The 561,660-nt window shown below is 44.4% G+C and overlaps 4 protein-coding genes, 2 long non-coding RNA genes and 5 pseudogenes across 6 annotated transcripts; 5 read left to right on the top strand and 6 right to left on the bottom strand.

Moving 5' to 3' along the window:
• The first annotated feature begins 21,921 nt into the window (after positions 1-21,921).
• Positions 21,922-23,022, top strand: C1H11orf96 (chromosome 1 C11orf96 homolog). The gene has a single exon (XM_066635616.1). The coding sequence runs from the start codon at positions 22,017-22,019 to the stop codon at positions 22,395-22,397; it is 381 nt and encodes a 126-aa protein (XP_066491713.1). The 5' UTR covers positions 21,922-22,016; the 3' UTR covers positions 22,398-23,022.
• Positions 23,023-30,386: 7,364 nt separating this feature from the next.
• LOC136637972 (5S ribosomal RNA) lies at positions 30,387-30,503 on the top strand (annotated as a pseudogene).
• Positions 30,504-82,449: 51,946 nt separating this feature from the next.
• LOC136658404 (uncharacterized) lies at positions 82,450-108,617 on the bottom strand. The gene is made up of 4 exons (XR_010794788.1): positions 108,505-108,617; positions 88,666-88,761; positions 84,649-84,755; positions 82,450-82,961 (listed from the first exon to the last, which is right to left on the bottom strand). It is a non-coding gene; the product is annotated as an uncharacterized lncRNA (long non-coding RNA).
• Positions 108,618-117,193: 8,576 nt separating this feature from the next.
• LOC136658380 (uncharacterized) lies at positions 117,194-123,149 on the bottom strand. Its single transcript, XR_010794786.1, has 2 exons — positions 122,369-123,149; positions 117,194-119,572 (listed from the first exon to the last, which is right to left on the bottom strand). It is a non-coding gene; the product is annotated as an uncharacterized lncRNA (long non-coding RNA).
• A 79-nt stretch (positions 123,150-123,228) lies between these two features.
• Positions 123,229-147,928, top strand: LOC136658371 (probable inactive 1-aminocyclopropane-1-carboxylate synthase-like protein 2). Its single transcript, XM_066634896.1, has 15 exons — positions 123,229-124,161; positions 128,495-129,111; positions 130,318-130,377; positions 131,413-131,483; positions 132,321-132,390; positions 133,653-133,719; positions 135,489-135,586; positions 136,846-136,923; positions 138,590-138,690; positions 140,957-141,046; positions 141,636-141,681; positions 141,821-141,962; positions 143,483-143,625; positions 144,535-144,688; positions 147,273-147,928. Exons 1-15 carry the CDS (start codon positions 123,513-123,515, stop codon positions 147,560-147,562), a joined length of 2,676 nt encoding a protein of 891 aa, XP_066490993.1. The 5' UTR covers positions 123,229-123,512; the 3' UTR covers positions 147,563-147,928.
• Positions 147,929-165,992: 18,064 nt separating this feature from the next.
• EXT2 (exostosin glycosyltransferase 2) lies at positions 165,993-277,847 on the top strand. Its single transcript, XM_066636555.1, has 14 exons — positions 165,993-166,162; positions 176,110-176,675; positions 177,669-177,758; positions 184,525-184,641; positions 194,095-194,290; positions 196,731-196,870; positions 197,895-197,988; positions 229,066-229,197; positions 241,595-241,784; positions 254,384-254,550; positions 267,384-267,527; positions 268,546-268,674; positions 271,144-271,226; positions 274,545-277,847. Exons 2-14 carry the CDS (start codon positions 176,140-176,142, stop codon positions 274,681-274,683), a joined length of 2,157 nt encoding a protein of 718 aa, XP_066492652.1. The 5' UTR covers positions 165,993-166,162; positions 176,110-176,139; the 3' UTR covers positions 274,684-277,847.
• Positions 192,714-192,832, top strand: LOC136637374 (5S ribosomal RNA; annotated as a pseudogene).
• A 10,048-nt stretch (positions 277,848-287,895) lies between the features above and the next one.
• Positions 287,896-288,015, bottom strand: LOC136637070 (5S ribosomal RNA; annotated as a pseudogene).
• Positions 288,016-295,103: 7,088 nt separating this feature from the next.
• ALX4 (ALX homeobox 4) lies at positions 295,104-380,764 on the bottom strand. Its single transcript, XM_066639850.1, has 4 exons — positions 380,335-380,764; positions 322,116-322,426; positions 301,773-301,901; positions 295,104-295,427 (listed from the first exon to the last, which is right to left on the bottom strand). The coding sequence occupies exons 1-4, from the start codon at positions 380,762-380,764 to the stop codon at positions 295,104-295,106; spliced, it is 1,194 nt and encodes a 397-aa protein (XP_066495947.1).
• On the bottom strand, positions 358,719-358,838 carry LOC136637109 (5S ribosomal RNA; annotated as a pseudogene).
• Positions 380,765-521,301: 140,537 nt separating the features above from the next.
• LOC136637241 (5S ribosomal RNA) lies at positions 521,302-521,421 on the bottom strand (annotated as a pseudogene).
• Between the last annotated feature and the right edge of the window lie 40,239 nt (positions 521,422-561,660).

Genomic DNA, 561,660 nt, shown 5'->3' with positions numbered 1-561,660 from the left:
TTTTATTTCATTATCACCATTTTCTCCCACCTCTACTGATGGGACAGAACTGGTTCTGAAAACTGGAAAGATTTTGTAGATGCTTGATCTTCTTCAACTAATGTGTTTTGATTCCCAACTGGATTGCACACCAACCTCCAGTGAATTGACCCAGTATCAATACTTTAATTTCTCTTTATAAATTTGTTTTCAAAATAGGTGGGGGAAGAAGAGTAGGAAGAAGGACACACAAAGTAAAAAGCTAAATGGATATCACCTTAGAAGGTAAAGATAGTTCCTAGGTCTGAAAAGTATGAAAATTGTTCCTATGTAGCGACTTTCCTTTCTTTGCAGAAGATCTGCTTTTCTCTTACATTAGCAGAACTGTGGCAAAACACCTGGCAGTTAGTGACAGCATTCATTGTGTACTGCATAGCTGCAAGGTGGCTGGGGATAGGGGGAAAGTTTGCAGTGGAGGAATGGAGTGGGAAGGGAGTGTTTATCTCTTCCCTTGCCCATCACATTTCCTATGTGGCCCTTTCTCCGTCCTTCTTCTTCCAGCTGGGTGTTTCTAGTTTGCAGAAAACAGCAACCTGAGAAGAGGTTGTAGGAGGGAAACGGATAAGCCTTTCCTTTGAGTGTCCTGCTCTTCTGCTGCCAACTGTGCTGCCCTCCATCACTGTGCAACCCACATCGTCTTTTTCATCTAATTCGCCCTTTTGGTATGCTGTAAGTTGGGCAGCCTGGCAAGAAGCTGGACTGTCATTTTTGGTCTCTGTGTCAGTGGCCCACTTTCTCATAATTTTTCATTTGTATTCACATGCTAGCTTTGGCCCAAAGCACTCCCAGGTACTGTGCATGGAGATATAGTTATGACATATATGATCTTTTGTGGGTTGTATAAATCTAACCTAAACCGAAACTCCCAATTGGCAGGCTCCATTTTATTTGTTTCCAGTAGTGGGTGGCATCCAGACTAAGGCTTCTGTGAATACAATTTCCCTCTGAGAACAGAAGGAGTGTTCTGCTTGCGCAAGGACCCCTCTGCGCAAGAGCATTTCTTTCATTCTTGGATACAGCTTGGGTTTATGGAGTGCGCTTCCACAAACAGACGCATTTCTCTAGATGTCACCCAGTTTCCATAGCAGTTTCCATAGCAGGTTTCTTAAGCAGGAGTGTTAGTGGAAAGTGGAAAGCATGCAGCTTCCACCCATAAATCAAAAACTGTTGGACTGCTAAACAAATGGCGCATGATAAAAGCTCACTGGTTCAGCTTGTGCTAAGAAAATGTTCTAACTGCAAAAAGTAGAGGAACTTTTTCTAAGAGGAACTTGATGAGAACATTAGGCTTGTTGACAACTTGTGTGGTTGAGGTTGCTTCTACTCTAGATCCCACTTATAGCTTGGCCAATATTCCACAACACTTTCTGTAGCAGTGTTCACTCGCAGGTTCCTTCTTCTACAACGAAGATTCTTCTATAATATTTACCCCCAGGTAAAACTCATGCAGCAAATGTTCTCAGTAACATAATTAAGGTTTATTCTCAGTTAGTTCTATTTGCTTTATTGCTTCCTATTCAGTATGGCTGGTGGATTTGTGATGAATTGCCCCGTTAATTAGTCAGCTGGTCAGGGGAAGGGGGAGGCAAGGAAGGCTCAATTGCTGGTTTCCTTTCATTTTTTCTTGTATATTGAAATAATACGCTGTGAAAGAAAGGTGAGAAGGAAACTCATAATTGCTCTGCCTCTTCTTCAGAACACACCATGCGGAAAGGCCACAAAAACCTATGCATAAAAGCAGCACCATGAAATGCACTGTAAAAGCAAAGACAGTGCACATTATAAGGCAGTGAAGGTGACGCAAGAAAGTTTAGCACTGTTCCTCAGCCTTGCTCATGGGAAGCAATGAAATGGTCTGGCTCTGTGCACAGGATGCTTTTGATTCCAGGTACTGTAGACTTAATAGCAGTTTGCCTAACCAATAGTGGATTACCTGGTGCTGCAACTGTATTCTGTAGCAAAAAAAGATGCCACAATGCAGATCTGAAAACCCAGAAAATGACAGAAGGCAATGAAATTTCCTTCAAACTCTAACATCCTATCTCTTTTCCTCTGCATATGGTTGCTTTTGTTCTTATCCCTAAAGGTCTCCTCATGCTGTCTGGATAGGCAGCAGTGCTTTGTCTGCCTGAAGCCTACTGGCAGAGCATCTTGCTCTGGAACAGGCAGGCCAGGAGGCCTGCCAGCACAAGAGTGGGGCCAGAATTGGCTCAGTCTGAGGCAAGGGGAAACTCTTCCCCTTACCCCCAGGTAAGCCACCACAGCCCCAATGAGTCTCCTTGGACCTGTGCCACCTCAGGAGGTGGCACAAGTTCGAGGAGAACGGAGTGGCTTAGAGCCGCTCCATGCTACTCAGGGAACAGGGTTGGGATCTGGCATAACTGCCGGGTCCCAACCTTTCCTCCTGCGTCCCACCTCCAGGGACACCCTGCACCCACCCTCCTCCCACCCTGGAACGTCTCCCTCTTTCCTCCTCCCCACCCTCTTACATCAGCTGAGCTTGACTAGCACAGCCTTCCCTCCCCAGATCAGCCCGAAGGCTGGATGCAGCCTCTGTGGGCCAGCGCACATCCCTGAGCCGGCCCAGCTGAGTCATGAGGTAGCGCAAATACACTTTACGGCACGTTTGCGACGCTGGGGCCAGTACAAGGGACTTGCACCAGCGTAACACAAGGTTAGGATTGTGGCCTTATAAAGACTTGTTCGTGTTTGAGAGAGGATTTTCCTGCTTTCCTGGTCTTGAAGACCCCTTCCAACTCTTATGTTTTAGTGAAGACTTTGCCCCACCCCACCCCCCAATAAAAGCATTGCATAGATTAAAAGGAGTCAGCAAACTATTCTGTAAAGATCAGGTAACAGAAGTGGCAGATGGAGGCCAACAGTACGTGAAAATAACTGGTGACTTTATGGTAGCCTTATGGATTCTTCATATTTGTGTACCTCCAAGGAGTTCAGGGTAGCTTTGTGTGTCTTCTCCCTTTCCTTTTGTTCTTGTAACACCACTGTGAGGGAGGTTAGGCTGAGAGATATTGACTGACTCAAGGTCTTGGAATAAGCTTTGTGGCTAAGCAGAGATTTGAATCCGGCATTCTGTGTCCAAGTCTAGTACTCCACTGCTCTTCCCACCCCTTGCTTTTTAAGCCTTTCTGTTTTGAGCTGTCTCCACTTTGATGGAATTGCTCGTGCATTTTCATCAAACTGCCTGGCTGGCACCATTCCATCCCTTTCTGTTAACATCTTTCAGGCCAACAGCCTGAGTGGTCCATTTGGCCAAGTCACCTGATTGCCAAAGTTGCCTAATGGCAGAAAAGAAGTTAACGGTCCAATCCTATACTTCCTGGCCGATTTCTAGCGCCTCTGACGCTGACTGCCATAAAGCTGGATAAAGCTTCCGTTTTGGTGCAGCTGCACCAGTGGGAGGGTTGATGGGTTTGGGCTCTGACAGGCTGCAGAGCTAACCGAAGGTCGAGAGCAGCATATTAGTCCCCAAGGAGTAGCACACGACAAATGATGGTGGGTGCTTGTGCAATCCGAGCTATCTCCCCATGCATTGTTGGCATCACTCACTCATCCAAGCACATTGATCATCCACATTGCCTTTTCTGGTCATAAACATTTTCAACTTGGAAATGGAAGCCGGGTATATTTTATTGGTGTATTTTTGTTGTTGTTGTTGTTCCACTCCCAAATGTCCTGTTCCTATAGCAACACATTTTATTTGCTTGAATTGTAAGCAGTTGGCACAGCCTCTCGAGACCAAACCTCTTCTGTGAACTGGAGCACGTCCCAATTTTTCTGGTGCTGTGCTGGGCTACTTTGCTGTAGTTGATGCCCCCCCAGCAAAGACTTTGCCACTCGGGCTTAACCCTTCCTGCTGCTCCCTCTGGGAAGTCTAAAGCTGTCTGCTTGTCAAACATACATCTTTGCTCCAAACTGTTTGTTATATGAGATCTGTCATGTATCTGTTTTCATTTGAAAGCAGTCACGGGAGCCACCAAATGGGAACTGACCAGCAACATTAGGAGAGGCACTTTCCTCCCTGCCCCACTTTTCCTGCTTTAAGGTGTGTGCACACACAACCAGCCTGCTTGTCCTGATATTTTTTTTTTGTGGGGGGGGGGGGGAGATACAGACATGATGATCTTCTGACCCACTAGTGTTCCAATGTACCCTTTTACTTTCTCCTGCATATCTGAATGTGTGCAATTCATGCACATGGAAGAAAATAACATGCTGTTTTTGGAATGCTATTGTACTGGGGGCAAAGTCTCTCCATCCTTGGCTCTGGTTGGTCCAGTTGTGGGGGTGGGGGTGCAGAAGGTAAAGGTGCACTACAATCTCCCCCACCTCCTTAGGTCTTAGCAGTATACAGTACCCACCTTCCACAAACCCCCTGCCCATCCTAAAGGTGGACATTTTGCTAATTGTTTGTTCTAGTGCAGGAGTGCCCAAACCCTGGCCCTGGGGCCACTTGCGGCCCTCGAGGACTCCCAATGTGGCCCTCAGGGAGCCCCCAGTCTCCAATGAACCTCTGGCCCTCCAGAGATTTGCTGGCCAGACACAACTGCTCTAAGCGTGAGGGCGACTATTTGACCTCTTGCTTGAGCTGTGGGATGAGGGCTCCCTCCACTGCTTGCTGTTTCACATCTGTGATGCAGTAGCGGCAGCAAAGGAAAGGCCAGTTTTGCTTTGTGCAAGGCCTTTTATAGGACTTGAGCTATTGCAAGACCTTCATTCATTCATATAAGTTCATCTTTAATATATATATTTATGTAAACATATGTAAATTTATTCAAATTTTAAATGTAAATTAATTCTTTTTTCCCTGGCCCCTGACACAGTGTCAGAGAGATGATGCAGGCCTCTTGCCAAAAACTTTGGACACCCCTGTTCTAGTGTGTAGAACTTGTGAAGCTTTCCCCATCACTGTATCTTCCTGCTAGGAATGCTGTTCTTAATTATTTCTGCCTATTGTATACCAGTTTAAAGACAGGGGGAGGGAAAGGAGTAGCCCCATAATGCATGTCTCAAAGCTTGACGTCTGAGAGTGACGCTGTATTCCCTTGTAAGCTCCTTGACTGAGTTTTTTGAAGGAAGTTCTTTCAAGTTCTTCATGAGTTCTTTCAGGGAAGTCAATGTTATCCAGAGATGGGCAAATCCAGCACTGCTTGACTGAAGTCAAGTCACAAATCTCTGCCCCCTTTAACTCAACTTGAAAATGAATCCTAACAGGCGGACTTTATGAATTGCCCAGTGTGTTTTGGGGACTCTAAAAGACGGAGTTTTCTATGCAGAAAAGTCTGCTGCAGCTCCATGGAAGAAATGGAGCTGCTGCTGGGGTATGTGTTTGAGTTTTCTTCAAACACTCCCCTGACGTCCCCATCCCATCAGTAAACAAGGTGGGAGGGGTGGGATGGACTGCGTGAGAGTGGGGATAGAAGTGGCAAGAGGAAGGAGGGTCACATGCAGCAGCTGTGAGGCTTACCGGAATGACTCAATCCTTTGCAGCTCTACTCAGAAGTAGTCCCATTGTGGTGGGTCATTCAATGAGCCTGCTGGATCCATGCCATGAATTTCTCTTCAATGGCTAGGAACGGCCTCCCCCAGTCTTCTCCCCTCACATGTCCAGGAAAAAAACTTTCATCTATGGATCATTGGTTCCTTCAGAGATAATAAGAGAACCCGTTCCTGCCTCTCCCCGCCTCTTGCTCGATGCAAAACCAAAACATTAACATAAGAACATAAGAACAGCCCCACTGGATCAGGCCATAGGGCCATCTAGTCCAGCTTCCTGTATCTCACAGCGGCCCACCAAATGCCCCAGGGGATTTCCCTATTAACTTTCCCTGCCTCCTGACTGGAATTTCTCTGCTACTCACCTGTTCTGAATGAGGGCCCCACAAGGTCTTTCACACCGTGAAAAGAGTGAAAAAGCACACCGGGACACAGGCAGACTCATCTGCATGTGTAGGGACCAAGTGCCGTGTCAGTGGCCTCAGACTTGAGTCAGTGTCGGAGTCATTAACACACTTGACTAGAGTGTACACGAGTCAGCAAAAAACACATGTAGTTGTGACTTGAACTTGAGTTCCCATTCCTGATATTATCCTCTGAGAACTGGAATATGAAGGAGCCAGAATGCGTAGAGCCGAACACAGGAAATCCAGGTTGGGTGGCCTTTGGCATGGCTCATTCTCTCCCTGGCCCAGGCCAAGCCCACCTGGAAATCAGCGTGATAGCATAGGTTTGAATGCAAAATCCCTGTGGATTTCCTTATCTGAAAATTTTCTTCCTCCACAAAATAAGCCAAGCACTTTTTCCTCTTCTTAATCCATGATTTAAGAATTGATCACATGGGTTTTGAATGTATAATTGAAAACTCATGTGGTCCTCTGATATCTGTGGGTCTTGAGTCCTAAGAATTGTTGGATGGTATCCTAGATTGCCCTTCTTTCCCAGAGCTGGTCCTGTCCTTGTTTTCTCAGCTTGTTTTCTTTGAACTCTTGTTCTTGTTTAAACCCTTGTTTCTTCAAACCTTGTTTTCTTTAAACTCACACCTCTTTCAGCAGGCAGGTGCTGCAGGGATGTGTGCAGACACAAGGACACTATCGAAGGATGATTGACAGCATTGGAGGAAGAGAGACTTGCACAACAGATAAGCCCCCAGATTGGCATGAATGTATGGTAGGAAACCCCATGTCAGTTGACATTCACAGATTTGATTTCCCATGGATATACTGTATGTTTAATCTGTTCCTCAACCTCCCAGTCTATCCAATGGAACATTTATTGATCGTCCTGTAGAGATGTTGTGATAATGGACACATTAAAAAGGAAAGTCCTGGCTAATGTTGTCTTACATGGCTTGATGATGATAAAACCCTAATCCTGACACAAGATAAAACTCTTCATTTCACTAGCCTTACTGATAAAGTGGTGTTTTAACATGCCCTCGCAAGACTCCAGCATAGAACATCAACAGTGTGTACGGGATCAGCATCCGTCGTGTGACGCACTGGTGCTTCGAAGTTGTGGGCAGAGTCAGGCTGCCAGCATTGCATAATCTGGCACGCTGCGTACCGCCTACTTATGCAAGTAGAAGAGGGGGAGGCAGCACAAGCAAACAGAGAGGCGTTGGACAAGCTGTGCAAATGAATGGCTTCACCCAGGACTGCGTTTACCCAGCATTGACAAGTCCAGCCTGTCTGCACTTGAAAGCTTGAGCAACTTGCTTTCCTGAGACAGGCTGACAAGACAGCAGGGAGAAAACTGTCCCAGATAATAGCCCAATAAATGGCACGAGGCAAAGGTTCTGTGTCTGCTGCACAGAGGGGAGAGCTGTTCCTTCTGTCAGGATGATTGTGTTTTGTGGTGCAGGCTGAAAATACTGAAGGGTGATTCTGTCTAGATGTGTTTTTTTTCCCCCCTTCACTTATTTGTCCTGGATAAGCTGAGCACAAGTTGTTCTCCACCTCTACTGTCACATCTCTAGCCAACTCCTAGGTTTGCTAACACAGAGATAAGAGTGTCTGTTTGATCAGAGTATCTGTCGCCTGCTCTCGTTGCAAAGGTCACTTTGGTGATGGGAGCATAATCGACTTTCCAAGTCTGGCATTTGTTTTTCTTTTAAACTTGCTAGCATTAGCTCTACACCAAAATTCCCTCTCTCAGGCAGGACCCAGCCCAACTCCACCAATTGCCCTTTCTGACAGTGGACTTTGTTTCCCCAAATTTTGCAGGTTAGAGCTCAGCTCTAGCCCTTGCCGGAAGATTCCCATAGTTCCTGATATCTCAGATCAGTACAAATACTATTCTAAATATGTGTACCCTTGGGGGTTTTTTTTCTTTTGGTTCTCCATATTTTTTTTCAAATTACACTCCAAAGTCAAAACTAATTGCATTGGAGCGCACTGGAAATTAGAAGCATAGAGATGTGGCACTGGAAGATTTAAGGATAAGCAAATTTCAGAATACAGTGGTGCCTCGCATAACGAAATTAATCCGTTCCGCGAGTCCTTTCATTATGCGAGTTTTTCGTTTTGCGAAGCGCGTTTTCCCATAGGAATGCATTGAAATTTAATTAATGCGTTCCTATGGGCAAGAAAAGTCAGAACAAAGTCAAATTTGGTTTACAAAGTGTTTATTAAGTGCTCTTTAAAGGCATACATACTGTACAGAGGATTTCAAAAACGGGGGGGGATGCTGAGTGGGGAGCTCGAAGGCTGTAATCCTGTGCACACTTTCCTGGGAGTAAGCACAATGGGACTTACTTCTGAGGAGACACGCACAGGATTGTGCTCTAAGCTGGGGAGGACAGAGCAGCTGCACTCAATTGCTTGCTTTTGCCGTGATCATGGGGGGAAACGTGAAGGAAATGGGGCAGTAAGAGGGTGAATGAGCGATGGGGGGGATGCTGAGTGGGGAGTTTGAAGGCTGTAATCCTGTGCACACTTTCCTGGGAGCAAGCACAATGGGACTTACTTACATAAACTGACATGAAGATACTCCCCTTACTAGGGTGGACAGGATCATAAACTGACATGAAGATCCTCCCCTTACTAGGGTGAAAGGGATCATAAACTGACATGAAGATCCTCCCCTTACTAGGGTGAAAGGGATCATAAACTGACATGAAGATCCTCCCCTTACTAGGGTGGACGGGATCATAAACTGACATGAAGATCCTCCCCTTACTAGGGTGGACGGGATCATAAACTGACATGAAGATCCTCCCCTTACTAGGGTGGACGGGATCATAAACTGACATGAAGATCCTCCCCTTACTAGGGTGGACGGGATCATAAACTGACATGAAGATCCTCCCCTTACTAGGGTGAAAGGGATCATAAACTGACATGAAGATCCTCCCCTTACTAGGGTGAACGGGATCATAAACTGACATGAAGATCCTCCCCTTAGTAGGGTGAACGGGATCATAAACTGACATGAAGATCCTCCCCTTACTAGGGTAGACAGGATCATAAACTGACATGAAGATCCTCCCCTTAAGACAAACCAAAGCAAAACAAAAAAAAAATTCGTCTTGCGAAGCACGGGTCATAAAAATTCGTTGTGCAAGTTACCAAACTTCGCAAAACGCTTTCGTTCTGCGAGTTTTTCGGTGCGCGAGGCATTCGTTATGCGAGGTACCACTGTATTTCAGAATAACTGAAACTATTGTTCCTTCTAGTCATGTTTATTACTTTTAATTGTAATTGTAGATTGTTTTACAAATGGAAATTTCTCAGTGTCTTACAGGTGCAGCCTGTTTATTCACAGATTTTATATCCACAGATCTAGCTCCACGTAGATCCCCTGGACCCATGTTGAGCCAGACTTGGCCCCACCTGAACCCTCCAAAGGTGACCAGAACTGTGCTTCGGTCACCTCCAGGAGGCCTGCAGAGGACACATGCATCTGCCCATGGTCTCAGCGGGCTTCAGAGTGGCCTAAAAGGCAAAAAAAAAAAAGCTACTTCTGATTTCTGGAGGGAAACTGGAAGTGAGTTTTTAATGCCTTATAAGGCATTGGGAGGCCCAGAGAAGCCCTCTGGATTTTGGAATCCATGGTTTTTGGTATTCACGGGGGATCCAAGGATGGATCCCTTGTGGATCCCGAGACCTCACCTGTATTTCCTTGTGCGTATTTTTGAATATGGTTTACACACCCTTGCTCTTTTAACTTCTATGTTTGAAATGTTTTATTATGGAATACTGACATTTCCACTGTGTGTTGTCCTGCCAAGAGCACTGAGAAGGCATTCCAGGTGTTAGCCAAATGAGGGGACCAGTGGGAAAGACATGGCACCCTTTGACTGCGCCATTTTGCGTAGCATGTATTTCCATATTTGTTCAGAAATATGCCTGCGCAAATAGTTTTTAAAACATTCTGGATGTTTCCCATCTAATGGAGGAACATTCTATATTTTATTCCCCTAATTCATGTGAATGCAGTATGGCATTTATGGTTTAGTAGTAAAAGGCTGCTGCTCTGTCATCCGTCAGCAAAATTAACTAAAAGGCATCAATCATTTGTCTGGTAGACTCTGTACTGGAACATGTCAATTGCTTCATCTCTCACCTTGGAAACAAAACATTTCCGCTTTGTCTCTGCACTTATCTGTCCCACGTAGAGACTGTTCTATGGTACTGCCCCTTGTATGCACCAGTTCAGAGTGTGTGGCTATGAGGTTACAGGATATAGAGACTTCTATAGAGAGATATAGATTTAGGTTTATTAAGTACCTAAATACAACTGCGTAGCAAACCAGACACTGACTTTGTGGGTGGCTAGGGAGAAGCAATTGTTAATTAACTGTTACCCTGCACACTCCTGATCTTGTCTGATCTTGGAAGCTAAGCAGGGTCAGGCCTGGTTAGTACTTGGATGGGAGCCTGCATAGGAATACCAGGTACTGTAGGCTTATACCATAGTCTTTCGAGACTGAAGGTTGCCAACCAACAGAGAAAGGGAGGAAGCCATGTCACCTGGGGGAACTGTGGAGGTGGGGAAGCCATGACAGCCAACCAGGAGATGTTCTGACCTGTTCAAGGGAGAAAAGCCCATATAGGGTTTATTGTTGTGACAAAATGTTTCCAATTTGGTTCAACTTCCTATTCATTCTGAAATGAATACACACTTCAGTGATTGGCCCAGTGTCATTCTGTCAGCTTTAGGCCTGAGAATTTGAACTCAGGTTTTTCCCTCACAGAAACCAGCTCCCCACCATATCTACCATATGCTAAACCATATCTCAATTCTTTGGATAAAGAATCCTGAGAGCTGAGGCAAGTTAGCAACACTGAACCATAGTAGATGCAAACACCCACAATTGGTAAACCAGCTGATATGGTGGAGTAATTTGTTCCTGATTCAGAATAGAACAGATATGTGTGTTGCTTGTCATTACCTTGCACAATGTATCGGCCAGTGCTGATGATGGTTTTTGTGGGTAAAATGCACTTGGTAGAGTTGGTAGAGTGGTCTACTAGCATGAGCAGTACAATATCAGAGCAACTAATAGCTCAATCCTACTTAAATATTCCACTGGCAGAATCCATGAACTGCCAACAGAGCAGGCAGGAACCTACCAGAAGGTTGTGCAACTCTGTTGTGTGCTACATTGCCACCGGCCAGTGCAGCCAGGCTACCAACCAGGCCAACGTCTGTTGGCAAAAGGTAAGGTGGCAGCATGAGTGTGTGGCAAATTCTATTACTCTTGTGATAGATTGCAGTTTTATTATGGATCTTTGTAAATCATCTCTGGTGTGTGTTTTGGTACAGGAAAGGCGGGATATAAATTTTTCAAATAAAAAAATATTCCTTTTTCAGTCTGCCTTGGTCCTGTGCCAGCAAACTAGCAAGAGCAGGACTGAAAAGTCTCATAGGGACTATGGGAGGTTTTCCCAGGGCAAGTGAATAAAACTTACCCTGAGACAGGGCGAACAGGTGTCTTCTTTTTCCAGGACATGTCCTCTTTTTTTAGCCTCATGTCCTGGAAAAGAACTTAAATGTCCTCCTTTTCCCTGTGAGCGGGCCTCTGCAGGCAGCACATAGCCTTCTTGTAATTAATAAATTATATGTAATAAATTATATGTAGTATAGTTTTAAATTTAATAATAATATAGTGCTTAAATTAACCACATGAAATCAATATATGAGTGTTTTTAGCTTTTATTTTGTTATGTCCTACATTTTTCTTGGATGTCCTACATGTTGGGGTGCCTTGTCCTCTTTTGCAGTTATGACATCTGGTCACCCTGCCCTGAGGAGACTTCTCCAATTGCCCCTCCCTTGGTGTTCCTGCATCAGCGGGCTGGTGCTGTAACTCATGCAAGATCACCTCTTCTCTTCCATGGACTGAAAAATCAGAGGAATAGCCATGTTCTTTTAGGCCTTCGTGAATGTGATGTTATAGTACACATAAGTAGACTTCTCATATGAACAGGGGTTTGGTTTTGTTTTTGAAAAAGTTGGAATACGCTTTCAGTCCCGCTGGGAAAGAATGACTGAGCAGAGAAATCGTGCTACCCATATTAATAAGCAAATCCAGTCCCCATACCTAGAACTGATAGAGAATGGACCTCATCCCATTACATTATAGGTTATAATACAATGGGGTGAGAAGAGGCCCATTCTTACGTCAGTCATTTTCTGAACTTGTGTTTTGTTGAACAGTAGTACATAAATATCCTTAATAATCATCCCATAGTGGAAGTCTGAACTTCTCACGATACTGCCAGCCCAGATCAATTCTCTTCAGTGACAATTAGTAATAGAGATTATTTAAGACTCTGGAGTCTGTCTACTGTTGCTCCTGCTGCTTTTGAAACATGGCGGTGCTTGGATTTGAAGGATTGATAACAGTTTGGCAAATGACATTTTAATAGAGCAAAGCATTTTATAGCCTAAGAACATGGCTTTAGAGTATTTCTAGCTGATGGAACAGTTTGAAATAGTGCTACTGCCATGTTAACAACATCTAATTGTACAGAACGCTTTCTGGGCTGAGGGCATTTTAACGTCACCCTGTCTGTCACAATTGATTCTTGGCACTTATTACTTTTGGCAGCAACTGTTACCCTGCACATGCCTGATCTTTTCTGATCTCGGAAGCTAAGCAGGGTCAGGCCTGGTTAGTACTTGGATGGAGACCACCTGGGAATACTGGGTGCTGTAGGCTTATACCCAGGGCTTTTTTTCTAATGGAACGTGGGGGGACGGAGTTCCGGCACCTTTTTGCAGGGTCCCCTGCCCTTCGGAGGCATACCGGGGGGGGGGGAGCAAAACAGAGGCAGAGTAGACAGGCACAGGATTGGACTCTAAGGCTGCCATCCTATCCACAGTAAGCCCCATTCACTAAAGTGGACTTCTGAGTAGACATGCATAGGATTGGGTGCAATCCTAGGCACTTTCCTGGGAGTAAGCTCCATTGACTAGAATGAGACTTACTTCAGAGTAGACATACCTAGGATTGGGCTCTTAATCCTGGCAGAGATATATATCTGCACCCGTTTTCACATGCTAAGGGCAGGTGAAAAGGGATTCTACGTGTGTACAACATGCTGTCCAGAGATCTTCCTCGTCCTTCCCCCACAAGCATGCCCTCCGCCAGCCAGCGTTTGCAGCTCCTCTCCAGCAATGCAAAGCAGCTGCTCAGGGCAGCAGAGAACATACAATTGCATGCCAAGCGCCTTCCCAAAGACACAGAGTATTCTGATACCTGAATTAAACCATATTTAATTGCTTGTTTGCAAAAGTAGCTGTTTCTATGTGCACCTAAGGACCCCTCTCATGTAAGAATTCCTTTTTTGTTCTTACTCCCACAGTTGCTTAGAGTAATTTTACTACATGGAACTCATGTAAGCCATTTTTTGGAATCCATTCACTGCTTCCTCTCCTCGAAGTAGTGCCACACTACATGCTACAAGTGCACCTGTACAGTATTTTTCCCCATGTGTAGAAAAAGTAGCTAGGGGGAAGGGGATGTGGAGATTGACAGCCCAATCCTATGCATGTCTACTCAGAAGTAAGTTCATCATTAGGGGGAAGCACATAAAAAATATTTTATTTCTCCAATAAAAAATGGTTTAAAAATAAATAAATAATAAATAAAAGATTAACAAGTTGTGAGTTCCTGCACCTTTTTTTTCACAAAAAAGCACTGCTATACCATAGTCTTTCGAGACTGAAGGTTGCCAACCACTTATTACTTTTTATGAAGAGTTGCAAGCACTGGTGAAGGGATGACAAAAATTATAGAAAGGTGTACAAAACCACATTATCTTAGGGGCAGATTAACCTGGAAAATATTTTTATGGCAAAGAGAAAGCAATTGAGATAAGCAGGACCCATTTTCCCTTGGCACAGATGCACTCTTTTTGGAGCAGAATCACACAAAGAGATTGAATTGGCATGCTGAGTTTTTACAACAGAGCTGTCACTAATTAGGCTGCATTTGAGAAAATTATATATTTGCATATGAAAAATGCAAATATCTAAAGGAGGCTGTTTGGAGGTGTTGGCAATCAAGCTGAAATCAGTATGTATTATGTACAAAACCAGATTGCCTCCCCCCCCCCCATGCCCTGTACATGTATAAAGAACAGTTTTGAAGAAGAAAATCATTCACAGATACATAAAAGAAGGGATTTGGTGATAATAAAGTCTCTGATAAGGATGGGTGTACTACCCTAAAAGGCCTGGGCATATTTGGCTGTGCTAATCAGATCTTCGAGAGGGGTAGGCAGGCAGAAGGACCTAAGAAAGAAGGAGGCAGAAACAGTAAGGAAGAGGGAAAGGAAGAGGGAAAGACATGTGAAGCAGAGAAGCAAGAAAGGAGAAAGGAAATGCTCTAGAGCACTATTTCGCAACATTTGCCCTCATATGGTCCACCTTTTCAAAGTACCACTGGAAGTAAATGGTAATGACATCATTACCAGGTGTGGATCCAAAGGGTGGCATAGATGCTTGGCCCCCGCAAACTGACACGAGAGAAGAAGAGCGCCTACTGGGATGGGAAACAACCCAAACATGGCTGGGAGTCCACCTTCCTAGAAGAGGTGAAATGGGAGCCCAGGTCTACCCAGCAAGTAGATCTGGGCTCCAAGTCCAGGCAGGAGCCCAGATCTACCTGCTCAGCAAACTGGCCACAGAGACCAATTCAACAAGGAACCCATGTCTATCCAGCAGGTTGATCTGGGTTCCAAGTCCAGGCAGGAGCCCAGGACTACCTGCCCAGCAAATGGCCACTGAGGCCATAAGGTCAACCAGGAGCCCAAGTCTACTCAGCTGGTAGATCTGGGCTCCAAGTCCAGATGGGAGAGCAGATCTACCTTCCCAGTGAACCTGTCGCAGAGGACATAAAGTTCAACCTGAAGCCTAGGTCTACCTGCCTGGTTGACCTGTGCTCTGGAGTTGGTAGAGCTCATGCCCCCCCCCCCCGAACACAAATACTTAATCTGCTCCTGATCATTTCTGCTACTGGTGATCCATGCTACGGTGACATCAAGGTTAGATTATTGTAACGTGCTTTATGTGGGGCTGCCCCTGAGACGGTTCGGAAACTGCAATTAGTGCAGAATGTGGCGGCCCGTGTGGTCACGGAAGCTAGGCGGTTTGACTCTGTCAGCCCACTTCTCCGGGGGCTACATTGGCTGCCCATTCATTTCTGGGCTCAATTCAAGGTGCTGGTTTTTGACCTTTTTACTGCTCTGGGCCAGGGTATCTTAGAGATCGCCTGCTTCCGCACAATCCGGCTCGTCCTCTTAGGTCATCAGAGAAGGCCTTTTTACAAGTGCCACCGCCTAAGGAGATCTGTGGGGCGGCGGCAAGAAACAGGGCCTTCTCAGTAGTGGCACCAACATTATGGAATTCCCTTCCCCTTGACTTGAGAATGGCTCCCTCTCTTGAGACTTTTCGGCGAGGCCTGAAGACCCTTCTGTTTAAACAAGCCTTCTGAGTTCATGGCCTTTTTAACAACTTTTCTACATCTTTTAGTATTTTTTACAGGCCTGATCTGCTGCTTTATGCTCCTTTTATCTGACTTTTCATCTGACTACTGTTTTTATGGTATCTGTTAATGTGTTTTTAATATGTTTTTATCTGTTGTTAAATGATGTTTTTAATTTGTTTTTAACATGCTGTAAGCCACCCTGGGTCCCTTTAGGGAGAAGGGCGGGGTATAAATAAAGTTTATTATTATTATTTATTATTACTAGTTACTTCAGGGTTGGGAGGCCAGATGCAATGTGACAGACACCAATAAGAGGCCTAGGGTGGTCGGGAGGGCTTTCTTGAGCACAGAAAAGTATACTTTGGAGCCTCTTAACACTGTTGGGCCATGTTCCTGGGCTCATAATCACATTGCCAAACCCAACTGGCTATGTAGGATCCTGAAGGGATCCTTGACTGCCCATGTGACCAGGAAATCATCCCTGCCTTATTGTAAGAAAAAAGTAGTGCTTGAAACTGCAGTAGATTGAAGAAACCACAGTGGGAGGAGGGGGAAACATCTGCACATTTTAGGGGGCAATTGTGTTATTATAGCATTATGTGTTCAGATTATTGAAAGCCACTTTGTAATGTGTTACCCTGCACATGCCTGATCTTGTCTGATCTTGGAAGCTAAGCAGGGTCAGGCCTGGTTAGTACTTGGATGGAAGACCACCTGGGAATACCGGGGGCTGTAGGCTTATACCATAGTCTTTCGAGACTGAAGGTTGCCAACCAACCAGCGTTATGTGTTCAGATTATTGAAAGCCACTTTGTAATGTGATAGGAAAAGTAGGGCACACATTTTTAAAAAGAAAATTGGAGAATAGTTCTGTCCCACTGAAAACTCTACTGTACTTTCAACTTAAAAATCAAAATGGGAGAACATTCAGTGCAGCCCTAGTCCCTTTCTACTATACAACAGTTTTCCATAAAAGAAAGATCTGTCTGCAAATAGTGATGGGTGCTGCAGGGCTATTTCATTAAACATTGACTTTTAACTGCTTAACACTCAAAGAACTATGAAGTTGATTATTAAGAATACTCTTGCAAGGAACAAGGTGCCATGGCTTATTGTGCTTTTAAATCTCCAAGTAAGCATCACCATGATAAAATTTCAGTAGTGGATAATTCACATGGATGTCACTCAAATGATACTTGGCCTTTCTTCTCTTATGTATGCAGTCTGATGGTAGAAATAACAAAAGAAGGATTTTTTTTTTTTGCTTAATGTTAGTTAAAATTTGGACTACCAAATAGCTAGATATCCTTACACAAGATACTGATCAATTATATTTTACATACAGCGCCTCAGATACTACCAGAAAGAGACCAGATGCAAGTAGTTGTTCCAGTCCCAGCCAGCCGTTGCCTGTACGTTCATGCGATATTGCATTTGCTCTATGCGAGGCATATACTGTACTGAGAGCCACCACATGGCATGAAATATCAGTCATCCATGTCAGGCATCACATTTCAAATACCGTGAGTAACCCAGATTAAAGCTATGACTTAAGCCACTGGAACAAATATAGACATTAGTGCACTTTGCAGACCCAAATGGGGGGATTACATCATGGCATATGCTCACTGAATTGCCTCATCAAATCTTTAGGCTTCCTTGGGCAAAGCCCACTGGGCTCACAGCTGTGGAGCATCTTCTATTCTATTTCAATGGGGCTTAGAGGGGATTCCCACACAGGCCAATTTGCAATAAACAGAGGTTGTGCAGCACCATTGGATTGCGTCCCTGGTTATTTCATTGGGGGGAGGGGGGGTTTGGAAGTGACTCAGCGGAAAACTATCTGAAGCCATTTATGATCAGAATGGCATGGCGGGAGTGCTCATTCCAGATGAAATGAAATTAATTGCTCTGCTGTTGAGTCCTTTGTTTCTAAAGTCAGGGAAGGAGAAGAATAGGCTTGCAAATTTGAAAAGTTCTTAATTACAGGTTAGCAATCAAATATGCTTTGTATACAGAGCCTTTGGTTCTTTCCTAATAGGCCAGCTGCACAAGGTAGGTCAAATACCTGTTTAGATACGAGGAAAATGGTTCTCATCAAGCTCTTGCTCGCTCTCCTCTGTTAGAAGCCCAGTTGTAACATGGCACAAATGCTCAGTAGAGGAAATAATAGGGTTTGCTCTTTCAAAGCAGCCACTGGCAAATCCGTGAGTTGGCTGGAACAATGTTGAATTCCTGTCTTCACAAAGGGATGTAAAATGCATGAAAAATCACCCATTAGAAACCGCTGATTATCTGAGTGCATGTGCATTTATATTTGTTTGTTTAATAAAGCACGGATTTTAATGAATGCCATACAACGCACAATATACCCACAATCTAGACCCAATATAATATTATATTATATTAACCCATTTCTGCCCAGCCTACAGGTGTACGCATTTGATTCCTGTTGCGTATATGCAACATTGGGCAGAAATGGTTTAAGCCTTAATACAAACAATATGAAAATATTATAACAATATGAAACCAATATACCATCAACTATAAGACTCTCTGTCAGAAAGACAGTTTAGAAAGGGTTTTAATAACAACAACAACAGTATTTATATACCGCTTTTCAACAAAAAGTTCACAAAGCGGTTTACAGAGAAAATCAAAATCGTATCTAATGGCTCCCTGTCCCAAAAGGGCTCACAATCTAAAAAGATGCAACACCAGCAGACAGCCACTAGAAAAGACACTGCTGGGGTGAGGTGGGCCGGTTACTCTCCCCCTGCTAAATAAAAGAGGAGTACCCACTTGAAAAAGTGCCTCTTAACCAGTTAGCAGGGGTTGAACAAGAATAGAACAAGTAATAGAATAATAAAACAAGTAAGCCACATTGGAGCATTATGGCTCCAACGGCCCTCTCTCAACAGCAGCTTGGCATGACCATAAGTCTTTGGGAAGTAAAGTAGCAGTTGTGAAGGTGCCTTCGGAGAGCCTCTGGGTTCCTGAAAGTGTGTTGGAAGTAGCACTATCCCTTTCCAAGAGCCATAAAAGTCAATGCAGCTTGTCTGGATACAGAAAATAGACTTTAGTGGCATTTTCACAAAGAGAGTACAAGGATTTCAATGTCATCAAAGCAATCAGATGTCACATTTTGTCTTGTACATGAAAGCCTTTTCCTGTCCTGATCATTTCTTGTCTGCTCCCAGTTCAAGAGGTTTAACCTCCGCTTTGGGCTTCACAACTATTGTGTGTTTCAAATTACAGTGTGGACTGAACAGAAGCATCTGATGCCCTTGATAAGAAGGATGAAAACTGTAGCACATTGACCCTTTTGTGGAAGGCAAAATAGTCTCTAGGATATAATATGTGCTTGGTAAGGAGAGGCTTGAGTGGGTGAGTCTCTGATTTACTAAGCAGTGAATCAATTTCAGTCGCTTGATGAATGAAAACACTCAACAGTCAAATGACTTCAAACGGGGGCTGCTTGGAGAATTCTGTTTATCCAGAATGTTCTGATCTTTCCTCTATCCGGTCCCACGATTAAGTGCCCCTCCTCACCCCTTTGCACCATTACAGCATTAAGGGCCCCATTTCTGAAGCCAAAATGCCTGTTCTCGCCAAATCAAGGCTGTTCTGAAAGTGATCCCAAGAGCAGAGGCATAACTAGAAGTCCTGGCATCTGGGGCAGTGATGTCACATGACAATGTGATTTCACTTCCGGGTTCTCCCTGAAGGAGGAGGGGCTGGCAGCTTTGTGCCCCCCATTCCATCTCCTGTGGAGGCTCCCCTTTTGGGAGCACAAGCCACCAGCACCTCTTCCACCAGGAAGAACCCAGAAGTGACTGCCTTACACATTGCCCCCCCTGCATAGGGTCTGGGGCAAGTGCCCCTCAGGCTCCACCCTAGTTACACCTCTGCCCCACTGCAACACCGGATTTGGTTCCTGACAAGAGTACTGTAGCTAGCTTTTCTGATGGGCCCCTTGCAGCCACTATTTCCCAAAAGCTTCAGGAGACGGAGAAGATTTGACTCAAAGAAGGGGTGAATAAAGAAGTGGGACGTGAATTTCACTCTTCCCTCCCCACTCCAGTAAGTCGAGCATCACTCCAAATGTTTTCTCTCAGTAGTATTTTTGCCTTTATGTGGGGGGCTTTATACTGTCCCTTAATCTGGGCTGCATCTGTTGGTCCCAAGCAGTAGCCCATCCTACTACGGTTGTGGCCACGAGGATGTGCCATCCCCACATTCTGGCCCCCAGTTTGAGAATTCCTGCTGTAGGATAAAAGTGAGAGAGGATGAGGAGACAAAGCCCTAGCTTGCCACCCCAAGTCGACCCACTTGATTGAACCCAAGGCTGTATTATTCATAAGGCTGACTAGGCTGAAGCCTAGGGGCCCCACAGGGATTTCAAAAGTGTGGTTTCCTGAAGAGTTCTATTCGTGCAGTAAAAACATATTTTAAAAATTGTGACTAGAATTCATCTGGAGACCCAAAAATGGATACAGAGCTATTAACGACGGTCTAGTACCTACTGTACCAGGGTCAGACTGTCAGCTGTAGTGGGGGTGAAAGATTGGTCTGTGTGGTTGGTCTGTGGAACTCATTGCCACAGGATGTGGCAGGTGATGGCATCTGGCCTGGATGCCTTTAAAAGGGGATTGGACAAGTTTCTGGAGGAAAAATCCATTACGGCTTACAAGCCATGATGTGTATGTACAACCTCCTGATTTTAGAAATGGGCTATGTCAGAATGCCAGATGCAGAGGAGGGCACCAGGATGCAGGTCTCTTGTTATCCGGTGTGCTCCATGGGGCATTTGGTAGGCTGCTGTGAAAGGAAGCTGGACTAGATGGGCCTATGGCCTGATCCACTGGGGCTGTTCTTATGTTCTTATTGAAGCACCAAAGAAATACCTGAAAGCCTGGGTCCCAACCTAGGGGTGTATTATCCTATTAGGATGACTAGGCTGAAGCCTAGGGGCCCCTCAGGGACTAGGGGCCCATCAATTAACCCCCCTGATGTTGGGGCACAAGGCCCAAGCTCTGCCCTGTCGCTTGCAGCAGATGGCTGCGAACAGTCTGCCCTCACCACAAGGCGCCAAACGGAGGTGATGTGAAGCACCCAAAAGGGCCCGGCCCAGACTGCAGCACTGGGGCAGCCAGCAAGCTAGGGCCAAGTGGCACCTGTGTGGCTGGATGCCTGGCCCTGCTTCTGGGGGGCAAGGCAGAGTGGTTGTTTCAGGGCTGAGCACGTACAGTGCGCTGGGGGTGAGTGAAGCCTGTGTACTGGGCTACCCAGCAGCCCAGCTCCCAGAGGCAGGTGGCACACCCTCCCTGGCTGACCAGGGCTCCCCGCAGCCCTGTTGTATAGCTTTCCTGAAGTGTCTTGGGGGGGGGCACTCAAAATACCCAAAAGCCTAGGGGTTCAGCCATGAAAACCTAAGGGCCTACCATGGGTTAATACGGCCCTGGTCCATCCATGTGTTGATATGGTTGTCTTCTGCGAGGTGTTGAAAGTCATCTGTGGCCTGACATGTCCCTGCTATGTCTGACTACGCAAACTGAATGGAGGAGGCTGACATGGGGGGCTCAGAACAGCCACACAAGCACTCTGAGAGCTTAAGCATGTCTACTCAGAAGTAAGTCCCATCACAGTCAGTGGGGCTTACTCCCAGGAAAGTGTGGCTAGGACTGTAGCCGCAACCGTGCAGGCGGGTCCAGAGTGCTTGGGCTCCTTACAGGGTGCCGGCGCTTTTCGAAGGACTCCAGCGGGGAGGCTCTGCCTCACCTGCCTCCCGATCCACTGCACGCTCCTGCTTCCCACCCGGTCCCGGGCAGGTCCTCAGAGCATCATCTCAGCCCCTCGAGGCCGCCTTGCTGTCAGAGGCGGGCGGGAGATCCTGGCCCGGGCATCTCCAGGCTGGCGAGCGCAGGCCACTCCGGGCTCGTGTTCTCGTGGCTCGGAGGGCGCCCACAGCCGCCTCTGGAGGGCCCCTCTGGTCTGTCTTCCAGGAAACCCCCTTGGCGAGCGCTGCGCCTGCGCCTCCCGTCCTCGCTCGCTCTCCGGGATCCCTCTCGCGCCTTTACGCGCGGGGGTGTCCTCCTCCTGCCTCACACGCCATCAGCCTGAGGAGGCGGGCGGAAGGGAAGGGGCCTCACCTTCTTTAAATGGTAGGCTCGTCATCCGGGCATGCTCCCGTGTGGGCAGCCGGGGGGCTATAAAAGGGCTGGCCGCGGCACCCAGGACTCAGAGCGCGGCGCTTGGAGAGGTTGGAACGTGGTGGGAAGGAAGGAGCGAGCAGTGCGCGCCGTCCGCTGCCTGGCTGAGCTCAGTGGCTGGCTGGCTGGCTAGCTTGCTTGCTTGTTCCCGGGACTGCTCCGGCTGGGACTACAGCAGAGGCGGGTGCCGCGTCCCTCCTGCCCTCGCGCTGCCTCCGGGATCCCCCCGTGGAGGAGGAAGCCCGCCGTCGAGGCGCAGAGGCGGAGCGCACCACCGCAGCAGCAGCAGCCGGTACCCGGTCTCCTCCCGGATGGCGACGGCGGCAGCCAAGCCGGCCGAGCTGCTGGCGGGCATCTGCTCGAGCTACCAGGCGGTGATGCCGCACTTCGTGTGCCTGGCCGAGGAGTTCCCGCAGCCCATGCGGCCGGTCAAGCTGCCCAAGGGCCGGCTGCGCAGACCCCGCCAGTCGCGCTTCAAGACGCAGCCGGTGACCTTCGACGAGATCCAGGAGGTGGAGGAGGAGGGCGTCTCGCCCGTGGAGGAGGAGAAGGCTAAGAAGTCCTTCCTGCAGTCCCTCGAGTGCCTTCGCAGGAGCACCCAGAACCTCAGCCTGCAGCAGCGGGACCGCCTCGCCGGCTGCGGCCGCCTCCGCAACAGCCTGGACTCCAGCGACTCCGACTCGGCCCTCTGAGGGCGCCTGGCGAGGGGGAGAGGGTGGACTGGACGCCCCCCCCCCCCGCAGCAGCCCGCCGCCGGGCTTCCCCGTGGAGCTGGAGGGCGTTAGACTGTGCAGAGGACACTTCTGATCCCCAAGGGGACTCTTTCTGCTGAGACTGGCCTGTGGGGTCGCCTTTGCCCCCCATGGGCACTTCTCATGTGTGCTGGGGCCCAACCCCCACAGGCAGTGTGTGACGGATTGGGAAGGCTGTTCTTGGAAGAATGCAGGTGTCTGTGCCCCCCCTTTTTTAAACCCCGATCAGATCCAGTGTGAATGCCTTGGAGCCCAGGAACAGGTTGCAAGTGAAGTCAGGCTTTGGTTGCATTCTTCTTCTTTTTTTAAGTGCTTGTATGTAGGTTTCTACCTTCTTGGCTGTCTCCCCCTTCTCCCCCCCCCCCAAGGATGCACATTAAAATTGCACATCTCTTTTCTAACTCTCAAGAAATATATGGAGATGTTTAAGGAATGCAACCGGCCGCCGGACTCTTATATTTATTTTTGCATTTGAAACTCTTGACTGCATTAATTTAATGTGTTTCTACCTGAATGTCTTGTCCTTTCCACAACAGAGAAATAAAACCAATATATTTGCACACAATGCACTTGGGTTGATCCATGTGGCAGTCGGATTGCTTGCCATGGAGGTATTGCACTGAAACAGTAGTCGGGGGAGATCAGGAATTGGGGTAGGGGTTACAGATGAAGCAGTAATGGCAGCATGCATTAGAAGCCCGCTTGCACTTCCCTGAAATGGGTTCAAGACCAAGTCCATACCATTAAACATATGCTAAAACTCTGGGTGAAACTCATATCCATTCAACTTTTCCTCAGTCTAGTGGAGGTAAGACTGGAATGCTCTGATTAAGTTTGACCAGTTCTACAGAGGGTCTTGGATTCTTTGACCTGTAGGAAGAAAAAAAAAGTAACTGATTTGTAAGATCTTGGGAGGGTATTAGTAATGCAGAGCCCAAGCCTATCCATGTGTACTCAGAAGTAAGTCTCATTCTAGCCAGTGGGGCTTGCTCCCAGGAAAGTGTGGCTAGGATTGCAGCTGCAGTTGTTATTGCATGAATGTGGGGGCAGAGTAGCTAAAGGCATGTTCTTCTATCTCAGGAAAAACAAGATGGTATGTCCTCCTTAGTTCTTTTTTACTTTTCAAGCAACTGATTTGTGCCCCTCAAAAAAAAAACACTGTAGAAAGAAGTGCAAATATTCAGCACTGGAACCCCTTGAAGTACTGATATTCTTCCCAGTTCCTTAAGCATCATATATGGAATAATGAACTTTGTTTCCCCCCCTTTTTCATGTCTACCAGCAAAGCACTCAGTTATATAAACTGTATACTTTACATACTATCCAGTTTGCAGCTAGAGGCCTAGTACTATAGTTTGCCTTAGTAAAAGAAGTCTCCGTGAGGAGGTGATATGTAAAAAGGTCTTTATGACACTAGAAACTTGCTGTTAAGAATGGGATTGGTCTTCCAAAAGGAGGAAGATTACATTCTGCTTGTAAAGATTTGAACTTTGGTTTCTTGTAAGAGACAGAAAAGTTAAGATCAGTGGAGCAGTTAAGAGGAGATGCTATAGAACCAGATGCCCTTAAATGCAATAGGACTACATGATGCAGATCAAGATAGAACATAGGAAACAGGAATCTCTGTAGCTGATCAGCAGAGCAGTAAGTATTTGGAAGGTGGAACTGGGATTACAGTTGTCTCAAATACAACTTTTTTAAAGTTAGAATTTACCATCCAGAAACAAATCATGTTGATAATCTAACAGGAAAGGGTATGAGCTTGAGAGATCAGCACTTTTGTGTACTACTGTATGTCCAACAAAGGCATCTTATGAGAGCCAGGTTTTCATCACATCATGGCAATATGCTTCCTTGGGTCCTTTCTGCACACATTCGCTATTTATACTTCCAGGAGACAAGAGAGATGCTAACTTGGAAGCTAGTTTTCTGTCCTCCATCATGTCTCACCTTCTTTAAAATCAATAACCCAGGGCACCTAAATGTGTTTTCTCAGCAAATTTCCAGCAGGACTTGTACTCTAGGAAACCCATTTGTAGCAAAGTTGTTTGCAGGTTCAGAATTGCCCTTTTAGCCACAGCTCTAAATACGGTACTATAATTCTGCAGCAGGAGGGTGATCATTTTGTGACATGGGGATGACTCCTTCTTGCAGCCTCTGGTAATGTAGATGTGCAAGTTAAGCTCTGCTTAAACAAATCAATTGTTTTATATAAAGGTAGAATCAGGAAGTATATTTGTATGATGATGATCACACATGCCTGCTTTCCAGCTGGCATTAAAAGGAGGTTTTTTACCATCACGCCTTCCACTGCTGCTTCTGTGTACAGCTGGGATGCTGTTAGCCACTGGGTAGAAAAAGCTGCAGCCATGAAAGGAACACAGTGGGAGGCAGAAACATCTCCTGCAGGAAAATTAACACTGTGCTTAATACTTCCAAGAATTCCGTTTGTGATCTGGTCAGGGACAGATTTCACAGGGTGAGAGTGAGGGAGTATTTATTAAAATCTCCACATTTCCGGTACAAAGCAAACTACATTTTAATAGCCCAATCCTACTCGAATGCCTCACCGAGTTCCATCATATCCTATGCTTATTCAGGCAGTGGTACGCTAGCACAGCCCCTAGCACAGGAGGCAATGTCACACTAGCACAGTAATGCTGGTGTGGCCCCAACATCACTGACCACATTCATGGAAATGCCAACACAGCCCACCAGCTACAGATGTTGCTTGAGATTAGCACATCATCAGCATCATGTCAGTGCAACAACCACATGTGATTGGTGTGATGGTTGGCAACCTTCAGTCTCGAAAGACTATGGTATAAGCCTACAACACCCGGTATTCCCAAGCAGTCTCCCATCCAAGTACTAACCAGGCCTGACCCTGCTTAGCTTCTGAGATCAGAGGAGATCGGGCATGTGCAGGGTGTGATGTCCATCACATTCAAGCAGCCTCAAAACTGACAGCCAGAGAAGCACAGCCAGGATGAATGCGCCAGGGGGCAGGTGCAGGGCCAATGAGAAGCCAATGTTGGGGGGAACCCCCTTCCCTGCGAGCCACTGGGAATGACAGCACAGCAACAGGCACCTCCACTAACCATAGGGAGGTGTCACAAGGACACCACGCCACCCTGACAAGGATGCCACACTACTCTCATACCCTACAGGAGCTACAGTGGCATTCGCAGCAAAGGGGCAAAAGCAAACCCCTACTTACTCAGGCTTCAAGTCCCTTTATCCCACCATACAAACACACATCCAAGGAATACCTTTTTGATCACAAACAGGATGTGCAGAAAGATACCTCCCTTGGAAGAGGGTGGCCATGTGCAACAAACATGCAAGACTCCCCATGGCAAGGGTGCAAGTCCCTGTGGGGACACTCCTCCCCTAGAATGAAGCTTTTTGCCAGGGGAGGGATTGGGACAAGTCATAAGAAGAGCCTCAACAGCACCCAGGCAAAGGAGGGTCCTTGTAGTTCACTGCACAAAGATGCGGGCCAAGAACCTGGGTGCCACACCAGCTACTTTAACCAGCCAGCCACAGTAGGAGGCAAGCAACATGCACCTCAACTGGCATTTAACACCTTGCATAACTATAAGCATGCATACCTGGCTGTGAAGCCATCACCTATGGACTTATCAGAGGGAGCACTCCATGGGCTGTCATGTGACACAAGGCATCTACTGCAGTGGCCTGTCCAACTAGCCCCCCCCCCCCACATGTCCTTTGCTTTGTTGCTGGCACCTGCTGGCATGGCTGTGTCCTGCCCTTCCTGTCCCCCTGCCACTGCCCACCATACACTATGGCAGCAGAGAACAGGGAGCTCATGATCACTGTGGAGCCTCCATCCCTGATTCCAGGGAATCACAGAGTGAGAGTGCTGCAGACCCTGGAAGCAGAGGGTCACCCTCCCTCCATGGAATCCCACCCTGAGGCTACCTGGTAAGCAACAACTAGGGTGGGAAGGAGCCCTATCTGCTAGCAAGGAGACTTCAAGGGTAATCCAGCCAAAGTCATTATTGAACTGTGTTGGTGATAGACATTGGCAGAGACACACACAAGTGGGGTTGCCAACCATCTTGGGTAAACTTGTCAGGAAGAGATGCTAGCAAACTTATTTGACCATCATTTTTCATATGGAACATCACCTCCATTAGTTTAGCAGAGTAATACATGTGTGATTTTATCCATGTGCCGTAATGTTTTCTACACTCTCCTTTGTTGTTTATCTTCCATATAACAGTTCAACTGTCAGCTTTTAGAAGGGTCTGCTTTATGCTACCATTTAAAACACCACCAACTTTCACGACGCTGCGTTAACTGATACACAACAGCAACACAAATAAAGTACTCTTTGGCACTGCGATTATTCACACAGCTTGGACCTACCCTATGGTCACAAGCCATTTTTCCACTCACAGTTCTGAGCCATTACACATTAATGAACTGAAAGCTCCATAGATACCATGTGGTTCACACAAAAGAAATTTCATTGAAGTGAATGGGTATGTACCACTGAAGATAAAGTCTTAAACAGTACTTCCGGGAAATCAGAAGGACTGCTTAACATTGCATCAGAAGCCTCAGAAGGCTTCCTGAGCGATCTGCAGCGCTGCATGGATAAGGCATTTGCCCCCGTGCCACCTCTCCAAGCCCACCACTGTTCCTCAGTACTCAAGCTATGCAATATATTGCAATATATTGAGAGGAATGACAAAAAAACATTCCTGTAAAATTTGATTGTGTGAATAGGCACCTATTGGTTAAGGCTTGTGACATCACTGATGCGGAGTCATTTCCATTCTTCCGCATGCCCTGCAAGCAGATTTCACTGCTGAGATAAAATTGATAAGGAGCTTTTCCAGACTTCGATAAGACAGCTGACCTCTTTCTCATGTGGGCCCACCTTTTTCAAGCATTTATCCTCCCTTATATTGCTTTGCAAATCTTCAGGCTAGTTTTAAAGGAGGAAGGCAACAGGTCGGCTCTCTCCCTCCTCAGCCAAGCCTTCTCAGGGTATCCATTCACATGTGGACTAAATATTGTGTGCTTTAAACAATAACTTTTTGAACTGGTTTTCAAGGTTAAAATGCAGGAGGGATGCGGCATTTTTTAAAGTGATCATCTGGAAAAGACTTTCTGGATTATGGTTGACAAAACTAAAAAGGCAGGGTTAATAACCTGTCTGGTGCTTTCCTGGCTATTTTATATTCATTTGAATACACAGTGACCTCTTCTCACTTTCAGTTTTTTTATTTTTCCCTTTCTCCCAAACCAGACAGATAGAGACTCATGCTCAATTCAAAGAAAACAAAATCTTCTTTGGTAATTTATGATTCTCCCTTAAACAGTGACTGCCTCTCTTTTTCCAAATATTTGCATGGAGGAGGCTGAGATTATTTATTGGGATTTGGCCGGAGGGGATGTTTTCTCTCTGTCTGATTCAAAATCCTGTTCATATTTAATCTCTGTGAAGAAATTTATCTTTCTTGGGAGGGAAGTGAGAAAGGAACATGGGGGAGAGAGAGAGAGAGAGAGCACAGCATGTTTGCAAAATGGCTTTTGGGTTATTTAAAACCGCTCAGAGGATATTACTTATTTGCTTATTACTGCTGGTCTTGGGTTCTGGCAGTTGCATCTCTGTAAACATTATGAGGTCCTAACCTAAATGCTTGTAATTATCCAAGGGCTGCTCAGGAACAACAAGCTTCTCAGCGTGATTACATGTTTCTCAGCTCAATTCTCAAGACATTCAAGTGATAAAAAAGTACCATTTCTTCATCCTTAAGAACAAAACATTACTGGGTGGTTTAGTGTTTCATTTTCATGAGCATCTGCAGCAGTGGCTGTATTTGCTAAAGGCCATGTAGCAATTATCCTATGCCAAGTCAGCTGCAATCTCTGCTTCATTCATCCTCATAATAGTTTGCAAGTGTGATGACAATCCTCTGATTTCCCCTTATTTTTTTATCCTGCTTTACTTGCTTTGGACTTCTCTCTGACTCAGAGGGTTCTGTGACACCTCCACATCTTGAAGGGGCTGCTGAGTCATTCAGAGAAAGGAAACACAATGTTTGCCCTATTGTGTTGGTGTTTATCCCTTGAGCATCTCCTTCTTTCCCAATTGATGAGCAAGCAAAGATCCTGGCTTTTAGCCAATTCATTGGATCAAGAAGTCCATGTGATTTCGAGGAGCAGGTGTCCCCCTCCCAGCACCCAATCCTATATGTAAAAGAAGAGAATATAAAAGTGGAGTCAGGCAGCCTGCTCTCTGCATTTGCTGAGGTTCAACATTGGAAACATCTGATGCTTCACAAATAGGGCTTACGAATGTAGGTGTAAGAATTGGGAACCTGGAACAGCATGTGTAAGTATGGCAAGAAAAATACCCACATTCTTATTGTTAAGAATATTTATATACAGTTTTTTCAACAAGAGCAGTTCACAAAGCAGATTGTGTAGTAAAATAAATTAATCAATAGTTCCCTGTCCCCCAAAATCAGAAACAAAAAAGAAAAAAAGAAGGAAAAGAAGGGGGGGAGGGGAAAAATACAAAAAATTTTTTTGGAAAAGTGTTAATAATATAATAAATTTGAATGAACAATAAGCAATCCATATGGTAAGCCATAAGCACTCCCAGTATAAATATCTAAAAAAAGGCTTTCAAATATCCAAAACTGTCCATACGTAGTTGTCACCTATAAACCACTCATTCAATAGTTGATGAAGTCAAAAGGTCTGCAGTCCATTGAGTAATAGTGGGGGGTGCAGTCCATTGAGTAATAGTGGGGGGGGGCACAAGTCTAAATAGGGACGTATCCAATAAAAGCTGGGCCTGATTAGGCTGATGGTTTCTTGAGTGGCAATAGACCTTGGGTCTTTGAGTAAGTAAACAAGCAAATAAATAAGCAGGGGCCAGTTAATGCTATTTTAATACCCCAGAAATCCACAGAATCAAAGCATGGGAAGCTATAAATTGGCCTGTGTTAAGTAAAGCTTCTGGAACTGAAAGTTCCTTGGATAGATTGTAAGAAAAGGAAATAGAGGAGAAAAGCAAAGACCAGAAGAAAAACAGAGGTTTTAAAGGCAGACTCTGAATAATACTGAAAATTACTCAGCTGCTGCATGGATGCGTCTAGTGAAAACACAAATATCCCACATTTTAAAAAAATGTTATCTAGTTTAATCAGAGCTAGTTAATGCTCAGTGGTGTCCCATTTGCAAACTGAGGTTAAAAGTACAGAGTTATGATTATATACACGGCCCTGGGAGATGTTTTGGACCAAGCAGGAGCCCTGCTCAGTTTCAGTTTCACAACCCTTCCTTTCAGGCAGAAACACACACATAACATTTTAAGTTCTCTCTTGCTCCCATTTTCTGGTTTTTCTCTATGCCCACTAAAGCCATTTCACATGCAGCTCTTCCATACATTATGGTTGCCAATTACAGTACTGTATATAGCACTTTTCCATACAATGCTCACAGCTGTATACAAGACAAAGAAAAAACCCACAATAAATATATAGTTTAAAAGATCAGGCAATTCATCAGAAAGTACAGCAGCTGGAGACATGGTCAACTTATCCATGAGGCATATTGCTTGGAGCAAGAAGGCAGTGGATTTGGGGTGCTCGTCACCCCAAGTCTGCCACCATCTCTCCTGTCCTCTGAGGATGCAAGCCTCATTGATCTGCTTTCTGCCCACTAAAAGCAGATCACCCACTGCTTTGCTTTACTCCTGGTGCAATTTCTTCAAACACGGAAGCGCGGGAGTTCCACATTTGATTTACTTCAAATCAAAATCATTTTGTTCAAATGAAGGAGTTGATTTAAAGTGACTCACCCTGTTGTTTTAAATCAGGGGTGTAAAACATAAGGCCAGGGGGGCCAACACTATTTCCTTCCTCCCCAATCTTCTCTCACTGTAGCAACTGTTACCCTGCACATGCCTGATCTTGTCTGATCTTGGAAGCTAAGCAGGGTCAGGCCTGGTTAGTACTTGGATGGGAGATCACCTGGGAATACCGGGTGTTGCAGGCTTATACCATAGTCTTTTGAGACTGAAGGTTGCCAACTATATAACCTTCTCACACTCACTTCCTTCCAGACCATCAAAGAAGGAGGATGTGCTCTGCCAGGGCTCCATGCCCACCAGGCTTCCACACCAAAGGAACAACTGCAGGGTTGACATTGGTTCTCAAACTCAAAATTGGTTCTCACATGGAGTTTGAGCCCGAAGGTAAATTAAACAGTTAATAACTGTTAATAAAATATTTCTTATGAAACCTTAACCAAGCCTCTGCTTCTGAGCATTTTTCACTGATAGCATCTAGCCCGTGTGATAGTATATTTTGCTATAGGTAGAAGTGTTTGAAAACGGTGTTGTTTATTGTATTCAGAAGTAAGCTCTGTGTGTTCAATAAGACTTAGACTGTAATCTTGCTCACCGGAAACAAGCAGCTGTAACCATAGGAAGGGCTGCATTTGCTGGTTACTCTGCTTTCCCCTCTCCCTTCCAACAGTTTGAAGAAACGGCACCAAGTTCAAGGCCTGTTCTTGTGTGCAGAGGTGACGGGTAAACCAAAAATGGCATTGGGCAGTATTCCAGTTTGTGCTGTGCCTTGCAGGACTGGAGAACAACAAAATCCAACAGTCTGCTGGGAAATATTTTGAGCAGAAGAGTCTTGTCAGATGACAAAAGACAGTCAATGAGGAGTGATATGAATCCCAGAGTGTGTATGTGTTCACATCCAATCAAGCCACTGAAGGCGGAAGAGCAGAAGCCATGGTAAAGTTCTTAACACTTGGGCAGGTTCATATGAGACAAGCAGTCCTTAAAAGCTATGATACCAGTTACTTTCATGCACCTTTAAGAAGGGGTAGGTCTCCTCATGGCAACACGAAGTGCTTTCATTCAGCACGCGCAGCTACAACATGGGATTACAGTCACACCTCTTTCCCATTCAACTTTGCACATGTTAAGTCTTTTAGAAGTCTACCAGATTATTCACCTGATGCTTCTTAAAAATGTTCCTTTGTTGAAAAGCTGTATAAGTATGTATTTCCATTAATAATTGGTGCTGCTAGCTGGGAATGGTGCATTTAAATGCCTCAGGTTGCAATTCTATGCAGTTTCCTCAGAGTAAACCCTACTGAAGACAATGGGACTTACTTCTAAGTAGACAAGCATAGGACTGTGCTCTACGTTTTCCCACAGTACATATGGAGGCATCTATTCGGGATGGATCAGTCTCTCTGTTTTCATGTTTATTGCAGGGAAACGTGTTCACTTACGGTAGATAATGCTTCATGTACATTTTTGTCATTGAAACTCAGATATTTTCTGAAAATTCATAAAGAAAGAGATGAGTGGACCCTGAGGATAAATTTGTCCATACTCCCTGAATACATGCCTGGCAGTCTATTGTGAAGGGTGAGAGGAGCTTGTATACTTTGTAGAAGCAGTTGTACCACCTTAACCAACACTCAACATGCACCATCACAACAGAGAAAGGAAAGTGGGATTACTGTGGTATATTTAATGAGACTTGAGCCAGTTTTTAATGAAACGATCAGTTCCTTTCTACTGTGCTGGAGAAAGTCAGGCCTACTTGGTGGAGTTCTTGTTCTGCTCTAGTTCTAGAAAGGAAAGTTGCTAATTGGTTGCGTTCCTGAGAAATGTTATCAATAAACAGAAGTTCTTTAGAAGCTTGCTGTCTCTGCAGGGTGTTGCTCAGGTTGGTTGGCAACCTTCAGTCTCGAAAGACTATGGTATAAGCCTACAGCACCCAGTATTCCCAGGCGGTCTCCCATCCAAGTACTAACTCAGAGGGCAGTATCTATCTGGGCCTGGGAGCCTGAATGAGTATGCGCAAGACCTCCAGAGGCGGCATGCCAAAAGCTGCTCCCCTTACCCAATGATGTACCAGCCTCTGCTCCTCCCAGTCTCAATGTCCTAACTCAGCATTCTCCTCCACATTTTATTTTTCTCTTTGCCCCCCCTTTTCTTTTTTCAATCCACGTAGTGGAATGAGGTGCAGTAGCAAATGGTTGGCAACCTTCAGTCTCGAAAGACTATGGTATAAGCCTATAGCACCTGGTATTCCCAGGCGGTCTCCCATCCAAGTACTAACCAGGCCTGACCCTACTTAGCTTCCAAGATCAGGCGAGATCGGGCATGTGCAGCAGCAGTGGAGTCATGTAAGCAGAGAGAGATGGGCAGCCTCCCACATGCACACGCATGGTTCCATTTACTGCTAGGAGAAGGAGATGTTGGTGAAGAGAGACACTTTGAAAAAACTGCCCTGCAATCTGATCTCACAGTTTACATAATAGGCACAATGGAAAACCACCTGCTACCCCAAATAGTAAATTGCATGGGGATCTGGGGACAGACTATCTTTATGATGCTTAGGTTTCACTCATATGGAACTCAAGAGCCAAAGGCCAAGAGGGGGGTGTTCTAGCAGTGTTGGGTCCAAGATACGGTATATACTTCTTCTGTTTACACTGCAGACAGCTGTGATCTTAAATGGCTATAGAGAGCCTGATTCAATTAAACAGTAGTTGGGTTGCAAAAATTAGTTTCACCTACCTCTTGTGGAGAGTATAGATGGAAAGAAAAATGACATTCTGCTTCACTTTCCTTGAAACCTCTTCTTATTCAGAAATAGTATTCACAGGATTGTACCAATGTTCTGGGCTTCAAGAGCTGCCCTTTGGATGTTGCTACTTTTGAATCTTTCTTGGGCTTCCTGCTTGGGAAACAACCTGCTGAATGATATTCACATGCTTCTTGGCTTTCATAGAGCTTTCAAAATGGGGACTTAGCATGGAGTCCTTCTTGCTTTCCCTCCTCCTTTACAAAGGATCAAGTAGCTCTTCCACTTTAGGAAAAGAAAAGATTTCATTAGCAGATGTGGCAGTAGCCTGAGCATGGGTGAAGAGACGAATGCCCTGAGCAGGGTGCATGGTGCATGGAGAAAACAACCACTTGGAACATGCTCATCTGTATCTCATCTATGGTCTCTAAGGGTCAAACCAGATGCATTGTTAATTACATATCTACTTATGGGTCTCACTTGTGTAGTAACATGTGTAACACATATATCATGTGCTGTATTTCCTATATTTTCATTGCTGTATGTCTTTTTCTCTGTCCTTTACTCACTGAATCTTCACTGCTTTGCCTAATTGCATTCCTGAGCATCTCTATTTGCATTTCAATAGCCTCTATGGCCTGTGGCTTAATGTTAATTCAAGCCAGGGGTATCAAACATAAGTGTCGCAGGCCGGGTGTGGCCCCTGGAAGCAATTTATCTGACCCCATTATAATTATGCTATCCCAGCATGATAATTGGGCTCTCTCATATCTTGAAACTATGAACAAGATTTGCACATTTTCTCTTCTGCCTTTTGCAGCTAATGAGTTTCTATGTGAGAACAAAGTGCTTATTTCTGGTCATCATCTTCTTAATGTCATCACTTCCTGCTTAATGATGTCACTTCTGACCCTCAGCAGGCACCATGAATGCTATTCATCCCACTACACAAAATGAGTTTAATGCCCCTGATTTAAGCAATAGCCAACTGGTGAATTAGCAGGGAGCTTAAAACTAAATGCAGTATGACCAAAACTTCTTGCATCTGAGAAAAGACTTGGAGGGAAGCAAACAGATAATATGTCACATCAATGTCACATCTGGTTATTCCTTAATGGTTCCCAAACTGTGAGCTGTGGCTTCCCAGGGGAGACGTGGAAACCAACCAGAGGAGCTGCAGAATTTTCACACAAAACCTACTGCCCTATACATCAGTGTTTCTCAAACTGTGGGTCGGGACTCACCAGGTGGGTCGCAAGCCATTTTCAGGTGGCTTCATTTCAATATTTTTTTTAAAATATATTAGACTTGATGCTCCCATGGTACGTGACTGGATTGGGGGAAATGTTACAGACCTGTACTTTTAACAAGCTACTATGTATGTTTTTAAGAATGATAGTAAATGGGATTAACTCCTGTAAGTGTAGGTAGGATTGCAGCCTAGAATTGTTAAAAAATTTTGCTGCTTGATGATGTCACGTCTGGTCATGACATCACTTCCGGTGGGTTCTGACAGATTCTCATTCTAAAAAGTGGGTCCTGGTGCTAAATGTGTGAGAACCACTGCTATACAGTGTATAGAACTGTAGCCCTAATGAGCAGCTGTGGCCAATGGCCCAGTAGGTCAAGAGAACTGCCAGTTGAAAAAGTTTGGGAACCATTGCCTCAACCTCATAGGTTGTAAGCCTATGTTCAGTTCATGTACTTAATCATTTAACTTAGAGCAACTTGTACCTGGTAAAGTAAATGTTTTCCATTCATAGGGCTACAGATTCACTCTTCAGCATTTCCTGTTAAAAGATTAAAATATGGGAGAGACTTCTGCCCAAGACCTGCTGCCACTCACAGTAGATGGCACTGGGTTGTTCAGGACAGGGTTGCACTCCCTATAAAAACAGACAGTTTCATGCCTGGAAGTGCTTCCAGACCCATCCTTGACCCTGGTGAGTCAGGCGTCAGCTGTGGCTGGGAGCATTTTCGCTAAGCTTTGGCCGATGTGCCAGGTGTGCCCATTTTTGAAGAAAACAGATTGGCCGCAGTGCTGCATGGCCTAGTCACATTGTGTGGTCTGCTCCTGGAAATGGTCCAGAAACTTCAGCTTGTTCAGAATACAGCAGCCAGAGTCCTTTTTGGGGTTCATTGGTCTGACTGCATTTCTTCCATGGTCTGCCATCTGCACTGATTGCCAGTATATTTCTGGCCCAAATTCAAGGTGCTGGTGATTACCTTTAAAACCTTATATGATGTACGACCTGGATCCCTGCAGGACCACCTTCTCCCTCATGCACCTGGCTCACACACTCCATTCTTCACCTGAGGCCTTGCTTTGGGACTTGCCTTTTGTGAGGCACAACAAGTGGGAACAAGGGGCAGGGCCTTTTTGGTAGTGATACCTAAGCTATGGAACTGAACCCCTCAGGATGCCCAAATATCCCAAGTGCTAGAAGTTTTCCCCTCCCATTTCAGCTGGCCTTCCGCTTGTAATGCTGCTGCCTGTTTTACAATGCCTCTGCCTGCCTAATAATGTCTTTGCTTGTCTTTATAATTATTATATTTTGATGCAATGATATTTTAAGGTTTTGGTTTATTGATATGCAACTTGTTTTTACAGTGGCGGTGAGCTTTCCTGGTGGCCCCTGTGGTAGAAGGGCATGCTGCAAAATGTTTGAAATAAAATAAAGAATAAACTTCAGTATGAAGGAGCCTTAAATTCATGTTATTTATTAATTCAGTTCTATTCTTCCTTTAATTCAGTTGTCCCAAGGCAAGCAACAAGAGTTAAAAAAGCATTAAAACAATTGACAATGGTTCTCTGTCTTTTCTCAGGTCTTGCTGTCCTAAGGCCACAACGCAGCCCATCCATAAATAGGTTTTGCTTTGCTCTTCCAAGGCCTCTCTGAGTAACTGTTATGTGTGTTTGTAATGTATGTGTAGTTATTACTTGGTTGCTTTAAGAAATCCAGACAACAAGGACTTGCTTCTGTTGTTGGAAAATGTATTTTCCTTGTGCTCTAACTGCAATATGGAGTACCTGGAAAAAATGTGGTTCTTTATCCAGTTCATGGTCTGTGGCAGTTTTGGGTGCTGTGCAGAATGTGGTTGTGTAAGTGTTATAAAGTGGACTATAGCGTCCACAAAAGCTGATGCTGTAATAAAAGTGTTGGTCTTTAAGATGCTACAAGACTCTTTGTTGTGTTTGCTGCAACAGACGAACACAGCTACCCCTCTGAAAAAAAATTTTTTTTTAATGTCATGTATAGGATGCTGTCTGTGCATCACTGGGGATGAGCAACACAGCACCTGTCAACTCTGATACCAAATTGTGACTTTTTCATTGATCTCTTCAGAGACTGATCACTCTCCGACTTTACAAAAGAAACACGCAAGCGCTTTGGGCTCTCTTTAAAAACAAACTGCTAAACTGTGGTCAGAGTTATGCAGATTCCCTGGTCCTGTAACAGGTTGGCAACCTTCAGTCTCGGAAGACTATGGTATTGCACTCTGAATGGTGGTTCCGGAACAGCGTCTAGTGTGGCTGGGTATGGGCCTTCCTTCTTTGCCTCTTTGCCTCAGTCTGTTGGTCAAGTGTCTCTTCAAACTGGGAAAGGCCATGCTGCACAGCATGCCTCCAAGCGGGACGCTCAGAAGCCAAGGTTTCCTATCTGTTGAGGGCCATTCCTAAGGCCTTCAGATCCCTCTTGCAGATATCCTTGTAATGCAGCTGTGGTCTACTTGCACTAGTAGGTGCAGCTTTCCCTGCACTAGTTCTCTACTTGCACTAGTAGGTGCGAGCTTTCCCTGCACTAGTTCTCCATAGAGGTGATCCTTTGGGATCCAACCATCTCCCATTCACACGAGATGACCAAGCCAATGCAGGCGTCTCTGTTTCAGCAGTGCATACATGCTAGGGATTCCAGCTCGTTCCAGGACTATGTTGTTTGGAACTTTGTCCTACCAGGTGATGCCGAGGATGTGTCGGGGGCAGTGCATGTGGAAAGCGTTCAGCTTCCTCTCCTGTACCAACACAAACATTTTCTGTGCTATATCAGTGACCCATCTTTGGGTTATTAACATGGCAACTTCGAATGTACTACAAATTGCTTGCCATTTCTTTAGAATAGAGGATAAATTTTGTGGTTGGTGGAAAATATGGCTAACGCATTTGGGAATATTACAACCCTAGTGGTTTCTGGATCTGGTTGCAGGCATACAGGGACAAGGTAAGTGCCCACTGAAATCTGAATTTTTTCCCGGTGGACTTTCCTTCCTAATATTCTGGGCTGCAATCCGGTGTCCACTAACAGTCCAATCCTAACTAACTCCCTGTGCAGTGATGCAATAGAACCATTGTGGTGCCTGCTGTATCTCAGGGGGGAGTTTCAGCCTACCAAGGCCACAAGGTAAGTTAAAATTTGGTTCCTTTCCCTGGGATAAACAGAAACATCGAAGACTTTTTAAAAGCTAGCAAATTTATGTGAGGGGAAGCCTTCATAGACTACCATCTGCTTCTTCAGATGCATGAAGTACCCAGTAGGCAGGTAAGCGTATTTATAGGCACACATGCACAGGTACCCACAGGTATGAAACACACACACTGTGTTGGAATCTCGGTAGATCTGGCAAGGAGGTAGATGTGGTGTCAGCAGTGGCTCCTTTAAGGGTAAGGCCTGGGCATCCAGCAAAGTGTGCTGCACAGCTGCAGCCACTTGAAGGCAATAGGGCCTTCAGGGATATAAGGAGCACCTAAGGCAGGAAGGGTTTGTGGGTTGTAGAAGGAGTGCAGGTTGGAGGCAGGAGACAAGACGAGACGAGACTGGGCTTATTGATGTTGGAATCTGACCTTGGACTGTGACTTAGCTTATTGACTTTGGACTTTGCCCTTGATACTCTGACTTTGTGACTAACGGATTGACTAACGAACTACTCGAACAGGCTGTGGAGAGCTGGAGAGCTGAGGTGTGCTGCTATACCGGGAAGGACTGCTGCCTTAGGAACTGGGTCCCTGCAGTTTAAACAGGCAAGCTACCCTGGTGGTGAAGTCTAGCAGTGCTGCTGTAGAGAACTGGGGCCATTGTTGGGGAACTAATTAGCTTAGAGTGGACATCAGTTCCCTAAGTGAGGCTTGGCTTGGAGTGGGAATCTGGCAGCGCGTGCGCGCATGCACGCACGCACGCGCACACACACACACACACACACAGCGAGCAGAATGAGATTTGCCCCAATGTCTTACATCGACTACAGAGGAAGTAAAAGCCTAAATGGACTTGTTAGCAGACAATGGACAGAAAAAGAACAGAACATCCCCTGCTTCCCCTACGCCATGATAGAATATGAAAAATGAAACTCTGCAGCCCATTTAAGCTCCCTGTGGTGCTTCTATGACTCAGGAGTCCTTGCAACTCAGTACAGTGGGAAGGCAACGAAACAGCAGTCACAAGGTGCGAGGTTCTTCCCCTGCTCTTAAGAGTAGGACTTTGATTGCCAGTTGTTATAAAACAGGCATATAAGGAGTTCACAGACAATGGCGAATATGCTTTTCTCTGCACATATAATTCCTCCTCAGTCCCTTTGCTTCTTTTCTGGCTTGCCAAAAGTCTACATCTCATGTGCCTGTTCTCCAGATGGGGGTGTTGAAGTGGCTTGTTTGTAAAAGGCCAGTCAGGAAGGTTGTCAGTTTAGAGAAAGGAACGTCTTTTGTCCTGAATTTGCGTCAAGACTGTAGAGACGAGAGATGCTGAATCCAGTCTCTTCCCCACCTGGTGTTCTTCACGGTTGATTTTAAACATAACTAGAAGCCAAACTGAGCAGCGCTAAGTGCCAACACAGTGTCAGTTTCTCAGACTAGCCTTTCATACAGCATTGTGATATATTGATATAAATAAATAAATTGATGTGTCTGGTGCTCAGCAAGGCACCAGTGTTGTCCCTTGAACTCAGATACAAATTACTTTCCTCTAGCAAGGATGCCTCTTTTTGCTGTGTACAAAGAAGCTGCCCAGAGGGTTGAGTAAATATGCTTAGGATTGCCCTAAGTGGTTTAAGTGGTTAATTACATAACTCCTTTCACATATAACTTACCTAGTACAAAACTTGCAACCATAATGGTCAAATAAAAGCCATTGTATATGTGTGCCAAAATCTAGAGGTTAAGGATGGTTTAGTGGTTGAGGATGGTTTCAGTGCTTAAGGATGATGTGCAATGATACTGGACAAAGCATGAACTTAGAGCACAATCCTAACCAGATCTACTCAGAAGTAAGTCCTATTGCGTTCAATGGGACTTACTCCCAGGAAAGTGAGGTTAGGATTGCAGTCTTAGAAACATAGGCTGTTAAATCACAATAACTGACAATGTGTGGCCATGTAAATACCCTGGATTGAGAACAAAGATGTGCACAGAGACAAGACAATCACAGAATGACACTGCACAGATCCAGTGTGACAGGAGAGAAAAATTAGCATAGATTCAGGATAGGCAAAGCAATAGAGCAACCATTTTCAACCACTGTGCAGTGGCACACTAGTGTGCCGGAGATGGTCTGCAGATGTGCCTTGAGAATTTGGGGGAGGATCATTTCTTAGTATGGCCACTGGGGGATGCAAGCACCTCCTGTCAATGGGTGTGCCTTGTCAATTGTCAAAAAACTGATAGTGTGCCTTGACAATTTTGGCACTTGTCAGTGTGCCATGAGATGAAAAAGATTTAAACTTATTGGAGCTGGGTGATCAAACACTCCAGTTAGGTGAGCAGCAACAGAGAATCACTGTGGTAGGGCTTGAGGAAAGGCAATAGCTCTGTAATAGAGCACATGTGTTAGCTGCAGAAAGTCTCAGGTTCAATCCCCAGCATATTCAGTAAACCAAGAATATCAGGTCGGAAAACTGCGGAAAGGCCCTGCCTGACATTCTGGAGAGAGGCCACCAGTTGGAGAAAATAAGGCAATAGGTGGACCAATATGTACATATACAGCTCAGTGCGCAATCCAGAGCGCTCCTTGGGCCGATGCAAGTCCCTTGTGCCAGCCCATGACAGTCGCAAAAGTGCTGTAAGGCACTTTTGTGCCATCTCTGGAGGAGGGCCTCCAGAGGCCAATGCAAGCCCCACTCAGCCAGCCTGAAAGGTAAAACTGCTGGCCTAGCTTGGCCTGAGCAAGATCTGGGGGGCATGAGGAGTGTGGGAGGGAGGTGTTTCAGGGTGGGGGGGACAGAGGGTGACTGGCGAGCAGGGTTGTGGGCAGGTGGGGGGGAATCAGGGGGTGGGACCAGGATCCAGCTGGATCCTAACCCCATTCCAGGCAGCCTGGGGTAGCTCGATCTGCGTTAGGTGGCACAGATTTGAGTAGCCCCATTGAGGCTACTGCAGGATGACACAGGGTAAGGAGAAGCAATTCCCCTTGCCCTGGGTTGCGCTGCTTTGGCCCCAATCCTACTGTGGATGCAGAGCAGGTCTGCCAGCCTGCCTGCTCCAGAGCAGATTAGGATTGGGCTGTAAGATGAATTTTCAGAGGCCAACCTCACTGTCTTGCTTTCTCAGTCTGGTGAAACTATCTGGGGGCTCCGCAGTGGGTTCCAATAGCTCTAACTTTGATCCAGTACCAGTGCTGGTTGTTCTTAGAGAAGGAATAGTCACACAGCGTGACTTCAGAGTCTATGCAAGCTGTAAGTAGCTTTCCTACCCAAAAGCCCCTGGAGGAAATCATGCTTTAATTAGCTGCTTGTTCAGATGAAAGAGCATTGGACTGTTAGGAACATTCCACACTAAAATTATTATTAATATGACTGTTCAGCATACAATGATTTAACACAAATCAATTTTTTGAAGTGTTTACCACACAGTGAGTCAAGCTGCAATCCAAATGCTACCAAAGCAAGGCGGGCCATCCTTGAGGCTGATTGAGATGAGATGGTCACCTTAGGTAGCAGACTGGCAGGAAGTACCCAACTCCATCCACTGCTCTCCTTCACCCACTCCCTCTGCTGGGGGGGGGGGGGAGACAGAGATGAAGCAGAAATGTGCAGGAGAGGGGAACATGGGCTAGACTAGTGTCAAGATTCTGTACCCTACCACTCTCCTTGCCTCCACACATCCAGCTCTGCCCCCTCTCCCTTTTCCAGTCCGGTGGGGGGAGGGTGGGAGGAGTAGAAGCTGGTGGATCACCAGGTAAAGGGGGCAGCATTTAGCACAGTTCTGCATGTGCCAGGAGAACTTGTAGGCTCTTATAGCCTAGAGACCCTGTGAAAATTCTGCATTTGGTATACAGCATGCTCTGCCCTGCCTATTTGGGGTGATTGCTGCAAATGTTGTTATTCAGGAAGGAAGGGAGAGGTGAAAGGCTTCAACAGTAAAAAAGTGACCCGGTGTTGTTTTGTTTTTGCCGGGGCACCCAGTGCTTATGTTCAAACCTGCCAAGCAGCTGGCTAGAGAGAGAGAGTGTGTATTCCACCTATAGAGAAATCAAGGGAACCGCAGATTGCATCAAGCACGAAGGGCAGAATAAAGAATAAGTTCCAGCAATGAAACATTTTGGAAAGGTGGATACTTCTGATCCATGCCAAGAACCTTGGACCCATATGTTGAAAGGTTGAATGTCTTCTTCAACTGTGTGACTGAGGAGCAAAAGTGTTTTTTTAACTATGTGTCTGTAGCTGCTCCACCTATGGGCTTTTTAGGGATTTGATGATTATTGAGACTTGATTATTGGGACTTGATTATTACTGAGAAATTATTGAAATTAGTGGATATTGTGTTCTTGGAACGTTTACAGGTGAGAAGATCCCATTTTGGGGCTCTGCAGAAATGGATGTTTCCCATGACACTCAAACAGTCTGTTTTGCTCTAAGTAGCTCTTAGTAGCTCCAGGCCAGGTGCTGTGCCTATTGGGGAGACGCTGGCTATGTCAAGTCTTGAGACTGGAAAGTATTCAGACTGGAGACTGGAAAGCATTCATCAGCCTCTTAACAAGATATCAGAGGGCCCCATACTCAAGGTCTTGAAATGAGGTGGCATAATATTCTGCAAGGAATTAGGGAGGTTGAATGACTGGAAGGTCTGTATCCAGGTATATCCAGTATGAGCCAAGCTTTTCAAGGCCAGACCGGTTCTCCCACACTGTGAGCCAAAGTTGAGGTTGAGCTGATCTGACTGGTAATAGCAGGTAACATTCATCCAGCCACCTATTCAGAATGCGCAGCTCCAATTGTCACAGTCTTCAACCAGGTTGAATATGAAGAAGCTATAAGTAACAGCAAACCAAATTATACAGGTCCAACCTATTTATAGATGGATTTTTTATGGATTTGACTCAACACAAATGGCCCCTGCAAATGAGAAGGAATGTGCTGATCCCTAGAGAAGGGGAAAAATGCATCCCTTTAAAATCAGTTTAAAAAACTGAACAGTCCTTTAACAATGGCCTCCTTAATGAGAGAGAGAGAGAGAGAGAGAGGACAGCTGGCTGACAATTCATCAATTCTTCTCTCTCCAGGCGACCCCTCCCTTCCCCCTGAGCATGTGAAAGAAAGGTGATCATTTTGCATTGGTGAAGGGAGGGACTGACTGAAGCATCTTTCTAAGGCTTGGAGGACGACTGATTGATGGATTGTCGTCTTAATGACTCTTATCTTACATCACAAAGGTCAGCAAGGCTGTTTTTAAATCACTGGAGCAAAGAAACTTTGTTTTTTAAATTGATTTGCTATAGTGCGTTTTTTGCCACCCATGAGTTCTTGGAAGGGAACCCACGCGAATAATGAGGCTCAACCTGTATATTCAGAATGTTATCCTCTATGCAGATTGGAAGAGTTGTATACAGCACTGGTGGGAGGTGTCAACTTCACAAAACTGAACATGTTCCATGCATACCTGCTACTAGTGCTGGCAGAGGAATCTCCATCTGTGGCCACAATCACAAAGGCCTGTACATGCCTTTTGAAATTCATTTGCTGCTGAGGAGGGAGGGGCCAGCCAGCAGTGAGCAGACGTGCCTTTCTCGAGCTCTCAAGGGCACTCGTTTTTCCCCAAAAACTGCAGATCTGAGGAGACCCGGGGATTGTTTGTCAGGAGAGACAAACTCCTCTGTGTGATGGCATGATTCCTGAGGAGATAAAGCCCGGCCAGGGGGCTTTCCCAGGAGATTCCACCATCTTGGCAGTAATGGTGAAGAATTCATGTTGAATCAAGCTGAAGGCCCCAGCAGGGAAAGATTTTGGAAGACTTAAGTGTTATTCCGTTTGTGTATGCCTGGCATGGATTGAGTAATTGACTGCCTGATTTGGGTTTTTTTGCCGTGAGAAGGCAAAAAAAAACCTTCCCCCCCCCCCAGCTGTTTATGGGTGTGAGGAGAAATTGTAGAAGAGATTTGCCAAGCTTGTTAGGGTTATCTGAAAATATAATTACAGCTGTATAACTTTGAATTTTGGTGGATTACAAATTAATTGTCCTTAGATAAAGTTTGTGTATTGGAGTGTTTATTGCCTTGATTTGATACTTTCGTTTGGGATTGCCTGAGAACGGCTGGATGTTTTGACATTCTTGAGGACTGAGGAATGTTGGTTGTCAAGGCTACAAGTATAAATAAGAGATAAGAGAACAGAAACAAAACAAGAACAGTGCACCAGTGACATCTAGTGGATTTAAAAAGACATTGCAAGAATTGGATTTGTGTTTATAAGTGGAGCAAGGAAGATAATACGCTGAGGACATCTCGTGGTCTTAAAGAGTATTGCGAGCAAAAGATATTTGAGTTCCACAGGAAGGAAGAATGAAGATGGCGGGTAAGAAAATCCAAAGTTTGCCAGCATCGGAGACAGGATTTGGAAAATTAGTACAAGAGGAAGCAAAAGGGAAAGACTGGGAACAGACTATGCAAGACAACATGGAAAAACTGTTGGCAATGGTACAGCAACAAATATATCAATCTGCACAGATTCAAGCCAGCGTGGATGTTTTAACTAAACAATTAGATGAACTTAGTGGACACCTGATGGATGTGAAAATTACACTAGAAGAAAATAAACAAGAGATTGAGAGACCGGAACAAAAGATAAGAAAAGACCAAGTTAAAATATCGGAGATAGAAGAAAATCAGCATGATGCAGAGACAACGTTAATGGAAATTCAGATGGATAGTGCAGCTCAAGTGGTGAGGATACAAAATATACCAGAAGAGAAAGAAGATACATCACGACGGATTATTAGATTAATATCAGAATGGATTGATACACCGAAGGAGATACCTAAAGAATTGGATTTAGTGAGAAGAGTGAGCACTTTTTATTTGAGAAAATACGAATTACCAAGAGAAATTTATGTGAAATTCATCAGAACCTTTTACAGAGATAAATTACTGAAGGCTTCACAGGAAAAGAAATGGACAGTGGATGACAATAAAGCTAGAATTCTGAGACATGTTCCATGGAGAGTGAGGAAGAAGAGAAAAAAGAATTGTCAAGGCAAGGTGTGGAGACTGGCTGGAGGACGGGTCTATAATTAGATTCAAGATTTGGGAGAGACAAATAAGAAGGTTTCTATATGGAATACACGCCATTTGATAGACTATTGTTAGAAACAAAATAAAAATATATTTTAAAAATGTATATGTTTTTATTGGATTTTGAGATGTAAGAAAAAATAATGTATGATAAAATGGGCATAAAATATAGACCATAATATCACAATAGTTCAATGGGAACAGATCTAGAAGCATGATATAAAACTTATTAGAGCAACAAATTTTAAAGAAAAGATATATAAAATGTTTTATAGATGGTACATGACACCAAAAAACTGGTAAAAATGGAACAGAATATATCAAGTAGTTGTTGGAACATGTGGTGGATATGTAAAAAAAATGTAAATCTATAGGAGAATGGTAAGAAATGTAATACAAGAGATTGCTGAATTTATGACATCGCTGAAACCTGAATTATTTTTGTTTAATATTATTTTAGATGTTATAGATAAAGAAAATGATGTGTATTTAGTTATTATGATTTTAATTGTAGTGGGGATTTTACATGTTAGATATTGGAAGGATTTTAAAATATTAATGAAAGATGAATTAATAGAGAAAATAATGAGGCAATGGACAGGCGTTCAGAAATTTTGAATTAACGAAAACTGACACAAATTGTGTAATGGAAATTTTTTAATGCTTGGTTGAAAATGAAGTTTTAGAAATATATGATAGGGCATTTAGATGATTGTATTATACATATATCATATTTGATATGATATAATAGATGAAAGATAAATGAAAAATGATATTAAGAGGTAAATTTAGAAGAGGAAATTAAGATATGTAATGATTTATTAGTTGTAGTAATATATGATAATGATATGATTTCCTGCACCCCTTTTTTTGTGTGTAGTGATGTTTTTTTGTGTTATGTGTTATGTGTGTTTGTTTATATTTGTTTTTGGAAAAGGAAAAGGAAAAAAAAGAAAAAAAATTTTTTAAAAAGAAATTCATTTGTTGCTGCCATTTTCCAACAAGAAGTTTGGCTTGACTAAGCCATGTTGCAGCATGCCTAGATGATGAACTACAAGTAATTATGGGATAAATGGGAAGTGACCACCTTTGGAGAAGGTCTTCCAATGCTTTGAGAAAGCTGCCTGCATTTAAAAAAAGAATAAATGCATTTTCCAAGTCTCCGAAATGACTTGAACATAAACAGGCTACCCCATATCAATAGCTAGTCTTCTGGCATTTGTTTCTATTGCAGTACTTAGGGTACAATACTAACCCACTTTCCAGCACTGACATAAGGGCAATGCAGCTCCGAGGTAAGGGAACAAACATTCCTTTACTTTGAGGAGTCCTTTGTGAGTACCACCCAACTGCAGGATGCAGCACATGCCCCACTGGCACCGCTATGCCAGTGCTGGAAAGTTGGTTAGGATTTGGGCCTTAGTTGATTTTATTCATGAACTTGGGGGTGAGGAATGCTGTAACTTAAGGGTTAAACTCCTGCCCTGTAGGAAATGTGGGTTCACTGTTGCGGATGTATTCGTTATTATAAAGTATTTTCCTGCTTGATTTGTGCTCTCTGCATCTTACAAGTAGGATAGGCCCAGCGCACATTAAGCATCCATGTTTTTCCCAATTGTTCTAGGAAGTGTTGCATTCTTGGAGCAGAAGCAAACAATCTTCTAATGTTCAAGGTAAAAAGTACGGAATGGCCTCTGCTAATTGGACATAATCAAAATGAGGCAGGGAGAGATCCAGATGGGGGAGCAGACAAAGTATTTCCCAGTTCTATTGCCCAGAGTATTTTGACCAAAGCAGCCTGTGGTTACAAGATTAAATATGACCGCCTGCTGAAGACTGGTATTATCACAGGCACTCAAATGTCCACCAAAGTGAGCTATTTTAAATCTGTTTCACGCAGAGTAGGGTAAGATAGCAATCTCTGCTTTCAAATGTACAAAGCCTCTGCCTGGGAGTTTGTCTCCTGCTCCCAAGTGTGTCAAACAAAAAGATTGATAGGAAAGTGGAAAATGTGAGTCTATTGGGATTATGAAAGCTAAGATTATTTTGTTTCTAAACTATAAATCAGCGAAAACGCAGAGTGCAAAAGGAGGCAGGCCATTGGCCACTATCGTTAGGAAAAGTTATTGCTTTCAGTGGGGTTTACTTCACTTGAAAGCTCACTACTGGGTTATGGCAGGAGAAATCTCCATGATGGACACAAAGATTTGGAACAGAAAGAATCTGTCTCTTTTGTATAGTTTCAGTTTCCCTGCGTTAAGACCAGTTTTCTTTTCTCCAGCTGAGTAAGATACATAATTATAAACGTTGAAAAAAGAAGATACCTTTTCAGCATGCAAACATAGGTAAAGGAACATTTACACTGCAGACGTCCTGCAGATTTTTATTTATTTATTTAATCGTATGGCAAAACGCATGCATACGTATGGCAAATGCATGCATGCATACGAAATCGTATGGCAAAATGCAGCATCATTATATAAAATTAACTATATATATATATATATATATATATATATATATATATATATATATATATATATATATAAACAAGCAATAAATTATTAATAAATTTATTAATAAATTATTATTTATTAATAATAATAACAATAAATTATAAATTATAATAAATAACAATAAATTATTAAAACATGGTGAATTAAATCATGAATAAAATTACTTTATATGTTATATTTGAGCAGTTACTAAGTGACAAACCTATGACCGAATATCTAAATCATTTAACCATTGGATAGCAGTATCCTCAAGTTGCTGTAGTTCCTGCAGGGAGCTAGAATACCTTCTAAGGGGGCATTCCATTGCAACGTGATGTAAAGTTTGCGGAACATTCCCACAGTCACAATTAGGATGATCAACCAACCCCCATTTGTATTTCCAATACTGGCACCTGCCATGGTTAATACGAATTCGGTTAAGCACTGTCCAGTTTCTCCTCAGAAGATCAAAGCCGTAGGGATGCTGCAATGGATCAGGGACTAGATTAAACAAATCTGGATTGGAAGTTGTCCACTCCTGACGCCATGCTATCTCAATATCAAAATCTTCTTGGACTAACTGCTGCCCAAATTTCCACTACAGATTCTGGGATTTAAGTCTGAATATTTGATCAAAATCCTCATGTATAGGTAATAGTTGGTTTGCCTTGCATTTCTGCTACTCCCTTTTTAAATCTAGTTGTTTACTAAGATGTGGGGGTGGTATATTAGATAATACTGGTAGCCAGTTGGAGGGTGTCTATTTGATGGTTCCGGATATTAACCTCATAGTGTGATTAAGGCTGCAATCCTAACCACACTTTCCTGAGAGTAAGCCCCATTGAACAAAATAGGACTTACTTCTGAATAGACCTGGTTAGGATTGTGCCCTAAATTGGACATCCAGTACTTTCATATGGGCACTGTTTAGTTTTGCAGGGCTACAGTAGTCAGCCACTGAGTATACTAGGGCAAGAGCTGATGTCCTAAGAGTTGAAGGGTATAATGTACATTAGCCTCCTTGTGGTGCACTCTGGGAAACATGACTTGTCACGGCCAAATAGTCTACACCAGAGGTGCCCAAACCCCAGCCCGCGGGCCACTTGCGGCCTGCTGTGGGATCATAAGCTGGCATGAAAATCCCCCCCTTACTAGGGTGGATGGGATCATAAGCTGGCATGAAGACCCCCCCCCCCCACTAGGATGGATGGGATCATAAACTGGATGGAATTCATTCATTCATTTTTGTCTCTAATATATTCATTTTTGTAAATTAATTTAAATTTGAAATGTAAATTAATTCTTTTTTTTCAGCCCCCCAACACAGTGTCAGAGAGATATTGTGGCCCTCCTGCCAAAAACTTTGAGCACCCCTGGTCTACACACATTGGCTGTTGGACCTACAAGAACCTCCCAGCAAGAAGAAGCAGTATGAACATCGAAAATAAAAAGAATGGCTCTTGTCAGAGCCAACTAACAAAGGACGTAGGAGATGTCTTGAAAATTATCCTGCAGATGAAACTTAAAGAAACCCAAAAGTGAATCATTATGTTCATTGATTCCACTCGAAACATGCTGAGGGACATGAGCACTGCCGGTGCCAGGGTTAGGGGAAGCATCTGGGCTAAGTCCTGACCTGGGCTCCATAGGACCTATAGAGAGGGGAGGTGTGTCAAATGCCAAATGCTTCCTGGAAAAGGTGAGTTTTGAGAAGAGATCTGAAGGAGTAAAAAAAGAAAGATTGATACTTGCTACAGAGATTTTACATCAACATTTGGTATTCAGGCCTAGAAATTCAGAATTCAACTACTCTGATATCTGCAAATTAACATGCCCATTTATAACTGAAATTCTTCTTTTGCTTGGGGAACACAGCCCATACACAGAGCACTCATTAACCTTCACATAAGTGAATCCATGAATGACACTTGAGTGCAGTTATCAACTATTTAGGGAAATCAGTTCAAGATAGTTATGGTTATGGCTCCACTGAGTCTCATTCATGGCCCTCAGGCCTCAATAGTGATTCATCCTTGAAGGTGTACATCAGTCCAGATGTGCAAACTTCTTACTGATACTGCCTCTACTCTCCCACTGTAGTGGAATAGCAGAAGATCTGGTGAGGAGGTAGAGTGTGGTGTCCACAGTGCCCCTTTCTCTAAGTAAATGCAGGGTTAAAGCCCAGATAGTAGCTGGAGGGGTGCTGCACAGCTGCAGCCACTAGAGGCTAAAGTGAACCTGGGAGCATATAAACAGCACCTGGAGGAACTAGTTGGTGGGTTGTAGAAGGAGTGTAGGTAGGAGAGGAGACTGATATGGCTTATTGAATTTGGAATCTGACTGTGACTTGGCTTAATGACTGTGGATTTTGACTTGGATACTCTGACTGATTTGATTGACTACCTGGAATCTGACCTTGGACTGTAACTCAGCTTATTGGCTCTGGACTCTGATTTGGCAACTCTCATTGATTGGACTGGTTTACTTGGAATCTGTGGGCTGGAACTGGACTCTGACTTTTGCTTGCTGCACTGGTGAGTTTCACAAGGGAAACTAATCAGCCTTAAGTGGGCACCAAGCCCAGTGGATTGGGATTTGGCAGAACACCCACCAGTGCCATTCTTACCCGGTGTGACTAACTTGGGGGCTGCTATCAGAAACAGGATCTGAGGCAAGCTGCTGCTTTAAAAAAAAAATTGGACTGCTAAGAGCTCAAATCTGAGTAAATCAATAGTACTGTTTTACCTTTCAAAGATGTATTATGCATCTGCAACAAGAACAGCTCCCCTATTCATAATTCAATATAGATTGACTAGCTCAGAGTTTAATGGGTTATTATAACCACAGAGAGTGACTTTTCTCATGCAGAAGGAAGGCTGTTCCTTTTCTTGTTCCAAAATGCAGCAAAAACTAAAACGGTTCTTGTACAAGGCCTTGGAATAAGTACATGACATATATTAGCTGAGTAATCTTTATGACAACCCTGACATGCCCTTAAAACAGATGAAGGGGAGATTGTGATAGCTTCCTTAAGGCCACCTAGCAGGCTCTTGATTGTGGCAGGACTTGAACTGGGGGCTTCTTGGTTCTTTTAGCCACCACACTACATCAACTCTTAAATGAGTTAAGCATCTTTTTATGGGAATGATATTATGTTGCTTCAAAAGAAAATGCTTGCATCATGGGCACTGATGGGCAGTTGACAGAAGAATGCAAGTCACAGCTAACTGCAGGGTGGGTGCTGAAATGAGTGTTCTACATAAGTGCATATCTGATGCTAAACAGTTTTGACTGTAGCTAGGGAAACAGATAGAACCCTGCATTTTGGGAGCTGACTAGCAAGGCAGAGCCTCGAGGACCCTAAGGATATGCTGTTACTTTTGCAAAACTGGTGCTCCTTTAAAGATTAGAACTCTCTGCTAGATACTCTCTGCTTGATCTCCTCTGACCCAGCTTATGTAAATACCAGAACTACAATATTGCCTCCTACAATACTGTCTCCCCTGATACCTGCAACTGCTCAGTAAAATGGGTAAAGTGAAAACAATTCCATACAAAACTAACAGTACAGTCCTATACCCCTTACACCAAAGTAGGAGGAGTAAATAAGAGTTTCAAACATGTCCACTGCAATCCCAGAACTGGCCTGGGAATCGGTATCAATCTAGGAATTGGTATCAATCTCCAGGTGATAACTGAAAGCAATCCTTGAAATCTTAACAGTGACATTATGTGCGATAGGGGGGATCTCTAGGAATAGCTTCAGTCATAAGATGCACCCCCTTCCACACACATTGCCTACAGGGCAGGCTTAGGATGTTGGACACATGGGGCTGGCCGTTTGAAGTCACGGGTAGGCCTGACCTCCACCTCAAGATCACCTCGTGAAGGCCAGGTCTACCCTTTGGTTTGATTAGCTGGAAGAAGTTCCTAAGCAGAGGCTCAGTATGATCAGGTTAGGTGAAGTCAGGTGGCCCGTCTAAGTAGCAGAATTTAGCAAGATCAGCATGCAATAAAGTAGTGGTTCTCACTAGGTGCAAACCCAGAGGCTGCTGCCTGATTTATAAATGCCAAGGGGTGTAGCTATAATGGTGACTGGACAGCAGCGCTCCTCCCAAGTAGCAGCTTGTTTAACCCTTGATGCACGTAGCCTAATCTGCCCTGTCAGTTTTGCAAACCACCAAAGATCGAGTCAAGCCCCACTGGTGGTCTTGGACCCACAGTTTGAGACAGCTGTAATAAAGGAAGGCCACAGGTAAGAGTATAAGAACATAAGAACAGCCCCACTGGATCAGCCCATAGGCCCATCTAGTCCAGCTTCCGGTATCTCACAGTGGCCCACCAAATGCCCTAGGGAGCACACCAGATAACAAGAAACCTGCATCCTGGTGCCCACCCTTGCATCTGACATAGCCCATTTCTAAAATCAGGAGGTTGCACATACATATCATGGCTTGTAACCCATAATGGATTTTTCCTCCAGAAACTTGTCCAATCCCCTTTTCAAGGCATCCAGGCCAGATGCCATCACCACATCCTGTTGCAAGGAGTTCCACAGACCAACCACATACTGAGTAAATAAATATTTTCTTTTGTCTGTCTTAACTCTCCCAACATTCAATTTTAGTGGATGTCCCCTGGTTCTGGTGTTATGTGAGATTGTAAAGCGCATCTCTCTATCCACTCTGTCCTTTCTGTGCATAATTTTTGTGGTAGCCAAGACAAGAAGTATGTTTCTTGGATGAAAGACAGTATGTTAAAAAAGTATGGCGTTTATCAGGGCAATGCAGAAAAATGTCACAAGGCTTCATGATGGTTTGAATTTATGGTATACCATTTGACGTTTACCATTTTTTTCTGGAGATACTTCGATCCCTTGACCATACCAATTGTAACTAGTCTACTTCTGCTCCATTGTTATTATCTCTGTTGAGACAATGTGTGATTGCATTGACCACCTCAATGACACTGTATAAAATGCTAAATATGGTTGTTTTTTATTACTACTCCTAATATTGCAAGGAACAGACTGGTTCATAGTGTTGCGAAACTATTTCACAAACTCTGCTCTTGAGTATCTGCAGTTCCCTTATATTCCCCAACTCATCTATCCAGGATTCGCTTTGTAACAAGCAGTAGACTGGACATTCCCATCTTACGGTGGATCTAGGAGATAGCTTCTCCTAGGGCCTATAGCTCCAAACCAGATGTGGGAGGAAGGGCACTGCGAGAAACAAAGCACTACTAACTCAGTTCCCAGCTATGGCCCCTGCTATAATCTCCATGTGGTCAGGGGTCAGTGTAATGTCACCTTGCAGGACCATCCATCTGAAAATCCCCATACATTCTGTGGTGTACCACTGCAGTCTTTCTGCACAAAAGTGACTTAGGCCCAAATCCTAACCCACTTTCTGGCACTGGCTAATGGGACAGGTGCTGCATCCTACAGTTGGGTGGCACTCATGGAGGCCTCCTCAAAGTAAGGGAATGTCGTTCCCTTACCTCAGAGCTGCGCTGCCCTTATGTCGGGGTTGGAAAGTGGGTTAGGATTGCGCCCTAAATCCAATACCGAACAGCACTTCTTGGATTCATAACACACATGCTGTGTGTGGTGAAGAACTCAACGTGACCAGCTGAGCCATTCAAGGGAGTATCTGGGGCCATCGGATCTGTAGAATTGGAATGGAGAATTTTGTTGAGATTTGGTTGAGCTGCTGAAAGACCTGTGATTATGTTGAGTTCCTTGGGGACCAACTATGTGGCGACACATCATAGCACAGCCTGCAGAGGATATCCAAAGCCAATCAGTATGCAACTTGTCATATAGAATCAAAAAGGAACATATATTCCTTTTGTGTAGTAATATCTCCAGAGCAGGGCAGTTTTCCGTTCCCCAAAGCATATTTATTCTTAATTACCCAGCACTTTTCCTTTTCACATTGGCTTCATCTGCAGCAGTTGAAGAGGCAATGATAATAAGCTGCTCTTCTCACAGCTTACTGTCACCACCTCTTTTCAGCTGTGGATAAAAGAGAGAATTGGAAGAGAGAGAACCCGTTTAATCAGGGGGAAATTAGCTGCACGTTGCTGATGGTGCCTTTGGTCTTGGAGCACATTAGCTGCTTTTGGCCTCCAAGAGGACTGCCAGCTAAACAGAAAGGTTAATTGAGTCTGCTTCACATGTAGATCTGGGCTGCTCTATGGATGCAAGTGCTGCAGGGTATATTCAGGGTATATTTTCATATGGCTTCACTCACCCCCAAACAGAGTAAATATACGTGCATACTCTTGTACATGCACACACATGAAACTGCATTCTTTGAGATTCATTCTCCATACACCACACATAATCCATCACTGTACATATACATTCACCAGTCTATCCAAAGTAAAGTCAGGATGTGTGTGTGAGAGAAGTATCTTCTGGTTCATGTAGGATTAGTTTGTATGAGCAATTTTTACAGGGGAATCAGTCCCACCATGAATTCACCTCTCCTTGCAATTCCCCCATGTCTTTTTTATTCTTACACAGTAAATGTTGTGAAATGGAGATTAATCACATTCAATTTATCCCCTGAAAACTACTGTTTCCTACGGTTTATGGCAGTGTTCTTCAACATGTGGGTCTTGACACCAATGGGAGCATCGTTTGGGGTGTTATGGCAACCTTTCAAAACCTGTGCAAGAAAGAGTTTGGATCCAATCCAATAATGGTACTGCCTTAATAAAACAGAGTTCTTGATATAATCCTGCACAGCCCCTTCTCACCATCTTGCCCCATAGCTCCTAAGGCCAGCCCTGCTCAGGATGTTACCTTACAGAGTTGTTGCAAAGGCAAAAGAGGTAGGGGGAAATGGGGCAGATTGGATCCTGGAAGGGGAGTGGGATCAGTTGTGGGTCCCCAGTCTCATACTATTTATTTTACTGGGGCCATGGCACCAGAAAAATGAAGTCCATTGGTTTACGCCATGTTCACCATGTGGGGGCACATGTATAAGAATGGTTTCCCTGTGAACTCTAATGGCACAAAGTAATCTACATTCAAGTTGCTGGCATTAGTAATGGTGAGTCACCACTGACCACCTGAGGCAAATTTCTCAAAATGGGAAGCCCTAGTATGATAGGGCTAATATGCAGTCATGTGGTGACTCATCACAGGGTAACTGTGGTGGTGAGCAGTGAAGACATTCACTTGAGGTGGTGAGAAGCCATTTATCTGTGATGAGTCACCATGTTGAGACTGCCTGATTCAAATTCTCTGGGATGAAGTCAATACAGAGAACTCAGAGCTGGTTATTTTAAGTTAACTCAGTCACTGTGACATGTCTGTGTATAAGTACACATCTGGTGAGGATTTTGATGCATATTTTGATTGGGGTTTTTCTACCACAGGCTGAAACATCTTCAAAAAGTTGTTAAGCAGAGATATGCTTTGTGGCAATCTGGATATGCAATGAATAGGCAATTTAGAGCCACATTCATGAGGCCAGAAGCACTGAACTTCCAAATCCCCTGAAAAGGATGTGCACAAATACCATTTAAGACAGGCAATCCATGGGCATTTCACAGCAAACATCTGTATTTGATTAAAACTTAAGGCTCCCTTAAGAACTGCCTCAAGGCACTTTTCTTTGCCCCTCTTTATATGCTCCATTCTACCTTTGAAACTATGCTCCAGGAGGTGAGATGGGGCATTGGGCAAGAGTTGGGCTTTTCCAGGACAACATCCTTTGAACATGATGGAGTTCCCGCCCATTTGGCCTTCACTTTATTCTTTTGCCAGCACTCTCACTACTGAGAATTGCCCAATGTTCACATGCCCATCTTTAGTACAAAATCCACACTGACCTAGTCAACTAGTGTTATGCAAGAACCTGTCCAGGTTGAAAAGCACATGGCTCCTGCTAACCAGCAATGCTGTAGTGAAGCATATATTTCCGCTTCTCTCCAAGACAGGAAAAGCTTCTTGTCATGCTAAGAGTGAAGATGTAAGTGGTGAAGGTGGTTTGAATGCACATTCTCTATATCCTGAAAACCAATATTTATTATTTATTTCAGTATTTGTATACTGCCTTTCTCACAGACTCAGGGGGGTCTACATAGGCAGGTTGAGCATAACCCTGTTTTTTCAAATGGGGTTTTTACAAGTATTCTATGAAAGAACACATAGAGCCCTCCATTTCTCGAGGTGTTTCATAGCACGATCATCACCTTGGCTGCACAGCTCTTGTACTCCCCAAGCTTCCACAGGAGCTGCAAATCATGTCCCAGGCTGGTTCTCAAAATGTTCTCCACTCTTGCCAGCTGGCTCCTCTGCCACTCTAACCAGCAGCTTCTAGTCACCCATCCAAAACAAGACCCAAGCTGATCCTGCATAGCTTTTCAGGCAAGACAATAGTTAAACCTGCAGACCATACCACCTGCCAACACTCTCAAGCCCTTTTCAGATGTGAAAATTGGATACAAGGGAGTAGTGTGGCAGTGGCAGGCTCTTTCTGCTTCCTACACGCATTTATTATAAGCTGTGTGGGGATGGTAATCCCATCTACAGGTAGTTGTACACACGCAGAGCTCACTGCACATTGCTGGGTACCCTATCTTTGCATGAAGCTAGTCTTCTGTGTCAGTGGCATCACTAGGGTTTGTAACACCCAGTGTGGGAGGCCAGGGTGCCACCCCCATGATAAACCCCACCCCATGCAGTGGGATGGAGCAATGACCCAGGTGGTGGGTGTGGTGATGCACCATTGCTCCACCCCACTGGTTTTTTTGGCTATACCATTTGATAGAACAGAAATATTTCAACGTGGTTTGTTTTATTGCATTCTGCATGCCACTGTTCTGTGTATTGTCTTTTGTGTGTGATAGTCTTGTGTGTATTGTGTGCTTTTCTATATAGCATCATCTACACCCATGAGGTGCGAGGGCAAGATCTTTGCCTATAGTGCTCATAATCTAGAAATGGACACCAAGGAGAGAACAAAGGAAGGGAATATTGAGTGTGCACAGGAAGGTTGAGGAGACTCCCATCACAGCGTTGCGCTCTCCCTCCCTAGTTGAATCCCTTTGCACATCTGAAAAGGGCTTTAAGGAAATTTACAGCAAATCACACATTTACAGCAAGTTACACATTTGCAGCAAATACAGCCAACTTACAGTGTGCATTTGAAACAAAACATCAGGTGTGTAACCTGTGTCGTCCTATCCCTAAGTCCATCCCATTTCCATGTCCTGTATCTGTAATAAATAAACATTTTAAAAAATGAAAACATCAGGAATTGAGCAAGAATGTCAAGCAAACATGCAACCACTTCACAGTGTACACCCCCCCCCCCAACCAACCAGATGCTGCTCACATTGATGCAAAGCCCATTTTCAAGTTTGCATGAGTAAGGAATGTTGGCTGGTGTGGTTTATATCATGCGTAGAGGGAGGAGGAAAGCTGCAGCAGCTGAAATTTGGCACAGCTTTGAAATGTACAGGAGCCTTTTCTCTAGTACTTGGTCAATCTGAAATCAGCCAAGGCCCAAACTCTTATCAGTTGGTTTGATTAAAATGGCACTGGCTTGCTTTCACCAAAGCCTTTTCCTTTTTAATGGGCCAGGATTAAAAGGCACTTCACTGCTGACAAACCGGATCCAACTTTGTTATTGTTTTCTGCTGATTACTGCTTGTTTTCCCACTGCCAAAGACAGTAAGAGCAACTAGAGCTGAGCAAAACAGCAACAAGTCTGTTTCCTGTGTTTTGTTTATTGTCCACTGATGGGCAGATAATCAGTTTTTCCTGCCACAAATCATTTGCTTCACAGTCACATCTGTAATAAAACTCAAATCCTAGTTCTGGGCAAGAAACACAAGAATATCAGGAGGGCTGATCTCTGTCTTCACTTTGCAGATTCCAAAAGTCAAAGCACGTTTGAGCAATTTTATGGCAGAGTGCGTGCCAGCTGTTTTTTGAACCCATAATAAAGGGGAGAGTCGAGTGGCTTCCCCAAAGAAAGGGAGAGAAATGAGAGGCTTTGCAGAGACAAAGTGAAGCTTGGGATGAAGCAGAAGAAACTGAGTCTGAAAGGAAGGCACAGAATTTCAAAGGACCAAATGATTTCTTCATCTTATTTTTCAAAAGGAGCTCCTTTTTGGAGCCAAAGTGCAATTATGTTCTAACTGACTTTTTAAACCCTGGAAGGGGCTGACAATTGTTTGCTAGCTGTCTAATCACTTGGGGGGGGGGCATGCTTTGACTATAATGTATCTAGAAATACCAAGAATTGAACTTGTGATAGAACGTCATGCTTTACCAAAAGGGGAGTTTTGTCCCCTTTCTTTGTTCCTTCAGGCAGTGGATCTGGGTATCAAGATTTCCTAGCTCCTGGGGTGGCATGCCAAATGCTTCCCCCCTTTACCTGGTGATGTGCCAGCCACTATTCTCCTCACTCCCTGGTCTGGAAAAGGAAGAAGGGGACAAAGAAGAAACAGAGGAGAGGAGAGCTAGAGCATCTCCATCATTCTAGCCTACCTTTATCATCCACACATCCTTCACCATTCCATTCCTCTCTTCCTTTTCCAATCCAGGCAGTGGAAGAAGGATCCACAGAGGGTAGCTCAATCTCCTACCTTAGCTTCATGGATGGGTTGACTCTGTTATAGCAAGCCAGGAAGGGTAATGAGACCTTAAGAACATAAGAAGAGCCCTGCTGGATCAGGCCAAAGGCCCATCTAGTCCAGCTTCCTGTATCTCACAGTGGCCCACCAAATGCCCCAGGGAGCACACAAGACAACAGCACAACCTGCATCCTGGTGCCCTCCCCTGCATCTGGCATTCTGAGGTAACCCACTTCTAAAATTAGGAGCTTGCACATACCTATCATGACTTGTAACCCGTGATGGACTTTTCCTCCAGAAGTTTGTCCAATTCCCTCTTAAAGGCATCCAGGTGAGATGCAATCACCACTTAGCAAGGAGTTACACTTGCTTACACTTGCATCACCTGTAGCATGGAGTTCCAAAGACTAATTACATGCTGGGTGTGACTATTTTGTTTCTTGAGATTGTCCATACACACACACACTCACACTGGCTCCCTGAGTTATAGACTCCAAAGTATACTTTTGTGCAGGTGCAGAGTGTCCTTTGTGGTGCTTTTGAGTAAGTGCAATAGCACTGGGCCAGCAAGAGCTGGTTGTTTCAGGGTACATACATCCCAGCTTCCAGACAGACCTTCAGAATGGAATTGATACATATAAGAACATAAGAACATGAAATATCTGCATTCTATCATACGTTATAGCCAAATAATCAGAAAAAAGAAAATACAACTGCCTTAGGAAACAAAAAGTGAATTTCTTTAATTCAAAACTGACCAATGAGACTGATTGTTCCGAGAACCAATGAGATATTATTACACAGCAGGGAACCAAAAAGGCATTAGTATGAATCAGCTCTCATTTCCATGTATCAGAGCTAATACAAGAACTCTTACAATCCAGTTCTGAGTTTCCCATTGCCCGCTGGAGAAACAGTGCCAAAGCTGCTGTCCAGAGGGCACCAGGAAGCAGCCAGAGGTCTCCTTGGGGCAAGCTGACTTTTATCCCCTTCCCCTGGAGAAAACTCCAAGTCTTGCAATGGGGCTTATCAAGTCTGCACTGCCCCCCTCCCACCTCGCCTTCCCCTGCCCTTGTTCCGCCCTCCCCCCTGCCTCCCAGAGGCCGCACCACTGCCCAGCGGTCACACTTACCCCTGGTGGTGGAACATCCTCCTTCTGCTAGCGCTGGCCCCAGCATCTGACTGGTAAGGGCCCAGCACCAGCACTCCCCAATCTTAGAGTACTGTAAATGAGCTTAACACAGTGCCAGTACTGGGCCACTTTAAGATCAGACCCTTATTCAGTGGTGTGAGTGTCATGAAGTTGGCCACTGGCTTTTTTTGTTGGTCACAACTGAGTTTTATTACAAGAGTGGTTAAACTTGCTTTACATGTTAGCCACATATGATAAACTTCAGACATTGGAGAGCCACAATATTTAAGAAGTATTTAAATAAATATATTGATTCACTATGAACATTAACTTATGTTTTAATCCAATGGATTCTCAATTGACAGCCAGTAAATCATTATAAAGCTTGAAATTTTTTAAAATTTGCCTTTGATATTTTGATGCAAATAGGAGCTCAGCCAACATGTTTCTGAAAGCTGCACATTATATGTCAAAATGGTGTGCGTGGTTTGTGAGCTGCAGTTTGACCATGCCCTGGGGAAATGCAGTATATAAACTTTCAGATAAATAAAATAAATAAATCTCACTTCTTAAAAGTTCCAGTTAAAATCCAAGAATTTTCAGACCGTGGTATAAGGATTCCAAAAAATTAATCAGGCAATATTAAATGGTTGCAATGTGACAGCCCAATCCTAGGCATGTCTACTCAGAAGTAAGTCCAATTAGAGTCAATGGGGCTTACTCCCAGGAAAGTGTGGATAGGATTGGGCTGGATCTTGTCTGATCTCTGAAGCTAAGCAGGGTCAGGCCTGGTTAGTACTTGAATGGGAGACCGCCTGGGAATACTGGGTGCTGTAGGCTTATACCATAGTCTTTCGAGACTGAAGGTTGCCAGCCAACCAAGGCTTTATACCTAGCAACTAGGTAGTTCAGCTTTAGCAAATTTTCTCCTGCCATACTAGAAGATGAGGATTATACTGTGATACCAAATGGTGCAGGATAATGGCAGGAAAATTACCATTCACCTTCTGAGCTTCAATCTATTTTTTCCTTCTCCAGGTGGTAAGCGGAGCAAGTGCTGGTGGAGGAAGGCTAGTTACTGCTTTCCTAATGTGATTATATGATAGTAAAGAATCACTGCTGAAGGAAGAAAAAAGAGTATTTTGATGCCTTCAGTTGGAAGAAAGCATGAGTCATCGGAAAGAAGTTGCTTGAGGTGAAGAACAGCTAGTGCTTTCATCTGAATAACCTGAAAGCTAGTTCTTCCCCAATGCCACAGGACCTCCTATAAAGCAACATCACAGTTATTTCACATGATGCCCAATTGGCATCTATCAATACAATACTTGCAGAAATGACCAATACTCCAATTTAGTACATGGGAGATAAGATACCCATAATTATGTAGTATTTTAAGGATACACGGCCTAAATGCACAGCATATGCTTACTGCTGTACAGTAGATGACCAGCAATTTGGAGTGAATGACAAGGAACCAACTGCTGGTAGTGTTCAGGTCTCTATGCTGATAAATTTTCCCAAGCAGTCATTGCTGGTGATGGAATGCCTGGCGAGAAGGACTACTAGGGGACTTTCTTATTTCCTTATAATGTTCCTTTTGAGATTAGGGGCTTGGGGAATATTCTGTTTTGGGCTTGTCTCCAATTCTCTAGCTATCCTATAATGGGAAATCCAAGTTTCTTGAGAATTCATCCTGATTCCTGCTGTACTGTGATAGGATCTGGGAAATTCCAAGTGCATTTCCCAGCATGTGCTTCTTCCAGCCCCATCTGGAAATTCTAAGAGGACCAGAACAGTAGCAGTCATCATTCTCAGTTGTTTTGCATACCAGATCACTTGCTTCAGGCAATGACCCATCTCTGTCCATTGGGCCTTCTTGTGTTTTTGTAGTTAGCACAGATGCTATTTCAGGCTCCATGGAAGTTGTATGAATTACAGATGAACATCCCTGAGGAAAAGCCTGGTAAAAAAGCTAGAGCAAAGAAAAGAGGACAGTAATATATTCAGGGCCCAATCCTATCCAACTTTCCAGTGTCAATGCACCTGCAGTGCAGCCCAGAGCTAAGCAAATAAAAGTTTCCTTAACTTGAGGAGGCCTCCATGACTGTCCCTCCACCCCAGAATGCAGTGGATGCCTCATTGGCACGGTTACATCAGTGCTAGGAAGTTGGATAGGATTTGGCCCTCAGTTATGTTGAGCAGTCTGACCTAGAAGTCTTCAGCCTTTCTAAACTGGGGAACCAACGTTTAACCCTGGTTTGCAACATGGGACCTGTAGAATCTGGCTCAGGATGGATATCCTTTTGCAGATAAATGGAAGAATTGAAAAGGACAGCATAACTTAAAAGCGAACTATCCAGGCCACTGGGACCCAATGAATGATTCAGTAGGGTGACTGGAATAAAACACAGCTCTGACTGTTTTCAGAAATGGAACTTTCAGTTAGGGTCAGTGCTGGACTTGCTTCAGTTAATCATGATTTGCACACTCAATTCTACATGACATAACTGGGCCTCTTGGCAGGGTGGCTCTTGGCAGGCTACTCCTTGGATAAAGCAGAGTTATCTTCTGAAGCAGCAAGAGATACTCAAGAAAGACGTGCTTTGAAGCACACTGCACTGAGGAGTAGTTTTCTGCCAGGGCATAAATATGGAGAGTTTGGAACGGGTCACACCTCAGTTTGTTCCAAATGCCACTGCAATTTGCACATCTCATTGCCTCCTCCTGAGGACATCAAACTCTCTAATGCAGTGGTTCTCACAGGTTTAGCAGCGGGACCCACTTTTTAGAATGAGAATCTGTCAGGACCCAGCAGAAGTGATGTCATGACAGGAACTGACATCATCAAGCAGGAAAATCTTTAACAATCCTAGGCTGCAATCGTACCCATACTTACCCAGGAGTAAGTCCCATTGACTATAATTATTAAAAACATATACGTAGTAGCCTGTTAAAAGTACAGATCTGTAACATGTCCCCAAATGCAGTCACATACTGTGGTAGCATCAAGTCTAATATATTAAAAATAAAATATTGACATGAATGGGGACCCACCTGAAATAGGCTCGTGACCCACCTAGTGGGTCCTGAACCGTAGTTTGAGAAACACTGCTCTAATGTCTCCTCTAATCCTCATGGACTATTCACCTACTTGCAAGCTTTATTTCTTGGTATGTTGGTTTCCATGAAGTTTGAACCCTGAGAAGCTTGAGTGGAGAGCTTGTCTCCCTAAGAAAGTTCACCTATAACCATTTGTGCTACATGTTTTTTATTCTACAGTATATTGGTTGATTTTTTAAAAAACAAGATCCATACCTTGACTTTCAGTTTTGAAAATATGTGTAAATGTTCAGCTTAGTGTTTTACATGCATAGGAAGTCCCTTCTGCTTGTGGTTTGCACTTATGTGCAGATAAATGCATTCATGCACCCCCTTCCCCCTCAGGCACTCCCTTCCCCATCACGTCTTCTTTAATGGCCAAAGGACAGCACTGAGTTTCCAAAGAAATAAATTGGCCAATTGAGTCAAGTGCCTGATAAGCAGGGGGCCTTTGCTGATTCAGTCAAAGGAACAAAAGTGGCACCACTTCAAAGAATGCCTCTTTTTGACCAGTAGGAGGTTGCTTCATGTGTAGAGCAGTATTATTTGTTCTTATAATTTAATCTACTCTCTATTAACAGTTCCTCCTGTTAATGTCAGAGTTAGAGCTCACCTGGCAAGCCTGGTGCTGATGCATTAATATGCCAAAACATCACTTGGAAGCAAGTGTGGAAGGGTAAAGTGAGGTCTCTCTCTCTTTCTCTCTCTCCTCCTACAGACAAATCATGCCTATATAATACTTATAATGGTTTGAGATTCAAGGAAGGTCACAGTTTGTCAATTGAAATAATATATATTTTTTTTCCTGAAAGCACTTTCAAGCACTGAAAGCACTTTCAAGATAAAGTATTCTGCAATCACTGAAATGATGCACAGGCCCTGTTCTCAGGTTTACAATCTAGCAAACCTAGATGGAAAGAGAAGGGGAAAGGACAAAATTAGAATGGAATGGAGGAGAACTAATGTTAAAATCAGGGAGAACACAAACACTCCCTGCACAAACAAAAACAGAGAGGGCCCTCAAACACTACTTTAAAGAATGTGCTTTAAAAGTATCTTCTTCATGTGTCGATATGTATATGAAAATTATACCCCACCTTATCCTATTAAGGAGAGTGGTAGAAGGATTAACCCATTTCTGCCCAGCCCACAGGTGTACACATCCTTGTTGCGTACATGCAACGTTGGGCAGAAATGTTAAAGTGGAAAAGCATGGAGGAAATTGCAGCTACCTTGCTGACCATTCTTTTGGATGCTTTTAGAGGCAAATGCTCATTCTCCAGGTTGTAATCTGGCAATATTCTGTTCATGCACCAGGATTGTTCTGCCTTACTCTGGGAGGACCTTCTTGACAGGAATGGTTTAGGAAAGGGTTTAAAGATTATGTTGGCCTGCTACCTGTTTCCTTTCTGAAAGATTGTCCCGTTTCAAACAGCTAGGCTGAAACGAAATATATTCTGGAGTTTGGTTTATGAATTCATTAGATATATGATGAAACCTGAACTATTACCCTGCACATGCCCGATCTCATCTAATCTTGGAAGCTAAGCAGTGTCAGGCCTGGTTAGTACTTGGATGGGAGACCGCCGGGGAATACCAGGTGCTGTAGGCTTATACCATAGTCTTTCGAGACTGAAGGTTGCCGACCATTGAACTAGTTTAAGTTTTAAAAAGTCTCATTATTATATAACTCTATAGAATAGTATGGATGTTTCATAACTGTGTGCACATAACTCCAAGATGTCCCGGATTTTTAAATTTTTGAACCCTCCATCCCAGCTGCTTTTAATTCCCAATTTTGTTATTGAGTTTACCTACAAGAGGGTAACTAGAGGTTTATAAAAAGATGCCTTGTGGGTGGACACTTTGTCAACTGTGAATAATGGTGGCTCACTGAAGTCATTTCTGATAAAACTCATCAGGCTTCTGTGAGAGCACTTTTTAAAATGCCCCCCGGCCTCGAGCAGAACTGCCGAGAGATGCATACAAATGTCCTTTTCTATTACTTTCTTCTGCTTTCGTATTAAGAATTCCATCCCGGCTTTCATAGGTATGTTTGTAAAGAAGGAATAACAGACTTCAAATGCCATTGAAATTCTTTGTTTCCATATAAGATGCTGTTGTAAGAACACTGTTGTAAGAGTATGTGTACTTGTTTGCTTGTTCCCTCTTAACGCCCACACCGGATGCAAGCGGAAGCTGTGATGTCTGCAGGGTATCTTTGACTGTGTAGAAAACATCAAAAATATAATTGCTCACATTCAGCTCTTATGGGAAAAAGGACAAGGGAACATTCTGGATGTATTCTTCATACCTCTGATCATCCGAAGCATTGTATCACAGAAGGCACATCAGCACAGAAAGCACATCAGCGAACGCAAGCTCCTCTGGGAAATGACTCAGCAGCTCTAAGATGGACAAAGGCAAGTAGGTGGGGAGGAGAAGAAATTGAGGGTGGGAGGGAAATAATGAAACACAACAACAAACACTGTGCATGCTACACTACACTGCATCTGCATCATCCCCATCTCCATGTCATGCAAAAGGCCAAAATGTCTGTGTGGGGGAAAGCCAACTTCTACTGCAAGATCTGCTGCAGACCATCTCTGCTCCTGTTCTCAGCAAGGCCAGAAGGTTATATAAACCTGTTCAAATTGATCTTAAAAGTGCACACAGCACAGAAGTACCCAGCCGCTCAAGGAGACTGCTCATTCAGAAATTGCTGCCTTCCTCAGAGAAGAACAAATTGTGCTCACCGATCGTTCTCCAGGACTGCACAGTCACACGCTGTGATGATGTCAGCAAGGAAGGGGATATTCCAAATTCACCAAATAAATTCATGGTGCTCATGACGTGGCCGGCACCTTGCTTGAACAGAACATGAATCATGTGGAATCCTGTCAGGATGAAAGGGGCTCATGGATGGGGTCACCCAAGGCATTATGGGATTGATTGCAGACAGCTGTGGTTGATGGTCCTTAGGGAGGGGATAATGTAGCCATAGTTATGAGCTTCTTTTCCTGCTGCTGTGTCGATAAGGGCTTGCCACCCATCCACATGTCCTATTGTGTCCCTATGTCCTGAAAGCCTTAGGTCAGTGATTTTCAACCTTTTTATCTCATGGCACACTGACAAGGTACTAAAATTGTCAAGGCACACCATCAGTTTTTGGACAATTGACAAGGCACACCTTGCTGGTGGTGGGGGGCTCATATCCCCAATGGTCCTATTAATAAATGACCCTACACCAAACTCCCGCAGCACACTTGGGGACCATTCGCAGCACACCAGTGTGCCACGGCACAGTGGTTGAAAATGGCTGCCTTAGGGGGGAAAAACATACTGAAAGCAACTATGCATATTATAAGAGGGGCAACAGAAGTCTTCCAGTTTCTGCTACATCTCAGAATCTCTGTAAGGGAAGCCCCCGTGGATTCACTATGGGAAGATGGGTGGGATCTTGTTTAAATTGTTCTGGCTTACTATCTAATGCTTTAGGATTGTTTGTTACATTTTCTTTGCTACAGGTATTTAGAAGGGATGGGCAAATGCAGCGTGGATTGACTTGATTCGAGTTACGAGTCTCCGTCCTCCACTCAAGTTGAAAATGAGACAGAAGGGGGGCATTTTCGTTACTCAAAAAGACTCAAGTCATGAGTCTTTTTGATACATGTGTCAGGCACGGGGCAGGGGGAGGTGCTGCTTGTGTGTGTGTGTGTGTGTGTGTGTGTGTGTCAGAGTTCTCTTTAAACACTCCCCTACTGCCCCATCTCATCTGTAAATAAGGTAGGAGGGGGTTGCTCTCTCAGAGCGGGACAGAAGCGGCAAGAGGGAGGAAGGTCTGTATCCGGTCATTCAATGGGGCTTCCTCCCTCATGTAGCAATGGAGCTCAAGCAGCCATGAAATTGGAAAGCATGTTCCCTAAGAACCTTCCCCCCCACCTCTTTTCCCCTAGACTTCTCCAGTCAATTTGAAGGCAAGAGCCCCCTTGTGCTCCTCCTCCTGCCCTCCCTCAGCCAAAGAAACAAATCAGACTTCCCATTCTTCATCCAATGATCGTTGGTTCCTTCAGAGATGGCCAAGAAAGCTCATTTCTGCCTTCCCTTCCTGCTCAGATGCCAAAGCAAACATTAACCCTTCCCTGTCCTCCTGATTGGAACTTCCCCACTGCTCACCTGGTCTGAATGATGACCACACAAGGTTTTTCATGCCACGAAAACAGTAAGCAAGCACACCCAGACAGATAGACTCAAGTCTGCATGCATGGGAACCGAATGCCAAGTCAGGGGCCCTTCCTTGGCTTGAGTGTTTTGCCGAGTCTTCCACGCATGTGACTTGAGTGTACACAAATCAGCCTAAAATGCTGATTTTTGTGACTCGTACTCAAGTCACTTGACTCAAGTTCCCATCCCTGGCTTTCAGGTGATGCCTTCCATTTGGGTGTTTTGACATCCAAACCACTCCCATTTCTCTTCATAGTGTCTCTTGCCTTTTTACTTCACTACAGTAAAAAATATAGGATATATTAGTGTGGGTGTTCCAGGTTCCAGGGTGAATCTCTGCAACCCCCATTCACCTATCTACCTAACTACCTGTGCTTTGGAACTTTATATCAGTAATGGAAGGGTGGGGGTTAAATAGCACCCAAGCCCTCCTCTTTTTAAGGACAGCTTCTCCTGGTGCCTGACTCCTTCGCTCTCTGTCAAAGACCTCAACATTCCATCCTTCCTCTTCTGGGTCACCATAGGCACCGATTCAAGTTTTAACCTTCCCCATCATGAGCCATGCCCAACCCAGTTTCCTCCTTGCACCTGTCTGGGGTGCCTCTGTCATCAGTCAAGCAAGGATTATTAAAAGGACATATTGCTGCATAAGAATATAAGAACATAAGAACAGCCCCACTGGATCAGGCCATAGGCCCATCTAGTCCAGCTTCCTGTATCTCACAGTGGCCCACCAAATGCCCCAGGGAGCACACCAGATAACAAGAGAACTCATCCTGGTGCCCTCCCTTGCATCTGGCATTCTGACATAGCCCATTTCTAAAATCAGGAGGTTGCACATACACATCATGGCTTGTACCCCGTAATGGATTTTTCCTCCAGAAACTTGTCCAATCCCCTTTTAAAGGTGTCCAGGCCAGATGCCGCCACCACATCCTGTGGCAAGGAGTTCCACAGACCAACCACACGCTGAGTAAAGAAATATTTTCTCTTGTCTGTTCTAACTCTCCCAACACTCAATTTTAGTGGATGTCCCCTGGTTCTGGTATTATGTGAGAGTGTAAAGAGCATCTCCCTATCCACTCTGTCCATCCCCTGCATAATTTTGTATGTCTCAATCATGTCCCCCCTCAGGTGTCTTTTTTCTAGGCTGAAGAGGCCCAAACTCCGTAGCCTTTCCTCATAAGGAAGGTGCCCCAGCCCCGAAATCATCTTAGTCGCTCTCTTTTGCACCTTTTCCATTTCCACTATGTCTTTTCTGAGATGCAGCGACCAGACTGGACACAATACTCCAGGTGTGGCCTTACCATCGATTTGTACAACGGCATTATAATATTAGCCGTTTTGTTCTCAATACCCTTCCTAATGATCCCAAGCATAGAATTGGCCTTCTTAACTGCCGCTGCACATTGCTGCTGCATTGCCCCTTCAGCCTTGCACAAGGCCCAGGGGTGATGCAACTAGCTATGCCAACAGCCTCAGCTGTGGTAGAGGTGGATGTGGTGGTGCTGGAGTCTATACGGAAGAAAAGTCCCAGTGTTAGACAAGTAGCCTTCAATTACCCATGTTATCTAGAATACTTTGTAGGGTTGTAAATATCACAGGGCACATGTTTTCATTAATTGCAAGCACTATCCCCATGCTCATTATCTAGGAGCAGATGTATCCGGTGGGGCACAGATCATGGTAAGCGGCCATGCAGGCTGAAGCCTTTCAGGTGGAACAGGTGGGAGCTATGCTTCAGCTTGGCATGCAGCCAGCTCAGTTCCCTGGCATCTGTATTGGAATCACGGAAGATCTGGCGAGGAGGCAGAGGTGGTGTCAGCAGTGGCCCCTTTAAGGTTAAGGCCTGGGCATCCAGCAGAGTGTGCTGCACAGCTGCAGCCACTTGAAGGCAATAGGGCCCTCAGGGATATAAGGAGCACCTGAGGCAGGAAGGGTTTGTAGAAGGAGTACAGGCTGGAGACTGACCTAGGACTTGGTGTATTGACTTTGACTTGGATACTCTGACTGATTTGACTGACTTACTTTGGAATCTTACCTTGGACTGTGACTTGGCTTATTGACTTTGGACTCTGCCCTGGATACTCTGACTGACTTTGTGACTAATGGACTGCTGGAGACACTGGAGTTTGGTGTGTGGCTGCTGTGCCCAAGACTTGCTGATGACCCAGGGTCTGCTGTAGTGGTGGGAGGCTGCTGGCAGGAGAGAGGACCTCTGCAGGTTGAACAGGTGAGCTACCCTGGAGGTGGGGTCCAGCAGGAGTGCAGGGCAGAACCAGGGTCATTTGTTGGGGGAAAGAAGGAGAACTAATTTGCTTAAAGTGGGCATAATTCTCCAGGCAGAGCTTGGCATTGGGATTTGGCAGAACAGCATCAATGACACTGCAGCCAAGCGCATCATGGGAAAATACAAATATTTTCTGAGATCCCTGGAAAGCTCCAGCTCCCCTCTCCCAGGGGCCCAGGTACAACATACTCCCTGCACCCTCCTCTCATGGTCCCTGGTGAGATTGGAAAATGTAAGATCCCAAGAAACATTTTGGCACTCTCTTCCAGTTTCTGGACCCCCCTTTTTTTTTTACCATGAACCTATGTACAAATTACCCCCTGCACCTCCCTTTCATGGGCCCTGCTTCCAACTAATTCAAATGCAACTTGTAACTTCTTGTAAAATGCAACTAAGGCCCAAATCCTAACCAACTTTCCAGTCCTGGCATAGCTGTGCCAATGGGATGTATGGTGTATCCTGTAGCTGAAGGCAGTCACTGAGGTCTCCTCAAGATAAGGGAATGCTTGTTCCCTTACCTTGAAACTGCATTGCCCTTATGTCAGTGCTGGAAAGTGGGTTAGGACTGCACCCTAAGATAAATGCAGCCCACCCACCTAAACTGTTCTAAGGTCCATTCTGTTCATTACACATTGACAAGAGTTGGCAGAGTTACCACAGAGTGAACATTCACTAGGGAGTGAATTATTATTGATTCTATAGACAATCATTTAGTTATATATTTCTATACTTTTTTTCAACAGCCCAACATGTCCTCTTGGACATACCAGATTTACAGCCCAATCCTATGCACACTTTCCTGGGAGTAAGCCCCATTGATACTAATGGGACTTATTTCTGAGTAGACATGCATAGGACTGGGCTGTTATATGGCTGGCCCTTGCACCACTGGGAGCACTGAGCAAACAAACAGCTAGGCAAGGGTTATTCAAAGCCCTTCCTATATTCAAGTGCCCCGGCCTATATTCAGTGCCCTGCATGTAGGCTTCCCAGGGGATATCCCCAGTTCAGCCAGACCACTCATGTGGTGGATTGTAGGCACAGAAAAGCATGTCCTTGTGTAGAAAAACATGTCTCAGCCAAGGAGAGAGAACTCGGGTGTTAAAAACAGATCAGGTATAAGAGAGTCTAGCAGCTTCCATTCCTTCTCTACCCCAAACTTCAGTGATGGACTTAGGTATTTATTACTCACATCTGGAAAAATAATTCTCATCACAAATCCCAGTTAGTATTTCTGAAGTAGTATAAGGCAAACTTTTTCCATTATGGAAATTCCCATTTTAGAAATTCCACTCCAGTTAATGGAATGGGAGTAGCACGTGAGAGAGAAAAGCATGTGAGTTCCAGCTGTGGAAAAATGTGATGGGGTTGGGATTTAAGGAAAGAGAAAGCAAAGAAATGAGATGAGACATAGCAAGCAGAGAGAGGGCAGATAAAGTAATCAGAAGGGCACATTTTTACTTCTACATTTTACATTTAAAAATGGAATGTACTAATGCACGTACAAAAATCCACACACTCCTTTCTTTCTACAGTGTTGATAGAGAAGATAGTATTTATTTTGTCCTTTTCTGCTATTCAGTTCTTTATCTTTATTCCCATTGCTTTAGTTCAGAGGTGCCCAAACCACTCACAGCCCTTGAGGACTCCCAATCCAGCCCACAGAGAGCCCCCAGTCTTCAATGAGCCTCCGGCCCTCCGGAGACTTGCTGGAGCCCGTGCTGGCCCAATGCAACTGCTCTCAGTGTGAGGGCAACTGTTGGACCTCTCGCATGAGCTGTGGGACAAGGGCTTCTTCCACTGCTTGCTGTTTCATGTCTGTGATGTGGCAGCAGCAGCAAAGGAAAGGCCGGCCTTGCTTTGTGTAAGGTCTTTCATAGGCCTTCAGCTATTGCAAGACCTTCATTCGTTCCATCTCTAGTATATTCACTTATGTAAATGTATGTAAATTTATTCAAATTTTAAATGTAAATTAATTCTTTTTTATTCCCAGCTCCTGACACAGTGTCAGAGAGATGATATGGCCCTTCTGCCAAAAAGTTTGGACACCCCTGCTTTAGTTAAACAGTATCATGATGCAGTCAAATGTGTACACAGTAAGTCAAGATTTTACAAAGTACAGAGAATAGATTTTTTTTAACCATTTCCCAACTATCCATCCACCCATATTTGGGCAATCTGCACCAGACTGAGTGGAACTACTCCAGATTTGCACCAGCCCACGTGAAACCAGAACCACATCTTCCCACCACTGCTAAGGACAAGTTCTTGGCTCTGTTACAGAGGTTCTGCCTTGTGTGGCACTTGTTGGGCTTGCGTGGACAGGATGCCTCTCTAATGTTAATTTCTTGTTCAACCTTCTGAAATGTTGTGTCTCAGTTCAAGTATCACCCTTGCTAAGTTGTTCAGCACAGTGTGTACAGCAGTAGTTATCAGAAAGATGTTGAAAGCAATTCATTAAATGTTCTTTCATTATCTCATTGGTGCTGTTACAGAATGTACAGGTGGTGTTTCCATAACAATCCCAGTGTTGCGTACCCGTTCTGATCAAAAGGCTGGCTGCTCTACTGACTCAGAATTGACCTGATTGCTATGTGTCATTTTCCCAGATATTGAATTGTTCTGAAGCTGACCTGCAACAAGCATTAAATAGCTAGTGTGACTCAATCTGTTGAAAAGACATATAAGTCAATAAAGTCTAACACAGGAACTGGCCTGCATGTATATGATTGTGCACAGTAAGAGAAGAGACTTTTAGCAGAATTAAGAACACAAGAAGAGCCCCGCTGGATCAGGCCAAGGGCCCATCTAGTCCAGCTTCCTGTATCTCACAGTGGCCCACCAAATGCTCCAGGGAGCACACAAGACAACAAGACACAACCTGCGTCCTGGTGTCCTCCCCTGCAACTGGCAATCTGAGGTAGCCTACCTCTAAAACCAGGAGCACACTCTGTGTGCAGTGGTGTACCTAAGGGAGGTCAACAGGTACAATACTCCCGGGCAGCACAGCTGAGGGGGAGCGCACATGGTGTCTCCAGCCCTCAAAATACCTCCAGATGCTTCCAGAGAGTGCCTCCAGTTGTGTCCAGAGGGGTGACTTTTCCAAGTCCGCCCTGGGGTGGCACAGGGACAGGACCACCACTGTCTGTGTGTGATACATTTTAAACTAGAAATTTTGCTTTAGCTCATGTCAAAATCCCAGAGTTTTGAGAAGGATGATCAGTTTGACTTCTGCTCGTTGCTACTTCAACAGACCAAGAGCCTGATCCTAGGAACACTGGGATTTCCAAGTAAGTGTGCATAGGATTGCAGCCTTATTGTGATATGAAGGTAAAGAGGGCTTATCCCTGAATCCTTTTAAATGCTTGGTGTCAGCTCCAGTTATACACTGTTTCATGCTTATGCTTCACTTCCCTGAGCAGCGAGATCAGTTCCAGCGATGCAGTAGCATCTGGGTTCAAACTATCTTGGAAGGAGAGATCACTGATGGTGTATTTGCAATATTTGCTTTATGTACAATACAAGTCAAAGATCTGGAATGGAATCAGATCACATACTTCAAGTTGCCTCAAGTCACATCCTTAGCTGGCTGCTAAGCACTCCAAAAGGCCCTGGGCTCATGGCTGGTTCCCACCGTTAGCTTCCATTCCAGCCTCTGCCAGTGAGATCAAATTCTTTCTCTGCCAACACATACTGCCTTTGTTTCACTTGCTAACTCAAAGAAGGATCCTCAAACCAGGGATGTGCAGTGTGGGAGCAGCAGGTGAGGCAGAACTACCCCACCAGTGTCCTCTGAAAAGCACAGCTACTGCTGTGGATGTGCAAACACAATGCCAGCTCTCCAGTCACTGTTCAGATTGTGTGGGTTGTGTTTGCACATTCACAGGTTTGGTGGTGGTGTTTTTTTAGAGGACTCCGGTGAGGGGGTTCTGCCTCACCTGCCACCCCCACACTATGCATCCATGCTTCATACACTCTTACATCTTGGCCTCCCTAGAGAGACAGGAATTTTATCAGGGAGTAATTAAGTAAGTAAATTCCCCCCTTTTGGACCTCCTCCCAAGGGGAAAAGGAGGGATCAAACAGAGTGGGAGGAGGGTGGTGACAGGGATTGGCGGAACAGGGGTAGGGAGGGAGCAAAACAGAACAGGGGATAAGAATATAAGAAGAGCCCTGCTGGATCAGGCCATAGGCCCATCTTCCTGTATCTCACAGTGGCCCACCAAATGCCTCAGGGAACACAAAGACAACAAGAGACCTGCATCCTGGTGCCTTCCCTTGCATCTGGCATTCTGAGGTGGTGACAACAGCCAGAAATGTCTTTGGAGCCCAGGTCTACCGGGCTTCCTGATGCAGAGCCCAGGTCTACTTCCCCCTGCGGCATCGGCAGCTAGCTACAGTAATACGGAAAACCAAACACAATCTTAAGTCTCCCTACCATCTTTTAAACATAGAAAATCAAAGTGGAAAATTAGCATCATCGTATTTAGGCTCACGCTAGAATGGAAAGTGTGGACTAAAATATACTTCTGCAGTTGTTGTGCCGCAGCTGTGTCCCTGAGCTCCTATACACTCCTTCATGGTAAGTGGGTTTACAAGCCAAAGAGCTACTGTAGCAGATCAATTTCCTCCCAGATTTGACACTGCATTAAGAAGTGTCATGTATGCATTCCTGAGCCTGGTGTTTATGGTTTGCAGCAGCCCCCTGCAGTCCATTTGGAAAGCAAGTCCAGGTAAAATTGGAAAATGTAAGTTCCCAGGAAATTTCTGGGCCCCTTCCTTTGGCTTCTGGGCCCCCTTTTTGACCCTGGGCTCAGGTTCAAATTATCCCCTTTACCCCCCTCTCATGGATCATGCTGAGAGCCCCAGTGGAGGCTTCCATTCAAGGAGGAACTTCTTGGTCTGTTAATGGCTTACCTTCTTTTGTCCATTCCAGATTACCTGTAATGGAAATGGGTAAGATCTCTTGAGGAGATCGGGTGTGGTGTCAACAGTGGTCCCTTGCTCTGGCAGGCAAGCGTGGGGTTAACACCAGGACCTTTGATGGCAGTGAGTGTGCTGCACAGCTGCAGCCACTTGGAGGCAGAAAGGTTCTCAGGGTTAAAAGCAGCACCTGCAAGGAAGGAAAAGGAGTGGGAAAGGCAGTGATGTGACCCCCAGGATCACGTTGCTAAGGGGGCTGTAGGGACTGGCATTTACTTACCAGTCCCTGCAGCAGCCTCCCTGGGGGTGCGGGGAGCCCTGCGCAACCCTCTGCAGGGCTCCCCAACCTTCAAAAAGTGAAAGTGGAGCGATTGTCCCTGCCTCTGCAAAACGGGAAGTGGGGCATGATTGCTCCACTTTCACTTTCTGATGTTTGGGGAGCCCTGCGAAGGGCTCCATGCACCCCGGGAGGCTACTGCAGGGATTGGTAAGTAAATGCCAGTCCCTGCAGCCCCCTTAGCAATGCAATCCTGGGGATCACATTGCTGCCTCCCCCCTTCCCCCCCCATAAGGGGAAAGAGTCCAGGACTCTCAGGCTGGGGTGTTGAGATGCCCCAGTTTGAGAAGACCTGGACTAATTTACTAAAGAACAGATGGATGAATGGACTTTGGAGACTGCAGGAGACACTGGAGATTGGTGTGTGGCTGCTGTGCCCAAAACCTGCTGAGGACCAAGGTGTTGCTGTAGTGGCTGGAGAAGCTGCTCCAGGAGAGGAGAGGGAGGGGGACGTCTGCAGGTTGAACAGGCGAGCTACCCTGGTGGTGGGGTCCAGCAGTGCTGCAGGGCAGAACTAGGGCCATTGTTGGGGAACACAGGAGAGCTAATTAGCCTAAAGTGGGCATAGGTTCTCTAAGCAAAGTTTGGACTGGGGATCTGGCAAAACATAGTCTACATCTAGCAAAGTGTGGCAAAACTTCCAAAACCTGAGTCCTAGTTTCAACTGTTGAGAGTACTTCAGGTATTGGGTTCTGGAATCTGAATCTGATCTGACTTTGTGCAGACTGGCTAAACAGGAGATTGCTACTGAGAAACCTAAGCTATTGAGAGTATCTTTCCTTCCCAAAGAAAATAGGTCTTCCACTTTTATGGATAGGGTGCGAAATTGGAGAGTCAGGGAGCATGACTTGAAATCTGATGTGGTCTGTAGTATCTCTCGGTCTTAAAATCAAGGGTATCTCCTAAAGATTTCTAAATGATGAACTGTTATGCAACTCAAAAGAATTACTGGGATTAATATATAACATCTTTGCAAGGGGAGTAAAATACAAATAATTATAAAATGCCAAGGAGCCTCCTTTTTGCCGTCACACTGACGTGCATGTTTGCAATCTAGGCTAGACCTCTTTAATGTTCAGGAAACATCAATCCGCAATTCAAAACATGCCACATTTCTTGGAGTGAGTTGCAAATTTTAAGCGCGGGTTTCAGCCTTGGCCATTTTACTTGATTTCTTCATCTAACATCTGTGAACCCCTCCGAAGGAAATAAATCTGATAAATCTTTTTTTGTGATGAACTAGAGATGTAGTATATTTCTGTTCAATGTTGCCAAAAAGAGGAACATTTTGGGAAAATTCTTCTCACAGTAAAATAAAGGGGCTGTAGTTACACAGGTAATGCTTGGGAATTAATCTCTTTTTCAAGTTTCTAGAAATGTTATTGCTTGTGCTTGCCTAAGTGAAATTTACTGACTTGTGCTTATGTAATAAGTGAACTGGAAACTTGAGACAGTGACATGCTTGCAGACTTCAGTTTCTAGTAGTGTTAGAAGGCTATCAATTTGTGTAGCATCTCAAACTGGTCTGATGCTGAGTGTTTCAAGAGGAGCTAATGGGTGCATATTGACGTAATGAAATGACCATCCAAATCTTGTGCAAACATTTTTTTTAATTCAAATGGTACCCTTCTTGAAATGTGGTTCCTTCATCACAATGATGTGATGCTTTATTTTGTTCTTGTGAATAAAACATCTGGTAACATCTGGAAACCAGCTATATCTGGTATCCAGTCTGCCTTCTGGGGGCATGGCCAGATTTGTTTATGGGTATTAGGGCCAAACTAGACAATATGCCTATAGCATAACGAAGACCTTGTTGCTGGGTTTTTCTTATAGTAAATAGCATGTGTGTGCAGGTCAACCTGGATCAAGACTGTGGTGAAAGCAAAGGGCTAACTGTCACCCCACCCACACAGTCCCAATATGAATTGCCTGCCTTCTATGCATGCAATTTGCACTAGAAAAACCAACATACAGGTGCAATAATGCATTGGGCAGTGGGCCAAAAGTCTAATTTGGCCACTGCTTCATTATGTGAATGCATGTCTGTGCATTTTAACTGACATAGTATGCAACTATGTCAGTTAAAGCATATGTAAGTATGCTTTTAACTGACATAGTTGTGAAAGCACTATCCAAAAGGTCAGTGCTTTTGGCTCCATGTATCAGGATATCCTCAGCAAACTGCCCCATGGATTCCCTACTTCCCTACTACCTACTAACAGAGTTTTCACCATCACCACATTTATTTATCTATTTTCTATCTTTCTCATAGACTTGTAAACTTGAGAGTGCAATCCAAATGTGTATACCATAAAGCACTTTCGCACTGATGCAACTGCATTTTGGCCGGCACCAGCCTGCCTGGCCCAACTTGCGCTGGCCTGCCTACACCAACGTGGGCCCCATCAAAGCTGAATTTGCACCGACCAAGCTCAGCCAGCGTGGGAATGTGGAGAGGGCGTGGGGAGAGCGAGAAGGAGGTAGGAGGGAGTCATTCCAGGGCAGGAGGTGAGCAGGCGGTGGGTGGGTGGTGGGGGTTCCCAGTGGGGGGCAGGTGGGGAATGGGAAGGGGGCCAGGACCCGGCAGTTATGCTGAATCCTGGCCCCATTCCTGGGCAGCCTGGGGCAGTCCCGGGCTGTTCGGATTTGCACCGCTGATTGAGGTGGCACAGATTAAAGTAGCCCCATTGGAACTGCAATGGCTTTCCCAGGGGTAAGGGGAAAGTTTTCTCTTGCCTCAGGATGAGCCTCTGGCTGCCTGAAACTTGTGCTGCATGGTTCACCTAGTTTACTTGGTTTACTTAGGTTGACCATAAACCCCATTTTTTCAAATGGGGCTTTTATAAGTTCTGTTCTATGGCAGAAACTCATAGGCTCCTCCATTTCTCCAGATGTTTCCCTTCATGGTGCAATCATCATCCTGGCTGCATAGCTCTTGTGCTTTCCAAGCTTCCACAAGCAGCTGCAAAACATGCCACAGGCTGGTTCTCAGGATGCTATCCATTTTTTACCAGTCCACATTCTTTCATCTCCAGCCAGTGGCTTCCTGTCACTCATCCAAAGTGGGACCTGCTGATCCTGTTTAGCTTTTTCAGTCAAGGCGATAGCTCCACCTCCAGAAGGAATCTCAGGTATCAGCAATAGGCTCTGCTGAGATATCTTTGCCCTGACAGTTGCCCTGTGATGCCAAACCCACAGGCAGATGATAACAGTGCTTTCAAGTCAGCTCTTAAAGAAGTGCCAAGGAACTGTGCTGGTTAATTAGAAAATGAAGATATGAGACTGATGAAATATCTGGCATTTAGTTTTGTTTAGCTATAGTCCCTCCAATTGCTCAATTAAAGAATCTCTGGTATTAGTCCTTGTTCACCCTCCAGCAGCTTTCTGTACTTCCTTTCATACACAGACAACATTCTGGGATGGCTGAGCAAGGCTTCCCATGACCCCGACTACATATCTGGGAAAGAATGAAAAAAACAAAACAGAACCCCGAACAAAAAACACCGTAGGCTGGTCTTGAAGCAAGAATTGTTTCAGTTCCGGTGCATCAAGCAGCTGGACAGCCTCCAGAAACTTGTTCTAGTGGCCCCTGCATTACAAGTACATTGGGTTTGGGGTGATTTGTGAAAATTTGGGCATCCCATACAAAGATTGTCCCTGCAGTTTCTTGTTGTTCTGCCCTTTGCCTTTTCTTATATTTATGGAATCCTTTCTCCTGCCAATATGCTGGTTCTTTTTTGGCCTCTGCATTCCCTAGTTATAGGGATAGTCGGGTCACTCTGTCTCTGTCCAGTTTCCAGGGACGCTGCACATCATTTTGCTCTATGTTTGTTTGCTTTTCGCCTGCTTGTTCCAGTAACCCTTGAAGATATTCCTGGCAAAGGAAATTGTATCTGGCCAACAAGCAGAGCGGAATACTAATAAAAATAGAGAACGGGGAACAGGGGTGGCTTTAAGCCAATTGGACCAATAGCTCCCAACTGAGCCCCGTGCCTAATGGGGCCCCACATAAAGGCAATCAACTATAGTCTTGTCAAATACACACAACATTGAAACGAACACCTAACACCATGTTGCAGGTTTTAGAGAGAACAGGAACCATTTTAAACTTTTTCTGAATCCTTAAAATGTCAGTAGTGTTTGTTTATACTGTTCATATTTTGAGATTTTTAAGTACTTGAAATACATAAGATGCAATATAAGTAATATGCAGGTTTACATGCATGCGGTTTTACATTAAAATGTGCTCAGATCTGTTTAGTCCATTTAACTCACATGCACTATCTAAGTGCACATTTTGAGTGCTTTCCATTCTAGCCATAGAGATATGAAGTCTATAATAAATTTTATTTATAGGTCTGAGATTGACCTTCACAGCTGACCTTGGCTGCAAATCTGGGGCCCACAGAAATGTTCCCAATTGGGCCCCACTGATCCTGCGACCAGGGAAAATGTGGAAACACAAGACTGTGCCTGCTCATTTAGCTGTATTTTGTCAGAACACAAAAGGATGATGGTTCCTTTCTGGGTGACCCTCGTATATCCTCAGGCAGCGCTTGGGAAAGTCAGTGGCCTACACCAGGGATCAGCAACTTACAGACTGCAGACCAGATCTGACCTGAAAATCATGAAACTCATCTGGCCAAGGTGTCAGAGAAGGGGAGCAGCGCATAGCTCAGATGACATGTTAGAAGCACACAAGTGCTGCTGGAGAGATGGAAAGGAAGCACTTGAGGGCAATGCTTCCATTGGGGGAAGTTCTAGTGTGGTGAGTAGGTCTGGTGCTGGTGGTCTCTCTTGCCTCTGCTACTGCCCCCTCCCTGGGGACACTGAGGAACCAATGTGGGGGAGGGGCCTCTTGGGACTGGAACTCTGATCCCTGTGTGGAAGAAGGTTGCTAACCCCTGGCCTAGACATTAACAAATGCCCTTGACAAATTTCTCCATTTCTTTCTGCTGAGCCTGAACTTCTTTTTGGTTAAGGTCATTGAAAAAAGTTTCAAAAGCAGCATCTGAGTGTTCTTGCTGACGTTACTACCCTTGCTGTGTAGGAGATGCCCCTTCTGTGCTCTCCCCATTGCCTCTTGACTATACCCCTGTCTTAATACCAAGTCAGACCAGTGGTCCATTAAGGCCAAGAGCTTCTACGTTGATTGCCAGCAGGTCTTCAAAGTCTCAGCAGAGGGATTTTCCTAACCTGCTTAAGGAAAAAATGCCAGGAGCCTAAGGCTCTCACTTCCCCCTTTTTTGAAATGGCACCTGAAATTCCACATGGAGAGTTTTAAGAGGTTAGCAGCCTTCCAAAATGGGACACACAGAATGGTGGTATCTATTTTGTGTCTTTAAAATATATATTGCAAATTCTCTGGAACAGGGGACCATTTTAAGGTGCATTTAACTATGTCAACCACTTTGTGAATGTCTTTGCTGAAAAGTGGAATATAAATATTATTATATTCACCACAATGCCTCTTTTCCTGCAGCCTTTACTTTCATTTAATATCTGACATTACGGTATTATATCTCTGGGGAGAAACCTCCATCAGAGTTCTCTCCTGTCCCTACTGCCCTGCCCCAACATGAAGATCAAGAAACCCATAAGAGCCTTTCCAGTTATTATCTCTCGACCAAGGACATTGCCTCCATTTAACTGGGCTAGCAAGAGGCCCACCTGGAGACATCTGTGCAGAACACAAGAACAAGGGGTGCAGAGTGGAGAACATTGGATCTCTTTGCTCTTCAATTATAGCACTATTTTCTCAGTGTTGTTCCTTTTGTTGCCAATGTATTCCGCATCAGCAGTGTATCTTCAGCTTCCCCCATCCTTTGTTTTCTTTCTCTTCTCTAGCAGGCAGCAAGATTGATTTGGTTCCTTTCTAATCCTGGAGGCTCCAGAAGAACTGAGTGACCGGTTGCCTTGTGCTGGATGACGCAGGTCTGTTTCCTGGCATGGGTTTCCCAGCCAAAGGCATCACTGTGCATGGTCCTAACATGAAATAGATATCTGTATCTTTTGGCACGTAGGAGAAGTGGATAAGTTTTATTCCTCGCTTCAGCAGGACGAACAGCCACGTGGAACTATTTGAGAGGGAGGAGCTGTACCGAAAAGAGAGTGTCGTAAATACATGGATGTTTAACTCGCATCTATGGAAACGAGAATAAGAGCTTGTTTTGACAAATGTTTTCTCCAGACATCCTTGGGCAGATGCCAGGGCCTCAGCACCCTAGGAGGATTGAGCCCAGGGAGGATTGTGCGGTTTCACACCACACTGTTCCCCTGAACTAATATTGTTCCAGGGCAATGTTGTCCCTACCATGTTGGCCATTTTTTCCACAATGTTTTGGAATGATACATTGGCGGCATGGGGAAGGGAGAGATGGGCTGCCATGAAAAGTGGCATTTTCACCACAGCAGCAGTGAAGAAAAGAAAGGGGGGAAAAAGATCCAGTGTCAACCTAAGCAACCTGATAAGGTTCACATATATAGGAGAGGATTCATTGGTGGGCACTTGCCAAAGGTGTCCTCCAACCTGGTACCAGTCCTTATTTTGGCCTGTGGCAGCTAAAGGAAGCCATCACTCAGTGCTGATCCCCTGGGGGCTGGGGATAAGAATAGGCCCTCAGTTTGGCTGTACTTGTCCTAAGAGGCGACTAAACAGCCACCGGGTAGATGGGACTCGTCAGCCTGGGAAGGCAGCTCATCTGAGAGAAGGAAAACTCTGATCCCAAACCTCCACTGCCTTGTGGCTACATCCAGTTATGGAAAAGGCTTCAGGAGTCAACTTCGAGGCAAAATCCGGAGTCCCTGAGGCAGTTCATGGCTGAACACAGTCACGTTCTGGCAACTCCTGCGACGCCGCTGGAACCAACCATATTGGCTTCTGCCTTTCCATTGGACCATTTCAGCGACGTGGAGAGGAGGGATTTGCTGCATGGGTAACAGCCTATCCTCCATACCTACTTTACCCAGGCTTCGCGCACTAGAGAGGACACTCTGTTCCAGAACACTATTCAGAGCGCGATACCATAGTCTTCCAAGACTGAAGGATGCCAACGACACTCAGTGCTGACTTTCAGCTGCATCAGTCATAAAAATCCAGTGGGCTGTCAAAGCTCTAGGACTGACCTGGAATCTTGAGGAATCTGCTCTAGGAATCCACATCTAGGAATCTCTGGATGGTTATTGAAAGCAATTCTAGAGATTTTAACAGGACCTCTTTGACTTATGGCCCAATTCTTACTTAAGGATGTGCTGGCGGAATACATATCCCACTGGTTCTGATCCCATTAGCTGGCATTTCAGATCAGGTTTGCTTAGTTATTGAACAATTTCACCTGCTCTCAGATTTTTTGACAATCATGTTCAAAGAATCTTGCAGTCAGCTCTCTTGACTTACCACTATTGTACTTTAGTATTGGTAGCTGCTATCATCAATCTATTATAAATTTGATAATGTGAACTGCTTCTTCCTCTATATCGGGGTGCTCAAAACCTGGCCCAAGGGCCATTTGCAGTCCCCAATCCGACCCGCAAGGAGTCTCCAATGAGCCTCTGGCCCTCCAGAGATTTGCTGGAGCCCGCACTGGCCCAATGCAACTACTCTCAGTGCAAGGGACATCTGTCTGACCTCTGGCGCGAGCTGCAGGCCATGGGCTTCCTCCACTGCTTGCGGTTTCATGTCTGTGATGCAGTAGCGGCAGCAAAGGAAAGGCCGGCCTTGCTTTGCGCAGAGTCTTTTATGGGCTTGAGCTATCATGAGACCTTCATTCATTCAAGTTCCAGTTCTAATATATAAATGTATGTAAATTTATGCAAATTTTAAATGTAAATTAATTCTCTTTTTTTTCCAGTGTCAGAGAGATGATATGGCCCTCCTGCCAAAAAGGAGGACACCCCTGTTGTGCCCTCATCTGCAATAACCAACAAGATGCAATTTGTTGGGGACAAAAAGGAAACCAAAAAGCCAGCGTCTAGGGAAGTGACATTTGCCTGTCTGTGTGGAAGTAAATAGGCAGGTATGAACTTCAAGGTTCATACCTTGAAGGGGGGAAAGGGGTAGTTTGGGTATGACCAAAGATGGATTGTGAGATTTTGAAGCTGGAGTATCCCTGCCAGACAGTGAGGAGGCTTACCGGGGTGATGGGGGGTAGGGAGTGGGGAGGGGCAGAACTGGCAGGGGGAGGGCAGACTAGAGGAAGGATCAGGCCAGGTAGGGGGGGTGGAGATGGCAGCAAAGGCTGCCACCATATCCTATAAATGGTTGGCAACCTTCAATCTCGAAAGACTATGGTATAAGCCTACAGCACCCGGTATTCCCAGGTGGTCTCCCATCCAAGTACTAACCAGGCCTGACCCTGCTTAGCTTCCAAGATCAGACGAGATCAGGCATGTGCAGGATAACACCCCCTCCTGATCTGCACAGCCCTACATTGGTCTTGATTCTGGTTCAGCTCAAGAGCTGATGCAGTTCTGAGGAGACCAGTTGGGGCTAGCTGAGCTCAATACAGGATAAGGGAGACTTTGGCAGCTGCCCCAGCTCCGCAGGATACAGTGACAGCTATTTCGGCGCTGCTGTATTTTGTGCCAGTGCTGGGACATAAAGTTAGGCTGTCCGACATTCATTCTGTCCCTCCACCCCTTTTCTTGACACTAGTCCAGGGTGCAGCCCAAACTAAAAGAACCTTGAGGTCAAGGGAAGCCATGGCTTTGCGTAAGGAAGTCTGGCCTTTAGACATGGCTCTGGGAATGTGTACACCAGCCCATCTGAGGCTATAAAGAGTTTTTGGTTTTTTTTTTACATAGTCATACTAACAGAGGCCAAAAAAGAACTCTTTATTCCTAGTTTGCTTTATCCTTTGATTTGCCCTTTGAATATACAAACTCTTGTGGAGTTGAAATAAGGTAAATGAGCCCTTTCTTGGAATTGTAAACAAGGTGATAATAATGATTTACCCTTCTTTCATGTCATTTTTCATTGTAAGATAACAAAAATATTTATCAAACTTGGCATCACCACTCCCTCTGACACAGGCCCTGATGCGACACATCTTGCTTGTCTCATCCTAATGAGGATGTTTGTGTTTAAGTGACCAGCCAAGGATGCTCCAGGTGTTTTGACTTGCCGTCCAAGTGGGCAAAGCCCACGCTGTCTCCTAATGGAAGAGCTGGAGGGTTTTGTGTAAACTGTGTAAGGAGGGCTTGCAGATGCTTACAGAAAATGATCCTTCTCATTCCCCCTCCCCCATTTGTTCTCCATGACATCTTCATTTTGGAGTTCTTTCTTTAGCAGTTCTGAAGCTTGTCCTGTATGAGAAGACAAACAAGAAGAAGTGGTTTAAAAACAAATCCTTTAATAGTAAATTTTAGGCATATTCAGGCAAACGGCTCCGTTTTGCTCCCCCCCCCCCCGCAGAGAATAGCTCTGAAGGGGAGGGGCCACTTGCATGGCGCATTCAGGTGCTTGCAGAACTTACAGCTTTACACACCCTCTAGCTATATCACTGATTTATGTAGAACCGTTTGGATCAGAAAAAGAATAAATCTGCTGTCCCATATATAAGGTCTAGAAAGGGAAATATGTTTGCAGGTCTATGAGGCTGGACAAGAAAGTAGAGCTCTGAGCTTCTGCTACAGTAGAAGGAGTGCCCAAGTTCTGCTACAGTCAGCAGGAGTGCCCAAGTTCTGCCTTGAAACTCCTTTCAAAGGACCTTAGTATAAAAAGGGCATCAGGCTCAGCAGGTGGCAAAATGAGAAATTTGACTTGGGGCATATGTTAATATCTAGAACAGGGGTGTCAAACGTTTTTGGCAGGAGGGCCACATCGACTCTCTGACACTACGTCGGGGGCCGGGGGAAAAAAAGAATTAATTTACATTTAAAATTTGAATAAATTTACATAAGTTTTCATAAATGAATATATTAAAGATGAACTTATATGAATGAACGAAGGTCTTGTCACGGGGTGGGGCAAGTGCCTTTCCCCTTAAGATGGATTAAGTTGGTTATTAGTAATTTAGAGAATAAAACTTGGGTTGTTTGAGTTGGGAATCTCCCCTGGTCCTTCCCTACCCCAAGGGTGATGTTTGTGACAGGTCTTGCAATAGCTCAAGGCCTATAAAAGGCCTTGCACAAAACAAGACTGGCCTTTCCTTTGCTGCCGCTACTGCATCACAGTTGTGAAACAAGCAGTCGAGGGAGCCCACAGCTCACAGAGGTCAAACAGTCTCCCGCAAGCTGAGAGCAGTTGCATCGGGCCAGTGTGGACTCCAACAAATCTCCGGAGGGCCAGAGGCTCATTGGAGACTGGGGGCTCCCTGAGGGCTGCATTGAGAGGCCTCGAGGGCCACAAGTAGCCCCAGGGCCGAGGTTTGGGCACCCCTGATCTGGAACATTGTCTTTCCCAAGGACTGCCTGAGATACAATATTTAGCATAAGTTACATTAAAGCTACAATTTTGTGTATATTTACCTGGTGAATACAGCAGGACCTACTTCTGAATAAATATGCAGAGGCTGGCGCCCTAATATACATTTTAGATTTATCTGAGATATTTTTAAATTCCATTTTTCAATGCATATACATTTGATTGAAACTACTAAAACACATTCTAAGAGTTTTGGGATAAAGGAACAAGATCTTTGCGCTGCAAGCATAGCACGATCCTGTGCACTGTCTACTCAGAAGTAACTTCTATTACCTTCAGTGGGGCTACTCCCAGGAGAGTGTTATAAGATTGCAGCCTAACAGTGCAATCTTAACCAGCTGTTGCGCTGGCAAAGCAACTGCTGAGCCAGCCAAGGCTGTAGCATATGTGCCGTAAAGCATATTAAGAAAGCCTAAAACAGTGGTTCTCACTTCTTTAGCACTGTGACCCACTTCTTAGAATGAGAATCTGTCAGAACCCACCAGAAGTGATGTCATGACTGGAAATGACATCATCAAGCAGGAAATTTTTTTAGCAATCCTAGGCTCCAATCCTATCCACACTTACCTAGGAGTAAGTCCCATGATTGTTGGCATTCTTCAGTCTTGGAAGACTATGGTATCGCACTCTGAATGGTGGTTCTGGAACAGAGTGTCATCTCCAGTGCGCGAAGCCTGGGTAAGGTAGATATGGAGGATAGACTGTTACCCATGCAGCAAATTCCCCCTCTCCACGTTGCTGAAATGGTCCAATGGAAAAGCAGAAGCCAATATGGTTGGTTCCAGCGGCATCGCAGGAGTTGCCGAAAGTGACTGTGTTCAGCCATGAACTGCTTCAGAGACTCCAGCTCCAGATTTTGCCTCAAGGTTGACTCCTGAAGCCTTTTCGATAACTGGATGTAGCCACAAGGCAGTGGAGGTTTGGGATCAGAGTTTTCCTTCTCTCAGATGAGCTGCCTTCCCAGGCGAACGAGTCCCATCTACCCGGTGGTATTGATAGTCAAGTCCCATTGACTATCATTATTAAATGCATCTTCATAGTAGCCTGTTAAACGTATGGGTCTGTAACATTTCCCCAAATGCAGTCACTTACCAGGGTAGCATCAAGTCTAGTATATTAAAAATAAAATATTAAAATGAATTGGGACCCACCTGAAATTGGCTCGTGACCCACCTAGTTTGAGAAACACTGGCCTAACAGTTAGGAGTGCCACTGGGTAGATCTGTGCCATCCCACTGGTGCCAGTGCAAGAGGGAAAGTGTGCCAGAGCAGGTTAGAACTGCCCTGTGAAGAGGAAAGGGAGGGGGTGGATATGGAGAGAGTGTGACAGCATGGGGAGAGGATGGGTGGATTGGGTCCTGGGAGAGGTAGTGGAATTGGCAGTGCAGGCTTATGCCAAATCCTATCCCCCATCCCAGGCTTGAAAACCCGACACAAGGCAACTCAGACTTGCGCCAGCCATTTAACAGCTTCAGTTCTGAGTTGCCCTGCTGAGCAGGCTGGGACATTACCCAGGATGAGGGGACAAATGTTCCTTCCAACTTGCTCAGTTCATGCTAAGATGCAGCGCTGCCCTGCTGGCCTTGCTTCACTGGTGCAGGTTAGGGTTGGGCTATAAATGAACTAGGGTAATGTACAAAATAAAAATAAGTGGTAGAACAAGAAGAAATGGAAAGTGGATTTTTTGTTTTTGCCTTAATGGGGATCTTAAGATAGCCATAATAGATAATAATATATAATATATATTAATGTATAATAGCCTTAACCCATTTTTGCTTAGCCCACAGGTGTACACATTTGATCCCTGTTGCGTATATGCAACATTGGGCAGAAATGGCTTAGGCCTGCGGTTTTCAAACTCTCCAAGAGTTTGAAACCCACAGTAAGTCTTGGCGGGGGCGGGGGGGGGAGGCAGCAGGGGCAGGGGCAGGGGGAAGGCAGCGATGCGATCCCCAGGATCTCCCCAGGATCGCATCGCTCGGGGGCTGCAGGGACTGGGATGCACTCACCAGTCCCTGCAGCAGCCGTCCCTGTGTGTGGGGAGCCCTGCGTGAGCACCTGCAGGGCACCCCAGGTCAGGGAAAGGGAGAGTGGAGCTATCTGCTCTGCCTCTGCAAAAGCCCCATCAGAGGGGAAAGCGGAGTGATTGTGCTCCGCTTCCGGTTTTGTGGAGCAGGGCGCGATCGCTCCACTTTCGCTTTTCCTGACCTGGGTAGCCCTGCCGAAAGTTGCACAGGGCTCCCCGCACCCCTGGGAGGCTGCAGGAGGCTTGGGCAAGTGCACCCAAGCCCCTGCAGCCCCCCTGAGCGGCGCGATCCTGCAGATCGCACTGCTGCCTTCCCCGTCTCCTGGCTGCCCCTGCCCCTTAAGGGGGCAGAGGCCAGGACCCACATGCTGGGGCGTTGCGACGCCCCAGTTTGAATACCACTGGCTTAGGCCATTTAATAGCATTTATATTTATAGCATTGTAATAGTCTTAATGGGGCATTGCTTAATGAGTAGTATAACATGTTCCTGCACTTCAAATTTACTACTCCACAACTGGCTCTATTTGATTAAACAGTGAAGAAAAGAGAGCAACCCAAGATCCAGGCAGGATGGCCATGTCCCCTTTTGGTTTGTAGCCTTGTGCGTGCAATCTTTGTAGTCCTCTGACCCAGTGGCAAGAATCCCAGGAAACTATGAGACCAGTTGTTTCCTTGGACTTCCTACTGAGCTATTTGTGGACATACAGCTGGAAAAATCTCACATCCCAGTTTGACCCGCTCTCTTTAAGCTGTGACATGATTCACCTAACCTAGGTTACAGATGAGCTTCCACTGAGCTTATATTATGAATTAAATTGCAATGTGAGTAAATTTGATTAGGTCTCTAATCACCCACTGTAGCATTTTCTCGTCTTATCAGAAAACTCAGGGAATAAAAATGAACAGCCCAGCAGGGTTGTCTTCACTAAGACTTCTGATCATCAAACCTCTTCTACTTGTCCTCCTTAAAAATGTTTGGAATAGCCTGAGATTTTTCTACAGAATTTTTGTCCAAAGCAGGCTGAAATTAAGAAGACTAATGAGGACATTTCCACTCAACCACTACAGAATTTTACAAATGTACACTTACTAGCTGTTGGTGCATTTGATTTGACTATATGTGCTGTATTTTATCCTGGATGCAATACTCCCCCCAAAGCAGTACATCTGTGGCTACTGTAATTGCTATACAGCATTGGTTCTCACATGTTTAGCACTGGGAACCACTTTTTAGAATGAGAATCTGTCAGGACCCACCGGAAGTGATGTCATGACTGGAAGTGACATCATCAAGCAGGGAAGTTCTTAACAATCCTAGGCTGTAATCCTACCCACACTTACCCAGGAGTAAGTCCCATTTACCATCATTATTAAAATAATATACATAGTAGCTGTTAAAAGTACAGATCTGTAACATTTCCCCAAATGCAGTCATATGCCATGGTAGCATCAAGTCTGATATATTAAAAATTAAATATTGAAACGAATGGGGACCCACCTGAAATTGGCTGGCGACCTACCTAGTGCGTTCCAACCCACAGTTTGAGAAACACTGCTATACAGAATGGTGTTTTCTGTTAGTCGTGTGCACCTATTGGACATTATCTAATAGTGATGTTGCAAATGTTTTTATCATTATAATTTTTAATGTAGTGGCTGGGCACTTTCTAGCTGTGAAATTCAATGTTGGTCAGTTCATACAGACCTTTAAAATTACTAAGAACACCAAGACACCACCCACAGTCTGAACTGAAAATTAACTTTAGAAAGAGATTTTACAGACTGGCTGAAATGCATAAAGGGCCAAACCTATCCCTGACAGAATCACTGATGTCAGTTCCCTGGTGCCTTATTCAGAACTGCTTACAGCTCCCATTCTCTTCTTCCTTTCAGTTCTTTACATCTGGCTCCTATGTTTGCTGCTGTAACTGGACTGGCAGCTTCTGTAATTTGTCCATCCCCGTCATAACTCACCCCTCCATCAACATCACCTTCAATTTGTTCTCTTGGGGCACATGCAGGCTGATGGTTTTCATTGGTGCATAACCTTCAACTTGCTCCCCGACTAATCTATCTGACTAATCTAGGCATTCTGTGCAGAGACAGGCCCATTACGTTGTGATCTATGCTTCATCATTCCAGCAAGAACTCTACAGTTTGATTTTCTTAAGGGCAAAAGTATTGAACCTTCATTACAGCAACTCAAGACCTCTACCTATCACTCATATGCATAAAAGCATAAGAGCCCTGCTGAATCAGGCCAAGGATCCATCTACTCCCAACTTCCTGTATCTCACAGTGGCCCACCAGATGCCTCTGGGAGCAAGCAAGACAACAGGATACCTGTATCTTTTGCTACTCCTTGTATCTTATTGCCACTCCTTCTCCGCTAATAGCCTGAATGTCAGAGAAGAGCAGAAAAGAAGGATGAAAGGCTCAAAACCAGCATGTAATGCCTGGAACTTTAGTTTGAGCCCAGCAGTGAAATAATTGAAACATGAAATATCTCCCAGTATACACCTCCAGCCACTCTCTGTGCAACTTGAAAGCATGCTACCTGACCAGTGCAAGGCGTTGAGGCCATCTAGGTCCAACTGAATGTGTTTCCTGTTTCTGAGGGAAATCTCTTTTGCATGTCTTCTCAGCTTGTTCTCTGGAAAAAGAGTGAAAAATTATTTCAGAACTTTTTGACAGGTACATATTGCCATTTAGGAACTGGCCTATCCGGATAGTCCTGATTCTTACGTCATGTGTCTGAGGTACTGTCCACTTCTGCTCTAGATGGCTGTGGAGAACTCTGTGGAAATGTGTCCTCTTAAAGTTTACTTCATCACAATAGAATGGCCTGAAAATACATGATGTGTGAAGAGGTGGATTTGTAAAGGCCTATGCAATACTTGAGAGCAATCCAGCTAGATTCCAGTGGGTCAAGAGTCAGAGTCCACAGAAAATGGTCTGTCAACAGCCACTAGACACAAAATCTCCCTCTTTTTTCCTACATGCTTGATTTCAGTAAGAGCTAAAATATGCTCAGGGCAAGGGCTGGCCGGGGAAGAGCTCTTTATAGCTCTGGACTTAGATACCAGAAGGCCTGTTCCCTCTTCCCTCTACCCTGCATGAATCTGCCTGTCCTGTGAGAACATCTTTGGGGGCTCTGTTGCAGGTTCTGCTTCCAGTGGAGGTGTGGTTGGTGGTTACCAATGACAGGACTTTCTTGGTAGTGGAGCCTGGTCTCTGGAATGCCTTCCCACTGCAGTTATGAACAGCTTCTACTTTGCTGAGTTTTGGAAGGGGGCCTCCAAAGCCTTGTTTTGCTTAGTCTGACCTTTGGTTAATTAATTTCCTTCCTATTGCATGGTTTTAGTATTATGTGGCTTTCTTTTGTTTTAAATGATGCGCAGCCTAATCTTGTCTTGTGCTGGAACAGTCAGGCCAGGAGGCCTGTGTTGTTTCCAACACAAGATAGGGGCCCAAAGTGGCTCAGCCAGAGGCAAAGGGAAACTCTTCCCCTTACCCCCGGGTAAGTCACCACAGCCCCAATGGGTCTCCTTGGACTTGCGCCACCTCCAGAGGTGGCATCAGTCAGAGGAAAGCAGAGTGACTTGCAGCTGCTCCGCACTGCTTGGGGAACGGGATTGGGATCCGGCATAACTGCTGATTTCCAGCCCCGCCTCCCACTCCCCACCTGCTCGCCCCCTGGACCACCCTCCACCCGTCCTCCTCACACCCAGTAATGCCTCCCTTCCGTCTCCTCCCTGCCCTCCACTGACACAACCCCTCCTGCCCGAGTTGACCCGGTTGACTCTCGAGGAGGTGCAGACGTGCCTTACAGCACTTTTGTGACCCTCCTGTGCCAGTGCAAGGGACATGTGGTGCAGTCAGGATTGCGCCCTTAATTTTTTCATTATTGATTGTTTATGTCATGCTTTTAATTATAACCTGTCTTGAGGGTCCTTTTCTGAGATTGAAAAGGCGGGCTGTTAAATCTTTGAACAAATAAATAATATATACACGCTGGCTGGAATACTGTTTGAGGCCGCGATGAAAGCATGTTCATTGCCAGTTTTTAAATGGATTAAGCAGAGGCATTCGGACTCGTCAAAACTGCATTCTATTAAAAATCATTTTTAAAAACAACTATCTTCATTGCAGCTAACTTTGTTAATCAGATCAGCGTGGAAGCTGAGCACCGAGAAGGTAAGGTGGGGTGTGTTCAAACAGTCAGTGTTTGGTTCGGAGGTGTATTTGCTTATTTATTAAAGAAATCTCCCCATTCTTATTAAAGAAATCTCCCCATTCAGCAATGAGCTGAAGAGGGAGACTCAGTGCTGTGGTATTGCACAGCTGGAGAAAGTGCTTTGTCAACAGGATAACAATGGGTTTTGAGGCCTAGAAGCATTTTTTAAAATCCTTTCAACAGGGCCAAATATGGCTGAAAATGTTTCCATAAATGGTAGTGTGCTCCTATTCCATGGTTCACAGTCATCCTGCTGGCAGGTCTGAGATTGAGTTGGCACTTCGAACCTTCTGCATCATTTCAGCTGTATTTTTTTTTTCTTTATTTGCTCTCTTCAATTTTCAAGTTTTCGACTCAGCTCGATGGAGCAGACAACAGATGGAGTGGTCTCCTCCCCTCCCTGATACCCTAATATCTTATTTATGCCTGTAAATGTTTCATTTGGAACTAATTTGCCAGAAAAATGCTGGGACCCGCTCCAGACAGCTCCATTTCCCATCTCGAGACATTCCTGGGTTTGACAGCACAGACTATCCTAGATAAATATTTAGGAGAAAGCAGTGGAGTTGGGCTATAGAGGAACACAAAATATGTTTTAGATTAAATGGAATCATTTCACCTGCAGGATTGCAGGGAAATGTGGGGGGGGGGATGAAACAAGGGAACCCTGTTCTTTATGCATCAGGCTAGAGCAGAGATTTTCAACCTTTATCGTTTCATGACACACTGACAAAGTACTAAAATGGTCAAGGCACACCATCGGTTTTTGGACAATTGACGAAGCACACTATGCTGTTGGTGGGGACTCATATCCCCCAATGGTCCTATTAATAAATGACTCTCCACCAACCTTCTGCAGCACACATGGGGAGCATTTGTAGCACACCAGTGTGCCATGGTACAGTGGTTGAAAATGGCTGCTCTAGAGAATGCTTTTGTACAAACCTTTTGTAAGCAATGGTTCCACCTTTTCCAGTGAGAACAGAACTGAGTAGTGCCAGAGGCAATGTTTCGCATCCTATCAGCTTCAGAACTGACCACTGCAATCTGGTTTGGGTGACTGCAAGTCAGAAGTCCTCAGTGGTGAGGAGACATGCTGTCTGACAAGAAGATTCCCATGCATAGCTATCTGAGAATGGGCGGTACTTATTGTCTTCACAATAGTGAAGGGAATAGGGAAGACTTATCGCCTTCACAATAGCCTTTTTCACTGGGATTGCCAACCTTTGTGCATTCACTTTTTATGAAGCATCCAGACAACATTGTTCTCATCCTATTGCATTCCAGTGTTTTCTTGGTTGCCTTCCCATTTTGGATGGGGAGGTCTGATGTGTGACTTTTGTAATAAATTGACAAACTTGCGCCAGCCTGTCCACTAGGGACAAAAAAAGCACTATGAAGGTTTATCGAGGCTCTTGCTCCTTTGAACAAAAACACTTCCTGTTTGCAGGCTCAAGCCTTGGTATTGCTTCCTGCTGATCCTAGCTCAGAAATGACAGCCCATTCCTAAATCTGGAGGCACTGCTAAGTGCAGCAGCGCCAAAATGGCTACTGCTGCATTCAGCTTCACTGCCAAGGCCACCAGAGGTCTCCTCAGGGGAAGCCCCAAGCCCCGCAGTGGGGCTTCTCCAGTCTGTGCTGGCTATTTTTCCAGCACAGACTTGAAAGACTCCAGAAGGCCAGACACAGAGTTCAGAATCTGACAGAGCAGAGCTCCACCGGACCTACCCCTCTCCTGCTCCAGTTCCTCCCCCACCCTGCCCTTTCCCATTCCATTCTGCCCACTCCCCATTTCCCCCTTCCCCTATATTACTCACTGCTGGCTGGCACGGCTGGAGCACCAATTAGCCTTTCGAGTGGTGCTGTGGCTCAGCGCCAGGTGAACACGGGTCTAGCACCGGCAGCTCCTCCTCTCGAAGTGTCACAGACGCACCTTACAGCACATTTGCAACACCCGGTGCCAGCGCTGGAGCTCAGCACCAACACTGCAACTGTGTAGGATTGGGCCTTTAGTATTGTAAAGCCTCTTAATTGATTCCTATTTTATTGACCATTCTCTCTCCCCCCTCCTCTTTTTAAAATGATGAAATAACACTTTTTCCACTATTAAAAAACTAAAAATAACACAGGCCTACAAAATTGAGGGTCAGAAACGTTTTTCCCAAACTTTATGGTGGTTTGATATGAATTTGGGGTGCCGATTCCAAAAATGGCATCCGTTTTGCCCTATCATGTCTAGTTTTGGAGATATAGTATAGCCTCATTAGTGAATGGTTCAAGCAGCTTCCTCATGAGAAAGCCATGGTGTAGGCTGCCTCATGAGGAAGCTGCTTGAACCATTCACTAAAGAGGCTATGCCTTGTCTCCAAAACTAGATGAGATAGGGCAAAATGGATGCCGTTTTTGGAATCAGCGCCCCAAATATACCCAGGAATTGGTTTAACGTTTAAGGAAGCAAAATGGGTGTTGGCTTGTGTAATTAGGGGAAACCAGTAATTAAAGCCTCCCCCCCCCCTTCACACACACACAGGAAAAGAAACTAATAGTAGGACAATGCAAGGGACAATTAAAAGTTTTGACAGGAAGCTATAATGAGGTCAACCTGCAACCAGCAAATGTTTTAATTGAAGATGCCAGTGTCTTTTACTGAATAGAACGTCCTTGAGTGTAAACATTACAATGCCTTGAGAAATGGCATTACTGGAGTTGTGATACCTTTGCCTTCATTCTACTTCAGACTAAAAAACGAATTCTTCAGCAACACTAAAGAGTTTAGTGCAGAAGCAATCCAGGAGCTGCATTCCATTTTAAGTTGCCAGTTTTCAAATTGTGCAGTGCTAGTGCCAAATTGCTGGAGCCCTGCTCTGGGGTCTGATGGCTTCCACACCTGCTCCCGATGGTGCGTTAGATGGTATCCCTGTCATCAGTACTGAAGGTCACATTGAGCAAGTGTGTCAGCCAAGGGCTAACCACAGGAAACATGTAGATCACTTGTTTGATGGGGGGGGGGGGGACAGTCACCCTCAACCTCCCCATAAGTTGGAGGCATTCCATGAGGTAAAGATACTGTACTTTGCGCAAAACGTTCATGTTGTGGAGAGCCACCTTTCAGAATTGTTTGCAATTCTACAAATCAATGATCTAGATCAGGGGTGTCCAGATCTTTTGGCAGGAGGATCACATCATCTCTCTGACACTATGTTGGGGGCTGGGGGGGGGGGGAAAGAATTAATTTACATTTTAAATTTGAATAAATTTACACATATGAATATATTAGAGATGGAACTTATATGAATGAATGAAGATCTTGTAATAGCTCAAGGCCTATGAAAGGCCTTGCACAAAGCAAGGCTGGCCTTTCCTTCACTGCCACTGCTGCATCACAGACGTGAAACAGCAAGCAGTGGAGGGAGCCCTTGTTCCACAGCTCATGCAAGAGGTCAAACAGTCACCCTCACGCTGAGAGCAGTTGCGTCAGGCCAGCATGGGCTCCAGCAAGTCTCCGGAGGGCCAGAAGCTCATTGGAGACAGGGGACTCCCCAGGGCCTGATTGGGAGTCCCTGAGGGCCACAAGTGGCCCCAGGGTCAGGGTTTGGGCACCCCTGGTCTAGACCACAGAATAGAAGTAGACTCTGAAAGTATCCATTGTAGGTGAAAACAACAAGGATGGAAAAACCCAGTACAGTTGACTTGAGTTGCCAAGTCACCACCTCCTGTGACACAACTTGCAAAAGAGTCCTAACAGGGACATTTTCCATGTCGCAAAGTCACCCTTTAGTGACTCTAAAGGACTCAAGTCGAGTCACCCCCCCCCTTTTAAAAGCCTGCCACAGAAAAATCAGGGCTACTGCTGGACTCTGTGTGTGTCTGAGTTCTCTTTGAACACTTCCCTGCTGTCCCCACCCATCTGTAAAGAGGGCAGGAGGGGTGGAAAGGACTGCAAGAGAGAGGTATGGAAGCAGCACAAGGAAGGAGGAGGGTTAGGAGCAGCAGCTGGGAGGCTTACCAGGACAACCCAATCCTTGCAGCTCTACTCAGAAGTAGTCCCTCTACAGCCACTCATTCAATGAGGGTCCCCCTCCCAGGTAACAACAGAGCCATGCCATGCAAAGCATGATCCCTATGAACTTCTCCCCTGCCTCCTCTCTCTCCCTGGGCTGAGTTGCCCCCTTTAAAAAGCCAACTGTGGGGAAAACGGGGCTGCTGCTGGGTTCTGTGTGTGTGTCAAGAGTTCCCTTTACTCACTCCCCTGCTGTCCCCTTCCATCTGTAAACAGGGTGGGAGGGGGTAGGAGGGACTGAGTGAGAGCCGGGACAGAAGCAGTGAGAGGGGGGAGGGTCACAAGCAGCAGCTGGGAGGCTTACCAGGATGACCTGTTCCTTGGCAGCTCTACTAAGAAGTAGTCCTAGTGCGGCCGGTCATTCAGTGAGAGTTGCCCCCTCCCGTCAGCCATGCTGGCTCCTCCTGCCCTCCCTCAGCCAATGGAAATATGAGAATGTCTTTGCCAATGATCATCCATTCCTTCCTTCCTATCAGAGACAGGAAAAGAGAACCCAGTCTCACCTCCCTGCTCCTGCTCACATTAACCCTTTTCTGCCTCCCAGCTGGAACTCCCTGCTGCTTGCCGGTCAGAATTATGGTCCCATGAGGATTTCCACATGGCAAAAACAGTAAGCAGGCACACCCTGACACAGGCAGACTCGAGTCAGCACATGTGGGGATGAGTGCCAAGTCAGGGGGGCCCTGACTCGAGTCTTTTTCAGAGTCTTCCACACATATGACTCAAGAGTCGCATAATTACCCAAAATCACACATTTTCAAGTCACTGACTTGAGTTCCCAATACTGGAAAACATATTTCTACAACCTTTGCAATACCACCCTCCCAAGCTGTAAAACCAAACGTCCCTTTGTGATTACATTGCAAATATGGCTCCATACTTGATGTGATTGACTCATTTGATTACTTGCACAACAAATACGTAGTTATTGCTGGAGAAGCCTGAAGTTCAGCATCTCTTTCCACTGGCAAACATTAGCAAACATTAGCAAATATTATGAAACTACGTTCTAGTAAGCCTTGGACTTCTTTGGGATCTATCAGGAAAGATTAGTTGGGGCAGACAAGCTTCCCTGAAAGACAGTTTGACTACCAGATCATATGTTCCAACTGTTGCTATATACCAGGATGCCTTTTAGAAACTGTTTGTTGTTGGCATCCATCAGTCTCGGAAGACTATGGTATCGCGCTCTGAATGGTGGTTCTGGAACAGAGTGTCCTCTCCAGTGCGCGAAGCCTGGGTAAAGCAGGTATGGAGGATAGGCTGTTACCCATGCAGCAAATCCCCCCTCTCCACGTCGCTGAAATGGTCCAATGGAAAGGTAGAGGCCAATACGGTTGGTTCCAGCGGCGTCGCAGGAATTGCCAGAACGTGACTGTGTTCAGCCATGAACTGCCTCAGGGACTCTGGCTCTGGATTTTGCATCGAGGTTGACTCCTGAAGCCTTTTCCATAACTGGATGTAGCCACAAGGCAGTGGAGGTTTGGGATCAGAGTTTTCCTTCTCTCAGATGAGCTGCCTTCCCAGGCTGACGAGTCCCATCTACCCGGTGGCTGTTTAGTCGCCTCTTACGACAAGTACAGCCAAACTGAGGGCCTATTCTTATCCCCAGCCCCCAGGGAAAGAAACTGTTTAATGTACATATATATGTACCCTCATAACGTTTGGAGATGGGGTTGCTTTGTCTGTAGTAGAGGCAATTTATAATTCAGAGTTCATGCAGGAGGTTTAATACTGTAGCAAAACTTCTATTAACTGGAGTTAAGATGAAAATCATGGTGATTAACACTTCCAAAAGATGGAAAATGTGAAACTGAGCAATTCTTTACATCAGTCTTAACAAAATGATTTACATGCTTTATGTTTGTGTATAAGTACATGCACTGGCATTGCTAGCGGGGTGTGGGGGGTGCAGGCCTCACCAGGTGATGTGCGGGGGCGGGGGTGACACGTGGAGGGAGGACGCGCTTTGTGGCTTTCGGAGCTAGCCCATCAAGCCACACACCGTTGGATGCAGAATGTCCAGGAGAACATAATGCAAAAAACAGAATTGAAATAGCTCCTTTCGTTCAAAAGTTATGGCCAAGAAACCGGAAAGAAAAAATGCATGGAGCCCTATGGAAAGTGAAAGTGAGCTGTATTGCGCGCTTACTCGTGAGTAGGCGTGCTTGCCATAGTCCGTCGGAAAGGGCAGGCTGAGCCCTTGACCCCACAATGACACAATCCAATGACACCACAATGGTCCTAATCCAATGAATGCAGCCCCCAAAAACACAAGGAGGAGGTTTCTGCCTCCCTCCCAGCTGCATCTATTGAACTGAAATGAAGCCAAGTGGCTGAGTTTACTTGTGAGTAGGCGAACTTGCCTTACTTCAGGCAAGGACTGCGAGGACCCGGGGCAGGCTGAGGGGACTCCAAGGACATCAGAATGGTCCTGATCCAATGGCTGTAGCCCCCAAAACACAAAAGGGAGGAGGTCCCCCCCTCCCAGCCCTAAGGAAAGCGAAGCAGCCTCACAGTGGTGTTTACTCATGAGTTGACAGATAAGCCTTGGCTGGTGGTCAGGCAAAGGGGAATGTGAGGACACCAGAATGCTCCTGATCCCATTGAACTGGAGCTCAACATATGTTCCAGAAGGCAGCTTCAATGTCCAACTAAAAAGGACAAAAAAAGAGGCTTGAATAGTAAGGGGAAAGTCTTCTATTTGGCACTTGCAAAGCCAGGAGGGTCTTTATTCTGATGTGCCTGAAATAGAAGAACTTTAAACTGGGCATTGGGAAGGCTGGAAATCTCACTGATTCTTTTTTTTTTTTTTGGGGGGGGGTGTTATTGTAGGCAGACTAAAGAGTAAGCTCCATTGACCACTATGGGACTTACTTCAGAGTAGACATGCATAGGATTGGGCTCACAGGCTGCAATCCTACCCACACTTTCCTGAGAGTTAGCCCCATTGACCACAATAGGACTTACTTCAGAGTAGATTCACTTGGTGGAACAGGACTGGCTCCCCCTTATTTAATTATTTCTTTTATTTTAATTTAATTATTTCTAATTCTTTATTTTCATTTGCTTGATGATGTCACTTCTGGCCATGACATCACTTCCAATGGGTCCTGGACAGACTGTCATTCTAAAAAGTGAGTCCCAGTGCTAAAAGTTTGAGAACTGCTGCAATAAGGTGTTAGTAAGTTGACACGGGTGGGTGGGTGGGTGGGTGGGTGTGTGTGTGTGTGTGTGTGTGTGTGTGTGAGAGAGAGAGAGAGAGAGAGAGAGAGAGAGAGACTCTACAAGTTTTCAAAATCACTAAAATCAGAGTTTGCAGGAATAATACCATCATGTTATATATCAATCAATGCGTAATTTCATGCAGAGTGCAATGAAACAAACCACATTGAAATATCTGTGTTCTAAGAAAAGGCAAAGTCAAAAACCAATGGGGGCGGGGCAATGGTACATCACTACGCCCACCACCTGGGGTGTTGCCCCGCCCACTGCATGGGGTGATGCGCAGGCCTCCCGCACCTGGTGACATGAATCCTAGTTACACCACTGAGTACATGGATTATTGATTTGTACAAATGAACCCGGCTACAGTCATCCAAACAGAATGATGTAGGGGTACAAACTATATATGTACTTTCAGTGTACAGGTAATTAATACAAGCAATTACGAATGTATGGGTACAAATTGCTATACCCAAATATGTTGCATTCAATACCTAGGCATAGCTTAATGCATGAACCGCTTTTAAGTCCTAACTCTGTCCCATAGCATGACATAGAAGATGTTCACAAAAGGAGGAGAGACGGCCTGCTGAACATACTATGTGGTATCTGAATCCATTATTATTGATAATAATAATAAAAAAAACCAGAAATGTGAAAATCAGATAGGTAGGTTATAAAGTTTGAGGAACGAAAAAGTCATATAAATATTTTGGCCACAATCCAAAGCACCATATGCAATGTCTCATACAGCTGCACATTTTTTCAGTGTCTCCATCCATTCCCATACACAGTGGCATAGCTAATAATTGTGTAACCTGGTGCTAAGCTCAAAGTGATGTCCTGGAAGTAATGTTGCAACCGGAAGTGTCATCACATCTGAGCTTTTAAAAAGTGAAAATTGGGGGAAAACCCGCTGCTTCCCCCCAACAGCTCACCACCCACTTGCTCTGCTGTTTCACTCCCCCCCCCCCAGCCAGTGGGATAGCTAAGGCATCTATCTGCTACCTGGGGTCAAAGAAGATTTTGTAGCTCCCTGTCTCCAAGACAAAATCAAATTTAATTAATTTATGGAGCAATCCAAATTGGGCTGGGTCTTGTGCCAGCCCAAGGGTGAATTTGGATTGCTCCATAAATTAAGGAACTTGTGCCAGCCCAGGAGGGTCACAAACGCGCCATAAAGCATGTTTGCACCTCCTCTAGAGTCAATTGGGTCGGCCTCCACACTGACTCAGGTAGGGAGGCTTGCATCGGCCAACGCAAGGATCTGGGGTCAGCAGGGAGGAGACAGGAGGGAGGCGTTCCGGGACGGGGAGAGTGGGTGGAGGGCCGTTCCGGCGGCAGGCAGGTGGGAAATGGGACGCGGAGCTGGGACCCAGCAGATATGCCGGATCCTAGCCCCTGTTCCCAAGCAGTGTGAGAACCACCTCCGGAGGTGGCGCAAGTCTGAGGAGACCCACTGGAGCTGCTGTGGTTTACCCAGCGGTAAGGGGAAGAGTTCCCCCTTACCTCTGGCTAAGCCACTTTGGTCGCCTATCATGCACTGGATGCAGCGAAGGCTGCCTGTTCCAGCTCAAGATAGGATTGCACTGCACAAAAATAAATAAAAAGTATCCCCCTCATTTGTTAGACACACTGTGCTGGAGTGAGGAGGGATGGATATTCTCCCCTTGTTAAATATAAGAGGAGCATCACTTGAAAAAGTGCCTCTTTACCCAGATAGCAGGGCAACTGTATTATGATACATGGAAATGAGAGCTGACTCATATTAACACCTAATTGGTTCCATGTTGTATCATAATAACATCTCATTGGCTCTCAAAACAATCACTCTCAAAGGTCAGTTTTGAGTTAAAGAAATCCATGTTTTGTTCCATTAGGTAGTTGTGTTTTCTTTTTATGGTTAATTGGCCATAACTTTTGATAGAATACAGATATTCCAATGTTTTGTTGCATTCTGCATTAAATTATCTTTCCAATGATATATAACATGATGGTATTATTCATACATATCAAGGTTTTCACAATTTTGGACACTAGTGTCAAGCTCAGCTTGTTGCCTCCCTAAAGCTTGTTGCCCGGTGAAATTGCTACCCCCTGTAACCCCTTAGCTATGCCACTTCCCGTACATTCCAGGTCCAAAACAGTGACAGGGCCATTGCATCGTGGACAACTGTGTCCCGGCCAAATGCGTTCCAGTCATTGATGTCCCTGGACATTTGCTCCCCCATTTTTTGTGTGTGCCTGACATTTGTGTCCCAATATATGGATATTTATATTAGATCTACTTTTTATTTTTAAAATGCAAAGGTAGGGTGGGGTTAGGGATGGGATAAGAGCAGTGGTGTCACTAGGCTTTGCATCACCTGGTGTGAGAGACCAGCGTGTCATACCTGATGGATCTCCTCCCATGCAATGGGTGGGGCAATGCCCTGGATGGTGGGTATGGTGACGTACCATCGCCCTGCCCCTGCTGGTTTTCTGGCTATAACTTTTAATAGAAGATATTTCAACACAGTTTGTTTCATTGCATTCTGCATGAAAATATGCATTGATTGATATATAACATGATGGTATTATTAAAAAATACCAAGATTTTAAAAATTTTGGTGAGTAGTGGTGTCACTCCCCCCCCCCATGCGTGTCACCCAGTGTGGCCTACACCCACCCCCCACCCCCACTGGATAAGAGGCTTAAGATACACAGTATAACATGGGATTTAAACCAGTGCAAAATCAAGCAGTTCTGTTACTTCTTGTTTTGGAGAAATGATCTTGCATCTTCTTCAATTACAGCCTCAGGAAAGGGTACATAGGATGATAGGCAAAGACTGCAATCCTATACATACTTACCTGGGAGTACATAAGAACATAAGAACAGCCCCACTGGATCAGGCCATAGGCCCATCTAGTCCAGCTTCCTGTATCTCACAGTGGCCCACCAAATGCCCCAGGGAGCACACCTGATAACAAGAGACCTGCATCCTGGTGCCCTCCCTTGCATCTGGCATTCTGACACAACCCATTTCTAAAATCAGGAGGTTGCGCATACACATCATGGCTTGTACCCCGTAATGGATTTTTCCTCCAGAAACTTGTCCAATCCCCTTTTAAAGGCGTCCAGGCCAGTCGCCATTACCACATCCTGTGGCAAAGAGTTCCACAGACCAACCACACGCTGAGTAAAGAAATATTTTCTTTTGTCTGTCCTAACTCTCCCAACACTCAATTTTTAGAGTGGTCAAGTAAGACCCTCTGAGGTAAATGGGATTTTGAAAGGTGGGCGACCCCTGCTCAAGTGATGAGGCAGGCATTATGGATATAAGGCAATATAGGAAGTTGCTAGAAGAAAGGCAAATTCTTCTATAGCCTCTCTAACCTAGTAATCTGTGTCTCAAACCAAGATAGAGGCAGAGGGTCAGGACCCTGCATTAAGCAATAGACAGAGAGGACCCTATAGGCAAGTGGGTCATAAAAGCCCAAGGCCCATTTCTTACAAATAGCAGATATGTTAGTTGTATCTGGGCAGCACTTCTTCAACTTGCAGGTGGGACTAATATGATTGAATGCTGTTTTGTGCAAATATAAAAAAAGTCCACATTGAGAAAACTAGAATGGCAGAGAAAAGGCTAGGTTAACACTCTTCTCCTAATTTTGCTGTAGGCCAACAGGAGCAAAGGAGCTGGCATAGGTCTGAGGAGGCCCATTGATGGCCCAGTAGCCTATGGAGAAGTAAGTAAGAAAGTAAGTTTTACTTACTTGTCCCAGGCTGTTTGGTAGCCCCCCACTGCATACAGCACATGCTCTGTCATCACAGCTGTATAGAGGAAGATGGTGGGGGATAGGATTGGGCTCTTAGGAATTAACCCTGCCCTAGTAGAACAGCATCACAGCTCTCATCATGGCTTTAAGTGATTTCTGCCCAATGTTGCATATATGCAACAGGGCCCAAATGTGTACAACTGTGGGCTGGGTAAAAACGGGTTAAAGCAGAACTGATAGCAAGAGGCCTCAGATCCCACAGGCCTAGAGGAAGGTCACACCTTTTATTTATCAGAGCAATCACATTTCCCAACACAATATTCTATCAGGCTGGCTTGGAAGAAGCCTTGCCCAACTCTGGGAAAATTCCATGGGTGACTGCTGGAATCCTATGCACAGTTATTGGGAGCAAGTTGCGTTGTGTGTGCATGTGGGAGCTTACTTCTGAGTAAACATGCAGAGAATTGTTCTGTAGGCCATAAATGTATTGTGCATATACAATAAATCTTGAATGATACTATGTTGGTACAAATCAGGTGAGTGCTTTTGGAGTCTTAATTAAAAGTCAGTGACCACAGATGGACAGATGTATGACTTTTCACAAAGCTATTTATGCATGTATGATATAACTGGCTCTATAAATCTGCAGTTCCTGGAAACAAGATTTTAATTGCTCACCTCCCATACACTTTCCTTTATATAATTTCTGGTTATTTAATCAAGCAACTTGGCCTTGATAATTTAATCACACAGACACCTGAGTCTTTTCCCTGTCCACACCTGGCAGTGTTCTCCAGGTATTGCAACATTTGCAGTTTCGCTAGTGTTCAGGTAGAGGCATCATTGGAGTACCTGATTTCTTTCTCATTTCCATCAAAGTTGCAACTTCCAGATGAAGAATGGTGTGAGAAACAAGGCAAAACAAGACAACTGGTGCTGTCTGCTTCAGTACTTCTCTACATGATCAAGTAAGTGATAGAACTATTCTGTATTCGTTGTTGAATCCAAGCAAATTTCCTAAGACATTTAGCAGATCTCTCTGTCTTCAGATTACTATGGCAGAAGAAATTTGATTTAACTGGTTGTAGATTGTCTCACAAAATCGCTGCTAGCTATACCATACTGAAGTGTTGTCATAGTTGTCGTCGCCCCCCCATCACATTGCATCCCATGTATTGTGCATGGAAGGTGTTATAAAAATAGATGGGACTTATCTTTAAGTAATCTTGAGTAATCAATTGAAAATGAATGTCATGATGTTAGGAAGTGGTGGAGATGAGTGGCTTAATACACAGACTGAAATCAGCCAAAGGCTCATTTGACTGCAAGTTTTAATCAGTTTAATTGATAGGAAAATCATTTAAAGTTTTAAGTGTCCAATCAATTGGTCTAATGACATCCTTCTCCAGGTGTACATAGAACTGAAAGGCACACTGCTGTTTAACCCACACAGATACACTGGATTGATCTTCTTTGTGCCAAATATGAGTCCCAAAACACCAAGAAAGACATAGAAAACTAAACAGTTTGTGAAAACGAGCCTCGAAACACCAAGATGTCTTTTCCTTCCAGCCCAGCTTGTATATGAATAGCAGCTACCTTGTATAAAGCCATTATGGCTCTGGTTTGTTGTCATAATATGACATATAAATGATGGTATTTTCTTGCAACAATCAGGGGTTACTCCTCTTTATTAAATAGTTTAGGGCCCAATCCTATCCAGTTTTCCAGTGCCGGTGCAGCTGTGCCAATGGGGCATGCACTGCATCTTATGGTGGGGCAGCAGTCCCAGAGGCCTCCTTAAGGTGTGGGAACATTTGTTAGCTTACCTTGGGGCTGCATTGCAGCTACACTAGTGCTGGAAAATTGGATAGGATTATTTCAGGCTTAATGAAAAAATTATGCTCTTCCTTTAATATGTTCTGAAAGGAGCCAATGAAGCTTTAGAACTATGCAAAGTTATTTACAATGAATTGATTTATCAATCATTCTATTAAAAGCTGGGTGACTAATTAACAAGCATCAGTAGGCAACTCTAATGATATACAGACAGGCCTGCCAGCTTTTTACGTGGACACGTTTTCTTCCCAATGAAGGACAACAACTTGCTGTCATAGAAATGCCATTCAACAAATGGACTGTAGCTCCATGAAAGAGCATCAAACTCTGGCATCTCCAGGTAGGACAGAGAAAAAAGTCCTGTCTGAAACCTTGGAGACCCACTGGCAGTAAGTTCTGTATTGACGATACTGAGCTAGATTGGCCAATGTCTGACTCACTTTATGTCAGTTTCCTGTGTTCCACTTCTTTGAACCAGAAACACTTGGTTCTGGTTGCAGCACAGGGCAATCCTATGCTTGCACAATGGCACAGGTTACTTAGGGACATTACAGAATATCTCTCTTTGGAACCTGAATGAGCTTCTATTGACTTTAAACTTCTATTAAAGTTTGGCTTACTGCTGTTGCATCAGAACAGGTCACACTACCTGCTTTAAACCTATTTTTCGTAATTTTTAAGTGATTCTTCTCTTTAAAACTACAAGAACTCCTCTCCCCCTCAACTTGTACCTTCACATTTTTCCAGTTTCCTTAACCCTCCATCACTTTCCAAATAACTACCACAGTTTAAATTATTAGTTATTTGTACAATGCCTTCTCATTGTTGGCCCTGAATAGACATTACATTGTAGTAGTTGTTAGATGGCTATCATGATACCTGTCATATCTATGATTCTTCTGATAATAAGTTCTTCATTTCATTGATTTGAAAGGTTCTGTTCTAGTGGGGTACCATGAATAATGTAATGTTTTTCAGTACTGCTGCCTCAGTGGGATATTGTGAATAGTCTGCATGTTATAAACTAACTGTCAGTAAGTCAACTGCAAAGTCCCTGTGGTCTTTCTCGAAAAACATTTCAGGAATTTGTTGCAGCAACCATCTGCTTGAATATTTCCATACAATTCTCCTGGTGATTGGCTTTGCCAGAATATTCAGACTGGTTATTGATCCTTTTCCCAGACGAGTGCCCACATGATCTGAACAAATAAAAGTGGCATGTTTCTACTCTGAGCAAAGCTGTCTGTCTTAGTGTTACGTAAGCAATTTAGGGAGGAACGTTTTGATTCTGCCTTTTTCTAATCGAAGAGTCTGTCACAACTTGTTAGTTGGAAAAGGAGCAGCAAATACTATTCTGAAGGAATAGCTACAAGAAGCCTATTGATGGTCTTCATGCAAAATTTCAACAGTTTGCTATCAACACGTTCTTGTTACAGGTAGAAAACTGGGCAGGTAAGATTAAGGATTATACATTCTTGTTTCTGTGAGAGTGCTGAACTGGAGCTTTGGAGAGTGGGAGGAGCAGAGGATGGCACATCACTGGGTAAGGGGGGCAGCACTTGGTATACTTTGGGAGGTCTTGTATTGTCCTGTTCCTGGGTGTGTGTTGCCCGGATGCCACCAATGAGATACAAAATGACTCCCCCCTCCCCATGCTATTTAACAGCTATGGAGCCACTGGGAGACATTATCCAGACTGGGGTTGGGGTTGGAATTCAGTGTCATCAGTATACTGGTAACACTTAGTTCTGCCTCTCTTTTCCATCTGGTATCAGGGACGCCGTGGAGATTCTGAACTAGTGTCTGACCGCTATAAACATCTGGATCTAAGTTAATAAACTGAAACAATCCAGGCAAGATAGAGATTCTGGTGGTCAGTAAATCAGGTTATTCAGGGTCAGGTTTACAGCCTGTTCTAGACAGGATTGCACTTGTCAGTTGCATGAAGGAGCAGGTTCATAATCAAGGAGTTCAGCCTTGAACCTGGAGATTCAGGCGGTGGCTGTGGCCAGAAGTGCTTTTGCCCAGCTTTGGCTGATGTGCTAGCTAGGTTCCTTCCTGAAGAAAGCAGGTTCACTACAGTGATCCACTCCTTTTGTAAACAGAATATGAGTTGGGACCCAGTCTGGAACAAGACCAAAGGGGTAAGCCTAGCTTTAAAACTTTGCCTTTACTGTAGTTCCAATCCAAATTGCCCCCACCCAAGAACTTTCTCCTCCACAAAAACCTGTCCTTTACATTCATCATCCAGGGCCCTGTTTTGCATCCTACTGCCTTGGGAGGCATGGTTTGCGGGGTCATCTGACAAATCCTTTTCAGTTGTGGCTCTATGATTATGAAATTCCCTCCCCAAGAAGCCTGACTGGCTCCTATGCTTCTTTTTGTTCTTTGGCCTTTTTTTGTTTTACATGAAATTTTGTTGTTCTATGAAAACTGAAAACTGCCTTGATGACTCTTAAATTGTGGGCAATGGTAGTCTAAAAATATTTATAGCATAAACCAGGGGTGCTCATTATGTCGATCGCGAGCTACCAGTCGATCTCGAGGCGAAATGAGTTGATAGAAGGCTTCTCTCCCGTCCACGCATCCCTAGGAGTGAGCCCCTGGCAGGCTTGTGGGCCTAGGGAGTGAGTCCAGGGAGCCTAGGGAGTGAGCCCAGGGAGTGAGCACCTGGCAGGCTCCTCCTTGGGAGAGGAGCTGCTGGCAGGCTTCTCTCCCGTCCACGCATCCCTGGGAGTGAGCCCCATTGACTCTACTGGGGCTGACTTACCTTTCCCCTGTTTTTGCACTGTTATGTATGGAGATCTGCCCCCCCACTTCCATCTGTTGGTTCTGTGTGCAAGGGGTTTTGCACTGGTCTTGCTGTGATGTCTATACAGAGATCTTCCCTCCCCCACACCTTTCCCCTGCTTTTGCACTGGTATGTATGGAGATCTGCCCTCCCCCCAACTTCCATCTGTTGGTTCTGTGTGCAAGGGGTTTTGCACTGGTCTTGCTGTGATGTCTATACAGAGATCTTCCCTCCCCCATACCTTTCCCCTGCTTTTGCACTGGTATGTATGGAGATCTGCTCCCCCAACTTCCATCTGTTGGTTCTGTGTGCAAGGGGTTTTGCACTGGTCTTGCTGAGATGTCTATACAGAGATCTTCCCTCCCCCACACCTTTCCCCTGCTTTTGCACTGGTATATATGGAGATCTGCCCCCCCCCCCACTTGTATTGGAATTGAGGAAGATCTGGTGAGGAGGTAGATGTGGTGTCAGCTTTGGCCCCTTTAAGGGTAAGGCCTGGGCATCCAGCAGAGTGTGCTGCACAGCTGCAGCCACTTGAAGGCAATAGGGCCTTCAGGGATATAAGAGCACCTGAGGCAGGAAGGGCTCCACTTATTTATGTGAGTCAGCCTTTTCCTACATGAAGATCATTAAGTTCAAGTACTGTTCCACCATGACTGATGAACATTTGGAAGTGTGCTTGAGGCTGGCTGTCAGCAGCTACTGTCTGGACGGGCAAGAGGTCTGGTCTAGAGGGTAGAGCCTCCGTCTGCCTGAAGATAACATCCACAAGATCGCCAGTTCGAGGTCACCGGCACCGCACAACCTTGAAGCAGCTGACAAGCTGAAGCAGAGCTATTCCATCTGCTCTGAGCGTGGGAGGATGGAGGCCAGAATTTGAAGCCAGATTGGAATGAAACACCTTGAATGTAGTGGTTCTTGAAAGAAAGAACCTTCTTTCAAAATTGTAAAAATCCCTATTTAAGAAGGGATTTAAATAAAGCCTGCCTATGTAAACCGCCTTGAATAAAGTCTTGAACAAAGACCAAGAAAGGCAGTATATCAATACCTATTATTATTATTATTATTATTATTATTATTATTATTATTATTATTATTATTATTATTATTTATTGCATCCTTGGCTGATTCACTTCAGTGCAAGTCATCAAAGTAAACTCAAGTAATTACAAAAAATGTTTATAGTTAATTATGTTGTGTTGTGCAATATTGGCTCATACGGTTATGCAAGGTACACCAACATACATTGTACACATAAATGTTATATATTATGATGGCGTGAACCTTGTAAAAAAACTCTGGTAGATCTCCAGGCCTTGCTGGGTTTCAAAGTAGCTCTCAAGCCAAAAAAGTGTGAGCACCCCTGGCATAAACTATATCAACAGTTTGCAAAGCACACTACAATACTGGTTGTAAATTTGTAATGTAACAACCTATACATTGATATTCTTGACTTCATAAATCTGACTCTATGACTTACTCTTATTGAGAGTTTCATACTCATTCTAGAATATCATTTCCAATGCTGTGACTTTATTTATAAGACACAGAGATTTTAAAGATGCAGTCATAAAAAATGAGTTCTCAGTCACAGGTTGTTCCTGTCAATTCATCATATATAATTTTATCTGTAATCCATCTGACAGTGAAGTCAGGTAACTGTAGTAGTAGCTTTCCTGTGATCGTCTCTGGAATCTGACACACATTTCATGCTTCAAGGCTTATACTTTTTCAACTAAATGAAATTTTACAAACCTGTGTGGTGTAGCAGAAGAAGCCTGAAATCTTCTGAAAAGTGCACCAGGTAAGTAGGATAAATCTGTTTGTGGCCACCCTTTCATAAATTTGTGAGGATATTCATTCATTCCCACATTTATATCCCAAACTCCTAGCCTGAAAGCATGTCCTCAAAGTGGCTCACTGTATAACATCCACACTACACAATAAAATGAAATTTTTTTTTAAAAGTAGAACAGTGAAAAGAACATTGAAATTCACAGACAGAACAGTAGATCAAAAGTCCGGCATTCTAATTTTGATCCCAAAGCTTTGTGGAAAAGAAATGATTTTACAAGCCTTTAAAAATTCAACAAGGAGTCAGGAAGAGAGGCTTTTCTAGAATGGCAATTCAAAGAACAGGGTAATGCAGATAAGAAAACCCAAGAAACAGACTATAAAGCCTTCTCAGTAGATCTTTAAACACTGAGGAGGCACTTCATAAGATATCCTAGCCTCAGATTGATTAGAACTTTAAGTCATCACCAAAACTTTGGACAAAGTCCAAAAACAAACTGGCAATCTCTGCAATTACTTAAGGATTAGATTATCCCTTTGGCAAGTTCTGAACAGTAGCTGCCACATTCTGGACCAGCTGAAGTTTCTACAGTATCTTTAAAAGCAGCCCAATAAAGAGCCCTCCTTAGGTAACTCAAGCAAAAGGTTTCCATGGCAAGAACTATGGCAACAAGATTCTTATTTCTTACCAGAGGTGTACCACGCGTAGCGAGAAAAAGTGCTCTTGTCAGTGCTGTAGCAAACAAATAACTCTCCAGCTGCAACTTCAGGGAGAGCACGACAGCATCCAGACATAACATCTATTTTCAGGTCTGCTGGGCTGCCTGCCATCAGCATCTCCATCTTATCTGGCTTATGTTTCAGTTCATTAACCCTTATTCTGCCCATCATTACTTCTAAGCAAAAATCAGGGATTCCACTACCTTTCTTTGGTATCCAAAGAAAGAATTGGATGTAATTGGGTAATGTCATCATGTCAATACTTCTTACCCCAAATCTTTATATGACATCTTCCAGTTGCTTCCTGCAAATGTTGCATAGGATGGGCGATAAAATGGATATCTGTGCTGCCCCCGTGATAATTTCCAAAGGATTGGAGATGTCTTCTGGGGGGTGCCTACCTGAGTCAGGTAGGGATAGAAATATTGAATTGTAATGTCCTCAGTCTCTAATCCTTGCAGGCAGCACAGTAGGTTACCATAATCAATTGTAGGGAAGGCTACTGAGATGTCCAGGAATACCAAGAAATTCATGGCCCATTTCCTAGAACAGTTCATCTACTTGGTGACAAAGGCTGTTTTGTCCCAAACCAAGTTCTGAAACTAGATTGTGGTGAGTCCAAATACTGTATCCTCCAAAATAGCCTGAAGCTGAAAACAGATTATGTTAAAACTTGCAGTTTTTTTATTTAGAGGCCTGTCATAATGTAAAGCTCTAAACAGTAGCTTACTTAGCGTGTGCATAAATCCAGCCCTAACAATCTATTGAAAATAAGAGACTAGAAAACATGACTCTCTGACAGTACAATCTGACATGTTTACTCAGAAGTACCATTTTGTTCAATGGAACTCACTCCCAGGTTCATGTGTTTAGGACTGCAGCCTTACAGTTATTTTTATTGGTATAACCAAGATATACAGGATTTGTACAGCATCAAGGTTAGAATTGTCCATATCATATTTTGAGTTCTGGTGCTAATGTAAGAGTGCAAATAGCATGTCCCATGTTCTCCATAGCTTATCATTTGAGGACAAAATAAACAACTTTGCTTTTGAAACATCATGAAAGAGCATGTTTTAAATGTTCTGCGATATGCAGGCAGGCATGTTACAGGGACAAGTTATATCTCTTCCATTTAGTAACACTGATTTGGGTATTTGCTCTTGTGTTGCTGTGGGTTAAGTGTTTATATATATGGTTGGCAACCTTCAGTCTCGGAAGACTATGGTATAAGCCTATATATATGCTAATTAAGAAATTATAAAGCTGCTAATATATTTTCACTCACAAGTACTTTATAATACAATTAGGCTTGTGTAATATTTGTTTAATGGGTTTCTGTTGCCAGTGAATATATGCAAGTTTCTTCATTTTTCCTGTTACAATAATTTTTTTGGTGATGTTATGGGATAGGGTCTCTTAGGCTTGACATAATTTAGGATCCCCAAGCTTGGCTTAATTTGGCCCTGTAATCAGTCCCTGCTTGCTTTATCACCTTGCTGACAAGTTTGAGTGTGCCCAGCCTATAAGTTCTGGTTTCAGTGAAAGCATCTAGCACAGTGGTTCTCAAACTTTTAGAACCGGCACCCACTTTTTAGAATGAGAATCTGTCAGGATCCACCAGAAGTGATGTCATGACCGGAAGTGGCATCATCAAGCAGGAAGAGTTTTAACAATCCTAGGCCTGCAATCCTACCCACGTTTACCCAGGAGTAAGTCCCATTGACTATCATATGAAAAGAATATACATGGTAGCGTGTTAAAAGTACAGATCTGTCACATTTCCCCAAATGCAGTCACATACCATGGTAGCATCATCAACATATTAAAAATAAAATACAGTAGAACCTCCAAAGTTGACCACCTATCTAAAATGACCACCTCCTTAAGTTGACCTAATTTTCACAGTATGGACAAACACTGCATATACACTATGGGAGACCAACCTCTCTATATTGACCACCTCCATAAGTTGTATTTTGACCACTTTGACCATTGCACAGAGTATTAATTTACCCTCCGTAAGTTGCCCACAGAACGCAATATTGCTTGTGCATAGTGAAGCCACTGTTCTTTCACTTTGGTTCCCATCACTAGTGCATTACTTTACACTTATATTGAAACACAACTGCTATTTTGCTGCCTAATCTCCCGGTTTGGAGAGAGCCTTCTGGAGCACTTCACAAACCCAGAGTGGGTTTGTGGGTCTTCACCACTCAGAAACGTTTACTGTCATCCACCAACTTGTCCACCTCCCTTCTTATCCCTGTTTCCAGGTCGTTTATGAAGATGCTGAAAAGCATTAGTCCCAGAACAGATCCTTGAGGCACTCCACTTTCCACCTCTCTCCGCTTTTGTCAATTGCCCATTGATACCCACTGTCTGTTTCCTGGTCCTCAAGCAGTTCCCAATCCATGAGAGGACCTGTCCTCTTATTCCCTGACTGTGGAGTTTTCTCAACAGCCTTTAGTGAGGGACCGTATCAAACACCTTCTGGCATTTAGTGAATCTGAGGAGACCCAGTGGAGGCCAGGCAGCCTAAGTAAAAAAGTGTTTTTTTGTGTGTGTTTGTTTTTTTACCGTTGGGGCTATGTAGCATGCTACATGCTATGGACTGGCAAGGGATAGCATTAGTCTGCCTCTCTGCTATGAAACCAAGTATTTTTTTTAACTTACAATTTTTTTTAAGCTTATGAATTTTCAGGGGGTTTTTAAAACACTGATTGTAGGTTGTTTATTCTCTGTCTCTTGATATAGATATAGATGATATAAATAGTAAGCATCACAAGAGGATACCCACTTTACCCAGGCCTCGCGCACTGGAGAGGACTCTCCAACTTCAAGGTAGCAGAACAAACTATACAGGAGGCCCAATATCAGCGAATCTCATATCCGTGGATTCCGTTATCTGTGGATCAGGTTCAGGCCCCCCCAGCATGCACACCCCCGCATGCAGGGGGCAAGGGGTGCTCCACTTCCCTCGCCTCCAGAGGGGAGTCTGAGCTCAACAGAGGCCAGGGATGTCCGCCCCTGGCCTACGCCAGGCTCAGACTGAGCTATATAGCTCAAAACACATGATTTCCAGTTTCACTGAGAAACCGGAAGTGATGCTTTGAATGCCTTATAAGGTGTTGGGAGGCTGAGGGAAGCCCTGGGGGGGATGAACCAGAGGAGTTTATTTCACCTGGGCTTTGTTTCAAAATCCTTACATAGTAACTAGGGAGATAGTGAAAGCCAGTCCTTGGAGTGCATTATTAGAAGAAAAAGCAAATCAGGAGGACTTTGCTGAGAAAGAAGAAAAGAAATGCAGTAGCACTACTCAAGGTACAGATGTCAGAGCATGGTGGGGATGAGGGAAGGCCATCTCACAATGGCTGGTATGATGTAGTTTTTCAGACAACCTAGATGAAGGCTAATATTTCAGATGTTAGATGATAGATTAATGATAGCTTTATATATATTTCAATCATATCCATGCCAAGTTAAAACTGTTAATTAAAAGTTCGTTTAAAAATGTAGGAACATAGTTCGTAGGAAAATTTAGGAAAGAGGGGCCAATCAGGCATCTTGTCCCATGCCCAATGCCAGCTCTCGGTGGCCCTGCTGTATCCCACTTGGTTTGAGTGTTTATTTCAGCCTGCAGTTGCTGATTGTGACAACCTGAATGCAGGGGTTCTCAGATGTAAATACTGAACCCCCTTTAAGCTTCTTGGAAAGGGCAGCTTGTGTGTGTGTGTGTGTGTGTGTGTGTGTTTTGATCACGGAAATGGTGCAGGGGAAAGGTGACCCCATCCTATTAAAAAAATAACCCATCCTATCCAAGCCCCCTCCTACAACTTTTTTGGTTTTGAAAACATCTATGCAACATAGACTTTAGCAATCAGTTAAAGGCCAGTCGGTCAACTCATTTCTTGCCCTTGATGGTAGGCATCCAAAGCTTGAAAATACATTTACTGTAGCTCAGTTTACTTTAGTCTCTCATGAAAATGACAGGAATTGCACAGCATGAGAGATACTGGGGAAAAATACAACTTTTGACAAGGACAGAAAACACCAGTTGGTGATAGGTGGAACAGAGGATGAAGTCTTGCATTGTGTGGTATTGCCACCTTTTGTTCCTTGAGAAAGATATTAGAACTTGATAATGTATTATGGATTGCAGAACCTTCCCACATCTTATATGGTCATGAGAACAATATTCCTGAAAATACTTCAAGGTTATTTGTAACATTCATCACTGAAAGACCATGTCATTGAAAGCATGACAGTCCCACTAGGATGAACAGCAACCTTGACTTTTCCAGCAGTGATGCTGCTGTTGCTAGAATTTAAAATCCAATGTCATTTTATGTTTGGGGCTAATATCCATTCAAAAAACATTAGCACCCTTTCCTTATAGCACATTGCTGGGGCATCCGTTTTGTAGCCCCTACAGTGGTTGAAGTACTGGTGCTGTTTTGAACCTGATGGCACTGCTTCAAAAAAAGCTAGGAAAGGAAGAAACAAAAGTTCAGAAACCTAAAACGATAAAGGTTGCAATGCAGTTTAAGCAAAGGCCTTTCAATCGCATATGTCATGTGCAGTGGGTTCACCTGCCTATTTGCTCAGAGCTTCTCCACGATTGAAGGGAAAAATCTGCAACACATGGGAATCTTCTTGCTTTTGGTATAGTGTGCTGTTCATTATTCTCAAGGTTTCCTGTAAGATTGCCAAGATGGTTTATGAGAAAAACCAAAGTTGAGAGGTCGGAAAAAAAACTTAAAATAGACCCCAAATTAGCCTGCAAAAAAAACAAAAACAAAAAACAACTTTCAAGACAGTTGTGTAGACGTGCAATATTTCAGCCTTGTGTTGGAAACTGGTGCTTTTTAAAAAAGAAAAAGAAAAACCCCACTGATTTTTCTCCCTTTGTTGTTTTATACTGTACTGGAAATTACAATCTGCATCAGGGAGTGGGAGGTCCGTTCTCCTACAGGTCAGAAAGGGCAGCACATGGAGCTGAGGACTCATGCAGACTTCCTCTTTTAGCCTCTTTGTGCTTATTGCACTGTCAAAACAACTGGTGAAGCTCTCCTTGCTTCTGAAAGGGATCCCAGTACAGCTGCTGAAAGGGATCCCAGTACAAGCCACAGGCCTGCCAACTTTTGAACCAGTCCCTCTTTCCTATTAGCCAGTTTTATCTGCAGTAATTAGCAGGTTCACAATTTTTCACTCCATGCCATGAAAAGCTTCATCTGCTGATTTCTGCATATCAAACCTGTTAAAGGAATGGAGATGGCCGCACTTATGTCAGCCAGTTCAGCCAGAGGATCCGTCAGTAAGGGTAAGTGGTCAGTTTTGGCCTCAATCCAGAGAAATCTACAACTAACATGTTTAATGATTTCAAAGCATAAGAACATAAGAAGAGCCCCGCTGGATCAGTGGCGTCACTAAGATTCACATCACCCAGTGCAAGAGGCCTGCGTGTCACCCCATGCAGTCGGCGGGGCAACGCCTCCGGTGGTGCGCTTAGTGATGTACCATCGCCCTGCCCCCACTGGTTTTTGGCTTTACCTTTTCTTAGAACACAGATATTTCAATGTGGTTTGTTTCATTGCATTTGCATGAAATTACGCATTGATTGATATATAACATGATGGTATTATTCCTGCAAACTCTGATTTTAGTGATTTTGAAAACTTGTAGAGTCTCTCTCTCTCTCTCTCTCTCTCTCTCACACACACACACACACACACACCCACCCACCCACCCACCCGTGTCAACTTACTAACACCTTATTGCAGCAGTTCTCAAACTTTTAGCACTGGGACTCACTTTTTAGAATGACAGTCTGTCCAGGACCTATTGGTAGTGATGTCATGGCCAGAAGTGACATCATCAAGCAAATGAAAATAAAGAATTAGAAATAATTAAATTAAAATAAAAGAAATAATTAAATAAGGGAGAGCCAGGCCTGTTCCACCAAGTGAATCTACTCCGAAGTAAGTCCTATTGTGGTCAATGGGGCTTACTCTCAGGAAGGTGTGGGTAGGATTGCAGCCTGTGAGCTCAAGCCTATGCATGTCTACTCAGAAGTAAGTTCCATAGTGGTCAATGGAGCTTACTCTGTGGTCTGCCTACAATAACACCCCCCAAAAAGAATCAGTGAGATTTCCAGCCTTCCCAGTACCCAGTTTAAAGTTCTTCTATTTCAGGCACATCAGGATAAAGACCCTCCTGACTTTGCAAATGCCAAATAGAAAACTTTCCCCTCACCATTCAAGTCTCTTTTTTTGTCCTTTTTAGTTGGATAGAGAGGCTGCCTTCTGGAACATAGGTTGAGCTCCAGTTCCATCGGATCGGGACCATTCTGGTGTCCTCACATTCCCCTTTGCCTGGCCTGACCACCAGCCAAGGCTTGTCTGCCTACTCGTGAGTAAACACGACTGTGAAGCTGCTTCGCTTTCCATAGGGCTGGGAGGGGGGACCTCCTTCTCCCTTTTGTGTTTTTGGGGGCTGCAGCCATTGGATCAGGACCATTCTGACATCCTTGGAGTCCTCTCAGCCTGCCCTGAGTCCTCGCAGTCCTTGACTGAACTAAGGCCAGTTTGCCTACTCACAAGTAAATGCGGCCACGTGGCTTCATTTCAGCTCAATAGATGCAGCTGGGAGGGAAGCAGGGACCTCCTCTTGTTTTTGGGGGCTGCATTCATTGAATTAAAACCATTGTGGTGCTATTGGATTCCTCTCAGCCTGCCCTTTCCGACGGACTATGGCAAGCATGCCTACTCACGAGTAAACACGCAATACAGCTCACTTTCACTTTCCATAGGGCTCCATGCGTTTTCCTTCCGGTTTTTTGGCCATAACTTTTGAACAAAAGAAGGTATTTTAATTCCGTTTTTGGCATTGCACTCCACTGGACATTCCACATCCAACGGTGTCTGGCATGACGGGCTCGGTCCGAAAGCCACAAAGTTAGCGCGTCCTCCCCCAGGGCGCGTCACCCCCTGTGTGTCACCCAGTGTGGCTTGCACCTCCTTAGCGATGCCAGTGCGCTGGATCAGGTCAAAGGCCCATCTAGTCAAGCTTCCTGTATCTCACAGTGGCCCACCACATGCCCCAGGGAGCACACAAGGCAGCAGGCACAACCTACGTCCTGGTGCCCTCCCCTGCATCTGGTAATCAGAGGCAGCCTGCCTCTAAAGCAGGGATGCCCAAACCCCGCCCCTGGGGCCACTTGCGGCCCTTGAGGCCTCTCAATGCGGCCCTCAGGGAGCTCCAAGTCTCCAGTGAGCCTCTGGCCCTCCGCTGATTTGCTGGAGTCCACACTGGCCTGATGCAACTGCTCTCATTGTCAGGGCAACTGTTTGACCTCTCGGTGAGCTGTGGGATGAGGGCTCCCTCCACTGCTTACTGTTTCACATCTGTGATGCAGTAGCAGCAGAAAAGGAAAGGCCAGCCTTGCTTTGTGCAAGGCCTTTTATAGGCCTTGAGCTATTGCAAGACCTTCATTCATTCATATAAGTTCATCTTTAATATATTCATTTATGTAAACGTATGTAAATTTATTCAAATTTGAAATGTAAATTAATTCTTTTTCCTCCCCTTTCCCCGACACAGTGTCAGAGAGACAATGTGGCCCTCTTGCCAAAAAGTCTGGACGCCCCTGCTCTAAAGCTAAGACCTTGCACATACCTACTATGACTTGTAACCCATAATGAACTTCTCCTCCAGAAATCTGTCCAATCCAATCTTAAAGGCATCCAGGCAAAATGCCATCACTACATCCTGTGGCAAGGAGTTCCACAGACTGACCGCACGCTGTGTAAAGAAATATTTTCTTTTGTCTGTTCTAACTCTCCCAACACTCCATTTTAGTGGATGTCCCCTGGTTCTGGTGTTATGTGAGAGTGTAAAGAGCATCTCTCTATCCACTCTGTCCATCCCCTGCATGATTTTGTATGTCTCAATCATGTCCCACCTCAGGTGCCTCTTCTAGACTGAACAGGCCCAAACGTTGCATGACTAATATTTCTCTGGACCTGGGCTGCTGAGCTCTGATTGACTGTTCCCATGGGGGGGGGGGACACACCTGGACCACCGTTTAATGCTAATGCTGCAAAGTACAGTTGGACCTTCCAGCAGTAAGTTAATCACATTTAACACTGAATTACCCCAAAGGAAGTATAAACTCTGCTGTAGCAGCATAATGCTAATATAAATACAGCCAACAAACAAATGTCTCTCCCAGAAGTACACTGAAGTCAGCTCTACACTCTAGGATTTTGAACCACAAGTCCAAACAAGGAGTCCTCTACAGACTTGGCAGTTATTCCAAATGGCATCTGATCTACATACCCCAAAACTTTGTTTTATTTTGTATCAAGCTAAAACGAATGAATTTGGTTCTTTTCAAGACCCACTAATGCCTGGTGTCATTGTCCCAGGGCAGGACTCAGAATCCTGGGGCATATCACCCAATCTTTCTGTTTGGGTTGTCAACTTTTTTTTTAACCAACTCTGTTCCTGTGACTTGAATAAGAGGCTACCATGTAGAAACTGAACAGGGAGGGAATTCTCTATCACTTTATCTCCAAGAAAGCTTTACATGCCAAGCTGTGGCATAGCAGACTGCTGTTATTACACACAGGAGCAGAATCAGCCAAAACTATTAGGTGTATGTGAACATTTGCTATTCTTAAGAATTTATTTTTTAAAAATGCAACATACTGCATTCTAACAAACCATTAGGAACACCTGTAATCCATTTCAAATAAAATGCTTTTCTTTTAGAGTTTTAGAGGGATAACAGATAAATGAATGCTGCATTGGGAATTCAAAAACAGGAATACAGTATTGTATTCTGATTGTGTATAATGATACCTTTTGAATAAAAGTGTTTATATATATATATATATATATATATATAAATAAAATAAATTACAAAGATCCAGTAGTATACCGACAGTGCATTTACAGATCTAATGATTGTTGGTATTATAGTTGAAAGCAACGGGAATTAACTCATTAAAATGGAACACTTGATTTGGCAAAAAAGGAAGGCAATTTCTATCCTCAGTATTGTTCCATACTTCAAAGGAAAAGAGAGTACCTCTGAAATCAATCAGCAGCCCAATCCTAACCAACTTTCCAGAGCTGATGCAGCCCCAAGGTAAAGGAACCAATATTCCTTTACAATGAGGAGGCCTCTGTGACTGCCCCCCCACAACCGCAGGATGCAGCGTGAGCCCCTTTGACACTGCTGCATTGGTGCTGGAAAATTAGTTTGGATTGTAGGAAATATATTGGGAGTGGTGGTGGAAGCAAACTTTAAAACAAACTACAGAGCCCTTATAGTCATGTGCTGCAGTTTGCTGAAAAAAAAAAAATCAACTACCCTCAATAACTTGGGCCATCAAATAATAAACCACCCCTCCCTCACCAGACTTAAGTGTGTGCCTTATTTGAAGCGCTCAAAAAAAACCTTTTGTAAATGCTTAATACTTAATAGTCCCTTATGCTTCTCTGGTCTTATTTAGATGCCCTTCAGGTGATTTATTAAAGTAACGACCTGATGTTTAACAAAGATAGCTCTGTTCTCAAACAAAGCAGCCTAGTCTCCACTATGGAGCCTTGACCAGGAGGCCCAGAAGGAGGTTGATAGGCTGGGTTTTAGTCATTCTTCAAACCCATATGAGGGTTGTTCACATGAGACTGAAATTGCCTTTGGCTGTCTCTCCTGCTATTTAAATGAATTGCTGTTTTTGGAAAAATAACAAGCAGAACAGAGGCATTTGTCATTCAACTGGGTTTTCTGTCACATATTTCTATTACCCGCTGATTTGGGGCAAAAACATCTTTAATCCCCATGTGTGTCTTTAGACAAGCATAAGGCAGGGGCTGTACCTCAATGGTAGAACACTTCATTTGCATGTACATGTTGCCAGGTTCCATCTCTGGTGTCTCCACCTAGGTGGAAAATTTCCATCTGAAATCCTGGAGATCCATGTCAGACAGTATTTAACAATATTATTATTATTATTATTAACAGTATTTATATACCGCTTTTCAACTAAAAGTTCACAAAGCGGTTTACAGAGAAAAATCAAATAACTAAATGGTTCCCTGTCCCAAAAGGGCTCACAATCTAAAAATACTTAGGTCCATGGTCTGACTTGGCATAAGGCAGCTTCCTATGTAAGCTTGTTGAGTCTGAAAAGGAAGAGCCTTATTGCAGAGAGAGATGGCAGAAAGCGTGAAGATACATGAGACAGAACCACAGGAATGTGTGTGTGAGTTTAACTGTATTATAAGCAGTGCCAAGCAGTACCTAAGTGCCAATGAAATAGGCCTCTAAAGGATGCCATCTGTTTTCTCAATTAAAGAGTCTGTACATTTCAGAGTAATTTCACACACAACATGGCAACAAACCTACATCTGTAACTGAGTGTGAAACTGCATCTAGATCTGCGACTCATGGATTTCACTTTTTTTATACAGTGCAATAATCACTGAGGCTGTAATTGAAGAACATCAGCACGAAGAGAGAAGGGTTTTTAAACCCTTTCTTCTCCTTCTGCTGAAAATCCCACCCACAGCTGCTGTTGCCTCCACTGTGGAAAAGATACACTAGACCCAGAAAGAAATACCCAGAAGGCTTTCAAGGCTAGCTTTTTAAGTAAATTTTGAAGCTGGTTAGCCTGATATTTCCATTTGTTCCTTGTTCATAAGTGGAATGGCTGAAAAATTAGTTTGTTTTAATTTAAATCATCTTTATGGAAAATGTATCCACTTTGGGGAAGAGAAAAATCCAAAGAAAAAACACCACTGACATCCAAGCACTTCTTAACTCTTGATTGAAGTCCTTACTCTGCCAAAAACTCTTAGCCTTGAACATGTTCTTCATGCTCCCAGCTCAACAGCCTGGTTTGTTTAGCAAGGTTCCACTGAAACGCCAAATTAGGTTGTTGCCATTTCAGTGTGCTTTTAGGTCATCTTCCAGAATGTGGGAATTGAGCACCATCTGTTGGCAAATTCTTCTCACAACAGCTCCTGCTTTAAAACAGAGCAAGGGACAGGCAATAAACACAGACAGCTTCTTTTTCATTAACACTAACAAGACTCTTTATTAGGGTGAATGAAAAGAACACCAAGGTTGCAATCTTATATACAGTTTCTGGGGAATAAGCTCCTTTGGACACAACGGGACTAACTTCTGAGTAGACGTGCCTAGGACTACATCACTGAGAGAGAATTGCTTACGTACATAAAAACATTATCTACATAGTTTTATACTCTTCAGATAATGATTGGGTAAATAAAAAATAATCCTGCCTTTAAAGCACAACCCCAAAATTACCAATACAGGGAGACAGGGAAAGTACAAGAAGACTTTTTTCATTTCCCTTTCTAAACAAACTAGGTACATTTGAAACCTTTTCATTTCGATTTCCTGAGAGTTAAAGACTTTACTGCAATTAAGTGTGTCCCAGACAGGGTTTGCTGTTGTTACTTTCTGACTCAGGAACGGGCCCTGTTACTTTTAAGGCTGCACTTTTATACACACTTTCCTGGGAGTAAGCTCCACTGAATGCACTAAAGTTTACTTTTGGGTAGACACATACAGGATATAGCTGCAAAAACTCACTGTTGTGGAACAGTTTGCCAACTGCTTTTTTGTAGCAGTGATGGAGGTGAACAGAGTACCACACTCCTTCTGCAAAGGAACACCATTGAGTACTGCATAGGAGGCCTCTAGTAGTCCACTCAGGCAGTAGCCTCAATACCAATCTATGTTGTGTTTGCTAAGATGGGAGCTTCTAACTCAATTCTTTGCATATCTCCCCCCCTTTCCTGCTGTTCATCAAGCAATAATTACATTCCATGGTGGTAGCTCTTAAAGAAATACAACCTATTTCTAGGTCAGAAGGTTTTGGCAATGCGAGTGGGAATGCAACTATAAACATTGGCCAGAGGGCAACAGTATGTTGCATGGTAGCTCCTGCAGTCCAGGCAGTATTGAAAGTGCCCTGGGAAAGCTTACTGCAGTAACTGACTCCATCTCAAGGAACCCTGGTTGCATGAGGAAGGAGACATGGCAACCAAACCAATAATCGACAACATCTCTTAATGATCAAATTCCATCTCTTTTCAGAGAAGTGATCAGGGCTCTGTCTGTTTGCTTCACCAAGTGTGCCCTTCTGCTAATTAGGAAAACTTGTGGCTTGCTGGAAACATTTGACAGCAGTTACTTATCCATGCTCACATTTCCAAACAACATACCTCACAGGATCTTTCAGCTACTATATCACACTGAATAAGGGCAGAGAAGACTGAGTAAATGCCATCAGCATGCGTTTAGCTCTTGCTGTCATCAGTATTTAGGTACAACATCTGTGCCATGTTCTCATTGCAGTTCTTTTGCAAATCCTCGTTTGGTGAAAGTCTCCAACATTCACTATTGTAAACTTACTTAGGTGATACTTTTCTGCTTGGCCATTCTTGACTTATGGTCAGAGTTGGAAAAAAATCTGTAAGAAACATCTCTCAAGGGAAGTATAGTAGCTTAACTATAAGCATTTGTGGCATATGCAAGTAGACACTAATGCAATAAATATTTATAGCTGCCTCATACCTTAGCAACCAGGAAATTCCAAAAACATGAAAAGAAAACACATCATGAAAAATTTCACTCCTTAATATTTAAAGGTATCAATCATACCCTTCTCCACTTTCTTTCCATCACTCTCTTCTAAAACTTTGCATCTAGCTATGGCTTATAATTACTCATACCCTATGCGGATTATGGCTCATAGTTTTCTGCATTTAGTTCATTGACTGACGATTCCTTAGGCACAGGAAAGGCCAATCACTCTCTTTTCATGTCTGAATAAGGCAGGAGGGCAATGAAGTAAGTACAGTGACTTGCAGAGGAAATCACTTCTAGTTTTAAGAGGGAGAATACCATTTAAAGCAGCCAGCTGAACTTTTGTTGCCTCTTTTTAAGAAGCTAGACAGAACTTGAGTGCCATCTGGAGAACTGCATTACAACTAAAAGAACTGCCAGCACTTCTTTTAGTATTTTCCTATTTCCTTAATCTTTTAATAGATCATGACACATATCAATGCTCCTTCTTTATTGCAGGCAGATTTCAGCTTGGGTAAATAAACTACATAAGACATGGGGGGGGGAGAAAATATAAACAAACTCACTGGATCAGCAGACCCATTCCCCCCCCCCCCAATGTTGAATATAATGCTCAATAGCCCACCACCAAGCATTGAGAAATACAGATGCTTGGTGGAAGACAGAAAAAAAGACAGAGTGAGCAAGAGCGCACTGTGGCCTGTGGACTTTAGATGGAGAAAAGAAGAGGGGCCCCAAGAAGAAACAGGAAATCCCACCTACAGGAAACAGATACCCTTAACCAGTCTCTTGTTATGTCTACCACTCAAACTCAGTGGTTAGGAAGACTGAAATCACACAAGCATCCCAAGCACAGGAGCATCCCCCAGTGCCACCATGCTAAGACTAGCCACATTTGTGAACCTACAGTATATTCCAGGTGTGGCCAACTTGCTTAACTTAAGAGCCACATCTGATAAAACTTTCAGATGCTTGAGAGCCACAAGAGAGATTGAGAGCTACAATACTGAAGAAGCATTTAAATTCTTAAATATATTTACTTATCATGAACATTAGACATGTTTTAGTGCAGTGAACTCTCAGTTTCTATGTGGGAAATAATTATAAAGCTTGAACATTTATTTACCTTTCATATTCATTGTGATGCAAAAAAAAAGGATGCATTGCATGCATTCTGATACAAAAAAGGAGCTCAGCCAACTTACCTCTGGGAGCTGCACATTATAGGTCAAAGATCCACATGTGGCTTGTGAGCCACAGCTTGGCCACCCCTGATATATTCAGTAGTTAGCCATGCGTAGAGATAACGTGCGTCAGCAAATTCCAATGATCATTTCCAAGGCAGGTCAAGAAGAGAGAATCCATTGATGTGTTGAAAAGTATCATCTGAACCTGCCAGAATGCAAACACTCATGTGAAACAGAAATCAGCAGCCACAGTCTTCATGTCACTTGAAAACTGTCAAAAACATGTCAAGGAGATCCAGTCACGTGTTGAAAAGTATCCTTTGAACCTGCTACAATGCATTGCAAACAGTCAGGTGAGACACATAACAGAGAGCCATTCCTCTGAACCTGCTACAATGCACTGCAAAGTCATGTGAAACATTGCACAGAACCTGCTCTAATGCATTGCAAACCGTCACGTGAAACATTGCACAAAGAGATCCATTCACGTGTTGAAAAGTATCATCTGAACCTGCTAGAATGCATTGCAAACAGTCACGTGGAACATTGCACAGAGATCCATTCACGTGTTGAAAAGTATCGCCTGAAGCTGCTCTAACGCATTGCAAGCAGTCACGTGAAACAGAATTCAGCAGTCAATAGTTTTCCCCGCACTTGAGGAAGAGGCGGGTTTCGAGCTGCCCAGCGAGCCTCCTGATGAGTGCGCCCCGTGTGGCTTCCGCAGGCTGGCTTCGAAGGGGCGTGGAGAGGAGGCTGCGCTTTGTTCAGCCTGGCTCAGCCTAGCTCGGAGCGTGCGAGGCTGATGATTGACACGGACCAAAAGTTATCCCGGAATAAACACAGCACGCATGTGCCATCGCACCGGATGTGAATGAACCGTGCCCACTTGGCCCCCCTGCCCCTCCATAAGCCCAGGCCAGGTTGCCCCCGTGCCGTGCCGTGCCGTGCCAAAGCGGTCCAGCCCCTGCTGCGCAGGAAGAAAGCAGGCTAGAGGGGAGTGGGGCTGCCTCCCCTTCCCAAGCACGGTCCCCGCCCATCGGGTGCCAATGGACTGACCCGGGTCAGGTCCGTGCCAGCTGCCCGGGGGCTCTCCTGTGCGCTTTTACGCACGCTTGCCCTCCAGTGCGCCCCCGGCCTGAGCGCCCGCGAGCGGGGAGGCAGGATGGATTTCCGAGGGAAAAAGTACGAGCGGGGCAGCAACTGGTCCGACCCCGAGGTGGCGGAGCTGCTGCACCTGTGGGCGGCCGACTCGGTGCAGGCGGAGCTGGAGAGCTGCCTGCGCAACCAGCACGTCTTCAACCGCATCGCCGAGGTGCTGCGGGACAAGGGCATCCACCGCACCGGGGACCAGTGCCGGGAGAAGATCAAGAAGATGAAGCTGGAGTACCGGCGCATCAAGGACAACCACAAGGCGCCCCGCGGCGGCAGGACTTGGAAGTTCTACGAAGTGATGGATCGGGTGCTGGCCAGTCGACCCTGCCTCTCCTACAGCGCCGCCAACAGCAGCGGCGTCGTCCTGACCCAGCCGGGGCTCCCGGGAAGCCTGGGGGACGGCTACCACCCCCACTTGGGCCCCACGGCTGCTCTGCCCTTTGCGCACTCTCAGCCCCCGGAGCTGATGGAGATCAAGTGCGAGGAGGTGGACTCAGACGACCCGTGTGCGACCCCCGAACCTCCCCCATCTCTCACTTGCCAACAGGGGGGCTCCACCGACGAGCATGAACTAACCAGGGCCTTTCTGGATAGGTATCAGATTGACTCTCCCATCTCCAGAGTGGAGGTCCCCATTGAGACCAGTGTCTCACCTTCAGGTAGGGCTGTCTGACCGCTTGATGCTACCCAGGAGCCTCTTGTCTTCCTCTTGTCTCCATCAACTGAGGCTGCTTGGGCTTTCTGTGTGGTGTGCTGGCTTCTACAGTGGGAGATTTGCCACAACTGGGGTCGGGCAGGCATGAAGTGATCCATGGATGGTGTCTTGGCTCCAGAAGTGGTCACCCGCAACAGGATGCGTGCCATGTTGAAGGGATGCATTTGTCATAACTGGCTCACAGCTTCTTGCAACCTGCTGTCCTAGGCTTGAGAGCCCTGAAAGAGCGATTACATCTAGTAACATCATGGGGTGATTTAGGCCTGTGACAACTCAAGCAACAAAAAGCTGGTGAGATTAGGTAGTTAGGTAGACACACAGTCATACCTTGTTCATATTTACTCAGAAATTCCACACCAGAGTTCCACTGATCTTACTTTCAAGAAAGCCTAATGCAGTGTTTCTCAATGTTTATCTTCCGTTGTGCCACTTCACATAGTCCACCTATATGAAGTACCACCAGAAGTGAAATAGCATGACATAATTGCCGGTTACTTCTGAATTGGGAGGCCAGATGGGATGTAACAAACACCAGTAAGAGGTTCAGGGTGGATGGAGGTGGGGCTTTTTCAAGCGCAGAAGAGTATGTTTTGGAGCCTCCTACCACTGTTGGTTGTGTCACACACCTGGTCTTGCTGCTGGGTGTTCAGGGGTCCAACAAGTTCCACCAGACACCACCTCAAGTGTTGCTGGTGGCACCCGAACCACTGGTTGAGAAACATTGGCCTAAGGTATCCCAGAACCATTTGTTGTTTTAGTACTGCATCCTAAGGGCCATTTCACACACAGCATTTTACTTACAGAAATGTGTCTGTGTGGGGATGACAACATCATTAGTTCATCACTCTTTCTTGTTGCAGGTACCTTGAGATAATACTGCAAAGATTTTAAAGTGTTAGGTTTGGGTGACCCTTTCTGACTGGCCCCTTACTCCATGCGATTAGAAACACACACAGTCTATCCCCTCTGTTGTGCTGAAGTTATGCTGCCTAATGCTGGGTTAGCAATTGGCTAACCCAATTCAATAGCAATGAAGTTATGCTGGGTTAGCAATTGGCTGCAATTAGTAGTCTGCTCTGGCATGACGGAAGGGGCGAGATGTGCATGCATATGGCTCATATGCAGTGAAGATTGGTTAGAAAAGTCCATACTGGCCCTTTGTTCACAGGATGTCAACACTGTTGGAATTACCTCTTGCATATAAACCAAAATGAGGTGAACAGAAGGCAAAAACAGTTAGAATGGCTCAAGTTCAGGATAGCCTGCTGAGATTCAACTTTTATAATTCACAAAGCAAGTAAGGGCACAATCCTAACCCCTTATGTCAGTGCTTTCCACTGCAATGCAATGCAGCTCTGAGGTAAGGGAACAAACATTTCCTTACTTTGAGGAGGCCTCCGTGAGTGACACCCAACTGCAGGATGCAGCACATGTTCCATTGGCACTGCTATGGCTATGCCAGTGCTGGAAATTACTGACATAAGGGGTTAGGACTGCACCCAAAATGTCTTTTATTTTAAACTCTACAAGCAGTATTTTTTTTCCAATCTGCTTTGCTGTTCCCCCCCATCTGCTATAGAGATGCCTTTCCTATGTATTATACTGAAGTTACTTGTAGCAAAGTCTGCACAGCTAGTCACTGATTCAGTGTCCTGCACAGTGCTGTTTGTTCGGCCCAGATACACAAGAAGATGTGGGCATTTTGGGCCTTGTGTAAAAGGGTTACAAGGTTTTTTGCTACTCACAATATGTTTTATTATTTCTAAACCAAAAGGTAAAAATATCTTGGTTATCGCTCCCCTTGTGCCTGCTTTTTAGGGGCAGTAATCATGACAACTAATTGGTTGACTCTGAGAAGGAATGGTTTTAGGTGTCAGGCAGAGCATGTGTACACTACATAAAAAGTTCTTTGTCAAGTGTGCTCTCATTCAGTAATTTTTGCATTGATGACGTGTACAGCCCAGGAAACCATTGTAACTTCAAGGTTCGTTAGGATTAATGGGCAGGGCATTTGTATCTTGGGCATGAATACCATAAGATTAGAGGAGAGAGTAAACACTAATGTGTGAGATGACCTCAGAATTTAATATGAGCCAGGATTCATCTGGATTGAGTCCTGGTTGTGTTTACAATGTAAGTCCCAGAGATCTGAATGCACATTGCATCCTAAAGGAGAAAGATCACCCAGCTTCTGTTAGCACCTTTTTCTGATGCATCTGTTCTACAGATATATTTGCAAATACAGAATCAGCCTATTGTCCCATCAAATCTGCTTGCTAGAGAGCTTATTTCCTCTGCAGATTAATTCGCCTCCCTTTCTTCCCCAACTTTGCCCTAGTTCTGATGTAGAAAGTACTACTAGACCCCACCACCAGGGTGGTTTGCCTGTTTGAACTGCAGATGTCCTCCTTCCTCCCTGCTCCAACCAGCAGCTTTTCCAGCCACAGTAGCACTTTAGCTCTAATCAGCTCCTGGACTGGGCAGTCACACAACAGCTTCCAGCAATCTCTGTTCAGTTAGTCTGTTAGCCAGTCCATTGGTCAGTATCCAGTCCATTAGTCAGTCTTTTTCCCAACTACTCCCTAACCTTTCCTCCTTCTTCTACCCAACCCTTTCCTCCAGGTGCTTTTTTTATCCCTGAGGGCCCTGTGCCTTCAAGTGGCTACAGCGGTACAGCACACTCACTGTATGCTAAGGCCCTGGTTTTAATCCCATGCTTCCCAGACTTGTCAAAAACAAGGGATGTCTGCTGACTCCACACTGTCTCCTCAAGAATTTTCTGTGATTCCACTAGATCTATCATACTGTGACTTGGTGGACTGCATTCCATCTGCTTCCCATGCAACTTTAAATGCATAGCTGAAATAGAATACGTGTGCCCCTGTATCTGCAGGGGTTCCAGTCTGGATCCCCCCCACAGTTAAGTGAAACTGTGGATATGGGTGAACGCCTCACCTGACCCTCCGGAGCTGAGGGGAGCTCTGAATCCAGCAGAGGTCACAGATATCTGCCCGCGGCCTCTGCCGGGCTCAAAATAAGCTTGAGAAAGCAAGAAAAGTGACTCTGTGAAACAGGAAGTGATGTTTTTAATGCCTTATGAGGCATTAGGAGGTCAGGGGAAGCTCTCAGGGGCTTCATTGTCAGGCTTCATTGGTAGCCTTCAGAAGCATAAGGTCTTGGAACCTGGAACTTCATGTAATCTACTCTCTAGAACTGGTTATAATTGTGATGGAAGGCTTGCTGCAGCAAGGATCTCTCTGAGCATTTGCAGATGACCTTTCTGTCACTAGTGATTATTATTATTATTAACAGTATTTATATACCACTTTTCAACTAAAAGTTCACAAAGCGGTTTACAGAGAAACATCAAATAACTAAATGGCTCCCTGTCCCAAAAGGGCTCACAATCTAAAAAGATGCAAATGAATACCAGCAGACAGCCACTAGAACAGACAGTGCTGGGGTGAGGTGGGCCAGTTACTCTCCCCCTGCTAAAAAAAGGAGCACCCACTTGAAAAAGTGCCTCTTACCCAATTAGCAGGGGTTGATATAGTCTATAGTGATTCACCATAGACAGTGATTCACCATAGTGAATAGAATAGACTAGACAGTGAATAGTGAATAGAATAGACTATCATAGTCTATAGTCATAGTGAATAGAATAGACTATCACAGTCTATAGTGATTCACCATAGACAGCCCTGGCATAGAAGTGAGCTGGCATGGCAGTCACCAGGCTTCAGCACTAGCATCTGCAATTTTGCAGGTTAAAGTGCATGCTGAATAAAATCTACTTGAGCAGTGTTTTTCAAACTTTGTCCCCAATGTACTGCTTCTCATGGTCTAATTATCTTAAGTGCCACAGGAAGTAACTGGCTATGATATAATCACCAATTACTTCCCGGTTGGGAGGCCAGACAGCAGTAAGAGGCTCAGATGTAAGAGCCTAGCCTCCTACCTTTGTTTGTTGTGTCACATCACAGTCTCGTATGTGTACCTCTGGACAACAACTTAAGTATCACAGGTGGGATGTGTATCGCTTGTTGAAAAATGCTGTACTACTAATGTATTTATAAAACACTACAAGTCTGATACATAAAGTTAAAAAGAAGAGCATATTTTTCAACATTGAATTGGCCTTGAGCTTCTCTTATGAATAGGTCTGATACTGGTTAAAGGGGGACAGCTCATTCACTCATGAGAGTTTTACCTTTCTAAGCAATAAATGACAATGTAAAGGAATTGTGATGGATGATTCTCTTTTATCCGTTTCCTAGGTTTTAGTGAGCCCAACATGGCTTCTTCATCCCAGATCCAGAGTATGGGGCCGCGGCCGGGTTTTTCCACCTTGCACCGCCTGCGGAAGAAGCGGAAAGCCCAACGACTGAAGGATCCCTTGGATGAGGTCCTGCTGAAGATCCTGACGGCCCAGCGGGAAATGGAGGAACGTTTTCTGCAAATGGAAGAACGACGACTGCAACAGGATCTGGAGGTGGAGGAGCGGCGGATACAGCTGGAGCAACGGCGCTTTGAACTGGACCGAGACCATGAGTTCCGCATGTTCAATGTCTTTGCCCAAATGCTTAGCATCCTCAAGCAGAGCGATAATCCCTCCATGGCAAGTGGGTTGCCACAGGGTGTGGACTTCAGTCAGGCATTTTCTCACACTGCAAGGGCAAGAGAAGGGGGTCAGCCAGGCATAAGAACCACACAAGTTGGGCGACCTGCCTTGGACAGGACAACCAATGTGTACAGTTTCTGTAACCATAGTAATTTCCAAGCCAGCCCATATCTCTCTGTCCGAGGCAATATTACTAACGTATTCCGTGGCTCCACAGAAGACGGATACGAAGCCTATCATGATGACAAGTATGACGAAGACAAAAATCCAAATGTGAGTGGGGTCATTTCTGCTGCGTTTTTTAAACGACTTATACTTGTTTCATATTGTGATTTATAGTTTATCCAGAGATACCAAGATACATGGCTCGGAATAAGCAGAAAAAGACAGGTCCTTAGTCCCCAGGAGCTTACATGTCAGTGCTGGACCATGGATGGAGAAGTGGGATGGGAAAGGCAATGCTAACAAGGGAAGACCCGAGTTGAAATTTCTTAGGTTGTCCTACGTGGAATAGGTACTGGGAGGATAAACTGGAATAAACTCCTATACACTACCTTGAACTGCCTGGAGAATAAGCAGGAAACAAATGTAATAGTCACTAACTTAACTATAAAGTCTGTAGCTTAACTATTGACTTCGGAGAGGGATGGCAAAGAGATACCTCTTCAAAAGCTTCTTCCAGACTAATCTGCAGGGTTTTTAAAAATACTATATGGAAAAACAAAGCTTCTAACATAGGAGCATAAATGAATGATATGGAATGTCAAGATAAATCTATGTAAATGCATGCAAATTGTAGCTGGGTTCTATGCCGTGTAATTACGCAACAAAGGAAATCCTGGATTCCTCTGGGCTATAACTGTTATAGTAGTAACATCGCTCTATAAACTGTTTTAAGTCAGTTACATTGACAAGTGAATTGAATGATCTGTTGCCTGCCACTGATGTATGCCTGTTTGTTTTTATATCTCTTTTTTCATAGTGTTGATTAGCTCTTGTGCTTAAAATAATCTTCTGGTTCACACAGTGAGTGTTGTGTAGCACTATCTTTTTTAAAAAAAAAGGTAATTAGTTTGTGGAATGTGTAATTAGTTTGTGGAACTCTTTGCCACAGGAAGTAGTGATGGCATCTTGCCTGGATGCCTTCATAGTAGTTATAAGTCATAGTAGGTATGTGCAAGCTCTTGGTTTTAGAGGCAGGCTGCCTCTGACTGCCAAATGCAGGGGAGGGCACTGGGATGCAGGTTGTGTCTGTTGTCTTATGTGCTCCCTGTGGCATTTGGTGGGCCACTGTGAGATACAGGAAGCTGGACTAGATGGGCCTTTGGCCTGATCCAGCAGGCTCTTCTTATGTTCTTAGGTAATGTGATCATTGAGATGACTTTGTGAGATACCAGCAAATATGAAATGCATGTTTGTACAGAGATTGATAATGGTTTCTTAACAAAAGTGTGTTTGTTTTTTTGTCTCTTTCTCCAGGGCATCATTAATTTTGGCACCAGTGAGAACAAACTCTGCTTTGATCTGATGTCCAAGCGGGTAAGCAGCAGTGTAAATACAGAATAGATTGCTTCATTCTTAAGCAGCAGTGGGTAGCACTGGGGTTGTTGCTGATTCCTGGATGTTCCCACTGAGCAGTTTGTTTCCCAAGAGCAATTTGCCTCTCAAAGATTAATCCATCAGATTTGATATTCGTCAATGAATCCGTCCATCTGATATTCCATCAGACCTTAATTCTACATGACCAATTTTCTTGACTGCCCCAGTAGCATTTTAGCATGTGCTCTTTCCAGATTGATATGTGTGTGTGGGGGGGGGGGATGGTACTCCCCCTGCCCTGGTCTGTGAGCTACCACCCAACAATCCTACCTGTCCCTTTAAAGCTTCTGAAACCACTTCTTCCAAGCAGACAAGATTTTATATTTCTGAAGAGCAAGTGGGGAGGGAAAAGTGAGCAAAGGAACCAGTGGAGCATTGAGATACTACTGGTCTGATTTAGTGCAAGGCTATTTTATATGTTCAAGTGTCAGGTCTGTGGTCATACAATAATACTAGGAGGCAAAAGTGCTTCCACCCTTGTGATTGCTCTTCTTTTAACTTAGTGTCGTGCTTCAGTGTCAGGTGCAGGTGATTCCAGATAGAGGTCTTTTTTCCAGTTGCTATAATAATAATACTCAACAGTTTAAAGAACTTTTTGAGTGTGCAAAATCCTTCCTGTATTGCAGCTGAAGCTGCGAGAAACCAGCTTGCCCAGTGGTAGCTAGTAAACTCATGGCAAAGGTGAGATTCAAACCAGGGAAGTCCTGATTCATAGCTTTTGCCTCTCTGCAATGCTGTTAGTTCCTCAGTATTGCATCGCTGCAGTGGAAAGGGAAATGGAAAAGGGAGACGTGGATGGAGATAGATCTGTTATTTGTCATTTGCAAGAAGAATGCAATCCAGCTGGAAAGGGTGAGCGCAGACGCATAACAGGAGCACTAAGTTCTTCCAAATTAAGTTGTTGTTCTTACATTTCCAGACCATTCTGTGGTGTCTGGCTTAATGGTTGTGCTGTCTCTTTCTCATTGCTGCTAGTTGACGCAAAGTGATATGAACCTCATGGAGCCTCTGCTGCTACAGTATCCTGAATGGAAGGGCCATATGTTGTAAGTAGCTTTTCCAGCCCAGTGCTATGCATGTTTACTCTGAAAGCACTGTGTTCAATGAGACGTCCTCCCTGGAAGGTGTGCGTAGAGTTGCAACCTTTGCCTCTTGCACCTCCTCTCTTTGTGTGTATGTTTGCTCTATTCAAAATGTCTGCTTTCAAATCCACTTGACTGCCTTGAGCGTCTCTTAAGCCCCTGGTGCTTCCTTTGTTCATCATCCTGGGCCAGCTCCAGCATAATGCCTTCTAGTTTCATCCATGTAATGCAAACAGAATATGACAGTATCACTGTTCTCTGTTTCATGTGTTCTATTTAGGGCAGCTGCAAGTTTGGAAACAGAGTGTATATCTGTTGTTCTCTGCAATGTGACATGACCGTTATGTGACCTCGACATAACGGACATTAATCATCATGTATTGGGGTCCTCAAACTTCCCCCCCACTGCGACATACCTGTTCTGCAGTGGAGGGCACAGCGACCCACCTCCTTCTCTGGTGCTGGGCCTCAGAAGGGCTTCACTGTCCTCTGGAAGCAACTGAAAGTCACTTTCATAAACCCAGAAGGAAACTGGAAGTGATTTTCTGGCTGCTTCTGGAGGCCTGCAGCGGCTGGTACAACCTCCAATTGTATCTGGAGGGCTCCAGTTTTGAGCAAACCAGATGGAAGAGCAGTTGAGAAGGCCCAACCCAGACCTACTGGACATCAGGTTGCAATCCATCAAGTGGATCGTGACCCACAGTTTGAGAAATCCTGTCATGTGTACATGAGCTCTGAGACCTTGCTTGTCCCTTCTCCTTTGAAAACCTAATTTTGTGGTTGCTTTTGTGTCTCCTGCAGCTTGCGAGAGGAAGTAGCTCGATTTTTGACCTATTACTCCAAGGCACCAGCACCTCTCAAAGCAGAGAATGTGAGTTGACATACCTTCTGGTTTGCTTTTCGCTACTGCATCAGCATTCACTGCCAGGAAATCTATATTATTGGGTATGTGTTATGAGCACCGGAAAGGTACTAGGATTATATGCACACCTAAACTGACTCCTGCTCACACACTGGCATCATATAAAAAGCAGGCCACAATCAAAGGGTGTTCTGTTAATAAGCTAACTAACTGGACTGTATTGTGTTAATACTCAACACTTGTAGTGTTTTTACTTATGTTCTTACTACCCCCGTGGTATATACTTTTTAAATATTCAAAGTAATTCAAAGTTAATGGTGTTGCGGCTTGTGCTTTTAGACCATTGCCATCCACATTTTGATCCATAACAAAAAATTTTGAATACCAAAAAACCATAGATTTTTAGTATTCAAAATCTAGTCAGATATCATGTTCCAATTATGTTCTATGAATGAAAATTTAGCCTGAATGGAATTTTCATCCCAGTATAAATGTCATTTTTCCATAGGGTGAAAATTCTCCTGCGGCTTTCAGTTTTCAGTTCAGATTTTTAATTTTTTGTTTTTGTACCAAAGTGTTTCAGCGAGCTGTTAATTGTCCCAGCAGCAAATGTTTCGACAAGAAACAGTCAGCATTTCAAAGCCAGTAATCTGTGTTTCTGAACTTCAGGAGCTCTTTTCAAATACCTAATCAGGGCTTTTACAACTTTTAAAGGCTCAGATCTATGTTTTCAAAAGTCTGGAAGCTAATAGCCATTAGCTTCCTGATATCGTCTTTTTGTGAGGATGATATCTACATTTCTGATTATGATCATCCGAAGTATGCTTGCTAAGAAGTAAGCCCTGTTGCCAATAGGGCTGAATAACCTCTTCAAAGTGACGATTTTCAGTAGAGAAACAATTCTGACGTAAAGAGTTAAATACCCACAGCCTCCATACTGTACTTCTCATCTAAATTGTGTCCCTGTGCAACTGCTACACATGAGTATGACTTAGGCTATAATTCTACGCACACCTTTCTAGGTGTAAGCCCCATTGAACATAATTGGGACTTACTTCTGAGTAGATATGCATAGGCTGGTGCTCGTGAAATTGAACAGTGGCAAATTTTTTATCGTGTATAGTTTGGCCATAAGTGGAGATGCTCTGATGTTTTATTTATGTAGCTGGAACAGATGGACAACAGCAGATTTTTCACCTTGAATGCCAGAAATTTTGCATGGTGATTTTTTTCTTGAATAGGAATAACGTCTGTCCAACTCTGTTCTGCAGGTGATCGTGCTGAATGGTTGTGGCTCTGTTTTTTCTGCTTTAGCTATGGTGCTTTGTGATCCGGGAGGTAAGTGCAATTGCTGAAGTCATGTAATATCCAGTTGTGTTGGATGGAACTACAGGAGGGATCATGCAAACTACTTGAGCATAGAAACAATGAAATTGGTGATGTTTTTGGTGACATCTCTGCTGGGCATTGTGCTGAACTTTTGCTTATATCTTTCTAAGATGACTCATGGTGTTTGTGCTAAGTAGCTCACATTAATCAGAGCAGGTCTGCACATTCCCTTTGACTAGTCAGGCTACTTTTCTTCCTGTTCTCACCTTCCATGGTCTTGAATTGCCATGGTTTGTGTGCCATGCCATGCCACTGCATTATTCCAGTGGTTCTCACACATTAGCATTGGGACCCACTTTTTAGAATAAGTATCTGTCAGGACCCACTGGAAGTGATGTCATGAACGGAAGTGACATCATCAAGCAGGAACATTTTTAACAATTCTAGGCTGTAATCCCACCCACACTGACCCAGGAATAAGTCCCATTTACTGTCATTGTTAAAAGAATGTTAACGATTCAGAATGTTAAAAGAATGTTAACATTGTTAGTAGCTTGTTAAAATACAGGTCTGTAACATTTCCTCAAATGCAGTCATACTATGGGAGCATCAAGTCTAATATAAATAAAATATTGAAATGAATGGGGAGCAACCTGAAATTGGCTCGCGACCCACCTAGTGGGGTCCTGACCCACAGTTTAAGAAATGCTGCATTATACGTTCTTTGACCTTTTCCCCTTACTCTATGCAGCATGCTCCATGCTGCAACACTTCCATGTTGTGACGTCACAAAATACATGGAGGATTGTCCAGTTGTCACAAGAGAAGGTTAGATCTTTGAGCCAAAAGCACTTAAAACATTGGTTGCAACATCCACAACATGGCTATTGGCACCCTTCTACCAGTATTATTTCAGGTCACTTTCGGCCCAGTCCTAACGAGAGCTTATACCGATGGAATGCATGTTCTCCCAGCACAAGCTGCTGCAAAAGCACCATAAAGTGCAATATTGCTGTTGCAGGTCTAAGTTGTGGCTGCTGGGCCTTAACCTGAGGAGACCTCCAGCAGCCAAAAATCCCCTGTGTGATGCAGCATAGCCATCATTGGCACCATTGCAATGCTGCTCAGGAATTTCTGTTGGATTGGGCTATTGGGGTGGTATTCAGAAGTGAAAAAAGAAGTATGTTTTTCCCCCAAGTTTCTGCATCATGTCCACTGGTGTGCATTCTCTTGACACAAGACAGAATGCTCCTGGGGAGGGGATATTCACATCTCCACTCTTCTGAACATTACAAGGAATTAGCAGTGGAAGTGAATGAGTTGTGCTTCCTTCTTGCCGCCTCTGAAAAGTGTCCAAAGTGGCCCTTAGAGGGAGCAGTTCCATTATAATCTTAATCTGTATAGCTGTTGACTGGATTCTACAAACATGTATATTCATTGAGTTGCTTCTTGGGGTTTTCCAGGTTTGTCCTACTTCTGTTTCTCCTTGCTTGCTCTTGCTAATTTGGATGATTTTAATTTTCATACTGGGTCATAGACTTGTGTTAAACTGGATTTTGAAACGTGTGTATTTTGCTCTTCAGGACCAGAGCTTCTTCTGGTCTTAAAAATGGAGTTTGGTCTAAATGTTCATTCTGAAGTGGTCTCTTTAGATTTGTTAAAAGGAAACTTAGATAAAAGACCCTGGTCTCAACTATGTGGCCAGTAATGAAAGTTGGGAGGACAGACTGCAACTGTAGAATAACTGGTTCTATCCTTCTTTGTTTTGTTTGTTTCAGAAGCCTTCCTGATTGCTACCCCTTTCTATGGGGGTATCACCCACAGTGTGTTTCTCTATGGGAATGTCAAGCTGGTGTATGCCTATTTGGACAGTCAGGTAAGGAGGAGAATGGAAGATCATTTCAAGCTGTAGTTAGAAATGGACAGTATTAGTGAAAATCCTATGCCTGCTGAGCATGTTACAAACCTGTTTGACCAGTCACTTGGAAAGTATCTTTAAACAGTCATTTTCTTAAACAGTCTCTGGGACCCAGCAGTGATTCACCTCCTGAAAGTCTCTAGTAAATGGTTTGCCAGATAGTGTTAGAGACTATCTATCAGTAGTGTTGTGCAAGAGGTATGTGAGGTGATTTATACTGATGTGTGCCTTTGGTAAGACATTTTAGAACCACTTTCTGGAAAACTGCAGGATTTCAGATGAACTGGCATAGCATAGTGGCTATGAGAATGAAATTGAGCGGCAAATCAGGAATCCTCACCTGATGGCCTAAGGCAGTGGTTCTCAAACTTATAGCACCAGGACTTACCAGTACTTTTTAGAATGTTAATCTGTCAGGACCCACCAGAAGTTACACCATCAAGCAGGAAAATTTAACAAACCTAGGCTGCAATCCTATACTCACTTACCTAGGAGTAAGTCCCACTTACTATCATTGTTAAAGGCTGCAATCCTATACGCACTTTCCTGAGAGTAAGCCCCATTGAACAAAATAGGACTTACTTCTGAGTAGACCTGGTTAGGATTGTGCCCAAAAGCATATACATAGTAGCCTGTTCAAAGTACAGATCTGTAACATTTCCCCAAATGCAGTCACATATCATGGTAGCATCTTGTCTAATTAAAATTAAAAGTATTTTAATTAAACGTATTAAAAATAAAGTATTGAAATGAATGGGGGCCCACCTGAAATTGTCTCATGACCCACCTAGTGGGTCCCGAATCACAGTTTGAGAAACACTGGCCTAAGGCAAGTCTCAGCTCACAGTGTGGGGATAATAATACTAACCTTACCTGCTTGCTGTAAGATGATACATGGGAAGCACTTTGCGCACTCAAAAAGGTGCTATACAGACATTAAGAATTCTTCTCATTATTATTGTTAATCTTTGAGGCACATTGAGGCTGAAGTAATTGGACAACAGAGATCAATTATCTGTGCTGGATTAGGGCTCTTGAATCCCTTTTCGCAATGACATGTCTATGAGCCCAAGACTATTCAGCTCTCAGCAAAAGGTGAACTACCAGTCTTGCCAAATGGTTGATCTGTTTCATCTCGTTTCCTGAAGCTGTTTTAGTAATTCTGCCAGTCCTCTGTAATATGCAATGAACCATTGTGTTCTTTTGATGTGTTCCAGGTCACTGGCACCTGCACCCGTCCATTCCAACTCACTGTGAACAAGCTAAAGAAGGCCCTGAAAGATGCACAGGCAGAGGTGAGCTTGGTCGTTTTCATACTTGTAAGAGGTCCTGGCAAAGGATGGGATGGGGTTGCTTGATCCCAGGGATATTACTGAGAGCAGTATAAAACTTTAGGTACAGTTATTGCAGTGGCCATGGACAGCCAGGAGTACCGGAAGTGATAATATTGTTTATGCTAAGTGGGTGTAGATCTGGTTGGTGTTATGTTGCATTATGATAATGTTGTTTTGTGGCTCCAACACCCTGGTAGGTGTCTGTGTTTTAACAGAGACTGCATTTTGGACTGAATGAGGACTGAAGAGATTCTGAATAAACAGCTCCCCACACCATCCCTCCTATATGTATCAAGATATAAGCAGAGAGCTTCCTAAGCCCACCCTTTTCAACATTGATTCTGAGTGCTTAACAATTCATTAGTATGCCCATTTTTGTGATGGCTTGCAGTAGAATTTTTCTTTTTCTTTTTTGTGCATTCTCTTTTGTATTCTGCTCACATGAGATACATAAATAATAAACACTTACAGAATGTCCCTTGCTGTCCTCATGGAGGGCAGTGGCTTTGCTTTTGCCTTCTGGAATTTGTTTTGACCCTTCCCAAAATATTTATTTTTCATATTTTTACACCACCCTTCCTCCAAGGAGCTCAGGGTGGAGTACATAGTTCCTGCCTTCCTTTTGTCCTCGCAACAACCCTGTGAGGTAGATGAGGCTGAGAGATAGTGACTGACCCAAGGCCACCCAGGAAGCTTCATGGCTGATTTGAACCTGGATCTTTCGGGTCTAAGTTCACCTCCTGAAGCACTACACCATCCTACCACTTTCTTTTTGCACTTGGTTGAGTGTGTGATAGAAAAATCCTTTGGTGATCATTTTTTATATACTAGCAATGTATTATACTGACCTCTAGCAGCCCCAAGAGCAGGCTGATGAGATCACATTCTTGGGAACAGTGAAAGATCTCCCAGGGATGCTGCCTCATGCTTCATCTCCTGTATATTTGTTCCCAAAGTGATGGAGAAAGTAGCTAAGTGATCTGTAAGTGGAAATAGTTAAGTACTGTCCCCTCTGGTAAGATGGATGTGTTTAATTTCTTTCTTGATCTGATCTGTCTTCAGAAATTCACTCACACACACACACACACACACACACACAAGACAAACTTCTAAGCCCATATGTGTCCATTGGCCAGTCACATAACTGCAAGCAATTTTCAGCCTGCTGTTCCCCAAGCCTGATGGGTCAAGGGACAAATTAAAATTCTGGCCAGTTTTCAAAGAGTGTCCTTTGTGGATGAAATAGGTATGAGAGCACCTGAACTTCTAATAACCTTCTAATTCTTAAAGTACCATGTCTGGAAGAAATGCCCTCAGTGCCTGTCCATACAGAGAAGTTAGAAGAATTTGCACTTTTATTTTCCTTCCTTAACTACTTTCTGATCTGTCTATACAATATGCCTTCAGCTAAGCAATTTCTCCCCAATGTGCTCTCTACCATGAAAGGATATTGCTGAAGGGAGATGGTCATTGGTTAGGATCAGTCCAGATGAAAAAAAAAGTCAGATTCCACAAGACCCTGTCTAGAGGGCAGTCAAATTTTCTCAGCCTGTTTCTTGGCAGGCAGTGTTTTAAATTCAGAGCCTGTATATGTATTTTTAATGCTCTGATGTGGTTTGTCTTACAGGGTGTCAGAGTAAAGGCTTTAATTCTCTTAAACCCACAAAATCCCTTGGGAGACCTATATTCTCTTTCCGAGTTACATGACTTCTTGGAATTTGCCAAAAGGTATGCTAACATTGCAAGGTAGATAGAGGTGGGGTTTGGAGTCGGATGATCCAGTACTCCAAATGTCCTAGGCTGGCTTGAATCAATTTTTGTGCAACATAAATAATTTATTCTGAAGAATGCAGCAAAGATGCATTTCTGGAATGAGAAAATATATATGTGTCTTCTGTTGTATGCTGCATTCTTCTTCTAGATTTGTTCTTTTTTCTTGAGGAGGTGGGGTGTGATTTTGTTTGAGCAAGTATTATGCTGTTGCATCCTATCACTATCATATAACAAAAAATATAGATGTGATAACCCCATGCGTGTATTATTATCACCATTAATTGTTTTCCTTTTCTGTAAGATCATCTATGGATGAGATAGACTAGCATGCCAACTAGGATTATCTTTTTTTAATCACCATTGATGTACATGGTATACTTTCCAGTGTACCGAAGGCCAAAAAAAAAAAGGCCCCTGCCCCTGGAAGATTACAATCTGAATTTTGACAGAAGAGGAGTTATCAGTGGGACTGGAGAACAGGGTCATGGGAAGAATATGCACAAAGGCATGTCCAGTTCATAGGCTTCATTTCTGTAGAGAATGAAGACAGAAGAGTTAAGCTAAAGGTTTCACAGGAAAGCTGAAACCTTGGGGGGAGTATTTGAATTTCCAAACCTTGGACACTTTGGGGGGAAGTATTTGAAGAAAGACAGAGACAAAGTCCACATAAATGTTATAGGCATACGGGGCAGCAAGAGAGAAGAAGCAGAGGCATTCAGGTTTCTCTGAATGGTTGAATTGGAGGACAAAAATTCGTAAGTAGGGAAGAATTATCAGCTTTTGTTCCAGTGGATGGTGACATTGCTTACTCTGTAGGAAGAACTGGGAATCACAGAGGAAAGCTTAGACCAGTAGAACATCTTGCTTTGTCAGTGAGCTGCTTTATGTGCCAAAGAAAAATCATCCTTGATGGGCAAACTTGTTACCAAAAAGGGCTGTTATGTTTTTAAGGGGAATTATTATATTACCCTTTGGAAACTTCAGGATCGCAGGCTAGATAACAAGACAGCGTAATGCAAAGAAATTCCTTTTTAGCTTGAAAAGAGACTGGGAGAAAGATAACTTTCAATAGGATTATATTTTTATTGCAAAAACACACAGGTATACATAATGCACATGGAAAATGGTAAGTATATGTTTCTTGGTTCCTAGTACTTGGATCCTGTGTACCTAGCTTTATGGTGGTTGCATGTGCTGTGTATTTGGTGCATCCGAAGAAATTAGGAAAAGAGAAATTTGTAGGGAAGGATTTTAGGGGTCCCTAATCTGCCTAACCCAGTTGCTAACTGAGATGGAGAGAGAAGAGGAGGAAAAAAGGGGGGGGGGAAGAAGGGAAAAGATTCCAGACACAAGATATAGTTACCTGTCCTGAGAAGCAGTTGGGGGGGGGGGTGGAGAGTCCTATGGAGGACCTCTGCCTTGGGAGGGCAGCCAGAGAGAGAGAGAGCACATGGCGAAGTTCTCTCTTAAAAAGGCTTTTTGCTGACCTGAATGACCCGGATGTGGCCTAGAGCTGTTCTAGATGCGCATGCTCAGTACACACACTGGGACATGTGAAGCATGCAAGAAAAAACAGGATGATCAAGTAGTCGGCTATCAGCAATGGCTGGCCTCCTGTGGGGGGTAGCTGGCTGTTCAAATCTGCATACGGTGATTAAGCAGCGTGAATTAGTTAAGGCAATACAAAGAATAGGCAATACTTAAACAATGATTTAAAATGCTAGGCTTCTTCCTCCAGAGGTACATGCCGACCTGTTTTGCATACACAATGATTGAATCAGGAGATACTTACAATGCTTACATTGACCTGCAGGGAAATGGGGGTTGTTTAATCCATGTGCTTGTGGTTTTGCCTGCATGATATTTTAGTCCATAATACATAACCGTACATAAAATCACAACTTGAAAGGAAAAGGGATTTTCACGTAACAGACTCTGATGCGCTTGAAAGTCTTACCATCATCTTCAGTAATGAGCAACTGACTGTAGGCACTGGATATGCTATTTCATGGCTCTGTTCAGGCTGCTTGACTTTGACAGCATTTTCCTTTGTCCGTCTGGATCCTCTTGTTGGTACAGTTTTCTATCTAATGTTTCTTCAAATATACCTAGTGGCAGCTTGTTAAGGTAACCAAAAATTCTGTACCCTTTTCCTTGCATGTCATCTTTCCTCGCCACTGTAGAACATTTACACTTGTGTTTTCATTTTCCTATTTTTCAGGCATGAGTTACACGTGATTGTTGACGAGATCTACATGCTGTCTGTTTTTGACAATTCTGCCACGTTCCACAGTGTGCTGGAAATGGACAGGTAAAGCCAGCTTTAGTGCTTCCTGATAATAAAGTAGGCCAATCCTATGAAACAGTATGAATGGAGAAATGGTACTGAACAAACATCATCTGGATACAAGCAGCTGTTAAAGATGTAGAAGGGTCTGCCAAAATAGGAATTGGCAGACTTTCTGTTGGAAGTCATGCAATATCTTTGGCTTTTTTAAAGACTTGTAGTTGGGGAAAGTGCTTCTGCTGCTGCTGAACCAGCATTTTCTGGAGGTTTCAAAGATTGCTTTGCAGCATCATTCCTGGTCACTTAAAATGCAACACAAAAAGAATGGCTCTCTGAACACTTATGGGAGAGTCATAGTAATACCTGATTGGCTGTGAAATTATTTTGCATTGGCATGGCATTCTGTGCTTTGAGATCTTCCTAATCATGATGTGCAAATGCATCATTCATTGGAGCAGAAGGGAGACCCCAAGTATTTCTAGGTGCCTGGGGTCTTATGTTTGGAAAATTGTACCATCTGTATATAGTGTGATTTCTAGTGTGCTGAGCTGATGCTCCAGAAGCATCACTGATTTGCTGCTAACATCCCCTTTTGCGTCTTCCTTTCATGCAGATTACCTGACCCACAGCGGACCCACGTAATGTGGGGAATTTCTAAGGTGAGTGCTTTTGTCGAATGCTGAGGTGGTATTAACCTAGAAGCCTGGCTAAGCATTAGAGAAAACTGACACCATGTGGTCAAAACACTTGTTTGAGTCATGATGATATGTTTACAATGGTGATTGTTTTCCCCTGCAGGATTTTGCTGTCTCTGGAATTCGGTTTGGAACCCTGTACACAGAGAACCAAGACGTTTCCAATGCTGTTGCTTCTTTGTGTTACTTCCATGGGGTCTGTGGGCCTGTCCAGTATAAAATTGCCCAGCTGCTCCGAGACAGAGGTGAATGAGGCAAAGAGTGTTAAAAGGACCCCCATATTCTGTTCTCCCCTTGAGACCTCTGCTCAAGCCACTGCTGGTAACCTTCTAGAATTCTTAGGATGCATGTCGGAGGTATTAAAACTGTCAGGTTTAAAAGCAATGAACAAACTTCCTTATGAGGAAAGGCTACAGTGTTTGGGCCTCTTCTGCCTAGAAAAGAGACGCCTGAGGGGGGACGTGATTGAGACATACAAAATTATGCATGGGAAGGATAAAGTGGATAGAGAGATGCTCTTTACACTCTCGCATAACACCAGAACCAGGGGACATCCACTAAAATTGATTGTTGGGAGAGTTAGGACAGACAAAAGAAAATATTTCTTTACTCAGCGTGGTTGGTCTGTGGAACTCCTTGCCACAGGGTGTGGTGACGGCATCTGGCCTGGATGCCTTTAAAAGGGGATTGGACAAGTTTCTGGAGGAAAAATCCATTACAGGTTACAAGTCATGATGTGTATGTGCAACCTCCTGATTTTAGAAATGGGCTATGTCAGAATGCCAGATGCAAGGGAGGGCACCAGGATGAGGTCTCTTGTTATCTGGTGTGCTCTATGGGGCATTTGGTGGGCCACTGTGAGATACAGGAAGCTGGACTAGATGGGCCTATGGCCTGATCCAATGGGGCTGTTCTTATGTTCTTAACTTTGTGGTGCATTCAGATGTAACATTTGGATGGAGAAATGTGGCATCTGCATGTAAGGACATCCTTGGGGTCTTGTCCACATTGCATTTTTTTTTTTTTAGGTGTATGTCTTTCTGAAGTATACATCTAAAAATGTCACATATGAGTCACAGACAGGTATTTGAAAATGTGGGTATCATAAACAGTTAAGGCCACAAGATCTGGAATTATGGTTTGCCAGTGTAATGCTTGTCTTCTGTTGTATAGCCATTGAAAAGAGCAGAATCATTGTTGGGCTTCTTGTGCCATGCAGCAGAATTAGCTTTCTAATGGAGAAAGTGAGAATAATAAAAGAAGAGAGTGAGGCAGTTGTTATAATACCCCACACATACCATGGGTGGTTATGTAAAAGGCTTGCCTGGTTTCCTCGGGCTGGTGCATATGTGCATGTTCCGCACTTGATTACAGCAGCATGCGTAATGAATTAGATCAAAGATCACAGGCAGAACGTGCAAAGGTCTTGCATCTCCTTAAACCAGCAGTTTTCAACCATTGTGCCACGGCACATTGGTGTGCCATAAGTGCGCTGCAGGAATTTGGGCGAAGATCATTCATTAGTAGGGCCATTGGGGGATGTGAGCCCCCTGCCAAAAGTGAGGTGTGTCTTGTCAGTTGTCAGAAAACTGATGGTATGCCTTGACAATTTTAGCACCTTGTCAGTGTGCCTTGAGATGAAAGAAGGTTGAAAATCACGGGCTTATACACAGTACTCTTCCATTGAGTTAGTTTATGCATTCATGTATCACTCGATACGTGTGCATGATTTGACTGACCCAAAGTGTCTTCTCATCTTGACTAGACTGGATCAACCAGGTGTACTTACGGGCCAACCACGAGAGGCTGAAAGCCGCCCATACTTTTGTGACAGATGAGCTCAAGACCCTTGGAGTTCCCTTCCTTAACCGAAGTGCTGGCTTCTTTGTCTGGATCGACTTCCGAAAGGTCAGTGTTTATAAGAAGAGCCCTGCTGGACCAAACCAAGGACTTATTTAGTCCAACATTTTGTTTCTGTCAGTGGCAAACATTTTGTTTTTCTCAGTGGGAAAGTTATGAGCAGGGCGGAAGGCGGCAGCTCTCCTCCGTGCTTTATCTGCCTCAGCTGCTATGCAGAAGGAGGCTCTAAATAAGGAAATTTAGCAGTTATAGCTAATAAGGCTCTCGCCCATGAATTCATCTAAACTTTTCTTTAAGTTGTCTGATTTTAGGAGGGTTATAACAGGAGTCAAGCAAGCATCTATTGCCATAGATCAGAGGGCTATTGCCATACAGAGGGCTGAAGTTAGCATTCATGGTGCCTACTGAGAACTGGAAATGACATCATTAAGTAGGAAGTAACATCATTAAGGAGCTGATAGCCAGAAATAAGCACTTTTTTCTCACATAGGAACTCATTAGCTGCAAATGACAAAAGAGAAAATGTGTAAATCTTGTTCATAATTTCAAGCTATGAAAGAACCCAATTATCATGCTAGGAAAGCCCAATTATAATGGGGACCAGAGAAATTGCTTCCAGGGGCCACATCCAACTGGTGGGCCTTATGTTTGATACCCCTGTCTTGAATTAACTTAGCCACAGGCCATAGAGGCTGTTGAAATGCATGTAGAGATGCTCAGAGATGCAATCAGGCAAAGCAGTGAAGATTTCAATGAATAAGAGACAGAGAAAAAGATATATAGGAAACATTTAGGAAATACAGCACATGATGTAAGAGAACATTCTCACTTTTTCTCTCTGCTGTAGAGGGCCTCATGTCTCTCTCTGTGTCTAAAGAGATTTGGCTATAGCTTCCGTTCAAGAATGTGAGCCTATTCAGTTTGTTGACTCTCTGCTTTCCTGTTAACTGCCTCCAGTACTTGAAGAGAGGGACGTTTGAAGAGGAAATGGCACTCTGGAAACGTTTCCTGGATAACAAGGTCCTGCTCTCCTGTGGTAAAGCCTTTGAGTGTGGTGAGCCTGGCTGGTTTCGCATCATCTTTGCTGACAAGATGCACCGGCTGCAGCTAGGTCAGTGATCTATTCCTCTTGTCTTGTTACAGGCTGTGCAGTGTATTTTGCAAGACGCATTTAGCATAGGAGTTCCTTTGAGCCAGGAAGTTGCTCAGCAGGCAGATGTTCATCCTGTTGGGTCTTCCCTTGTTTTAGACCGAGCTGGAGGCTGGAGTGTGACAAGCTCACTGGTCTCAAGCTCCCTTAGTGTTAGTTCTGTTCCTTTTATTAAGGGCAAGGGCTACATGTGAGGCAGGGCCAGCCTTTGGAGATGCGGGACCCAAAGTAAAACATTTTTGCAGTGTCCCCCTACTCACCAGGATGAGTAGCAGCAGTGAGGCACCCGGCAGCGACATCACTGACAGCTGTGTCCGGGCGGGCGGGGGGGGGGTCAATTCCAAGTCAGTCAGACCCAGGGGTGAGTGGGAGTGAGAACGGTCCAGCGGCACTGCTCTGCTCACTGTGCTTTCCGTGCAGTGCCTTGGCGTGGAAGATTCCATGCCAGGGTGTCGGCTACGGAGCAAGGTGTTTGTGGTAGCTGTGGGCACTCCGCTTGCCACCCCACTGTGGGGCCCCTCCAGGCATGGGGCCCAATTTGGCCAAATTGGTCAAATTGCCCTGAGACCAGCCCTGATGTGAAGACTGTCATCTTCTGGCATAGATGTTCCCTTATCCATTACATCCAGTGCACCCTTGTTTATACTAAGGGGAGATCGTAGAAGTGGCATGATAACTGCAGCATTCTTTGTACTGTGGCACTCAGAGTTGCATTTTAGGAAAAAACCTAGGGGTCATCAGGCAATGAGATGTAATATCTCAGGAAACCATGAAACCTGTCAGGTTTGAGGTTTTAAGACTACCATTAAAGCTTTGAGTCATCCTATGGTGCAGCCGTATCTGAAAAATTAAGTATGGTTCTTGTCTCTCCATCTCAAAAAGGATATCAGAGACCCCACTCCCCCATTATGTAGAAGAAGGCAAGCAAAATTATCCTATGAGGAAAATTGAAATAATTTGAGGACTTTCGTTGAGAAAAAATATGCATAACAGGAACGTGGATTTATAAAATATATGCTGGTGTTGAACAGAGAGATTTTTTTTCTCTCTGTTTTGTAACACTGGATCATCAGGTTATCCAAGGAAATTGACCGGTGATAGGGTCAGGACAGACAAAGTGCTTCCCTGAAACACAAAATGAATTTGTAGGATGCGCCACCATGGTACATGGTGTTGACCACTGGCTTAGTATGCTTTAAAAATTCAGATTCATGGAGGGACACGTCTATCAATGGCTGTTAGCAATGATAGTTAAACTGAGGTAGTATTCAGCCCAAGCTCAGAGGCAGCCTTCCTTTGACAGACAATTGCTGTTGCCTTCATTTTCTGCTTCTGGCCCTTTGGAAACAGGACACTGGGCTAGATGGACCTTTTGGTCTGATTTGAACTTTATGTTCTTAGGAGGATGGTTTAAACATCTATTTGGGTGCGGATAGGTCTAAATTCTTCGTAAGTGCAGTGAGTTACTTAAAGCAGCTTGTGAGAAGGGCTGCCCTACTAATTGAAACCAGTGGCATGCTAAGTCCAGGGTCACTACCATCTCTGGTGGCCACAATCTTCCTCCACACCACTGCTCTCCTCCTCCTCCTGGCTTCCTGCCCTTTACAAAGGCAGGGGAAAAGAGGAGGGTGGTGGCAGGGACAAAGAAATAAACTTATGGCGAGAGAATGCAGAGTTGTTGAGGTGAAATGCAGTGGGGATGATGTGGGGGAGACATGGGGTGGACATGCAGAGTTGAGCTGATGAGCTGTGCTGATGAGTGAGGCAGAGGAGCTGTTGAGTGGTGACAGTTCATACAAACCTGTTGTCGCTTGCTGAATGGTGAACTCCCAGCTCATCAGCTAATGGAATTCTTTGGGGTTCTGATCCAGTTGTGCTGAAATACCATATGATAGTCCTAGAAGGTTTGTGCACATGACTCTTTGCCACAGGAAGTAGTGATGGCATCTTGCCTGGATGCATTTAAGAGGGGATTGGACAAATTTCTGGAGGAAAAGTTCATTACGGGTTGGTTGGCAACCTTCAGTCTCGAAAGACTATGGTATAAGCCTACAGCACCCAGTATTCCCAGGTGGTCTCCCATCCAAGTACTAACCAGGCCTGACCCTGCTTAGCTTCTGAGATCAGACAAGATCGGGCATGTGCAGGGTAACATTACGGGTTACAAGTCATAGTAGGTATGTGCAAGCTCTTGGTTTTAGAGGCAGGCTGCCTCTGATTGCAGAGGCAATCTGCAGATTGTGTCTGTTGTCTTGCGTTCTCCCTGGGGCATTTGGTGGGCCACTGTGAGATATAGGAAGCTGGACTAGATGCATTGGCCTGATCCAGCTTTGGCCTGATCCAGCAGGGCTCTTCTTATGTTCTTATGTTCTCTTCAAACCTTGTAGGCAAGCTCTGAGAAATAGAGCGAGTCAGGAAGTGGTGAGCAGCAAGTTCTAGACTGTGAAGTGTGTTATCAGGTTCACACAACTCATTCAAACTTGGTAGCTTCAGCACCACTTCTTTATCTGAATGAACTTCTCCCCCCCCCCTTGCTTTTGTGCAGGCATGCAGAGGGTCCGGGAGGTCCTAGAAGAATATGAGCATGAAGTCCTGAATGAAGACAATGAGCAGTCTGACTCAGAGGGCAAAGCGGATAGCGCTGATGAAGTTATCTTTGTGTCTCACCACCAGGAGCCAGCCTCAGCTGGTGGCTCCAACCTTGGTGATCTTATTGGCCTCTTGCAGCAGCAAATGCGCTCGTCTGACTGGCTGCAGAAGAACACAGTGGAGCTGTTTGCACAGGAGAGGCCAGAAGTCTATGATGTTTTCAGCAAGTTGGTGGGGAAACAATAGAGAGCTTTGGTGCAGACATCCTGGGACTCTCGCTGAAGGTTCTCATTGCTGGGCTTTGCCTTTTTAGTCAAGTATATATTTTCTAAATAAGAGGAAACCATTTTTGCAAATTGTTTTTCTTGACCATCCTCTCTTCATGGGGTTGGACTGGGGCTGTGTACAGAGCATTGGCTTTTATTCTGCCTCTACCTCTACCTGTATTGTATTATATATTTTTTTGTTTTTAATGAAGGGGCTTATGTTCTCATATAGGGAGAGACATGATGTCTTCATTTGTGCTGCTTCTGGTTTCATATTGCTTTTTCTGGGAAAGACTTTAAAAAAATATCCTTCCCTATCTAGAATGACATTCAGATATAATTTTAATCCAAACTGAGTGTTGTTTTTTTTCCCCAATAGATCACTTTACTGCAGAATTTAGTGGCAGGTTCAAATGTACAATAGTTCAGATAATCTACAATGGGTAAATAATATGTATTTGTACATATTTCGTGCTCTACAGAGTGTTTGTTACTAACAGCACTAATTTGTTACCAAATTAACTATTTCAGGGGTTATGATAGGTATAATGATGCCCAACTCCTAACCATGGTTAAGGGCTTGGCCACAGGCCACAGGTTCACACCCTCCCTCTTGGAGCCATTTCCCTTTCATGCTTGAACTGTCCTTACAGGTTAGTTTAAAGTTCCACAAATTTTGACTGGTTTTGGTAGGCAAGTCAAAATATTGTGGATGCCAGGACCCTGCCCCTCCCCTCACACCCCTGAACATTTTTTACACACAGTTATGGATAATCCTCTGCTCCCCTCCCCAGCTGCATGTTTAGAGCTTGGAGGTGGGCAGATATCATCTCTAAAATTATGCTGTTTTTCCACAACTTCAGGGACTTAGAGGTTGGGAGTGGAGGATTGTCCCTGACTTTGCACAGAGCAAGACGTGAACCCATTCCTGGTTCAAAGACTAGTGTTGAGTTTTAATGCTCCTTCCTGCATGGTGGCCCTTTGAGATCTGTGATGATTCCATGAATCCGTCCAACAGACAAGGTCTCACTAAAGACTGATGCATATAACTGTTAGAGATGAGAGGGAGAGATCATGAAGTCGCTTTATACTTGGTATTAAAATGTTCTTATAAGATAGACCCCATCTCTTGGTTCCACATTCATCCTGATGAATGACTAGTGCTGCCTCTTTTTCTTTTAAATTCTCAAGACACTGTAACTTGTAATTTTAAACTTTTCTTTCCCTTTTCTATTCTTTTTTTTTTAACCTAGCCTAATTTCCCCTCCCCCCCCCCAAAAAAAACACAGATGTATGGATCAACCTTTACTATTAGGGGCTATTTGGGATCAACTTGCCTTATTTTGTTCACTCGTGTCTTCTTTGGGGGAAAAAAAATGGAATTCACTGTTTGGCCACTGGCATGGAATGACTTTTTCCTGTCTTTGAAGGCGTTTGCATTTGTAGAACTGTAAAGCTGAGTTTGAGTCTGCTCTGACTGTAAGCAGGACGTCCAAGAAGAATTCTGTCAGGGGGTACAAAGTTTCTTTGGGGCCCCTTCCCAAAGAGGGAGGGGTGAAACAGAGTGTGGGGGGGGGCCAATGGGGGTGGGCACCACTTCTGCAGCAGCTGTAGCCCCTCAGCTGTGTCTCTGAACTCCCATCCTTTGTAAGCAGATCCACAAGCCAAAGAGCTCCTGGAGCAGGCCAGCTTCCTCCCAGATGTGACACTGTTAAGGAATGATGCATTCCTGGGCCTGGTGTGTGTGGCTTCTGGCAGTAGTTGCTGCTATGTGTATCCCATGTGGGCAGTGAGTCTGAGTGAGATTGGAAAATGTAAGATCCCAGGAAATTTCTGGCTCCTTCTTTGGCTCCTGGGCCGCGGTACAAATTACCCCCTTTACCCCCCTTTCCTAAACCCTGACTGTAAGTGCTGGTGCAGAATATTGCATAATTGACACTCCTGACTGTAAGTGTAGATCAAGCAGAAAGCAAGAGGAATTTAGGGCCAAACTGCACATGATCCTAAAAACCTCTGCGTGTAGTTCCAAGCTTATGCTTACTTATATGTAGCAGCTGCGCAGGGCCACAGTTTGGTTAGGAGTGCAGAGCTAAGAGGTATTTAACGCCTCACCTCTGTGCTGCTTTCCTGCTGGAAATCACATCTCTTAAGTGGTTTTTTAATTTTCAAAATGACATTGTGAGTATTTCACTTTGTAGGTTAAATAGCCACTTTGGAGAGGCTAACAGCACAGAGGCAAAGAGTTAAATACCTTCTGACTCCATGCTCCAATCCTGAAGCAAATTACAGCCCCTTGTGCCTGCTTTGCACAAGTAAACTTACAGCCTAATCCAACTTGGATAGCATCCCAGCACAACTGCCATATCCTAATCCAGGCAGCAACATAACAGCATAGCCCTGAGGTATTCAGTCTGTGTGTCCTGCCTCCCTAGTGAGGCTTGGCTAGCCTCCAGGAGTGACTCCAGGGGAGAGAGGTGGCTGGCAACTGCTCTGCTTCAAGGGAGGGCACCAGGATGAGGACTCTTGTTATCTGGTGTGCTCCATGGGGCATTTGGTGGGCCGCTGTGAGATACAGGAAGCTGGACTAGATGGGCCTATGGCCTGATCCAGTGGGGCTGTTCTTATGTTCTTATGTTCTTACCTGCTGCCTCCCGACTTGCTGCTTTTCTGCAGCTGTGAACGAGGTGGGTGGGGCAGCGTGAGGCTGGGAGGGTGTGTGAAACATGGTGGGGGGAGGTGGGAGAGAAGGCTGGCTGGGCAGGCAGGCAGAGGTGCTACATCTCATCATGGAGCTCTCTCCATGTGCACCCTCACCCCAAGGACTACATTTCCCAGTGTGCCCCTCGCCCTGGGCATCCTGGGATTGGTCAAACCTGGAGGAGAGAAGAGTGCGGAGGTGCTGCATCTGGGGGGGGGGGAGAGGTGGCTGGCAGATGCTCTGCTCAGCTGCACATGCTGCCTCCTGACTTTCTGCTTTTCCAAGGCTGAGAATGAGGTGGGTGGGGCAGTGTGAAACATGGTGGGGGGGAGGTGGGAGAGAAGGTTGGCTGGAAGGCAGAGGTGCTGCATATCATCACGGAGCTCTCTCCATGTGTAACCTCGCACCATGGACTACATTTCCCAGTGTGCCCCTTGCCCTGGACATCCTGGGATTGGTCAAGGCTGCTTGGGAAGGAAGGAGCCAGCCTGCTCCTAGTGGGGGTTGTGTGTCCAAATTCCCCAGCCTGCATCCCTCCATCTTGCCTGGGGGAACATGGGTGGCATCTGCATGTTGGGTGTATGTGTGTGAGCAGCCCCCATCTACTTTGGGGTGAGTTGTAATCTTGCTGTAAACCTACATAGGCTTGGGGTCTGTGTCAGTTTAACCAAGGATCCTCACCTTTCTCTTTTTCCTCCTTCAAAAAAGAAAAAAGCCACTCTTGATGGCTTTGTCTCCAAAAATTGATTAAAAATAAAAATACCCATTCCTTTTTAGCCATTCCCCTTTTTCCTCCTGCCTCCTTTTGAGGGGGGGGGGTATGCCGTTGGCTGCTATTGTAAGACAAAAGGCACAATCCTAGCTAGGTCTACTCAGAAGTAAGTCCTATTGTGTTCAATGGGACTTACTCCCAGGAAAGTGGGGTTAGGATTCCAGTCAAACAATCTCTAGGTCTCAGTTTGCATCAGGTTGCAATTAGCAGATACACACAAAACAAAGCCTTCCCCTCCTGCAAATTCATCACTTCCCCCCTCCCTTTCCCAAACCTTCCAGGTGTGCTGCTAACAAACTCAGGGCACAATCTTAACCAGGTCTACTCAGAAGTAAGTCCTATTTTCAATGGGACTTACTCTCAGGTAAGTGTGGTTAGGATTGCATCCTCAGAGTGCTGGCAGCCTTGTTTCTAGTGTATAATTATAATACCTTCACCCCCATTTTGGGGGTAACTGAGGTGAAGTGTTGTAATGGGGAGCCGTGGCCAATGGCTACAAGGATCAGGGGAGGCACTAGCTGGAAAAGTTCGAGAACCACTGGCATAGCCCTTCCAGCTAATACCAACAGTAGCAATAGAAACCCCAACACTGCCCATCATTCATGCAGTGGCTTCCAAATGTTCGTGCATGATCAGCAAAATGGCCTAGGAGCCAATCACCACATCTACTTAGCTGCAATGCTGGTGGTCAGAGAAGCAATGAGCTGCCAGGGGAACCATGCGGGGAGGGAGTGGCAGGTGCAAAACCAATCAGCAGCCCTGGCTTGGGGAGGATTCCAGCCAGGCACTATGTTAGATGCCCCAAGGACACTACTACTACAACAGACACACTATAAGGATGCCACAGTATTCCCACCCCCTACAGGAGCTACTGTGGCATTAACAGCAATAAACTAGTTATCATTTGGCCCTTGCCTGCTTAGTCCATGTTTTCAGCTGGTTGTCACATCAGATCACACTTGCAGACCTGCTGTGGGTTTGATTTTTAATATGAACTCCTGGGGTTCAGTGCTTGACTTGGAAGGCTTCCCCCTCCCCCACAGCCCCCTCTGCCTGGTCTCTGCAGCCTTGGATAGTATCAGCAGATAGAAACTACCAGTGGCCTGCCAGGGAATTGACAATCCCCCTGTTAGTGCTATCATACTCGAGGAGTCTTGGCCAACGGGTTGCATTTGGTCTGACAGGTCACGAGTTGTACTGAAAGTGGTAGAAATTGATCTTTAAAGAACGTGACAAAGAGAGGGAACACTGGGAGCTGGCTATTTTATTTTAAAATAACACACTGGTATTTTGCAAAGTCTACATTTACCAGCAGTTTGCTCAGAATAGTTTACTTTTTGTCCTCAGCTTGCTAGGAACATTTATTCATAGTAGAGGACACAAGCAAAACCAAGAATAAACCCATACTGGATAAACACTGGAAGCAACGGCTATTTTTAACTGCTCTGTGTATTCCCTGCTGTTCTCCTCCAGACTCTGAATGTGCAGAAATACATGCACAAGGGCTGAGCTATTCTAGGCAAGTCCTCCTCACGACCCTTGTCACGGTCCAGGGTCCCTCTGACCAATCTTCCACACTCTTGGTTCACTGACCAAATGCTCCCAGTGAGTCAGAAATGCATGTTCCCAGTTTGATCTTGTGTATCCTACCATCTCAAGGGTCTTAATACTCCAGGAGAGAGCAGAGTACAGTTCCCAGGCAAAAAGCCAACAGTTGCGTACGGGTTTTTACGCACGTTCACCTGACTGACCAAACAGCTGGGCATATGGGTCCTCAGGGCAAACTGTCCTCCAGTAGCCACCGCCACCCCTTTTAACAGCCAGTCCTTCAGCCAAGGGGAAGCTGAAGACCTACAAGCTAACTCCTCACTTTGCTCTTGCAAGCTCTGAGCTCTCCAAACTCCAAAGAATCAATGTTCTGGTTTGCTCCAGTAGCAGACTGTTTCAGTTCCTTGTATTCAGAGGCAGTGTAGATTATGGTACATTTAAATGCCTGCCATTAGGAAGCTGGTTTCCACTGAGTCAGATTGTTGGTCCTTGTTATGTAGTGTTGTCAACACAACTGTCAGCTGCTCTCTAGGCTTGTATGTTCCTCCATCCCCAGGCACAGTTGCCGCAAGAGGAGTGTGCTCTGCTGGTGTCTTTCTTGGCCCCAGGGAAAGAGGGGTAGAAACAAGAGGGGATTGCTGGCCCAGCAACCAGGCCCTCCAACCAAGCCTCAGAGTTCAGCAGTGGGAAGGGGGTTGCTTCACCTGTCTTCTGCCACTCTCTGGCTCCCTCCTGGGTTTGCCCTCATTCCAGGGGAGCAGCTACCCCTCAGGTAGCCTATCTAATCATCAACCCTTTACAAAGCCCTGACCCCCCCTTCCTGGGCTATCTCTCTCCCATCCCCACCCCAGGTTTTACCTGTTTCAGTTCTGTGATTAAAGGGCCAGCATCACCCTAGAGAGGAGAGGGCAACCCAGATGGCCCAGGAGATGGTAGGAGGATTGGAAATGCGTCTGCGCTTTGGCAACACAGTGCTGGATGCTGCTTCCCTGCCAGGGTTGTGCTGGGGCAGCTGGTGGCCCCAGAACGGTGGGGAGAGTCCAGAAATGGACAAGACTTTCAAATAGGAATCATTCTCTGCCCTACCTGGAGGGGACAGGGGTTGAATTCAAACTTTTCTGCGTGCAAAGCACTGAACTATGGCCCCTTCTCTTAAGACTAGAAAAGAACTTCAGAGAGAATCAAGAGAGGTTAATTCAGCTCATTTGATACCATCTGAGTTATTTGGGCTATTCTGCATGCCTACTGTAAACTGTGCCATTGTCGGTAGCTGTGTGCTGTACCTGGCAGTAACTGGGTAGCTAGTATCAATCTTGTTCTTCCAAAAGCAATAATCTAGCAACATAATCCCAGAAAACAGGTTGAGGAAAGGAACTGTACCTCTAGCCAGCAAGTTTTTTGGGGAGGGGTAGTAATCTTACTAATGTTGCTAAGAGCACAGCACTTCAGTGGAACAGGCTGTGAGATAACTGAGAGATGGTATCTTTCCTAGTGTACAATATCCTGTCATCACTGAGGCAGCATCACTGAGAATAACCAGCTAAGGAATCCCATCTAAGCCCTGTTGCTATTTTGCTCTCCGCTGCAGTTTCGGCTCAGTGTAAAAATAAGGAACAAATGGAATGAGCAAGCTGTTGCATGCAGAATATGAATGAACAGCAGAAGAGTAGCTGGCTGTGAGCTGAATACTGTGACTTGTGATCTGAAACTGATTCCCTCCCTTCTCTGCCTGCCCTCCATGCAGCATATGAAGGCAAAAAGGGCGAAAAGAGCTCAGCTCTGACGTATTTATGCACATTAATAGCTTGTCACCCTGAGGCTGATGAATAATTTTGCAGGATATAAATGGCAAGTCGGAGTCTAAAAATAGACTGGTTCACTGCAGACCTGTCTGCTTTAGCTATATCACTGGAATACAAACAAGATCTCTTGCTGGCTTCTCTGCAGTGCCTAGAAAATATCCATTAAAAGATACATGTCCTTTCTCAAAAGATGTCTTAAAATCTAAGAGTTAGGAAGGAAATTGTTGAGGTAATTTACACTCTTTGCTGGTTAGCTTACACTCTTTTTTATATTTTTGGTGGAAATTTCCTATTTTTCTTACCTTCGGTCTTTTTTGTTTTTTTCTGCAGCTGAGCAGATGCAGTTAATTCTTTTTCTGGGAAAAATGCAAACATTGGAAGAAGTGTCCATGGACACTGAATGAACATCCACAATGCATAGCATCCACATAGCATAACATCCACTGAAGCTCACCAGCCTTCAGTCCCCTAACTTGTCCCCCTTTCTCAATCAGCATCATGTGGACCAACCAATGTTCTTGTCATGTGACTCTTCCCTCTAGGACACCATGACATCCAGTCACCATTGACACCGATGAGTGCCTCTCCATTCATGCTTCTATGGTATTAATAAAACAGTGTGAGGGGGAAGCATATCAATGCAACATATTGATGGCAACATGGCAATCTACAAATGTCACAGTACCACGAGAGGCAGAACGTTCGTTCATAAGAACAACTTATGAAAGCAGGTTTCTGCACATGGCTCTTTCCATGAATATACATGGAGATACTGCAGGGGGCAGACTTTTCCTTGCATCTGGCTATCCTGGTCATTCATGAGCTGACTGGTAGGCGGGCCAAGTTTAGGGACTCATAAATGCAGTAGCAGCTGCACACTTTCATGTCTGCGACTGATGCAGTTGTGGAGTCAACCAACCCATGCATTCCTCCTATTTGAGGGGTATTTCAAGCTGGCTACCCTTTCCGCTCTTACCCAAGGTTGCCAAATGTTCAGAAAAACCCTGCTTGTTCTACGCTTATGCCTTTTAGCAGCAACTTGACCTCCAGAAACCAGCAGATGAAACTTCACATGGCGATAAATACAACTAATTGTATTTATCAATGTTTAATTGTCTGCTAATTGTAGGCTGTTAAAGGTACAGGAACAGGAGTTGGTTTAAAAGTTGGCAGTTCTACTCTTGCTGAATGTCAGTTTGGCTGGTGAGAGGTGAACATTCACGGACCTCTGAATGGGGTGAAAATCATCAAGAGAAGATGTAAAAAAAGAATTTAATGAGCCTAATGAAGTCTCGCATCATATGAAATCAGCAACAGGAATAAAAAAGATCCACAGAATACTCCTATATTTATTTCAAGCACTACACTTATAATAAACTCTAACTTGAAATCTAAGGGTAGGTAATAATCATGTTCAAAAGACACAATGTTACTATTCCCTCCCCAACCTCACCTTTGAAAATATATATGGCAACAACCTAGTTGCTTGAAATTGAATGGGGGGGGGGAAAGCACTTGATTCAAAGGATGTTACATGCATGTTAGTGCCCCATAAGACAACATGCAGAAGTGCAACCCTAAGCAGGGGCATATTCAGGGATATACTCTATGTAAAACAGCTGGTCCAACTAAACTCTCATTGACAAGGTTCTCTAACATTTAGGAGATGTGGGAGCCATAGGCTGCCTGGCATTCATGAATGAGGACAACAGCAGAGAGAAGTAGTGCCTCTTGGGTCTGTGCTTTTAAGTTTGCCACAAGCAAAAAGGAACAGAATTTAGCTGGATAACCAAGAAGCATGCAAAGGAGAAGCAGTCAGGGAAAGCAGTGAGCATACCCCCATTGCCCAGTGGGGTAGAGGCAAGGGAAAAGGGGCCAATTTATCAAAGGGAACAGATTCTGCTCTGCCAAGCTGCTGAGAATGTGTGATGACACCATCACTATGGGGCATAGTGTAGCTTGACTGGAAGGGAAAGAGATTCATCCTCAAAGCTCAAGGAACTGGCCATCCTCACTCAATCCCAAGAGAAACAGATTAGGAATAAGGAAGATATTGGAATGAGGGGATGGTGAGGAGCCAGATTGTGATGAAGGCTGAGTTCTGGCAGCATAAGGTCCTTTACGGCTGTTGCGAAGTGTGACATGCTATTCAGCATGCCTGGCTGTTGCCACAAGTGGTAAGCGGCCATGTCCATGCACAGGGAAGGAGCCCCAGTGCTGGTAGTGCAGGGGTTGGGAGGGAAGCGAGGAGGGGGAAGGGTGGGCAGAGAAGGGAAGGAATTGGATAAAGATAAGGGCAGGTAGGAGCTAGTACTGAGACAGGGAAGGGACCAATATCCTATCCTTCCTGGTCTCAATCTGCCTTCTGAGGTCCACTCCGATCTGTGTCGCCTATATAGCTGGCACAATTCCAAGTAGACCCAGCAGAGGGAGGGGACAAATGTTCCTTTACTCAAGGAGGCCTTTGCAGCCTGAATCTTCTGGCAGGATGCAGCACACACCCTATTGGCAAGGTTGCATTGCTGTGTGGGGAGTTATATAGGATTGGGCTGTGTATTGGAGAATAGGTGGTTCCGGTGGGGGGTGGGGGGTGGAGAGAAGCTACAGTTTGTGGTTTTTTGATCATCTCAAATGCTTTCATTCTGTACAAACTTTTTTTACATAAAACATAACAAATATTCAATCATTCAAAACTTTAAAAAATTTATAATTATAAAATTCCCATTTGTTTAAGAATAAAAAGATATTGAACTGCAGATCAGAGGGTCTCAGTTGGGTGCTGGGAACACACCTTATTTCTGTAGTGGGGGGAGGAATAGGGCTGTCTGCACCTCACCCCTTTCCTCTGTACATTTCCCCACTTAGCTATAGACAAGGTTATTAGAATAACTTAAGCACCAGACACTTGATATTTGGGATAGGTGCACTGGGACCTTTCTCTCACTTCTTCATCACGTAGCCTGGGGACCCAACACACAGAATGGATCAACTTTCTAGCGTGGTGGCAATACTCAACATTGCCTACATTTTGCAGTCATATGCAAGTTCTGTGAGTGCGACCTATATCCTGTGGACATTTTGCCCAGACTTCTTAGCTGCACAACCCTCTCATTCCAGAGGTGATGTGACAACATACTAAATGCAGAGCCAACTTTAGCTATGCAATGAGTGATCTCATCATCCACATCTAGGCAGCCAGTGAAAACATGCTCCTTAAAATAGCAAGACGTAAGGTTAAGATGAGCACTGCCAATAATAATGGCTGTGGGAACGTGCACATTCCCATGCTGTACTTGAGCTTTCTTGAACCTGCTTGGAGAGTGCAACTGACCACCCAAGCAAAGCAATTTTGAATTAAATGAATACCAAAGCATGAAATGGGCAATCGATATACAAGCATGGACAAGTCATAGCCCTTTTGGAAGCAAGTATTTCACTGCCCTGCAACAGAGGATCAGCCACTGGTATAAGTTCAAAGCTGAGTATCTGTTGTCTTCAGCGCTTTCAGATGACCAAGCCATGCTAACACTTCAGTCCTAGGACTGTTGACTCAACGTTGAAAAAAGGGGTCTATGGGTGTAAATCAAGCCTATTCACATAGCCAATGACCCCTTTTTTCTGGCTGCTCCTCAGTCCCACCAACCCTGCTAGTTTGTTGTTGTTCTCTCTGTAAAAAGTCGTCCATGCAAAATGAAACAGAACAAGATTTTCCATCCAGAACAAATTTTGTGTCGATTAATTATGCATATGCCTGTTTTCTTGGCTACTTAGGGCCCAATCCTATCCAACTTTCCAGCTCCAGTGTAGCCACAATGCAGCCCTGTGGTAAGGGAACATGGGAACATGGGCCTTTAGATGCAGTGCACACCCCATTGGCACAACTACACCAGCACTGGAAAATTGGGTAGGATTGGGCCCTAAGTCTGCATCTAAAAGTTGTTTTTTTTTTTTTAATGAACTTTTTGCAGAGACTTGGACAACAACAGACATCTGAAGTAGGTTCGTGGAAACTGGAATTAGATTACCTGTAGGAATAAGCGTAGGTTACCTGTAGGAATAAGTGACCATGGAAAAGCAGTTTATAGCAAAGAATGTTAGAATCTTATCACCAGATGCTGCTCTGTGCCATTTATGTGACAGCTTTAAAATCTAAGGCTTGGCAGTGTTGTTTTTTTTGTACTTGCACACCCCATAGTCCTTGATGAAAATCACCACTATTCCCTTTTTTTTTTTTTTTTACAGATGGTAGGTACTAAAGCATAAATCAACATGTTCATGTTGGCAACCTTCAGTCTCGAGAGACTATGGTATCACGCTCTGAATGGTGGTTCTGGAACAGCGTCTAGTGTGGCTGAAAAGGCCGATTCGGGAGTGACAATCCCTTCCACAACGGGAGCAAGTGCAGTCTGTCCCTGGTCTGTCTCCCTGGCTATGGGCCTTCCTTCTTTGCCTCTTTGCCTCAGTCTGTTGGCCAAGTGTCTCTTCAAACTGGGAAAGGCCATGCTGCACAGCCTGCCTCCAAGCGTGCCGCTCAGAGGCCAGGGTTTCCCACTTGTTGAGGTCCACTCCTAAGGCCTTCAGATCCCTCTTGCAGATGTCCTTGTACTGTAGCTGTGGTCTACCTGTAGGGCGCTTTCCTTGCACGAGTTCTCCATAGAGGAGATCCTTTGGGTTCCAGCCATCATCCATTCTCACAACATGACCAAGCCAACGCAGGCGTCTCTATTTCAGCAGTGCATACATGCTAGGGATTCCATCACGTTCCAGGACTGTGTTGTTTGGAACTTTGTCCTGCCAGGTGATGCCGAGGATGTGCCGGAGGCAGCGCACGTGGAAAGCGTTCAGTTTCCTCTTCTGTTGTGAGCGAATAGTCCATGACTCACTGCAGTACAGAAGTGTACTCAGGACGCAAGCTCTGTAGACCTGGATCTTGGTATGTTCCGTCAGCTTCTTGTTGGACCAGACTCTCTTTGTGAGTCTGGAAAACGTGGTAGCTGCTTTACCGATGCATTTGTTTAGCTTGGTATCGAGAGAAAGAGTGTCGGAGATCGTTGAGCCAAGGTACACAAAGTCATGGACAACCTCCAGTTCACACGTGGAGATTGTAATGCAGGGAGGTGAGTCCACATCCTGAACCATGACCTGTGTTTTCTTAAGGTTGATCGTCAGTCTAAAATCTTGGCAGGCCTTGCTAAAACGATCCATGAGCTGCTGGAGATCTTTGGCAGAGTGGGTAGTGACAGCTGCATCGTCGGCAAAGAGGAAGTCACGCAGACATTTCAGCTGGACTTTGGAGCAGGTGCCCCTCCACTCCTGCGTCATCCCCTGGGGCTGGGGATAAGAACAGGCCCTCAGTTTGGCTGTACTTGTCGTAAGAGGCGACCAAACAGCCACTGGGTAGATGGGACTCGTCAGCCTGGGAAGGCAGCTCATCTAAGAGAAGGAAACTCTGACCACAAACCTCCACTGCCTTGTGGCTATATCCATTTGTGGAAAAGGCTTCAGGAGTCAACCTTGAGGCAAAATCCGGAGCTGGAGTCCCTAAGGCAGTTCATGGCTGTACACAGTCACGCTCTGGCAACTCCTGCAACGCCGCTGGAACCAACCGTATTGGCTTCTGCCTTTCCATTGGACCATTCCAGCGACATGGAGAGGGGGGATCTGCTGCATGGGTAACAGCCTATCCTCCATACCTTCTTTATCCAGGCTTCGCGCACTGGAGAGGACACTCCAACTTCGCCATACGGCGTCGGCACAACACAGGAAGCAGCAGTTTACCGGTTATAAGTCTTTGCTTGATTGGCGTAGAGCGTGATGCCAGGGGCTGCTTCCAACAGTGGGAGAGATAATACTAATACTAATACTAATACTAATACTACTACTACTACTAATAATAATAAAACTTTATTTCTATCCCGCCCTTCTCCCCAAAGGGACCCAGGGCAGCTAACAACATATAAAACAGATTAAAACATAGTTTCACAAACAGATAAAAACATATTAAAAACACATTAGCGGAACCCATAAAAACAGTAGTCAGATAAAAGTCAGAATAAAAAAGAGCATAAAACAGCAGTTCTTAGAGGAATCAGGCCTGTAAAAAAGCAACTAAAAGATGTATAAAAGATGTTAAAAAGGCCATGAAGTCAGAAGGCTTGGTTAAACAGCAAGGTCTTCAGGCCTCGCCGAAAAGTCTCAAGAGAGGGAGCCATTCTCAAGTGATCATCATTGCATCTCATTGGGCAGCTACCACCTGCCTTAAACTGGGCAGTCCCCAGCCAGTAAGGTGTTGCCTCGCCACGGTCCCTTAACCTCACGGGGTGCGTGGGGTTTAGGGTGAAAACCGACAAGCGGATCGACAACTCTGCACCATGCAACAGAAAACAGAAAACTTCTGCCCTAAAGCTGGGCACCTGGAACATAAGGACAATGACACCTGGCTTCTCTGACAACCTGCAAGAAATAAATCAACATACTTTTGAATATGGATAAAGCAGTTAGGAAGAAAAAAAATACTCATTTTTAAATTATTCACATATTTATTGTAACAGGTACCATCTTAAAAGAGGAATTCCTCCCCCCCATGAGACAGAATAAATGAGACTTATTATCTACATTTTTAGAAGGAACTTGTATTAAAAATAGTTGCATTAATCAGACATACTTTTTTAACCAAATCACAAAGTTAATTGTATAATCAAATCAATTAATTGATTAACTGCTACAGCCTTCTGTAATACTCATCTTCCTTAGCCCTCTATTTCTCCTCTCTCTCTGTCATGTATACATCTCTGGACCTGAATGGAGCAGCAGTGCCCTCTGGTGCTGCATTCCATGTTACAACCTTATATTTTTCCAAATATGTAGGGAAAGGCTCTTGGAATGTTATCTACCAAGCAGGTTAGAACTGGTATAACACATGTTATAGCTGGGAAGGGTAAGACATGAGAAATAAAATTGAAACAGAAAAGCCGCCTGGAAACAGAGAAGGCAACACAATGGGCAAATCAAAAGATGATCTCAGCTGGCAGCTCACTCTTTCTGGAACTAGGAGCACAGAGTCAAAGGGCATGATTTGCATCAACGAATAATTATGCCCTTAGTGCCAACAGGGCTCAGGGAGCTGTTTTGGCTCAAAGTCTCCATTTCTCTCGATCGCAGGCATCGTTCAGGTATAGGCGGGTGATTTCATGTCACCGTGCAGCATGTCAAGCCAGTGCTGCTTCAGTCAACCCTTTGGTTGTTTGCCATTGACCTCCAACTGAAGGCCCTTCTGCGCCAGTGTATCGCTGTTGGCATGTAGAATGTGGCCGTACCATTGGAGCCGGGCTTCTCTCAACTTGTCGGCGATTGAAGCGATGCTGTACCGCTGCCGGATGTGGTCGTTGTGAGCGTGGTCAATCTTTCCTATCATCCATCAATATAAAAAAAGAGCATTGGTTACTTGCCAGTTCCCCATGGGCACACTTTTGTTTATGTTTAGGACGGAAGCATTAACATGAAATGTACTGCCATTGTTTTTTCAGAAACCTAACATTTAGGACAAAGCACACCTCCTTAATGCACACCTCCCCATGTATCCCCGGATTTTCTTGTGCTTCCACTGCGTGCAGCAGTGCTTTTCCTTGGGCATAGCCTATTTCCTAATCAGAAACCAGATGGTGGGGAATAACTATCCCTAAAGCAGATGTGTATGAGCAACAGACTTTAGCAACCCTAAAACAGTTACAGTTGGAGGGATATGAATGCACATTGCCTTTTCGTCATCACACAAGTACCTTTGCTTTGAGGGCTTCTGGGATCCAGAAGGGTATATTTGCAGATGAACACTGGCTATTGTTTGCCTGCCATACTCACATGTATGCCAGTCATACAAACCATGTGGTATATGCATTCTAAGTAATTGTCTGATTTCATTTATGAGCTTGTGGGTGATTCTGAGCTGCTTCTTCTAACTTTCACTGACTTCAAAGTATGAAGTCAGGATATGAAAATGTGAGCACTACGGAGTGCCTGGAAATCATATATTGTGAGGTGGGGTGGGGGACAGGATGTGTGGGTGAATGGGAGTGAGAGAGAGGGAGGAAGAGAAAGAGAAAATTGTATGGGGTGGATGGGAATGAGGGGAGATGGCTGCAATTGTCTGAGAAATCACAAGTTGAGCAGACCCTCTCATACCACTGATGTTATACAAATATATTGTAATACGTTATCTATATGGTGGCGTAGAGAAGGCAAAAATCCTTTAGCCTTATCTGCAGCATAATTTTAAAATCAGAACTTCTACCTACATAGCACAAAGACAAATACATTGGCACTGGTGTATACTGAAATGATATTGAGAGAGAGAGGGAAACATTTCCTTGTATTCCTTGAGATTACAGTAGCGCCCTACAGGTAGACCACAGCTGCAATACAAGGACATCTGCAAGAGGGATCTGAAGGCCTTAGGAGTGGACCTCAACAAGTGGGAAACCCTGGCCTCTGAGCGGCACGCTTGGAGGCAGGCTGTGCAGCATGGCCTTTCCCAGTTTGAAGAGACACTTGGCCAACAGACTGAGGCAAAGAGGCAAAAAAGGAAGGCCCATAGCCAGGGAGACAGACCAGGGACAGACTGCACTTGCTCCCGTTGTGGAAGGGATTGTCACTCCCGAATCAGCCTTTTCAGCCACACTAGATGCTGTTCCAGAACCACCATTCAGAGCGCAATACCATAGTCTCTCGAGACTGAAGGTTGCCAACAACAGAGCCTCATTATTCGCGTGGGTTCCATTCCAAGCACTTAAGTGGATGGCAAAAAACGCACAATAGCAAATCAATTTTAAAAACAAAGTTTCTTTGCTCCAGTGATTTAAAAACAGCCTTGCTGACCTTTGTGATGTAAGATAAGAGTCATTAAGAAGGCAATCCATCAATCAGTCCTCCTCCAAGCACTTCACTCAGCCCCTCCCTTTCCCAATGCAAAGCAATTACCCTCTTTCAGTGCTCAGGGAGAAGGGAGGGGTCGCCTGGAGAGAGAAGGATTGATGGATTGTCAGCCAGCTGCCCTCTCTCTCTGTCATTAAGGAGGCTATTGTTAAACGACTGTTCAGTTTTTTAAACTGATTTTAAAGGGATACATTTTTTCCCTTCTCAGGGGATCAGCACATTCCTTCTCATTTGCAGGGGCCATTCGTGTTGAGTCAAATCCATGTATAAAAAAATCCGTGTATAACAAGGCTGGACCTGTAATTTGCTTCAGTGATCACACCAAGAAGGAGTGGCATGCGAAGATCAGGGCCACTCTTTTAAGTGTCAGCCATTAGCACAGCACTTGAAGTGACCAACATATTGAATGAGTGCCAGATTATTGACTCTTCCTAACATAAGAGCCCTGCTGGATCAGGCCAAAGGTCCATCTAGTCCAGCTTCCTGTGTCTCACAGTGGCCCACCAGATGCCTCAGGGAGCACACAAGACAAGAGATCTGTGTCCCGGTGCCCTCCCTTGCGCCTGCCACGTCATAAGAAACACAAGGGCACTGCTGGATCAGGTCAAAGGAGGCCCACCTAGTACAGTCTCCTGTATCTCACAGTGGCCCACCAGATGCCTCGAGCACACAAGACAGCAGGAGACTTGGTGCCACTCCTTTTGAACCTGACCTCCTGAGGTTGCCCACTTCTAAAACCAGGAGGTTACACATACCCATCATGTCTTGTAACCTGTGATGGATTTTTCCTCCAGAAATCTGTCCAGTCCCCTTTTAAAGGCATCTAGGCCAGATGCCATCACTACATCCTGTGGCAAGGAGTTCCACAGGCAAATGACATGCTGGGTAAAGAAACTTTTTTTTGTCTGTCCTAACTCTCCCAACACTCAATTTGAGTAGATGTCCCCTGGTTCTGGTGCTGTGTGAGAGAGAAAAGAACATCCTCCTATCCACTCTATCCCCATATCGTGTGGCAAGGAGGTCCACAGAAATTCAATCTGAGTGGATGTTCGCTGGTTCTGGTGTTGTGTGAGAGGGAAAAGAGCATCCCACTATCCACCCTATCTATCACCGTACTCTGTGGCAGAAGTTAAACAGACACTCAATTTGAGTGAATGTCCCCTGGTTCTGATATGAGAGGGAAAAGAGCACCCATGTATCACCATATCCTGCAGCAAGGAGTTCCACAGACACTCAATTTGAGGGGATGCCCCCTGGTTCTGGTGTTGTGTGAGAGGGAAAAGTGTGTCCCCCTATCCACTATCCACCACTGTATCCTGTGCCAAGGAGTTCCACAGACACTCAATATGAGTGGATGCCCCCTGGTTCTGGTGTTGTGTGAGACGGAAACGAGTATTCACTATCCACCACTGAATCCTGTGGCAAAGAGTTCCACAGAAACTCAATATGAGTGGATTCCCCCTGGTTCTGGTGTTGTGTGAGACGGAAATGAGTTTCCCTCTATCCACAATCCACCACTGCATCCTGTGGCAAGGAGTTCCACAGACACTCAATGTGAGTGGATGCCCCCTGGTTCTGGTGTTGTGTGAGACGGAAACGAGTGTCCACTATCCACCACTGTATCCTGTGCCAAGGAGTTCCACAGACACTCAATATGAGTGGATGACCCCTGCTGACGGCATCTGGCCTGGATGCCTTTAAAAGGGGACAAGTTTCTGGAGGAAAAATCCATTACGGGTTACAAGCCATGATGTGTATGTGCAACTTCCTGATTTTAGAAATGGGCTATGTCAGAATGCCAGATGCAAGGGAGGGCACCAGGATGAGGTCTCTTGTTATCTGGTGTGCTCCCTGAGGCATTTGGTGGGCCGCTGTGAGATACAGGAAGCTGGACTAGATGGGCCTATGGCCTGATCCAGTGGGGCTGTTCTTATGTTCTTAACTACAATTCCCAGAAAGCCTTGCAGGTCTCTTGTTATCTGGTGTGCTCCCTGGGGCATTTGGTGGGCTGCTGTGAGATACAGGAAGCTGGACTAGATGGGCCTATGGCCTGATTCAATGGGGGTGTTCTTATGTTCTGGTTCTTGTGTTATGTGAGACGGAAACGAGTGATCCTCTATCCACAATCCACCACTGCATCCTGTGGCAAGGAGTTCCACAGACACTCAGTATGAGCGGATGCCCCCTGGTTCTGGTGTTGTGTGAGACAGAAACGAGTGTCCCTCTTTCCACTATCCACCACTGTATCCTGTGGCAAGTAGTTCCACAGACACTCAACATGAGTGGATGCCCCCTGGTTCTGGTGCTGTGTGAAGCAGAGGAGCTCTGGAAGAGCCCCAAGCGCTGCAGCCTTTCCTCGTGAGGGAGGCGCCCCAACCCAGCAACCCTCATGCTTGGGGGTGGCTGCTTGGGGGTGGCTCATGTGTGTGCGCCCGTCAGGAAGCGCGCACACGTGAACGCCCCTTGGAACTCGTGCGTCTGCTGCTGCTGCTCCTGGACAAGAGAAAGCTCAAGCATGGAGGTTGCCATGGAAACGGGGAAGGCCGAGAAGCCCCGCCCCCTCAGAGACCGCCACACGCGTCACGGCGGAGGCGATCGGGCGCGCGGAACCCCAATCGCCAGGCGCGCAGGAAGTGACGAAATACGCAGCCGGAAGCCGGAAGCGGCGGCCGTTGGTGGCCGGGACGGAGGGGCGTGGAGGCGCGTGCCAGCTGTGGTGCTTCCCCCCTCCCCAGCGCCCCCAACATGCGAGACGGGGGCCCGTGAGGGGCTGAGCCGGTGTGAGGAGGCCGGCTGCTGCCGAGGCCCTCCCTCCGTGCCTGCTGGACCTCGGTGAGCGCCCTGCAGGGCGAAGCCTCCCTCGGGAAGGGCAGCGCGGGCAGGGTGACCCCCCCACTGACGCTCCTCCCTCCTCAGCTGTGGGGGGAGAGACGGCCCAGGCGTGAGGTCAGCTCAGCAGGCTGCCAGGCTCTGGGGGTCTCCCTGTAGGGGGTGTGCAGAGCTGGCCCGCCCTTAGGTTGACTGAGGGGTCACCCTGTGTACAGCCAGCTCAGGCGTGAGGCTGGCTGAGCAGGTTGCCTCAGGCAGCGGGTTGGTGGGGGGGGGGCAGAGGCCAGAAGTGATGGGAGCAGTGGAGGCAGCTTGTGGAGTGGCCTCTCCATCCACTGACTTGCCCCCTTTGCTTCTGGCACTCCTGGGAGTGGGAAGGAAAGAGGAAGCATTGCGGAGAGTGGCGGGGTGGCTGACGCATTCCAGGGACGTGTGGTGGGTGGGAAGGCAGGTGAGGCAGAGGCTCCCCACCAGAGTCCTTTGAAAAGCGCCTCCGCTTTTCAAAGTGTGTGCAATTACTCGCAACCCACGCACACAGCGCGTCCACCACCCACTGCACCCACTCTCCACCCACTGCACGTCCCTCCCCACCCACTGCACGTCCCTGCAACATTCACACGATCCCCGTGGCTGTCACATCTTTTCAGCTTGGGGCCAGCTTAATTGAGAGATTGCCTTTTTCCATACAGCCCAGTTCGTTCTCTTTGGTCATCTGAGACCAGCTTGACCAGATGTCCTAACCACCAAAGGGGGCCCAGGCACCCCAAAAAAGAGGATATTCAAGAAACATGTAGGGCACAACAAAATTAAAAGCCAAAAACACTTGTATATTGATTTCATGGGGTTTATTTAAACACTTTGTTACTCTATCTATGGTACGGCACATTCACATCACATTTCAATAAAAAGTTTTCCTAAAAGGACTTACTCAACTACCCACTGGTTCTTAAAGGCACGCAGGAAATACAGTTTCACTGCAGATTTGACTGACATGACTTTCTGTTTTGGGGCATGCAGGGTTCAATATTATTCCATTAAAATCAATGAGAAGTTAAAAGAAAATACCTGGCAGGGGACAAACTGAGATACACCACTGAAGGTCCTCTTTCCCTAATTTGGTGGAGGAGAAGACTTTCCACGTCTATCATTAGCCAATAAAAAAATAGGTTAAAATACAAAATATAACATCTAAAATATTAAAAAGAATCTTACAAACTTATATCTAACTTACAAACATAATTTTTTACTTTTGTCACAGCCAGAAGATATATATTTATTATACACACAAACACGCATGTATACATACATATATTCATTAATTACAAGAAGACTATGTACTGCCTGCTGGGGCTGGCTCACAGGGAAAAGGAGGACATTTAAGTTATTTTCCAGGATACTTCAGGTTAAAGAAGAGGACATATCCTGGAAAAAGAGGATGTCTGGTCACCTTGTCTGAGATGTCCCTTTGGTTGTGCTACTGTTAGGAGAGGTTGGGGGACAGTGGCCAGAAAGAAGGACTTCTTGATCATGGCAGCTGCATTATGGAATTTCTTCCCCTTCAAGCTGAGAATAGCTCCTTCCAGTGAGGCCTGAAGACTTTTTTTTATTTAGGAAAGCCTTTGACACCCTGTAAGAGGGTATGATGACTGTGCTGGCTTGAGCTTTTTATTTTATTTTATTTAAGTTTAAGAAAGTGATTTAATGTTTTGATAATTGGTTTATATACTGCTGCTGGCTTTTAATGTGTATTTTATGGTTTATAGTTTTATGTCTATTTTTATAGTTCTATGTATTATCTCTTATGTATTTTATTTCGTTGTCAGCCACCTTGGGTGCCCTTCGGGTAGAAAGGGGGACTAAGTATTGAATAAATAATGTGTGCGTTCTTTCTGATGTGTAGATCAGGAAGAGTCAGTAATCTGGCACTTACTCAATATGTAGGGCACTTCAAGTGCTGTGCTTTGGCTGACACTTAAAAGAGTAGCCCTGATCTGAGCATACCACTTCTTGGTATGACCATTGAAGCGAATTACATTGCTTCAGTTCTTTATCGTTAGGGTGGTAGTCTGTGCCTTGTGGGTCATGGAAACACTCCCTAACACTGGTGTTGTATGTAGAATACTGATGTGGTAAGCCACCCATATTTTATAATATATGAAAGCTGTATGGTAGGAAATGCCTAACGATAAATTCTTTATTATTAGGTTGTTAATCTGCCACGTCCCCTTTTCCAGGGGGAGGAAAAGGTGGGATAAGCAGAGGTTGGCACATCACCAGGTTCTGGGGGTGGTGGTGGCATATGTCATGCCACTTCAAGTGTCTGGAGGTCTTGGACTGACCCTGTGTGTGAGTGTGTTCATCAAGTGACTATTTTGAATCTTCATTTGGAATGCCAGCTCATCACTGGCACCAGTTATGAAATCCTTTTTTTCCCCTCAGCCATTACTTTTCATCCGCCTTAAAAATGTCTTGTTAGGTTCAGGCACCAACTGACTGCAGGACAGTGTGGCAGTTTTTTTGTCAGTCTCTGTCTCATGTATATGTTTAGATTCAGTGGTTTCTTTTAGTGACTTTGGCCAGAAGGCTCCAAACCCCAGTCCATGGGCTGGATCCGGTGCCTGCAAACCCCCATCCTCTTTGTGTCTGGAGCTTACCGTTCCTTGCGGCACCATCATGTCTTTCCTTCCAAACCTGTCAGGAAGTTGATCTGGCGAGCCACTTCCATGATCTGTTGCCTGAGCAGACTTTGTGCCTGAATTTCTGGGTGAAGTGACTGGCCAGAACAACTTCCTGACAGGATCTGAAGGAAATATATGACAATGCTATGCAGAACAGTAAGCTCTGGACATGACGGGAAAAGCTTTCCCCTAATGCAGTGGTCCTGAGGTTTGAAGAGTGCTGACCTAGGCTAGAATCCTATGTCAAATCTCCTGAGATTAAGCCTTGATGAACAACTTTACATTTGTTCTTGTGTAAACATTCATAAGATTGTGCTGTTGTGGATCCCTGTATAGAGAACCCAAGTTGTTTAGGTCTGTTCTTCTGTTCCAGTAAATCCAGCATTCACTTGCCAGTTATTGTTTTTGTTTTGTGTAAGCATCCTGAATCCAGACTCTGCAATTGTATTGGTATTTATATACTGCTTTTCAACAAAATAGTTCACAAAGCAGTTTACAGAAACAAATCAAATATCTAAATGGCTCCCTGTCCCAAAAGAGCTCACAGCCTATCCTTGCAGAATTCAGTCTCTTTACTCTTGCACCCTTTACCTTCTTTACCATGGGAATTCAGTCTCTTCTCTTTTCTCCCTCTGCAGGCGGTAATTGGTGTAGTTCAAACAGGCAGTGCTAACACCTACTGTATGCTCTGTTAGTGATCCCAGATCCAAGGTTGAAACAAGTGTGCACATCTCTACATGCAGCTATGTAGTCCTGGGTATTGCAGGTATTATTTCCAATAAAGATGGTGAGACATACCGGGAAGATGGCTTTTTTGGATGCATCTCCTTCACTGGATTATTATAAAAATCATTCAAATGGTGTATCAGAAACTTTTAGTTCAGTTTAAATATTTAAATACAAAAATTTCTCTCGATGCTTCTAGTACTAATTTAATTCTGTAGTTCCTTTTCAAGCAACATGTTCTCCAACTTTATGTTCTATTTTCCCTGTCCATCAGGACTGCTACAAACCTTGTTTGCTTCCTCTTTTTCTATTCTGTGTTAGTTATTCAGTTTTTGGCACATTTGTGTCTTTTGGAAAAATGGCTGAGATGTTGAAGGAAGATGCCTTCTTCAGAGCCCTGTAGTCTGCTATTAAAATGTTTGCAATTTTGCTAAAAGCTTATTAATTAATAATATATAAAATAAATAAATAAATTAATAATTTATTTCATGGAAAATGCTTTGGTACTCATTGGGCATTCCAAGTCAGCTGTCTGAATATAGTTGACAATTACTAATCTCTCTTTAGCTGATGTTTTGTAACTGGAAAGTTTTATAAATTTTTTTTTAACGTTTGTTTTGGATCAGTGGGTTCACAAGTGAATAGTGATCGGATGAATAAGTAGTTCCATGGCATGACAGTATACACAAAAGGAGGAACATTATTTCCCTTAGTAACTCAACAGTTTGTCACAAATGCCTGATCTCAGTGATGTACCAATATATTCCATTATTAGTTTCATTAAAAGATTGAGATCTTTGTTATCCTATGGGTTGTGTTAGTTGGGTTGTCCAAATTTCATGATTCAGCTTCCACGAGGGAAATATTAATGAGGTCAAGGAACTTTTCATATCTAATTGACTGTGGAGAAGACCAGCAGCTTGTTGATCAGTTGAAGGTGGGAAGGGCTAGTTGCCTGTTTCAGTATTGATTTTCTAGTAGACCAAGAAAACTGTTGTAAAAAGACGCATAAGCATATAAGAGCTAGATATTAGAGGTGCCCAGAAACAGGAAAGATTCTGATTTTGATACCTTTCAAAATGCTACTGATGAAATATTTGTGGCTTGGCACCTTGTTTAGACATGTTCATTATGGTGGTTTTTATATATGTATAATACAGAACAGGGCAGGAGATCTGGTCTAGAGGGTAGAGCCTCCGTTAGCCCAAAGATAACATCAGAAGGTCGCCAGTTCGAGGACACCTGCATCTCCCTGAACGGCTGAGAATGGCGAGACCTTGAAGCAGCTGACAAGCCGAGCTGAGTGATTCCACCTGCTCTTGGTGTGAGCAAGAGCTTCTTGGCTGCCCTCCATGTGACAGATGGAGCTGCTTGTCAGCCTGCATGGGAGAACTGAAGGCCAGAAGTGAGAACAAACCAGGAAGATCCATTCTGAAATATTGTTGGTTCTTGAAAGAGAGAACCTTTATGATTGTAAAAATCCCCTTGAGGGATTTAGAAACACCTGCCTATGTAAACTGCCTTGAATAAAGTCAGAGGAGTAATCCGATGACCAGAAAGGCGGTATATAAATACCGAGTTATTATTATTATTAACATAAGAAAAACCCTGCTGGATCAGACCAAAGGTCTTTCTAGTTCAGTATCCTGGTTTCCACAACATCCCACTGGCTGCTTCTAGAAAAACCACAAGATATCCTTCTGTTCTGTCATTCCTCCCCCGCAGCTGGTAATCAGGCATACTGCTGCTGAACAGCACATAGTAGTTATGACTTATGACCACTGATAGACCTGTCCTCCACGAATCTGTCAGATTTTGTTTTAAAGCTATCACCACATTTCTTGACAAAAGATTGCACAAACATAATTATGTGCTATGTGAAGTACCACTACCTTTCATCCATGCTGTCTTTCCTGCCAATTAATTGGAAAAGAAGCAGTGCCATGGTAAATGCCATTTGCAGTGGGGGAGGGGGCTTTTTCCAAACCCTGGTTCTGGCCTGTGGATCAGTGTTTGGAGAGCCCTAATTTAATGAAAGCAACCGACCCTATTCACCCAGCATGTTGTCTTTTCCAGTGGCTGTTACTGATATCTCTTTTGCATCTTTTGTTTAGATTATGAACCTGGTGGAAACCATTCATCTTTGTAAATTGCATTGTGAATTCCTTTTTTGAAAAGTGGTATATAAATATTCTTAATCATAATGTGCAGGGAAACTATTGTGACTTGGCTTGCAATATAAAGAAGCAAAGTTGAAAACCTATTGTAAACTTTCAAAAGAGTAGGGCATTGTCTTACAAATCTTGGTTGGCTGAGCTTGCTCCCCACAATATTTGAATCTTAACCAATTTCTCAAAGGGGATAGGTTCTTGTTTTCTCTGTAGGTGTTTGCGAAATTCTTAGAGAGCTTAATGGGTTGTTTAAGGGGAGCTGTATCGAGGGGAATCTGGAGGAAACTTTCAAGTTCCCACTCAACTTTGGTGAAAAATAGATTGATAGCCAAAAGGAAAAAAAGGAACTATAAAAAGGAAGTTTTAAGGAACATATTTCTTGTTGGCCACATGTATGGAATGAGAGAAAAAGAGAGCAGGAGGGGCGAGGAGCCAAGTATAACTCCCTGTGTTTGCTGAGTTGGAGTTGATTGATGAGGTTCCAAGCAATGTGGCTGGAGACTCAAGGCAAAAACTGAGTTACTGGGAGTTCTTGACCAAAAAGGCAGAGGGTCCAAAGGAAAAGGTTCCCCGATAGCGGTGCATACCAAGATGAAGGGAACACCTAGCCTGGAGGTTTCTGTAGGTGCGTTTTGGGGGGCTGGATGATGGCTGAGATAATGAAGTCTCCAGCCAAGGGAAAAGACTTGATTGGAGCAAAGAGTGATTTTCCAACCTAAAGGAAAGTGTTCAGGTTTTACCTGCACCGGCAGTTGGTGAAAACAGTGGTTGAAGTTAGCTGACCAGGCAATAAAGGATCACTTTCAAAGACATAATCCAAAAATTGGATTATGGGTGGAAGGGCACTCATGCGGAGAAATGCAAGACATTTGAGTTGGAGGCAAATGTTACCCTCATTATTTTGAGAGATGTAGAGCATATCCCACCGCATCTTTAGAGACTCGAAGTGGCTAGCATGTTTTAAAATAGAAAAAGCATTAAACAAAATAAAATCCTCATAAAAACATCACTACAGAGGAGCGAGAGCAAAAACAGATAAGAACTACAATCTGGAAAATTATGAATGAATAGGTAAGTTTCAGAGAGTGATGAAATGAAAAAGGGAGCGAGAACAATGAACTTCCCAAGGGAGAGAGCAAGAAAGCCCAGAGTTTTCTTGGGGTTAGGCACTCCTTTTCAGGCATGAATGCACTCTGGCTGGGTGGAAGCAGGCCTAAGCCCAGAGACCAATTCTTGTGTCAGAAGAAAATGTTGGGCTACAATTTATTTGTTTCTTTGCTGTTTTCTGATATTTTCTGTATTTAGATGATGGTCCAAATCACAGTTTGTAGGATTGTGAGTGAGCCACGTGTACATATGTTCCCTCTGCTCTCATGCAGTGCCGTCTGTCTCACTCACACTAGTTTGCCATTATTTCTGAACTGGCAAGGAGTGGTAGAGATCCCTCCAAGTTGTGGTTGGAGTTCTAGCTTTAAAGGAATTGCTCAAATCGCAGTGTAGTTGTCACAGCAGCTGTGGTTTGAGCAAAAGATGAGTGAGGAATTATGTCCTGTGTGCCAAGAGAGAGTGCACACGTGGCTTGTTCATGATCTTTGATGGTGGGTTGGTGGATTGAAGGTGGTCAGTTGTTCCTTACACTTCTTTGCCAAATTACCCATGTGGCTGCTACAGTATTTGTTGTCTTTCTGCTATCTCTGTAAATTGAGGTAAATGTAAATTCTCTGGAATGGGATTGGCCACAGTATGAGATTTCACTGGTGGTCCTTATTACAGGCCTAGGTGTTAGTCAATTTCAGGCCCTTGCCAGTATGTCCACTAAATAAAGAGGCAGTAAATAAAGAGGCACACACATTGCTTGTGTGCCTGTCATATCTAATTTTGTACTCATCATGTACAAATCAGCCTTCCTAATCTATCAAATCAATGAACTCTGCAAAAATACTCATGAATCAAGTGGTCTTCCAGCTTTTCTGAAAATGAAACATTTTGACTTGTGTTCAGTGATTGAGACCAAAGAGCTGTATTTGCCAGGATAATTTTTTTTTGGGGGGGGGGGGTGAATACACAAGAGATTCACTGATTTTTCCATCTGGCTGCACCCTCTCCTTACCATATGCTACTGTGAAAAGGCCACCAGCTCTCTGCAGCTGCTTTTTGGGGAGTGCACCCAAGGCATGTCCCTAATACAGGGTGCACCCACTGCATGTCCCTAATGCATCATGTGACCCTTTGGGTCTTGGCCATTATATTCAGCTGCTTTTGCTCAGTGCTTCCCAAGCTCCTGCAAGGGAGTTGGGATCACTCTAAGTTGTTGCGGGTGAGGGGGGAAGGGGGGAATCCCCAGGTTCATGCCAGGATCAGGAGGGGTGTTTTTTATTTACCTGCAGGCAGCGCTGCAGTCCTGGGGGGGGGGTCTAAGGAGCCCTTCATAGGGCTCCCTATGCCCGCAAAACTGTAAAAAAGGGGGGGGAAGGGCACGTCCGGTTTTCGTGTTGCTGCATTCTCTCCATTCCAGTTCCTTAAAGTGGTATTGGCCAGTGCTTCTCAGGCTGGTGGGTTGCAACCCAACAGTGTGGGAACCACTGCTTTAGCTTATAAATCCAGGCTATGTGTCAATTGGCCCTTTGTTTTGCTTACTTTTAATTTAGTATATGCAGAACTATATTTCAGTATTTATTTCAGTAAAGTAGCTAAAGGATTGAACTGTGAACCAGGAGTTCTTGATTCACATTTCGTCTTTGCCATGATGGCCTTAGGCAAACTGTTGCATCTCAGACTCGAGCCACTTACCTGTGCATTAAGGCAGTACTACTGACCTGCCTTGTAAGGTTGTTGAAAGGATTATTGAGAAAATATGCATGAATTACCGGGTAGATGGGACTCTTTAGCCTGGGAAGGCAGCTCATCTGAGAGAAGGAAAACTCTGATCCCAAACCTCAACTGCCTTGTGGCTACATCCAGTTATGGAAAAGGTTTCAGGAGTCAACCTCGATGCAAAATCAGGAGCCGGAGTCCCTGAGGCAGTTCATGACTGAACACAGTCACGTTCTGGCAACTCCTGCGACGCTGCTGGAACCAACCGTATTGGCTTCTGCCTTTCCATTGGACCATTTCAGCGATGTGGAGAGGGGGGATTTGCTGCATGGGTAACAGCCTATCCTCCATACCTTCTTTACCCAGGCTTCGCGCACTGGAGAGGACACTCCAACTTCGCCATACGGCGTCGGCACAACACAGGAAGCAGCACTTTACCAGTTATAAGTCTTTGCTCGATTGGTGTAGAGCGTGACACCAGGGGCTGCTTCCGATGGTGGGAGAGCCACACTAGACGCTGTGCCAGAACCACCATCCAGAGCGCGATACCATAGTCTTTCGAGACTGAAGGTTGCCAACTCTACCTACTCTATGCATGAATTAACTTTGAGCACTCTATACACGCTTAGTAGCATTAATATAATACTGACATCTTAGTTTTCTCAATTCCCTGGAAAAATGAGTAATTACCAGTGTCCTGTCCATTACTAATTCCCTTCTCTCCCCCCCCCCCCCCGCCGAAAATTGCTAACCCCAAATGCACCCAGCATAGTTTTGGCATGAGATATGTAGTAGTTGCAGACAAAAAAAAAAATCTTTGACCCAATCCTGTGGTGGGGTTACGCTGATGGACCACAACAGCTGCTCTGATGGCATGAAGGCTAGAGCTGCCAGTGGAAATGGCTGGCAGCCTTGTGTGTGGATGCTAATAGCTCACCCAGCCTCTGCTAGTGCAAGTAGGTTGGTGGTGGGGCAATTTGGGGGAGGATTTTGGCCCAGATGAGATAGGGAGTAGGCTGGCTAGGGGTCCATTTGAGGGTGGGAGAGGGTGGAGCTCATTGGTAGCCGCGCATACTGAGATCCTATTCCCCCTTTTCCCAGCCTGGCATGCTCCTTAGGCTCCTCAGACTTACACCAGTAAACTAGCTGTATACTAACTAGCTGGTGTGTGTCCAAGGAAACCATTGGAGGCCAAGAGGTCTATGAGGAAGTAAATGAAAAATATTTTTACTTGCTTCTCCCAGGCCATCTGGTTACTCCTCCTCCATCGCATGCAGTGTGATGGTCTGGCAGCTGTACTGCATACTATGGGCTGGCAGGGGATAGGATTGGGTTGCCAGAGGTATATATGAACTGGGGGGAATTTAAGCCACTCCTTTCAGATTGCTGTGCACAAGTGCTAAATTTTGTTTGGTACATCAGAAGCAGCATGTTAATGTAACAGACATTATGTTGTGTCAGGAATACAGATCCCATCTTAATTACACGGTTTTTTGACCATGTTGCATTGGTTTAAAACTTACTTCAGTTTTTTCATTTTGCTTTCTCTTCTGTCTTTCAGAAACTCGTGAGAGAGGTGGCTCGTTTCATTATGTGTGCGTCAGTCAAATATAACAACCGGGGTCCAGCCCTCATCCCAAGAATGAAGACCAAACACCGCATCTACTATATAGCTCTCTTTTCCATTGTACTGCTGGGCCTCATTGCCACAGGCATGTTCCAGTTCTGGCCACACTCAATAGAATCCTCAAATGAATGGACGGTTGAAAAGCGAAGCATTCATGATGTGCCTGTAGTCAAGATTCCTGCAGACAGTGCCATCCCAGAGCGAGGAGATCTCAGCTGCAGGATGCACACATGCTTTGATGTCTACCGCTGTGGTTTCAACCCCAAAAATAAGATTAAGGTCTATATTTACTCTCTCAAGAAGTATGTGGATGAATATGGCATGCCGGTCAGTCATACCATCTCAAGGGAGTATAATGAACTTTTGACTGCTATCTCTGACAGTGACTTCTACACAGATGATGTCAACCGTGCCTGTCTCTTTGTGCCATCTATCGATGTGCTGAACCAGAACACGCTCCGTATCAAGGAAACAGCTCAGGCTTTGGCACAGTTATCTCGGTACCTACGGAAATCTTACTATGAATAGTGTAGTAGAATAAGAAACAAATTAATTAATGGCTCAATCTGATCCTCTCTTCCTGCTGGTGGAATGTGTGTTCTGATGGCAGAAATGAGAGTATGCTGGCAGAAGTGATGTTCTGCTGGTGAGTGCAACGAGGCCACCGGTGCAGTGGCTGGTAGCTGTGCATGCTGGCCAGCAGATAGGCCACTGTCGGCGGCAATAGGCAGAATGGGGGGGAGGAATGGGGGCAGTTGGAGAACAGAATGGGGCAGTTACCAGTATCCTATGCACCCTCCCTGTCCTTTACTCACCTTGCTTCTGCACCAGCAAAATGTCTGGCTCAGAACTGAGAAGAAACTTTGGGAAAGTGGAGGCTTCTCCCAGGTTAATGAAAGTTCCTTTACCCCGAGGAGACTTCTGTGACCACCCCCCCACCATAAGATGCGGTGCGTGCTTCATTGGTGCAGCTGGATAAGGTGCGGGGGTTCAATAGGATTGGTCTGTAAGAGGAGAAGTCAGATAGTTAAGAGATGAATGCTTAGTACTGCTGATATGATTGTTGCTACTGTTGTAGAGAAGTGATTCTCTTAGGTTGCAATTCTACACATGCTTTCCTGGGAAGAAGTCTCATTGAATGCATTGTAACTTATTTCTGAGTAAGCATACATCAGATTGTGCTGTTAGTTGTTTTAATTATGTCACCGTTCTTCTGTAGTCTAGTAGTGATTGCTTAATGGGCTGGGGAAACAGTCAGGCAGATCAACTACAACCTTCTAAGAAGGATCAGTCTTTCTACCTTGAATAGAAATCTGGCATCTTGGGAATGATATCACTAGTCATCAAATGCTGACAATTTGAGACTATTGGGTGACTTTATATTTCTTAGATCTGTTTCTTTTCAAGTGGCTTTATATGTGTGCTTGCTTATGAAGCTGTGCTTCCTGATATGTGTGGTGCTAAAGTTTCCTTTTGTTGTTTTTCTGCATTAGTTGGGATGGAGGGACAAATCACCTCTTATTTAACATGTTGCCTGGAGGACCACCCGACTATAACACAGCTTTAGATGTTCCAAGGGACAGGTAAGCAGCATGTTGCTGGTGCTCCAAAGTATTTCATAGTGGGTTTCTAGACTAGACAGATTCAGGCTGTTGGAAGTCTGCAAATATTATGGGGCACTCAAATAGGAGTGTACTTGCTGTCTATATGTAACTTTCTGGACTTTGCTGCTTCTGAGAAGAATGAAGAAGCAAATGCACCAAATCCATTACTTTGAGTTTATATGTACAGGTGTGTGTCACTTAATGATGGGGATATCCTGATCTCCCTGTTTATGCGATTAGGGTATGCGAACATCCTGACCAGTCTAGTGCCTTTGTTGTGTAAACAGACACTGCCGGCCAGACACTCACTGCTCAGGCTATTGGAGACCTATTACCTCATTAATCATCACCTCTTTGTTGTATAAACAGATGCTTGCTGTGCAGGCTACTGGAGACCCATTGCCTCATTAAGAGCCTTTTTGTTGTGCTTTGATCACCTTCTGGTCATTAGACAGAAGGTTGTTAAGCGATGCACACCTGTGTTGCTTCCCCAAAATTAGAAAGCCTTTAATCTATAGTTTTATAATTCCAAAAGAATATCTTCCGGCCAAAGATGAAAACAGGTTTTCAACATAATGCCTCTTGCCAGTTTTGAGGTGGTGCCCAGTTCCCTTCAACGTTTGGTGTGTTTATGGTACAGTGGACATGTAGGGTGCAGTTTTTAACAGTTAATTTGGGGATTTTGTCATTGATTTCAGTGGAATATGGATTGTATTCAAATTCTAAGAGGCATATAAAAAGTTATGCTCCTGAAGATCATATAAGATTAGAACAACCATGCAGTACATTTGTTTTACCTGTGGTGTTTCTTGAATTGGCTGCTTAAAAAGAATTGCATTAGTTCTAGTAAGGGTAATTGAGCAAACTAGAGAGTATCAGGGTTTCTTTCAGCACAGGAAATTATGATGGGCTCATGGATTAGGGTCTAGAGAAGCTTCCTCTCGTGGAAGAAACTCAGACCTTGACTGTAGGTATGAAGTCCATAAAGACTTCTAGTGTCTCTTATGTCATGGAAAGGCTCTGATCCAGCATGTGTACAGTGCATGGTTGACCTGTAGAGGGCAATTGAGCATTAATTATTTTAATCTCAATCAACAGAACATAAGAACTGTCAGGCAAAAGATTTTTCAGAGCATGTTGAGGTTTGCTGTCCCCCATTGTTTACCTCCCCCTGTTCATCTGAGCCACACTATCTCAGAATGAAGTTTCATTTTTAGTTATGATGCCTTGTCACTTTATTGACATGTTTTCTGTATTTGTCTAGTTCTTATTCAAAGCTACTAGTTGTCATTTCATCATGTGGAAAGGATTCATGTGAGTAAATCTTGTGTTCTATGAAGAAGTGCTTCCTTCTTCTAGTTAATTTCAATGAATGGGACTAAGTTTGTGTTTTGACACAGTGAATAATTTCTCACTAGTCACCATTCTTCATGAGATTAGATTTACATTTGGCTGGTTTGGGCAAATGCTGTCCCATTAGCCTGTTGCACAGTTAGGAGAGAGTCGTTGCACAGTTTGGAGAGAACCTGTTGTAGTCATCCCCTGCACTGCCCTGTGGTATTTCTACTGTACAGTAGCTGCTGTTCAGTTGCTTTGCTTCCTCATGTGACTGTGGTAATGGGAAGGACAACAGGGATGAATACACAGTGTGCATATTCATGCCCTGTGGTGGACTGGGGTGGCATTTGTCTGAACGCTTTATTTGTTGAAGTTGCCATCCATAAATTTGATAGAAAGATTGACAATTATGTAACAGTAAACTCAATAACAGTTAAAAACAATGGAAAGCAAAAAGAGTATCTGATATTAAACACTCTCAAAATGTGACTGTAGAGCACTTGTGTGAACTTTTTGTTGAAAAGTGGTCTAATAATATTTAATCTCAATAAGCATCAGGTAGGTAGCAGGTTTTTATTTTTTAAAGTGTTTCTTATGATCCTGCCAGTCATCTTATTCTGAATTTAAAAAATTGCAGCTTGTTCAGTCTTTCATTGTAAAGTGAGGTAACTCTCCATCCAACCTCTGTGGGAAGTCCATTGTGTGCACAGAGCTATTGCTGATGTGGGCTTTCCCCTTAACTTTATACACTCCTCACGTTATTAATGGTAAAAGTTGTAGGTATATCATTTATTCTGGTTCTTTTGCACAGTCCACCAGAAGTTAGTGCTGGGCTTAGCTTGTTGAGTATTGGACCCTTCCCAAGGATCTCAGTTATTCACAGATATTTCCATAAAATGCGTGCTGTTCCAATTTATTATTATTGATATTTATGGACCACTTTTCAACACATGCAGTTCACATAACCAAACAAATCAAGAAATGGTTCCCTGTCTCCAAAGGGCTCATAGTCTGAAAAGAGGTGCAGAAGAGACCCCAGCAATAGCCATTGGAAAAGACACCATGCTGGGGTCAAGAGAGACAATTGCTTTCAGCTGTTATAAGAGGACACCATTTTAAAATGTACCTCTTTGTCCAGTTGAACAGGGAAATGACTCCATTATTTTTTATTTAAGTGACTCATAAGGTCCCTGGGCCATCATAAGTTTCATGTATAGATTGGAACTCCTACACTTACATTGATCCTCTGTCTGTCTAAATGTGTTCTAGATTAATAGTAGGGAACCAGCTATAACAATAACAACATGGCAGAAATGTTTGTGTACTTTTATGAATGGCACAGACTTTGAGTGAGTGAATAGTGCATGAGAGAGTCTTTCCAAATAGAATGATGATCCAGTTTTATTAAAACAAGGAAACTGATGCTAGTTTTGGTATCTAACTGGTTTTTAAGTTTACATTTGAAAGCTTACAAAATGCATAAAACCAGGGCTTTTTTTCTAATGGAATGCGGGGGGACGGAGTTCCAGCACCTTTTTGCAGGGGCCCCTCCCCTTCGGAGGCATTCCAGGAGGGGGGGAGCAAAACAGAGACATAGTAGACAGGCACAGGATTGTACTCTAAGGCTGCCATCCTATCCACAGTAAGCCCCATTCACTAAAGTGGACTTCTGAGTAGACATGCATAGGATTGGGTGCAATCCTAGGCACTTTCCTGGGAGTAAGCTCCATTGACTAGAACGAGACTTACTTCAGAGTAGACATATCTAGGATTGGGCTCTTAATCCTGGCAGAGATATATATCTGCACCCATTTTCACATGCTAAGGGCAGGTGAAAAGGGATTCTACGTGTATACAACGTGCTGTCCAGCCTTGCCAGAGATCCTCCTCATCCTTCCCCCACAAGCATGCCCTCCGCCAGCCAGCATTTGCAGCTCCTCTCCAGCAATGCAAAGCAGCTGCTCAGGGCAGCAGAGAACATACAATTGCATGCCAAGCGCCTTCCCAAAGACACAGAGTATTCTGATACCTGAATTAAACCATATTTAATCGCTTGTTTGCAAAAGTAGCTGTTTCTATGTGCACCTAAGGACCCCTCTCCTGTAAGAATTCCCTTTTTGTTCTTACTCCCACAGTTGCTTAGAGTAATTTTACCACATGGAACTCATGTAAGCCATTTTTTGGAATCCATTCACTGCTTCCTCTCCTCGAAGTAGTGCCACACTACATACTACACGCTACAAGTGCACCTGTACAGTATTTTTCCCCATGTGAAGAAAAAGTAGCTAGGGGGAAGGGGATGTGGAGATTGACAGCCCAATCCTATGCATGTCTACTCAGAAGTAAGTACATCTTTAGGGGGGAATCACATAAAAATATTTTATTTCTCCAATAAAAAAAGGTTTATAAATAAATAAATAAATAAAAAGATTAACAAGTTGTGAGTTCCTGCACCTTTTTTTTTTCACAAAAAAAGCACTGCATAAAACTATAATGTTGTATCATCAAAACAGCAATTGTTGCTGACTGAACTGTCCTGGTAGTCCATCAGAGCTTATAAAGTACACTGTGTCCATGATTTACAGATGACCACATTGGTTCTTTTACGCAGGTACAGTTTTTCCGTTCTAGTGCTTTTGCGCGAGCATGATAGTGCTGAACTGGCAAGACCTGGCTTTCTAACTTCTGGACAAACCTCTGGAACAGAACCAGGATGTAACCTGGGGACTTGGTTTACAAACTTCCCCCAAAGAGGGGGAGAAATGGAGTATCATTTCCTTGCTCCCTTTATTGAACCATCTGGATTGGGCACTGGGGTCTGGAAGGCTGGATGCCCAAGTCTTAATGGACCCAATGAAGTTTCAGGTTGAGCAAGCAAACTGAATGGCAACCTTTGTAGAATAAAGCCGGAGTACCAGCTGAAGGCAGGAAGTCATCATGAGGAGCTGGTAGAGTTACATTTTCGATTCAGCAATGCTGACAAGAGTTGCTTGCCTTTGGAAACTTAAAGGTTAATTTCAGCACAACACTAAAAGTCATTTTTTTATTTCCTGCAGTGCGATAGAAAAGATTGAAACATCCCTGATTTTCTTTCTGCATTGGATTTCTAGGAGACACATTTATTTAGAACATTTTTTTTGCAGCTTTCAGCTAGGTAGTAGTGGTAGAAGTTTTAGAATTTAGCTGTTAAAGAATGTACAGCTATGCTTTAGCTTCCCAACACACATGGGGTAGTCAATGGCTAAATAATATGGTGAGGTGGGTAATTCATCCTAGCAGCAGTCTTATTTTTATTTTTGTGGGGAGGGAGTTGTATTTGTTTCCATTTTGCATTGTGTATTGTGCCACCATGTGGCTGATAGTCACATTGCAGTTAGGAGCTAGGAATAGGGGAGAAAAAGGAAAAATCTGTACCCTTCCCTCATGAAAAATGCAAGTTGTGTGGAGGAAAAAAATTTCTTCCCCACTTTCTGCCATTTTTCACTGAAAAGATCTACAGCAGCCCCAACTTTTTAAAAAAGTTTTGGCAGAGAAAATTTATCTGTCTGCACTTGTTAGTCTCTTGGCTTTGTTGCAGAGTAAAAGTCCAAGCTGAGGTATTTAACTGGGTGTTGGTTCCCTGTGGCTTCGCTTAGGTAGATGCACACCTGTTTTCACTAGGCTGATGAAGTGGTGTTATGTTGCTTACCAGGTCCAGTTAAAACAATCTGATTACAATGTTCTGATGAGGGAGGAGAAACAAGGTGCAAAAATGCAGGAGAAAGTAACACACGAGCCAAATCGAGCCTTTTCTTTCTTATTCCACACCTTTGAATTCAAATGAATGAAATTTGAAACAGGAGGTTTTGATGGTTATAGCAGCAGTCTAAATGCACTTGTCACTGAAAATGCATGAAAAAGAATACAAGTGAATCACTTCCGGCTTTAGGACTCAAAAACTTGCTCAACCTTCCATCACCCAGTATCCAAGCAGCTTCTCTGGCTTCTTAAGCATAGCTAGCCTGTGCTGGTATGTTTGACATTGCTTCCCTTTTTGGAAATGAGAGGTTTCTAATGTTAAGTTGCTATAGTACTTTTCAAGTATTCCAGATGAAGCACTTTCAGTTAGTATTAATTGTTCCTCCATTCCAGAGTTCAGCAGCTGTTCCTAAATGCATGTGCCCAGAATAAATCATGCAAGTAACACTTATGTAAACTTGCCTATCCTGATGGGAACCAAATGTTCATTTTTTTTTTCAGAGCTTGTATCTTTTTTGACCAGGCAGTGGTCAGGCAGTGTTTGAATGAGGGAAGAGAACATGGGTATGGGATTTGAGTGGTGATTACAAGGAAGGAAAAAGGCATTGGCTCTCCATCCTCATGAGCACTGGCATTTTTTGCAGGCATTTTTTGCTATTGTTTTTCCTTGATCATGAGACCAGCCTTCCTTCCTTCCTTTTGTCAGGTGTTAGATTTTGTCTAACGTTCTGTGATTGTGTAAAATTCTGCTTGTGAACAGCCTTAGACTGGAAACATTTCAAATTCCTAGTGAACAGAGCTCTTTCTGTTTATATAGTATTCAGAGAAGGACTTCATGGACAGGACCTGTTCTCAGTATATGTGCTTGTCTTTTGCCAAAATCAAACAGGTTGCTCATACATCTATCTGTATAGTGTGTTTCATCTCAAAGATTTTGTAACTGTAAGAGTAATAAAGTGAAACTTTCCTTTGTGGTTTGTTTCCAAAGCTCCTTGTAGTATCAGATTCATCTCTAACTCATATCCTTCTGAGCATTACCCGCATCAGTCAGTTTATATATAGGGCAGGAGGTCTGGTCTAGAGGGTAGAGCCTCCATTTGCCTGAAGATTAACATCCACAAGGTCGCCTGTTTGAGGCCACCGGCACCATGTGACCTTGAAGCAGCTGGCAAGCTGCTCGGAGCGTGGGAGGATGGAGGCCAGAATGTTAAACCAGATCGGAGTGTAACACCTTGAATGTAGTGGTTCTTGAAAGAAAGAACCTTCTTTCAATTTGTAAAAATCCCTGCGTGGATTTAATAAGCCTGCCTATGTAAACTGCCTTGAATAAAGTCTTGAATAAAGACCAAGAAAGGCGGTATATAAATACTGTATATATTGTATATTATTTATATATAGGCTCATAACAATCCCAGTTAAAGATGAATTAAATACTGCACCATAATCTGTTATCTTTTATCTTGGAAGAGCAATGCAAAGGCGTGTGCAGACCAAGGCTTGCTCCCATCATACTGGTAGAAAAATGTTCAAATGGACAGGTGTCAGGAACTCTGAATTAGGAGTTTCAGATATTCTGAATTTGAAAAAAAAAATATTTGTACAATCTGGAGATTGTTGGGGGAAAACGTCCTTGTAACTTATTTTTTTTTCTTTTATCCTCTCTTGTCAGAGCTCTGTTGGCCGGAGGAGGCTTTTCTACGTGGACTTACCGGCAAGGCTATGATGTTAGTATTCCTGTTTATAGTCCACTGTCTGCAGAGGTGCAGCTCCCTAATAAAGGATTGGGGTAAGCTGGAGTGATGTCATGGAATGGATTGAGAATTGTGCATTTGCTAGCAATGTCATAGAGCAGGGATGGGCAACTCAGGCATGGCTGGACTCAACTCAAGTCACAAGTCTCTGCTCCCCTGCAGCTTAACTGAAAAATGAGTTATAATGGGTACTTTCTGAGTCGCCCGGAGAGTTTTCATGATTTGAAGACTAGAGTCACAAGTCTTTCCCTTTAAAAAGCAAGCTGCAATTCCATGGGTAAAAACCTTACTGGTATATGTATGTGCACTGGAGTCACTAGGGGGGTGTGGGGGGTGCGGGCCGCACCAGGTGATGCGCTGGGGGGCTGACGCGTCTTGGTTGGAGGACGCGCTAACTTTGTGGGGTAGGAGCTACCGTGTCAGTCCATACACCGTTCGATGCGGAATGGCCAGTGGAGTGCAGTGCAAAAAACAGAATTGAAATCGCTCCTTTCGTTCTAAAGTTATGGCCAAAAAACTGGAAGGAAAAAATGCATGGAGCCCTATGGAAAGTGAAAGTGAGCCGTATCGCGCGTTTACTTGCGAGTAGGTGCCATAGTCCGTTGGAAAGGGCAGGCTGAGGAATCCAACGACACCACAATGTTCCCAATCCAATGAATGCAACCCCCCAAAAACACCCAAGAAGCTCCCCCTCCCAGCTGTGAGTCTGAGCCCGTAACGAAGCCACATGGCCACGTTTACTTGTGAGTAGGCAGACTTGCCTTAGTTGAGGCAGGTTGAGAGACTCCAAGGACATCAGAATGGTCCTCATCCAATGAGTGCAGCCCCCAAAACACCGGAGAAGGAGGTTCCTCCCCAGCTGCCTCCCTCCCAGTCTATGGAGCCCTATGGAAAGCAAAGCAGCCTCACAGTCGCATTTACTTACAAGTAGGCAGATGTGCCTTGGCTGGTGGTCAGGCCAAGGGAAATGTGAGGACACCAGAAGGGTCCTGATCCGATGGAGCTGCTCCAGAAGGCAGTCTTCCCCCCCCCCCCAAAGAACAAAAAAGAGGCTTGAATGTATGATTATATGCCTCTGGGGCATATGTCATGGGTGTGTCTTCGGTGCAAGGAGCTCCAGGGTCTCAGGGAACGCGTCCGCTCCCTTGAAGCCTTGGTGGCCGACCTGGAGAAGCGCAGGCAGGCAGAGGAGGACCGTGGGGAGACTTCCGGGGACGATCAGGCTTCGTCCCAACCTCAGGCGTGCAGCTCCTCGGCTGCCCGGGTGGGAAGTCTCGGGACTGGAGGACGTCATCCTGGAGAGGAGGGAAACAATCCCCTAGGGGGGACCCCTTCTCCAGGGGATGGGCCCGTATCCGAGCGCACTCGGGATACTCCTCGGTGGGAGGGGGGTCGGGGGCTTCTTGTAGCGGGGGATTCGATTATTAGAAACATAGAGAGGGGGGTTTGCGACGGATGTGAGGACCGCATGGTGACTTGCCTGCCTGGTGCGAAGGTTGCGGACATCACTTCTCGTCTAGACAGGCTAGTAGACAGTGCTGGGGGAGAGGTAGCGGCTGTGGTGCATGTCGGCACCAACGACGTGGGCAAGTGTAGCTGGGAGGTCCTGGAGGCCAAATTTAGGCTTTTAGGCAGGAAGCTGAAAGCCAGGACCTCAAAGGTAGCGTTCTCTGAAGTGCTACCTGTTCCACGCGCAGGGCCAGCTAGGCAGGCGGAGATCAGGGGTCTCAATGCGTGGATGAGACGGTGGTGTAGGGAGGAGGGGTTTAGATTCGTTAGGCACTGGGGAACTTTTTGGGACAAGCGGGGCCTGTACAAGAGGGACGGGCTCCATTTGAAACAGAATGGAACCAGACTGCTGGCGCATAACATTAAAAAGGTGGCAGAGCAGCTTTTAAACTGATCCCTGGGGGAAGGCCGACAGGAGCCGAGGGGCATCCGGTTTGGGACTCCTCATCCCTATTGGATGAGGATGGGGAGGTTAGAGAACAACAAGACAAAGGCAGAGTAGGAGAAGAAATTGGGAAAGTTAGGGTGATGGGATGTGATAGATGGTTTGGCACAATGAGAGGATGCGGGGACAAAGGAGCGAATAAGCAGCGCATCCTGGGGCATTCCATGTATAAATGCTTTTATGCGAATGCCTGAAGTCTACGAGCAACGGTGGGAGAACTGGAATGTCTGGTGACAAGGGAAAATATTGACATAGTGGGCATAACAGAAACCTGGTGGAATGCGGAGAATCAGTGGGATACCGCAATCCCGGGCTATAAACTCTACAGGAGGGACAGGCAGGGGCGTGTTGGAGGTGGGGTGGCCGTTTATGTTAAGGAAGGGATAGAATCCAGCAAAGTAGAGATTGAAGGTGGGTCCGACTCCACCGTAGAATCTCTGTGGGTTAAATTACTAGGCTTGTGCAGCGATGTAATACTGGGGGCGTGCTATCGTCCTCCAGACCAGAAATTGGATGGGGACTTTGAAATGAGGAAACAGATCAGGGAGGTGACAAGGAGGGACAGGGTTGTAATCATGGGGGACTTCAATTATCCTCATATTGACTGGGTCAATTTGTGTTCTGGTCACGATAAGGAAACCGGATTTCTTGACGTGCTAAATGACTGTGGCTTAGAGCAGCTAGTCATGGAGCCCACCAGAGGACAGGTGACTCTGGATTTAATATTGTGCGGTACGCAGGACCGGGTTAGAGATGTAAACGTTACTGAGCCATTGGGGAACAGTGATCATGCTGCGATCCGTTTTGACGTGCACATTGGGGGAAGAATACCAGGCAAATCTCTAACAAAAACCCTTGACTTCCGACGGGCGGACTTCCCTCAAATGAGGAGGCTGGTTAGAAGGAGGTTGAAAGGGAGGGTAAAAAGAGTCCAATCTCTCCAGAGTGCATGAGGCTGCTTAAAACAACAGTAATAGAGGCCCAGCAGAGTTGTATACCGCAAAGAAAGAAGGGTTCCACTAAATCCAGGAGGGTGCCCGCATGGCTAACCAGCCAAGTTAGAGAGGCTGTGAAGGGCAAGGAAGCTTCCTTCCGTAAATGGAAGTCTTGCCCTAATGAGGAGAATAAAAAGGAACATAAACTGTGGCAAAAGAAATGTAAGAAGGTGATACTGGAGGCCAAGCGAGACTATGAGGAATGCATGGCCAGCAACGGTAAGGGGAATAATAAAAGCTTCTTCAAATATGTTAGAAGCAGGAAACCCGCCAGAGAAGCGGTTGGCCCTCTGGATGGTGAGGGAGGGAAAGGGAAGATAAAAGGAGACTTAGAGATGGCAGAGAAATTAAATGAGTTCTTTGCATCTGTCTTCACGGCAGAAGACCTCGCGCAGATACCGCTGCCCGAACGGCCCCTCCTGACCGAGGAGTTAAGTCAGATAGAGGTTAAAAGAGAAGATGTTTCAGACCTCATTGATAAATTAAAGATCAATAAGTCACCGGGCCCTGATGGCATCCACCCAAGGGTTATTAAGGAATTGAAGAATGAAGTTGCAGATCTCTTGACTAAGGTATGCAACTTGTCCCTCAAAACGGCCACGGTGCCAGAAGATTGGAGGATAGCAAATGTCACACCTATTTTTAAAAAGGGAAAGAGGGGGGACCCGGGAAACTATAGGCCGGTCAGCCTAACATCCATACCGGGTAAGATGTTGGAATGCCTCATCAAAGATAGGATCTCAAAACACATAGACGAACAGGCCTTGCTGAGGGAGAGTCAGCATGGCTTCTGTAAGGGTAAGTCTTACCTCACGAACCTTATAGAATTCTTTGAAAAGGTCAACAGGCATGTGGATGCGGGAGAACCCGTGGACATTATATATCTGGACTTTCAGAAGGCGTTTGACACGGTCCCTCACCAAAGGCTACTGAAAAAACTCCACAGTCAGGGAATTAGAGGACAGGTCCTCTTGTGGATTGAGAACTGGTTGGAGGCCAGGAAGCAGAGAGTGGGTGTCAATGGGCAATTTTCACAATGGAGAGAGGTGAAAAGTGGTGTGCCCCAAGGATCTGTCCTGGGACCGGTGCTTTTCAACCTCTTCATAAATGACCTGGAGACAGGGTTGAGCAGTGAAGTGGCTAAGTTTGCAGACGACACCAAACTTTTCCGAGTGGTAAAGACCAGAAGTGATTGTGAGGAGCTCCAGAAGGATCTCTCCAGACTGGCAGAATGGGCAGCAAAATGGCAGATGCGCTTCAATGTCAGTAAGTGTAAAGTCATGCACATTGGGGCCAAAAATCAAAACTTTAGATATAGGCTGATGGGTTCTGAGCTGTCTGTGACAGATCAGGAGAGAGATCTTGGGGTGGTGGTGGACAGGTCGATGAAAGTGTCGACCCAATGTGCGGCGGCAGTGAAGAAGGCCAATTCTATGCTTGGGATCATTAGGAAGCGTATTGAGAACAAAACGGCTAGTATTATAATGCTGTTGTACAAATCGATGGTAAGGCCACACCTGGAGTATTGTGTCCAGTTCTGGTCACAGCATCTCAAAAAAGACATAGTGGAAATGGAAAAGGTGCAAAAGAGAGCGACTAAGATGATTACGGGGCTGGGGCACCTTCCTTATGAGGAAAGGCTACGGCGTTTGGGCCTCTTCAGCCTAGAAAAGAGACGCCTGAGGTGGGACATGATTGAGACATACAAAATTATGCAGGGAATGGACAGAGTGGATAGGGAGATGCTCTTTACACTCTCACATAATACCAGAACCAGGGGACATCCACTAAAATTGAGTGTTGGGCGGGTTAGGACAGACAAAAGAAAATATTTCTTTTATTTTAGCACTAGGATGTGGTGCTGGTGTCTAGCCTAGACGCCTTTAAAAGGGGATTGGACAAGTTTCTGGAGGAAAAATCCATTATGGGGTACAAGCCATGATGTGTATGCGCAACCTCCTGATTTTAGAAATGGGTTATGTCAGAATGCCAGATGCAAGGGAGGGCACCAGGATGAGGTCTCTTGTTATCTGGTGTGCTCCCTGGGGCATTTGGTGGGCCGCTGTGAGATACAGGAAGCTGGACTAGATGGGCCTATGGCCTGATCCAGTGGGGCTGTTCTTATGTTCTTATGAATGGTAAGGGGAAAGTTTTCTGTTTTGCACTTGTGAAGCCAGGTGGGTCTTTATTCTGATGTACCTGAAATAGAAGAACTTTAAACTGGGCACTGGGAGGGCTGGAAATCTCACTGATTCTTTTTGGGGGGTTATTATTGCAGGCAGACTACAGAGTAAGCTCCATTGACCACTATGGAACTTCAAAGTAGATGCGCATAGCATTGGGCTCACAGGCTGCAATCCTACCCACACTTTCCTGAGAGTAAACCCGATTAACCACAATAGGACTTACTTCAGAGTAGATTCACTTGGTGGAACAGGACTGGCTCCCCCTTATTTATTTCTAATTCTTTATTTTCATTTGCTTGATGATGTCACTTCTGGCCATGACATCACTTCCAGTGGGTCCTGGACAGATTTTCATCTAAAAAGTGGGTCCCAGTGCTAAAAGTTTGAGAAATGCTGCAGTAAGGTGTTAGTAAGTTGACACGGGTGTGTGTGTGTGTGAGAGAGAGAGACTCTACAAGTTTTCAAAATCACTAAAATCGGAATTTGGAGGAATAAGACCATCATGTTATATATCAATCAATGTGTACTTTCATGCAAAATGCAATGAAACAAACCACACTGAAATATCTGTGTTATAACAAAAGGTACAGTCAAAAAACCGGTGGGGGCGAGGCAGTGGTATATCACCACGCCCACCTGGGGTGTTGCCCCGCCCACTGCATGGGGTGACACACAGGCCTCCCGCACCGGGTGACGCGAATCCTAGTGACGCCACTGTGTGTGTGTGTGTGTGTGTGTGTGGGAGTTCTCTTTAACCACTCCCCGCTATCCTTATCCCATCTGTAAACAAGGCGTGAGGGAGTGGGACGGACTGCATGGGAGCAGGGACAGAAGCAGCTAGAGGGAGGAGGGCCACGTGCAGCAGATGCGAGGCTTACCAGGACAACCCAATCCTTTGCAGCTGTACTCAGAAGTAGTCCCAATTGCGCTGGTCATTCAGTGTGGCTTCCTCCCCCAAGTAACAACAGAGCCATGCGATTGGAAAGCGTGATTGCTACGAACCTTCCCCCCACTTCCCCATCTCCTTTTTCCCTGGGCTTCTTCAGCCAATTCCAAAGCAAGAACGTCCTTGGGCTGCTCCTCTTGCCTTCCCTCATCCAAAGAAACAAATCAGACCGCCCATCCTTTGTCCAATGATCACCGGTTCCTTCAGAGATGGGCAAAAGAGCCTGCTTCCGCCTCCCCCCACCACTCAGATGCAAAAGCAAACATTAACCATTTCCTGCCTCCTGGCTGAAACCTCCCTGCTGCTCACCCACTCTGAATGATGACCCACAAGGTCTTTCACGCTGCCAAAAAAAAGTAAGCAAGCGCACCCAGACACATACAGACTTGGGTTTGCATTCGCGGGGGCCAAGTGTCATGTCAGTGGCCTCAGACTAGAGTCAGTTCCTGAGTCATGGGTGCAGCTGACTCGAGTGTACAGGAATCAGTGAAAAACACTGAATTTCATGACTTTGACTCAAGTCTCCTGACTTGAGTTCCAATCTCTGTCATAGGGATGCATCTGAGCTGCTAAGAGACTCAGACCTTAACACCAGAAACTTTTCATTACTGGAAAGTGCTTCTACCTTTGTTTAGAGCAGTGGAAATGAGAAGTGCTTGCCCTTTACCAACATACTTGTTAATTTTAAGATATTATTGTAGAAGTAGATTAAGGAGTCCAGCTGTTTCCATTAAATTGATAAAGTAGTTTTCATTTTCTGTCTGCTATGAGTCCTGAGCAATAGAGCCTGTTTTCCCTGGCTAAATTCTGCTAAATTTGTTTGTTACGTGTTAACCCTTACAGTTGTAGAAAAAAGGTTGATCAGTGTGGAAGTTGCCTCTGCTAACACTAGCCCCAGCCACTGGAATGAACCGGTCTCGTATACCCTTACTGGCTTCCTATTCATTTGCGCTTGAAAAGTTTTTATCCCTTATTATAGCCCTTGGTTTCTCTGCCTTCATTACCCTAGCCTCTGACAATTTCAAACCTCCATATTTTTGTAGCAAGAAGGAAATTACATGAATTCTTTGTTTGCCTAACCGTCACAATTTTCTTTCCTTACTGGATTCCTGAATCCCTTGAGTAGAACTGCAAGGAAACCATGCTTTCTTCATAGGAAGCATATTGGATAGAAACTGAAAATAACTCCACAAATGTAATGGAAGCTTGAATTACTGGGTTAACGTATTCACACTTTCCAGCTTTCATTAAATGAAACATTCTTTAATGACTGGCTTGTCATATTTTAACAGTTAATGCAATCCAGGGTTCTGTATTTATCCTCTTGTATTCTGTGATGTTTTGCTAAAGTAAGAAAGGGAAAAATTCATGGAGAATACTAAATCACAGGTGTCATTTTCGCTCCCTTTTACACTTTTTGATAACCTTGCCAGTTTCATTTCTGGTAGGGTGGAAAAAAGAAATCAGTTGCAAAATGTTGCAAAGAGTGTGACCCAATACATACTCTTGAAGACTATAGCTTGAATTTCACTGCCACTGCATTTGTTTTAAGAACATATTCTTATTTACTTTTCTGAAAAGTGGTAATGTTTTGAATTTTGCAAGGTACACTTTGTGATATTGTCTTAGGTGCCTTCAGGCAGAGTCAACTCATAAATATTTTGAATTTAGGGCCAAGATGTTTGCTTTGCAGATAATGGTTTATATGGTGAAACGCAGCCTGATTTTGCCATTGCTAATTTCAGGCAAAGTAGTGGGATGCCAACCACAGACAAGAATTTGTGGTTTCTGCATACTTGAGGGACTCACGAGAGCACAGGAAAAGATGAACATTTGTTATTTGTATAACTCAAGTAAAAAATAATACAGTAATTCTGCTCTATTTTTTAGTTCTCTCTCGTTCCTCAAGTCTGTGTTGGGATATTCCTTTAACATTTTACCTTTAAATTGCCATGTTTCAGTTTGTACTGCTTGATGCTAATTCAGTGAATAAATAATATTGAGCTCAATAGTCACTTATATGACTATTAATGACACTGTTACCCTGCACATGCCCAATCTTGTCTGATCTTGGAAGCTAAGCAGGGTCAGGCCTGGTTAGTACTTGGATGGGAGACCGCCTGGGAATACTGGGTGCTGTAGGCTTATACCATAGTCTTTCGAGACTGAAGGTTGCCAACCAGTCACTTATATTGGTGAGGTTCCACTGAGTGAGCCTATCAGTGGCAAGCTATTGGTGAGGTGCCATCAGTGTAAAGTGCCATCTTCTTATTACTTTAAGAAAGGCACCATAACAATGTTTTTAGTAAACCAGTTTAATGCCAAAATCTCAGGGCAGGTTACACTATTTTTTATTAGGAGTTCCTCTCTTGAAGGCTGAGGTGTCAATGAGAGAAGATGCATTAAAATACTATTCTCCTTTCAAACATGTATTCCAGGTGTTCAGATTTGTATCAGAAATCGATCTTCCTTCCTTTAATAGCCAGACTTGAATTGCAGGATTTAAAAAAAAAAAAAAAAAAAGCACAATGGCTTCAATCATGTGCCACTTAGCTCAGACCTTTGGCATTTCTAGCACTTACCTGCAGGTGTGCTGGTGGATGTACTCAATTTGGAAACCTGAGATGAGACTTCAGTTATGTTTTTTTAAAACAAATCTGTAGCTTTACAGTTGTAAAGCCAGAAGTGCCAATAATATGTGAATATGACCTGTGCAAGTAGCTTTTTAAAAGACAAGTCTCTGTGCATGTCTTGCTGCTCAGTTGGAGAATCAGGAGAATGATGGTAGGAATGTTTGTCTTTTATTTGTACAGCAAAGTTGAATTATTTAAATACATAACTTCATCAAGCAAAGGAACATTCAAGTGTTCAACCCAGACTTTGACCAAGATTCATCATTGCCCCAATTCTACCCATGTAGAAGCATAAAGCACAGCTGTGAGTGTTTGGGAAAGGACAATATTTAGATCCCAGCCCTTATGTTTCCTTGCACTTCTAGGAGTTATACACCAGCTAGAGCAGGCAAATCTGGGGTTGATTTTCAGCAGTAGAAATGGCATTTTCTCACTAAATCCTGTTGCCAGTTGGTGGATTCCCAGCATGTTTATCTAGGTGGGACTCCTTGTAGTTCACAACTCTGTATCTCATCTCCATGCTAATACCTTTTGTGGATTGCTCCTACAGCTTTTGAATCTCTCCAGGATTTGGCAATACAGGACTGAAACGATTACTTTTAACTATAATCTGGTTGTGAACTCTCCAAAATCCTGCAAGGGAGAATCTGTTCAGGAGCAGGTCTATAACACTAACAAGCATGAACCTCATGACAATATAAAGAACAACACAGTCTGGTTTATCTAGTGAGAATATTGCTGGATTTGTCAGGTTATCTTTGTGGTGCTCTTCAGTCCCCGCAGGTATTTCCTCCTGTCTTCTCAAATGGCTCTACATCCTGAGTACCGGTCTGATTTGGAGGCTCTTCAAACTGAGAATGCAAAATCTGTGCTGATCCTGGACAAATGTACCAACCTCTCAGAGGGAGTCCCTTTAATTCGTAAACGTTGCCACAAGAATCAGGTCTTTGATTACCCTCAGGTGCTTCAGGTAAAGTTTCCTGTCTAGTGGAGCATTCTCTTTATCACTTGTTTTACTTGAACACAGAGAGTATGAATTTAGAAAATGGTCTCTTAAAAATAAATGATATGTAGATCTCAATTTGAAAGACAAGATGCCATATAAATTATAGGCGCTATATAATTTCATATAGTGTTTACCACTGTCAATTTCAGGGTGATCTGTTGCACAATGTTAAGTCCATTTTGGATAGCATAAGTTGAAATATAATTACTTGCCAAAAGCCACACTCCATTTTCATGATGGAGATTTGAATTTCTGACTTACTAACCAACACTGACCACAGTATCATGCTACACTTGCAATTACAGTACTGTACATGTTATCATCTGTCTTTTCATGTCTTCCTCAGACCTAATTTCTAGGTTGCTACAAGCAGATCAATAAAGAGGATATCTGTAGGAAGAGCACAAAACCCAGGAAAACACTTTCTGTCTAAGCTATACTCCTAATCTACCTGTATTCATCATTGTATACTTGTAGGCATTCTTTCTGCCTTTATAAATCTGTGGAAATTGCCTATAGGATTATGTGTGGAAAACCAGCAACCTGCTTTTCCGTACAGATTACTTGCTTTGTAATTGCGCAAACTGAATGTCATCTTTGAAGAAAAGTGATGACAATTGAAATTATTAACCCAGATTTCATTCTGTACTGCTGTATCTGGAAAGCTGATGTATTACCAATTTCAGAGACCCAGAAGTCTGTAAAGATCCTAGAACAGATTAAGCGGAATGTCTTTGAGTTTGTGGAAAATAGGGGGGCGATTTCCAGAAACCGGCATAGATTTGTCAAAGTGCATCCAACATGACTTACTCTTATCTCCTTTGATAGAGTGACGAGTCTGGTAAACTGTAGGAATGCCATGGATAATAGTGTACCTAGATTTCAGCAAAGATAGTATGACTGTTAGGTGGATTTGAAGCTGGTTGAACAGCCAGTGACTGCTAATAAGAACATAAGAACAGGCCCCCTGGATCAGGCCATAGGCCCATCTAGTCCAGCTTCCTGTATCTCAAAGCGGCCCACCAAATGCCCCAGGGAGCACACCAGATAACAAGAGACCTGAATCCTGGTGCCCTCCCTTGCTTCTGACATAGCCCATTTCTAAAATCAGGAGGTTGCACATACACATCATGGCTTGTAACCCGTAATGGATTTTTCCTCCAGAAACTTGTCCAGTCCTCTTTTAAAGACGTCCAGGCCAGATGCCGTCACCACATCCTGTGGCAAGGAGTTCCACAGCCCAACCACACGCTGAGTAAAGAAATATTTTCTTTTGTCTGTCCTAACTCTCCCCAACACTCAATTTTAGTGGATGTCTCCTGGTTCTGGTGTTATGTGAGAGTGTAAAGAGCATCTCTCTATCCACTTTATTCTTCCCATCATAATTTTGTATGTCTCAATCATGTCCTCCCTCAGGCGTCTCTTTTCTAGGCTGAAGAGGCCCAAATGCCGTAGCCTTTCCTCATAAGGAAGGTGCCCCAGCCCAATAATCATGTTAGTCACTCTCTTTTGCACCTTTTCCATTTCCACTATGTCCTTTTTGAGATGTGGTGACCAGAACTGGCCTGGCAGCATCATGGCTGAAAAAGATCTAGTTGTTTAGTAGACAGCAAGTTGAACATGAGCCAGCAGTGTGATGTGACTGCAAAAAATGTGAATACGTAACTGGGCTGTGTTGACAGAGGCACAGTGTTGAGATCACAAGTATTCCACTCACTCTTCTAAGATAAATTGTGCCAACCCATTTAAGTGCTTGTATCAAAAAAGATTGCTACTGAATTGAGAGAACCATTTTAATGGATAGAAAGAGTTTTAATTGGTTTAGTCTGCAATCCTATACACATATTTTTGGGGGTTGAGTTTCATTGAACTGAATGCAGCTTCTGATTAGGAAAGCATAGGAATACACTGTATGTTAATCAATCAACTGTACGTTAATCACTACCCCAGAAATATGTTTATGGGTGATATGTTTGGTGCCAGAAACACTGGTGTGCATGCTTGCAGTTTAAAGTATGGAGTAGCTTCCACCCACTTCCTTGCTGAACAGGAGGGCCTATGTAATCAAGGCAACACCCTTAAAGAGCTTTGAAGAATAACTTAGGAAAGCTCCCTATGACATGATTCTGATCTATAGCACCTAAAATGAAATACGGAAAAGCCATATTGCATTTGTTAGTAACTTCTAAACTCAGCCCACAGAAGAGCTGGCCAAGGCAGTGAATGAGTCATGTAATGGTTTTAAGGATAACAGTAAAAGCATTAATATGACAGGTAAGCTAAAAAGTGAGGGAATGCAAAATGGATGCTGCTGCTACGTGTGTTGTCAGTGCAAGGAATAGAATAGTGTGTTACAGAAAATCACTGTCTAACCAAATTTGTGTTTGATGCCATTTGATCACAGGAAGCCACATTCTGTTTGGTTCTGCGGGGAGCCCGCTTGGGACAAGCTGTACTGAGTGATGTACTTCAGGCTGGCTGCATCCCTGTTGTTATAGCTGATTCTTACATTCTACCTTTCTCTGAAGTTCTGGACTGGAAGAGGTATATTCTTTATGATCTTACGTGCTTGAGATTTATTTGCAAACTGCATGGATGTGCAGGGCTTGGCATTAGCAAAATGTTGAACATAATCTACTTACAGTGCAATCTTGTGCATATCTATTTAGAAGTAAGCCCCTGTGAGTTAGTCCCGTATAAGTGTTGTCTAGAATTGCACCCCTAAAGGCTCAGCTCCATTGGTATTCATAAAAGGCATCGCCTAAGGCCCAAACCACATGTGCTGAAATCCCCATGATAATGAGCATTTTTCATGGAATAAGCACATGCTACGGTGCAAAACTCATGTGGGTTTCCTTATCTGGTGGGTTTCATGCCTACAGAATATCTAGGGATCTCCTTGCCCTCCTAATTCATCACCCTCCTAATTCATTAGTTTGTACTCTTCCATGTGGGTTTTTGAACCTGTGGTTGCAAAACCCATGTGCTTTCCATATGCATGTGTTTGGTAGGTGAGATTATATCCTAAACTGATTTCTGGCAAAGATCTTTCACCACAGCTCCTTATTTTTGGCTTCTAAGGGTAGTGCCCCCCTCCCCCGTGGTAAGTAAGAGAGTCAGTAGCAGAAGTGACTTTTGTTTGATTTTTTGCTCTATCTGCTTAGGATATGGGGGGGGGGAAGGAAGGAGGGGGAAGCCAACAGTGCTTTTGGCCCAAATGTGGTGGTGTTTGAACAGGAAAGTATATAGTGTCTATCTGTTTTCTTTAGGTTCATATGTTTTCGGACTTTGGCTTAATCAGTTTGGCTCTATGGAAAAAAGTTTTCTAATTTAAATAAATCAACGAATTAGCAAATTAACCCATTTTTGCCTGGCCCACAGTTGTATACTTTTGATCTCTGTTGAATACATGCAACATTTGGCAGAAATGGCTTAAGAGACACACTTGCTTTTTACAGAAATTTGTATTGTCAAAGGAGAGTTGGCAATAAAGACAGGCTGATAGAATTGTGTTATCCGGCATTTTCTACAATTTTCCTTGTTTTCCTTTGCACACTCTTGCTTTTAGAGCTTCTGTGGTGATACCTGAAGAAAAGATGTCTGAGACATACAACATCCTTCAAAGCATACCCCAGAGGCAGATTGAAGAGATGCAGAGACAGGTAAAATAAACTTGAGTATGGACCCTGGGAGACAAAGCCCACGTGTGCGTGTCTTACTACTGTGGAGTTTGGAGACGCTGCATCATCTACTTACTTTCACATTGTTTAGTGTTTTATTTTAATAATTTATATCCTGCTTTTTAGTAGAATGACAAATACAATAAAAACAATAACAAAATACAGCAGAAGATAAAACAGCCAGTAACTTAAGTATCTTTTGAAATAGTAGGCAGTCCAGTTTAAAGGGATGGGAGCGGGATGGGGAGGGACTGATCAATTTGTTCAGAAGAGGTCTGAATACTGCATCTTGTTAAATGGTGTTGTACTGAAACTGCTCAAATCTTGTTCTCTGTGTCATTCTGGATCAACACTTGTGAAACATGATTAGCATTCACATCCTGAGTTGCTTTCTTGAAAGCCATGCCCCATTGACACAAATAGGACTTGCTTCCAGGTATCTTTTGAATCAAGATGTATGCAGTTATTTTCCAGAACTGATAAGCAGGGTAACAACATGAAGAACTTCGTGTTGAAAGATTCTTTAATACCTTGAATCATATCTCTGAATGGAGCTTTGGTCGTTATCCTGTTGGTGTAGGCTGTAGGAAGCTCCAAGTGATTACTTGGACCCCATGGGGTCAGTGCTGTGCAATACAAAGGAAAATTTTTTTTGAAAAAGGAAAAAAATAATAACTGTCCAAACCTCTGTGCATTCCTCTTTTGTAACTGATTATCTCTGTAGCATTGCTTCAGTTTTGAACTGTTATTGTTAGGCATGCTCTCTTTTCATCATTTCACAAGATCTGCAGTTCACTGCCTGTCTCTGTGGATTGTAATTTCGTACGGGTGCAGAATTTTGTACCTTGAGAAACTTGGAATCCTTTGAGGTTTTGTTAAATATATAGAGAGATAAATAAGATTTATAGGAAATGGCATTCAGTGTCATACATCAGTCTCTGCCCTGCCTTGTGAGTAGCAAAAACAGAAAAAATTTAAGCAAATTTGCCTAATATGCATAATATATACAGGTTGCATAATATAGGCAGCTCACAGAATATACAGGGTTGCCACTTTCTGGAAAGTCAGGGAAATTGAAATTGGTCAGGGAAATTGGTCTGAAGTCAGGGAATGTCAGGGAAATTGTGATTAAAAGATATTCAAGCAGTGGGTTTTTTACTTGCTGCTACAAGAGCATGATCTTAGCATGATCATAGTGGAAATGGAAAAGGTTAAAAAAAGAGAGCGACTAAGATGATTACTGGGCTGGGGCACCTTCCTTATGAGGAAAGGCTACAGCGTTTCAGCCTAGAAAAGAGGCGCCTGAGTGGGGACATGATTGAGACACACAAAATTATGCACAGGAAGGATAGAGTGGATAGAGAGCATCCCACCTGTGAAAGGGGGAGGCAAAGGAGTGGAGCAGAGGGGATTGATAACAGCTGCCTTAGTTTCCTTCCAGCCCCAAGTGTCAGGCTGCAGCGTTTTTGCGGAACTCTATGGAATTTAGCACAATGCGTTTTTGTTATATGCGGATCGAACCTGTATAGTCATCTAAAAATAGGCTCCACCTGTATAGGCTCCACCTGTATAGTCATCTAAATACATAAACAAGGGAATGCATGATGTAAATGAGTAAAAGATGCACAATAAGACTGAGGAGAATTGATGCTGGCAGTTCAGGTGGAAAAGTGTTATTAGGCCTTTTAAAATATGAGAGAAACTAATCTACACTGATTTTAAAACACAATAGTAAGCCTTAACATTTTGCATTCTGAGCCATTGGAACACACAAGTCAGTGGAATTCAACAGATTTTTTACAATCACAGCAACTAGAAACTGTATTAAAGTACTTTTTAATATGGAATCAGTCTCGCATCCCATTTTAACATGAGTTTCAAAACTCAGTTAGTCCTTTGGGGGGGAGGCCTGGATCCCACAGCACTTCCACTGCTTTACTCACTCATGAGTCCTAAACACTTGGACGTTTCTGCTCCACAACACATTCCTTCTCCACATTTCTATGTTTCTGCTTTCTCCCAGATGTGGGATGGAGAGAAGGAGGTAAAGGCAGCAGTATGGGTGCCCCTGAACAGCCAGTGTAGCAATTATGGTGGTTGTTGCTGTCAAAGGCAACAATGATGGTAGGGAGCTGGGACAGGGTGAGGAGGCTTGCTTTGTCTGCCAAAGGAGAGAGAAAAATGTGGACTCAGCTCCAGGTGAAAGAATGGCTTGGTCATTGGGATACTACTCACCGTAAGTTACTTCTGTATACAGTTTCTGCAATTTTTACTGTTTTACCTGTGTTGAGATGTGGTATGACAAACAACCAGAAGAGGTCTCTGTTCTCTTGATTCATACTGATTTTTTTTAACCTTTTTGCTAGACATTCTGCACTGAGACCAAATGGGTCAATTAGCCAGTATGATTAAGCTAGAAGCTATTACTTTTCAGTCTACTGCTAAAGGTAACAAAAGAGTGCAACTTTGACTTGAGATATTTTATAAACGTGACTGTTCCTTTATCTGCATTAACTATTCAGATTATTGAAACTGCACGTGTAAAAGTGTCTGTTTCAATAGACCTATAAACTTTAGTCCTGTATTTGTGGTAGATGTGAACATTCTCTGAATTATGATCTAAAACCTGCTACAATAATGCACAGATCTTCAAGTCCATATCTATAGATGTGTGTGTTTATAGATGCCGCCCCCCTTTTTTTTTCTTTTACTCTATGGAGGATGCAGGGATTTGGCATCTAGCAAAGATGCAGGGATGAAATTAGAGCCACACCTGTCAGTGTTCTGGAATCACAGAATTATAGAGTTGGAAAGGCTCCAGTGGTTCATCTAACCCCCCCCCCCCCGGCTGCTGCCAATTTCAAGTTAGGTCACACACCTAAAACACTCTCAAAAAATCCCTATCTTGCTTTTTTGGTAAACCCTCCAAGAAGTAGGTTTGTACACACCCTACATACATAGAATACAGTATCACTGTCCACTCTTTCAGTTCCAATATTTAGCGCAGCCCTTCCCTCTGTTATTAAAATCATTGCTGCCTGACCTGTGTTCTCCAGTGATAGAATAAATGACTTTCAACCCAATCCTATGCTGCCCAGAGCATGGGGCAGCTGTGGCGCCAAAAATGGCTGCCGTGGCATCCTGAGTGCTTACTGAGCAGCACTGGCAGCATCTTGGGAGAAGGGGACTTTCGCCCCCTTCTACCAAGTAAGGCAGGTAGCTCCGCAGTGGGGCTACTTGATTCTGTGGCAACCCTTGGGCTGCCATAGAATCGAGAGCCTCTGTTTTGGACCCACAGCCCAACGTGGAGGCTCTGGAGGGTCAGAGCTCCTCTGGTCCTGCCTCCCTCCTGCCCTGCTCTCTCCAGCATGCCCTCCCCCTGCCCCAGAATGCCTTCTCCCTGCCTCCCCCCATGCCTCCACCTACCACTTCGCTGCCTGGTGGTTCTGGCGACCGCAGAGCGCCAGTGATCCACCGGCACTAGCTCAGCACCAGCCAGTGCTGAGCTAGCACTGGCGCTGAGGGCTGCGAACATGGTTTATGGCACATTTGCGACTCTCACTGCTGGTGGAGCGCCGGCGGTGCAAGCTTAGGATTGAGCTCTTGGTCTTGTTGTCTGAGGGTTTAATATTTGAAAAACGTTCAACTTCATCTTCACCAGCCCCACTTCTATAGCTGCTATTGCATTAATTCATAGATTAACCAATTATATTATTAGTTGTTTAATGGCGTCATTATTTTAATTTGTAAGAGCATTTAATAAATAGAGCTGCTAGCTGAGATTATATTTTTTTTAAAGGTTCTTTTTACTGTGGCATGTAAAAGAGCGAAAGCAAATACTAAATGTGCTTCTTAAAATGTTTGGTTGAGTTTAATCATTTCTTGATTATTTTGAATTTCCTTCAGCATCTTCAAAAGGCACCTCTGTTGATCCTGGTAATATGAAAATTAAATTAAATATGCTAAACCAGTTGTTTAAAGGCAGATGATTAATCAACTCCTCAGTTGATTAACAACTGGGTAGTACAACCCTATAAATATACTGTATTCTCAAAAGTGAGTATCACTGATTTCAGTGGAACTTACCTGCAGGTAACTCTGTGTAAGATTAAAGCCTTAATCATTTTACTTGTGTGAGCAGAACAACTTCTGCTTGTGTGTAATGTTTGAGGATGTTGCCAATATGTTTCCTTTGAAAAGCTATGAATGGATCAGGGGACTGAAGCAATGTGCAGTGTGGTAGGGTGGACTGCACCTGGTCTTAATTAAGTCTTTTTTCTTTAATTATGACTTTGACAATGATTCTAATTTAGTATGAAAAATATAAAATTGGATTAAGGATAGATGTTTATAGTAGAGGAATATAGCTGAATGGTGATGCTGCTTGGGTTATCTAAGGACCTCCAATGTTAATTTCTCTGTGCTCACAGCTCAGTCTCCTTAAGGTAAAATACTGAATCCCTGATCTTAACTACAGAATCAACATGAAAAAACTATAATTTTTGATTGAGATCCCCCCCCCCCCCCCGCTTATTGATGGATACCTTGGAGATGCAGTGTAGTGGGAAAAGTATCTGTCCTTTTTCTTCCTGTCACTTTAATTGGAGTTTAGCTTTATTAAAGATGCAATTCTGCACTTATTTCCTTGTAGTATACTCCACTGGATACAGTCGAACTTCTGAGTAGGCATGACTCAAATTGTGCTGTAATTTTGCAAAGACTTAGCTTTTTAAAAAGCAAAGAAAGGAGGTAGAAACATCACAGACCAGTTGACTCTTATTATACAAGATGACCTGAGAGATATAGGAGGGTTGATCATAGTTGGAAGTATATTTCTTATTCTTTATTGGCAAAATGATGTTTGAAGGGGTCATTATCAGATCTTTAGGTACCTGGCAAGGGTATGCCTAGGAATCTTTAATTAATAACAGTAGTATTAATACTCATGTGTGAAAACCATAGTATGATCCCCAGCATACTTTGCCCCTGGTTTTTCAAAGCTCTGTTGTTTGTCCTGTGTGCCATGCACAGGATACATATTTCATCAGATGTTAACCTTATTTATGATCAGATTCCTATTTTGAAACATCTGTGGTATTTCCCCAGTGAGTCATGGTTGTGTGATATTTGTAAAAAATATATATTCATAAAATGGTCTCCAGCGTAGATGCTGAGTAACAAAACAGTTCATGGATTCACATTCTTAGTTTGTGTGAAGCAAACCACCACCTGCTCAGCAGCTGTTTTACCCCCCCCCCTTTTTTGGTTTGGCCATGAAACTATTTCACTATGAAGTGATGGGTTAAAGATGGTCCTTGACACACAGGTTAAGACAAACTTGTTTTGTCTCTAATGAAAGGAAGTGGGAATAAGAAAAGTGCTAGGATTTGCCGTCTCACTGATTCTATAGACTTTTGTCCTCTGCCCATCCTTTTGATTTTTGCTCACTGAAAAGAGATGTATTACTGTGATTCTGATTAAGCACACATAATTAAACAAATAAATTGGGATATAATGCTCTGGGGAGTGTCTGAGTAAAAATGCTAAGAGAAATCAGTGTTACGGCATTTAGAAGCATAACACATCAGCTTGGTAGGAATCAAGGTGGTAAATGCATTGGGACAAGATGGTGCAGGGGAGGGAATTGGGGAAAATTGTTTATTCTTTGCGTATAGTTTTTGGGTTAGTTCTCCTACCCCAATCTATCCATGTTGTGTTTTGACTTCCCACAATACCTTTTATGACTTTCCAGATTGCTCTGGTAGGACTTTCTAAAAATCTAAACATAGCTTTGAAAGATTTACCCTTTGAAGAACTCTGCAGAGTTGCTTGTAGGGGCGGGGGACATCCAGATGCAGTAAACTGTCTTGCAGAGATGCAGGATGACTTTTCTTCTAATAGGATATGGATGGTGTGAGTGTGACTTCTAGGTACAGCCCTTAACAACTCTGATTAGCTGTTGTGTGGGGCAGGAGAAGGATGCACGTGGATTTAGCCCTGTCTGGCTGTTGGCATGGTGAATGACTGAAACTCTCTACAATACAAATCGGCTATCAAGGGATTCTCTCCAGTGCAGATTACTTTGAGAGAGCCTGCAGTACAGATATTTGCTGCGTTTCTGGCTTTGAACTTGTGAGCTTATCTCTTTATTAAATATTGCATGCCAGTTACTGAATCTGGTGATGGCTACACCTGATATTGAACTCTTGGCATGAAATAATCCTTATTTTTTCAGTTAGACCAACACTTCTAACTTTTGTCTACTACCTTTTTGGCCAACTCTTTTTTAGTTTGAAGGAGTGAATTCTTTTCTCGGTTTCTGTAGCAACTTTGTGTGGTCACTGCTACTTGTCCTTGGTGTGCACCTTCCATATGTTGATCTCCAGCTTTGTCCTTCATAGCAGGTGTTTCCAAAGGGGTTATTCGGCTACTCATGCCTTCTGTTACATGTAGGCAAAATGACTAGCTGTTGACAGTGTTGCATGGTATAGGAATATGGGATTCAGAGTGGGGTAGGAACATTTCAGTCATTGTTGAGTCAAATATCTATGCACCTGTGTCCCTTTCACTTGCAATATAAAATACATCTTATTTAAGATGTCGTATTTATCAGAAGACTTTGCTGCTTGGATGACGTTTTCCATTTATTATTTATCTTCTTTTCCCAATTCATAACTTTTGGCAACAGCTTCTCAGTGTAAATATTCTTATGTATTTTACATCTTTCTGCTGCCTTTTATGAGGAAGTATTCTTCTGCACTTATGTAAGATTTTAGTACTAGTCTTGTACAGGTATGATTTTGAACTAATATACTTGAATCTGGAAGACTACAGAAGAGAAACCCAGATCAGCATCAGGGGAGAGGTCCAGTGGATTTGAGTGGAGAATGAAGCTTCACAAGTGTAAGAAAGGTGTTTCCTTCTCCCCCTTGCATGTCTAGATCTGTGATAACTATGGTGAGGTGCAGCTAAAATATAAGAGGCAAATATCAATATGTTCAAAACATAATTGTGAGTTGAGAAAGTTGAAACTTGGTACATCATGCCACGTGGTATAGAAATATTTATTTACCCAGTATATAATTAAAATGTGGAACTCCTTGCCACAGGATGTTGTAATGGAGCCTGGTCTATATGTCTTTAAAAGGGGATTGAACAGATTTATGGAGGAAAAGTCCATCACAAGTTACATGTCACAATGACTGTATGCAACTTCTGGGTTTAGAGGTAGCCTATCTCTGAATGCCAGATGCAAGGGAGTGGCTACTGTAAGATCCAGGAAGCTGGTCTTGGTGGGTTCTGGGCCTGATGAAGCAAATCTTTTCTTATGTTCCCATTATTTTGTGTTCAGAAGTGTTACTGGTGCTTCTAAGAGCAAGCTGGTATTCAGTGAGCGAGTTTCCTTTTCCCCTGTAGTGTGAATTAACTTCATGCATCCATCCCTATAATTGTGCACACACAAACTTGCAGAATAATGTACAGAAGTGTTAAAACAACTGCTTACTGGTTTCTGTAAAATGCTTGTTAAATCATACGCTAATACCTTTGGCTCGGAAAATGCTCTGAAATTAGAAATACTGAAATTAGAGTACTGAACTGTCACATTTGGAATAATTTCTTGGTACTTTAGTGGCTAGTGTTATTCAGATTTCTGTTGTGTTCAAATCAAAGTAGACCATTTGCTATAAAATTGAAATGGTTTCCTAGGTACCCAGTGTTTTTATTGAAGCAATTTTGTTTGGAGTATATTTCTGAAAGTGCTATATCTTGTTATAAAAAACAAAATGAGAGAAACATGCAACACACACAAGTTGGAAAGTTACTTTTTCAGTTTCTACTGTTATGAAGAAAATGCATTCCATAGTCTACGTGAATTAAATCACCTCTGTTAAGATGAGTTTGCAGTATGTGTTCATGTGTTACTTTAGCCCCCAGGAAAAAACTTTAGATATCGTGGAGGCACTTCATTCAATATGACCTTGCTTTGCAGAGCTGCCAGGAAAACATTATATGGAAACCAGAGATGAGGAGCTATGATATTTTGTGGTTTGATCAAAACTTAAGGATTGGGAGACTTGGGTTTTTTCTTTCCTCTTTCCTTTGCTGTCTGTGACTTGTTGAGACCTTGGGCAAGTCCAGTGATCTAGGCTTCTTATAATCAAGCAGGCTAAACATTTTGCTATGCAAGGCCCCCAGTCCACCTGAAGTTTGACACATCTCTGACTCCTAATCCTGCAAGCTGATTTGTGTTCGTGCTTTTAAATCCCATGCCTTGAAGAACAAAAATATGGTGGCCATGTGTGCTTGGAGAGTGTGAAAATCGTCCCCCCCTTTTTTCAGAGCCCCTCCTTATAGTTTTACAGAAAGCAGAGTGCTCTACTGGCTTGATCTAACCCCAGTAGACTTGCCACTTGGAAGAGACATGAGCCAATTGAACTTGTGAAACTGATAGCAAGTTGGCTGAACAGATGGATTTCTGAGACCACCCCATGTCTGAGCAGCTCCGTTGCCAGCCTGATTTTGAAAAAGCCACCTAGTAAGCATTCTTCTCGAACCACTCCTCCCTCACATTAGATCCACATGGAGCCTGAAGTTTAGGCGCTGCTAAGAGTGGCAGGTCTCCAGGCAACTCTGCCTAATTTGCTGTAGATCTCTATCTTTGCTCTGTTTGTCAGGCACAAGCGAATATAAGGTTAGGACAAGATACTGAAAGTATCATTCAATGTATATGCAAGTAGCAGAGACAATAAAGAAATCAAGAGGGAAGGGCACAGAATAAAACCTCAGCTGCTGCTGCTGTTTGTTTATTGCTGGATCTGATTTTTTTATAGCTTTGAATTGCACTCTTCTCTCTTTATCAGTACATTTGCTAAATGGATTTTCACTTGTCTATACTGCGCATATCAAGACCATCCTTCTTTATCTATATGAAGATAAAACATTTACATTGACATTTGTTCTAGTCTAACTGATATATAAGTCCATGTATTATATGCCAAATGCTGAATAAATAAATATACTAAGATTTTTGGTAGAAAGTCTGGGAATGGTGGCTAGGAAGTCCCTTGTAGAGGCAAGGTCTACCTCCCATTTTACCCACTTTCTGCTGACCGATCCTCTGCTTTGAGCTATGGTTGCAGAGAAGAGGATGAATTTGCCTTGCATGACCAGAAAGGAATTCCAGGAGGTTGAACTGAATTTTGAATTGCTCCTCCGGTAGGGCAGAAGTTCAGAAGGGGTCCTCTTTCGTTGGTGTGCTTCTCCGGTCTTTAGGGGAAGCACTTTCCAGGGACCTTTGGAGGATGGCTTGGGAAGATGCATGTGAGACACACTGCCTGATGCGTAGCACATCCCTATGTTTTTCAAAACACATGCATTACTCACTTTTACATTGTTTTTGTGCTTTTGTGTTTTGTACAAATTGCTGTGGCTATGGGTCCTAAAGAACAGAAAAAGATAAAAAACTCATTAGAAATAGAAAAACAGGTGAAAGATAAGAGAATTATTCATTGTTTGCAACTAAAACTTGAGGTGCTAAACCTCATTATGTCATGCTAGAAATTCTGAGATCTTTTAATGGTTGACTTAACATTTTATTGATGCTGTATAGTGTTCTATTTTATCATGCCACACCACTTTTTTCCTAATGTTATTAGGCATTTAGGGCGATTTTTGAGTGCTTGGAATGGTTTTGGAATGAGTTAGAGTTTTCCCCACTGAAATTAATGTAATAAGTGTACTCATCCAGATTTTAGCTGTAAGGGCCATTTTCAGGAATTAATTGGGTACGGATAACAAGGGAAGAGTGTAAAGTAATGGTCACAATTCGACATTCTATCCCAGCGTTCTCCCCCCCCCCCCCAAATCTGAGAACCACATTGACCAGGGCCTTTCAGCCTTTTCTGTTCTTTCTGTTTTGTTTGCAAGTACCACTTTTTCAAGTACAGTACCACGTTTTGCGGATACTGTTTTTGCAGTTGCCACCCGAAACAGCAGCCATGCACAGGAGTGGGCAGTTTGTTCCACGGTTGTCCCTGTAGCAAGGTAGAGGCTTCTTCAGTTGCTACTTCTGCTTTCTGTTTTCCTTTTCCCCAAACCATGCCTGTTTTAAAAGTAGAAGCTGCTGCATTGCCACATATCTCATTAGTGCACTAGTCATTTCTCATCCAGCAGGGTTTGGCCATTGCCATATGATGGCCACTATGATGATGAGGCCAGGTACCACCTGCCATCCTGTGTGAAGCACCAAAAAGTGAAAAGCACTGATGTAGACTTACCAGCCCACAGTAATTGAAACCTGTGTGTGTATTGCATATGTGCACGTGCACACGCACATGCAAATGGCATAGGAAAGGAATAGGAAAGGATAAAGGTAAATCATTTGGTTATGTACATTAGAATATAGTGCGTGCACACATTGTTTCATACCTCTCTAGAAACATAACTAACAGAATTGGTTTAATGCTGGCAGAGCGTATGTTCTATCAGTGTTAATTGCTTTACTGCAGTTGTGAAAACCACAGAGTGTGGAACCAATTCTGTTAGTTATGTTTCTAGAGAGGTATGAAACAAAAAAGTATGTTAACAGAGTGTGGAGGTGCATGCTGCTGGAGTACTGGTGGGAAGACTGAAGCCCCACTGGGACCCGCCTAGATGGTGAGGTTGGGGAGGGCAGAATGGGGAGGGGAGAGAGGCTGTGGGCCAGGGGATGGGCAGATCAGCTCTGAGAAGGAGAGAGTTTGCTGAATCCTAGCTCCCTTTGTGGAATAGATCCTATGGCCCGGGTTCACATAGACTTGCACCAGTGATTTTGCTAGTGCAGGTCCTTGATGCTTTGGAAGTTTATCCCCAGAGGAGACCTCTCTGACTTCAGGATGCAGCGGTAGCCATTTTGGCATTACTGCATTAGTGGGGGGGGATTATAGCTGTAAATCAGGGGTGCTCAATAGGTGGATCGCGATCTACCGGTAGATCGCAAGGCAAAATGAGTAGATCGCGGAGTGCCAACCCCCCCCCTTCAGGTGCCTCTGGGAGGAAAGGCCGGGAGTAAGGCCCATTGTACTCAATGGGGCTTACTCCCAGGTAAGTGTGGCTAGGATTGCAGCCTCACAGCCTAATCCTAGGCATGTCTACTCAGGAGTAAGTCCTGTTATACTCAGTGGGGCTCAAGGTACACCAACATACATTGTACACATAAATGTTATATGTTATGATGGCGCGAACATTGTAAAAAAAAACTCTGGTAGATCTCCAGGCCTTGCTGGGTTTCAAAGTAGCTCTCGAGCCAAAAAAGTGTGAGCACCCCTGCTGTAAATGCTCCTGGAATTCCAAGGTGCCTTTTAACTACTGAATGCAGGAAAACCGAATTCATACCTATGCTTCACTACCTTCATGCACTTTATATCCCATATCCCTGGAATAAGTGCCATCATGGTTTGCTCTTGAAATGTGTTTACCATATACAGTTCATTTGATTTTGAAGTGCATTTTCCCCAGTTGCTAGCAGTTATGGTTAACTTCCTTATGCAAAAGTCTAACTGCAGTCTCCATGCAAAGATGTGTAATAGAGTTCTGTACCCCCTCCCCAAAAAGCCACTGCTGAATCATTTTGGAGTTCAGATGCAACAGAGGGCTGTCCTTAACCCTTTGCTTACTTGCCACTGTTTCACTACAGATTGAGCCCCCCCCCCCCAACATACACACCTGACCCTTTTCACGTTTCCAAATGCATGTTTATATTTGCAAACTTGTGTTTGAAACTTGTGCCCCTGCTGAGAGAGCCACTTTAGGGAGAAAAATCTGGAGCAGAGAAGCAGCGGGCAGGGAGACAGTTTAGAATACATATTTTTGCCCCTTAACTGCTTTGGAAGTTCAGTCCCACATTTATGGTTTACCTTAGTCTCTCTTCCCCCCCCCCCGCATGATGTGTTCACTTGATTATAGGAAGTGGGGAGTGTATATGGGCTTCACTCCGAACACTGGAGAACCTGTTGACCACTGTTTTTGGTGGTGTCATGGAAGCGCAAGACCAGGTGGTTCAATCCCATTTCCGCACCATGTGTTCCATATATTAACTGTCTTGTTTTTCTTCCAGTATTCTGTATCTATTAGATGTTGTATACATTGTACATTATGGGGATAACGGAAAAAGAAATAGTTCCTGGCAGTTGGCTAATACAGCCAGAAGTTGTTCCACGTCTAGGTGCAAGGTGGGAATATCCGTGAAAAACCAGTGTTGCTTTTAGAAGAATTAAACAGTCTAAAATCAGATTTGCTAGAAAGACATTACTTTTAGTCCAAGGACTTTGTTAACAATATAAATCAAGATTCTTATATTTCAGAGATCAGTTTTAATGTTTTATGATAACCAAAACTGTTTAAATTTTCATTAGTGAGAAACTCTCATGAGAGTGGAAGCTTAGTGGTGGGAAACTGTCATAAATAGGACAGTGGTTTTCAAACTTATAGCACCAGAACCCACTTTTTAGAATGAGAATCTCTCAGGGCCCACTGGAAGAGATGTCATAACCAGACGTGACTTCATCAAGCAGGAAAATTTTTCACAGTTCTAGCCTGCAATCCTACCCACAGTTACCCAGGAGTAAGTCCTATTTGCTATCATTGTTAAAAGCATATACATAGTAATCTGATAAAAGTACAGATGTGTAACATTTCTCCAAATGCAGTCACATACCATGGTAGCATCAAATCTAATATATTTAAAATAAAACATTGAAATGAATGGGGACCCACCTGAAATGGTCTCATGACCCACCTAGTGGGTCCTGACCCACAGTTGAGATTCACTCCCCTACGGCATTGTAAGCAAGGCTTGTTGAAAATACTAAAATTCCCTAAGGCTGCAATCCCAACTACACTTTCCTGTGAGTAAGCCCCATTGAACAAAATAGGACTTACTTCTGAGTAGACCTGGTTAGGATTGTGCCCTAAGAGCTGGAATTTGCACAATGTTCATTCAGTCAAATAGAACATGTGCAAAGGATATTCCTGGTAGATGTGCCCTATGCTGTTTTACCCCCCTGGACTTTCTGTTTCAGTTACCGGAAAACAAAGAAGCTCTGAGCTTAATATTGTGTAGTTAATGAGGAATCAAGAATTTCTTGCTGATAGTTTCAAGTCATTTTTATTTAAAGTACCTCAGGTTTTTTTTCCTCCTGATATGCCAGCCTCTCTCTCTCGTCCAAAGGATGGGGTTTGGTGCCTGATTGACCAATTCGTGCAGAAGAGGCCTATTGACACTGCAACTGCAGTGTCTTTTTGTTTGTACCAAGTGCCTCAACTTTGACCTCCAACTGGGTTTCAGTCTCTGGGTTAGAGAAGACCTTTGCAAGAGTGAATAATTTATTTGTTTTAATGCCACATTAAAGCAGCATGAATGACTGGTTTCTGTGACCCTTCCCCCCCTTTTCATTTTATGTGATGCTTTTGGCTCCTCTTTAAAGAGGACTCTGTGGAGTAATTTCAGCCCTTATCAGTTTGCTGACAGCTATATGAGCTATTACTGGCTCCAGGCAACGCATGTAGGCATGTGAAATCTCTCATTCTGAACTGGAGGAAAAAGTTCTGCACCAAATGGATTGCGAAGAATAAGGAGATGGGAGGTGAAGCGAAATCTATAAAGGAGGGATGCATACTAGGTGCTTTTTAAAATGATATTTAAGCATAGTATACCATCAGTCAAGTATGTCCTGTATTTGAATGCTTGTGACAAAATGGAACTACATGCAGGATTTGAAAAGATGGACTCTTGTTTTCCCATCAGTCCCAAAATAGGGGTATATGTGGGTGAATTCTTTGGACTTAAGATTTTAATTAGTATATTTGGCTTTCAGCCATCCATCTTCTCCCCCTAACTTCTTTGAGGGGAAACAGCTTCTGTCTCAGGGCCTTTTAGCATCATTATCACACTGAAAAGAACTTTTATCCATCTGCCATTTGTAGCATTTTAGGTTGAGTGACTAGAGAGCCTAACCCCACTTTAATCCTCCCAGAGTGCCTCTCTAAAATTCTGCCTTCATAAATGTCAGACCTGGACACTTTTCCATCTTATCAGATGCACGAGGAAAGCAGCAGCTCTCCCTTTCCCCTTGAGAAAGATATTTGAAACAGACAGCAAAGGAAAGCCGCTGCATCAAGAGTGGGAGAAGAGAAACTACTGTAGTATTGTACATGGCTACTTGTCAAGAACAGTAAGGGGAGTTGCTGAATCCTTGGCATTACCGGATCTTCTTTTTTCCTTTTTAATTTGTAAAACACACTTTTAACTTCTTCCCTCTGTTCTTTCTCATTTTATTTCCCACATTTTGGGGGTTGGGGTAGTGGGAAGGTAACAAACTAGGCTTAAAGCTATTATGTAAGAACATAAGAACAGCCCCACTGGATCAGGCCATAGGCCTATCTAGTCCAGCTTCCTGTATCTCACAGCAGCCCACCAAATGCCCCAGGGAGCACACCAGATAACAAGAGACCTGCATCCTGGCGCCCTCCCTTGCTTTGGCATTCTGACATAGCCCATTTCTAAAATCAGGAGGTTGCGCATACACATCATGGCTTATAACCCATAATGAATTTTTCCTCCAGAAACTTGTCCAATCTCCTTTTAAAGGCATCCAGGTCAGATGCTGTCACCACATCCTGTGGCAAGGAGTTCCACAGACTAACCACATGCTGAGTAAAGAAATATTTTCTTTTGTCTGTCCTAACCCTCCCAACACTCAATTTGAGTGGATGTCCCCTAGTTCTGGTGTTATGTGAGAGTGTAAAGAGCATCTCGCTATCCACTTTATCCTTCCCCTGCATAATTTTGTATGTCTCAATTATTTCCCCCCTCAGGCGTCTCTTTTCTAGGCTGAAGAGACCCAAACGCTGTAGCCTTTCCTCATAAGGAAGGTGTCCCAGCCCAGTAATCATCTTAGTCGCTCTCTTTTGCACCTTTTCCATTTCCACTATATCCTTTTTGAGATGTGGCTGGACACAATACTCCAGGTGTGGCCTTACCATCGATTTGTACAACAGCATTATAATATTAGCTGTTTCGTTCTCAATACCGTTTCTAATGATCCCAAGCATAGAATTGGCCTTCTTCACTGCCGCTACACATTGGGTCGACACTTTCATCGACCTGTCCACCACCACCCCAAGATCTCTCTCCTGATCTGTCACAGACAGCTCCCATTAACCTATATGTGAAGTTTTGATTTTTTGCCCCAATGTGCATGACTTTACACTTACTGACATTGAAACGCATCTACCATTTTGCTACCCATTCTGCCAGTTTGGAAAGATCCTTCTGGAGCTCCCCACAATCACGTCTGGTCTTCACCACTCGGAAAAGTTTGATGTCGTCTGCAAACTTAGCCACCTCACTGCTCAACCCTGTCTCCAGGTCATTTATGGAGAGGTTGAAAAGCACCGGTCCCAGGACAGATCCTTGGGGCACACCGCTTTTCACCTCTCTCCATTGTGAAAATTGCCCATTGACACCCACTCTGTTTCCTGGTCTTCAGGACCTGCCCTCGAATTCCCTGACTGTGGAGTTTTTTTAGTAGCCTTTGGTGAGGGACCATGTTGAACGCCTTCTGAAAGTCCAGATATATAATGTCCACGGGTTATCCCACATCCACATGCCTGTTGACTTCTTCAAAGAATTCTAAAATATGAGGCAAGACTTACCCTTACAGAAGCCATGCTGATTCTCCCTCAGCAAGGCCAGATCATCTATGTGTTTTGAGATTCCATCTTTGATGGGGCATTCCACCATCTTACCCAGTATAGATGTTAGGCTGACCGGCCTATAGTTTCCCGGGTTCCCCCTCTTTCCCTTTTTAAAGATTGGTATGACATTTGCTATCCTCCAGTCCTCTGGCACCATGGCTGTTTTGAGGGACAAGTTGCATATTTTAGTCAAGAGATCAGCAACTTCATTCTTTAATTCCTTAATAACTCTTGGGTGGATGCCATCCGGGCCCAATGTAATATTTATTGTTCACATTTTTATATACCCTTCGTCCTAGGAGCTCAGGATGGTACACATGATTCTTTCCCTCCATTTTTCCTCACAACAACCTTATGAGGTAGGTGAGGCTTCATGGCTGAGCAAGGATTTGAAACTGGAATGTCCAGGTGTAATGTCCAACACATTACACCATCCTAGCTCTCAATACAAGAATCTTTTGTTAGGTTTGTTACTATTAAGGCATAAAATGGGCATAAGAACATAAGAACAGCCCCACTGGATCAGGCCATAGGCCCATCTAGTCCAGCTTCCTGTATATCACAGCGGCCCACCAAATGCCCCAGATAACACATAGATAACAAGCACACCAGATAACAAGAGACCTCATCCTGGTGCCCTCCCTTGCATCTGGCCTTCTAACATAGCCCATTTCTAAAATCAGGAGGTTGCACATACACATCATGGCTTGTAACCGGTAATGGATTTTTCCTCCAGAAACTTGTCCAATCCCTTTTTAAAGGCGTCCAGGCCAGATGCCATCACCACATCCTGTGGCAAAGAGTTCCACAGACCAACCACACGCATAGATAACACAGGCTAGAATGGACATAATATACATAAAGTTACAGGTGGGGAGGTTATTCAAAGAGTATTGTTTTATTAACGAATTCTCACCACAGATTGCACTCAAAGCCAGGAGGAACATGACATAGAACTCTCCACATGTTTTCCATTTGCCTCACTTTGGGCTCATACTCTATTTATACTGTATTTTGTTTTTTTTTACAACTGGGCGAAATAACATTCTTCAACAAGATTTTCTTTTATTCTCTGTGAGTTCATACAGTAATAATACTTGTAACACTATTTTATTATAACTTCTGAAGATGCTTCAGAACTAGGAATTAGTACAGTTTATAGTAGCTCCTGTGGTTGCTGGGGCTTGGTGGGTCAACTCTGTTGGGCTGCAACTCTAGTGACTGCACTTGCTGCCAGTTTGGGCCCAATTCAAGGTGCTGCTGTTAAGCTTTTAAAGTACTTTACTCCTGTGGATCTGGGTACTTGAGAGACCACCTGCATCCATACGTAAGAGGTTAGGAGTAATGGTGAGAAGCAGAACCTTTTCTGTGGTGGCACTGTAGTAGTGGATCTCCTTTATGATTTAAGAGCTGCCCCCTCCTTAGAAACATTCCGGTGGAGAATAGGTTTGTTTTTTTTAAATTTAGACCTGCCACCCTATACACTGTTTAGAACTGTAATCCTATGGGCAGCCATGGTAATGGCCCAGTCGATAAAGGGAGCCACCATTCAAAAAAGTTTGGAAACTACTGATCTTGATTTATCTAGATTGTATTTACTATGTTAAATCTTCGTGTGCCACCTTGAACTTTTATTGGAAAGGCAGGTTATCATTTTCTTTAGAAATGGAAAAGGGCAGGAGGTCTGGTCTAGAGGGTAGAGCCTCCGTTTGCCTGAAGATAACATCCGAAGGTCGCCAGTTCGAGGCCACCGGCACCGTGAATGGCGAGACCTTGAAGCAGCTGACAAGCCACGCTGAGTTATTCCACCTGCTCTTTGGTTGCCCTTCAAGTGAGAGATGAAGGAGCTGCTTGTTAGCCTGGGAGAAAACTAGAGGCCAGAATGTGATACCAGATCATAAAAGAAATGTGAAATGTTGTGGTTCTTGAAAAACAGAACCTTTCTTCAATTGTAAAAATCCCTACGGGGATTTAGAACAGCCTGCCTATGTAAACCGCCTTGAATTAAAAGTCTGAGGAGAAATCTGATGACCAAGAAAGGCGGTATATAAATACGTATTATTATTATTATTATTATTATTATTATTATTATTACTACTACTACTACTACTACTACTACTACTACTACTACTACTACCCATGAATATGAAGCAGATAGAGAGAATATGAAGCAGAGAGAGAGAGAGAGAGGTGTCCTGGATTTTATGAGAAATTGTTGTTTTTCCTCCAAAAGGAGCAATAGTGATTGCATAGCCCATTTTGCTTTTCAGCACAGTACACTGTGATGTCCTTTCCCCATAGAACAGTGAAGCAGTGGTGTAGCTAGGGGGGCAAGGGGGGCAAATTCACTGGGTGCCACAGCAGCACCAACCTCACCCTCAGTGCCCATTTCATGACCTAGAGCAGCATCACACTGGAAATTGCAGCCATTCCTGGCATGATTCCACACCACTCTGGAGCGCATCTTTCCTCTTCTCCTTAAAAAAAAAAAAAAAAAAAAAAGGAGGAAAAGAAGCAGGGGGCTACCCAGAGCAGCATGGAATTGCGCCTGGAGTGGCTGCAATTCCCAGAGTGGTTCTGGAAGTAATTGCAGTAATGTGATAATGTTATAATTACTTGCGGATTAGGGACCAGGGGGTGCAGCGAAGTGGAAGGTGGCTCTGCACCGAAAAAACCCCAGGACCGCTTCTGCAGTGAAGTTGGGAAGAGATTGGAGGTATAACCTGCAACTTGGTGATGTAGCCAACAGCCAGTTTCTGCTTAACGCTATGTGTCAATTTAGGAAAATACCTACGAGCATGAAATTATCACTATATGTGAAATGCACTTATTTTTCCTACATTAAAAAGGGTTGAATCTTAAGTGATGCTAATGCAACAACACTGTTGCTTTTGTGCAGTTTGAGGGAATTTTCTGCTTCTGTTGTGCTATGCTCCCTGTGCTGCCTTCCACACTGTTGCCAGAGGTCCCCTCATTTTTTTGTTCTTGTTTAATATAAGCCACCTTACTGATTTGCCTTGGCAGAGGAAGTAGAAACAAACAAATGGCTATACTTGTAGGAAATTGGTCACTTTTGGCATTGGGAGACCAGGACTGATTTGTGCGAGGTGGTGGTGTTCAATTAATTCAGCACTGTGTCTGTGGGTGGAATTGTATGATACTTGTATGATACACAGCCCCTTCTCCTTTCTCGCTAACTTGTGGTTGTAGAAACTTATTTTTCCATGCATGTGTCTGAGCATGGGCAAGAGATGCTTGCTGTGGTAAATACTGCCAGTACAGACAGCCTGGTTCCTTACGCCTTCTGTTTCAGACATTGTTACTAGAGCAAAGTTCTCAAAATAGGTGGTTTTGGTACACAAGTTGAAGTTCATGTGAAATAGGAGGCATCTGTTGTGTCTAAGATAAAAACTGGCTCTTGAAGATACACCTTTTTAAAATAAGAGAAACCTGGCAATCTTCATTTGTGTGATTGGTGCTGGCCTCGTTGCTTCATTAGTCATAGGAATTAAAACTTTCTCTTGGCATTAGTATTACAATAATGAGAAATCTCAGGCAAGAGCGATGATGTTGTGGCAGTGGGCACTTTTTATTTATTTACTTGTGATGTTGGATACTGATTAAAGGTTTCCAGCCATGTTTTAAGTCGAAGAAGCCTAGAGCCAGAGCAGCTGCTGACCAAGGGAGAAGTGAAGGGACATTGCACCGAGTCGCAGTGGGAAGCATCACTGTGTAGCTCTGAAAGCTGGGAAAGGTGTAAACAGATCCTCAATTTATCTGACGAATGGGCTCTCTAAACACTGTTTTATTGGACAGTGGCTCCTGCTTTACTAACCTCTAACCTCCGTGGTGCTCGGAGGTGCTACCCACTGACCAGCTTCGTCTTTGAACCTCTCTTGGTTCCTGCCACCTCAAAGGCTTGCTGTCAGATTCCTCTGTTTTTCTTGGGACTTCACCTCTCAGCAGGATGCCTGCAGCAGGGAAAACTGATCCACCCTTGGAACGTTGACATATTTGAAAGCGATACCCTCGAGACTTGAAACCTATTGCTTTCTGTTTCAGGAGCTGTCCGTCACTTGTCAGAAAATGTGGCTGAACCTTTTTCACCCTTTTCCAGTGGGTAGTCATATTGTATTAGAATGAACCATATAGTGTAATATGGAACACTTGATTTCCATTCTCCCTTCCTTACCAAACCTCCTTGAGTCCAAGTAATCATAGTAGATACAGGTACCTGTGTAGATTGGAGCTTATGAGGTACTAAAGAGATTTCTGGGTATGTAGAACTTTTGACCAGAAGGATTCTAAAAACTCTATTACAGTTCTTTTCATTGCTAATTCTCTTCCCTGGAAAGATCAGTATTGTAAACTTGGTCTCTGTCTGTCATTACCCTGATATCATTGCCTTCAGTGGTGTTGAGTTATGATTTGAGAAACCTGAATTCATTATTCTTCCTCTGATGTAGTAATATCATTTGTAACAATATTTTGTTTTATGAATATGTTCAACTCTATTGTGGGACAGTAACCCCAAAGAAGCAATGCAGGTGATAAGAGAGCACACATAATTTACATTATATAGGAGTAGATTAAATGAATAATTGCAGTGGATAAAGAGGGTGAGACAGGGAACAAAAGATTTCTTCCTTGTCTTGGTCCTCCACCAAGCCCATTTGAAAGTTGCTTCATGGGGAATGTTTATCAGAGGGAGCCAGTAGTTGCTACCATCTGTTCCAGTGGGCAGGATTCTTTTATCTCTGGGTGTGGTGCACTTATATGAATGGACTACTTGCTGCTTCATGGACCAGCTGCCATTCCACCTAGTCCAGCAGCCTGGATTGCTTTTTCCCAGCATGAGAATATTGCTTCTGAATGTTGCCAATGTGTTTAGGGGATATGGGGGTGCACAGATCAACAGTTCAGCCACTGTCCTGCACCCTCTCTCAGCTTTTCCTCAGGTGTGCAAGCCTTGGCTACTGGGATAGGCCTGACTTCTTGACAGGTGTTATAGAGTCAGTCAGTCCCTAGCATAGTGAGTAGATTTGGTCCTTGCCTTATCTGACCAGTCCCTTCCCAGCATGCAGAGGATGGGGTTGTCATGAATGGGATATGAAAGCACTGGCATGCAAACTTGTTTTGATGGGGTGGGGATTCCTTAGTTTTTCAAGCAAAAGTATTTGCTTTAATGTTTGAGTACACAGGCAAGAGGAAATCGCCTTCTAGTTTTTCTAAATATATAAGAACCTGAATGTGTGTGTACATTAATATTTACCAGCATTAGAAGGGAAAATAGAATTCTATGTAGAACACATGCAAGTGTGTGAGAATCTGACACTAATAACCATTTGTAAAGCTCCTGCTTGCTTTTGCAACTCTGAATAAATGAATTACCTAGAATGAAGGCTTGAAAGGTACTAAAGCTCAAATGCAGAAAAGGGATCAAGAAGTTCAGGTCAGAAATCTTAGTGATGTGCAGTTTATAACTGAACATGTCTCTCCCCCCCCCCCCTTAACCTTACCACTGGGAGTCCTATCTATGATGTCAGGAGTTTATAGCGGTAACATTGAGAATCCATGGAAAGCGGCTCCCAAGTGACCAGTATCTGGAGGGTCAAGCAAGTATTTTGAACTGTGACCTTGGTGCTCCTTGTGAATCTGAAATGATAACATAGTGAACATTTTTTAAAAAAAAATCTGAGTGTCATAGTTGAATACCTAAACTTGCAAAGTTTTTGACAAATACTTTTCAGAGAGAGATTTCGTACATTCGTTGGTGTTGTGAGAATATAAAAACTGTTCTGCCAAGTCTTGTTGATTATAAGCTTAGCTTAGTGTTTTCTGACTGTGGCAGCCAAGATACCATAGGAATCCAGCTGGAACGAGGAGTTCTATGAAAGACTAGAAGTATTCAATTGTAAAAATCCCTACAGGGGATTTAGAACAGCCTACCTATGCAAACCGCCTTGGATTAAAGTCTTAGGAGAAATCTGATGACTAAAGAAAGGCGGTATATAAATACCTGTATAAATAAATGAATGCCATAGGGTTATCATAGATATCACAGGCAGAACAAACTGTTGTTGCAAAACTCTTTTCGCTGCCCCACATGCCTATCTAGTATATTTTTAAAAAATTTGTGCTCAGGTGGTCAGTACAGTATTCTGGGCCCAGAGTACTTGTTTACTCATTGTTTTCTAGGATGAAATCTTTAGCAATAATAATTAATAATAATGATTTTCTGTTGATCTGTGTTAGAAATGACATTTCTATATTATTCCAGTTATTTATTGTAGTCAAAATTGCCAAATTTGTGGAGCTCAGCTGCAAATAAGGGAGAAACAAGAGGTGCAGCAGTGATGAGGTCTGATTGTGGCCTAGTAGCGCCTCAGAATGCCTTGCAGCAGCACAGCAAGTGCCTCCCCAGCTATTGAAATCACTGGTAAAGTTGTGACAAACTTCATGAATTAACTTTGCGTTGCATGGAAAGGACTTCCTTTAGATTGCCTGAGCATGCTACAGTGGATAGCCATGGGATGCTTTGCACAGTTCAAGTGCTAAGTCAAGATACGTTGTACCTTGTTAATCACCTTGAATATTAAATGTGCATGTGTATAGATTTGGCTTTCCTGATTTAAAAAAAAAAACATAAGAACATAAGAACAGCCCCACTGGATCAGGCCATAGGCCCATCTAGTCCAGCATCCTGTATCTCACAGCGGCCCACCAAATGCCCCAGGGAGCACACCAGATAACAAGAGACCTGGTGCTCTCCCCTACATCTGGCATTCTGACTTAACCCATTCCTAAAATCAGGAGGTTGCGCATACACATCATGGCTTGTACCCCATAATGGATTTTTCCTCCAGAAACTCGTCCAATCCCCTTTTAAAGGCGTCTAGGCTAGACGCCAGCACCACATCCTGTGGCAAGGAGTTCCACAGACTGACCACGCGCTGAGTAAAGAAATATTTTCTTTTGTCTGTCCTAACCCGCCCAACACTCAATTTTAGTGGATGTCCCCTGGTTCTGGTATTATGTGATAGTGTAAAGAGCATCTCCCTATCCACTCTGTCCATCCCCTGCATAATTTTGTATGTCTCAATCATGTCCCCCCTCAAGCGTCTCTTTTCTAGGCTGAAGAGGCCCAAACGCCGTAGCCTTTCCTCATAAGGAAGGTGCCCCAGCCCCGTAATCAGCTTAGTCGCTCTCTTTTGCACCTTTTCCATTTCCACTATGTCTTTTTTGAGATGCGGCAACCAGAACTGGACACAATACTCCAGGTGTGGCCTTACCATCGATTTGTACAACGGCATTATAATATTAGCCGTTTTGTTCTCAATACCCTTCCTAATGATCCCAAGCATAGAATTGGCCTTCTTCATTGCCGCCGCACATTGGGTCGACACTTTCATCGACCTGTCCACCACCACCCCAAGATCTCTCTCCTGATCTGTCACAGACAGCTCAGAACCCATCAGCCTATATCTAAAGTTTTGATTTTTTGCCCCAATGTGCATGACTTTACACTTACTGACATTGAAGCGCATCTGCCATTTTGCTGCCCATTCTGCCAGTCTGGAGAGATCCTTCTGGAGCTCCTCACAATCACTTCTGGTCTTTACCACTCGGAAAAGTTTGGTGTCGTCTGCAAACTTAGCCACTTCACTGCTCAACCCTGTCTCCAGGTTATTTATGAAGAGGTTGAAAAGCACCGGTCCCAGGACAGATCCTTGGGGCACACCGCTTTTCACCTCTCTCCATTGTGAAAATTGCCCATTGACACCCACTCTCTGCTTCCTGGCCTCCAACCAGTTCTCAATCCACGAGAGGACCTGTCCTCTAATTCCCTGACTGTGGAGTTTTTTCAGTAGTAACATGTTTGCAATTACCTCAAAACAATAAAGTATTAGGCTTTGTTTCAGGAGATGATGATTAAGGAGTGCAGCCAAAGAGTGTGTTTGTATGTGTGTAAAGCTGAACAGAATGCACATCTTTCCATTATTATTCTTGTCTGCATCTTCTTCCCCAACCTCTGATGCTGCTGCAATGTCAAATTTTAGACTGTAAGCATCTCAGGAGAGGGACTTGCTTTGTTCTTTGTTACCCTGTAAAGTGTTTGTTTGTTTATTGTTTATTAGATTTGCCTTGCTACATAAATAATCAAAAACTGTTGTATGTTATGTAAAGCAATGCACAATGGTGGGTTTTTAAAATTTTAATGTTTGCTTTTTCTAAACAATGCAGACCAAAACAATGTACCCACTTAATTTCCAGTCTAAGGAAAGGGGACAGAAAGAAGGGGATGTGAAGATATTTGGGAAGAAGGAAAATCAAATGAAATACAGGTCCAACCTTGTTATACACAGATTTTTTTATACACGGATTTGATTCAACACGAATGGCCACTGCAGATGAGAAGGAATGTGCTGGTCCCTGGAGAAGGGGAAAAATGCACCCCTATAAAATGCTGTTCTTACTGTTGTAGAAATTTTTGTCTCAACATGATGAGAAGGGCCCTTTAAGTTAAAGGAAAACAGTCCTTTGCAATAGTTAGAGGGCAGCCAGCTGACAATCCATCAATCATTCTCTCTCTAAGAGACCCTCTCCCTTCTCCCTGAACACCTGAAAGAAAGATAATCCTTTCTAAGCGCCTGGAGAGAGACTGATTGTTGGATTGTCCTCTTAATGTCTCTGTCTATCTTAACATCACAGAAGTCAGCAAGGCTGTTTTTAAACCACCAAGCAAAGGCATTTTGTTTTTTAAATTGATTTGCTATAGTGCGATTTTTGACATCAGCTTGTGTTCTGGGAACTGAGCCCATGCGAATAATGAGGCTCGACCTGTCTGGTTAATTCATCAGCTATTGATTATTCAGTGATTCAGAGGTGGCATCTTTCTTGATTGTAATAAGCACACCTAGGATATAGAAGGGAAAATATTACAGTAATAATAAATTTTTGTGTGTGTATAAAATGGTTGGTTTTCTTGTTTTGTTGCCAGCTTCAGCAAGCCATTTTCGCTGGACAGCACTTCCTACAATCTGCTTTTGTTTTGTGCTGGCACCTGAGTAAGCCAGACTCAATTTTCTTAGGACCCAGTCCTGAATTGTGCATGCTGGCTCATCGCTGGGGGTTAGCACTGGCCAAGCTCTGGAGCTGGCCCAGTGTGAGCCTGCACTGGGACAGCACTAGTCAGAGGCTGGCGATCCGCTACCAGCCGCTCCATAAGAAGAAATTGCACACAGAAATTGATGGGCAGAAGTTGAAATAGGGAATCAAGGTGGAAGAAGAAATTGGGTTGAAAGGGCTACAGCTTGACTAAAAGACAAAGGCCTGTGTAGTATTAGGTAGAACTGCCATGCTGTTGGAACAGCCACTTCTGTCTAACTGACCTGATGATAGTAAAATATGTAGGTTTTCTATAACTCCAAAAGGAAAGCCATTAAAGTAAAGTAACCTTTGCCAACATGAAGATGGTAGCACTTCAGGACCTCATAAACTGTGTGAAGTGTGACTCTCTGGGAACACTTGACTGTTGCAGTGGGGTAAAATCTAACAACGCCATGGCCATGGCGCCTGACTGTTAGGCTAGGCAGTTAACTTTTATTGCTTTCTTCCAAGTACCTCTCCCTTTCTCTTGCAAACGTTTCCCTTTTCCAGCGAGTACTTTGGCCTGGGTGAATGATGAAAGCCAGAGGGGGTTCCCCCCCAAACCAATCATAACCTACATGTGATTAATCTGTTTCTGCTCATTTATGCCCTTTTTGTGCATCTTGCTTCATATTAATTTCTTCACATTATGCTGAACATTTGTAATTGATTCAGTGCAGTTGAGGACTCCTAGTCACATTAATACCAAGTTTTATACCTGTAACCTGATGCTCTTCAGGCTCATGAAGGAATTCTAGTTACTTGAATATTTATTTTCAAGGAAAATAACACCTTGACTAAATGAATTTTCATTTCAGTGAGTAAATTATTAAGAGGGTGTGTGTGTGTGTATACATATACACATATATATAAACAGAAAAAATATTTTAATGAGCTGGCATTATTTGGTGACAAAAGGGATACAGATTACAATAAGAAGTAAGCTTTGCCCTTATTCTGTATTTCTGTGGTGACTCTCAGCCCTTTCCTGGTTTGTTCATGGAACGTCATTTAATCCCGCCTTTTATCTTCTGTAATCCTTTAAGTCAAGGGTTCTCAAAAAACCACCAGGACCCACCTGTTCTGTAGCGAAAGGTGCTGAGACCCACCTCCTTCTCTGATGCTGGGCTTCAGCAGGGCTCAGAAGGCCTCCTCAGTCCTCTTGAAGCAACCTCTGTGAAGCAGAGCAACCGCAAAGGAAAGGCTGGCCTTGCTTTGCACAAGGTCTTTTATAGGCCTTGAGCTATCACCTTCATTCATTCATATAAGTTCCATCTCTAATATATTCATTTATGTAAATTTATTCAAATTTTTCCTGGCCCCCTATACAGTGTCAGAGAGATGATGTGGCCCTCCTGCCAAAAAGTTTGGACAGCCCTGGACTAGGACATTAAACCTGTGATATGAAGGTCAGGCAGACAGGGTTTTAAAGGGTTTTTTTTAGATAGCCAGACAAATGGATTAGACTGGGACCCTCAAGCAATAAATTCCCTTCAGAGACCTTCGGTTCTTCATGCGAAAATTTCTCAGATTTCCCAGGAGGCCTATTAAATAAACCTAATGGCCCATTTAACTACAACTGGTTGTCAAGTAGTAGGTGGGGCTACTCTTCATTCCATAGGATAATAGCCACAACTGAATGACCTTGCGCATTTGTAAACCACTGCCTGTGGATGTAATTGTGAGCAAGACCACATACATGCAGTTAGTGGCATCATATAGAGAAGTGCTTGCTAACATATCTGAGGCTAAGGTTCCAGTCCCAAGCCAAACATGCTGATATCACAGAACAAAACAGATAAAAACAATTTAAATAGTGTAAGCAAGAAATACATGCCTGAGAATGAGCGTGAGATCGGAGAATGAAGCTGTTTCCTCAGTCTCAGTTCCCACTTGCCTTTCCTAATTTTAAAGAGACAGTACTTTTTTTGGATGCAAGGGTTTTCTAAGTAATTTTGAGTATACATGATTTTATACTTTGACTCTAGTATATAACTTGCATAAGATGCTGAGTGTATTTTGCAGTGGCTAAAGTGTCTGAGTACTGCTAAAGAATATTCCTGTATAGTAGTTGTTGAAGATTATTTTTTGAATCAAATCTTAAATGGAAAGCATTTATGCTTATGGAAGGTGGACCCCAGTTTCTTCTGATTCCACCCCTCCCCCGGCCTCTCCATGCTACATCCTACACAGTTCTGGAGGGTCCTCTTCAGGAAATGAATTTTTGGGAGCACAAGGGATACAGTGGGAAGAAGAGAGCAGGAAAACCTTTCTGTATGAGCAGAATCTCCCTTGAATATGGAATCCAAGCTTATAGCTTTTCTCTTAATTATCGCTGCTTAGAGGGAAGGAAAAGTTTTAAAAAGAAAAGCAGTGTGTTTAAATGGCTTAACCAAGGATGTGAAAGAAATCTGAAAAAAAGAAAGGCACTCAACACTTTTTATAACTAACTCATACTGTGGTTTCTCTTAAAATCTATCAAATTGCTGTAGGTGTCATTTTAGATTTTTAAGAAGCTAGAATTTTTCAGCATTACCAAGCAGCTGATTTCATGGCTACTAAGCAATCTGTTTGAAATCTCAAATCACTACATTTTAAGTCCTTTTTTTAATCACATGAGTGCTAGATAGAATCATGTCATCCAAAAGTGTCCAGAACTCTTGTTTCCTTTTAAGTCTTAGGTTTTTCAATTACATATGGTGCTGAACAGGAAAATCAAAGCTCCCTTTGATGAAATGAGGGGAGCGCATCTCTTCTTAGTGGAAGAATTTCCTGCTGTGCTCAGTAATGTTCTGTGTTGGATAGTACTGAATGGCTGACTAGTCACGTTGATCAGTTTATTTTCTGGAAAAGCAAACAAGGTGGGAAGGAAGCACTGAGCCCTGAAAACATCTGTTTGGAGACTTGTAATCCCTTTGGAAAATTTTAGATTTTGTCTTAAAGAAAAACAACTTGAAAAAGTTATTGCCAGTTGTTAAAACTCATGTAGCTCTTTTTCCTAAAATGAATAATTACACAAATGTTTAGGCCATAAAAGATAAATTCCTTTCTGTATTCCCCACCTTCTCTTTCATTCATGGTGTGAAAATACAGTTCTTTCTGACATTGCTGTTAAAATGTTTACACAAGAAAGCTGGAAATGATGGCTGCCTCTGATAGTAGCAGGAATTGAGAGCAGGATTTTATAGACATTGTTGTTAGGTCAGGTCTAATAGTGTAGTAACCTGTTGCACTCTGCAGAATTAAAAGAGGGAGTGCTTTGGTTAAATTGAGGAAAACTAAGTACCATCCTATAGCTCTTTCAGTAACTTCAGGGCTTGTTAACCACACAATCTTATAAACTTAATATTTCAAACTGGTTTACCATAGAAATAGTTCAGGAGCAATACAGAAGAATGGCCTGTTGTACATGAGCATGCTCATAAATATGCAACAGTTTTCTACCTGTCATTGTGCATTGGCAGCCTCCCTACAGGCATAGGTGGAACTTGGAGCACTCCAGTGACAGACCACAAAATCCTCTTAACGTGCCTTTGATTTGATAGAGGATGGAATGAACAGATGATGTATTGTGGATTTGCTGCTTGGACCTCTCCAGCTTTTGTGTCTCCTTTGTACCCACCAGGAATCAACAATCCCCAGACACCTTCAGCCAGACATGCCTGAAGTGGAGCATCTACACAGTTTAGTAGTGTTGCTATTTAGGGAAGAGCTTGCCTTAGTTCAGGGGTGCCCAAACCCCGGCCTGGGGGCCACTTACGGCCCTCGAGGACTCCCAATCCTTCCTGCAGGGAGCCCGCAATCTCCAATGAGACTCTGGCCCTCCAGAGACTTGCTGGAGCCCGTGCTGACCCAGTGCAACTGCTCTCAGCTTGAGGGCGACTGCTCAACCTCTTGTATGAGCTGTGGAACAAGGGCTCCCTTCACTGCTTGTTGTTTCATGTCTGTGATACAGCAGCAGCAGTGAAGGAAAGGCTGGCCTTGCTTTGTGCAAGGCCTTTTATAGGCCTTGAGGTATTGCAAGACCTTCATTCATTCATATAAGTTCCATCTCTAATGTATTGATTTGTGTAAATTTATGTAAATTTGAAATGTAAATTAATTCTTTTTTCCCAAACCCCAACACAGTGTCATAGAGATGATGTGGCCCTCCTGCCAAAAAGTTTGGACACCCCTGTTAGTCTATGAGAGCAGAAACCACCAAATTGTCATCCCTGTAATCCTTGGCTTCCCATCACGATTCAATCCTTTAAAAAAATGCTTGTTTTTTTTTTTGTATATGAAGGAATCCTATCTGTAACAGTAGGCAAGAACAAGAGAAAAACAAGAGTAACATTGTTTAAGGTTCATCTTGTTTTTAGAGGAAAAAATCATTTTGTTTTCTAATTTAGTGGCAACAGCTTTCACATTGTGGATCATCATGCAAGTGTCCTTTGGAATTCCTATTGGATTATTTGCCATTGCTAGAGTGTGAATGTGTTCAGTCTATTTCTGCAACTCCAAACTCTTTATGTTGAAGGATCAGCCCTAAAATGGATAGTTCCTTTCGACAGACATAGGTTGCTTCATTTACTCATGTGTCCCCAGGATGCAGAATTTGCTAATGTGTTGAAAATGTTCCTGTTGGACTTCTAATCTGGTGCAGGGAATTAAGTTGGGGGTGCATTTTACCTGAGATGCATGAATCAGCTGAGTTTGAGCTCCTGATTAAATTTACCCTCCACCTGGCCATGGGAATTAGGTCATTGGCTCACAAACTACATTTTCTTGTGCAGTGTTTGAATGTGACCTGCAATTGCTTGATTTTATGTCATCCAGAGGTTTGTATCTGCAAGGAGATGGTGCTCCCAAATTGTGTTTAATTCTGTTATTTCAGCATTGGTGGTGCTAGTCGTTCTTCACAGTTAGAAAAGTCAACCTGAGAGGCATAAGTATCACTTGACCAGCTGTGCATGTTATGCTTTGTCTTTTGGCTCTGCAGGCTCTTTGCGTGCAGCCAATGCAGTATGGGAAAGAAAATGCCGGCTATCATATACAGGCACACTCCCATACTCCTTGCTGATACTGAGCCTTGGGGGGGGGGGGAATGGTCTTAAATCTGAGTGCCTTCTGGACACTGCACACAACTCTGCAGAAACAATTAAGCTGGGAAAATAACTTCTGTAAAACAGGAGAACTTGAGCTATGATTATTGGCAAAGCATTGTTTCCCTTGGAATTGATTTCAGAGTAAATTTGGTTTCAAGCCATTTGGTTCTGTTAGTTGCAGTTTTATACAGTATTGGAATGCAAACAAGTTCATTACCAAATGTATTTTAGCATCCATTGCTCATCTTGAATGACAGCTGGCAGGGAATTTGAGGAGGAGGAGTGATCAGTTGATATTTGCGTATTTGAAATCTAGTAAGGATTGGGTTGCTTGCATTTTATGGCATCTGTGATAAACTTGCAGATTAGTTTAGGATTTGATGTCCAAGTTTGATTGGACATTAAAACATTTTTTTTTTATATTTCTGTATTGTTGGACTAGATTAGAAATTACTGTAGAGTTCATTATTTGAAAATAACATACTATTTTAGTATTACTCACACTTGTTTCATCTTCTGCTGTTTGGTCATGCTTAGTAGCCAATATCTGTGTACATTGTAAAAATATGAAGGAAAGCACACAACCAGCAAGCAAGCATAATAGATTGTGGCTGGCTTTCAAAATCCGTGAAATGCCAGCAGTTATTACTGGTAGGTGGTATGTTGAAGGATGGTCTCTGTATTGTAAGAGCTTTTGAGAATACGTTGTGTTTATACACAAAGTTGCTTTTTGGAGAATAAGTGGAAGGTAATCAGAACTAGAGATAAGGTTTTGCTTTCACTTTGACAGTGTCCCCAATATCAGATGGTGATTACAGAGCTAATAGGGAGTGAATAGCAACCATTCCCTTAAAAAGGCCATGCTCAGAGAGTTGCTCAGAGTTTCTCTGGGGGGTTCGTGACTCAAGTGTCTAGGTTCCTCTCAACCAGATCTCGAATTGTAGCCCTTATTTTTTGAACCTTTAGAACTCAGTAGAGCCACTATGAATCAATCTACTTTGGTCTTTATAGCTGTGTTTTAGGTTTGGCTATTTGTGTGTTTTTGTTCGTTCATTTATTCATCTATATTCATTATTTATTTTTGCAGGCAAGGTGGTTCTGGGAAGCCTATTTCCAGTCTATGAAAGCTATTGCTCTAGCAACCCTCAAGATTATAAATGACAGAATCTACCCATATGCTGCCACTTCGTATGAAGAATGGAATGATCCCCCAGCAATTGTAAGTAGAGTTATATGTTATGTTTTGTTAAGTTTAAATATAATGGGTCTCATTTTTATATTTTTCTGTTTCACTTGAACAAACTGGTTTTACTTGAAGCAAAATATAGTCTCTTTCTTAAGGGAAATATTAGTTTATTCGCTTGCTATTCCATTTACACTACACTGCTGCACCATCATTTATACTTGCTACACAGCCTTGGGCTTTTGCTTCAGCACAGGAAAGGTAGGGTATAATTCTGAAAATAAATAAATTTGAGTGTCTCAATTTTTCTCTTAAAATGGAACTTTAGCATGTATGCTTGTTTTAATTGAACTCAGTAATGTAAAAGATTAACCACTTTGGGGCAGACTCAGTCCAATGAGCCAATCTCCATATATACCTCAGTGTTGGAGGCCAGCGAATCATTGCTAGTGTGTACTGAAAAGAGGCATGGTCAGCACCAGTGAGCAGGGAAATGTGCAGCACAGCAACATGTGCCACCAGTAACCATGAGGAAATGCCCCAAGGGCACTCCCACACACCCCCCCACACTAACCCAACTTCTCTTCTATATGAGCCAACTACTCTTCTACATGAGCCACTGTGGCGGCAGCAGCAAAGGTTCAAAAGCAATTAACTACTAGGAATCTCTGCAACCAGGGTTCTAGTATGATTCCCACAAGCACAGACACCCAAGGAATACCTTTTTGGGCAGAACAAGGTTTGAAAGATAACTCCCTTGGAAGAGGTAGCCATGTGAAACAGAAACAAATGCACAAGTCACTCCATGGCAAGGATTCAAATCCCTGTTCAAGTCTCTGTGGGGGCATCCAAGACATTGAAGAGACCATTTTGTCAGGGAAAGAACTAGGATGGTACAGAAAGGGTGCCTTAACAGCAATTGGGCAACTGGCAGAGGACACCCACTTTGTCCAACCACTTCTCCCCTCCCCTTTTTCCAACCACTGGTCCTCTTCCTCCCACTACCTGGATTGAAAAAGGAAGACGGAGATAAAACACAAGTCTGAAGGAGAAGAGAGTGGTGGGTTAGAGTGTTGGAGGAGCAGAGGTAACCCAGGGGGCAACATTTGCCATGCCACCTCAGATGCCAAGAGGTCTTGGGCTGTCGCTGTTGCTGTTATGAGTTTTTAGCTCCAGCTGACATAACAAAAGGTATGTTAGTTTCTGGAATACATATATAAATATATTTTTTGCTTGCATTGGAGATTAAAACAAATCATAAGTACTCTCTCAGCCCAGTGAGCAAATTAGGCAGCTCTGCTGAATGTTTGTAGATCCATGGTAATTTTTTTATTACTCAAGTGGCTAATATCAGAATTATCGTAAGAGTGTCAAGGCAAAAACACTGAATGCCTCAGTTCATGCCAGGAATTACCTTTAATTGTTCCGGTACAGCTCAACACATAACTGAAGCAATAGTAATTGGTGCTTTAATAAGTGCAATCTAAGGCAAGTTAGTTGTGACTTACTCAAATCCCATTAATTTCAGTGGGACTTAGTTGTGACTAACATCCTTTGGGTTCAGCTCTGGCATTTTAAGTGATTCTTGCACTGTGTATTGCATATTCTCAACAACATTGTTCTTAGGTTTGTTTGATTTGAAAATGCCTGTTCCATTTCCTATGTAGAATTACCAGTTAGAATTGAGAAATTTCTTCACCACCACCAGCAAATTTGTAAAACCCTTTGTTTATATTTCATGTTTTTAAAAAAATTGCCTTGGAATTGTTTTTCTCTTTTGAATTGGCCCACTTTTGCATTGCAACTTGATTGCTGCTACTTTCCATATTCAACTAGGTCATTACTTTGGACACATGGTGGAATGAATGTTATCACAGATGAATAAATCAAGGCTTTTTAAAAGATGTGCCTGTCTAGCACTGAGAGTGCCTTGGAGAATCTTTGCTTCTCAGAAAGACTATTGAACCCACAAACTTCTTGTATATTATACTATGTTTTATTATACTGTTTCTTTATACTTGTTTATTATACTATTATAATGAGCAGAAATTACACTGTTTCTGCTCAGCACTGGCATAGAAGAATTATAAAACAATCATTTTCAGAGATATGGTGTATGTTCAGAGTGATAACAAGGTATTATACATATATACATTTATTTTACTATTTTTTTTTAATATCAGTGGGTTTGTACTGAACAATACCTTATACCAGGGGTGTCCAAAGTTTTTGGCAGGAGGGCCACATCAGCTCTCTGACACTGTGTCAGGGGCCTGGGGAAAAAAAGAATTAATTTACATTTCAAATTTGAATAAATTTACATAAATGAATATATTAAAGATGAACTTATATGAACGAATGAAGGTCTTGCAATAGCTCAAGGCCTATAAAAGGCCTTGCACAAAGCAAGGCTGGCCTTTCCTTTGCTGCCGCTGCTGCATCACAGATGTGAAAGAGCAAGCAGTGGAAGGAGCCCTCATCCCACAGCTCACATGAGAGGTCAAACAGTCGCCGTCAATCTGAGAGAAGTTGTGTTGGGCCAGTGTGGGCTTCAACAAATCTCCAGAGGGCCAGAGGCTCACTGGAGACCGGGGGCTCCCTGAGGGCTGCATTAAGAGACCTTGAGGGCTGCAAGTGGCCCCCGGGCCGGGGTTTGGGCACCCCTGCCTTATACCAATGGTTCTCACACCTTTAGCTCCAGGACCCACTTTTTAGAATTAGAATCTCTCAGGATCCACCAGAAGTGATCTCATCAAACAGGAAAATTTTTAATAATCTTAGGCTGCAATCCTACCCACACTTACCTAGGAGAAAGTCCCATTTATTTTCATTGTTAAAAGAATACATAGTAGCTTGTTAAAATTACAGGTCTGTAACATTTCCCCAAATGCAGTCACATACCAATATTAAAAATAAAATATTGAAATGAATGGGGACCTACTTGAAATTGGCTCACAACCAACCTAGTGAGTCCCGACCCACAGTTTGAGAAACACTGCCTTATGCTATTGGTATACTTCTGCAACATGAACAGAGTCAAGAGAGTGCTCATAGGGGAGTTCTCCTAGGCCTACTTTTAAGCACTAATCTACGAGATAGCTGGCTCTGTTTTGTCATGGCTGCTTTGGAGTTTTGAATTTGGATGTCATAAATTATAGTTTAACCACCACTCTTTTAATAATCACCAGGAGAATCACTGTATGCAAAGCAATAAATGTACTTTCTCAGTAGACCTCCATCTTCTCTGTGAATGATTGCCAGACAGCAGCCTTGCTGTGAGACAGGAAAAGGAACCCCTGCTAAATGAAATAACAGATAAATAGTGCAAAGAATGGCTCATGTCCATGTTAGGGTAGGACTGTGGCTAATACAGAGGCAGGTCTTGAAGGCATATGAGTTTTGCTGCGGAAGTTAAGCATGTCTGCTTCTGTAAGCAGCCTGGGAGCAATATGTTAATTGCTTTGAGCCTCTCAAAGGGAGAACAAAGTATAAATGAATGAATGAATGAATAAAATACAGCCAAACAAAACCATTACTACATATTCATTCATGCATTTTGGTATATACATTTTGTAGAATGGAATTAGTGACTCTTCTCCCAACCCCATCTCCAGTTCTATTTGGCAGGAAAGAGCCATCTGTCTTTAATCTGAAAAGAATTGCATGTAGCAATATCACAGCATTACCAAGGGCCTCGAGAAACTGGTATCAAGTAGCAAAGAGTTTTGTTTTTTACAGGGGGAGATTCTGTGCTGCGTCACTGATATCTATTTAACCTAGTCTACTGTTTGAGCTATTAGTAGTTAAGTATGGAAATGGATATACCGTCTTCATTGTGCATTGTATTTGTCAGTCATTCTATATCACTATATGACTCACCCTGGGAAAAAATTTCATGAATCTGATTTAGGTCAGAGGTTCCCAAACTGGGGGTCACGACCAGTTTGGGAAATGCAGTGCAGTGTGACATGAGGAGTTCACAAGTGTGCCCTGGAAGTGACTTCTGGGTCGCATGATGTGTTTGGAAACTTCTGTAGATAATAATCAATGTTAAACTGCAATTAAAATGATTATCTAACAATGTTTAACAGTGGATTGGAACTGCAGTCCAATAACACAGGCCTACAAAATTGAGGGTCAGAAAAGTTTTTTCCAAAACTTTATGGTGGTTTGATACAAATTTGGGGTGCCGATTCCAAAAATGGCAATCACTTCTATTTTTGAAGATATAGTATAGCCTCATTAGTGAATGTTTCAAGCAGCTTCCTCATGAGGAAGCCATGGTGTAGGCTTCCTCATGAGGAAGCTGCTTGAACCATTCACTAAAGAGGCTATACCATGCCTCCAAAACTAGATGTGATAGGGCAAAATGGATCCCATTTTTTGAATCGGCACCCCAAATATACCCAGGAATTAGTGTAATGTTTAAGGAAGCAAATGTGTGTTGGCCTGTGTAAGCATTATGGATCATTTGCATATGTAGTGACCCATCCATCTGGTAGAATTTGGCAAAAAGGAAATCCTGCGAACTGTGGGTATGCATATTAGTAGGAAAAGTTGATGCTGAAGAAGTGGAGTTACTGAACTCTTCTGGTTTTACCCTTTGACCAGTTATGAATGGGAAGAATGATGAAATGCTGTCTTAAAGCATTCAGTGGAATTGCTCAAAATAGATCAAATAGATCAAAATAGAATAAATCAAGGTGCTTTTCATCAGATAAGTCATAACTAAAACCACATTGAGGTTGCAACTGATATTTTAAATCAGACATACCCTATTCCTTAGAGCAGTGGCCCTCAAAGTCATGACTGCTGTGTTACAAAAATGTTCTACTCAGGCACTGAGTCTTCCGCCTTCAGGGAGGCCATGTCTACTGCCCATTGTCCCAGAAGGCCGCATGACAGAATGACTGGGCAGATATGACTGCCCACAGTGCCCCGTTCCCCAGATGTGGAGGACTACATGTAGCATCTGGGCGGAATGATAAGGTCTGCTTACTGAGCGGACAGATATGCCCGAACCCCAGATCTGGCCCCTGGACCGGAGTTCGAGTGGCCCTGCCTTAGAGGCAAATTATAAGTTTAATTTCAGAGTGTTGAAAATAGCTTTTTAATCATCATATCTTTCCATGCTTTGTATTCTTCAGTGTTTACTACTTAACTTTCTAAATGACAATAGTCTAGTATATTTCAAAATCAATATGGTTTTACTAAAATGGTTGCTTACCAACCTGCAATAAAATAATGGGAGCCGAGTCAAATGTACAGGGAAGTGGAAGCCTAAACCTCTGTTGTCTTATTTTACCAATGTCTTGTCCCTAGTTCTTGCAGAACCTACTTTCTTAGATCCTCCATTCCTCTATCTCTTTTCTCCTGCCTTTGCAACTTCCCTTCAAATTCCTGCTGCCTCCATCTTCTTATTTTTTAGTACCTTCCCAAGCTGATTTTGCCTCAGTCTCCCTTTTTTCCACATGCACATGTGTGCATATGCATACAAGCAGGGAGGTGCTGAGCTGCTATCACACTGTTACTCCAAGCAGCTTCCAGCCTTAACAAGTTTTATGTTTTCCAAAGAGTAAAGTTCATTGGCCATTATGGACTTTCTCCAACATGAGAGTTGCGGTTTCTTCAAAAACAGTTAGTACCCTCTCCTTCCAAATCTGTCTCCTGCCTGCCCTGGCAAAATGGCTCAGGAGGAGCAGGAAGGTAGGTACTTTATATTCAGGGGCCATGCAGACTCATGGAAATACAGTTAGCTCTTTTTATATGTTTATCTGTAAGGGGCAGAATTGCCACCTACCTTTCATTATACATAAATACTGTGCCAGTGCATCAGAGGGGGGCTCAGTGCCACTATGAGCATGCAGGCAGGGGTGAAAGAGGTTGTAGGAAATGGAGGAGGAGAGACAGTGACTTCCTCATGAGCAGAAGGTAGCACCAGTGCAATGGAAGGGGGAGAGAGAGAGGCCTATACAGTATATGGCCAACGAGAGAGGGGGCTGCGGTAATTGAGTCCAGCCAATTATACTCCTTTTTTTAAGGAAGTTTTCTGGATTTGGTCAATTATCCACATCAAATGGGCATTGGTATTGGCTGGTGGAGAATCGTTGGATGCATTTGTGCACACTTCCGGACATGTCCAACTATCTTGGGGACTGAACCTTCACAATCCTGGTGATGATGAGAGGTCAGTGATATGAGGTCTCTGAAAGGCTACCACAGAGGGGTGCTCTGGGACAGGGGCAAGCCCAGCAAAGGAGTCAGGAGACAGATGGAGGAAGAGGATGGATGAAGCAGCCCCCTCCCCACTGCTGAATTCTGGTGCCTCATTGTTGGACCAACAGCCTTCAAGTTGAGGGTTAGCCAGCACAGAAAAATCACCATTGCCACAACCTTCAAGGAATATCCAGCATGAACGAGCTGTGATATCAGATGTTGGAGTTGTTGATGATCCCTCACTATTACCCAGTCCTATAGAATTCAAGTTAAGATTCAGGTTCATAAAGTTCATCGAGTGTATGGTGAAGAGGGTCCCCTTGAACCTAACCCTGTTTTCCCCATAGGCTCAATGATTCAGTATCTGCTAATTCGATATCCACTAGGTTTTCTAGGAACCTAACCCTAGCTGATACCAAGAATCGATCATATTTCACTTTAGAACGATGTACATTATACTATACTTATAACAGTATTTCCATTTGCTTGTGTTCTAGGAAGGGCTTATTCTTCTGAAGATATCAATCTTGTGTGACATACTGTTTGCGAAGGATAATTATTACAACATGTATTATTTTTAATTAGTGCTGTAACTGTTTGCCTTCTACTGTTCGTATTGAAAGGACAGAAATGTTCCGGAATAGATAAATACTAGAGGTGAATTTCTTTATAGAATAACTGGTAGGAAATTAGCTATGTACTCAATCACTGGAGTTGTCACAAGATTGGTTTTTCTTTCTTCCTTTGGGTCAGATCCAACCCTCCTAAGTATCACTGGAGGAGGAAATTTCACAAGTTCCTTTGGTACCTTTCCCATTTCTTTATTTACTATTTAAATAGACTCATGCTGCACGTAAAAGAATGTTCACTTAGTCTAAAGCAAAGGTAATAAATTATCCAGTAGCAAATGGAAACATTTTTAAAATGTTGTGTTTTTTTTACTAATGGCAGACTGACGCAAATAGGTTGCTTCTTGTGGAGATACCCTTTTAAAAAGTCTTTCAAATTTAGGCTAGTTTCCCAGCCTCCCACTCTCTTTCTGAATTCCAGTGCTTTGGCTGCTTTTGCTGTCTGCGGAAAGGAGCCCTCTGTCATGCAGCCAGAAATGCCAGACCAAGCAATGTGAGATCACTACTGCAGTTGGCATTTGCAACTTGATATGTCCTGTGCATAAAACTGGTTCACTATAAATGTCCTATCAGGCTTGGGTTAATTACTGTGGCTCCTGTAATGAATATTAGCTGGTTGAGGGTGAGGTTGTGGGGAAGGTGGTGGGATCAGATTGTCCTAGCCATAGCTGAATGTCAGCACTTTGTCAAAGGAAGTGATGGATGATTACAGCATCAGTTCCAGGTGCCATGTGTATGCATGTGTGAGTCAGAGAGAATGAAGGAGAACTCAGTCAGCTGGGCCTCTAGTTTGAGAACTGGATGCACCCAAAGCAAAGCTCGTTCGTTCTCCATTGTTGGGAGGAACTTTCCTTATGCCACAATCAATTTCATGCCCTGCTTCCATAATAGAGATTTAATTAGGCTTCTGTTGAGTTAATTACCTGCATTGTTTGCCTTTCTTGAACAGAAGTTTGATAGACTCAAGTAAATCATGGAGGTTTGAATTTGCCCAATTTCCTGCCGAAAGTGAGGTCAAGAGGTCCCAGACTGTAGACACACTTTTCAGGCAGGCAGCAGGGGGTTGGCTCTTAATGGTGCTTCAGCGATGCCTAAATGCCCTTTTGAAATGTTACTCTCAAATGAGTGAACTTGATTTTTTGGGGATCACTGTTGGATACCTGGACAGCAGAACGTATACTTTCTCCTAGCTCAGCCATTCTTCATCAGCACCATAAGAAATAGCATCTAGTATAAAAAAGGCTGCTTTTTTATTTTTTCCTTTTGGAGAACATGTCAACTGTACAATAGTCTTCTTTCCATGAAATGGTGTAGCTGTTTAGATTTAAATCTCTTCCTCCCCCACCCCCTGACATTCAGGTCTTGTTCAGAATTGTGATATTTTTGTTAAAAAGCTGAATGTACTAGAAGAAAGTCTGACACAATTGTTACTTGCTGTAGAATATCAGGAAGTAAAATCCTGCCCTCGCAATTAAGGCACCTTAATTGGGGTCAGTGGTAAGGGGGCTGGGGAATTTGCTGCATTTATAATAACTATGAAGCTATGCTGTGCTGCTGGGACCATAGAAAAGCAACCTGCAGTGGATCAGAGTTTTCTTGTTTGCTACAAAATCTTAAGACCTGTTGCAGTTTTGTTGAAGTACATACATGCAGCCATCAGAAGAGCTACAGTAAGATGCAAGAAAAATGACCTAAATTAGAACAAGTAACTTATAAATAGGCACTCCTACTTGTGTTTAGATGGCAGATTACTTTCAACTAAATATCCTGGCTGGTAGGTATTCCAGTTTGCTATTGCAAGCTTATGTTCTGCATGGTAATGTTTGGACAGTAATAGGTATATTGTGGGAAACCAGCAGCCCAATTCTATGCTGCCTGAGCTGCATCTCCAGTGCTGGTCCTGAGTGTCGCAAATGTACTGTAAGGCGCATTTGCACCACCCAGGGAGTATGCTGCGTCAACAGGGAGGCCCGCAACACCCCATCAACGTAGCAGTTGGCGCCCTGGCCGATAGTGGAGCACAGGTAAATGCCGAGCAGCACAGGGGCATGAGGAAGGAGGGCATGGGGGAGGCATTCTTGGGCGCAGTGAAGGGTGGGATAAGCCCTGAATTGGGTGGGACTGGCATAAGTCTCCTCCTCTGAATTCTACCCCTCTCCCTCGGACTTGAAAGCCCAACACAGGGCATCTCGAGTCTGCTGGCACAGCTTCAAGAAGCCCCATTGAGCAGTCTGGGGCTTTACTTGGGGTAAGGGGACAAATGTCCCCTTACTCCAAGGAGACCTCCAGTCTGCTCACATCTAGCATAGGATGCAGTGGCTGCCATTTGGCACCAGTGCTTCTATGCTGGGTAGGATTGGGCCCTAATTCTGTAATCTTAAACATACTTATTTGGAGTAAGCCTCATTTATCTTCTTCGAAAATATTTTTCAGCTATAAAGTGTTGGGTAACATGGGTCTGGTGAATTTCATTGTCTGAAGCATCTTTAAATTGCACTATGCTAACCACTTATCTATCTACACATAAGCTCAGACACTATACAAAACATTATATTTGTTCTGTACTTGGCTCTTTTACTATGCTCTATCATCTCCCATGCTTCTTTTAAGGGAGCATCTACATGCTTAGCCAAACTACATGACATAATTATCTTGGGGCTATACTACTTTGCAATTTGGGATAGGGATAATATGACTTAAAGCTCCCCCACATCTAGAAAACAAAACCGTACTATACTGTCCAGTGAAAATGACCATACTGAAGATGATCTATCATGAGAAACTTGTGAATTAGGAAATCCAAATCCCTTTAATGGCATCACTGTACCATTTTCTTGTGAACTGAAGTGGAAGGCTTTACATCCAGAACTATTGCTTTCCTCCTTAGTACTTCTCAAATTGCTTCAATATTCTATGCAGTTGACCAGCATGTTCAACATTTTTATCTCACAGCACTCTGACAAGGCACTAATGTCCAGGCACATCATCAGTTTGACAATTGACAAGACATATAGCACTGCTGGTTGGAGGCTCACATCCTCCAATGGCCCTATGTCATGAATATGTACAGTTTAGGCCTAGTAACATGTAAAGCCTGAACCAAGCTAAAACAGTAACACAGAAGTGGCTTGCAGTCCTAGCTGCTAAGAATTTACAACTCAATGGAAGGTGATAATGTAGCACCTAGGCAGCCAGAAAGACGCCCATCAAGGATGGAATGCAGCTGTAGATCTCCAGGGGGGAGGGAAGAGCCGAGAGGGCGAGCATCCAGCCCCACTTCCTGAGGACAGGATATTTTGTCTTTGTCTCTTGGTGAGATAGATGGTGGGTGCACATCCTGCCCCGCCAGGACCATGTGGCCCTTAGGTAACTGACCTGAGGATTTACAAAAGAAGCTGAGCCAGGTAAGAGTCAGAGAATAATAGAGTTAGCCAGTTAGCTTTGTTGTTTTATGCTGATATGTTTCCTAGAAGTTTTTATGCCTCTAGCATTTGCTGCCTTTTGTAACTTTTTGTAACCCTATGTACTTAATAAAGTAAAAATCTTTTTATCATGTTGGTTCATTGTCTGTTGGGGACAAAGGTTCAGAATCCTGCATAGCCGTTCAGCAAGCTACCAAAAATCCTCATTGTGGACTAGTAACTTGAGGACTGAGACTTTAAGTAAAGAAAGTGCTCAGCGCCTACAAGGGATATACGTAGTTAAGCCTAGAGGGTCTCCGTGTCCCTGGACTGAGGCACTGGCTCTTACAGGGTGGTGGCAGTACTACCGAACAGGGATCTTTGAGGGCTCTAGGGCTCAGAACCAACAACTCTGAGCACCCCAAAACCCTGGGACTGTGAGACCAAGTATACGACACCCTACAAATATATGACCTTTCCCCACACTCCTGCAGCACACCTGCAGACCAGTTTCGGCACACTGGTTGAAAATTGCTGCAATAGATAATACTGAAAGGCCTTGAACATCATCCCACTCCTCCAAACATACAAAAGACTACTTGAGAAAGTCCAGGGATCCTCTAAGCCAGTGTTTTTCAAATTGTGGGTCAGGAACCATTAGGTGGGTTGAGAGCCAATTTCAGGTAAGTCCCCATTCATTTTAATATTTTATTTATAATATACAGATGTGCACCACTTGACGGGGATACATTATCTTATTCTCATTGTTATGCGATTAGGTCATTAAGTGAACATTCAGTCTATTGCCTTTGTTGCATAAACAGACACTCCCTTCCAGACACTAGCTGGCTGCACAGGCTACTGGAGATAGATGGCCTTTTCTTTGCATTAAGAGCCTCTACAGACACTCTGCTGCAGGCTATGGGAGGCGTGATTGCCTCATTAAGAGCATCTTTATTGTGCTGTCATATATGCGGTCCATCGTTAAGCGACGAGTGGATTGTTAAACATTTTCCTGCTTGATGATGTCACTTCCAATCATGACATCATTTCTGGTGGGTCCTGAGAGATTCTCATTCTAAAAAGTGGGTCCCAGTGCTAAAAGTTTGAGAACCACTGCTCTAAGCAGTACCCAATGTAGTCTGAGAGACCATGGTTTGAAGCAAAAATCAAAGTTCCATATGTGCAGCGAAGTGATTTAGGTGCCCTTGGGAGTTATTAGAACTGAACAAATTTGTGTTTATACCCTGTACAAAAGTGCATTTAATGCAAAGTGTTTCTGGCCAACTGCAGGAATCATTAATTTTTCATAGGCTCAGACTCAAAATGTTCCCTGGAAACCTGGTCAAATTCATATTTTCTTTCCCTTTCTTTGTTCTGTCATTTTTAATCAGTCATTGGGAATGGTAAAAATATGCTTAGAAATAGGTTGTGTTTTCACCTCATTGTCCCTGCTGCTTCCCTATCTGCAGTAGAACCATCCACTTTGGTTTCCTAGCTGGAGTGCTCCGGAAGTACTTCTTCAACTGAGGTGAACTAAAGAACTTTTTCAGTTGATTTTGAAACACAGATATGTGTGAGTGTGTGTGTGTGTGTGTGTGTGTGTGTGTGTGTGTGTGTGTGTTTAATGCTCACATAGTAGGCTTTTTAAAAGGATAGAACAAACTTATTTTTGTTGAAGTTGGCATTTTATCCATCTGTATTTAACCAAGGTTATTTTCCTTTTCAGTTGGGTGCCCATTTTGTGTCAGGTTTATGGATCTGTTTCTCCTTCATTTCCTCTCCGAAATTGTAACTTTGGGTTGGTTTTCCATTTGTTGGCTTAGTTTGAAGTTAAAAACTGCCTTTTGAGAAGACACGTAGGGAAAGGAGCAGGCAGGATAGCTCGTTCTTAAAACTCTCTGGTTTGCTTCTACTAATCTTTCTTCTTGTATATTTCCAACATCTCTGAATGCACATGGTGGTTTGCTCATCACTACAGGAGTTAGAGAGAACATGCTTACGATAAATTGATGTCTTGTTACAAAAACTTTTAAAGGCTGGGGTGTTTTTTCACCCTATGGGTGTTGAGTGTTTAATAAAATTAGCTGATTGGGCCAGGGCTTAGGAAGTTGCCTTTGGTCCCTGTAGTTCCCTTGTGTAGCTTAAGGTGACCTTTGTTTGATCTCTCATTTTGCCTTTTTACAGAAATGGAGCAGCGTAAGCAATCCACTCTTTCTTCCTTTGATACCACCACAGTCACAAGGCTTCACTGCTATTGTCCTGACCTATGATCGAGTTGAGAGCCTCTTCAGAGTCATTACTGAAGTGTCAAAGGTGCCCAGCCTTTCCAAGTTGCTAGTAGTTTGGAACAACCAGAATAAAGTACCACCAGAAGGTATGTCATATGAAGCCTATAACAACCTGGACCCTGTGTACTTTGTAAACTGTATTCTCCCTTGTAATCCATCACATTAAGTTCACTCAAGGGTGCCTTTATGACTGTATCATTGCGCACCAGTTTTGACAGCAAGGGTGCTTGCAGCCCAATTTTCTGCATGTCTACTCCAACATAAGTTCCATTGACTTCAATAAATCCTACTCTCAGATAAGTGTGTATAGGATTGAAGCCTTAGAGAGGTACATTTGCGAGGACTGTCCATTAAGTGTGGAACTCTGTTTCCTTATGAGATCTTTCTTGTAAGGAAACTAAGGGCACAATCCTAACCCCTTATGTCAGTGCTTTCCAGCACTGACTTAAGGGCAGTGTAGCTCCGAGGTAAGGGAACAAACATACCCTTACTTTGAGCAGGCTTCCGTGAGTGACACCCAGCTGCAGGATGTAGCACACGTCCCATTGGCACCGCTATGCCGGTGCTGGAAAGTACTGACATAAGGGGTTAGGATTGCGCCCTAAGTCTTTCTGCCTTCTAGAAGACATATATGATTTGTTTGTTTGTTTGTTTTGAGATAGTTTTTAATGCTTGAACTTAAGCAGGTGTGGAGTGATTTATAATTTCTATGCTGTATACAGGGTGACCCAAAAGTAGGTGGACAGTAGGTGGAATAAATGTTACCATTTACTGTCCACCTACTTTTGGGTCACCCTGTATATTAAAATATATATTTAAGTGTGTATGCTATTAAACACTGTCAGCCAGATTGGTGAAAGGGCAGTACAGAAATTTACATCAGTGCAATGAAGAGTGGTTCATGACATTGACACTGGTATGCTTGTTCTTTAGCTCCTGAAACTTTCTTTTCTAGTCTTTAATGAGCTCTACAACTGCCACGATCAACTTGTCAACAACACAGACTAGATCACTTACTTGGCAAACTGAAATATTACTACAAAAGGAAAATATGTACTTAAAATAAAATATTGAATGCTGTTCTTTTCAGCCATTTTTTCAAAAGCAACCACAGAAATGTTTGCCAGTGGAAGTTTTTCATCCCTGCCAGACCATAGTTATGAAATACTGATCATTTGTTTAACAGTTAAATTCATTTTGTGAGCAGCTCTGGTGTGTCAGTGCCCATTACTTTTTCAAGCAATATTCATTACTGTGAAATACTCACTTCAGTGTACTGTTCTTCTTGGAAATATAGGTAAGGCCAGTGTGCCAGCTGCTACCCTTCCAGCATAAAGGTAGCCTGAACCGGGCAATGGTTATCTTGAGATGAGATCATGTAAATGTTTTGTGAATGGGCTGCTTCTTGAAAACTTCATGTGAACACTTGTAGTTAAAACTATATGTGAGATGTACAGAATGAGGATCTTCTACAGGGAACATCCTTGTTAAACAAGTTCCAGGGGTAGAGACATTGTGTTTTGGAGACACAGAAGTAGTGGTAGCTAGCACAGTACTTAATAGAATTTTACTCATGTTCCTCTCCAACAAGTACAAATGCAGGTTGTATTTGTTGTAAAATGCAACCCTCCCCCTAAGGGACTCTAATGCCCATTTTTTACATTACAGAACAGGGAAAAAAACAGGGTTACCACAGAGAGTGTATATTCACTAGGGAGTGAATTATCTATGTTATATATCATTATTTATAGAAATAAGTATTCCTGTACTGTTTTTCAATCACTGCAGAGAGTTGTCCTCCATTTTTTTTGTCACATAGAGAAATAATGTTTCCACATAAGTAGATACTCCCAGAACCTAACCTGTACTTAAGTATCCACTTGCCACCTTAGTCTCTACATATAGGAGGAGGCAGTTTAGAGGGTCTGACAGGTCAGGTGGTAGATAGGAAAGCTGAATAAGCTTGCCAGAAGCAGTGTGTGTGTATATATTTTGGGAAGAGAGCTGTCGAACCAAACATTTTCCTTTGGTACCCTATTATATCTGTGTTTTAGAGCATTTGTGCTAATTACAGATCTCCAGGAATGTCTGTCAACTAAAGCTAATGTGTATGCACAAAGCTGAACAGCCCAAGAGGCAGGGGAACAGCTTTGTTGGGTGGGGTGGGGAGGAGAAGCTGAGTGACCTGCTTTGTTTCTATGGAGGAAAAAAAGGCACAGATGCGTGGAGCTGCCAACCACCATCAGTTCTGAGATGCTGCTGCACCCCTTATTTTCTGGAGCAGGCAACTGTTGCAGCTCCTAGTGGCTTCTCCTGCCCTTTAGGTCTGTTGTGCCACTGAGGAGGACTTACTGATTGCCCACTGCTTGAATGCTAGAATTTCTCTGGGTCTCTCTAGTCAGATTAGGATGGGTAGAAGAGCATGGCCTGTTTCATCCTTTTCTCTCAGCTCAGACCCTCAGGTTTTCAAGTCTGAACTGATCTTTGTCTCTGAAGCAGTTATCCTTTTCTACCCCTTCTCAGTGCCACATCCCCCCCCCCATCCCAACATTGTCCATCAGGTCCTCCAGCAACTGGAAGAAATGTATATAAAGGTCTGCATGTGTGTGCCAGAGAAGGTATGTGCTTAGGTGCATATGACACAAAAGGTGGCACATGGGGAAGAGCAAAGAGAAGAAATAATGTTATCCTGCCCTCTTTTCCTCTCTGTAATTTATTGTGAATTTACATAGAAAGTACCATAAAAATAGCCAGTCCCCAACATTCTTTCTTTTTTGTGATACTTTGAGTGTCATGCTTGGAATATGACGAAAATATTTGTAGAATACTAGGAAATTTTTTTGGAAAAGAGGGATTACAGTGTATCAAGAGCACCTGTCAGCTTTGTGTGATATAACTTTTGAATATTTTCAGATTAAGTAAAATATTTACACATCTTTAAAAAAATGGATATAGTTAGATGTTTATTGAAAAAAAAAGTTAATGACAAGCCTCTTGAGTTATACACAGCTATCCAGTGGGCTTCTTTGGCTCACATGGCTCCTTGCAGTCCCACTGTTGTATGTTCTTTTATTTAATCCTGAGATTTCAGTGAAGTCAGACTAATTGATAGCAAAGTTGTTGTCAAGTAATATTTAACTGTCTTAATGTTTAAATTCGGTTTATTATACTAGTTCATAATACCACCTTTCCTTGGTTTATATACTGTTGAAAACATCTTAAGTCATTGACGTGAAAAATAATTGGCCCCAGAGGTCATAGGTTTGTTTCCTTGCTGAGTTTTAGTTATCTACCCTTACTTTCTAATAGGTATGTATTTTAATAACTTTCTTATGTGACCGCCAGCTACCCCCTTCATCTATGTATTTTTAACACTTGGATAGCCTGTGGAATCTCCTGGTCTGCTGTCGAGGGGTTTAATTTAATTTGTTTTAATTCAAATGCATACAGTTCGTTCCACCTAGCTCTTTGGTGGGACAGCAGAACTTGGCTTCACTAAGTCTTTCATTCAGTCTGCCTATTACGGCTCCTAATCCTTGGACTTCAAAGCTTCTGCCATTTATAGCCTATTAAAGCCAGGAAGTTTCTGATGGATTAGGACAAGGAATGAGTTTGAAGTTAGTAATGCACACCGCTGTCAACGATAAGGTCTAGTTTATTACCCTGTGGTAGTATCTGCACTTTTATGGCTATTCTGTTTTAATTGGTTATAGTAAAGCTGGAACTGTTAACCTGGTTGAGTATCAAATGCAGGATATCCTGGCCATTGCCATATAGGGAACACATTTCTGACTTTGAACAAAATATCAGGTAGTGGGGCTGTTTGATCCAGTTGTATCTTTGATATATGTGAATTGGAGATGGGAGGAGAGTATCAAAGTAATTTTCTCTCTTGATGTCCTGCAGTAATCTGAAAACATGCAAAATCAAGTCCTTCAGTAAATTCAGATCTGAACTTGGCTCTTGATATTTGGCTATTGCCATTGTAGATGTAGCTTACCCCTGTTGCTGGCCCCATAGTAACAATACATAAAAACAACTTTATCATCATTGCTCAATTTGTAACTTGGTTGTATAATTAAAAATAATGTGAATTCACTTGAAGACTCATAACAAAAAATTAAAGGGAAGCAAAATGAGTTCACATTGGTATTCTAGAAGTTTGTTGGAAGATGATAAATAAGGATAAGGATAAAGAGAAGTTTAGAGCCCCTTTTGCTAAATGACCACTTGACATTTCTGACATTGCTTCTGAATTTATTTTAAAGCAAAACAGTGCCACGAAACATGTTATGGAATTCTAAATTTAAGCAGTCATACAAAATCTCACTTGGTGTAACCAGGTTCAAACTGTTTGGTGCAAGAACATGAGAATTCTTGCTCTGTTGTTTTAGTTACTAAAACCCTAAGATGCAAAATATATATCTTTGTGATACAATCTGCAAATTAACAAATACCATCAAGGAAGGTAGCAATGTCAGTCAGGTTGCTGATTATCCTTGGGGAATTTTCATCTGTCAACACCCAGTTTAGAAATCTCACTGGGTTGCTGGACAAAAATAGCAGAAAGAAGAGACTATTGAGCAATGTTATATTCTGTGTAGCTATACCATTAAACCCCCTTACACTATACAAATGTGATGCTCTGAATGAGAAAGCTAGGGGTATCTCCAAAACGTACTTGGAGCTAAATGTTTCCAATTTTACCCCCAAGCAAACCAAATTCTGCAGCAAGAAAACAATTATGTGACTGATTATTGAAATTGAGATTATTTGCATAATCTTTTATTTTCCATTTTTTTCCATTTTACTAATTGTGTATAGCATTGAAGAATCCCATTGTGATGTAGCCAGCAAAAGTTGCAGCTGGCCAAGAAGAGCTGGGACACTCTCCAAGAGTGTGCTATTTTGTATAAGAGAAACTGATTCATGTATAAAAACTAACATTGTCTGCCTCCTATCCCTACAAAGTTTATATATTGTAAATAAAGATATTTCAAAAGCTCCAATAATCATTCCTTGTAAGGAAACTGACCTAATCCCTGGCTGCTTGTCTGGGAAGAGGGCATGTGTGAAAAACAGTGTGCTCTTTACTTTGAGATATAGATCTGTTACACACCTAAGACTGGCTCCCAGCAGGCTTGCAAATCAGTTTGGTGAACACATGCTTCTTCCCTTCCTGTGGGTGGGGGGTGTGTGTGTGTGTTATTTCTCTCCTTCCCCTTCAAGATTTTAACCATAGTTTCATGTCATATTTGCATTGACACCAAATATAGATTCCTTGTAAACCAGATTGTAGCCATGTTATTGAATTTACCAACTATGGTTATGAGGTAACCTGGTTTATGTGGACCATGGCTTGTATTGTTGCACATCTAACACAATATCATGGTTAACACTGAGGGTAAGGGGAAATAATTCCAGAGAGCAGAACAGCAGCACATGCTTGTGAGATCAACTCCCAATTTTGCAAGCTATTTGCAAGAAGCCAACATTACATATGTATTGCCCATACAAGTGTACCCCCATGTCCACAGGGGATCCATTCCAGGGACACCCCTCTGTGAAGTTATGTAAACTGCGAATATGGGGAGGCCTGTATTAATAGCAGCCCCTGTGCTCTCCTCCCCCATTAATCTTCTTTAAAAGTTTACCAGTCAGTGTTTCTTGCTTTAAACATGTCGCTATAAGCATTCAAGCTTATAGCATGATGAGAACTGAATGCCTGACAAAACTAGACCTGATGCTTAACAGGAAATGGAAGTGAACTGCTTCCTGTTTAGCATTGTCTAGTTTAATTAGGCATTCAGGCTGGCAGCCTCTTCTCATTGTGCTATTATTATTATTATTATTATTATTATTATTATTATTAACAGTATTTATATACCGCTTTTCAACTAAAAGTTCACAAAGCAGTTTACAGAGAAAAAAATCAAATAACTTGAGTGCTTATAGCGACCTGTTTAAAGCAAGAAACACTTCCTGGTAAGCCTTTAAAGAAGGTTATTGGGCTTGCAGGTCTTCCACAGTTAACTGAAACAGTGGATACCAGATCCCTCAGCAAATTATGCTCATCTCTGAGAAAGTAATATTATAAAAAAGTTTTAACTGATCTTTTCAAATATCTAACTTTTAAAATGCTTAAAATATAAAACACATCTGTGGGGCAGTGAGCTGATCTTATACATCCAGCGAATTTGCAATAATTAGCAAATATTACCAAGGGGAAGAGGATTGTCAGCTCTGCTGCAGAGCCAACCAATGCATTTGACTTTACATGTAAGATATTAATTTTAAAAATTAGTCTGGTTGGAGGCTTTGAAGTGTTATAGGAGAAACTGATGTTTTTCACTTAGTCTGCATTTACTAAAATAAATACTGCGGTCTAAATGTCTGCTGCTAGAAATACTTGTGTAGGCAGAAATGTTGTTATAACTTTCCGATCATATCCAATACTCTTCATTAGTATGAAAATGGATGGTTTTAAAACCCCCAAATATTATGCAGAGTGGATAAAGTAGTGGATCTTTGCTACTGCTTTGCCACTGCTAAATGGTGCCATCTTTACATGCATGGATTGCTACTACTACAGTGACATGTTTCATGGTAATTACACTGCAGTGAAATTTAAGTAGCATTTTAACACCTAACTTATTTATTCCTATTTCTTCGTTGTCTGCCCTAAAGGAGTTCAGGGTGGTATACATGGGGTTATCCCATATGAGTTGAGTTAGGCTAAGAGAGAGGTTTACACACTTGAGGTCACCTAGGGCCCAGTCCTATTCACCTTTCCAGCACTGATGCTGCCATGTCAATGGGGCATGCGCTGCATCCTGCGGAGGGGGCAGTAACGGAGGGCTTCTCAGGGTAAAGTAACATTTGTTCCTTTACCTTGGGGCTCCACTGCAGCTGCATCTATGCTAATAGGTTAGGATTGGGCCCCTAGTTTGTTTATTAGAAGCTGTTTTGTGGTATAATAAGAACCAAAATGTTTACTTGGTACATATGTAGGTCATTTCCCATGTCTGTGGCTGGCTGTGGGAACCCACTGTGGTATGAACTCAGGTTGTAGTTGTATTTATTATGTTGTATATGCACAATATGTTGTCTACTAACTAGCTAAGTCCCCTCTAACAGCATTAGTAAGAACTAATTTTATAATCCACTTTTGTAGTCTTGCAGGGGCCACCGTGGAATAGGAAGCTGAAATGATTATATTTCCAAAAAGTTTCACTCTGTATTTCTTATTTCTCTTGGTCACCTAGGCCAATTCCTCCTTTCTAAAAATCTTTCCAAGGTAAACTTTCTTTTCATAGTTTAGTGTGGTTTGGGAAATGTTACAGTTTTCCTAAGGAAGCTGTCTCAGGTATTATGTTTGGATGCCAGTGTCTGAAGTAAGCAGAACTTTATATGCTCTTTGAGAGTGAGAGTAGTCTGTAAACTATAAAGTCTGATACTCCCAAGCAATTAACATGGACATCCAGCCATTCTGGCCATTCTGTGGCCACCTTGTGTGCTCTGACATCTCTTTTATGTTTTCATGCATTGATGTGTGACTAGCAGCAGACTCACAAACAGACCACATACACTGTATGCCGTTTTTCATACATGAATTCATGTATTCATGTTTTTCTTTAATTACAAGATATATACCCTGCTTTTCATGAGTTTACCAGAGTAGTTTATGCAAATTGCAATAAACCAAAATTATAAAGCACAAAAAAAAAATCAAATCGGAATAAGAATGCGTTTCAAATGTAAGGGTCTTAAACTCTCTGCCTGAAAATCAGCAGAAAACCCCCTGATTAATCTCACTTAGATAAGCAGTACTTAAAATAACCTGTTCCCACACTATTAAGGGGTTTAAAGAACAAAACCAGCACCTTGAACTGAGTCAGAAACATACTAGCAGAGCTGATACAGAATAGATGAGAGATGTGTCATGGGGCTTTTACCAGGTAGTAACTTGACTGCAGTATTCTGAACCAATTGAAACTACCAAACTGCTTTGAGAGGCAGCCCCACATGAACCACAGTTTAATAAGTCGGTTAGACTGAGGTTAGAGAAACACCTTTAAATTAGACTGGAGCTGACAAACCATCTGAAACTTGTAAAAATGGCCACAGTTGTCACCTGGCCCTCCAGGAACAACTTCCAAGTCCAGAAGTTCACCTAAGCTATGTATTTGGCTCTTCAGGAACAGGCGTAATGTCTTCATATAGAGTCAGCTGAGCACTATTATCCAGAACTACTCTATCTTCCCAACACCAGAACATCTATCTTTTCGGAATTCAGTTTCAACATGTTGCCCTCAGTCATCCTGAGCCACTTCCAAATGCCAGTTAACTATTTTCATTGCCTTCCCACAGTTAAATGTTAGGCATGCAGTGTGGAGTCATACTAGCTTAAACCAAACCCTTAGAACAGTGTTTCTCAAACTGTGGGTTGAGACCCACTAGGTGGGTTGCGAGTCAATTTCAGGTGGGTCCCCATTCATTTCAATATTTTATTTTTAATATATTAGACTCGATGCTCCTGTGGTATGTGACTGCATTTGGGGAATGCTGCACATTTGTACTTTTAACAGGCTACTCTGTATGTACTTTTAACAATAAAAGTAAATGGAACTTACTCTTGGGTAAGTGTGGGTAGGATTGCAGCCTAGGATTCCTAAAAATTTTCCTGCTTGATGATGTCACTTCTGGTCATGATATCACTTCCGGTGGGTCCTGACAGATTCTCATTCTAAAAAAGTGGGTCCTGGTGCTAAATGTGTGAGAACCACTGCCTTAGAAGACTTCCACCAGCCGTTCTATGTAGGTGTTAAAACACATGGGGGAACAGGATGCAAACCCTGCTACTCTCTGCCCCTCCACAGACCAATGCCCATGAGGTGAGCAGCAATCCTCAACCCCCACTACCCAATATTGATCTTGGAGGTATTTTTGTCATCATATACACGTCATATATAGACCAGGGGTGACCAGCCCACAGCATGTATGCCACTAGTGGCACTCAGGCACTTTCTGAGTGGCACACACAAAGTTGCCAAATATTTTTGAAAAATGTTTAAATAAGAACAAAGAGAGCACCACAGCAGCTTATGGTTTGCTTGGTTTCTTTGCTATTCCTTACACAACACGCACTCAAATTTCTAATGCTGCAGTGGGCACACTCTGCTTGATTTGCTCTGGTTGAAAAGCAGAGAGAAAAGTGGGGAAAGAATGATTAACAGGAGAGAAAGTCAATAGGGCAGATGCTAGAGAGCTCACTAACCCAAGAAGGCCTGGGGTGGGCTGTGGAAAGTGACGGGCCGAGCGAGGCAGCGTAGAGATGGCCGATCCTAGGTGGTGATACCATCTGCAAAGAGATTTCGACTAAGATCATCTTTGAGGAGGAGAAGGTGGGCAGGAAGAGGGGGACTGGGCTGTGCAGAAGGCCAATGAATGCACCTTATATGGACTTTGGAATGGGTTCTGCATGGCCAGGCTAAAGGTTCATACAGGCCACCTGTCTGGCCTCATCAGCAGTCAGACAGGTGCCTTTAGAAAGCCCCAAATAGGCAACAATGCTCTTGTTTTTCTTGCTCTGTACCTTCTGGCATTTGGAGATAAACTGCCCTTGAACTTGGAAGCTCTGTTTAGCCATCATAGTAATTGTTAAAAGCTATGTTAAGGTGAAGTGACACATTCAAGAATCTGTACATAAAAAGTGGCACATGGCATGCTGCAGGCTGGCCACCTCGGTATAGACCCAATCCTGTATGAAGAGGATGTTGTCTAGACCAGTGTTTCTCAAACTGTGGGTCAGGACCCACTAGGTGGGTTGCGAACCAATTTCAAGTGGGTCCCCATTCATTTTAATATTTTATTTTTAATATATTAGACTTGATGCTACAATGGCATGTGACTGCTTTTGGGGAAATGTTACAGACCTGTACTTTTAACAAGCTACTATGTATATGCTTTTAACAATGATAGTAAATAGGACTTACTCCTGGGTAACTGTAGGTAGGATTGCAGTCTAGGATTGTTAAAAATTTCCCTGCTTAATATGTCACTTCCGGTCATGACATCACTTCCAGTGGGTCCTGACAAGATTCTTTTTCTTAAAAGTGGATCCCGATGCTAAATGTGTGAGAACCACTGGTCTAGACAGAGACTGAAGTTCCTTCATAGTCCAAAAAGCAAGCTTGGCTTGCATGAATCCCCCCACACTGTTCACTGCCACCCATTACTTTTAAGAATATGTTAACATTCCATTGGGCATGATGAATGTCTTCATTTTTTAGTGTTTCTTTTTTTACACAAAAAGTTTGTTACGTTGATTCTCAACATCCTCTATGTTTGCAATTGCATCGTAATCCAATCTAGCCTTCTGGATGTCTATATTGTTGTCTGCCTCTGTTCAGTTTGTTGATATTCAGCTGCCTCTGATAATCACATTTTCTGCTACATAAAATTTAATAGTATGAGCCTTGTCATCAAAGATCACCCTGTTTTTTACCTGTTCTACTTAAAAAAAAAAAACACAATAAAAAACCCCACTTGCAGACCATAGTATTGCAAGTCTGGCAAAAAATCAAGGTCGTTCAGTTCTTTTCCTCGAGTCCAGGTCTTCTACACATTATCCGGATTAGGCCTCATTGTACTGTGTAAATTTAAATGAGTACAGATGCAGATAAGTGCCCCTAGTGTGGCACTTGTTATTGGGAATTAGTGAGGGTCTGAAGATGGTGAATTTCATCTTTAGCAATAGAACAAAAATAGGTTAGGATAAAACATGTAAAAGCAGAGAAGAAAAATGTAAAGTAAAATTAAACTTAGCAATGATTCTGAGTATCAGCTAATGGATGGACTGTTGAGAAAATAGGGCTAGTGTTGGTGGTAATGCTCCAGAAGTTAGAGGAAACATAGCTGGCATGTACTTAATTCTTTTAATATTGAGGTTTAGTTTGGATTTTAAATATGGGATTTGATTTTTATGTTTAGCTTTTAAATTATTGTTACCTACCCTGAACATTTAAAATGCCAGAATAAATGCTTCTCAGATGCCTACCAGAAACTCTTAAATCACTGATTTATCAAAATTTATCAAAACCTGGCTTTTGAAACATGTATGGAAATTATAATACAGGCTATTCTGTTTTGTTCATTCAGGCACCTACAAGAATTAGCTTCATTAGGACAATTAAAATTTGAGACAAATTTGGTAGACATACACTGTTTTATCCTTTGAAATAGGTTTGTTAGACGTGACAGATAAGAAGCAAAGAGTATGAAAATTGATTCTCTGTAGACCTGTTAAATAGGGGAAAACATCATTTCTGATGGGATTGCACTTCACCTGATCTCACCTTACCTTGAAAGCTTAGCAGGGTCAGTCCTGGTTAGTACTTGGATAGGAGACTGCCTGGGAATACTGGGTGCTGTAGGTTTTTTGCTTCCTGCCTTTTTGGCTTCTGGCAGGAGGAGCCCTTTAGGGGTGGGGCAGCAAGTTGGAGACGTGGGTGTGTGTTTTGTTTGGAGTGGAGGATGTCCGTGATGGGGGTACAGGAGCGATGGAAAACTTCTCCTATGCAGCACGGGCATGTGCAGAATTTAGGGTGGCAAAGCAGGAAGTTGAGCATCTACAACCATACTGTCCTGAACATTATGGTTCTTGTGTGATCATGGATGCTAAGCAAAATCAGGCCTGGTTAATACTTGGATGGTAGGCCACCTGGGAAGACCACGTTCTCTAGACTTTTTGGTGGGTGGGTGTGGAAAGGAGAGATGTTTATGGAGTGGTGGAAAGCCCGTTTTCCATGCAACACGGGCATGTGCAAAATTTAGGGCAACATAGCAGGCAATCTGAGGGGAAAAAAATTTTCCACATATGAATGTTTTCCCTCATCTCACATTTATATAGCTATATTACGTTATATATATATGTTGGATCCAGAGGTACCTGAATGGAAGTCTGCTCATGAAATGATACTTTTCTGTTCCTGGTACACCTGGAAAACTTTGAACAATGGTTGGAGGATGCTCTAGAAAGATAGAGGATAGTGAGCAGAAGTCTTTGGGGGGGGGGAGAAGAGAGTAAGAAGTTTTACCCAATTTTAGGCTATTTTCCCTACAACTCCCCAAGCCCATCCCTTATCTTCCTTGAGGATTCCCAAGCCTCAATGGATACTTTTTGGGACCATATGAAGATGGGGGGGGGGGGGAGGAAAGGTTTATTGCATTAGTGCTGTTTTTATCACACAACTTCGGATCAATCCAGTGTAGTTTATCCAAACATTTTAACTTTGATTTGTAACCGACTAACTTTACAATCACAGTTTCTTTGCCCGGAAAAATTACGGTGTTAACAGTTCCTTTCTGTTCTCCCTGAATTCTTAAGGCAACATGAGTTGTATACAAAATCTTTACTTTCGTGTGATAATACTTCTAAAGTTCTTATGTATCGTAGTAAATATCATGTTTCACTTTTTATTTCTAAATGTTGGTAGTAATCAAAATTATAAAAAACTTTTTGAATCCACCATAGTGTCAAAATGCATTTGTTTGCTTAATATGAACATAGTACACAGATTTGATTTCTGAGAAGAGAGAGAGAATGAAATCTCTCCCTTCTCCCTTGCTATGGGCTACAGCAAGAATGCAAATGAAAACTTTATGACAACATGTTTTTCCACAGAAACAGTTTGGCCCAAAGTTCGAGTTCCACTAAAGGTTGTACGGACCACAGAAAACAAACTGAGCAACCGTTTCTTCCCTTATGATGAGATTGAAACAGAAGCAGTGTTGGCCATTGATGATGACATAATCATGCTGACCTCAGATGAACTGCAATTTGGTTATGAGGTAAGGAGGTTACTACTTCTCACATGATTTGAGTTGAAGGAGTTGAATGCTTCTGGGGAGAAATCTTCAGATATTCTTGCCCCTGAATAGCAATGTGAGCTATTAAGATAATCAGAAGTGGATGTGTAAGCAGACCAGTGTAGGTCTGAGACAATCTATTATAAGGAAAGCTCTGCTGAATCAGGGCAAAGGCCCATATACTTTAACATCATAAAAACATTTTTATTCACATTAGCTTTCAGGGATGGGTAAGGGTAGAATACTCCCAGTTATCTTTTATTTGGCCTGTTTTAATTTATCATTCTCTTGTTTGTTTTAAGCTTGTTGTGTATTGCTTTTTTACTTGTCACCACCTATGAGTTTATAGTCACTATATGATATGATAGTACTCGCTGTGCTGGCTTTATATGATCTAGATTTCAACTGTTTATTTTATAATTTTATGCGGTATTTTATGTATTACGTTTTGTAAGCTGCCTTGAGCTTTTGAAAAAGCTGGGTATCAATGTTCTAAATAACTAAATGTTTCCCACAGTTGTTCACCAGTTGCCTTTGGAAAGCCCACAAACACAAGGTCATGGCATATGTATCTCCTGCCATTGCTTCCCTGCAACTGGTATTTGGAGACATTGTACTGCTGAATATAGAGGTAGCATACAGACATTATGACTAGTAGCTATTGGTAGACTTGTCTTCCATTAATTTGTCTAATGCAATTATAAGGCTTTCTGAACTTGTGGCGCTCGCCACATCTTGTGTCAGTGAATTTCCTGGTTCATCACCAACAGCTCAGACTCCATCAGTGTATATGAGGTTAGTATTTTTTTTACCCCAGTGTGCACCACATCACACTAGCTCATGTTTTTCCACTGAAGTGGCAAGGGACAAAACGAGAGGATTAGAGCAGAGTAGGAGCCACCATTCTTTAAGTGAACTTTAAGTTCCTTTAAGTGAACTTGACAAGAGTAGCACAAGAGGCTTGTGAAGCTGGTACTTAACTGTAATGATCAGCTGTGATCCTTGTCTGCTTCCCTTCTATACTTTACTTGTACTTATCTTTGCCTTCCCCCCCTGCAAACAGATGGAAGATTGGGTTTAGTACCTCCATATCCTTATGCAAAACTAACGCATAGGAATGTATGTTAGTGGGTCTTGAGGGGGGGGGGGGCTTTTAAGACTTTCCAAAGCCCGTTGTTTTTGTGGTATTCATTAAGTCTTCCACAGTAAATAGAATTTCAGTCTTCAGCATTCAGTTTGGGTATCTCAACAGAAGATCCAGGATGAACAGGAATAGCTATAGGATTGACAGAAGGCTTGGGGCCCCAGTATGTTTTGAAATCATCAGCATAATGATGATGGCTGAATACATGAAAATGAAGAAGAGCACACAAAAAATAGAGCATTAATGAATTCAGTCTTGGATGACTCATGTTGATGGTTAGAGATGAATAAGGACAAATAAGAGTAAACAGGAGTATAGGAGAAATGACCAGAGAATGCAGAGAGTACAGTATCCTAGAAACCCTAGAAATAAAGAAGGTTGTACGTTGAAACATTTACAGTGCTGTGAAAGTAACATAGTTAGAGCAGCTGTTCCCAAATTTCCCAGCACTTTGATCCACCTCATCAAAGTGAGGTGATGAGGTGAGCACCGAACCTCATCTGCGGTGAGTTCACGTTGCTGGCCGGAATAAGAACATAAGAAGAGCCCCGCTGGATCAGGCCATAGGCCCATCTAGTCCAGCTTCATGTATCTCATAGTGGCCCACCAAATGCTCCAGGGAGCACACCAGATAACAATAGACCTGCATCCTGGTGCCCTCCCTTATATCTGGCATTCTGACGTAACCCATTTCTAAAATCAGGAGGTTGCACATACACATCATAGCTTATAACACGTAATGGATTTTTCCTCCAGAAACTTGTCCAATCCCCTTTTAAAGGCATCTAGGCCAGATGCCATCACCACATGCTGTGGCAAGGAGTTTCACAGACCAACCACACACTGAGTAAAGAAATACTTTATTTTGTCTGTCCTAACTCTCCCAACACTCAGTTTTAGTGGATGCCCCCAGGTTCTGGTGTTGTGTGAGAGTCTAAAGCATCTCTCTATCCACTCTGTCCATCCCCTGCATAATTTTGTATATCTCAATCATGTCCCCCCTCAGGCACCTCTTTTCTAGGCTGAAGATGCCCAAACGCTATAGCCTTTCCTCATAAGGAAGGTGCCCCAGCCCAGTAATCATTTTGCACCTTTTCCATTTCCACTATGTATCAATTTCCACTAATAGCATACTGGAAGCCCCTGGTGGCCTCTTCCAAGTCATGCCAGACCCACAACCAACTCTGTTGGCCTCCACGGGCCTCAGAATGGCCCCAGTAGAGTGGGTTGCAGGCCCAATGCGACCTGGAAGAGGCTCCTGGTAAGTCATTTCTGCCAGCAGGGTCACTGGGCCGACTTCTGGAATGGTTCCTGTTCAGAGCCAAACTGACACAAAGGTGGCAGGAAAGCCAGCCTCACAACCCACTGCACATGGGTTCATAGCCCACACTATGCTGAATTAGAGAACATAGATACAGGGTCTATTAAAAATTATCACCTTACCGCTTTTTTAAAAAAAATAAAAATATTTGATTGCACACTTTGGAAAGAGAGGGAGAGGATTTTCAGTGAAAACATGAAAGGTGAGATGGATATAGAATTCCAAACAAGGACATCAGTGTGGACTTGGTATGGAAGGGAGAAATAAGTGAATTTAGTGAGTGGTTTAGTGCAATATTGCTCTTGTCTGCAGCCTTTTCTCCATAATCACAGTTAGTTTATGAGAGACTCAAAGTTATATGGGGCAGCTTTGACAATTGACGTATTAAGCAACAATAAAAAAGATGTGGAGAAAAGAGATTAATCATACCATATGTATCTCCAGATGAAGAAATTCTCCCATGAGCATTAATAGTTATATAGGTAGCCAAGTTTATATTTTCTTTTTCTGGGGAAACATCCAGATGGCAGGTTCCAGTGCTGTTGGTCAGCTATTGTGTACTCAGATGAGAGTATGAAGAGATACAGTATGAAGAAATGCATTCACTGTGGGAAAACTGGACATATATACATATAATCTGGCACGGTACATATCTTGTATGGCAGCAGTTCCCGAACTGTGAATCATGGCTTCCCAGGGAGTTGTGGAAACCAGTCAGAGGGAGTCATGAAATTCTCACGAAAAACCCTCTGCCCTATACAATGTATAGGATTGTACTCCTAATGGGGAGCCGTGGCCAATGGCCCAGTAGGTCAAGGGAGCCACTAGTTTGGAACCAGTGTCCTATGGGTTTGTGTCATGTGTCCCATGGTTTTGTATTTGAATTTAAACACAACAGCCTGTACACTTTGGCATGAAAGCTTTCATGTCATCTTCCATGTTTTCTGTCTGAAAGTTTGAATGACTCTTAGTTACAACCAAGTTGGGCTACATGATCCCACATGTCTGTACTACCAATATCAGACTGTTTCAGCACTTCTTATTTCAGCTATCTTGATAAATACGGCTTTTTACACCAATAGATTATTAGTTTTGGAAATGATAATATTACTGCTTGACTCCTCCTTCAAAAATAAGCATGTTGATTCTCCTCCTTCTGTTTTGTGTTGGCTCTCAAATAAATATAAACATAGGAGATATCAAGTGAAGTGCATCTTATTCAGACCTACTCACATCCTTAAGCTGTTCCTCGTAAGTGAAGTCTAGAGCAGCTATTTCTGACCTTTCCTCTGCTCTGCCTTCTAGTTGTCCATCCTACTTGTGGCGGAAATGTATTAGGGCTTGCTCATGCACCACTCACAGATGTCACAGCAGCAGGCCTTTGTGTTTCTTAGAGCATTTTATGTTCCCCCTTTTCCCAGGTTTAAAGCTTAAATCAGATTGGATTTGCAAGAAAACAAAACAGTATTATTTGCCTTAAATGCCAATTTCAGATCAACATTTTTTAACTAGTAATAACCTTCCAAACAATCTAGAAAAGTTTTGTAAATAATTATGTCTTCAGCCCCATATTAAAATAGAGAGGGATGATCTCTCTGTGGGGAGAGTTCTCCAATTGTGCACTCACTATTAAAAATGCTTTAGATAATTGGAGGCATTGGTGAAGTTTAATCGCTTGATCACAAGGCACAGGTACATGTGAGCAAACTTGTTCCCTTGAAAGTGATGTCTGTGCTTTTGTTTTCTTCTCATCTCGGTAAGAATGATACAAAGGCTAAAAGCATTTAAGGGTATAGGGCACATTCCTAGTCTATTTCAGCTGCATTCAGTTCAGTGGCTCTTACTCCCAAGTAAGTGCATTTGGGCATGTAGCCCAAGTGAAGCAGTTGTTCATGTGTGGTAGGAAGTAACTTAGGACTTGTATAGGCCCCTCTGCAGTTGAAACCAGGACCTGCAGCTTACTGTCCCCACATTTGAACTACTGGATCCATTTTACCTATTCCGTCTGACTGATGTTGTCCAGATGCTTGGATTGTTAAACTGCCTGAATAGCAGCCTAGATAGTCTTTGTGTGAACTCAGTGCCATTTGGCTAGAACTTCCTCTGGTCTGGCAGACACATCTGAATGTTACAACACTGACTTTTTAAAATTTTTATTTTTTCCCCAAATTATAAAATACTGCAATTCTGTAATATAATGCAATGCTATGCATTGCCATGAGATATTTTTAAGAGTCTTTACTGAATAGATCTAGCCTGATGCAGACCCTGCACTTACTTACTTACTTTATTCATTTATTTATTATCATACTTCTTTCCCAACTTTCTCCCCCAGAGGGGAACCATTTGAAATTAGTATTAGCAGTAGTTTAAAAAGAAAATAGACTTAATCAAGAAGATAAATCAATCAACAACAATCAACAGTATTTATATACCGCTTTTCAACTAAAAGTTCACATAAAGATAAATACTTTATTGTCATTGTATAAGGTACAATGAAATTTCAAGAAGCAAGTGAGAGAGCCTTTTCCCTGCTTTGGTACACTTTCCTCAGAAAGAGAGCATAAAGGGAAGTGTGTAAAAATGCAGTTCCTGTCTTCAGCCCCCCAAATCAGTGACTGCAGATCAATCTTCTCTGGGCCAGAGTGTCTCTGACTTGCTTGACAAGCCTGAGCTGGCTACCAGATGTTTAACTTGTCCTCAGCCTCTGGTAATTTATTTATCTGTTTATGTATTTCACCAGGAAAGTATATGTTGCATTTCTGAGTAGTTTGCAAGGGAATTTGGAGGGAACAGTAGCAGCATATATAATGTTACCAGGAGGGTTTCTTTTTAAGTGTCTTGCTTCAGTCAAGAGAAACATTTGGAAATGTGACGTTCTTCCTCTCTTCCCTGCTTTCCAGACCTTGTTTTTAAACATGTGGCTGAACTTTGTAGCAGTGCAGCCTTGTCTGGCTATATCGATTAGGGTCTTTTATAAAAAGAAGAAAGGGGGGAAGGGTGTTTCTTTGATCTCTGTACACTTTCAGCCATAAAAATTAAAGTAACACTCAAAGTGTCAGACATTTTTTACTTGTTAAAAGTGAACTATTAGGGTACCTGGTGATTTATTGCATGGTTCAAAACTACTGAAACACCAGCAGCGTAGGCACTACGTGCTGCCTAATTTAAGAAGGCATCAGAATACCCTATGGATCTGTGACTTGGAGCGGAAGGTTTTTGAGAAGTAAGAGGACAGCTTTTCAGCATTGTGCTGACAGAAGTACTGACAGATACTGTACGGTGCTCTTAAACAGTTAGGACTGTGCAACATTTCTGTTCATTCATCAGCTGTTTCTTGTACAAGAAACATAAAAGCAAAAGAGCAGAGAAATGTATCATGTATTCAGCTGATCATATTTTTTATAAAACGAAGGCAAATCAGAGCCCTCTTGCTCTAAACCAGGTTTTACACTTTGAGCCCTCAACAGATTAGAAGCTGCCTATCGTTGACCTAGTGTCTCAGTTTTAAAAACTGAAGATAATTAGTGATAACAAGAGCCAGGATGGTGTGGTAGTTTGGGAGTTGGAACTTTGACCTGGAAGATCCAGGTTCATAATCCTTGCTTAACCATGAAACTTCCTGGATAACCTTGGGCCAGTCACTCGGTCATTCTCTCTCTCAGCCTCACCTACCTCACAGGATTGTTGTGAGGACAAAAGGAAGAAAGGACCCATGTACATCACCTTAAGCTCCTTGGAGGACAGGCAGTATAAAAATGTGAATACATGAATAATATGGTCACTGCAAGTATCATTATAATGTATGCTATTCCTTTGGGTCCCAAAATTTATATTTTAGTTCTTCTAAACAACTTTACCTGTTTTATCTTGCAAAGTGTTAGTCACTGATCTAGGTGTGGTCTGCTATGTGTGGTGCAATTTGCTTAACCTCTTACGCTGCTGAAAAATAGGGATCACTTTTAAAGACTGATTTTTTTCTTGTATTAAGGTTTTTAATTTGTTAACCATTTTGCACAGTGGTAGTAAATGTGAAGTGCTGGTTGAGGCTTAACTAGGAATCTTATGTAAGTTTTAACTTGGCATGCTTGCTGGATATTTATAGAAAAATAAATTAGAAAATCAGGCATGATGCAAAGACAGGCTTGTCAGCTACGTAAGGAAAGTTGCTGCTGCTGCTGTCACCTCTACGGTAGGCTTCTTGTGGAACAGCCTTTCCATCACCTCCTTTAAACTAGAAGGCAACTTACCATTCGTTAGGCAATTATGTTTGCCATGGATCCACTGCTGTTTGCTGTGGTGAATACCTGAAAGGGGAAGGGGGGATCTCCAGGCACTTGGAGATTAGTACACTTACAATCTCCTCAACTCATCTGTCCATCCTTTATAACTAATCTCCATCCTCATCTGTCCAGAAAGCCTTTATTAGTCAAGATGGTCAAGCACAGGAGGATGAACTTGCACTCCTATGGACATATTTTCAGAATTCGTAAGCTGAAAAATATGCAGTACAACAGGATCTAAGCAGTGCTTGTGGCATCATCTCCTACTTTGGAGAACCTGGAGTCCAACTCAGGACAGATATAAGATATCTTATCAAGCACTGAGCAAATAGGTTGCAGTGAGTTACCAAGGGCCACTAGGAGTATCTCCAGTATCTGCATGGAGCAGATGCAATGATGGCAGAGAAGTAAGTCTGCTGTTTCTTTTGTCATGGAGTAGACCTTAAAATGGGCTCTTGTCGGTGTTCATTCGGATATATCACTAGTCTGATGAAAAAACATTGTTGTAGAGAAAAGGGAGATACTGAGCATAGACTTGAATACACTTCCTCAACTACTTTCAGTGCATCTGATTTAAAAAACAAAACAAAACCAAAATCTGCTGCTGCTGCTGCTGCAAAAAAAAAATTTCTATCACCTAATAACTGTGGCTGCCTCTGCTGACTCTATGCCACCTATATTACCTACCTAGTACACTTTTAAAGCTATTATAATTTGTAAATATAATTTATAAAAATGTGCCCCTGGAATAAAAAGACATCGCACTTCTTTCTGCACTTTTTTCTTGGGGGGAAAATGAAATCTGCAAAAAAATAAAAACATTTAAGAACACCTCTAGTCATGGGTATTTGTTTGCTACTTGTAGATTTATTTATTTATGCATGCATGCATACATACCCACCCTGCTTTATTTCCCTAATGGGCATTCAAAACAGCTTCCAAATACAATTAAAAATATAAACATTATAAAAAATTTAAACATTTAGCAACCTAATTATCTCATTAAAAACCAAGAGCGATAAAAAAGCAGAAAACCAACAAACAGTTAAAAATGCAAAACCTTAAAACAAATCAGCATAAAACCCTAAATATCCATACTTTTAAAAAAAATCAGAAGGTTAGTATAAAAAGACATGTTTTAGGCCCCTCCGGAAAGCCTTTAAGGAAGGAGCAGTTCTTAAACTGAGAGGGAGGGAATACCACAGAGTTGGTGCACTACAAAGAAGGCCCTACTCCTTGCCACCACCCCTCTCACCACCATGGGTGGCAGCACCGGTGAAAGGGCCCTGTCCAGTGACCAGTAAGAACGAGTGGATTATATGGAAGGCGGTCTCTCAGATAAAGGTAAAGCAAGCACCTTGGATTGGGTCCGGAAACAAATGGGCAGCCAGTGCAGCTGTCAGTCGAACCGCTTATCTCCAGCAAGAACATGGGCCTCCTCTTTCTCCACTAATTGCAGTTTATGTATGGTATTTTATCTTGCCTTTCCCCTGCTAGTATGGGGAAGTAAATGTAAGTTGCATCACCTGTGACAAGGTACATGGATATGTCAACAGTGCCCACGCTATTTTTATGTATTTTTTATTTATTTAAAATACGCGTATTACTTCTCCAAAAAACTCAAAAGTGCTGCACAGCAATAAAAGTACACAATGAAAACAAATAATGTTAAAAACCACAATGCTGTTAAACAAAAATACTCCAGGAGATTCAATCTCACTCAAAGGCTTTTTAACTTTTTAAAATTTGTCTCCTCAAAGTATGAAATTGTCTAAGAGAGATCATATTTCTTATATATAAAATAAGAGCAGGTATCATAACAAGGAACAGAAGTAAGTACATCAATAATAAAACATTTAATTGAACTTCATTTATGTATATTTGTAACTTTTTCTTTTAAAACAATAAAAAGAATAAAATGTATTCTTGATTATTATTAATAGCCCGACAGCTCCCTTTACCTCTGCATTCTTGGACACTTGTATCTTTTCTGCTCACACTGAGCCTCTTGGGAAAGGCGTCCATTGAGTAATGCAGCTGGCAGTACAGTATATAGAACCTAGGGTTGTATTAATGATGACTTGTCCCTGTTCCTGTCAAGTTGCGTTTTGATCTGGTAGTCACTTGTAGAGTAATGAAGTGAGAGGAATAGCATCCTGATTGTATCCAGCTGCCAAGAACAAGGCACGGTTAAGGAAGCTGTCTGTGGAACGATAGTGCTACCCAAGCTGTAAATGTTCTGTAAAGAACGTTGAAAAATAGAAACCATAAAGCTTTGGTTTTTTAATATGTCCGTGTTTAATTTGGGAAAGGGGTAGAAATCTGTGTACACACTCATTCACCCCCAGAAGTAGCATACATTGCACGTTCTCATAACATGTTTCATATCAAACCAACTGTATTTTGATTATACTTTTCAATTTTAAAAAGTGTTAGTCTTATGATCAAAGCATTTGCCATGCTCCCCAGCACCTAAACTTTGAATAATTTTCTATGTATCTTTGTATTAGAGCCTGCACATTTTCCTTTTGTGAAAGCAAATGTCACGTGAAGGAATTTGTATCTACTCATCCTTCATGAAGACTGATTGGTTCACATTGCTGTGCCACTAGAATATTTTTCACTCATTGCAGATATTGTATTACAACCTGTCATTGTGGAGTTACAGGATGAAATGAAAAGCAGTTACTTTATATCTGATGCTGTTCAGGGGAGCATGTTGAGGTAGCTGAAAGGGAGTGGGGGAAGCAAAATGGACTGTTCAGATTGCCTGTTGTACGAAGAGGCCTTTTGTGATAGTAGTTATTGGGCAAGGGAAATGAGAGCAGTTTGGTTGGTTTGCTGTTAAGCAGAATGACTCAAGAAGACAGTGGAAACTTATTTATTAAGTTTTTCTTAAACTGTGGGTCAGAACCCACTAGGTGGATCATGAGCCAATTTCAGGTGGGTCCCCATTCATTTCAATATTTTTATTTTTAATATATTAGACTTGATGCTACCATAGTATGTGTCCGCATTTGCGAAATGTGACAGACCTGTACTTTTAACAAGTTACTATGTGTATTCTTTTAACAATGATAGTAAATGGGACTTACTCCTGGGTAAGTGTGGGTAGCATTGCAACCTAGGATTGTTAAAAATTTTCCTGCTTGATGACATCACTTCCGGTCATGACCACTTCTGGTGGGTCCTGACAGATTCTCATTTTAAAAAGTGGGTCCTGGTGCTAAATGTGTGAGAACCACTGATTTAAAAGATTTATATCCTACCTTTTCCATGCTGAAGCAAATGTCCAAGGCAGCTTAATACCACAGTAAAATGTACAATATGTAAAACAATAAATTAAGTCATCATAAGAATAAAACAATGGGGGAGGAGGTGAACTAGACTATTGCTGTCCAACCTGTGGTCTGTGGACCACAGGTGGCCCACAAGACCCTGACAAGTAGTCTGCAAGGTTGTAGGAAATAGAAAGTCACCTCAAACCTCCCTAGGAAATGTTGTGTCAAAGGGGCAGTTTGCATGGAGTGGAGATCAGGGTTGCACCAGTGACCCTGGCAATAGGTTGTGCCTTCCTGAGATCCATTGGTTCACATTGGGCAAACGGTTGCAACAGGACCTACAACCACTGAGTCAGGCTTTGTATGTTTAACATCTGGTTCTTAAGATTAGTAACTGCAAACCTACTGCATAGATAAAAAAATGTCTTGAGTTGGCCAGTCATTCCTGGTTGGGAAGGGGTGGTACACTAGCTGTTGCACACTTGGAGTCCTACATACACTGCCCCTGAGACTTGCAAACAAGCCAAGGACAGAGCCCACAATGATCCATTTTGCAAACTCTTGAATATTTTGAAGCAAGATCACTATATTAGTATGTTCTATTAAGAGCCAACCACTATATGGACTTTCACACTGGAATAGAATGTTTCTCTTTTCCTGTAAGCATAGATGGTATGATTCCAAAGGAAGAGTCTCCAATTAATTTTCTTTGTTGAGTTAGATGGACACCAGTGCTAAGTTTATTATAACACAGAAATATTCACAAGGAGGTCTTGGCATTCTATGCAACCCAGTTTTCCATTTATTTTGTTATCAGGCCCCTATTAACACCCCTATCCATCCTTGGATTCAGCAGTAAACCTATATTCAGCAGTTTCCTATAGATGCTGAGTTGGTCTCTGTTAGTGAGTTCTGGCATTGTTAGTGAGTTCTGCATATCTGGGATATATAAGAATAGCTCTAACAACACTGGAGTAAGGAAGCCAATCATAGGCCCCTTCAGGGAGAGGAGAAAGGCGGGATATAAATATAGTAAATAAATTGCAAATGAGGAGAGTCCCTTGACACTCTAAAACAGTGGCATAGTAGACAAGACCAGCATCCTTGCCCAGGTGCTAGATCACCCCAAAGTTTATTGTAGGCTAGATACTGCAGTGAGGGCAGACTTGCCACTCCCACAACAGCAGGAGATCTTGCAGAACTTCGAGTGAACCAGAAACTGTGCATGGCTGTCAGAGAGGAGAGAGCAGCCAGCTGATGAGGACTCCTCCTGTGGAGGGGAGAGAATGAGAGAAGGCAAGCGTGTGGAGTTTGTTTATTTATTTGCACCACTGTGTCCTGCAGCTGGTAGGGCATGCACATTTATTTATTTATTACATTTCTACCCCGCCTTTTCTCCACTGAAAGCAGATGCCCAAGGTGGCTTACAATTTACAGATAAATAAATAAAATAGAGTGAAAAAAATTAGAAAATGCAATACTAGAAAAAGGAAATACAGTGGGGGGGGGGGAAGCACCAATTGGAGAAGGGCAGAAATACTCAAGGAACTGCTATAGAGTCACAGGAGGCAAACATCCCAAAAGCAAAATGAAACAAAATTGTTTTAAGCTCTTACTGAAATGCCATGAGGGAGGGAGTAGATCTTAAATCCCTAATTCCATAATTGTGGCGCCACTACTGAGAAGGCTTGCCCCCGTGCCACCACCCCCCCTAACTTGGGAGAAAGGCAGCACTTTCACGAAAGCCCCCTCAGATGACCTAAAAGGCTGGACCAGAATATATGGGAAAAGGTGGTCCATCACTTGGCCCCAAACTGTGAAGGGCTTTAAAGGTCAAAACCAGCACCTTGATTTGGGCCCGGAAACAAATGGACAGCCGATGCAGTGCCCAAAGCAGCGGTTCAATAAAATCAAACCGCCTAGCTCCAGTAACCACCCTGGTCATTGCATTCTGCACTAGTTGCAACTTCCGAACTATCTTCAAGGGCAGCCCTGTGTAGATCACATTACAGTAATCCAATTTTGAAGTCACTAGGGCAGTGGTACTAACAGGCTCATGTAATGATGCCCTGATCCGTTTAAGGGGTGGGAGCAGGGGAAAGCAGTGAAGCAATCCCCAAGATTGCACACCTGTGGGGGAAGGGGGGGCTATTTTTAAACTAAACGTATGTGCTTTCAGTGTCCAGGAGGGTGTGGTAGCCCCGTGGAGTGCTTGCAGGGCTTCCCGCAGCTTCTAAATACTGAAAGTTGCAAGCATGGTTAAACTGGAAGTGGAATTTCCGGGTTTGTCGTGCTTGCAACTTTCACTATTTAGAAACTGCGGGGAGCCCTGCAAGCACTCCGTGGGGCTCCCCACACCCCTGGGCTCTGAGAGCGCATATGTTTAGTTTAAAAATAGCCCCCCTTTCTCTGCAAGAGGGCGATCCTGGGGATTTCTTCGCTGCCCTTGCCGCCACCCCCGCAAAGACTTACCCAGGAGGTAAATCTCCCGGGAAGTTTGAGGACCACTGCACTAGGGCATGGACCACTGTGGTCAGGTTCAATCGACTCAAGTATGGCTGCAGCTGGCACACTAGCCAGAGCTGAGCAAGCGTACCCCTGGCCACTGCTGACACCTGGCTCTCCAGGGAAAGCTGTGAATCCAGGAGCATTTGCCTTGTTGCCTTTTTCCTTCATGTATTTATGTCCAACAGTGGAAAACAGTTTACATTTGCTGTCCTTTTAAGCCAAATTGTACAATTTTTCATTGGGATATCAGTGGCATAAACCTCAATTGTCCTCTGCAGGTATGGAGAGAGTTTCCTGACAGACTAGTTGGATACCCTGGTCGCCTGCATTTGTGGGACCATGAGACAAACAAGTGGAAGTATGAATCGGAGTGGACCAATGAAGTTTCAATGGTACTCACAGGGGCAGCTTTTTACCACAAGGTAAGACATGTCGAAGATAAATAGCAAAGATGTAATATGATTTAGAGCATCACAGAGGTGACAGTAAGCTTGCCTTGTTTGTGCTGGAGAGTCCAATGACAGAGTTCCTCTGATTGAGTCTACAGCTTCTCAGTCATGGTGCACATTACTTGCATAGCTCAGTGTGCTTTGTTGTTAAAAATTATAGACTGGTGTATTGGGAATATATGGGTGTGACTTCTATCCTCACAATGAACAATATAATATTAGTTGTTTTATGTAATGCTTCTGAGTGTTCAGTCCACTTGAGAAAGAAATGGTGATGCAGATTACACTCAGGAACAATTATCTGTAATTGATGTGGTTGTACCGACAAAGAGCTAACTTCTCAATGCACAATGACTTTTTTTGCCTCTTAATGGAAGACCCTCATTCCATATTTAAAAACAAAACTCTGCTTTTGAAATTATCCTTGTTTTCAAAGAAATTTGCACTGTGGCATATCTGAGTCTGTGTTTTGAGTAGCATGGGTCCAAAGCTCCTTTGGGCATCTAGAGCCAGTTTGTGGGGTTATCCAGGCACAGTTTTGCACAATTACACTTCTCAGATATGGTTGTCCAAAAGTATTTGAAGAGGAGAGAGAAGGTGATTTTTTGGTTTTGTAAGGTTGATCCAGAAAATTTAGACTGTGGCTTCTGGAGGAAAAGAATTATTTCTTTCATCTTAAAGTAAAATATCTGTAATAAGCTGAAAACACCAGATAATAAAGAAGGGTAATGGGAACAAATGCTGAGCATGCTGCAATACCACAGTGAATGAAAGAATGCATAAGAACACAGTCATGCAACTGTGTTGAGTGCAAACCTCCATTAATTTCAGTGTGGTTTTCACTGGAGAAATTCACAGCAAATCATGCCTGGCATTTGCTCCCATTTTTGTTCTAAATAAAGTGTTCTTCCTAGGCTTGAAGATTTGCAACCCCTTCAGATATACATAAAGCCTACATTTTTTTCTTTCTGCAATGTTTCCTATGCTGCAGTATTTTAACTACTTGTACACATACAAAATGCCTGGAGACATCAAGAACTGGGTGGATGCTCACATGAACTGCGAAGACATCGCCATGAATTTTCTAGTGGCCAACGTTACAGGGAAAGCAGTCATTAAGGTAAGGTTTTCTTCAGCTGTTGTCTTTGTGTAATGTGGGAGTGCCACACACTGTTGGCTGCAAATGCAACGTACAGCCCAGTAGTGGGACCAATGAGACCCATTGCTGACCAGGCACCCTACCAAGAGATAAGTAAAGTTTACTTCAAAAAAAGTGTGCCACCTCTTGCTGGCCTTCTGCCCCCACCATAGCATGCAGCCCACATTCCATTGACATGGCTGCATTCTGTAAAGTGGCAGGGGATAGGTTTGGCCTGTTAGTATCTTTGGGTGCCTCTTTTCCCATGTACTACCAAGATTCTCTCCTACTTTAACATAATGGAAACAAGCCCCTGAAATCAATATGCTGTTTTGGTAGTGAAAGGCTCTTTGTTTCATTGGCTGTGATCCAGGTAGGTACCAGGTTGCATTCAGCCTTGGGACAAGGCAGAGTTATGGGCTCTTGTATATGCATATGGGTCCTACTCCAATGTCCTTTCCTCTTCTCATTGTTCTTCTCATTTTTCTTTTCCTCCCCAAATCTTTCTTCTGATTTTCTCTCCACCTCTGGTGTGCCATCTCTCCTCCACCTGGGTTAATGGGTGGGCAGGTTGACTGTTGGAATCAACAGTGAAAGAAGGGCAACTGCTGCCACCCTGGCTTACTCCTAGGGGCTCTTGATGATAATGGTAATGATAATGATAGTGGGTGCTCCTTTTTTAGCAGGGGGAGAGTAACTGGCCCACCTCACCCCAGCAGTGTCTGTTCTAGTGGCTGTCTGCTGGTATTCATTTGCATCTTTTTAGATTGTGAGTCCTTTTGGGACAGGGAGCCATTTAGTTAGTTGATTTTTCTCTGTAAACTGCTTTGTGAACTTTTAGTTGAAAAGCGGTATATAAATACTGTTGATAATAATAATAATGTAGAGAGACACTAGGAGAGAGCTCCCAGGAGACTCGCATATATGTCTTACTTGGACACTTTGTCCCTGCCCCGCAGCATAAGAACATAAGAACAGCCCCACTGGATCAGGCCATAGGCCCATCTAGTCCAGCTTCCTGTATCTCACAGCGGCCCACCAAATGCCCCAGGGAGCACACCAGATAACAAGAGACCTCATCCTGGTGCCCTCCCTTGCATCTGGCATTCTGACATAACCCATTTCTAAAATCAGGAGGTTGCACATACACATCATGGCTTGTACCCCATAATGGATTTTTCCTCCAGAAACTTGTCCAGTCCCCTTTTAAAGGCGTCTAGGCTAGACGCTAGCACCACATCCTGTGGCAAGGAGTTCCACAGACCGACCACACGCTGAGTAAAGAAATATTTTCTTTTGTCTGGCTTGGTTCCAGACAAAATATTTTCAGCCAGTCAGGCTTGGTTCCAGGGAACTTCCAGTGTCTCAGAGGGTCCCTAAGAGTATACCATTCACAGCCAAATGGGTTGCCACAGCCTATAAAGTGGTAAGAAACTCTAGTCATGCTGTGATTCGGTGTGATTTGCATGTCTAGTTAAGAACATCTTGAGAACATCATTGTACATCCCCTGTAGGGGCCCATGTGTGATACCACTTCTATCTGTGATCATTATTACCAAACTGATGTGGGACAAGTTAAATAATGTATTTTAAAAAACAAAAATCTGATCAAATTGCCAGGGGGGGGAAATCCAAACACAGTCCATCTCTGTCACAACTGGCAACAGCTGATTTATAAGAATTCTAATTGCAAGAATGTGAATTGCAAGATCAGTTTTTAAAATGAACTTTTATCCCTGAATTAATTTCCTGACATGTTTCAACACATTTTCTTTAGGTCTGGATGTTCACTTTGTCTGCTTATTTCAAAGTGTGTCAACTTGAAATGAGATTTAGAGGCCTCCAGGCATTACTTCAATTAGCAAGGCCTGCTTTCCTGCCTGTCCATCATCATTTACCCAGACCAGTGCAGTGTTTCCTAGTAAAGCCTTAAGAAGATAAAGTGTGTGTGTTTGCTATGAGAGTTTCTGAACTGTGCAAGGGCACTGCAGAGTAATTTGGCACCTCAGTGCAGTTGGGAAAGCCTTGCAGAGTTTGCCAGTGAGCTATTAACTCAAGTGAGCAAAGTGTGTCTGTTGGATTAAGGTTACGGTGAAGTATGGGAAGCTATATTTCATCGCTCTTGTGGCTGCAAGAACAAATGGTGTTTATACAGGGACCTTGGCAGTGAGAAAACAGTCATTAAACAGGAATTAAGGAGCCTGTCATCGCCACTACTTTCCACTTACAGAAGGCGAAACCCCTCCAAGCCTTTTTTTATTGGACCACTGTGAGTTTTGCAGTCAGCTGGGCCAGATGAAACTAAATGGTATAAGTTTTTTGTTTTTCCCTTCCTTTTCCTTCAAGGGTTTGACTTACACTGCAGATACGTGCAAGGACATTGTGCTGCTTTTTGAGGAAGATAATTAATGCCTGTACTGTTGACCATGTTATTGTCCTTACTTTGTACAGGTGACCCCCAGAAAGAAATTCAAGTGTCCAGAATGCACAGCCATTGATGGGTTATCGTTAGACCAGACGCACATGGTGGAAAGGTGAGTGCCCCTTGCTGTCCCCATGTCATTTCCAAACTTTAATTATTTGTTTCTTTTCAAGTTAGACCCAGCTTAATTCTATGTTGTTGTTGTTTTTTTTACAAAATATTGTTACACATATGTGATCTGCTAAGGCAGCAATTGAGTCTAATAAAAAGTTAAGTCTGTTGCATCAAGGTATGATTTTGAAAGTAGAGTTTTAGGTCTCAATCTCTGCATGTCTACTGTATATGAATGAATTGGGGTATCTCTATGTTTAATGAATAAAACAACATGTTATCACAAGTATGCAAGTGTCATTGCTTTGAAGAAGTAACGTTTGTTGGTTGAGCTTATAGAAGTGACAAAGAACCAGGAATAACAATGTAGGTATAGAGAAAATTTTCTGAACCACCATGCTTGAAACTATAATTCAGAGGTCTAGCCGATTCAGAAGTCATGCCAAAACTTTCTTCCGGATTTAGATCAGTAGTAAATATTTAGACTGTCAGTATTGTTAAAAGGGTACAGCAAGGTTCTAGAAGTTGATAGGTACACTTTTACTTCCATTTTCCTTCTGCTAGCTCAAGGAACACAATCATTCCGTTACCTAGAGCTGCTGTCTTCAGCATTTCTTATAAGAATTCCATTGAAATGCATAGTACTTGCATCTGAGCATATTAAGAACATGTATACAAGGCTTTTGTGCTCATCTTAAAAAGTAGACAAAGTATTTTAATATGAAAGCCCAATCTAGGATGAAAATAATACCAGCAGTTATTCAAGTACCATGCATATGCTTTTTTGGATATGTGCTGTGTATAACCAAACATATTTATTTATTTATTTATACAGGTATTTATATACTGCCTTTCTTTGGTCCTCAGATTTCTCCTCAGACTTTAATCCAAGGCGGTTTAAATAGGCAGGCTGTTCTAAACCCCCATAGGGATTTTTACAATTGAATAGTTCTAGTCTTTCATAGAACTCCTCGTTCCAGCTGGATTCCTTCCCGGTCTGGCCTCTCTCTGGCCCTTCACCTCCCACGCTCCACTTGACGGGAAACATATGGCACCTTTATGGATAAGTGCATACAAGTGCTGAGAGCAAATGTCACTTCTTTCCAAAGTTGATTTAGCAGTGCTCAGGCCTTGGCAATTCAGTTTTGATAGGCCATCAATGTCAAGCCCAGGTCGTCAAAAATAATTTTGAACACATGCTTTATATGTAAGTGAAAAACAAGTAAGCAGGTAGGAAGACTTGTACTGCAGGTGATAAAAAACAAAGGTTTTAGATACAAGGGGTATGGATCGAAAGAGAAGATCTGACCTGCTCATAACTATTTGAAATGTATCTATCTCTAGTCCCATGCATTGGCAATGTCACAGTTTTGTATTCACTTTGTGGCCAGCGGGTTTGCATGAGAAGAGGTCACTGCTGAAAGGGATACTACTGTTATAGGCTGTGGAAAGGATTGATAGATGAGATGTGATTAAGCAAAGTATTTATAGCCTGGATAAGAAATTACTAAGTAGGTATAAGTCTTCAGGTATTTAAGAATGTAAACACCAAGCATGGTGATGAGTTATTTAGGGTTGCAAAAAAAGTATATGATGTGAAATAAGGAGATTAAAATTCAAGAAAGGCTATCAGGAAGTACAGCTTAATTATGACATGTTATGCTATAGAATAGTTTCCATAAGGAAGTGGTGGATTCCTTGGGAAATCTAAATATGAAATGATACCTATCCTATTCCTACAACAAAAATGGGTCATGGACGCTATCCTTGTGAGCCTGTCAAAGCGAAATCCGATCCTTCCCCCAGTGTAGCAGAATAGTCTCCAGCTAGTTTCAATGTTGAGAGTCAGGACATGGCAGACACCTCTTCTGTCTGGCAGTCATGGTTGGAGGATTTTGATGATGAGAGTGATTGCCAATTCTTCATTTTCAATTGGATGTCATTATCTAGTGGTTAGAACATCATTGTGTTGAATCTTCACGTCGTTTTAAATTGCTTAGATCTTGTATCTGGCTTTTCAGATACTCAGGATACTGGAATTCTGAGAATATAGTCCAATTTTTATTTTTCTTATTTATATATCACACTTTTCTCAGTGAGTTAGGCTAGGTCAGGACTTCCCAAAGTGTGGGTCATGACTCCATGCCTTTTTTAGTAAGTTACTGTTGGCTACCGATGCACTCCATCTTAAATTCTCATTAGAACAATTGCACTAAAGATCCAGCTAGATTTGCCCAAGCACCTTCCCCAGAGGTTAATTCTTTCTGTATGACCTCTCCTTCCATCCCTTCTCCCAGTTTCTCATCTTGCCTTGAGGGGTTGCAAGAAAGATTGCAAGAGGCTATGATCCTTTTACCTGTTACTAAAAGCATTGTGTGTCATAAGATGTACGGGTGGATCGGAGTAGGAATTCAGTCTGCTTTGTCAAAGTGTGGATACAGTATTTCAGTCAGCTTGGACAATGAAAATAAACCAGTCCATTTCAGAGTTTGGTTTTAGCGAAATGTTGTACTTTGAGCTTTCAAGTACAATCAATGCCATAGACATCATAAAGAGAATGCTTGTTTATTTTATGGAGCAAAAAAGTCTCCAGTGGATTTTTTTTCAAGAAATCCAAGATATATTTCTGTGTACCTTTTCGTTTCCTACATGCTTATTTTTGCAAGCTTATTTTTACTGAGCCAAATTTGACCTGACAGTGGCCCTTTAAGAGAGATGTTGGCAGCTAATCTACCCTGGTTTACAGCATATACATTGCTCTAAGTATGCCTGGAATTCTGGCGGAGAGGGAATATGGAAGCTTTGACCTCCCTGTGCACATGTGCAGCTGACAGCCTCTCCTTTTTCTTTGCTGTGATTAAATGCTTCAATCAAAGAGCTTCACATCGTTTCCAAATCTTGTATACTGAGAGGCATTCTCTGTTGTTTCATGCATCAAAGTAGGCTCTAGCAGATGAAAACTTAGTGTCATGGTAACTTTATTAGTCTTGAAGGTACCACTGGACTCTTTATTATGTTGCTCAATTATACCACAATAACATAGCTAGCCCTCTGGAATTTTTCTTTTGTTTCTTGGTAGTTTGTATGGATAAAATGCTTCCAAAAACTTGAGAAAAGTCAAGTGACTTGTGACTTGGTTATATTTATTTCTGTTTTATTCCCTGATGTGTTAGCAACTTTGGTTTCCCTATGCACAAAAGGCAGGATACAAAAGTTGCACAATAAAAAAATGAATAACTGAAACAGGCAGTACAGAGTGCATAGCTAAACAATGTACAGTGAGACAATTCCAAAGTAATGCCATTCTTTATTTCTCCAGGTCTGAATGCATTAACAAGTTTGCCTCTGTCTTTGGGACCATGCCTCTGAAAGTGGTGGAGCACCGAGCAGATCCAGTATTGTACAAAGATGACTTCCCTGAAAAACTGAAGAGCTTTCCCAACATTGGAAGCTTGTAAAGCTTTGCCACAAGGCAAATTCGATATTGGAATCCAATAGCCAACAGTGACTAATGCTAAGGAAAGCATAAGGCCTTGAAGCAATGTGCTTGAGAGTATTATGGGGAGAGGGCACAGAGATTAATGTGCCCTACTCCTGGTTATAATGCAAGTTTATTCCACAGGGCACAAGACTGTTGATGGAAGGCAGAGCACCTATTATTGTACTGAATCAAAACAAACATGTTGATCTCTCTACATGGGTCTCTTGAAACGTGATACAAATATTTATTTGTTCCATAGAGACTGCAGGCAAACAGAAGCACATGAAAAGCAGAAAAGTTCTTGTTCACAGGCAGGCAAGAATGCTTGTTCTCCAAGAACTGTTGCTGGCCATCGCTTAACTTGGCTGCATTAAATCTGCATTGTTAGCCTCTTTGCAAGCTGTTTTTCTGAGTTTCCTGTGTAATCCCAGCCCCCCTTCATCTGTGCAAGATTGGCTTACCTACATCCCTTGAGATTCATCAATAGCAGTAACTCTTCCACAGATCTGCCAGCCTTCTTGCTCAGCAAGATTAGAAAAGAGAAAATTGGCATAGAGATAGATTAATCTTCTGAATCACAAAAGGTCGTCTGTAGGAGTAAAAACAAATAGCAGCCAGTTATTTTCTCCTTTTCAGATATACTGGTTTATGAATATACACATTTTAATGTTTTCCTAACCGTTCATATAAGAGAGGGCTGCAAGTTCACCAACTTTACTCACACACACATTTAAGTGTGTGCAGTGGATGTTCTGATGTGTCAGTCTCCTCTTCTTTACTGTGTTGAAACAGTTTTCAGCTGAGATGCATATATTCCATACATGGACCAAACAGCGTCTCAAAGGTACTGTTTGGAATTCTATTTTGAAAAACACTGTATGATGTTCAGATTCTTCAACATCTTTCTAGATGGAATCTCACCTCACATCTGACTTGTATATGTGTGCAATACATTAATACGATTACAAATCAAACTCATGTAGCCTGTCATATTCTGAACCACTACCAAAAGCTAGTCTGTGGGGACCCATTGACTACCAATGGGGACCCATTGTCCCCAAACTATTCAAATCTACGAAATAAGCAGTTGGTGCTACAGTAAGCATGGCATTTAGAAGAACAAGAATTGAGGATGATAAATGGGGTTAATGCTCTTGAACTGGAGAATTTGCTGCCATATATCATCAGTGAGGAACAGTTGAAAACAGCTCATAAAAAGGGTTTAAGGAGATAACACTGATATACATTGGTCTGGGTGTGAAGATACAAACTTCTGAGTTACACAGAACCCTTTATCAGAAGTTGTTTCTAGTAAAACATTTTACATTTTCATCTCTTGAACCAGTGTGCAGCAGTAGCAATTACCTGACATCAAAACGAGAAACTATAGATGATTGTTCTAGAGAGGAAAGTAATTTCTTCAGTTTCAGTTGGTCTGTATAAAAGTAATCTCTTGTTTGAATAAGCAGTTCCACTTCTGGGATAGAATGGAGCTTTTCTCTTTGGACCAGCAATATGATGGTTCAGTGAGGTGCATTCTGTAAGATATTTCTGAGGACTGCTAGTCTCAGAAATGACTTGATCTACCTTTTCTGCTCCTTTTATTTGCCAAGTTGATAATGTCAGGCAGTTGCCAGGATCCCTCTTACTCATTTGAACTGGACAGTAAGAAGTTGATAAAATCATAGGTTTCAGGCCAGAAGCATGAAATACCTGATTGGAGCAACCTGGTTTTAAAAAAAAAATCTTGCTACCTATCACAGTGATGATAGCAGTGACTGATGGGGATCACATGGTAACTGGATGACAGCCAACCCAATCCTGAGCTGCTCAGAGTGCAGGACTGCCTCAGTGCCAAAAATGGCTGCTGCAGCATCCCGCGCACAACCGGGCAGCTGCCGCCAGCAATTCAGGAGCTGTTTGTCCCCTTCCCCTGGGTAAGGAAAGTAGCCCTGCAATGGGGCTACTTGATTCTGCGGCAGCTTTGGAGATTCTCTGCCGCAGAATCAAAGAGTTCCATGTCAGGCCACACGGCCCAACCCTCCTCCTGTCCCACTTCACCTAGCATGCCTCCTCCCCACCTCCCCCTGCACCGGAACACCTTCTTTCCACCTCCCCCCCCATCCCACTTACCTTTCCAGAGCCCCGCGGTTTGGGCAACTGCTGAGCGGTGGAGCACCAGCTTTCCACTAGCTTTAGCTTGCACTGGGCTAGCTTCAATGCTGGGCTGGCACTAAGCCCCACAAACATGCCTTATGGCATGTTTGTGACAGTGTGCACCAGCAGTAAGCCAGCGCACAGAGCTCAGGACTGGGCTCACAGTACTCTCTACCTTAGAGGTGTTCAGTGTGTTTGGTCAGTGTCCCTCAAACTGAAAAAATCTCTTGTGTGAACTCCCCTTTGTTTCCCAAAGGGTAATTATGCCAGTATAGTATTACCAGCTTTGGCCTTGGTCCTGAGCTTTACCATGTAGGTGTATTCTTTCCTGAAAATAATACGCAGTTGTGTGTATTATTGTGCCTACCAGTGGAAGTTGCTAACTTCTAAACTTGTAGAAGAACTACCCAAATTTTCATGATGTGGAAAGTGTACCTGCGTTTGTGCATGGACATTGGCAAGAGAAGTAGAATTCTGGTTAGGAAATGGAATGTGGCATAGCCTCACTTCACACATGACACTTTGTTTTTAAGAGTGCACCTACAAGGTTTTAAGTGTACTTCTAGAAATGTTAACATGTGAATGCAATAAATGTATGTTTGTTCACTTGTCAGGGAGCTGTGATACACTCAGCTTGCAAAATCAGGTTTGTACTTATGTAATGTGAAAATGATGAGAGGCAGTCTGAAATTCACCTGGACTTCCCTAGATTCCAGAAGCATTACATGTGCACTTGCTTGTTGTGGTCTTTCCTATTATCAAAAGGCTGGAGAGAAGGTTCCTTTTTAATATATATATAATGAAAGTCTGCAACAGTACTGAGTGTCACATGAATTGTCCTTAAGCATTTCACAGCTACTTTATAATTCTTTTCTTTTTTTAAAACTGATAACATTCTGTAGTATAGAAGTTGTTCAGGGACCACATTTTCCCATTGTATGTATAAATTCATTTTTTAAATTAAAAAAAACAGGTGAAAACCCAGCTTGTCTGAGTCAATACGCTCTCTTGTTTATTAACATTACTGTCTTCTCAGCTTGTGCAAAGTGCCAGGGTTTTTAATGGGGGGGGGGGGGAGTACCAGAGTGAGTTGATTCCATTTTCAGTCATTGATAATTTGTTTCTGTACCCTGTAGCAGATCCACTCTGTTTTTCTCTTTTAACTAAAATCCACTAAATATTATATCAAAACTGTTAAAAAGAAAAAAGCACCAGTTTTATACCACCCATAATTATAAATGGCTTTGGTGAATATCAGTTTGTTACAAGAGATTATGCTCATTTCTTTTTGAAAGGCTGATGTTTTCATTCTATAGTTGGACAAGAGGGGGGGATGTCTTTTATACTCTGCATTCTACATAAGGTACAGTAATGGACACTTGACACACTGTTCCAGAGTGAAAGGAGACTTCTTGGCAGTCAGTTGAAGTTTGGCATGTCAGAAATTCTTCAGGGATGATGCAAAGCAGCTCTGGTATGTGACCACCTATGGTGGGGAGGCGGGTATCATAAACTTCCAGTTTGTCTCAGGGAGAATGGCTGCTTCATTCCATCGATGACTTCCGATTAGTCTTTTTAGGACAGCATCAAAGATATGCTATTTTTCTTCGAATACCTGTTGTGGGTTATTGCCCCATTCCATGGATCCTTGCATGCATCATAAGAACATAAGAACAGCCCCACTGGATCAGGCCATAGGCCCATCTAGTCCAACTTCCTGTATCTCACAGCGGCCCACCAAATGCCCCAGGGAGCACACCACATAACAAGAGACCTCATCCTGGTGCCCTCCCTTGCACCTGGCATTCTGACATAACCCATTTCTAAAATCAGGAGGTTGCGCATACACATCATGGCTTGTACCCCGTAATGGATTTTTCCTCCAGAAACTTGTCCAGTCCCCTTTTAAAGGTGTCCAGGCCAGTCGCCATCACTGAACTTCGCATCAGTGAACTTCATACATGCAATTGTGCATGAAGATGTCCACATGTTGTCATACAACAACTGGCTGATACTAAGTATGTAGGGCAAGACATGAGGCAGAGTGAACTTTGGAAGGGTGTTCAATTTCAAAGATTGAGAAACACTGATCTCCAGAAAAAAATAGTTGTATCTCCACTGGATATTGATGAAAGTCTAGATTAAAGATATTAATGACCAAGATGTTGGCTTGTGTTTATTATGTTTGTATGAGTCTTTGTGGCATGAAGATCGATAAATCCATGCCATTTTAAACAAATTGTGTATGTGAGTTGTGGAAGCTAGCTGTATCATTCCAACAACCAAAGTGGAATAGCCTGTTGGAGATCTTGGCAACTATCTAGCTTTCCCTTGTTTCACTGATAGAGAAAGGATTAAAAGGAAGACTGAGCTCCTGTCCTGCTGGGGAACTGGCAAGTTTGCTGTAAGTATGTATTTCTAAGGCAAGATTGGGGGGGGGGGGGAGAGAAGAAGCTGTGCTGTGACCTTGATTGAGACTAGGAAGGATGAGAGATTTGTACTTTGGATTGGGTCAGAACAGCTCAACCCCTTTTGCCTTGCTGAATTGGGAGTAACATAAAATACATGACACATAGCATTTTTTGAAGACCTGGGAACTCTTGCTGCATTCCTGGAATTCCACAAGTTCACTCACAAAAATGTTATTATTTGTAGCCCTCATGCTTGCAGAGTACAACCTTAAAGCCAGTAGCCAAAACCCTTTTCCAATTAGTTATAATGTGAATATTGGTTGACACATGAATATATGTTAGCAGTAGCCACATGTATGGTCTTCCTGACTGACTAGGTTCCCAATAAAGAGAAAACATGAAGTATCCTGTGTAGAGAAACTGCAGTAAGGAAACTGGGAAGAACATGTTTCTCATGCTCAGAAGGCAAGCAACAACATCTCAACATCTTGAGTATTTTTGCCCTACTCCAATTGCTATTCTCCTCATTGTATTTCTTTTTTCTATTGTATTGTTGTTTATTTTTATTTATTTTTTTGGTCTATAAATTGTAAGCCGCCTTGGGCATCTGCTTTCAGCAGAGGAAAGGCAGGGTAGAAATCTTTTAAATAAATAATAAATCAGTTGGTTATTGTTGGTCTTGTAGTTCAGCATTAACAACTGCACTACAATTCCAAAGATACACTTCTAGGCTAAGCAAATAGCAGATATTGCATCCTCAACTTGTCCAGTCTGCTATCCATCTAAGTATTATGCAAATTATGCAATTTATAGGTAAGAAGTATATTAAGCATTTATGTAGCACCAGTTCTCACATCTTCTCACATGGGCCCTCAGTAATTAATCTCTCAAACCTTCAAGAAATGCTAGTATTGCATTGCGCTGGTAGGGGGCTAAGCAGCCATGTCTTGCCAGAGGTCACTCTTACAATTTCATGGGGTTGCGCTAAGATTTGAATCGGGTTCCTGCTCACATTTCATGCTCTTAATTATACTGGCATTTTGGGATTTCTGCACTGGAAATGCTGTCTATTAATGATGGCTTCTCATCCCTACCCTACCCCTACCCTGCTCCAAAATTGTTCACACTGCAACGCATTTATTTAACCCATTTCTGCCCAGCCCACAGGTGTACACATCTGATCCCTGTTGTGTATATGCAATGTTGGGCAGAAATGGTGTCTAATACATTTTTACCCTACCTTTCCCCAACAGATGGGTAACAATACTAAAAACAAAATATAGTAAATACATGAGAAAAATATTCAAACCCGTATATAAACTACAAGCATCCCCTGATATCCACGGATCCAGTTCCCTACCCACCCACCCCAAACACCCATTAACTTCATCTTTTTCTTACCAGTAGCACCAAGAATGAACGTGGCTTCCTGTTAACATTCTCTGAGTCGTTCCCTCTAGCATGCAGGCTTCCTGCCTCCTTGTCTTTTGCTTATAGTGACCTGTAAGAGCAAGGCACATTCATTCTTGGTGCTACCAATAAGGATAAAAATGACGTTAATGAGCTTGAGGGGAACAGAGATAGGGTTTCCCTATATCTGCAGTTTCTGTATCTACAGGGGGACCCTGAAACGCATCCCCCACAGATACGGGGGGATCCCTGCACATGCATTTAAGCCCATTTTTGCTTTTGAAGTCAACCATATCCAGTATGTACAGCAATTGAAGTTGGGGGACATAAGCAATTCAAATCCCAAAACATCAGTTTACCTGAACTTGAGTCAGAGATCAAAGTTTTGTCTGTGGTGAAACAACAGAGGCAGTTGATTGCTGATCTTTGGTTCCTCTCATGACCCAACAATCTTATTTTCGGAGCACATACATCCTCAGCTGTACGCTTTTTCAAAACAATGACTTCCATTTTCCTTTAAGTCTTTTCAGAGAAAATAACCATCCAGTCCCATGGAATATATATGAAGATTTATGTTAGGGCTAGTTGTACGGCAACTAAGTTTGAGCCGTTTTCTAAGGAACTGAGTAGAGACAAAAATTAAATAACAGCCAAAACTCATGTACAGGAGAGAAAAATACTTTGATCGCTGTCTGGACCCAAGGAAAATATTGAGAAGAAACAGTCATGCTGCAGTTGGTTCATAAACAGCCACATAAAAAGTGAGTCATCAGAAGTTGAAGACTTCATTGCAGCATATCAAGCCAAGGCAGTAAACTGGAGCATTTGTGGGGGAATTTAGGATCTGATCCTATCCAACATTCCAGCGCTGATGCACCTGTGCCAACAGGGTGTGCGCTGTATCCTGTAGTGGGAGGACAATCACAGAGGCCTCCTCAAGGTCTGGGAACTTTTGTTCCCTTATCTCGGGGCCGCACTGCAGCTGCATTGGTGCTGGAAAGTTGGATCGGATTGACCCTTAGTTTCCTACAAAGTATATTTTATGCATATTTGGATATACAATATATTGTAGGTTTAGAGCAGTGTTTCTCAAACTGTGGTTTGGGACCCACTAGGTGGGTCATGAGCTAATTTCAGGTGGGTCCCCATTAATTTCAATATTTTATTTTTAATATGTTACTTGATGCCACACCATGGTATGTGACTGCATTTGGGGAAATGTTACAGAGCCGTAATTTTAACAGGGTACTAAGTATATGCTTTTAAGGGCGCAATCCTAACCACCGGGTTAGGCCAGTGCAAGCCACTTGTGCCGACCCAGGGGTGTTAAAAACATACCATAAGGCACGTCTGTGCCAACTTAAGAGTTGGGGAGCCCAGCGTAGGGAGTTGCATTGACCTCCCTGCGCTGGATCCAGGCCCAGCAGGGTAAGTTTGCGTCAGCCGACGCAGGGGTCGGGTGTGTGGGGAGGAGGCATTTCTGGGGGCGGGCAGGGAGAGGGAGGCAGGGCCAGGATCCGTCAGTTATGTAGAATCCTTACCCTGTTCTTGGGTAGCATGGTGTGGCCCCTGGCCGCTCTGTCCTGCTTGGATCTGTGCCACCTCATCAGGTGGCGCAGATTTGAGCAGACCCATTGGGGCCACTGCAGCGCAACACAGTAAGGGGAAAGTCTTCCCTTGCCTCGGGTTGTACCGCTTTTGGCCTCAAACTTGTGCTGGATGCAGCGCAGACCCGCTGGCCTGCCTGCTCCAGTGCAAGTTAGGATTGGGCTGCGGCAATGATAGTAAGTGGGACTTGCTCCTGGGTAAGTGTGGCTAGGACTGCAGCCTTGGATTGTTAAAATTTTTCCTGCTTGATGATGTCACTTCCAGTTACTCCCGACAGATTCTCATTCTAAGAAGTGCTAAAAGTTTGAGAACCACTGGTTTAGAGAACATAAAACAGAAGGTAGGCACTTCAAGGGCAAAATTAAAACATGAGAGACTTCCATCCCAAAATCACGCAGGAAATGTCTGAACCATGATGGCTGCCTCTCATGGCATGCCACATTTGCCCAGAGCACTAGATAGTCCTGTGACAAGCTGTAGGTATGTATTATGAATGTGAACACTGCTTGCCCTACCTTGAGTCTGTTTGGAATCACTTGCCCTTTCTGTGTAATTTCAGTTCAGAACAAACTGCTGTTTTACAGGCCTGCATCTGCTGATCTTCAGGATTCCTCTGCCTGCCAGGTTCTTGCGGCGGTGACTGTGAAGGAAAGTTGTGTTTCTCATTAAGGGGATAATGAATGGCAACATCTGAGACAATTAGTTGAAATGGAGCAGTGATGGCAGTGGCTGAGACGTAATCCACTAGAGGGGAAACAGCACAGTCCTGATAGGTATTCCCAGCTGAAATTCCAGCAGGATTTCTGAGAAGGGATACTGCACAGAGAGGGAGGCCTCCCCCCCCATTTGCCAGCTTCATTTTCCGGAGTTAGTTCCAATAATTCCTCTCCAAATGTCCTTGACTTTATCCTCATTTGCCTTGATTGTCTGTTTACTTGGAGAAAGAAGGGACTGCTTAACTCACTCGGTGCCAAACTCCAGTGAGAAACTTTTTACACTTTTTGGTAAGCAGGCAGAGTCATGTACGGTTTATGGGGTAGATCTATCTAAAGGCTGCTGCTCTTACTTGACCTTGGAGAGAGGACGGACAGATGGACTTTAAATGGACTTGGACTTTGGGTGGATACACGGTCTTCACATCTCTTGTAAAAATAAGGATTCCTTTTGTCTCTGTGTGTTTTCAAAAACCTTGTGAATGTGGATAATGCAGCATGTATTGCAGGGAACAGTCATTTTTAGTGGAGTGAGGGGTTATTTAATTTACTGGGAGGCATGGTTTTCTTCTGCGCCTGCAAACCGACATGGGCTTACAGTAGACATTATCAAGTGCTGGTGTCCCCAGAACATAGGGAGACATCTTGGTAGGTGATAGGGTGGTATTTCAAATGAACCAAAATACTGAACAGGCTCAGTGTAACATCATCAAGACCTCATAAAGGACTCTTGAACTCAATATGAAGGCTTTGGTGTCAGTGAAGGAAGGAAGCTGGCTAAGGGCCCAATCCTATTCAGCTTTTCAGCACCAGTGCAACCACAAGGTAGGGGAACATATGGTCCCATACCTTGAGGAGGCCTTTGTGAATGCCTGTCCACCACAGGATGCAGTGCACACCTCACTGGCATGGCTGCACTGGCACTGGAAAATTGGATAGGATTGAATTGGATTGGATTGGGCCCTAAGACAGTCAGGTTTCCTGGAATCACCTGCATTGTCCCTCTAGTGTTAGTTGTGCAAGACCACGTGGACTTACTGTTAGATCTTTCAGCACTCAGACTGACAACTAGGATGGTAATTCTGTGTGGAATGAGAATAGTGACTTTTATGGGGATCTGTATAAAACAGGAGTCTGGACTGCAAATATAGTTATTCAGTATAGTCAGGGATGTTTCATTAGGATAGAATGATGAAGTACTATTTTCTAATGACTATATAATAAGCAGGATAGTATCGTTCTCTGTGTGTGTATGTGTAAAATAAAATTATATTTGGTATACACAGAACCCTCCCTACCAAACAATCTTAGTTATCTGCACTCTGGGTGACTTCTTACACCACGTGTTGTACTCTGATGTCATATGTCTGCCTTGAAGGTGTGCAGAAATTGCCACTTTCCCTTTTAAAATACACATGAGCTAGGGCCAGGAAAAAAAACACAACCACTTTAGAACTGTGAAGCCTAGGAAGGCCCGTAAGGCCAGCAGAGTGCCTCCGTCTGTCCCATCATTAACTTTCAATCTAAAGATATACACCCAGCTATAACAGGGACGCTGAAAAAGATACAAGCAACAAACTGTTATTTGTCTTGGATTAAATGCAACACCTTGACACATGGCTTCCATATGGCCATAAAGAGATGTCTTTGCCACGTTCTCACATGAGTAGAGGCTCTGATTGATCTGCATTATTGCAATATTAGTCACTTGTCTTTGAAAAGGAAAACGTCAAAAAAGAAAAAAAAGAAAAAGAGAAGCAGCAGCTGAGCTGGTAGCATATTAAAAATTACTTTTCCCCTTGATGAAATTTCACACCTCGGTGGGTTCAGAGCATCAGCTCACCCTCCGTCTTCTCTATAAAAATTCTGCATCTGTTTATGGATTGTTTGATTCTGTAGTCAGTGTTCCAAGCGCTGGCCAGACTAACCCAGAAGGGGTTTCTTCTTGCTTTGCAGACTCTGATGGTCTTGCCTGCCCTTGCAGGCTCTCCCTCCTCCTGCTATCATGTCAGAAACATAAGTGGAGCAGTGGAGAGATTGATTTGATCCCCTGCTCATCCTGCTCTCCCGCCAAGCTGGAAGGGCCTTTCTGTTGTGGAATGCAGGGCAGTATACATTAACCGCTTCAGAAGCATTCAGTAAAAATGATGGCTCAGAAGTAACACCCTTCGCTAACACACTACATGTCTCATTCCTAACATCTGCAGGGCTTTACAGGAATGAAACTAGCAAAAGTATTTTCAGCAACCCAGCCTGAAACGCAATCTGCAGTGAACTCCTATCTCAATGGAATCATTGGGCTTCGCAGTAAATATATGGGGGGGGGGCGCAGATGGTGTGGCATCTATGTTAGGGATAAAACTCAAGCTGTTTTAATGAAATCTCAAACAGCTATCATATGGGGAGGAAGGTGAGAAAGTGTCTTTGGAAAACCTGTTACATGATCCTGAGTACGTTCAGGGGCCACCTGCCCCACTGATGTTTTCTTTCTCTAAAACTTCCTTTGAAGCTGAGCTGCAGCTATACGGGAAACTACCTGAGACACCTTCTCCCTTCTGTTTCATTGGGATCTTCAGGATGAGCCCTCTCATCCAGAAGATCCCAATGAAGATCCCCATCTTCCCATTGCCCTCATGCGCCATGTTCCAAGTATAACAAAAAAGCCTACTAGGGACAAGTGACACACTCCTTTTTAAAAAAAATTATTTATTTGTTATTAACACATACAAACATATAACATACATTTAGTAGTGCTAAATGCCATATACCTTACTAATTAATCATACTATATCTCCTCATCTATTTCTACCTCTTATTGATTTATCTATTTATTTATATAATATACAATAAATTTTCCCTAATGCCCTATACTCCTTCCTTGTTGTTGGCAACCTTCAGTCCCGAAAGACTATGGTGTCGCGCTCTGAATGGTGGTTCTGGAACAGAGTCTAGTGTGGCTGAAAAGGCCAATTCGGAAGCGACAATTCCTTCCACACTGGGAGCAAGTGCAGTCTGTCCCTGGTCTGTCTCCCTGGCTATGGGCCTTCCTTCTTTGCCTCTTAGCCTCAGACTGTTGGCCAAGTGTCTCTTCAAACTGGGAAAGGCCATGCTGCACAGCCTGCCTCCAAGCGGGCCGCTCAGAGGCCAGGGTTTCCCACTTGTTGAGGTCCATCCCTAAGGCCTTCAGATCCCTCTTGCAGATGTCCTTGTATTGCAGCTGTGGTCTACCTGTAGGGCACTTTCCTTGCACGAGTTCTCCATAGAGGAGATCCTTTGGGATCCGGCCATCATCCATTCTCACAACATGACCGAGCCAACGCAGGCGCCTCTGTTTCAGCAGTGCATACATGCTAGGGATTCCAGCACGTTCCAGAACTGTGTTGTTTGGAACTTTGTCCTGCCAGGTGATGCCGAGAATGCGTCGGAGGCAGCGCATGTGGAAGCTCCCCGCAGCCAGGGACGTCTGCTGCAGGGGCTGGTGGGTGCACCCCAGTCCCTGCAGCTTGGTCAAAAGGGGAGGTGGGGTGATTGCGCACCACTTCCAGTTTAGCGGAGCGGGGCTTGATTGCTCCGCTATCACCTTCCCTGACCTGGGGAGCCCTGCCAAAGGTTGCTCAGGGCTCCCTGCACCCCGGGGGGCTGCAGGGGACTTGGGCAAGTGCACCAAGCCCCTGCAGCCCCCCTGAGCGGCACGATCCTGGCCAAATTGGGCCCCGTGCCTGGACGGGCGCTGCACTGCAGCAATGAGTGGAGCACCTGCAAACAGCACGTTGCTCTTTTGCTCCAGCATGGAATCTTCCATGTTAAGGTATCATGAGAAGAGAGAAGTGAGCAGATCATTGCAGCTAGACGGCCTTTCCACCCACCTCTGGGTCCGATTGGCTTGAAATTGCTCCCCCCCCCAATTAGTTGATGGCGATACCATTGCTGGATGCTTCACTGTTGCTGCGCATCCTGGTGAGTGGGGGGGGGCTTGTGGGGATGAGGGGGGCCTGCAAAAATGTTTTGCATTGGGTCCCGCAGTGCCTGAAGCTGACCCTGATCTCAGGTGCCAGGAGGTCTTGGATTGGCTCTGGTTAAAGCCATTTATAACTTGGGGGAGGGGTTAGAATAACTAGCTAGTCAGGTGGATTGCAATGTTTTTCCTTGAATTTAACGATGCCAGCAGTGTGCAGGATCCCTTACTGAGTAGGAAAAAAATGGGTCTCTGCTCCCAGGAGCTTGCATTCAAAAATTTGACACAGAAGAGAGGTCGGGCTCAACGGGGGAAGAATGTGTATTGTACTTCCGCAAACTTAGACAGCTACGTCTTTTTTAAAATGTGCATGTATTTATTTGAAATATTTATACCCTGCCATAAAAAAGTAGGATGTCCAGGGCAGCTAACGAAGATTAAAAATAGAAAAAAAATTACAATAAAATGTAAGAAGAGAGTGTCAGAATAGCTAAAAAAAATTGTAATAAAGTAGGCAATAGCAGAAGCAATGAAAACAGCAGAACACTTAAAAATACAGCAGATGATAAAAAGCCATTAAAAAACAGCATCCAATGATAAAAACAAAAATCTAGCAACCCAGTTTATGATATTGAAGAGGAGCAGCAAAAAGCCAGTGACTAAACTGAAAAGTAGTGTCTTTAACCCCCACCCAAGGTTTGAAGGGAGGGTGATGATCTTAGCTCAAAAGGGAGAGCATTCTAAAGTTGAGGTACGACTAAAGAGAAAGCCCTACCCCTTGTGGCTGACAACTTGGCCTCAACCAGGGACGTTACTCTTCATCCTTGGCTTCAGAATAATATGCAGTGGCATAGCTAAAGGAGGGGCACAGGATATATCGATTGATGTGCATCCCTATTAGTTGGCAACCTTCAGTCTCGAAATACTATGGTATAAGCCTACAGCACCCGGTATTCCCAGGCAGTCTCCCATCCAAGTACCAACCAGGCCTGACCCTGCTTAGCTTCCGAGATCAGATGAGATCGGGCAACTGCAGGGTAACAGTTGCTGCATCCCTATTCAAGGACATGAATTATGTTTGCCCACAGCTAATTTTTGTTTTGCTTGCCCACAGCTAGAACATGGTCTGGACTGGGACGATAATACCTCTACAAAGGAAAACTAACAGTAGTCATTTGTGTTGCTTTTCTAGAGACGATCCTGTAAGCAGATGGTGTTCTGATCACAAACGGACCCCTCAAGAAGTTATGAGAACCAATTCTGACCCCGGTTTCCATATGTGCAGCCACGTCATAGAGTCAGGTCAAAATGTCAACCCCGTGAGCACCCACATCATGTCAGAATCATCCTCCCCTCCTTTTTCCCTGTGATCAGGTCTGCACTTCGCCTAAATTCTTGCCAACCCATTGGCTGACTCCTAGCGAGCCTGCAGGATGTTCCCGGCACTGCTTCTTGGCTGCTGAGACTCTCTGGAGGCTGTGGGGCCGGGGTTGCCACCTGTTGTTAATCTAGCCTTGTTTAATCCATTCTGCTCTGTGTCAGCAGTTCAAAAGGGCACTGTTAGTATTTTTTGCCAGCTTCAATTAATGTGAGATTTTGGAGGCCCCCTCCGATCGCATTTCATCTGTCATGAGTCAGGAACAAAACAGACAGATTTCAGTTGGGAGTAGAGAAGAGACAGTTTATTGCAACTAACATCATCATCAAGAACAACAATAAAAATTATTATATAATATTTATTTGGGTCTCCTCTGCCAGAGCTCTGGATGTTTCTCAGTTCTATTCCAGCAACTTTTCCTCTGTTTTAGATTTTATTATTATTTTGTGACTGTGGCACTAAAACATCTCACTTCACTGCCACCCTCAACTTAGTGGGGGGGACGGGACTGTAAGTGCAATAACTTACTTCCAACATTTTTTTTTTAAAGGAAAACAAGATGCAAAGCAGTTTGTTCTTTTTTAATATGACAATGTCATGAATTTGCAGTACATATCTGTATAGGCAGTAAAAACTGTATGACGCAACCTCTCACTGCCATTTGTACGGGTGGGCTTTTCCCATTCCATTATTTTATTCTTGAACCTTTTTTGGATTGCATATATATATACTTTTTAATATATTCTGCCCCAGACCATTAAGCTAAAGGGAAAAAAAGTTGCATTTATACAAGGTTACAATATTTTACAACTATAATATTGACTGAGGTTTGTTTTCTTGCGATCGTTCACCCATTCTCACTTTCAAACACTGCACACCCCAAACCTGATATATTATTATACATTGAAAACTGTCCTTCAACATCAGTAGTATAAAAGTCCTAGCACTATCTATGTATGTGGAGGGGGGGAGGCTGTTGAGTAATATATTTTTTACCACAATTTGCTGTAAGAGGTCAGGGAGAAGGGGGGAGAGAGAAATGGGAAGGGTCACACTTTGGTTTCCCTGCAATACCGTACATATTGAAAGTTGAAAGCCGCGTGAAAGGCTTTCATCTGTTTGGCCAAACTCTGCCCCAGTTCCATTTGAGTTTCTTTTAATTCCGACTGTTTGCTTTTTTGCTATGTCAGTCAAGGCAGCAAAATAAACAAGAGTTCTCAGCTGCTGTGTCTGCCTGATTATTTTTTCAAACCATTTCCAGGAAACTACCTTTTCTTGCCATTGTTTGTTTTCAAAGTGTTCTACGACACACTGTGAAATCTGGGTGTGCTCGGAGAAGAAAGAGCCACCAAAGAGAGAGAGAGAGAGAGAGAGCTATAGAAGAAGCACCCTGCATAAAAGCATATGAAATAGGCATCTAGCACACACGCCGTATGGCCTGGACAGGAAGTCATTTTATGGAGGGGAGGCAATGTGAAGGCAATGGGTGTCCCTCGCAAGCAAATTGACAACAAGGTCCCTTTGCCAGAGCAGCTGGTCACAAGGGACTGGGAGGCTACCATCTCCAGGTGCTGATTCCAGATACTTTTTGGAACTCTGTGCAGCACATGTGAGGCATGACTGCATATTTAGCTGTGGTGGAACTTCTATGCACTGTAAAATTCACACCATGCTTGAGCCATAGCCTGCATTGATTTTTCTGTTTGTCTGCATTGTGGATCTTTGGGGTGAGGAATTGCAGGAGGAGTGGGGGGGGGGTTGAAGAGTGGAAGTGGAAGAGCATGCAGTGGGTCATGCTGGCTTTGCAGTACTGATTCCTGCCTATCCAGTGTCACCTAGGGATACTTAAAACTCCTGTGCAGACCATTAATGACACGCTCTTGCTTGGAGGCATTCAAGAAATGTGTGTGTTCTTTCATTTTGAAGTTAGAATGAGACATTACATTTGACACACAACTACCCCCCCCCCCCCAAATGACAGACCCTGGGCAAAATTTTCCACACCTTCCCTGTAATGTTTAGGCACACTTACATATGTCATTTCTTCAACTACCCCTCTCTGCCAGCTTTAGCAGTAGCCAATGCAGTGGGGAAATGCAGAATGTGACGATGTCTTAGCATTGATCAGACTGCCTGTGATTTAGAGCAGGGCTCTCCATACCCTGGCCCATGGGCCGGATTCGGCACATGGCTGAATCTTTCCCCTCAGTGAATGGAGCATTCTGTTCTGCCAGGGAAGCTCTTTATCTCCGATCTCCCCCAAACTGTGCACCGGCCAGCTACTTGCGGGTTTAGTTGCTCCAGCAGGCTTTGTGCCCAGATTTCTGGGCAGACACGGTTGGCCAGCGCACAGTCTGGGGGAGATTGGTAGCACGATAAGAAGGCTCCTCGGTGGAACAGAATCTGTTTGCACCTGGAAAGCCTTTCCAGGTATGCAGCCATCTCCAGTTTGGAAACCACTGGCATAGAGGAAAAGAAGAGAGCTTGACACTGGGGTGGGGCGGAAGCCGGCTGCCATTTTTGCTAGCTACCTTCATTTTGAGCATGTTTAGTTTCAAGTTTAGCACTAACAGACTATTAGCCGTTGGTGGATTTGCACATTTTGTATTTATCTTATGGCTAGTTCCACACATGATCTAGAGAAAACCCCTTCAAAATGTTGACCCATTCACATGCAAAGCCACTTATTGACTTCAATATATGACAAATACCCATCAAGAGAGCCAAGTATACATCAAAATACATTTCTGCACATGTGTTGTGTACAACACCCTCTGTGTCTAGCTGCATAAAGCACCAGTGTGTGTTCTGTGTAACCAGTTCACTTGCCTAGGATTGGCCATCCAGTTTGTTCTGAACAGACAAAAATCATCTTGTCTGTGTTAGTCACAGAGTGATGTACTACTTAAAAGTCAGGATGAAAGCCATTTTATGGGTTACTGATTTTGCACTGGAGTTCTCAGCCAGCATCGTGAGAAAAAGCATATTTAGAACCCTTCTACTAAGAGGTTACACTGCCTTCCCCTCTCCCTGAAAACTGGAAGCACAAGAGACAGAACATACGAACAGTGCTGTTATCTGGCTGACATGAGAAATCTCTACCACTGCCCCAAGAGATGGCAATCTTAGCAGCAGGCAACATTTATACAATAAACACACTTGTTCAGTCAACATGCATGCACAATCAATGCATTCTCCTAGGTATGCACACTTAGGAACACAAAAACATGTTTAGGCATGGATAATATTACTTGTGCACTCTCACACACCTTATATGTCATGCATGAGAGTTCTAGCTGTGACTCACAAGGCTATCCTTCCACTCTGGCTCTAAAGCTGGACGCTCTCCATTCAGGCGACATATCAGTTCCACTGCCTTGCAAGCAATTCTGGGACCTTGGTTTCATATCTTAGGAGGGGGTCAGTGGGGGTAGGGAGACTCAGAATGTAAAACTTTTGTTGCAGAGGTATTGCATTTTCCCAGCACTTGAACCACAGGAGCCAAAGATGACACATCATTAAGTCCCAGTGACAGGCTTTTAATGCTGCCGCTTTAATCAATGAGGCTTAAAATCAGGCCCATCCATGAGGCCAACTGAAGTGGTCACATCAGGCAGCAGATTGCTGGTGCCTATCTGTTTGCCTGCATTGTTCCTCTTCCTTTTCCCACTCTGGATTGGAAAAGAGGAAGAGGAAATGTGGAAGAGAGGAGCTAGAACATTGGAGAATGGAAGGAACAGAGGCTGGCACATCATCAAGTAAGGAGGGCAGCATTTGATGTGCTGCCTCAGGTGTCAGGAGATCTTGAGCTAGCCCTGCAACATTTGAACATTAAGACAAGCCCTGCTGGATAAGGTCAAAGGTCCTTCTAGTCCAGGTGTGGGCAAACCCCAGCCCGGGGGCCATTTGCGGTCCCTCAATCCAGCCCAAAGGAAGCCCCGAGTCTCCAATGAGCCCATCAGAGACTGTTGGAGCCCACGCTGGGCCACAACTGTCAGTCGGGACCACCAGGTGCAAACTGTGGGATGAGTTAGAGCAAGGCCTTTTATAGTCTCCATGTGTTTTTTGCTTTTCCCTAGGAATTATTTTACCCTCCCCCCCCAATTGCCTCTGAACAACTTGTGTCTTCATGTGTTTGTGGCTTGGTCTGCATGTTTTCACTGTGCAAGAGGTGTGTGGCAAACAGTTCTACATGCCTGTATTATGGTTCTCATGTGTATTATAAATAAGCTCAGGAAAATGCATTCATTCATATAAGTTCTGTCTCTAATGTATTCATTTATGTAAATTTATGTAAAGCTATTCATATTTGAAATGTAAATTAATTCTTTTTTTTTCCGGGCCCCCAACACAGTGTCAGAGAGATGATGTGGCCCTCCTGCCAAAATGTTTGCCCACCCCCATCTAGTCCAATATTTTCCTTCTCACAGGGGCCCACCAGCTGCCTCTAGTCTAGGAAGTTCACAAGCAGTAGAGACAGGAATACTTCTCCCTTGCAACTGGTAAAGGCACACTCTATTTTCTTGCAATAATTACTCAGTGTATAGAACTACTAGCAAGTTGGCCAGAGGTATAGGTGCTCCTGAGGACTCATCATATGTAGTATATGGAACATGTGAGTATCTGTGCCCATCTTTAAATGGTGTCCTTTCTACCTCTTCCTCAGAAATAAAATGCGTTCAAATTTTCCCTCATTCAGATCTCCATCAAGTTTTCCATTCAGGGTCTGTGTGCCTCGTGTCTGTGAGTTTGTTGCTTCCTTCATAGGGGTCCACATATGCTTCTGTTCCTTCCTATTCCAGGCTGGAGTGTGTGCAAATGTGAATGATTCCACAGCCACATCCAAGCCAGAAGGCAGGTGTGGGCTTTGCTTCAAGCGTGGCAGGGCATCTTGCTTTCTTGCTTGAAGCCCAAATCAATATATATGAATTGCAGAGCAGCTGCTCACTGAAGGAAGGAGGACTACTAGCTACTAACCCAGTAAACACCTCTTAAAAAACCAGATGGACAGTTTAAAGTTTCCCCCTTCTCTTCTCTTGTGAATCTGTGCTTAAGAAACCACAAAACCCACCACTATTAAAGTCTGCTTTTCTCATAACCAAGTTGGACAGCATCTCTGCTGACTTCACAGAAATCCTCTATGATCCACATATAATGTAGACAGACACAGTGGAACTGAGAAGTTGCCCTCTTTCTGATAAACAGGAGGGACCAGAGATGTGTTTTGCGCTTGCTAAACACTTCGGACTGAAATAACTGGACATGTGAGCGTTTTAAACTAAAGAAATAACCTCTCTATTTCTGGCATTCTCCCATCAGATGTGAGAAATGGGTGTTCCAGGAGGCAACTCTTTGAAGGGAACACCAGCAAGAGTTTTGAACTGGGCTGCTGGTTGTAGCAAAGTCTACACAGCTTGTTAGCTAAAGAAGGCCTCTGTTCTAGTAACCATGGAGATCTTCTGTTATGGGCCGGAAGCCTGTGTATGAAATAGCAATATAGGAAGGGAAAAACTGCATAACTTGGCCTTCTTTAGAATGCAGATCTAAGCAAGAAGTGATGAGAAGCACTTAATCTGCCTTTATTGCCCACTCCCAGTTTTATTTTTCATCCAAGCCAAAAGCCAAGTGGCCACCTGGAGACTCCCTCCATACTTTTCCATCCTTGTTCTATCAAGAGGTAATGAAGCTTTGGCTTCTTCTGCTCCTTTTTGCAGGCTCTGGGATATTCTTGGAGTTTTGTTTACTACAGCAGATGGGAAGGGAGCAGATGAAAGAGGGAGGTGGGAAATAAGCAGGAGAAGCAGATCTGTCTTATTAGAATTCAGGTATAGGAAAAATCCCTTGGGAGCAACCTGGCATTATGTTACTTATGAGTGTCCTATGTCACTGCAGGCCCATCCATGAAGCTACCATTTGCAGGTTGCATCAGCTGCAGAGTGCAAGGGGTCCAAGGGTGCCGTTCGCACTGTCTGCTGCTGCCAACCTGCCACCAATCCAAGTCACAACAATCTCTTGCCACTTGCTCAAGCAAGAAGCAGAACATTTCCCTCCTTACCCTGTTTCTCATGCATTGATGTTAAACCTGGAAGTCCCCCACTTCTGGGATGGACAACAGCGTGCAAGGAACACAGTGAGGGTTTGATGGGTTTTTTTGTTTGTTTTGCAGAGATGGAGGACCTGAGACAGCATCAGGTAGCATTCTGGGTCGTGCGGCCCCTGTCCTGAACTTGCATGCCTTATACTCAGCAGAACCACACACGCTGATCTGGAACTGGCCCACAAGAGTGACAGCAATCATATTCCTCTAGTGTCAGGCATTGTAACTCTGTACAAATCAAGATAAATGGGACTGAAGGTGGATCATGTGGTGAACAATCAACTGATATTACCGATTTGATTTTTTTTTTGAGAGACCAACTGAGTGCCAGAAAGGGCAGAAGAGACTAAAGTGTCATTGACCATCAAGAGAATGATAGTGGCAGGGAAACACAATACGTGAATGGAAAATGCATAGTTGTCTGGTGCAATCAAAACACCCCCCTAGTTCCTCTCACACGCTTGGTTCTCAGGTGCCCGCAAGCCCCCACATGCTCAAAACACTCCAAAATATGGCAATATATGTAAGGCTATGATACCTAGGGTAGCTAAAAGTGCTGCACTCAGATCTCCAAGGAGGGCATGGCTGGCAAGTCCAAAAGTGGATGGCTTGGTTGGGTTGTCCCTGTTTGTTCTGTCAGTGTCTTGAGGGCATTGGCTACAGCCCTGTCATGTTGCCCACGAGATGGCAGCACTGTGCTCCTTTGCTTTCATCCGCAGAGCTGCGATGCTGGAGGACTTGCGGTCAGGCTCCCCATTCAGCTCGTACCCATTGATGCCAGGGCTGATGCCAGCGCCACCAAAGAGGCTGCCCATGTGAGTCTGTCCCACGTGGCTGCCAGGACCTGAGACGCTCAAGAATTCAGAGACTCCTCCGGTTGTGTGGGGGTGAGCATGGGGAGACATGCAGGAAGGCACCGAGTCACAGGGCACAACGCAGGCAGGCACAGGGGAGGCAGCGCCGTTGTTGCCAATCCAGGATGGATTCTGGATCTGAGAGGGAGAGAGAGAAGGGAAAGATCAGATCATCTCATAGCGGCTTGTCCCATGAGACTCATAGTGTAGGCAGGGCGTCACCAAAGGGGGACAGGCATAGAAAGGACAAGTCTGTCTGTTTCTCCTTCCAGACTATGTTCTTTCTGAGTTGAGCCAATCCATTCCCAATGTACAATGGCGGTGGTTCCCAATCTGTCCATCATGATGCGCTGGGCCATCACAAAACACTTGCCAGGACATCGCGGGCCATTCGCTGCCCGGCAGTGAGACACGGCACAAACCTCCAGACAGTGGCAGGAGGTTCAGCGCAGTGGACAGAGCTGTAGTGTATGAAAACTGTGTGCTGTGAAAATCCCTCCCACCTGCCCTAACCCTCTTACTGCTGCTTGGAGGCTTGCAGTAGGCTTCCAACATCACTCACTTCCAGCTTCCGAGGGCATTGCAGCAGCGCTAAGTTTGGAAAATGCTCTACAATGCACATCTGTGAAGAGTATGTGCCGCCCATTATTCTGACTGACAGTGTTGATGGCCACTTATTTTTTCTCCACCTTCCTTGAGATCATTTCCGTGGCCATCGTTAAACACGCCACATGCCCTGATTTTCTCCATATAATCTAAACCAGCTCCAGAGACCAGCAGGAGCTGCAGCACATGAGCTGACATTTACTGTGATTTAAGGGGGTCGTGCAAATGGACCTTAAACTTGCATTTGCGTGTCTTGCATTTGTAATGAGAACACTCAAATGTTGGCTCAAATGTGTTCTTGTGTTATGAGTAAGTCCCACCAGCAGGCCAACACACTGGACAATCAGTGCTCCCAGGGGCAAAAGTTTCCCTGGGTACAAAGTGTGTCAGTGCAGAGAAATGCTGTACAGTGCAGTACAGAGAAATGCTGCACATGAGAGAGTGCAATGGCACATCTCACTGGTGTGTTCTCTGCCAAGCCCCCCCAACTGTATGGACAGTGGAGATGCATGGATATTACCCAAGTGATTAGAATGCCTGAACAGAGCTCTGCTGGGGTTGCATTTGAACCAAAGGACATCCATGATGCATTCTACTGCGGTAGAACAAGAGCCACCGGGCATGGAATGATGCTGAAGTTGGCTGACGTTTAACAACAATGAGCTCAATCTGTCCCAATGACAGCCTTCAGTGTCAGTTAAGTGAATGAGTACATTTATGGCCACTAGTTAACAGAGGTGAGGAAGAAGGGTGAAGTCTTGGCCTTGGCATCTCAGGGATGCCAGTTCCTGGAAAATAAAGGTTTGCACAGGCCAAGTGTACATAAGAACATAAGAACAGCCCCACTGGATCAGGCCATAGGCCCATCTAGTCCAGCTTCCTGTATCTCACAGCAGCCCACCAAATGCCCCAGGGAGCACACCAGATAACAAGAGACCTCATCCTGGTGCCCTCCCTTGCATCTGGCATTCTGACATAGCCCATTTCTAAAATCAGGAGGTTGCGCATACACAGCATGGCTTGTACCCCGTAATGGATTTTTCCTCCAAGGTCTGTAGTGGTAAAGTGTCTCTTTTGCATTGGTCCTTAGTCCTTTGAAGGACTAAGTAGGTCCTTCTGGATTTGACACTGACAACACCATGCTAATTTTTTCATCTCAAAGATGTATGCCCTGTCCCTGAAAGCAAAGGTATACATAATCTCCTGTCTGGAACATGAGCAGCTTGTTCATTTGACTGGCAGCAGCTGACACATACAAGGAACATTTGTTCCTTTGCCACATTTTTTTCCATTGGTGATTTTATGCTTTAGCATGTGCATGGCAGGCAACAGTTCAACTGGTGCAACTCCTCCCAGCACATAGATGCAATGATGCAGTAAATACAACCTGTGAAATGACTTTCATTCAGTTGTTTAAGAAAAGGTGGCATCCCTGAAAAAAAAGATCACCCCCTAATGAATCAGGACCATAATCTGTCAAGTGCAGGATTGTCTGCCCAGTTGAGCAGTAAGGCTGCAGAGTCTCAAAACAGAGGTGTTTCCAGTTCTGCTGCTCAGGACCTGCTTCAGCTGGGAACAACGGGGACTTGGGATCTGGGGTTTTCTGCAGGGAAGCACATGCTCAAGCTCTGAGCTGCCCATTTTATTTAGTGCACAAAACCTTTGCCGTGACGAAGTACTTTGCAAGTCCCACTCAACAAGCCCATTATCTAGGATGCTAAAATCAAAGTGATTTTGCAGACGAAGAAAGTGAAGGATGGCCTTTTCCAGCGGGAGGCTGGGGGAAGGGGGTTATGGTGCTGATGATAGGGAGAGGCGTGTTGAGAGGGGGAATATGAGATGAAAGAATGCAACAGGAGAGGATCCAGATGGAGAGTTGGGAAAAGGCACATCTCTAAAAGGCCTGCATTCCACAGCCTCCCAGCACTGTTCCTTCTGGCTCCACTTCTGACCTTTTACCTCTGGCAAATTACATATTCATGGCAGGTAGTGGGGGAGATGAGACAGCAACGTCCAGAGGTGCTGAAAGTGAAGGCAATAAAATGCCAAGAATCAGAATGCCATTACAGAAATGTACGTTTCTGCCACATTTAGAATACTGTCTACAGTTCTGGTTTCCCCCTTTTCAAGAAAAAGCTATCATAATGTAGAAAGCAGTGCAATGCAACTCAGATTAACAAGGAACTGGAAGATCTCCCCTATGAGAGGAAGTTAAGGAATGTGAGATAGTGTACACCAGTGTTTCTCAAACTATGGGTCAGGACCCATAGTGAGCCAGGTGGACCCAGGTGGGTCGTGAGCCAATTTCGGGTGGGTCCCCATTCATTTCAATATTTTATTTTTAATATTAGACTTGATGCTACCATAGCATGTGACTGCATTTGGGGAAATGTTACAGACCTGTAGTTTTAGCAAGCTACTATGTATATTCTTTTAACAATGATAGTATATAGGATTTACTCCTGGGTAAGCGTAGGTAGGATTGCAGCCTAGGATTGTTAAAAATTTTCTTCTGTTTGGAAAACAGATGACTAAGGGGAGGGGAAGATGATAGCGGATTATGGATAACGGTTCTGGCACCAACGCACTAGGGGCCTTGGGACAGAGCACTGCATTGGGCCCTTCATGGCTACCCCAGCCTATATCCTGACGGTGCTTTGGGTTGCATCACCCTTTCCAATTATACTAAGAGTTCAGGGGTTGTCCCAACCTTTGGGGTTCTTGCACTCTCTCATACAATACTTGAATTCAAGATGCTAGATCTGTGTCCAGGCTATGTGAAAGACCATCTCCTTCCATACAATCCAGTTCACCCTCTGTAATGGAAATGCGCAAGATCCCTCCAGGAGATAGGATGTGCTGTCAGCAGTGGCCCCTGTAAGGGTTAATGCCTGGGATTTCAGCAGAGGGTGTGCTGCACAGCTGCAGCCACTAGAGGCAATGAGGTCTCTAGGGATATGAGGAGCACCAGATGCAGGAAGAGTTTGGTGGGTGGTAGAAGGAGGGAAGCTGGATTGATGGACTAACTGACTAAAGGCTATATGGATGAATGGACTTTGGAGACTGGTGTGTGGCTGCCATGCCCAAGACCTGCTGAGGACCAAGATGCTGCTGTAGTGGTGGGAGGAGGACCTCAGCAGGTTGGACAGGTAAGCTACCCTGGTGGTGAGGTCTAGAACTGCTGCAGGGCAGAACTATAGCCATTGTTGGGGAAAGAAGGGCAGCTAATTAGCTTAAAGTGGGCATAGGTTCTCTAGGTGGAGCTTGGCCTTGGAATGTGAAAACGCCCTCTTAGGTCATCAGAGGAGGCTCTTCTACAGGTGCTGCTTCTGTTCCAAGTGAGGGGGTGGCAGCCTGGGGGCAAGCCTCCTCTGTAATGGCACTACAACTATGGAATTCTGTTCCAGGGGAACTGAGAACTACTCCTTCCCTCATGGCTTTTCTGTGAGGGCTCAAAACACCCCTGTTCTGCCTGGTGTTTGGTTGGTTTGCTCTCTGTGCCTCTGACATATGGATGTGACTTGACAGCTTCCCTGGACTAATTTGTTCCCCATTGGCCCAATGATATTTGTTAGACTTTGCTCTGTTTTGATTTATGTTTCAATATGTAATGTTCAAATTAATGTTTTAATGCCTTGTTTGACATTTTTAGCTGTTGTGATACTTTGTACTTTATTATAAAGCTTGGGCATTTGCTTTGGCATGAAAAAAGTGGGATATAAATTTCTTAAACAGAATGAACAAACTCAGGTTCATCCAGTGAAGTTGACTGGGAATAGATGGGCAGCGCAATCATAACTGGCTCAGAGCTGGTGAAACAAGTGTGCACACTGTCACAAATGTGCTGTAAGGTACATTGCAGCAGCGTGGAGGCTCATGGTGCCAGTGGAAAGGTCTGTGCCAGCCTGCCTGCACCCATCAGAGCAGGTAGGCTCTCTGCAAGCTGGTGGGGAGTTGGGGGGGGGGAAAGGTGGAACAGAGACAGGGAGGGTTTATAATGGGGCACAGGGAGGTATATTGGCCTTGAGGATGTTAGGAATGGCAGCAATGGCTACCATCGTGTCCTATACCTAGAAGTGTTTGTTTCCAGTGAATAAACTAGGATTACAGCCTATCCATGCTTAGCTAGGAGTAAGCACCATTGATTATACTGAGACTTACTTCTGAGCAGACATGTATAGTTTTGGGCTCTTAGTCTTACTGAACACAATGGGCTTACTTCTAAGTAAAATAAATAGTACAATTTTTAAAAAAATGGTTGGCAACCTTCAGTCTCGAAAGACTATGGTATAAGCCTACAGCACCCGGTATTCCCCGGCGGTCTCCCACCCAAGTACTAACCAGGCCTGACTCTGCTTAGCTTCCAAGATCAGATAAGATCAGGCATGTGCAGGGTAACAGTTGCTGCCATACAATTTTTAAACCCATCCCCCCTTCTCAGGCCTGATTTCTTGACATGGGACTGCTTGGATTGTACCAGTGATTTTGTTGGCACAAGCCTGAGTAGTCTCATGGTGGTTGCTGGAGCTTACCTTAGGGGAAGGGGACATTCATCCTCTTCTCTCAGGAGTCCTCCAGCAGTCTCTATTCCTGTGCTGGATACAGCTAAGGCAGCTGAATCTCAGTGTGGGAATCTCAATTACATTGTGCCATAAGAAAAGGAAGTGTCTCACACAGTGTATAACTAACATGGAATTCATTACCAAAAGATATGTAAGATGGCATTAATTTAGATGGTTTAAAATAAGATTAGACAAATTCATAGCAGAGAGACCTATCAAGGAATATTAGCCATGACAAGCCAAATGCTACCTTTATAAGACACAGTGATCGGGTTCTAATGGCTGGGTTCTGAGAGCAAGCAACAAGGCATGGCTTTTGAACATGTAAGAAGCTGCCATATACTTGGACATTGATCCAGCCAGTCACTGACTGACAGATCAATGTTCTCCAAGGTTTCATATACCAGCTGATTTTCCAAGGATCCTCTGAAATACCAGGAACTTGGACCAGAGCCAGCAAACTATGGAATTCTTATTCATTACTAAGGATTTTTGGGTACATTCCAGGATGCCCATTAAGTTCACACAGGCTGCTGCGCAAGCCTATTGGCCAATTATTGTTTCACATGAACCAAATGTGCTAAAAGGGTAGGGGCTCAGGTTCAGTCCCTGGCATCTCTAGATACAGACTAGGAAAGACCCCTCTCAGAAAATGTGGAGAGCTACTGCCAGTCAGTGTGCAGACTATACTTTGCTAAGTGGGCGTATGATCCAACCGATAAAAGCAATGACCTGACCAGCAACAGAACTGGCACTGGGCAAATGGGGCAAATGCCCCAGGTGCAGAGCCAGCACGATGCTAGGGCAGCATGGGAAGCCTCACTGAGGCTCCCAATGCAGTCGGAAACTGCATTTCCAGTTTTGTGGAAGTGCAGTTTAAGACTGTGGGGAAGCCTTAAAATGCTTCCCCAGTTAGTCTGGAAATTGTGCAAGACCCCGTCGCACTTTGGAGGTGGGGGTGGCGGCTTTGTGCGTGGGGTGACGGCATCTCACGGGGGCCACATTCCGGACCTTTGCCCCAGGAGGGGAGCAGGGTAAGTCCGCCACTGGACCTGACTTGGTATAAGGCACCGACATACATAGAACATGGCTGATAATCCCCTATGGTGACACATTTCAGAGAATGATTGACAGACTAAACATTTGTTTCTCTGTTTCTGAAGCTTAGACCAGAATCTCACAACTGTCACTAAATACAAAAGGCTTCCAACTTCCTGAACCTTGACTGGTGACATCTAACTATGTCCCAATAAGTTTAAGGGACAGTCCCCTGTAAGAAGTTGAGATGTCAAACATATTAATCGCAAATACTCACCTGGGCATAGTTTTCTGCTCGAGTTAGCAAGGGCAGCTCGTAGGCCGTGGAGAAGTGCGTGCGAACCTGCTGCATTTGACCAAACCGTTCTCGTTTCCTCCATTTTGCCCGTCGATTTTGAAACCAAACCTGAAGAGAAAAGTACAAGAGGATCCACATCAGGGAAGTGCCGAGAGAAAAAGAAACAGCTTGTACAGCTGGAATCAGACAGTGCTTTCTCTGGAGAACGGCAAGCAGCCTGAAAGAGGGCTCACTGCTTGTGCTGCACTTGATTGTCTGGAAAATGGGTTGTGCAAGGTTTTTGTATCTGTCTCCAAAATGTGCAAAGCTTTGAGCAGCGATGATAGTGGAACAAAAGAAATGTGTGTATCCTAGGGCTGACTTGTGGTGGGTTCTGGGAAGCTGCAGACTTGGTGGGCCTCTGTCAAAAGTCTGCTGCCACCTTGCTCTAGCCCTCCATGGACAGTGCAGTTCTGATCCAGTTTCCAGTCACTAAAAGTAAGCAGGAAGCCAATCAGAGGGCAGCAATCTGGTCCCTACCCCCTTACTTTGCTCCTCCATCTCATGGACCCTTTAAACCAGCAGTTCTCAAACGTTTCAGTCTCTGGGGCATTTTACACTGCTAAGCAGAGCCTTGGGAGCCCCCCCATCCAGTGCATGAGCATAGTCCATGCTCAGATGAACCCATCAGCCAAAACACATGATTGTTTCCAATTTGCTTTGGACAGACTTCAGTCTCTAACAAAGGAAGAGGTCAACACCATACTAAAGAGGGGGCTTCAGGAGATTCCTGGTGTTGGTTTGGCTCAGCTCTTACAAATTCAAGGTGACAGGCTCAGCCCCAACGGACATATTCAGATATAAAAACCCGTTGGAGAAATAGCAACAGTTCCTCACTTTTGACAGAAACGAGAAAGCCCACCTACAACTCTTGTAGCCCTTGTGGATAAATCCATAGTATTTTCATACAGCTGTAACTCAGTTTTCATTTTCTCGGCTTGAAACCCTGAGCTCCTACTTGTGTCTTGAGGCAACTGAAGAGTACACAGGTGTGGTTGTTTGTGCCTTTTTCTCCATCAGCCCCCTCATTTGTTTTCTTCTCTGTTTGCTGTGAAGCTTGTTACAATACTTGGATGATGACAGAGTGAGGAGACTTGTGGCGGAAAGTTGATTGGCATAATGGCTTTATATTGCCTCACGATCTTGGAATGTTACAAAAGTCAGATAGCATCTCTGAGTAGCAATTTGGGAAGCCTGTTGTGTTGGCATCCCCTCATTCTGTTAGCAGTTTTGGTTGGTGAGAAACCTCTTGGTTGAAATGTAGCTGGCTATAGTTTTCACAAAGTGGAAAGCCAAGATCCTGGTTTGTATAGTCTAAGTCAGTGGTGGTCAGTTTTTCTGGCTAGTACGCCATGAGTCACATCCCATGTCTGAGTTAGTATCACTCAAGTGTTTACTGAAGTATCTATGCTGTTGCCCTTGGCTTGGGATGGTAATCTACAGGCCAAGTAGTAGACAGCATACCTTGAAAAAGGATAGGCCTGACTGTATGCCATACATTTGTCCCGAGCAGTGGTGTAGCAGGAGGGGGGGAACAGACTGCCCCAGGTGACACATTTGGGAGGGGGATAACTAGTGGCCAAAATTATGGAAGCCTTGGTTATATACCATTTGACAGATGACACAGGCCAACACACATTTTGCTTCCTTAAACATTACACCAATTCCTGGGTATATTTGGGATGCTGATTCCAAAAATGGCGTTTTGCCCTATCACGTCTAGTTTTGGAGACACGGCATATCTCTTTAGTATGCCATTAGTGAATGGTTCAACCATTCACTAATGAGGCTATACTATATCTCCAAAACTAGACGTGATAGGGCAAAACGGATGCCATTTTTGGAATCGGCACTCAAATTCATATCAAACCACCATAAAGTTTAGGAAAAACTTTTCTGACCCTCAGTTTTGTAGTCCTGTGTAATTTAATGCAGAATGTAATGAAACAAACTGTGTTGAATTATCTGTGTTCTATAAAATGTTACAGCCAAATAACCAGAAAAAGAAAACACAACTGCCTTATGTAACGCACCTACATGATAAAGCACCATGTAGGCAGATGGCACTCTCAAGGTTCCCTAGACACGGGCATCCTTATTATCACTGGCATCGCTAGGGGGGTGTGAGGGGTGTGGGCTGCACCAGGTGACACGCGGGGGGGTGACATGCTCTGGGGAGGACGCGCTAACTTAGTGGCTTTCGGAGCTGGCCCATCGTGCCAGACACCGTTGGATGCGGAATGTCCAGCAGAACACAATGCAAAAAACAGAATTGAAATAGCTCCTTTTGTTCAAAAGTTATGGCCAAAAAACTGGAAAGAAAAAATGCATGGAACCCTATGGAAAGTGAGCTGTATTGCACGTTTACTCGTGAGTAGGTGTACTTGGCATAGTCTGTCGGAAAGGGCAGGCTGAGAGGAATCCAATGACACCACAATGGTCCTAATCCAATGAATGCAGCCCCCAAAAACATGAGGAAGAGTTTCCTGCCTCCCTCCCAGCTGCGTCTATTTAGCTGAAACGAAACCATGTGGCCATGTTTACTTGCGAGTAGGTGAACTTGCCTTAGTTCAGGCAAGGACTGCAAGGACTCCAAGGATGTCAGAATGGTCCTGATCCAATGATTGCAGCCCCAAAAACACAAAAGGGAGAAGGAGGTTCCCCCCCAGCCCTATGGAAAGCGAAGCAGCTTCACGGTCGTGTTTACTTGTGAGTAGGCAGATGAGCCTTGGCTGGTGGTCAGGCCAGGCAAAGGGGAATGTGAGGACACCAGAATGGTCCCGATTCGATGGAACTGGAGCTCAACCTATGTTCCAGAAGGCAGCTTCAATGTCCAACTAAAAAGGACAAAAAAAGAGGCTTGAATGGTAAGGGGAAAGTTTTCTATTTTGCACTTGCAAAGCCTGGAGGGTCTTTATTCTGATGTGCCTGAAATAGAAGAACTTTAAACTGGGCATTGGGAGGGCTGGAAATCTTACTGATTCTTTTTGGGGGGTGTTATTGTAGGCAGACTACAGAGTAAGCCCCACTGACCACTATGGGACTTACTTCAGAGTAGACATGCATAGGATTGGGCTCACAGGCTGCAATCCTACCCACACTTTCCTGAGAGTGAGCCCCATTGACCACAATAGGACTTACTTCAGAGTAGATGCACTTGGTGGAACAGGCCTGGCTTCCCCTTATTTAATTATTTCTTTTATTTTAATTTAATTATTTCTAATTCTTTATTTTCATTTGCTTGATGATGTCACTTCTGGCCATGACATCACTTCCAGTGGGTCCTGGACAGACTGTCGTTCTAAAAAGTGGGTCCCAGTGCTAAAAGTTTGAGAACTGCTGCAATAAGGTGTTAGTAAGTTGACACAGGGGTGTGTGTGTGTTTGTGTGTGTGTGTTTGTGTGTGTGTGTGTGTGTGTGTGTGTGTGTGAGAGAGAGAGAGAGAGAGAGAGAGAGAGAGAGAGACTCTACAAGTTTTCAAAATCACTAAAATAAGAGTTTGGAGCAATAATACCTTCATGTTATATATCAATCAATGCGTAATTTCTTCCAGAATGCAATGAAACAAACCACATTGAAATATCTGCGTTCTAACAAAAGGTAAAGCCAAAAACCAGTAGGGGCGGGGCGATGGTACATCACTATGCCCACCACCTGGGGCGTTGCCCCACCCACTGCATGGGGTGATGCGCAGGCCTTCCGCACCGGGTGATGCGAATCCTAGTGACGCCACTGCTTATTATAGTATTTGATTTTATAGGCAATATCATATTTGATCAAATGCATGATAGGAAAGTGACAGTGAATATCAATATTTATGGATAGTGAAGATAGTGTTGTGTAATTAAAAAATAGTCCAATGAATGTGGAGGAGGCAGAGGCTGTTTTGCAAGACGAGTTTTTAAAAAATGAATGGAACACATGCCAAAAACAGAAGTACTATGTACAAGTCATTCAGTATTCAATCACAGGGTCAAAAATTAGTCTAGATGCACCCAGTCACTACAGATTGAGACTTAATTTGCATTTTATCACATGTGAGACCACCACTATTGATTCACAGGCCTTAAAAAACACTTTTTTTAGTTGCCAAGGATGTTTGAATGAATTTAGGATATTTTTTAGGGTGCAGAATCCAATCATAGCATTGGTTTTCCCTGATTGGCTCTAGGTTTGGGGATACGGCATAGCCTCCTTCTATGCTGATTCAAGCAGCTACGTTGTGATGAAGCTGATGCCATGGCGTCCTCATGAGAAAGCTGCTTGAATTGGCACAGAAGGAGGCTATGCCGTACCCCCAACTAGAGCCAATCAGGCAAAACCAATGCTATGATTGGGTTCAGCACTCCAGATATACCCAAGAGTATACTGAACTTTTACAACAAAATGTATGTGGGTCTGTGTTATTCATCATTATCATTACTCTTATTAATAATATTTATATATTGCTATTCAAAGTTCACAAAGCGATTTGCTGACAAAATCAAAACTAAATTACTCTGTCCCAAAAAGGCTCACAATCTAAAATGATACAGAAGAACATCAGCCACTAGAAAAGACACTGTGCTGGAGTGTCTTTTGGAGACTGTTACTCACCCCCTGCTAAATATAAAAAGATCACCACTTGAAAAAGTGCCTCTTTACCCGTACCACTTTTCAGCAAAAAGTAGTTCAATAAATCCATAAATAGTTCTCTGTCCCCAAAGAGCTCACAGTCTAAAAAGTGATGCTGAAGAGACAGCAGTAACAGCCTCTAAAAGATGCCATGCTGGGGTGAAGAGGAACAGTTGCTCTCCCCCTGCTAAATGTAAGAGGACACTGCTTTAAAAGGTGCCTCTTTGCCCAGTTAGCAGGGATCACTACTGATCATCGTGAGACACCCAGAGTCACAATTAAGTCCTGAGGAGAAAAGGGTCATATCTGTCAGTGAACTCCAGTTCAGCAGCCTCACTATTGTCCTCCGAATATAATTTTCCATGCGGAATCTTAAAGGTCAAGATTCTATCTCAAGAAAACAGTGATGTCACCATAGCACATCAGAAAAATGTAGAACTAATTTGTCAAAATCATGCCAAACTAAAACAGGAATACAAACAATTGCCACTGAATTCCAGCTGTGTTGATTGTTTAAATTTTGTGTTTTGTCACGTTTCTATGGTTTATTCATGTACTATGTGTTATGTACTTCTGTGTTTTTGCTATGGCCTTTAGCTGATGCACTTGTTGAGTAAATCTTGAAATTTCTTGTCTTAAAAAAAATTAAAAAGCAGCTTTGGCACTGAAATGCTGTAGACACCAAATGAATATTTCCACAGGTAAACAAGTTTTTGTTGATTTAATTCTGTTCTGTCCTCCCATGCCCTGATGCTAATGAGGAAAGATGTCACACTTCTAGCTAGTAGGTATAAAACAGAGTCTCTCCAGAGAGTGACATGTCACCTGCTTCTTTCCATTGGGATGTTTTAATATTTTGCTACAAGTTAAATTCTGTGTGGCCTTTTCAGCCACACTAGACGCTGTGCCAGAACCACCTTTCAGAGCGCGATACCATAGTCTTTCGAGACTGAAGGTTGCCAATACAATATACAAGTTAAATACAATTGACATTTTGTCACTTTTGTATATTCTTATTGCACACTCTGAGTGCATGGTATGGATCAAACTAGAGCAGTGTTTCTCAAACAGTAGCTTGGGACCCACTAGGTGGGTCATGAGCCAATTCCAGGTGGGTCCCCATTCTTTTCAATATTTTATTTAATATATCAGACGATGCTCCCACAGTATGTGACTGCATTTGGGGAAATGTGACACATCTGTACTTTTAACAGGCTACTATGTATATGCTTTTAACAATGATAGTAAATGGGACTTACTCCTGGATAAGTGTGGGTAGGATTGCAGCCTAGGATTGTTAAAAATTTTCCTGCTTGATGATGTCACTTCCAGTCATGACATCACTTCTGGTGGGTCCTGACAGATTCTCATTCTAAAAAGTGGGTCCTGATGCTAAATGTGTGAGAACCACTGAACTAGACACTTAAATAAACAAATCCACATGACACCACTCCAGAACTTGTACAGTGGGAGTGAATTCCCTTCCCCCTTGTCTAAGCTCACAATCCCTCCCCCTTGCCTTTGACTGAGTCTGACTTCCCTTGTAAACTGCCGGAGTCCCTCTTGCCAGCATCTCACTTTGATCTCTGAGAGGATATTTCTCCCTGTCTGCTTGGGGCTGGCAAGGAGCATCTTGGTGACCTGGAGATTTCCTCCCCATGTGGCTTGGGATGGTTTGTATCTCATCCAAGCAGCAGCAAAGCAATCACTCATTCTTGTGAAATGGCTGGAACAGCATCTATATGGGTGTCTGCCAGCTGCAGCCTTCTGAATCAGGAAGATGGTTTTTTGTCTGCCCGGAACTCTCTGCAAGAGATGACAACTTCTGCGAACTTGACTTCACTGAAATGGAACCCATAAGGTGCAGTAGCCCCAAACAGAGAAGGATACAGACAGACTGGGCTATATCAGTGTTGACACAGAAACATGCATTTATGTAGAATGAGAGAGAACTATCTTTGTAATGGAACTGAATGTATCTGTCACCCTCATCAGTCTACTTTGTCTTCACCACATGTTGATCTTGCCCCCTCCCATAAGCAGTCCAGCTGGCAGCCAGTTGTGGGCTTGGCCAGTCCCACAGATCTTTGATCTGCAGATGCAGAGTCCACAATGGTGACCCTGCTGTGCATAGAGGAGCGCATAACAGGTAGAGAGGGTGCCATAAGCTGCAAACAGAACATATGTTGTGCACATGTGTTCCTTCCCATACATGGCAAACACATTTTTTTCCCCTGTCAGTGTTAAACATTCGCGAGGGTACTGTTGAATATGCATGACGTGTGCTGTATAACAATTCGAGGACATCCAGGAATGCCCTCGGGCTAGCAAAAATCTCAACAGATGACTTCCAAGGGGAGGATTGTGTGGGTAATGTGTGTAAAAGCCCAGATATCAAAGCAGCTTTCATAATCACAGGTTAAAACTTCAGAGGAATAAAGCTGACCCTGGGACTTTGAATTTGTTAATTTGAAAGGGAATCCAAATCTTGCTTTATGTTTGCAAGTGAGCAGGCACCCATTGTGAGTCCCCGACTCTTAAGCCTGGGAATATAGAAGAGCTGTTCAGTTATTTGTCTCCACCCCTCCCAGCTAGGTAAATCCTTCATCTAGCTTATTACCTTCTTCAGCATTCAGATAAACTGGTCCAACATCCCCAGTGGGCTTGGAAGAACTGCACAATCTTTGTCTTTGCATCCACAAGTATTTATTTGCTCTATTACATTTTATCTCTCCCTTTTATATCTCCCATCAGTGGCGTCACTAGGGTTTGCATCACCCAGTGCGGGAGGCCAGCACGTCACCCCCATGATGGACCTCCTCCCACACAGTGAGGTACCATCACCCCGCCCCTGTTGGTTTTTTGGCTATAACTGTTGATGTAATGGAGATAGTTCAGTGCAGTTTATTTCACTGCATGCTGCATGAAATTACACATCAAATGATATATATAACATGATGGTATTATTCAAAAATTCCAAGATTTTAAAATTTTTGGCCAGTAGTGGTATCATCCCCCTTGTGTGTGTCACCCAGTGCGGCCCGCACCCCCCCAGCGATGCCACTGGTATTCAGATCAACACCTGACCAGACCAACACCTGCTTGGCTTCAGCAGAACGGCTGTGCCATGCAGAAGAAACCACCACCGTTTCAGTGCCAAGCAAACTAGTGGGCCACCAGCCGCTGTGCCAATTAGTGTTACTAAAGAACTAAGGTAAAACCAAATTTCTTGCTGTACTTGGGAGATTGGGCTACTTGGACCCATGTGGAGTGATGAGTAAAATCCAGAGATCATAAAAGAAGGCAGATCTCTAAGCCCCATTGCATACACACATATGCTGCTCACTTATTTTGCATATACTGGGCAACATCCTTCCTACACTCTATATATTGAATGATGGTGGACAAAGTCATGGCCTGCTCTGTAACAGGCAGGTTCGGAGGCCTATAGGCCCTGCTGCACATCTGTTGACATCATTGCTTGCATCCCAGAACCCAGAGTCTGTCAAGTCCGTCAATAATCCTGGTGTATAATTAAATTGCAAGCAGCTGGGAGGAACCCGCACCAGAGAGAGGGATACTCCTTCATTTCTTGAGATCAGTCTTAAGGCAATTGATGGCTCACTGTGGGAAAGAGGAGGCTCGATGAAATTGTCTTTTGGCTCAATTCAGTAGGGCAATTTTTATGTTGGCTTTACCAGGTCAGTTATGAATCATACTGGAAAAACTCCACCCATCCTTTCTGTCAATCACTGTCGTCACTGGAATGAAAGTTATGAATTCCAGCACAAGGGTAGGAATAGCACCCTTGTTCTTTCCCAGGTTCTGTGATGGTTGAGTGCCAAATTTTAAATACTGCCAGAAATTACTTCCTATTTTACTTCATCATATTTTTGTTCTGTCTTGCCAGATCCTGAAATTTGTATCATGCAAATAATTGTTTAATAGGTTTGAAAAGCCCTGGTGGCTATGAGCATATAACCTTGCAGTATACAGCACAACACAATCGAAGAGCAGATTTCTTTCTATTCCTACAGCTTGCTTTCTTTGCCAAGTATAAAAGCCAAGCCATAGCTGATACGCAAATATGAAACGAATAAAAGTGCCCACAGCCAAGCATTGAGACTGAGCTATCCAAAACATCTGGGTGCAGCAAAAGAAACCATAAGATCAGCATGGCAGTAACCCTACTACCTCTTACCTACAGAGCTGCAAATGTTCACTAATTAGATACAAATGATCAGGTTAATGGATTACAACATATACTGCATTGTGAAATCTACAATCGTTACCATCTCTAGTATAACATTTTGGCCAGCTTGTGCTATGGTTCTACTGCTATGTTGTTTTCAAGTAAAGATATTTTTCACCTATTTATGAGGTTCTTCCAGGGGGAAGAAAAGAGGAAAAGCACTACTCTGCTTTTATGAGACAGAGTGGGGGAAAAAGAATGCTGACAGCTTCTAATGGTTGAAAGCCCAACACTGAGTCTTCTCTGTGCCAGCTTTATAAACACGCATTTATTTAATAAATTTTAACCCACTTTTCAAAGACAGGCTCCCACAAGGTGACACGTGCAACAAAAAGTCAAAGAGATTTGTAGCGCAATCCTAACTTGTGCTGTAATAGGCAGGCCGGCGGGCCTGCGCTCTATCCAGAGCAAGTTTGGGGCTGGCTGTGGCTCAGCTGGAGGCAGGGGGAAATAATTCTCCTTACCCTGGGTAGAAACGCAGTAGCCCCAATGGGTCTACTTGGATCTGTGCCACCTAAATCGGTGGCACAAATCCAAGCAGCCCAGAGCTGTCCCAGGCTGCTTGGGAATGGGGCTAAGATCTGACATAAGTGCCAGATCCTGACCCCACCTCCTGCTCTCTGCTCACTGGACTGCCCGCCACCTGCCCTCCCTGCACCCCACAGTGCCTCCTCTCTACCATCCCCATGCTCCTGCGCCGGCCTGGAAAGGCTGGTGCAAACTTACTGAGCCTGGGGCACATGTCAGTACAGGGAGGCTGGCGCTTGTCCTTGTGTTGGCCTCCCTGACTCACAAGTCAGTGCAAATGTGCCTTCTGGCACGTTCGCGACGGTCCCTGGCCAGTGCAGGGTACTTGAATCAGCCCCAGGATGCTTTAGGATTGCGCCCTTAGAGTCCAATCCTATTGCACCACTGCACAGATGGGACTCATGTTCTGGGGGCATAGTGTGCTTTATGGCTGTTGCAAATGTTGACACCATAGAGTACAGCCAGGCCACCACTGCAAGTGATGCACAGCCACACACCAGTGGCCTGCAATGAGGCCCAACACCACTAAGTCAATGTGGGGGAGTGGACAGAAGGTGCAGGTGAGAAGGAGGCGGCGAGGGGGGATGGGGCAGAGAGGGGGCAGATTGAGGCCAGGAAGGGAACGTTATCAGTGGCACACTGATATCCCATTCCCCTTCCTGGCCTGGATCTGCCTTCCTGGGTCCACTTAGACTTTTGCCAGTAAAACCAATTTGGGCTATGTCAGAATGCCAGATGCAAGGGAGGGCACCAGGATGAGGTCTCTTGTTATCTGGTGTGCTCCCTGGGGCATTTGGTGGGCCGCTGTGAGATACAGGAAGCTGGACTAGATGGGCCTATGGCCTGATCCAGTGGGGCTGTTCTTATGTTCTTTTTCAAGTAAACCAATTTGGTCAGTGAAGGCTTACCCCCAGGCAAAGAAGGAAATGGTCCATTACCTGGAGGACACATCCAGGACTGCTCCCCCCTGCAGAATACAGCACACGCTCCGGGTTTGTGGCTGCATTGGTGGTGGGGATTTAGTTAGGGTTAGGCTGTCAGCCAGTCATTAAAAGCTTTGAGAAAGAGTATTGTAGTGATTTTAGAAATGGGCTATTTCAGATGCAAGGGAGGGCACCAGGATGCAGGTCTCTTGTTATCTGGTGTGCTCCCTGGGGCATTTGGTGGGCCACTGCGAGATACAGGAAGCTGGACTAGATGGGCCTATGGCCTGATCCAGCGGGGCTGTTCTTATGTGTTTGTTGCTCATTGAAAAGGACTGGGGCATGGTAGTTCTCTCCAGGGAGGGCATTCCATAACCATGGCATTGCCACCAAAAGCTCACTGTCCCTGGTACCAATAAGCAGGCCAAAGAGCAGCCACCTTGAGTGCCCTTTATTGGGATGGAAAGGCAGGATATAAATAAATAAATAAACTTGAGATGCTGAGTGAAATGCACAAGGCAGGTTCATATGGGCAGAGATGATCCTTACGCTGACAGATTCTAGAACATTTAGGACTTTAATAAATATATACTATTTTTATAAAAATATATAAAGACTACTTGATTTTATCAGAAACAATGTGTCTGGAGGGCCATTATGATAGGGAGCGTGCTGGAGACCATATTCTATGAGGATAGGTTGAAGGAGCTGGACATGTTTAGAAAAGTCAATTAAGAGATGACATTATAACTATAAAGATCTGGGGGGCTATCATATGGAGGGTGGAGCAGATTTGTTCTTGGATGCTCCAAAGGGTAGGACCAGGACAAAAGTGTTTAAATTGCCACAAGAGAGATTTTAATTAAACATTAAAAAGAATTTCCTGATGGTATGAACAGTTCGGCAGTAGAAGAGTCTGTGCTTCAGAAAGTGGTAGGCTCCCCATCTTTGGAGGCCTTTAAGCAGAGTCTGAAACAATCAGGGATGTTGTAGCGCTGAACAGCCTGCTTCGGCAGGGAGTTGGACTCGATCTTGTAGGTCTCTTCCAATTCTATGAGGCGGCATGTTGAAATATACCATGTTACCAACACTTACATCTATATTAATTGTGACTAAGGTAGCCAAGAGTAGATATTTCACCTCTACTTTGACAATATTTTGTAAAGAGAGGCCTTAGGGCTTCTTCAGATGAACAGTAGGCATGTAGCATTCACAGGAAATGCAGTAAGAGTGCGCTGTTGGCTCTTACATGTGGCAAGTCAGTTCTGATGGTATTAATTGCCACATGCCAGATTCAGGATTTGGCACACTACCACAAATCCTTGAAAAATGATGTTTGCGGCAACTGAGCCTTACACACGGCGGCAGATGAACATGACCAACTTGCCACAGGGTAACAGCCAATATGCTCCCACTTTTTCCATGGTTACCACACACCCAAAGAGTTGTTTGAATGGGCTCTTTAATTGTATATTTATCATACGCTGAAGAGCCATGCGTGGGCTGGAGACATCAAAATTCTGCACCATTAGACTGGATTCCATGACTTGTACAAATTACTCAGTTCAAGCAAAGTTGCATCTATTTGCTTAGTCTACAAACTTATTTTGCTTCTGCTGTGTGGGACACTTCTGACCACTGGAAAATCCTAAGGACTCCTCCAGCGGATTTCAACAGACACAGGCTTGTAAGTATGTAGGCAGTCTTGCACTTTAAGTATAAAATAGATGGGTTTCAATTCAAAGGCACAGTAACATACACTGAAGGTATTTCTGCTTATGTAAGGAGGGAGGTTTCTTGCTGTAGCCCCCAGCACACACATCCTATGATATTCAGAAAGATCCCCACATCACAAGTGGATTTTTAGGAGGTGCAGGGGGATAAAAATGGAAAGGGGAGGTGGGAAAACCCTGTTCTATTTACAAAATGGAAGTTAGGACTTATGGTTTTTGTTTTAAAATAATGAAAGCTGTATTTATTTCTTGAAGTTCTTAAAGCAATTTATTCTGGCCAGAGATGTAACTCACCACCCTGGCGCCTGGGCAATGATGTCATGTGACAACATGATGTCACTTCGGGGTTCTTGGAGGAGTGGGTGCTGGTGGCTTTGCACCCCTGTTCCTTCTCCTGTGGAGGGTTCTCTTTGAAGAGACGTCCCCATCAAGGGGAGACTTCCACAGGTGAAGGAACAGGGGTGCAAAGCCGCCAACACCTCCAAGGTGAGGTGAAGCCTGAGTGGAGGTCATATGCCCCCCTTGGCCTAGCGCCTGGGGCTGGTACACCTCAGGCTCCACTCTAGTTAAATCTCTGATTCTGCGACCAGAATACTGTGGGGGTTTTTGAGCACTTGAATGGAATTGTGGAATAGACAAAGCTTTGACTATAGAGAAGTTGTACTATATTGCACAAAGCCAATGATGGGCAGCCTGATTCTAAATAGGATTGGGTCTGAGGGCAGAGGTATTTACATCAGCAGAACAGTGTCTGGCTGTTTCAAAATGGTTGCTGGTAGCGCATGCAGCACTCCATTGGCGGCCATTTTGTGTGCAGCGCCGTAGCTTCACCACCAGAACAAGTAAGCCACCAGTTGAGGCTGGTGGTGGGCAAAACAGGGTGGGGGTGGGCGGATTGGGGGTGGTGATCAGGACCTTGGAGGGGTGTGACATGGGCAGGTTGTGGACAGGTGTCTGTGCAGTCTTCTCCACTGATATGCTAACCATCATAGCATCCTTGACACATCCCCTTGGGTCTCCTTGGATTTGTGTCAGAAAAATAGCTGCCACAGATTCAAATAGACCTATTGGAGGTTATGAAGGAGCAGAGAAGGGCAAATTGAAAAAAAAAATATACTTGCCACTCTGCCCCTGCATGGTCTCAAACTGTCTGCAGGCTCCACTGCACTGCCTCCACTGCACTGCACTTTTCCACTGCAGGCTCCTAAATGCACTGAGTAGCATTTAGTTGGGATTGAGCTCTGTGCCTGCTAACCTGTTCCTATTCTAGATTAAATTAGCTGTACTAACATAGCTAATACCCAATGAATGTACATATTATCTCTTAATATTCCTTCTGCAAGCCTAGGTAATTTTACATGACTAGTGTGATCCAACACATTCTGAGTACTTAAAATACAATATACTTTACAGGCAATATGGGGCTGCCGCTGAAAAATGGCAGCCCTGTGTTAAGTCTCTCTCTCTCCCTCTCTCTCTCTCTCCCTCTCTCTCTCTCTCTCACACACACACACACACACACACACACACACACACAGAGCCCATGTATATCATCACACTGTGTGACATCTTTTCCCCTTCCAACAGCAGCTAAAGATGTAGACTACCGGCAGAAAAATAGACAAAACTGTAGGTGAGTGGCAAGAACCAAGAATGCCTGTATGTGACTTGAAGGAGATGAGACAACCAAGATCTGTGATCAACTCTCCTGTCTCCTTAATTTTATGTAAAAAAGAAAAGAAAAGGGGCTCTCCATTTGGAGTGGGACCACAGAGCTAGAGGAAGAAGCTTTCCCTTCCCCTGTGCAATTTTTTCCAAGTAAAAATTACCCACCCATCTGCTATTTGCCCCCAGAGAAATCGTACCCACGCCACCTGTAACATGTATTTCTTCCATTGTGCATTTAGATAAATGAGAAACTACTTATAAAAGGTTCAATATGTTCTATGGTGGTAGGAGATGAAATCAGACTGCTAGGGAGTTCAAATAACCAAGCATCATATTTTGGATATCCACTTTCCTCCCCCATCTTCACCTCACATGCACATTTTGTGCTATGGGTAGAAAAGCCTGAAAATAATTTAGAACAAGAAAAATGCTGCTTCCGTCAGCACTTTCAGAAACTCACATTTCTGTACTCAATTAATCTAGAATAATTATCATTATCTGGTTCTGAATTTACAATTGTGGATTACAATCTATGGCTCACCATAAGTAAGCAAGCTCAATGCCACTGTCCCATATCCAAATCCTTTCCCCTGTGCACAGCATGAGTAGTTAAAGAAACCATCATGCTCAAAACTTGGAATCCATTCACATGGTGGCATCATACTGTCATAACCACAGGGTTTTTGTAATCAGACCCTATCGATTTTCTGCTTTGTAGGCCAAAATGGTTGTGTGACTGTCAATCAGCACAACCAAAGTCAGGTTTAGGAAATGTGCTCACAAGTACCCAAAACAAGAAAGGCACAAACACAAAACCCATATTACTGTAAATGCAAACTGATGCCACAGCATGAGAAAGTCATGGCGAAGGCTCAAATCGCTAAAAACATTTGGGTGCCCAAGACAGAAATTTCAAATGCCCCCTCCCCCAAAGTAAAGGTATAGTAAAAAAAATTATTTGGCATATTCTGTAGCTTTATATATACATAAGTCCCCTCATCAGTGGCGTAGCTAATAAAAGTGTCACCCGGTGCTGAGTGCAAAAAGATGCCCTGGAAGTGATTTTACATGCAGACTTTCAAATAGTGAAAAAATGGGGTAGTGGCATAGCCCTCATTCCAACCTGGGGCAGGTTCGTGCCCTGGGTGGAATCGTGGGTGACATGCCACCCCCCGGACATGATGTCCCCCCTCCCCAGGATACTCACCGAGGCGTAACAGAGCCTCACATGATGCTCAGCAGTGACCAAGAAGCCTTCTGAGGTTTCTCCCCGTTTTGAACAATATTTCCGGTTTCCTGATGAAACCTCAGAAGGCTTCTTGGCCACTGCCGAGCGCTGCTCGGAGCCTTGCCTGCCCATGGAACAGCTTGGACAGGCGGGTAGGGCAGGGTGGCAGCGGTGGGAATGCAGCAAGTGCATAGTGAGTGCAGCACCTGAGGCATTTGCCCCCCTGCCCTGCCTCAGGTCCACCACTGGGTATAGCTAAGGCATCTGTTATCTGGGGTCAATGATTCTGTAGCCCCTCCCCCATGATGAAATCAAATTTAATTTATTAAGTAATTAAAAAGTTTTCTGGTTAATTGGCCATAACTTTTGACAGAATACAAATATTCCAATGCAGTTTGTTTCATTGCATTCAGCATTGACTTACCTTTCCAATGATTCATAACATGATGGTATTATTTGTACATACCAAGGTTTTCACAATTTTGATCACTAGTGTCAAGCTCAGCTTGTTGCCCCCCTAAGGCTTGTTGCCTGGTGCAGTTGCTAACCCCTGCACTCCCTTAGCTATGCCACTGCGCCTCATATCCATGTGGAATAAGGTTTCACCAACACCCCCATAGATACTGAAACCACGGATAAAAGGGAATCCTTTTATACTTACTGTGGTGCCAAATACATCTCTTCCTTTGCAGCCTGTTATAGACCGCTAGAGGAGGAACAGGAGAAGGAGTCAGCTGTAATACTAGAGGAGGGAGGCTAAGAGAAAACACTAATAGGAAGCAGAACTCTTCCTGTTTCCTGTTAGCATCCTGGCTGTCTCCCTCCTCTACTGTGAGTTCTTGGCACCACAGTAAAGGACAGATAAGTAATGGATGCACGGGGGTGGGACGGGTGGGACTGTGGATACATGAATCTCATTGATACGGGATCCACGGGATACCTATACCTCCACAACCTACCATCTGAGATAGGCAGCCTCTCCTTCCCAAAGGTTGGCTTCCACTATGCAAATGGTAGAGTTGCCAGCTTAGGGCTAAATCCTATCCAACTTTCCAGCTCCGGTGTAGCCACAATGGTAAGGGAACACATGTTCCAATACCGTGAGGAGGCCCCAGTGACTACCCCTCCACCATAGGATGCAGCGCACACCCCACTGGCACAATTGAACCAGCACTGGAAAATTGGATAGGACTGGGCCCTAAGATGCCTAGAGATTTCAGAGGCAGTGCTTGGTGTTGTCCTAAGACTGTCCACCCATGAAAAATGGGTGGGTTGGTGGCTGGGTGGGAATCTGGTCCTAAAGGGGTGTCCCAGCAGCTTCAGTCCCAGAGCTTAGCAATGGCCTCCTAAATAGGCTAAGAGTAAATTTTCCCAGAGGGTAAAAACTGTAGAAACAGAATCATGCTTTGCCAACCGGTAATGCTAGGGAATACGTCCTCACATTAGATTATACAACTCCGTAGTCACAACATATTCCAGAAAGAGTTACATCCAGGTTCCTGCTTTGGGCTCTATGTCTGTACAGTCCTTTGTCTGAGCCTCCCCAAGGGACTCTTTCCCTGTTCCATATATGACAAGCTTGTCCTTGCATGCGTGCGCTAGCCCCCCGTGCCTGCCTCTTTGTCACAGTCTTGCTCTGCCTTTCTCTCCCACTCATCCCCACCTTTCTGCTCTGTTTGCCCTCCCCCACACATTTCTCCCACATTTCTTACAGGCGATCCTGAGCCCTTCATGCTGTTGCTCTGCCTCGTGCAGGAACAGAGCCAGAATTCATCTTTAAGCACTGAAACTGGACACCATTTTATCAGTGGCCTGGAATGGGAAATTGGAGCCTGGGATGAGAGAGCTGAATAACTTGAGCTTGTTTTCATTTCATGTTTAATTTCCTGCAGGCTTAGTTCAGCCTTTCCGCTTCTTCCAGCAGCCTCCTAGGGTTTTATGGGAGAAAAGGGATCAAGACATATTACTTCTTGCTTTGCTTTTTTTATTTCTTTATTTTTGCACCCAGGCTGTGATTTGGTTGCTACAGCAGAGTTTGCGGCAGAGGTTGCAATTTTCACCTTGCTTTCAAGCTCCTGCCCCGTCACAGAGCCAACATTGGAAAAGATTTTCATTAACAAGTGGGTGCTCTGGGGACAGACAAAGGTTCCTTGGCACTCCATGAGATGGAAAAAGGCCAGACAACCAGCTAAGCGACATGCTGACTGAGGAACAACCAATGGGAAAAAGCAGCATCGTTCAGGTCGTGGCATAACCAAAAAGCTGCAAAGTTTAATGTGCTACTGATTGCATACTTGACAGGCAGCTGCAGCTAATCCTTGCTCTCTGATGCATGTACACATGCTGTGTGTGTATATATATACACACACAGATATATAGATATATCTAAAGATATATATAATCTTTAGATGTACAACAAGGCAACAAGCTTAGAAGGCAACAAGCTTTAGGGGGCAACAAGCTGAGCTTGACACTAGTGATCAAAATTGTGAAAGCCTCGGTATGTGCAAATAATACCATCATGTTATATAACATTGGAAAGGTAATTCAATGCTGAATGTAACATGTGAAGCCAGGGACCACACGGGCTTCTGCGTAGCCATAATCCACCACTTACTGTTGTCACTGCTTCCTTCCCATGCTTGCACCCCTCTAGAGAGGAGGGTGGGAGGGTAAGCAAACAATCCCCCTTCCCTTTATTTACAGGAAGCTGGCATACCAGCAGAAAGGCTGGAGCCTTCCTGCATGCACATGCGGAGTGATGGCGGTCCATCAGAGCAGGTAAACCCTGCACTGGGATGAAATGGGGCACGGGAAGGTGGGGAGGAGGTTGAACGGGGTGGAGGGAGGGTGAAAAGGGAAGGTGATAATGCAGGCACTTTTGTGGCAGCCTGCACTGGCGGGATGTGTGTTTCAGTGGCATAGGCCTTGAATAGGATTCAGCATCTGGAGGTGCTCTGAGGTACAGCATGGCGCACACTTCCGGTTCATGCCATGATTTCCAGTCATGTCTGGAGGTGTGCTGTGGCATGGGGAGGCTGCTGAGCCTCTAGGAGACTGGAGGCTGGAAGGCACTTGCAGTTTTTGCCAAGGCTTGTTCTGGAAGCCTCCTGAGGCATCGCAATACCTCTGAGGATGACTGGAATTTGCCAACCTGAACCAGAAGGCCTTCTGAGGTGCAAGGAGGCCAAGTGTGGCCTCCCCATGCCTCAGAACACCTACCAGACATGAACAGAAGCCTCTTCTGGTCACGTCCGGAGGTCTTCTGAGGCTCTCCAGCCGCATGCTCGGTGTCTGTGGCTATTCAAACCTATACTGGATTGTGAATTATTGCTGCCAAATGGTTCATAAATTATTGCCAGTGGCTTGGGAGCTGCTGTGACATGCCCCTCCTACTTTGCTGTTCATCCTGTTTGAAGGGAGCTGATCACGTAGGCAGAGATGCTGGTATGGTTGCTTCCTATAGCAGCAGCGGCAGCAGTGTGAACAGCTTCCTTTTAACAGTACTGGCAATGGAGCGGGAGCAGCCATGTTGCACCTGTTCCCATTGCCGCCACAACTGTTACTGTATGAACTGGATCCATTTCAGAAATATTTAATAAGTCTTTAGTGCCAACAGTGTGCTGGATGTTCTTTGGAATACTGACACAGCATGGTCTTACCCTAGCAAACGTACAGCCGTGTTTGTGAGCCATGTCAAACTGTTGAGCCATGTTTGTGCAGGACAAATGAATACAAAGCCACTTCTGGGCTGACTTCATCATATGGCACGACACAACAAGTTTGCTCTGAGCATGAGCTGGTGGCACCATGGGGACACCATGGGCTGACTGGTAGTGCATTCACCTAACCTAAAGAGTGTGCCCATATCAAAATTTATGTCATATTTTGTTTCATTTCTTTTTCATCCTTTACCATCCTAGAAATGTTGAAATATTGCAATTGCAATATACTGTATTTTGCCCATGGTTACCTGGCATTGTGTGGCTGAATGGCTTGGACACCTATAACCAAATAAAAGTGATTGTTTAGTTGGCCGGGTGTGCTCAGGCCCTACATCCTGACTGTACTGATGCAGGTTAGGATTGCACTGTAAGAAATTCATCACACAGCAACAACTTTCTTTGTTCCACTTCACCATTCCGCCTTTGCTAGAAGCTTAAATGGGTTTCTGCCATGGCTTCCCCAAGGAAAACTAGGACATTTTGAATAACCGAGTAAGAAAAAATGCCTGTAATGTAGGATTTACACAAACAAGGATTTCTGGTTTTGTTTAAAGGAAGCACTAAACCAAATACAATTCATTCTCATATATGTGAAGAGACAAGTGTGCACTGGGTTGGCATGTGCCTAATTTTCTAGAAGCTTCCCCCAGGCTCTGCTTCCATTCATGGATGACAGGCAGTGGGGCAAGGGTGTCGCCATCTCCCCACAGATTTACCCCCTGCAAGATCCCTGAGATCTGTGCCACTACTGTAACAATGAACTACCAAACTGTCATACTGACAGACAGCTAGCCAGGATTTTTATAATGGTAATGCAACTGTGGGAATAATATCCAGATCCATTGGCAGCTGTGATAATTCCTTCTCTTTAATAACAGGGAACCTTATGACTCTGTGAGAGGCCCCTTTTATAGAAAGTGTGTGTGTGTGTGTGTGTACGGATTGGGGGCTAGAAGACTCCATTTCAGGAGAAATTCTTCTTTATTGTCTTTAGACACCAGCTGTGGAGATTAAAATCCAAAGCAGTCAGAAAAGTGGCCCCTTCAGCACTTGGAAAGAAGCCAAGCTAGAAGAAAAATTCCCTTACAACCAACAGCCCCATAGAATTGACTGCAGACAGAGCTCACAAAGTTACTTACGATTGCTCTCCGGGTGAGCTGTTCTCCATGTGCCTGGCTGCCACTCAGGTACGTGACTAGTAAAGTATGAATTTGGAGAGACAATCACACATTCTTGGATGAGGTGTCTTTTCTTAACTTTGTTCGATCTGCCTTTGTGCTTTGAGTCAGGACAACAACTGTTGTCCTCACACAGGTGGGTGATATTCACCAGGAGAGATGCGGGGAAACATTACCTGGCTGATCTTGCTAAACCGTTCATCAACTTTTGAGACTCTGGGCCATCTAATTTTATTGGACTGCTTAGCGGTGGGTGGGAATTGGCCATGAAATCACTCTGGTCAATTTGTTGTACCAGTACAATGGGAAATTGATCAGCAGTCGGAAGAGAACTGATTTTACGTCAGCATTGAGAAACGCATCTGGGACATTACATGTATCCCTGCTGGTTTTCTGGTCCTCCCAAAACAGTTTTGCAAAACCTCTCTCCTTACCTGTACTCGGGCTTCAGTAAGATCTGTCCTCATGGCTAACTGCTCTCTGGCGTAGACATCTGGGTAGTGGGTCTTCTGAAAGACCTTCTCCAGCTCTTCCAACTGGTAGCTGGTGAAGGTGGTGCGGTTCCGTCTCTTCTTCCCCTTGTTACTCTCTGAGTCGGTCTTGTCCATTGGGCTGGGGAGGTCGTTGCTGGGCCTTTCTTGAGACACCTTCACTCCAGTCTCTTTCACACTAAGGTAACTTCCATCCATTCCAGCAGGATCTGAGCCCGGCTGCAGTTCAGCCTCTCCCAGAGAACTTTCTTTAGCTGTGTATGGGGTGGGGAAAATAGGAGCAAGGAGGGAGAGAAAGAAAACATAAAGTTGTAGATAAATCAGTTGGTCTGGGAATTTACACCAATAGGGAAAGAAAGAGGGGATGGGGGCGGGTGAGATGGACAGATAAGAAGGGAAGACAGGGTAGATGAAACTTTTGGAAAAGAGAAAGACAAGGCCATTTGGCTTAGGCCTTGTATGGAAGGTGAAGGAAACAGCTGGAAACCTATAAAATAAATAAAAGGATTCTGTTTTAATGACAAGGAAGATTAGCTTTAGATTCCATGCTGGCTGGGATTTGTATTTGTGTTGCTAGTTCTGCTGTGATTTCCTGTACTGAAACAGATTACTTCAGGGCGCAGAAGAGATGATATGGGAGATATTGTGTGTCTTTTACAGGCTTCCACAACTATTGATTTGCTACAGAATATGCCTGAAGTAATCTGTTTCAGAGCGCGATACCATAGTCTTTCGAGACTGAAGGTTGCCAACAAAATGCCTACTACTTTGAACGCTGTCAGTGCAATCCCACTACACTGCTATCTTTTGCGCAGTGCAATTTTAACTTGCGCTGGAACAGACAGGCCGGTGTAAGTTTCGGGCTGCCTGACGCTCTGCCCGAGACAAGGGGAAACACTTCCCCTTACCCTGGGGAGAACCACAGCAGCCCCCGTGGGTCTACTTGGATCTGCCCTGGGCCGCCCAGGAATGGGGTCAGGATCCAGCATAAATGCTGAACCCTTGGCCCTGCCTCCTGCTCCCTGCCTGCCCCCAGGAACACTCGTTGCCCACCCTCCCCAAAATGTCTCCCTCCCACCTCCTCCCTGCCCTCGTCCCCCCAGACCTCCACGTCGGCCAAGCACATCTGTGTGCCAGTCTATCTCCCCTCAGAGTGGTGCAGAAATGCTTTATGGCACTTTCATGACACTCTTCAGCCAAGGGACTTGCATGGGCCAAAATGAACATTAGGATTGCGCTCTTAGTCACATGGTATAAATGGAGGGAAGGAGTAGACAGACATCCAAAACACTCAAATAATTTGTTCTTTTTTAATAATCAAAGAATTTCTCTTCCCCCCACACACACACACGGTACAGCATATGTCAAATTAATCCATATGCCAATCTCCCAGAAAAGCACTAGGAGAACTGGTTCCAGTGGTGCAGAAACATAAGTTCCATGCAAGTGCAGTTGGTCTTGTAGCCCAGCCTCATCCTTAACCATGCTAATTCAGCCCTACTCCTGCCTATATTTGGTTCTGCCCCTCCTTTAATGAATCAGATAATGTAACATCGCATATCTTACATTGCTTACGAGCAGATGGTAGCAGTGAAAACTAGCAGCTCTCCTAAGAAATTATATCCTACCCTCACCTTTTCTGCAAGAGAAGCAGAGTCAATCATTCCCCTCCACAAACCCCCCCCCCCCCATATAGGCTATACTGAAGGTTGGAGAATTATCTTTCAGGACAAAGCAGGAGAGAGTGGGCCTACCCCTTCGAAGTTTATAAATTCAGACATATGCGATGACAATGGATGGGGTCTTGGGGGCCATTCCTCTCCCTCTTTTTGAAGCCCTTTTTCATGACTGGCCTCAATCAAGTTCAAAGCATCAACTTCTTCCAGTTGTACAGGTATTCCCACCTTGGGAATTGAAAAATAATTTTTCTTAGGCAGCTTTTGGGAATTCCAGATTTATTTTTATTTTTTATTTTTGCATAGACTCCTATAGCATTTTTCTAGCACAGTGGTTCTCAACATTTTAGCACCGGGACCCACTTTTTAGAATGAAAATCTGTCAGGACTCACTGGAAGTGATGTCAAGACCGGAAGTGATATCATCAAGCAGAAAAATTAACAATCCTAGGCTGCAATCCTACCCACACTTACCCAGGAGTAAGTCCCATTTACTATCATTGTTAAAAGCTTACACACAGTAGCCTGTTAAAAGTACAGATGTGTCACATTTCCACAAATGCAGTCACATACCAAGGTAGCATCAAGTCTAATATATTAAAAATAAAATATTGAAATGAATGGGGACCCACCTGAAATTGGTTCATGACCCACCTAGTGGGTCCCGACCCAAAGTTTGAGAGACACTGTTCTAGCATCTATGAACAGTTCTCACTGTTCAATTCCCCCCCCCACTGTGCTTATGACTCACCTCTCCTCATTTGCAAACACTTTGCAAAAAGAAGATTTTTCTTCCTTTTGTGCCTCTACACATAGTAGAGGCTTACCCCTGGTTGAGGAAATGAATGTTCTCTTACCCGGAATGGACCTCTGCAACTACTGTGTCCTGTCCCCCTCACAAGATGCAGCAGTAGCTTTTTTGATGCCTCTGCATGGGTGGGAGGGGGGGTAATGGATAGGATTGGGCTCTAAGGAGTTAAGATGTTAAAGCATATTCTTGTGGCTTCCTTCAGAAATAAATAAGGGTAAATTTTCACTGTCACTTGCTAATGTGTTTAAATGCATAGCATTTGATCATGGGGAATACGCTGTATTGAACTACTCAAAGAAGGTTAGAGGTGAAAGAGACCTTGGAAGTTGTCTAGTCCACCTCCCTGTTCAGGGCAGGCAACTGCTATAGCATCTCTGTATGGCAGCCATCCTGCTACTATCCATTTTGTTTGTTTGTTTTCTTACAATTCATATACTGTACATGAGATGGAAACAGAATTGGTGATAATCTTGGTCATAATTATACAGCAGAAGTAATATATACCGAGATACTCGCCTATAAGTTGACCCCACAGATAAGTCGAGGGCAGGTTTTGAGTCAACAATCATGGAATTTTCTATGACCCTCGGATAAGTTGGGGATTAAACTATAGTGCCTGACTATAGTTTGATTTTACTAGAGGCCAGATCCTGAAAAATAACCCACCACTAATTGTTACCTAAGAACTGTAGTCTCTAATTTATTAAAAACATAGTAAAAGATCATAAGATACATTTTTATTCTTTTTAAATTCTGGTCTTCATCACCTTTTTATAAGCACTTTCAGAGTAAGTGCACTGTAAACAACATACCAGTAAAACAGTGGTTCCCAACCTGGTATTCATGTACTCCCAGGGACACTTAACAGGACCTTTAGGGGTACTTGAAAAAGAATGGAATAATGGCAGAAAAAGGCAGGTCATGCTCCAGAATGCCTTGCAAGACAGGAATGCCTTGCAAGGACCAGCAAGGCAGGAAGGGAGGTAGCTAGTTGGCTGTGAAAGCCCCACCAATAGCTAGTTTTTGGTCATCAATTCATGTATGAACAAGTGATTGAAAGCCAGCACAGTAAAAAAGCTGAAACATAATATGGAAAGTGATCAATCACCCAGAATTTCTCAGCACACTTCTGGGGCAAAGGCAGAGTCTCCTATTCTTCAAACAGATGAAAAGAGGAATCATGTGATGAATACATGAAGTCTGGGCTTTCATATAGAGGAGATGAGGGCTTGTATTATTAATTACAAACATTTTGCTAATATGAAGAGTACAGTTTATGGAAATGGACTGCCAAGGGATATGCAAGTGAAAAAGGTTGGCAACCACTGCAGAAGAACCATGAATCAAAGCCACCTTTAAGGTGTCTGGTGTGTTAAGCCAGAAGCTCTACGTACAACATACAACCCATAACACAGGGGCGCCCAAACCCCGGCCCTGGGGCCACTTGCGGCCCTCAAGACCTCTCAATGCAGCCCTCAGGGAGCTCCCAGTCTCCAATGAGCCTCTGGCCCTCCAGAGATTTGTTGGAGCCCACACTGGCCTGATGCAACTGCCCTCAGTGTGAGGGCGACAGTTTGACCTCTCGCATGAGCTGTGGGATGAGGGCTCTCTCCACTGCTTGTTGTTTTACATCTGTGATGCAGTAGCAGCAGCAGAGGAAAGGCCTGCCTTACTTTGTGCAAGGCCTTTTATAGGCCTTGAGCTATTGCAAGACCTTCATTCATTTATAAGTTCATCTTTAATATATTCCTTTATGTATGCTTATGCAAATTTATTCAAATTTTAAATGTAAATTAATTCTTTTTCCCCCCGGCCCCCGACACATTGTCAGAGAGACAATGTGGCCTTCCTGCCAAAAACTTTGGACACCCCTGCCATAACACATAACTGGGAGTGTGCAATTCAATTCACAGCAGAGAGATGCAGCTGCATATATTTGCAACCCTTTTTACTCAGAAGTAGACCCTCTGCTTTCCATGGGAGTTATTCTTAAGTAAGGGTGCATTGAATTATAGCCTGCTTCAGATGGAAAGGAGGATTCCCATCCTGGTGTTTCAAGAAACAGACCTGCTTTGCAAGCATTTGCAAAGCAGAACCAGGCTGCAGCAGAAGGAAGGAGAATAAAAGTTTAACAAATTGCTTCTAAGGAGCTGTGCCTGCCTGCTGCTTGAGAAACTTGGCGCCTTTCTGCCCTTGAGGAACAAAACTGTTCAGAGTCTGATCAACCGGGAGATAAGGCGAAGTGAGAATTGGAGCTTGATTACTTGGCAAAAATTTCACTTACTAAGTCACAAGTAAATGGATCACAAGAAGAAAATCTCTTTTCAGTAAAGATGATCAGGTCTTCACAACCCTCTACAGAACGTGTGAGCTTGTTCTATATGCTGCTTATTTTGAATCTAAAAGGATTTCTGTAATGTGATTCTTTTTAAAAAACCACAGGACGCACAGACAACTCTCCAATACAGTGTTAAATTCAAGGCCTCTGTATTTTTACAAAGGCAATTATGCAAAATGTGGCAGAGGGATCCCAGATCAATGGCCACCACAGTACCTCTTCAGGCCCCAGTGCACTGGTCCCATTAGTTAGGATGCCTCATTGCAGCTGCTCCCTCTCCTTATCCTTTTCAGTATTTCTCAGTGTTTGTCCCCTGCTGTACCACTTCTTATGGTCCACCTATTGGAAGTACCACCGGAAGTAACTGATCCCTGGTCATCGCCAATTACTTCCAGGTTGGGAGGCCAGATGCGATGCAACAAACACCAGTAAGAGGCTCAGGGTGAAAGGGAGGGCTTTTTCAAGCACGTGAAAGGCACACTTCAGAGCTCTGCCCATTGAGCCAAGCCTCCTGCTGCTGAATGTTGCATTGTGTCACTGGTCTCACTGCCAGGTGGCAGATGTCCAGGGGTCCCATGAATACCACCAGATAGTACCACGAGTGGTAACACTGGTTGAAAAACACTGATCTATTTGCTTGTTGATGGCCTCTTCAGGAATCCTCCTCTTGTGGATTCATTGACAAAAACAATGTGGTGTAGTAGTTAGAGTGCTGGACATAAGAACATAAGAACATAAGAACAGCCCCACTGGATCAGGCCATAGGCCCATCTAGTCCAGCTTCCTGTATCTCACAGCGGCCCACCAAATGCCCCAGGGAGCACACCAGATAACAAGCGACCTCGTCCTGGTGCTCTCCCCTACATCTGGCATTCTGACTTAACCCATTCCTAAAATCAGGAGGTTGCGCATACACATCATGGCTTGTACCCCATAATGGATTTTTCCTCCAGAAACTCGTCCAATCCCCTTTTAAAGGCGTCTAGGCTAGACGCCAGCACCACATCCTGTGGCAAGGAGTTCCACAGACCGACCACGCGCTGAGTAAAGAAATATTTTCTTTTGTCTGTCCTAACCCGCCCAACACTCAATTTTAGTGGATGTCCCCTGGTTCTGGTATTATGTGAGAGTGTAAAGAGCATCTCCCTATCCACTCTGTCCATCCCCTGCATAATTTTGTATGTCTCAATCATGTCCCCCCTCAAGCGTCTCTTTTCTAGGCTGAAGAGGCCCAAACGCCGTAGCCTTTCCTCATAAGGAAGGTGCCCCAGCCCCGTAATCAGCTTAGTCGCTCTCTTTTGCACCTTTTCCATTTCCACTATGTCTTTTTTGAGATGCGGCGACCAGAACTGGACACAATACTCCAGGTGTGGCCTTACCATCGATTTGTACAACGGCATTATAATATTAGCCGTTTTGTTCTCAATACCCTTCTTAATGATCCCAAGCATAGAATTGGCCTTCTTCACTGCCGCCGCACATTGGGTCGACACTTTCATCGACCTGTCCACCACCACCCCAAGATCTCTCTCCTGATCTGTCACAGACAGCTCAGAACCCATCAGCCTATATCTAAAGTTTTGATTTTTTGCCCCAATGTGCATGACTTTACACTTACTGACATTGAAGCGCATCTGCCATTTTGCTGCCCATTCTGCCAGTCTGGAGAGATCCTTCTGGAGCTCCTCACAATCACTTCTGGTCTTTACCACTCGGAAAAGTTTGGTGTCGTCTGCAAACTTAGCCACTTCACTGCTCAACCCTGTCTCCAGGTCATTTATGAAGAGGTTGAAAAGCACCGGTCCCAGGACAGATCCTTGGGGCACACCGCTTTTCACCTCTCTCCATTGTGAAAATTGCCCATTGACACCCACTCGCTGCTTCCTGGCCTCCAACCAGTTCTCAATCCACAAGAGGACCTGTCCTCTAATTCCCTGACTGTGGAGTTTTTTCAGTAGCCTTTGGTGAGGGACCGTGTCAAATGCCTTCTGAAAGTCCAGATATATAATGTCCACGGGTTCTCCCGCATCCACATGCCTGTTGACCTTTTCAAAGAATTCTATAAGGTTTGTGAGGCAAGACTTACCCTTACAGAAGCCATGCTGACTCTCCCTCAGCAAGGCCTGTTCGTCTATGTGTTTTGACATGGACCAAGATGACACAGGTTCAATACTGACTCTCAGCCCAATCCTATCCACACTTTCCTGGGAGTAAGCCCAATGGACTCTAATAGGGCTTACTTCTGAGTAGTCATGCACAGGATTGGGCTATCAGCTATGAAGCTTACTGGGTTATCTGGGACTAGTCATTATCTCTCAGCCGAATATACCTCACAGGGTAGTTGTGAGAATAAAAGGGAGAAGAGTCACAAATATCATCCTGAACTTCTTGGAGGGAGGGCCAGATAGAAATGTGATAATACAGGGATGGGCAAACTTTAGAGATCCTGGACCTTTAACAATTGTGTAGGAGAGAGAATTTCAGCAGATACAGCTTGTTGTCTGTGAGATGACAAGCTCCACCTGCTGAAATTCCCTTTGCTGTACAATTGTTAAAGGTCCAGGATCGCTAAAGTTGAAAGTTTGCCCAGCCCTGTGATAATAAACCAAGTATGGCCCAGGTGTTCTTGCTGCACCTAGATTAGAACTGCAAATGATATTAACCACATTTACCTCCCCCCTCCTCAATATTTGCTTCTTTAATATAAAGCAGCTGCCCAGGCTATAGACTCCAATGGGAGATCACATAGATCACAATGGGAGATGGTGGAAGGCATCATAATGTTTTCCTCTCTGCCATTTTTTAAACTTCCAAATGCCACCACGCAGTTGATTTTGAGGTGGCATTCCAACAGAAAGAAAAGAGTCAATATGCACAATGTTACCAGTCTTGCACTAGATGCTGCAGCATGCACAACTGGGTTTCTGGAGGGAATGGGGTTGGAGAAAGCACCAGGGAAAACCCAGTAGTATAGCTGTGGGGGGGGGCAACGTGGCAAGTATTGCAGGCACTGCAACATGCTGTGTAACTGGCCCCTCCCACTCACTGTCAGAGCCATTCTGGGCAGTGATGGCATCTTGCATGTGTTACTGTTACTGCCCAGAATGACTCTGATGGCAAATGGGAGGGGCCGGTTACACCGCAAGCTGTGACGCCTTCAGTACTTACCGAGCAGCCCCCTGCTATGCTACTGCGAAAAACTTGCATGTGATTAATATCAGGTAGATTTTGATCTTCAGTGTAAAGAGTTTGCCATTTCAACTGTGTTACAATATTTACAAGACTCAAATCACTGAGAGGCAATGCCTGTTGCTGCCTTCTCTAACTATTGCTTGAGTAAGTCTTGAACTTTGTACAATTCTGAGACTGAAATCACCCCAAAGCGTGATGCATTCAAATTCGTCTTAAAACTGTGATCTGGAATTTGGTTCCCAAATATCACTCATCAAAACTTGTGTCGGATATTCATAGTCAGCAATGAATAATTCCTCACTGAATTTTGCCTTGTGTTACAAAATTTTGAACGTTCTTAAAAACTGAGAATAACACTGAATTGATGAAGTACTATGTATATGTATAGTGGAATCTGTGTAATTGGGGAATATCTCACATTTGCTATGCTAGATGTAGTCAATTGTCCATGAGAGTGTCAGGAAAGTGAAAATGAAGAAAAGCCTTGAATAGAAAGATAAAAACATAGGAAAGGTTGGAACTTCACTCATGTTATTCTCAAAATCTACTGACTTTAAAAGAGCCTATAAAGTCCAGTGGCCAAAGTCCAACAAGCTACGATGCTAGTTCCTTCCAAAGAATATGCAACTAGTTCCCAAGGGAGCTCTAGATTTGTTTTGCTCAAATGGCAGCCATCCATGCTGCATAACAAACTGTTTTGGAAAGTGAAGGGCATTTGAGAAAACATTTTGCAACAAGCCGTGTGGATCAGAAGTTCAAAGAACACAGCCAGTGGGACAGTCCCCTGTGTGGGTCCAGGCAACTCTTTGGAGCCTGGCCTAGTCATGTATACTATACTACTTCTAGTTGATATATCATGCATTCTTTATACTGATTTTGTGAGCTGGTAGTCCACTATTATTCTCTTTTTCCAGATAGGGGACCCAAGGCTTACCGTGGGTTGTCCAAGCCCAAATAATAAACTGATGGCAGAAACAGATACAGAAATCTGTCTTTCACAGATCCAAGTATAGTTAAGCTATTGGGCCCTGAGGGCACTTTTCACATGTAATAAACCAGAATCCCTGCATGGAAGTACCCAGTGCGAACACTGTGATATGCAAGTTAAATGAAGCAATGGGAAACTCAGCAAAGGTGTGATGCGTTGCTTATGTTCAGATTTCTGCAGAACACATTTAATCAGCTCTTCCTTCACTGATTGCACGCCTGGATTATACAAACTCAAAGCAAATGTATTGATGTTAATGATGTGTTGGCAACCTTCAGTCTCGAAAGACTATGGTATCGCACTCTGAATGGTGGTTCTGGAACAGAGTCTAGTGTGGCTGAAAAGACCAATTCGGGAGTGACAATCCCTTCCACACCGGGAGCAAGTGCAGTCTGTCCCTGGTCTGTCTCCCTGGCTATGGGCCTTCCTTCTTTGCCTCTTAGCCTCAGAATGTTGGCCAAGTGTCTCTTCAAACTGGGAAAGGCCATGCTGCACAGCCTGCCTCCAAGCAGGCTGCTCAGAGGCCAGGGTTTCCCACCTGTTGAGGTCTACTCCTAAGGCCTTCAGATCCCTCTTGCAGATGTCCTTGTATCGCAGCTGTGGTCTACCTGAAGGGCGCTTTCCTTGCACGAGTTCTCCATAGAGGAGATCCTTTGGGATCCGGCCATTATGTTATGTTAATGATGTTAATGATTATGATGATAATCATATGATGATCATCATATGATCATTATCAATTATCATATGATGATAATCATATGATGATGATCATATGACATGATGATGTTAATGATATTAATGATAGGTATATGATAAGAGACCCCTATAGAGACATTCAAAGTGGTGGTGAAGCTTGAATGCAGCCTTCCCAGTATCAACACTAGTACCTCTGTCCCTGAAACCTCAATTTCTCATATCAAACAATGTCCAATGGAATGCAAGAGTAGAATAGTGGCTAACAGTAGAAACCTATACCTGTTTACTCAGAAGTAAAGCCCATTTTGTTAATTGAAGCTTAACTCCCAGGTAAGTGTGTTCAGAATTGCAGCCCACGACTAAAAATTACCTGCTAGGAAATCCTGAGTTCAAATCTCATGTTAGCCTGACTTCATACAGATGACTGGTCTTAGGCAAGCTTTGATTACAAGCTGGTAATCTTAAGCATCTGGATAAATTGGTAGACCACATTTTAGACTTATTATTCATATAAAAGAATGACTTGCTACAGCCATAGCTGCAACACAGGGAAGTTCTGTGTCCCTAGTTTACAGTATAGGGAGAAATCTAGCTACAGCCATGTCCTCCAATGACTAGTTTTCTATGTGGAGAGAATGTTCCTGGATGGAAGGGGATTCAATAACATGATCTCCAAGCTGTGGTCTCAATGCAGAAATAGATTTAGCATCTCTGGGTACTAGCATTTGTGAGAACTAGGCCTACCTGTTTTTGTTTGTGGAACCCATTTACTCTGTGATTAGAGGCTAGTTCAGGTAGCTTGCCCAGAGAATGCCAATGCAGCCCTATTGTTCTAAAGATCAACAGGTGTCCTCCCTCTGAGAATTCAGCTGCTTTCTTTCTTTACCCTCTTTCCCTAATTAGCCATGCTCTTGGGGTCTGAACCAAATTATCCTGCGTGGCAGATGTTCTCTGGCAAATGTTCTCTGGCGTGGCAGATCATCATGCCCAATTCTCCCCACCCCAAAACACCTCCCCAGTTATGCTTACAGAATAAATCTGTATTCATCTGTCCATTTTATTGTGCACAAAACATCAGTGCTTCTGAAGGATTCTATGGGAAGGTAAGCTCCTGTTTGTGCTGGACCTTTTTTCTCAAGAAGGCATGGTGGTCTTCGTGGCTGCAGGTTTTCTATGCAGAAAGAGTGGGATAAGTGTCTCCTCTCCCATCATTTCGTCCACAGTTGTACTGCTGCTTAGAGCAGCTCTTGTACAACTCCACTGTGCCCAGTTTGGTGCCTGCATTATCTGCAGTGGATAAGCACCAGCAACAGGTTGCTGTGGGATCTGGGGCAAAGCCTGCCCTGGGGCCAACCCACCTCCATGATTGCCACTAACACTGTATACTGGAGCTTCAGAAGTTAACCAGGTGGTCCATCTGCCAGTGCCCCATCTGGCCAACCTCTGACTTGGAAGTGACTGCCACATCCCCTGTGGTTCATGAACCACAGACTAATGGGCTTATGAGCAGAGGAATCTCAAGTGGCCCCAGTGCCAGGGGCGGTGATGTCATTGTGGCATGTCGTCATGTGAAGTCGTGACGTCTCTTCCAGGTTCGCTGGGAAAAAGAGGAGGCACTGGTGGCTGCGATTTCGCTATCTGACTGCCGTCCCCTTCCTTCTCCTGTGGGGGCTCCCCCTTCAAGTGGGTACTTCCACAGGAGGAGGAATGGAGGCGGCAGCAATATCATGGCTGCCACCAGTGCCTCCTTCTCAGGAGAACCTGGAAGTCCCAAAGGAGGAGGGGCTACCTCCTTGGTGTAGCACCCAGAGCAGGTGCCCCTCAGGCTCCATCCTTGTTACACCTCTGCTTATGAGAATCATATACAGCTCTATAGCCTTTAACTGTTCCAGACCTCTAACCTGACTCTTCTGTGCTACTTTCAGTAAGACTCAGAAAGAGTACACATTCTGTCTGACTTTTTACATTTATATTTTTGTATATATCTCCCACCTTTCCTTAAAAAAAAACCCTAGGCAATGTAGATAGCACTTCTCCCTTCCTTTTATCTTCACAGCAACCTCATGATGTCATTTAGGCTGAAGGATAAGGAGTCACCCAAGCTCATTCAGTCAACTTCATGGTTGAGCAGGCATTTAAACCTGGTTCTTCCTGGTCCATGTCCAACACTCCAACCATACACCATACCATTACTGGTGAAATTCATGATCAAGTAATGGCATGATCCAGTTATGGAGCATGAACTACCACCTGTTGAAGACTGCTTATGTAATTATTACCACATTATGTGACTGTGTGAGTGCATGACGTATCTCCAATACATACTCCTCTACTTAATCTTAAGCTATGAAAAAAAGAGACTGATTTATTTCCCAATGACTCTGGTAAAGTCCTCGTCTGGCATCCATTACACTGGCATTTTCCAAACTCATATCCCTGTTTATGGCCCTTCTTAATTTGTCATGCCTGTAGGCCATTAATTGTACAACAGTATTTACAGGAAGACTTCATCTGAACTTTAAGCCACATGCATTCCCTCCACAGAGCTGGCAGCTACGCACACAGAGAACAATAGCTGGGGAGGCGGTTGGCTGCCATTTGCCAACTTTTGTCCCACAGAGCTATTTGCTCTGCTCACTTCTTGTTGCCAGTAGAGAAGGGAGCTCATCATGGATGGGTATGAAAGAATCATTACAGGCGGGAAGAAAATAAATGCGTGCACAGCCCAAGGAGGGAGCAAAAATCTTGGCCTGATCTCACTTTATTGGCTGTGGAACAAACTACAGACAGAAGATGAGCCAAGAGCCTTCAACAATTATATATTCCCATTGCCACAAGCAAAAAGTTCCAGATAATAGACTACACAGATATGTGACAGTGGTTGGGGGCTGGCATCTGCTCAGCCATTGCTTGGGCTCTGTGATTTCCATGATGCCTTCAGAGCTAGTTGCGCTTTTGTGAATTATTTTATCAGAATGTCAGCTAGTATTGATGGGGTACTAGATACATAAAATTACTGTGATTGAGGATATTTGGGACTTCACACACTTACAGCCCAGTTGTATCCAGGACTGGGCTGCTGGCAGGAGCACCTTGGGACAGTAGAAGACGCTTTTGCTGTCACAAAATGGCCACTGAAAGCGCATGAATTGCTCTGTTGGTGACCATTTTGAGAGTGCTACTGCTAGCAGTACTTTGTGGCTGTCACTGGTTCCTGCTGCACCTGCCGCAGAAAGCAAGACAGTGGCAGGAGCACGGGGACAGGAAAGGGGGAGGAATGGGTGGGGAGGGTGTAGGATCCTGTCCCCTCTTTTAGCAGCCTCTTTTAGCAGCCTCCCTGCAACTTTCTTCTCCTCAGACTTCCACCAGCTACAGAGCTGGTGCAGGTCTGAGGAGACCCATTGAGGAGCAGGAGGATTATGGAGGGGTATGGAAATTTCCATTTTCCCTCTGTAGCTTCCCAAACTCCACTGGTGAATACAGTGCTCTTGTTTTCGGCGCAGCTGCATCAGTGGAGTGTGGGAGAATAGGACTGGGTCCAAACAATGAACAATCAAGGAACAAGTGAAGAGGGACATTTTACACAGCATTTACTACTCACTTCTGGACTACCTGGACATTTCCTCCCAGATCACACCTCCAGTGGTTTATCACAGGAATTAACTTGTCATGTGACTGCTCATCAACATCGCCATGATGACTAATTTGCTGATATCGACTGAACTATGGCTTATTCCTGCCTAATTTTCTCTATTCCAGCCTTCCCTACTGCCCCTCTACTCGTTCTCAGTCCCCTGTAACTTTTTGCTATCTTGTTGGTTCCAGTTTTTGGAGATTGCTGTAAAATTTGTGTAAACAAATTCTTGCCCATTATCAGGTATGTATTAATAATATTAACTGATAATTGAATTAAAAGTTGTGTGTGTGTGTGTGTGTGTGTGTGCGCGCGCGCACACACACACACAGAGTGAAGGGTTTTGCAAATGGGAAAGTTATGTCTGGGTTCATGTGCCTCAGTTGTCTACTTGCCAGGTACTGGGTCCGATCCAATCCAACTTTCCAGCACACAATGCAGCCTCGAGGTAAGGAGCACATGTTCCCATATCTTGAGGAAGCCTCTGTGACGGCCTCCCCACCACAGGATGCAGCGCATGCCCCATGGGCACAGCTGCACCAGCACGGGAAAATTGGATAGGATTGGGCCCACTGTCAGAAATCAGAGACAGCCATATCATTTATTTTATTTGTATTACCATTATATCTCACCCTTCCTCCAAGATCAGGGTGGTGTATGTAGTAGGGATTATTCTATTTTATCCTAACAACAACCTGAGAGATAAATTAGGCTGAGAGGGACTTTTCCAAAGTAATTCAGACTGGAATTCCTTTTTTTTTCCTTCTCCCAATCAGTTCAGTTTTCTTTCCCTATCAGCATTAGGCCATTGCAGAAATGCAAAAGGCAAAACAAAAGAGGTTATCTATTCCAGGTTTTTCAGAAGTAAAGTCAGCTAATTAGTTTTCATCGCAGCAGTACAAACAACAGTTCACAACGTCAGACTTAACAAAGGCAACATGAGACTTTTATTACGCTAAAGCATAAGCTGCTGGCTTAATGCTGTTTGACATCAGTTAGCTAACCAAATGTCTGTCTTTTGAAGATCCTTACCCAACAGAAGGCAGAAATGTGCATCTAACTGATATATGGATGGGACATTTTAGAAGGGAATGCACGAGATCTTCCATGTTTCTTGTGGATGGAGTTTTTGAAGAACCTCCCACAGGAAAGCAGCCCTTCTCCTGCCATCTTAAGATAGCTCTCCTCTCTCCCTACTGTCTTTCATTTCCAAAAAACCAGAGACATGAACAACATCTGTAAAATAGTGAACTGTACAGAAGGAACACTTTCCCTTTACACAGGACACAATCCAGCCATGTACTGATTTCAAAGGGAAGAAGAAGGCTGCTTATTGTCCTTCCACTTGAACTTAGGGTAAGTGCACATTTTAAGACACAAGCATGTTTGCTGTGTTTCATGCGCCAAGCATGTAAGGTGTGGTTGACGTGTGCGCAAGAGTCTTTCAACACCTATGTACACGCATCTAGGAACTCTGATCAGACAAGTGTCCCCAGATGGGGTGACCAAGAATGCTTAAAGATACATCTGCATGTATCTTCTTTCCCCCATCGTGCTTTTAAGGTGGCATGCAAAAATTGGTTTATTTTGCACTACTATCCCTGTTTGCCCAAGTGACTCAACCAGGCTACAGGGAAGTATATAACAATGCCCAAGATAACCTGGTCTATTTTAGCTGCTTGGATCAGAAGACACAAAGATGATACCGCTGCTAGATTTCATCAATCCAATCTTAGTTGATGCCATTTTTACTTAGTTTTTAAAGATACAATGTGGTGGTCCCAATCCTGCAAACATTCGTCAAGACCATGTTCACCTGAAAGCAATGGAATGGGACTTAATTTGTAATCATATGCACACCTGAGAGATGTGGGACATTGTATCTCCCCCTGAGAGATGTGGGACATTGTAATGTAGGAATACATGTCCCATTTGTATTGTCCCCATCCTTCACAGAGGTCAAGGTTCCTTATTCCTGCAACAACCCTGTAATAGGTTAGGCTAAGGACCAAACTTGGCATTGCATTAAGCAAATTATTGGTCCTGATGTGCTAGTTCCAGTCTTTCCCCCTAAACAGACACTGTAAGAGTCAAGACCATAGCAAGGGGTTTAATTTTTTGCTCTCACCACAGTCCCAACCTAGACCAGCCTGTCCCCATGAATACTATTTACCCTGAGAGGGAAGTGGCTTTTGGTGCCAATTGAGCAGTGCCCTCTGAGCAGTGCTTCTAACTGGGGTTTTCCATAAACAAACCCAACACGACACCCTACAGACCTCTGGTTAGAACAAAGACTGAGATATGAACAGAGGAAGTTCTGGGTCACTTTTCCAGAATCTTATCTCAAGCTCAAACATTACAAAAAATGCATCATTTTTTTACATGAGTGTTCTGAACACAGGTTCGGAAATGTACTCCTGGAAACATCTCTGAGCCGTGAAGGAGTTGTAATTGAGTCCTACATGGAGCACTAGAAGTTCTGCTTCTGTGTGTGCTCATCGTCAGGATGTTGAACTACAGCCAAGCTGTCCAAGGTTCAACTCCCCAGTCAACCACAAAGCTCACTGACCTTGGGCCAGTTCCTCTTTTGCAGCTTACATCACAAAGTCATGAGGATAAAATGGGGGGGGGGGGAGGTGCACATACAGTTGATGCTGTCCTGTGCTCCTTAGAAGAAGGGTGGGATAAAAATGCAGTCACTCACTTCTGTAAGCCTAAAGAAAGATGAATAGTTTATTTACAGTCCTACTTAATTCAATCGAACTTACTCCTATGTAAATATGAACAGGATTTCAGCCCTAGATGAACAGCCATTTTGTGATGGTTCCCACCACCTCTTCTCAAAATTCCACCCTAACCCATAAATTCCATAAAGCTGTGGACCCCTACTCTAAGAATTTCAGGGAGGCATATGAAGTTCTTCACCCTTTCCATTGATCCTCCCAACAACCTAGTGAGACAGGTTAGACAGACCAAAGATCCCACAGTGAGCTTTGATTTCCCCTGCTCTTCATGGTTCTAGTCTTACATCACAGTCACAGAAACAGTCAGTGGTATGTAATACAAGATCAAAGTCAACCCCTTTATTATGTAAACGTTTTTCAGAGTATTATATTTGTAGAGCTACACTGCCTATTACTTCTATACTTTTAAATAATTCACTTTAGGCACAGAACCTCTTGCAATGTCCAGTCCTCTATGCATGGACTAAGAAATGTGAAACACACCTCATCTTGTCCTCCTCTGTCTTGTTGGCGTATATATGATCGTTTATGCTGCCTAATTGTCTCTGGATTACAAGTCACTGAGATCTGGGTGGCTGGACCTGTTGCTAAAACTTCAGAGCTAAAGGTCTTGCACATCACACTTGCAGCTGCATTACATATGAGTGCAATGGCTAAGGAGAAAGGCAGAGCCCAAGGGCAATGGATATGAACCTGGATCTCACCCCAAGTCTGGCCACCATACCAAACCCGCTCCAGACTGCAACATGAGGGCGTATGAAATGCTCAAGAGTGTTTCAGAACATGTGCAGACTGCCTTTTCGTCACCACAGAATAGCGATTACTTTCCACACAGCTGGACTGGAATTAACAGAACAGTTTCCAGATTTCTGGCACCTCCATACATTGTAGTGATTAGAAACAGAGAGTGAAGGTAACACCTTATCTCTGTCCCCAGCATTTGGTATTCTTTCAGAGGTAGACTTCCTTTGAACATGAAGGCTCCATTCCTAACTAAAGCCATTCCTAACTAAAGACCACAACTGGATCAAATTCACACAAACCATCTTGTCTAGCCTCCCCTGCCCCTGGTTTCCTTTGACTCTCCAATTCATGTTCCCAGTCAATGTGAAAGTCATGGCCAAGTGAGGAACTGAACTAAACCCAAGTTGTGTTGATCCACCTAGCCTACCACCACACCACACTGTCTCAATTAATTTGAATCTCCTTTCCTAAGGGACTCTTCCTTTGAACTGAAATCAGAGGCATTCCTAGCTTCTAAAAAGATCCAGGACAGAACCCATTTAATTTTTGTTCCACCCTTTCTCTGAGGACTTGAGGGTGGCACACATGCCTCATCCATCACTCTTTTATCCTTGCAAAGACGCTTTAAGGTAGATTACGCTGAGAGTTTCTGGCTGGGCCAAGGTCACCCAGAAAGTTTTGTGACTTGAGTTTGGATATGACCCCAAGTCTCCCTGGTCTAAGTCCAACACTGTAACCATTGCGTCAAGTTGCCATTTTATCCTCAGAACTACCCTGCAAGTAGATTAGGCTGAGAAGCAGTGACTGTCCCAGTCATCCAGGGAATTTCATGGGTGAATCTGAACCCATCTCTCTCCCAACTTAGTCCCAGTGAGGGTGTCGCAAAGTATGGTCTGCACCCCCTGCACCAGAGCCCCCGAGAGGAATTTTATCAGGGGGTACAAAGTTTCTTTTTGGCCCCTTCCCAAAGAGGGAGGGGGTGAAACGGAGTGGGAGGTGGCAGTAGGGGTGGGCAGAATGGGAGCAAAACAGGCAGGGGGAAAGTAGCAACAGCTGGAGGTTGGTATCATTGTACTTAGGCTCACACTAGAATGGAAAGTGTCCTGTGTACACCAAAACTGACTTCTGCAACAGATGCATTCCCACAGCTGTGTCCCTGAGCTCCTCTACACTCCTTCATGGTTAGTGGATCCACAAGCCAAAGAGCTACTGTAGTAGGTCAGTTTCCTTCCAGATGTGATACTGTAAAGGAATGTATGCATTCCTGGGCCTGGTATATATGGCTTGTGGCAGTAGTCGCAGTCATGTGCCTATGGTAATGCCCTCAGCATCCTATGTGGGCAGTGAGTCTGGGTGAGACTGGAAAATGTAAGATCCCAGGAAATTTCTGGGCCCCCTTCTTTGGCTGCTGGGCCCCCTTTCTGACCCGGGTACAAATTACCCCCTTTACCCCCCTCTCCTAGGCCCTGACCTGTATCCTCTTGTATTGCCACTGGGACTGACAGCAGCTCTGTAGGATTCAGAAAAGGGTCTTTCCCAGTCCTTGGGAATTGCAGGGCTTAACTGGGGACCTTCTGCATGCAAAGCATACACTCCCCCATTAAAACATATCCCTTTCGCTGCACTGTCGAAATGCAAGTGGTGCAATACCCTTCCCTTTGTAAGCAAATTCACCCCAGAGGAGGTGTGAGATAGGAACTTGTTTGTGTCTTTTGTATGAAGTTTGGCATTTAAAAATCAATGCCTAATGAAGATATTTTATTGTGCTGTGCTTCCCCCGTTGCAGAGTTTTGGTTTTTGCTGTTCTTTTGTCTTTAACATGATCTGATTTTATGTTGGATTTTAGGTTTGTCATAAGCCACCCTGGGGACTGGAAGGTAGGTTAAAAAAAATACCCAGCCATGAAAAATCTAGCAAACAAACAAAATAATGCAAAGGAAGCAAATAGCAGTATGATAGTTAAAAAAAGACATAGGAAATGGAGGGCAGGAGGAGCAAGGCTTTTACTGCGCTTTCAACATATAGCCTTGTTTCCTAGACAGTGGAATGCCAAGAATTGAGCTGAAATGCTGCATGTGTGAGCATATGTCCTGCCTCTGTGCAGTCAGCCCCCACAGACAAACACCATTAAAACCTCAGCTCCGCTCTGTAGCTGGGCTCTTGTGCTCCTACAGATGGCAGCTGCTGTGTAGATATTAGGAGATACAAGATAAGAAAGATGAGATTTCTCATTGGACCAACTCAGACGAGTGTGGAAATAAATAAGCAGCCTTCCCTGAGTCACTGAAAGTGCAATGCGTGCTTTTGCTCAGAAGCAAATCTCACTGTGTTCAGCAAGAATGTTCCAGTAAGGCTGCAATCCCATAGACACTTACCTAGGAGTAAGTCCCATTGAAAGAAATGGGGCGTATCTCTGAGCATAGGATTGTTCTGTAAGTGTGCTAAGGCCTGCAGTCTGACAGTACAATCCTATGCATGTCTACTCAGAAGTAAATCCCATTAAGATCATAAGAACAGCCCTTCTGGATCAGCCATAGGCCCATCTAGTCTAGCTTCCTGTATCTCACAGCGGCCCACCAACTGCCCAGGGTTGGGGCTTCGGTATATGAGGATTGTCTTTCCACCAATCTGGCTCAAAACAGGTCCCCTGGACCCATGTTGAGCCAGACTTGGCCCAACCCAGTCGCCTCTGAAGGGCTTTCTGAATCCTGGAGGGATTGTGTGTATTTGCCCGTGGGCTTCAGAATGGCCGTTTCAGGGTATTCTTCCGGTTTCTTGAGGGAAACTGAAACTGACGTTTTGATGCATTGTAAGGCATTCTGAGGCCTGTGGAAGCCCTCCCCAAGCCTCAAGTATTGGCAACCTTCAGTCTCGAAAGACTATGGTATCGCGCTCTGAAAGGTGGTTCTGGCACAGCGTCTAGTGTGGCTGAAAAGGCCAATCCGGGAGTGACAATCCCTTCCACACCGGGAGCAAGTGCAGTCTGTCCCTGGTCTGTCTCCCTGGCTATGGGCCTTCCTTCTTTGCCTCTTAGCCTCAGACTGTTGGCAAAGTGTCTCTTCAAACTGGGAAAGGCCATGCTGCACAGCCTGCCTCCAAGCGGGCCGCTCAGAGGCCAGGGTTTCCCACTTATTGAGGTCCATCCCTAAGGCCTTCAGATCCCTCTTGCAGATGTCCTTGTATCGCAGCTGTGGTCTACCTGTAGGGCGCTTTCCTTGCACGAGTTCTCCATAGAGGAGATCCTTTGGGATCCGGCCATCATCCATTCTCACGACATGACCAAGCCAACGCAGGCGTCTCTGTTTCAGCAGTGAATACATGCTAGGGATTCCAGCACGTTCCAGGACTGTGTTGTTTGGAACTTTGTCCTGCCAGGTGATGCCGAGGATGCGTTGGAGGCAGCGCATGTGGAAAGCGCTCAGTTTCCTCTCCTGTTGTGAGCGAAGAGTCCATGACACGCTGCAGTACAGAAGTGTACTCAGGACGCAAGCTCTGTAGACCCCAAGCCTCAAAATGCCTTAAAAAGCATAAAAAGTCACTTCTGGTTTCCCAAGGAAAACCGGAAGTGGTGTTTTCTGACCTGAAATGGCCTTGCGGAAACCCACAGAGGCCGCGGGCGGATGCGGGCGGCATCTGTGAGCTTCATAAAGTCTCCTGGAGGCAACTGGAGCGCAGCTTTAAGAGCCTGAAACTGTGGGTTTGCTTATCCACAGTGTTCAGTATCTGTGGCGGGTCAGAGAACAGATCCCCGTGGATACTGAGGCCCCACCTGTACAGTCAACGGGGCTTGCGCTCAGATAAGTGTGTAAATACAACTGTAGCTGAATCAGGCAAGATGGGAAGGTTGGCAAAAATTGCAATACTGATAATGAGCTGTCTATAAAGTGAGGTTACCAGTGTCATGTCTACCAGTTACAAAACATGTGGGGTGGCTGAAATGGTTTAGAAATCCTACTCCTTTTGAATCATTGTCTGCCAGTGATGAATTTTAAACACAGGCCCACCTTTAGAAGCATTGTTTTTAAATAGTTGGTGTTGTTTTTTTTAATGAGGATGGAAAGAGCAGAAAGGAGTTTTCCCATTTTCTGACGGGAAAACTGTGTGTCAACAAGTGGAAAGCAGTACTCTTACACTGGAAATGAACGGATCACCTTTTTGCCATCTGAGTCTTTGAACTCCCAGAAAATCTAGGGTTTTTTGCTTTTATAATTTGACTTCTAACACGGCTTGGCTTCAGAGATTGCTAAGTGTGACATTCATAAGAAACCAGAAATACAGTAATCATCAGCTTAATCGGAAGGTTCTACTGTAACCATTACCAAATACAACCACCAGGTGGCATTTTACATGAAAATGCCATCAGTAAAAATGAGGGGAAAAACAATCACATATGGCAACAATGTAATGAACACTTACTTGCGACTACATGCCACTGAATTCAGAAGTGAACTTCTGAGCAAACATTCTTCAGCACATCCATCAACATTTCAGAGATCAACATTTCACCTATGTGTGTAACATCCTTATTCTCCTATCATGTCCAAGAATCTTCTGTGACTACCGTGCATTGGTGATAACTCTCATCCATCTGCTGTATTTGTTAGCTGAATTTGTCCTGACACAATCCTCCTCTCGTTCAAAAGCTATTTACATCTTTTGGTAAAGTTTCATTGGGAAAATGCCTGTTCACTATGCCTGGCGCAGTATTTGAGAAAACAGCTAATGCTTCTCAATGGGCCTTAACACATGGGCCTTAATGCTTCCTTAATACAAAACCTCCCTTGAAACCTCCTCTCTGGAGACAGGAGAGACATTAAAGTTGATCCATGTGGGAGTGTAAAAAGAGCCTACCGCTTCCCCCAGGCAGACAGATCCAGGAATGGAAGTGAAACGACACAGACAGACAGACAGACAGACAGACAGACAGGAGCTAGCAGCACTTTTCAGGGTGCAGGAGCGCATCTCTGGGAAATGGATGTAACCTGTAGTTACCTACAGAAGGGCTGTTCTTTCTACCTCCATGTATTGCTCTGCCTGAATAAAGCAAATATTATAAAGATACCGTAAGCCTCCAGTTATCTCTTCTGACCAGTTCTGGCCGACAGGAACTGGAACTGTTCCTTCTGATTATGGGAAGTTGATGCCAACTCCAAAAGCCTCTAGGTTGTACTTCTGTTCTACAGCTTTGTGTTTAGCTATGATACCACATCTTGGAATTGCCTTATAACTGCTCACTTCATGAGACATGGTGCTAATGTAGCGGACGTCTGAAGAATAGGGCATAAGTGATTCATTTCCAGCATTCCCTCATCCGGTTCACTTCTATGCCAGGTCACAGCTCTGAACAACACTTCTGCACTAGAGACAATGATGGCGTTTTTGGCTGGGGCAGGAGCATCAACTCTCACTGCTGTACCGGCACAACATCAGGACTCCAGAGGTTGTGGTGTTGTGCCATTAGTCTTTTGTTCAGTCCTGCATGTTTCCTTTTGAGCATCAGGTTCTTCTATTCCAGATGGCTCTTAGCTTTCAAATTGGATTGTAAGACTGGTCCAATTCATTGTACTAATGGAAAGAGTACAGGCAATGTTTCAGGGATGTTAAAGGGCACTCCACAATGTCAGGATGTTTTTTTGACTTTATGTGAAATCTGTAGTGAAATCTGGCAACACTGTTTGCCAACTCAATTAAAGAGAGACATTAGGATCTTAAAAACAACAAAGACATGCATTTGTTTCTGTTGTTATGAATAGCTGAGAATGAAACTTTTCACTGGTAAACATAGCATATAACCACTTATTGGTTATGAAACCACTTATTCCAGTAGTTCCCAACTGTGGGTCAGGACCCACTGGTGAGTCACAACCTGATTTCTGGTGGGTTGCCTAAGGGTTACTGTAGCTGCAAATTACCCTGCAAAGAGCTCAGCTCCTGCAGTTTGCAAGGTAGCTGCTAACTGTACTGCTAGGAGCTGAGCTCCTGTAGTTTGCAAGCATGGGTAAATATAGGGAGATAAATGTTTGAGGGTCTCTTTCTGGTTATTATTACTTATAAATAAAATAAAATATTTCTTTCTATATCTCCTTTTTTAAAGACTGGTAAACCCTGATGGGTCCCGATAGAGTGTCATTTTTAAAAGTGAGTTCTGGTGCTAAAAAGTTTGGAAACCACTGACATTCCATTATTGATGGAAATCTGAAGTTTAAAACTATCTAAGTATGCATTAGGGTATATATTTATACATACAGGACCTTCCTAGGAGGTTGGATACACTTAGTATTTCAATGTGTTTTTAGGGTCAAACTGTATGACTGTTTAAAAAAAATCATTGCAGTGGGGACAAGAGCATCAGTGACAGCATGGTACCGTTGTGGGGGAGCATTCTTTTAAAAAAAGTCTATCCTTTTTGCCTGACTATTAACCATCAAAAATCAAAGTTCACTTGCTGATAAACAACAAATTATAGGAAAATTATGGGGTTTTCTTATATAGTATTAAGCAACAGTACAAGTCTAGGCATGTCTACACAGAAGTAAGTCCCAGTGTGTTCAGTGAAACATACTCCCAGGAACAGTGGTGCTGCTGGGGGGTTCAGGTGCAGGCCGCACTGGGTGATATGGATGGGGAGGTGACATCACTACTGGCCAAAATTTTAAAAATCTTGATATTTTCCAAAAATAACCATCATGTTATAAATCATTTGATGTGGAATTTAAGGCAGAAATGTGTATGTATAAGATTGCAGCCCAAGATACACTTTTTGTTTTTAAATCAGTGTAGAATGGACTGTTGTGTATTAAATGATCCAACCTATAGCAGAAGAATAAGCTGTGAAGGGGATGATAGGGCACTGATCCTTGATGTGAAGCTAAAGGCACTACAAATACACAAGTCTGTTCCTTTAATCTTCTTTGAAATACTGGAAAGTCTGTTGTGGTACTTCATGTCACAAATCACTGTGTGGGCAAAAGAAGGTCACTTTGTTCTTCTTAGGTTCTCACTTTCCTACATTACTACTCTGATACTGTAATATCAAGGCGGAAACATGGGAAGCTCGCACACAGATGAAGCTTGAATCAAACAGGCAGGATAAATGCTGAAGACCACACTGTACAGAAGCAGTACCAGACTTGTATTGCTAAGTTTAAGAGCTATTTCACTAAGTGCCTCTGTTTGAGTTATCCTTTGATCAGCCAATATGCTTTGAACAGAACCTGGTTTGCATACAACAGCTGTACAATATAATCCAAAATAATAAAAGCATGACCAACTTTATTGTAGCCTATGATTGTTATTTATTGTGGCCTATGATCGTTATTTCCACTTTAGGGCTACATCAGCATCATTCTTTTCCACACTGTCTTTCCCCAGACTGTGTCTGAAAAAGACTAATGCTGTCCAAAGTCAAAGCTTCAACTGAAGATAAGAACATAAGAACAGCCCCACTGGATCAGGCCATAGGCCCATCTAGTCCAGCTTCCTGTATCACACAGCGGTCCACCAAATGCCCCAGGGAGCACACCAGATAACAAGAAACCTGCATCCTGGTGCCCTCCCTTGCATTGGCATTCTGACATAGCCCATTTCTAAAATCAGGAGGTTGCACATACACGTCATGGCTTGTAACCCATAATGGAGTTTTCCTCCAGAAACTTGTCCAATCCCCTTTTAAAGGCATCCAGGACAGATGCCGTCACCACATCCTGAGGCAAGGAGCTCCACAGACCGACCACACGCTGAGTAAAGAAATATTTTCTTTTGTCTGTCCTAACCCTCCCAATACTCAATTTGACTGGATGTCCCCTGGTTCTGGTGTTATGTGAGAGTGTAAAGAGCATCTCTCTATCCACTTTATCCTTCCCATGCATAATTTTGTATGTCTCAATCATGTCCCCCCTCAAGCGTCTCTTTTCTAGGCTGAAGAGGCCCAAACGCCATAGCCTTTCCTCATAAGGAAGGTGCCCCAGCCCAGTAATCATCTTAGTCGCTCTCTTTTGCACCTTTTCCATTTCCACTATATCCTTTTTGAGATGTGGCGACCACAACTGGACACAATACTCCAGGTGTGGCCTTACCATCGATTTGTACAACGGCATTATAATACTAGTCGTTTTGTTCTCATTACCTTTTCTAATGATCCCAAGCATAGAATTGGCCTTCTTTACTGCTGCCGCACATTGGGCCGACACTTTCATCGACCTGTCCACCACCACCCCAAGATCTCTCTCTTAAAGTGAAGATCTCTTCACTTAAAGGTCTGACACTTAAAGGTGGTCTGGTGCTGTGGTCTACAAGCCCTGTCTTTTGCTTCACTGTTGTCTCTGGTCAGATAGGTTTTGCAGTGTTTTGAAACACCGCAAAACCACTACAGAATCTGTAAACAGAGATCATAGAGAGCCAGGATGGTGTAGTGGTTGGGAGCTGGACTTAGACCTGCAAGATCCAGGTTCCTGGATGACCTGGGGCTATGTCTCAGCTTTAATTATTTCACAGGGTTGTTGTGAGGACACAAGGGGGGGAGGAACCATGTGCACAGCCCTGAGCTCCTTGGAGGAAGGGTAGTATAAAAATGTGAAAAATAAAATAAATAAAAATATGTACCCACAGGAAAGGCAATGATACTGCTATCAGCTATCTTCATGAGTGCAAAGTGATTTGGTGCCTAAATTAGAAGGGCAAATATCACACTTCCAGGATATCAATAATCCCACTGCTGCTGGGCTGCTGCTGTTCTTGGTTTTTGCAATATTTTTTACTCTTATTTTTTCCTCCCTTAAAAAGCCTGGCTTTCTGTTCAATACCCCTATTTAAAAAAATTTCTTATTTTCCACAATTGCTTGAGAGCCCAATCCTGAGCTCTTGGCACCAGCCCTGCGCTGGTGCTAAATGTTGTGAATGTGCCATAAGGTACATCCATGACACTCAGCGCAGGGTCAGCACTGGCCCCGGCTCAGCGCCGGTCTGTGCTGAGCCCAGTGCCAGCAGGAGGCCTGTTGCATACCACCTGGAGCAAGGGAAGAGCTCCAGGAAGCAGAGAGATCGGTCAGGGCAGGGGGAGGCATTCTGGGGCAGGGGGAGGGCAGGGAGTGGGGGAAGAACCATGGTGGAAAGGTAGTGGGATCGGCAAAGCTCTTCTGGCAAAATAGCTGGCACAGACTTGAGCGGCCTCATTGCATGGCCTGCACCCTTACCTGGAGAAAAGGGACAAATGAGGAGACACTGAGGAGATGCCAGTGGCTGCCCAGCATGTATAGGATGCAGTGGCAGCCATTTTGGTGCCGCTCCTCAGCTCAGGAGGGCTGTGAATTGCATGGTCAGTCAGTGACACCTTGCATCATAACCAATATCATTCTGAATGAGATCTTATTGGCTGTACTGATCAATCAGTTTCTGGAGGAAAAATCTATTATGGGGTACAAGCCATGATGTATATGCACAACCTCCTGATTTTTGAAATGGGCTATGTCAGAATGCCAGATGCAAGGGAGGGCACCAGGATGAGGTCTCTTGTTATCTGGTGTGCTCCCTGGGGCATTTGGTGGGCCGCTGTGAGATACAGGAAGCTGGACTAGATGGGCCTATGGCCTGATCCAGTGGGGCTGTTCTTATGTTCTTAATGAGATCTTTTTTCCTGGAGATGTGGTGAGATCCTGCTTTGTTGTTGTTGTTGTCGCTACAAAATATCATATTCTGTTTGGTAAATGGTGTCTGCCTATGGACACCTTCTTATCTACAAATGCCACCCAGGGAAGGGTTGTCTGAGTTATGATGGAACATTTTTATGAAGAATACTAATAACGTGTGATGAACAAGAAGGGTTAAAATCAGATTATGATGAAACTGCTATTCTAAAGGAGATATTTGTTTCAATGTGAACCCTGTGTTGTTGTTGTTTGGCTGGTTTCAGAAAAAGCCAGGCAACTCATAATAACCATTGCAAATTACACCCATTGCATACTTCAAAAAGGACTCTGAAAACCACTAAATCTGAGCATGGATCTACAATCCTTTGCAGTATATTTGCTTCTTTAGGCTGTAATCCTATCCACACTTAGCTGGGAGTAAGCCCCATTGACTGTAGTGGGACTTCTGAATAAACATGCATAGGATTGGGCTCTTAAAAGCATTATTTTGAGCCTTGACTCCAGCATACATGCTATAGGTTGTTTTCTGAGACTGCTCATTGCCAAAGAAAAGCAGCCATAAAGCACCATAACAACAAATCACCACATTGATTTCCTTTCTACTTGAATGTGCTACCTTAGCAGCAATTGATTGCAGGAAAGTTTGGGTTAGCAATATTACCAAAACCAATGGGCATTCTCCTTAAGAGGGAAGAGACTCAAGTTGCCACATACCCTTTTCTTACTATAGCACGTAACTCCTGTGAATAGGGTATTATACATTCCTAGTCATGCTGGCCACATGACCACGGAAGATGTCTTCGGACAACACTGACTCCCTCAGCTTAGAGACAGAGATAAGCACCGTCCTCTAGAGTCAGACACAACAGTGAAACCTTTACTTTTACCTTTAATTAATGAACTAATAATTGATTATTAATCATAGGCTTGTGAGTGCTAATTATTGCTGCCCTCTTAGGGAAGTATGTGTATTGCCCGTGGAACTGGTGTAATCAATGTGAGGACAATCAACAGGAAGTTGTGCAAGTCTTCTAAACTTTTGATTGTCAGGTTTGATCCTATCCCTGCATCCTGGAGAGTGCATTCAATGGGACTTCCTCTCCACTAAGAATGAACAAACTGGCAATCTTTGGCCTGCACCTTGCATTCGACTCTTGATTCAAACCAAGTACATAAAATCATTTTTTTTTCCAAACAAAAATATTTCTCAATGTTTTCATAAATAATAAGGAACAATATTTTGTTTGGAAACTGATTTCAGATGCATTCAGATGCATTGCCAGAATCAAGAGACATATGCAAAAGGTGAAAACCAAAGAAATCTAGTTACACCTAAGGATGCCGTTTCTATGCATTAATTATTTCCAGAAAGATTCATTGTACAGTATTCATTTTAATCATTTGGAGTATGATCCAACTAAAGATAAGTACAGCACTTTTACATCCCACTGATTTCAACAACAGAATCAGTCTCTCTCAGTAAGATAAGTAGGACTTAAATGTATTTAATTTCTGCTGCATTGTATTCTTAATTTCTTGCATTACTAAGGGAAAAGTAACAAGACACACTGATAATTAATAGTTCCCTCTGCATTTGAGTCGGCATGCTCTTGACCTCCTCAGTTGCTACTTGTGCCTAAAAATCATAGGTGGCCTGTTAGAAAAAACCTCAAAAGCCACAATCTGGTAATATCTTTATTAGGACCGACCACAATGACATACAGTTGCAAGTAGTAAGCTTTCAAGTTCTCCAGAACTCCTTATTAAGCTGGAAACTCAACAAAGCCAAAAGAAAGCAGTCAGGGAGGAAACTGGGCAGGTTGGAGGAGCCCAACTGCTTGTAGTTTAAGTCTTAAAATGGAGTGTAGGAGGAACGATGCAGATTTTTCAATTTAAATGATTGTCATCACAGTCCTGAACAGAGTTAGGGCCTCCTGAGCTCGCTATTTCAGTAGGCTTTTGCATGGATGTGCTGGATTGAAGCCACCTTTTCTTAAGGACCCAACTAGACAGGACGTGGAATGATCCCTTTTAAAAAAAAAATACTGATTGCATTATTAGATGCATCATAAGAGATGCATAATTCTAAGTCTTTAAAAAATGTGTGTGTGTGTGAGAGAGAGAGAGGGGGGGGGAGAAATGCTTGATGACTCCCAGTGCCCCTTACACAGTCTAAACAAATATTTATTTAAATTACTCAAAATGCCCCAGTCTTTTTATATGTATCCCAGAAGAGCACCATAAAACATCTACAAACAGGATTCCATTAACCTTTGCTGCCCTGAGTTAGAGGAGCATATTTCAACAGCAGTTAAATTGAAGTTTAATAAACTCTTGGCCTCTGCCAGCTCCCTCCTTCTTCTCTTCATTCCCCTCCTCCTTTGCCTCCTCCTGCCTTTCCAGCATGACTTACTGCACTGGCATTCTGTCTGAACAGCAGCTGCCAATATGGAGGACTCATTAGCATGGCTCTAGTTTCTGATCTAAATAGTGTGGCACCTGAGAGTGTTCCATCAATCACAACCCTAAATGGTTGCTACAATGTCACACCTCTTATTTTTTTCCGTTGGGGAGAGGAGCCCGCTCTTTGAAGAGTTCCCCCGTGCCTCTGCCATTATTTTCCTCGAGTTGCACATGTGAAGGTGGACAGTGGTTGGATGGTCTACTGGAGCAGTTGCAACTGTTACCCTAAATGTGCTCAATCTTGTCTGATCTTGGAAGCTAAGCAGGGTCAGGCCTGGTTAGTACTTGGATGGGAGACTGCCTGGGAATACTGGGTGCTATAGGCTTATACCATAGTCTTTCGAGACTGAAGATTGCCAACCATTTTTCTCAAAAGATTTAGGGATCAGGTCAAAGAATTACCTGCACCCAGATAAATCAATTGTGTTGTTTTCTTTCCTGCATGGTATCATAAAGTATCATAAAGTAGGACCAATCAATTCATAGGACCAATCAATTCTGTTTTCTCGATTAGAGAAAATCAACAGCCTAAGTGTTCATCCAGGGCACTGGTTCAAAAGGCACTGGTTCCCATGAATCAGAAGCCTGGTTCTTTACATGCACCAAGCATGTAGCAGTGTTTCTCAAACAGTGGGTTGGGACCCACTAGGTGGGTCATGAGCCAATTTCAGGTGGGTCCCCATTCATTTCAATATTCTATTTTTAATATATTAGACTTGATGCTACCGTGGTATGTGACTGCATTTGGGGATATGTCACAGATCTATACTTTTAACAGGCTACTACGTATATGCTTTTAACAATGATAGTCAATGGGACTTACTCCTGCATAAGTGCGGGTAGAATTGTTAAAAATTTAAAAGCCTAGAATTGTTAAAAATTTTCATGCTTGATGATGTAACTTCCAGCATGATATCACCTCCGATGGATCCTGACAGATTCTCATTCTAAAAAGTAGATCCTGGTGTTAAACATTTGAGAACCACTGCTTTGTAGTGTTGTGGGGGGGGGGGGGTGCCCTCACCCCACTCCCACCTAAGACGGTCTAAAGCCTGCCTTGGTCACTGTTGGTTGGCAACCTTCAGTCTCGAAAGACTATAGTATAAGCCTACAGCACCCGGTATTCCTAAGCAGTCTCCCATTCAAGTGCTAACCAGGTCTGACCCTGCTTAGCTTCCGAGATCAGATGAGATCTCACTGTTGATAAATGAGGAAACTGTTCCTCAGGGTCTGGAAACATGGTAAAGAGAAAAGTTTCTCAGAATGTATTGTGAATGTCATGATTTTAGACATTTAGATATTAAACAGTCCCAGGACTTCTGATGAAATCATGAGAACAGACATGAATCACCCTGCAGAAGAGGATTAATAGGGGTGGATAATGTCAGTGGAGCACCTTGCATTCTGTCCTCAATGCATATTAGGTTGAATGTCTATCCGGTGAGCCATCCAGTCCCACACGTTTGGTTAACCATACATCAACAGTAGAGAAACTATAACCGGAACAGTGAAGAGCTCCTAAATGCAGCAAACAAAGTACTTAATGGTACAAAATGGCAAAGTCAAGACTGAACAAGCTGGAAGAGATGGACTGAGATTGGCTGAGAAAGAAGGTGACTGAGAGTCAGGCTGGATATGGTGAAAAGACAATGCAAAGTCAGGCCTTATGGTTTCACAGGAAGGGTTTTTGTTTTTTTTTATAAACAAAACCTGACCTAAGCAAGCATAAATATTCTAGCTAGGAGCAATCCATCACAGCCTAAAGCCAAGGTTTAATCAGTGGCTTAATCAGTGGCTAACATATTCATAAAGGGAAAATTAAATCAGTTCTAATTGCAGAGACTAGGGAGCAGACTAACAAATAACATCATGTCCGCTTGGGCAGAATATCTCAGAGGACTTGTCTTGGTAAACAACCATCATCCTGGAGCTCCAACATGGAAGGAACTAGGAAAGACAATTTGAACTGGATTCCAGTTTGAGTTGACTCAATTTGAGTCTACTCAGAATCTACTCAGACTGGATTCCAGAGAAACCTGATGGCCTGGATTGTGTTATCCTGAGATGAAGAAACTGTTTAGGATTTCAGTTCCATGGGCAATGAGACTCTTTGGTCTATTCAGCCTTTTCTATTTGCTGAAATTCCTTGCTCAGTTTCTTCAACTTCTTAGAGATCACAACCAGACAGCAGACTACCACAGTCAGGAATAATCTAACCAGTGGCATGGAGATACAGGCAATTAAGCTTATCTTGGTAGGACTTGGTGGTTGCATTTTTTTTTCACTCTGATGGTCTGACTTCTATATTTGGGTAGGGAAGAAATTTTAACTAGCCTGTCTCCCTGGTGGTTGTGGTGGCAGGGAAGGTTGTTGGCCCATTCACATACATTGGTTCAAGCGGTTTGTTTCATAAATAAGCACCTTTCTGGAATTTGTCGGCTCTCTATTTATGGTGTCCTATGGTCTGAAAAGTACCATGGGTGGTGGGTGGTCCAGCTTTGCAGTAATAGCTTAAATTAAGGTCATTGGTTCCTTTAGTGTAGTAATGCTATTACTCTCTTGCTATTATGAACTTGATGGTCCTACAGCTGAACATGATTTTTTTGTACTTTTGAGTTGCCATGGGTGAAAATGTTCTCTCTCTCTCTCTCTCTCTCTCTCTCTCTCTCTCTCTCTCTCTCTCTCTCCTGGGCATGTGCAAAGGGCTATTTTGCTCTTTTCCTAAGGAGGCATGGTAGACCTACCTAGTATATCTAGGATTACAGGATCAGATTTTCAGTTATAGCTTCCTAACAACCACGAACCACAGCATATCCATGTTTAAAATCAAGCACAGACATCAAACCACAAGAAGATACTATGTATATTAGCTTCCCAATGCATCACTCTGGGCCAAAAATTATATACATACTGCCTTTCACACACACGTTATAAGGGAGAGGTTATTTCCAATACATGCACCCTATAGGAACAACAACATGGAAGCAACAACGGTGGTCATTTAGGACCACTAACAATAACTTTGCTACTACTAAAGAATGTCAACCAATTGGAAATCAATGTCAGCAGTTCATTGGGGTAGCATACTATTTTTGTTTGACATGTAATATTTTAAAACATGTATTGGGAAAAGACTGACTAATGGCACAATCCTATTCAATTGCTGTGTTGGTGGAACACATGTTCCACTGTCACACTGTGGCAAAAGCACTGCAAAGCACTTTCTGACAGCACAGACAGCAGGCATGCTGGCAGCAAGGACAGAGCCTTCCTGTGTGTGCCCACAGTCGAAGGGACACCTGCCAGACCAGGTAAGTCTGGTCCAGGGGTGGGGGAAGCATGGTGAGAGGGTTGAATGGGCAGCAGAGGATAGAGACAAGGGGGGTAGGCGGATTGGGCTGTGGAGGGAGGTGGCATCAGTGGTGCTGGTGTGCACCATATCCACCCCCCTTCCTGGGCCTGATCCATCTGCACAGATCAAATGTGAACTTCCACCGATTATATAGCTGGTGCAGGCTCATGTTGTTGCAGCTGCTGGGGCTTATCCTGGATCAAGGGAACAAATGCCCCCTTACCCTGAGGAGACCTCAAGCAGCCAAAAGCCCCGCCATAAGACAAAGTGGTACCTACACCATAGCTACGCCATAGTGGTAGTGTAGCTAAGCCATCTGATACTTGGGGCAAAAAAATTTTTTACACCCCCCCTCCCCCAGACAGGCTTTCTGAGGTTCAAAGAAGCAGTGCACGGACTCCCCGACCCTTAGAAGGCCTACCACAGACCTTACAAATGCATTTCCGGTTTTCACAAAACCTGGAGGAGTGTTTGTAAGGCCTTTGGCAGGTCTTCCAAAGCAGCCTCCCCGGGCCTCAAGCATCAAGCCTGGGGTAATTCCCCCACCTCCCCTTAGCAACACCACTGCCAGACCAGTTGAGCTGCATTGCTTGTGTGGGGCTGTAGATAGGATTGAGCTCCTTGATCCAAAGACCTACTTTAAGTTGGAAGTATAGGCAGAGAGTTAGACAGAGAGAGGGAGGATGCTGGCAGGTTGACGATGGACAAAGAAAGAGAATGATGTATGATTCCAGGGACAAATAGAAGCTTGGGGAAATTTTGTGCAGGAAAATGGCAAGAAGGAGAACAGGTTGAACAGCTTTCCTGTTGTGCTGTGGTTCCAATCTGCACTGGGTCCCCATTGAGGACATTTATAAACAAGCAGCAGATGTTATTATATGTTTAACGTTTAATCGAGTTTGACTCTCAGAGCACATGATTCACAGACATGAAATCCATTGAGGGGCTGGGCATGGAATGAGTGATTATAATGCATCTCTAGGCACAAAAAATAAACACTGGTCAAATTTAACGGAGCAAAGATGCTAGAAAAAATTCAAGGGCGTGGGCCAGTATGGCAACAGCGTTGTGTATGTCTGCGAGCAGAAAACAATGATGTTCAGAGCAATGATCGCACTGGTCATATTCCACAATATAATGTGCTTCTGTCATGTCAAGAGTATATGCGCAACCAAAATTATAGTACAGTAATTAAGCCTGTAAATGTACAAATGAGATTGCTAGGCCATTAATAAAAATAACATCTATATAGCCCAATACAACAATTACCACCTGTCACATTAACTTCTGTGAGACAAATAGCCACATTTCAGTGTGCAGGCAAGCGTGTACTTAAGCCTGGTGCACACGTTTCTCTTTTCCGTATCAGTACATGAGAATAGTTGGAGATGCTTGCATATACCAAAAAAATGCATTATGTGAAACATCTCTTGTTTCCAAGGGAACATGTCGAGGGCTGGGGTACTAAGAACATAAGAACAGCCCCAGTGGATCAGGCCATAGGCCCATCTAGTCCAGCTTCCTGTATCTCATAGCGGCCCACCAAATGCCCCAGGGAGCACACCAGATAACAAGAGACCTGCATCCTGGTGCCCTCCCTTGCATCTGACATAGCCCATTTCTAAAATCAGGAGGTTGCGCATACACATCATGGCTTGTAACCCCTAATGGATTTTTCCTCCAGAAACTTGTCCAACCCCCTTTTAAAGGCAGCGTATATGCAAGTGAAGGCTTGGGATGCAGGGACATAGATAGAATTGCTTTGAAGTTTTTTAAAGGCACATGCTGGCCCTCCCTCCCTGCCCATTTCCGTTTTCCCAACTGTTTTGAGATATGCCTATCTCCAGGGGTCTGGAAAGAATGAAATTAAGGAAGACGAAGAAGAGATAAACATTTTAGATTCCAATAGATGAAAGATACTGGAATGCACAGCAGGAAATCGGAAGAGGGGGGAGTTTGCCAGCATTGGCAGAGACTGACTCTCAAACTATCCCCAGAATCCAAAGTCTTAGGAATGTCTGATGGGGGAACTTGTCCATTTTGTCTCTATGTTCATTTGCTAAACCAATTACTATACATTCCCTCTCGGCTTTGCTTGCAGTTATGTTGGAATCAGGCAAGATCTTCAAAAGAGCAAAGAGACCATTTTCCGTTTGTGGCATTTTTGCGAGATGGTTTAACTTTTGGATAGTATTTTCTCACAAGGATTGATGGCATCAGATTCAAATGATGCCATTCCAGGCTGTGAAACATTTGGAAAGATACAGATGGGATTTAGGTAATGGAGCCTCTGCAGATGCTATCAAGTCGCCCTTTCTCTTGCATAATTCGCCATTTAGAACTATGCAAACATGTAGGTTTATTTCTGTAGGTGTTTGTGGCAACATAAATATTCTACAGGAATGGTGGTGCTACAGTGTGATTTTGCGCATGTGTCCATCGAAAGAAATCCCACTGAATTGCAGGCAACTGTGTACAGGACTATAGCCTTAGGGCCTAATTCTATCCAACTTTCAACTGCCTGTGCAGCTGCAATGCAGACCCAAGGCAAGGAAACAAATGTTCCCTTACCTTGTGGAGGCCTCCATAACTACTCTCCCACCACAGGATGCAGCGCACACCCCATTGGCATGGCTGCACCAGGGCTAGAAATTTGGATAGGATTTGGCCTAGTTCATTGCAGCAAAAACAGCAGAGAGTCTTGTGGCATAAGCATTCTTCCAAGCAATGGCATCACTAGGAGGTTGCAGGAGGTGCAGGCCACATCAGGTGACACACACGGGGAGGGGGTGACACCACTACTCACCAACATTTTTTAAATCTTGGCATTTTTAAATAATGCCATCATATTATATATCATTGAACGTGTAATTTCATGTGGAATGCAATCAAATAACCCATGTTGAAACATCTCTATTCTATCAAAAGTTATAGCCAAAAAACCAGTAGGGCGGGGAAATGGTGCATCACCACGCCCACCACCCAATGACAATTGAGCACACGCTTAATTCTCTTATTGAAATCAATGTGATTTATGAGTAAGGAACTCTCTGGATGAGACGAAGATCATTTAGATTCGCAATTTTTCTCTAGCAAGGTTCAGCCTAGAAAAGAGACTCCTGAGGGGGGACATGATTGAGACATACAAAATTATGCAGGGGATGGACAGAGTGGATAGGAAGATGCTCTTTACACTCTCACATAACACCAGAACCAGGGGACATCCACTAAAATTGAGTGTTGGGAGAGTTAGAACAGACAAAAGAAAATATTTCTTTACTCAGCGTGTGGTTGGTCTGTGGAACTCCTTGCCACAGGATGTGGTGATGACATCTGGCCTGGACACCTTTAAAAGGGGATTGGACAAGTTTCTGAAGGAAAAATCCATTACGGATTACAAGCCATGATGTGTATGTGCAACCTCCTGATTTTAGAAATGGGCTATGTCAGAATGCCAGATGCAAGGGAGGGCACCAGGATGAGGTCTCTTGTTATCTGGTGTGCTCACTGGGGCATTTGGTGGGCCGCTGTGAGATAAAGGAAGCTGGACTAGATGGGCCTATGGCCTGATCCAGTGGGGCTGTTCTTATGTTCTTATGCTCAATGCCTCTGAATGCACATGCATGGTGTATAGGAGGTGGCCAACCTCTCTACCAGCACTTTCATTCTAGTCTATATTGTGGCCGAAATAAATAAAAACATCTGTCTAACAATGAGACTTGGCTAAAGTATTTTCAAAGCATAGCCCAGCAGTGCTCAAAAACCAGGGACCCTTAGACTGAATTGAGTCCAGGCAGCAAACTCACACATCTGGTGAACTCTGCATGGGATGTTCTTTTTGTAGTGGTTTCATGAATGGCTTCACCGATTTGCCCAGTGCCCAGAGAGCCAAATAATGTTTTGACTATTAGTTGTACAGCCCCATCAAAGAACATGACACGTTACACAGAGTGACAAGACAGATGTAGCAGATGCATGAAGCGTTATCCTCAGTTGGTTGATGCATATTATATACGCGGGTACGGGGGTGGGGGGAAGGGTTTGTAAACCATCAATTTGCAAACAGTTTGTTTGAAATTTTCCTCTACAGGAATCTTCAGTCTGATCTTACAAGAGGAATCCTTCCTTCTTGTCAACATGATCCAAACAAACTCCTTTATTTCCATTTTTCTCCATCCAGTTCAAATCTCAGTTCAGGCAAAAGCAGTCACAATACAATCCTATAAATGGTTGGGAACCTTCAATCTCGAAAGACTATGGTATAAGCCTACAGCACCCAGTATTCCCAGGCGGTCTCCCATCCAAGTACTAACCAGGCCTGACCCTGCTTAGCTTCCGAGATCAGATGAGATCCGGCATGTGCAGGGTAACAGTTGCTGCCTACAGGTTCAATCCTATCCAATCTTCCAGCGCCAATGCAGCCATGTCAATGGGTTGCACACTGCACTCTGCGGTGGCGAAGGTAGTCCTGTAGGCCACCTCAAGGTAAGGAAACGTTTGTTCCATTACCTGTGAGCTGGATTGCGGCTGCACTGATGCTGGAAAATTGGATAGAACTGGGCACTAAGTGTGTTTACTCAGAAGCAAATCCTATTGTGTTCAGTGGGGCTACCTCTCAAGCATATATGAACTGGTTGTAGTTCAGCTGGTATGAACTTATGCCAGCCCCTATCTGTCTGCACTCCATTGGTAATTATAAAGAGCCAGGAAGCTTCAGAGTAGGAGTAAGCTTTGGAGTAGGACTTTTGTCCTTATCTACCTCTATTTCTCGCAACTCTGAAACAAGAGACTGAAAACTTCTGTTGGCACTGGAAACAAACCTACAGTTTATTTTTGGAATATTTAACATTTCAACCTAACTAATACATTTTTGAATTCACTGCCCTGATCCAAAAAGCAGTTAAGCCAAGATATTTGATTTCAGCCACTGAACTTGACGGGGCTGTAAATCATCTTAAAACAGGATGCTCTGATCCAGCTGGTTTGTACACAGGCTGTTGACATTTTACATTTCAAGCACCCTGTACCAGTAGAGACTCTGTGTGGGTAGCCAGCACGTCACCCCCATGACGGACCTCCTCCCATGCAAACACTCTGAGCGGTGAGTGTGGAGATGTACCGTTGCCCCACACCGATCGCTTTTTGGCTACAACTTTTGATGGAATAGAGATATTCCAACACTGTTTATTTCACTGCATTCTACATCAAATTACACATTGAATGATATATAACATGATGGTTTATTCGAAAATACTAAGATATAACAAATTCTGGCCAGCAGTGGAGTGGCCTTCCTATGTGCGTCACCTGGTACAGCCCACATCCCCGCACCCCACTATCAATGCCACTGCCCTTTACTGCAAACTAACGTAAAGAAACTAGACTACAGCATAATACATAATAATAATAATAATAATAATAATAATAATAATAATAATAATACAGGTATTTATATACCGCCTTTCTCGGTCCTCAGATTTCTCCTCAGATTTTATTCAAGGCGGTTTACATAGGCAGGCTAATTTAAATCCCCGTAGGGATTTTTACAATTGAAAGAAGGCTCTATCTTTCAAGAGCTACAACAATTCAGATGTTTCGTTCTGATCTGGCCTCCATCCTCCCACGCTCAGAGCAGATGGAATAACTCGGCTCAGCTTGTCAGCTGCTTCAAGGTCGCACAGTGCCGGTGGCCTCGAACTGGCAACCTTCGGATGTTATCTTCAGGCAAATGGAGGCTCAACCCTCTAGACTAGACCTCCTGCCTACTCTCTTCTACAGAGAGTAGAAGAGTGTGGACGTTCTGTCCTCAAGCAACTCACAGCAACTTTACAGGCTTCAGACAGGGATCTTTCCCAGCCCTTTCTGCATGCAAAATGAGTGCTCAGCCACTGACCCATGTTCCGTCCTCAGCACATTTTTTAAAATGCTCTCTTGCATTGCCGTTAATACCTCTGCATAAAAAGCAAATGGCAAAGAAGGTGAAGATTCAGTTAAACCTTTCTCCCTGGTGTGCTCAAGTTCCACCTGCAAGGCATTTTTTTCTTTCCTATAAGGTAGGATTCCAAAGTGGTACCTCCCACTGCACCCGGATGTGGTCTGCTAACCGGACAAAGAGGCACTTCTTCAAGTAGTGCTCCTTTTATATTTAGCAAGGGGAGAGCAATAGCATAGCTAGAAGCTAGAATGTGCACACTAAGTTTTGCAGGGAGCCTCACCATGGCGTGCAAACAGCCCCTCCCCCCAGAGGCATTCTGGGCACAGCCTGGAATAGCTCTGAAGGGGAGAGGCTGTTTGCATGTGTGGTGAGGCTACCTGCAAAACTTAATGCTTTGCACCCTCTCTAGTTATGCCACTGGGGGAGAGTAACTTTTCCTTTTCACCCTAGCACAGTGTCTTTTCTAGTGGTTCTTTGCTGGTATTTCTTCTGCATCTGCAAGAGGGATCTGAAGGCCTTAGGAGTGGACCTCAACAAGTGGGAAACCCTGGCCTCTGAGCTTGGAGGCAGGCTGTGCAGCATGGCCTTTCCCAGTTTGAAGAGACACTTCGCCAACAGGCTGAGGCAAAGAGGCAAAGAAGGAAGGCCCACAGCCAGGGAGACAGACCAGGGACACACTACACTTGCTCCCAGCGTGGAAGGGATTGTCACTCCCGAATCGGCCTTTTCAGCCACACTAGACGCTGTGGCAGAACCACCATCCAGAGCGTGATACCATAGTCTTCTGAGACTGAAGGTTGCCAACTAACTTCTGCATCTTTTTAGATTAGAGCTCTTTTGAGACAGGGAGCCGTTTAGTTATTTGACTTTCTCCTTGTAAACCTTTTCTGTGAAAAGCATAGATAAATACATATTCTCAATGCGAAGGTTTTGCCACAACTCCTTAACGGCTGCCCTATCTGGATTAACTCAATAAAGAATAACTTGGAGTGTGTACAAGCTAATTTTTTGCGGGCAACTCTGGGCCTATCCAGAAGTGCGCCCTACGCAGCATTTTGTTGGGAGACAGGGCAATCAGTCCTAATAACCAGAGCATTAACCATATGTTACTGGTTAAAAATATATTACTACTCGAAGCCTGGAAGCCTCCTACATCTAATGCTATCGGAATCTGATTCTTTCAAATGGGATAAATTGGTGAGGGGAAAAATCAAAACAATTGGACTCTCACTCGATTTCCTGGGCCTGCACTCTTATCCAGTGATTTATAAGATTATAAAACAAAGAGTGCTGGACATTGAGTCCCAAAACCTCCACGAACTGGCTTTGAGAAGTTGTTCCCCCCTTAACTTTTCCATCCCATTATATCATGGTTTCATGGCATCATATCTCTCCTTTATGACCAATCCAATTGAGCAATTTCTTTAGCAAGATTTAATCTGCTGCCATCCATGGTCACAGAGGGGAGGTATAGTAAGTTCCCCTTTGCAGATTGTATCTGCCCCTGCAATCAAGGTCAAATTGAAACCATCCAACATATTCTGTTTTACTGTCCCTGTCATGCTAGTTCCCATTCCATTTATTTGGAACGGTTGATACTTAATAGAGATGGGTATTCTGATCTAGAGAATTTAAAAAATTTTCTCAGTGATTGTACAATTGATATAAGGGAGATGGTTTCTAAATTCTTAGTTTCAGTGTCCTCCAAGTACGCCTAGTCTATCTGCTAAGCCTACTACAGATAATGTTCCGTACCCTATTTTATAGCATCAATTTCTGTTTTTACACTACCCTGTTTTATCTATGTTTTCTCTTGTTAACTGGCTGTTGCCACATGTATTATATATGTATGCCAATAAAGGTTACTGGATTGATTGGATTGGATATTCGTAATGACAATAAGAATTTGTTAAGAAAAAAAATAGCTTTTTCTCAGATCCTTTTGGATCCTGCGAAATGAATGAGTTCTGGGAAGTTGATCACACGGATAGGAAATGCTGGCTAAGGGCCCAATCCTGTCCAACTTTCCAGCACTGATGCAGTTGCACTGCAGCCTTGAGGTAAGGGAACATTCGTTCCCTTACCTCTTGAGGAGGCTTCCATGACTGCTGCCCCACCGTAGGATGCAGTCTCAGTTATGGGGTTGCAGCAACTTACGGGAATGAATGACTGGACTAGAACACCACCAGGTAAAGGGGGAGGCATCTGGTGTACCCATCCAGATACTAGGAGATTGTGTCCTAGTCTGCTCAGGTACTTAGCAATTGTGCTAAAATAGCTTTCACTAGTGCCAGGTTTCATGGTCACTTTTTCTGTTCTCTCTAATAAGAATATTTGATTACAGTGAACAATGCTGGGAAGGCATTGTGGGGGCGGAGAGTGGGCAGCAACAGAGGCAGAGGTGAGAGGATAGGGTCCTGGGAGAGGAGCAGATTGACGGTGGGTCCCCAGTTTCCATACTGTATTTATTTATTTAAGTATTGGGGTCATGGCATGAAAAAGGTTGAAGACCACTGCTTTAAAACACGTTCTACCTCCAACTCACCATGCAACTTTGGGCAGTTTCTTCCCCTCCCCCCCCCCCTCTTCTATGACAACAGGACATATGGATAAGAGAGACTCAGGCTACAATCCTTCCTGCGAGTGACTACAGTGAAACTTCTGAATAAACAGTAGGGTTGCACTATTAAACTGTCACAACATTATTTCCCTCATATGAACATAGGAACCTGCTTTCATAGAGGCAGTGACATTGCTAGGGGGTGTGGGCCGCAACAGGTGATGCAGGGGTGGATGACACATCACTGCTGGCTAAAATTTTTAAAATCTTTGTATTTTCAAATAATACCATCATGTTATACTTGTAAATCAATTGATGCATAATTTCATGCAGAATGCAATGAAACAAACGGTGTTGAAATATCTCTATTCTGTCAAACGTTATAGCAAAAATTAAAAAAAAACAACCAGTGGAGACAGGGCAATGGTACATCCGCTACCTGGGGAATTGTCCCACCTATTCCATGAGAGGAAGTCCTTAGGGCTGGGCTCCCAAACCTAGTGGCGCCACTGCATATAGGGAGGGCAATGGCTAGAGTACAGCATTTGCTGTGCATGTTCTCACATTCAGTTCAGGAGATGCCCAGGAAAATTCCTCTTGGAACCCTGGAGAACTGCTGCCTGCCTTCGACAGACCAATGGCCTAATTCTGCATCTTGTGTTTATCTAAATTGTGTTTGCTATCATCACGTCTGTCACTGTTTGATGTACTGTTTTTGAACTCTCCTTTTTGGCGAGCAACTCCTAGTTGAAAAGTAGGATTTAAAAAATCTAGAAAATGAACAAATGAATGAATATTTATATTGACTGACAGTGGCATAACAGGTGTTCAGTCAGGAGTCTTTTGCAGCCCTACCAAAGATTGGGCCTTGGACCTTCCCAATGTATTATAGCCTATGCGCTACACTATGGAACCCAGGCAACTGTAATTCTATGAGGGGCTTCCCAGAGATTTCTCAGCACTATCACCAAACTACAATTCCCAGGATTCTTTGGAGGAAACCATGGCAGTTTTAAGAATGATATGAGTGATAAGTAAATCTGCAACATGGATTAGGATCTTAGAAACTCCCTGATGACATCCCTGTTGTAATGATTTTCTAAATGCCATAGAATCAGACATGTCTGCAAACGAGGTGGAGAAAAGGATGTAACTGGCAAGACCTCTTAGCATCAAGTCTTGGCAAGCAGAACCCCCAAGGCTTACCTCTGTCCTGCAATGGAAACTTATCATGGATTTGTATGGAAAAAGAATACAGGCTAGGAGAGACTGAGGTCTGTAAATTAACTCTCCCTAAATCCTGAGTGCATTAACTTGGAGGCTGGGAAGCTGAGTCAAAACATCTCTCTTGATTCACAACTTGTTTTGAGCAGTCACCCAGAAAGGCAGCCTGTGAATCACTCCAGCAGTCTGGTTAGTCATGCAACCACACTGAAGGCACACTCAAAAGGCAGCACAAAATAAACAGCCTGCAGGCCCAGATCTCTCTCTCTCTCTCTCTCTCTCTCTCTCTCACACACACACACACACACACACACACAAACACAAACACACACACACAAGTTAATATGTGCTGTGTGGCCTCCATACATCTTTGCATACATCCTAGAAGACACATTTGGGAGCCATCCCGGCATCTACTTTTCACCCAGTAGGTTCCTCCTTCTCCATCTGCTCTGCAGTGGGTGGCTTGCTATCAAAGGCAGACCAAGCTGAGCTTCTCCTTCTCCCCTCCTGGTTTTTTTTGTTTGTTTGTTTTTTTGCCTTGGCAAAGCCTTTGCTGAGCCCCAGTGAGAAAAGTTTGGGGAGAAAGCGAACTGGATTCCAGAGCAGGGCAACTGGAAAATAAGCAGGCCAAGTGGGAAAGGAAACTCTCTTTTTTTTTGCTCTTATTTTTTTTTTCTTGTCCCTGCCTAGGAAAGGAAGAATGTGCCGAGAGAGGCAAGGGGGGAGGTCTGGAAGTGGAGCTGGTTTGACACATCACTGCTCCAAACAGGATCCCATCCCAGCTTTGAAGGCTGCCAAATCCAGAGCAACAAAAGCTGCTGTGCAAAGGCAAGAGCCACCAAGAAAGCTTTCCAGGGAAAGTCCTACCTTTGGGGCCCCTGCTTGCTGGTGCCAGGCTCCCACAGGCTCGCTGCATCTTGCGCCCAGGCGGAAAGGGGCTCCGATGGCTCCAGGCGGAGAAGGACCGACTCCCAGCTCAAGGCGACTCCGGCCAACTTTCAAAGCCAACTCCTTCTCCTCCCCTCTTCTTTGGCTGGGAGGATACTGGAGCCGTTCGAATGACCGGTCTGGCGACCCCTATTGTGCAAGAGGGAAGGCGAAGGCGCAGAGCCGCGCCAGGAGTCTCCACGTCCTCGCCGAGCGCTCAAAGGTGGCAGCTCGGAAAGGATCGCGGCGGCCGAAACGAAGCGCAGTCGCCAGTTCGAATCCAGCCGGCTTCAGTGGCGTAGCTAGAGGGGGGGGCAAGGCACTAAGTTTTGCAGGGAGCCTCACCGTAGCGTGCAAGTGTCGGCAGTCTCTTTTTGGCCTGCCCTCCTAAGTAAACTTTTTCTCCTAAGTAATCCCGAAGTCAGCCATTTTCAACCACTGTGCCGTGAGTGGTCCACAGGTGTGCCACAGGAATTTGGGGAAAAGTCATTTATTAATAGGACCAATGGGAGATGTAAGCCCCCACTGGCAGCATGGTGTGCCTTGTCAATTGTCAAAAACTTGGTGGTGTGCCTTGGCCATTTTAGTGCCTTGTCAGCGTGCCATGGAAAAGGTTGACAATCACTGTCCTAAGCAATGGGGAGGGGGGCATGCAGCACAATGAGGTATAAAGGACATGACAGAGACTTGAGGTAGTCCAATGAACCTCCTCCCTTCAGTCTGCAGCTGGGGAACTGACTGACTGACTGATCTATCATCACCATCATTGTAATTATTAACAACAGTATTTATATACCACTTTTCAACGAAAAGCTCACAAAGCGGTTGCAGAGAAAACCAACCAATAATGGCTCCCTGTCCCAAAAGGACTCACAAGCTAAAAAGATGCAAAAGAACACCAGCAGACAGAAAGGACATTGACGGGTTGAGGAGGGCCAGTTACTCTCCCTCTGCTAAATAAAAGAGGAGCACCCACTTAGAAAGTGCCTCTTACCCAGTTAGCAGGGTGGATCTATCTATCTAATACCCTTCCGACTATCCTTGCAAGCAGAAAGCTAACACAGCAGGGAAAGGGCTGGACTAGAACCTTTCTCACTGATGAGCTAGGTTTGCAATACGTAGACTTTACCATCAGAGGCAGAGTTTTCAAAAATGGTACCTCCCACTTTCATTGAGAGGTGATTGGGGCCCCCGCCATACATTCACCAATGAGGAAAGATCCTCTTAGGGACAATGTAAATGGCTGATTCCCCTACACCCCATTGCTTTCTATGATGAAAGGCTGAAAGAAACTCTTCTGAGAAAGCCCCACCTCCTTAATTAAGGAGCTTCTCTGCTGTGTCTAGCCTGCGATCATCTCGAACCCCAAACGCACCCTAGAAGTATTTCATCGCCTTTGCCATCACCGGCAGCAGGGAATGGGGCTGGGAACTAAGGGAGAGAGCCTGTGGAATCTCCCAGTGCCAACCAGGTGTGTGCCACACACAACTCCCCGGGCATCTGCTGTGATTCAGGGCTCTGTCTCCTATTGCTGAGGGCAGAAGAACCCAGGCTGGGAAACCCAGAGCACATCTTCCCCCAGATTTGCTGAACCAGCTGGCCTCGGTCAAGCAGAGAGAGAAATCTCTCGGAAAAGAGTTCCCAGGACAATGATAAACGTCTGAAAAGGATTTACACCGTGGCCAACGTTTACTTGTAGGGGGGAAAATATTTACTGTATCTTCATAACTGTCTTCTAGAGTTGATTTCCAGTCCCTACACACCCACACACAAACCCTATCTCACAAAACTGCATATTCAGGATCACTTGACACGCATTCATTACATGTTAATCAATATAAAGGGCTGATTCACACGTGCACCTTCGTCACACATGCACACGGATTGCAGTGTGTGAATGCGCCTTCATGCGTCTAAAAGCACAAAGTCCGAGCTTTCCCATCCCTGTTAACGCAACATTTTTCTGGAGTCCGTTCACTGATTCGGGTTCCGTGGAATGAGGCCACAAACCCCTGAGGTGGGACAGTGTGGATCGTACCACGACAGACTGCAGGTGGGTGGTGCCATTTTGGAAAGCCAACTCACATTAAAACCGAAACCAAAAACTCCCTGCAAGTAGAAAATTAGCACGACAGAGAGAAAAGTCCTCTCTGCTCTCTCCCCCTGAGGTGCTAGTTTTCTTCTTGCAGAGCTGTTGATTTGTGGGACTTATTTCCTTTTTTTTAAAAAAAAACAGGAGGAGCATTGGTAGCACAGTCTATGCTACCACAGCAAAATTGTACCACTTCATTCTACTGCGTGTGTACATCCAACCTGAACTGCACATCATCAGGTGTGCATGTCTGCAGGACCTAGAAAGGGAGGATTTTCTAGCGTAGTGGAGTGAGGAAGAACTGGTTGAAGTGATGAGGAACTGGCAAAGAAAAATTTCACTTAAGGGCTAGTATGCTTAAGATAGAATAGTCTGCGAACTATTTCCGTTTCCTGAAAAGTGAATTGGTACGTATGGATTTTGGGATCGATGGAACGCACTGCCACAGGATGTACTGATGGCCTTGAAAGGGGATTGACCACATTGAGGGCTCGTTTGAACGCCATTGTCTGGGACGCAGCAGCGGAAGAGAGCGACTCACCCCCTGCTTGACGTTGGCCACTGTAGGGGACAGCACGGTTCAGTACTAGAAGGGCCATTGGAGGCCAGTAACCAGTAGGACGCTATCTCTGTGCTTGACAAGAACCCTCTTCCGTCCACCATCCGGTTCAAGCCAACAGCTGTGATGCGAAGAAATGCACCATTCACACCAGCACTCACAATGATGGGGAAAGCCCCCCCCCACACAAACACACATTCTCAAATGAGTCCTTTGCTGGCAACCAGTAGCGAATCCGAGGCCATACCGATTCCATCAAACCCGTTATGATGCACTCGACCCCAGCACAGGTGCGAGAAACCAGGGAAATCAATGAGATCAGGCAGACAGACATCGCCGCTTCGTGAACTTCGGTTTGGCTGAAAAGCGCTATATAAGTCTTCGCAATACACAGCATTTGTCATACTTAAACCTCAACCGGATTGGAGAAGCGCGTTGCAATCCACAGCATTTAGGAACTCCTCACTTTCATGGGAGTAAGCCTCATTGACTATTATGAGACTTACTTCTGAGTATACGTGCGTGGATTGGGCTCTCAGTGGCGTCCTTATGATGAGGGGGGAATAAGGGCCCGATCCTATCCAACTTTCCAGGGCCGATGCAGCCCCAATGTAAGGGAACAAACATTCCCTTACCTTGAGGAGGCCTCCGTGTCTGCCCCCCCCCCCACAGGATGCAGCAAACGCCCTGTTGGCAGGGCTGCACTAGCGCTGGAAAGTTGGATAGGATTGGGCCCTAAGAACAGTAACTGCCACAGAGCCCAATCCCATGCATGTCAGAAGTAAACCCCATTAAATTCAATGGGACTTACTCACAGGTAAATGCGGATAAGATTGCTGCCATAACCATGTACTAAAATCCAGAATAGATCATATCTTCAAGTAAATGCTGAAGATCAGTTATAGCGGCATCAGAGGCATCCAGCTGGTCTTTGTCCTCCAGCCAACAGTTCTGTGGCTAGTCGGTTCATGAAGTTGCTCGTAAATTCCTCCCTCCAATCCAGATGGGGGCTGATCTGGACTGGTATGCCGTCAAGGCGAGATTTATTTCCTATAACGATGGTGGATGAAACTAATCACCTTTCAATTCCCTAAGCCTCTTTATCATCATCATCATCCTATACTTTGAACATCAGACAGAATCTCATATTCACTAGGCACGGTTTGAGAACCATGAAGCAGTGGCGTAGCCAGAGAGGGTGCAAAGCACTAAGTTCTGCAGGGAACCTCACCCCAGCGTGAAAGCGGCCCCTTCGGAGCATTTCCCTCCGTTTGTTCCCGCCCCCGCCCTGAATGGCTCCGAAGGGGAGGGGGCCCCTTGCACTCTGCGGTGAGGCTCCCCGCAGAACTTAGTCTTTGCACCCCCTCTGGCTACGCCACTGCCTTGAGGTACACCATGAGGCCATGAGGCACACCACTTGCTGAACTAGGGTCTGAGCGGCACGAAGTCTTTCGCTCCGATTCTAAACCATCTCCCTAGGAAGAGCGGACATGATGCGGGAGAGGGGGTGCGTCACAACTGCTTTTAGTGTCATCAAAAGCAACAGGTTGGCCAAGGAAAAGCATGGAGAAAGATGGACAGAGGCTGCCTAGGTGGGTGATGCTTGGGTCCTTCTCCTGAATCATGTACTACGCAGCCAGCCTTTGCTAAGTCAACTTCACTCCATTCAACTCAATGGCGACTTCGTGCTGAATGATGTTGCCCATGATGGACATTTAACTGTTCTTTCCGCCCCCACACCTGTCCTGACTTTCAGCCTCCGTTTCGTTCAACTCGAAGCAATCCAACAGGCGTGAATCTCTGAAGTTCTCCCTATTGGATTCTTGCCCAGGGCTCCCTCTCTTTCCAGGCTTCCCAAACGAAGGTTCTGATGCTTCCCTTATTTGTTTGTTGGCTACATTTGTATCCCGCCTTTCTCCCCGAAGGGACCCAAGGCGGCTCGCGACAACAAATAAAAGAACACAAAAAACGTAAACACAATTAAAAACAAGTTAGAAACACTCCCCTTCCCCATCACATCCTCCTCGCCCCGCTTGTGGAGAGAGAGACTAGTCCTGAATAAGAAACCAGAGGATTCATGGTGTTGAAACCCCCTTCGTTCCCGTTTCTGCCCGGCTCTCAGGTGTACACACTGGGTCCCTGCTGCGTATATGCAACGTTGGGCAGAAATGGTTTAATTAATTAAAGCAAAATAACTATCCCCGTTTACTCACAAACCAACATACAACTTGATCCCCCCCATCATCCAAGGAATGCATCGGGAGAATGGAGAAAAATGGACTCCTATTAAACATGCATTAGGGGAATCCTCATGTCTACCCAGAAGATCCACTGAGCTTAGCGGCACTTACTCCCAGGTGAGCGTGTACATAGGATGGCAGCTCAAGTCTCCAGTGTTCTGCTATTCATTGCAGGAAAATAATGCTACACTCCCCAGATGTTTAGTATTCAGATATTCAGCATTAAAAGCGATGGGCTCTCAACCCAAGGGAGAAGTTCTCTTGCGCAGCACAATTGAATTAATAGGATCGGCGCAAGAACAGAGCGGTTTAGCCAGGAGAACTTTCCAGCAGCCCTTGTTTCTACCCACAGAGCCTTATCTCTCCTTTTGTAGGGTGGATAAGGTGGTTGAAGGGGGTCTCTATCTGTGCCACAGCTTCGTGCCCAGAGATGAAATCCTGACACCCCACCACACTGCTCATCACAAGGGAAGAGTAAAATAGTCACTAAGCGACCATGGCTGCAATCCTATCCACTTGGTCATATGAAGAGGTCAGGCATGAATTTCTTAGCCATTTTTGGACAAGTTGCGCCAACCCAGCCTGCGGCCACATCTTGGCATCCATCATTCCCACTAGCGGAGGGAGAGGCAAGCATGGTAGGCTGGGAATACCTCCATAAAACATGCCAGGATGGTGCAGTGCGACCCGGGATGGTGCAGTGGTTGGGGAATTTTACTTGGACCTGGAAGATCCAGATTCAAATCCCCAGCTCAGTCACAAAGCTTCCTGGGTGACCAGTCACTGCCTTTCAGCCTTACCTACCTCACAGGGTTGTTGTGAGGACAAAAAGAGGGGCGGAGAGCTATGTACACCGCCCTGAACTCCTTGGAGGGGGGTTGGTATAAAATGCGGAAAATAAACAAACAAACAAACAAACAAACAAATAAATAAATGTCAAGTAAAGCCACCGGGGTTGAGGCAAGAAGGTCTACTTGAGTTGGAGCTTGTGGACAAGACGACCTCTGTCTCATCGCAGGTCTGACCAATCGCCTTTTTGGGGTCCCACGAGCCTCCCGGGGAGTGGATCCTGCCCTTTGCAGGATCATGCCAGGATCAGTCTGTCCTTCCTAGCCCCTTTCAATGAGTCCTCGCTGGTCAGGAGGTTGAAATGAACCCACCGCCCAATCCTAAGCAACTTTCCAACCCTGATGCAGCCATGCCATGCCATGCCAAGGGGAGGGGGGCACAGACCGCTCCCTATGTCTCCCCAACCCTATGGTGGTGAGACAGCTCCAGGTAAGGGCACTAGAGCCCCTTTGCCTCGGGACTGCATCAGCATGGGAAAGAGGGCTAGGATGGGGCTGCAGGGCATCATTCTCACGCAGGGCCTTTATCCCACTGGCTGCATTCCTGTTTAGGGTGGTGTTCCAATGAAGCTGGGGATGGGGCATCGAAAGGCGCCTGACTCCGAGGGACCCATTCTCTTCCCACTCCCAACAACGCCTCTTTATGGGCTGCTTCTGCGAATGGACTGAAAACCAAACAGGTCGTTATGAGCTGCCAGGCCTGGCACTGGAGCACTTTTCTGTTCCAGGGAAAGCAGTTTTTCTTTCTCTTAATCCGGTGAGCAAATATCCCTGGGCACATTCTCTCGAACGCCTCGAAAAGAGCCTCTCCCCACACAGCTTCCCTCCCCGCCCCACTCCCCTCCCCACACCATATTTCAAGATGGCAATATCTCGCCTTATGGAGAAATATAATTTATCTCAGCTCCGAGCTGGAGAAATAGTAATTCAGATTACTTGCAGTCATAAATCACTGGAGAGGTTCTTTTATTTTATTTTTTCTTCCACCTCTAGCCCAGATATACAGCCTACTTTAACGCATATATATATATATATATATATATATATATATATATATATATATATATATATAAATTGTGCCGTTCCAGTTTGCAGAGACATAACCTACAAGCAGTCGTTGTAGACTTAAAAAAAAAAAAGTAAAGAAGGTCCAGAAACAGAGCAGCGCATTCAGCGGTATTTTATATGCACACGACTCATTAGCAATCAGAAACCGCAGAGAAGTATCTTCCCCCCCCCCCGGCGTTTCCACGGGCGTTTCCAAGTGATTGGAAGTCACTTCACTTTGGATTCGGTGCAACAAACAACGAACAACCTTCCTTCTTTCCCGCTTTACTTGAAAGATTAAGCCAAGACTGCCTTAATTAACCCGTGTACCCACAGGTGTATACATTTGATCCCTGTTGCGTATATGCACCGTTGGGCAGAAATGGCTTAATTAAACCAGAGCGCTTTAATTCGAATCGAAGTGCCATTTAAACGGGATCTGGAGTGACTTCCGATAAACCCCCCCCCCTTTATATTTGATGGGCACGCCGTTTGCAACTGCTAGGCACATTGGAGGCGGCTTGCTCGCGAGTAAGCCCATTGACCGCAGGGGAACTTACATCAGAGTAAACATGTTCATATCTGCTGCAAGTCCCACCTAACTGAATCAATTCGACTGATTTCACAGTCAGGGACTTTGTGAGGCTTGCCCATCCCCCACCCCACGCCGCGCCACAGCACGCACCGATTTCTTAAAGGACCCGATCCTGAGATCAACACACTTCTGTGTTGACGCTGATTTTTCGACCCGATCACTCAGAATACAGGTTATAGTTAGAGCAATATAAAGTCCAGAGACCGAGATTCTTTTTGGGGAGGGGGGGCACGATTCCCTGCTCCCAAGCTCCTCTGTCATTGGGTTGGCATTCTCACAGACCCATCGACCTCTCTTTTGGGGCTGCATGCCGCAACGGAGTGAGGTCACCACGGGCAAATGTCCCACTGATGACCATTACTGCTTGAGTGGGGTTAACCACGAGTGTGGTACCCCAACGGAGAGTCATTTCCATATGGGTGGGTTCAGAAGAGAAGTAAACCACTTAGAAGTGCAATTTAGAGCAACATTTACACATTTTTTTAAACTCAAAGAAAGAAAGGAAGAAAGAAAGGAAGAAAGAAAGGTAAAATCTTCAGCTAATGGGAGACAGAAGAACCAGAGGCGTTGGACTGGGGCTTCAGGGGGGCTTCTTCGCCCCACTCTCCGTCTCCTTTCCCCCAAAACAATAGCAATTGTACTGAGCACTCACAAGTCAATTATATAATATGCAACAAACCCACCCTCCCACCACCACACGCACACACACACACGTATCATTGTCCTTGGTTTCCTTAGACCAACAGCTCCTTTCTTGGGCTGGGCTGGAGAAAAGTTGTCCAACACCGGGCAAGGCCTTTAGATTCCAGCATCAAAGGTTCCTGGAGCCCCGACCCACGCTCTGATTTCGGAGAAGGGGGTAAGGTCTGAAGCGCGGGGACCAAGAAGTTAGAAACCAAGAGATCGGGGTGACCTCCTTCTAGAAACCATTGACCCTGCAGAAAGCGAGGAGATCAGACTCCATCCAGGGTGTCTTTAAAAGTAGCGACCTCTCTCTCTCTCTCTCTCTCTCTCTCTCACACACACACACACACACACACACACCCCACAGGCTTCTGATGCCTGTACCAGGCTTCTGGTACTCCGGATTCCCATTCCCAAGGACACCTGATAAGACAGGGATCTGGCCCCAGTCTACCAAAGTGTTTGGAAGAAGCGATCTGGCCCTTTTCTGGACCACCTTGAAAGTTAATTCCTGAGGCTTGACTGAATCTTAATGACATTCACTAGGGTCTCGGAAAAAGAGCAACCCCAAGCCGGGATTCTGCATTGTTTGGAACCCAACACTCTGTAGATAGGGGGGGGGGGGGAAGAGACTCACTTGGCCATGCCCCAGTGGCGTAACTAGAGGGGGTGCAAAGCACTAAGTTCTGCAGGGAGCCTCACCTTAGTGTGCAAGCAGCTCTTCCCCCTCCCCTTCGGAGCATTCGCCTCCGTTTTGCTCCCCCCAACCGGAATGGCTCACGCTGGGGTGAGGCTCCCGCAAAACTTAGGGGGTGCTTTGACCCCCCCTCTAGCTACACCACTGACGCATGCACCCGTGGTTGACTTCGCCAGCGTGTCCGAAGATCACTCGCATGAACTTCACCGAATACTAAGACTCTTTTTGGCCTTCCCAGTCATTTGGGTTGCCTCGTTTGATTGTTTGGCCCCCCTTCTCAAAGGGGGGATGTTTCTTTCCTCTCTGGCGTTTGATTTCAATGGGACCTGCTTCCAGGTAACAACAGGTCATGACTTCACTGTCAAGCAGCACTGGGTGGGGAGGCAGGTGAGGCAAGCGAGGCAGAGCCTCCCCACTGGAGTCCTTCGAAAAACACTGCGGCCGTGTGAGGCACCTAAGCACCCACCACCCACACGCTGCATGCGTGGGTTGTGGACGCTTGGGTGCCTCACACTGTGGAGATGCTTTGGACTCCGGTGGGGAGGCTCTGCCTCACTTGCCTCCCCACCCACCGCGGGTCCCTGGTCTGAACTCTGCCGGCCTCCCTCCCCGGGGAGCCCGAGAAAGCCCCAAGCCCGGAGAGGGAAACGAGCTGCAGCTGGGGTTTGGCAGAACTGCCGGAGCTGCTGCTGGTTAACCGCCCGACCCTCCCAGCCATTAGCGCTCCTCGACGGTCATTTCCAAAGGCTTCCCCCGTCCTGAGCGGCTGACCTGAGCTGCGATCGCCTGGCGGTGGGAGAAGCGGCCCGCCTGGCTCAGAGCGCGGGGATCCCGCCGGAGAAAGCGCCTTTGAGGCCCGGCCTCGCTCAAACGGCCGGCTGTTTGCCCTCCAGCTGTCGGTGGCTTGAGCCACGCTGGGGATGAAACGGGCCCTGTGTGCCTGCGCGGCGCTTCTGCAGGCGCGAAACCGCAGACAAGCCTTCTTCTTCCTTCCCGCCTGGCCACTCCACAAAGAACCCCCTGAAATTAAGGGCTCTTAATTTCACCAAGGGCTTGGAGGGCCGAGGAGACGCTCATTCCCATAGTGGCTGAGTCATCCATCCATCCATCCATCCATCCATCTATCTATCTATCACGTGCCCTAGAAATTCTATTGGGGAATATACTATCACCCTCCTGAATCTTCTTTTTACATGTTAACAAAAAAAAAAAATGTATTCTTTAATCAAACCTCATTATTTTGATTCATTAAGCCCCACAAATCCAGGTGGCTCTCATTACACCTCCTTGTTCTCCAAAGCCACATCGCTCAAGCCCTTAAAGGAGATCTCTCCTTTGAAAGCCCAAATCCGGTAGGGAAGGGGGTCAGAAGCAGTTCTACCCTGATTATTTTTATTGTATTGGCCGGGCTGCGCTGTGTTGCACGCCTTCGAGGGTACAGTAAGAGGTTGGGGAGGTTTTCAAAAATAATCATACGAAACAAACAAACAATGACGTCAACCCGTTGACCCTTCGGATGTTAACTCTGACGTCCAGCTGATTTCAGTCCAATGAATTGTCCTTAGAATAAGGCTCGACAAACAGAAAGTTTTTTTCTTTAAACAAAAACATTACTAGTGACAAGGGATCACTGGAGTAAAAGAACATGATGGGCCTCCAGCGTGCCATTCAGCACACTGTGAGGCCCAAACACTTCGAAAGGAAACCGATTTACGTTGCAACTCCGAATGTAGAGATTTGTGGCTTGAAACCACTGGACCGTTCAAGGGCTACTGAGGTCAATCATCGACTGAGGTTGCAATCCTATCCACACTTTCCCGGGAGTAAGCTCTATTGACTATAATGGTATTTACTTCTGAGTAGATGTGCATAGAATGGGACTCAAAGGCTGCAATCCTATTCACACTTTCCTGGGCATAAATTCCATTTATTCTCATGGGGCATTTCTGAGTAGACAGGCAAAGGATTGGTCTCCCAGGATGCAATTCTATCCACACTTTCCTGGGAGTAAGCTTCATTGACTCTAATGGGACTTCCCAAACCCGTCACTGTAAGTGGAGTCCTGCAGCGCGCAAAGGCTTATTCGAAACAGATTCCCCGGCAGGTATCGGGGGCTGTTTGGAAGAGAAGGGCTCCCCCCCTCCACAGCTCCTGATTTATGGTCTTGAACCTCGCAGAGAAGCCGCCTGGGATCCAGGGGACGGGAAGGTGGAGGCACGTCTAATGGCATCCCAGGTGACTCAGGTGAGAGACTGCGGTTGTTGGGGGGGGGGGTCGGCGGAGAGTGGGGAGGGTCTCCCTCCTCCTGCCTTTGCGGCTTCGCCGGATCCTGGCGCAGTGCAGTCCGTGGGGATCCGGCTCAAAGCCTTGCCGGAGTCCCAGAACAGCGCGCCTGGAATTCCAGCCAGCCTTTGAAGGCATCGGCCCGCTGCTCCGAGAATGGGATGCTGGGGCAGTGGCGTAGCTAGAGGGGGGCAAAGCGCTAAGTTCTGCAGGGAGCCTCCCCAGTGGGTGCAAGTGGCCCCTGTCCTTCCAGGCGGGCGAGCAAAACATCCGAGGCATCCGAAGGAAAGGGGCCGCTTGCACGCCGCGGGAAGGCTCCCGGCAAAACTTAGTGATTTGCCCCCTCCTCTAGCTATGCCACTGTGCTGGGGCTCTGGGGGGGGGGGCCCTGAACTTCCTACAGTGAATCTATTCTCACCCCTGACCCCTTTCTGGACAGGATTTCCTTCCGCGCCGAATTCGGAAAGACTCCGCTTTCCGGGTCTTCAAGCGCAGAGAGGAATCGGGGCCTGTCCTAGTTCTGCCCTACCTCCGGCACCAGGGACCTGTCCTGCGGCTTCCCTCCTGGAATGGCTCTGAAGGGTAGGGGCTGCTTGCGCGCTGCAGTGGGGCTCCCCGCAAAACTTAGTGCCTTGATCCCCCCTCCAGCTACGCCACTGAGAGACAGTTCTGGATGCAGAGTCTGTCTGTTCGTCTGTGTGAACTGGAATCCGTTATTAGGGGAGTGGGCAGAGAGGACACTCTCTGGATTCCTCCTACAAAAGAGAATTGCTTTCATTCCCGCTCCCCAAAACATTTCCCAAACTGGGAATCTCCCAGACCTGCACTGTGAAAGAAAGAAAGGAACGACCTTAGGGGGGTGGGTGAGTGGGGGTCTTCTGCCTCTCGCATCATCAGGGTGACCACATGTCATCACCACAAAAGGGGACCCTGCACCCCAAAATGTAGGACATCCAAGAAAAATGTAGGACATGACAAAATTAAAGGTGAAAACACTCATGTTAATTTAAACACTTTATTAATTGTTATTAAATGTAAAACTATATTACATATAATGTATTAATTACAAGGAGGCTATGCACTGCCTGCAGGGACCCATCCCAGGGAAAAGGAGGACATTTAAGTTTTTCCCAGGGCAGGAGGCTAAAAAGAGGACATGTCCTGGAAAAAGACATGTCCTGGAGGACATGTCCTGGAAAAAGAGAACAGCTGATCACCTTGAGCTTTATTGACAGGAAGGCCAGAACCTTTCCCTAAACCCAGCAAACTCAGCTAGGCTCCTGCGTGCCCTTGTCCGGGGCGTCGATTGCATCGCTTTTTGACTGTCTTCTCCAGTGGAGCTAAACAGGCTGGCCAAAGACACCCGCAGAAAATCCGAGGAGTAGCGCTAAGAGTGGGACCAGTTATCTAAGGGAGTGAGAGCCCAAGCCTATGCTTGTCTACTCAGAAGTAAATCCCATTAAAGTCAATGGACCTTACTCCCAAGGTGTGGGCAGGATTGTAGCCTGAGTGAAGCCTGAAAGCGCCTGGAAGAAACCAGCATACGGTGATGGATGGCTTGTTAACGTCACCCCGGGCCCTTTTGCAGAAAACACTCCCAACCTTCAGAAGCCTTTGGGGGTGGGTGGAAAGGGGGGGGCGGCGGCTTCGACGCACACCAAATCTGGAGATGAGAAAATGAGTGAAAAGGGGGGAGGAATGACAGCCCAGTGGTATCCACACTTTCCTAGGAGTAAGCCCCATTGACTCTAATGGGACTTACTTCTGAGTAGACATGCATAGGATTGGGCTGTGCGTCTCCAGAGGTAACAGGGACATGAAAAGCAATGGGGGGAGAATTTACTAGGGCGCAAGAACAAGATGATGTGGTCCTATGAATGCTGGACTGAGAAGATGCGGATTCAAACCAGCGCTCAGGCGTGAAACTCTTGAGGAGACCTCGACTCAATTACTCTCTCTCCCTCTCCCCCCCTCCCCGCATTTACTTCTTAGGCTTGTTAACAAAAGGAGGGGCAGCCTTGTGAGTGGTCTTGAGCTCTCTTGGAGAAAGGTCAGGATCCAAAGCCGTCCCCCGAAAGCCCTCAGCAAGCCAGTCCCCGATCCAGGTCCTGAATGTACACAAACAGCCCCAAGAAGAAGGGAGCAAACCGGATTGTCCTCTCCTGTTGTGGCCCCAATTCAGCCACAGCGGAGCGCTTTTCAATCCCACTCCCCGGAAGGGATGCGTGGCACCCACGGAATTTGAAAAAAGGACCCTCGCTGGGTGGATGCTGCCGCTGTTCATCTCTATGGGCATCGCTGGTTCTTTCTCGGATCATCGGGAGTCAGATTGCCCCAGGTTTGCTACCAGGGGTCTCCGTCACTGGGGCAACGCGTGTCGAATGTAATCGTGGGGAAAGGGGAAACACGGAAATGGTGGTCTTCCGGCACTCGGCCCACATGTCTAGCCAGATTCCAAGAGCACTTACTCTGAAAATGAGACTCGAGTTTAAAAATACGCGTAGGTGGGATCACCTCCTGCAAAACCCCGATCCTGAATCCATTTTCTTTCCTCCAAGAAAGAAATCTTTCAGGATGGAGAAGGAAGAGACCTCAGGATGCGCAGGGCGATTTCGCGGGGGGGGGGGGGCGGCGGCGAGAGACCCCCGAATGGGGGAAGCCACAGAGAGACCATCCTATTTTCACTTGCTCTTATCGCTAATTCAGACTCCCAGAATAACCACCTAAGCAAACATAGACCCCGCCCGTCTGAAGCCCAAGCCTAGACAAGTCTACTCAGAAGTAAGTTCCACTATAGTCAGTGGGGCTTACTCCCAGGAAAGTCTGGATGGGATAATAGCCTCAGAGCTCAAGCCGATGCATGTCTACTCAGAAGTAAGTCCCATTATAGTCAGTGGGGCTTATTCCCAGGAAAGTCTGGAAGGGATAGTAGCCTCAGAGCTCATGCCAATGCAAAAAAAGTTTTTTTTCCTTTTTTTTTAAATATAATGTACACCTCTACTCTAGAATCTGAAGGACCCGCTTGACTGCCTTGTGAATCAAGATGATTGTCTCTCCCTCAATCCTAAAGGCATTTCTTAGGCACATTCCACTGACTTCACAAGAATGAGGTCTGGGTGGAGGTATGAAGGAGGAGACAGAAAGGCACGGATGGAGAGAGAGAGGATTGGATATGAGTGGCTCGTTTAGAACGACTTTCTCAAGCCTTGCTCCGAATTTGGGTTCCATCCCCCCCATTCCCCCAAAGGCCAAGTGCCCTTTCCACATCTCCTGGTCCCAAGTCAGCACTTCAAATCCGGTCTTCCTCGCTCTCCATCTTTCTTTGTCCCAAAGGCTGGAGTCTGGCTCACGTCAAAGCGAACAGGCAGCAGTGACCGTCTGTTCGCTTAAAGACTCTGCGCCTCGGAGCCGTCGAATGACAGGGACCGGGTGCCTGAGAAAAAGGACGGGGCAATTTGCAGTTTCCCCAGCCGGTCTCCTCTTCCTCTGCCTCCTCCTCCCTCGATTTCTGCCCTGCGCCAACCACTCCAACCTGCCTCGCTCCATCAGTGACAATTCAGGCTGCAATCCTATCCATACTCACTTAGGAGTAAGCCCCATTGACTAGAATAGGATGTGCTTCTGAGCAGACAAGCAGAGGCTTGAGCTCTGAGGCTACAGTCCTATCCACACTTTCCTGGGAGCAACCCCCATTGACTATAATTGAACTTACGTTTGAGTAGACATGCATAGGATTGGGCTCTGAGGCTACAAACCTATCCACACTTTCCTGGGAGCAAACTCCACTGACTATAATGGGACTTACTTCAGAGTTGACATGCAGAGGCTTGGGCTGTGGGGCCGTTAGAAGCTCAGTCTTGGGGGGGGGGGGTTCGCTTTCTTAGGGGAGTTCTACCTTTGGAAGTAAAGAGGCGCTGGGCTTCTACCATCCGACGGTCAGGGGAAAGGAAGGCACCCTCGAGCCAAATCACAGTCAGACAACATCGCTTTGTCCTAGATTCGGAGTGACTCCAAATCTAGACGGGCTGGACACCCAAATCCAGGCCGAAGGCGCTGAGGTGAGGGTGGAAGAGGCCAGTGGAGGTGGCTGGAACTGGGAAAGGCTCTCCCAGGCTCCCCGTGTGGCTCCTCCAGTCCCAGCCCCCCAACTCTGCCCTGCCCTGCCCTGCCCGACGGGGGGACTCACCGTAGCAGTTGAGCTGCAGAGCTCCGTTGTGCCCGCTGGTGTCCTGCCCCAGCTTGAGGCTGCCTCCCGGGGGGCTCTTGCAGGGACCTCGCTGCACGTAGAGCGGCGGCGGCTGCTGGGAGGACTGCGGGTGGTACTTGTGGAAGGAGGCGGCCGAGGGCGCCTGCTGCTGCCCGCCACCGTCCAGGGACTGGCACTCCGGCTGGCTGTAGCGGCCGCTCCGGCACTTGGGGCTGCTGCTGCCGTCGGCGAAGCTCTGCCCTTTGCTGGCCAGGAAAGCCGAGCCGCCGCCGCCGCCGCCGCCGGGGAATGCCCTAAAAGGCGACGAGCCGTCGGCGCTGCCCTGCGAGGCGGCGTTGTAGAAGGAATCCATGGCAGCGGCGGCGGAGGCAGCTGGGGCGCAGAAGGAGGCGCAGCTCTCGGCGTTCATGCCGAAAATTAATGGGCCCCGCAGCAGCGGCAGAGTCCCCCTGCCTGCCCTGCCAGGAAGCCTCTCTCTCTCCCTCCCTCCGCTGCTCCCCCTCCCTCCCCCCTGCGCGCACACACAGCTGGGCGAAGGCGCACTAAGAGGAGTCAGATGTGCTTGAAAGGAGCAGATCCCCCTGAAGCCCCCTGAAGATCCAGCGGGGGGGGGGCAGGGAAGCGCTCTCTCTGTCTCTCTCTCAACTCCAAGAGTGGAGGAAAAGGGGGGGGGGAGAAAAGGCCTCCTCGAGGAACACCTCAGCCTCCCCCCTCTCTTCTTCTTCCTCCTCGCCTGCCGCCTCCTCCTCCTCTTCTTCTTCTTCTTCTTCTTCTTCTTCTTCCTCCTCCTCCTCGCTTACCTTCTTCCTCCTCCCCAGTTTTTCCTCCACACACCCACAAGCACCAAATAAGCCCCCCCCCTCTCTTGTCCTCTAGCTAAGTACAGAATGAGAGCAAAAAGGGGAAGGAAGCGAGGGGGGAAAGGGGACGTGGGTCAGATTAATTTTTTTCTTTCTTTTTCTGCACGAAAAAAAAGTTATTGAGGATTTTTATTAACCGTTAAGAAGGAAAATAATAAAAAAAAAATTAGGGGAAAAAATCAGCCACATGACAGTAATGTAAGTAGGGATGTAAGTAGGTCTTTGCGAGGTTGAAAGAGCCAGGAGAGATGGGATGGTTGGGACAGGCTCGATCTGGTCTGATCCTCTTCCTTCTTGGCTTCTCCTGGCCAAGGGCTCCTTAGTCCTCGCCTCTGGTCGCGGAATCTCCCCCTTCCCCTCCCCTCCACCGCTGAAGGATCTTGGGCTTCAGGATGATGAAATCAAGTCCTGCCGAGGACCACTTTCCTCCAGGCCCAATGGGGGTTTGCTGCTTAGACATTTGTGTGCCTGGAACACATTCGGTGGCAGGCAGAAATGGAACCGGTTCAGCTCCCTCTCTTCCTCCCCCCAGCATCTCAAGGTTGTAAGAGGACAAGCAGTGGCGTAGCTAGAGGGGGTGCAAAGCACTGAATTTTGCAGGGAGCGGCCCTACCCCTCCCCTTCATTGGGGGGAGCACAACAGTGGATCGGAGGGGGAGGGGCCGCTTGCAAGCCGCGGGGTGGCTCCTTGCAAAACTTAGCTCTTTGAACACCCCCTAGCTACGCCACTGAGGACTAGGTGGACTGGTTAGAATTTCTGCCTCTCCAATAGACAATCTCTGCTCGGAACCGGCGGGGGGGGGGCAAAAAACGACTAGACACTGAGGGTCACAGCCCAATCCTAAACGTAACTCAAACTCGAACTCAAAAGTAAGTCCCATTATGTCCAACGGGGCTTGCTCTCAGGAAATTGTGCTTAGGATTGGCGCCTGCGATGCTTCTGTGCTTTCCTCCAGCAGCCACTGGGAAGAATGAACAGAAACCGACCTCCCAGTCCACAGAAAAGGCCCTTGTTGGGCGTGGCTGGTCAATGGCCACTCCAAAGGGCTTTGGCTGGGTGCAGTAGTCCGCCCCTGCTCCGGATCTCTACTGCGAGGGCCCGCTGCCCTTCCCACGACGCTCCTCCTTCCCCATTCCCGTCCTGCTGCCCCCTGACGCTCCATCTTCTCCGTCTCCCTCGCCTCTCCGTCCCCACATCTGGTTCCCATTGCGCGCCCGCTCTTGCGCTCTCCCTTCTCTACCTTGAAGTTGGCAGTAATAGAGATATTACGCAAACGGAAGGCTCCTTAACCCTTTCCTCGCGGGGCCGTCGAGGCTGTAAGGATTTGACCCCCACCCAGGTTTAGGGTTGAGCAGTGGCGTAACTGGGATGGGGGGGCAAAGCACTAAGTTTTGCAGGCGCCTAATCACACCCTGCAAGAAGCCCCTTCCCCTCCCCTTTGGAGCCATTCCAGGTATACGCCTCCGTTTTGATCCCTCCAATGGCTCCGAAGGGGCGGGGAAGGAGCTTCTTGCAGGGTGCGTTCAGGAGCCTGCAAAACTTAGTGATTTGCCCCCCCCTCCAGCTACACCACTGGGGATAAGCATATCTGGCTAGGGGAGCTGGAATATGTCCAGGGTGAAGTGGTGCCATCGGGAAAAAGTCCCTGCTGCCCCAGAAAGCAGGGGGACCCTCAGACAGACGGTTGGATGTCCACACAAGTGAAGGCCAAGTGCAACTGCATTTCAGTTTAGGGACCGCCTTAGGCTGCAATCCTATCCATATATCCATGCAAGCCCCACTGAATGGGGACTTCCTTCTGAGTCTGGATCATGCTGTAAGACTTGAGTTCAAGAACGCTGGGTGAAAGAGAACTGTGGCAAGGCAAGATAACACCCTCACACAACACAACACAAAAGATTGTACAAGTACTTTCAAGGCTTGAAACCGTTTTCCATTCTGTTGGGCCTTTCAGCAGAGGCGATAGTCTTGAACTGGAATATACCTTCGAGGCCCGCTGAAGTCCACGCGTGGGCCCTGACTCCGCGGCACTTTGAGCTCTTGCTTAAGCGGGGAGGGGGGGGAGAGGAAGGCGACCCTTCCTTGTCCGCACGCCAATCGAGTCTGGTTCGCTTTGGCAAGAGAAGGCTTGCTCTCCAGCCGCCTTAGGATACTTTGGAAGCCCCCTCGGGCTTAACACGTTGGTGGATCGCCAAGCCTGGGGCCTGAGCAGCCTTAATTGCGGGAAAGGGGGGGGGGGTTGGATAAGAGATGCAAGTGCAGGAGCTGTTTGGGGAGAGACCAGCGTCGTCTCCAGCCCGCCTCAGTGCAGGGTAGGGACGTTTTGGCCAGATCCTTCCTAAGGAGCAACTATTATTGTGATTGGTGGGAACCAACACCAACACCAGCAACGGGAGCTGCTGCTTGCATCCAGGGCTGATGCTCTGAAGACACCCCAGGTTCTCTTGGGGGGGGGGGCAGGCGCACCCAGTGGTTGGATGGCCTTGGTTTCCAAAGTCTCCTTCTCGGGTGAAAGTCTGGGCAGGCTTCTTACCCAAGAAAGCTTCCAGCGGCTTTTCCTCCCTGATTCTCTTTATTACCTGCTTAATTCTTTCCTGATTTTGGGGGCCTCCCCCCGGCCCCCCTCCTTCGATTCCCCCCTTGCTCACCCTTGCTCCCTCTCTGATGACTTAATAAAAACCAAATCACCGCGCCGGGCGTCCGAGTGCGTCTCAAAACCGCGCCTGTCGGGCGGTGGGGAATCCTCAGAGAAAAAGGCAAGTCGGGGGGACCTCGGGGTGTGTGGGGCGGGCAGGGGGGCTCGCTTCCCTTTCGGACTCCGGGAAGGGAGCCCATTTGGAAGGGCAGAGAAAAAGCCCGCGGGCTCGGGCGATGCTCTGCCGGGAGAGCAAATGCGAGCTTCTGGCTCCAGCCCAGCTTGAAGCGGGCCGGGACTGAGCCCCATCGAAAGCCGCGGGACTTCAGCCTCCCAGGAAGGCTGTGGGCCCCTGCAGGAGAAAATCCCGTTGGGCACAGTGGGGGACTGACTTCCGAGTGGACATGGCTGGGATCGCGATGCCCCTTCTGCCTTGTAGCGGAACGATCGTGACACAACGCACTTTTGCTGTTGCAGGCCTGAAAATGAGAGAGAGAGAGAGAGAGAGAGAGAGAGAGAGAGAGAGAGAGAGAGAGAGAGAGAGAGAGAGAGAGAGAGGAAGGAAGGAAAAGAAAGAAAGAAAGAAAGAAAGAAAGAAAGAAAGAAAGAAAGAAAGAAAGAAATTCAGCAACCCAAGCATACTTGCAAGGAAACATCGAAGCCTCTCCAAATTGATTGATTCAATTGATTGATGGGTTGAATAGTAGGCGAGAAGCAATAGGATGTCAAGGTTTCCCTTCATTAGACCTGCCCTTTATCTTAAACCGGACAAAAACAGGGACTTCGAGATTGAAAGCCGAACTCCAAAGGCACGGACAGTTCTTGATAGGAAGCCCCTGAAATTCTTTTTGACGGCCGGGTCAATACACTCCGAATCGCGGGCTCCCAAACGGATGCCTTTCCAGCAAAGCCAGTTCCGTTCAAGCTCTTGCTGCCTTGTCTCTAACGGAACCGCTTTCCGAGGTGCTCCTAAGCAGATTCAGCGCCCAACAAACGGGACCGGCCTGGGAGCCTCGTTCAGACCCTATCTTTGTGGAGGAGGGAAGGAAAATTTCTGTGAAATCAGTGGGACTCCAAAGTCGCAGGCTGAAGGGCAAAGGGAGTGGAGGTGCCAAGCGTCCAACCCTACTGGCCCCTAAGTAAGTTGCCTTGAAAGTAAGTACTAGAGAGGCTACCAGGAATCGGTTTATACCAGGAGTGGGAAAAAAAACCTCGTTATCTTTTAAAGCACCTTGTAGACTGGGGTTCAAGACTGAATTCAGTGTCTGCCCTGAGAGGAGCCCCAAAAGAAGACGTGCGCCTAGAGGACGAGGATCTCTGCAATAACCCTGTCCCTGTGTCCACCCTGATTTTCTTTCCGCAGGAGCTTCCACGGAGATGTCGTTTCCAGGGGGCAAAGCCATGTCTAGGTTTCCTATTTGGTTCTTAAAAAGAAAAACCCCCACCACAGAACTCTCAGTCGTTTGGGCTGCGTTTCTAAGGGAGCAACTGAAATGCTTGTCAGAAATAGATAATTCCTTATACATTCTTATTTCCATTGGGAATTTGCCAGCGTTGGCAGCAAGGTTCCAAGGACCACCAAGAAAATAAATAAATAAATAAATAAATAAATAAATAAATAAATGGGTAGGTAAGTAACAGCCCAATCCTATCCACACTTTCCTGGGAGTAAGCTCCATTGACTCAAATGGGACTGACTTCTTAGACATGCATAGAATTGGGTTGTAAGTAAGCCAATAAATAAATGACAGCACATCAAGTTAGAAATTATGTCTTGAAGCTGGGTCTTAAAATGTGTGATGTTTTGGCCAAGCGATTAGTAGCACATCACTGAGTAGGTCCAGCAAGTCATTAAACTTAAAAAAAAGTTTCCTGTTCTTATTGTGAAAATGAAGTGTGGGGTGCCTGCATTTAGTGGGGTCCCTTCGCATGTAGCGGTGGGGAATTAAGGAAAGAGTATTTAATACACCTGAGACCCGGCGAGGCATCTGCTGAGTAGGATGGTCAGGAACCCGAATTAAGAAAGAAAAAGAAAAGTCTTTTAAATGAAAACAAAATCAGACACCAGAGCTTCTAGAGTTTTCACAATCACGTTCAAAACGACTCTCCATCGTCTTTGTGTAAATCAGGGAACGACTAAATAAAACACGAAGAAACAAAAACAAATAAACTTTGACCCTAATTAAAAATACCAGGATGTTCCTCCTTTTTGACAGAGATTAAATATATCAAGAAAGGGGAAGGAAAGCTCTACAATTCGTTTTGTCAGGGCTCAGTCCGCCCTGAAGTTTTCCCCAGCCTTGAATGAAGGGAAACGGCACTTTTGCAGGGTTGGGACCCCACTTACTTCAATAGGAGTTGTGCAGGACAATTTCCGAAGTCATGTCTCATTTATTTCAAGGAATGGATCCCCAACTACCTGCACACAGGCTTGAGGCTTTTCCAAGCGAAAGAGGTTACAGAGTGGACAATTAAGTCCCGCATTACCAGCACCAGAGGCAGTCACATATAGAATCTTACTAGCGGTAGTACCATTACTTCGATCACTAGTGATAGACTAGTGAAGACTAATAGTAAAGATTACTCCCCGAATAATTAGCTAGTCAACCACCGTATAGATTTTTTAATTTGGCAGGGCGATCTCTGTTCCCATTCAGCTCAATGAGGTTCGCCCTCTAGTAGGACTACTCAGGATTTCGTTGTCAAAATGTGCTCTAGGTCTGAAGAAGACTCCTGCTTCCAAAGGGTCTGCTGGTTTCTCAGAGTCTAACGACAATCCTCACTCCAGGTTTCTCCCAGTAGCAAAGTCCAATCTATTTACACACAGCCTACGCTCTGGATACTCCACTGCGCGTGCAGCTGATGGGCGGCCAGGCCAGCCTTGGGAAGGGCATCCAATATTTCACACGGGATTATCCACGCGGTTTAACCCCACCAGGTGGACTCCTATAGTGTAATTGCAAACAGACTGGTACGTCGGAATGTCTAGTAAAAAAATTGTGGTAAGATCGGGCGCTGGGGTGCTGCTGTGGGGAGACACGGACAGCCCTGAGCTCTTAAGAGGGGAGAACAGTGGACTGGACGTCCCAACCCCTCTTCAATCCGGATTCCGGAATACAAGCCCTGCTGAAATCACTGGGGCTTCCCTGTATAGTGTGAGCCACAAGCTGGTTTAAGACTGCTATCCCAAGCACACAGAAGTGGCGTAGCTAGGGGTGTGTGCAAAGCACTAAGTTTTGCAAGGAGCCTCACTACAGCATGCAAAGGTCCCTACCCCCTCCCCTGCGGAGCCATTCCAGGCGGGGGGAGTAAAAGCTCCACCGCGTGGAATGGCTCCGAAGGGGAGGGGGAGGTTCCCTGCAAAACCTAGTGCTTTGCACCCTCTCTAGCTACGCCACTGCACTCAGGCATCCGATCCAACTTTCCAGCAATCTCTGAGGTCTTCTCTTATTTACACAGCATCATCGCCGCATAGGCAGTCGACCGAATTCCATAAGGCAACACGAAATGGATCCAGGCAAGTCTCTGCCCGCAAGGAGCCTACCATTTGATAATCCGTTCCAAAGAGGAGACAAGCTTGGAACTCAAAGTCCTTCGGTTGAGCCTGATGGCGTTTGACAGTAAGTGGGTTGGGAAAAATGCTGTGTTGGGATTTCGACCCAAGAAACGCCTCCCCACCAGGAAGTCATTCCCACGAACTTCAAGGAGATTGTAAACGTCCCACTCCAGGAGATGAAGTTGGAGGGGCCTTAAGGAGGCTTGCAAATGTCATATGGGTGTCATTGCTGCTTACACTGTTCTTGTGCGGTTGTCACAAAGGGCTCGTTGGAAAACGCAGCGCCCAAACGAAATGGGATCGCTTTGTCCCGTTTGTGGCCGCTTCGTCTAAACGACTTCCAAGCCAGACTCGATTCCCGGTGTCTCCCCATTAAATTCTGCCGAGGTCAAGGGTGCACTCGTGTAAAGGGTGCCTAAGATTTCAGCCTAAACTCTGTGCAGTCCTATCCCCACAAATTGCTGCAATCCTATCCACATTTACCTGGGAGTAAGTCCAACTGAATACAATGGGACTTCTGAGTAGACATGTGCTGTGAGGCACAGATCCCATTGAAATGAAAGGGAGGTGATCAACGTGAAAACTCTCTGGTACTGTGTCAATTCTACCCCAGTGGGTTTCCGGGGTAGACTCAGGCAGAGTTTTTTTTTCCCCCAGCCCTACTACCTGCGATTCGTTCTGCTTCTTCCCAAAGATTGAACCAGTTAACCACTGAACCATCATGTATCAAGGTTGGAGGAGCTCTGCTGAACCCTCTGCAAGCATTTTCTACCTATCCCCCAAATCTTGGGAAGCACGGCTGCGATCCTAGGCAGTCCTGGAGGGTTAGGATCAGGCTGTTGGATCACAACTTTCCAACTGGAAAGGCGAAAGAACCTGGGGGAGTCTTCCAACTCCGTCGACTTCAGCGGCATCTCAGTAACAGCGCTTGGGCCAGTGGCGTAGCTAGAGGGGGGTGCAAAGCCCTAAGTTTTGCAGGGAGCCTCACCGCAGCGTGCAAGGAGCCCCTTCTCCTCCCCTCCGGAGCATTCACCTCCGTTTTGCTCCCCCCCCGGCTCCGAAAGGGAGGGGAGCCTTGCACACTGCGGTGAGGCTCCCTGAAAAACTTAGTGCTTTGCACCCCCTCTAGCTATGCCACCGGCTTCGGCGTGTCTGGTTTGCGGATTGCGCCCCGCAGACCACAGAGTCCACAGGGGCCTCTTCAGAAGACTTCTCCAGGAAACGCTGCCCTTAGAGAGGTGGTTTGTGGCTTCCGCTCCTCCTTGTAACTCGCTAGTAGCGCCGGGGCGTCCAGGCACCGTGGCCTGTTCATCCTGAGCCCTTCTTCTCCTTCTGGTCTCTCCAGATGGTGTCCTCCTGCTGCAGGGACAGTAAGGATGCTTCGCTCCCGAGCTGCTGTGTCTGAAGGTCTAACAAGATCTTGGGTCTCACGAGGGGAGAGTAAAGACCTCTTGAGGTAGAGCTCAGAGGAATGTAGAAGGTTCGTGTGAACGAGGTGAAGAACGCTGATCATTTAGAAAAGATGCTTCTCACACACACACACACACACACACACACACACACACACACACACACACACACAAGTGTCCGCTATCCTCATTGCAAAGGAATTGAAACAGAAAAATAAAACACCCCAACACAGACCTAAATAATTCCCATCCTTTTCTAATGGGATTTGACTGCGAAATAAATATTGTATAGGATCAGGTGTGACTTTATTTATACCATAGGTATGGTACAAGGTGATCGTGTGTAAATATAGGGCCTGCTGTGTGCGTTTGTGGAGCAGTGATGACTTTGGTTCGTAGTAAATGCCAATTCGGACTGTACCCAAGATCGGGGGTGTGTGAAAGGAAGTTCTCAGGACATGGACAGGACTTGACTTCCAAAGAGCTCTGTGAACGAACGAACCGATGCCTTGAACTCCACAGTCACACAAACACTCTCGCACAGTCCCTTTCTGTGCTCAGTTCGGTTTACTTCTTTCCTTGTCTGGAAGGGAGGAGGAGGAGGAGAAGCGATTCCCCCGGAGTTGATCCCATCGACATGACTCTACCCAGTGGCGTAGCTAGAGGGGGTGCAAAGTACTAAGTCTTGCAGGGAGCCTCACCGCAGCGCGCAAGGAGCCTCTCCCTCTCGCCCTCTGAGCCGTTCCAGGTGTTCACCTCCGTTTTGCACCCCCCCCTCCCGCGCCTGGAATGGCTGTAAAGGAGGAAGGGTCCCTTGCGCGCTGCAAGGGGGCGAGGCTCCCTGCAAGACTTAGGGCACAAGCCTAAGCAGGTCTACTCAGAAGTAAGTCTTATTGTGTTCAATGGGACTTACTCCCAGGAAAGTGAGGTTAGGATCGCAGCCTTAGGGCTTTGCGCTCCCTCTAGCTAGGCCACTGACTCTACCCATCTACTTCCTCGAAAACTGTAGAACCGAGCCGTCTGATCCCTCTTTGGATCAGAGGCGAACCATCTGCAGGAAGTCTGACGTCCCTTCTTGGGAAAGACGTGGCGCTTTGCAGTCCCCAGAGAGGAAAGGATCCTGTTCATGCCCCTTGGTCCGGCCTCTGCCACTACTTACCTGATGGGAGAATCGAGGCCACCTATTTTTACAAAGCGGCTTCTGAGAACCTCAGGGGACATCCTGCGTCCCTTGGGAGCCTTTATTTGTGCCCAGCCTCGCCTAGCAACGCAGGGCTTGGGCTGCCAGCTCCTTCCTTGTCAGCCAATGGTGCTTTTCGACTCTCCTTTGCATAGAAATATTTAAGGTCGGGAGATGTGGGGGGAGATGTGGGGGTAAAGGGACTTTTCTTATACACCGACCCCACATACGCTTCTGGTGGAGAAACTATTCACCCACTAACTCGAGACCTAGAAGACTGACTGACTGCAGTGGAAGAGGGATCTCAGGATCGGAGCTTTCGCTTCCCTGCCAGCCCCCCTTCCCCACACACGCAGAAGAAAACCTCTTCGCCTATGAAAATCCACCCACAGAAATCAAATGGTGCCCAAAGCTGGCAGTAGCACAAAGAGTCTTAACCCGCATCCACGCCTCTGATTCTATTCTCTTTCAGGTCAGTTTCATCCCAATCCTAAAAGACTTTGTCAGGGTGTGAACTATTGCTTCCCATTGAATTCGATGGAACCTCTCTTTCCCAGTCAAAGTACTTAGGTGATGGACCTGTTCCTTCCAGCTGTTCCACTGAAGACAGCGGATTTTTACTTGCCGAAAAATGCATTGGGTCAAGATCCAGATAATTAGTCTAAGCCATTTTTGCTCCGTCCAAAAGTCTAGACCTTTGGTCCCTGCTGCGTATAGGCAACATTGGGCTTCCCAGTTGGAAACGATGAACAGCATCTCATTGGTTGCGATTACCCTCATGGTTCTCGCTTAGGTCCTATAGTTCCACTGAAAATATGGTTTAGTTCTCTTTGGGGTCCGCCCGCTCTTGAAGCCTGGCTATCGCTCTTAATGGTTCAGCATTTCCCCATTGATTTCAATGGCTGTACCTCCGGGAAAGCGCTTCCGCAAGAGGGTTTCTCTCAAGTTGTGAAGAATTGGTCTCCTATAACCTCTGAGCTGATCCTAAGCATGTTTACAGCCCAATCCTACACATGTCTACTCAGAAGTAAGTCTCATTGACTTCAGTGGCACTTCCTCCCAGTTAAGCCTGCATAGGATTGCACCCTGTTCTCGGAAGCAAGTGATGCTGAGTTGAATGGGACTTCCTTCAAAGTGGATACAAAAATGACCTTGGTGGATCAGACCCTTCAGTCCAGCAGTATCCAAGGGCGCTTAGATGACAAGCCCGCCCTGGAGGGAAAGTGAACAGGCTCTTCGTTGTGGTTTGTATCCAGCATCTGACATTCAGAGGTATACTATTCCTGAACATGGAGGTTCCCTATAAACTAGCCGTTTAGAAACCTAAGAACATAAGAACAGCCCCACTGGATCAGGCCATAGGCCCATCTAGTCCAGCTTCCTGTAACTCACAGCGGCCCACCAAATGCCCCAGGGAGCACACCAGATAACAAGAGACCTCATCCTGGTGCCCTCCCCTACATCTGGCATTCTGACTTAACCCATTTCTAAAATCAGGAGGTTGCGCATACACATATAACACTGGATGGACTTTGAGTTTGATTCCAAATCATAATTCTTAGTTCATTTAGTTCATCTTAGTACATCCTCTTTGCTTGTATACCCAAACATTCGCCTACTCACTCAGACGACTTGCCTCTTTCTCATCTCCCCAAAGCCTTCTCAAACATTTGCACTTTGCTTCCACTTGCTAGTTTTAGGGTGCTGCTCCTTCCGTGGTCATTTATCTCCATGAGCCCAACACAGTCTGGGTGGCACTTGAGCTCTTTGGGGAGGAGGGAAGGAGAAGGTAGGTTTTGTCAGATAGAACCACAGAAGGAACCTACAAGACCAACCCCCAACCAGTGGAGGCTGCCCACAATGTATCCACACCTTTTCATCTCCAAATAAGAGCTCCAGGGTTTGGAGTCTCCAGTTCATTCATTTTTCTGGTTGTCCATTCATTAGTTGCTCCTTTCTTTTCGAAGTCCAAGCAAGCCTACCTTACCTTCCAGTTCTAATCTTCTTACATGATGGAAGAAAGTCCTATGGGAACTTCCAGCATTAAAGCTTGCATTTAGAATTTAGGGTCAATGAATGAATATTTTTTCACATTGACAGGGTGGCTAGCTAGTGTACCCAAAAGCTCCATCCAGCAGAGCTGCTGCGGGAAGGGGGGGGGGAACCCGCCACAGTTTTACTATTACCAACGGAAATCAATGGGACTTGAAGTGAGCTTGACCTTGGCTGGACACATTTTCAAGGTCCTTGGCAATAACAAAGACAAAACCACGAACTGGTACTTGGGTTCTAACTAGACAGTACTGGAGTGCCCCCTTGCCCGATGCCACATCAAGAAATGGGCAAATTTTGCCCACCAATTCTATGGGTTTGGGGCTACTCAGTTCCTTGGAACTCTGCACATGCTTACAGGTTCTCTGCTCCCCTTGCTTGTTCCAGAGCTGAGCATCCCTTGGTTCAGATGAAGCCAGAGCCAAGTCAGAGTACTTGAACATTCCTGATGCAATCTTAAGTGCATAGTTTGACAATAAATCCCACCATTGCCAAAGGATGGGAGCTTATGTCTGCCAACTTGGAGGGCAACACCACTAATTTTACTAGGATTTACTTCCTAGGAAATAGGAAATATGAATACAGCACAAGTCTGGTTGGTTGTGCAACCACAAGAATGGTTACAGCACAAGCCTAGGCTGACCTGGAAGTGTATCCCACTGCCTTCAGTAGGCTTTGCTGGAGGAATCTTAAAACTGGTTTCCTCTTTAGGGGGGGAAGCAGAGTAGCTTCAGCAGCAGACCCCCCCCCCCTTGCTGGGAATCAACCCCAGGGAGCCTCCCACACCCGGCTGACTGCTAATCAATAAAGACAAAATGGCAATGGCTGGTTTAAGTTGCAAAAGAAGTCATTTACTCACGGTTCCTTAGTAGCTTATGTTACAGCATCTGATTATGATCAGCGGTTACTCTAACTTAAAGAGACAACAAGGCCCTGAAGCTGCCTCATCCTGCATGTACCATGTGGTCAAGATGGCGGTGCCAGCACAGCCCTGCTGTGACCCATCTTGTCTGGTCAGTGTTCGGTGAGGAAGAGAGAGCGTAGCTCGGAGCGGAGGGAAAGGTTATAGTGTCTGGGCCATGCCCCCACATAGGTGTGAATGACCAACAACAGTGGGGGATCTGGAGTGATTCCTCATTCCATCACCTTTCCTCACCTCCCCCAAGACCAGGACATTGACAACACCCTGACTGTGGGCCAGCCTTGTTGTCTTGCAAACTGGGCTTTTTCTACATCAGCAGATTCCTGGCACCTGTCTATACGCATGTGCTCATGGAGTGGCAGCACTAGTCAGACTGACAAGCCAGGGCCATTGACTTGGGATCAATGCCTGGATTGCCTGACTTGTTACAGCACTTTCGCTAATGGCATTCTAAAGCAGCCTACAATTCAATTGCTTAAAAGTATGACATGATTTTAAATTCCAGAACCCCACCACAATCACATCTGAATTGTGAGCCTATCTGGACTGAGGAGTCGGAGAGAAGGATGCTAACATCATCCATAGCTTGTGTTGCAGGCCATCGTGTTGCATATCCTCCCATTATTGAACAGTTACTTTCCACCTGAAGTAACTGTCTCATTGGATACCAAACTGATTCCTCCAATGGACAGGTTCCATCTTGAATAGTGTAAGATGAAACCCTCCATTTAAGTTTTGGCACCTTCGCTTACACCTCTGCTCAGTTGAAAAATAAGGGAGAATTAATAATGGTACTTAGAATTTAACACTTTTTCTTCTACGTTTTGGCCAATTAAGTAATTCTTACAACAGTCCTGTAGGGTAGGCCAGGATTATCACCCCATATTGTAGCTGGGACACTATGACTGAGAGCTTGCAGCTTGCTGAATGAGTGGAGTTGGGGCGAAATCTGAACTGGGGACTTCCCAATGGCTGCAGACTTAGCCTTGGTACTGCCCAAGCTAAGCTACATTATAGAAAGGGCTTTATTAAGTTTGTGTGCTTAGACCAGCAATTTTAAATCTTTTTCATCTCATGGCACACTGAGAAGGTGCCAAAATTGCCAAGGCACACCATCATTTTTTTTTTTTTTTTTTGACAACGGACAAGGCACATTACACTGCTGGTGGAAGGCTTATATCCCCCTATGGACCTATTAATAAATGACCCTCTCCCAAACTCACATGCTACACCTGTTGACCATTCATGGCACACCAAGGTACCATGGCACAGTGGTTGAAAGTTGCTGGCTTAGACAAAGAAATATACTGCAATTTCCAATCTTGAGCCACAGCTTGAGATACATCCCAGTTCCAGCAGTGCAGATTTTTCTGGCCAGCTGATGTAGATGCCCTGAGATTCCAAGGGAATTTGCTGGTGCAGAGACATCAGATGCAGAGACAGATGCCCAACCTTATCTAGATGCAAGCATCAAAGTGCAAAGAGTGGGACTCTTTGAATGGGACAAAGTGGGACTCAAGAGTGGGACAAAGAGTCAAAGAGTGGGACTAGGGCTATAGTACTGTCCTTGAGTTTAAAACTGAACACTCTGATCCTAAATGAATCAGGTGTAACAGTCTTATTGGAATCCAATGTACTACATGTATTGGCAACCTTCAGTCTCGAAAGACTATGGTATCGCGCTCTGAATGGTGCTTCTGGAACAGCGTCTAGTGTGGCTGAAAAGGCCAATGCAGCCTGTCCCTGGTCTGTCTCCCTGGCTATGGGCCTTCCTTCTTTGCCTCTTTGCCTCAGACTGTTGGCCAAGTGTCTCTTCAAACTGGGAAAGGCCATGCTGCACAGCCTGCCTCCAAGGCCAGCGTTTCCCACTTGTTGAGGTCCATTCCTAAGGCCTTCAGATCCCTCTTGCAGATGTCCTTGTATCGCAGCTGTGGTCTACCTGTAGGGCACTTTCCTTGCACGAGTTCACCATAGAGGAGATCCTTTGGGATTTGCCCATCATCCATTCTCACAACATGATCGAGCCAACACAGGCGTCTCTGTTTCAGCAGTGCATATGTGCTAGGGATTCCAGCACGTTCCAGAACTGTTTTGTTAGGAACTTTGTCCTGCCAGTTGATGCCGAGAATGCGTCGGAGGCAGCGCATGTGGAAAGTTTCCTCTCCTGTTGTGAGCGAAGTGTTCATGACTCGCTGCAGTACAGAAGTGCACTCAGGACACAAGCTCTGTAGACCTGGATCTTGGTATGTTCCGTCAGCTTCTTGTTGGACCAGACTCTCTTTGTGAGTCTGGAAAACGTGGTAGCTGCTTTACCAATGCGTTTGTTTAGTTCAGTATCGAGAGAAAGAGTGTCGGAGATCGTTGAGCCAAGGTACACAAAGTCATGGACAACCTCCAGTTCATGCGCAGAGATTGTAATGCAGGGAGATGAGTCCACATCCTGAACCATGACCTGTTCAGCACAGCTCTCCAATGTACTAAGTTCCAAGAAATTTATGGTTCAGGATATTCGCTTGACATACTTATGGCAAGTGTGTTTTTTTAATAGTTATCCTGCCCAAGTTCATTTCAAAGGACCGAGGGCTGCACAGTGGGACAACTGTCATAGTCTTGGGCAGTAGCTCCCATTTGTTGCACAGAGTCGTGCTCAGGCCCATTTCCTTGGGGATTGTACCCCCATTTTTAATTTTTTTACCCCTTCCCTGAAGTTTACAAATGATATAATAATTAAAAAAAACTTCTGAGGGTGCAATCCCACCCCTTATGTCAGTGCAGTTCTGAGGGAAGGGAACAAACATTGCCTTACTTTGAGGAGGCCTCCATGAGTGACATCCAATTGCAGGATGCAGGACATGTCCCATTGGCACCGCTATGCCAGTGCTGGAAAGCACTGTCATAAGGGGTTAGGATTGCACCCTGAGAGAGAGAGAGAGAGAGAGAGAGAGAGAGAGAGAGAGAGAGAGAGATCTTTTAAGATTCCTGGGAAGGTCAATGACCAGTCTCATTTGTTCAGTACAGGAAGCTACTCAGCTGAGTCATTGGCTGCTGGTACTGGCTTTCAGAGAGGGGCCCATCTAGCCCTGCCTAGAGAAGGAGAGGATGAACTGAGACTTCTGCATGGAACATATGTGCTCTGTCATCCCCATCCTTCACCTTAAGGGGCCAGGACAGTCATGGCCCTGCTTTGCCCCGCCTCATTCGTCACCCTACCAATGCTGGGAGCACTGAATAAGATCTTCTCAGGCGTCTCTGTCTAACATGTAAATGCCACATCAGAAAGATATTCTTCCAGATGTGCTCAGCTACCAATGACACTTCCATCAGACACTTTACACATTTTCATTAGCACTCATTTCCAAGTTAGTGTGCCCCGCCAATCTCCTTCGGCTCTGCTGTTCCAGCTTCATTGGGAGTGGCCTGTGGCTTTGGTCCCAGAGAGAAAACAAGGGTCCCGCCATCTTTATTTTCCTTTCTTCCTCCTAATTGATGTCACTGCTTTTGGAACAATGACACTGCTTTGGAAAACCACTCGGAAAAAGGCACTACTATAGAACATTTATACACATAAATAAACATTAACAAGAAAAAAAAAGCAAACAAACTTCCATCCTTCTCCTCCTTTCCCCTCCCATTCATTTCCCCCACACACCCATCACTTCCAGAAAACTGTGGAAAGATGTTGTGGAATTTCCTGAGCATGTTTCTTATTGGCTTGTTATGACCTAAAAAGGATCATAAAAAATTAAACAAGGAGGAGATATGTACTTAGATGGCACACAGCCATTGCCTTTGCTCTGGATAAGAAACAAGCCATTCCTGGGCACAGAATTTTCTTTTCTTATTCCTTTCTTTTCTTATAAAGGAAGGCTAATTGTGTACCAAACAAAAATATGGTGAACGTGTGTTTCTAATATAGGCATGGTGGCAGGGTGGCCAGATGTCTCAACCACAAAAGAGACCCCAAAGTGTAGGACATCCAAGAAAAATATAGGACATGACAAATAAAGGCCTAAAAACACTCATATATTGATTTCATGGGGTTAAACACTACATTACTTATTACATTTCGAACGATATTTCATGTAATTTATGACATGTCATTTATTACTTCCAAGGTTATGCTCACAGGGAAAGGGGGACACTTAAGTTCTTTCCCAGGACACAAGGCTAAAAAAGAGGACATGTCCTGGAAAAAGAGGATGTCTGGTCATCCTGCACGATGGAGATCTACAGGCAAAACTTTTCTCATCGTTGCCCGCCTATGCTGGAGAAAGTGTCACGCATTGATCTCTGAGGGCCACACCGCCAGCTTACTTTCTTAACATAAGAAAATGTGGGCCAAATGTGTGTCCCCCCCCCCGTTAGCTCTTTATCCAGCTGCATTATAATTGGTCTCTCCCAGCTTGATAATTGGACTCTTTCATATCTTGAAAATATGAGCAAGATTTGCATATTTTCTCTTCTGTCATTTGCAGGTAATGAGTTTCTGTGTGAGAACAAAGTGCTTATTTCTGACCACCCTTAATAATGTCACTTCCTGCTTTAGTGATGTCACTTCCGGCCCTCAGCAGGCACCAGGAATGCTATTTCAGCCCTCTGTATGAAACAAGTTTTACATCCCTGGGCTAGACCAAAAACCACTCCCAGCTAAAAAAAAACACAACATGCTAATTTTAAAGACAAAGGCATGAGTACAACATCAAAAACAAAAGCATGGGTACTACATCAATCACAGATTTAGCTTCCAACACAGGGCAGTTGCAAAGCTTTGGTTTGCCTGCTCACAAACTGCCTGGGGACAAAAGTCTCCCAAACTGGAAGTCACTTAAGGGGGCTTTCCTTTGACAACTCTTTTATCTCCAACATTAGGAGCCCCATCTGAGCTCTTGCTTCTTTTTGCTCTTCCTTACTAATCATCACGGACACCAACATTCTGCAAGTTCTGCAGGGAATAGATAGAGAGGTTAGAGGGATGTTCTTTTCCCTCGCTCACAACACCAGAATTATAGCTGATTCGCTAAAATTGAGTGCCTGGTAGAGTTAGGACAAAAGAAAATATTTCTTTACCCAGCATATCATTAGTCTGTGGAACTCCTTGTCACAGGATGTGGTGGTGGCATCTGGCCTAGATGCCTTTAACCCATTTTTGCCCAGCCCACAGGTGTACAGTTTTGATCTTTGTTGTGTATATGCAACATTGGATAGAACTGGTTTAAAAGGGGATTGGACAGATTTCAGGAGGAAAAGTTCATCACAAGCCATGATGGCAGCCTATCCTGGCTTTAGAACTTGTATTTTGGCAACCTTCAGTCTCGAAAGACTATGGTATCGCGCTCTGAAAGGTGGTTCTGGCACAGCGTCTAGTGTGGCTGAAAAGGCCAATCCGGGAGTGACAATCCCTTCCACACCGGGAGCAAGTGCAGTCTGTCCCTGGTCTGTCTCCCTGGCTATGGGCCTTCCTTCTTTGCCTCTTAGCCTCAGACTGTTGGCAAAGTGTCTCTTCAAACTGGGAAAGGCCATGCTGCACAGCCTGCCTCCAAGCGGGCCGCTCAGAGGCCAGGGTTTCCCACTTGTTGAGGTCCATCCCTAAGGCCTTCAGATCCCTCTTGCAGATGTCCTTGTATCGCAGCTGTGGTCTACCTGTAGGGCGCTTTCCTTGCACGAGTTCTCCATAGAGGAGATCCTTTGGGATCCGGCCATCATCCATTCTCACGACATGACCAAGCCAACGCAGGCGTCTCTGTTTCAGCAGTGAATACATGCTAGGGATTCCAGCACGTTCCAGGACTGTGTTGTTTGGAACTTTGTCCTGCCAGGTGATGCCGAGGATGCGTCGGAGGCAGCGCATGTGGAAAGCACTCAGTTTCCTCTCCTGTTGTGGGCGAAGAGTCCATGACTCGCTGCAGTACAGAAGTGTACTCAGGACGCAAGCTCTGTAGACCTGGATCTTGGTATGTTCCGTCAGCTTCTTGTTGGACCAGACTCTCTTTGTGAGTCTGGAAAATGTGGTAGCTGCTTTACCGATGCGCCTGTTTAGCTCGGCATCGAGAGAATGAGTGTCGGAGATCGTTGAGCCAAGGTACACAAAGTCATGGACAACCTCCAGTTCATGCTCAGAGATTGTAATGCAGGGAGGTGAGTCCACATCCTGAACCATGACCTGTGTTTTCTTCAGGCTGATTGTCAGTCCAAAATCTTGGCAGGCCTTGCTAAAACGATCCATGAGCTGCTGGAGATCTTTGGCAGAGTGGGTAGTGACAGCTGCATCGTCGGCAAAGAGGAAGTCACGCAGACATTTCAGCTGGACTTTGGATTTTGCTCTCAGTCTGGAGAGGTTGAAGAGCTTTCCGTCTGATCTGGTCCGGAGATAGATGCCTTCTGTTGCAGTTCCAAAGGCCTGCTTCAGCAGGACAGCGAAGAAAATCCCAAACAGGGTTGGTGCAAGAACACAGCCCTGCTTCACTCCGCTTCGGATGTCAAAAGGGTCTGATGTGGAGCCATCGAAGACAACAGTGCCCTTCATGTCCTTGTGGAAGGATCTGATGATGCTGAGGAGCCTGGGTGGACATCCAATCTTGGGGAGAATCTTGAAGAGGCCGTCTCTGCTGACCAGGTCGAAAGCCTTTGTGAGATCTATGAAGGCTATAAAGAGTGGCTGTCGTTGTTCCCTGCATTTCTCCTGCAGTTGTCTAAGGGAGAATACCATATCAGTGGTGGACCTGTTGGCTCGGAATCCACACTGCGATTCTGGATAGACGCTCTCTGCAAGTACCTGGAGCCTCTTTAGTACAACTCGGGCAAACAGCTTTCCTACAACGCTAAGGAGAGAGATGCCGCGGTAGTTGTTGCAGTCACCCCTGTCACCTTTGTTCTTGTACAGCGTGATGATGTTTGCATCCCTCATGTCTTGAGGTACTCCACCTTCTCTCCAGCAGAGACAGAGGATTTCATGCAGCTCAGTGATGATGATCTCTTTGCAGCATTTTAGGACTTCAGCAGGGATGCTGTCTTTTCCAGGTGCCTTGCCAAAGGCAAGGGAGTCCAGGGCCACGTGAAGTTCTTCTAGGGTTGGTTCACTGTCAAGCTCTTCCAGCACAGGCAGGCACTCAATGTTGTTCAGTGCTTCTTCAGTGACTACATTTTCTCTGGAATATAGCTCAGAGCAGTGCTGCACCCAGCGTTCCATCTGCTGCGCCCGATCCTGGATAACCTCGCCTGTGGCAGATTTCAGAGGGGCAATTTTCTTCTGTGTTGGACCTAGGGCCTGCTTGATACCATCATACATCCCCTTGATGTTGCCCGTGTCAGCTGCTATCTGTATCTCGGAACAGAGCTGGAGCCAGTAGTCGTTAGCACATCTCCTGGCAGTCTGTTGGACTTTGCTGCGAGCAATTCGGAGGACCTGCAGGTTGCGCTCACTGGGACAGACCTTGTATGCTGCTTGAGCTCTCCTCTTTTCCTCAATGACTGGTGTCAACTCCTCAGAGTGGGCTTCAAACCAGTCTGCCGCCTTGTTGGTCTTCTTGCCGAATATGGACAAGGCGGTGTTGTAAACGGTATTCTTGAAATGTTCCCATCTGTTGGATGCGTTTGCGTCGGCCGGGCCTGGAAGAGATTCCTCAAGCGCTTGTGCAAATTCCTCCACTTTTCTCTGATCCCGGGTCTTGCTGGTATCAATGCGAGGTCTTCCTTCCTTTTTTGTGTGATACAGTCGCTTTGTTTGTAGTTTCACTCTGCTGCACACCAGGGAGTGGTCAGTGTCGCAGGCAGCACCATGATAACTGCGTGTGATCTTGATGCTGGGAAGGCTGGAGCGTCTGGTGAGGATCAGGTCGAGCTGGTGCCAGTGCTTTGATCTTGGATGTCTCCAAGAGACTCTATGTTGGGGCTTTGTGTTGAAGAACGTGTTGCTGACACAGAGACCGTGATGACAGCAAAACTCTAGCAGGCGTTGGCCATTTTCGTTCATCCTCCCAGTGCCAAACTGACCTAAGCAAGTGGGCCATGAACTGTTATCAGCACCAACTCTAGCATTGAAATCGCCGAGGATGAACAATGGCTCTTTTACAGGGATTTTCTTGACAGTGGTGGCCAGGTCATCATAGAATTTGTCTTTGGCTTCCGCTGGAGACGACAGAGTCGGTGCATAAGCACTGATGAGAGTGATAGGTCCTGCTGATGACTGGAGCTGCAGGGACAAAATTCTTTCACTTCCCACAGTAGGTGGGATGATGGATTTCAGCAGGGTATTTCTGACCGCAAAGCCAACGCCATGTTCCCTGGTTTCGTTTGGTGGTTTTCCCTGCCAGAAAAATGAGAAATTTCTCTCCTTGACAGATCCGGAATCTGGCAGCCTCGTCTCTTGAAGGGCGACGATGTCCATCTGCAGTCTGCTCAGCTCCATGTCGATGACAGCTGTTTTGCGTGCGTCGTCTATTTCTTGCAGGTCATCAGAGAAGCCAGGTGTCATTGTCCTAACGTTCCAGGTGCCCAGCTTTAGGGCAGTAGTTTTCTGTTTTCTGTTGCATGGTGCAGAGTTGTCGATCCGCTTGTCGGTTTTCACCCTAAACCCCACGCACCCCATGAGGTTAACGGACCGTGGCGAGGCAACACCTTACTGGCTGGGGACTGCCCAGCTTAAGGCGGGCGGTAGCTGCCCAATGAGATGCAATGATCTCTCCCACCGTCGGAAGCAGCCCCTGGCGTCATGCTCTACGCCAATCGAGCAAAGACTTATAACCGGTAAACTGCTGCTTCCCGTGTTGTGCCGACGCCGTATGGCGAAGTTGGAGTGTCCTCTCCAGTGCGCGAAGCCTGGGTAAAGAAGGTATGGAGGATAGGCTGTTACCCATGCAGCAAATCCCCCCTCTCCACGTCGCTGGAATGGTCCAATGGAAAGGCAGAAGCCAATACGGTTGGTTCCAGCGGCGTCGCAGGAGTTGCCAGAACGTGACTGTGTTCAGCCATGAACTGCCTAAGGGACTCCGGCTCCTGATTTTGCCTCGAGGTTGACTCCTGAAGCCTTTTCCAGAACTGGATGTAGCCACAAGGCAGTGGAGGTTTGAGGTCAGAGTTTCCTTCTCTTAGATGAGCTGCCTTCCTAGGCTGACGAGTCCCATCTACCCGGTGGCTGTTTAGTCGCCTCTTACGACAAGTACAGCCAAACTGAGGGCCTATTCTTAGCCCCAGCCCCCAGGGGAGTCACAAGCCATGATGGCAGCCTATCCTGGCTTTAGAACTAGGCTACTGTAATGGAAGATCAGAAGATCATCAGGTGGATGCTGTGGTGTTGACAGCGATTCCATGTTTTGACAGCTGGTTGACAGCTCTGGGAAGGGAAGGGCTGGCTCCACAGCTGTAATCAATCAAGGCCAATGGGACTCTGATGGACACCTGAGCTTCATTTGACCTTGATGGGACTTTGAATGGACTTGGACTGAAGAGATGGCTCAGCTGAGCCTAATTTGGACTTAACAAGGGGCTAGCAAGGTAGCTCACAGCTGAGCTGCATTTTGGATGATGAGATATCCAAAGGATAAAAGGCAGCTTCAGAAAGACCAAAGGCTATCCTGACCCAGAGGGAGATGCTACCTGACCTGACCTTGACTTTGGACTGACCTTGACTTTGGACTGGTACTGGACTCTGACTTTTGCCTGCTGCACTTGTGAGTTTAACAAGGGAAGCTAATTAGCCTTAAGCAGGCACAAGGCCCAGTAGATTGGGATTTGGCAGAACAGCTACCTCAGAATGCCAGGTGCAAGGGAGTTGCACCAGGATGCAGGTCTCTTGTTACTTGTGTGCTCGCTGATGCATCTGGTGGGTCACTGTGAGATACAGGAAGCTGAACTAGATGGGCCTTTGGCCTGATCCAGCAGGGCTCTTCTTATGTTCTTATGACATGCCAGGTGCAAGGGAGGGCACCAGGATGAAGGTCTCTTGTGGTCTTGTGCTCCCTGAGGCATCTGGTGGGCCACTGTGAGATACAGGAGGCTGGACTAGATGGGCTGTGGGCCTGATCCAGCCAGGCTCCTCTTATGTTCTTATTTTCTTATGTTAAGTTATTAATTCCCAAAAGGCCCTTGGCTTCTTTTTTAAATGGGATTCAGGATTTCAGGACACAGTCAACAAAAGGACACCCTTTGTGCCAAATAATTGCTTTGTAGAGACCTGTGCTTCTATGTCTGCTTCCATGTGCAGGCTACAGGCAGAATCCGTCTGGGAGAGGGCATCCTGCCCGAAAAGTCAACCATGTAAGCTGGATGTCAACTTTGGAAAAGGAGGAGAGCTACAGCAGTATAAGGGGATGTTGTCGCTGCAGCCTCCTCATTGGCTAGCCCAGCAGACCAAGGGCGTGGTCAGTGCCAGGCCCGGCTGTGGTGATTGGCCCCTGCAGAGTGCCAACGTGTGGATGGCCAGGCTACTTGCCAAAGCCAAGCCTGGAGCTTGACCTTCATTGAAGGTCGCTGGAAGCACCCAGCTGCCTTCACTCTGGGGGTGGATCCTACCCTGGGAAGGGCTTCTGTGCCCCCTTGCCAGGGAACACAATACACAGGGGGCATGGGGGGGGGGAGGGAAGAGCCTGCATAGCCTGGGAGGAAGGGGGGGGTGCTGTATCTCCAGCGGCATCCACCGCTTTGGGGGACACCTGTCAGGGGGCGGGGATCGCACTCTGCCGGCTGAAACCCAACTCTTGAGAGCAGAGCCAGCCAGGGGCGGGGGGGGGGGGAGGGACGGACAGGACCCAGAGATACATTGCATGTTCCTCATAGGGTGGAAACCACACTTCGGGCTGTGATCCTCCGATGCACGTTTACTTGGAAGTAGGGCTGGAATCCAGAATGGTGTAGTGGTTTAGGAGTTGAACTCAGACTAGGAAACTCCAGGTTCAAATCCCTGCTCAGCCATGAAGCTTCCTGGGTAACGCTGGGCCAGTCCCTATCTTTCAGTCGCACCTACCTCACAGGGTTGTTGTGAGGACTAAAAGAGGGGAAGAATTACTACACCATCCGTGGAGGAAGGGCGGTATCAAAACATGAAACGTGAAAAACCCTATACGCACTTTCCTGGGAGTAAGTACCATTAACCGCAATGGGACTTGTACCTCTGAGTAGACATTCATAGGAGTAGGGGGTTGCTGTAAGTCGCATGGAAATCCGTGGCACTTACTTTCGAGTAAAGGGGGCTGCATGCAATCTTTGGAACGACTGACTACGGCTTTTCTACGCGCAATTCTCCGCGAGTGTAAGAGAGGTGATTCTACATCGGTAGTACTAAGTGCTCCAAGATCTCATTGAAGGATGAGTTGGCACCCAACTGGGGCTGGTGGGCTCTACGAGGAGGACCAAACGTTATGAAATTCGTCGGCAAGACACGCTAACTGCTTAACAGCCCAATCCTAGGCATGTCTACTCAGAAATAAATCCCATAAGAGTCAATGGGGCTTACTCCCAGGAAAGTGTGGATAGGATTGGGCTGTTAGGCTGCAATCCCAGGCACACTTACCTGGGAGTATAACCCATCGAAGTCGAACTTACTTATGATATACGTGCGTAGAATTGGGCTTTTAATCCTTCCCCACCCCCGAAGGAGTGGTTTTCCTACCACAGGATGGAAGCCTTGTAAACACTCAGTGACACTGCGCAGCGACCAAAGCTACTACGGCACTGTATAGGGCAGGGGGTCGACTAGATGACCTTTTAGGTCCCTTCGAATTCTATGAGTCTAAGTATAAAAGAAAAATGCGCCTAGGGGCAGTAGCCCTTTCTGGGCTCTTTCCAGACCAGTCTAGGATCGGAAGTGAAAGAATACACCACTTTGGGTTTTAGAAAAGCTGTATAAAAATCCTTTAAGTAAATAGTAATTTCTTTTAGGTCTGAGTGGATTGCAGTAATCTTCCTACAGTTCCAAACCCCTTTTTACACACAAAGGAGGAGGGACAGGGCAGAAATGGGAGTACAAAGAAAGTCAATTTATTATTATTCCTGTAACAGTCTATTATGTTACCTAGAATGGCCCTCACTATTCATCAATCAATTCATCAATGGCCCACACATCATCAATCGAATTGGGCATTTAAATAACAAGATAATTGCAAATCATAACCATTTTAGTTCCCTGCTTTCATAAGAAAAATAAACAATGTGCGCACACAGTCCGATTAAGGCTGCAATCCTAACCACACTTTCCTGGGAGTAAGCCCCATTGACTCAAGAGGGACTTACTTCTGAGTGGACCTGCCTAGGCTTGGGCTTTGAGTCAATAGACTTCAATCGGGATACGAGGAGCCCAACAGCACAATCCTATGCATGTCTACTCAGAAGGAAGCCCCATTGTGTCCAACGGGACTTACTCCTAGAAAGTGTGAACAGGATTTCAGCCTATCCTATAAACAATATGCACACACAGACCGGTTAAGGCTGCAATCCTAACCACATTTACCTGGAAGTAAGCCCCATTAACTATAATGGGACTTTCGTCTGAGTAGATATGCCTAGGACTGGGCTCTCTTAGTCAACAGACTTCAAACGGAATGCGAGCAACCTAACAGCACAAGCCTGGGCATGTCTACTCAGAAGGAGGCCCCATTGTGTCCAACGGGGCTTACTCCTAGGAAAGTGTGTACAGTGTACACTTAACCTGGGAGTAAGACCTATTAACTATAATGGGACTTACTTCTGAGTAGACACGCATAGCCTTGGGCTCCAAGACGCATGAGGGCGATGGGACATGATTGCAACGAAGAAGGACCAGGGAGAACAGGTCACGTTGTTCTGTGTGGTTTCTCAAAAAAGGATACAATTGCTACAAGGTCAGATGGTTGAGAGAAGGTTCATTTATGGGCATCGGCACTGTTTGAGCAACGAGAACGTGCCTAGCCTGGCTCTGTAGGTTCCATCATCATCATCATCATCATCATCATCATCCTCTTTCATGGACCGACTGGCAGCTCGGGCGACTTAATGAAGGCTCTCTGAATAGTCCAGCCCGAAATGGAGACGAGCTCTCAGTATTATGCTTTGCAGTTGCCTGGTCACTATTTAATGCGCCGCGCTATTTTCGATGCCCTGCGCCCTCGACGGCATTAGAGGCTCTCGCCCGGCGGCAAGATCAAGCTGACATCCCTTTGGTGTCATGGGAAATCGCGCCCGTCCTCATCGTAAGCAGGTAAGCAATGAATGTGCACCCCAGAAGCATCTCAACTCTCCAGCGGGGGGGGGGGGAAGGATCTGGAGCAGGTGCTCGATTTCCACGGTGGTGGGAGGCGCAGGGACAGTCACACCCTGCCTGGCATCAGCCCCCCCCCCCCGAAGAAGCCACCTTTCTTCCCTCCCTCTTCAAGGGGGTGGTGGTCAGGATGGTGGAGAGAGCAGAGAGAGCAAGTGTGCAAGGGACGGAATGAAATCAGGCCAGGGGGTGAAATGCTTGCATTTTTTAAGTTCACCCCCCAACCACTTTCTTATAGGTGCATTTGCTGCCACCGGTTTTGGAAAAAGAAACCAGAGTCCTGGTTTACGTGCGCATTTGAAGCTCAGATCGCTCTACCCTTTCAAAGAAAACCCTGCCTGACTTTCCCAAAGCTCCGCTGAGATGAAATCCAGGTCCTCCTTCCCAGAAAGGGGGGGGGAGGATTTAAAGGAACAGTACTCTCAAACGTCTCACATCCCTGGCTGACTTTCTCAGCTGCGTGCAAGAAACTGGACCTCCAGGGGCCCCGTAGCTACACATCCCCCCACTGATGCTGAGATTTTTGGACCAGGAGTTTATTAAGCTCCAGAGGTCTTTTCCCAGGAGGTTGAATTCTTGGAAGTTTTGCTTTTGCTCGCAAAACGCTCTTTACACACACACACACACACACACACACACACACACACACACGATAATTATAATATTATAATAGTTCAATAATATTATAACTATTAATATATATTTATAACATTAAATATAATATAAATATATTAAATTATATATGTGAGTGTGTGTGTGTATATATAAATATATATATATACACACACACTTGTATACACAGACATATACATACACACACTTTTTGTTGAAAAGCAGTATATAAATACTGTTAATAATAATAATAATAATAATAATAATAATAATAATAATAGTATAATATTGTTCAGTGTTTATATACTGCTTGCCAACAAAAAGTGTATATATATGTATATATCTATATCTATACATATCTATAGATATATCTTTCTTTGCTTCTCCTGACCAATTGCCTCCCCCCATATTGAACTGTATAATACAGGCAATTGAACTCTACAATAAAACAGGCACAAATGGATTCGAAAGTATGTTACCTCGTCCTTTTAAAAAAAACAAACAACAGATTGTAGCAATATAAGAGGAGAACCAGTTTTGCTAGAGTTTGGCTGAATCCTCAGTCATAAATTATAATACAGTTTATAGTTAGGCTAGAAAGAAGGCTTGAATTCTAACCATACCCACCTGGAAATAATGGGTGTCAGTAGAACTAACCTCCCAAGTGGGTTATAGCCAAGCTTATTCATTGACATGGAATTGGCATGCCAATTCTGTATATATTCATTTGGAAGTAAGGATTCCCATTGGTTTCAGTGTCAAATAATTGGTTTAGTTGGTTTAGTTTCAAATAATGCTTCTATCTATGACATTCACACCTGCTCCTAAAAGTATTAAATTCCATTGAAATCTGTGGGATTTCTTCTAAATAGCACATTTAGGAAAGGATGCAATCAGGAGGAAAACCTCATTGTTTTCAATTGAATTTATTTATGCATATTTATGGCCTTAACACCACAGCCTGATACCCATTTGGAAACAGGTGCCATCAAGATATTGGCATTAGCACTTGTCTGGTTAGGAACATTGCCTGAACCAAACAAGAATTGTAGGCATTCTATCCTAACCCTAAACACCTTCACCTGAAAGTGGAGGAAGATCTTGTTTTTTTCTGTGAATACTGTTGAGAAGTAGGTACAATGCTCCCTGCAGGACACATCCAGGAGGCAGATGACTCAGAAGATACATGTCTTGACCTGTGGAGATGCATCCCTAAGTGGCTTCCTCCATCTCTCCCTCTCTTCCCTCCTGATCTCTCAACATTTTTCTTTTTCTCTCCCAACACTCTCCCAAGTATTTTTTCTTTGAAACCTTTTTACTGCCTCTGCCCCTGTGATATTGTTAGCAGCAAACTAGTGGGGAGCTGCCAGAAGAAGGGTTATCAGCTATGTGACTCTGCTTAATTTAGGTCCCCTTTTGCAACCATTGCTATGTAAGTATGCTTGGAGTTGTGCCCCTATGTGCGCTTACTTGGGAATAAGCACCCTTAAGCACAGTAGAACTTTCTTCTTTGTAATCATAAACATAGGCTGAAACTGCATGGAATTTTTCATAAAGGGCACAATAACCTATTGGTAAAGAAACTAGTGGGATTTCTGTAGCTAAGAAGATGGCAATAGTTGCTGCCTTGACACATCCACAAAGATCAGCATGTAAGTGCCCTGAGGCACTTGTACTTCAGCCAAAATGACCTATTGTGATGTACCACCAGTTGAAAAACACTGCTGGATAATAATAATAATAACTTGGTATACCGCCTTTCTGGTCATCGAATTACTCCTCTGACTTTATTCAAGGCGGTTTCCACAGGCAGGCATTTCTAAATCCCTCAAGGGGATTTTTACAATCATAGAGGTTCTCTTTCATGAACCAACAACATTTCAGAATGGATCTTCCTGGTTTGGTCTCACTTCTGGCCTCCAGTTCTCCCACGCAGGCTGATAGGCAGATCCATCTCTCACATGGAGGTGCAACCAAGACGCTTCAAGGTCTCACCATTCTCAGCTGTTCAGGGAGCTGCCAGTGTCCTCAAACTGGTGACCTTCTGATGTTATCTTTGGGCTAATGGAGGCTCTACCCTCTAGACCAGACCTCCTGCCCATCCCATCCCTGAACGACTATTTCTCATCTACAATTGAAGTGGTTTGTGAATGCAAGCCCTTCTCTTTCACCCATAACTTCAAGTTTGTGTTAACCTGAAAACTGCTAGGAGCAAGTGACAGAGGGTAAAGGCATAACTGCTTCGTTTATGGTGGCCAACTTGTTTCTATGACTGTAGTGACTGTTCTTTGCTTATGACAAAAGGTGGGTCAATATCAGAGTCATCAGGCAAGAACAAAATGGAAGGTTTTGCTTTTATATATATAAAAGTATAGAAATCATTAGGTGTACTGGAGCACCTAATTAGTGCCTCTAAAAGCCAGACCATTTCATTCAAGTGATGGAACCTACTCTATTTAAATAATAAGCAATCAGTAATAATACTAGTGTATGTCTTCTGGTGTGATAAGAATATTGCGTTTGGAGACATTGGAGATGTGAATTCAAGTTGGTCATGAAGCTTCTAGAGAAAGGTGGAAAAAGCCACCACCACCAAATGCAAAATTTCAGCCAATGATTTAGGCAGTGGGACTGTGAGGATAAAATTAGATAACATATATTTTAACCTTCCTTGAGGTCTTTTAGACCGGGAAGAAAATAAATTTGTATGCACACATATTGAGATGTGTTACACAGCAGGACTATAGCTGTTATAGTAACTTGCAGGAGTAATGTCAACAGAGAACATAAAAGAAATCACATTGTGAGTGCAAGCTGTAACTGACTGGCAACTGTCCTTTGCCATTTAAAGTTCAGGTTAGATGTGATCAAATTCTTCTATGCAAAACACTGTCATGTAGGAAATAGCATGCAAGTCCTTTGTAAATTCTCATTATAATGAGTACATGTGCATGCATTTCACTAGTTGTAGGTATTCTAGGAAGCCAGAGTGGGCCACAGCACAGTGTGTGTGTTGACATGCGATGAAACTGACAAGTGCATGAATATCAGATGTAATCTTTATGCAAACTGCACCTCATTTCCCAAAGTGCTGTATGTGGTGAACCAACACATTTTTCTGCCTCAAACAGTTGTGTTATGAGAAGCATCCCAGAGTCCTCCGAAACGTTACAGAAGTTCTTGTGGTGCAAAACACATGAATTGAGAACTGTGCTCATCAGTGGCATAGTTAGAGGGGGTGCAAAGCACTAAGTTTTGCAAGGAGCCTCACCGCAGCATGTAAGGGACCCCTCCCCTTTGGAACCCTTCCAGGTGGTGGGAGCAAAATGGAGGCACATCTCTCATGCCCTCTCTCATGTTAGTATCACTGTCCTGAGGGACTACTGGCTGATTTTCTCTTGGGGTCAACTCTTGTTTCTGTGAAGGAATTTTGCCACATTTGAATCAGCTCTTCTTGATCAGACTACTTTGGAAGAAATGGTTATAACATCTAGTCTGAGAACGGTCATGAGAAACTGGATCAATGGGCCTTGAGGCTTAACTATCAGAAGTATTTCAGTCCCAATGGGGCTTAGGCATACCTAAGATTGTTAGAGGCACACCTCCCTTGAACAATTTATTCTTTTGTAACCTGGGACCTGTATGATTTCCGCTGAGATAAATGGCTTGAAATCTTCAAACAATTGCTTCCAACAAACAGAACAGAGGGCCAACAATGATTAAGAAACTGGTGTCCAGGGTTTTGAGCAGTGATTAATCTAATAGAGCTGTCCTCCCCTTGGTGAGGTCAAATGAATATGCTAAGGAAACTCTTACCAAAGACCATTGGTAGAGATCACAGCAGAGAAATCTGAGATTTGAGACAGTCGATGGGTTAAATTTATTTGGTAGAGCCTGGAGTGGAAGATCCAGACAGACTGCTCTGAAGTTTGAAATGACAGTCCAGAGAGCGGAGCTGCAAGGCCACCTGTGTCCTCTCTGCCACTCAGATTTATAGAGTGCCACATTTTAATAAAAAACACACACTCTTTCCCACTTCGGTGCATTAAGAGATTTCTAGCAAGACACAGTAATGTTGCTATAAATTTCCTTTCCAGCACCCTTGCAAGTAATAACTCAAACTCCAGTATTTTGGATTAATGTTTATTTTGATGGCTGCATTCCAGAAAGAAAAGGGAAAGGGGACACCCCTCCCCCCATGCTATTAGCCTCATGTTTTCAATAAAAGCGAGCACAAACTGAGAAACAAACACTTGGCAGAAGAAGGATGGAGACCAAAAAGGTTTACCAGTGGGATATCTGGGTGGAGAAATGATTGAAGTTAGCTTTAGGTAAAGTTACATTTGAAGGAATCGATCAATGGACTGGGCTACCCAGTCAGATCACATACACACAGGAAAGAGCAACACAACTCACTTAGGAGAAAGTGAGAGTATAGACTCTGCAGGCACAGCATCAACCAAGAATCCTGTTTAATTTTAAGACGGTTCTGATCTTGGAAGCTAAGCAGGGTCAGGCCTGGTTAGTACTTGGATGGGAGACCGCCTGGGAATACCGGGTGCTGTAGGCTTATACCATAGTCTTTCGAGACTGAAGGTTGCCAACCAACCAAACCAACTCATGAGAACTCTGGAGCTGCAACCTGGCAGAATAGAATTCAAGCTACCAAACCATGAGCCAATCCTATGAGTATCTACTCCGAAGTACGAACTTGAGGGTTTGGAGTAGAACTCAGCTGGTGGACCCTCTGATTAGCAGGGGCCCTTGTCCAGTTCAAACTGGCCAACCCTGACAGCTCCCCTGTACTGATACTTCTTTCTAGAAATAGATACTACTGAGGAAGAGTCAGTACTTAATCAAAACAATTGCATACACCCCTTACACATAACACATGCCATTTGTAGGTTTTTCTTTGAGATGCTTTTGTTCATTGATTCTGCAATACTCTCAAATGATGTGCCATTTTTGGTATTGTAGGGGAAATGGTCCATCGCCAGGGACAGCTGCCACAAGAAGATCTGCTACTCCTTTTTCCCTTTATATACTTTTTATTAAGAAGAAGAGGAGTCTACTGGTGCAGCCATGTTACAAGTATGCCCCCCATCATAAAAAGAAATGGGTTTCCAGATCAGTTCTTTTGTAATGAATGAAGCTGCATGTGAATGGGCCCAGTTGGGATCCATTTCCCATTCATTTCAATATGAACACAACACACACCCCTTAAGAACCATTCTACATTTCACTCTTCTGATTTAGGGTTTTGTTCTGAGGGTCCTTCCTATGTTCAAGTCAGCAGTGTTCACAAATGTTTATCTTCCCTAGATATTAAATATAAGGATATTTCAACCTATGACTGGGCTAAATAAAAACCATTTTTAAAAAGTCCATGATATCCTTTTCTTTTCTATACCACTGATGATTTGTTTGATAGTTGATGCAGGGAAAATTAGGTCTCAGCATCTTGAGTTTTCAGGACTCCAGTTCAAATGGATTGCAATTAAACTGGGGACACAAGCTTGGTTTCACTCCCTATGGTTCTGCATTGTGTGGGCATACATAATGTTTGGTTAAGACAAAACACATTTTAACTGAATTTTAGTATTGTGGCAGAGAACATTATACAGACATTGAGCCATTGAATAAGCATAAAAAGTGCATAGGTCAGGAATTCTCAACCTTTTTTTGGCAAATTCTCTCTAGAAGTTCTGTTTCCCCTGTAATTCCCTCCCCCATGTCTATAATGCACTCTGGTTAGCCAGAAGCAACAATCTCTTTGGGCCTTCTTTGTTCAGTGTGTTTGTTGTCACTGTCTGCCACATCCTTAGACTTCCAGCCAAGTTAGTGATGCCACAGGAAGGTCAGACTGTTGGATTTTTTCTTCTTTTTCAATCTGCTCTGATGCTTTACATCATCTCTCTTTCTGCATCTCTGTGTCAGAGTAGGGACCATGTATCACAGTTGGGAAGACCTTGAAACACTATCCAAGAATGTTTCATTGGTCAAATGTAGAATATATCAGATTGGCCTTTTTATGAACAATATAGATCATAGTGTTGGCATGTGGTGCCAGGGGTCTTGCTATATGAGCAATAAAGATTTCCTAATAACTTCAGCCAAGCACTGGAAAATTCCCTTGCAGCTGATATCATATTCCATGCCCAACATAATATATTTGGTTCTAAATTAATCTATGCCTCTGTCTATAAAATAACTTAAGAACACTGGCATTGTCAACCATCCCAAGGCAGTATCATAGTACATATATTGTCAAGAATTGCTATCATCACAACTGTGCCAGATTAGTTTGAAGGGTAGGGACATCTGAGAACAAGGAAGATGCATAATTATATATGTGGCATATGCCATTTACTGAAATATCCATCTTCATGGTAGCATTGCCATCCATTTTTTACAGGTGGTTTCCACTTTTCTGAGATAGGTTTTGGGCCATCTGGGACGGTGTCTGAGAGTATTTGCAAACCAGCTAGTTGAAGTTATCTGCACTACGCAAACAATAATACTGGAAGACACAGAAGCTGAGTGACCTTAAACAGAGAGACCAGAATGCAAAACTGTTAGAGTTGCAACCCTTTGTCTGGTAAAGAGTTGTATGGAACCTTGGATGAGCAGGCACACAAAACAGCATACACCAGCAGAGTTCTTTGAATGCAGTGGTTATATTTCAGAGCAAGGGTTATCACAGGTAGAGTAATCAGTAAAACAGTCCTAGTCAGCACGATGAGCAGTCAGTCCATGAACAACAGATCCAAATCAGTTTTCCAAGATACACAGTCAAAGTTCATTCCATGGTCAGTAACAACATGTATATACTCACATCCAGCCTCCCAAGTTACTGGCAGCAGTTCAGTAGTCTCCTACTACACTCCTACTGCTGCACTGGAAGCTCAACAGACCAAACATCAAGTAGTTGGAGTGGCCAATCAGTGTAGGCTAAGCCACACCCAGGGTGAGGCAGTCACAGGTGTTTGCTGATCCTGCTGACTCCAGCAATCTGCACCTGTTCCTGAACCACCTTGTTGGCTGTGTTTCTGCCTTATCCAGAACATAGACCGGACAAACAAACAAAGCAAGCAGGAAGTAAAGAACAAGCCAAGAGCAAAGGGAAGTTCAGTGATGTATCTCATTTATGGCAGGTAAGGGGTGCCACTTGAAGGGGGTGCCACTAAGTAGCAGTTTCCTGGCTGACTCTTGGTTTCTGCTGACCCACTGTAAACCCCCAAGCACTGTGCTGTGCTCAGGGGCCTGCAATGGCTTGGAAGAAGCCAAAAGTCGGCTGGGAACCTGCTAGAGAAGGAATGGGGGGGGGGTCGAAGCCACATTGCGAAGCAGCCACCCTCCTCCGAACCAGAAGTGATGTCATGGCATCAGAACATCACATAATGTCAAATGACATAATGATGTCACAATGTCGTGTGATGTCATGATGTCACTGCCCCAGGCTGCAGGGGAAGTCTACAGGTAGACAATGGCAAAATAGATTTAAAAAACCGCAAAAAGATATACAAGGTATGGGAACATACACATAATGGCTTATAGTAGGCAAACTAAAAAGAATTAATTGCATTAGAAGCCAATACAATACTTATGAGTTGGAACATATTATTTCTGATGTTCACCTACATAGGTAAAAGTGGAGATCACAATGTACTGAAAAACACAAAGCGATGCCCATAAAATGGAGAAAAAATTGCCACTGATGTAAACATATGAACATGAAAGAGCCCTGCTGGATCAAACCTAAGATCTACCTAGTGCAGGGGTGTCAAACTCGTTTCATACCAAGGGCCAAACAGCATTCATGGTGCATGCTGAGGGCCAGAAGTCATTAGGCAGGAAATGATGTCATTAATCAGGTCAGATTCTCCAGGTATATGAGCTGGTAGTAAAAATGAAAGAACAAGTTGAACTAGCACCGGTCATCAGTAACAAAGTCTCTACAAAGACTAATTGAACAACGTTAAACATGTGTACTTAATTTTATGCTTTGTTTTAGACTTTAGTTGTAGTGTTTCTGATGTAACAAGGGAAGCTGTAAATTTGTTTTGTTTAGAGAGAGATGTTGAGAAAATAGTCCCTTTAAGTAAGATGTACTGTTCATGTTATCTCATAGCCAGGGTGGTGTAGTGGTTTGGGAGGTGGACTTAAACCTGGAAGAACTAGGTTCAAATCCCTCCTCAGCCATGAAGCTTCCTGGGTGAGCTTGGGCCAGTCACTTTCTCTCAGTCTCACCTACCTCACAGGGTTGTTGTGAGGACAAAAGGAGGGGAGTAGCTAAGGAAGGGCGATATTAAATAAATAAATAATAGAACTGCCCTCAGCCAGCTAGTCATAGCCAGGGGAGTTACAAAAAAGGCTAAGATGCTCTATAAATATTGTTACATTCTAGTCAGAATAAAACCAGTTTAATCTAAAGCCTGCTGTAGCTTGATCAATCTGAGTGAAGTAGAACACGTCTCCACCTTTAAAGAAGCAATGGCAACTACGGCTCTCTGTGTGTGTGTTATGTTCGTTGTGTATGTGTGTGTATTAAAATGCCTCCTTAGTAATTCTACAGTAATTGGCTAAAAATAAATCAAAAACACAAAGCTTAGTCTCACAGCACAGAAACAAACAATATACTTCCCAACTCATAACAGTACCTTTCTGTTCTGTGATTAGAAATCTCCAGGAGACTCAAGTTTCAAATGAAGTTAAAAGCTTTATGATTTGTTTAACCAATCCATTTAACCCAAGGGCTATTTTTCACCCACGGAGTATTCTTAGTGCACAAAAGGAAGGCATCTGTAAACAGAGTTATAAGGTCTCTACTGTTACATTGCCTAGAAGATGGTAAATGTGCCTGCATTTAAACTGGTTGCAGAGAGTGTTTTCTAATGGATGTAATGTGAAGGGCATGATTGGTGTTGCACGTGGGCAAAGACCAGCACTAAGATGAGTTTAATGATAAAGACATCCAATACCACAAAATCATGGACTCTTCAAAGTAATGATATACAATACCAGTAATAAACATGCCATGTACTACTCTTCATGTAATAACACAATACTAAGATAATTCGGAAAGACTAGCAAAATAGTCACCAAATAGAGGGATAGTGTGCCAGGATCACCAGTGATATGAAGTGCATTGGTTGTCTGGCATGGAAATAGACATGAGATGAGGCTGCCAGGAAGTAATAGTTGCATTAGTTGCAACTAAGATGTTGATTGCTCCCTAAAACCAGGAAAACTGTAATAGACTCTTGGATAGAGGCTCTTTCCCAAAAGTCAGGCTCCCAAGCATGGTGTATCACCTTCCCTTCCCTCTCATCTCCTGCTCGTGCAGGTAAAATAGTTCAGGAAGGGAAGGAAGAGAGGCAGGCAGGTGTAGAAAGGTATGGGGGTATTACTTACAGAAGCAATTAAGATTCATCAAACAAACAAAAGTGGAAAACCATCACGAACAGTAACAGTCTGGGCCCCAAACAGATCTTTCTCCCTTGAGCAAAATAAACATGTACCAAAAGACTTAGGTGGATCCAGTCTGCAGAACAGATTGATGACCTGGTCTGATTTCTTGTGGAATGCCTGATTGCTGAGTAATAATGAATATCGACAAGGAAATATATAGTGGCACCACTAGGGTTTGCGTCACCAGATGCGGGAGGCCAGCGTGTCTCCCCATGCTGGACCTCGTCCCATGCAGTGGGACAACACCCTGGGCAGTGTGTATGGTGACACACCATCACCCCACCCTGCTGGGTTTTTGGCTGTAACTTTTGAGAGAAGAGAGATATTTCAATGCAGTTTGTTCATTGCATCCTGCATGAAATTACACATCAAATGATATATAACATGGTGGTATTACTCAAAAATACCAAGATTTAAAAAATTTCTGGCCAATAGTGGTGTCAATGCATGTCACCTAGTGTGGCCTGCACCTCTCTAGCAATGCCACTGGAAATATATTCATTTATAGCTTGCTTCTCCTTAGCATCCTGACATATCAAGGCATTTTATCAGACTTGGCAGGATTCTGAATTTTTCCTATGTGTAAAATTTGCATGTTGTACAAATGCAGAGTTAGAAAAAACAGAAGCTATTTTAAACACATTTTTAGAATCCAGTTTTAGAAGAACAGAAAGAACAAGAACAAAATCCCATTTGTTCTTTGTTTTTCCTTTGCCTGCTGTACATAATAGGGTTTCACCTGGTGGAGTGGCTGATGCATATTTTTCTGGGGATTTGAATAGTGGACTGATACCCTGGAGATTCATCAAAGTATATGAAAACATGGATGTTTATTTATGAATCAAAAAAAGTGTGGTTCATTTCAGTTCTACCATGTCTGTTCATTTTTACTATTACCCAAGCAACAACATGGCAGTAAAGAACCCTGCAGACGTTATATTGAATCTATACACACACAGTGAGCAAATGTCCTGGTATGCTATACCATGAACTGAGCAATGAGTATTCAGTTGTAAACAGAAATCAGTAGTAATTGAGAAGATTGTGCTACTCATTCAATAGAGGGCAGCACAACTGTTGCATGGTTTGCTGTTGTCACTTCATTGTGGCCCAGACTTGATTGGTTTCCATCACTCACAGGAAGCTTTGTTCTTTCTATTAACAAGTAGCATGGTTAGAGTTTTGTTTTGAAATCTCCATCTGCTGGCTGTGGCCTGCTCATGTCTTAGTAATCAATGTAGGTCTTTTGTGGTATGGACAACAGGTTTTTCATTTCATTTAGTATTCATATTTAATATGGTGATTTTTAACCAATGTGACATCTAAGCACTGGTATAATGGCTAGTGAAAGGTTTAGCTTCATACTATTTACTTAACACTTTTTAATATACTCTTAATTTGTCCTGTGGTGGGCATGTAAAAGAGACCACGTTCTACCACTTCTTCTGAATGAAAAAATGTCATAGTAGATGTCTTTGTGCAACTAGATACTGACTTAACCTTGGAGGGTACCACGGGATATTTTAAATTTCCAAGGGAAGAACAGTGGTGGATCTGTAGGCATGCTGTGAAAAAAATTAGAGATGCTAAGGGTGCCATGAACAGAGAAAGTTTGGGAACTTCTGACTTAACTGTTTAGGAACAGCCACGTGGACGAAAAGCAGTTCAGCTCTCTGAAAAACCTGCGGGAAGAACTTGACTAGAATGTATAATTAGTCAAATATTATTTTGAAATAGAACATAATTACTTGGCTATAATGGGCCAAGAAAAAGGGCCTTGCCTTGCTATATATGCCATGCAACTAAGGTGCATTGGTCATGTTGGAGTCTTTGATATACACTCAGGGTTTGAGTATTTAATGTCTTTAAATACTTATTTTTCCCTCCATCACCCCAGCTACAGTTGCAAAGCTGCAGCCAGGAAAAAAGAGAGAGGTCATAAATCAGCCAGACTCAAGTTTCTTAACCTTTCGTATTAACCTCTTGCATTGACTTGTGTGAGGCGCTATGTTTTGCTTCTATAAATCATCCTGCAATACATTTATCAGCTTCTGCACAACAAAGTGTGCCCTCTTAATGGTAACCCTTTCTCTTGGTGCCGCTCAGGCACAAACAGGCAGGAGCAATTTAATCGACCCGCTTGCCTATTCTTCAAAGGGATCTGATCTGACACAGGAAAGGTGTATGCGTATAAGTGCAGGCCGGAGTGTGGAATTCAGTTAACGACATGTAAACGAAAACTTAAGGACCTCGACTCACCCTTAGGTCTGTCCTGGAAAAGAAGATGGAGTGAGGAGTTAAATCCATCTGAGGGTTTAAAATAACAACCCATTATACATGCATGTGTAATCATCACCTTATTCCACCAACAGTCTGACATTTTTTCTTGTTTGTTTGTTTTTTTTAAAGAAGAGGGTTAGTTGGCCTAGTGCAGGGGTCAGCAACCTTAAACACTCAAAGAGCCATTTGGACCCATTTTCCAGAGGGGAAAAAACCTCAGGAGCCACAAAACCCTTTTGACGTCTAAAATGAAGCTAATACTGTATATATAGTTTTTTCCCACCTTTATGCTCTTATAGGTCCCATTTTTATAATGTAGCCCCCTCTTGTAGCTTTTAGTTAGTTTTGTCATACATTCTTGTCCTGTGTTTTCAGACGCCTGGTCCTCTATGGTGTTTGCCTGATTCCAAGGCCATTCTCTGCCTGGAGAATTAGGCCCACTTTAAGCAAATTAGTGTAATGGAAGATCAGAAGATCATCAGGTGGATGATGTGGTGTTGACAGCGATTCCCTGTTTTGACAGCTGTTTGACAGCTCTGGGAAGGGCAGGGCTGGCTCCACAGCTGTAATCAATCAAGGCCAATGGAGACCTGGATGGACACCTGAGCTTCATTTGGCCTTGATGGGACTTTGAATGGACATGGATTGAAGGGATGGCTCACCTGAGCCTAATTTGGAGCTAACAAGGTAGCTCACAGCTGAGCTGAATTTGGACTTAACAAGGGGCTGCAGGATAAAAGGCAGCTTCAGAAGGAGCAAAGGGCTGGCCAAGCAGGATGCTGACTCAGCTGGAAGCTGGACACTGACCCAGACCTACAGGAATAGTGGACTGCCAGGACCCTGCTGGAGGAGACACACTGCTGGAGAGAAGAAACTCTACTGCAGAAGACTGGACTGTGTTTTGGAGACCAGATTGGACTTGGACTGGAGGCTTCAGACGTTACCCCTGGAGTTAAGTGGAGTTTTGGGGAGGGAAAGTCTCTGGACAAGAGGACTTGCAGGGAGTGCCTGTGTTTGTAGCAATAAATTCTTGTTATTTGCTATAGATAAGGAGTTCTGTGTTCATTCCATTGCACACTGCAGCTGTTGTTCCTGGAAAAGGAGGGTGTTAATTAGCCAAAAAGCAGGCATTAGAAGGGAGTTGGGATATTTGGCAGAACAATTAGCTCCCCTTCTTTCCCCCAACAAATGACCCTGGTTCTGCCCTGCAGTCCTGCTGGACCCCACCTCCAGGGTAGCTCGCCTGTTCAACTTGCAGAGGTCCTCTCTTTTGCCAGCAGCCTCCCACCACTTCAGCAGACCCTGGGTCCTCAGTAGGTCTTGGGCACAGCAGCCACACACCAAACTCCAGTGTCTCCAGTAGTCCATTAGTCACAAAGTCAGTCAGAGCATCCAGGGCAGAGTCCAAAGTCAATAAGCCAAGTCATAGTCCAAGATCAGATTCCAAAGTCAGTCAAATCAGAGTATCAAAGTCAATAAGCCCAGTCAGTCTCATCTCCTCTCCTACCTGCACTCCTTCTACAACCCACACCCCCTTCCTTAGGTGCTCCTTATATCCCTGAGGGCCCTATTGCCTTCAAGTGGCTGCAGCTGTGCAGCACACTCTGCTGGATGCCCAGGCCTTACCCTTAAAGGGGCCACTGCTGACACCACATCTACCTCCTCACCAGATCTTCCAGGATTCCAATACATATGGCGGTTATGACATCTGCTTATCTTACATGGATACTAAAGAACTCCCCCCACCTTCCAGAGGCACCCTGCTGGAAAGGAAAAAGGACACAGACTCCAGAGGTGGGGAAGAGAAGAAGCCAGAGGGGGGGCAGCCACAGGCCAGCTTCTGCCCTGCCTGCCTGCCCTCCCTCCCTCCCTCCGGCTGCAACCCTCTCCACACTATCCTGGGAGTAAGCCCCATTGGCTTAAAGGTCAAACAGACCTGGGGGGGACCACAGGCCAGCTTCTGCCCTCACTCAGGCTGCAACCTTCTCCACACTATCCTGGGAGTAAGCCCCATTGACTACAGTGGGACTTCTGAGCAGACAAGTTGGTTGGAGCTCTCAGGTTGCAGTCCTCTCCACACTTTCCTGGGAGGAAGCCTCACTGACTACTTGTGAGTAGACCTGCATAGGAGGGGGCTGAGGCTGCAGCCCTCCACACCTTCCTGGGAGGAAGCCCCACTGACTGCAGTGGGGCTTACTTGTGAGTAGACCTGCACAGGAGGAGGCTGAGGATACAGCCCTCCACACCTTCCTGGGAGTAGCCCAGGGACTACATCAGGGCTTACTCTGGAACAGACCTGTGCAGGCTCCCACTCACCCGTCCTTGCGCTTAATGGGGCTTACAACTGAGTAGACACTAGTAGGAGCAGGTGCCAAGGCTGCCATCCCAGGCACCCTTTCCTGGAAGTAAGCTTCATCCGATGTAATGGGGCTTACAACTGAGTAGACATGCATAGGAGCAGGCTCCACGGCTGCAATCCCAGACACCCTGGGAGCAAGCTTCATCCACTGTAATGGGGCTTACTACTGAGTAGACACACAGGATGTCTCCTCTGCTGTGGAGGAAAAGCCTCTCCTTGCACTGAGTGGGGACCTGCTCAGGGAAAGCCCAGCTACAAGGGCTTGCAATGGCTGAGGAGGAAGGCGGCTCAGGATTGGCTGGTGGTCAGCCAGTGAAGGGCCCTGAGCCATTCCAACAGAAAAAGCCAGGAGCCTGCTGGATGCTGATTGGTTGAGCCTGCTGGAGAGTTGGGGAAGGGAAAAACAGGGACCTTAAGCCTGCAGAGCAGGCAAAATTGAAAAGGGAAACCAATGCGGGGCAGGTGGGGGTGAAGGGAGAGGAGGGCAGTGAGCTAAGGGGGCGGAGGGAAGCAGCCCGCCCTCCCAACACAGGTGCCTCCTGTCACACTCTTTGCCACTTTCACCTGGAGGAGCCGCAGCAGACAGCTGAAAGAGCTGCATGCTGCTCTAGAAACGCAGGTTGCCGACCCCTGGCCTAGTGGAAACCTTGATGTTTAACCATATGGTGTGAATGGTAGTGTAATAGCTCATGCACTGCTATAATCCTACTGGCAAAGGACGTGATGCTGGTGTCAAAAGGGAATGAGAGATGGATGGTACTCCAGGCCCTGGGGGTAATTTGAATGGCTGATTCCCCCTCTCTTCCTAAGCAACCATAGTAATTCGTCCTTAAGTGCTTAGAGACACTGTTGTGTTTATCCTGGTTCTCTACCCTAGGGATTGCCAAGGCAATACTTAAATAGATATGGGGGTCAAGACAAGGTGATTCACACTCCCTACTCCTGTTTAACTTGGCATTTGAAGAAAGACATCAGAACCAGATTAGAACTTTTGATGTTGGTGATCATCTGCATGGCAGCCACAAGCATCTTGCAAATGCTGACAATATAAATTTAACAGCTGAACATTTGCACACATTGGAGAAACGGCTTCAAAGCTGAACTTGCACTGCAACCAAAATAGGGTTGACAAATATTGGGACCACATTCCGCCCTTCTGTATTTGGTGGGATCTAAACATGAAGAAGCAACATGAGGTCAGTCCTACCTCTCCAGCTGCATTGGAGCAATTATGAGCTTGGGCCTTCTAACTACTAATAACTACTTCAACATTCTGTCTCTCAGCTTCGCTTCCTGTGAGAAGTCTCCTCCTTCACCTCCCTACTTTCACCTGAGGCTGATGAAGGCTTCACATTTGGATTGTAGGTGGTTTTTTTGGACCTTGTAGAGAAATGGCACCAGCTAAAATGTAGCTGCTAAGTGCACAATCACTTTCCCACTCAGCTAGTAGCCTGTCTTTGTAAAATCTGAAGCCTTTCAGCTACCTTCTAATTTGCAGTGGATACAGCACTGGCCATGCCACTAGGCTACACCAGTGCAGGTTAGGTTGGGTTGCATTCAAATCTTTTCCCTAGAGATTCAAACTTTCTAGAAATTTGAAATGTAGGGAACAACTTGCTTCTGGGATGGATGCTTACAGGTCCTGAAGATCAGGTGCACATCGATAATGGTGATGGATATTTAATCTGTGATACTTCATTCACAAAGCAGTAAGAAATGGCTTTTGTTGCAGAGCCTCCTGGACTTTCAAATCCTCAGCCTGTAAATGCTAAGGGCCTATTCCTCTGACCAAAGGCATGGGGTGGCTTGTGCTAGTATACAATGTCCCCACCCTTATCACAAACAAGGAGACAATGTAAGCCCCCTCAAATCTACATTTAACTCAAATTCCAGTGCTAATCCAACATATGAATGTAACATACTCTTTTATTTTTGCTGCCTTTTAGAGTATTACAACGCAATTGTGATATTTCTGTCTCTTGCAAATATGTACACATTAACTCATTATTATTATTATTATTAATATAGAACTTTTCAACAAAAAGTAGTTCATAAAGCAGTTTACGAAGCAAAATAAGTAAATAGCTGATTCCCTGTCCTGAAAGAGCTCAGAATTTTTAAAAAAAGATGTAGACAACATGCTGGGGTGAAAAGGGACAGTTGCTCTCCCCCTACTAAATTTAAGAGGGCACCACTGAAAAAGGTGCCTCTTTGCCTGGTGAGAGTTTCTGGTAGAGGGGAAGTTCAGATACCTACCTCAATCTCAGCTATACTGCACTGGCTCTCTTGAATACAGAACTATTGCACATAGTCATTTGAAGGATATTTGCACTAAGCACCATACACCCAATGGTTGTGTAAATTGGTCCTGAGCCATGAGTGTAAGTATGCAAGTGGTTCTATTGGTAACTAGGGGTCTGCCCCTGTTGGCTAATGTTGGGAAGCCTCATAAACAGCTAAAGAATGTTGAAGAACAGCTTGCACAGAGCACCAAAGGACTTTTAAAACCGCTCAACCAGTAACCAAAACCTGGTCTACGTTTGCAGAGCAAAACCCCCACATAAGAATTTAATTTCACTGAAGCAGCCCTGGCTCTTAGCACCACCCCACAACAAGGACACCTGCTACACTGCATTGTTACCAGGGCAGTGAGACAAGCGTGATACAATTTATAAGTCTTGACAGAATAATGGAACCATAGCAATGTAATTCACCTTTTGATGGGATCTTAGAATTTGATGTTTCTCTAGTCCTAAGAGGCTCCAGAGGACACTTTTCACACACAAAAAGGCACTTGCCTCAACGGATATAGCCTCACCTCCTATCGTTTGAATGGCAGATACAGTTGGTGGAAGGGCATTGGAAGATTTCCTAGTGCAAACACTATATGAAGTAGACAAGTTGCAACAATGAAGTGGGTATTTGAAACCTGTGGGTTAGCAACTCATAAATCTGAAACTGATTCTCTGAAGTGATTAATGCTTTTGGTTCTCACTGAAGCTATTGGAGTCTGGCATTTGGTACTCAGCACATTTGGACCAGGTACGACATCAACATCAGGAAGCCCACTCCAGTATTTCATATATTGATGTATAAAGTAGTGATTTGCCTGGAATAATCTGTATTCCAAAATCATCATTGTCTGAGAGCGCAATCCTAACCCACTTTCCAGCACCAACATAAAGGCAGTGCAGCTCCAAGGTAAGAGAATAAGCATTCCCTTACTTTGAGGAGGCCTCTGTGAGTGCCACCCAACTGCAGGATGCAGCACACAGCTCATTGGCACAGATATGCCAGTGCTGGAAAGTTGGATTTGGATCGGATTTGGGCCTGAGTTGATCTGCAGTACAAACCTAGTTTAACAGGAAAGATTAAAAAATTGGGCCGTCAGAGGAGTCCGTGGTCTACAACTCCAATAGTAAAGACATTCTAACAGCCCAATCCTATTGATGATTGGGCTGTTGTGCAGAGCCTATTTTGACAGTGGGAGTGATTCCTGCTGTTGTAAAATTGTTGTTGGCAGAGAGTGCAGTGCTCTGTTAGTGGTTGTTTTGTGTGTGCTGTTTCAGCAGCACTGTAACTCTGCCACTGGACCCCGTCATGCTCGCAGATCAGATAAGGCAATGGTGGGGCAGAGGTGAGCAGAGAGGGGGCTGGGAAGGGGCAAATCTGAATGGCAAACCTTCCAATCCACCCCTCCCCAACTGGGTATGGCATGTGCTTTTTGGTGCTGCTGCATTGGTGGTAGGGAAAAGGATAGGATTTAATAACTTAAATTTAACTTAAATTTAATAACTTTTTTCTTGATGGCAGGGATTGTTTCTTCCTTGGTGCTATTAATTTTATAATGCAATATACTTATTTACACATAAGTATATTACGTTGTACCGTGTCACACCCCAGAATGCCTTGCAGGCAGCTTCCCAGCTTCCTAAAGGCATTCTGGGGCACAAGACTAATGACGTGGGTTGCCGGCTGGTATGACTCTGGCACAACCCACAGTTTGGGGAAGACTGGCTGAGATTGTTAGCACACTCTTCCCACTTTTAAATTTTGTCTGGCTTTTGGTAGCTTGGTAGTATTTGATGATTGAGGCATGATGTGTATTATGACCACTACCAGCCTTGAAGCTTTGGTATAAGGTGGGCTATAAATCCTGTGAATAAAAAAAGAGACAGATCAACACCACAATCCTATACTTGTCTACTCAGAAGTAAAGCCCCATTGAGTCCAATCAAAGTTACTCCCAGGTAAGTGTGCATAGGATTGTAGCCTAAGGGACAGGGTAGTTTGGAAGGGGGATAAATATGCACCCAGGGTAATTCAATACCTGCAATTTATGCCCTCCTCACCAACATACGTGCACATTCATTCCATACTGGTCCATGCCTCGCAGCAGTTGTTCAGGGAGCCTAAGTAGCCATGTTGTGTGCATGGCGAGAATCATGCCAGTGTTCAAGTTGCAGGGGTCCAATACAGGGAGGTCTACCCCCTTACTTTTTCCTACAACCCCCTTTCCTACTACAGGTCTGTGTCACTACAGGTGTGTGTTCTCTGACCTCTGTTGTTATGCAATTAGTCCATTCTTGTGCCTTTGCTGTGTAAACAGACACTTCCTTTCTGTTTACTTTGTGTAAACAGACACAGCCAGAAACTGGCTGGCTGCACAGGCTACTGGAGATAGATTGCCTCTTCTTTGCATTTAAGAGCCTCTTTGTTGTGCAGACAGACACTCTGCTGCAGGCTATTCAATTTTTTTCCAATAAGACCTTTATTGGCATAAAAGCTGCAGGCTATTGGACACCTGACTGCCCCATTGAGCCTCTCTATTGTGCTTTGATCACTGTTGTATATGCAGTCTGTCATTAAGCAAATGGTTGTTAAGTGACACAAGCATATATTTTTAGAAGGCTGTGGGGAGGGGTGTGCTTTGGAAAAATTGGCAGTAGAAAGAGTAGGGCTTGGGGTTTGTAGATTTCATTTGAGATCTTTCCCCCAACCTTTCCCCCAGTCTACCTTTCCCCCAACAATTTGAGCACTGGGTCATGCAAAAAGGCAGTTTTCCACATCCTCCCCTTCAGGTGCATGTTTTATTTACACCTCTAGCACCAGCACAAAGCATCTTCTGGTCTAAAAGACACCTTGGGCACAATCCTAACCAGGTCTACTCAGAAGTACGTCCTATTGTGTTCAATGGGATTTACTCCCAGGAAAGTGAGGTTAGGATTGCAGCCCTTGTTGGTTAAAAAACAAGCAAGATACATCATTTTGCAGGTTTTCCTCTCTCTGAATGACAGGGATCACCATGCAAAAATAGAAGAACCCTGAAAGTGGATGAATGACAGTACATTTAATTTGTTATAATTCAACATGGTAATAAATAGCTAATGAGTGACGAGAAAAGCAGTAGCTTAGTTTTCTACCAAGTGGAATCAGTCCAGTCCTATATGCGTTTACATGGAAGTAAGTCCTGCTGTGTTCATTAGACCTTACTCACTTGGAAATCCAATCTGTTCACTGGATTGCAACCTTAATCACTGCTGTAGCTGCAAAAATGAAACAATTGTTTAGCTAAAATGACAGCTCAGTCCCAGAGATCTTGTACTTTCACCTTCAGTTATGTAGCAAAGCCAGTTGATTCAAGACACAGAGACGTTGTTATTAATGCTGAAGTGGGAGAAACTTATTTAAAAAACAACTCATAAAGCCCAGTTGAACAAATGCTCTGTACTCCACAGGAGAAGGCACACAGACCTTAAGCTTTCCTTCCCATGATCCTTCTGGACATACAAGCGGCTGTGCCGGACTCAGTTGATTTGAATGATGCTTAGCAAGGCCATGAAAGGCTCTTCCCAGTAAGAAGCTTGCATGGGATCTTTGTTCTCCTGATTAAGACCACAGTGCAGCTGTTTTATACATGTGATGGCAAAGGGCACTGAAACAGAATTTGAAAGCAGATACCCAGAAAAATGTGAAGTTTTCATGAGATCTGCAAAGGACGGGAAACTGGGATTTAGGAAATACCTTTGTTCATGGATCACTTTGTTTGGGATTTAGAATGTGCAATGAAGATAATGGAATTTCTGACATTTCTGTTTCATTCAATTAATCGATTCATTAGTATTAGTAGTCATATCAGTACCAAACAATTTACCTCTTTTGTCGCTGAAGTTTTGGTACCCAATTGGCACACACCCATTTGGCACACAAAGTTTTGGTACCCAATTGGCACACACCCATTTGGCACACAATGATGTTCACAGATAGCACAATTCTTGTGAATCTGTACCTGCATTCACCCAGGTGGTGTGTAGCCCCTACATCAGGGCTGCTGAGAGGGGGGTGCAGGGGGTAAAAAATACAGGGACCCAGGGTCGAAAAGGGGGCCTTGGGAGCCAAAGGGAACAAAAAAAGTGGGCCTAGGAGCCAAGTTCACTTTGGAAGGGAAGGGGACCTAGGGTGCAATCCTAACCAACTTTCCAGCACCGACCTAGCTGCAATGTAGCCTCAAGGTAAGGTAACAAACCTGCCCTTACCTTGAGGAGGCTTCCTTGTCTGCCTCCCCACTGCACGATGCAGTGTATACCACATTAGCACAGCTGTGTCAGTGCTAGAAAGTTGGTTAGGATTGTGCCCTAAAAGAAGCTGTACCTCTTGAAAAAATTCCTCTCAGTGGATCTGACCTATATAAACCAATCTGGGAAACAGCAAATTGTACCCTCTGAAAAAAAAATGATATGGCAAAGTTGTATTCTGTCATCACTCATGTCAAAGTGAAGACTCAGCATTGTAACTACTCCAAGACCAGTGCAGGCTAATGCTGGGGGTGCATGTGTGTGTGTGTGTGTGTGTGTGTGTGTGTGTGTGCTGAGATTAGTGCAATTCCAGGGGTCAAAGATATACTGGAGCACACCCAGTGCAGATCTTTGAACCTCGAGGAGCCACCAGCTTAGTTCATTATTGCAATGCTAAAAATATAACTCACAGATGTATATGTGTGCCTAGAGCTCTCTTGAACTGGACTATGGTTTGCAAGGTCAACAAATGGTGATGGCAAAGTGAAGTGATGGTGAATGTTCTATGATACTTTGGGGAGGGATATTGTTTGTCTGTGGATTTCTGAAATGAGGAACCACACTTAGGGAAAAAAAAAAAGAGATGCCTCATGAAATTAGGGCTGTCCAAGTATGGGTTGGGCGGCGATCCAACATACTATGATGATGAGAATCAACTGAGAAAACACTTTCTGGATCTCAAAATATGTTAATTGAAGAAACGCAAGCTGCCCACACCCAGGCTATTTTAACAGTCTGCACAAAATTATGTTCCATCCCAATTAATCAGGTCTCTCCAGCTGTCCTCTACTGTGTGAGTAAGATTTGAGTTCCTCATTTAAAAAAAAAAGATAAAGATGAACGAACCACATTCATAACAAAAAAAAGAGAAGGCTTAAAAATCTCTGATGAACATATGCTACCAAGTCCCAAGCATGATTTTAGGGAAGTGCTTGGCATTTAACGCTCTTGCTTTTCGACGTTTCAGCTTTTCAGTGCAGTGGCTGGACTGCACAAGTTCAATTATGCTTGTCAAATTTGATTTTCAGTGTAGGAGAACGGCTACATATCCTGTACAACTCAAGTTTCAGGCACAAAACTTGAATTGGGTATCAGGACACCGCAGATTGCATTTGGGAATCCAGTGGATCAGTTTTTGCAAGTTTCCAAGGCTCACAGTCTGCATTTCAATTCTTACTTCAACTTGACTGGCTTATCCATGGAGTTGTAAATCTATTTTCACTTGTAATTCCTGGAGTCTGAGATTAAACACGAAATACTTTTCAATAAAATTCACTAGTCTTGTCATTAGAGCATGATGACGTTGGGACTCAAGAGATGTGGTTTCCAGTCTCAGCTCTGCTCTTCATAAACTCCATCTGCATGACTTCAGATAATACTCTCCAACCAGTCCATTGCCTACTTTGAACACACAACTATTTGTATTCAGGATTCTTGAGGCTCAAGGAAATCATTAAAACCCACTGGTAACTGGGAATTCTGTTTTGGTTCTATGTATACACAGTGTGGAGGCATATCAGATCCATGCCTGAGGAGTCAGTAATTTTGGCCAGCAACTCAAGGCCAAGTTCCAAAGAATTACTTCAGAAGGCCCAAGGGTTTGAGCATGCCCAGTACCATTTCCACCACAGACCTGTCCCCCAATTCCATTTCGCAAACTGCATTTAGAAGTCCTTTCTGTTTCAAAAGTGGTTAGCCATGATGAGGCCTTATTGCTGATCTTGAAAAACAAAAAGGAAGCCCAAAGTCTCCTCGAGTGTGCAGAATTTTCTGTGGATTCTGCCCTTAATATTGTAAAAATATTAGGAATATCTTATAAATATTCCTTCCATTGAAACAGTGCCCTATTTGAATAAACATTCTCATCCACTAAGAGCGACTGTATTGATGTGGACAGGAAAATTATTACTTAACTTCCAGAGACAGGTTGGGGCCTAACTACATGTTACACTTGAATGCATGTTACAAGAAGCTGCTTTTCCTAAGGGAAAGTAACTTCAGAAGCGTGTTTGTAGTGGAGAAACAGTGCAGGGAAGGAAATGTTTAACCCGGTGTTTCTCAAACTGAGGGTCAAGACCCACTAGGTGGGTCCTCATTCATTTCAATATTTTATTTTTAATACTGTATATTAGACTTGATGCTACCATGGTATGTGACTGCATTTGAAGAAATGTTACAGACCTGTACTTTTAACAAGTTACTTTGTATATTCTTTAAACAATGATAGTAAATGGAACTTACTCCTGGGTAAGTGTGGGTAGGATTGCTACCTAGGTTTGTTGAAAATTTTCCTGCTTGATGATGTTACTTCCAGTCATGACATCACTTCCTTTGGGTCGTGACAGAGTCTAATTCTAAAAAGTGGATCCCAGTGCTAAATGTGTGAGAACCACTGGATTTCCTTGTCTTCCACACTCAAAACCATCTCCTTGAGCCACTCTAGCCTTCTCCGGAGGTAAGCAATGTATCCTGGTCTCTCCATCAAAAGTGGTGGTGGTGCGGTTTTGAATTGGACTGGAGGAGGAAAGGGTTACTCTCTCCATTCCCCCCCATTCCCTTTTCCAAGGCTATTTTTGCTAGAAAAAGCAGCTGTCAAGTTTTTTTTGTCACATATATGTGTGCAACATGTCCTTCTGCTTTCAAAATGGGAATGAAGAACTTGGAGTTGGTTCACATCACCACTCTTTCCAGCATAATTTTGAGTCCACAGGCCTTCCATTTTTGTGTATGAGTGGTTCAGACTGTGAGTCCTGATTGTGAGCTGTCTTGCATTTGGAAGCCTTAAGACTTTATTCTTGACCAGCCCAAGAATGGCCTCGAACACACAATCTGAACACATACTGGATCATTCACAAGACCAGGAAAGATATATGTGGTTGATATGAAATTGGGGAAAAAAGTATACTCAAACTCAATCCATCCCCTAGTCTCCATTCTTTCCATCATTTCTGGTGGGCTAGACAGGGTACATAAAGCTGCTGCTCAGAGCCCCTCTCTTTATTCTAAAAAAACCAACCCAAGCTGTTCAGCACCTGGGCTGCATTGAGAAGCCTTATCTCATTCACTCCCCACCCCACATCTGAATATCCAACTTTCCCACACACCCTGTTGGACGCTTTTGTCCTGAAGAGACTCCACTTAAAGTGGATTTAGGGGAATGAATCTATATTAACAGAACAATACTATTAATCTTCCAAATGGTTTCAGCCTGGCAGTTTTGCAGCTATTTCATTTAAATATTTTATTGGCTATAAAACAGCCACTACTTAGAGAGCTGCCTTCCTCTCCTACTCTCCCCCCCATAGGTCTCTCTCTTCTCTTGCAATATGGAAAATGTCTGCAATATAAAAAGCAAAAGACACAACATGTAGAGGCCCTGACTCCTCTACTCAGATAATTCAGGAGGATATTTCAAGTTACAAGTTTGTTTACCTTATAGAAAAGTTAATTAGATTCTTTTGATCTCGCAGGAAAAACCACAAAGTAAATTTTCTTAGAGTCACAGCAAAGCTGAAGCCCACGAGTTACTCTCCTAACGCTGGATATTCATTAAAACAATTCTGTTTGATTTTAATTTAAAGAAAACATTTTTTTTTTAAATTCCCTTTGCTTTTTATTAAGAACCCCCTGGTCATTACACTAGGATATAAAAGCTTTTTTCCCCTCTTAGTAGCCAAGATCAAGCAGTTTAATAACCTGCCTTAAAGATGTATAACTGGACCCACAGACCAGCAAACACCTTTTGACAATGACAACACATCCATAATCCAAAAATGAAATAAAGAGTTTGAAACCTTTGTATTCTGTGGACTAATGATGCTTGTTCTGAGCCCCATAAATATCTATAGGAAGAGCTTCCAAAGGAATCTCCCCATTTTAAATTCACAGTTAAGTAGGAAAATGTGGTACATTATTCTCTTTATTTGAACAAGGAAATAATTAAAAAAAAATTTTGCATGTGCTGTTTATTAAGGAATTAACATTAGCACTGTACACAGTCTCGAGTTTTGATAATTTTCTCTCCAAAATTTTTGGCACCCTAGCTTACTTTTATGTGTGCTTTCTTAACAGACAAAGAAAAGCTCTCTCAATGCTGAAAAAGTACAAAATATAAAAATTGCAGACTAGAGAAAGAAACACAGACACAGATAATGGAAAGGGACATGTACGTGTGCAGATTGGCAAAATGGATGAAAAATAAAGATAAAATAGTGTGGTTCGGTAAAATCAGATTAAACATCAATGGAAAGTACTGGAGTGTTGTCCCTTTTCACGATGAATTGTCACAAACATTTATATAGCCTTTGGTGCAGATAAATAGATATGTAACTACATTTGAACCACTATTCAGTCACACAATAATTCAAACATGTCTAGACAGAATTTGCAAACAGAAATAAATGGATGAAAAGTGATAATTATTGTCACACAAGTGCCAATTAATACAAAAGTTGGGTAATATGATAGTAATTAAAAGTGCAAATATATCTTGAAAGTTGTCCTTTATGATTAGTCAGAGAGAGAGAGAGAGAGAGAGAGAGAGAGAGAGAGAGAGAGAGAGAGAGAGAGATGTATATATATGTTAAATATGTAAAAATGTATATAAAAATGTACATGCACGCATGTGAAAATTTATACACAGACAATTCTAAATCAACAAATGAACTTGAAAGGAAGCTAAATAACTTTCTTGATTATTATTAAACTGTAACTATTAACCCATCTTATTGATGATAATGCTAGGTGCCTTCCTGCCCATTTTAATATAACATCTTATATTTTTTTTTATTATTTCTTCATTTATTGCATTTTTATTTCCTACATATAATTTTAAATACATGGCTTTAAAATAACCAATTTTTAATCAGTAAAAATGAAGAATCAACCAACCATGGTTAAAAACAGGAATAGTCTACGAGAGTCTTCCAAAAACAGCACACCGTATTTGAATTTAAAATTCAGAATGGGACAGAATTTACTTTGAACAGCATTTAATTATTATATTCAGTAGCACCAATTCCTGATCAGTAAATGGAAAGTCCAGCCAAACAGATGGGGTGTTTGACTCCTAACTTTCCCACGTGAATATTATTTGGAGCAGTGAATGTTTCAATGTTTAGTCCCCAGCCAGGAAAAAAGAAAGATGAATAAATTTCTATCTTATGTTTAAAAGAACAGAAGGGGGAAGAAAGAAACAAAACAAAATCACTGCCACTTCCACGTTTATTTTTAATGAAAGAAATGGCAAGAGAGAAAGAAAGATAAAAAGTTCCATACAAGCTACAGCAACGAAAAGCTTAGAGAATGAACAATATGCCAAGTGTCTGCTGCAGTCCCGAGTTAAAAGGCAATGGACTTACCCAGTGAAGAAAGGCAAGTTTGGACTCTACCTTTGGCAGATGGAAAGTAATGGAGAACCACCAGGTTCCAAAAGTGTACTGTACATGACTTTAGACTGCCTACACAGTATGCCTTACCTTAAACTCTATACATTTCTAAGCAAAACAGCTTGGAGCAATTCACATAAAACAGACCCAAATGTTGCCCATTCCATGTACAAGATCAGGTTTCTGTCTCAGCTCAGCCTGTGATATCAGGGTGGTTTGTGTGTTTTTAAATATGTATTCTTATGTTTCCAATCCTCCCAACACACTTTTTTCATCTGAGGAAAAGGTCTCATTTTTTTTCTGGAGTCAAGTGTGTGTGGAAAAGGTTTTCAGACTTGTCAGGGCGCTGGTCTTTTCAGTACAATTAAGCTTTCACTTGATCATTTGCAAGGCTTGAACGATTTGCTGTGGTCACCAGCTCTTGATTAGGAATATTGCTGCAGATACATAAAGTTTACTACGAGCAGTAAATATGTCAGGTTTTGCCATGGGGTTTACTAATAAGGAACTGTTACAAGGGGGGTTATTAATGGCAAAGACAATCTTTTCAATAAGGGCTCTTGCTCTACCCTCCACCCCCACCTCCCTGCCCCAGGAAAAGCTTAGTTCAGGGGCATTCCTTAACAAGGAAAATGCAAGCATTTGACTCCTGGAAAAAGTTTGCTTCAGGCAATGCAAGGCACAACTGGGCATAGGCAGGACTTCTGTTCTGACTTAATGTGACTCCATCTTTCAGCACGATTTTGAATGCCTTTTTAGTTTTATTAATATGTTTGGTATAATATCGTTTTTCTCCTAAGAGTCTTTGACTGCGCAAAATGGATGGGTTGTCGTGTGATGCGTCCCAGTTATTTGCTTATGCATTTCCTTGGGTCAAAGTCATGGCTAATGTGGATGTTGTTAACTGTGATACTTTTCCTTTGCATCAGAGGGATTTGTTCGAAAGCACAAGCAAAACTGGACGCAATCGAGCCAAAGTCAAGCATTTTTTAAGTCCCATTGATTTCACTGGGATGTGTTTGTTTTTGGTGTGTTGTTTCATTCTCTCACTGAAATGGGTTGGACTTGAAAAAACCTTTGCATTTTCATGGCCGCGGATGAGAAAGATGCAAACAGATTTCCTCCCCTGTGTGTTGGTTATGATTCTCTGCTTATAAATATATATATATGTACTTAAATATATTTTGCAATCGCATTGCTGCGACAACAATGATTTGTTGTCAACTTTTCTTATTGTCTTTGGTGTTCATTACAGTGACAATAAACATGCCGATCTCATCTGGTGTTAATGTGGTTGTCATATGGTTGGTTGGCCAGAAGAATTTTATTTGCATAAATTGAATGCATCATTATGAACTGTGCATGTATCAAAGGGAAAGGGTGGGGGGGAAGAATCATGTAGTGATTTCTCTAGGCTAAAAGACTCATGCAGTGATTTGTCTATGGCTGCAATAGACAAACACATATACAAACATATACAAACACATATACACACTTACTCCTATACACACTTACCTGGGAGTAAGTCCTATTAAATGCCATAGGGCTTACTTTTGAGTAGACATGCACATGGTTGCACTGTAAGGCTGCAATCCTTTATATACTTCTATGGTAATTAGTCATATTCAATTTAATGGGACATCTGAGTAGACATGTGCAGGATTGTGCTGAAAGTTTAGCTGTAGCAGTGATGAATAACAGGGAGAAGTTGGCTGAATAGTTGTACTAAAACTAATATTTAAGCTTGTTATTTAAAAAAGAGGTATAAAAATGTATACAAAAGTTGATTTAAAGCAGAAATTTGTTAATTAGAGAGCATTCTTCATACTGTTAAAGACTATGCAATTAATGTTTTAATCAGATAATCTTTATATGTCTGGTCTTCACTGGGTAGTATTGTAAAGTAGAACTGAACCAAATCTCTACAATTGCCATCTTTTAGTTTGGCAGGACTTCTGTACCTTTAAATGAAAATGCAATAGACAGAAATTCAGAGGGTGTAGCCCCACCTGTAAGTCACAGGAACAGGAACTCGGGAAAATTAACTTGCATAGTCTGCACAGTGCTTTGGGGTGGGTGGTTGTATGGGTCCGATCCCTGCAATTCATATAGGCAGTAGTTCATTCCACTCATGTTCTACATGAGCAACACATTATTTGTTTATGGCAGATCTAATTCCGCCCCCCCCCCCCCCCCACACATACGAATTCTATAGGCAAAGGGAAAACCCTTCATAGGGACATGTCTATGATACAAACGTATACTGGATTGGTTTCATCCAGTGATAGAATCCTGTGGTTTTGCAGACTGTGGCATACACACAATCATATTACCGAAATTCTCATCTCTTGATTAAACAGTACTTAATGAATGGCAGCTGAACGTCTGAACTGTTTCTAAAAAGTAATGGGCTGCTCTCGTGCACAAACAACATCTGGAAGAATCCTGAATGTGCAGGAAGTTTCAGACTCTGCTGGATCACTTGCTCATGCTTGATTGGGATCCCTGGTTGAATGGTGCAACGTTCAAAACTGGCTTTGCAATCTTGCATACAATTATGGCCTAGACCAAAGAGCACATCCCTTTTCAAGGGGCACATCTGACTGTGTAGTATAGCTGCTGCAAGAGCATGCCCCCAAAACTGATCTGATTAGCTTGTTATTAAGAAGTTCATAAATTATCCATAAGTGGGTATACTTAATATTTTTTCGTTCACCAAAAGAGGAATTATGTGGTTACACAGTTAAATTCATGAACGCCTGTCCCCATCTCCTCAATGCTGGTTGTTCTCACAGAGTGGTGTACCACAGGTACATTGTACCATCATTATTAATAATTCATCATTAATTAATTCATCATTAATTTATCTCTAGCTCAGAGCATTCTTAGAATACTCAACCTCTAATAATCTGTACTCTTCATTTTACTGAAAATATGTCTTAAAAGCGCCCTCCCCCCTGCTGTGCCCTGATTGGCCCATCTGTCCAGTTCTTCTGTTTATTGAAGTCATTTTATATTACTTAAGGTTAAGCTTATTTTGTTTTCTAAAATATTTTCATCCATCTCTCATTTTTCAGAATCATAGTTCAGTGGGTAAGGTTTAGTATGCATCTTCTCCCACATTGACCTACCTGGATTTTAAGATCTGCCTCACTGGCCCTACTTTCTATGTTATCATCTCAGGTTGAGTTGACATGAACATCAGGGCCTTTTTGATGATGACACTGAGGTTCTGGAATTCTCTCCCCAGAGAGGTTCCTTGGGCTCTATTTTTATTCCAACAGGATTTTGATATTTAGTTCTGCTGCTGCTGTTTTTTTTTAAACAATTGCCACTTTTAAGGATTGTTTGTTTTACATTTTTCCCTCTTGAGTCCTGTATTGTGCTTATAGTATTGTATTTCACTTGTAAGCTGCTCTGGGTGCTCATGGAACAAAACAGTGGAATATAAATATTGAACAACAGCCAGAAGACCAGCAAGTTTAAGCCTTTGCTCAGTCAAGAAGTCAACCAAGTGGTCTTCGGCCAGCCCCTCTTTCAGACTCACATACCATTGAGGGATGCTGTGAGAAAATAATGAGATAACGATGGATTGTTTTGTAACTTGCTTCTAGCTCTCAGCATTAGTCAAATTCATTCCATACAGAGAGTCAGCGCACAAGGTCAAGGTTCTGTTTTTTTGCAATGAAGTGAGGTCACCAATGGGGATAAATATTACTTAAAGCAAGAAAAACAACAACAACCCAATGTGAAATAGAACTTTGGCAACGTTCTTCCTTCTACACAGAATTATTGGATTCTGAAAAGTGATTGATTTCCAAAACACACAGACACAAATGACTAGGAATTCTGATAGATCTAAGTTTGGGGCCAAGAAACCAGGCCATCTTCTTGACCCTTAGAAACTTGAATTTTTCCCCTCTGCCCAATCTGTCAAACCCATAGCGCAATCCTACACATGTTTACTCAGAAGTGAGCCCTACTGAGTTCAATGGGCTTACTTCCAGGTAAGCGTGTGTAGGAGTGCAGCCTCAGTTTTCAAAGCAAGGTTTGGATTTCAGAATAAGTTTTGAACAGTGTGATAAAATTTGCAGACAACATTGTTCGTCAATGTTCACATTTTTGAGATTTAATTCAACAATCAGTAGATTTTTCCGCATTCTTTTCAGCTCTACAGAAGCAACAACCTGCACAGAGTTTATTTCCTTTTAGGACAACTTTTTAAAAAAATTCATAACTCAATTCCCTCTTTTTGTAAAATGGGCATAAACACAATACTTTTCCATTGGCCCTCAAGCTCAGCAGGATCCAATATCCAACAACCCAACCCTATGTAGCCTCTTAAGTTATTTCAAAACAGAAATAGAAATTTAAACCATGGAAGGCAAAGGTTTACGGATGCACCCAGTTCTATCCCACTTGCTAATGAAAATCCATTATGACAAGTGAAAAAACAAAGGAGTACAATCTTGGGTCATTGAAGGCTCCTTGAATATATATTTAGCTTACCTCTGGCCTTTATCAATCCCTACTGTTACCACATATGTTCTATGCACCACACTGGGGTTCAAAGGGGACGAGCAGAAGTTAAAGTTGAGTGCTGTCAGTAGTGGATGAAGGGGGTCTTGGGCAGGCCGCAGAGGAGTGTTGTGGGGAGGTGGCGTGCAGGGGCGGCAACTAAGGCAACACGCTTCCCCTCCATGGTACTCTGGGTGCTTCCTGGGCTTGTTGCAGGGAGGAACAGGGCTTGAAGCTGTGAACAACTTGAATGGAGCCTACCCGCACTCCCTTGTGTCTGAATGACTCCAAAATGGAGCCGTTACAGAAGTGGGGGTGTATTCAGTACAAGTTGGGGGTGTCACAATAATGTGTGTGTGTGGACAGGCGGCATTTCCATATCACCGCTTCACCCGGCACCAGATGCCAGGAGGTTCCTGTGCACTGCTGAATGCTGGAACTGGAACTGACCCTTAATGCCAGTGTGAGAGCTTCTGTTCTACCTTCATGAACTGAAGTCTCATGTAATCTTACAGTAGCTTGTCTTATAGATGACTTCCTAATCAATAATGATCGAATCCACGTGACAGAAGTCTGCAGAGTTCGGTATATCTGCAGAATATCTAGCAGGATATCTGTGGTGGATTGTTCATTAGTATGTGATCTGGCTGAATGTTTCTGGCCCGTGTGGGAAGTTCTTGAGTCCATCACCCTAGAATACACGGTGAAGACACGGTTGTATACCATTCTGGGAACTATAGTTCTAATGAAAAACATGGCTTTGGATGCTCTCCATATTTCCCCAATCAGTGCTTGTATTATGGGGGGAAAGGTAGAACTAGCCCCCAACTCCTCCCAGTTTTAGTCAAGGTGGTGATCTCTGTTGTGTGGAACTCCTTCCCACATGAAGCACAGCTGGAGCCTTCCTTGTCATCTTTTGATGCTAACCCTAATTCTCATCAAGACTTGGTTTGCCAGGCATAGCTTTCTCCCCACTATTAAATTTATCTTCATCTTTTCTCATCTTCTCACTAGGTGGGTCACGAGTCAATTTCAGGTGGGTCCGTATTCATTTCAATATTTTATTTATAATACATTAGACTTAATTCTACCATGGTAAGTGACTTCCTCTGAGGAACTGTTATAGACCTGTACTTTTAACAAGCTACTATGTATATTCTTTTAACAATGATAGTAAGTGGGACTTACTCCTGGGTAAGTGTGGGTAGGATTGCAGCCTAGGATTGTTAAAAATTTTCCTGCTTGATGATGTTACTTCTGGTTATGACATCACTTCTGATAGGTCCTGAGAGATTTTCTTTCTACAGAGTGGGTCCCAGTGCTAAATGTGTGAGAACCACTGGAATAGATCATTTTGGGGGATTGGGTGGGTGAAAAACCAAGGATCATATAGAGTCCCCTTGGGGGGATGAGCCTAGTATCTTAAAATGAGATAACTATAGCTGAGTGATACCAATTAATTGCAGAGGAAATGTTTTCTTAAAGACACTGTCCCTTTATGGCATTCCTTTCCCCTTTGCCTTTTTTGTACATTGAAATTAGTTTCATTGAGTTTTTCCTGTGTCCCTTCCTCTTTGACTTCCTTCCTTCCTAGCTCTGTCTGTCTTTCTTTCAGTTGCTTCTCAATTATGTTCTTTCTAGCACTCAGGATTAAGTTAAACAGTGTGGTTAAATCTCACTCTTCATCATGACCATCACTTAAATAATTGCACAAGTCAATCCTTATTGCCCTCCAGCCTTCCTTATTGCTGAAACCATTTTACACACACACACACACACACACACACACACGCACACGCACAGAGAGAGAGAGAGAGAGAGAGAGAGAGAGAGAGAGAATTTTTTGCCTCGTTATTTCTTATTTCTTGATATGGAAATAAGGGTCTTTCTAAATGTTGGAAAAAGGAAATGGATATATAGTATTTATTATTTTTATATATAAGGAAAAAGCAGCATACATGGTTCTTCTTCCCCTTCTTAGTACTCTCCCAACTCTCCTGTGACAGAGGTTGGATTAAGAAACAATGACTGGTCAAAGGTCACCCGATAAGCCTCATAGCTGAGCAGGGCTTTGAAGCGGTTTCTCCTTGGTCCAGCTCGAACCACTGCGCCTCACCAACTCCAGTGAGGCTGTAGGAGACTCATCAGTGTTAATAAATTAGGAGCACAATCCTAATGCACTGTTGTACTGGCACAGCAATTCCCGCACTAGCTCAGAGTGCGTCTACTCAGAAGCCGACTAGATTAGCGCGATGGCCAGCGTGGGCTCAACAGCCCAGATCCAATTCCTCACCGGTTGGCTGAGGTCAGTTCTTGCCGGGGTGAGGAGGGTGGTAGGAGGGCAGCTTGGAGAGGGCATTTTTGGGCATGGGGATGGTGGAATGAGGGGAGGATTGGACCCAGGAGGGAGGTGGGGTAGGTGGAGGCTTCCTCACTGTATTCTAACCCCCACTTCCAGACTGGATAGCCCTATATGGGCTTCCAGGTTTTGCGCCAGTTATATAGCTAGCATGGATTTGAGAAGCCCCATACGTGTGGCTGGGACTTTATCCAGCATATGGGGAAATATATCCCCTTACCCCAAGGAAACATCCAGCCACCCCCTAAAATGCACTGGGGCTCTTCAGTCTAGAAAAATCGCACCTGAGGGGGTACATGATTGAGAGATACAAAATTTTGCAGGAGTTGGATAGAGTGATATTCATTTCCCCCTTACATGACACCAGAACCAGGGGTTATCCACTAAAATTGAATGACATGAGAGTCAGAACAGAGAAAATAAAATATTCCTTTACCCAACATGTAATTAGTCTGTGGAACTCCTTGCCCCAGAATATGGTGATGGCATGTGACCTAGATGCCTTCAAAGGGGAATTGGATAGATTTCTGGAGGCAAAGTCAATCACAAGTCACAATGGGTATATGCAATCTCCTGTTTGTAGAAGTAGGCTACCTCTGAATGCCAGGCGCAAGGGAGAGCACCAGGATGCCAATCTCTTGTTGTCTTGTGTGCTCCCTGAGACATCTGGTGGGCCACTGTGAGATACCGGAAGCTGGCCTACATGGGCCTTTGGCTTGAACCAGTGGGGCTCTCCTTATGTTCTTAACTAAAGATAGAACTGCATGGAACTGGCCAGCAGATATTTTGTTTTTAGTACAGGCACCATCATAAAACAGACAGTTCTTTCTGTGTGTAAGAGATCACAAAATGTCTCTCCTAAGATTTCTCTGGGGAGAAATTTCTTAGGACATTTCTCACAAAATGTCTCTCCTACATTTCCGACATACAAATCTATGCAGATATCATGAAATCTTAAGAAGAAGTAGGATTGACAGAAGGAGCAAGGCTTTAGCACAGTTTTTTTTCCAAAATTAACTGGGATTTGTTTGAAATTCTGCCCACGGTCACATAATTATCACATTAAACCAGGTGGTAGTGGGTATCTTACCTTATAATCATCTTACCGCTCATTCAGTGCTTAGAAATAACTGTGGTCAGCAGTCTTGAGGAAGCACTGAATGCAATGGGAATAACTGATTAACATGCTGGTGTCAAGATCGCTGTGTAGGATTGCCCAACTTCAAATTGTCAAGCACCTATTCCGTAACAGTCCCTAAAGTGAATTTTAAGGTTCTAGAGGAAGTGCTTACTGACTTGTAGATGACAATTCTTCTCCTTGTAATACAAAACACTTCAATCATGTCTGTATGTTGCTCTAGTTTCCTATAAGTTTTGAATGTAAGCTGACTATGTGGCAATCCTGGTGGAATTTTTTCTAGGGGTATTCATGTGAAAAAATATTTTGTTGGAGTTCAAAATCCATGTGGATTTTCTCAGCATGAATGAGCTCATAGTTCTTCCCTGACATATACATCAGTATTTTGCATTCCATTTATACAGATTCTTTCACTCATATCAGAATCATCTCTTGAGTGCTGTCCTAAAGTAACACTGAACATGTGATCATTTATATGATGATTTACACCCATGGAAGTTTCATTTATAACCATGTAGACACAACAACAAATTAATCTAGAGACAAGACCACATTAGTTCCATTTCACAGACACTAAATGTGATTATTTTAACATTGGAATGCTTCCATGTGACCTCCATCCTATAGGACTATGCAGGGGTTTCACAGAAAATTTTCTGAGAAAATGGGGGGGGGGTATGTACACTTTTTTGTAGTCTCATAGGTTGACAGTAAGTGCTCAGAGGAAGTGACCCAATATACAATGGAACCAGGAAAGCAAGGCATGAAATGGGTTATGAACCAGAAAATCAAACTGAACCATGAGTCAGATGAAAAAGATAAGTTAGAAACAAAGATCAAGGTTTTTGAAAGCTGGAGGTCAATGCAGAGAGGCTAAGGATAAAGGGTAAGAATGAAGCCAATAAAGGAAGAGTAAAGAACAAAAGTAAGAGCAATGGGAAGGTTAGTATCAGAATCTAGGTAAAGCAGCAAGCAATCTGGGGCGATTGAACAGCCACAGGACAGTGGTTGTCCAGCACTGAATCTACTCTACAAATCTATTTCAGTTTTATAATATTTTAAGAGTTACAACTTCCTCCAAAGGACATGCATCATGGCAGCATAAAAGGAATACATTTGATTTCTCAATGTGGGCTATATAGATTATATGATTTGACATTACAGACAGGCCCCCTTATCCGCGGGGGTTCAGTTCTGGAACTCTAACAGATAGCTGAAACTGCGGATACAGGTGAATGCACATCCCCGCAGCCTGGGCCCTCCGGAGGTGAGGGGAGCCTAGACTGAACTAGGAGGTTGATCCAGCCACTCACTTCCAGGTTTGAAGGCTGTACGTGAGCATCAAAATTCAAAAGCGATTCCAACAGTTTATCATTAAAAGATACTGTTTTTGTGAAATATCTGAGAATTGTTTAACAGATTGTTAACATACAAAGGAAGCTAATCAGGAAATGAGTTACTTTGGGCCACCCATGATAGATGCTCTTCACTTGGGTTTGGTGGAAATGAGCTCAGGGGGGTTTGATGTAAACATTTACATAGCAGCAAATGGAATGAGTGCAGGTACAGGTTGACAGCTTTGCGCTAGAGTGCATCTCCATTGTAAACAGTGACTATCTGTGGGGGCCAATTTCTTTCGACAGGATAAAATATGAAAACCTGTGCTTGGTTTTCCTCCACCCTTCATAAAAAGCAGCTCATGGTGTCTTAACATGGTTACAAGTCAGTGACAAGGTTCTCAGTTCACCTTCCAGTAGCTGAACAGGGCGAAGAGAAACCGTGTGTTATATGGGACGGCAGGCCGAACACATGTTGGGTCATTTTCTTATGCTCTTATACTCCTGGAAAAGCTTGAAACGCATTTTGACGGAGAGAAGCCTCCTGGGCTTGGACTCACCATTAGTCTCATCAAACAAGCCAAGCTTTGATGAAAACAACTCATTACCCAAAGCAGAGAAGAAACATGTCTAATGGTGTTTACCGTTGAGATAACTCCACTAGTCCTTCCAAGCGGCCTGCGGATATCAGCGCAGGAGAGAATAAAAGCCACCATTATAAACTTTCTGTCCTCAAGGTGAGGAGTTTTTCCTTTCCTTTATTTGGTTTTGGTTGTGGAAAACAAATTTTTTCCCCCCAAACACTGAAGTAATTCAGGACTCTGGGCCAGCTACGAAGTATGGAGCTGCTTGTGGGCACGTCACCTCCAGTGTGAGGCCCAGAGTTTTTTTTCCAGTCTTTTTTTTTATTACTTTGGTTTTCCTGTGTCTCTTGGCTCCTGAACTGGTGGTAGAGACTGTAAAAGAAGTAAGTGGATATATAATGACTCTCATGCAACAACAGCAGCATCTAATTACAAGCTTCAACATCATCAACAACAGGGTTTCACTGCAACAGCCTGAACTATTAATGCCTCTTCATTTTGGTTTGTTTTGTTGCGTTGTTCGATGATCCCCTGCAAATCTAAAAAGCTACTGGAAATATGTGAGTGGCAAAGTTCATGAGGTTGCTGGACCTCATTAGAATCTAGTACAATTAGTGAGACAAATGACACATAGTATGTGAGTGGCAGAAATAATCAGGGTGAGTGAAGAGGCTGTTGTCTTAGGGCCCAATCCTAAACTGACCCAGCGCTGAGCTGTAGCATTGGTGATGGGTGCCATAAACATGCCCTAAAACACATTTATGGCACCCTCAGAATAGGGTGCTGTTTTGCCAAATTCCCAGTCCAAGCTTTGCCTAGAGAACCTATGCCCACTTTAAGCTAATAAGCTCCCCTGTGTTCCCCAACAATGGCCCTAGTTCTGCACTACAGCACTTCTGGACCCCATCACCAGGGTAGCTCGCCCGTTCAACCTACGGCAGCAGGAGTGGTAGACCAGCACTTGTAAGCCTATTGTCACCCTCCCCGATATATCACCTGAGATGACTGTTTCAGTGTGCCTTATGGGTGGGCTATCTTTGGAAATACATGGAATTGTTTTCCCATTCATTTTTTGAAGGTCCACCTAGAAACATGGTTGCACCACCTAGCAAGGATGTCTACCTATGGCAATGGGTGGATTACCAGGCACACACTGAGCTCATAATCCCTGTCCTAATCCCTGTCCTATAGCCTAGTAGTCATAAGAACATAAGAACAGCCCCACTGGATCAGGCCATAGGCCCATCTAGTCCAGCTTCCTGTATCTCACAGCGGCCCACCAAATGCCCCAGGGAGCACACCAGATAACAAGAGACCTCATCCTGGTGCCCTCCCCTACATCTGGCATTCTGACTTAACCCATTTCTAAAATCAGGAGGTTGCACATACACATCATGGCTTGTACCCCATAATGGATTTTTCCTCCAGAAACTTGTCCAATCCCCTTTTAAAGGCGTCTAGGCTAGACGCCAGCACCACATCCTGTGGCAAGGAGTTCCACAGACCGACCACACGCTGAGTAAAGAAATATTTTCTTTTGTCTGTCCTAACCCGCCCAACGCTCAATTTTAGTGGATGTCCCCTGGTTCTGGTATTATGTGAGAGTGTAAAGAGCATCTCCCTATCCACTCTGTCCATTCCCTGCATAATTTTGTATGTCTCAATCATGTCCCCCCTCAAGCGTCTCTTTTCTAGGCTGAAGAGGCCCAAACGCCGTAGCCTTTCCTCATAAGGAAGGTGCCCCAGCCCCGTAATCATCTTAGTCGCTCTCTTTTGCACCTTTTCCATTTCCACCATGTCTTTTTTGAGATGCGGCGACCAGAACTGGACACAATACTCCAGGTGTGGCCTTACCATCGTTTTGTACAACGGCATTATAATACTAGCCGTTTTGTTCTCAATACCCTTCCTAATGATCCCAAGCATAGAATTGGCCTTCTTCACTGCCGCTGCACATTGGGTCGACACTTTCATCGACCTGTCCACCACCACCCCAAGATCTCTCTCCTGATCTGTCACAGACAGCTCAGAACCCATCAGCCTATAGTCAGAATCTCTATAAGTAGCCAATAGCCCAAGCCTATGCATGTCTCCACTGAAGTCCCATTATAGTCAATGGGCTTGCACCCAGGTAAGTGTGGATCCAGTGCTGATGGTGTGTACTGAATCCTATCCCCTTAGCAGCAGCCCCCCCATCCCCTTTCTCTCCTCAAGGGACCTTTGAAGGATTTTTAAATAGTGTTTTCCCTCTATTTTTTTTTACCAGTGAGGTAGCAGCAATGATAACAACAACAACATCATGTTCTTGACCTTGAGCAGATTACACCAGCACAGCTCCAGAAAATAACTTTGCTTGGAACAGTAAGAATCCTATGACGATATCTCTGTGATTCCCAGGATCTTGGCTAGATCCCCAATTGCAGTCTATAAGCAATCCAGCATAGGGTACGATGAAGTATGACAAGCACCTGTTGGAGATGCTCTGATTTCCTGCCTAAGACGGGGTTGGACTAGATGACCTATTAGGTCCCTTCCAACTCTATGATTCTATGAAGTATTATTCATTCATTCATTCAAAATGAAGAGGCACCCTGCCTTTCACTGTTGTATTTTTGCACCATCATGTTGTTTTTGACTGGATTTTGTGTATATCCACCTATTGAGTCCTTCCCAAGGACGTAGGTCTTTTTTGCTATTTTTTATCTTCATGTTGTTGTGTTACAAATATCACCAGAGTATATGTGCTGTTTGAAGTTGTTGTTGTTGATGATGAAGATGGTAGAATATTATACAATAGGGCTGGAGAGGACTGTGGTCTAGCCTTTCTAGGGTTACCTACCTACCATAACTGCTTCCATAACTACCTACCTACCTACCATAACTGCTTCCATAACTCCTACCACAACTGCTTCAATGCCCTATAAGTGTCACTTTATGGTGAAAAAAAGACATATTTTTTTCTGGGCTGCTATCTTTCCAGTACATTTTACTGTAGCTTGTCAATAATGAGGTACCTGATCTGGAAAGCTCCTTTTGTGCCATAACTACTATACATTTGTTCGTAAGGCAGAAAGTAGCTTGATGAACAATATGGTTCTAATATCTGCGCCAATGAAATCAAAGAGGGATTTTCCTTTTTCTTTTCTGCGTCTTTTTATTTTTGTCAAAGGAGTTAACTTAATTTCAAGAGCCTGCGTGTTTTTCATTAGCCATGCAGCCTTTTGAAATCTGTCTGAAGAATGCCCAGCAGAAACAGAAATGGATGTAAAAGGGTTTGTTGAGATGGAGTCACCCTCTGCACCACGCTACCTCTGAGCCGAGGGCTGGAAGGGAGAGGAAGACAGCTTGCAATCTCCATTCCTTCTCAGTAGGTGGAGCTTGAGCCTGTTAGGGTTTAGTACCAAGAAATCTCCATTATCTTTTTTTGATGACGAGTACTCCAGATGGAGCTGCAAGAGGCAATGACAGCACAGCTTGGGGTTTCTCAGCTGTAAGAAGAACTGAATACTTGACTTCTGCAAGAAATCTTTGCCTTAAAATGAAGCTGAAGCTCCTGCCTTTCAACAAGTCATCCATTTTGATTAGTGCTTGGGAGGGCTGAAGAGAGACAGGACAAGGATACATGTTCTGATATGGTGTGTGTGATCCATCTGAATTGTAAATGTAGTTTCTTCAGCTGCCCCTTAGAAATCAACTCTCTCTGCAACCAACTCTATCTTCCTTAACTTGAAACAGAGTTCAAAGCAAGCATCTAATAGGTGGACATCTCAAATGTTAGGGCTTTGCCAACCCAGGAATTCTTTTGACTGCTAATAGCAAGGAACTGAATACAGGTTGAAATTAATGTTGCTGGTTTTGTTTTACTATCTACCTTTCTTCCTTCCCTTGCCAAAACGCATAGTAAATTTATGTCTTTTATTTATGTATATTTAAAGATTTTCAGGCTGCCCCTTTTAGAAAATCCACCAGCACAGAACACAAAAAAGTAAAAACAATACAAATAATGATATCACAGAGTGTGTCAGCATATTGTTTTGTGCTGAAAATTGTACACCATGCTTCCTACATAGAGTTCAATGCTTGACTCGACTGATATTGCTGTAGAAAAGCCATGTGTTTGTAGTATGAGTGACTGAAACTGATGTGAATCAGTGACAAGAATAAATTCTACTGGAAATCAGGAGTCCCAAAGACCTAGCAATATCTACTAAGAGATTCCCTCACTTCATATTCCTTTTAAACCAAAGTGAGCTCCAACTGTAAAAAGGGGCTCTCTGATTGGGGATAGTCTGATAACACAGTTAATTACTTTCTGAAGCATTACCATCAAGTCCAAAGCAGAATCTGAGTTTAGCTGTGCTTCCTTTGGTGGTCACATGTAGCCAATTAATGACCCCATTAATTCAATATGGGAAGACCGCCATGGCTCAGAGAGTTGAGGAGTATGCCAATGGTTTTGATTATTATTGAACTTCCTTTCACATAATTGATAATTATGCACAGTGGAAGTGTCCCTTCCTAGTCATGAATTACAAAGAACAAAAAGAACAACAAATAAACTATTTTAGTGGTCTGCTTGAATTCTGTGGGCATCCTGAGGATCCTGGAAGGGGAAAAGATGAACGAGAAAAGAACAGAATAGCTTTCATAGAATGGCTGACCTTTTAGGCCCTCTGATCCTCCAATAGCCTAGCTAGTGTCAAACCAGCTGTGGAACTAGAAATGACTTTAGCATCACAGCTGTAAGTTCCTAATTAGTTCATTTCCCAAACAATGTGGGCCCCAAGTGACTTAGCTTCACCTTTTGCCCAAGGCCAAGTCACCCAATTTAATGGTTCAAGGTTCAATCCTATGCCAGAGCAAAGAGGCTCTTAGAAGACACTTTTTAAATTTTATGTCATTGGATCCTTATGAATTGACTATTTGATTATATTTCTACCTTTCCTAAATTAATTTTAGATTGCTATGCCACCTCCGTTCAGCCATGTGGTCAGTCACATGGTCTCAAAACTAAGGTCAATCACTAAGGTCTCAAAGGTACCCCACAAATTTAGCAATCCACCTCCTTTCGTGTGTGTGTGTACTGTTGCTATTGAAATTCCTAGCCAGAGCAAGGAGACCTGCATGTGCTAAGAGGTCATAACAGGTGTAGGATTTTTATTCAGGACAGAGATAGCTTTTCATTCTGTTTTCTCACCTGCACACTATTATGCTGAAATAGGGATTCTGAACACAACATTTAATGAGATCAGATTCCAAAAATCCTCAAAGACAGACCCCTCAGTGCTCTGTTTATTGATATGGATCTTGGATCAATTCAGCTACAACCTTTTTGAATGGAATAACTGGGTTCCACTATAACTAGTGTAATCCAGTGATCCTCTTGTCCCCAAATGTTCCCACTGCTTAAAATTTTTTTTAAACCCCTTATTCCAATACCACCATTTAACTGAAAATACAACCTTTTCCTTGTTCAGCAGTGCTGAACCTCAAGAGCACATATGGAACAGAGAGCATTTTTTAATTGACCACAGAAAGCCCTAACAACCCAAATAAGCTACATCTGAAGACAGAACTAGATGTTACATTATACACAGTGCTGTCACCAAAACTGGCAGCTCTAGTCCCCCCTCACTGTAACATCCAGTGAAATTCACCACATGATTCTGTGTCATCACATTATAAGTTTCTTCATCATTGGATTCCACTGGGAAAAAAGTCACAGTGTAATGATGTCACACCCTGGTAGGGAGTTTTACTAGACGTTACGAGTTACTTGGAAGAAAGAGACACACCAGCAGCCCCATGTCTGCTGTAACACCCACTTCTGCAGTAACTTGGACAAAGATAGATATTTTGCTTGGTCTGTTCATTATCCATAATGCCTTGAAAGGCTGGAACTGGAAAAATGACACACTATTTTTTGCATGGTAAAACGTCATTTAACCATGTGTAGCTGTTTTACAGCTCATCAGAGATAGCAATAAGAAAGCACGTCAATACTATTTTCATTTAGAAATGAAATGAAGTGTCATATATAGGGGAAGTGTCATTCAATAGGGAAGTGTCTGTATTTAAATAAAATTACTAGAATTAGGGCACAATCCTAACCCACTTTCCAGCACCAGCATAAGGGCAATGCAGCTCCAAGGTAAGGGAACAAGATTCCCTTACTTTGAGGAGGCTCTGTGAGTGCCACCCAACTGCAGGATGCAGCACATGCCCCATTGACACAGCTATGCCAGAGCTGAAAAGTTGGTTGGGATTTGGGCCTTGATTAAAGATTCAAGAATTAAAGAATAGAATTAAACAGATCATACAGATCTGCTCGGCACAAAGATAATTTTGGCATACAGCAGCCAAAGATTAGTATAGCAGATCGAAGAGAACCTTATGCCAAACCAAATGAAAAGAGGGTAGTTTTTGTCAGTGTCTGGAAGCAGTGATGGAGGGGTTACATGGGTCTCATGGGGAGTTATCTGGCCTGGTATGGCTACAGAAAAGGCTCTGGACAGGGTCCCCACCTGCCTCACTGAAGCTAGGGTAGGAGCCTGGAGCAGACCATCTCCAGATGGCCTTAGTGAACAGACAAATTCATGTAAGTAAGGCAGTTCTTCAGGTACTCTTGGACCCAAGTCGTATAGGTTGCTCAGACATGGTTGCCAATATGACAAGGTGAGCCTGATGTTGGAGGCCAATGTCATACCACTGCGAAGTGGTCTACAACCACTGGTCTACAAGCATGGCTTGGCTCTTTCAGCATTGCTCATCATATTGTTCTAGACACATTTCATTTTCTCTTGCTTTGGGTATTACTAGCTTGGCCAATCCCCCAAAAGACATCTATTCAACCTTCCCTTGAACAGGAAGATGTTTTTCCTTGGAGGGTCCACACATAGGACTCATTCTTTCTGGGGATTTGCCTCCCATGCACACTCAGCTAGCTGTAGACAAGAGTTGCTTTGTTATACTCATTAGAGGGCTTTAATTGGCTGAAAAAAAAATATCCAGGCTCTTCTTTAAGAAGTTTCTAATTTAATTGGTGAAATGTCAAGGAAAAAAAAAATCAATGAAAGTCTGTTTCCCTCCTTGCTTTATTATGCATCCCTTTAAACAGCTTTTATGTTCTGTTTATTGGTTTGCTTTCTCCTCTCTTTGTTTCTGAAGTTATTTAAGAATGCAGAGTCAAGAAAGCCAAGCTAAGAGGCAACATTACGAGAAACTCATTTGGTTTGCCTGGCAGAGGAAAAGGGCCGGTAGACTGCTAACAAGACATTCATAGCGACAGACTTCAGGGTGGTATGGGGCGGAGGTGTGGAGCGAGCAGGACTCCTGATGTTTACTGATTGTGATTTTTTCTGAGGTATGAAATGTCCTTAAATTGCTGCCCAACTCCTGCTGCGTTAAGGGAGAGGCTTGATCAGCCGACCTAGAAGGAGCAAACCGCAAGCAACTTGTTAATGTTCTTCCCCCTACAGTGAGGGAGAAAGAATGTCTTTTCCAGTCCATAAACACAATCTGGTTCGCTGGAGAAATGCTTCTACCCGGATGTGGCAGTTTTTATAGGCGTGTGAATATGAAACAGAACACGCAAAGGAAAGTATAGTTTAGAGCCTGATAAAACGTGGTGCCTCCCTGCGCTGACCTCCCGTAACCTTCATGCCGTGTGCTCCAAAGCAGAGCAGGTCTAGCAAAATGTGAAACTTATGCTCGAATCAAGGACCAGGCTCTAAACATGCAAGTTGACACTCTGCTGGGCCAGCCAGCACTTTCCCTGAAACCCCTTCCTGGAGTACCCCAGTTCTTCTCCAGCAAAATGGCTGGCATAGGTCGGAGGAGACTCATAGGCAATTGGGCAGCCTACCAGGAGATAAGAAATATTTTTACTTACCCCCCAACAGGCTGTCTGATCACCCTCCTCCCCCAACAGCATGCAGTACAGCCTTTGTCGGCAAGGAATAGGATTGGGAAGCGATTAACAGAGAATATACAGCTGAATCCGCTATGATGGATCCTGAGCTTGAGACAGACCCAGAACCAGGGCTGGGTGGTCTTAGTAGGCAGGTTGAGGTAGCCTGCATTAGGTGCCAGCTCTTGAGGTACCAACTCTTGAAGAACAGCAAATTGTTAATTATTTAACTTACTATTAAGCTAACTACTAAGCAAGGTAAATGAGGTAAGTGCGAATGAGGTAAGACACCAAAATGTTTTACAGCCCAATCCTATGCATACGTACTCCAGAGAAACTCCCATTATATTCAATGGGGCTTACTCCCAAGCAAGTATGGTTAGGACTGCAGCCTTAATAGGTTTCTACCCAGAACTGCAGTCACCCAGAAATGCACTGCAGACTACCCAGAAATGTAGTCACCGAAGAAGCGCTGAACAACATTGAGTGCCTGCCTGTGCTGGAAGAGCTTGACAGTGAACCAACACTAGAAGAACTTCACGTGGCCCTGGACTCCCTTGCCTTTGGCAAGGCACCTGGAAAAGACAGCATCCCTGCTGAAGTCCTAAAATGCTGCAAAGAGATCATCGTCACTGAGCTGCATGAAATCCTCTGTCTCTGCTGGAGAGAAGGTGGAGTACCTCAAGACATGAGGGATGCAAACATCATCACGCTGTACAAGAACAAAGGTGACAGGGGTGACTGCAACAACTACCGCGGCATCTCTCTCCTTAGCGTTGTAGGAAAGCTGTTTGCCCGAGTTGTACTAAAGAGGCTCCAGGTACTTGCAGAGAGCGTCTATCCAGAATCGCAGTGTGGATTCCGAGCCAACAGGTCCACCACTGATATGGTATTCTCCCTTAGACAACTGCAGGAGAAATGCAGGGAACAACGACAGCCACTCTTTATAGCCTTCATAGATCTCACAAAGGCTTTCGACCTGGTCAACAGAGACGGCCTCTTCAAGATTCTCCCCAAGATTGGATGTCCACCCAGGCTCCTCAGCATCATCAGATCTTTCCACAAGGACATGAAGGGCACTGTTGTCTTCGATGGCTCCACATCAGACCCTTTTGACATCCGAAGTGGAGTGAAGCAGGGCTGTGTTCTTGCACCAACCTTGTTTGGGATTTTCTTCGCTGTCCTGCTGAAGCAGGCCTTTGGAACTGCAACAGAAGGCATCTATCTCCGGACCAGATCAGACGGAAAGCTCTTCAACCTCTCCAGACTGAGAGCAAAATCCAAAGTCCAGCTGAAATGTCTGCGTGACTTCCTCTTTGCTGACGATGCAGCTGTCACTACCCACTCTGCCAAAGATCTCCAGCAACTCATGGATCGTTTTAGCAAGGTCTGCCAAGATTTTGGACTGACAATCAGCCTGAAGAAAACACAGGTCATGGTTCAGGATGTGGACTCACCTCCCTGCATTACAATCTCTGCACATGAACTGGAGGTTGTCCATGACTTTGTGTACCTTGGCTCAACGATCTCCGACACTCTTTCTCTCGATACCGAGCTAAACAAGCGCATCGGTAAAGCAGCTACCACGTTTTCCAGACTCACAAAGAGAGTCTGGTCCAACAAGAAGCTGACGGAACATACCAAGATCCAGGTCTACAGAGCTTGCGTCCTGAGTACACTTCTGTACTGCAGCGAGTCATGGACTCTTCGCTCACAACAGGAGAGGAAACTGAGCGCTTTCCACATGCGCTGCCTCCGACGCATCCTCGGCATCACCTGGCAGGACAAAGTTCCAAACAACACAGTCCTGGAACATGCTGGAATCCCTAGCATGTATTCACTGCTGAAACAGAGACGCCTGCGTTGGCTTGGTCATGTCGTGAGAATGGATGATGGCCGGATCCCAAAGGATCTCCTCTATGGAGAACTCGTGCAAGGAAAGCGCCCTACAGGTAGACCACAGCTGCGATACAAGGACATCTGCAAGAGGGATCTGAAGGCCTTAGGGATGGACCTCAACAAGTGGGAAACCCTGGCCTCTGAGCGGCCCGCTTGGAGGCAGGCTGTGCAGCATGGCCTTTCCCAGTTTGAAGAGACACTTTGCCAACAGTCTGAGGCTAAGAGGCAAAGAAGGAAGGCCCATAGCCAGGGAGACAGACCAGGGACAGACTGCACTTGCTCCCGGTGTGGAAGGGATTGTCACTCCCGGATTGGCCTTTTCAGCCACACTAGACGCTGTGCCAGAACCACCTTTCAGAGCGCGATACCATAGTCTTTCGAGACTGAAGGTTGCCAATACTACCCAGAACTGCAGAGCTGATGCCTGCTCCCTGGGGCATTTGGTGGGCCGCTGTGAGATACAGGAAGCTGGACTAGATGGGCCTATGGCCTGATCCAGTGGGGCTGTTCTTATGTTCTTAACTACAATTCCCAGAATGCCTTGCAGGTCTCTTGTTATCTGGTGTGCTCCCTGGGGCATTTGGTGGGCCGCTGTGAGATACAGGAAGCTGGACTAGATGGGCCTATGGCCTGATCCAGTGGGGCTGTTCTTATGTTCTTAAAGTGAAAGTATTCCACAGAATTGCTCCAAAAGTGGATTCTACCTTGTCTTCCTTATACCCCACATAATGTAAAGGACACCATAGACTGCATCCTTGCCTGTCTCTCTTTGCTTTTAACCCCAACCCCTTCCCTCATGCTCCCATAAAATGTTGTCAGCAAAACCCTCCCTTCACACTACAATGAAATAAAATTGATTGAAAAAATCCATAAGATCCACAAGGAGCCTAATGCTATGATCCTATAGACCAGGGATGTCCAAACTTTTTGGCGGAAGGTCCACATCATCTCTCTGACAGTGTGTGTCAGGGGCCGGGGAAAAACAAAAAATTAATTTACATTTCAAATTTGAATAAAATTACACAAATGAATATATTAGAGATGGAAATTATATGAATGAATGAAGTTCTTGCTATAGCTCAAGGCCTATGAAAGGCCTTGCACAAAGCAAGGCCAGCCTTTCCTTTGCTGTCACTGCTGCATCACAGATGTGAAACAGCAAGTAATGGAGGGAGCCCTCATCCCACAGCTCACACAAGAGGTCAAACAGTTGGCCGTCATGCTGAGAGCAGTTGCATCAGATCAGTGCGGGCTCCAGTGCCTCCAGAGGGCCAGAGGCTCATTGGAGACTAGGGGCTCCCTGAGGGCCAGATTGGGAGTCCTCGAGGGCCGCAAGTGGCCCCTGGGCCGAGGTTTGGGCACCCCTGCTATAGACCACGTGGTAGCCCAAACTTACAATGGTCATGGTGCCCTTCTTTTGTAGCAGCCTTTTCTTCCTGGCTCTCCTGGGCACCACCATCTTGGATTGCATAATGTAAGATGGTGGCACCTGGGAGAGCCAAGAAGATGGGTGCCACCATCTTGGAACTTGTGAGAATCACACAGGATCTTGTGTGATCCAATGTAGCGGTATGCAGGAGAACCAGAAAGAAGAGGCTGCTGGAGACATTGCATGATGCTCCTGTGAGTTTGCCATGGTGCCCTGAAGCAGTCTGGCACACAGATTGAGAACCACTGCAACAGACATCTGGGAGTAGGTCTCATTGAACTTTTTTCTAAGTAGACATACCTAAGATTGTGCTGAAGGACTCATGGCTCTTATCAAACACTCTGTTCACCCAGAAAAAGTTTAAAGTTATATAATTTTGGAGACCATATAAATAAGCTGAATGAACTTCTTTCTCCCATTAGCTCCACCTCAAAAGAAAAGCTGCTGTTCAGCTGGAAACTACATTCACATGATGTTCATTAGAGAAGAAAGCAAGCTCCTGATCACATTTGCTCAAGAATTATAAAATAAATAAATACGAGCATGCAGCACATCCTGGCATAGAAAAGGGGTCATTGTGTAACTGTTATCTGTGGTTTGGAATGCAGATGGGGAACATGTATGGCGACAGGGAAAGGGAATAAAGAATGTTCTAGAGGCATGCTAAGAGCAAGGTGGCCAAAACCATATTTGTTCCTAGAAACAGGGATATTTCTGATACAGAAACAGCACACACATCTCCCCAAGTTAGCCTGGAAGCACAGCAAAAGAGAGTGCATGTCTTTATGGTTTTTCTGTCAGCGCTTCCTGATAATGCACAAGCTGCCTGAGATCAGGACAGACAAACACTCAATGAACATCACGCTCAAGCCAGTTAGCAATTGCTATGAATTCATTTTCATGAACTCATCCATTCAGTTCACTGCTGGCTGCTTGCTTGGAGTCAGGAGTTGGCCGCAGGCTCTGTAGAAGTGAATGGAATTCAAGAAGTGACAGTGGTAAGAAAATGCAAGAGCCCATACTAATGGGCTATCCCAGTGTTTCTCAAACTGTGGGTTGGGAGCCACTAGGTGGGTCACAAGCCCATTTCAGGTGGGTCCCCAATCATTTCAATATTTTATTTTTAATCTATTAGACTTGATATTCCCTTGGGATGTGACTGCATTTGGGGAAATATTACAGACCAGTACTTTTAACAAGCTACTATATATATTCTTTTAACAATGAAAGTCAATGGGACTTACTCCTGGATATGTGTGGGCTAGGATTGTGAAAAAATGTTCCTGCTTGATGATGTCACTTCCAGTCATGACATCACTTCTGGTGGGTCCTGAGAGATTTCCATTCTAAAAAGTGGGTTCTAGAGCTAGATATGTGAGAACCACTGGGTTATCCAGTTTGGCACTGTTTGATAGAAGCTCTCCAGGGACTTGAGCAGAGGTCTTTTCCATTGTCATTAACTGGAATTGCACAGAATTGAAATGAACCTGGGCCCTCTGGCATGCTAAACATGGGCCCTATGACAAAGCGATAGCCCCTTCCAGAAACACCTGGCAGATGGCACCTCCCTAGCCAGAGCTGACTCAAGACTGGTGCCTGAAGTCAGGTCCTCCGAGAGGAATTTTAACAGGGGGTACAAAGTTTCTCCCATTTTGCAAAGGGGGAGGAGTGAAACAGAAGGGGGGAAGGTTGTGATGGGTGAGCAGAATGGGGCAGGGAGGGGTGAAACAGGAAGAGGGTGGAGACAGCTGGAAAATCTTTGGAGCCCAGGTCTACCCACCCATGTGGCATTGGCAGCGAGAGGCAGGAGGAGGCAGGAGGAAAAGGGGGGATGGCTGAAAAAGAATGGGTATTTTTATTTTTTAATCAATTTTTGGAGACAAAACCAACAAGAATGGCTTTTTTTTTCTTTTTTGAAGGGGGAGGAAAAAGAGAAAGGTGAGGATCCTTGGTTAGGCTGACACAGACCCCAAGCCTATGTAGGTCTACTCAGAAGTAAGTCCCATTTGAGTTAACAGGGCTTACTCCCAGGAAAGTGTGGAAAGGATTGAAGCCACACAGAGCAAGATTACAACTCACCCCAAAGTAGATGGGGGCTGCTCACACACAGACACCCCAGCAGATGCAGATGCCACCCCTATTCCCCCCAGGCAAGACGGAGGAATGCAGGCTGTGGCATTTGGACACCCCCCCCTTTCCCAAGCGGAGGAAAGCGATGTGCTGCCTGTACTAAAGCCTGCTAGGAGCTCGCCCTGTGCTGATGAGATGCAGCACCTCCACTGCTGCCCAGCCAGCCTTCTCTCCCACCTCCCCCCACCATGTTTCACAGCCCTTCCCACCTCATGCTGCCCCACCCACCTCGTTCACAGCTGCAGAAAAGCAGCAAGTGCAGCTGAGCAGAGCAGCGAAGCTACAACCACCTCCTCCCATGCCTCATGACACCCCTGGAGGCCAGCCACACCTCCCTAGGGAGTGGGAATGCACAGATTGAATACCTCAGGCTTAGGTCTTACCTTGGATGGGCAATGGGAAGCCGATGATAGATCTTCATGGAGGAATGTGGGGAAGTGTGGAATCCACTGGGAAGGAATCCACTGGTAAGACACGGATAATATCTTGAGAAGCAGTCTGAGGCATGTGGAAGCCTGGACAGTGCAAGTGCTGTACAGCCAGAGCAACAACTGCACTATGGAGGGAAACCTCTGGAGAATTGGTGGGTTCTAGGAGTTTCTCTTAGAAAAACAATTGTAGAAATCCCAACTGAGAAAAGGGGTTTATGATTAGCCTGCTTATGCAAGCCACCTTGAATCTTTGAAAAAGGTGGCATATAGATAAATGTAATGCAATGCAATGTTGTATTGGAGGTGACTGGGCAGATGAAGATGGTCATCCCCTGCCAATCTGCTGCCAGGCAGCCCAATTCTGAGCTGCCCAATGCTCAGAGGAACAGCAGGGGAAGGGAATATCTGTCCCCTGGGGAAAGGCCCAAGCCCTGCAATGGGGCTATTCAAGTCTGTGCTGGCTATTTTACTGGCACAGAAATGAAAGGTCCTGTGTTGGGCAGTGAGACATGATACGGGGTTCTGGATCTGGTCCTGCCTCCTCCCACCCTGCTTCCTCCCCTGCCCAACCTTTCCCCCCGCCATCCCCTAACCTCATCCCTTGCTCTGTGAGGAATGTGATGGGCTTCCGGCTGGTGCTGGCTCATCACGAACTGGTGCTGAGCCGGTGCCAGTGCTGAGCTGGTGCTGAGTGTCACAGGCGTGCCGTACAGTACGTGCAGCGCTGAGAGTTCAGGATCAGGCCTAAGGTGACTGCCTCATTTGGCCTCATGGATGGACCAGTCTTGTTTTCAGTGCAACCTAAGGAATTTGTAAGATTAATAATGACAATGACAACAATTGTCTTCTAGAAGGGTAGTTGTGTTTGCTGGAGCAAAAACTTTCAAAGATTCTTGTGGCACCTTGAAGACTACCAGATTTTTGCAGCACAAGCTTTTATCAGATGTATGAAGTATCAGTTGCTGAATCTCTCCCTGGCTATTTTGCTGATCAGCTCTTTGAATTACTGTTCTTACCTGCATTTTAGGCTAATTTTGCTGTGTTCCTGGCACTGGGCTATTTCTTTCAACAAACAAGGTTTGTTTGTGCAACAATCTGGCTACCTTTAAAGAAATCAGCCCTCCCCCTCAATCTCAAAAGTAATTTTAAAGGGATTATGGTGAATTACTTGTAAACTATGCTCAATAATAAGAGGACTTAGAACAGGGGCTGTAAGAGGGTCTAAGTGACTGTACTGAGGACATAGCTCATTTCCTGATGGTTAACGGTTTCCCCACCCCATCCCAACAATCAAAATACAGTGACTTGGACCTATAGGTTTCAAGCAGAGATGTGTGAATGCAGAAAGAGAGGCTGATGCATACCAGGTGGTCAATTTAGATTTCCTATTATTGAATGCTTTAGTTGGCTAAACAGGCACTAACCATCTATGTGGTCTCCCGAATATGTGGCCTCAGTACCATATGTGCTGTTCATATCCATATATCCCCACACCTATGGGACCCACATCCATACCCACACCTATGGGAAATCAAATACAGCAAATTGTAATATTTATTAGTAGTATTTCCAACAAATCCACAAAATGTTCCGCTCTATCACAAGTGCCCTTGTAGTTGCCACGACTGTAACTAACTATGCAACATTGTTCAGCTTCTGGAAATTCTCTAGAAGCAGCAGAGCAGAAACCATCCTATAATCAGTAGCATCTGGATAGCTTTCTTTGGAAACAGAATGTACTAAACAGAGGTGCAATGAACTAAAAAGTGTTTGGCATTTAGGTTGGTGCAAATGTTCTGCTATCATTGTACCACGTAGCAATTTCACATGGTGAGCTGTTCATGTGCAGCAATATATCGTAAAGGGAAATGAGGATTGGGGAGATTTCAAAAGGGTGCCCAATTCACATTCTGAGCGACTACTCAGAACCCTATATCTCCGGTGAACACTTTTCCATTGAGAAACATACAGTCGTTGAAGTTGCCTGGGGTAGGACACTTTCAGAAAGCAGATTGGATGTGGGAAGGCCAACCTCTCTGTCCCTATGGACCCCAAAGCAGTAGGAGCAGTGGCGTCACTAACAGGGTGCAGGGTGTGTGTGCCACGTCTGGTGACACACACGGGGTTGTGTATGAAACAATGGACCAAAATTTTTTTAATCTTGGTACTTTTGAATAATATCATCATGTTATATATCATTCAATGTATAATTCCATGCAAAATTCAATGAAACAAACAGCACTGAAGTATCCCTATTCTATCAAAAGTTATAGCAAAAAAACTAGTGGGCCAGGACAATAATACATCACTACACCCACCACCTGGGACATTGCCCCACCCACTGCATGGGAGAAGGTCCATCATGGGGGTGATACGTTGGCCTCCCATAACGAGATGTAAGGCCACAGGCCACCATAGACAAATGCTTCAGAGGCAATAACTTGGCAGTGAGTGAGTTGTGAGACATGAGAAATGAGAAGACAATTTTCCTTATGAGCTTATTCTGAAGTGCTGCTTGTCATCTTATTGCACTAAGGGCGGAATCCTAACCAGCAGTTATGCCAGCAAAGGAGCCCCTGGAGGGTTGCAAATGTGCCATAAAGCACGCTTGCACGTCTATGGGAGGAAGCTGCGTCGGCGCATCTAGATGCGCCGACACACAGAGGCCAGCAGAAGCCTCCGCAGTGGCTTCCTCCCTGCCGCTTGTGCTGGCACACCTGTGCTGACACAAGCGGCAAAGGTAGGCATGGGGTATGTGTGGAGGAGACAGGAGGGTGACGTTTCTGGGTGGGGGGAGGGGCTGGTACCCAGTGGTTATGCCGGATCCCAACCCCTGTCCCCAGGGAGAACGGAGCAACTTCAAGCCGCTCCGCTCTTCTCAGACTTGTGCCACCTCCAGAGGTGGCGCAGGTCCAAAAAGACCCATTGGGGCCAGCCGCCCTTACCCGGGGTAAGGGGAAGAGCTTCCCCTTACCTCTAGCTGAGCCACTTCAGTCAACGAACCTGCGTCAGATGCAGCGCAAGCCTCCTGGCTTGCCTGCTCCAGTGCAGGTTTGGATTGCGCCCTAAATCAGTTTGAACCTGATGTCCTTTGGTGCCTTCCCAACTCCTATGTTTTAGTGCTTCCTCCTCTAGCAGCACAATTCTAGGCATGCCTGCTCAGAAGTAAAGCTCATAGTGACACCACTGAGTAGGAGAATAATCTCATTCAGAATCTAGTCCATTCCATGTTCTTCCCCACTGCTCAGAATACCTTGCAGGATGCAAAATACCTATCATAGTCTTTCTCTCCATGAATTCTAACAATCTGCAGCTAAGATATAAATGATTGTGGTAAAATATATATTTCCCAAAGCAATTGATGAAAATTACATGGTACCTTATTATAGAAAATGAGTGTAAATGGTCATGCCAAGAAAGAAACAAGATACAGTTTTGAGGATCATTTCTGGTGGGATGCAGTACAAAATAGAGAAATCAAACTCTCAAGTCTGAATTGTATAGTGATAGTAGTGACATAGCTAGAGGGGGTGCAAAGCACTAAGTTTTGCAGGGAGCCTCACTACAGTGTGAAAACAGCCCCTCCCCTTTGGAGCATTCTCCTCAATTTTGCTCCCACTGCCCAGAATGGCCCCAAAGGGGAAGGGTCCCTTGCATGCTGTGGTGAGTCTCCTGCAAAACATAGCACTTTGCAGCTGCTCTAGCTATGCTACTGAGTGACAGCCCATAGTCTGTGCATAGTACAACTTATTAGTGGTAGTGGTGACAGTTGTTACCATAATCGAAGTAGAGATGCAAGGCCACAGGCCACCAGAGACAAATTGTTCAGAGACAACAACTTGGCAATGAGTGAGTTGTGAGACATGAGAAGACAATTTTTCCCAATGAGCTCATTCTGAAGTGCTGCTTGTCGTCTTATTGCACTAAGTCAGTTTGAACCTGATGTCACCTTGGTGCCTTCCCAACTCCTATGTTTTAGTGCTTCCTCCCCTAACAGCACAATTCTAGGAATGACTGTTCAGAAGTATTGTATTGTATTGGCAACCTTCAGTCTCGAAAGACTATGGTATCGCGCTCTGAAAGGTGGTTCTGGCACAGCGTCTAGTGTGGCTGAAAAGGCCAATCCGGGAGTGACAATCCCTTCCACACCGGGAGCAAGTGCAGTCTGTCCCTGGTCTGTCTCCCTGGCTATGGGCCTTCCTTCTTTGCCTCTTAGCCTCAGACTGTTGGCAAAGTGTCTCTTCAAACTTGGAAAGGCCATGCTGCACAGCCTGCCTCCAAGCGGGCCGCTCAGAGGCCAGGGTTTCCCACTTGTTGAGGTCCATCCCTAAGGCCTTCAGATCCCTCTTGCAGATGTCCTTGTATCACAGCTATGGTCTACGTGTAGGGCGCTTTCCTTGCACGAGTTCTCCATAGAGGAGATCCTTTGGGATCCGGCCATCATCCATTCTCACGACATGACCAAGCCAACGCAGGCGTCTCTGTTTCAGCAGTGAATACAAGTAAAGCTCATTAAATTCAATGGGATTTACTGCCAGGGAGGTGTGAATAGGAATACAACTTAAGCAACTTCTTCCACATGAAAACTGCATATCAAGGAGGAGGGCTTAACCTAGCCTTTTCTCTAACATGCTATTTTTTTAGTGTTCAAGATGGTGGTGGTGGGAAAGAATTTCTCTTTCACATATGTCCCCACCTGCAGCCTGTCCTACTTGATTCTACTGAATGTATACACTGGCCCTGATGCTATGATTAATTTTGGGTACAGTAAGAGCCAAATCTCTGACCAGCACTCTTTCCTAATGGCTGCAGGCCAAACCCAGGCATATTATCATCTTTGTTTCTGGTTCACCCCAAACTACTAAAAAGTAGTTGATAAAATAAGCTGTGCTGGGTAACCTTATTGATTTTGGCCCATTGCTTGTCATCAATGTTTTCACTAGCAGCTCATTACCAAAGGTGAAGAAAGAGCAAGACAGAGATGCTGATAACTCCCTGTATTGAACAGTTGCCTGCTTGCCAAGATTGTGGCTTGTATGACTTGTTCCAGGAGTTCTGCAGTATTTTTTGAGCCTGTTTTGGTACATATACATTTTTTTAACCGTTTTTTGGTAATGTAATGTATTTGCACCCTTATTGGGGACTGTGTGCATTTACAGGCGTGCTCTTGAATAGGTCCTCATTCCTGATCAGGGCAATGATCAATGATGCCTCAACAGGTAGGATTCCATTTCATCCTCCCTCTTGTCCTATTTTATATTTATACAAAAACTGAATCTCTTTCTGAAGCAAATCCTGCAAGAGTTAACAGCACATTACCTGCTCCCTAGAGCAGTGTTTCTCAAACCGTGGGTTGGAAACCACCAGGTGGGTCATGAGCCGATTTCGGGTGGGTCCCCATTCATTTCAAAATATCTTTAATATATTAGACTTGATGCTACCATGGTATGTGACTGCATTTGGGGAAATGTTACAGACATGTACTTTTACAAGCTGCTATGTATACTTTAAACAATGATAGTAAATGGGATTTACTCCTGGTAAGTGTGGGTAGGACTGCAGCCTAGGATTGTTAAAAATTTTCCTGCTTGATGATGTCACTTCTGGTGGGTCCTGACAGATTTTCATTCTAAAAAGTGGGTCCTGGTGCTAAGTGTGTGAGAACCACTTCCCTAGAGGCTTCCAGAACTGATTTTCATGGTGTTGGTTTTGTCCTACAGAGCCCAATGACATAGACTGTCTTCTCCCTTGGTGTGGTTAGACCATGGAGCAGAAGCAAGCAGACTTGCTGATAATGGAACAGAAGAATGCCTCTGTTCCAACCCCAACTGGATTTTTTCTTAAAAACCAGTGATCTTAATATCTTGGGCAGCTACTTTATGTGTACCCAATGGCTTGGAAACAGAATCTTTGACTTTTTAAATTTCTTTCAGCAGTATCCTATCCTCCACGTTGGGCTGCAAAGCTCTCAAAATAGCCGGTGCAGACTTGAGAAGCTCAGTTTCGGGGTTCCCTCGAGGAGACAGCCCTGGTGGTGCTGCTGAATGCAGTGGCTATTTTGCAGGTATTTTTGGTTCCACTGCATCTAGTGATGCCACCGGGAACAGGATTGGACTGTTAATCCACAGTTTTTCTGTATAGGTAGTTTATGAACTGACATGACAAAGCACAGGCTAATACAACACAAATCCATTATTTGCCCTTATGGGAACCACCACCCTCTCTTCAAAGTTATGTCTCAAGTGGATGAAAGATTTGTCTACTTGTTGGAGACTCAAACCCACTGTTGGTACTGTCAGTGGCAATCTCGGGGAGAATGCTAAGTTTTTCAGGTGTCTGAATGCCCATGTAAAGTGGCCCCTCCCCCCACTTACAAAACTATTTGTGGGTGCAATAGCAAAGTAGAGGTGACTCCTCCTCTTGTGAGAATGGCTCTGAAAGTGAGGGAGAATGGCTGCTTTACACAGGCATTCTGGGGGTTGAAAAACATAGCATTTTGCCCCCCCTCTGGAAAAATCATTGGGTACTGTGGTAAATATCGAGTGCCTGGTGATAATTTCATCTTGGAGAGAGGTACATGTACCAGGATTAACCTAATCCTTCTTTGAATTTGTGTCAATTTCCACATGACCATGATAATTTGCTTTGAAATCAGGCTCTATGTGCTGTGAATGTGTCTGTTTATGCACAGATAAATATTACATCTACCTACCTACCTACCTACCTATCGGATAATTTTGCACTATTAAAGTGTTACCAGACGTTCCAGTAGGGTCTACAGAATGTATAGATTTATTCTCCAAGGAACACATTAGCAGAGATGACTGTTCTCCTGTTGAGTTATGCGCTCTTTGCTTTTTCAAAAGCCCCAGTGCCCACCCCAGATTAAAGCAGCATGTTGCTGGAATATCGGGCCTCCAATGAAGATGCCTTTCAACGACACAAAACCACTAATGAGAAAACATAGACAAAAGGAGAGTCAGCTCCCTATGGCCCCATTTCTCAGCTTTGAAATACCTTTGGTAGCAGAACCTTTGGTAGCAGCGATCTGAGGAATTTGACAGGTCTGAGCCCTGGAGGCTGTGCTTTCCAGAGCCCTGAAATCACCTATGTTTGCAGTCCAGAGACAATGGGAAGAAAGAGAAAGATGCTGGAGAGCAAACTGCATTTTTTTTTTCTTCAAGCTAAGGAGACCTCCTCTTCAAGTGTTCCAGTAATTAGCCTCACTTTCTTGGCTGGTGTTAATTTGTTCCAGGTATTTGGGCTTTAGATCTAACCATGGGAACCTCACTCCCAGCAGAAGTCTTGCCAATTGTTACTAGACATGTTACCACACACATGCAGGCCAAAAAAAGCACAACTAATGACAGTGTTTTCTTTGCAATGTGAAATGTATTTGTCACACGTTCAGGACCTCCTAATGAAGGAGGGGAGGAGAAAGTAAGGGGAGCCTTATGTGTATATATGATGTGTGTGATCCAACAAAGCCTGAGTATGACTAAGCTTCATTTACAGTACCAAACCCACCTAAGCAGTACCAGGATCTTAGCTGTTTGGTCCAAACCCACATGTAGAATTCTCCCAGACTTTCAGATGTGAATAACAAAGTACAACCCCTCTTGTATTTAACTACTTTACATAGGAAGAACTATCCAATCTATATGATTCCCTCCATACTTTGAGCGCTACCCGTTGCTATTTACAGCATTTAATGTTTTAAAACATTTCTACTTGATGACATAATATCATCATAGGAATATCATAGGAATATCATCATAGGAATATCAATATAGGAAAAGTGAATTCCTATTTGATGACATAATATCAAAATATTGTGACCTCTGCAAAAGTAAAATTAAATAAAATTAAAAAATGGTACATCTATGAATGTACATAGGAAGTATGTGTGTGCTACAATATTTTAAATTATTTCAATTTATACAGAAGTCCATCCCAGATCTCAGTGCAGAGGCAGCATGTCAAATTCCAACCACCCCCTTACACAGCAGTACACCAGCCACTGCTTTTTCTCCTCCCTTTCCCTTCAAAAAGGAAGAGGGTAATGGAGTGGAGGCAGGTGGAGGGGAGCCGAATGTCTACTGCTAGAGTGTCTATTGTGGGTCTGTTTAACTTTCATCGCAAAGAGTTGTTCATAGACATATTTTTCTAATTCTTTTTAAAAGCCATCTAAGATAGTGGCCATGTGATACCGAATTCCCTAAATTAATTGTGTGTTTGAAGAAAACTTTGTTTTTCCATTTTTAATTTTTATTCATTTTAAACCATTTTTGCCCAATGTTGCATATACACATCAAGGATCAAATGTGTACACTTGTGCGCCTGGAAAAAAATGGGTTAATTAAACAAACAGTGCAAGCCTAAACATGTCTACTCAAAAGTAATTCTCACTGCGTTCAATGGCACTTCCTCCCAGATAAGTGTGTATAGGATTGTGTTGAAATACAAGTAACTAAGTTAAAAAAGACACCATAACTTATTACTTAAGTACAACCTATAGCTATGTAAATATAACACTATACTTATATGATAGTAAGAAAAAAAAGGCCAAGTCTATGCTTGGGATCATTAGGAAAGGTATTGAGAACAAAACGGCTAATATTATAATGCCGATGTACAAATCGATGGTAAGGCCACACCTTACCTGTATTGTGTCCAGTTCTGGTTGCCGCATCTCAAAAAAGACATAGTGGAAATGGAAAAGGTGCAAAAGAGAGTGACTAAGATGATTACTGGGCTGGGGCACCTTCCTTATGAGGAAAGGCTACGGCGTTTGGGCCTCTTCAGCCTAGAAAAGAGACGCCTGAGGGGGGACATGATTGAGACATACAAAATTATGCAGGGGATGGATAGAGTGGATAGGGAGATGCTCTTTACACTCTCACATAATACCAGAACCAGGGGACATCCACTAAAATTGAGTGTTGGGAGAGTTAGAACAGACAAAAGAAAATATTTCTTTACTCAGCGTGCGGTTGGTCTGTGGAACTCATTGCCACAGAATGTGGTGATAGCGTCTAGCCTGGATGGCTTTAAGAGGGGATTGGACAAGTTTCTGGAGGAAAAATCCATTATGGGTTACAAGCCATGATGTGTATGTGCAACCTCCTGATTTTAGAAATGGGCTATGTCAGAATGCCAGATGCAAGGGAGGGCACCAGGATAGGGTCTCTTGTTATCTGGTGTGCTCCCTGGGGCATTTGGTGGGCTGCTGTGAGATACAGGAAGCTGGACTAGATGAGCCTATGGCCTGATCCAGTGGGGCTGTTCTTATGTTCTTATTAGTCTTGAAGATATTACGTAATTTTTATTCCATCTATTTCTGGGCCCCACATAATGAACTAGAGTTGATACATGTGGTAGTAGCTCACTTCTGCTACTGAAGATTTCCTAACAGTGGGGGCATAGCACGGATGTGCGGTTGGTGGGGAGGCAGGTGAGGCAGAGCCTCCCCACCAGTGTCCTTCAGAAAGCGCCTCACACGGCAGCTGTGCTTTTTGAAGGACTTGGGTGGGGAGGCTTTGCCTCACCTGCCTCCCCACCCACTAGATGTCCCTGGGGGCAATCCCAAACAGAGGCAGTCCAAGGGTGTGCGTCACCCAGTGTGGCACATACCTGCATGAGCTTGGCCTTCTAGAAGTTGAGGGTGATGTAATGATGTAATCACGTCACCCACAACCTTCCAGGCTAGCACATTGCTTTGAATGGGATAAGCCCACCTTTGGACCATCTCCATTTGGCAATCTATAGCCCCCTCCAGTCCCAGTTGCTTCCTGTTCTTGCTAGCAAGTGGCAAAACACAATCTCATGCAAGGTGGATGGGGCTGGAAAGAGCAAAAGATTGAAGAATGAAGCCTCAGATAGTGTGGTGACCAGAGGATGATACCTAGTGCTGCCTGCACTAGCCACACCTCTGTTGGGATGCCACTAGTCTCAAGCCATCATCATGATTTGGTATGACCTTAACATGAAATTCAAATAGTAGGCTAGAGTCCCACTCTTTATATCCAGCTTGGTTGTATTAGCAGAATGCAAAACTCCTGTCTACAAGCTTACTGTCTGAGGGGCAGATTTTTGGAAAATGAGTATTTCCAATGTTTTCCCTCTTTTCTGTAAACCCTCTGAATCTCATAATGTCATCTGAAATCAAGTGTGGTTGACGGTCCCGGCACAGTGCCCCGCCACAAAAACCACCTCTTGCAGCTCTGTTCTGGGCCTGAAAAAGTTGACATCTAAGCCAGCAGCATTTAGGTTCAATTACTTTGCAGTATGTTAGAAGCCAAACAGAGATGAGATATATCATGGAAACATGGATTGAGGGTGATCTCAATATGCAAGTGACCTCGTAAGAAAAACCCTGCTGGATCAGGCCAAAGGCTGATTGAGTTCAGCATCCTGTTTCTCATAGTGACCCACTAGCTCTCTAGGAAGCAACCCACTGCCTAGGAAGTGACCACTGCCTCTGGGAAGCGCACAACAAGAGAGAAAAGAATACCATATTTTTTTTCTGCCATTGCTCCCTTGTAATTGGTATTCAGAGTTATATTGCTGCTAAATGGAGAGGTAGCACATATAATTATGACTAGTGTGAATTGATTGACTTGTCTGCTATGGATTTGCCCAATCCACTTTTAGAACCGCCCAAGATTTTTAATTACTTTTCACTGGCCATCTGATCACCTCCCCCCACTATAGCATGCTCCATCAGCACAACTGCATGGTGGAAGATGGTGGGGAAAGAACTGGGCTGTATGTCTACCTAGAAATTTTCTCCACTTGTCACAGCCTGGACATGAATTTACCTAGTCTATGTGAAGGTCAGTTCCATGTTACTACAACATTTTCTCATCTGCGTGTCTTTCTTTCTCCAAGTCATGATCACCCTCACCTTTTGGTCAGGAAAGTGATAGCATATCTCCACTACTACATTACTATGTGGGCCTTGTATTTCTACTCTCTGGGATTCTCAGGTTTTCCTTTCAGAAGAAGCTTTATTACCTGGCCATAGAAGCAAACCTTAGTGATAATGATCAGCCCTCTGAAATGCATCCTAGTGGCAAATGTGGTTCTAACAGATGATCAGCAGACACTGAGAACAAGGTGGCATTTTGCATAGTGACACTTCCATCAGTGGCGTACCCAGGGGGGCAGGGGGCAGTGGGTGCAAATGCCCTTGGCACCAGGAATTTAGGTGCCTGGAAGGCAGCACTGTGACCCGCTCCCTCCTGCTGCCACAGGTTGTTTTCACGGTTGGAACCATGTCAACAGTGGCTGTGCTCTACCAGCTACTATTGGCGTGGTTCTGTGCCAAACTGAGGGCCGCACCCTCTTCTCTCCTTTCTTTAAAGGGGAGGAAAGGAGGGTGGCCCTCAGATCAGCTGGGAACCATCCTTGCAGTTCCTGACTGCATCTGAGGGCCACCTTCCTCTCCTCCCCTTTAAAGAAAGGGGAAGAGGGCGGCCCTCAGAACAGCCGGGGAATAGCCCTGACCAGAAGCGGTGTATGTCTCCTCCGATTTTGGAGAAGGCGCATGCTGCTTCAAGCTCTGAAGAGGCCATTTCTGCCACTCATAGCAGTGTGGACAGCTCCTTTGGAGCTTTTTCAAGACACTGGAAGAGGTGCAAACGGCTCCTTTGGAGCCTGGGCTTCCTCCCCCCTTTTTTCAAAGAAGAAATGGAGGAGGCAGCAATTGTGGTAATGATGACATCACCAGAATTACTTCCAGGTTGGGGGTGGTGGTGAGTACAAGTTTATTACGTTGATCAGCACATAAGCCATACACCTATTTATCTAAAATCTTAAAACCAGAGTTGAAAACCAAATAGAAACAGAATTTGGCTACATCCACAACACACTCTTTGCAAAGGCTACTTAACAATAATTTCAAGCTTAAAGAGTCTGAAAACATAGAAAATTTATGTATTCATTTCTTCAAGAATTGATCTCTCCCTGCTGCATATTTTGGGCATTGGAAAAAGATATGCACCGGGGTATCTAATTCAGTTAATTCAGGGTGGTGAAACTACCAGGACCACCACACAACCATGTTAGATTAATATGGGTTCACTTCACTGGTTCCTGTCCATGCCTCCCCCCTGACAATTAACTGCACATTTGGGGCATTTGCAACATTTGAGCTGGTTGTAAAGTCCATTGTACTAGCAAGGAAATGGAAGGTCCAGAACAGCTATTTTCAATCTTTTTCATCTCCCGACACACTGACAAGGTGCTGAAATTGTCAAAGCACACCATCCGTTTTTGGAAAAATTAACAAGGCACCCTGTGCTGCCAGTAGGGGGTTCACATCACCCAATGGTCCTACTAATCAATTACCCTCTGCCAAACTCCCATGACACACCTGTGGACCATTCGCGGCATGCCAATGTGCTGTGGCACACTGGTTGAAAATCGCTGGTCTAGACAATGGAAGGTCCATCTCCAAATCCATAGAGATAGCCTTCATCTGCAGGTCATTATTTACTGGTACACAATTCTGGGGGATCTCATTTTTCCTTCCCTATGTCCCTGCGACATGTTGGAGGTATTGATATAAAATTTAGCGTGGACACATTACCCCACCTTCCCTTGGGCTCCAGCAGAAGAAAGCAGGAAAAGATCAAACACGGAAGAAGCAGAAGACACTGGCGTTGCTGCTGCTGCTGCCTCAGTCGAGGACAGACAAACGAGCATGAGGGAAGAATCGGGGTAGAGGATAATTACTTTCATCCCAGTTTTATTTTTATTCCCACAAATCCCGACCTCTTTTGAAGCCAATTTTCCTTTAATAAAATACACTTTTAATGACTGGAGTGGAAGCCCTTTGTTCAAAACAATACCCACTTCTCCAGATGGAATTGTTTTGCATCCTGGGCAATATACATACATGTATATTTATGAGCATGGGGCCCCATTACTCTATTTTGTAAATCAAGTGAGTTATTTAAAAATATGTTGAACATGCTTTCTTCCTTTGAAATTAATTCTTCCTTGGTTTCTCCCCCTCCCCCCTCCTTTAAAAGAAAACTCATGCCAAAGAGCCACAAGAATGATGGCTTTGCCATTGTTTCTGGAAGCCATTCATTTGGCATCTCAGTTCATCAGAACTTCACAGCGAGAGAATCTAAAGAGCTACCAACGCCTTCTGCCACTTAGTGCAGAGATATGCACATTGTTCAAACATCTAATGTGGCTTTTCCTAAACAGCTTTGAGAAACCTCCTCAGCTTATGGTTTGTGTATGTGTCATCTAACTATTGGAGGAGCCAAATCAAATCATATTCACGCTACCTACAGGAAAGCTCTCATCAATGGTACTACACTTAAAACCAAATGCCTTGGCCTCAGGTCTGCTTCCCGCCTATGTGGAGAACAAGGTGTATAGAAGCTTCTGCAGGAGTCTACAGTCACCCTTCCCTGTTACTGTGTGCTGCCATTGCCACACTTCAAGACTGCCAGGTCATTCACATCAGTCAGAGTCCCTTGGATGCCTCCCCTAGAAAGATCTGGAAGCTCATTCTTCCCCAGGCCTTCATGTATGACCCTACTGTAGCTTCTTCTAGATTAGCCTCTATGTTAAGACTTGAGGAAGAACAAGTTGCCTAATCGTCTTAGGTGAGGCAAGGGAGGGCCTCTCTGTTTGTCATGAATTGTGTGATCATTTTTCTTTGGACGACAGACTCCCCTTTCCATGACAAATCACACATCTTAAGAAAAACAAAATCCCACATTTTCAAAAGTGGTTTGCTATGTGGCATGGGGTCATTCAAGAAACCCAAATTTGTACAGTCTATGTCTGTAGAAAATGAGGTCCTTCTGTGATCTGTGAATACTTGGTCTAGATCAGGGGTCTCCAAACCCCGGCCCGAGGGCCAGATGTGGTCCTCTGTGAGCCCCTATCTGGCCTGCAGTCAGCCTCTTGTCCCCTGAAAACCTCTGGCCCACTTGGCCAAACATGACTGGAACTATGCTCTGGTTGTGTCTGGAGGGTGTTCAAGGGCCAGAGAGGTTGAATGAATGATCCCATTCATTCATTTATTCACTCTAAGTTCCATCTCTAATTTATTTAAATAAATTTTATGTTTAAACTTTTTTTTTCCGGCCCTCAACACCATGCCAGATATTTGATGTGGCCCTCTGGCCAAAAAGTTTTGAGACCCCTGGTCTAGATAATAATTATATTAATTTACATATATTAATTTAAATTAATTTAAGTACAGTAATACATAATTATAAATAATTATAATTAGTGTAGCAGTTCAGGAGTTCGACCTGGAAGATCTTGGTTCAAATCCCCACTAGCAGGGGGAGAGTAACTGGCCCTCCTCACCCCAGCAGTGTCTGTTCTAGTGGCTGTCTGCTGGTATTCTTTTACATCTTTTTAGATTGTGAGCCCTTTTGGGACAGGGAGCCATTTAGTTATTTGATTTTTCTCTGTAAACCGCTTTGTGAACTTCTAGTTGAAAAGCAGTATATAAATACTGTTAATAATTATAATTATAAAAATAATTATAATTATAATAATTCATCGGTACCTCATCTACACCTAGATGTCAGACAGATGTCCGTGTGGATGAGGATTTACCAGCTGATAAATGTTGTGTTTTTTGTGTGCATACGGTCATTATCAGCTGTGTTGTCATTTTGATGTGAATAATAATAATAATAATAATAATAATAATAATAATAATAATAATAATAATAATAATAGTAGCCAGGAAACTTCCTGGTTGACATGGAGCCAGACACATCTCTGAGCCTCACTTGCCTCACATTAAGGGCATTTTTATTAACATCCAATTTGGCCATTATAACCAGCGCTCAAACTGAGAAACTTCATTCTTTGTCCTATTCAAATAAAGCTACTAAATTCAAATAATCATACATAGTTCAGGGCAAAAAGTCAGTAATCGTCCGCTCTGAAATATTTGTACTTAGACAACAATCATATCCCTGGAGAAAATTAGGCAACTTTGCCAGATGGGGGGGATGGGACCCAAACTATTTACAAAACAATAAACTAACAATTAGCAGAGCCTATGCTGATGTGTGCATAGTACTGGCAGAAATTAACAAGACCAGAGACCCCCTTAAAAAACTAGATGTTCGTATAGGATGAGTAAATGTCACTGTTTGAGAGGGGCTTCCATTTAGGAATGTGAAGAGGGAACAGATACATCCACAAAGCATCTGTAGCTACCACTGATGACTATGAAGGAATCCCAGCTCTGAAGGAGACATCCCTCCCAAATTTCTGAACATGTCCCACTTCAACCCATAACTTCAGAAATCAATTTGGGGATTTTGACTAATGGCCCAATTCTAAACTTACCTTCCAACATCATCATTGTTCTTCTTGGATTAAAAGGCACTCTAACAGTATGCTATTTAGAGAGTTGCCAGAAAGGTCAGAACCTTCCCACCCGCTTTGTCGGTTCGTCTGTCACCACCAGAGCAGGTAAGTCAGCGGGAAAGGCGGGATTGGTAGGGGGAGGGCAGAATGAGGGCATGGAGGGGGTAAAATGTGGCAAGGAGGGATGGATCAGGTTTGGGAAGGGGGCAGGTTCAGTGGCAATGGTGGCTGTAGCTAGCGCAGGTCCAAGTAGACCAGCCCCACACCATGGAGGCTTACCCCAGATAAGGGAATGATTGTTCTCTTACCCAGAGGAGATCTCTGCAACTGCCCACCACCACAGGATACAGCAGTAGCCATTTTGGTGCTGCTACAATGGCGAGTGGGGGGGGGGCGAGGAGAATAGGATTGGGCTTTTAAAAGGTCAAGCTTTCTGCAACCATTAACTGCATAACAAGTTACGTCCAAATATGTTCTCCCCATTGGTATTCCTGCTCTGCTTTCCCAGGATCAGGTCCCAACTTTGTTGGGTTAAATTCAAACTAGTAAAAAAAGTTGGTCCCTTCCCATTCAGTGCTTAGAATTAGAATTTTCTAATTAGAATAGCTTAGAATTTTCTAATACTTATGTGACATTGTAGATTTATGTGTTACTTTTCAGAAAAAAACTGAACAACCCATAAGAATAGAGTAGTACAGTCTTCTTCAAACTGTGAGTCACTTCTGGCCATGATGTCACTTCTGATGGGTCCCAAAACATTGTCATTCTAAAAAGTGGGTTCCGTCCCAGTGCTAAAAGTTTGAGAACCACTGGAGTAGTAAGTTATTACCAAACACTTATTTAGCAGAATGAGTGATGGGGTAAATTAGACATGGCCCACACATTTGGCCCTATATGTTTGTGTCTTGGTAAACAGTGGTGATGGGGGCCCCTGATCTAGACTGAGACAGTGGCTTGGGGAAGGGGGATTTAACTCTTTGCCCCCATTGTCCTGATCCAGATCATGAGTCTTCTGTAATTGCTATTGGCTCCATCAAGGAAACTTGGTCTTGGTACTAGTAGCATATCCACATATTATTCTAATGACAAAATGGCCTTTTCTCAGGATAAATACATCCATGGGGCTGACTGAGACAACCCTCAGGCAGCAGATTGATGGGTGGTACCTGCTTGGTCTGTCCAGTTATGTCCACTATTCGCAGTTCCTCCTGGAGCTTTCGGGTTCCTTCTCCTCTTTCCAGTTCTTGGATTGAAAAAGGAAGGGGGGGACATGAAATGTGGAGGAGTGGAGTAGAGAGGAGAGGAGAGGAGAGTGGGAAGGCTAGGTGAAGGGGAGGTCAGATATCACATTAAGTGGGGATATGCAAGTATATTATGTTTATTAGGTTACAATACATGTAGGCAAGTGGTATTTTTAGGAAAACAGGGCTCTGAAGTGAGTAAAAACGATTAGAAGTCCAAGTGTAAAAATCAGCTGGATTGTCTGTCTCCACAAGCCAAAGAACTCTAGAAGAATAGTGAGGCAGGACTTCCCTTTGCAGAAATCATGCTGATTCTGTTTCAGCAAGTCTCATTCTTCTATATGCTTAATAGTTTTATCTTTAAGTATGCTTCCCACCAGTTTACCTGGAACAGATACTAGGCTGATCAGCCTGTAGTTTCCTGGATCCACCCAAAGCCCTTTTAAATATTAGCATTACATCGGCAACTTCTCAGATCTGGACAAATGGTGTATGTTTACATTGTTGGTAAAGGCAGAATATACATGTTGAGTCTCGTTATTCATGAAGATTTTATTCCCAGAACTCATGTGGATGGCAAAGATCACATTAAAACAAATCCATTAAAAAAAAAATCCCTTTGCTAGGCAATTTAAAAACAAGCTTGTTGACTTTTGGTGTATAAGATGGAGTTAGACAGACAATCCATCAATCAGTCTCCCTCCAGGCACTTAGAAAGGCTTCACTCCAAGCCAGTGACCCCTCCCTTCACCCAGAGAGCAGCACTGGGAGATGCAAAGTGATTATCGTTCTTTCACATGCTGGGGGGGGGGAAGGGAGGAGTGAAGCTTGCCTTGGAGTGAAGCTGTTCTAAGTGCCTGGAGAGAGAATGATTGATGGACTGTCAGCTGGCTGCCCTCTCTCACATTAACGAGGCTATTGCTAAACAACTTTTTCCCTTTAATTTAAAGGGCCCTTCTCATTGAGATAAATGAGGTTGAGATAAAACTGTAAAACCGCAGGTAAAAAAAATTCATGGATAATTAGGTTACACCTGTAAATCAATCCAAACAAACAAACAAATAATAACCCCTATTTAAATAGGTGAGTCTTTCAATTAAACATGGTTCAGATGGGTCTATAAAAGGTGACCTCAGTCTCCACCAAGCTTTCCAGCAGGTCACCCAGAAAAGAAGTTACAGGTATGCACTAAGAAATGGGAATTCTATGTGAAGATCTGAGTCACAGGAGGGCATCAATAACTTTCACTAGACTTCATGCAGACTGTGAAGAAAGAAAGCAAAACTCCACCTCAAATGAGAAATATTTTACCTTCAGCCCCTTGAAATTAACAGTTTCCTTTCGAGGGCCGCCTGAAGGACCTCACTAGATGTGCCCCCTCAAAGGTTATCTTGGAATCAAAAATCCTCCTTTGCACGACTATCCATTGTTTATAGATTTCTCTAACTGACTTCATATGTATCTGGTCTGAGGAAACTGATGTTATTAAAACACAACACTGAGACATTGAGCTCTGATAGCAGTTCACCGTGAACAAATAAAAGAGTTTTCCCTAAAGTAAAGCCGAGCAAGGATCCTGGCCTTCGCATGAACTGCAGGGATGAAAGGAGGATGTGATACCATCATCTGAACATTGACCTTTCCAGGGTTGTTTCTTTTTCCAGCCTGGAGACCATTCTTCTCCATGTGTGTGTGTGTGTGTGTGTGTGTGTGTGTGTGTGTGTGTGTATGAGAGAGAAGGAGTTTTTTATTCCTCTAGTCAAATTTTACAAATACACAGAGCAGGTAGATTACAGGCAGTGAAGGGGTTTGAAATGTTTTGGCTCTATTTGCTTTCCCTGAGTCCCAATAAGGGAGGAACATGGGTTGTTAACGGTGGCCTTTGACCAGCAAAAATCAGTTGTGTTTCTAGAAAGTTTTCTTTTTCAATTTTCAATCAAGTATGCATTAAAACTCACTTGCAAACTTGGTTAAGGTGGAGGTGGAAATTGTATCTGAAAGCTAACATGTCACCAGTAGTGTTCGTCTAAGAATCTGAGGTCTATTTGCTACAAAATCTAGTAAGCATTTAATAATTTGATAAGGTCAAAAATGTAGAAGTACAGTTAGATTCCAGTGTGCCACACAGCCTGCAATCCTATACATACCCTCCTGGGAATAAGCCCCATTGAACACAAGTTCAAGTTACTTCCAAGTTGACATGCATAGGATTGTGTTGACCATGTTACAAAGGTACTTCTGGGAAATCTATAGAGATGAAAGCAGTTATTAGATGTTGTCACATCTAGGAAGTACTTCTCTTTCCACTTTCAAAAACTTCTGAATATCCTATGTATGCAATGAATTCCATACATTTGGGCCACTAAGGCTTGTAGTAAGTAAAACTTGCAGTTAATTTTCTCACTCCTGTTCTTTCGGAGAAGACAATATAAACAGAAATGTTAAAGATGTCAGAAATTGTGGATATACCTGAACCATCCATATTTCCATCAGTGCTTGCTGTCTACAGTATAATGTTTCAAAATATTCAAGTGGGATCCATGAACGGGGAGGGAAACATGTTTTTGATCAGCTCTGTGCATGTGTGTTTATCACCACATGAATGGATCATCCCTTCAAGCTCTGCCAAAAATATCTCATACCTGAGGAAGTTCTTTGATGGCTTTTCTAAAAAATAAAAATAGAATACCAGTGGCTTAGAAACTTCCACCTAGAAAAACATGTCAAGATTAAACATGTTAGGAAGAACTTCCTGATGGTAAGAACTGTTTGGCAGTGGAACAGTCTGCCTTGGAAGGTGGTAGACCTTCCATTGTTGGAGGCCTTAAAGTAGAGGCTAGATAGCCATCAATCAGGAATGTTGTATTTGTGGACTTTTGAACTGGCAGGAGGTTGGACTTGATGATCTTGTAGGTACCTTCTAACTCTATTATTCTAAGAAACCAGTTTAACTATGGTGGGTCCTCCTGATCTGCAGGTTCAACATCCCCGGATTTCAGTATCCGCAGATGCTGAGGGGACCTCAGAAGACTTCCTGGACAAGTGCCTTCCAGTAGCATCCAGTTTGTGTTCTAAGGTGTGGGAGGCCACGCATGGCCCCAAAAGGCCCCCAGACATGAACAAAAGTCACTTCCAGTTTGCACCAGCAACTTCTGGTCATGTCCAAGGGGTCCTATGAGGCCCTCCAGCCACAGATTTAATTATCTGTAGAATTCAGTATCCGCAGAGAGTCTTGGAACAGTTTTCCTGTGCATATGATGTCTTAGTGTAATATTATTTTCCAGCAGCTCAGTGTGCTTATGGAGCTTCAATGCCCACAAGTGCGCTTCACATATGTAATGGGGCTGTGGGGGAATTCTCTAGCTCATAAAAGAGAATAAACAAACTTCTGTACTTGTAGAAATTTTGTGTGCGCATTATAGCTCTGAGAACATATGGGATAGGGCCTAACTATAGAAAGGTACAGACAGGGTCTCTTCATTCCTTATCCTCTTTCCAGTTCTATATTGTTGCTGAAAACACTGAACAGCTTAGACGGCACACAGTTGTCACCCGCTATTCATAGAATTCTTCACAATGATCTCCTGTGAGGTCGGGAATCTGGACATCATTTCAGGTGGCCCACTTCCCCGCAGATCACGTCATCCCTCCTTCACTTCCCTAAATGGACCCACTCTGAGCAGAACTGAAATGTCTCCTTGAACTATGATGTTTCAAGCTGATGACATGACCTTCATGTACTACAGCTGAACTAATTCCTAAGGGGACAAGTGTGGAAATGAAGAGCTGCTGCTTCCTCACACTGTACTTGTGGAAGGAACGTTTCCAAGGATCATGTGGGCTGAAGGTAGGCTATTCTGGTGGCTCATATCAGGCTAGACAAATATTTGCCCCCCAGCATCATTAACTCCAGAGCTCTCCAATACCTACATATATTACATACCTGCTCCAAGCTATTCCATCTAGGCCAAACAGTGGGTGGTAAACGAAAACCAGCGTTTTTAATGTTTAAATTGTATAGCAGGCATTTTTCTAGAAACCAGGCATCGCTTCTGCCTTTTGCAATTGCTTTTGTCAGTCAAGCTTTTTCTTCTTCTTAATATATGTGCATTTGGCCCAGTGGCCTAGTTACTTTGGCGCTCCTGTCTGAATTGCATGCCAAGGTAACCAAGTCAAATCCATGATTCAATGCACCCTTCCGAAAAGAAGTGTCAAACTGCAGAAAGGAATAAAGGAAAAGCAGGGAAGGATATTTACTGAATATTGACTTAAAGTGTACTTTTGAAAACAGTATTTAATTAAACCAAACAAACCCTAGCAAGAAGGCGGGACTAGAGACAGCAGTTATTTGCTGATTGACACCCATGAATCCAGATAGTGGGATAATCACTAAGATCTCTCTGTGGCATCATTCTACATAGAAGCAATGCCACAGAAACAGTGGAGGCAATTTTCTAAGCATGAATGCTGTGCAATGTCTATTCATTAACTGAGGGCATCTAGAAGAGCCCCTCAAAGGTTCTGCTGGAATGAATGGAGATTGCAGAGATGTCCCAGAGTCACTGCGCCGAGTCACAAGTTTCTGAGCTCCTGGCTTGAGTTGAATCATGAGTCATAATGGCTCATAACAAGACTCATTCTGAGTCACTGTAGAGTCATTTTTTACTCAAGTCCAAGTCATTATGAGAAACAAGTTGGGGAGCAAGTCAGGCACAGCTGATAAAAAAGTAAGCAAGATCTCTCTCTCTCTCTCTCTCTCTCTCTCTCTCTCTCTCCAGTCACAAGCACACACAAAAGTGAGTTGGGACTCAAGTCTATTCAAGTCACGACTCTTTTTTGAGTCACTGCCCCCAAGTTGTGAGTCAGGCCTGAGTCAGTGACGTTTGTGACTTAACATGAGTCACAAAAATGTGCGTTTTTGCGACTTGAATCAAATCTTTACAAGTTGATTTCCCATCCTGGAAGATTGCATAGCAGTGGGGCTTAGGGTTAGGGTGGCAGCAGCCCATCATGGTGTAGCAGGATTCAGTAGCATAGCTAGAGGGGAATAAAACAGTATGTATTGCAGGCGCTGCAACATGCTGTGTAAGCAGCCCCTCACTCTCACCGTCGGAGCCATTCCAGGAAGCAACGGCAATGTACAGGGTCTCATGCAACCCAACGCCATCTCCTGTGCATTGCCATCACTGCCTGGAATGGCTCCAACAGTGAGGGAGAGGGGCTGCTTACTTGGTACATTGTGCCACCTGCAGTACTCACCATTTTGCCTCCCCCTCTAGCTATGCTACTGGCTATGCTAGCTGTGTTACTGGCAGTCCTCAAGCTGTAGCAAATCCTTCTTCAAGTCTATTCAGTGTGATTTTTGGGAGTAATCCTGGTGAACACAGTGGGGATTACATTTAGGGAGGGAATGTAAAATGTACATTCAGGGAGGGAATGCACAGAGGGAAGGATTTAATATTGGAGGGCAGGCTTTAGACTTGTTATTTCTACATGTTTTTTCCAAGAGACCCCCAGGCTCACCAACCACAGCCTAATGGGTGTGGATTTGAATTAAGGAACTGGAACTTCTGAGCTAATGCTCAGCTCATTTTTAGCTCTAGAACTGAGCTCGTGGTCCTTATATAAGATGCAGGGAGTCAGACCCACGAATTGCAAGCCAGCATCAAACCACTGTTGCATGAGCACTCCCCCAGCCTCATCCAGAATCCATTTTTAGTCTTCTGATATGGTGGTCAGTGGCTGACCTGGATTGGCAGAATCACTTCGCAGCCTAAGAACATTCAGCTACCTCTGGAACACCCCTCACCCCAACTGTGTTGCCCCACATGGAACAGCAGCACATAGGACAAAGCAGCAGCACATAGGACAAAAGAAAATATTTCTTTACCCAGCATGTAATTAGTCTGTAGAACTCCTTGCCACAGGACGTGGTGATGGCGTCTTGCCTGGATGCCTCTGAGAGGGGATTGGACGGATTTCTGGAGGAGGGGTTCATCATGGGTTGCAAATCATGGTAGGTATGTGGAAGGTAGAAGTGGGCTGCCTCTGATTGCCAGATGCAGGGGAGGGCACCAGGACGCACGTTGTGTCTGTTGTCTACTGTGTTCCCTGAGGCATTGGTGTGCCGCTGTGAGATGCAGGAAGCTGGACTGGATGGGCCTTTGGCCTGATCCAGCAGGGCTCTTCTTATGTTCTTATGTTCTTATTTGAGTAAACATGCATTGGTTACTCCTTTAAGGCTCCAATCCTTAAAGACACTTTCCTGGGAGTAAGCCACATTGAACAAAGTAGGACTTACATCTGAGTAGGCACGCATAGGATTGTGCTCTAATATATATGCTGATCTTGTCTGATCTTAGAAGCTAAGCAGGGTCAGGCCTGGTTAGTACTTGGATGGGAGACCGCCTGGGAATACCGGGTGCTGTAGGCCTATACCATAGTCTTTCGAGACTGAAGGTTGCCAACCATATATGTATCTGATATATTTCTAAATTCTGTTTTTTTAATGATTATACATTTGTTCTATACTATTGCATCCAATTTCAAGAATCCAGCATGAATTGAGCTAGGTCTTTAAATGAAGCATGAGGTAAGGGAGCCAACATTCCCTTCCAAAACTGCCTCCCCCTGCAGGATTCAGTGCAGGCCCTGTTGGCACAGCTGCATCAGTAGTGAAAAGTTAGACAGGATTGGGCCCTGAGGCTATTAAGCAGATGCCTTACCAGTGAACTTAGGCGTAAGAACATAAGAACAGCCCCACTGGATCAGGCCATAGGCCCATCTAGTCCAGCTTCCTGTATCTCACAGTGGCCCACCAAATGCCCCAGGGAGCACACCAGATAACAAGAGACCTGCATCCTGGTGCCCTCCCTTGCATCTGACAGCCCATTTCTAAAATCAGGAGGTTGCACATACGCATCATGGCTTGTAACCCGTAATGGATTTTTCCTCCAGAAACTTTTCCAATCCCCTTTTAAAGGCGTCCAGGCCAGACGCCATCACCACATCCTGCGGCAAGGAGTTCCACAGACCAACCACATGCTGAGTAAAGAAATATTTTCTTTTATCTTTCCTAACTCTCCCAACACTCAATATTATTGGATGTTCCCTGGTTCTGGTGTTATGTGAGAATGTAAAAAGCATCTCTCTATCCACTCTGTCCATCCTCTGCAGGCCACCACTGTCTCTCTCCTTGGGGCAGATATTCAGCATTTCAGACAAGCCTTTGCTGCTCTTCACCTGCAGATGCTGTGGACCTTACGCTAGCAAAGCATGAGCTCAATTGCTGAGCCACAGTCCTGCCCGATGAGGTTTGAGCTAATCCTGCTTAGGGCTGAGCATTGTCCTGGCTAACTTGTGTTTCTCATCCATTCCGTCTCATCTTCTACTTGTGTAAATAAACAGATTTTCACTGACGACCTCATGAGACTCCAGGGCTCTCTTTTTTTTTTTACAGTAGGCTGACCCAAACCTCCCACAACTGAAGAAGGAGCAGGAAAAAAACAAGTGAAGAAATAAAATCTAAAAAAGCTGTTACAAGTAAGATGAACATTTCTACTCAATACAGAAAAAAAATCCTTTCCTAACCATCCACGAAGTTGCTTCCAGTATGAATTTACTAGAATAAATATTTCCGTATTCATTACAGTTTGTTTAATTCAATTAGGGCACAATCCTATACTCCCAAAATGGCGCACAGTGTATCCAGTGTGGGGGGGGGGAGCAATTTGGGGAATGATTTCTTCTTACCCCCCTCCCCCATAAGCCTCTCACTCCACAATGGGTCTCCTAGGACTTGGTTGACAACCTTCAGTCTCAAAAGACTATGGTATAGCCCTACAGCACCCAGTATTCCCAGGTGGTCTCCCATCCAAGTACTAACCAGGCCTGATGCTGCTTAGCTTCCGACGACCAAGGAGAAGAAAGGGGCAGGCAGCCTCAGAAAGGAGGGGATAGGATCCAGCATGTGCCATTAACGCTGAATACACCCCCTTCCACTGCCTTTCTGCCCCATTTCTCCACACCCTGCCCAGTTTTGTCCCCTCCCCCACCACCCCGCCCCCACCACTTACCTGCAGGCAGCAGTGGCCTCTCCGGATCCTGCCACTGTGTGTGACACCTCCACGGCTTCCCCAGAGGGGGGACAGAATTGCACAATTCCCCATACTCCTGTAAGGTCATTTATAACAGCTGTAAAGCAAACCCTGCTGCCAGAACACTAGTTCTGGTGGCGGGAAGGGGGAATAGGATTGGTCCATTTGAGTATAACAGCACGATGTTCTTGACTTCAACCTTCTAGAATCCCTAACATTAGAGTGGGCATGTGGTGGGATTTGGAATCAATGGAAAATGAACCAAACTGACCCATTTTCCTGTTTGATCTATTCTTGGTAGGGTAGCACTCCTTCTGAAACCACAGGTGGTCCTTGAGCTGGTGCTACTTCTAGAGCTACGCATGACTACTCTGGCCAGGAGTGTTTGTGCATGTCTCAAGTCAGTCATATGAATCTGTAACTCTTGGTTGGATTGCAGTACAGACTAAGTAATAACACTGCTTCCTATAACACTGCTTTACTGTAACACTATTTGCCCTGGGTGTAATTTTTATAGTGTTAAAAAAATGAAAAAGGTTAAGATTCAGAAAACTGTTCAAAAGAGGCACTGTCTTGGAGTGGTGCTACTACTTCCTAGCTGACAGATCCCAGAAGGTGGTGCTGGGAGATGATACTCAGCATCCTGACCTTTGAGGTGTGGGGTACTGTACAAATCTCATTATTTATTGAAAAGCCTTCAGTTTCTCCAGGTGTTTGGAATCTAAGAGAAGAATGGCTACTGCTGTTTGCTGTGCTTGTACTTGATTATTTTCTTGGTCTCTGTTGATAGTTTGAATCTGTTTATTTTACTGAATTATTTGTAATTCATTTTTGGTAGCTACTTTGAGTTCAGTTAAGATGAAAGGCAGGGTGTACATGAAAATACTGAATAAATAACATTTTCATTTGTTCCAAGTGAATGTAGAGAAACTTCAAAGGGACTGAATGGCATGTATTGGTATCATTCATTCCATAGGTTCCATTTAGGATCATGTTCATTTTATGTGTGTGTATGTGGGGGGGGGGGGGCTGACCTTCTAGCATGTCAGAGCTATGTGCTCTTTCTCAATTTCATCATTTAGTATCAACAAAAGTGTGGCAAAGTTTCTTTTGGCAACTACCTCTGTCAATAGCTGTTTCCCCATCCACACAAATCCCAAGACCATGTGTTGATCCTGGGGGGTTACAGGGGAGAAAACATGGACAACGCTAGTGAGGGCTATCATGTTTTTGTGGGATTGGCAATGTTTTCCCCTTATAATGCTCTAGACCAGTGTTTCTTAAACTATGGGTAAGGACCCACTAGATGGGCCATGAGCCAATTTCAGGTGGGTCCCCATTCATTTCAATGTGTATTTTATTGTTAATAGATTAGACTTGATGCTACCATGGTATGTGACTGCATTTAGAGAGATGTTATAGATCTTTTAATGTTACTTTTAACAGACTACTCTGCCTATGCTTTTACCAATGGGTCAATGGGGCTTACTCCTGGGTAAGTGGATAGGACAGGACTGCAGCCTTTTTAGATGTTTGGGGAAAACAGATCAGCAACTGCTTGGGAAGGTTAGGAGGGTTCTTCTTTATTTTAAATAAATTTTTAAACTTATACTTATTGTAAACTTTTAATTTACTTAGGCTGCAATCCTAACCACACTTTCCTGAGAGTAAGCCCCATTGAACAAAATAGGACAAAACCAGGTCTTCTGAGTAGACCTGGTTAGGATTGTGCCCTTTATTAGATTTGGTTTTGTCATATAGGGTGATGTTAAAAATGTATAGGGGGGGGGTGTTAATGTTCCTTCCTGATGATGTCACTTCCAGCCATGACATCACTTCCAGGTTAATGACAACACTTCCGGTGGGTCCCCTACATATTGTCATTGTAAAAAGTGGGTCCCAGTGCTAAAAACTTTGAGAACCATTGCTCTAGATGGAAACAATTTTGAGGTAGGAAAGAAAACATGGGCTGGCTTTCTTTTTCACTGCTAGACATTTTATAAAAAAAAGAAGAAGAAGAAAGATGAAAAAGCTCACTACTCTGCCCCACTACAAGGCAAACTCCCTGCCCCTGAAAATGCATGGGAAACAAAAAACAGGTACCATGAATCCCAAACCAAACAGCAGCATTATTTCACCAACACTGGAAGAAGCAAAACCGAATGGATGTAAATGAACATCCAAAGTATGTAAAATAGTATATAGCAGTGAAACAAACCAACCACATTCGTGCACGCTACTGCATTACTTTTGGAAAGAATGTCTGAGTACATTCTTTCAAGATTTGGTATATTTACATGGGATGGGACATACTGCGATGGTTTAGAAAGGTAAGTGCCTGCAACCCACTACATGCCTGCTTGGACCAGAGGGAGAAAAGCAGAAAGACAAACTCTGAACAGACTCAAAATGAAATGTCCACAGGAGAATGTGTGAAATGGAAAAGGGAAGGAAGGAAAAAAAGACATACAAAAGTGTAATAATTATATTTGTTCAAGGAACTCTATGTGGTTGTAAGCATGCAAAGCAGTGCATCAGTACAGCTGAGAGCAGTTCTTTCAGAGTTTATTAAGAATTCCATTTATAAAGTAAAAATAAATCCAGCACGACAGCACAAAGTAAATGGAAACATAAATAAATCCTAACCAAGACACTCCTGCTGCCAGTCTCTACTGTTAATCAAGCGGCTATTAGGTAGAGACTCTGTGGTGATGCTAAATTGTCAAAGACTTAACAAAAAAAAAAAAAATTCTTGTAAATCCTTAACCAGTGGGACTTGAAATGATTATGTGGGTTTTAAAATAGCAACTTGGCAGTAAATTTTTATTGCCGATCTGAATGTTATTCCATTTCATGTCTATATGAAGCTATATATGAAAGGCCTAGCAACTGATCCAGTGGTGTAGCTAGAGAGGATGCAAAGCAGTAAGTTTTGCAGGTGCCCGAACATGTCCGGCCAGCAGCCCCTCCCCCTCCCCTTCACAGCCCTTCTGGGCAGTGGGTGCAAAACAGAGGCCTACGCCACTGGGTTTGCCATATATATATAAATACAACACCTAACGCTCATGAATTATGTTCCATTGAAACAGAAAGAAAAATATAAAATATGAAGAATTTCAATGGTAAGTGTCCCAGTGCAGGCAGAGCTTTGAAACCTCTTTGTTTTTGCACTGAATTCATAGGCTCCTCCCCTGACTTATGCTAGGCAACTTCTCTGATCCTGTTCCTGTGGACATCTAGTGCTTCTCAGCATCTTGCACATGTAAGCTCATGCTATATGTTTGTTCAGCATAGAAATGTTCCCACACACTGCCTTTCCCCCCATGCTTGAAATATAAAGCGCACACTTGTCACGTTCAGAGGAATGAATTTATGGCTGAAGCAGTCTCTCTTTCCCACACAGACCTCAGTGGAACTGCTATCCAGATGGGTCTGTATGATGTATGAAGCCCTGCCCGAGACCTGCAGTCCAAATACAATTTGTTCCCAAGGATATTCCATCTCAGCTGGCTGTTGGCGTCTGTGGGGGGGCTTTACAAATATATCTCCTTTTATCCCTTTAGTGTACTTATTATTTATATACTGTAGAAGGCAAAGTATATCTCTGCTGTCCCAGGTCTTAGTAAAATAGTAAAACTGCAAGGGAGGGAGGGAGGGAGGGAGGGAAGGAGGGAGATAGATAGATAGATAGATAGATAGATAGATAGATAGATAGATAGATAGATAGATAGATAGATAGATAGATAGATAGATAGATAGATAGATAGATATGTATATTTATGTCTATGTCTATGTCTCTATAGCTTTGCTGTTGGAGGAAGAGGGACAGATAATTTGTTACTATAGACAGTTGCCCTAGAAACAGAACCGCAGAGCCCAGAAGAGTTTTTCAGCAAACTTGCAGACCTTTCGTGGCACACCAATTGAAAATTGCTGATTTACATTAACTTGCAGGAGTTCTCTGTGATCTCAGACAGGAATTTGCCCCAGTCCTACTGGGGATATCAGGGGATTGAACTGGAACCTTCTGCATACAAAACCAACACTTTGCCACTGAGTTACAGCCCCTCCCAATGACAATAATGCTTAGCCTAGCATTTACATAGCACTTTGAAGTGTTCAGAATGCTTCACATACATTATCTCAGGAGCTCTTATGATAACCTTGTATTGCCGTGGGTGCGCCACCATGATTTTTCAGACATTGCAGATGAAACCTTTAGTACGCAGCGGAATGAAACCGAGACAGAGTCATCGCTTGCCTGAGGCCACTTGGTGAACAGCTGAAGCAAGATTGGAAATGGGGACTTCCCAGCATGTCGCTCACATTCTTAACCAGGTCATACCACCAGCTGTCACCAAAGGGTGACCAAACCAAATGATACAGTGTACCTATAATACATAAGGCACTCTATGACAGGGAGTAACAAACGTGGCTTGTGGGGGTGGTGTCTGTGGCAAGCCCAGCTCTAAACATCTGCGTATTCTTTCCAACATTTGGAGAGTGTCCTATCCACATTGATTAAGCAATATCTGCACAACTGGTTCATTGGCGAGGCCTTCGGAGGTCTTTTGGATAATAGTGTTGCAGCTCTGTGATTTTTTTTGTGTGCACACCCACTCTCTTCTAACTAGCAAAGCAAACCCATTTATTTCCAATGAGTTGCTAACTTTTAGAACTTTTATTCTCAGGCACTGTGGAAAAGGCCCTTTATGAAACATTCCCTTTTTCTCAAAATAGTGCCTTTTTTGCTTCTCGTTCAGCCTTCTGCCTAATAAGAATAGATCATTCTTTTTCAGACTTCCAGGCCGAAACTGTAAAGATGCCGCTTGAAACAAAGAAGAATACAGAGGTGCATCTCCTGATTTCCTTGGCGGAACTTGGCTTCGAGGTCCTGCCTCCCTTCGTCCTGTGCCTGGTTCCACAAGGTGGGCGAGAGGCCAAGCTGTGCGGCTCGCTTTAGGGTACGAGACACAGCATGTCCATCACAGTTTGTGTGAGTCAACAATCTTGCCCGTGCAGGTCTCCAGAGAGGTCTCCACCGTTCCACTCTTAATAGACAGGCGTGTCCTGCTGCTGCGAGACCGGTCCCCAAATAAGTGTTTCTTATTTATCCAGCTTTCCCTGTGCCCTGAACTTTGCCGGTATCTTTGGCGAAAAGGGCAGTTACCCCAGGTCAGAGCACTGCCTTGGGCTACTCAAGGGAATCAGCTTTCAATTTCGGCAGTGAATTTCTTTTCCCTTTCCCCCCTCTTATCCCTCCAGCCATCGCAAAATAATTCCCATCCCTATTAGCTTACTCTTCTCCTCCCCTTTCCCTTTCCTTCTCCTTTGAAATCCTCCCTCCATTCCCTGGGACTGGGAGGGCAGCAGAATTCCTGCTGATATTACACAAAAGCCTCATGTATCCTAGTGTCAACCCCAGAGGGCAGCTGGATAATTCAATTAAAACAAGGGGGAATTGCCTTCCCCCTCACTGCACTTCTTCTTTTTATTTCTTATTTTTCAGTACCAAAGAGAGATGGCAACTGCAAAGAGGAGATGGCACAAAGTTGCCATTCTCTCCTCTCGCTGAAGGAATACCAGTGGCATAGCTACGCTGAGTGGGCAATAATGCCTCTTGCCCTCCCTCTCTCCCTGTCTTGCTTGAAGGTCACAGTAGTTTCTTGAAATTAAAATTAAATTCCCATGTAGAAAACACATTCTTCTCATTCTTCCCTGCTCCCCCTTTCTCCCCCTTCTCCAGCTAAATTCCTCATGTCACTCTGAAATGACCCACCCAGCAAAAGTTAGTGGTGACCGACAGCCCAATCCTATCCAACTTTCCAGTGCCAATTCAGACACAATGCAGCCCCAAGCTCAGGGAACAAATGTTGCCTTACCATGAGGAGGCCCATTGCAGGATGCAACAAGCACCCTGTTGGCATGGCTGCATCAGCACTGGAAAGTTGGATAGGATTGGACCCTGATGACACAATCCTATCCATGTCTATTCAGAAGTAAGCCTCATTAAGGTAAATGAAACTTGGGCCCAAAATCTAACCAGCTTTCCAGCACTGACACAGCTGTGCCAATGGGGCATGTACTGCATCCTGCAGTTGGGTGGCAGTCACAGAGGCCTCCTCAAAGTAAGGCAATATTTGTTTTCTTACCTAAGAGATGTACTACCCTTACCTAGGTGCTGGAAAGTTGTTTAGGATTGTACCCTTCCTCCCAGGTAAGTGGGTATAGGATTGCAGCCTGTGAGCCCAATCCTGTGCTTGGCTACTCAAAAGAAAGTCCCATTATAGTCAATGTGGCTTACTCCCAGGTAAGTGTGAATAGAATTGCAGCCTGTGTCTCATTTAAAGCAATGGGTCTCAATGAGAGAACTTCATTTGTCATGTCAATTTCAATTGACAAGAAAAAGCATTGCTGAATTGGGGTGTTTTGTCTCCCTAGGGAGATTTCTAGCAAACATGCTCACAGATAACAAATATGTATGTGCACCAAGGACAATGGTGGTTCTCTTGTACCCATTTTAGCCTTCTGAAAATTGTCTCCAAAGTTGTTTGTTTCCAACCACATCCCACTTTTCCTGTGCCTAAGTCCTGTGCTATTTCAGTTTAATTTTCCTTGCCCAACTTACTGTCTTTTTCATTTTTTTCTTTCACCAGTTACACTTTTCCCAAATATTCCCCCTCCCCTTCAACCACAAATACATACTCCCAGCAGCGATGGGCTGAACCTGAATCTAATAAATGACATCTTCGTTCCTCTGCCTGACATTTATTAATTACACATTTTCTTCTGAGTACTCACAGAAGAGCAGCCCCCCTAAGGAGGCATCGCTGACGTCCCATCAGCAGTGTCCTAAAAGTGAAAAATTTATTCCATTTGCCTGAGACAGTGCCAGTTACTTTCATGTAACCTGTCATAGGAATAACACAAGGGTTCTATTGCATTTTTCAGTGGGGGGAAGGGAAACAAAGAGATGTCAGAGTGTGGGTGTGAGTCAGGAGAGCTACAGCGAGGTTAGGGTTGCCAGGACCATAGATCAGTGATGGAACACTGTAATCAGAAGGTGGCCAGGAGCAAGAGTCACTCATGCAGATCTTCAATGGTCTGGGAAGCTGTGCTAGGACTCAATAATTCAGGTATCCATCAAGGCATCCAACAGGAATCCTATCGGGGTACAAAGTTTCTTTGGGGCCCCTTCCCAAAGAGGGAGAGGGTGAAACAGATTGTGGGGGCAGTGGGATGGACAGAACTTCTGCAGCAGCTGTAGCCCCACAGCTGTGTCCCTGAGTTCCCATCCACTCCTTCATGGCAAGCAGATCCACAAACCAAAGAGCTCCTGGAGCAGGCCAACTTCCTCCCAGATGTGACACTGTTAAGGAACATAAGCATTCCTGTGCCTGGTGCATGTGGCTTCTGGCAGTACTTGCCACCATGTGCCATGTGCATCCCATGCAGCCAGTGAGACTGGAAAATGTCAGATCTCAGGAAATTTCTTTGGCTCCTGGGCCCTCTTTCTGACCCTGGGCCAGGATACAAATTACCCCCTTTACCTCCGTCTCCTAGGCCTGGTATTCATGCATTTATGGGTTACATTCAGACTACACTAATGCAACATTCTATATCTGGGGCTCCTGCTGAATACTTAAATTCTTTCAGAGCACGACTGTAACATTGGTCAGAGCAATGTGGATCTGACCCAAAGAGCTCTGTGAGTGCTTTGCACCTGTTTTGTCTCTCCACTGGTTACCAGCTTGCTTCTGGGTCCAACTCAGTTAGGTCTGTCCTTCCTAAAGTGATGCTTTAGTATGTCAGACTTTGGTCCAGCAAGGGAATTGAAGAGCCTGAGACAATTATTATTATTTTTTTCCAGCAGCATTAATCCTCCTTATTAAATTCTGGTTTTGGTGACTAGCTTCCACTGACTCAAATTTCCTCCTTGAAACAGCAGCTTGACGCTCCAGTTGTAGTTGCCTATATTCATTCAATATTCCATGTCTGTACACTCTCCAGGCTCCCAACATTTGCTGAAATTCCCATCAGGGCATGTGAATTTATGACCCATTTTTAAAACTTCCTCAAAGCCCAGGGTATATCATGCGTGGGCAAGCAAGTGCGCTATTAAAAGGTAAGATGAACATTTGACTAACAGCTCACCAAGGGCCTTCTGAGCCTGCAGGTCTTGTGATCTGCTGATGTAAAAGGCCCAATGATGGTGGAAATGTGGGTATATCAGGGAGGGAGTGGTTGATCTGATGGCAGTTGCACATGCCCCATAACCCTGCCCTGGAACACTCCCAGCTTTCCTTGGACATGCTAGCGTGAGCCTGAGGCAGTGATGTGTGGTGAGGCCCAAGGCTGAGGATGCACTGAATGCAGAGCTCAGTGACTCGTAAGTATGGTGATGATGTGGTGATGTCAGTAATGATGTCAATGATTACATCATCACATCACTCCCAAATTGGCGGTCACTGAGCTCTGCAAATAAGTGGAGGCTCAGCTTTTTGCTGCAGCTGCAGCTCTAGTCTCTATACAGGAAGAGACTAAAGCTGAAGCAGATGAGAGCTCAGCCTCCCCTGCGATCCTGCAACCCCTCAGTAAGTGGGTAGAACTCAGGGGCAATCACAGGGGAAGCTTAGGCAATTTTCCTTGTATAACAAGTGAGACTCTCCTTTCCTACCTCTCCTGACTGCAAACCCCTAGTCCAAAGAGATTCAGAGGTGACCAGAAGGCCTACACAGAGATAAGTAAAAAGATTTTTATTTGCCTCCGGTTTGCCTTTTGGTCCCCATCCCCCCCCATAAGGGCCTCTGTTGGCACCGATGCATGCTGTGGTGTGGCATGGGATAGGATTGGGCTGTTAGTCTGGCAAAGCTCTGAAAGACTGCAAAGATTGCACAATGTCACTTGGACGATCATGACATTGTTTATCCCAAAATTAAAAAATTTAAATTAAACAAAAGTGAAGTATGGTACGATTTGGGTCATTGGAAATTTCTTCCTGCTTGGTTTATTTGTAGGGCCTGGCTTATTTTCAGTTCCTAATCTTTCTGAACTGTTTTGCCCACTGGCTTGCTTTCCACTCCCTCACCTCTTAAAGCACAAGTAAACTTCAGCGACATTCTCTACTTCATGTCTCTACCCCAAATGGACAGCAGAGGTTAAGACAACAAGTGAGAACTCCACGTAATTCCATTCACCTTTGTGCTGGAACTTCGCTTAGTCATTTTTCTAAATTCTGTGTCTGCACAAGCTCCCCTTATTAAAGAGGACACATTGACCAATTAGTTGTTATATAATAGCTCTCGATAGCCATGCAAAAGATTCAAGGGCAGTTGTTCAAATTAATGGGGTCTGGGATTGATTTAAGTCAAGGAAACACTGCTAGCATCAGGCTGTGGTGTCCCTCTGATGTCCTTCCATCCTCCAAAAGAGTTTGGAGAGAGGATGCTGGTGTAAAGCCAAACGCTGTCTCACCACAGGGTGTCAGATATCAGTAAAATGCAGAGGTTTGGTTTCTGAACATCTGATCTGCCTCGTGGATTTGTCGTCTTATCACTACCTTGTAGGTGCAGGGAAAAAATGTATCATTTTTATAACATGCACATGACAAAGGTTTTCATACATGAAAACATTTTCTAACATAGCAAAAGATTTGCAAATTAAAATTGTTAAGCAAAGATTTCATTTAGAAACATGAACACGTAATAAAAAATAACTGACAAGAGAGCTACCTAAGTCATTGGCTACCTAAGTCATTTCTGCCAACTTTGCATACAGTGGCATAGCTAAGGAGGTGCAGGGGATAGCAATTGCACCAGGCAACAAGCTTAAGGGGGGCAAAAAGCTGAGCTTGTTTAGTGGCCAAAATTGTGAAAACCTTGGTATGTACGAACTATACCCATCATGTTATACAAGGTAATTTAATGCAGAATGTAATGAAACAAACCCCATTGGAATATCTGTATTATATCAAAAGTTATGGCCAATTAACCAGAAAATGAAAACACAACTGTCTTATGGAATGAAAAGTGGATTTATTAACTCAAAACTGACTTATGTGACTGATGGTTCTGAGAGCCAATGAGATGTTGTTATGATACAACAGAGAACCAATCAAGTGTTAATATGAGTCTGTTAATATGAGTCAGCTTTCATTTCAATGTATCATAATACAGTTACCCCCGCTAACTGGGTAAAGAGGCACTTTTTCATGCAGTGCTCCTCTTATATTTAGCAGGTGGAGAATAACTGTCCCTCTTTACCCCAGCACAGTGTCTCTAACCAATAAGGGGCACACTTTTTATTACTCAGTTAATTAAATTTGATTTTGTCTTGGGGGGCTACAAAATCTTCTTTGACCCCAGGTAGCAGATAGATGCCTTAGAGCCCAATCCTGAGCTTGCACCACCAGTGCTCTGCTGGTGGTGAGTGTCACAAACATGCCATAAAGCACATTTGTGGCCCTCAGTGCCTGTCCAGTGCCAGTGCTAGCACAGCGCCAGCTGGTGCTAGGTGGATCACCGGTGTGCTCTGGGTCAGTGGTCACGCAAACCATCAGGCGGTGGAGAGGTGAGTGGAGGTATATGGGGAGGGCAGGGAGAAGACGGGACGAGGCGTGCTGGAGGAGGGAGCACCTGATTTTCACTTTTTCAAAAGCAGGGATGACATCATTTCTGGTTGTGCTATCACTCCGGAGGTATCTTTTTGAGCTTGGCACCAGGCTACATGATTCTTAGCTACTCCACTGGTTGCATATATACAACAGGGATCAAATGTGTTTACCTGTGAACTGAACGGAAACAGGTTAAAGAGACACAATGGGAGGTAAGAAGCTTTTATTAGGGCTGAGTGGATGTTGTGATTCTTCAGGAGCAGACAAAGTGCACAATATGATATTGGGCACAAACTTTAGCTTCCTGAAAATGTGAGCTTTCCTTTTTCTTTTTTCTTTTTTTTTTTTTTTGGTGCAGATATGCTTGAAAATGTGTGGGACATAACAGTACAATTATTTTCACTCTTACCTGAGAGAAAGCCCCATTGAACACAATGGAACTTAACGCTGAGTAAACCCTGCATAAGATTTCACTGTAAAAGTCAAAGTGGGAGTCTGAGGGGGTGGGGGGGGAGCTCCTTTTACTTCTCCTTGTGACTACTTTTACCATCTAGTTCTCTAATTGAGGGTGTCCGGATTATTACTTGCTCATTTTTAGAAAAAGGAAAAGATGGATGCTTTCATATTCTTTCATATACCTCTTCTCCTTCCTCCATGAAGGGCATGCTTGTTTTGGTCCATCCTTTTCCGTAGCGTTTTTGGACAGAAAAATGCATTTCATAGTATATGTGTCAGAAGTCTTAGTTGCGACTGTCAGCTCTTTGCTTTCCCACAGTCTGTGTTCCAACTCAAACCCCAGGATGCTCACACACCCAGTTTCATAATCCCCCAGTCAACTGTAAAGCCTGTGGTGTAGCGCTGGCACCAGGAGTGGTAAGGCTGGCAGGCTCAAGTCTTTCAGTCTGTCACTGAAAGCAAGGAGACAGAGAACCTCCGTTTCTCATCATCACAAAGTAGATTTGCTATTAATAATGCCACGTATTTATTCAATCCTTTTTGAATGTTTCAGATCACATCACATGCATTATTATCTTATTGTAATCCTCACCATAGCCCTGCAAGGTAAGTCATGATGATTCCCATATTGCAGATGGAGTGGGTGTGGCTTGTCTAAGGCCACCTAGTGAGTTCAAGGAGGAGATGAGACTCAGAATAAGGACCTCCTGACACAGAGCTCAGTTTCTGAGCCACAGTGCTCTATCAGCCCGCTCTTAATAAATAATTTATATATTCACACTATCTTTGGATCTTAGATTACAAGACTCAAGATGGTTTACATAGGCGGATTGACTATGAACCCCATTTTTTCAAATGGGGTTTTTACAAGAATTACAGCACAGTCCTAACTTGCGTTGGAACTGGCAGGCTGGCAGGCCTATGCTGTATCCAGTGCAAGTTTTGGGCTGTCTGAGGCTTGCCCTGAGGCAAGGGGAAACCTTTCTCCTTACCCCAGGGAGAGCCGCAGCCACTGCCGAAAAAGTGCCAGAAAGCAACTTCTGTCAGTGCAGTCAGTAGTACGCTGCCTGGACGCCAGCTGGAAGGCCAGAGCCTTCACCAGAGTTCCAGCTACCTGCAGTGGCAGGTAAATCACCATAAGAGGTGAGATTGGCGGGGTGGTGTAGAACTGGGTGCCTCAGTGTGTGTGCTGAGGCAGGGAGGCTGTGGGAGGGGATGGATCCAATGGTGATGACACAACCAGAACCTATCCTCCATATTTGCTGCCTCCCTCCTTTTCTGTCAGACATGCGCTAGCAAAATTGCTGTTGCAGTTCTGAGGATACCCAAATCTCCTATGGCACCAAATCTTCTATTCTATGCTTGGAATCATTAGAAAAGGTATTGAGAACAAAACGACTAATATTATAATGCCATTGTACAAATCTATGGTAAAGCCACACCTGGAGTATTGTGTCCAGTTCTGGTCGCCGCATCTCAAAAAAGGCATAGTGGAAATGGAAAAAGTGCAAAAGAGAGCGACTAAGATGATTACTGGGCTGGGGCACCTTCCTTATGAGGAAAGGCTACGGTGTTTGGGCCTCTTCAGCCTAGAAAGAGACGCCTGAGGGGGGACATGATTGAGACATACAAAATTATGCAGGGGATGGACAGAGTGGATAGAGAGATGCTCTTTACACTCTCACATAACACCAGAACCAGGGGACATCCACTAAAATTGAGTGTTGGGAGAGTTAGAACAGACAAAAGAAAATATTTCTTTACTCAGCGTGTGGTTGGTCTGTGGAACTCATTGCCACAGGATGTGGTGATAGCGTCTGGCCTGGACGCCTTTAAGAGGGGATTGGACAAGTTTTTGGAGGAAAAATCCAGTATGGGTTACAAGCCATGATGTGTATGTGCAACCTCCTGATTTTAGAAATGGGCTATGTCAGAATGCCAATGCAAGGGAGGGCACCAGGATGAGGTCTCTTGTCCCTGGGGCATTTGGTGGGCCGCTGTGAGATACAGGAAGCTGGACTAGATGGGCCTATGGCCTGATCCAGTGGGGCTGTTCTTATGTTCCTTTTCCTGCTGAAGCCACCCAATCCAACCTGCTGCTGGATACAGTGTGTCCATTTTTGGCATGGTTGCACCGGCAAAAGGGGGGTGGATAGGAATGAGCTCTGATATTGAAAAATTGGAAGGATATGTGCCTACTACAATTAGTCAATGGATTGAAGACCTTTCGATTTTATCAACTTTTGAGCGAAAGGCTTACAGACAATAACTAAGCAGTGGATATTTGGAAGCCTTTCCCAATCTTTACCATGCTGTGACCAACCTTGTACGACACTATGCTCCAGGTGGTGCCAGTGGAAACCCCAGAGGCTTCTTCTGTGTCGCACTGGGCCTACAGTCTCTGTGGAACTCAGAATGGCCCACAGAAGCCTCTGAGAGCTACTTCCAATTTTTGGAACCCAACAAAGGTTAGCGCAGGTGGGAGGGCACAGATCACAACTCACCTGGAATGGGCTCCTGACCCACACTTTGGAAAACCTGCTATAGATGGCTTAAATGTCTTCATATCCCCTCCTTTTCTCTTTTTTTAAACAGATACATCATAGTTTCTCCTTGTAATGCTCTTGAAGACAGACGTATCTTAATTTCTGTTTGCAGTTGGTTGTTCTGTTTGCATTTTGTTCTTAAATCCAATTTTTTTTTCTTCTCACAAAAACGAAAAATTAAAAAAAATTAAAAATAAGCTGCCCTGAATTCTCATTGGGATATGATATGATATTTTGAAATAAATAAATAAATAAATAAAGGTGGAAGCATATTCAGAAGTCACCATCACACAAACACTATTCCCTATTATTAGCTTCGCTAATGCTTTGCTGCCCAGCTACATCTAAACCAAACCTCCAAATCCCTCTGGGGGCATTTCCAGTTCATAGAAACAAACAGCCTTGCAGGGAAAGTGTTCTCCACATAATGTTTATCCTCTCCAATTGCATAGGTTTTCCCTGAGTTCCATTTAGTACCCCTTTAGCGCCAGCGTTCAGCCTATTATTAGGGAAACAAGAGCTTAGTATTAAGTGATGGTTCCCCAATTTATTTTGACAGGGAAAAAGTGAAAAGGGGAAATTGACATTTGTGAGTTCACTTGTGTGCTGACAACCCTAATTAATCTTAATTGTGCCGCTGAGGATGATAAATGGATGTGATGGGAAAGCTTCATTTTCATTTGCTGCTGCCTGGAGAAACCCCCTTAGCAGGACAATAACTCAGGGCAAACCTTTAAAGAGATGGTCTCAGTGGAAAGTGTTCTTGTTCAGTGTTAGGTAAGGCCAGACAAACAGTTGATTAGTCCTAAGAGCCAAATGCTAAATTAACCCCAGGGATCAAACTCTTCACTCCACCAGAAGCAATGGGAGTTTTGTCACATATTCATTATATCCAAAGTGGCACCTGCAATATATTTATTTATTTGAAAAGTTTGTATCCTGCCTTTCTCATGCTGAAGCAAATGCCCAAGGTCAGTGGCGGAACTCCCCAGCCCCGTGCCCCGGGGCAAAGGTCCACGATGAAGCCCCCCGTGGGTTGTCACTGCCCCCAGTGTGAAAATCCGCACCCCCTATACTCACCTGAGGCTCACGGAGACTCATGCCACCTAGGGCTGCATCAGGGAAGCCTCTCTGAGGTTCCCTGACGCTATAGACTGTGCTTCCGGAAAACCGGAAACACAGTTTCTGACCCCAGAGAGGCTTCTGTGGGGTCCTAGAGGCTCGCGCCTGGGGCATTTGCCCCACTGGACTTAATGGCAAGTTCGCAACTGCCCGAGGTGGTTGCAGTATGGCCTCATTACCTCCCACTGAGGGTTCCAATTACCCATTCATAAGATTTTGGACTGACAATCAGCCTGAAGAAAACACAGGTCATGGTTCAGGATGTGGACTCACCTCCCTGCATTACAATCTCTGAGCATGAACTGGAGGTTGTCCATGACTTTGTGTACCTTGGCTCAACGATCTCCGACACTCATTCTCTCGATACCGAGCTAAACAAGCGCATCGGTAAAGCAGCTACCACGTTTTCCAGACTCACAAAGAGAGTCTGGTCCAACAAGAAGCTGATGGAACATACCAAGATCCAGGTCTACAGAGCTTGCGTCCTGAGTACACTTCTGTACTGCAGCGAGTCATGGACTCTTCACTCACAACAGGAGAGGAAACTGAACGCTTTCCACATGCGCTGCCTCCGACGCATCCTCGGCATCACCTGGCAGGACAAAGTTCCAAACAACACAGACCTGGAACGTGCTGGAATCCCTAGCATGTATTCACTGCTGAAACAGAGACGCCTGCGTTGGCTTGGTCATGTCGTGAGAATGGATGATGGCCGGATCCCAAAGGATCTCCTCTATGGAGAACTCGTGCAAGGAAAGCGCCCTACAGGTAGACCACAGCTGCGATACAAGGACATCTGCAAGAGGGATCTGAAGGCCTTAGGGATGGACCTCAACAAGTGGGAAACCCTGGCCTCTGAGCGGCCCGCTTGGAGGCAGGCTGTGCAGCATGGCCTTTCCCAGTTTGAAGAGACACTTTGCCAACAGTCTGAGGCTAAGAGGCAAAGAAGGAAGGCCCATAGCCAGGGAGACAGACCAGGGACAGACTGCACTTGCTCCCGGTGTGGAAGGGATTGTCACTCCCGGATTGGCCTTTTCAGCCACACTAGACGCTGTGCCAGAACCACCTTTCAGAGCGCGATACCATAGTCTTTCGAGACTGAAGGTTGCCAATACACAATTTGTACACATTTATTTATTTTATACCCCGCCTTCTCCATGCCAAAGCAAATGCCCAAGGTGGCTTACAAAGCTCTATATTAGAGTACAATTGAGCTTTCACAATAATTGTTCTACAGGCAACTCACAGAACCCTTCTCTTCCAGATTGAATCCTTCATGGTGTGGTCATCAGTTCTGACATTTATTTATTTTTATTTTTCACATTTTTGTACCACCCTTCCTCAAAAGAGCTCAGGGCTGTGTACACAGCCGCTCCCCTCCTTTTGTCATCACAACAACTCTGTGAGGTAGGTAAGGCTGGGAGAAAGTGACTGGCCCAAGGTCACCCAGGAAGCTTCATGGCTGAGGGGGCATTTGAACCTGGATCTTCCAGGTCTAAGTCCACCTCCCAAACCACTACACCACCCTGGCTCTATGTAGAAAACTGGTCCAAAGATCTTGTCCACAGTTCTTTGTTCTTGTGAGTTTTTTTTTCCTCTCTCTCAGAAGAAATGTTATTTATGACAGTTCTACCATTGGTTTCAAAAATATATGTTCAAGGAAGAAAAGGGTTTCTGGAAGCAGAAAAGAACAATGGAGAGGGGACCACCTGGTGTGTGTGACTTGCACTAGATGCTATCCCCTCTGGTGCCGGCCGGCATGCCCCTTTTCTCCCCTTGGATTTGCACCAGGTAAAGAGCTGGCACAAGTCTGGGCAGGCCCATTGCTGGTCAAGGGGCTTATGGAGCAGTAAGAGAAAATACTTTCGCTTTCCCCTACCTAGACTCCCAATTGCCCCCCCCCCCAGAATGCAACACAGACCATTTTAGTGTGGCTGCATGTTAGGGAAAACCGTAGGATTGGGCTGTTAGAGCATGTCTACTCAGAAGTTCCATTATAGTCAATGGGGCTTACTCCCAGGTAAGTGTGCATAGGATCGTAGTCTTATAGCCCAATCCTATTCTCCCCCACCCCCACCATCACATCAATGCCAAACTGGCAAACACTTATCCTATGGGAGGGGACAGGACAGGAGGCTTTCACAGGGAAAGGGATTTTTTAATCCCCTTACCCCTGCATAAGCCTCCTGACCTGTAATGAGTCCTCTTCGACCTACGCCAGTGATTTTACTAGTACAAGTCCAAGGACAGAAAGGGAGTGGGAAGGCTGGTGCCGGATGGGATAAGATCCAGCGCAGGCCTTCCACAATGGATCCTCCCCCTCCTACAACCACCCAACTCCTGTTATGCCCCCTCTCCTACAACCACCCAACTCCTGTTATGCCCCTCCCCATGCAGATTTGCCCCCTTCTCACCTCCTGTCCACCCTCCCAATCTCTGTTCCACCCTCCCATTGTCCCCTCCCACCTCTTCCATCATCTTACCTGCTCTAGTGAGCAGAGTCTCCCTCAATGGCATGAGTGGGAAAGCACATACCTTTCCACCAGCATAGCGCTAACTCCTGTACTGTCGGAGTACCTTTTATGACAGGCACTGACTGCTTTATGGCAGTCAGTGTTGTCACAGGAGTCTCTCACAAAGAGAGTCTGGTCCAACAAGAAACTGACGGAACATACCAAGATCCAGGTCTACAGAGCTTGCGTCCTGAGTACACTTCTGTACTGCAGCAAGTCATGGACTCTTCGCTCACAACAGGAGAGGAAACTGAACGCTTTCCACATGCGCTGCCTCCGACGCATCCTCGGCATCACCTGGCAGGACAAAGTTCTAAACAACACAGTCCTGGAACGTGCTGGAATCCCTAGCATGTATGCACTGCTGAAACAGAGACGCCTGCATTGGCTAGGTCATGTCGTGAGAATGGATGATGGCTGGATCCCAACGGATCTCCTCTATGGAGAACTCGTGCAAGGAAAGCGCCCTACAGGTAGACCACAGCTGCGATACAAGGACATCTGCAAGAGGGATCTGAAGGCCTTAGGGATGGACCTCAACAAGTGAGAAACCCTGGCCTCTGAGCGGCCCGCTTGGAGGCAGGCTGTGCAGCATGGCCTTTCCCAGTTTGAAGAGACACTTGGCCAACAGTCTGAGGCTAAGCGGCAAAGAAGGAAGGCCCATAGCCAGGGAGACAGACCAGGGACAGACTGCACTTGCTCCCGGTGTGGAAGGGATTGTCACTCCCAAATTGGCCTTTTCAGCCACACTAGATGCTGTTCCAGAACCACCATTCAGAGCGCAATACCATAGTCTTTTGAGACTGAAGGTTGCCAACAGGAACAATCACTTTACAAGATTTTGTTATAATGAGGGGGTACAAATTAATTCCTCTAAATTCACTATATGAGTGTAGTGAATTCCACTGGTGAAGCATGACTGGGAACTCATGCTAGCATGCGATTCTCATATCTTCTTGAGTGCCAGCGTCAGTTTCCAGCATGCACAGTGGATCATGAGTTGCCAGTACTGCACATATTGGTGAAGCTGTATCTTGCTTGTAGGCAAACAAGGAATTGACTATTTGGTGAGTGTTAACTACAGTAGTAATTTCATTGTACTTTAAAGTACACATAAATACAGTTGTTGAGTAGGAATTGTACTTTTTTCATAGTTATGGCTCTGGGCTCTATTTGGGTGAATGATGGTGTTCAGGAACCAACGGGACATTATTGAAAGGGATTCTGTGGGAAAAGCAGTTTTGTTACACCAGTGTTCACCTTATTAGAAATTTTCATGGAACCAGTTAAACTCGTACAATGGGGAATTACTGCTTTTGCACAACTCTCATGAAGAGAGTCATTCAGGCAATTAGAGATAAAAACAAGGGGGAATCAGGACAGATAGTTTTCTGAATGTGAGAGTGGACCTGTTTGTTTTCACACCAACAACATCAGAATGAAGCCCAAAGAGATCCACATAATGAATAGACATAAATTCAAATTTATTTCCAAACAGAATGAGTGGTTTTGATTTTCCCCTCCAACTTTTGTCCAGCTCAGCTAAAGTACATCTGATAGAAGACAACAAAAACCTGAAAACAGTCTCCTGTTTATTTCAGGAAGATGACATGCTTAAAAAAATGTTATTGCTCCTTTATATTTTAATTTCATTTCAAATAAATATGATGTAAGCCTTTCATTCTTGAGAGTGCAGAAGCACGACTGGGTTTGGTGTGCCTCTCAAAAGAAAAATAAAGAGAACGTCCAAACTGAATATGAAACAGCAGGAAAAGGGGAATGAAGAACAAGGAAGGCATGTACAGTTGTGTATTATGTGACCACATCTCAAGCTGAAGTTGAAACTGTTTAGTTGGCAAATGGAAAAGCAAAGTTAGACTCAGTGCCCACATCTGCAGCATACTGCAAAAACTCTCCATGATTCTGATGGAGAACACGATACCGTTTGGCATTAGAATTTGCTGGAAAATTTTTCATGGAAGAGTTTTGAATATTTGAGCCTGGCCACTGAGTTCATGAAAGATCCATTCTGCTTTGACTCTGGGAACTTTCAAAACTTAACGGAACTAATCTCTGTAGACAGACAAGGATGGGAGGTGGAGCTGTTGAGTAGACAACTGACGAGGGCAAAATATTGAGAAAATAACTTGACTGAAGGGGAATATCTGGTTAGGAGGATGGCTGCTGCCAAGCTCTTTTCCATGTCTGGTTCAGACTGGTTGTTCTAGCCAACATGTCACTTCTCCAACTCTTGGAGACAAACCAAGAAGCTACACTAAGATGTGCTGGTTTTGAGAAATCTATGCCAGGATTCCAAATCTTGAGGGAAGATTACCAAATTTCAGACTGAATAACACATGTTTATGGAAAGGTGCTTTCTTAATGTACTTTCCACACATCAGAAAAATGGCTTCAGATCAGATCATCCGGGGGGGGGGGAAGAGTGTACACAGAGCTGATGGTCTGTACCTGGCTATGGTATAGAAAGCTTGGCCGTGGCAAGGGAAGCTCACTACAGATTTTTTCAGAGTAAGCTTAAGCCAGAAGGCAAAATGGGTGGCTCACCCACTGGTGAGTGAAAGTGACCTTTGCCCTTGCTCTCCATTTCACTCTCTTACAGCCCAATCTTACTGCAGGGAACCAGACAATGTGACAGAGCTTTGTGACAGAGCTGACTGCAGTAAAGCACACAGTACCTGTCACAAAAGATGCTCCAACAGCACGTGACTTAGTGTGCTGTTGGCAGCACCGGCATGGAAGGCCTGCACCTTCCCGCCCACACCATTACATCTCCTGCTGCTTGTCAGAGAAGGTAAGAAATCAGGAGATGCAAGAGGGGTGGTGGAAGGGTGGTACAAAGGCAGGAAGGGCCGAAATGGGGTGGGGAGGGTTGGGATGGGTGGGTTGGGTCTCAGGAGGGGCAGGATCAGTGGCACCAGCACTGCTGATATCCTAACTTCCTTCCTGGGCCTGATCCTGCAGCGCAGGTCAATGTGGACCTATTCTAGCAAAATAGCTGTCGTAGATCTGAGTAAACCCACCCATACAATGGAGGCTCACCTCCAGGTAAGTGAACAATTGTTCCCCCCACCATGGGATGCAATGATCACCATTTTGGCATTTCTGTATTGATGGGTGGCAGAGGGGATAGGATTGGACCCTTATTGGGTAAATTGGGATCAGGCTGCGAAAATTGACAGCTTTTGCTTGCACCATTCAGCAAGGGAGCCCAAAGACAAAGATGTCACCCTGTGAAGCCTCCTTCTCAGGTTAACACAACCTCCCATAACCAGAGGATTTCCTTTTTGGAAAGCAAACACTGTGGAACATGATAGTCTGAGAGGCATGGCAAACCTGCTCGCTCCTGAGTGAAGGCAGACCAGGCAGGTGAACTTTACAAATACAGGGAGTTTATTAAAGGACTGGAAAATCCAAACAACACAGGGGACAATTTAAGGGATAAAACAAGATGCTGAGCGCTGAACAGAAGGGGAAGAAAGGGGTGGGTGGGCAGCAAAGGTTGCCATAAGGGGTCAAAGGCTAGCTGAAAAATCCCTGATGTGGCTAACAAGGTACTTTCCCTACCCTGGTTGTGCTGTTTCAGAATTCTTATTCCTACACTTATACGTGCAGCACTGTGAGCAGACATTCCTTTCATGAAGCAGTAGCTACTTCCAAAGCCAGACCTGGACAAAGGATGTGGGTGTCCCCTCTTTATATAGTCAGTGATTATGAATCATACTTTAGCTGTAGGACTAGGTCATCTGGTGGGATCACCTGGGCTTGGGGCAGCTCAGTTCTAACAGTGGCAGTACTGCTGGGGGCAGCAGAGCCAAAACAGCAATTGCTGCATCCAGCAGTACTGCTGGGGCCGCTGGAGGTTTCTTTATAGGAAGGGGACTTTTGTCCCCTTCCCCCAGGGAAAGCCCCAAGCCCCGCAACGGGGCTTCTCAAGTCTGCGCCAGCTTGCCGGCGCAGAGTTGAGCGCCTCCATGTCAGGCTTTGCAACCCGACATGGAGGACAGGATACAGTAGAGTAGGGCTCCATCAGTCCCACCTCTTCCCCTCCCACCCCGGTTCCAAGTAGACATGCATCAGTTTGTGCTGTAAGAATCCAGACTCTCCTTCTTTGCTGTTGTGGATGCAAAACATTTTGGGGACTTTTTTGCACTCTTTGGTTGTCTTTTGAAACCTGTGCAAACCTCTGGTTTCAGTGAGAACCCAGAAACCTCTATATTCTTTGTTTGTCATTCCACTTTGACTTCCTGTCAGCACTGGAGTGGACATTTTAGAAACAGAGAGAAAGTCATTTTATTTATTTACTTAAATGCTGCCCACTAAAAGGATGCCATAAAGGACATCTGTATCTCAAAACTGCAGCAATCATAGACCAACCTAATAATAAGTCGTAAGAGTGAAACTGAATATAGTGCATTTTCAAGGATTTGTTTTTCCAATTGCTTTTCACTATTTAAGACATATCCTTAGTCTTCTTGCTTTAATGGCAAAATTTTGGAGCCTTTCTATTTTTCGCTATTAAAAGCTGAGGCTACGAGGTGAGCTGAAGATCTCTTGGCTTAAGGGGGGGAAGCACCACTTATTACAACGCTCACGAGACAACATATTCTTTTTGTCCCATGAGATTCCATTGCAGTAGATCAGTAACAGGACTCTTGGTTTGTTCTTGTCTGTTTCTTACTGTACGTCACAAGATATGAAAAGGAAATGAAAAGGAACCACCTGAGCCCTCATCATCTCCATTGTCCTCAACCAGATGTGCCATTAAGAGCCGAAGTGAAGGTAACAGCAAAGGCTGCTCAAAGATGAGAGCAGAAATCTCACCTAATCATAGAAAAGGGCAGTTTATTGGCTAGCAGTTCACATGCAGGGAAAAAAATATGCATACTTTATAAAGTTCAGATTACATGGAGTCAGAGCAGCCAGACTGGTGATCAGATTGACTCTCACTGGGCCCTGTCCTGTGAGGAATATCAGGGCCCGAGTAGTCCCAGTTGCTAATGAATGGTGATGCTCAGAGGAACTGAGCAGAACCTGCTGAAATGTTCAGTAATAGTCACGTGCGCAATGAATAAGGCAAACCATAGAAGTGGGAAGATACTATGGTCTATAATAGTTGAGCTGCCGATACTTCCTTAAGGGCTAAGCAGGAGACTCCGTGGTTGTGTTTCTGGATGGGAGATGGAATGCCAGGCTGTGACAAGCTGCTCTACCTGTTGTAACAGAACAGAGTAACTGATGAGCTGATTACCACACTGAGAGTGCGGGGGAGTGTGCGAAGGCTAGCCCGCAAGCATGGAAACAACCTTGAGGACTTGTCAAGTGATATGATTTAAGATTCCTGCTGAAGCCCCATGGCACACAGCCAGAAAAGATAACCACACTGTGAAGGCAACATTTGGTGACTGAGGGTCTGTGCATCTTCACAGAACATATTATTAAAAAACCCCATTGAAAAATGGTGGTTTAGACTAGCCTGCCCATGTAAACTGCATTGAATGTTGTCTAAAAAACAGAAGGCAGTATAGAAATACCTATGTATGTATGTATGTATGTATGTATGTATGTATGTATGTATGTATGAAATATGTTAAAGGATAAAATCCAAAAGTGATCAAATGCTATTTTCTAAAATTATCTGTTTGTTTTACTTAAATCCCTGAGACCAGAATTCAGTAAAAAGATAGTGATGCATAAAGGTATATCAACAAGTATCAAATGGGTCATCTATACAAAGTTTCAGTGTCTGTGTGCACTTCCAAATGAATTCAGTATTCTAAAACAAATTCTTAAGGGTTAGTGCCAGAGAGTTCTTTAATAGAAAACTATCAGACTTTGGGATTTTTTTCTTCACCCTCCCCCCTGTGAGTAGCAAACCAGATGGTACTGTGAGAAGAGGATGTTTCAATGGAATCCTTTCCCTGCTGAGATAAATCAGTGCTTGCTGGTCATAGCTCTTTCAGGAATTATTCAATATAAGTACTACTAACAATAACTTTCTATTTACAGGAAACCTGTGCCCAAGAGACTTCTGGGCAACTTGACCATAATTTATATTAAATTGGCAACATACCAACTGGATCACATAGCTGGAAAGGTTCAAGCAGAGTGGTAAGCATGGAATTCAAAGTGCCTTCCATTGGTGCCCAGCTGGCCATCCATAGAGGCACTGACCAGATCTAGACCTGCTTAGCTTCTTAATTAAACTTTCAAAATAGTTCCTTAGCATGCCCTAAAATGAGACAATATTGGAATAAATGTGGATGTAACTATGAGGTGCATGAGTTATACATTGCACAAAAGTAAGACTTAACTTGAATCAGCGGTCCTGCTCTTGAAGCCCTGTGATCTGTGTTATCCTGACCCCATAAAAATTGCCAATTGCCAAGCATTATCACTGCTCCATGTTTGTTCTTCCTAGGCTAGCTTGCAAAGCGGGTTATCGGCCACGGCAAAAGCCTAAGTAAAGCATCAAATTCTCAGCCTTGTTGGAGGAAATGAGCTGAGAAAAGCAACTTTTCTCCATTTGTTCTCTATCAGGAGGACAGAAGCTGGCGGAAAAGCGGAGCTGATACCAATCCTTCCTTGTCATCAAGCATCCTAACACCAGCAAAATCCCTTTCACATCAGGTCAACCAGATTGTCTTTCACAGGCTGACTCTCTCAGCCAATGGGCTGAGGCAGCAGCTGGGAGGCACTGAACTTGAGGAGCAGGTGCAGAACAGTTGTGGGGGCTTGCAAGATCCCAATCACCTATCCAAACACAAGAAAATTAGAGTCGAGAGAGAGCAGAGAGAATCGCTGCAGCGTCTGAGCTGATGAGTTGGAAAAGAATGTGTTACGAGCTGGTGCAAAATTATAATGATGCATAAGTGAACTGTGTGCATATGTGAACTTGGAGGAAGAGCATATTGGATGACCAGATAGAAAGGCAGAGAAAGTTCCATAACCTTTCATAAGCTATGTAGGAAAGAGAATTGCTAGTCAATGCAGCTTTTCATGCAAGGGTGTTAATATCCTAGAGTATGTGCTTTCATGTGAATTAAATAAAATACAAAAGTCCATTAATTATCCTTTCTATTGTTCTTCTGCCTTGGATAAAGCGCAATTATTTTTCAGTGTTTCCAAATCCCAGAGGCTCTTTTTCTTTAAAGGTTGTAAGGCATGCAATGACTTCCAGCGCAATCCTAACTTTTGCAGTGGGCCTGAGCTGCATCTGATGCAAGTTTGGGGCCAGAAGCAGCGCAACCCGAAGCAAGGGGAACACTTTCCCCTTACAACCATGTCACACTACACTGGCCCCAATGGGTCTAGATCTGTGCCACTTGATCTGAGAAGAATGGAAGCAAGGGCTGTTCTGCGCTGCCCAGATATGGGTCAGGATCTGGCATAACCACTGAATCCTGGTCCCGCCTCCCATTCCCCGCCCACCCCAGGAACGCCCGCCACCCGCCCTCCCCCTGCCCAGAAATGCCTCCTCCCTGCCCTCCCCACGTGCCCCCCAGATTTACTCTGTTGGGCATGGATCTGGTATGGGGAGGCCAGTGCAACTCCTTGGGGGTAGCAACCCCCCAGCCTAACCCAGGGGTTAGGATTGCGCCCTTACTGATTGCCTGAACAAAGTTTCTATAATTGCATCCCAGCACACTGACTTGTAGTGAAATTTACAGTGGCATTATATCTGGAAACTGCAGGCGTTTGTGTTGAGAGCTGGGCTTGTTTGTTTTTCTAAAAAAAATCTTTACCTATTTTGATGGCGGGGGAGGAAGAGAAGGAAGTCTGAGGTATACAAATGAAATCTAGCATTTCTCGGTCTTGGAGTGTGGATTTCCCACTGCTCTGCATTTGATAATCTCCCTCGGCCTGACATGAACCATTCTGGTTTGGAGTCTGGAAGGGGAAATCCCTGAAGATCACATATCAAACCAGACCCAATATTCCTGAGCCAGCCAGAGAATTGCCTGTGTAGAGCTATCATGGCTTCCGGAGAGTTTAAAAAAGAAAACCAGCAACACAGAGACACAAACCAGGCCCAAGTACATACTCACTGCCCAGTTTTTCTGTCACAAAAGGATGTGTGGATCCTGCCAAGCAAATTTCATCAACCCATTATAGTCTTTCTTTTTGTTTTGTTTTATCATGTATGGGTTTTGTCTTAGAAGCTTTTAGTTCTTATATGCACCTAGGCAAACCCTGAACCATTTGAGTGAAGGCAGAGATAACATTTTAAGATGAGCGAGGGTGGATTGGAAACAGTATCCTTGAATGTGGATGAATGTACCCTTTTCTGTCCCAGGGCAAGTTCTGAAGAAATAAATCTGCAGTTTTCCGGGCCGCACAGTTTGGACCTGGGAAAGGGCAGCTGTGGCCTTTGCTGATTCGGTAGTTCCCACACCATTACCAACACATTCTCTGCTCCCAGTCCCTGGAGCTGTTCTGACACTCTTTGAAAAATGTTTTGCAAATTTTTAATAAGGTAAAGGATTATATAACACAGATGTTGCTTTCAGTATTTTTACACAGTCATTATTATTACAGCCATCTTACCTGTACTATTATTAAGTACAGGCGTCCCCTGGTATCCATGGAGGATGCGTTTGTGCCACCCTATGGATACCAGAACCTGCAGATAAGTAGGGGACCCTATCTCTGTGGCTCCCCACACCCCACTGTGCCCATTACCTTTGCTGTTCTTGTTTACAGTCACATGAAGCAATCAGCATCTTGCTTTTGCAGGAGGCTATAAGCAGAAAGCTTGTAGACAGATAAGCAGGCAGGAAGCCTGCATGCTAGAGGGATGACTCAGAGAGCATTAACAGGAAGCAGGATAAAAAGGTGCCAGAGTCTTACCATTCTGGTGCAAAGGGACCTGTTTTGCACCATGACTTTGCAGAGCTTCTCGCCATGCAGCCGCTTCCGCTGCCAATCACCCCTAAAGGCTCCATGCTCCAATTTCCTGGCAGAAACGGCTTCCTGGCAAGAAACCGTGCAAAGTTGCAGCACAAAAATGGATCCCTTGCTGGAACAGTAAGGCTCTGGCACCATCCTGCTACACCCAGACACGATTGTTGGGAACACCAGATCCAGCCCAGTATTTAGGATGACAGGATTATAGCCTAAGGGTCCAATCTTATTGTGGGCTGGCGCCGAGCTCCAGTGCCAGCACTGGATGTTGCAAACATGCTGTAAACGGGCAGAAGGTCTGGTCTAGAGGGTAGAGCCTCCATTAGCTGGAAGATAACATTGGAAGGTCACCAATTCAAGGCCACAAGCAGCTGCATGAATGGTGAGACCTTGAAGCAGCTGATGAGCCGAGTTATTTCACCTGCTCTTGGGTGTGAGCGAAGAAGCGTCTTGGCTGCCCTTCATGTCAGAGATGAAGGAGCTGCTTGTCAGCCTGCGTGGGAGGCAACTGGAGGCCGAAGTGATACCAGACCAGAAAGATCCATCTGAAATGTGTGGTTCTTGCAAGACAGTACCTTTCTGAGATTGTAAAAATCCCCTCAGGGATTTAGAAACAGCCTGCCTATGTAAACCGCCTTGAATAAAGTAAGAGGAGTAATCCGATGTCCAGAAAGGCGGTATATAAATACCCAGTTATTATTATTATTATTATTATTATTATTATTATTATTATTATTATTATTATTAAAGGGGCAGGTGGAGGCATTCTGGGGTGAGGGAGACACTAGGGCAGGAGGAGGGATGGGCTGGCAGTGTCCTCCTTTGCCAAATCCTATTCTCCGTGTCAGGCTGTAAACCCCAACACAGATGCTTTCAAGTCTGTGTCAATAAAATAGCTGGCACAGACTTGAGAAGCCCCATTATGGGGCTTGGGGCTTTCCTGGGGGAAGGAGACAAAAGTCTCTTTCCCTCGAGGAGACCTCTGGAGACCCCAGTGGTGCTGCTGGATGCAGCTGTAGCCATTTTAGTGCTGTTTCACCCGACGGCGGCATCAGGGATAGGATTGGGCTGTAAGTCTTGCTGAACACAATGGGCTTACTTCTGAGTAAAATAAATACACCATTTTCAAACACCTCTCTGTATTACAAGTGCTATAAGCACTGCATAGAGCCGCCGCTCATTCTTCTTTAAGACAGTTTTCAGGTTTCATATTATGGACCTCATAAATTAGGCCTGACAGCTCAGACAGAAAGGGGGAGTCTTTTTCACTCCTGCCTAGTTCACTTTGGGATGCCTCAGTTGATATGTGTGTGGGGGTGGGGAGGTCTTTACTCTTAGACCACCAGAGAAGAGGGAGATAGTAACATTTGCTGCAGCACTTGGGCATCAGTCAGCAACCACAAACCCAGAAAATGTCCCTTTAAAAAAATGTACTATAGCGTTTCCGCTCTAGGAAGTGGCTTGGAAGTCATAATTAGTTTTTATGAAGACCTTTCCCCTGGCAGAACAGTAAAGGCATAATATTTGTCCTAAGGATGCAATTGTGTGATACTGTTTGTGTAACTGTTTGTGTAACTCTGAAGCGGATCTTCATGTCTTACAGGGGAAAGGGATGTGCAGCCGAATTGACTTCCTCTAATCATACATTTTCACGCTTCATAAATGAATAGAGATAAGATTGTCCATGGATCACTGATTCAGTATTGATTCACTTCCTTCCGTTCACCATACAGGGATTTTTTTGTTTTGTTTAGTTAATCTAAGGCTGATGGGAGAATAATAATTTTATGTTTTTTTCCTCAAATCTGATAGTCTTTCCTCAAGGATTCTTAAAACTTTAGTGTTCTGTGTAGACTTCCTCACTTTCCCATCTCAAAATTTATTGTTCTCTCCCCAGTTTTTCTGTTGCTTCTCTAGAGTAGGGGTATCCACGCTTTTTGGCAGGAGGGCCACATCATCTCTCTGACACTGTGTCGGAGGTCAGGAAAAAAAAAAGAATAAATTTACATTTTAAATTTGAATAATTTTACATAAATTTCCATAAATTAATAGAGATGGAATGTATATGAATGAATGAAGGTCTAGCAATAGCTCAAGGCCTGAAAAAGACCTTGCACAAAGCAAGGCTGGCCTTTGCTGCTGCTACAGTATCACAATGGAGGGAAACAGCAAGCAGTGGAGAGAGCCCTCGTCCCACAGCTCACGTGAGAGGTTGAACAGTTGCCCTCATGCTGAGAACAGTTGCGTTGGGCCAGTGCGGGCTCCAGCAAATCCCCAGAGGGCCAGAGTCTCATTGGAGACTCGGGGCTTTTTGCAGTCTGGATTGGGAGTCCCCAAGGGCTGCAAATGGCCCACGGGCCGGGGTTTGGACACCCCTGCTCTAAAGCAATCCACTGGTGTTCCTGGAGGGGGCCAAACATTAAGTTTCTTCAGGAGCCTGGCCACTAATGTAAAGCAGCCCCTCCTCCTTGCCTTTAGAGCCAGTTGTGGAGGTTTGGGTCTGGGAATTTTTCTGAACCTCGAAGAGGTCATGCCACCTCGTGCAGCCTCTCTGAGGTTCAGAATGCTGTCCAGAACCTTTTGGGATTAACTTCCAGTTTTCAGTGAAACATGGGTTTTGTACTCCATCAAACTCCCCCAATGGCCCTATAATAATTATTAAATATTAAAAATATTTAAATATTAAATTATTTAAAAGGGCCTAATAAATGACCCTCCCACAAACTCCCAAGGCACACTTGTGGACCATTAATGGAGCACCAATGTGCCACAGCACAATGATTGAAAACTGATGAACTAGACATTACTGGAGATGTTTAACTGTTGCTGACCCTTGTCTTTCCTATGCACCTTCCCAGTAGTATGTAATAAATGAAATACATGATGATTCCAAGTGACATCATCACATTCAGCTGTCTCCTAGTTCAATTTATTGACTGCTCCTTGTAGGGAGCAGGGAAATGCATAGGAAAGATGTGGACTGAGAACAGTCACTCATTCACCAAATCTCTAGCTAAGGCCTCCCCTATTTGTTGCTTGTGCACAAGTCCTTTAAGGAACCAGGATCAAGTCTTCAACGATTCGATTCATGTCACAAACATCACTCCTCCCTATTGAAAGTCAATCTTTGGAGTGTCCTTTCCTTCTCCATGTGATTCTGATTTCCCTCATTATAGTTAATCTGATAAAGAAAGGCACAGCAAGGAATGAGAGCGAAAAGGCAAGTGAGCAAGGGTCATTCCATCTGATACAGAGAAAAAGCATTTCTGCCTACAGTCCGGTCTGCTGCAGGGCACAAAAGTCACCAAAAAAAAGCATCCCCAGCTGCTTTATCCATTTAGCCTGTGGGGGTCACTCTGAACCACAAGGCCACCCTGTCTGGCCATCTTGACCTTCGCACTGTCCTCCAGCAGAACCAACTTCTGCTTCCACTTCCAAGGTGGTATTGTTTGGAAAGAGACCCAGCTGGAAGACACAGACGTTTTCTCCCTAGTGATTTCTTACGGCCAGGCCCAGAAAGCCCTGGTGAAGAGGACATCTGCAGAGGAGGAATTTTCAAAATTATAGCAAAAATTATGGGAGTTACTAAAAATGTTCCCAAAATCGGGCATTTCAGACTTCAGTAGGCTCAGATAAACTGATTTGTGACTATATAGGGAAGATGAAGCAAGATCCAGAGATCAAATAATGTCGTGGTTGCTGTCTGGATGGCAAAAGGGTATATTGTAAGAATATGTATTGCAATTACTTTTTGTTTTTATATTTCTCCTTCTTATACTTCACAAAAACTTTAGCCGTGTGATCAGTACAACAAAGCATGCACTTTTAAAAAGGAAGCGTTTTTGCCTTCAGTCTACATATGTAATTGAATATGGTGGAGACGCCCAAACTTTCTGTGCTGCCTCCGTTTGCACTGTATTTAGCAAACTTTTTCTATTATGTTTTAATTTTGTTGTTATTACTATTATGCAATTACCATCTTGGGCATTTATCAAATGAAAAGAAATATTATGGCATATTTGCTGTAATGTTAAAAAAAAACAAACCCACTGTCCTTACAATTGTACCCCATGGGCAACCCAATCCTAACAAGCACTGGCTCAGTTGGGCTGCATGGCCTCCACTGTATCCAGTACAGGTTCAGCCTTGTTATACACTGATTTTTTTATACACTGATTTGACTCAACAAGAATGGCCACTGCAGATGAGAAGGAATGTGTTGATCCCTGGAGAAGGGGGAAAATGCATCCCTTTAAAATCAGTTTAAAAAACTGAACAGTCCTTTAACAATAGCCTCCTTAATGAGAGAGAGAGAGAGAGAGAGAGAGAGAGAGAGAGAGAGAGAGAGAGAGAGAGAGAGGGCAGCTGGCTGACAATCCATCAATCTTTCCCTCTCCAGGCGACCCCCCCTTCCCCCTGAGCACGTGAAAGAAAGGTGATCACTTTGCATTGGTGAAGGGAGGGACTGAATGAAGCGCCTTTGTAAGCACTTGGAGGAGGACTGATTGATGGATTGTCGTCTTAATGACTCCTATCTTACATCGCAAAGGTCAGCAATGCTGTTTTTAAATCACCGGAGCAAAGAAACTTTGTTTTTAAAATTGATTTGCTATAGTGCTTTTTTTTGTCATCCACGTGAGTGCTTGGAACGGAACCCACGCAAATAGTGAGGCTCAACCTGTACTCATCAGGAGCAAGCTGGAGGTCTCGGGGTAAGAGGATATTTTTCTTTTACCCAGTAAGGGAATGCCCCAGCTTGCCCAATGGGGCTATTCTGATCTCTGCTAGCTATTAAGCTGTCTGAAGTCTGAGTAGTCCCATGTGAGGCTTCACCAATCCCGCCTCCCCTCCTGGGACTGTTCTGCCCCCATTTTGCCCTTCCCTGCCTGGTGTGACCTTACCTGTGCTTTCTGGTGGAATGCCTGGATGCAGCATCAGCAGGGTGGCACAGGCCTCCCCGCCAGTATTGCTTACTTGCTGGGTTTGCAAACACGCCTTATGGCACATTTGCATCACCCTCTGTTGGCAGAGGTACCACTGCACTAGCAGATCACCTAGTTTGGATTATGCTCTGAATGTATATTTTTCTATATCCTTTTTATCAGTGAGCTACAGTGCCCTGGCAGATCTCTTGCTGAACGCTATGCTGACCACATTTTGCATGGGGACAGAGTGACACAGAGTAGCAACGAGCAGCAGTGCAGGATTGTAGCATGAGCTGAGAACATGCACGTTTTCATGGAGCACTTTGGAAAAAGGGGTGAGGGGAAAACAATTGCCTCAGGGATGGAATGTGGCTCACTGTTTAATGGTGTGCTGCAGTGATTGCAACAGAATTTCTCCACGGAGTTCTCCAGTATCAAGGGCTGCTTCATTTCAGTGGCCCTGTCAGGCTCTGTTTGCAGTTCCCAACCAGCCCAGGCACTTGAATGTGGCCGTACTGACAGCAGCCGCCATTTTCTTCGCGCTGCTGCAGGAAATCAGTGGTTCTGGTTCCTCTCATTACAATACAGAGAAGAGGTTCCTTTTGAATAGATGTTTCCTCCTCTCTTGATGCACTATGGCAGAAATCACCACCATCTTTAGATTGTTTATCTTCTCTCCAGACAGACAGCTGGATTCTGTGGTCTGACTCCAGCATGGCCAGCCCAGTCTTGAGCTAACCAGAAGGGGCTTGTGTCAGAAGCAGGTGATTGGGTGTGTATATGAGGGAGCAATGGATTCTGGGTGTCCTTCATCCCACTTCTGCTGCTGCCACCTCCCTGCAGCCCACCATGAACACCAACTGTATTGATCCATTCCCCACTCGATAAACATGAATGGGAATGAGATAATTGGCTTCCATTCCCACACTCTGTCCTCACATGAGGTTTAAAGCTTAAAGGGAATGCATTCCTTTAAACCCCCTCGGGAATTAACCATTCATTTCAATATTTTATTTTTTAATATATTAGACTTGATGCTACCCTGGTATGTGACTGCACTTGGGGAAATGTTACAGACCTGTACTTTTAACAAGTTACTATGTGTCGTACGCTTGGTCTCACTCCCAGGGTTTTGGGTGCTCAGAGTTGTTGGTTCTGAACCCTAGAGCCCTCAAAGATCCCTGTTCGGTAGTACTGCCACCACCCTGTAAGAGCCAGTGCCTCAGCCCAGGGAAACCGAGACCCTCTAGGCTTAACTGTATCCCTTGTAGGCACTGAGCACTTTCTTTACTTAAAGTCTCAGTTCTCAAGTTACTAGTCCACAATGAGGATTTTTGGTAGCTTGCTGAATGGCTAGGCAGGATTCTGAGCCTTTGTCCCCAACAGACAATGAACCAACATGGTAAAAAGATTTTCTACTTTATTAAATACATAGGGTTACAAAAGGTTACAAAAGGCAGCAAATGCTAGAGGCATAAAACTTCTAGGAAACATAACAACATAAAACAACAAAGCTAACTGGCTAATTCTATTATTTCCTAACCCTCACCTGGGTCAGCTTCTTTTGTAGATCCTTAGGCCAGTTACCTATGGCCACATGGTCCTGGTAGGGCAGGATGTGCACCCACCACCTCTCTCACCAAGAGACAAGGAACAAAGACCCTGTCCTCCTGAAGTGGGGCTGGAAGCTCGCCCTCTCAGCTCTTCCCTCCCCCCTGGAGATCTGCAGCTGCATTCCATCCTTGATGGGCGTCTTTCTGGCTGCCTAGGTGCTACATAATCACCTTCCATTGAATTGTAAATCCTAGCAGCTAGGAAATGCAAACCACTTCTGTGTTACTGTTTTAGCTTGGTTCAGGCCTTGCAATGCTACTAGGCCTGAACTGTACATATTCATGACACTATGTATATTCTTTTAACAATGATAGTATATGGGACTTGCTCCTGGGTAATTTCCTGCTTGATGATGTCACTTCTGGTCATGACATCACTTCTGGTGGGTCCTGACAGATTCTCATTCTAAAAAGTGGGTCCTGGTGCTAAATGTGTGAGAATCACTGATTTAAACTCTGTGTGAGGATGGAACACAGTGAAGAACTAAGGAGCTTTTTTTGTTTGTTTGTTTAAAGGGTGTATGAGTGCATCCCTCTCCAGTGAAGGCAGTCTTGTTGGGTCAGGATGTTGTTGGACTGCAGACCACTTTGAGCCATCCCTGGTCTCCAGAGGTATGTATCAAGGAATGAGCAGGGGAGGTGGGGAGGGATAGATTTTGGCATACATTTCATGCTGTACTGCCTAGTTTCTAGGCTACTACTGAAGTGAAAGCAGGAGTTGCTTTCACTCAGGGTGGATTTGTGCTTCAACGCAATTATCTAGCAATTATCAGTAAGCAATTTAGAACATCTGACAATTATGTCATAGATTCCCTCCCCACCTCAGTAGCTTAAGGCCACAAGCATACACACTCACTTCAGAATGAGTCCCATTGAACTGAATGGGAACATAGATAGGATCAGCCAGCCATTAATTGAAGCAAAAAAATGGTTAATAGTTAATAGAAAGATAACTAATCGTTCCCTTGCCTACCACATACCATGACCAACCCGAGGTCATGCATTCAAATTTTGGCTTTGGTGACATTCCAGAGCAGCTTCAGGGTTGGAAAGAACTGTCAAGGATGCCTGTCTCTTTAGGATCTGTATATTTGGGGTCCAACAAACAGAAGGAATCCAAAATGTCTTCTGACTCTATTCTTCCCAAGTAAGTCCCCAAGTGATTCCCAGGCACAAACCTTGTGCGTGTGGGAAACCACATTATCAGATATTGCTTCCGAAGAGGCTACTAGTTTTATTACAAGGTCGTGGCGTGGACATTTTACAAATGCTTCACAATCAAGTTTGAAATTCTGTTGGTAGGTCAGCAAAGTCACTTCACTGTAACACTTCACAAATTTATGAGGAGTACAGTTTGAGCATCACTAATCTGGAATGCTGGGGGGGACCCAAAGTGTTCTGAATTTTGGATATTTCTGGATTTTGGAATATTTGCATAAACATAATGAGATATCTGGGTATGAGACCCAAGTCACAAAATTCATTCATGTTTCATATACAGCGTGCCCCAGTGTTCTGTTTCACTCCCCCCCCCCCGCCCGGTTAACTGAAACTGCGGGTACCAGCAAACACCCCCCACCTTCCGAGATCCGCAAATACAGGGCCCCCTGTACCCCTTATACACAGAGCCTAAAGGTAATTTTATGCAACATTTTAAATAATTGTGTGCATTAAACCATATTTCACTGTACAAAATCATGATTTCTTGTTCTGTTATGGCCAGCACCCAAGGTCATGTTATGTCATGTCGATGCTCCATAAAGTTCTGGATTTTGGAGCATTCTGGTTTCAGAGTTCTGGTTAAGGGGTAATGAACCTTTACTCATGACCTTGATTTAAATTATATTAAGTCGGGACCCAATCCTATGCTGGGGCAGTACTGGTGACCCATGTGCTGCCCCAGCAATGACTGTCACAAACATTCTGTAAGGCACTTTGTGGTGGCTGGGAGAGGGATGGTACCAGCAGACAGTCTGGCACCAGTTGGCATTGGGCTTCTGCACCACTTGAATGGCTGGTGGGAGTCTGAAAATATTTGGCTGCCAAGTGGCAGGGAGGCATCCTGGGGTGGGAGAAGGGTGAATGGGTAGAGGAGGGCAATCTAGGAGGTGGCTCAGGCCTGGAATGGGGTGGGGACGGTGGCAGAGGCTACCGCCAAATCCTATCTTCTCTCCCGCTCCTGAAAGCCTTTCATGGGCTACCAGTGATTGAGCGGACGTAGATCCAGGTAACCTAATAGGGGCTATTTTGGTGCTGCTGAACTGTGGTACCGGCAGTCAGCATAGGATCGGGCTGTCAATCACTTTGGGAAATCTATCCCTATCATGATCATCTGTATCCTCAAAGCATGACATGACCAGGTTGGGGTCACCTATGTGGAACCATAGGACAGTATTCAGGTACACCCTTCTTCTCCCAGGCCTTCTGGTAAAGCAGTGGAGGGTGTTTCCACCTGGTGTTTCTCCAACAACTCTGAGGCTTGCAAGAGGCTTCTGGGGATATTGATTTTAGTGTGCTTTCCAACCTATAAATCCTCTTTTCTTCCCATGTCAAGCTTTCAGTGGCTAATGCCATTTAAAAGCCAAAGTGTTTTCTGCGTTCAGTTGCTGCTTGGAATGGTTAGGCTCCAGCCATGCTCCTGCTGTCCATGGTGAGTGCTACTGAGCATTTGGAAAGTCCTCTTGCAAAAATCATTTCCCCATACAGTCAGCAGAGGATGATCATCATTAATCTTTCATCATCCTATCCCACTCCTTCATAAGGAGGTATTCTTTTCCTGCCCATTTCCAGAATAAAAATGAGGACCACTCCTCTTTTATGAGTTGTGATTTATAACTGGCCCCATAATATCAGCACAGTATCTGCAAGCAGTAAAGCAGCAGGCCTAGAAAGGCCAGCTGGTGGAGGATCAAGGAAATGATACCCCCTCCATCCATGTACTGGTTAATGCAGGCTCTTACAGCTCCATGTAGCAGGTGAACAATTATCACTTGCCTGCTGACTTACTGTTTTACAAGGGATGGAGACTGTTTCCAATTAGCCCCAGGATACAATGAAAATTAACTCATTTGTGTCACCTTGACTAGGCTGGTCACCACATCTGAGTTACATTTGCCTGCTTGCAACCAGAAAAATATGCATAGGGAACTGGATGGAAAACAGTCACATGGACATGTCTTGTAGCACCAACCTACGTGTGCTTTCTCAGGAGTGAGTTTCACAGGCTCCAGTGGAGCACTTATTCCCAAGAAAGCGTGCACATGATAGCAAATTTATAGCCCAGTCCTAACTAAATCCCCCCTGCCAATGCAGTCACACCAACGGAGTGCTGTTGTATCCTGCTTGGGGGGGGGGGGCAACCCCAAAGGTATCCTCAAGGTAAGAGAATATTCATTCCCTTACCTTAGGGCAGGGGTGTCCAAAGTTTTTGGCAGGAGGGCCACATCATCTCTCTGACACTGTGTCAGGGGCCGGGGGGGAAAAAAAGAATTAATTTACATTTCAAATTTGAATACATTTACATACGTTTACGTAAATGAATATATTAAAGGTGAACTTATATGAATGAATGAAGGTTTTGCAATAGCTCAAGGCCTATAAAAGGCCTTGCACAAAACAAGGCTTGCCTTTCCTTTGCTGCTGCTACTGCATCATAGATGTGAAACAGCAAGCAGTGGAGGGAGCCCTCATCCCACAGCTCACGCGAGGGGTCAAACAGTCGCTCTCATGCTGAGAGCAGTTGCATCGGGCCAGTGCGGGCTCCAACAAATCTCTGGAGGGCCAGAGGCTCATTGGAGACTGGGGTCTCCCTGAGGGCCACATTGAGAGGCCTTGAGGGCCACATGTGGCCCCAGGGCCGGGGTTTGGGCACCCCTGCCTTAGGGTAAACCTCCACTTCATAAGAACATAAGAAGAGCCCTGCTGGTTCAGGCCCAGGGTCTATCTAGTCCAGCTTCCTGTATCTCACATTAGCCTACCAGATGCCTCAGGGAGCACATACAAGTCCACAAAATACTTGCATCTTGCTGCCACTACTGTTGATAACTGCCTGTCACCTGGGCCCAGCCCAGGTGGCCAGGAGTTCCCTGGGAACAGGGGTCTGTAGGCGAGGCCTGCTCGGGAGTAAGCCCCAAGTGTCAGCAGGACTGGGGACCCGTGCAGGACACCTACCTGGGAGTAGGGACAGGGAACAGCTGGGAGCAGGAAGACAGTGGTCAGGAAGGGTGGGGCTAGGCTGACTGGAGGTAAGCCTCATAAGGGAACTGGAGAGGGAAGAGGGAGGCCACTCCACTCCAGAGGGGTGGAAGGCCAGAGGAAAGCCAGAGGGGAAAAGCCTCCCTGGCCAAAGGGAAAGGAGAGAGGCCTCCATAGGGAGGGGGCTGCTGTCTGCTCTAGAGAGAGGGGGCTGGGGCAGGGACCTCCCTGACCCGGGGCCTGCCCAGACCCAGAGGGCGTACCCTGGAGAGACCGGTTTCTTGAGAAGGGTGCGTGCCGCCAACTGCAACCTGGGGGCTAACTGACAAGGGAGTCATCACTGAGGTACTGTGGGCCCTCCCAAGTTCAGCCAGCCTGACCCTGGCCAGCCGGGTCAGGGCCCTCCAGAGCCCGGGCGCTGGGCCAAAAGGCTCAGGCTGGAAGGCCTGGACTACAATCACCAAGGGAAGGGGCTTCCTCCTACCATGGATGTTACACTGCCCCTTTCCCATCCTTGACACACCCCCTCTCTGCCCCAGGCCCCGCCCCATTTGTCCCCTCCTTGCACTTTTATATTTCGCAAGGCGAGAACAACTGTCCCACTGCACCCCAGAACAGCATCTTTTCCAGGGTCTCTTTGCCAGTTATTCCCTTGGGTCTTTTTTTTTTTTTTAAATATTGTGAACCTTCTGCAACAGAGAATCATCTTTTCTTTTAGTTTGCTATGCAAACTGCTTTGTGAAATTTTTGTTGTTGTTGAAAATGATAGAATTATAGCAATACTTGATAAACTGCAGAGTTGTAGAGTCATGTCAACCCCACCAATACCCTTTAACCATCTTCAAATGTCCTTAACACCTCTAGGGAGTTAGGGCGCTATCCTATCCAACTGTCAAGCGCTTATGCATCCGTGCCAATGGGACATGCATTACATCCTGAGGTGGGGAGACAGTCGTGGAGGCCTCCTCAAGATAAGGGAACAAATGTTCTCTTATCTCAGGGATCAGCTGTGGCTGCATTGGCATTGGAAAGTTGGATAGGGTTGGGCCCTTAGTCCACTGCTGGCACCAGGTTCTCAAAGCCCCTTGGGTCAAGTCCTGTGCAAGGTGCCCGACACATGTGCACACAACCACAGTCCCATCCCTCCAGAAAAGTTTGGAAGTCTTTTTCAGTGCTACTAGAGCACTGAGAGTATCCACTGATTATTCTCCCCCCTTTCCTGACACTGCTCACAACCCCCCAAGTGGTTTGCATGATCTCCTCTCAATGCCACTAAAATGCTGAGAGTGTCCAGAGCTCCTTCTCCAAAACAGCCAGTTCTTGTTGGCACAGAAGTATCCCACCTGTGCAAAAGCACCACTGAAGGACCTACTGCACCTGTGTGAAAGCGTGAGCACATCTGCCTGTAACTTGGACATCCATAAAGAAAGCTAGTGTAATTCCAAAGAGTTGCCTGTGGGCAAACATATGACTCTTGGGTGTCCCCTGGGCCAAAGCAATTACAACACAGAAGGGTGCTGTTATAAAAATGTTCCTTTTGATCTTAATTTTAGTCATCTTAGTTGGCAACCTTCAGTCTCGAAAGACTATGGTATCGCGCTCTGAAAGGTGGTTCTGGAACAACCAGAATTATTCATAATTCTGGAATTATTCATAATTAAATTATACGATTTGGAATGTAGGACTTGCTCTGTGTTTGCTTTTTAAAGAGAGTAGATGGCAGCTGTAAGGGGCCTTGATCAAACTCAGCTTTAACCCTCCCTGCCCTCCTTTACCACTTGGTAGTGGTAAAAGGTGGGTGTGTATTGTTGTTCTGTTGTTGGAGTCACCTCCATTCAGGCCCACATTTTCTCTTATAGTATTAATGCTCCCCTGCACCTCACAATATCTCAGCCCTCCTTGTGCCCAGTCAGCCTTAGGGTGCAATCCTAACCAACTTTCCAGCACTGGCATGGCTGTGCCAGTGGGGCATATGTTGCATCCAGCAGTTGGGGGGCAGTCACGGAGGCCTCCTCAAGGTAAGGCAATGTTTGTTCCCTTACCTTGGAGTTGCATTGCCCTTACCTAGGTGCTGGAAAGTTGGTTAGGATTGTGCCCTTAGTCATGCTGATTGCTTTCTCTCCTTCCCTTCTGCTCCCAGAAATCACTGGTGGGGTCTCAGCCTCCAGACGCCTTCTTGATGGAAGGGAACGTTTGTTGCCTCACCCTGGAGTAAGCCTATTACTCAGATTTGAGCCAGCATTCTTGCTGGTTCATGTCCTCATGGACCCAGGTCAGGGGATCGAGGTTGGGAAGGGGGTTCAGTCTTGGTGTGTGCGGCTGCCTGATCTGCCCTCCTCCCAGCCCCCATTGCCATCCTGTTCTGCCTCCCCCCACCTCCTTCTCATCTTCTGTGCAAATGTACTGGTGCCAGCAGGTGTCTCCTGCTGAATTTTGTAAAAACTATAAAGCAGGGGTGCTCACACTTTTTTGGCTCGAGAGCTACTTTGAAACCCAGCAAGGCCCGGAGATCTACCAGAGTTTTTTTTACAATGTTCGCGCCATCATAACATATAACATTTATGTGTACAATTTATGTTGGTGTACCTTGAGCCCCACTGAGTATAACAGGACTTACTCCTGAGTAGACATGCCTAGGATTAGGCTGTGAGGCTGCAATCCTAGCCACACTTACCTGGGAGTAAGCCCCATTGAGTACAATGGGCCTTACTCCCGGCGTTTCCTCCCAGAGGCACCTGAAGGGGGGGGTCGGCACTCCGCGACCTACTCATTTTGCCTCGCGATCCACCTATTGAACACCCCTGCTATAAAGCATCTTATGGTTCCAGAACACTTGTGCCACTGGTGAAGGCCCTAATAGGATCAGGCTATAAATTAAAATCAGACCCTGTATGACCTCAGGAAATCAACTGTGTATGTTTACTCAAAGATAAGTCCCACTTTGTTCAAGAGTCTTACTTACTCACAAACCCATAGCATGCAGCACAAGCTCCATCAGCACAGTTGCAATGAGGAAGATGGTAGGGGTAGGATTGGCCTGTCGGTTGGTTGGCAACCTTCAGTCTCCAAAGACTATGGTAGAAGCCTGCAGCACCCGGTATTCCCAGGCGGTCTCCCATCCAAGTACTAACCAGGCCTGACCCTGCTTAGCTTCCAAGATCAGACAAGATCGGGCATGTGCAGGGTAACAGTTGCTGCTTAGTGGCCTGTCAGTGAGGATAATGATACTAAGAGTGCGTTCAGACATCCAAGAGACAGGAGGCTGGTTTAGATGGGACTTTAACATTCTGACCAGTCTTGTGCAAATTATCAGTTATAAGCCATGCGCTGGATGCATTGGCCCCTCCCCTTGCTTAATTTTAGGCTGTTCCATCACTCCCGCATGTTGGAAGAGGCCAGGATGAATGTGCTCATGGTTAGTGCATGTCCTTAAGCCTTTGGGGCTGGTAAGGACATTAAAGTGTCTTCCAAACTGGGTCCATTGTAAAGCAAAACTATGGTTTGTTCTTACACCTACACCTGTGTCAGCTCACAGACCATGGTTTGCATGGAGCTGCTGGACTAGGACATCAAACCACAGTTCTGATAAACCAAACAAACTATGGCTTGCCATGGTCACAAGTCATTTTCATTCACAAAACCATGGACAAACTACAGTTATTGCTCTGCCTTGAGAGGTTGTTGTCCCATAGATAGGCGTGAATGGGTGCACTTGAAAAGCTGAGAGCCAAGAAGGGAAAATGAAAAGAGGGAAGTTGTGTTTGGAAGTTCAGACCATGCTTTAACCATGGTTTTAAACCATGGGGTTTTAACCATGATTAGTACGAGCCACAGCTTGGTGTGATAGCTGAACTGAGCCGGGAAGACCCTTTGATGACCTTTTGTTGTGCTAAGGATTGCAGTTTGTTTACTACTACTATAACTAGCAGCTGACCCAAAACCCAAAAGCTGACCCAAAATCATGAACCACAATGCTCACCCCGCTTAAATAAAATCCAGTCATGCAGCTTTAATGCCTGAAGACACTGAGGTTTTGTTTATGGACTTTATTAAATGATATCCTAAATGCCAGGTGGAGTAGTATCAGTTTGAATTTCTGGGCTAATGAAAGAACTGCATAAAAAGAAGCTTGGTTACCAACATCCTTCTGTGGACAAATTGTGCTTATGAAAAGTACAGTACTCAATGTTATTGAAGAAACGGAGATGTGACAGCAGCAGTCGGGAAACTGATGTTCTTTTCATTGCAGCAATTTAATTAGCTGCCATAACAACAAAATGGAGCATATGAAATTTACAGCAGCTTGGAACCTTTTGCAAAGAAAGAGAGATCCACTGGGGACTGATTTTGGTTGAAATCTAACAAATAACAAGCACCCGTTCTTTGCTAAGAGCCAAAAGTTCCATTACGGGGGGGGGGGGATAAAACATCTCTGTAAAAGGAATAGACCTTAACCAACCATGAATCTGATCCATCCACAGTCGTGATTTGGCGCTGAAGTTTGCAGCTTGAGACCATCTCTAATTCACATACAAAAAATTAAATTGTGCTACTTCATTCTGCGGTTGCCCAGAGTGCCTAAATGTTATAAGAAATGAGCAGACCAAAATCCAGGGAGAGATGTAGTCATTAAGGACTGGCTCTGTGCCCTCCATCCCATCCCTCTTCCCTCACCCAGTTATTCCAGCACATCTGTCTTCCTCTTCCCTCACTTCTGCCACAGCTTCCTCCTTGGGTGCTGTTGGCTGCTGCAGCCCCTTCTTTCATAGTCCCTGGACAATTTTCTTATACATCTGGTGGATGATCTGGCCCTCTCAAAACATCTGTGGTTTGCTTTACAGTAGTGTCACTAAATAACTAACAGCCCAATCCTAACTCTTGCCAGCCCAGAGCATGTAGCGCCGCCAACGGAGTGTGCGCTAAAAATCTTTTTTACTTACTTCCCTGGAAGCCACCTGGCCTCCACTCCCCTGGGGGCTGCGGATAAGAATAGGCCCTCAGTTTGGCTGTACTTGTCGTAAGAGGCAACTAAACAGCCACCGGGAAGATGGGACTCGTCAGCCTGGGAAGGCAGCACATCTGAGAGAAGGAAAACTCTGATCCCAAACCTCCACTGCCTTGTGGCTACCTCCAGTTATGGAAAAGGCTTCAGGAGTCAAACTCGAGGCAAAATCCAGAGCCGGAGTCCCTGAGGCAGTTCACGTTCTGGCAACTCCTGCGACGCCGCTGGAACCAACCGTATTGGCCTCTGCCTTTCCATTAGACCATTCCAGCGACTTGGAGAGGGGGGATTTGCTGCATGGGTAACAGCCTATCCTCCATACCTACTTTACCCAGGCTTCGCGCACTGGAGAGGACACTCTGTTCCAGAACCACCATTCAGAGCGTGATACCATAGTCTTCCGAGACTGAAGGATGCCAACCTGGCCTCCAATGGGTCTCTGTGGACATACTATGCCAGCTATTTAGCTGGCGCAAGTCAGAGGAGCCTCAGGGGGCATGTCACTGGGAAAAGGGAGATAGGATCTTTGCGTGTGCTGCTGCCACCCAGATCCTCCCCTTGCGTCGGGCCTGCTCCCCACCCTTTCTTATCAGTGGCTCCATAATGTATCATGGCGGCTCAGCTATCACACTGCTTGAGCATGGCTTACACTAATGAATTGCGCGATCCATCAGCATAAGTCCATGACAGGATTGGGCTGCCCAACTAGTTTCCTAAGCACACTTATTTGGAAGAACAGTGGGTCCTTAGTATTCACAGGGGATTCGTTCCAGGACCCCATGCAGATACCAAATTCTGCAGACAGTGAAGGGGGGGGCAGCAAAACAGAAGTGCCCTTCAGAAGCATCTGAAGAGAGGACTTCAAAAGTTGTTCTTTTGCTGTTTTCCACCCCTTTCCTATTTCCCTCAAGCTCCTATCCATTTAGGAACTTCTTCCCTAACTGAGGGCGCAGTCCTAACCCCTTATGTCAGTGCTTTCCAGCACTGGCATAGCAGTGCCAATGGGACATGTGCTGCATCCTGCAGTTGGGTGTTACTCCCAGAGGCCTCCTCAAAGTAAGGGGATGTTTTTTTCCTTTACCTGGGAGCTGCATTGCCCTTATGCCAGTGCTGGAAAGCACTGGCATAAGGGGTTAGGATTGCGCCCTGAGACAACAGTGCAGCCACTACAAAGAATCCTCTTGCACTATCCTTGGAAGCCATGAATATTCTCCCAGCTCCATCAAACATGCCCATTCAGTAAATGTAGGTATTTCTTTGATAGGCATAATTTGCCCCGGTGACAAATTGGAACGGTTTTTGTACAAGTTTCCAGTTTCCTGCCCATCAAAGAAGCAACAGCAAAATGACATCCATTGCTTTTATTTTGTGTGAGGTTTGCTGCACTTCCCCAGACCAGGTTTTGAAGCCGACTGCCTCACGATGAAGTTCTATGGTTGAATAATATCCTTTTGATAGCCTGAGAGGCACGGTGTCTCCTTTTGTTAGGCTAGCAAGGGTCAATTTACCATTTGCTGGCCTTCTGAAAAAAAAAAAAAAGGAGATGCAATTTGGGACTATCAAAGCGAATGACTATAGCTCTTAAAGAGCGGGTTTAGGAGAGATTGCTTCCAGGTGACTCATGGCTGGCTCAAGGTTCTGTCTGATGCAAGGCAAATCAGACTGGTGGGTTTGGAGGAATAAGATTAAAGGAGCGGCCCACTGTCTTGTGTTAGCACTGGACTACAGACCAAGTAGCTTAGTGGGAACCTGTGCCATAATTGGAACAATTATCTTTCCCTCCCCCCACCTTGTTTCTACAACAGGAATTCCACTAGTGCCAAATCGGCTTTGGGCTTCTGTAGCACTGTGCTACTGGAAATGGTGTATTTTGAGAAAAGGATTTACTACCCCAGAGAGAGAGAGAGAGAGAGAGAGAGAGAATATTTTGGGTCTCCCCCACATTAAGGTTCTAAACAGATATGGTTTTGATCTTTATTCACTGTTGAAACAAATCATGATGGGGAGGGAATGACCATGTGAAATGGCCCAAACCACAGCAGCAAGTGGGGGGAGGGAGGTTAGTTCTTAGCCCTTGCTGTAGTTTGTAGCCTCATTGTGCACCCTATGCATGCCACTTATGGTGAGAAAAAGGCTTCTGATGAAAACCAATAAAAGGATTTTTCTCCTATTAGTATTGCATGAGGTGTGCAAGATCTGGGTACAAACAACAGTGATAGATAAGTAATAAAGTCCCCCAACTCCATCACTTCCTCCCCCTGCCCCCTTCCTGCCCTATTTCACTCCCTTCCCTACTCCTTTACCTGTTCTGGCAGCTATGACAAGGTCTGATGACATCTGAGAGTTCTGCTGTGCTGCATTGGCAACCAGTTTGCAACAGTGGAACTGTGTTGTGCTGTTGCAAAGCACTATGGCCGGCTGCCCAGTCTGGCATGGGACAGGGCTGCGAGTAACATAAAACTCTTTAGCACAAATCACAAAATCAGCATCTATTATTTATAAAATCAGCATTATTATAATTCAGCATCTACAATCACAAAACAGCACCTGCTATTTCGTTATGGAGGGGTCCAACTTGCTTATAAATTATGCGAGCATACAAACTAATTCTGATATAAAATTGTAGAAATTTTCAGCCCTTCATATACAGGGGCTTCATTGGCAGAAAAAATATTGCAAAAGTGTCAGACCAATCTTCACTTAGGAAAAAATGTAAGGTTGTAGTTTTGGGGGCGGGGGGGGCAGTTGGTATATATATTGTCAATAGAGGGTTATCTTGTTCCTTTCAATTTAAAGCAGTGAGTTTCAACCTTTTTCTTCTCATGGCACACTGACAAGGTGCTAAATTTGTCAAGGCACTCCATCAGTTTTTTGTTTTTTTAACTATTGACAAGGCATACTACGCTGCCATTGGGGGTTCTCATCTAATAAATAAATCCACTTCTACTACTAATAAATGATCCACTTCAAACTCCCGCGGCACACCTGCGGACCATTCAAGGCACACCAATATGCCATGGCAACTGGTTGAAAATAGCTGATTTAAAGTATATCAACTGAGGGAAAAAGGTTCGTCATATAATGTTGCCTGTGATTTGGAAGAAAAACCCAGAAAGATCCATACTAAAGCCAGATGCTTTTGCACTGAAACCACTGGAATATTCTCTCCCTCCCACTATTGCAGAGTGTGTCTATAGTACAGTATAGTCTGCACTATAGACATGGAGGGGGGTTTCCACTTGTTTAACTACAACTTCCTCTCCTAGAGAACACTGGCAATTGCAATTCTCAGGATTCTTTGAGGAAGATGTGTATCATCTCCCTATCCCCCTACCAGGGAGCAACTGTACCTCCAGGGGGGCTTGGACAGACATGGAGTGGTCACAATAGGAAATTGGACATGCTACTGATCAAATCAGCGTAGGATTTATTGGACAATGGGTACCATAACAAAAAAAAAAAAAAGGCAGGGCCTCCTAACTTCTTGGTTGTGGTGCATGTCGGCATGAACGACATGGGCAAGTGTAGCCAGGAGGTCCTGGAGGCCAAATTTAGGCTATTAGGTAAGAAGCTGAAAGCCAGGACCTCAAAGGTAGCATTCTCTGAAGTGCTACCTGTTCCATGCACAGGGCCAACTAGACAGGTGGAGATCAGGGGTCTCAATGTGTGGATGAGATGGTGGTGTAGGGAGGAGGGGTTTAGATTCATTAGGCACTGGGGAACGTTTTGGGACAAGCGAGGCCTGTACAAGAGGGACGGGCTTCACTTGAACCAGAATGGAACCAGACTGCTGGCGCATAACATTAAAAAGGTGGCAGAGCAGTTTTTAAACTGATCCCTGGGGGAAGGCTGACAGGAGCCAAGGGGCATCCAATTCGGGACTACTCATCCCTATGAAATGTTGAACAGAGTTTTAATAATGTGGTGATTGTATATGTAGTCTGTCTGACCTTGATGTATTGTTGTTTTGTTTTGGTTTGGTTTTACCTTGCAAAAGCACCTAATTTCGTTGTACTTGTGTACATGGGTACAATGACAAATTAATTTTCTATTTTATTCTATTCTAGGATGGAGAAGTTAGAGAACAACAAGGCAAAGACAGAGTAAGAGAAGAAACTGGGAATGGTAGCGTGATGGGATGTGATAGACTGTTTGGCACAATGAGAGGATTCAGGGATGAAGGAGCTAATAAGCAGCCCATCCTGGGGCATTCCATGTACAAATGCTTTTATGCAAATGTACGAAGTCTCCGAGCAAAGATGGGAGAACTGGAATGTCTGGTGACTAGGGAAAACATTAACATAGTGGGCATGACGGCAACCTGGTGGAATGCAAAGAATCAGTAGGATACTGCAATCCCAGGCTATAAACTCTACAGGAGGGACAGGGAAGGGCATGTTGGAGGTGGGGTGGCCATTTATGTTAAGGAAGGGATCGAATCCAGCAGAGATTGAAGGTGGGTCTGACTCCATAGAATCTCTATGGGTTAAATTACCAGGCCTGAGGAGTGATGTAATACTGAGGGCGTATTATTGTCCTCCAGATCAGAAACTGGAAGGGGACCTTGAAATGAGGAAACAGATCAGGGAGGTGACAAGGAGGGACAGGGTTGTAATCATGGGGGACTGCAATTATCCTCATATGGTCAATTTGTGTTCTGGTCACAAAAAGGAGACCGGATTCCTTGACATGCTAAATGACTGTGCCTTAGAGCGGCTAGTCATGGAGCCCACCAGAGGACAGGTGACTCTGGATTTAATATTGTGTGGTACTCAGGACCTGGTTAGAGATGTCAATGTTACTGAGCCATTGGGGAACAGTGATCATGCTGCGATCCGTTTCGATGTGCACATCAGGGGAAGAATACCCGGCAAATCTCTCACAAAAACCCTTGACTTCTGATGGGTGGACTTCCCTCAAATGAGGAGGCTGGTTAGAAGGAGGTTGAAAGGGAAGGTAACAGGAGTCCAATCTCTACAGAGTGCATGGAGGTTGCTCAAATCAACAGTAATAGAGGCCCAGTAGAAGTGTATACCCTAAAGGAAGAAGTCCAGGAGGGTGCCCACATGGCTAACAAGCCAAGTTAGAGAGGCCGTAAAGGGCAAGGAAGCTTCCTTCTGTAAATGGAAGTCTTGCCCTAATGAGGAGAATGAAAAGGAACATAAACTGTGGCAAAAGAAATGTAAGAAGGTGATACGGGAGGCCAAGAGAGACTATGAGGAACACATGGCCAGCAGCATTAAGGGGAATAATAAAAGCTTCTTCAAATATGTTAGAAGCAGGAAACCCACCACAGAAGCAGTTGGCCCTCTGGATGGTGAAGGAGGGAAAGGGGAAATAAAAGGAGACTTAGAGATGGCAGAGAAATTGAATGAGTTCTTTGCATCTGTCTTCACGGCAGAAGACCTCAGGCAGATACCGCTGCCCGAACGGCCCCTCCTGACCGAGGAATTAAGTCAGATAGAGGTTAAAGGAGAAGATGTTTCAGACCTCATTGATAAATTAAAGATCAATAAGTCACCAGACCCTGATGGCATCCACCGAAGAGTTATTAAGGAATTGAAGAATGAAGTTGTTGATCTCCTGACTAAAATATGCAACTTGTCCCTCAAAACGGCCACGGTGCCAGAGGATTGGAGGATAGCAAATGTCACGCTGATCTTTAAAAAGGGAAGGAGGGGGGACCCAGGAAACTATCGGCCGGTCAGCCTAACATCTATACCGGGTAAGATGGTGGAATGCCTCATCAAAGATGGAATCTCAAAACACATAGACGAACAGGCCTTGCTGAGGGAGAATCAGCATGGCTTCTGTAAGGGTAAGTCTTGCCTCACAAACCTTATAGAATTCTTTGTAAAGGTCAACAGGCATGTGGATGCGGGAGAACCCATGGACATTATATATCTGGACTTTCAGAAGGCATTCGACACGGTCCCTCACCAAAGGCTACTGAAAAAACTCCACAATCAGGAAATTAGAGGGCAGATCCTCTCCTGGATTGAGACCTGGTTGAAGACCAGGAAACAGAGAGTGGGTGTCAATGGGCAATTTTCACAATGGAGAGAGGTGAAAAGTGGTGTGCCCCAAGGATCTGTCCTGGGACCGGTGCTCTTCAACCTCTTCATAAATGACCTGGAGACAGGGTTGAGCAGTGAGGTGGCTAAGTTTGCAGACGACATCAAACTTTTCCAAGTGGTGAAGACCATTGTGAGGAGCTCCAGAAGGATCTCTCCAAACTGGCAGAATGGGCAGCAAAATGGCAGCTGCATTTCAATGTAAGTAAATGTAAAGTCATGTACATTGGGGCAAAAAATCAAAGCTTTACATATAGGCTAATGGGTTCTGAGCTGTCTGTGACAGATCAGGAGAGAGATCTTGGGGTGGTGGTGGACAAGTTGATGAAAGTGTCAACTCAATGTGCGGCGACAGTGAAGAAGGCCAATTCTATGCTTGGGATCATTAGAAAAGGTATTGAGAACAAAACAGCTAATATTATAATGCCGTTGTACAAATCTATGGTAAGGCCACACCTGGAGTATTGTGTCCAGTTCTGGTTGCCACATCTCAAAAAGGATATAGTGGAACTAGAAAGAGAGCAACTAAGATGATTGCTGGGCTGGGGCACCTTCCTTATGAGGAAAGGCTAAAGCGTTTGGGCCTCTTCAACCTAGAAAAGAGATGCCTGAGAGGGGACATGATTGAGACATACAAAATTATGCAGGGGAAGAATAAAGTGGATAGAGAGATGCTCTTTACACTCTCACATAATACCAGAACCAGGGTACATCCACTAAAATTGAGTGTAAAGAAAATATTTCTTTACTCAGCGTGTGGTTGGTCTGTGGAACTCCTTGCCACAGGATGTGGTGATGGTGTCTGGCCTGGACGCCTTTAAAAGGGGATTGGACAAGTTTCTGGAGGAAAAATCCATTACGGGTTACAAGCCATGATGTGTATGTGCAACCTCCTGATTTTAGAAATTGGCTATGGCAGATGCAAGGGAGGGCATCGGGATGCAGGTCTCTTGTTATTACATGTACTCCCTGGGGCATTTGGTGGGGCTGCTGTGAGATACAGGAAGCTGGACTAGATGGGCCTATGGCCTGATCCACTGGGGCTGTTCTTATGTTCTTATGACCTCTCCGCTAGGTTACTTCACCCTCTTCCATGATGTCCTTGAAGCCACGAGTCAGGGGGTAGCTCTCCACCTAGGAAATAGCCTGTAAAAAAGGCTTTTGTTGGTACCAAAGAGCCTAAGGCATCTGCTGGCACCCAGTCTCCCCCACGTCTATGGAAGGGCAAGGCCAACTGAATTTTTGGGACTGCCCCTGGCCTGACCCTAACTAGGAGATGGCTCAAGTCAGTAATGCCTGCTAAATTCACACCTTTGCCTGTTCTGCCTTCTACCAGGTTTCAGAGGCCAGTCTTGGTCCTCACTATACTCTGGCTCTATCTCTGCACTCTAGTTCCACCAATCCTCCTCTCCTCCTTCTTGCTTTCTCCAGCTTCCCCTTAATCCCTTCTGTTCCACCAACCTTCCAACTTGACTAGTCAACCTCCCTCCTTCCTGCCCAAGTCTCAGCTTTAAAGGCTTGTCCTACCCTCTCTTTCTGCTCTCAGCTGATTATCATCAGCTGCTTTCTCCCATGGTTGGGAGTGACCTAAGTACAGCATGGTACTTAGACTGATAATAATACAGAACCTCCATAAGATTTTAATGCAGATATGTACTTTTCTAAAACATTTGCAGGTTCCCTGACTTATATAGCATGACCCAGCCAATATTAAACACTTTCAAGTCAGCAATTCTAAACACACTTTTAGGGAGAAAGTTCTATTAAATTCAGTGGATCTCTGGGTAAATATGCTCAGGATCACACTGTATAACTCGTTTCAATAGGCAGATTAAGCACATCCTTAGTATGATATAACATGCAAATGCTATAGAGATATCTGAACCCATTCAACTAAAAAATCTCAGGAACTCTGATTTATATAGAATCAGAAATCACCATGTCACTTGCCTTTTAACAAAGCCACTTACATTGTATTGCGACTAATGGTTAATTTTGTATACTTAAAGTTGATTAGATGGTTTAAACCATCACCTTCTAATATATCTAGAGCAGTGGTTCTCAAAGTTTTAGCACCGGGACCCACTTTTTAGAATGATAATCTGTCAGGACCCACCGAAGTGACATCACCAAGCAGGAAAATGCTTAACAAACCTAGGCTGCAATCCTGCCCACACTTACCGAGGAGTAAGCCCCATTGACTATCATTGTTAAAAGCATATGCATAGTAGCCTGTTAAAAGTACAGATGTGTAACATCTGGGAAATATTTGAGACATACAAAATTATGCAGGGGATGGACAGAGTGGATAGAGAGATGCTCTTTACACTCTCACATAACACCAGAACCAGGGAACATCCACTAAAATTGAGTATTGGGAGAGTTAGAACAGACAAAAGAAAATATTTCTTTACTCAGCGTGTGGTTGGTCTGTGGAACTCCTTGCCACAGGATGTGGTGATGGCATTTTGCCTGGACGCCTTTAAAAGGGAATTGGACAAGTTTCTGGAGGGAAAATCCATTACGGGTTACAAGCCATGATGTGTATGTGCAACCGCCTGATTTTGAGATACAGAGCCGGTATGTGTAACCGGCTGCTGTGAGATACAGGAAGCTGGACTAGATGGGCCTATGGCCTGATCCAGTGGGGCTGTTCTTATGTTCTTATGTAACATTTCCCCAAATGCAGTCACATACCAGGGTAGTATCAAGTCTAATATACTAAAAATAAAATATTGAAATGAATGGGGACCCACCTGAAATTGCTTGCGACCCAAGTGAGTCCCAACCCACAGTTCGAGAAACACTGACCTAGAGTTTTCATGTACTTGATGGTAGCAAATACACCTCTTGAAGGAATGAAGATAGGTATTAAGCATTATGACCTTGGAGCAAACAGCAGAAATCAACCAGAAGTGCAGCTAAACAGAGTAAAATGAGTCCTAAGAATTTGCTGAAGAGGTGCAGACAAGGCAATTGCGATAAGTCCCAAAACTGCTACAGCTGTTGCTGGGCGAGATGAGACTTTAATGAGAACAAGAGGATAAATTCATCTTTCATTCCTTTTTGTTGTATTTTGATTAGGCTTGCCAACTTTCAACCTGATAAAGAGTATGAAGAGTCTGACCATTCAGAGAATTAATGGAACAAATTTAATGGGTTTTTATGGGTACAGTCATGCCAATAACTCTGCTTAGTTTTTAATCACAAATTTGTAAAAAAAACCAGATGATTGATGTCTTGCCCATTATCATCCTACAAATGCATTCAGTTCTCAGACTGAGTACAAGAAAGATAACAACATTGAGCATCACATTTCTGCAGAAGAACCATTTCATAACTTAGTTTGTAAATACATACTGACATCCTTTGTTCTTACAGAAGTCCTTCATTCACAACCACATGTTTTTGAAACTCAAGGGACTCAGTGCTGAAAGCAGAAAATATAGACATTGAATGTACTTTTCCTATTTATTATGGACATTGCTCCCTAGATATTAAGCGTTCATAAAATTTAAGTATAGGTGGAACCCCATCCCTAATGTCATCCAGCAGATGACATCCTTTAATGGCAACTGATTTCATTTAGTATTCCCATTTCCTCGATTCAAAGGATATCAGACAGCGGCATCACTGGAGTTTGTGTCACCTGGTTTGGGAGGCCAGCATGTCACCCCCATGATGGACCGCCTCCCATGCTGTGGGCGTGGAGATGCACCATTGCCCCACACATGCTGGTTTTTGGGCTATAACTCTTGATAGAATGGAGATATTTCAACATGGTTTGTTTCATTGGATTCTGCATGAAATTACACATCAAATGATATGCAACATGATGGTATTATTTGAAAATACCAAGATTTAAAATTTTTTGGCCAGTAGAGGTGTTGTTCGCCCTGTGCACGTCACCTAGTGTGGCCCACACACCCCTAGCAACACCACTGGTATCAGACCATTTCTGTCTTATTGTTGTCTTGGTTCTCAACAGATTTGCTGTTAATGTTGATAGCTGTTTCTATCTCAAGCATACATACCAGAAATTGAAGATACTACATGACCTGAACAGAAAATGACATTTTACCTGTATGGATGATGCTTGCATCTCTTTACAGTTACACTATAACCCACACTTTGACCTTGAAGTATGTTCTCCAATTTATGCATTCTTGAGTGCATTCATCTCAAGACTGGAGCAATTAAACTGCCTAAGACCAGATTTACTAGGACCAGAATGAGCTTCAAGGGTTGAGTTCTTGCTTGACTTTACAATTCAGATTTAAGCCCTATGCATAAAAGATGAGCTTTCTCTCCCCCTGGCTTCTCCCCCACCCCTGTTTAAATTGTATAAACCAAAGGGAGGACACTGCAGTCCAAAGAACAAAAAAAGTGTGAGGCCGATTTTGCTGTGTCACAAACTGATCTTTCGCAGATGCTGAACAGCTAGGAAGTGCAATTATGGGGAAATTGCAGTAAGGCAAACAAGGACATGCCAAGGGCTGCCATTTCCCATTACTCACCTGAGCCTACTGATTGTGGCAGACACACAACATCTGTATGTGCTTTATAGGGGAAAAATATTCTCAAGAATGGCAATTGAATGGGGGGGGGGGTGAGATGGAGTACAAGGCACCCATGCCAAAGGGGAATACTGTGGATAGGCTCAGGCTATACTTGCACAGCATGTGACCCTCCAAGCTGAACACAGCTCGCCAACCATTTATTGTAGTCTTCCTGGTGCTTAACAATCCATCTGTGTTTGCAGTCCCAGGCAACAAAGGTAAGATTTATCAAGCCCTTTGGGGCTGCCATACTTGGCTGGTGTGTTATCTGGAGTCTTGGATCTCAAGCTGTATACCTTGGTATACAACAACTACAACTCCATGTAAGCTTTGCCAGAGGTCACCTGGTGCAGTCTCAGAAGACCTCTGATGTTTTTGGATCAGCAGGTTCTTGAGGTTGTCTGCGGACTTTGAGACTCTTGAGACTTTAATACTTTTGGAGCAATAACAAGGAAGGTTACTGAACATGTGAAGACTGCCTTGGATCACTGAATCCATTGGATCAGATCATTGGTCCATCTATGTCAGCCATTTTTAACCATTGTGTCATGGCATGCTGGTGTGCAGCAGATGGTCTGCAGGTGTGCTGTGGGAGTTTGGGGGAGGATTATTTGTTAGTAGGGCCACTGGGGGATGCAAGCCCCTACTGTCAGTGCAATGTGCTTTGTCGATTGTCAAAAAAACAGACAGTGGGTATACCTTGACAATTTTAGTGCCTTGTCAGTGTGCTGTGAGATGAAAAAGTTTGAAATCGGTGATCTACATAGTCAGCCAATCAGTATTGTTGATTTGATTGGCAGCAGCTCTTCAGGGTTTAAAATGGGGGACTTCCCCAAATCCTACCTGGAGATGCCAGGGATTAAACCTGGGACCTTCTGCATACAAAGCATGTACTCGACAATTGGGGTATTCCCCCCCCCCCCGAAGGGCTGGAGGACATCCAATTATTCTTTTTTTTTTTCAATTCAAACCAGAAATTACTCAGAATCAGATACTGTGGCTGCAATTCTAACCACACTTTCCCGAGAGTGAGCCTCACTGAACAAAATAGGACTTACTTCTGAGTAGACCTGGTTAGGATTGTGCCCTGTGTGTCTATACATATGTATTGAGTATATATTCAAGAATATTTGCTTCTTCTCCCAGCTGGATTGTATGTCAATAGCTGTCAGAAAATGAACAATAACCTGAGAGAGCTGGGAAAGGGAAACACTACAGAAGTACAGTTAATGGCATCTCTATAGATACTACAGTGTATGTGAATGTATAGCCAAATAGGACCCATTATAACTTCAGCTTTACGTTTGGATCAATGACTTGTTAGGTACGAGGGTCGCCCAGAAAGTAATGCACCACATTTTTTTTCTTCAACAATTATTTACTGAACACAATGAAACTTACACACAAGAAAGAATGATGTTTCTTCTACACTCCCTATTTTTCCACTTAATCTCCATCCAGTTCTATGGCCTTCCTCCAGCGAGACACAAGGGCATGTATGCCCTGTCGGTACCACTCCTTGTTCTGGTCACGAAGCCATTTCTGCACTGTGCGAATCACCTCTTCGTCATCCTCAAAATGTCTTCCGCGAATGGCATCCTTTAATGGCCCAAACAAGTGGAAGTCTGAGGGAGCTAGGTCAGGGCTGTAGGGTGGATGGGGTAACACAGTCCAACCCTGTTTAGTGATGTGTTCCGAAGTCCTCAAACTTGTGTGAAGCCAAGCGTTATCATGTTGAATCAAACATTCACCTGGGTTGTTATGGCGCCGAAGTCGCTGGAAGCGCTTCTTGAGTTTGGTTAATGTCTTCACATAAGCTTCAGAATTAATGCTGCTGCCTCTTGGCATCACATCAATGAGTATGACGCCCTCACAGTCCCAAAACACAGTGATCATGACCTTACCGGCAGAAGCAGTTGCTTTGAATTTATTCTTCTGTGGAGATTGAGGATGACGCCATTCCATCGACTGTCGTTTTGTTTTGGGCTCAAAATGGTGAACCCAGGTTTCATCACCTGTCACAATCCTGGACAAGAATGCTTCCCCCTCATCTTCAAAACATTTCAGCAACTCAGAAGAAATGTTTTTTCTGAGAGATTTGTGGTCCACCGTAAGACAGCGCGGAACCCATCGTGCACACACTTTTGAGTAATCAAGAGCACGGAAGATTGCATCCACACTTCCTTTGCTGATTGACAGCTTCAGCGCCAACTGCCTAGTCGTTATGCGTCGGTCCTCGCGAATGAGCACATCAGCAAGCTGCGTCTTGTCAGGTGTGACAGCCGTGGATGGCCGCCCCGAACGCTGCAAATCTTGGAGCTCTGCCGAACCGCCTTCTAATGGCCTCACCCTCTGTGCCCAGTGACTAACTGTACTTCTGTCGACTGCAGATTCTCCATAAACTGTACACAAACGTTTGTGAATGTTCCCAACAGTTTCTTTCGCCGCAGTGAGAAATTCAATGACGACACGCTGCTTGTAACGTACATCACTTACAGACGCCATTTCAAAACACTGCTGCAGCTACGCTATCTGTCTGAAGAAACCAAAAATTTGTGTGCACACTCCTGAAAATTCAAATAATGTATATCTAAAGTTTTGCATTTGTACCATTACTGTAGGCTGAGAAAAAAAATGTGGTGCATTACTTTCTAGACCCCTACTACTACTACTACTACTACTGGTGATGCCACACTTTCTGGTTGTCCCTATATACAAATGTTATAGCCTGTTATTTATTAAATCAGAAAGCAAAATATGTTGTGAGGACTTCTGATGTTTGGTAGGAATGGCTTCCAAGCCAGCATGAGCTAATCTCACAGGCAAATGTTTGTCTGAACAGACATTTCTCAAATTATGAAAAGGGTGGCTGGTGTGTTTTGATTTCATGCAATTCAGGGCTCCCTCTTCTGGTGGATCTGTGTATATTGTTAATGTCTGTCATCTGATCTTAACCCAGCTTGGCCTTAGGGCCACAGTGAAAAGTCTTAGGGATAAGAGGATTCATCAGTGGGTAGGAGGAAGGCATTAGAGCAATGTAAGCTCTGAAAACTGGAATTGTCCTACCCTTACTTAGGAAACCTAGCTGTTGTGCCTTAGTAATTCTGATCTGTATCACAGTTTCTCTAATGTTTAAAGGCTTTTCCAACACTTCTAATGCAACTGCAGGTTTCTGTTTATGCAGCAACCATTTCCCCATAGAACACAGATGAATGCAAAGTGAGAATTCAAGTTCTTTCCTCACATGCAATCTGCTATAGGAAATATCAATACTGTTATGTGTTCTCACTTCTGCAAATGGTTAGAAGTTTGATGGGCAGTGCTAACCAGGTTCTGGCTTCCTTTGGAGGACAGCTCACTGGAGGCTTCTGGTATCTTGGTAATATTGGCTTTATCTACACATATACAGGTGGCCCACTAGGTAGAAGTAGATAGTGGGGCACTTCTACAAACCATATCACTTCTCCAGGGATGCATTCCCACATCCTAAAGAGGATCCAACTGAAGCCCTCTTAAGAGCACCCCAAAAGGTGGGTGGTGAGTAGCTGGTAGGTTGAAAAATGCTGTCCTAGAAAAACAGTTCATAGTTTGGAATAGTTCATAGTCAGGTAATCTAGAGCTAGGAAAAAAGACTGTCACCTGATCAGAGAAATATTAATCAATCAAACAGTCAATCAATTAATTAAAAAAAGATATCCTACCTTTCTACTTGGACAACCAAAGAATCAAAGTGGCTAACAATGAATGTTTAAAAACAATAAGCACAGCAAAAAAAAAAAAAAAATATGTAAAAAACAAAAAGAAAACACAACCATAAAAACAACTTACTGGATGTTTAAAGGGAGGAAGCCAGCCAGAATAAAAAGTCTTAAGTCCGCACTAGAAGCCAATTGGGAGGATTCTATTTCCCACCATCAATCCAGTGAGAAATGAATTCCATAGTTGAGGTATAACTGTAAAGAGAGGGCCTTCCCTCCTGAGCCTCAGAAACTGGAGGCACTTGTAAGGAGGGCCCCTCAAATGAATCAGAGGAACGAGATCCTAGCATACTAAAAGAAGTTGCTGGTGTACTCTCAGAATTGCTATCATTATCTTTGAGAAATCCTGAAAGTTGTGGGGTACATAATAAGACAGGAGATGGGCTAATGTCATCCTGATCTTCAAAAGGGGGGGAAAGGAGAACCTAGAAATTACACACCCATCAGTCTGACTTTTAGTACCAGGAATGATACTAGAACAAATGATAAAACAGTCAGTCTACACACATCTGCAGATCAATGCAGTGATTACTATGAGGTCAACATAGATTTGTCAAGAATAAATCTTTCCAGATAAATCTTCCGGGTAGATGGGACTTGTTAGCCTGGGTAGGCAGCTCATCTGAGAGAAGGAAAACTCTGATCCCAAACCTCCACTGCCTTGTGGCTACATCCAGTTATGGAAAAGGCTTCAGGAGTCAACCTCGAGGCAAAATCCGGAGCCGGAGTCCCTAAGGCAGGTCATGGCTGAACACAGTCATGTTCTGGCAACTCTTGAGACGCCACTGGAACCAACCGTATTGGCTTCTGCCTTTCCATTGGACCATTTCAGCGACGTGGAGAGGGGGGATTTGCTGCATGGGAAACAGTCTATCCTCCATATCTACTTTACCCAGGCTTCGCACACTGGAGAGGACACTGTTCCAGAACCACTATTCAGAGTGTGATACCATAGTCTTCCGAGACTGAAGGATGCCAGCTGTCCAAATCTTGCCAGACAAATCTCATCTCCCTTTTTGATCTGGTTCCTAAATTAGTGGATGGTGAGAGTGCTGTGGATATAATCTATCCTGATTATAGTAAAACATTTGACAAGGTTCCCCATGACATCTTGATTAGTAAGCTAGTAAAGTATGGGCTAGATCAGTGGTTCCCAAACGTTTCAGAGGCCCTAGAAGCTGCTGCCTGATTTATAAATGCCAAGGGGTATGGCTATAATGGTGATTGGACAGCAGTGCTCCCCCTCCCCAGTAGCAGCTTGTTTAACCCTTGATGCACATAGCCCAATCTGCCCGTTCAGTTTTGCGAAAAATTGGGTCATGATTCACTTGTAGGTAATGGACTCACATTTTGGAAACTGCTGCGTTAGATAGTACAACCGTTAGATGGATTCGCAATTTGTTGTGCAACTGTTTACAAAGAGTGCTCATCAATGACTCCTCATCAATAATCAGTTTTTTTATCAGTAATTTCAATGAAGAGATAAAAGGAATCTTTATCAGTTTGCAGGTGACACTAAGCTGGAATAGCTAACACCACAGAACAGAGTAGGAGGATTCAGGAGGACCTTGATAAAATGGAATGATTCTTCCATTAGAATTTAAATCTATTTCTTTCAATGAGACTTAATCCCAAGGATATCTGTGGAATTATAGATTTACAGTGGGCTTGAAAGTGCCAGGTGTGATTTTTGCCTTCATGGTTGGGGAGATTAATCACCCTGACCTAATTTCTCCAAGAGGTGAGAAGTGAGGCAAGGATAAGCAAGGCCATAAGAGAGCTCTGATCTCCCATTTTCCTGGGAAGGTATCCTCTGGATACCTTTTGGGGGATATCTTTTGGGGGGGTACCCCCCCAAAAGAAACTCACTGACAAAGCAACTTGTGCCATTAAACTGCTGTGATGGAGGTGGAAGATAAGAAAGAAACAGGAAAGAGAGCGACAATACCTTTTGCTACCTGGATCAGATGCTATTTGTCTTTCGTGTGCTGCACTTTTTACCTGTACCAGCTTCTCTGTAAAGAATGGCAGCTTTCCTTTCCCCCTATTTTTGGTTGAAATCTTGCAAGTCGAAACTGTCAAGGACTCTCTCTTTGCCGGAGGAAACTCCTGCAGTTTTCTAGCAGGGCCTGGTGCTCTCCAAGTGGATTGGAAGTGACATTGACTCCTTAGTGAACGGGGCAGGAAACAAACAGCAGATTGAGCCCAGAGTGTTGTCGCTTTCCTCTCCTGCCTGTGCAGACTGTCATCACAGATACCCTCAGGGTAAGCACAGACGGCAGACATCTGTACTGGGTAATTTCAGAGCATGTTCTAAGGCAGAGTTTTGTTTACTATAAAAGCAGTTACATCATTTCTGGTTGTACTCCATATCTGTTATGGGGTTCACTTCTTCCCTCCAAAAGGTTTAAGTTTCTTCTTCCAAGGCATCAAGGGATTCTATCTGCTACAAATGCACACATACCTGTATTGCAAGATACCCCAATGTTAGAGGAGATTCTATATTCCTTAATGTAGAATAATAATAATACAGGTATTTCTATACCGCCTTTCTTGGTCCTCAGATTTCTCCTTAGACTTTATTCAAGGCGGTTTACATAGGCAGGCAATTTAAATCCCCGTAGAATGTAAAGTTGGTCCTAGAATCTTCATGGTTTGACTTTCAGGCCCTGCTAGAAAGCTGCACGAGATCCAGTTTTCTGGAAGGACTTAATTAAGGGCAATCCCAAATTCATCAATCTGTTTTATGGAATAAGACATTCAATCCTATGCATGTTTTCTTAGGCATAAGCCCCACAGTTTTCAATGGGGCTTACTCTCCAGTAAGCATGCATAGGATTGCAGCCTTAGTGTGTGTGAAATCAGTGTCACATCACATGACACAGAAGAAGTCCTCCCCCCATCTTTCAGCTGAAACATCTTTCGACAGAGAGAGTTCACTTATTTAGCTGTAAGCCTCAAAGCACCATGCGAGATGCCTGGTGGTAAGTTTTAAAAAACCCATTCCATCAAACTGAAACTCCTCAGTTTATTGCAGATGGATATAAAGATCAGATACAAACAGAAGCAGTGGCAGTTCAAGATTGATAACAAATGTAGTGTGATGTAATGTTACAGGGGAAAAGACTCAATGTTTAAGAGTGTCACAGTGTAATTTATAGCAGTATACCAGTTATGTTAGACGCAGCACATATACCAAAGCCAGGCTCAATCCTCTACCTCAGCAGTGCCCAAAGTTGTGACTGCTGCACACCCAGAATTTGGTCCCTGTCCAGACCACATCCAGGTGTTCTGCCTGGGCACCGCATGAATTCCTCCAAACAAGGAGAACAGGGATGCTCTGGGCAGTCATGACTACTGCCCAGCATCCCAGAAGGCCATGCGACAGGATGTCTGGGCAGATGCAACTGCCCAGAGAGTCTCTGTCCTCCAAACAAAGAGGACTTTGCGCAGCGCCTGGTCGGAACCGAAAGGTCCACTCACTGGGCGGATGGATCTGCTTGAACCCTGGATCTGGCCCCCCTCAAGCAGCCCTGCTCTGCCTCAAAATAGCACATAACAGAATTGGAGGAGTTAGAGCCCAATCCTGAACAGCGTGCACTGTTGCAAGCATGCCAAATGGCACGTTTGCGAATTTTACTGCTGGTCCAGCGCCCATACTAGCCCAGCACTGACCAGCACTGGGCTAGCGCCAAGCAGGCTCCCAGCCTCCGCCACTCAGTGGTCGCATGGACCGCCGAGCCATGGCACAGTAAGCAGGGACGGGGAGTGGGGTGGAGAAGAGGCGTTCCGGGGAGGGGGGAGGCAGATGGAAGGTGGAGAGAGAACGGGGAGGAGGTGTGACAGGGAGGTGGGAGTGTCATACACTTGAGCTCACTCCCAGGGTTTTGGGTGCTCAGAGTTTCCTGAACCCTAGAGCCCTCAAAGATCCCTGTTCGGTAGTACTGCCACCACCCTGTAAGAGCCAGTGCCTCAGTCCAGGGAAACTGAGACCCTCTAGGCTTAACTCGTATATCCCTTGTAGGCTTAACTCGTATATCCCTTGTAGGCTTAACTCGTATATCTTTACTTAAAGTCTCAGTCCTCAAGTATCTAGTCCACAATGAGGATTTTTGGTAGCTTGCTGAACGGCTAGGCAGGATTCTGAAACTTTGCCCCCAACAGACAATGAACCAACATGGTAAAAAGATTTTCTACTTTATTAAATATATCGGGTTACAAAAAGTTACAAAAGGCAGCAAATGCTAGAGGCATAAAAACTTCTAGGAAACATATCATATCTAGGAAACATATGTCAGAATGCCAGATGCAAGGGAGGGCACCAGGATGAGGTCTCTTGTTATGTGGTGTGCTCCCTGGGGCATTTGGTGGGCTGCTGTGAGACACAGGAAGCTGGACTAGATGGGCCTATGGCCTGATCCAGTGGGGCTGTTCTTATCAGCATAAAATAATAAAGCTAACTGGCTATCTCTATTATTTCCTAACGCTCACCTGGGTCAGCTTCTTTTGTAGATCCTCAGTTACCTATGAGGCCACATGGTCCTGGCCTGGGGCAGGATGTGCACCCACGCTAAAAGACAAAGACCAAAAACAAAGACAAAGACAAAAGGCACAAGACACCCCTTTGGGCTTTGTTCTTATTCTTCTCATGCCAAGAGGATGGTGTGACTCTCTACTCATTTCAAACTGCCCAATCAGAACTCTTGGGGACAGAATCTTCTCGAAGTGGGGCTGGATGCTAGTTCTCCTAGTTCTCCCCCTCCCCACTGGAGACTCATGGCACCTCTCTGTCTGCTGAGGTGCTACACCATCACCTTCCATGGAGTTGTAAATTCCGTTCAGCTAGGATTGCAAGCCCCTTGCAAGCCCCTTCTGTGTTACTGGGTTACTTTGGTTCAGGCTTTGCAATGCTACTAGGCCTGAACTGCACATATTCATGACAGGGAGGCAGGGAGAGAGCAGCAGGAGGCATGCCAGGGGAGGAGAGAGGCGGGTCCTGCGCATTCATGTGGGGCTCAGCGCCCTACACAAACGCCTTTACCATTGCGGGGCTACTTCCCTTACCTAGGAGAAGGGGAGGAAAGTCCCCTTCTGAGGTGCCGCCCGCAGTAGCCCATGGTGCATAGGATCCAGCGGCAGCCGTTTTCGGTGCCACCAAAGCTGCGTGCCACAGGAGCTCAGGATTGGGCTGCCCATGGGCTACCATATTTTAAAATGGATGCGAGTTGCCTTTCCAGAGAGTGCTCAAGGTAGAGTGAAAGAAAGAAAGAAAATTACCATTACATTAATGATTAAATTACATGAATATAAAGAGACTTAATAATGGGTTAATTATTAAAACTCAAATTGTTTAATTAAATTATTATTATTGAAAGTCAGCAAGAGCCTAGGCTTTAGAAAACTGGGGGGGGGGGGTTTCCTTCTGGTGAAACAGAAGTCATGAAGGAGACTAGCAAACCTTTCGGCAAAAGTTGTTCCACAGTGTTGACGCCTCAACTAAGAACATCTCCCTTTAAGCATTGATGAAACCTACTGAAATTTCTTCATTTGTTGGAATGAAGAGGTGGTATGAGGAACATTGAGGCGGGACCTGAAATGCAGATGAGACTTGAGCAACGTCTGGTGAAACTTCACATGTTCTGGTTGAGGAAATTTTCAAGTTTAGAAAGAGCCGCCTGACTGCTCAGACAGATGCCATCAGTCTAGAATAAACTTTGACAATTTATTTTGGTCAGCCTGACCTCTTTTCCAGAATTTACATTTACTGTCTTTCTTCCCTTGTAAATTTATTGTTCTGAACAACTCCATGGGATGTGGTGACTCTTTTCTTGATGGGGCCAACATTTCGTTTGGGTTTTTCCAAGATGACTATTCTTTGAACACAAATTGGCCTAATTATTATTAAATCAGGATGCTGTGGGGGGAAGAATAGTAAATAAAGCGCAATGGAGAGGAAAAGTCTTAGAGTGACAAGATATTGATAAATAGGCTTCATTCAAGCCTAGCCCTTCCATTAGGCAAGACGAGGCACCCCACTTCTGGTGGAGATACCAGGGAAGCGTTACAAGGCAATATACCATATATTGACGTTTCTTTCATTATATTTGAGCCCCTGGGGATTTTTTGCTTTGGGCACCACAATGCCTTTGGCCAACTCTGATCCCATTCATAAATTTAACTGTGGCAAATCACTTGAAAAATCTATAGTGCTTACTCATAAGTTTGGATACACAGACTGGTAGAATGGTCACAGTGGTATTTTTTCTGGTTGTTGGCAAAGAGTAGCTGTCTTCTGGACTCACACATGCTAATACATTTGGAATTACAGGAATGACACTTCAAGGACTATTGTAGAGGTTCTCAAACTCCCAGGGAGTTAGAGCCCTGCTGTAAGTTCTTGCGTAGGAGGGGGGGGGCAGTAAAGCAATTGCCAGGATTGTGTTGCTTTGGAGGGGCCCAGGGGCTTGGCTGGACTTACTACAGCCTGCCGCAGCCTTGGCGGGGTGGGGGGGTGGGGAGCCCTACGCCAGCCTCCATAGGGCTCCCCAACATGTGGAGACAGGCAAAATAACAATCACAACCCACTTCGGGTTTGCAACTGCAAAACCGGAAGTGGGTCGCGATAGTTATTTTCGCTATCTATTCACGTTGGGGAGCCCTGAGGGGGCTGGTGTGGGATTCCCCGCATCCCCAGAAAGCTGCAGCAGGCTGTGGTAAGTCCAACCAAGCCCCTGGGCCCCTCCAAAGCGACACAATCCTGGCAATTGGGTTGCTCCCTCCCCATCCCTTAAGGGGAAAAACACCAGGGCTCTCTGGCTGAGGCATTGCGATGCCTCAATTTGAGAACCACTGAACTCTATTGTGATACTCTGAATACTCTGACACTGTGGTTAGGTATACTCTTTCAGTTAGCAGAATGCACTTCAATCCACCAAAGTAATTAATTGCTCAATGATACTCCAGTGTGTATATATATATTATATATTATATACAGTATATACGTGGTACGTTGCATGAGCTCTAACAACTAGTGTCAAACGTTCATGTGACCTATAACTGCATGTGTTGGTGGAGCACGTGTTCCACTAGGGTGCTGTCATAAAAGCTCCACAAAGTGCTTTGCAACAGTGTGAGGCCCAGGCATGCTGGCAGGAAGTCCGGAGTTTTCTCGAGCACAACAGTGGCTGCCAGGACACCAGCCGGACTAAGTGAATCCAGCGCAAGGGTGAGGAGAAGTTAGGGGGAAGGTCGGGAGGGGGTTGAACAAGGCAGGGGCAGAAGACTGCAGTGATGGGGCAGGGTGCGATGGGGCAACAGTGGCTTACTCTGGAGCAAGGGGACAAATGTCCCCTTACCCTGAGGAGACCTCTAGCAGCCAAAAATCCCCCATGGGAAGCAGCGTAGCCCAGTATTGCTATGCCACTGCGTCACCACATGGGGATTCAGTTAGGATTGGGCTGACCGTTTCCTGGGCACTACCTGTTATAACAAACTATCCTGGAGTGCCATCTCACAACTTTTATCTGGGAAAACCAATTCTTTTTGCTAAAGGAGAGACAAAACTTTCCACAAATGTGCAAACAACTGTTGCAGGCAGGTTTTTTTTTTTTGCCTGCATTCATGTCATCAGTGAAGCCAAGTAACACACTTCTCTATTTCCCATCTCCAGAACAATTTCACAACTAGTTTTAAATGCCTTCCTTTGAGTTGAATTAGACAATATGAACAAGCTACAATCTGGGACACAGCTGAAGAGCTTCTTGTCAGTAGTAATGGTTATATATTTGGACTGAAATATATGTCCTCAGGAATATTTGGAGGACAGTCCACATACCTTACGCTGAAAGTACATCTTGGATGTCATTTGGATGCTGAAGGTGGAGCAGACCACTCTTTCCAAAAGGCATGGATCTCCTCTCCCCAACTTATGTTTGTGGCAACTTGCAGCAATTGCTTACATGGAAAGGCAATGTTAGGAAAGAATGTGCTATATTTTTAGCTGCTTTTAATGCAATTAAGCAGCTGGAAACAGGGAGGAAAGCCAACGCCATGTGATCTCACAGCTTTCCAAAGACCACCAGCAAATGCTTCACAGACCTTCATAGAACTGGCAGTAGAAACACTGATCAAAAATCCGGCCCTGGGAATGGGAACACAGAAAGGTTATCTAAAATGAACTCTAGTCACCAAAGAACTTTTACCTAATCATTAGAGCCAAGGAAGGGAAGAATGGGATACATGATGTCCTGTCTTCATACATTAAGCACCTGACTTCTGATATGAAAGATAATGGCAACATCTGAGGCTGAGCTGTTGCTTATTGCTTTGTACCTAAGCTAGTCTGGGGATAGTTGTAGAAGAAACCTAGAAATTGCTATAGGAAACCAAAAATGTTTGCTTTGCCATTGATTACTATACTCTGGCTCTGTGGCAGGCTTTCAAGACAGCACTCATGTGCGTTATCTTGATTCCAGCCCCCACAAAACCCCCTCTTCTGCTAACGGTCCTGCAACCTACAGTAATGGTGGTGGTTGCTAACATAGCAGCTGACACACTCTTAGAGTCTGGGGATTGGAAAAAAAGAAGTTTTGAAATTGGGTTCAGTTTTGGTACAGACTCATTAGTTAGGCTGAGATGCTCATATCCCAAAATGGTTTAGAGCAGGGTTTCTCAAACTTTGAGGGAGCTTTACTCCCTCAGTAAGTTCTTGCGGGGGAGGGGATAGGGCAGCGACGCAATCCCCAGGATCGCGTCGCTAAGGGGGGCAAGAGGGGTGCTTTGCACTTACTTTTTGAATGTAGGGCTGCAGCAGGCTACAGGAGGTGCGGGGAGCCCTGCGCAGCCCTCCACAGCGCTCCCTGAAGCTTGGAATCTACAACAGAAGCAGGCGCAAAGCTCCTCCTGCAAAATGGAAGTGCATTGTGCCTGCGTTGATTGCAGATTCCAAGCCCTGGAGAGCGCTATGGAGGGCTGCGCAGGGCTCCCCGCACCTCCTGCAGACTTCTGCAGCCCTACATTGTAAAAAGTAAGTCACAAGCACCCCCCTTGCCCCTCCTTAGCAACACGATCCTGGGGATCGTGTCATTGCCTCCCTCCCCTTCCCCTGCCCCTTAAAGGGACAGGGGAAACATTACATGAACTGGTGGGTTGTGACCCAGCAGTTTGAGAACCACTGGTTTAGAAACTAAGGGCACAATCCTAACCAGGTCTACTCAGAAGTAAGTTCTATTTTGTTCAATGGGGCTTAAACTCAGGAAAGTGTGGTTAGGATTGCAGTCTAAGAGCCCATCCTATGCAGTAAGGCATATTTACAGGGGTTAGCACAGGCCCAGCACTGGAGCTGGCCCAGCAAGTGCCGCGCTGACACAGCACTGGTCAGAAGCTGGCAATCTGCCCCCAAGCGCTCTATCCGAAGTGCCTGATGGCAGAGAGGTAAGTCGGGGCATGGGGGAGGCGGGAAGGAGGCGTTCTGGGGCAAGAGGAGGGCAGGGAGAAGATGTGGTGGGAAGGACGGAGTGGGGCAGGAGGGGTACATGACCGATACAGAGCCCCGTGTAGGGCCGCGCAGCCTGACATGAGGTTTCTTGATTCTGCGTCAGTTAAAGAGCTGCCTGCAGAGTTGAGTAGCCCCATTGCAGGGCTACTTCCTTTACTCGGGGAAAGGGGACGAGTGTCTCCTTCTTCCGAGGAGCCATCAGCAGCTGTCTGGTTGTGCTCAGCATGCTGCGGCATTCCCACAGCCTGGAATGACACTGGGGGGGGTGGGAGGAGGGAACCCTTGCAGGCTGTGGTGAGGCTCCCTGCAAAACTTAGTACTTTTGCACCCCCTCTAACTATGCAGCTTCTATCATGCTGTCTCTACAACTGTGCATGTAGAATTTTCCAGGTAAGTTGGAGGACTGGTAACTTAAAGGGACAGAACAAATTCTGCTTCAGGGACTCATCACATTCACAAATTATCGCTCTGTCTTGAGTCAGACAAAAGCCAGGGAAAGGTCTCTTGAATGTGCGTCCCACTGTGCGTCCCATGAAATCATCTTTGCAAACTTTTTGTATGAAGAAACCACAATTATTACAAATGCAAAATGCTTCTGGCACTCTCATGCCTATGTGGCAGTTTGCCTATGTAACCCCCTGTACTACTGAAACAAAGTCCTGTACAAGGGAACTAATTAGAATGTCAGGGTACGTTTCATCATTGACTTGACTCATTTAAATAATACTATCACCCTGCCACATCATGAAATATTTGTCATGTCTCAGAAGCAGCCTTAATATAAAACAGCTTGGACGTAGAACTGCGCCAAACGTTCACCCATGAAAATTTCCTTGAAATGGAAATTCCAAGAAAGATGGTGGGGTTCAGGGAGAACGATTCACAAGTCCCTTGCTTACCTTACTTGCTGCTTTCCTCCGACTTGCAACCTTATCTCATTCTCTGATCTGCCCATTCAACACTATTTTTTAACATAGGGACTTGTTCCTGAAGTACAGCCAAACTTGTACTTGTCGTAAGAGGCGACTAAACAGCCACCGGGTAGATGGGACTCGCCAGCCTGGGAAGGCAGCTCATCTGAGAGAAGGAAAACTCTGATCCCAAACCTCCACTGCCTTGTGGCTACATCCAGTTATGGAAGAGGCTTCAGGAGTCAACCTCGAGGCAAAATCTGGAGCCGGAGTCCCTGAGGCAGTTCATGGCTGAACACAGTCATGTTCTGGCAACTCCTGCGACGCCGCTGGAACCAACCGTATTGGCCTCTGCCTTTCCATTAGACCATTTCAGCGATGTGGAGAGGGGGGATTTGCTGCATGGGTAACAGCCTATCCTCCATACCTACTTTACCCAGGCTTCGCGCACTGGAGAGGACACTCTGTTCCAGAACCACCATTCAGAGCGTGACACCATAGTCTTCAGAGACTGAAGGATGCCAACAAGTGTTCCTGAAGTGATCCCAAGCCATCAAGAACCAAGAAGGCAAAAAGATGATGTCAGATCAATGCACCAATCCTATGGGCCAGTAGTGCTGGAGCCCAGGTGTGAAGCTAGGTGTCGTAAATGTGCTGGAAAGCACATTTATGGCACTGGAGGAGTAGGTAAGCACTGGTGACAGGGCACCACCAGATGGTGATACAGCTTTTTGGGGTGGGAGAGTGTGGGGAGGGTGATGGGACCAGTGGAGGAAGGATCCTATTCTCCATGTTGGACTGAAAAGCCCAACATGGAGCTTCTCCAGTCTGTGCTGACAAAATAGCTTGTGCAGACTCAGGTAGCCCCATTGTAGGACCTGCGCTCTTACTTGGGGATATATATATATCAAATAAAGGGCAAATGAATATATATATTCATTCATATATTCATATTCATATTCATATATATATATATATATATATATATATATATATATATATATATATATATATATATATATATATATATATATATATATATATAAAATGTTGGCAACCTTCAGTCTTGAAAGACTATGGTATCGCGCTCTGAGTGGTGGGCCAGGGTTTCCCACCTGTTGAAGTCCACTCCTAAAGGCCTTCAGATCCCTCTTGCAGATGTCCTTGTATCGCAGCTGTGGTTTACCTGTAGGGTGCTTTCCCTGCACGAGTTCTCCATAGAGGAGATCCTTTGGGATCCGGCCATCATCCATTCTCACAACATGACCGAGCCAACGCAGGCGTCTCTGTTTCAGCAGTGCAAACGTGCTAGGGATTCCAGCTCGTTCCAGGACTGTGTTGTTTGGAATTTTGTCCTGCCAGGTGATGCCGAGGATGCGTCGGAGGCAGCGCATGTGGAAAGCGTTCAGTTTCCTCTCCTGTTGTGAGTGAAGAGTCCATGACTCGCTGCAGTACAGAAGTGTACTCAGGACGCAAGCTCTGTAGAACTGGATCTTGGTATGTTCCGTCAGCTTCTTGTTGGACCAGACTCTCTTTGTGAGTCTGGAAAACATGGTAGCATATATAAAATTTTATTTTATATTTATTATAAATAAATTTTATTTTATATTTTGTTTTATTATTATTTATAAATTATTATTATTTATTTTATATATTATTTATTTTTTATTTTATTATATTTTATATAATAAAATATAAAATAAAGGGCAAATCAATGAGGGCAATGGTTCTTAGTGAGAGCAAATGAATTTTTCCCCCCCCAGATCCCATCAAACGATCCCTGAAACAGCGGATGTGTGTTGCACGTGATAAAGATTTTTAATGAAACATGCCACCCATTTTGATGCAGTCATACTTAGAGCAGCCTGGGAGAGCCCCAGTTCAGAGAAAGGAAGGAGGAGGACACTCCTTGAACTGCAGAGGCATCTGCACCATGTGGCTGACAGACCAGAGAAAACAAAAAGTTATTTATCACTCTGAAGCTGGGAGAAATAATGAATTAAAACAAATATCTGTGACAGAAAAGAGGGGATTTCAGCCTCTGGCTATCTGATGATTATTTCAAGGGGAGAAGCCATGGTGGCCTTTCATAAATACAGGATGTGTTATTTAAACTGCGGATAGAAATTCCAGCCAACTAATGCTTCTTGAAAATAGTGAAGTAGAATATTTTTGGAACCAATGTATTCAGCTGCCAAGTCTTATGTCCCTTAAGGAAAGCTATTGTTTCATTAGCAAGGTGGGCCAGCAAGGTCTACCACATTGAAAGTAAATAAGTGGAGAGGGATAATTTCCAGAAAATTTTAAAATGAGAAAATGGAGATCAACCTGACCACAAAGTATATTTTACTTCAAGAGCAATTTAAGTGTTTTGTTTTGTTTTTTTACTGGATTGTGGCCCTCAGGAAGCTGGCTTATACCAAATCAGACCATTGGTCCAGCTAGGTTGGTTTTACTAACAAATTGGCAGTGGCTCTTCAGTGGGAACTTCTGGATACAAGGATACAAGGCATGCTTGCAACTACATAAGAACAGCCCCACTGGATCAGGCCATAGGCCCATCTAGTCCAGCTTCCTGTATCTCACAGCGGCCCACCAAATGCCCCAGGGAGCACACCAGATAACAAGAGACCTGCATCCTGGTGCCCTCCCTTGCATTGGTATTCTGACATAACCCATTTCTAAAATCAGGAGGTTGCACGTACACATCATGGCTTGTAATCCGTAATGGATTTTTCCTCCAGAAACTTGTCCAATCCCCTTTTAAAGGCATCCAGGCCAGATAACTCTTCCCCAAAGGCCCCCCAATTTGTAATATTTTTGAAGGACTTGGGGTGGGGGGGGGTGAAATCATTGAAATGGTTACTTACAGAGGTATTTCTGTTTGAACAATGGAAATTTATAATTGGACACACTGAAATATTTGAGAAGTTGGCATCCTTTATCTGGGCAATCACAGCAGAATGGCTCCTTTGTCAAAAACAAAGCCAGCTGATAAGAGTAAACCGCTCATTCAACAGCACAATGGATAAATTCTAAGAATGGCCAACGTGCAGCACAAGTAGTGGGGTGTACTTCCTGGCCTCCATTTTTGAGCTTCCATTGGACATCAGTTGTGTATGTGCTTCCAAATCAAAGCAATGACTAAGGAACGGAGAGTGTGGTGTGGCAGCAGAGGCATTACCATATTGTGCCCATAACAGCCCAATCCTATCTGGTCCTCGTGCAGAAGGAACTTGTCTTCCATCAGCACAAGATCCAGGTTGCTCATGCAGCAACTTCAGCAACGGCACACAGGCCAGGGTCGCCGGTGCACATGGCCGACATGCCAGTGAAGTACCCATCCCCCACCAGAACAGGCAAGCCAGTCAAAGAGCCAGGATTGGAGTGAGGATCGGGGCTGTCTGGGGCCATATCAAGGGCAGGCAGGTGGTGGATATTGGTGGTAGCAGCTCCGCTGGTATTCTATGTACCTGGCCCAGCCTTGACATGCGCCCCTGGACTCACTTGGATTTATGGTGCAGTGGGTAGGTACGTAAGTAAAAAAAGTTTTGTACTTACCTCTCACTCGCTGCCTGGTCCCTGGCTGGCCCTTAGCATACAGTTGAGCAAATGGTAACACCGCTACACACTATGGGTTGGGCCAGAACAGGATTGGGCTGAAAGGAGTATCAAGGGGTCTATGTTAGGGTGACCATGTGATATTAATGGCCTGCACATGTCACTATAGACTTCTGCGACACAGCATGGCAGCCTTTACTCTTTTGTCCAGCGATATTCAACCAGTGTGCTGTGGCACATTAGTGTGCCAAGAATGGTCTGCAGGTGTGCTGCAAGAGTTTGGGGGAGGATCATTAATTAGTAGGGCCACTGGGGGATGTGAACTTCCTACCAGCAGTGTGGTGTGCCTTGCCAATTGTAAAAAAACTGATGGTGAGCCTTGACAATTTTAGCACCTTGTCAGTGTGCCCTAAGAGGAAAAACATTGAAAATCACTGCTTTGGTCAATGCTCAATTTTGAAAATGACACAGAATATTGCAGTTCTTTTAGGACTTATGGTGAGAGAGGCTAGAGCTTCAAGACTTCAAAATAAAGTTGCCAAGTCTCTTTTGTTTTTGTTTTTTTCTGCAACTAGGTACCTAAGTACCCTTGTGGAACTGCTGCAAAAAGTAAGATCCAATGAATTCATGAAGTCTCCCATCCCCTTCAGTTGTTATTCAGTGATGGAAGCCAGAAATTTCACCATCTGTTACTATATGAACAATCTGCTGTGGTGAACAGGGCTCCATTCCCCCCCCCCCAAAAAAAAAGAAGCCTCTGCATGTATAATGGAGCTGGTTTTGCTGAATCAGCTTGTATATCAAGCCCCTCCTATAAACCTGCACAGAGTTTTAAGTCCTACTGATTTGTGAAAACACATGCCTAGCAATCAGTTGGACTTAAAACTCTGCTTTCTTCCAGGGAGGGGGAGTGGAATGCTGGTGATCGCTGGGTCATGGAACCTTTGAAAATGCCCTCCGCAGATGGGGGCAAAATGTCAGATGAAAGACATTTTATTGGACCATGGCCTTCAAGTTCGGACGCTTTTAATTGAACTATTGGTTTTTTGGTTATTGCTACTGCCCTGCTTCGGGGCGGGGGGGGGGATCTCACAGTGCTGTGGTGCTCCTGGTTGGTTGCAGATCGGTTGATGACTTGGCTGTTGTTTCCTGATATATATAGGATATTCCTGTTGAATGTGTGGAGTCCTATTTTACTTGATAGTCACTATAGAAGAAAGTGGAATAGCATTGTTTGTGATAAATCCTAAAGTATAGAAAAAGCAGGAGCCCAGGAGCGATGCCAGCAGCTACCTTTCCTACTTCCAGCTGGAAACTAATCACCACTTTTTTTTTCCCCACTCTCTGCCCCAATTCTTTGATCTCTTTGGGCTCATTGCCATACTTGGGCACTGGATGCAGCCACTGCATGAGAGGTCTTTATTGATGTATGTGATTTTATCAGCCCTCGCTCTCTTGTAATCCTTCCATTTCCTTAAGGACAGGAGTCATGAACACATCCGCCTGCTCCAGAGTAGGAAGGAGCATTTACCACCCTTGAGATATGCCTTGCTGACAACAGTGAAGGGCTCTGGGATTATGAAAAGTAACGTAGACTTTTCCATCAAAGGGAACAGAATACGTATGCCCAGGGTGAGATTCTAGGTACTGTAGTGATAATGGCCTGCAGGGCCTGGCTTCCCGTTTATCGTTTCTTTGATGCTAAAGCAGAACTAATTCAAGGAGTCCATGATCAGAGCACAGCTGACTCTCATTAAAGGCTTGTTTCCTTCCCTGGGAGAGTGCAGTCATAGGCTGCAAGGTAGCACAATGCACATGTCGCAGGCAGTGCTATAGCACAAGGAAAACAACCGTCCTTCCCCAGCTAACAAAAGTGGACACCTTGGGCAGTGAAAATATAAAAAAATCTTTACAGAGATTTAACTCAATATCAGTAGGAGACAAGAAAAGGTACCTTTTGGTCCTAGAGTTCCTGTTTGCACAAGGAGATGCACATGGCTTCTTCGCTGTTTAAGGAACATCATGTTGTTTTTTTGTCAGCAGAATGAGATCACCAGATCTGTAAAACCCAAAAGATATGTGGACATGTTGAGCTTCATGGGGTATTGTTGCTTCCTGACTTTACGAAGCTTTTAGTTGATTTTAGTGACGTGCAATGAGGTCCAGGCCTGGAGAGGCAACAGATACTCTCCTCCTCTCCCTTTAAGCTTAGTCTCTGAAACATACTCCCCAATAATTAAATGAAGATCAGTCTCTTGAACACACGCACACGCACACGCACACGCACACTCTCCCTCTCTCTCTCTCTCTCTTCCCCACTCCCCAGAAATAAATTTTAAAAAACCTCACCTTCTCCCACTCGGAGCTAGGGATTGCTCAGCACAAGACCTGTGAAGCAACCAAAAAGCTGCCTCTCCTATAGCACTCTCCTGGTGCTATACAGAGCAGTCATTCATATGAACAGCTCCCTGCTTTTTTTTTTTTAACAGAAGCAGCTGTTCCCTCTGCTTCCCCAGAGTTTTCTGATGCAGGCGTCCTGCTATTTTTTTGATTGGAAGACAGCTGCCCTGCTTTTATTTTTATTTTTAATTGGAAGACATCCATGATTACAGCCTAATATGAAGGAGCCAACTCTTCCTGATGCCTCCCCAGAGACTGATGACACAAGTGTTGTCTTTTTTTATTATTGGGCAAATGGAGGTATCTCTCCCAGGTGACTTTATTTGCACAGGTGTCCCTGCCTGTTTTATCTCTTGCAAGCCACTACAGCAACTGAGCTGACTGGCAGCTCTCCTTGTTCCCTCCATGTTTGTGTGTGTGTTGCTTTAAACGAGGGTGTCAATCATAAGGCCCGTGGGCTGGATGCGACCACTAGAAGCAATTAATCCATCCCCCTCATTATAACTGGAAGTTACATCATTGATCATGTTAATTGCGCTCTCTCATATCTTGAAATTATGAACAAGATTTGTGCATTTTCTCTTCTGTCATTTGCAGCTAATGAGTCTCTCTGTGAGAACAAAGTGCTTATTTCAGGCCATCAGTTGCTTAATGATGTCACTTTCTGCTTAATGATGTCACTTCCATCCCTCAGTAGGCACCATGAACACTATTTCGCTCACTACATGAAATGAGTTTGACACCCCTGCTTTAAATGAACTGCTGGAGCAGAGAGGAGCAGCTTAGGAAAGGCAAAAAGGTAGTTGTTTGTGTTTTTTTAACTTGTCATTTCCTTTTAAAAAAAACTTTAAATGAGGCTCTGCCTACCCTGACAACCCATCACTGCTTGATTTCCTGTTTGGTTTTCTTGGAGAGGTTGGCAGAACTTGGGAAGGTTGGCAATCATTGGGAGAAAAAAAAAAACACCCTGCAGTGGTACCTCTTAGTGCTTCAGTTATTGCTCTCTCAGCTACTCTCTGTGTGAAGGTTGGTTCTCAGCATTTTGACAACCCGTAAGTAATAATGGCTGCTCTATATCCCAGAGCTCATCATTACAAATCTCTCCTACCTCACATTTTGTCAAGCTGTGAGGAAGCCTTCTTCATCTTCCTTTCTGATATCCAGTCAATCCTTCCTGTGTGTGCACCAGCATGTTTTGCTCTTTCTGAACCCTGGTCAGTGAGATACTGGTAAATTTTGAAAGTTAATAGAGCACCAGGATAGCTTCCATAGCCACACCCTGCTGAAACTGTACAACAGCAACAAAATCAACTTCAAATGTCTTCAGATTAGAGTGTTATTCTGAGCGCTAGCCTATGCATATTTACTCTGAAGTAAGTCCCCCTGTGTTCAGTTGGATTTACTTCCAGGTAAACATGTATAGGATTGTAACCTTAATGTAACATGAGCTATATACTGTCTGTCAAGCAGTCCTTTGGAAAGATGAAGGCCTACCTAGACATTAATGTGTTTCCATATGCAAATTTCTCAGTTTGGCTCCTGCTCAACCTGATTTTTCTTCTCTGCTCAGATACTTTAGTTTAGGAAGCACACTGAGGGTTCTTACTGAAGGAGAAGTTCTGGCAGCCTGCTGTCCCTGATCTCCTCTCCCCTTGCCCCAACCACACCCTACCCTGGCTCTTAGGTACTGATGGGCTGCGGCTCCTTGCCTAAACATGTAGGGTCCCTGATCCAGGGCATACTATCCATGCTGCTAGGAATTCCTACCCAGGTTCTGATTCTTCCTTGCCTCCCTCTCTACTGACTTAAGAACATGCTCTGTGGCTATTGCATTCATCAGCTGTGGTAGGAGCTGGAAGAACACCAATGGAGAGAAGAGTGCTATATAGCAAATGTCATGAGTAGAAGTGGGTTTTTTGATGGTAATGAAATAAAAACACATAACACTGTTTTCTGCACTTCTCATTTTTGTTTAAAAAAACAAACCCGAAATCTGAAAAAATAAAACCATTCTGTAACACCTCTACACATTCTCCAACACTTCCACATGCATGTAGCTGCATCTGCTGACCCTATACCACCTATATCACCCACCTAGTACACTTTTAAGGCAATTATAATTTATAATATAAATTCTAAAATAAAATATAATTTATAATTACTTGTTGGCATCCTTCAGTCTCGGAAGACTATGGTATCGTGCTCTGAATAGTATTCTGGAACAGAGTGTCCTCTCCAGTGCGTGAAGCCTGGGTAAAGTAGATATGGAGGATAGACTGTTTCCCATGCAGCAAATCCCTCCTCTCCACGTCGCTGAAATGGTCCAATGGAAAGGCAGAAGCCAATACGGTTGGTTCCAGCGGCATCGCAGGAGTTGCCAGAACGTGACTGTGTTCAGCCATGAACTGCCTCAGGGATTCCGGCTCCGGATTTTGCCTCGAGGTTGACTCCTGAAGCCTTTTCCATAACTGGATGTAGCCACAAGGCAGTGGAGGTTTGGGATCAGAGTTTTCCTTGTCTCAGATGAGCTGCCTTCCCAGGCTGACGAGTCCCATCTACCCGGTATAATTTATAATTATAATTTATAAAAAGGCACCTTTGAAATAAAAACACATAACATGCTGTCTGCCCTTCTAACTTTGAAAAACACCAAAATTTGTGCATTTTCTAAGAATGCACAAATGAGCACTAGCCTATCAACTTCCTACATGAGGCTAAAGAAATTACCAGTGGTCTTGGTAATTTCCTCCCACATTCACCTTGATGCGGTGAACCCTTGTGGACACCAAGGCCACTAATGCACAAGGAACTTCCCCAGATGCAAGGGCTTCCCCGCATTCCCTCCCTTCCATGGGGTAGTGGCATAAACACAGCTTTTGTACATGAAGCCAACCTTGCCGTTGAAGTGAATGGGGGCAACCTGCATACACAAATAGCTGTGTGTCTGAGTCATGGAACGTAGTCAGCGTATACTCAAAATGGAAGGAGTATGCATGAGAAATCCTGACTGACAAAAAAAAAAAAGTGTAGAGGAGGCAGAGTGAAGAGAACAAAAGAGCAAAGCTGTACAATTAAGTAATATGATTTTTTTTTTCCTGGACTAAGGAGAACTGATGTGGCTTGGATAAGACAGAGAGAGAGAGAGAGAGAGAGAGAGATCATTTCCCTAAGTGGGGCAGCTTAGATGTCTGCCCCCGTCTTGTTTCTTCCTGACAGAGAACTTCCATACCCACAATGCCTCAATAACATTTCCTTTTTCCCCTTCTTGACTTGACTTACGTTACAGTGGTTTAGTGACTCCTATCTGTGGAACAAAAGCAATAAAGACGTTGAAGTAAGACATGGCAGCGCATTCCCTCTCCAAAGTACCGAAGTGCACAGCACCTCATAAAGCAGTGGCAACCAAAGCATGGAAAGTTATTGGAATCAGGTCTTTCATCTCCTGTCATTAAAGCATTAGCGTCACTGACGGCTAATATTTGGCTCTCAATACCAGATGCACAGACGGGAACATCATGCCTCTCTTTCCATGCAGGAGGCAACATCTGAGTCTGGAAGGAAGAAGGCAGGTGGGGTGTGTTCTTTTCTTCCAAGCAGAGTGCAGGTTAGAACAGCAGAAGGTTAGAGCAGAAGTTACCAGTATGGATTAATTCTTGCACAGATTCATCAGCACCAGCCCCTGAACCAAAAGAGAAGAGCCCTGCTGTGAGTCTGCCAGTTTCAAACATTCCCCTAAACAATATATTTCCAGGTGGATCCTTTGGGAGCCACGGACAGTTCCAGAGTCCATTACTGGGAAGGAGGTGTGAACTGATTGTTGAGCTGCTGGTACTGCTGGAAGAGTTAAGCAGGAGATACAGCGGTCTAGTTTCTGGATGGGAGACAGAATGCCAGGCTGTGACAAGTTACAGTTCCTGTTGTGCCACTGCAGTGAGAGTGCGGGAGAGTGTGTGAAGGCCAGCCAGTAAAGAATGGAAAAAACCTTGAGGACCTGTCTGAGCTTGATTTGTGATGCCTGCTGAAGCTTGATGGCACACAGCCAGAAGAGACAATCCAACAACAACAACAACAACAACAACAGTATTTATATACCGCTTTTCAACAAAAGTTCACAAAGCAGTTTACAGAGAAAATCAAATATCTAATGGCTCCCTGTCCCAAAAGGGCTCACAATCTAAAAAGAATCTAAAAATCCACACTGTCAAGGAACCATCTAGTGACTGAAGGTTCTGTGAGTCTTCCACAGAAAATCCCCATTGAAAAAATGGTGGTTTAGACCAGTGGTTCTCAAACTTAGAGAGAGTTTTACTCCCTAAGTCTTTGCAGGGGAGGGGCTAGGGCAGCGATGTGACCCCCAGGATCATGTTGCTAAAGGGGGTGAAAGGGAACTATTTTTATTTGCTGAGGGCTGCTAGCATCTTCAGGGAGTCCCGAGCAGCCCTCCGCATGGCTCCCCGATGCTTAGAATGTTGATGCCCAGTGTTAGAATGTTGAGAAAAACCAGTAGCTAAGCACTTCCTGGTTACTTGGCAACCAGTTTTCTCAACATTCTAACATTCTACGCCAACATTCTAAGCATCTGAGAGCCCTGCTGAGGGCTGCTCGGGGCTCCCAGCAACTCCTGCAGCTGTCAGTAGCCCTCAGTAAGTAGAAGTAGTCCCCTTTCACCCTTGTTAGTGATGCAGTCCTGGGGACTGCATCACTACCTACACCCTTCCCCCGCCTCTTAAAGGGACAGGGGAAGCGTTACACAAGCTGGTGGGTCATGACCCATCATTTTGAGAACCACTGGTTTAGACTAAACCTGGCTATGTAAACTGCCTTGAATGCTGTCAAAAAACCAGAGAAAGTTAGTAGTATACATACATACTGATGCATGTATGTATTGCTTTACATTCCAAACATGATTCTAGGCAGTCAGTGACAACTCTTGGACAGCTCCAAATGGGAGTCTAGGCATACATTAAAACATGAACCACTACATTCTGAAAGGCGCACTCACCATGCTTTTGTCACACACACAATGCTCTCTCAAAGATGTAGTGCAGGAACAAATTCTTCTAGTCCAAAGCAGAATGAACTATGCGGAGCATAACTTGTGACATGCCTCCTTGGGGAGGGAATCTATATCCTCCCTGTCCCCAGAGCACTTTTGGAGTTTAAAAATAAATCAGGCATCGTTTGTTTGCTGAATTGTATAATGGCACAATGAGCACTTTAACCAAACAAGCAAAAAAGGGGCATGGCTCATCAGAAGCATGGGAGAGGGACCAAACCACTGATAAAACCTGCATATAACCTTGTTATATAGGCAGTTGCGTGCCTACCATAGGGTGAGATGGGGCAAAAGCCCCAGAAACCGGCCGCTAGGACCCCGGGGAAGCCTCTCTGAGACTCCCAATAAGGGTGGAAACTGTGCTTCCGGTTTGCCGGAAGCACAGTTTATAGCGCTGGGGAACCTCACAGAGGTTTCTCCGGCATGGGTGTCCGTTGCGTGAGGCTCCATGAGCCTCTGGTAAGTGGGGGGGTATCTGCGTGGGGGGACGGCGATCGCCCATGGGGGGCGCCATTGCGGAGCTTTGCCCCAGGCGTGGGGCTTCGGAGGTCCATGGCTGTATATAGGTAGGAACCTTTGGAAAATTACCTGTCTTTAAAAAGCAGAGGTGGTGGGAAGCTGGAAGCTCACCCCACAGAATAAAACACTGGGCTGATTCCTACTTTTATATATACAGTATCTATATGCACCCTGCAAAAGCTTTCTCCCCCCTCCCCAACAAGGTTCAGATACAAGGTTAGCCATACCATTAGGGAGGGTTAGGCAGCCTGCCACAAGCAGCAGAAAATGGAGTACCATTAAGAGATGTAAATGGGCAATTATGAAGTGTGCATAAATGATTTTCCACCATTTTTGACATCATGGGGTAATATTTAGATTTTCTTCTTTGGGCTCCAAAGCCATCTTTATTCACGCAAAGGTTTATTTGGTAGTAGTGCCACCCTGTGAAGACTGAACACTCAGGTCATTTTCACACATGACCTGAGCTTTGTATCAGTTTTGTGTTAAATTGACTCCTAACCTGAGCATCAAACAGACACTGGTTGTAGTGTACATTTTGATTTCTCCTCCAGATTCTGTCACTTAACAGCATTCATGTGCAACTCAACAAAATGCCACTTTAGTACCATTTATGAAAATGCTCTCTGAGCAAAGTAGCCATGGGCTTGCCTATCCAGAACGAGAAAGATTGTTGGACACATATCAGGTGTCACTCAATACTGTGACAAGCAAATAAACACCAATATAAAGACAATGGTCTCCAATTCTATAGGGCCATTACACTTCCAAAACAAGTGTTCTAGCAGTGCAGGGTCCTTTATGGTGTGGCTGCTGTGTGCTGTCTTGCCTCAAACAGCAAGAGGTGTTGCATGCACGGCAGCAATCTGGGAGGCTCAGCAGGTGCTGGTTAGCTTGGTGAGGGTCGATTGAGGGCAAAAAGAGACTGGTACACAAATTGTGGATTTCCCTCCCCCAGGAGCCATAGACCTGAAGTGTTTTGGGTGTTTAGTGAAGTAGTAGCGTAGCTAGAGGGGGTGCAAAGCACTAAGTTTTGCAGGGAGCCTCACCACAGTGTGCAAGCAGCCCCTCCCCCTCTCCTTTGGGGCTATTCTGGGTGATTCCCCCCACCCGGAATGGCTCCAAAGGGGAGGGGCGACTTGCAGGCTGTGTTGAGGCTCCCTGCAAAACTTAGTACTTTGCACTCCTGCTAGCTGCACCACTGTAGTGAAGCCCTGTGTGTTGCAGCAGGCTTTTAAATTATAATTTTTTGCTCCTGTTTAAAATATTTAGTTGTTAAATCCTTCTTGGGTGTTTACTGCTGTGCTCTTTGAAATGGTTTTTGTTTTAAATCATTTTTTATTTTAACCGTTATAAGTGGTCCTGATGGTCTCTGCAAGGGCAGAAAGGCAGGGTAGAGTTTTAAAAAATGGATATAATAAGTACATAAAATATCAAAACTGAGAAAGGAAAATCCAATACATGCTGATTAAATCTTTTATTGTTTTGGAGGGCAGTGTCACCATGACACATGACTTCTAGGTTTCCACCGAGGGATTTTTGTTTACAGCGATGAGCTACAGAACAATTGGCATCCATTCGTAACAAAACTATTTAAACACAGTAAAATGTTTAGCAGGAAGGAGAGATAGGGAACAAGAAACCAAGAAAGTTCCTGCTGGGCCCTGGAAATAAGTTCATATTGAAATGAAAGGCACAGCCTGCTACAGTGTTTTACCTCATGGTTCCTTTTAGTAAAGCATCTAAGAGCACATTAAATTTTATGACACTTTTAAGATCACAATAGTTTTGCTAAAGTTCTCATTAAACAGCCCTATGCACTTGGTTTTAACAGTCTCTCTGTGTCTCATAATGCCTGATAAATGTCCAGTTTTATAAGACCAGCCTTAATGAGAGGACAGAATTTTTTTTTTTTTTTAAATAGAGGTTTGAGTGTGAAATGTCAAAATCCCAGAGTAAACAGAGAGCACAACTGAAATGATCTGTCTCTGGGTGCTGATTCTAATGTATTGGTTTTCAAATCTCTCTCTCTCTCTCTCTCTCTCTCTCTCTCTCTCTCTCTCTCTCTGATGTATATTTTAGTTCCACGTGCACTAACATGAATT

This window comes from Tiliqua scincoides, chromosome 1 (genome assembly GCF_035046505.1).
Source record: "Tiliqua scincoides isolate rTilSci1 chromosome 1, rTilSci1.hap2, whole genome shotgun sequence".
Lineage (NCBI taxonomy): Eukaryota > Metazoa > Chordata > Lepidosauria > Squamata > Scincidae > Tiliqua > Tiliqua scincoides.
This window is presented reverse-complemented; position numbering and strand designations above follow the sequence as displayed.

Excerpts from the sequence above, each read along its gene's own strand:
- C1H11orf96 (XM_066635616.1), top strand. The coding sequence starts at position 22,017 with ATGGCGACGGCGGCAGCCAAGCCGGCCGAGCTGCTGGCGGGCATCTGC.
- LOC136658371 (XM_066634896.1), top strand. The coding sequence starts at position 123,513 with ATGGATTTCCGAGGGAAAAAGTACGAGCGGGGCAGCAACTGGTCCGAC. Across the intron at positions 133,720-135,488 it reads GGTGCTTTGTGATCCGGGAG|AAGCCTTCCTGATTGCTACC; the intron begins GTAAGTGCAATT and ends TGTTTGTTTCAG. Across the intron at positions 136,924-138,589 it reads TGAAAGATGCACAGGCAGAG|GGTGTCAGAGTAAAGGCTTT; the intron begins GTGAGCTTGGTC and ends TTTGTCTTACAG.
- EXT2 (XM_066636555.1), top strand. The coding sequence starts at position 176,140 with ATGTGTGCGTCAGTCAAATATAACAACCGGGGTCCAGCCCTCATCCCA. Across the intron at positions 267,528-268,545 it reads GGGCAGCTTTTTACCACAAG|TATTTTAACTACTTGTACAC; the intron begins GTAAGACATGTC and ends CCTATGCTGCAG. Across the intron at positions 268,675-271,143 it reads CAGGGAAAGCAGTCATTAAG|GTGACCCCCAGAAAGAAATT; the intron begins GTAAGGTTTTCT and ends TACTTTGTACAG.
- ALX4 (XM_066639850.1), bottom strand. The coding sequence starts at position 380,764 with ATGAACGCCGAGAGCTGCGCCTCCTTCTGCGCCCCAGCTGCCTCCGCC. Across the intron at positions 322,427-380,334 it reads TCTGCAGCTCAACTGCTACG|CTAAAGAAAGTTCTCTGGGA; the intron begins GTGAGTCCCCCC and ends CCCCATACACAG. Across the intron at positions 301,902-322,115 it reads TTACTGAAGCCCGAGTACAG|GTTTGGTTTCAAAATCGACG; the intron begins GTAAGGAGAGAG and ends TTTTCTCTTCAG.